The 576,716-nt window shown below is 39.0% G+C and overlaps 3 protein-coding genes and 1 long non-coding RNA gene across 13 annotated transcripts in view; 1 reads left to right on the forward strand and 3 right to left on the reverse strand.

Moving 5' to 3' along the window:
* Window positions 1-2,192: 2,192 nt before the first annotated feature.
* Window positions 2,193-282,276, reverse strand: zfhx3b (zinc finger homeobox 3b). 7 transcript variants are annotated; one of them, XM_089119634.1, is made up of 13 exons: window positions 282,179-282,276; window positions 254,456-254,508; window positions 225,392-225,462; window positions 184,626-185,044; window positions 114,054-117,138; window positions 110,986-111,482; window positions 78,876-79,107; window positions 34,485-34,592; window positions 20,027-20,163; window positions 19,425-19,625; window positions 14,425-14,548; window positions 8,860-14,331; window positions 2,193-8,753 (listed from the first exon to the last, which is right to left on the reverse strand). In XM_089119634.1, exons 5-13 carry the CDS (start codon window positions 117,100-117,102, stop codon window positions 7,036-7,038), a joined length of 11,538 nt encoding a protein of 3,845 aa, XP_088975760.1. In that variant the 5' UTR covers window positions 117,103-117,138; window positions 184,626-185,044; window positions 225,392-225,462; window positions 254,456-254,508; window positions 282,179-282,276; the 3' UTR covers window positions 2,193-7,035. The 7 variants fall into 7 exon arrangements, with proteins under 7 accessions (XP_088975760.1, XP_039525651.2, XP_088975795.1 ...); XM_039669717.2 differs by lacking the exons at window positions 254,456-254,508; window positions 282,179-282,276 and having other exon boundaries at window positions 225,392-225,481; XM_089119669.1 differs by lacking the exons at window positions 184,626-185,044; window positions 225,392-225,462; window positions 254,456-254,508; window positions 282,179-282,276 and adding exons at window positions 163,173-163,275; window positions 172,809-173,687.
* Window positions 282,277-518,889: 236,613 nt separating this feature from the next.
* hnf4b (hepatic nuclear factor 4, beta) lies at window positions 518,890-535,973 on the forward strand. 2 transcript variants are annotated; one of them, XM_039669848.2, is made up of 10 exons: window positions 518,890-519,317; window positions 522,759-522,942; window positions 525,327-525,421; window positions 526,988-527,088; window positions 528,238-528,387; window positions 528,497-528,584; window positions 530,428-530,580; window positions 531,227-531,490; window positions 533,788-533,907; window positions 535,478-535,973. In XM_039669848.2, exons 1-10 carry the CDS (start codon window positions 519,203-519,205, stop codon window positions 535,576-535,578), a joined length of 1,371 nt encoding a protein of 456 aa, XP_039525782.1. In that variant the 5' UTR covers window positions 518,890-519,202; the 3' UTR covers window positions 535,579-535,973. The 2 variants fall into 2 exon arrangements, with proteins under 2 accessions (XP_039525782.1, XP_039525783.1); XM_039669849.2 differs by having other exon boundaries at window positions 535,481-535,973.
* A 1,176-nt stretch (window positions 535,974-537,149) lies between these two features.
* LOC148998320 (uncharacterized) lies at window positions 537,150-553,285 on the reverse strand. The gene is made up of 5 exons (XR_016146575.1): window positions 552,964-553,285; window positions 545,892-546,000; window positions 545,643-545,758; window positions 540,831-540,945; window positions 537,150-540,077 (listed from the first exon to the last, which is right to left on the reverse strand). It is a non-coding gene; the product is annotated as an uncharacterized LOC148998320 (long non-coding RNA).
* An 11,501-nt stretch (window positions 553,286-564,786) lies between these two features.
* crispld2 (cysteine rich secretory protein LCCL domain containing 2) overlaps window positions 564,787-576,716 on the reverse strand; it is a 39,883-nt gene continuing 27,953 nt past the window's right edge. For all 3 annotated transcript variants that reach the window (XM_089119981.1, XM_089119928.1, XM_039669875.2), the window contains 3 exons: window positions 576,607-576,682; window positions 569,887-570,017; window positions 564,787-566,404 (listed from right to left, as the gene is read on the reverse strand). In XM_089119981.1, coding sequence (XP_088976107.1) covers window positions 566,353-566,404; window positions 569,887-570,017; window positions 576,607-576,682 — 259 coding nt within the window. In that variant the 3' untranslated portion in view covers window positions 564,787-566,352. The remainder of the gene's footprint in view (window positions 566,405-569,886; window positions 570,018-576,606; window positions 576,683-576,716) is intronic.

Consider the following 576,716-nt stretch of genomic DNA (forward strand, 5'->3'; position numbering starts at 1 on the left):
AATAAAGGTAGCTGAAGCTGTACTGTAAGCGCATTGGTTTCTTTCTTCTATTGAATTCAAAAGAAGATCTTAAAGAACCAGACAGTTAACAGCACCCATTGACTTCCGTAGTAAAAACAAAATACTATGGAAGTTGCAACTCTCAGGTTACCAACATTCTTTAAAATATCTTCTTTTGTGTTCAACAGAAAGAAACTCATTTTTGGGTGAACTACCCCTTTAAGGTGGGAAGGGGACGAGTATGCTTGAGCAATGTCAGCGGAAGATGGTTAGATAAGTGCTTATAGACCTTATGCACCAGAGAAACGTGGGCGCCCGTCATCTTTAGAATATTGTCTTTGAACTTCCGGTTTCGCGGTCGCTCTGTATATTTTTATGGCATCGGTGTCGAGGAGTAATTAGTTGGTGAAGTGGAATTACTTATTGTAGAGTTAACAAAAGTTATCACGAGCATTGTAATGTTTATCATAAGCATTATAAAGCAGATGTCTTAACAAATGTCGATCAGGAATTTTTTTACGAACAGTTCATTCATACCTATGCAAGATCGCTGTCAAAATACAGACCAGAAGTCAAAAGACAACGAGCGCAGCACGATGTGATGACGTCACTTTGTAGGACAACTCCGAAGCTATGAGGCGGATGAGTTCCCTCGATCGAAAAGGTATGCATTTTCCCCATAGACTTTTGGAAAATCGTAAAAATAAGATCTTTGTTTCACAAAGAGTTGTGACCCTTACACGTTTAGTCTATCAAGATAATCTTTACAAGTTAATCCAAAATGTACACATTTTGAAGCATATAATTTTTAAAAAACACAAGTATACACAATAAGGTTAAAAAAACACAAGCAGGTTATAACTGTGTGTTCTATGTCATAGATGAAAACGTGAAAATATTTAGAGGCTTTGTTCGCCACAGACCTTATTTCAGGCGATTTAGCAAAAACTTTAGCAAAAAGCTTTAGAGCGAGGGAACCGGGAGTGCTAAAATGCTAACTCACTTCCGCGTTTTTGCCTACAAAGTGACGTGATAACTTCGGCACATATTGGAACATGGTTCCCGAACTTACATCATATACTTAATTTACTTTTATTGCTGTGTTTACTTTATATGCTATTTATTATATGCATACTGTGCTTTATAATCTAAGGATGCATTTAGTGTTTGAGGATGCTTTGTATTTCTACACCATGAATTCACACTATAAAGCTTTTTCATTTACTGTTACATTTGTCACATCACAATTGTACAGTTTAGGTTTATCAAAATTTCAAAGTTTAGGCGAAATATTTTGAGTAAATGACCAAAAGGCTATCATCCCTGCTACATCAGATTCATATGAGCTGCGACTTGTTTTGAATAAAAGCACCTGCCAAATGAAGACATGTAATGGTTTGCGTCTGATTGCAACATGATACGCGAGTGTTTGTTTCTGCCAACATCCTGTCAAAAATACTGTGAAAAACCTTAGTTGAAAGCTGTAAAGAGAGCAGGATTTCATTAATGGACCTGAGCATCAGCATTGTGAAACACCCCTGCTGCTAGTAATCAGATCTTTTCCCCTCCAAATACTGTAAATCAAATAATCAAGACACATGCACACGAAATACAGACGTATTGTAATCGCCAGCAAACGCATACAGTACACAAAGGGCGTACACAAGGGAGCCCTCATCTGATCCTGCTCTGAACAAGGCTTTGAATTAGCATGGTACGTTGCATTTGATTCTCTACACGAGTCAAAACGAATCTACGAGATCTACGCATTTGATTGTAAGTCTTAATCAAGTTCAATTTGTCATAAACAGCCACTTCTAATTAGCTACATGTCTACATATCTCGCTTAATATATTTTAATTAATCTTGTTCATGAACGCTCCCTTAGAGGAATTTCAACGTGACTGCTCTTGCAGAGAATACTATACCAACAAGACAATGAACTACTGGGAATGTGTGTTAGGGGGCTGTCAAATCATGTGCATGTTGCATTAGATTAATTGCAATTAGGGTTAATTATGTTTTCAAAATCAGGCTCACGCCAGTGATCAGATGAACTATGCTTATTATGGGTTTTATTTGTGGTTTAATGGCAAAAAAATGTAATAAACAAACGCGACCTTTGGTTGCCTTCTCTCACTTCAATCACGGCAAAAAACGTGTCACACAATAAACGGGTCCCAGACGAGAGGGCGTATGCTCATACTTTTTAATGTATCACAATGAGCAAGAAACATACTTGATGAAATATTTTCAAAGGAGTATATTCAATTACCATCTACAATCAACTTAACTAGGACAACAAGGTTTTTGTGACAAAAGTTTCTCTTTAAAAGTCTGAAGTTCCATGTGGTTTATGTATGTTAGTCTCCATGTAATTTGGTACAGTTTGGAAATCTTCATCATATAATTACAGTAACAAAAAGCTAACAAGACTACAGTATAGAAAAGACATCAAGAACAACATTTTTGGTTTAACTTGCTCTTTTTGTACATTGCAAGGCTGTAAGTTCTACCCTCGGATGGGCTACCTGGAGCCACAGAGCCGTGCTTGTGAGGCTCGGAGGAGGAATAATTTGAGGAGAACGAAAGAGAAAAAAAAAAGGAAACACAAAAAGCATCAAAAAATGCTGTGGCACCAGGAGCCACTAAAGGAACAGGAAGCTCCAGAAGCAGTTCATCATTGAAACTGGAGCAAATGTTTTTTTTTTTGTTTTTTTTTTTGTTTGGTTGCTTGTTAGTTTGGTTATTAATTTTGGTTGCTTCGCTTTTTTTGTGTTTATCCGCTTCCTTGGGAATAACACCCAGGGAAATCCCCTCCCCTTGAACGGTAAAGTCATTCTTTATGGTTGGATGGAACCGGTCGAGACTCCAGTCACTGAAACGGGCAGGAGGAAATGAAACAGGTAGCAAAACCGTGAACTGGGAGACAACGTACGCGAGTGTTTTGAGTCCGTCCCGTTCAGAAGTGCAGAAAATGTCCAAGTAGATGCAGAGCCAGAGAGAGAAAAAGGAGATAAATTCCTCTCCGTGTCACATATGTCCACTGGTTGCAGAGTCCACTCCCGTCGGCATATATAGCGTCAGTTAAGTAATGACTTGATATCGGGGCGCGTCGGCCCCGGCTTTGGCTCCCGCGGCCAGTTTTCTCAGCCTTTCTCAGACATCTCTCAAGTTTCCCAGAGTTCGGTTCTCTTTATTTCCTTCTTTGTCGTTTTCAAAGAAAAGTGTTGATGTCTTCTTTAAATATATCTATATCTGTATACATGTTTATTTTTTCACAGTGGGCAAAAAGGATGACCTCTACAGCGAAACCTGTCGTTTTTCGTTCTCTCTTTGCAAAATGTCCACAAAAATCAAGTATCCCAATGAGAGTTGATGTATCTCAGTCACGTGTTGGATTAACCACAATAAATATACACTCATCCGGGGCACCAACTAAAGTTTTTCATGTTTTCGACTGCATTAAGCTTTGGCCACATTCATATAATCAATGAAGATAATAACTGCTCAGTGCTTCGGTATCCTCTTTCACCACATCACGCAATTATTGTGTTGACTTTTCAAACCCTTTACTGAAGATTCAGCTTTGCAGTTCAGTATGTTTTGGTGCGAAAAGAAAGTAGAAAATAGAATACAAAGTATAAAAACTCAGACTGATGCTGGCTCTTATGAAACACACACACGCACGCACACACACGCTCACGCTCGCACATACAAAGTCCATGCTGGCTGAAACAGTTGTGAGGAACTGTGCCCCACACGAGAGCCTATAAAAAACGAGAACACTTTGGAAGCAAGAGATACAACTGTGTCGAGACAAACAAATATAGGAACATCGTAACACCATAAAGTGGCCAGAGAATGATAGAAAACAAATAGATGAGATTTCAATTTAAAGCTGGCATCGTAACATTAATTTAGAAGTGGACGACAACAAAACTCAAAGGAAATAAAATATACAGTTATATGATATTATCTGAGACGATGAAAAGCATTCAAAAATAAAACTATACAATAGCAGACTTCTCAAAAATAATTATGAACAATATTATAGATAACATGGATTGAAAGGAGTGGATCAGCTTGCAGATCGAATGAATCCAATTTCAATAGCATGCACACCAAATAACACCAAATCAAATTGTTCTGCAAGACGTAATGCTCGTTGACACACCAGGACGAGTGTGGAAATATGTTGCTAAAGCCAAATGCGTTTGTGCCCCCCCAACCCCTAAAGCATCTTTTTCAAATTTTGCTAAATAAAACGAAAAGCGATTCCATTTACGAAAGGATGGGGGCCATTTCCATTGCAACGACTTGGAGTGAGGGACCTCTTTGGACACAATTTCTACCTTGTCACCATGCAAAAACAAGGGACACCTAAAAGCAAATCCTGCTTTCGCCAGTCCTACAATGCTTTGGAATGAAAATGCCCCTTACAGACATGCATGAAAATGGCTTTAAACCCTGCAGAAAACGAATTCGCCAAACAAACAGCCTTTCGTTCTGAGGCTAGTTATAAAAACACCAGATCAGCAAGATGTGTAAGTACCAGACAGGTCGCAGTGTGTGAATTTTTGGTAGGTAACCACTATAACTTGATCTAGTTCAAGTGAGTAAAGTCATTTAATGGCTGCAGGGAGTCTGTTCACTCTCAACATACAGTATGATGACACAACAGCTTACAGTCACCTTAAAAATGGGATAAAATAGAATTCTACTCAATTTGAATGAAAACGAAGCAGTCCTTGCTTAAGAAATTAAAACTCAGGTGTAGTATTTGGAATGCACTGTTATGTCTTACAAACATTATAGATCATTGGCTTTTAACATTGGTCTGTTCAAAAAAATGGAAAAACAAAATAATGTCCTTTGGAACACATATTCACAGTCTTCAAAGTTCCGTTTTTGCAACAAGAAGGAAAAAAAAAGAAGTTGCAGGGGCAGGGAAATGGTTTATTGTTTGTTTCTCTTTTTTTTTCTGTTCTTAAAGCTTAGCCAAAAAGCAAAAGGAGCATGCATCTAGGTATTCTTCCTTTCCAAATCTACATTAGCAGCAAAACATATGTCCTCAAAGACCAGACCTTATATATATACTCATTTTTTTGTTTCGTTTTTTACAAAAAGAAAACAAAAGCAAACAAAATGGATTTCATGTGTGACAGAAAAAACTTCAACAAAACATCTATCTTACAAACTGCAATGGCTCTGTAACGGTGCTACTCCACAATGCAAGGACAAGGGCCCTTTTTGATTTTTGGTTTTCTTAGTATTTGACGTAAAAAAGCCACCTGTCTGCTCGCAAAGAAGCAAAAACGGCAACTCTGATGCGTACTTCTTTATTTTAAAACTTTGTTTTCTTTCCTTAAAAACAGCAACAAATTCTCAAGTATAAAGAAGCCTCTTTTCTTATCTTTATGCACCAATGGTGAAAGTGTTAAGTCTTTGGATTTTCTTTTTGTTTTAAAGCGTGAGAATTATTATTATTATTATTATTATTCTTTTTTCATTTTCATATATGACAACAAAAAGTTGAAATTATCATAATGCCTATAGCAGACTGCAGCCACATTACATGGAAACAAGTATCTGCTTTGTAGTGCTAAAGGAGAGGCAGTTATCTCCAAATCTACAAAGGCAGGGGGTACAAAAAGAAAAAAAAAAAAAGAAAGGAGGAACAGATAACGACAAAAAGAGAGAAAGTCAGACAGTGGTAAGTGCACTAAGGTAACACAAATATAACTGAACAATTTTCGAAAACACACCCCAGATTTCTCTTCGGTTTTGGTCAATGCTGCACAAACCAAAGTTGAGAAACCCCTCATGACAAAGAGATTCAGCTGGGATAACAAAAAAAAAAAAAAAAAATAAGAAGCTGAGAATTGGACAGAAATAGAGTAGAGATCGTTTCCTGCTCCTTAATCTAGTCTATTGGAATGACCAAGACAACATCAAATGAAGCGCCTTAAAGTTGGACGATACAAAAGCTAAATGTACACAAATATTTTTCAAACTACCATACTGTTTAAATTCATTTCCAATGCAACAATCTACTGAACACCAAAAATGTATATATCTATCATAAATACAGAAAGTTTTTTTTTTTTCGTAAAAAAACAACAAAAACAAAACAAAAACATATTTTTCCCCCACCAAGTCTGCAATGCTTTTCGTGTCTGGGTAAAATGGGATTGGTAACTTTCCCATTAAAATAAAAACAAAATAAAACAAAAAAACTTGAATAATTAAGAAGGTTTAAAACCAGCAATTCAGCTACTCATTGAATGCCCAGAAACTTTTGTTGAGTTAGTATCATTTCTGAATACTTTCTGCCAATAAAAGACATACAAAAACAGAAATGTCTATCATTTGTTTGGAACAAAATGAATAAAATAATGACTTTTTTTGTAACACAAGAGAAGGTTGTGAGCTGTTGACCTGAGAATAAAATAGACATTACATTATTTTTCTTTTCTTTAGCAAGCCATTGGTATCTGAATGCTTAGATAGCAAGAAAACTGTAAGACTATTCTCCCATACAGTACATACTGGCTTTATGTGACTGTGCTATTAAGCGGAAATACTTATGCAGACGAGGGGCGGCTTGTTGACTCGTTGTTTGTAGACAGGGTTGTGGGGCCGTTCAAATAACTTTGAGGCAGTCCATTGCAATAAAGCATTCCACTAGCAATAACCGACTGTTAACTGCTGCGATCTCTATTCATTTATATATATATATATATATATACACTGCATATGTGCATATATCTATATATATTAAGAGTCGTAATAAACTAAAACCAGCATGTTGATATGGGAAAACAATCCACTAACATTAAAATTTTTGGTTACAAGCTTTGGAATTGCAGTTAGTCTTTACACATCTTTTTCTGAAATTGGTTGGTATACTTTAAACATATTTTAAACATTGCTGCTTTTTTCTTTTTTTCTTTTGTGTTTTCTTTTGTCTTCTGTTTTTTTTTTCTTTTTCTTTCCTTTTTTTTTTTAAATATTGTTCATCACTGAAAGCTTTTACAATCTGATGGAGTCCGATCCTACACTAGTGAGATTACTACTACAACTACTGCTGTCTTTGAGACAGCCAGGCTGTTGTGGCTCCTCCGCTGGCCTGCCCAGCCTGTCTGCTGACTTCTGACTGGTGTCAGAATCAGACTCGTCGGTAAAGACGTCTGTTGGTATCGAGGTCTGGACCCCTGAGGTGCTCAATGAACTTGAGGTAACCGTTGAAGGAGAGGAAACTGTAGGAAACGAAGACAATGCAGACGAAGGAGGATTGGGCTTCCCAGCTAAAGCTCTGGAGAAAGGGGTCTGGGGCCATGATTTGCCTGTAGCTGTCGTGTTGAGTGGGGTGGCTGTGAAGGAGGAGGAACTGCATGAAGACGCAGATGCTGATGAGGACGGCGTGGTGGCTGACGTTGTTGGCGGAGGGGATGGGGTGTTGTTTGAGTGAGTGGCAGACTGCGAGGTAGATGCGGTGTTAGGACTGGGGAAGCAGGCTGAAGAGTGAGGTAATAAATTAGTAGCGTGCTCTTTGGCATTTCTGGATCTCTTGATTGTTCTGTGTTTGTGCAAGGCTGAATCCAGGTGTTGACTGAGCGCTTTGTCCCCTTCTAGTGTGGTGTCACAGGCGAGGCAGTCGTAGAGGCCGCCCTCTGCTGCATTCCCACTGCTGGGGACCCGAAGCAACATCTCTTGCAGGTTTGCCACAGACTGACCGAAAAAACAAATTGACTTGAGGTGGCTGATAGCCGCTTCCTCCTTGCTGAAGACAGCTTGACACTTGCGGCACGCCAGCCGATACTGAACTTTGGGGATGATATATTTGTCGAGATGGAGGTCTGCACCTTTGCCATCCACTTCATGCTGCTCAGTGGCTAGGTTGTTGTGAATGGAAGAAGTAGAGGATTCAACAGAGGGAGTGCTCTTTTGGTCCTCTGTTTTTACTGGATCTTTGGCAGAGTCCTTACGGTCCACCGAGTTTTGTGAAGTTTGGCTTGCTTTGGGTTGCTGGATCTGCTGAAGCTGCCGCTGCTGCTGCTGGAGTGCCTCCTGCAGGCTCTGCTGATATTGCTGGTAATGCTGAAGCAAAGATCCGGGGGAGAGCCCCATCAGGGCCTGTGATAAAGCTGGGTTGTAGGGGAACAGACTTTCCATGCCATACATGGGCTGAAGATATCCACCTTGAAGGGCACCTGGTATCTGAGGGGCATAATACGGAGAGAATCCAGGCATAAAGTAGGGCAGAAACTGACTTGTTAGCAGAGCTGTTGGATCTGAAGCTAAAGCTGCTTGTAGAGCTTGAAGTTGGGCAGTATCGACCACATACTCCATGCCAGGTGTTGGCATCGAGGTGGCCGGAACAGCAGTGTCTGGTTTTTCTTTCTTGGCACTGGCAGCAGAAGTGGAGGGAGCGGGAGTAACCCCAGCTGAGGATGGTGTGGGGGGCTTCTCAGCCTTCTCCTTGGGTTTCTCTTTCTCCCTGGCCCTCTCAGGATCGCGGTCTTTTTGAGCTTCATGTCGAGGGCCTGACTGGGTCATCAAAGAGTTTGATGTGGATGTGGTGGTAGGGGTTGAGTGGGCAACAGATGTGCTGGCCTGAGCTGGGCTGGGCGAGGCCAATGAAGAGGAGGAAGGGGTCTTGTTGGGTAAACCAGATGTGGGGAGACTTGGTGAGGGTACACTGGCACCAGGCATGTTCAGGAGGTTTGGAGGTTTTGGAGGGGTTAAAGCTGCAGACATTGACACAGAAAAAAAAACATCACAGAGTTAGTGGTCAGTTTTATAGTTTTATTTCAAAAGTCTTACTCATACTAGAGAGTAAATGTGATGACATACCTGAGTTAGATGAGTTAAAGCCTGGTATGGAGGGACCACCAACACCTGGCAGGAGAACAGGGGGGATCCCCTGTAGATTCGGGTAACCTGACTGAAGGTTCAAGGCTTGCAAGGCAGTTGTGTCAAACATCCCTTGTTGCTGCATGGCTTGTTGTTGTGCTAGTCCCAGGACCTCATTTGCTTTCTTGATACGATCCATCTCCTGCTGCGCCATCAGCTGACGAACTGTTGCTGGATCAAAGTACTCTTTCTCTTTGTCAAGCTGGCTTCCAATGGTATCCTTTACTTTGGATATGTGTTGCTGGGAAAAGATGTGGTCTCGCACTGAGAGACGAGCACTGTATTTAACACCACACAAAGAGCATTCCGTCTTAGGTCCCTCGTAAGAAGTCTGGTTGATACCAAAGTGCTTTGCCATGCTGAGCTTAGCCTTCTTTTCCTTAGCACGAGCATTTTGAAACCAGACCTGAACAACTCTCTTTGGAAGTCCAATGTCATTTCCAAGTACCTCACACTCCAGCATGGTGGGAGTCCTATAATCATTAAAGCAGGATTTGAGCAGCTTTAGCTGAAGATTAGTCATCTGTGTTCGGAAGCGCTTTTGACCAGGTCTGTCTCCACTATCAATGCTTCTGCTTCCAGAGGCTCCTGGACTTGGTGAACAAGGGTCAGCCAGACTAGATGTTTCACTGTAGTCTATAATGTTTTCATTTTCAAAGTCTTTTGTGTAGTAGCTTGTTGCAGGGCTCACCAGTCCTGAGGACATCTGTTCATCATTCTCAATTGAGGGGACTGCACCCCCAGGCTTTGAGAGGTAATCTCCACTGTTATGGCTGTGCTTTGCATCAGCGCTGTCATTGTCAATGTTTGCCTCATCCCCTGTGGTAGTGTCAGTGATGGCTGTATTCACTGAGGAACAATCATCATTATCAAGTTTATTTTGATCAAAGTTTGTGTTTACTGAGGAAATGGTTGGGCTTTCAAAGTCCTCTACTCCTTCAACCTTGATAGATGTTGGGCTCAGGAGACCCCTTGGGGACAAGTCCATGCTTTTGCTCACAGGCGACAGAGATGAACATTGCGCATCATTGTGAGACTGGGCAAGATGGGCATAGCTGGAGATATCCAGAGGATCCATCTTCAACTGCATGGCTTCCTGTTCCGGTAGCAAACCAGAAAGAGCTAGGTTGTAACCAGCACGTTTAGCCTCATGCCAGTGGCGTGAACGGATATGGGCCTCGAGGGCAGTTTTAGCTTTGAATAGGGCTCGACAAAATGGGCAACGTCGGTGGGCTTGAGCTGGCCCAACAGCCCGAAACTGCCCTTTTCTTTCTCTAGCTCTTGTGTTTTGGAACCATACCTGTACCACCCGTTTTTTAAGGCCCACTTCGTGAGCAATGTGGTCCAGCATTTTACGGGTAGGATTGGAATCAAGCAAATATTTCTGGTACAGAACCTCTAGTTGCTCTGGTGTAATAGTGGTTCGGAGGCGCTTGTCTCGTTGTGGCTCCTCTCCACTATTTATGCTATCGCTTTCTCCTGGACTAGTCCCTGCTTTCTCCTCCAACTTCCTCTTCAAGGAGTTCATAGTGGATGTAGGCGTTGATGGGGAGGTGGCAGAGTTGCTGGACATCTGGGGTATTGCGCCTGCAAGGAGCTGGCTAGCAAGCAGGGGATTGCTAGGATCAAATAACATGAAGGACATGTCCATTGGGCGATCCAAAAATTGAGGATGAATGAACTGATTCTGGACACTCAGGAAATGAAGTTGCTGGTGTTCTTGCCAGTGTTCAAATGAAGGGAAGGCAAGTTTGCACTGCTCACACTGGTACGGGATCATTTGCTGGGCCAACTGCTGCTGTGAGGCAGATGCTAAATGAGAGTTAAGGGCCATGTGGGAACTCTGGGAGGTCTGACTGGTATGCGAAACGGAGGGACAACTATGCTGTTGCTGCTGGGAGAGGGACGGTGAAGAAAGCTTTGAACTCTTTGGGACTGCATGGATCTTTTCCTCTCTATGCGGTCTCTGCTGTGGGGTCTCAGATTGATGACTGGTTTCCTGTTTCAAAGTGGTCTGCTCTCTTTGACCCAGTGATGCTTCTGCAGAGTGTTTTGATTTTTCATCAAATGAGTTTGATGTGTTAGCTGGTTTCGGCTCCTCCTTTTCAGATGATGTGATGTGAGAGAATGAAGAGGATGAAGGAGGAAGAGGGCAGAGGCTTGAGGAGGAGGGCATTGGTGTTTGACCTGATGACCCAGATGGAGTATAGTATTCATGGGAGAGATCCATAGAGTCCTCATTTAGGCTGTCATACTGCCCGTCTTCCTCCTCGTCTTTGTAACAGAGCTTCTTTTGGTGTTTAATAAGGTCAAATATGCGCTGGAACACCAGGCTGCACTTCTTGCACTGATAGTTTAAATTGGTTGTCCGAATGTATCGGTCATTGGATAACTCGCGTCGGTCACCTTCTTTACCTCCATCTCCCTGGTTCTCATAATTTTTACGGGCTTTTTGTCTGGCATTTTGGAACCACACAACAATGACTCGAGTTGGAAGGCCGAGAAGATTGGACAACTGCTCAAATTCATCATCTTTAGGATAAGCATTAGCATCAAAGAAATCTTGCAGTACCCTCAGCTGGTAGTCTGTGAACCTTGTCCTTGAGGACCTCTTATTTCCATATGATTCATGTTTTTGAGGCTCAGGGGAAGGTGGCCTTGAATCGATTTTGGTATCTTCAAGAGTTGTAATTGGAGGGTTGTTAAAGTTATAAGGTGAGTCTTTGTTGCGTTGTCGCTCTTTGAAGAGTGTGTTACGGAACCAGTGCTTGATGACTTTCTGTGGAAGTCCTGATTTATCCGCCATTTCCTTAATTTGTTCCTCATTGGGAGAATTGTTGATATCGAAATATTGGCGTAGCACCCTTAGCTGGTCATCTGTGATACGGGTGCGGGGTCTCTTATTCTGTTGCTGCAACATGGCAGGGGTAAGTTGCTGTTGGTAGAGCTGGGCCAGATCAGTGGCCAGACTAGGCTCCACTGCTGGCATTTGGGAAGGAATCTGAGAAGGTAATGACTGGAGTGACATAGGCTGCATCATAAGGGGAGAGAAAAGAGGGAGATCCATTGGCATTTGAATTTGGGCCATTGTAACCGAAGGCTGAGGGGTTGGAGCTGTTGGTGTTGTCAGAGTAGGAGTAGAAACAGGTACATTTGGTGTTGGCGCCCTCTGGGGAGGAGGAGGTGGGGGTGGGGGTGGAGGCGGAGGAGGAGGCTGAGCAGCTTCGGGTGTCTGAGGTCTCAATGGGTACAGCTTGTCATATTGTTCCCTGTACTCTTTGGCAAATCTTTCTAGGAATCTGAATGGAAAGAAAGCCTGGTGGATATGCTCCTGGTGACTCTTGAGAATCAATATGTTGGAAAAGAGCTTACCGCAAGACTCACACTCCAGCTTCTCTAATCCTTCAATAGGGTCAACCACTCTTGTGATACCAGCTGGCCCAGTGCATCCTGACAGAGATCCTGTTGGCTTTCTTTGTGCTTTTTGCTTGTTCTCATTGTACTGAATTACTAACTCAAATCCAAAATTCTCCAATAGGGCTTTGGTGGCATTCCCTCGGGCATCTGAGGCAATCCTTGGAGGAGGAAATCCAGATTCATGGTTTACATTTACTACAGCTTGATGAGCATCTTTCTTTTCTTTGGACTTGTCTGACACATCTTTCGGAATGTGATCCTCTGTTTTATCACTGATTTCTTTATCTTTTGGCAGCTCTCTTTCTTTCTCACTGTGAGGTGATGGCTTTGGCTTTTTGTCTGCAGGGTGAGAAAGGGCACTCTGTTGAAGTAAAGCCATTTGACTCGATCCTTGGGAATGGGTATGAGCTTGGTGCTGTTGCTGAAGGTGGTGGTGCATAAGCTGTTGTTGTAAGCAGCTCTGCTGGGCCTGTTGGACAGAGTTTTTCTGTTCTTCCAACAGTGAAGCAGTAGATCCACTCAAGTTCAGTGAAGAGCTACTCAGGTTCATCTCTGGATTCAGTTGAAATTCTGCCCCAGGAATGTAAAAAGGAAAAAGCAGCTGCTGTTGCTGAAGAGGGAGAAGAGCATCTGTTGTCATGGGAAAGTGCTGGAGAAGAGGGTTAAAAAGATGGGACTGAAGTAGGGCAGCTTGCTGGAGCTCTTGTTGGAGATGGGCCTGTGCCTGTGCTTGAGCCTGGGCCAACTGCTGCTGCTGTTGCTGAAACTGTTGATGGTGACTCCTTGAGGAGAGTATATCTGCAAATTTCTTCTTTTTCACTTCATGATTCTCTGAAGGGGAGGAGTGACAAGCTGAATTACCCAAGTTCTCAACATTGTGAGAATGACTTGATAGATGATTTCCTCCCATGGTGCTCTGTGTTGTTTGAGGTCCTGCTGGGGAGCTGCTGCTGTTGCTGCAACTGGTAGTTGAGTTAGTGGCTGGAATAGGGCTTGGGGTTGAAGTGCTATTGGAAGTGCTTCCGCTTGGGCCACTACTGCTAACAGCACTAGAACTGCCGCCAGCTGCTTCAAGCTTTGCTGCTCTGGCCTTGGTTTGATGAAGAACAGATCGCATGTGAATCTCCAGTGTAGAGCTCTGGCTGTATGCTACATTGCAAGTGCTGCACTTGAAGGGTTTATTATCAGGGCTGCTGGTGGGCTCTGGCTGTCCAGTGGTGGATTCCTGTAGGGCCCTTTTGACTTTGTGCAAGTGAGACACAGAGTTGTAGTGTACGAGAAGGATGTTCTTTTGAGTAAATGACTCTTTACAGACTGTACACTTGAAAGGACGGGATGGATCTAGAAACTTCTCCATAGTAAAGTTGGGGCCTTTCCTAAACGGCAGGGCACGTTTGGGTTCAGATCCAGAATCCTCTAGCAAAGATCCGGAGTCACTACCAGTTGGGCTTTGCTTTTCCTCAGGGTCACTTTCGTCTCCCTCTTTCTCGTCATCAAGAATACCTCCCTGGTCCTCTCCAAGTGAGGGATCGCCCATAATCATTAAGTCTCCATTCATCAGTAAACCTCCATAGAGCTGCTGGATGTCAGCTTCACTCAACTCCAGGTGACTGGTCTCCAGATGCTTCTTAAGTGCCTGTAGAGTCCTAAAGCTGCGCTGGCATAAACAACACATTGTGGCTGCTCTGATTACATGGTATTGGGAATGCAGCTGAAGTTTCTCTATTGTCTTGAAGGCCAAACTGCACTGGTTGCAGCGATATTTATAGACGTGACGATCAGAGACAGGCAGTTGGGGCCTTTTATTGTGGACCTCATTGAAGTGCATCTGAAGGGCATTGGATGATTTAAAGACTTTGTTGCAGCCCTTTTTCCAACAAAGGAAACCAGCGGAATCGTCCCTTGAAGGCTGTTGTTCCTCAAGGGGAGACTTGCGAGCTTCAGTGGTGTCTAAAGCCAGACAAACTGCTTTTTCTTGCTCCGCATCTGCCACCTCTGCAATCAAAAATAACAAACATTACAATTCTGATAACACATACATATGAACATGTTTTAAAACGTGTTTTCTCAATTGCACAACATTCTAACCTGTTTGTTTCTTAGTGTCATCAGAGTTCGAGTTGGCGATGGATGGAGGTGCGCTTTGAGCATCTTTCTCTGGTCCAGGGACTGGCATGAACATGCTTGCTGGCAGTACTTCTGATGCTGCCACCTGGAAAAATAAAACATAGTATTTGTCACATTAATTATATGCCTTAAACTATAAAAGCACAAAAGACTATGCATTTCATATACTAGTGTATCATATTCAGTCATTTCTTTATTGTAAAAAGAAAAAGATAAACTGTCAGTGGTACAGGTGAAAAATGTGCTATAAACATAATTTGATAAGATAATCATCTTATTTGAACTGGTCACAAATACATTTAAAGTCCCCATCTTTCTCACAAGTGACTTAATTTGCCATCCATGGAATTGGCACTTTGATCGCTGATGGCGTCTCGTCATACTCTGCGATAGTTCTCCTGCTGCAGCCAATTAGTGTGATGGGCTCAGTGGTCTACCTTGGCCAGTTGGAAAGCTTATTAGAGAGCCTAATTAAATAAGTCTTCCACCTCATAAAATGTGCTTTTCATTCCAATATGAAAGCATTTTGCAATGTTGAAATGCCGTCATTCGGTCTGGAATTCTGGGTAATACAACAACTGTCAATTTCTGGATAATGATCAGCACAGTGCTCATTAATGTGTTTTTTCAGCAACCATATTATAATATAAACAATTATGCAAATTAATAATCGAAACAAAGTCATTAATACAAAAATTTAGATAAATTAAAACGCAGGTAGATGGTAAACAGCCTATTTTTCAGTCAATTTAATTAGAAATTTTTAAGTAGTAAAGCATATTGTTGTGATAAAGGTGCACCAAGGTTTACTGAGCACTTCAAAGGTTGAAGTTAATCAAGTGTGAATGACAGCAACCTCCCCTCTATCTTTTAAGTGCACACGATTCTCCATGCATGGCTCTCACGCTCCCGTTATCTCTCTCTTTCTCAGAATAATAATAAAAACAGATTCATTAACAGGCTCCCATTTAACAGTAATCACTGATTGAGATTGGAAAAGGTTGGGAGATGAGCCACTGTGTGCCTCACCTTCCTTCAATTAACTTCCCAAACTGAACAATCAGCCTCACTCATCATGCATTTCAATACCCCAATCTCACCAATACATCCCCCTTCTCTAGTGCTGTCTCTCTCTCTCTATGTATATTTTTTTCATCCCCTGTTTGTGCCCTTTTTCCTCCCCAAGAGACAACCAATTCTATTTTGCTCACATCAAACAATGGCTTCATGTCTGTGGGAGTTTTGCACTGCATTGAAAATAGTATTTGTTCCACAACAAAAACCAAATCGTATATGAACATACAGTAACCATCTTGATACATCATGATATTAGTTAAGTTAATGGGGTCACCAAAAAAAAAATTAATTACCTGTAAGAGATCTAGGCAAACATTGTATCATTACAAGGCTGTTTTATTGGTCTTCTGAGATCTGAAGCTGTTTTATAGAGGATTTAAAACCTAATCACATTCCAAGTCAGCCAGCAGCTTTAACTAAGTGCCATCAAAGTCCCACACAACCTAAAATCTTTGAGTCTGAAACTCTGAGAGAGCAGTTCATAACCATCTGGTTACTGCAATCAAAATCACACTGGGAAAAATGTAGCATTTTTTATTTTTTTTTCTGCTTTCTAGTTTTGTCCCTAACCCACTCTCCTCCTAAATGAACGTGTTAAGTGATTGTGACCAGTATGGAGAATTCCAGAAACAAAACATGCCTGTGATTAACATTACAAAGTGGACTGTTTCTAGACAACTGCATCATTAGGCAAAGAGCGCCGAGTGCTGAGAGTATCCCAAGGTCACTTTTAATTTGGACCGTCTAATTGGCAAACATAGTTCCAAATGGCTATCATCTAGCCAGACTCAGAATTAATGAAGCACAATTATTTTCATTACCCCTATCTTAGACAGACAGAACATTAGAAATAGAGTGAGGGAACAAGGGAGGGAGAGCGAGAGAATAGGAAGGAGGATGTAGGGTGAGTGAGAGTGCATCTTTATGCAAGAACTAAAAGTCACCTGATTCAGAATTCATTAAGCTTGTCTGCCTGACATGAGCAACAGGATAGAGTACCTCTCTCCATCTCTCGTTACTTGTAAAAAGGTGCTGGTTTTAATGTGCATTGTATTAGCTGTGTTAGTTTCTATCACGCACCGCACTTGTACATCGCTCAGTGCATTATTACCTCCATAAAAGAAAAAATATTGCCATCTGGCCTCTACTAATGCGTTCACCATTCGCTTTCGGGCTGGGGGAGTGGAGTTGCCTTCACAGAATTTAGAGTGATTGGCCAAGCAAGCAATTCAAACTCCACAGGCAAACTTACACGTAATTATTTCACTGCTAAAATTTGGTGGGGGGACCCCATGAAAGCAGGGTAGTCTCAGTAGAAGCTGAAATGGAATAAGGTGAGTATTCTCTGAGGAACCGGGCAGAGTAGGCTGCTGGAGGCCTGAGCGCTCTGGGACCAGAGAGGTGGAAATAACGTAAAGGGATGATGTAAGTATTACTGCTTATAGAGAGTGCTTGGAATACAAATGACCTTGGTAATCAGAAGAGGCTTTTATAATTTTTCCACTAAACCGAGAACATTTCATCTAAGAATTACAACATTTATCTACTTTTTACAAACCAAGAGTTTCTTCTAGTCAGCACTGAAATTAAATGGAGAGTCTATGGTTCACACAGATGGTGTACGCTTTACCTTGACAAGACCCTAGTAATCTTAGTAGAGTTTCAGAGATGTCAACATTGTCACAAAATGTCCCAACATCTGCCTGTGATGAATAGTGAGATATTTCAGTACATTTCTGTGCTAACAGAAACATAACTGGGATCTCCCATTAAAGGAGTAGTTCACTTTAAAAAAAAAGCTTTTGCTGATAATTTACTCACACCCATGTCATCCGAGATGTCCATGTCTTTCTTTCTTCAGTCGAAAAGAAATTAAGGTTTTTGATGAAAAAATTCCAGGATTTTCTCCATATAATGGACTTCATTGGGAACCAAACGGTTCAAGGTCCAAATGAGAGTTTCAGTGCAGCTTCAAAGGGCTTTAAACGACACCAGACGATGAATAAGGGTCTTATCTAGCGAAACAAAACGTTTTATGAGCACAAATGCTCGCCTTGCTCTGTTCTGTGATGCGCGTTCGTGATTCTCCTGTTTGAACTCGTTTATCAAAATGAACGAATCTTTTTTCGAGTCATTTTTGAAATGACCGATGGTTTCGCTAGATAAGACCCTTATTCATCGTCTGGTGTCGTTTTAAAGCCCTTTTGAAGCTGCACTGAAACTCTCATATGGACCTTGAAACATTTGGTTCCCAATGAAGTCCATTATATGGAGAAAATCCTGGAATGTTTTCATCAAAAACCTTAATTTCTTTTCGACTGAAGAAAGAAAGATTCCCTTGGTATCCCTAAGTCCCCTTAGGTATGAACGAGCCAAAAAAAAAAAAAAAAAAAAAAAAACTTCTAGGACAATAACCTTCATGCTAATCCCTGCTAGCATAATAAAACATGCAAATTATCTTGGCCATAATCAGTGCTACACCCAGCCATGTTCCTGCTTTCGACTCGTTTTGAATATACAGGATTACCAGAGGGCATATGACAATGATTTGTTTCTTTTGCCATTTTAAATAAGCCTTAAAATGTCATCAATTAAATAAAAGGAAACAACCTTCGGTCCACAAAGGCAATGTGAGTAAGAAACTGTGAGTCATCTGTGAGGTTAATGCCTGACATGATCACTACTGAACATGGTAGTGTGTAAAAGCATATGGCCTTCTCGCCACACAATAGAAGGGTCTTGAGACCTTCACTCTCATCTCATATTAAAAACAAAAGACTGCTGAGAGAAATGAACTGTTATGAATAGATATCTATCCGCTAGAAAGCTAGAAAGTAGGGCTGGGTAATAAATATCGATTTCTCGATATTAATCGATTCTCATTTTTACGAACCGATATCGGTTCTTAAATCTCAAGAATCGATTAGTCATCCTGTTTCATTTGAACGAATGGAACATTGTATCGCGGCTGCGCACATCCAAAAAATCACAATAATCTTTGTCCTTTGTTACTATTGATATGAAACAAAGTCTCAATTTTCAAATTACGTCCATTTTCTTTACATTCGAAAACATAAATAACGTTTTGGCGCTGTGGCGTGAGATCGCTCTGGCGCAGCTCAAGAGAAGCAACAGCGCTGATCTCTCTTCCGGCTTAATAATACCAGTTACAGTGCGAAATAAACATGAATGAAAGTGAGTTAAAAGATAAAGTACAACTTATCGAAATCCGTATCATGTCACATTGATTCGCTCAATCAGCGTTTCAACCGTGGAAAGACGTCAGTTAAACAGCTTGTAATCAATGTCATGTATCGTCATATTTACCTCAGAAAACCCACATAAACTCGTTAGTCAGCTAGAAAAAATAACTTTAGAGAGGAGCATTTTGCTAAATATATACGCCATATTACACATGCATTATAGTCTTAATGTTCTTCAATATTTAATGCATATTTGCACAAATCTGGCAAGTTTTTATGACAGCCACCATTTAAATGTTTATTTGTCATATAATCGTCTTATTATAAAAATAAATAAAAGTGTAATTTAAGTGTTTGTATAGCTACATTAATTATTACCTTCATATTAGGCTAATGAAGCTACAACTAGGCTCCCATAGTTTAAAGCATTGGTTAAGAGATTTGATTTCCTTGAGAAAATTTGCCATTTATTGTAACTGATATCCAAAACAATCAATATTGAATTGAATCGTAATCGAAATTGAATCGAATTGCAAGCTTGTGACTCAAAATCGAATCGAATTGTGAAATTTGCTCTCAATACCCAGCCCTACTAGAAAGGTGCTTTTGACCAGGGAGGAAAGCTTGGTTGAATGTCTTGGAAACAAATGTAAGTGGTAACTAAATTATGGAGTAACTTACAGTGGCAATTAGTTTTTCGACGCAGTCTGGTGCCACGCTGTGGAGGTGGGTAAGATGGAACTGCAGGTGGACCTTGTTGTTGAGCATGTCCTGGCACAACGGGCAGCGGAACATGGGCTGCACCGAGTGCTGCGTCATCACGTGCATTCTGAGCCGGTTCAGATCCGTGTTGCTGAACTTGCAGTAGGGGCACTGGTACATCTGTGCAAAGACAGAATATTATTTTCTTGAGAAAAGTGGTCAAATCAAGGGCAGAGCCCTTGCATGCAGAGAGCAGAGAGGCAGACACTTCAAAGAGCTCTCATCTGTCAAATATCATATTGATTTTTCACCTTTTGCACAATTAGCACTGCAAGAGCAGCAGAAAAGATGGAGAAATATAATATTTTTAGAAAAAAAAGGCATGCATAATTTAAAAAGGCCAGCTACATTCTACTACTCTTTATTGAAAAGGGCTGAAAACAACATCCTTAGATATTTTGTTAATTAATGGGTACAGTTAATGAGACCTACATGCCTGGGGATTGGATTAGGTCTTTCCGAATCTACCTCACAGAGAGAATTCGAAATGTTTCATAAAGGGTGTAGATTTTCCTCCATACCTGCTCTCCACTGCTCTTCTCAGCGGTCCTGGGTCGTTTCGACGAGAGAGGGCTTTCCGCTGCCTCGGATCTCGAAGAAGGCCGCTTGGAGGGGACCGGGGAATCCGTCTGATCCCTCTCCGATTGATTGGATGCTGCTATGGACACACAAAAAGATGCATACTTGTCAAAACACAGCACCCATTTGGCAGTCAGGGCATGCGATCAATCAATAATTCAGGTTTTACAAAAACGAAATGCAGTAAAACAGTTTTGTGCAGTATGACGATGCTGTATTGTACAATGAAAACATTGTACCACAGTAGACAACTATGTTGAGCTTATCAAAGCAGATTGGTAAGATTGTGGTTCAAATCCATCACCATTTAATATGCTTTCATCTCTTCACTTACAATGTCAATGAAAAAGGATGTATATGCAGTGATATATATATATATATATATATATATATATATATATATATATATATATATATATAGGCATTGAATGGGAATCAGCCAGGCCGGTGGATTGCTAAGGCAGGCTGCTCCCCCTCCAAACCAATGTAGTCTTTTAACCGCTCCTCCCATGGCACTTAGAAAAGGCAGTGTGCAATGCTTTGACGGCTTGTCTCTCCCTATGTTGGATGTTTAGGACATCAGACACCGGCACAGACATCTAATCAAAACATTAGTTTGCCACGGTGAGCAGCTTTAGGATGCATGCTCTCTCAGATGAAGCCATTTGAAGTGTGGCTTCAGCGAAGGGATTCGCCCAACTTGAAAAGAGTCAAATATACCACAGGCAGCTTCAAAATGGATCAAGAAGAAAGAGTTTTGTTCTGGTTCCTATTTCGATTCTTATTCCTTGTTTATTTCCCATTTTCATTGGAATTCAAAATTACTTTCAATAGTTGTTTTGGTTTTCAGCAAATCTTATAGTTTAAAGTTTCACATTTTTCTTTCGTTTTTAAAGAAAAGACTCGGCCAAATACGTTAGTCAAAAGCTAAAATCGAATTTATCACTATTGGCATGGCTCACTTATTTCTGAAAAAAACGAACAAACAAAAAAATCCAAAAGACATGAAAATATTTCCCATTCAAGTATGTTAACGCCAAGGCTGTCAAACGATTAATCGCGATGAATCGCATCCAAAATAAAAGTTTGTGTTTACATAATATATGTGGGTGCCCTGTGTATAATTATTTTGTGTATATATATATATATATATATATATATATATATATATATAAAAATACACACATATGCATGTATATTTAAGAAAAAAAATATTATTTATATAAAATATTTATATTTATATATAACATAAATGATATATAAATATATATATACATGAAATATTTCTTAAATATATACAAGGCATGTGTGTATTTATATATCTATAAAATAATTTTACACAGTGCACCTACATATATTATGTAAACACAAACTTTTATTTTGGATGCGATTAATCGTTTGACAGCCCTAATTTTTACGCAAGCTCAATTTCACAAGTTGTTGTCAGTTAGCTCTACTAAAATTGCTATTTATAGCTAGCTATCTGAAAATAACACATAGTTCAATGTGTGCTAGTCTTTTCACTCTCTATACTCACAGAGTGATTGGCAAAAACAACAGGCCTAGAGATTAGCTAACCAGAAAGTATTTGGGAACAACGAAATAACAACACAACTGAAGAAAACAAACTTGGGGTGGCACTACAGAGTAATCAGAGCTCCGAAAAATACTAATAGAAGGCTTGTATAAAAAGTAAATCCACCTTCAGCCAGAGAGGAGTCAAGAGAAAACACTGTTCACACTGCTAAGGCAAAGAATTCACAGTGAAACTTAAGCAGCCCTTCTCTCTTGCAGTCCCATAACGAGGCTATAAAGAGTTAAATTTGGCATGATTTGTCCAGTCCTGAAAGGGCAAATTGAGAGCAGGGGATTGTGGGGAGGGGTGTGGGGGTCAGTTTAAGCCAGGCTGACCATGTTCCTTTGGCAGACATTAAAGTGTCAGGTCCAATCAGGGCAGGGCAAGCTGAGAGCTGGCTTCGGTGGGGGGCCCTACTTTGGGGAATGCTCCCAGAGACTTCCCCCAATCAGCCACTGCTGCCCTATTAGGTCCAGTCATGGCCAATCCCATTAGACACATCCACCAATAAACAAAGGAAATGTTAAACAAAGGAACCTCCCTTTCTTTGCCATTAACCTTCACTCTCAGTCCTGGCACTGTCCACTTCCTCCTTACTGCACTGCTCCTATTGACAGTGACTGTGTCTGTGGCAGTCCCTCTCTATTATCGAGTGCTTTCAGGAAACCTCCTTTCATGTTCCTGGTTGGTAACCAAATTGTCCACCAAAACACATAGTTAGAGTTATTCGTACTACAATAAAACTGTGGAAACTTGGTAATAGCCACCACTATCATCAAAAATGAATTCCTTCAAAACTGCTAATGCTACTTTGAAGGCCAAGTTATATGATTGTGTTAACTATGGTATTACAATGGTACATTTTGGTTAGCAAGTGCAGAGAGTCTTGTTTAAGTCTTGTTTGGTTCGACTGAATCAAACTCAAGTTCGTTTACCCCTTTGTTGCGGATCTTTTGGGCAGGTGTGAATACAGCAATCACACTCAGGTGTGGACCAAACAACTGTACCGAGACCCAGCGGAAGAGGTGGTCTCGGTCCGGTTCCAAACGAATTCTGGTACGGTTTGTTTAAGGTGAATTTCTGTCCGATGAATGGATGACCGTAGCACCTTTGTTTTCACATTTTGGTTTACTTGCAAAAAGCCAGTGCGAAAGGGAACCACATTAAACAAAAAAATTCACCATTGACTACGTTTACATGCAGCCCGTTCAAAACAGGGATATTAGCAATAACCCGGTTGCGAACGGCCATGTAAACACCGGCAAAAACCTGAATATGCTCATATCCTGGATTTTAAAAACCGGGATATTATATCCCTTTTCTAACCCAAATTTTTGGTCATGTAAACGCGTATCGGCATATCCCCATAGTGATTTGTGTTCTGTGCATGTTCTATTCGCAAGGAATCTTGGTCTTTTGAGTAGAAAAACTTCTCGGCGCATACAAAAATCCGCGGAAGTAAAGTATACACAGCATACTTTTGGAGCGAGGTCAGTAACGTTACCAGCATCAAAGCGCAAACAAAGGCGATCGCTATCTGTCCCGAACTATTCATTAACTGTGTGCTGTTGTTGTTGTCTTTGGATACAGGAAGAAGAATCGGAAATGACGTATAATGCGTCTTAAGGTTGTCTGTACGTCCAGACGCTAACCGCGCGTCGCCGTTTACATCAGGATATTGCAATTCCATATATACAGGAGAAACTCTCTCTGCTCACGCATGTAAACGGGTTATTATATGTTTCAGAAACCCGAATAGCGACCTTAACCCGACCATACAGTAGGTGGACAACCAAAATGACACTTACCGCCCTACCGCGGCAAAAATAAACCAGCCGTATTTCAAAGTCGGTGGCGAAATGACCACCAGGTGGCGCAAAGGGACATTTAGCGAAAGTAAAACGTAATTATGTAAAAGTAGCCTACATTTTAAATAGAATATAGCTTTAACTAGAATATAAACTTTTAGGCTATAGGAGAACATTTTATTAATCAAAAGTTAAAATAGGCCTATCTCGCAGTCAGCGAAAATAAAGTGGGTGCTTTCAATGGCGCTATTGAGGAATGCGAAGACTGAAGAGCGCTTCTCTCTCGCGTGCGCACACTGACTGCTGAACAACTGAACATCTGGGCTTTTGTCAGTGAGAAAAGTCGTGGTTGAGTGGTAGAACTTTGGTACAATCATTTTGATGACACTGTTTCAAATCCCGCATAAATATGTATTAAAATTACCTTGCATTTCTATTTTACATTAAGGAACAAATCTCTTCCAACAGATTGACTGAATTTACACCGTTTAAAAGCAGTTATGTTAAAAAAAAAGAAAATAAAACTTAATGGGACTCCATGTAGATTTAAAAAAAACAAAAAAAACAAACAAAAAAAACCCAAAACAACCAAGCTAAGCAAGTTGCGATTTGCTGGTGGGGTATTTCCCCCTCCACAGTAATCAATGCTATAATTCGCCTAAATAGACAATATCAAATATGTGTATACTATATATATATTTTTTTTTCAAATATGCAACACGCACGTTTAAACAACAAATAGCCTAATAAAATCTGAACCAGCGCTTCTGCTCCTGTATTGAGACGTAACATGCAGCGCGCGTTTTAGTTTCAGTGGCCTTAATATTGTTCGAAAAACGCGGCGGTGCTCACTTGAATTTATTTTTACTGTAACTCGAAAATTGACTGCATGTAAATGTAGTCATTGTATTTGGACCAGACCAAAGCAAGTGAACTAGCCTGAACAAGTGAAGCTGCTTTTATGCTAAATGCGCTTAAGATAAATAAATACACGTAAACAAACCAACAAAAAAATTGCCTGTGACTCAGGGGCTGGGCTAGGTACACTCTTTGGGTATTACTTGCAAATGTTTTTTTTTGTGTGTGTGTAAATTCTGTCTAATAGACTACTGCACGTGAATGGCGTGAGGTCAGGGGAGCAGCTGCCTGCCGGAGGCCTGCAGCACGTGCGGAGGGGAGAGCAACCCGCTGCCTCTGGGCATAGCCGCACCTCGTCACGCCCTGTTAGGACTCCATAAATCTGATCAATTGTTTGCTTTTAAAAAGCCCCAAAAACCCACTTCTGCCACCAAACCCCCGTGACTAAAGCCCAGCTACCGTATCCTGTTTTCTGTTGTCTGGAGACGGAGGGAGAAAAGCAGGGGGAAAACGTCATCACAGAGCACGCTGGAACAAAATGGAGACCAATAAACAGGCAAAGAAAGCGGACTGTTGGCATGTGCAATGCGTGTGTGTTCGGCACGGTTGGGCGGCCGCAGGAACATGCCTCGACATCTGAGCAGGTCAAATCCGTTATTAGAGACCATGACCAGAACCTGAAGGCGGGGGTCTCTCTTTCGCTCCCTTCCCTCAACCTGGTCTCTGCTCATATGTGTGTCAGGCTTCGGTCTGTGTGCTAGTGGTTGACCAATATGGGTTTTCAAACGCCAAATCTTAAAAGCAGGGTATTATAAACGTAAAATGAGAACACAAAATGAATTAAATGGAGCAAACTCGTTCCTTCCCCGCCATTGAGATTGCTTATGCATGTTGCAGTCGTATTTTTTTCTTCTCAGCTTTTCATTTAAAATGTTGCTATTTGTTTAAAAAATAATGCATGAAGCTGTTTGGATATTCATGCCTCAAACTATTCTGATGGCATTTAATGATTTGACGATAATGATTTTTGTGTAAATGATCAAAAAAACGCTGCCGGTGGCTGGCAACTTTAAAAATAAATAAATAAATAAAAATTCCAAGATCATAAAACCTAAAATGTCTAAATATCAGTCAATATAAATAATCTCAAAAAAGCATAATTATTGTCTATATTGATTAATGTCCAAATGCCTAAATATTGACATACATGAATCATCTCAAAACGGTACAATTTTCGCTTGAGGTAAATGGCTAAATATTGGCCATCTCAAAATGGCAAAATAGCAGTCTGATGCGTACACTGACTGAATAACTGATATTAACAGTGTTACACAAAAATGACTAGCATTAGTTTCTGGAGGTATTTTCCTGTATTTAAAGCCGTGGGAACCACATCAGTCTTCTCGAATGCATCCTAATGTAGTATTTGTCCATCTGACCTCAATTCTACCATTCAGCAGTAGACCACGCTTGCAGCAAAACCCACAGAGACAGCGACAACGCCCCAACTTTCATCTGACATCACAAAAGCCAAAGGAGAAGCAGTGAAAAAAAAAGTCTTAAAAGTCAATTAGGTGATTATTAATTCATGGGCCTTTTCCGTAAGCAGGAGGTCTTTGTTCTGGAGTGTCCCGTAAGTGAATTGGACTTTGGCACCTTTTCTCGTGCCTTGGAGCTGAGCAGCATTTCTCAGCCAGCCAGAGGAGGCTGTCAGTGCTGAGTGCTAAGCCTCTAAATCAGAGACGTGAAGGGCTTTCATGGAAGGGAGGCACCGGACAAGTGCGCGACTGACACGAGCGGGACAGCAATAACGCAACAAGTCCTGCGCCACTGAAAATGTCCACAATTGTAACCACAGCTGCCATCATATCATTACCCAGGTGTCCTTGGGAAGTCATCTCCTACGAGACTAACTGGACACTGCAAGTGGGCGGACAGGGAAAGAGTAGAAAAATTATTTCCCCTGGCATATGGAGTGCATCATGTGCATTTGCGAAAACTCTGCAGAAGTGTTTCCAAGAAGGCATGGTAAACGTCAGGTGATCAATTCATCCTTACTTTATCCAGCCCAGCTTTTGCTCCTAAAAAAGGCAAGTCTATACTTGGACATAATGAGTCCTACAAAAAGCCTGACCACTTTCCAACACAATCAGCAGCAACCCATCAACATTCTCAATAGTGTTTTATAGATGGTTAGGTCCTAGTCTAAGTCTACAATGATAAAAAAAAAGGAATTTATTCGTTTCTCTTATATTTCTTACCCCATTGACAGACTTTTTTCCTTCTTGTTAAGTATAAATTCCAACGCATTCTCATCCTAGGGCGTCATCTTAACTGACACTTTTGAGCATGCGTCTAAATCCGACGCACATGGCAACCTGTAGCGTCAGTTAGGTTTAGGTCTGGCGTAGGGTTGCGGTTAGACCACTAGGAGGCGTATCTCATATCTCATATGACGCTAAAGGGTGCCATGTGCGTCGGATTTAGACATGACTTTAAAACGTCGGGCTGAACTGTGCGGTTCACACTACATGACTTATTCTCAGTGAAATCAGGAGTGTTCAAGTTGTTTAGCTGTTCACACCACACAACACAACGTGATTGATCCACAACAGGAGGTAACTCACTACACGAGTTGAGAACGCACTACATAGTAGGGGTTTCATCAACTAGTCGACTAGTCGACTAGTCGACTGTCACAACCACTAGTTGGCGCTGTTGGCCTTAGTCGACTAGTCGGAAACAAAATGATGACATATATATAGATATATATTTTTTTGTTAACTATCCCTTTAAATACAAGCGGCAGTACTATATACTATAAGCACTATAAGGCGCACCTTCAATGACCTATTTTAGAACATTTTTCAAACGTTTGACTGGGTTTGCGTTATGCATCCACTAGATGTGCTAAAGGGAATGCAGCGAGTGCGCGGCGTCGGAGGTGAGGCGTTTATTTAGTAAGAGAGAGCGCTCATGAGCGGGAGACACACATAACCTGATTTATACGAGGTTGAACTGGCCGTGTGACAAAGCGGGCATAAGATGGACACGAGCGCGAGCAATTGATCCATATATAATGCGCTCCGGATTATAAGGTTTGAGAAAAGGCCAGATTGAGAAAATTAAAGGCTTTTAAGTGCGCTTTATAGTGCGGAAAATACGAGTACTACTCTCGCTTTTAGACCAGCACGCGACGTGTTTAATATAGACGCATATTAGCCTACACCAGATTTTCTCTCAAATGTTTGCTTTCACTTCAGACATAGCCAATTCTGTTTATGTAAACATTGTGTGTATTTAACAGTATTAGCATAATAAGACTTGAAAGATAACTTAGTCCAGTATTCAGGCGCTGTTTGACAGGCTTCTAATGCCTGATATGCCGCACGCTCAGGAAAGCGCACGTTAGAACAGCGCGTGAATTAAATGTTTAACCGGCAAGGCTTATGCAAACTTTTGTGAATTGCAGTGTCCCGTACCTATTCATTAACGTGTGATGTGTAGGCTACGTCGCGTTGTACAGTTGAGACAGAGGCGCCAGAACTGATAGAATGCACTGTAACACGATACTACTACCATATTTATTCAAAAGCAGATCGTGGAGACATTTACTATTCGTGATGTCGCACACCCCTAGAATAAACCATTTAACGACTAGTCGACTAGTCGTCGACTGTTATGCAAAACTAGTCGACTAGCAAAAATCAGTAGTTGTGAAACCCCTACTACATAGAGATACAAACACGATCGAATGATAAGAGCAAATCATTTTTTTGACTCTAATGAGAGTTGTTTCAGTACTATGGTACGGTCTAAATCCTGAAAATAATCAAATAAATAACGAGTTGACAACAACTCTGTCAGCCAACGATTCTATCTTGTCTACAAACCACGTTTTGTCACGAAAAACCACACGATAAAACGAACCAGAAATGACGCGAAACAGCACAGCGAAGAAGAGAACACAACACGCGAAGATGGACGTCAGAGAGAAACTAGTGCTGCACACCGTTTGCGCAATGATTTGCTCTGAGGAAAAAATGCAAAAAAAAAAATCTGGTGTCCTCAACCCATGCGTTGCTATGATTGGCTGTACTTATGACATCACTGAGGTTGAGTCGCGCGACGGCTCTGGATATCTAGCAGGCTAGATATTTTTCTGGGCTCGGCGACGCGTCTGCGAGCGTTTTCGCCATAGATATCTATATAAAGGCTAGATATCTCATCCACGCTGCTGGCCAATGGAGGTCGACGTCTGCACCTGGCGGCCATCTTGTCACAGGCAGCTCGCTCACTCGTAACATTGTGTTAATGGTACATGCACTATTTAAATAACCACAACTTGCTCAATTTTCTACCGATTTTCAAACGGTTTGGTTTGTTATAAACGTCAGAGATGTAGTTATGACACTGCATACTTATGAATAAAAAGTGTATAAATAAATAATCATGCAGATAATTATAGCCACGTTAATAACGTTTGTAAGAAACCAAACCGTTTGTAAATCCGTCAAGATTTCAACGAAATAAGAGTATTTGTGTTCGTGTTGACCACTCATCTTACTTCAGCTTACCTGTGACAAGATGGCCGCCGGTGATGACGATGGAAACTCCGCCTTAAGACATCCAGCCTTTATATAGATATCTATGGTTTTCGCTGCGTAGTTGGCTCTTTCATACTAACAGATTGGCAAGCGCTCATCGTCCGCGAATCCCCCGAGATTTGCACGCGATAACACCCTGACCTGTCGGCGAGCTCAACGATTTGCAAATCGGGCATAAATCGGGCTTAAAATCCTGTAGTGTGAACTTGGCTTTAGATGATGCCCTAACCCTAACCCCTAACCGGCTCTAAATTGACTTAATTTTTTCGAAAACTTAAAATCTTAGGTCGTTTTGCCTCTCTAGTCAATGTATCTTGATTTAACAATGTTTAAATATTTGTACTGACAACCAAGTACTAAGGAAGAAAACAACTTTTTTTGTAGTGTAGCTGATGGACCAAAGGTGATCAACCAGCACGGTCATCAGGTTGACCATGGAAGTAGCTGGTTACTAGTTAAAAAGTCAAAACAACGCCATCGGATGCTTCTCTTTTCAGGAGGTCAAACCTCCTCCATCGTTCTCTTGTCTTTGCTCCCCAGACCTCGTTCTCCTCCTAGTCCCTCTGCTATTTAACCATTAATCCTAAGGAACGGTCCAACTCCCCAGTGCTATAAGTCATTCACTTTTACCACAGCTACCAATAACCCAATAATATCATTTTCTGCTCATCTCCAACCCTCCCCGCCCAACCACCCCCTTTTTAATCTGCAGCCTACGATGCTGCCCTGAGCAACAAAGGGCTATATTCCATTTCACCTCATATTTCTCAGGTAATTACTCTGCATCAATTAATTTCAAATAAAGAAAATTACAACCAAAGCCTGACGCCAACGCCATTCCATATTGCGGCTTATCATATCACAGTTCCCTTGGTGTATAACCCACTATTAAATGAAAGGACCACCTCCATGGCTCTGCAAAGGAAGTGCCCATGTAGCCCCACAGGCGTGACTGCTACAAAGACAAATTTAAAATGAAGAAATTAAAAGGAGATATCAATTAGTGGACGTGTTATTAATCTTCCAATTGCTGGGCTGGAGCTAATGCTGCAATCACCTTTAGAGGACATACACACACTGACACCCATACATGCAACTCTCTCTCTCTCTCTCTCTCTCTCTCTCTCTCTCTCTCGCAGGACGGCATGCCAATTAGAATACAGGGAGTAAGACTCATAAACACAGGGCTATGAGAGCGCTGGCTCACAAACAAGGACAATTTATAGCCTATTAGTCCTAAAAGACAAAAATGATTTTAATTGAAGGGATGACATGCTTTTAAAGGACACAATATGAATATGCAAACGCGTCGGTGCTTTTAAAACAGCTTTGATTGATGCTTTGTTTCAGAGACGGGGCGTCAGGAAGAACTTCAGTGACACGCTTTTCAGATCGTTTCACTACCTGGTAAATTCATCTTAAAACACCCTCAGGATGATGCAATAAATATGGCATCATAAAAAATCATGACAGTTTTCATGCCATTTCTTCAGCGATATTCACCGAGTCAGCTGACAACCCTGACAGCTACGGTTGCATTTACAACGATTATAATAACGCGCCACGGCTAGAGCCCCCGCCTGTTCACATCAACTCGTGTAAAACTATTGATGGCCATGAAATAACGCTAGAGACGGAAACTTGCAATACACTTCCTCTGCGTCCAGGGGGTGCTAATGTTCACCTGGCAGTCAGAGGACGATTATTTTGCGGTCTCTTTTTCTCCTGCACACACACAAATACACACCGTCCCCTGTGCATCCAATCACTGACATTCATATATTTAAGTAAATGCATAAGGCAAAAGAGACGGAACCAATTTGGAGGGCCGCTGCTGGCGTGTCAGATAGCGTCTGACCTGCATCAGATTATTTTCCCTCCCTCTCTATAACCCCGGTGATTTGAAAGTTGGGGGTTGGGAGGAAATATTCATAAACCTGCCGAGGACGGCAGTCGCCTGTAAACCACCCCCCTCCCGTCCAATATTTATGTTAAACATTTCAAATCATATTGTGGTTGCTCCTTAGTCCTTAAGTGAATTAACAATTTTGCTCATCTCTTTCAGCTCCACATTGCCACATATCCTTCCCCTGTCCATCCGTAGCTTCCTCCATCCTTATTTTCTGCCCCATATCCAGCCTTCTTGCGTCAATAAAGCCCCATCATCCCACTGCACCAATGTTAACCATGTTCACCCAATAATCAGGGCTCACCTTCTAGCTATTTTCTCTCCAGTTCTAGCTCTTACAATGCTTAAAGGGATAGTCCACTTTTTTTTTTTTTTTTGGAAATAGGCTCATTTTACAACTCCCTCAGAGTTTTACCGTTTTTGAATCCATACAGCCGATTTTCTGATATTTAGAAGAATATCAGTAACCAGCCAGTTTTTGGTCCCATTGACTTCCATAGTATATGGAAGTCAATGTGACCAGAAACTGTCTGGTTACTGAAATTCTTCTAAATATCAGAAAATCGGCTGAATGGATTGTGAAAACGGTAAAACCCAACTGTTTAACTCTGGGGGAGTTGTAAAATGAGCCTATTTCCCAAAAACACAAGTGGAGTATCCCTTTAAAAGATACCCATCACGCACAAACTAACTCTGAGACCCATCAGGAAAGGCTACGGCTTAACTCGGATGGTACTAACACGCTCGACTCGAGCGTCATCTGAGAAGCGCTCCCACATTTCAACGCTCGGCGTTGGCACGACTAGGAAAAACGTCAACAACACTAATGACAGGCCCTAATAACAGCCCGCTTTGACAGTGTGACTCAAATCCGGATGCGTGCCTTTAAATAACAGGTTAGCCATCGCGACGGAGTCCAGCGGCTCCTCATTGACACATTCTCCACACACATTCTCAGACAATCTCCAGCCAAAACAAGAGTGCCTCTGTTTACTAAAAGCATTCCAGTGCTTCCCAGGCAGGGGTTCAGAAAGCCTCTCGCAGCGGCGTCTCACGCCGCTCTGTCCGTCAATCACGAAAGTGAGTTCTAAACACGATTGGAAAGAGAATATAAAAGAGCTTCCATTAAAGCAGCACCAGTATCTTAGATCACAACACCGCCAGGTTTCACTCTTCCACCCCCGTCACTCCTTCCTCCCCTCTCCACCTCTCCTCAGACATCAAACGGCACCCTAGACCTGGCTTCCTAATGCACGCTATTTTTAACTAAGCGTTCCTAATAAGCTGCTGGGAAGCCTGTAAATTTTTCATATGCAAGCACATCCTTCCTTTGTGAAGACACAGAAACACACTTATTTGGTGATTAGCAACTGACAGGGGGAGGAAAAGAATTGAATATTCTTGTACGGAATCGCACGCCTTTCAGAAAAGACGCAGGGCTCCTAATGCGCAATAGTCGTCTTCTTCGGCACCACAGGTAACGGCTGAATTATTAATCAAACAGCTCATTTTAATGCTTTTTAAAGTGCTTTATTTTGATGTGTTAAAATATACTTTTAGCCATTTTCAGGCAGGCGATGCATATCATTATTTCTCCCCATCAAAGCTGAGTGGCACTCGCTCAAAGTGCACAAACAACTCAGCCTCATTTAAAATGAAAGTTGGAAAAAAAAAAAAAAAAAATCAAACAACGCTGCCTTCAAACGCTCCAATGAACTTTTTTTTTGCTGTAGTTTTGGAATTTAAAAAGTAATGATAATAATAATGAACTGTGGAACATGCGACGGACTAAAATTGTTTTACAAGTATATCCTGTCGCCTGTGAGGTACAGCTATTGTGAAAACCCTTGTTCCAGACAGGTGTTCGCTCTGACTGCTTCCGCCTCACAATCAAACGGCTTCTGCACTGGCGTGAATTGAACTTCAAACGAAAATGGACATCCAACACATTCAGACCAGCATGCACCTGTCATAGGACATGGCTAATAAAGTCCAAACTGCACATGCATGCATATGTAGCACCATTCATATTATTATTATTATTAAGTATACCTTCATTGAGTACTTTCCTATCAAACCCTATTATATAATCGTGATTAATCGCATCCAAAATAAAAGTTTGTGTTTACATAATATACGTGGGTGCACTGTGTATAATTGTTTTATATATAAATACACACACATGCTTGTATATATTTAAAAAAAAAAAATCATGTATATAGTGCATAAAGAATTATATATAATTTATATTATATATAAATATAAATATTTTATATATAAATAATATTTTTTCTTAAATATACATGCATGTGTGTATATATATATATATATATATATATATATATATACACAAAATAATTAGTGCACTCACATATATTATGTAAACACAAACTTTTATTTTGGATGCGATTAATCGCGATTAATCGCGAATTCAGCAAAATTATTCATATTTTTAAATTCACCTAAAAAGTAAAATAGAAGATCTCAATTAATCAGCACTGTGAAGCCAAATGGACACACATTATTTTGTTTACTTGCCCTAAAACAGAACTGACAAAAACAATAGCGATAAATCATGATTTATTTTAATTGATTCATTTGAATCTTTTCAAACTTCCCTCTGCACTATATTAAATGTATGGTTTTGTAACTGTTTTTGTAACAAATCTTGACTTTAATTTCAGCAAGAAGTAGTCTTAATCAAAGTTTTAAAGAATATAGCACCATTAACGTTACATTACAATCAGCCGAATATCTGTTTTCTAGTCAAACTTTTAATTTGTTAACATGAACTAATATAAAATAGTTCTAAAACAGGTTTTAATCTTTAAAGTTATTGTTAATTTGAAAATTTACAACTACATTATTAAAATCAAAAAGTTGTATCTGTTATTATTATTTAAGGGACCTGAGCTGACATGAATAACAAGCATGTTAGCATTAGCAAACATTAATGATCTAAATAGTTAGATCATTTTAGTCAATCAACTAATGGGACCACATTGGAAAGTTTGAATGTGGTACATTTCATGCTCAGGTACATATAAACAAACCAGAAGCGAGTTGACTCTCTCTCTCTCTCTCACACACACACACACACACTAGCTCGTAACACAGCACGTGCTACAGGCCCTCGCAGCTTTCCGAACACATCAGCAGCACAGCAACGCACCGCTGATCTCCACTTACACCTCCACAGGCCTCTCTCTGCTCTCCACTCCACTCCAACACCCCCCTCCTCTTAAACCACACCTCTCCATGAAACCTGACACCTGCACCTGCCACAACCGCCCCCAATCCCAGCCTGCAAAATACTCCTATCTGATAGCATTCTTCAGAGGTGTGTGTGTGTGAGGCAGAGAACACGGTCACATGTGTTCAGACACATGGCTGCTCTGTAACTCTGTACGTAGGCCCTGACTTGAGTTTTTGTCACTTGAACAGATTCGCCGTAACCAGGGTTACATTTCATTTAACCTGGGTGAGAAATAAATCATTTGAAATGAAAACGAAGTATTTGTGGTAAAACATCACCTCATTTAATAAGCCACTACACTGGAGCTGTGGAGTATAAAGGTTTCTATATGTGTCCAAATCTAGCAGTCCCTTGGTGTAATGGTGAAATGGAAAGATAGGGCTTACCTGTCCCTTTGGTGAGCTCCCTCTCCCCCCCACTCTCTCTGTCTTTGGTTTGGTCCTCCTGATCTGTGGTGGTCTCACTGGCAGCCTCCACATCCTCACTCAGCTCTCCTGAAGGGGGAGGAGAGGATGGGATATGTAAATCAGCACTCCATCAGAATTGGTGGAAGCACTTAAAGGGACGGCAGCATTTTTTTTCTATAGGAGCGCACAACAATTACATTCTCTGACAACCATTTACAAGGTTATGAGACAAAGCAGACGCTTCTCTCCCCTGCTATAGACGCTAGACCATATAATTACACAAAATATAAAAAAAATTTTTTTTTGGTAATAATACATGCATTTGCAGAATTATATCTTTCACTCTTTTTAAGCACATGATCATTTTCATAATGTCTTATATTTCTGATGGCATCATTTAATATAGAGATTTCTTTTGAAACGAGCCTCGACTCCACAGTTATAATTCTTCATTTATGCAGGACCATGACACAAATATCTTTATGGCTTCCTCTCTGTTTAATATGAACATAAAACTGCAGCAAACCGCACACATGTGGTAGAGACATACACACATTTTCCACGGCGGCTCTGAGCATGCAGACAGGAAAAATAATTGTGCGAGTATCGAGGAGAGTTTCTGTGCGTCGCTCTCTCTAGTACCTCTCCCAACGTTCATAATTACAGTCCCTTGCTGCGGGCCGCTCACCAATATCGGGTTGAGTTCATTTTTAAAACCCAAGGTAATGCAAAAACATAAATATTTAAAACTCAGCCCACAATTCATTGTATTTTGCCAAGTCGAATGCAGAAACCCCCTGTAACCATCTTAAAAGCCCTCTGTTCAATATATTAGGCCATTTAAAGGCCCCAACAATGGATCTCCAATAATGCCATGTGTAAGTAAAAGAGAGAAGATGCGGAAGAACAGATAATAAAATGGGCATCAATCCTTTTTATTCCCACCTCGTGCCCCCCGAGCACCCCCTTTCCCGGGCCGAGCTTGTTTAAAAGTACCGTGGCAAGCCTAGCACACACAAACATTGATTTTGCAACAGTAAAGTCCATGGCAGTCAATAAGCCTTATCAGTTATTACACAAGTCAGCTAATTCTCAGCAAATGTACTTAAATGTTCTTTTGAAAACGCCTCCTCCTGCACTCTACACTCCATCAGGTGGGTTATTGACGTATCGACAGGACAACAACGGCCGCTGAAATATCCTGTTCAAATATTCATCTCCACGCTCAAATCCACGACAATATTGGAGCCCTTAACTTAAAACAGCTTTTATTGTCGAATAACGTTCCAGCCACTTTAGCCTTCCCGGGACGCGACTTGAATCCGGACCAGCCGCCCCGGAATCCATTAAAGTTTATTTTCATCAGTGTTCGGTTTTTAGAACTGTTAAAGTACAACCTCAATCCATCATTCTTCAAAAACGCTTTTTTTTTTTTTTTTGGGTCTCTGCATGAACACGGAGCGGCGTATTTAATAAACGCCTCCGCCATAACTCTCTCTCCGCGAGTAATACATCAACATCTCTAAACATTTCCATCTCCTCGACTTAATGTGTGACAAGAAACCATTTGTGTGTGAGCCCGTGTGTGTGTGTATCCAGAGCAGTTAAAGCCATTTACATCTGATGGTCTTGTGTAATTCTGCATTTTGTTGCACCGTTTTAATTATTGATGCACCAAGAGGAAACAGACCGTAGGCCAAAGCCTACAATCGCTGTGGTTTCCGCTGTGGCATTCTGGGAGAAAGTAATTACACAAGAAAACACTGGAGTCTTCCGTAAACTCCAAGGTTAATTCACAAGAGTAGCTTTTCAGCATAAAAAGGCAAATTATCAAATGATAACCTACAGGAGTGCGGTTACAAAGGGACGAACTGTGTTTCGTTTCATCTCAATCTCATAAAAAGCTCCGTAAAAGCAAAAACACAGAGATGTGCACCTGCGTTCGGTGTAGATGAAGCTTGATCGCAGTATGGATTATGCAGTTAGGCCATATTACTCAAGAGCCCGTATTGGTTCGGTGGAATAACTGCCTATATATATACATATAGAAAATGTCATTATTTCACAAACGTGCCTGTTTCTGTTACGTTCCCAAGGCAACGAGCAATTTCCGTTCTCCACAAACCAACATTACCCAGCATTGGGCTGAGTAATGGGCTGGAAAGACAACTGTAGTCTAGATAAATCCACCTTTCCAGGCTGGGAATTACTATATGATATGGAGCCAGAAGCAGCCAGATTACAAAATAATCCCCAGGTAGATTTTACACCTCTAGAAGAGCCGCCCGCCAGTGTGTCTAATTCCTGCTCTGGCACACGTACTTCTCTTAATAGAGAGTCGCTTCATGCAACAGCTGACACCCTAAATCATCTCTCGCCTTTTTCCCCATCAACATCTCGCCGTAAGCCGACCACCCTCGCACTCGGATAGGTAGACGTTTAATTCCGTGCTCGTGTGTCTAAGAGGCGAATGAATGTGCCTATCCCTCATCTCCAGCACCACCGCAGTACACGATGATTAAACCCGGGCCAGCCATAATTAATGAAAGGTCACAAGTGGCCTTAGAGTAAGCTGCGAATGAAAGGACCCACCCAAATGTAGTCATAGATCTGGCCTGGAAATAGATTAAGAGGAAGCACTCGCAGCCATGGCGAGAGGCCATTTGCTAACCCAAATCCTAAAAATGTAAAGGACAATACCCTGAAGGTTAGGCTTTCTAATTAATCGTCCTCATTACAGTGATATTAACTTTTGCCTTAATCTAATCACGCCGACCGAATAAGCCCACCGCAAAGCGGAGGAAACACAATACCACAACATTTCAACAAATCCACACATGGTGGGATAGGGAAAACGGACTTTAATTTCGCAAGGAGGTTAGACTGCAGCTCACACAGTCTCAGCATGCAGTATCTCCCGCTGACCTATAGGTGTCACCCTATACAAGCAAGGAAGAGAAACCGGCAAGGCACACACACACACAGAGCAGATGAAGGCAGAGAGGTTAGAAAGGCACAGACAAATATATACAGATCGCGGACTGAGAAATATGTGGAGATGACAAAAGCAGATGCTAGACAGGAAGTCAGCGCCAAGCGACGAGACTCGGAAGACAGCGCGATTACCTTCAGATGAGGCCGAGCTGCCTTCCCCCGTTTCCCCAGAAGAATGGTGATTACACACATACTAATCATCCTGACAGGCACAAACCGCCAAATAAATAATACATGCTAACCACTGCTTCATCCAGCCTCTCCTACCCAGGCCGAAGGGTCGGCGTGCATATTCATACCGCAAACCCTAGTATCGAACCCATCGGATATCAGCCTCTCGAAAATGTGACCGTACCTTAGAAGCTCCTTTGAAGGTCTAGAGTCTCTGGCCTCACCTGTCCTCCAGCCAGAGCGCAGTGGAACGATGTGAGCCAGTCTCTCATTACTCTCATTAGGATTACCGAAGCATTGGTTATCATTTTTAACCAGGTGTCACATCATTGTAAATCTGCGGGGCCACATTTCCCCTTCGCTTTCTCCCCCTTATTTTGCCCCACAACAGACAGTTTCCTTGTCTTTAACGCTGCACTGTTGGATCAAAAAAGCAATCTTATTTCACACCTCACGGACTCTATCTCTCTCTCTCTCGCTCTCGTCCAGTTTTTTTTGTATTTTACTACGAGATCCCCCGCCATCCCCTCCCGCACCCCTTCCCTATATCAAAGCTGTCCTGACTTCGGAGAGCGCGGTGTAAAATGAAAGTGACAGAAGGGTTCTGCGGGACAATGGGACATAGGCTTCATGCTGGGGGCTTTCACGCTTTGTCCGCTCCTCATATCAGCACTTCTCTGGCCCCGTCCGTGCCCCTCCCACCCCAAACAGGACCCCCCTCTAAACCACAACACACAAAAAAACACTGCCCACAATCTGTATTCACTTATACCACAGTTCCCAGATCTACACAAGGTGGGAATGCTGATAAACACCTTTTTAGTTCAGAAAAAACGCACTGAAATTTCATTTTAAGATCTGTCAGCCAATCAGAATCTGGAATAAACTAATGGGAACACTAAAAAAGCCAACTAAGAATGTCCACTTCACATGCCACGAGCGAACATACCCAGATAGCAAACTGACATTGAATCAACGTAGAAACATGACATCGAAACAACGTTGATTTTGCTCATCGAATTAACGTTGAACCAACGTCAGACGCGTCATTCTTTCAAAACTAACGGAAAATCAACTTGAAATCAACGCGTTGTTTCAACGTTATGAAAGCAAACCAATTTTCGATTTCATTTAGCTTTGAAGAATGCCGCGTCTGACGTTGGTTCAACGTTAATTCGATGAGCAAAATCAGCGTTGTTTCGATGTCATGAGAGACGTCGTTTCCACGTTGATTCAATGTCAGTTTGCTGTCTGGGTAACCACATAATCCTGACATGAAAAAGAACTCAGTTTACCCATTCAAAACAATGCACTCTGGGTAAACCCCTCCGTCACCATAAACACAGAGCATGAGTCAGGCAAGACCAACATAGTGCGCATGGGGACCACACTCCCAAACAACGGCAACACCCTCCCTCTCACACACACACACACACCCCAAAACACTAGGACGAATACAGGACACTCTCCAACAAGCACACACTCACCACCAACGCGAAAAAAGAAAAGCCAAATACCTCTTTGGTTTAAAGGGCCGTGGCTCTGTATCGGAGCGGGGCTGAGTTATGTGCTAGATTCCTGACCTGCCTTCCAGAAGCCATGGCGTTCGCTCAGCACTGGCCCTGTCGTGACCCCCAAATCTAAATGTGAATGAATACTTTGTGTCTCCATGGGGCTGTGCGCCAGAGGGGGGAGGAGGCGCGGGAGGACGAGGAGGAGGAGGAGGGTGGGCTAGCTAACAGCTAGCAAACTTTAAACATCAAGTTGATCACAAACAGAAGGGAAAGCTCACTCTGCCTTAGAACAAGAGGTTCACGTCACCCCTCCCCCGCCCGTCGGCTCTCCGTACACCCTCTCCGAGCCGACCCCGCACGCCCTCTGCGCGACACTTAATTTGATCCCCCAAGCCTTTCAAAATCACTGGCCATTTCAGTGGACGGCAAACCTAAAGGAGACGGCTAATCAGGAGAAATCGAATTTACACCGGCACTGTCAAATCCTCCTCTTCTAAACAGACATCATTTCGTTTCAATAGCAAATGTGACATCGCATCACAAGCATGACATTTCCAATAGCCTGACATCATGAGGAAGTGACTTGAAAGTGACATACATCACACCGCTCGCACAAAATTACAGTGGAATACGTAAATAAACAGAAGGCAGGTTTGCCGTGTTGGGGCTGTTCTGACAGTCTGCATTTTGTCCAAGCTATTTTTTTTTTAATTGCTCGTCTATGTACACATGTCAGCTGAATGTCATCTCGATTCAATACATATCTATGACATGTCCCGTCATTTTGCTTTAAACGCATTTTTTAAATCGTTTTGATTCAGATTGAATGGCTAATTAAAGGGATAGTTCACTTTGAAATTAATTTTTGGTATGTTTTAGCTTACATCAAGGGCATCCAAGATGTAGGTGTCTTTGTTTCCGCAGGTCAAACTGTTCTTGTCTGTTAGTCATATAATGGAGGTCTATGGTCACCACCTCAAAGAGCATGCACAGAGAAGTCCAAATTAGACATGATTTAATGACTTGTAAATGTAAGTACACATTGATGGCCTAAGACACGAAACGGGCGGTTTGTGTGAGAAAACGAACAGTATTTAACGTTTTTACCTCTTGCAATCCAAGTGAACTGTGGTTACACGAGGTAAAAAAGAGGTACGTTTCGTTTGACAAACTGCTCGTTTTGTGTCTTAGGCCATCAATGTGAACTTACATTTACGAGTCATTAAATCATGTTTAATTTGGACTTCTCTGTGCATGCTCTTTGAGGTGGTGACCATAGACCTCCATTATATGACTGACAGACAAGAACGGATTCACCTAAAAATATCAAAATTGAAACTACTGCGGAAACAAAGACAAAAAAAAATTTAGTATAGTATAATATAATATATAAAAGTAATATAGTATAGTATAATATAATATAATAATATTTACAGTAACACTTAGGATCAATTTGTTAACAACACTAGCTAACACAAACTAACAATTTAAATATTTAAAATATAAAAGCATTTATTATTCAAGTCAAAATTGGACCCAAGCTAACATTAACTAATTCAATAACAAATGTTTTGCTCATTATTAGTTAATGGGACCATAATAACAACAGACATTTTCATGACTTTTATTTTAAAATTGCCAGGTCAGATTTAAAAACAAAATACAATTACGGATGAGTATTTATAAAGTACAATCAAAACATTAATGAATTTCCAAGCTTTCAACTGTTATATATGTAAAAAAAAACTTTGGTGTCAATACCATGGTACAGTCATGGCATGAAATGTGTATGTGATTTCAGGTTTTACTATCCTTGTGGGGACATTTGTGCAAACAAACACACACAGGAGCAATTAGGCAGTGTTTGACAGCAGTCTCTCAAACACAAAAAACATTAATAGCGGAGTAGTGGCCTGCAATGTGAGGGTTGGACATTGCTCTCCTGCGCCTGGAGACATTTTGCTGCACAAAAGCGAGAACGGACTGTCAGAGCGCGCTACTGGCCTACTGCTCTCGTTCTACCCAAATCTTATCCTTTAACTCCTACTACACTGTTTTCTGTTATTTTAAGACAGGACGACAAAAATAAAATAAAAAGTCAAGAAGGGCAACCACATCCAGTCTGATATATTCACCAGTGACTCGGAAAATGTGATGGTACAGTTGTGACAGCCGAGCAGACACCCCCCCCCCCCCCTCCCCCTCCCATTAAGAGCTGGGGCTTGACGGCGCACTGAATATGTATAACCCGGAAAAAAAACGTATTGATTTTTCATTTGGTAAAAAGGGACATAAAAATCATATAACCTGAAACTGTCACAGCTCTTCTGTTCATAGCTCATCTCTCCTCGTGTACGACACTGGCCGCAAACTCAATTTAATTACCAGGTGGAGTGTTTGCATACGGAGAAACACACACAGATTGCATCTGTTACGGAAATAAACGTGATATTCCACTTGATCGGTCGTATTTGATGAGGAAATGCATGTGTTTGAATGGGAACACAACAAAATAAACTCAATTCAGATGTCGTTATATGACATTTCCCCTTTGCGAGAACACAATACAATCGCTGCTTTTCATATTCCAAGCTTTTCATATTTCATATTCAAATGTTCCGTATTTAAGTGGAAACCGCGCAACCGACATGCCGGGCTTCCTACCATACAGAAAAAAAGTTTGACTGGTGGAGGTTTAGGAAGGTTTGTCCAATGTTTGTATAAGCCAGCGCCTGTCTATTAACAGCTACTTATCTGTTTACGTCTCTCTTTAGTCTGCTCTGCCTGGTACAGTGGGACGTCTGAGAAAGATCTCCGCCTGTCGATATATTGAGCGTGGGATTTGCATATCTTTGTAGTGCATCCATCTGCCTGTGGATCACTCTGTAGAGGTATTAGCTCAGAAAATCAATGCGGTCTGAACGTACGCACGTATGCATGTAGGGCCCACCTTGGCGTGCGTTCGTTGCGCCGTACGCATGTTGCCGCTCACGGCTCCCGTGTGGATAATGCAACACGAGGCCACGTTCTTCGAAAAAACAGACGTTAAGTAAACAACTCGACCTCAAACAGGGCGGCATCCCGCCATAGGTGGGCTCTGAACGCACCGAGGCGTTCTGTAGGAAAAGCGTGTCCTGCAATTGAAGACCCCGTGTAGCACCACCCGCTTGTTTATGTCAGCGGACCAGGAGATAAAACAGAATTTTTAAGGCTTATGAATACCAGATGACTTAATCAATTTTATTTGAGAAATATAAAAGTGGGGTTCATATTGATGTGTTTGAGGCCTGGGATTTACTGCACCCTCGCAGCTGGGAAGGACGTGATAGGTGTGTGTGGTGTTCATCAGGTATAGGGGTGTAACGGTACACAAAAATCACGGTTCGGTACGTACCTCGGTTTTAAAGTCACGGTTCGGTACGTTTTCGATACAGCAAAAAGAAAGAAATGCCAGAGAAATTTCCTATTTGTTTAAAGAAAAAATATTTTTAAATAAGTGTGATTTTTCCTAGATCTTGAAACTTTCAGGTTTATAAATGGGGGTCATCTTTGAAGGATGAACAAATAATGTTTTGGTCATCACATTAAAAATAACTTTTAAATATATATTTATTTATATTATATTTGAATTTTGAAGTGGAAAAAGATGTGTGAAGTACTTGAAAGCATTTCACCATTCCAGTCAAACTGGTTCCAGTTAGCCAAACTGGTTAGTATAGCAGTGCTACTACTATATTAAATCCATGGTGAATGTTGCTGGTCTGTGGACGAAAGTATTACTAGTTCATTCACGGCACAATGTTTCTCACGGTTTCCATGACAGCGCTGTTTGATCTAATAGAGATCTACGGTTAATAACGGAGAAATGTGAATGCATCTCGCTAGATCTCGCAGCGATGTTATTACCTCAGTGGCGAATTCAAATGTTTTCTTTACCGGATCTCTCAGCGCTGTGTGTTAACAGTGTTGCTTGATCGAGATCGGCTCGCGCTGCACAGATGTTGCTGGTCCGAACTGATAAACGATCCGTGAAGCACATAACGAGTAGCGCAGTTTCGTTCTGCTTTCATTACGCTTGCCATTTGATGTTTCGCAACGTTGTGTTGGCCGCGTCAGCACGAATTTTGCCGGCAGGAAAAATGGTCCAAGCAATCATTCGGTTTGTATGCGTACCGAACCGGAAGCCTCGAACCGAAACGGTTCAATACGAATACATGTACCGTTACACCCCGTACGTTTTTTTTTTTTAAAAGGAATTGGAATAGCATTCTAGCATGTTAATTTTTTTTTTTATTCTATTCTAAAAAAAATATTCTTTTTTATTCTAGCATCATACTTTTGTGTATTGTAAATGGCAGATTTTATGGCCATGGAATCCGTAAGGGATAATGGACATCCAGCCGGGTGTTATCGCGAAATAAACCCCGACACCTCGGGACGAATTTCGCGCGAGTTATTCATCGACGTTTAACGCCTCGTGACTAACTGACGCGTAACACAAAAAAAAAAAAAAACGCCTCGGTTTTGTTTTTTTAGTTTGATGAGCAATGAGATTGGCGCTTTTGCTCACGTGTTTGGAGCTTCTGAAGTTACAGCAAAACACAACTTGGGGGCGCTCAAACACAAAACCGTCTTGCCGATCACACACATGCAACGGCGAAGAAGATATACGTCGCCGTCTACACAGCCAGGAAGAAATAAGACGAGGAAGATGCGAGGCAAGATGAATGTAGAGCTGCTGTTCTCGTTGGTGTTAGAACATAAAGAACTATTTGACAAACGCGACAAACATCTCGATAAAAGAAAACTGATATGGAGTGGTATTGCAGAGCGAATTGGCGCCATCTAATGTCAGGGAATGAATTTGCATGTTCACTCGGCTCATCGTGGGTGTGAACACAAAAACGTGTTGAAAACAGCGCAACACGCGCTAATATTCGTCCCGGTGTGTACGGGCATTAAGATAACAACCGGATGGTTGTTAATAAACATTATCCCGCTTATTACACAGCTACTTGACACATAAGTAAATAATAAGACACGAAATATTGACTTGAGCTGAAATAGTCTTTAAGAGTCTTTAAAAGCAACTTCCGCGAAGAAAGCAGTTGCGAGTTAAAACTAGACAGACATTTAAGGGATATGGTACAGTCATATTACACGGCATTTAGCCACATAAATAATTATGTGGATATGAGATATTGATTTGAGGTGAAACGGTTTTAAAATCGTACTTGTTTGTTATCTTATAATTAGGGCTTAATCGCGATTAATCGCATCCAAAATAAAAGTTTGCGTTTGCATAATATATGTGGGTGCACTGTGTATAATTATTTTGTATATATATAAAAACACACACATGCATGTATATTTAAGAAAAAAAATTAATATTTATATATATAAAATATTTATATTAATATATAATATAAATGATACATAAATCTATATACATGAAAATATTTCTTAAATATATACAAGCATGTGTGTGTATTTATATATATATAAAATAATTATACACAGTGCACCCACATATATTATGTAAACACAAACTTTTATTTTTGGATGCGATTAATCACGATTAACCGTTAGACAGCCCTACTTATAATCCATTCATATTTTATTAGCTCACCAAACGCAAAACTTCCACAAAGAAATAACTTTTCTAGCAAGCGTATAGCGCTGACTCCAGCTACCCGGATGAGCCTGTGTTATTGTTATTGGGGAATAACAAAATGCTGGATGGCGTGATTGACCAATCAGAATCAAGTATTCCACAGAGTCGTGTGCAGCTCATACAGCACAGAACGCTATACTGTATATCATGTCCATCCATATCCATTCGGAACACAGCCAGGCAGAGGCAGTGGTGTGGACACACAGAAAAGCTTCCCCCTGCACACACACACCGGATCGCTGCAGTTCCACCCCCACTGGCAGCTAATAGCAATCCGCTACAGAAATCCAATCTTTACATTGTGCAGGCACTTAAAACAAGCTCAGTACCGCCACCAGTTATTGAAAAAAGGGAAATACGGTTCATCCGTCCCACTTTCGGGCCATTTTCTAATACAAATCAAACACTTGCGTCTCCCTTCCTCCATTTGTCTTTCTTTCTGGGCCTCTTTGCATAACCCATCCATTACGTTCACATGAAATATGAAAAGGCAATATCCTCTCTGTGTTTGTACTGAAGCGTAATGCGATTGTGTTGTCATTTATAGGAAATAATCGCAAACCTCTCTTTCATTTTCCAGTTCAAATAACCATGAAAAATTAGCCCGCAATGTCAGGAGGGACAACAAAGGAAGGCGCGCAGACTATCGCTTCACCACTGCGCTTGACATTTCTCCTTAATAGGAAAATGTCTGGTTGCTTCTATCTTTCTTTCTTTTTTTTTCGCTACAAATAAAGCCTTTTCTCTTTCTTAATTAAAAGTTCTGCACTTTGATCTGTAGGATCTCGCCTTGCTCACTCTCTTTAGTGACAAAGAGGTGTTCGGGTCAACCCAGCGTGAAGCGATTGAGCAGGGGGGGTCATCCCGAACCCCCGTTATTCGCCCTCCACAGCACACGCACTCTCCTTCTGTGGAACAAGACTAGGCATCTAATGACCACAAGCGAGGACGGTTGTCGCCATACTGGGGTCTGAACGTCCTGCGCCCGGGATAAATAATTCAGATGCCCCGGCTGCATGGCAACAACCGGCCTGCCCTTCTGATCTCAGATCAGCTGATGGCTTTAAAAATCGCTGCTCTTTTGGAGATGTGAGACGCCCAGACACTGCGGAGCTGCACTGTCTCGAATGTGCCTATTTACAGTGAGAAACAAACTAGTGGTAATTGGATTGCTATCCGTGAAAGCTCCATAATGACGCTTAATAGACATGCATTGTTTTTCTGCAGTAATTATGCACAACATGATCGGCCCCATCTCCATTTTCTGATGTAATTACTATAGATATGTTTATCCGGCTGACAATTAATATTTGCGTGTGTGTTTTTTGTGCATGAGTATATGCCCTGGTATATGCACGCATTCTCACAGCCCAACTAAAGCGTTGTACTTCAGAGCTAAATGAAAGGAAATGCTCATTTTTTCATAATTAAAGTCACACTACATTCTCATTACAGGGTCGCAGAGCACATTTAGGAAATGATGTGGTGAAAAGTGTAACTAGCAAAATGAAAATTGACAGTGCTTAAGAGCATCTAACGCTTTTTCTGAGAAAATATCAGGATAGCCTAGCATCCATCAAGGGAATGATTGAAAATAATACAAAATAAAAAAAATGAAATAAAACAGTAGAATTACTGCAGTATCAGTAGCCCTTAATCCTGTAATTGTGGACAAATGTGGGCACAGAGGGCTCAGGTGTGATCCTAATTTTTATTTATTATAAATGTTATGTCACTGTCTTCGATAAAGTTTTGTCTATCCATTTATGCTTTTATTTTTTATTTTGGGGGTATTTTTGAATTTATTTACTTCAAAAAGTACCACATTTTCTATGTAAATTATGCTTATTTTTATGTTTTTTATTTTTTATTTTTAACTACATTAAAATATCATTCCAATAAGTTCTTAGAGCTAAAACCTAAAGATGAAGTGACTTTGCATTTTTTTTAGAATGCTCTAAATTACAGTTTTTCCCATTCATTTCACTGTAAAAAATATTGAAGGTTTAACTTAAAAAAGTAAGTAACCTGGTTGCCTTAAAATTGTAAGTTCATTGAACTAGAAAAAGTGAGTTAATTCAATGAAGGAGATTAATTTAACCATCAGAAACTAAAAAGTATATGTTATCTGAACTAAATAAATCATTTAAGTTGATTTGACAAAAGAAAAAATGTTGTGATTACTACACTGTAAAAAAATATTGTTGGTTTAACTTAAAAAAGTAAGTAACCTGGGTTGCCTTAAAATTTTAAGTTGATTGAACTGGAAAAAGTGAGTTAATACAATGAAGTAGATTCATTTAACCATCAGAAACTCAAAATAATAAGTTATCTCAACTAAATAAAGTATTATAAAGTTGATAAAAAAAAAAATATGTTGTGAAAACAAATCTTGAAAATATTTTTTACAGTGTATGGGTGCCCATTTTTGACCCAAATACAAGATTAAGGAGTTTTTTTTTCACCCAGTTAACATAGTAGAATTGAGCAAAAAAAAATAATAAATACAAAATTTTGTGTTCTGGAGGCAAACTAGCCAAGTCTTGTACTGCTCAGATCAAGGGAAGTATTTAAAAAAAAAAAAATCAAAACTATTTTGCCCACATTTGTCCAGAATACGGTTTTAGGGTTAATCAGACGATTGTTTTGATTTCAACACACACAGCAGTCAAAATTCATCAAATACACTGGTGGGCGAAGCTAATTTTTGTCACGTCGAGACAAATGAGGTGCCCAAGGAAGCAGAATGCGAACATGACATAACGCTCCTCAAACGTGTCTCTCCTTCCTCTTGTCAGTTTTATTTATTTATTTATTTCCATGATTGCAAATTTACATATTTCTAAAGGAGGATTATAGTTTGTGATGCATATAATGAGATTTCCCCTCAAAAAGCTAATGAAAAAAGACTCATCTTATGCAATTAGCTGGGGCTTATTTATTCTCCTCCTGTAATGTATTAATTCATTATCGCATAATTCAGGCATTATTTATTTATTTGATTACATGCACACCTTAAAGCCTTAATTACAATAGAAACTGGGGAGGTCGAGGAAGGGATGCGACGCACCAACTCAGCTATCAGTCGATCTAGTTATCCATTTAATCTCGAGAGTATATCCATCCAATCTCGTATCAGCGGCCTCTAATCTCAGTCTAATCAGTTTACCAATTTGCTGTATGGCAACTGGCTCACTGGAAAGAAAGGACTCGAAAACATTTGCCGCTAAAAACACCAACATTTGGGATTTTGGTTGTGCCTTAACCGCCCTTTCAGCCCTAATGATGGCTACAGTTCTACGGTCACATTAGTTGTATTCAGGTCCACCACACACGGCAAATAAGCACACTTCATTTCTTGCACACGGCACTCAGGACTTCATTTTAAGCTGAGCCCTGGAAATTTCTACTCTATTACAGATATTCACAATCGTGAATTGCCCCAAAAAGGGTCTCTGTTTTTCCTTCCACGGCCGAAAGCGCAGCCCTTCACCTACTCCGTTTCATATTTACTTCGGCTAGCCATACGAGTTTGGCTTCATCTGACATGTGTCATGAGTCAGTTTGAACAGACAGGACACGTGGTGAAGTGTGAGGTTTGAGCGCTGCGTTGTGACGGGCTCCTGGAGAGAGGAACAGAAATAATTACAGTCACTCCTGTTACTCAGCGAGTTATCTTTGGCTCAGGGAAAGAGAAGGAAAAGACTAGAAATGTGAATGTCGCAATAACCCTGCTCGAACACACGTTGGCTGTCTTAAAATGACAAGAAGTAAAAAGAAGCCTAACCGTGTTAGATCTTTTGAATGAAAAAGATAGGTTACACTTAATTTCTATACAGCGACGTTGTTACATTGTACTTACTAGAATAAGTACTATAAATTAACGTACTTACTATAAGGTTAGGGTTAGTTGTTGTAATTATGCATAATTTACTGTTATTAATATCGTACGCCTGGAAAAGGCTCTCAGCCAATCAGATTCGAGATTAAATTATAATAATATTTAATATTAATGTTTTTTTTTATTTACCAGTACTTCAAAACAAATTTAAAGGGATAGTTCACTTTGAAATTAATTTTTGATATGTTTTAGCTTACATCAAGTGCATTCAAGATGTAGGTGTCTTTGTTTCCGCAGTAGTTTCAATTTTGATATTTTTAGGTCAAACCGTTCTTGTCTGTCAGTCATAAAATGGAGGTCTATGGTCACCACCTCAAAGAGCATGCACAGAGAAGTCCAAATTAAACATGATTTAATGACTCGTGAATGTAAGTACACATTGATGGCCTAAGACACGAAATGAGCGGTTTGTGTGAGAAAACGAACAGTATTTTTTCAGTATATTGTCTTTAGCTCTTGTAACCACAACCATGTCCAAGTGATCTGATGGCGCGGGCGCTTCGGTCTATACTATATAAATACTATATAAAAAACTATATATATACTGTTCGTTTTCGTTTCGTATCTTAGGCCATCAATGTGTACTTACATTTACGAGTCATTAAATCATGTTTAATTTGGACTTCTCTGTGCATGCTCTTTGAGGTGGTGACCATAGACCTCCATTATATGACTGACAGACAAGACCGGTTTGACCTAAAAATATCAAAATTGAAAATACTGCAGAAACAAATAAAGACACCTACATCTTGGATGCCCTTGGGGTAAGCTAAAACATACCAAAAATTAATTTCAAAGTGAAGTATCCCTTTAATATGGGCCAAATGTTGTGAGGCATACACACAATTTGTTAAATATGTTGTGTGGTTTAGGTGGCTATAAAGAGAACCAATGAAAAATCAGCGGCTGATGGCCGAGCAAAATATTCTTATTAATTTATGGCGTGTGAGAGGACTGCTTGGCCATGCAATTACAATTACTTTCCAACTTTCAGAGGAAACGGTAAGGCTAATGGTCTCAGGATCAACTAAGCAGCATGTTGTGTGGAATGAAAGGTTACTGTAGCTCGTGTGTGTGTCTTTGTGCTGACTCTGCAGAGCAAGAGAGAGAGAGAGAGACTGCTTGTCACTGGTCTCTCTTGGGCAAGCATTGGATTAACTATTATTCTTCTCCTTTGAGACCACCATTGCACCTAAATTGGTTCCATGGTTTCCCGCCAATCCCTCCACCAAATTCTGCAATCGCAGAATTCTGCAAAATCCTGCTTTTATTTACAGAGCTCCTGTTATTGCTGTTTTTATTGTTGCCGTTGACGTCGTCCCCGCTGTGGAGGCTTGGAGCGGAAGACTTCTCTCTCTAATTAGCCAGAGGTCTGTCTCATTGAAATGAGGGAGCAGGTAGCTCACATTAATTATTCATCCCACAGGTAAACATTGGAGCGGCCATGCCTGATGAGTGGACTGAAAAGATGAGCTGGGTGAAGCCACTAACTAATACAGGCCTCTCCCCCGGGGGCTGCTGGGAGGAAAATAAACAGAGTGCATTAGACTCTGAAGAATCCTTTGGACTTTTTTAGTTGTAACAAAACAACAGCGCTTCTAATACCTCTAAGAGCAATGAGGTATTAGAACGGGACAGTTGCCTAAGCGCGATTTTCACGGCGGGCCGGCTAGGCTTAGGCTGCCTCCGCTTTCAAATTAAGCCCAAATTGCACATTTATTCTGCTTCCCTTTATCCAAACCCAGATACAAGCGGAAGCCTCATCCCAGATCCTCTTTTTTCTTTTCCCTCTCAGTCTGAGTTCCAGTAAAAACAGCCTCGCATGGCTCCAGCCAGGACTGGCGGCCTCATGAGAAAGCTGTGATAAGAATTCATTTCTCCCAATTATGTGCTCTTGTCCACTGCTTCAGTTCATCAGTTCAGTGCAGCCAAGTCAATGAAAGGGCTTGTAATGAAGCAATCAGATGCAGCCCGGCTCCCAGGGCCCCGGCCTCGGCTCAGGGCTTCCCGAGCAGGCCAGTCCATCTCGCGCGGATGGTCTATAGCTTCATAATGACTGTAATATCCAGATCTTGCTTATAAAAATGGGTAAAAGATCAATCAGATCTCAGGTCTGGTCTCTCTGAGGTGGTAAAGTTTGCGAGCATCTTTAATATCTCTAGCTATGGCTCCTTCAACATAAATATTTGCACATTTTCATCACCACTCATTGTGTTTAAAGGGATAGGTCACTTTGAAATTAATTTTTGGCATGTTTTAGCTTACCTCAACGGCATCCAACATGTAGGTGTCTTTGTTTACGCAGTAGTTTCAATTTTGATATTTTAGGTCAAACCGTTCTTGTCTGTCAGTCATATAATGAAGGTCTATGGTCACCACCTCAAAGAGCATGCACAGAGAAGTCCAAATTAAACATGATTTAATAACTCGTAAAAGTACACATTGATGGCCTAAGACACGAAACGAGCGTTTTGTGTGAGAAAACGAACAGTATATATATCGTTTTTACCTCGTGTAATCAGAGTCACGTCCAAGTGATCTGAATCAGTTGTGCAATGTCCAACTGAACCGAACTGAATCATGTTCAAAGTTCCACCGGAAGTGATCGCTTGCGTGTGACGTCACTCAATATTTACACGAAATCGTCTTCCATTGCGATTTCCTGTATATCTAAATATGTTTAGTGAAAGGTAAAACTTCCGAAATCTGTGTATAAACAGAGAGTGACGTATAGGCGCGCAAGCGATCACTTCCGGCGCATGCGCAGACCAGATTGGTTTAAAATGGCTGTGATTACACGAGGTAAAAACGATATAAATACTGTTCGTTTTCTCAAACAAACCGCTCGTTTCGTGTCTTACGCCATCAATGTGTACTTACATTTACGAGTCATTAAATCATGTTTAATTTGGACTTCTCTGTGCATGCTCTTTGAGGTGGTGACCATAGACCTCCATTATATGACTGACAGACAAGAACGGTTTGACTGAAAAATGTCAAAATTGAAAATACTGTGGAAACAAAGACACCAACATTTTGGATGCCCTTGAGGTAAGCTAAAACATATCAAAAATTAATTTCAAAGTTAACTATCCCTTTAATGTTCTGTTATGTTGGGATTTATAGGGGTTTCTACTACTGAATGTTGCAGTTTTCAAATAAATTACAACTAACATTCACTAACTTAAAGGAATAGTGCAACCAAAAATGCTCTCGCTCTCATGTCGTTCCAAACCTTCGGAACACAAATGAAGATCTTATTGATGAAATCTGAGAGCTTTCTGTCCCTCCATTTTCAAATTTTCTGATAATTTCCCAGCTTGACGCAGAAGAACAAACCTCATTGGTTCTCGCACATCAAGCGAACATGGTTGATGAATATTTATTTGTGAATAAAAGCCTAATTAAAATCATTTCATCCTATAAAGCGATTGTGTCTCTTCAGAAAATTTGGACTAAACCGCTAAGTTCATATAGATTAGTTTTACAATCTCTTGGTGGTAGTTGCGTAACTGTCAATGGAGGGACAGAACGAGCTCAGATTTCATCAAAAAATATATTAATTTGTGTTCTGAAGATGAACGAAAGTCTTGAAACAGGACTATCCTTTAAATGAAATATCCTTTTAATCTGAGTTTGTTAACTTAAAAAATGTGTACAATAACTGATTACCTCAAAATTCTGAAGTTCTGCCAACTTATTAGGTTTCACAGAGTCAAAATCATCATCATTTACAAAAGTAATGGCATGAGTAAGCACCATGTGCATGAGCAAATGGCGATAAGTGTCTTAGCGGCTAAACTGCACCGGGAATTGATAGCAAAGGCCATCACCTGTGGCAGTGTGTTGTGTTATAGAAGTTTAGAGAAGAAACTATATCCAGCCAAACTTTCTCTTTCTTCTTTCCACAGCTAACTCTCACCCTCTCCGTTTCTCATTTATTTGCCCTCTCAACCCCTTCTGGTCTGTCCCCGTCCAACATGTGGAAAGCATTACAGGGAGTCGGGGAGAGGAATGCATGTGTTGAATCATAATCTGGACCTTAAAGTGCTGGATTCTGTTTTCCTTTGTCTCGTAATGCTGTGAATGTTCTACCAAAATTAAAACGAGGCCCGTTTGATCCTCTCATATCGTGCTCTTTTCCTCAAAAGACAGAGGAAGTCAAGGTTGCCATCACAGACGCACCCATAATTTGCTTTCTGTAGGTTCATGGTTCAACTGCAGGGCAGAAAACAAGGTCAATGTGTCCTCCTAAATCAACAAGCAGGGTTTTAACAAGTGTGTCGCTTCAAATAAAGCCACAAAGACAGGCCTTTCCATTCTAGCAAACACATTTACTCATTTGCAGTGCATTTTCCTTCCGTGATGTGACGCATTTATGAGTGAAAAACGGTCAAAAGAAGTAAAAGAATATTAGTCATTTTAGCCGAGATAGAGCAAGGGTTTGATTGAATTTGGACCTTTACAAAATGTCCTTCCACCTCAAAAATAGGATTAGGGACTAACAAAGACTGGGCTTAAATCATATTGAAATCATACAGAACAGTTTTGGCCCCAAGAACGGCTGACACGTCTCTCATACCTCATTTCCTCTCTCCATCTGTCTGCCTGTTCTAGATGTGGAAGCCAAATCTATGGCTGGATTCCACCTGACAAGAGCAGCTCTACAAGCGCCAGTCATTAACCTCCGGAGCAGGCAGCTGCCATGTGATGTAGTGTGCTCACCCAGCTGCAGAAGGGCCCTATTGATCCTGCGCATACTTGGTGCCTTCCTGGATGTTTATAATCAATATGCAAATGGCCTGCGGCATTGATTCAATATTAATTTTCAATTAGAGTATCCTCCGGGGGTCTGCTAGGGTCAATACACAACCATTCAGAGTGCAGGCTTGAGCAAGTTGCAAGAATTGACATTCCTCCACCACCGAGACACCTTACTTACTGTTTATTTGGTCTGCCCCGCTGTAAGCACCAATTAGGAGTATAGGTTTCAGTCCAAGAGATGGATGGAGCGCCCGCCTCTCTTGTTATAATCTCTGTTGCTATCTTTTGCATGTTGCTTTTTACTTTTTTTGCAGTCAATCTTGTGGGAAAATCACAAATGAGAGCTCTTTAATATCTCAATAGTCTCTCCTAGACACTAATGAGAATAAATGGAGAGCAAATGGAGCAAATTCTACCAAGAAAAAAACTCAAACTTATCTTTATCATTCTTTTCGACTCAGAGGCCTCCCTTTGTCCAACACAATATTCAAAGGACCTCCTCTCCATATATGTCTAGATATTTCTGCTGTAATTATGACAAAGCGTCTTGTTTTTAAACTTTATTATATATATCGAATTGCATAACATGGTTGTTAACTGCATGTTCTTCAATAACAGGCTTTAAAGGAGTAGTTCACTTTTTTTTTTTTTAACTTTTGCTGATAATTTACTCACCCCCATGTCGTCCAAGATGTCCATGTCATTCTTTCTTCAGTCGAAAAGAAATTAAGGTTTTTGATGAAAACATTCCAGGATTTTTCTCCATATAATGGACTTCATTGGGAACCAAACGGTTCAAGGTCTAAAAGACAGTTTCAGTGCGAACTGCAAACTGTTCAAAGGGCTTTAAACGATTTCAGACGATGAATAAGCGAAACGATCGGTCATTTAAAAAATAAATAAATAAATCAAAATTTTAAGTTTGTGATGCGTGTTTGTGACTCTCTTGTTCGAACTCGTTTATCAAAATGAACAAATCTTTTTTCGTGTCATTTGGTTCATTAAACGAACGAAATGAACGAGTTGACTCTGGAAAAGATTCGTTCATTTTAAAGAACGAGTTCAAATAGGAGAGTGACGAACGCGCATCACACCCTAACCCTAAAAGAGCAAGGCGACCATTCGAGCTTATAAAACTTAAACTTTGGTTCTTTTTTTTTAAATGAGCGATCGTTTCGCTTGATAAGACCCTTATTGATCGTCTGGAATCATTTAAAGCCCTTTGAACAGTTTGCAGTTTGCACTGAATCTGTCTTTTGGACCTTGAACCGTTTGGTTCCCAATGAAGTCCATTATATGGAGAAAAATCCTGGAATGTTTACATCAAAAACCTTAATTTCTTTTCGACTTTAAGGGGAAATTAAAGAGAAGTATGATTTTAGTTTACATCTGGGGTTTCTTTGTTTATTTTTGACATTTTAATTTTGATTAAAATTTGATTACTTTTAAATATTCTACAAATAATTTATTAATTGAAATCTTAATTAATCTTGCAGTTTGCTGAGGCCACCTGGTTGTAAACACCATTGAGTTTCATAAGAGATCTCTACAAATGTGCTCAAGTTTTAACAATTTACCCAAGTCAACAAATTTTGCGCATCAAATTCATCAAAGACCAAATTATCTGATGTCATCCACAGTAATTGTATAGCCATATTACGGCAACAATCTTTTTTCCTCCAAGGAATTCTAGGTATTGCAACTCAAATGTAACAACACTAAGGACTCTTATATAGGATTCTTGAGTCATGAAAAAGCAAACTCTGAGCAAAACATCGTCCTCTCATGTCTTAATGTCCTGTGTATGCGTTCAGATCTATTTGAAAGGTGAATGTCTCTTTGAGATCTACTGGCAGCTTCTACGCTTGGCAAGAGTCCCCACTTCCTGTCCCCTGACACTATACAAAACATGCAAAACATAACACGTTTTACACCCCTCGCAAAACAAATACATAATTAAGGATGACCTCCATAATTTATGAAACACAATGAGACATACACACAACCCATCACAGTGCCAGCTCTCACATTCACTTAAAGTGCATAAATTCATTACAAGCCCTTGGGAGGCTGAACCATAATGGCAAATAAACCAAGATTACCATCATTTCTGTGAGCTGTCTTTCCCTTTCCAAATTCTGTCTCCTTTCCTGTCTCTTTTTCTCGGTGAGATTTACAATGTCCCACCTTATCTGCAATATCTATTCCTGCGGTAATAACCTTTTCTTGGATTAAAAGAAAAGAGAAAAACTTACTTTTGCTATATCAGTCAAGAAGGGCAGCGGGGGAGGGTAGGGAAAGATGTCCTTTGTTAAAATGGTGTAGCCTGATAAGTGAGGTAATGGATTCCAGGCAGGACTGGTCCTGCTCTTCAATGTGAAAACAATAGTATTGATTTATAAGCGTGTTGTGTTTCCTGTACAGACCGGGTGTCTATCAGAGGCCCTTTGATTGAGTGCTCGGGATTGTCACTCTGTCTACACAGCTGCGTTGAAAAGAGAGAAAGAAAGAGAGAGAGAGAGAGGGTGCTGGCAAAATACCTCCACAATAGGTAGGTGAGTGATGATGTCATAGGCGTGGAATGAGATTCGCATTTAGCTCTGTAACCCGATATCTGCACGTAAGAATCACATGTCCTTTTTAAAACAGAACGCTTCCACGTGAACAATTTCTAGGGCTGATATCAGACTTCAGCAATGTGTCATCACATCACACTGATCATGTGTATAGTTGTGCGGCGGGAGAATGTGTTATCAACTTGCTAAGTACACAACTTACCAATTTTGATGTTATCAATTTTGTAATTTCCCCCCAGAGTTAATTATTCATATTTATCTGATCATATTTTTTGATGTACGTGTAGTGTACCTATGTTTTTGGACACTACCATGATGGTAATATCATGGTATTTCTTTAGGCACCATGGACATAAAAGTGTTTCCTATGGAAGCTTGTTTCCGCCACAGAACGAAAAATAAAAAGGCAATTGCGACTTTTTATCTCAAAATTCTGACTTTTTTTCTCTCAATTGTGACTTTATAACACACAATTTAAACTTTATATCTCGCAATTCTGAGAAATAAAGTCAGAATTGCGAGATATAAAGTCAAAATTGCGTGATAAAAAGTCAGAATTGCGTGATATAAAGTCACAATTGCGAGTTATAAAGTCAGAATTGTGAGATATAAACTATTCTGAAGGGAAAAGAAGTTAGTCTTTTTTCCCCTTAGAATTGGCCTGAAAACTATATTTCACTATATTATAAATATATAACTATATTTCACAATTCTGAGAAAAGATGTCAGAATTTCGAGATATAAACTCGCAATTCTGTCTTTTTTCCCCACAATTGCGACTTTAATTCTCAGAATTGCAACTTTATATCTTGCAACTGCGACTTTATTTTTCAGAATTGCGACTTTATATTTCGTAATTGCGACTTTATTTCTCAGAATTGCGACTTTATATCTTGCAACTGCCACTTTATTTTTCAAAATTGCGTCTTTATATCTTGCAACTGCGACTTTATTTCTCACAATTCTGACTTCATATCTCGCAGTTGTGAGATAAAAAGTCGCAATTATTATTATTTATTTTTTTTATTCAGTGGCGGAAACAACCTACATTTTAAATGTAGGTTTTCAGCCGGATGTGATTATGACTGAATTTTTGTGCGTTTAAAAATAATATGAAGACAATAAACAGCCAAAAAATGCAAAAACAAAAAAACATCAAAGAATTTAACATCAAAGAATTGAAAGAATATTATTATTTTATTTAATAAATTGTCAATGAATATGTGGTAGTTATACTTATACTGTACTATGGCTTACAGTAAAGCTCCAACTTTTTGTAGGGGTGATCTGCGAGTCGGCTGAGAACAGCAATAGGAAAAGAGATAAAATGGACAGGACCTCTTTTGGTTCTTACCAGCAGATGCAGTAGCCACACTAATTGGTTTAGGGCTAACATTAATTACCACATTGCTCATTAATGGATGAAGCCTTTATTGGTTCCATTGATCAGCAGGACTTGTTAGCCATCATCCTAAGCAATGGTGGATGTAACAAGCTTACATATTGGCATATCAATTAATGCAATCAATTCCTGCCGAGCAGCTGCCATTTCTCCCTCCCTGGGCCCGGCACTCGCTCCCTCTCATCCTCATCATTCCTTCGGACAGGCCAGACAACAGCCTGATGTCATCCAGGAATTAACTGAGAGATTCCTTCATTTCTGCTTAAGAGGAAGTGCTAGTATGCTTAGCTCGGACAGGAAGCAGAAGTGCAGAGAGATAGGACACAAGTAGGTGGCGATATACAAGAAAAAAGAGTAAGTTGGCCATTTCACAATTTAATTTTACTGTAGTGCCAAAAACAGACAAACAAAAAGCATGCCGTTTCTTCTGTTCTTTTCTGATCTGCTGGTTTAAAGGTCCCCTGACATGCGGTTATTTTATTATTCTATGTTTCCTGGGTTGCCCTTATAGTGTTAGTATAGATAAATAGTCATAATTTAGAAATAAATGGATGATTTGAACGCTCTGTTTGAAGGGGCGTGTCTGCTGTGGGATTCAATGTAACCGCCCACTGCTGTGATTGGCTGACATGATTGCATATGAAATAGCTACATATTACATGTGAAACTCTCTTGAATACTTTTACTACAGCTATTATACGTTTTTACTATTACAGCTATTGAGATTGCCGAATCGTGAGAAGTTTTTGAAGTATTTAGATCTATTCCCATCACATAAAACGTTGCTGTGATGAGCAGCAGATGACAGTCTGTCGATCGCGAGGATGAAGATCTTATCATTGCAACGCAGTTTCTGCACTCTCTAATGCTTTCACCAATGCAGACACGACGATACTTACAGTAAGAGCTTTGTTGTGCAGTGTAACGTTCGTCGTTGATTTCATAACGAGTTGTCCAGATAAACTCGCGCTGAGTGGAAAGATTGTTCTTTGATCGCTTTCTGTATAATTTGATCACAATTTAAATACGATTATTTTCATCCTACTAAAAGAAACGATGTGAAGTTGATATTTTAGTCACTGGCTTGACTTACTAACGCATATATAGTATTGAACGATTTTGAGAGAAAGATTACCTGTCTGAACTTGAACAATTGGACAACACATCAGAAATTGTTGCTGGGTAGCTCGATCGATTTATTTTCAGACGTTTATTGAGGCCAGTTCTGTATTGGCCCAAGTTGAGGAAACAGTCGTCTGTGGGGAAGTTGTGTCGGCGCATTTCCAGAGAAAATAAAATGAACCAATTGTTTCTTCAGAGGCTCGGATGACGGAACTAAAAAATACGTTTGTGTTCATTTGTACATCCGAACACTGATCAACTACCATGATATCTCTCGAGGAAAAACTTGCTGTTCCTAGCTCATTTTCTCATGGGCGAGCCAAATTCTGCGGGCGGGCAAAGCTGAGAAAGGGGAGGTAACCTTTTCTCGTTATGATGTAATCAGCACGTCTGAGTTGCAGAGAAGAGAAAGATAGCCAAAGCTCGGTTTACACCGATTGAAAATTCTAGACACGAGGGGACTAAATACAAGCTAGGGGAACTAATATTAATGTTAAAAAACCTAATTTAGTGAAAATTTCATGTCAGGGGACCTTTAAGATGTCTGTTTGTTTGTTTTTTTGTAACTGTTTCTTAATTCAAATTCATATTCCGCACCACTGTAGTCCTTCTAGAAAAGACAGGCAGACACGGTGACATCTGGGCACACAGACGGCACTAAAAACGAAAATAGCAATGGGACATTCTAACCACTATTTCAAGACTCGTTGGAATGTTCTGTAGGATTACCTATAACCTTTACAACGTCAAGAGTCACATCTGAGCGAGATCGTCCTTGCCGCTGTTAAACGTGCTACACTCACTCCAAGAGCCGCCCCCTTCCCAAACTTCCCTTTTTCTTTTTCTAATTGAGATCAATGCTGCTTTTTAAAGACACATTGATTTGCACTTAAAATCCTCTCTCTATCACCGAGAGTTCTACAGGGAATGCAGATGTTAAATATTACAGCAGCACGGTGAACTAAAACACAATGTTCTTGCGGAAAAACAAGGGTAGAAGACAAAAGAAAAAAGCCCATGATAGGTGGACGTGGATTTAATGGCAGGTGTGCATTTGCCTAATAACAAATCATTTGGATGGCTAAAACGTTGAGACGAGCATTATATCACCTGCAAAGGACATTTCTTGCAGGAAATGGTAGTTGATGCAGATAACTTGAAGAAGACAAATTTAGCCAGGTTATTGATTGACTGATGAAACCCCAAGAGAAGAGTGGTCACAGTCCCAAACCATTCACCAATGACTACCCTATGTTCATTCTCACTTGTAGAAGACCTCTAAAAATACACAGTTCTGCAACATTACATTACATATTGCAAGTTCCTTCCATCCTCTTTTCAAAGCAGATGTAGAATATTGGTCAAATGTTGCACATCAAATGAGGTTGTCCTGAGAAGACGTGGAATCCAAACTCCCCTAGAGTCCTATTAAAAGAGAGACTCGTTTTGCTGGAGTTCATCTGCCCGAGCGGCTCATTCACTTCTAAATGACTCAACTGGCACATTTCTCCACACAGCCATGACAGCCCGACCCAGAGCACACCGTCCCAGAGGCATCCTTCCAACATTCTCCCCTCCCTTTAACTCAGACTACACATATCAGAGACTACAAACAACATTCCTGAAAAGCATATTTTAAACTCGCGCAAAGGTTAGATGCGCTCACACGCAGCCAGGCTTCCTGAGACATTTTGACATTAGACAAGGGCACTGTCGAAGCAGACGCAGCTCAGATGTGCACATTAGCAGAAGAAGCGACAGCGAGAGGAAGATCAAGGTCAGAGGAACGAGTGAGGCAAAGGAAAAGGCTGGATTCAGACTAGTTCGCCTATGCACGCAGGCACTTCGACGGCCACCGATTCACTCGCACGATCTGTGTCCTTCAGGCAGCTCCCCCAGACTCAGTCCCCTGGGCGACACGTAAGTGGGCTGAGCAATTAACAATTTCATGCTGATTGCCTGAAGCATGCTTTTCTATACCATAAAGATAATAGCATGAAGGGCGCCACATTCCCCCCTCACAGTCTAGACCCCTTCCAATCCCTACCCATGATTCCAGACCGCCTCCAATCCTCCAGTCCCGTGCGATGCGTATTCCCCATTCATTGAGTCCTGAGCGTGCTGCCTGCTGGCTTCATTACAGACGCTCTACTCTCAGAAAGCACATTTAAGAAAAATATAGAAAGGACTCCCTGAAGAGTAAACAGGTATGATTATTAAAGGATGTGAAAAAACGGGGGGGAAAGATGAGATTCTCAGTCTCCCACTGGCATCGAGTGATTTGAAAGTCTAATTTGGCCACAACACAACAGGCGTACAGGTTGTACAAAACAAACCTCAGTTCCCGTGATGCACTGAGCATGCTCTGTGCAGAGGGGTGGTGATAGACTCATCTTCCGCTTGAGACCGCTGATTCTGATCAACATCTCTGCAATAGCCCATGTACAATGTGCACATCAAAAGGCGCTTTTCCACTGCCGGTACGGCTCAGTACGGTTCGGTTCGCTTTTTCGACTCGGCTCGACACGGCACAGCTTGGTTCGCTTTAGCTCGGTTGCTTTTCCACTGCAGTTAGTACCGCTTTAAAGTAGGTGGGACTATAGACTGTTCGATAACAGCGGTGGCTGTTACTGGCTATTTAAATCTAGCGGGTTTGGTTTCTCTTGTCGATGTCTATTGGTCGCAAATACAATGGCGCTGGTAGTGACGATTCTGTCCGACTAATCAGTGATCTGCAGTGTTTCACGTCACATTTTAGTGCCGGTGCGGTACGCTTGGAACCTCAACAGACCAGGTACCATTTAAAGCGAGCCGTACCGTACCGTACCATGCAGTGGAAAAGCGCCAAAGCGTGCTGAACCCAGAGATGCATAAAGTACTAGAAACCCGGACTTGAGTAAAAGTACAAGTGCTCTGTCAAAAAAGTGAATTAAGTAGAAGTTGAAGTGCTCTTTAAGCACCACACTTAAGTAGAAGTACTACAGTATTTAACATTGTACTTAAGTAATGCAAGTAGTTTATTTTAAAATTCCCTACTTAGTAAGTATTGTGTCATGATGTAATTATTAAAGAAAGCAGTCAAAAGTTTGAACTAGCAATCAAATAAGGCACTTTGGCGAAATACGAATTTGCTTTGGTGGTCGCCAAAAAAATGTCATTGCAGGACAACCCCTGCATTAGTTGTCAATGTGTGTGTCAATCAATACCATTACCCTATAAAACTGGCGAGCGATTTAGGCAGCATGAAAGCCAACTTGCAACGAATGATTGGTAAAATTTTTATAATTGTAACGAGTAACTAGCAGAACATTCAAAAAATATCGAAGTAAAAGTATTAAATTCATCGAAAAAATCTACTGAAGTAAAAGTAGAAGTATGAGAAAAAAAACAATACTCTAGTAGAGTACAGATACAGCATTTTAGTACTTAAGTACTTAAGTAGTTCTACTTCGTTACTATACATCTCTGGCCGAACCGAATCGTACCGTACCATGCAGTGGAAAAGCGCCAAAAGTGTAGCGGAGACTAGCGTCAGGAAACTAACTGTCCTTTAGTGGTAGTCTCTGGTTGCAAAGTGACAGTCAAAACCGCGAGTCTCATGGGTTTTTAGAAAACTGGTAAATATGCAGATGCATGTCTGGATCAAGTCGTTAAAATGAGCACCAATATAGAGGTGATTTTCAGAGAGTTGCCCTTAATGTTGTGAGCCATTTAGAGTGACGGGTGCAAATAAGGACGTGGCAAAATCTAAACACTACATACCAACCCACACACAGCAGGCACCGCTAATGAACACACAAACCCTTTCCTAGACAGTTCATGTGCCCCAAACACTCATTTCAGTCTGAAATCACTAATGATATTTCTGTGTTAATGACTGCCTGTTTTTAAAGCAGCAGCTGCTCCGCTCATACTGGCAATTGGAGGATTTATTTATCGATTGTTTAATGTTATGACCAGAAAGGGGAAATTAATGAACTTGAGACAGATGAAAATCAAAACAGTGCGAGTGAACATTAAACAAGAAAAAAGAGAGAGAGATTGATTTCTTGCTATTTCGCATTGAATGGATACATTTCCTTCATGGTATGCAGTGTCTACTTTGCCCTTGGTTGTTGTTTCTTTTCTTTTCCCAATTAGATCTGCCAGTAAAAGATAATAAGGAAAATAAATTCAAGAATTGATTAAAATATTACAATAAATGCTTGATTGCATGTTGCACTGATAGAGTAAAAATCCCTTATCCTCTTTAGTACTCAAATGACTGCATTGGAAACACTCCCAAGAGAAATGAGGGAATTGGGGAAGGATCAGGTTGGTTAAAGGAAAAAGTTGGTTACTTCGCACAATTTCACGAAGCTAAAGCATTAAAAGACAATTGGTTTGGTCACTTTACCTGTCAAACGAATGCTTCGTTGTCCAGTAATGTCTGGACATTACTTTGCATCCTCAGGTGATCATGGCTTTGAAAGTAAGGAATTACAAAAGGATCCAGCATTGATGCACGCACCCCCTCCCATCTTGTTTCTCCCCATTCCACCCCACCACACCATCTAAATTGCAGTCACAACCCCCAGCTCGTAGGGGATGATAATTGCAGACGGCCAATAAATTACTACTGCCTCCACATCAATTATAAGCATCACGTCTGGCAATGAGGAAAATGAGATCTTGTGACAAATTTCATGAGGCTTGGCTGCCCAGCAGCCTTTCTTAACATGCTACAGATAGCAATCCCTTATCTAGCCTCTGTAATGGGGAGCTACGGATAGAGAGATGGAACAGCAGCCATTTAATTAAAAAGCTGGGTGGTGGTGTGTTGGGGTGGGGGGGTTGTGTAATTCATTGTAGGGGCCCAGGAAGAAGACAAAGGCTTTGTCTCCAATACATATTTTGCTGTGCATTGCCAGTCATCAGGGACCACGCTTTTACCAGCGTTCGTTTGATAGCCATTCAGAGCATTTTTTTTTCTCCCCCTTCTCAGTCCATTCCATTTCCCCCTCCCTCCAATCCCTTTACCTCTTCCACCTCCTCCCTTCCCCTTTTTTTTATACTGTTATTTCCCAGGGGACCGCTGAGGTGCTTGCTCCACCAGGGCTGGTGCAACTCATTTGAGAGGGGCATTTTTTTTAGCACGAACGACTGCAGAGAGACAGTGGCACTGAATGAAATGGCCCCGGCACCTAATTGCATTCCCACCTGGGAAGCGCGGGTGAAGGCGCCGTCTTCGGCGGAAGGAATAGGCAAGGGGATCTGATGAGGATTTATGGAGGACAGCGAGACGGCAAAATAAAACACCAAAAGGAATGGACCCTAAATCTTATTTCCCGCCGCAATATTCATTGCTGTTGCAATCGGGCGCGCTGATAGAGCGTCGCAAAAACGACCGCTGCGTTCAAATTATAGCTGCACTCTCTACTAATATTTAACATCATTAGAAAATCATTAGAAAACCATCATAAAACCTGGGATTATGACTAGAGCATTAAACACAATGATTATTCAGGGTGTTCCTTTTCCCCCGCTTTTCCCTCGGAAATGAGATTTCGCTCTCCACGCCTGTGCAGGAGAAACTAAGAGTATTTCTCATAATTACTACAACATTTGGAAAACATTGGCCTGCATAAATTACTGTACCATTATATGATTGTTTTTCATTCCCCCAAAGGAAAGTTCTTAAAGATGGGCTTTTTGGAGAGTGACAGCTGCGAGCGGCATTAATGCAATTTCACCACGAGTGTAAGAGGGCTAATTCAGATGTTGCCCAGATGAATGGCCGTAGTCATTAATGTTACTTCTCATTGCGTTTAACTGGACGCACAAATGGCCACACGGTGACTTTCCATATATATTCAGCAGAATTACCTTTCAACAGTTGGGAAATATGGTACTCACTGTGCTGTGTTCAAGTCGGACTTAGTCTTGCCTAAGATACGGTATTTGATGAAACAAAACTTGCATATCTTCCATTTTCCAGAGGTATTGCTTTCGAATCAGTCCTTGTCACTACTCACTTTGGACCAACTCCAGCAGGATATCACGGACTATGTGTGTGCGGGCATTATCAGCAGCAGTAATCAGCCCAGAGGGAGAGGGCATGTAATGGAGGTTTCCCCAGAGGAGATGAAAGCCGCAGGGCTGAGTGGGTTCACAGGCCCAGGGTCTCTCTCACTTTCTCAGGCGGGCGGCCGCTTTTCAGGAGCTCGGTTCACAGAGATCCCTGCCGAGGAGCTGGCTGATGAAGCTCTTTCCTGCCTTGTCATGTTGTGCAAAGGTACTGACCCCTTGACCCTGCCCTAAAAAGTCCTCCTGGCAAGACTGGGGGGGTCTCACAGCATTTGTAGGGGAGCATATCCATGTCTTTGCGGAATTAATCTGCGGACAGACAATGGACGCACAGCAGTGGCATGGTTTAACACCCCATGACGTTCTATAGTAACAGCCGATGAGGAATGATTGCATCCAGGAAGCTCTGAATGTGTCAATCATATGACCTGCGTTTTATCCTCGCGTCCAACGTAACCTTATCAACTAATGTATGGTGGACGACATCTTTTAGACATACAGGGGGAGTTCGTGGCTGGAAATTCTCTTCAGGCAGAAAAAAAAACAAAAAACGGGAGGTTAAAATAAGAGCAATCCTTGTCAAGGCTTTGAGAGTAATTCAACTGACACTGATGAGAATCAATGCTCCTTTGAATGCATTACTTGGCAGAAACAGGCCTTTTGTCCCTTAAACCCAGCCAGCGAAAAATGATGCCCTTCGAACAATGGGGGGAGAGGTGAAAATATAAAGAGTGAGAGAGGGAAAGAGAGAGAGAGAGGTCCTCCCTCTATTCCCTTTCACTGAGCCAAATGGATTCCGAGCACTTATGCATTAATCAATCAATATCTCTCACTGTACATCAACGGCGCAACCAAGTTATGAATGACCTTTCCAACAAAAAAAAAGGACACTTTAATGTGCACAAGACTACATGTAGCGGAGTAACTTTGGCCCATTTTTTATCACGCATGATTACACCTTCACAAGGCACAGGGCCATTAATAGTGCACTAAATATGACAAGGTTAGTCATTATTCAATTAGCACAAAAGAAGAGGGCAAGGGGCAAATCGGTGAGAGAGATGGGGGATGTCATTTTTTGGACATCCATCTGTCATTCAGTGTGACTAACCCAGAAACACATTGTGCCGCCACTCATTGCGACAATTTTCATATCATCTTAAGTGTCACATTTTTCAATTCCTGCTTACTCGGAGTAAGTCACACTACATTTACATGTAGCATCTGTGAGAGGATCTCATGTGCTTTAAGAGCAGCTCTTTTGTAACAACGTTCAAGAGCTAATTTAAAGATGGCTCCTATCTTCAGATAAAAGATGACTGGAGCAGCTGTCGCACTTGAGAGGAATCCCTCGCGAAGCCAAATCTGTTTATTATCAAGCACAACGCTGCGCTATCATTCAGCCGATCACTCTGATACAGTTAGTACTCAAAAGAGCTCGCCCATTAGGACGAGCGCGACGTCCTCCGCCTTCCGAGGGTTTCCTCCAACAGACGGATCCACTTGAAAGTGTTTGGGTTGAACTTTTTTCATCTTAAAGAATAATAAAATCAGCAGCGAAGTGCTTTTAATGATCTTTTCATCAGTTATTACTAATCGTAGTCCTTCCCCCTCACTTTCTCAAGATGGGAGTCGACTTCGGAAGCGAAATCTCTCGTGGCCGGGAACCCGCTCTGTATTGATGGCACTTAACTCTTTGAGCAATCAAAACTCAATCATTTCTCATTAAAATCCTGAACGCCTGAAATCAGATAACATTTGGGGAGACTCTGGCTTCGTCCGAGAAATGGATTTCTCTGGGAAAAAAACTTTCCGGGAGGAGGGAAATTGTGAACAGACAAAGCTCGAAAGAATTCCGAATAAGAAAAATGGGTGCATATTTAGGATTTTGACATGGCTACTTCTTTTTCTCAGCCACTCTTTTTTTTTGGGGGCTCTGTTGGGGCGTGGAGGTGAAGCATGGAGACAGAGTGGAACGGACAGGAGCTGACTGCACAGCCAAGCTAAGAAAGGAAAAACTCAGGGCAGGAGCACAAATTAATGCTATTGTGAGTTTGCGCACAATAGGGCCTGCGAAGTGACTGCGGAAGACCCTTAAACAAAGGAGACATCGCTCTTTCCTCCCTTCCCAATTAGATTTTCCCACCCGTTTTACATTACAAAAAAGGGGGTCCATTTTTGCCTCACTCCTCCTTGCCACTGACACAGGCACCTCGGAAACTCAACCAGGAGCAGATTAGCGCCAGACTCGGCATGATTGACGGCAACCTGCGCGCTTGTTTCGGACACACACCGTGGCTCCTTCCCAACTCCCTCTCCCTTACAACTGCGTGTGATATCCAGCAAATACATGCCAAAGACACATTTTTTAAAAAAATGTCTCCTCGCTTCATTTTGACCATGGCCCGAGAAATGCAATGTGCTATTAATATATATTGCACTCAAATCTCTAGGCTTTGTTCAGAGATAAACAGAGGTTCGCTGTATTATTTAGCATTTGTCCTGTTTTGCACTGGTTTAAATGACTGACAACCATGGGACTGGATATGAAATTGAGGGACTAGTAGATGTGAGCGTGTGTGTGTGCATGTACAGTATGTTTTCTTTAATAGGCACGGGTTGGCTTGTCATCTCTATGGCTGCTCCACAGCATTGGCTCATTAAGGACACAGAGCGGAGTGATTCTGGTAAGTTCATGCTAATTTCCATCCCTGTCTGCTCTACCACCCTTCTGAGACACTATTAGTGCCTGTTTGAATATTCAGATAAGCAGGGACCAGAAACGCACAAATTAAATCCCTTTATTCTGATTTAAGTCCTACATTGGGCTCCATCTGCACCCCCTACATATGGGCAACTGTGAAGACCGAGAGCAAATATAGAGAGACAGAGAGAGAACGAGGCCCTCAAGAGTGTTTCTGGCATGTTATAAAACGTAATATTTAGTGATAAAAACTCAATTTTAAGAGCTGCAAAGGAGTTTTAGTCCCTCGGAATGAGAAGAACTCAAAGAAAGTCTTCAAAACAGGTGTGTAGAATTATTGACCATTGAGAATGAGCAGCTTTTAACAGTGGCACTAGGCCGGAATTGCGTGTCCTTCCCTCTTAACGGTACGGCTGAATTGACTCCTGTATGGTGACTGGGCAGTTAGCATGAAAATTGACCTTTGCTTGCTTTCTGAACTGTGGATTATTCATCTGTAATGCTTTCAATTGGTCATGGAGGCTTGAGCTGGAACCTTCTGACAAACTTGCCTTCCTCCTCTGTGTCTTTAAAACTCATTTATAACTGAAAAAAAAGAAGAAAATGCACTCCAAGACCTTGGTAAATGATGATGCCAAGAATCCAAGTGCAATAAAAAAAGGGCAAGAAAGCTTGTAAACTAGGCAGCAAGGATTGGAAATCAACAGACAATGATTGCATATGCAGTAAGCGTTTAACAAGCAATGTGTGAAACAAAGAAAGTGGGAAATTCGGTCTCAGTAGTGCTATTGTTCCGTGTCTTTGCATAGGGCTGGTAAAATATGGCTAAAAAAAGGTGCGATTGGCGTTAAAAGGACACCAAGATTTGTAAAAATGGCTTCAATTCTTCTCATGAGAGCTTGCGCTTAGATGTGCCATGGCAGCTATACTTGCACTCTGACAGGACACAAAGTGCAAGAATAAATACACATTCGCTGAATGTCTTTGTCTAAAGATCATCAATCAGAAGGCTCGGGCCCATCCGAACGAACTGCAGTGAGAATGTGTCTGCTAGCAGCTAATAAAACAGAAAATGACAGAGATCGAGTCCAAGCAGACAAAGAGATAGTGTGAAAGCTTGAGACATCATAAATCTGGCCCAGTCAAACTCCAGGAATGTCCCAGTTTGTCAAAAACAAATAGCAGCTTGTCTCCGACCATTGCTAGGCAAAGGAGCCCTCGCATCTGGTCAAACAGACCTTGCGCACTGTCAGGAATCTGGTCGAGGCCATTTTGGACAAACAAGGCCTTGATGGGACATCATATTAGCCCAGAAGTATGGACACTAATCAGTAAGCTAATCAATAAGGGCGGCCTACAGCGTGAGAATCACTGTTTCTTGCCTGTGAAGTTTTGCCGGGCACGTACAAGGAGCGAACACGATGGCATCTTCGTGTAGGAATCCAGCCTACGCTCCCCTCAAAGACCCCTGTCAGAATACACTAATGTCACATTGATCAGCCGTCCTGCCAACCCTAACATCCCTCCGTTCCCACTTCTGTCGCACGCTCCTTCTCTCCTCTGGGCTGTGTGAATAATCAAGCGAGGGCTGAATCAATGGCTGCCGTGCGCCTCCGCAGGTAAAGGTTAGCAGGGTGGAATATTGAATTATTCCTGCTTCTCTCATCAGTGCCATCTGCTTGGCTGCCTCTAATTGACAGGTCAGAGGGACAAGATGGCTTCTCCTCAGTATTTATGCGTGTGAAAGCCTGGTCTTCTGCATTCTAGACGCAAAACAACAGACGTCTGCAATGAAACGTACATCTTACCGCTAGCAAGGGATCGTTTCATGTGCCAGTTGCCCTGAGAGAGAGGGCATTCTGCTGTCAGAGCTGTATGTTGTAGATCCACAGCCAAAGATCATAGCCTTTGATCTTTCACTTCCCCTCTAGAGGGGACAAATCAGCTTATTAAAAAAAGACGAAAAACTTTCGCTGCTTCTGATCGACAAAGGGAAAACTCGTGTTTTTTCACCTGTGGTCACACCAAACTGATGAAACTCTTAACTGAGGGAAAAATTACCCATCTGAAATAGCAGCATGGCATCAAAAGTCAAATCAGAGAGCAGCTAACAACTCACTGACTTCAGTCTCTAGTGTACCTGAAAATCTATATGAATGTACAGAGAGTGATTTCCTAACGCCGGACATACAAAATATCACTACTTTGCTCTGCATTTATGCTAATTGTAGTGTGTGTGTGGACATATATATTTATTATAATGGTTTATTTAATATACTGTATATATAGCTTGAACTTGTTCCTACAATGTATGCCATTGTGGAAAAAAGTGCGGCTAAACCTATAAATGTAATGCAATATGCTAGCTGTATTTAACCTTCAAATGGTCTTCGTTTCCTGTTTTCACTTCTGGGCTTCGGCAATTGATTGAGTAATTGTACAAAAAATATACATTTTTACTCATACAAATAATATATCATTTTTTTTGTTTACTTCTCATCTATTCATTTATGCTGTGTTTTTGAAGATATAAAGTACTTTTGTATCCATATACCACACAATTCCTCAACTACGCCATTAGCTTGCATACGAAAAATTGCTCTAGTACTATACTATGTGTGAAAATTTTCAGATTTATGGCGGATTTTTTTTTTTTTTTCACACATTAAGAAAATATATTTAGATATTTTTCACATTTCCCATTCATTTCAATGTGGGGTCACATTGACCCCGAAGACCAGAAGTGTAAACATTTTTTTTTTTTACATACCTTCAAAACAACCGAATCAAGCCCAGTTTTTTTTTTGTGTGTGTATAGATAGATAATATATAAAAAGTCACAAAATCTTATTCCACTGAGATTAATCAGAAGCTTTTTTTTAATAAGTAAAAGTCGATTGGGGTCGTAGAGACCCCATGACCCGATTGAGGGTTAAGCCTCTACTGTAAATTTGATAACGTAAAAAAAGCTTATATTATAGTGTATAATATACATTATTACATTGCATTAGACGTACACAAATAAACTAATATTCATTTTCAAAATAGATTTTGGACATTTACATCAAATCAACTATAAGCGGATACCAAAAATCTCAAACTGTATTTGACGACGAAAGACCTTTTCAACTCTCTCCATATCATCTGCTGTCTCTCCTCCAGCCACACATTTCTGCTTAGCTGCAGTCAGCTCGGACACATGACTGACAGTTCCTGTCCTCTGCGGTCTCAGTGCCCTGACTGACACAGGACGAGCGCAAGCCTTCAGCCTGCCACCCGAAACCCTCGCACCCTGCTCGCGCTCCCCACCGCAGCCTCCAGGCCCCGGAATAGAACTCATTAGCACGTTTGGTAAGTACAAATGAGATGACTGCCTCCTGATGGACTGTCTATCTTTTGGATCAGCTTTCAGGGAGAGTGTCTCGTAATGACGGGCGAAGGGAATGAAAGAGGGGGAGAGAAACTAATATTATAATGCTCTCTGCGCTCACTCCGGGCAGTGCACCTCGCAATGGCCTGAAATGGAGGGCCCTGAAGTGGGCTTGATGACAGAGGAGGCCTCTCTCACCCACATGTAGGATCCCACTGTGGGTGTGTGAACACCCACATGTGTGTTAATTGGGTGTGTGTGAGCATGTGTGCCTGTATACAGTACAAATCTGCAGCACAATTTACACCCTCTTATCATCTCGCTCAAAAACATACCGTCTTCGAAGGCCCTCCGTTTGACTCTACCTCGCTGTCAGGGCAGCCAATGGTCAGATCTATCCGTGCCTGGCCAGTAAAACGGCAGAAGAAAAAGCCACGCAATCCGTTCTGACTCTCAGACAATCCCAGAATAGCAATTGCGCTTCTTGGTCAATTTGCAGTTGCAGGATGAGCCAGGGAAGGAATTTATACAGCGGCTGTCTATAAACCAACCGGCAAAGAAAAGACTTCCTTGTGTGAGGAGCTTGGCGCGGTCATATGAGCCCAGGCCGACATCGCGCTGAGTGGAAAATCCATAAAGCCATCACTTGGGCTCTTTAATAAAAGGGCCAGTTTCATTTTAATATTTTTCAAAATGAAAGGTAATGCATTTATGAAATTCGTGGCACGCTCAGTGGACTAAAAACAATTTCCTCTGCTAGGCCGTGCCCTTCGGCTGCGGATTAAGGGACAGACGTCCGAGAGGAGCCGACCCGAAGCCCTCACCAATCGGATCGCTCCCCCTCGTCTCCAGCAGCATCCCGGCAATACCAAATTTTATTAAAAAGAATCCTCAATGATGTTTGTTGCATGACTTGCCCTGTCTTTACTCAGATGTACCATGGCATGAGTTGGGGTGGGGCACGGGGGTTGTGGTTAGCGGCTATAATATCCTGTTTCTGGGAAGGTTTACTTTGCATTTTAACAAGCATGTAAAAAGTTTAGGACATTCCAGGTCCGGCTGCTGTCTGTACGGGTGCCCTAGATAGCCCTAGCCAGCCTTCGTAGCGCCTCTTCCCCTGCGGAATGCACATGCTTTATGTGCTTCATGCGGACATGTGTCCCTAGTCAATAAGAAACAGACACGTACAAATGTGCATACACACATTCACATCCCTCTTAGCTCAGGGTGACATTCCAGTCCAGTAAAAATAAAAGTAAGGACTTTTAAACACCGCTCGACTCTCCCCTCACTTGACATTTCCTGTCCGCTGTCCAAGTGCTTTAGTAAGTAAGGCAAAGAGCCCAGAAAACATCTAGCGTTTGCTTTAATAATGCATCAATCTGTGCATGGAATGTATATTTGCATATTAGCTGATATTATTCACGAGGCAGAAGGCAGATCGTAGGGAGAGGAGAGAGATGCAATGCTTGCTGGGACAAGGTGAAGCTGGCAAACTGTTTGGTAAAAAAAAAATATCTTCCCCATGTCTTGGTCTAGGCAGTGAAAATGTAAATTTAGTTTAAGGGTAAAATCTAACTATTTTTTTTGTTAACTTTACTTAATGTCCAATAATTTGTTGAACTTATTTAAAATTTCTTAGTAATCTGTACTGTTGGCATGCTATGCCTTCGTTACTCAGAAAAACCTGGTTTGAGTACCATTTTGCCCCCATTTATTGTCAACACACCTAGAAATTTTGGAAGAGCATCAAAATTCTTTAGTTGACTTGTTGATTTCCCTTTTCTCACCCTTATTGTGATTAATATTCCCTTTGGTTGGGCACTTGGAACTTAATTTATATTTTTGTAATTCTCTTCCAATTGATTGCAGTGATGCAACATGAAATCACAATTATTTGATTTCAAATGAAGTGAAACAATATATATGTATATTAGGGCTGAGCAAAAACTAATTGCGATTAATCGCATCCAAAATAAAAGTCTGTGTTTACATAATATATTTGTGTGTGCTGTATATAATTATTTTGTATATATAAATACCTATGCATGAATGTATATATTTAAGAATTATTTGCGCTTAAATTCTGTATATATATATATAAATAGATAACCTATATTATATAAATATAAATATTTTATATATGAATAACACATTTTCTTAAATATATGCATGCATGTGTGTGTATTTATATATACAAAATAATTATATACAGCACACACAAATATATTATGTAAACACAGACTTTTATTTTGGATGCGATTAATCGCAATTAATTTTTGCACAGCCCTAATATATATATTGACCGTTACAATTTTTTTTTCAGTCTCTTGCAAGCATAACCCCAATAACGATAGCAAATAAAATTGTAATGCCAAAAAAAAAAAAAAAAAAAATTGCAATTAATTTATTCATGCCACAATGCACTCAGGGAGTACACTTCCTCAGATCACAGATGAAATTAAGTTGACAAAACTTAAATGGATTAAGTAAGATGCAATTAAGTTATGCTTACCTAATGAAATCGAGGCAACAAGTTTGCATAATAAAATTAAGTCAACTGAACTAATTGGTTTTTACATGTGTGTGTACACTTTAATGAAAGGAAACAAAATTTTTGTCAAGATAGGTTTGATTTACTTCCTTCAAAGTAATAAGTATTTTCTATAATATGAATTATTCATTTAAAACTCATTCTATACTAGTATAATACTACTACTAATAAAAGTGGTCAGTCAAAGACCAGTTCCATCTCCCGTCTGGGCACTGAGAGGGGAGGGTTGCAGCTGGCACCAGAATGCGAGCAGGCTGCTGTTCCCGTGTCTACAGACAGGGATTTCCTGCAGCACGTCATAGCTCAGCGATCACGGTGCTGCCATCTGCGACCGAAAAAGATTTACATCAGCAGCTAATCCACAGCGTCAGTGCAATGTGTTCACTCTCCAAAACAGCTTTCCCTCCTCTCTCCTACAAACACACACAAATCTTCTGGGCTGGCAATGCCACCCAAAAGCCTCCAGCGCCATCAAAAAGCCAACTAACCATCTTTCAATACCCCTTACCTCTTTTCTTACTCTCTCTCTCTCTCCTGTATCTGTCAGTTTGCAATGTTCAAAAAAACTTCAGTCCATTAAGTCTTCTGAAATGAGAGACCCCAATGTGTCATCTAGCTATATGCCCTGGTGAACATCACTCATAGAACCTGTCATCTGCTGCTGTAGTGTCTCTTCCCACACATCAAGTTCAGACACACACACACACTTGCACTCTGGAAGCCGACTGTGTGCATGTAAGCATGTGTTTAGTGTGTGTTGTCTTGGGTGTCTGAGCTTTATGAGTTTCAGAAAGAGAGCTCCTTTGTGTTGTGGCGAAAAAAGGGGTTAAGAATGACAAATGGACATCCAGTGAGAGAATGACATGCTTGAGCAGCACATTTTCAACGGGGGGCAGAAATTAAAACAATGCATGCCTTTTATTCCACACACTCCTCTAATTGGATGGGCGAATCATAAGGCAAAAAAAAGCCAGCCTACGCTATCTGCGTTCATGCTTACACACAGATGTAACATATTTTGTCAAAATCATCAAATCTGAATATCCTATTTTGTGTTTGTTATTGGCCTAATAATGCTTAGCTGGAATCTACTCACGGATGATTGGTCACTTTAATCAAGCCTGAACATGGTTAGCTCTGAGAGAAAACAATATCACAACAGCATATGGATCAGAAATGAAAACAAAGTTAATCAATATTTCCACAATCAATTGTTTTCATCAACAGCATCTGCTATGGCACACTTTCTCTGAATTAGTGGTATGGATCTTTTTTTTTTTTTTTGTTGAAAAAATGATCCTCATTGATATTGTTAACAAATGACCAGAAAATGGAATGTGACAGTTCCAGAGAGAGACGTGAAAGACCTCCCTCAGGGGTGGCTGTGCAGCCTTAATTTGGGAACTATTAAAGTGCTGTATCTGTTGGTTAATGCATTACTGGGGGGCTCTTAATTCATAAACTTTCACACTAATTGTTCGACAGATAGTTTTGAGTTTTAGGTTGCCGACCGTCACACATCCTAGTTCATGTGACTGTCTGCGTACTGTGCATTAAAGGGGTCATGAACTGGCTTTTTAATTTTTATTATATTGTTGTCTGAGGTAAACTTATGATTTTCGCTTGGTTTTTGCATTCAAAAACATCAAAATGAATAAGTAATAGGCTATTTTGTACCCTAGTTTTGAGCCTAGTTCAAAAACGCTCGGTTTTTATGGGCGTCTCGCATTGAAGACTTGGAAGTAAACGCCCACTGCTGTGAGTGGATAACAGTTTTGCATATTATAATGAGTTTTAACTCACTCATCGGTGCAGGTATTTGGCAATGCGTGTAATGCGCGAATCGGTGGGCGGGGCTAAACTGGCCATGTTGAAGTAGGCGTTTATCTTCTTTTGAGGGGGTTCCCCACTTTGAAAAATGAGTCGTTTGCTGAGCCTGGTGTCAATAAAAGCTTTTATTGGACTAACAACTGAAACAGGATATTCTTATAATATGATGACCTCTTAGATGTCAAAAGCTCAAGGAAAATTTGATTTCTCAGTTCATCACCCCTTTAAACTGATTGAACTCTAGACCAGTTGAAAACATGTGGTTGCTAATGTGTTACTGGGTAAGGTTTTACAAATATAATTCTCCAATGAATCATTGTAAATCAGTTCAAAAGATTCAAAGATTCAAAAAAAAAAAAAAAAAAAACGTCTCTATGGCATGAGGTATAATAATGTCTGCAGCACAAATGACTTGCATACCAAAGGTTAGATAGGCCTTCTTAAAGAAGTAGTTCACTTTAAAAAAAAAACTTTTGCTGATAATTTACTCACCCCCATGTCATCCAAGATGTCCACGTCTTTCTTTCTTCAGTCGAAAAGAAATTACGGTTTTTGATGAAAATATTCCAGGACTTTCTCCATATAATGGACTTTACTGGTAACCAAACGGTTCAAGGTCCAAATGAGAGTTTCAGTGCAGCTTCAAAGGGCTTTAAACGACACCAGACAATGAATCAGTCCTATCAAGCGAAACGATTGGCCATTTAAAAAATAAATAAAAAAGTTTCAGTTTTATAAGCACAAATGCTCGCCTTTCTCTGTTCTGTGATGAGCGTTCGTGACTCCAGTTCGAACTGGTTCATCAAAATGAACTAATCTTTTTTCGAGTCATTCGATTCATCGATTCATCGTCTGGTGGACCTTGAACCGTTTGGTTCCCATTGAAGTCCATTATACGGAGAAAATCCTGGAATGTTTTCATTTCTTTTCGACTGAAGAAAGAAAAACGTGGACATCTTGGATGACATGGGGGTGAATAAATTATCAGCAAAAGTTTTTTTTTTAAAGTGAACTGTTTTTTTTTTTGTTCAGGGTCGTCGGAAACTCCAGGTGAGAAAATCGGGGAGTGGGAAAGTCGAGCTCTGCTTAGGGAAGTAGCCCAGAATCTAACACCAACAGAGCTGCACACTACACAGCAGCAGCCAAGGGAATTGCTGCCTAGCTGACCCAGAAATCCAGGGCCAGCTTTGTTTTAACAAGCAGGGGAGACTTCTACCACTTTAGCAACTGTGCCTCAACCACAAGAAAGAGCCCAGTGCCTCAGAAGAGCTAGCAGGGAGGAAATTAAATATTACACCATCAGGGAATGGTTTCACTCGGGGGCTGGGGGTGCAGGACATTAAGAAGTTTAAAGGTAGTTTGGGGAGGGCGGGTTCATAAGCACGTGAGGAATTAGCAACATTCGTACATGCTGATGAAGAAGTATGTTCATTACCAGTGTAATTCGAACAAGATGCAGCACCAGGTAGTCGGAGAAGGCGAAGAAGGCCAACATTCTTTATTACACACCTCATTGAATTTAACCGACCTTTAAATATATATACTTATTTATATATACAAGAGTTGGAAAAAAAGTCCCCGCTATGTAAAGGGATGAGACTTGCTTTTAAGCTAAGCAGCGCGCCACGGCTTGGTCGACGGGAGCTTGAGTTTGATCCTGCATCTGTAGGGCAATCAATCAGCTGTTCAACGCTCCGACTGCAGCCTGCTCCGTTTGGTAAACAGAGCGTCAAAGGCAATTAGGACAGTGGTTCCTCTCGGAAGACCCAGCCTCCCTAACAGAGCGCTCGTCGGCCCAGTACTGACGTCAGTTAGCAGGTATCGGCTATCAAAGGACAGGGACGTCTGCGTAGGAAACAATAGCTGATAATAAGAGGCAAGGCTGGTTCCCTTTCGAGCTGCTGGTCGATTTACGCTCACCTTGTCCTTCATCAGCATTTCCCAGTCAGCACTGGGCTAGCCTTAATCACCTCCATATTCTCTCCTAAAGGTACAGGAATTCAATAATATCTAGTCTAGAAAAAGGCAGTAATTAAATACTTCAAAAAGCTTGCATGGCCACGCAATCAGCCATCATCAAAGCACGCAGGCATTTCTCACTAAAAAGACTCATTCTGGAAAAGTTGCGCTGCACGGCAGACATAATGTGTTGTTTGTGAGTCCTTGGCTCATTTGACGTCAAGGGGGTACGACTGGATTGCTGCAACCAGAAATGTGTGTGTGTGCCTGCGTGTAGCGACTGCATGCTTTTCTGCCCACACATCCCTACTGCAGGAGTCATTACCTAACCTCCAACCAGACTCACAAACAAGGGAATCCATTAACGCACATCAAAGGTTAGCCAAGAAAATATATAAATAAATGCCACATCAACCCAAAAAAAGAGGGAGAGAGAGAGAAAACCAGACTTGTTTGTGAACTCTTTACCTCCACCTACCCAGAAACACACTCTAAATCTCCAGCACCCCCACCCTTTTAACCTAAGTGGGCCTTCCCATTGCCTTTGCATGTTCACTTGTCCACTGTACTATAGTCATTAACATATTTGGAGTGCAGCGAGCAGAAAGCTTAATTGTCCTTAATTGCTCGGCTAAATATGTTCTCTAATGATTCTCCTCAGATCTGTGACTGCCTTTTGCGCAATTTCCCGGCCGCTGGCTTCATTATCCCTGCCTCCTTGGAACAAAGCGTCTTTAGAGGCCAACCCCCCCCCCCCCTTTAGTCTCTCTCTCTCTCCCCCACGGCACAACGCTAAGAGCCAGTCGGGCCGCCTGGCTCGCGGGAGGGAGGGGAGCGACGCACAATGGAAGTCTTTTGTCAGGGCACGAGAGTCAAAATGATTAGAAAACCAAATCCATGCTGAAACAGTGTGTTAATTGACTGCAGCTCTGTCGTCTTAATGGCTAACTAACATATGGCCTGACGAAGGCCTTTGTTTTTAGCACTCCCTCCCCTCGCCGTTCGGAGCTTAATGGCATCTACGATTGTTTGTTTAATGCCGCACTCGTATTAATGAACATGCTGCGCCAGATCGCCGCTGTCCTTAGGATATCCTCTCGCCTTATCAGTCATCAATGGAGCACAGCAGTGATGTCATAGGGACTGAAGATGTTGAAGAGCGTTTTTCGTGCTTTGGGCGCTTGAGAGCGTTTTGGCTGCGCAGCGTTTTTTTCTGTTGAGACGTTTCGTTGCCATGATACAGAATATATGCAGCGGTTTGAATGTCGTGACAGTTGGTCGGTGGGGTTTAGTCCCGCCCCCACCTCCACTGTGATTGGACGGCTGGGTAAAATGTGACAGTGGTGAGCGCTGCGTTTTATCCAAAGTTGAACAATTTTCAACTCCCAGCGACCAGTAAAAACGCCGGGCGCTTCAGCGTGAAAAAAACGCTCAGCGCCTCATGGCGTTTGAAAAACGCGGCGCTCCCATTGAAAACAATTGAAAACATACGCCAGGCGCGTGGAAAAACGCTTTGGTGGACACACGGCCTTAGAAGCATCTCAATGACTCTAGTGTTTATGCCGTGTGACCAGGTCTCAAAAATCAGGTAAAGACGCTGGCATTAAAGCTGCTCTGAAGCCATTGTAGTCTATTTATAATGCAATTTCTATCTATTGACAGTCTGAATTATGAATGCAGTTTCAAAAGAGGGGAAGAACGCCACAACAACTAAAGACGGGTCCATCCCCATGCGTATCAGGTGAGCATAGAAGCTTGTATTCACTTACCCGTGTCGGCAGACGGACACTTGCGAATGGTGAAGATGGCACTCAACTCCTCCTCTTCCTCGGGCAGTCCCTTCTGCAAGCGTTGCAGCTTCCGCAGGCTCTCGCTGCGCTGGTGCTTCATGGACCGGACGTGTTGGATGAGGTTCAACTTAGCCTTGGTGGAGTAGTTACACAGGACACAGTGGTAGTAGCACGACTCGCCCTCCACGGCGTTCTCGTGCTGCTGCAAATGCTGCGGAGAGAGAGAACGAGAGAGTTAGCATGGGCTTTTTAACAAACGGGATGCCTAATCCCATTTACAAATGAACAAATCAATTGCCAATCAGGACTCTGTTGTTTAACACAAAGTCAACGTCATTCATCAACGCTAAGTTGGTCTCAGTGTGCTAACAAGACGGAGTTGGCATCCTCTGGGTTGGTGAGCTAGACGAGAGGAAGAGGAAGAGCAGGGACACACTGAGAAAAGTGCATTGATCCCGTACACTCAAGAGAAGTCTTTCGTCTCTGAAAAGGAAACTCCAAACATCTGCCTGTTTCACGCATGGGATGCTAAATATTGATCACCAGTGAGTCAAATCCTGCTTCTTTGAGAGGGGCGGTGGTGGTGTGGTGCTCCAGAAGAGGGGATCCTTGGGGAGGACCAGAGATATGTGCTATGATCCACAAACCCAAAACAAGCCAACCACACCGCACACCCATCGGTAAAAACATCCCCAAGTCGAGTCTGTGTTCATTGAACGCAACACATCTAATCGATGAGATAAGACCAACGTTGCGAGCCTATAAATCTGAATGCTAGACCATAGTTAGCACATGTGCATGTGTTGAAAGCACTTGCCTAACCTTGATTCATGTCTTCTTTCAAGATACGATTGTGATAACTTTTGTGTACACTGTGTCAATGTTAATAAATTGCAATTCATTCTTCATGGCCGTCATCTATTTGGTGAATTGTGTTTGTGTACGTAGAGCGAAAGATTCATTGCAGTTTATAAATGGCAGGCTATACATACACGTACTCTCCACCCTCCGTGTAAAACGGGAGAAACAAATAGCCATTGTGTGTTCAGGAACAGCACACGCTACAACTCGAAGGTCATTGGCAACTTTAATACTCAATAATAATTTGAATGGAACCATGGCCTAGCCGCTAGCTTTATCGCACACTGAGCAATAAAGGGGTGATGTGTGTTGGGCTCATAACACTCCCTTCGTCTCTTTACCTTGTATTCCTTGTTTACCTTCCTTCTGTTGTGCGAGTCATGAAAAAGCAACTAAATTGCACCACGAATGAGATGATGCAAATCTGTAAAAAATATCTCCCTGGAAAAAAACAAAAAAAACATGTATTTTCTCTCTTGTGGAGAAGCTCTTAATCTCCTGCACAGACCACCCCCAAACCCTGACAAAGGTCGGGGAAAACAAATTGATTCATTAAGACGCGGCTGAGTTGGCTTTGCCCTGCAGCGCAGAGATGAGATGCTTTTCCGTCGGCTTTGGATGCACAAAAGCCAGAGTAACATTAGATTTTTAACCCAATTAAGGCCACATCAGGTGTTGACAACAGTGAGAGAGGAAAAATATTATCTTCCCTGAAATGTTCTCCTTCTTTGGTGATATTTAATTTTCGGGTAACATTGCTATAAGGTTGGGTTGTTTTTTTTTTTAAAGCAATTGTGGTGCTGGTATCATATGTCACCCCTGGTATACCTAAGATGTGCATTAGGGCCACTGACTTCCAGGAATGGGTTTTTGCTTTTTCGTGTGTGCCCCTCAGCTCCATGTAATGGAGTTATTAGGTGATCGTAAAAGGCTCTGTCTTTCTCCTCACGCTCTCTCTCGCTCTCCTTCACTCCCTTTTCTGTTTGAAGTGGGGGTATGATGTCATTGAGTAGGTGCTGCTGGATGTTTTGGGCTTTACTTGAGCTGTGCTTCTCAGCCTCCCCCCCCCCCCCCCAACACATATGCAGCACATCAGATCAGGTACACTGATCCTTCACGGATTTGCTTGTATAAAACACCAAATCAATCCGTTGTGTGCTACGAGATTGCACGTTTTTTTCTTTCCTCGCAAGCGAGGAGGAGAATATATGAACTGAAATGCACATCTTTACTTTGTGCGGCAAAAAAGATGACACCTGAACTAAACTTCAAAGATCTTTAAAAAAAAAAATGTGGGGAGTTTTACAGGGGCCATAAAAAGGGTCAGGATTTACACGGGTGAACTTGGTACTGGAACTGGTTCATCACAGAGAAGAGCAATATATCACTGCCACTCTACGTATATTAGCCAACATGCAGACTGATATCATGAAATGGCGCCAATTCGTGTTTCCATTTTTTTCTATCAAATCATAATCGCTTTTCAGCGTGTTTATGAACGCAGTTGACTTAACGTTACATTACTGTACATATAAATATATGACCGACCCCAACCCCGTCACTGGGGTTAAAGGAGAACTCCGGCGCGAAAACATCGGTACCTAGTCAATCGTTCTCTGAGATTTGTTTTCAAGATAATCGAATGTAAAGAGTTTTATCTTGCGTATAACGCTAGTACTGGGGGAATTTACAAAAAAAGTAAAAAGAAATCGCTAGTTTATACCACTATAAAGGCTCAAAATAGCCCCACACTAACACTATTGTACAGACCGTTTAATAAGAAGATACTTTATAAAGACAGTTCACTTTGTTTATACAGAATGGAGCCATTGTAGAAAATAGTCTCGATAAGTCGATCCCCGAACGCCGTTCATACAGTTCAAAAGTTCGCTGAACTTCGTACAGTTCAGACGTTCGTGGTTTGACTTGTTGTGACTGTTTTCCCAAGGTGGCTCCTGTTTGTATACACAAAGTGTACTGTCTTTATAAAGTATCTTCTTATTAAACGCTCTGTACACTTACACAAGTTCTCATTTATGGACCCTCATTATGTTACTGTGTTAGTGTGGGGCTATTTTGAGCCTTGTTATTGGTATAAACTAGCGATTTATTTTTACGTTGTAAATGTCCCCATTACTAGCATTATACGCTAAACAGTTTTTAGAGATAAAACTCTTTACATTCGATTAGAGAACGGTTGACTAGGTACCGATGTTTTAGTAGACCAAAGGTTTATTTTGCGCCGGAGTTCTCCTTTAATAGCATTTATGAGTCTTCCCCTCCCATCCAAGGAAAAAAAATATCGCTCCTCAGATGGAGATCAACATTTTGCTTCGTTTCGCTTGGATATTTAACGGCGTCTACATACACGCGGGATCACTCTGACATTTAATGCGGACAGCTCAAAATGCGTATAGATAACACGCCACTTGACTCGAAAGTGGCGTGTATGTTTACGCAAAAGTCATTATGTCTATACAGTGATGGTCTCATTACCGTTTTTTTTTTACAGCTACCGCATTTACTTCAAAGAATAACACGGTATCACAAAAATGATATTCAAAGGTACTGTTTATTAGAAGGTTTATGACTCTCCGACTCAACATAAGATATCATTTTCCTGAATTTCCAAATAGCAGAGATAAATATATTGCTCTCCAGGTCTGACACCAGAGGGCCGAACAGACCTACGTCTCTCCCTCACAAACAGATATATCTACGTGATTCCATCTGAAACATTCACACAAGGGATCCCTGAGATGATCTCTACACCTAATCTCCCACCCAACGCACACCCCTGGGTCTGAGCGTGAAACACAATAACGCATGAGAGAGCGCTTATGTGCAGCATGTCTGTTTCCTATGATCCTGAGATGAAGCTCCATGCTGATAAATCACCTCCAACTGAAGTGCAGGAATTCAGCGGCTTAATGAAAAAGTCATGTTCCCCGAGCAGGGAGGGGCTGGTCAGGGTGCTGTTGAGAAGTCTCCCCTCCGCAGGGGCCCCAGAACAGCCGCATACAGGCCCCTGGAGCCAGAGAAGGCCACAGAGTCAGGATGGCTTACATTACTACTCAAAATTCATTTAATTGGCTGGAAGTTAATGGCAGACTTACAGGAGAGCACATGAGCTGTGGGGAAGTGCAGTGGAGCGAAACCTGAGTGGGCTGGAGGGAGTAAATGTGTGTGTGTGAAAGAGAAAGAGAGTGCACATGTGTGCAGCAAGGCAAGAGCGGCCCATCTTTACAGGACATGAGTTTTGATTACTCTCTCTCTCTCACACACACATAACGACCCAAGTAAGGATGAATACGTCCCCTGTACTCGTGTAGGTGAGGAAAAGCAAGGGCGACTCACCTCGTCCACCCCGCCGCAACTCAACACTGCATCTCTGCCTGTTTTGCTCCCATCACGTACAGCTATCACTTTCAACACCTACCTGCTCCTGTGCATGGATCTACAGAAGCATCCACTTATGTGGGCTGAAAAAACACACACCTTTCACACCCATCGCCACTTTAACTGCCAGAGAGCCGAATACAGGGCAGGCACTCAGCATATACTCTGTGAAAACCTCCACAAATGCCAGGCCCACAGCGGAATGGTGGTAAAGCAACTCAAGTACACGGGCACAGATGCTTCTAGCTATTCAAGTTATTCATAACACTACGCAGGTCCATGTGGGATTCTCAGTGTTGCTGCAAGAGATCTATTTTCTACACACAGTTTTCTTTTAGTCAACGTTTTCTTTTATTTTTTTGTCTAATTTTAGTCAACAAAACAAATAAATAAAAATGGTTACGACCTCAACTAAACCTCTATTTTTGATTTTCATGATTTTATCTACTACTTTTATTATATATTTATATTAGAGCTGTGCAAATATTAATTGCGATTAATCGCATACAAAATAAAAGTTTGTGTTTACATAATATATGAGTGTGTGCTGTGTATAATTATTTTGTATATATAAATACACATGTATGCATATATATATATATATACACATAATCTATATTATATATAAATACATCTATATTATATACAAATATATATATTTTATATATGAATAACACATTTTCTTAAATATATACATGCATGTGTGTATATTTATTATATATATATATATATATATATATATATATATATATATATATATATATATATAAAGTAGGGCTGTGCAAAAATTAATTGCGATTAATCGCATCCAAAATAAAAGTCTGTGTTTACATAATATATTTGTGTGTGCTGTATATAATTATTTTGTATATATAAATACCTATGCAAGCATGCATATATTTAAGAATTATTTGCGCTTAAATTCTGTATATATATATATATATAAATACATAATCTATATTATATAAATATAAATATTTTATATATGAATAACACATTTTCTTTAATATATACATGCATGTGTGTGTTTGTATATAATTATATACAGCACACATAAATATATTATGTAAACACAGACTTTTATTTTGGATGCGATTAATCGCAATTAATTTTTGCACAGCCCTGATATAAAGTCATTTTGTTGATGAGTTTAACACTACAGCCTGTTTTCTTTTTCAATTTGAATTGCAAGCTTGTTATTTGGAATAAGTTAAAACTGTTCCCCTCTTTATAACTGGCAACCTGAATAGTAACATAACTGGTTTAATATAATAGACTTTTAAAGGTAACTATTGTTCCCTTGAGTAACTGTGGTTTGTTAAACGTTATTGACATGTATTGGCCAAGCATTCACCTATGCAATTGTGTATTTTTTTTTCTGGCCTAAAGCCATACACAAATGTCGCATATGGTGCGCACGCACACACACAGAGAGAGGGAGAGAGACCCCGTTTTGATCCAACCCTGATTTCTACTATTAAATTTGGCGGTGCTCTTAATACAAAATTAATGCATTAAAACAGATGACTATCCAGTGGCTAAATAGCTATCAATTTCTCCCAGAGCTGACGAATTCCCACTGTGAGTGAGCCAGAGAGTGTCTGAATGTGTATTGCTTTGTAATTATCCCAATGATTCTCGGCACTTAGGCCTGGTGATTTCCACTCAAACTCGCTCACACACACATACGTCTGCGTTTCTATCGTGGTGGAGATGTTCCATTGACTTCTGTTGTTTTAATACTGAGCTAATGACATTTTCTAACCGTATCCAAACCCCTCAGCACAATTTTCATTAAGATACGTTTATAAACAAAATTTTTCCTCATAGAGAAATGTGGGGGTTGGTCCCCACAATGGAGGCCATTTTTGGTTTTTACTATACTTGTAGGGACATTTGGACAACGCAGGCTAAACCTGACACGCACATACCGTCTGAGGCTAACAGAAACTGGACTAACCAAAATACTTAAACACTGGCCACAAAACTTCATGCTAGGTTATATATCCACTGATATCATGATGATGTGGGGTCACACCAGTGACTTAAGGGCAACACACTAAACTGGTTTCAGTCATATGTCATTTTGATGGATACAGTCAAGTGCACTGACACCTTTGTAACCAGCCTAATGATGTCATTGGTTAAATAATAGCCAATGAGATCACTGCTCTGCATCCTGAGATGAGACAAAGGGATTTGCCTAATGGGCAGAAAAACCCAGGCAGAGATGAGACGGGAAGCTGCACCCTTTCTCACATCTCACTCCGTGTGTGTGTTTGGGTAGGTTTACTTAGCTGTACTTTAGTGGCAAAACTGTCCCGAAAAGTTGTAGATCTAACAAAATTACAATTTTTTCAGTTGAAATTGACACTATTGAGTGTAAAACACAGGCATCCTAACAAATTGTGATTACAGTGGCAGATTATCGATTAGAAAAACTTGTTAGAAGTAAGCTAAAATGGCATGATTGCTTCAGCAAATGCATTTGTATCTATTGTTTGCCATTGTTAACACTATCGGTTAGGTTTTGTGTAGGTGGAAAGTTATTTTCACACAAGATAGAGCATTAAAGGAGTAGTTCACTTAAAAAAAAAAAAATGCTGATAATTTACTCACCCCAATGTCATCCAAGATGTCTACAATCGAAAATAAATTAAGGTTTTTGATGAAAACATGCCAGGATTTTTCTCCATATAATGCACTTTACTGGGTACCAGACGGTACCAGATAGTTTCAGTGCAAACTGTTCAAAGAGCTTTAAATGATTCCAGACGATGAATAAGGGTCATATCAAGACAAACGATCGCTCATTTAATAAATAAATAACAAAGTTTAAGTTTTATAAGCACAAATGCTCGCCTTGCTCTGTTCTGTGATGCGCGTTCGTGACTCTCCTGAAAATGAACGAGTCATTTGGTTCATTCAACAAACTAAATGAACGAATTGACTCAAAAAAAGATTCGTTCATTTTGATGAATGAGTTCGAACAGGAGAGTCGAGCAAGGCGAGCATGTGTGCTTATAAAACGTAAACTTTTGAATTTATTTTTTAAAAATGACCGATCGATTCATTGTCTGGAATCGTTTAAAGCCCTTTGAACAGTTTGCAGTTTGCACTAAAAGTGTCTTTTGGACCTTAAACCGTCTGGTACCCATTGAAGTCCATTATATGGAGAAAAATCCTGGAATGTGTTCATCAAAAACCTTAATTTCTTTCCGACTGAAGAAAGAAAGACATGGACATATTGGATGACATGGGGGTGAGTAAATTATCAGCAAAAGTTTTTGTTTAAAGTGAACTAGTCCTTTAACATTGACACCACTTCATTTCCAAACTGCTGTGATACGTACAGTAGGCTAGAGATAAACTGAAAATGCTTTTAGCATCACTCACTAGTCATTTAACCTTAAAAGTTTGGGAAAACAGGCAAGATACAATATAATATCATTGTCCCCCATATCATGGGCAGGGATTCGGGCTGTAGCAATTAAAGAGCTTTATACAGACACAATAGAAGTCAAAGTTCATCTTCATTACAGGAGGTACAGTGTTTTAACATTTAGCATGCTGTGAATAAGTCTGTCCTACCTCCTTCACTTCACCATTTTTCTATCTCGTTTCTCACTTAGCAGCAGTAGTTTAAGGAGTAGCAGAACCGCGAGCACAGAAGCTGCACTGGATGCCAAGTTCAGCGGCTGGTTCAAATTAGCCACTGCGAGCAGCGACATGCCCAGACGCTCTGCTGTGGCTGGAGAGACAGCACGTACCCACCCCTTAACTGCATACCTGCCACTTCCTGCACATCTCTCCTCACTGTTCTCCTGCAATAGCCATTCTATCACTTCCCAGAGGAACATTTTATAGCTCAGATGTTTAGATTTTAAATGAAATAAGTGAATGTAGATGGCGAGTTTTGAGAGAAATTGAGATCTTTGAAGATTTTAATTGAAATCCCATTTGGCTCTCAAATGAAAGACTTTGCTATCTTGTCCAATCTGAGCTCAATTTCATTGTTCGCACATTGACTGAGGAGAAGTCTCTGTCTAGGTAATACATTAAAGTGATCTTGTTTGTGATTTATCTTTACTAAACTTTACCAAGTTATAATAAGTCATGTTTCAGATGTGATACAACGATTTAAACAATGGATGTGCTGAATATGTGATTCAGGTCTCTGTCATAGATTTGAATGGACTACTGTAAATGTGCAATGTGGGAAAATAAGGGTGAAAAACAGAGAGATGGGGGCCTTAAAAAAACAATCCTCTCCAGCAGCTTATACCACCCCGGTGCACTTTAACAGTAAATAAAGCAATAATTATTGAATTCCTTTGGAATAAATAAGCAGCTAGAAAGTAAACAATAGGAACATAATTGTAGAAAGAAGGCAATCAATGCCTGCAGTCATTTGGCTTGTGTTGATTATGCGTACGCTCGTTTGTGTATGTTTCTTTGTGTCTTTGAGTAAAAAGCAATAGCGGTTAGAGGGAGGGTGTAGTGACAAGCAGTTAAATAATACCCTCTCGCATCCACCGGTGCAAAACAAGCATGGGGTAATCCTTCCTCCAGTAATGCCCCTGCATTTCCAAACAATGGTTCTCAATCAGCTGATCAATGTGTCCACATAATTCATTGTGCGAGCAAGGGAACTCTATTGCCAATGGGAACTCAGGGCAGTGGAGATATCAATACCCAGATCAGAGATACTATGGCAGTGGCAATGCCTTCTTCAAAATAAACACGTTACTTGTAGCTGAGCCACATTTTACATTAAGAGACTTTGAGATCATGCAGGAAATTAAGTTTAATCCAGGGTTGGGTAAAATAAAGGGTTGCAAAACTCTATTAATCGCTAGACGTCGCCTTCCACCATGAAGAGCTAATTAACAGCTTAGCCTCCCATTGTTTTTATGAACGCAAGCCCTGTAGCGCCAAGCCGCATCCAGCCCCGTAGTACAATAACTCTGCCTGCAGGAGGCGACAGCTGTGTGGAGCTCTAGGGGCAACACGCACAGCTGTTCCAACTGTCCCTAGACATCTGCGGCCGCCTGGTGCCATCTGGAAATTTAGGAGGGCAGTTTGGGACCTGTAGAGATCCTCCTACCCCCATTTTGGTACGAGACAATGTTGATAATTATTGGGAAAGGACAGTGAAAGAATTCTGTGTATGTCTCAGGGCATGCAGACAGGAGACAGACACGATCAATCGAGAGACATTCAGAGGTACTTAGACCGTTCAATGATGTCTTATTTGTTATATTAGCTTAAAACACATGACTTGTTCTGGTGTTCTTGCAAGAACAGAATGATTAGTGAGAAAAACATACTTGCAAAAGAAAGCACTGCATCAATCTCCCAAAGTCAAATACATAATAGAAAACACTGTTGGAGATACCAAATGAGTCACACTGTAAAAATGAATATGTGGCAACAGATTACAAGCAAGTAAAAAATTCCCTAATTGCCTAAAAGTTAACCATTTAAAATGAGTAAAACTTACAACAACCAAAAAAGAAAAAACATAAATTTAAGTCACCATTATGGTGATCGGTTTGTTTTAAAATCCCGGTTTTCTCCTTCAGGGATTCTGCTTGTTGACATCAGGTGTCTTCAATGTTGGGAATAAAAAATAATGAGTGCTTAATTAATCTTTGACGTCTGTCTGTTAGTGACCCAGATAGCAAACTGACATTGAATCAACGTGGAAATATGACATCGAAACAACGTTGATCTGACATTGTTTTGCTCATCGAATTAACGTTGAACCAACGTCAGACGCGTCATTCTTTCAAAACTAACGGAAAATCAACTTGAAATCAACGCGTTGTTTCAACGTTATGAAAGCAAACCAATTTTCGATTTTCATTTAGCTTTGAAGAAGGCCGCGTCTGACGTTGGTTCAACGTTAATTCGATGAGCAAAATCAACGTTGTTTCAATGTCATGAGAGACGTTGTTTCCACGTTGATTCAATGTCAGTTCGCTATCTGGGGAGATATTTTTGTAAATTTTTTTGTGTAAACTTAATTAATTATTACTCAATTCTAATTTGTTAAATTTAATTAGTAATATTGCTTGTAATCTGTTGCCCCAATTCTATTGATTAGATAAAGCAAATTCATTTTTACAGTGCATGTTGTAGTTTTGTCCACATTCTTCTGGGACAGGTATCAAATGCTTCATAGGACTCAGGGCAAAACTAAAAGTAGGGAAGGATCCTGAATAATAATCATCAACATCTGAGGTAATTGAAGGCAAACATTCACCAATAACCCAAAAATTAGCGAATCCAACCCAAGACCTTCACCTAAAAAAAGTCATACACGTGATGAAAAGGACACCCCACGGTATTAACTCCTCAGGTTTGTATCATCTAGCTTTCACCTCCAGCGTTCCTTGTTAGTCTGCGTGAATATTTCATTACCACATAATTGGTTGATGTTCCAGGCTAGGTTATGAGGCGGTAAGAATGCTCCCCTGTTCCTTGTTCTTCTTTTCTAAAATTCACAAAGGGCAGTCTGGAGTCGGCAGCGTGGAGTGTTTGAACTGGTCTCCGATGAGGAAATGTTTGAGTTGCCAGGCTCTGCCCCTCTCATCTGCCCGGCTTCACCTTCACCCACAGGACTAGTGTAATGAGAGGGCCTGAGCGTGGCCCTGTGCCAAAGTAAATATTTAAGCTCAGCTTAAAGAGCCTGGCTTTTATTAGCTGTGTTGGGCCTACAATGGCGCAACAGGCCCTAAGAGTTCTCACCTTCTTAACATGCAAATGAATAAGCGGGGGCGGGCCGGGGGTGGTTGCTTTGGGAAGCTTATTTGCATAGAGTGTCTGAGGGCAATGTAGAGATAACAAACGTTGAGCACCTATCCATTTCTAGTGGCTTTCTCTCTGTGTTTCTAAAGATATACTTGGTTTGCCTTTACTCAATTGCTTTGACTTCTACTAACTTCATAAAGAGCTTTAAAGACCCCGATAGCCTAGGACACTGAGCTGTAATGTACTTGTCAATTCATTTGAGAAAATTAACCTAAACATACAGTGCCTCTATATTGTGAGAAACAAACCATATGGTGTGGTTGTTCAATCCTTCATAAAAGGACTGTTCTAGTTAAGACTCCACTGAAAACATACAATATTTACACAAGTATAAGATGTCTGTATTATCAAGGTGTTTAGCAATTTAAAAAACCCAGAATCTGGATATGTTTTGACTTTCAGCAAGACACGAATTTGAAAAACAAGCACTTTTTAAGACCTGGCCTCTAGTCTATGCCCAGAGAGAGTTCTTGGGCAGAGGCTCACCTGTCCATCCCATAATCTCACTCTTCTCTCTTTAAGCAGAATACACATGGGTGCTGAAAACACGCAGCGCTTTATGGGATCCGTCATCAGTGCCTACTCATTAGCTTGAAAAGGAAAGACGACATACAACTTTACTTTCCATAAAGCAGAAACACAGCGCTCATTGATCAGAGTAACCAATAGTGAATCGATAACCTAAGCCCTCATCATTCCAAGTCCAGCATAATAACAGCTGAGATATGGTCATTATCACTAAAATAAATAATTGCTGGGCTGTGCAAATACTGCACAGGGCCCTCTGAAGGACCTCTGCATGCGATTCCCGAAATAACTTGCTCACGCCATCAGTCATCGTGTCATTGAAGAGGTTGCGGCCATTGCTGCCCATTTGAAGGCATTTCATTCTGTGCACTGCTACTGCGTCAGCATAGCAAAGCTTTGTATTGCTCTTAATGTAAAAGTTAGTTATATATACTGTAGGATAGCATTAAAGGGATACTCCAGTTTTTTTGGAAATAGGCTCAAAACAGTTGGGTTTTACCGTTTTCACAATCCATTCAGCCGATTTTCTGATATTTAGAAGAATATCAGTAACCAGACACTTTCTGGTCTCATTGACTTCCATAGTAGGAAGAAATGTATACTATGGAAGTCAATGAGACCAGAAACTGTCTGGTTACTGATATTCTCCTAAATGTATATATAAAAAAATGTATTTGAAAACGGTAAAACCCAACTGTTTAACTCTGGGGGAGTGGTAAAATGAGCCTATTTCCAAAAAAAAGTGGAGTATCCCTTTAAAGGACAAGTTCGGTATTTTACAATTAAAGCCCTGTTTTAAGATCGTTTCTGATGAAATAGAATGGTTAAGATCGTTTTTTAGTCAGATGCTGCTGTCACACAAAAATCACAGCAAAAGATGCTTTCCAACAGGCGTTTTACCATTCGTTGTAAAACTGTAGACACTCCAGCCCAGTTGGTGGCGATAATGCACCTTTGCCAATTGCAAGCAAACCACTCGTATAGTGTAGCCTACGATACCGCGACTGCATAAGACTACAAAAACCTCATTTCCGTTTCCGGCGGTGGAGCAATACCGCACATCACAGAACATACAATACAAGTCAATGGAGTTGTACAATAACTACGATAAAACCTGTTGGAAAGCATCTTTTTTGCAGCGATTTTTGTGTGAGCATATCAGTGACCACTCGGTGAGTTTCTCGTCTTTGTAAACTAAAGTTTTACGCGGAAGGATTGTTCCTGTGCACCTATGCTACCATTGTTGAGGTGTGGGGGTGGAACCACAGAAACTGAAAATTCTCGGGACAGCAGCGTCTGTCTAAAAAAAAACAATCTTAACCAGAAACGATCTTAAAAAAGGGCTTTAATTGTAAAATACCGAACTTGTCCTTTAAGCAACCGCCTTGTGATTTTGTTGCGGAAGATTTGCAGCCAGTTTAGGTGCTAGCAAAAATATGAAGCTCTGACACACTTTAGTGTCAAAGGAAGAGGAGAGGTCCTTAAAAGTGATGAGATAAGGCAGTAGTTGGCACCAAAGCCAACCCTGTTTTGATTTTGAACTCGCTGTCCATGCAAATAGCATTGCAGATGCAGGGTGACAGCGGCACAGCGTGCAAAGTGCTAACAGGTAGAGAACTGGGCCCGAGCACGCTGCTAACAGAGAGGTCCGTATTCCTCCTCCGGCTCGAGTTTCTGTGTCACTTCACTTTGAACTGCATACGCGATGAGCGGCTGGAGGCATAAGTGCACTTGGCAATGGTGCTACGAGAGAAGTGTATACAGTTTCTAAGCCAGCTCCGTGTCTCACTCTCGCCTTCTCCCTTCCCTGCATTCTCCACCAAAGTGCCGGGAGCGCCATGCTTGTAAAAGTAACCACAGCTCTTTAAGAGGCTCATGTATTTACAAACGGAGGTATGTCGAAATCAAAGGAATTACCACATGACATAACACATCAAGCAGCCAGCGGATAGAGAATTTATAGGGCGGATTCGAACATGGGTGGTGCGCCCAGGAACTATGCCATTGTTTGATCATGCACAGCCACAAGCAAGTACAACTCACTCACCTATGACAGGTCCCGAGTTCACTGGCTCATTGGCGTCAACCCCCACCTTTCGCTGCCTTTCTCTCAGTCAGGTGGTTACAGGTGCAGAGGGCTATTGTTTTCTACTTCCTGTTGCTGATTTCTCCTCACATGTTGCTTGTGAAAGTAAGGCTCTGTCTGGTTATGTAAGCCAAGTACATGAGCTGTTCTCACTCCTCATCCTGCACCTCTTGTGAAGTGCAGCAGTTAAATCTGTTGTGCTCTGTCCTAGTTGGATCTAAAGAATCGTTCTCTCTCTCTCTCTCTTTCTCCCTCCCCCTCTTTTCCTGTTGCTCTTCTGCCTAATCTCACCTCAGTTTTTATTTCGCCCGCCTTCATCTGCAGAGGACTAAAAATACATGATAAATGGTACATGATATTTTAAAGTCTTATCTCTTATCTGTTCTTACAAGGAAATAATAGGGTAGTTAATCCTGAAGATCTCCCTCAAATTGATTAATCAGCACATACGGACAATCAAATAAATGATTAATATTCTCCAGACCTGCGGTCGGACAGTTACCCCCCAAAGCATCAGTAATAATTCAGTAACTCTTCCCAGACCAAAGCCGCGTCTGCCTGTTCAGCAGCCGCTCTCTGATGCGGTGGGAGATCTTTGAAGCTGGTGCATAACAAACTCGCAGTGCTCTACCTGTAGATTAGAGCACAACTGCTGGCCAGGCCAGAAAGACATTGCAGTTTTAATATAATGGAGCTGAACGCAGACAGAAATATAGCTGCATATCCATCACGATGCCCGACAGATGTTTGGAAATATAGTAGACTTTTTAAGACAGCAGGTTTTTAGAAAGCAGTTTGGGGATAATTGGAAAAAATAATAAAAAAGATGTTGTGGCAAAAGCAAACATGTCAGATAAACGTCTCTCTACCCTAGAGAGAAGTAACATTGAAATTGTTTTGGAAATAGGCTCATTTTACAACTCCCCCAGAGTTAAACAGTTGAGTTTTACCGTTTTCGAATCCATTCAGCTGATTTTCTGATATTTAGAGGAATATCACTTTCTGGGCACTTTGACTACCATAGTATATATTTTTTTCCAACTATGGAAGTCAATGAGACCAGAAATGGTCTGGTTACTGATATTCTTCCAAATATCAAAAAAAATGGCTGAATTGATTCGAAAACGGTAAAACTCAACTGTTTAACTCTGAGGGAGTGGTAAAATGAGCCTATTTCTAAAAAAAGTGAAATAACCCTTTAAAGGATAATTCCGGCATTTAACACCTTGAGACTATTTTGTAGTTTGTTTTGAATGAAATAGAGTGGTGGACTTAGAAATTTTGACAATGGGTCCTGTCTCGACTTTTTGACTTTTTTTTAGAATCGCCTGTGACAGCGTTAGACTGGCTGTCCATTAAACATGTCCATAAAACAACCCTTAATGTTCATTTTCAAAACTGTGCAACTCACCGAGTGGTTGGTGGTATTCATTGATGATTAAAAACAAATATATCGGCGCAATGTATGCTTTCAATCCGTGTTGTTTGCTATTGTGGAACTATTTATTCAGATACCTCACAACCGGGTATAAACTTCCGCTCGATATTTGAGTGTGAAGCGTTAGCACACTCCCGACCACTTGATGGCGACAACCAGGACGCTGTACGGAACACGGTGTCTAGCGCACCGTAAAAAAAGTCACAGACACAGTCGAATATGGCAAGACGGAGAACCGAGCGAAAAGACTACAACCAAATGTAAACAGACCCCTTTCCGTTCCCGGTAGCTAGCGCAGTAATATCAACGAGCACTGAGTCCTCCAGCAGACATCAATGTGATTTAAAAAAATGACAAATAAAACACGACAGAAACGGTATTTCGCTACGCTACTTGTTTCGGAACATCAACGAACACCACCAACCACTCGGTGAGTTGCACAGTTTTGAAAATGAACGTTAAGGGTTGTTTTATGGACATGTTTAAAAGCTGTCACAGGCGATTCTAAAATAGTCAAAAAGTCGAGACAGGACCCATTGTCAAAATTTCTAAGTCCACCACTCTATTTCATTCAAAACAAACTACAAAATAGACTCAAGGTGTTAAATACCGGAATTATCCTTTAAAACGACTTGAATGTTACAAAAGGGGGTCTCGTGTCATGCTTGCTATCTGTGTTTCACCCTGGTTTTATATTCAGATGTCTTCAGACAAGCTGTTTAGCAGTGGTTCTCCCTTCGCTTGCACCCGGGCCACACCCTGTCCTGGTGATGGATTCCCTATTTATTCAGCTATTTTTAGGACAAAAGGAGGAGATCTCCATGGAGAATGGTTTTCTTTCTCTACCATTACCGAGTTCCCTAACCCTCCCACAGAGGTCAACAAACAGCCCTCCTCCGCAAGCCGGCCGCATCTGCCAGCTTGCGCACTTATCAATGTGTGAGTGACCCGGGCCTGGACACCCCTCGTCCACAACGACTGCGGTGTGTGCGCATCCGCAAGCATATGTTTAGGTGTCAGAGCTTTACCATGTGGACCGGGATCACCAGTCCCACGCTAGGTCTGACCCTTAACTGCCTACCCCCACCTTGGCCTTTGTGTAGGTCGCCTGGCTGGCTGGATAGCTAGCCCGTGCAGCTGTCCGCCGTCCTCTGCTGTCTCCTGCTTCCGAACGTGGCTATAGATAACATCGCGGGCGCATAGTTCCAAACCTGACCACCACCTGCATTCTGCCACTCAACCTGGGTCGCTCGACAGGGCTACGCAGTTTCATTAGCACAAAGACGCGGAATTAAACTAATCCATGCGTCTCTCGCGCTGTGGCCAGAGCCCCATACAGCCTCAGCAGGGGCACCATTAGCCTTTCAGCGAGAGCGGGCTGATCTGAAACCCTGCCAATAAGTCAGTTGATGTATAGCCTTAACCTCTAATAGGTATAAGCGTTGTGTGCCGGGCGGTGTTGTGAGAAGCCAGGCTTCTCTACAACCGATACAGTTAACTTTGATCTTGTTTATAAATCAGCAACGCAAATATTTATGAGCTGGATGGGAGAAAATGGCTAGTCTGGTTTATATCCCTGGCCTTCTATTCTTCCTCGCCACCCCATCAGACTCCCTCCACCTCCTCCTCCCGGCTCATGTGTCGACGAGGACGCCACAGCGGTGGGGTGAGAGAGCACAGGCCCCAGGCCACATCTATCATGACTACGCTGTCCAGCTTTATTGGCTGGTCATGAAGCGCAGGTCAAAGGCACTCCAGGGGAGGGTAGAGGAAAATCTTGATGTGCAGGAGATAGAGGAAGATATCTGAAAAGATCACACAAAAACTTGACAGGTGGGTCTGATTTTTGAAAGCCTCTCTATCTCAGTGTGGGTTTGGTCTAGGCAAGGTGAGGTCTCATCCAGTAAAGCTCAAGATGCACACCTATCTGTTTCGGCCCGCAGTGCACACAATGGGACGGCCAGCACTGGCAGATGCACAGGTTTTAATTGCTCCCCCCAGTCCTGACCTCTGCTCCTGATCACCCTCTGATATACAGCATCTCTATTAAGCTGGGAAGTAGGTAAATATTCTCCTAAAGACCCTCCATCCTAACGACACTACTGAAAAAGGAGGGGAAAAAAAATCAATCGCCTTTTTTTTCCTTTTGTCCTTCGCCAACTCTATTAGTTTTCCCATTTTATCTGATGTCGGGATCCAAAAACGCAAAGACCAGTGCTGATGAGGGGGCAGCTGTGCATCGGGTCTTGGTTTGATGCAAAGCTGTAGACATCACGTGCCTGGTTTCTTGGGAAATGTGTGGCTTTGTTGTGTTGTAATTCAAATTGTTTTAAAGACTCAAGTTTGGATGGAGAAGGCATATTTTGGGAGATGGCTAGCATTTTTTTCAGAAATAGTTCACCGTGAATTACAAATTGTTGGGCTCTGAGTCAGATATTTCAAAAATTCTGTTCAGCTATGTCTTGTTAAAGGGTTAGTTCACCCAAAAATGAAAATTCCCTCATGTTGTTCCAACCCCGTAAGACCTTCGTTAATCTTCGAGCACAAATTAAGATATTTTTGATGAAATCTGAGAGCTGGATCACTCCTAGTCCATAGGCTTCTTAAGGGAATGAAAATTGCTGGCCTCGAAAATTATTAAAGACATCGTTAAAAATAAGTTTATCAAGCGATTAGAATACTTTTTGTGTGCGCAAAAAATAACGATTTTTTTATTTATTTCACTTATTCATTTCCTTCTCTCTGGGCCTCGACTCAGGTTAGTAGTTTAACTGCGTAAACTTCTGTTATTGTACGTCTCACGCACCACACACATGACCAGCGTCGGCCAATAGTGAGCCTAGGTAGCTCTACGCTATCATACTATGTTAACTGACTAGATGCTCATAGAGAAGGAAGTGAATAGTTGAAATAAAGTAGTTATTTTTGTTTGTTTTTGTCGCTTGATAAAGTTAAGATTGAGCCAATGTAGTTTGACTATTTTAACGATGTCTTTAGTAACTTTTCGAGGCCAGCAAGTTTCAATCCCTTAAGAAGCCTATGGACTAGTATGCAGGAGAGATCCAGCTCTCAGATTTCATCAAAAATATCTTAATTTGCGTTCCGAAGATGAACAAATGTCTTACGGGGTTGAAACAACATGAGGGTGAGTAATTACTGACAGAATTTTCATTTTTGGGTGAACTAGCCCTTTAAGCTTGATGACAACTTGCAATATGCAACGCTGTATGTGTGCTGGAGTGTTTGAGAGTGCAAGCGAGTAAAAGGGGGGCAGTGGTGATGGTAGTGGTGGACTGGCTTGTAGATCGATGCAGTGATTGGCAGTTAATGGCTTTTCCTGTTAAGCCTTCGTAACCTCGCTCTGATGGCTGTTGCTTCTGATCAGAGATGGCAGATTGCGTTTGATTTTTGTATATAAAGCCCGGACTTTTTGGAGATGGCTTCATCATGTTAAATCCTCTAAAAGTTAACTTTCCCAAGCGTAAAGGTGAAGCTTTAGTGTCTGAACAATACACTAGAGTTTTCTGTAAAAAGGAGAGCGCTGATTTGAAATTTCCAATTTTAAACAACATGCTTCAAATTTCATTCTACAAGTAAAAACAATACTTAGTACAGGACACTATCTACTCATTCGGTAATTCAAAGGGCCTGCCTGTCCCACAACAGTTGAACGATTGAAAGATAAGGCACATTTTTGTGCATTCATGATTTAAAAAATGACCTGAATATGAGGGCCAGCATATGTCTAGTGAGATTTGAAATAATTTGGCTAACACTTCCATACACCATGCTTTATTCGCCTGATTTCGAATAAACGGCAGCAATTTTACAGCCCGCAATTTTGAGCGTTTTGAAAGATTCCTCAAGCCATAAAAAGAAATGAAGGTGGAATGGAAGAGAACAAGCTATATTTCAGATTCAAAGTCAAATGCATATCCAGAGCAGGTAGAGTAACAGAAATCCATAGGTAAAATGGTTGAGGGTCAACCAAGCAATGTGATGTTCCAATGGAAGAAATCTGCTCAGACTAAACAGAGAGCAAAAATGTAATTCTGTGAGCATGTGAATGTATGCGCATGTGTGTATATAGGGATCCACTGGGACAAGCCAGTGCTGAATTAATACACACATGCTGCTCCCTTTGCAACATCAACAAATATTTAATAAAGCCTGCTTCATATAACTCATTAATATGGCACTCCCTCTCTTCTCTCGGCGCTTAATTTAATATAACAATAATTTGAATAATCATTTGCATACCAAGATCTAGTAATCTTCTCTAGTGGCAAAAATATAACGTCTCCCTGAGACCTCGTTTATTCAGTAGCAAAGACAGGCTTTCTGGTTCAAATTAGCAGAACAAGACCATTTCAACCTAACGAGTATAAATTAAGGAAATTCTTTTACAGTGACAGACATAACCCGCTCAAACGAACGATCAAGTCTGCGGCAGCCTAATTTTAGGCCTGGGGTTGATTGAATGTGGTGACGCTGTGGGGATGAAGAAAGAGAGAGAGAGAGAGAGAGAGAGTTCGCTTGATCCTGTGGGGAGTGGGTGGAGGAATGTGGCGGGTGTGCTCCGCTGTCTCTGTGTTCCATCTCTGCGCCCACAACGCCAAGATCTCCACTTCATAAATCAGCACTGCTGTTTGAAAAATGCTTCATGATACACAAATGTGTGAAACCACTTAACAACAGTACAAAAGTGTTTCCCCTACTTTCAGCAGCTGCAGCTAGTAAAATAAGGCACCTCTGAGAGGCTGACCTCAGAATTCACCTCATCAGTGGGAGGGGCTTCATAAAGAGAAAGCCTCAAAGAGAATGTCGGGATACATATCTGTGACCGTGCACTTTAAACACTAGGAGTCCTGTATGGGCGACTAGAGTTTGAAAGCAGAGAATGCAAGGGTTGTAAACTTGCAATGAAAGTTTGACCTTGAGAAATGTACTGCTGCTCCTTGACCACTCTGTTTCTGGCCCTCACATTCTCTGTCTACCCACTAACCTCTTTTCATTAGAACACAGAGTGAGAAAAAAAAAAGAAAGAAAGAAAGAAGTCCCTTTCTGATGCTGATGACTTAATGCAACAAACCATCATCTCCACATATTACCTTTACCCCTTATTTCACTTTTCTTGGTTTACCTACTTTTTACATGCATAAAAGCACATGATGAGAAAACAAGGTGTGAAATGATTTTTTTTTCTAGAGACCCCAATAAAAACCATATGACACCTCAGGCTCAACTGCTTAATTACAAAGGGATGAAAATCTGTAGTCTGCATCTGGTGAGAACATTGCCCTCATAACACTGATAGATTTATAGCTCCCAGTCCTAACCTTGGACTCCAGTGCACGGCAATTAGGCCATGCATAAGACGCCTCAATGAATGTCCATCACAGTGGGGCGAAGTCAGGCTTAAATCTTTTTCTTTTTTTTTTACCCTGGGCTGCAGTTTTAGACATAAACAAGGCTTAACTCATGTCTGAGAGTTGGCTATGTTGTGGATTCTTAACTAGCTCAACCAGAAGGTTCTCTTGGTAAACCAATTTCACAACCAATTGAACAGCATAGCTACCACCTGAACCAGTATCTTACAAGCATAAACCAGCATGCTGACTGACCAACATCAACTGTTACACTTTGTTGGCACAAACTGGACCAGAACCTAATGGCGATTTTCCATTACCAGTACCAGCTCGACTTGACTCGGCTCGCTTTTTGCTCTGTTTTCCATTGCAGACAGTACCGACACAAATGGTACCCGGTCGTCATAGTGACGCCTTTAGTTCCTCGTTGCCCCATCCTCCCTTCGGCAACCAAACAAAGTCAAGTCTGCACCTCCTCGTTTGACCACGGCGTATTCTTCCGAGTTGCCATAATAATAGTAGTAAGTTTAGAAACTATCTCTGGCCAAACTATTTAAACATGGCGGGGTTATTCTGGATACTCCATCTGGCGTGTGTAATGATGACGCAGTGAATGGTGATGATCCTCTCTGACCAATCAGCAGTCGGCATTGTTTTCACGTCACATTTTAGTATCGCCTTAGCTTGCTCAAAACCTCGCCGGAGGTGGTACAAAAAAAAGGTACAACTTTTACACAGTGGAAAACCAAACAAAGGCGAGCCAAGCCGAGTCGAGCTGGTACTGTGTAGTGGAAAAGCGCCATATATGTCATAAACCAGCCTAAACCAGCCTGAAAATTCTAAGCGGTGGTTTCAGCAGGATCTAAACCTGTTCCACACCGAACTATCTCGCTGTAGAATGGACCTTGATCTCACACATGTAAACACTCCAACTTGTCTAGCATTGGAAGGATGTGGATATCCTCATTTCTGCAGAACTTCATTGTGAATATTCAGAAGAGAGACATTGTCTGTGATGAGGGGTGAGTGAAAAACAGTGAGGTCCAAAGCCTCATTTCATGTGTGGATTTATTTCTCCCAAGACTCTCTTCAGCAGCCCAAAGCTAAACACAGTGTGTTTTCCAGCGCTCTGCCTTCCACTAAGCACCGAGAGGAGCCTTGCGGCCTGGGTCACTCACAGGCCATTAATCTGGTTGCTAAGTCACTGATGTATTGATGCTGGTGAACCAGTAAGCCTGCCTGTTGCTCTCTTTACCACCCACTGTCTTTCTCCCCAACACTTTCTCTTACTTCCTAAGGCTCACCCAAAGTCTGCATCAAAGAAAACATACCTGCCAACTTGCTACTTTGGTCACTTTCTGTAAGAAGGTTCGACCTTGCCCATCCAGGTACTAAGCCATTCAAGACATTTGACCAAAAAACATACATGAGGCTGATCAAATTAGGCTAATAAAGAGTATTTTCGAAGACTGAGCAAACGTGAAATCTCATTACATCAGAGAGGGAAGGGTTAAGGAGCTTCTGATCGGAGGGATGTGGGCTGAGGTTGCAATATAAACTATAAAACTACTGTATGATATATTGTACAAGACTGAGGCTGGCACTACTGAGATAAAAAAATTGATTAAGGCATGTTATAAACAGGCAAATTTGCCAAATAAATCTGGGCTGGGAACTGAGAATGTAAAAGTCAAGAGGTTCAAACCCGGGGGTGTAATCCATGAATGCAAGAACTGCAGAGACCTATCAACATTGTGCCCTTGAGGAAGCCACTTAACTCCAGGGGGATTGTGGCTGTAGTAAGTGAACTTTTAAATAGCTTCACAGCATCTACTAAATGTCAAATAACTACATAAAAAAGGAGTCAGGTCAGTCTTGAACATGTTTAATGCTCGACAGCATAATTGCACTCAAGATAACTCCTCTCATCAATTTGAAATAGATTACTTAGCGTGGTGGTGCGAGTGACTACCTTTAAAGAACTTTATTTGTTAGAACTTTACAGCAACTTCCATTGTTTATCCTATTCCATTGTTTAAAGTGTTTTATAAGATGCGTACTAAAAAGAGCATTACAGAAGGAAAGGTTGCAAACATCGAGAGAAAACAAGGAGGATTTGGCTGAAGAAATATTTAGCTTTCCAGGCTGGTTGGATTAAAGCTATTTAACCTTAAGATGAGAGCAGCGGAGAGGGACCACCCACCAGCTTGTGACCCATGCTGGTTTGTTTTGTGCACAATGGGTATCTGCCTTGTTTATTAGATTTAAGGGAGACAAAGAGTCGAGAAAGATGTGCAAGAGGAAATAGCGAGACACATGCAGGCGGTTGAAGCGTAAACGGAGTTAGTCACAAATATAAGGCGAAGGAGGGAATAAACCACAATAACAACAAAGATGTGTTTTTAGCTTCTAAAGCCGTGATTCCACCGCAATTACCAGGAATTATTTGTCCCAGGAACTTTTTTATTTTGCCCCAGACGGGTTGCTTACTGCGTTTACACCGTGGACTAATGTACCGGGAGGATTATGTAAATTAGCCTGGTGACGTTGAACTGCTCGCGACTGCTACTTCCAGTCTGCGCGTTTGTTTTGAGTTTTGAGTGTGTTTTGAGTTTCAAGAATGGAGGAGATTCAAGCTATGCTGCTTTTGTGTGCGATCTATTGGTTTACTAACGAGGTTGTTAACAACACGACAGAAAAGAGACGAGTACTAATACTAAAGCGTATTCAGAAAGCTCGTAATGCTAGATATAAAAGTAGACAACGTTTGTTATCAGCTATAGCGGACATTGACCGTGAGATGGATGGGACAAACGCGCGCCGTCGGGCAGAAAGAACAAGATTGGTAAGAACCAAGAAGCTCAACCAATCTGGGGTGCGTTTCCCGAAAGCATCGTTAGCCAACTATGGTCGCAATTTCCATTGAACTCTATTGGAAAACGACGGAACTTGCGACCATACTTGGCTAACGATGCTTTCAGGAAACGCACCCCAGCATGTTCAGCGCACAAGTCCCACCCGCACAACTCTGAATAAGTACAACCTCGCCAGCTGGGACTTTCTGGGGGGGAAATTTTTACCCGGAACTTCAATTAGGCCCCGTCCACACTACTGCGTTTTCATTTAAAAATGGAGAATTAAAACAAATACAATCTCCGTCCACACCAGTGTTTTATCTGCGTATTGAATCGATCTCCGTTCACATTAAAACGATTGAAAATGCAGATCTGTGACCATTCACCAACACTTGCGCGTGCCGGTGTAAACAGTGGCTGACGATACGATAAGGATACGAAGCCGAGCGTCAGCCTCTGCGTCATCGTTTCTAAATTCCTCCATTTGGTCCCGTCTTCTCTAAAACGCCCTCTGGAGATTCAAAAGGCAAAACGGAGTAGCAGCGTTTCTAAACTTGTCCATTTTAGGTCTTCGTTTTTTCCGTTTTAGTCTGGACGGGACGTGCAAACGTAGCATAAGGTCTCCGTTTTTAAACGAAAACTCAGTAATGTGGACGGGGCCTTTGACCCTGGTTTCTGCGGCGTAAAAACACCAAGTACCACCTCAAAGTTCCTAGTTCCTGGGGAAAGTTCCTGCGGTGGAAACGCACCCAGGTGTTCTGGGTGGTTTCTTAATGCTATTGTTCGCCAGAAAACAACTAATTCTGATCGTTTAGAAAAGTATAGGATACCTCTACTCAACAAGCCATACAATTTGTGGTTTAATTGTCTGTGGCTAAAACGTTGCAGTAGTAGTTACATGGCAAAGTTTCAAATGATTAGGGTTTGTTTAAATTCCTGCCTATGCCCACACAATCCTTACAAACTACCACAAGCTTGCGTCTTCCTACTGTGGTGTAACATCCCTTACGAAAAAGACGTTTATTCAAGTGTGCCATTAGTATACTTCTTTTAAACTAAAAATAAGAAAGTATACTTTCAGTTTATTTTTCCTGTACTTCTCAGAAGTATAGGCTACTATATGTACTTCTCAGAAATATACTTCAAATTACACTTAAGTGTACTTGACTTATACTGAGAGAAAAGCAAGTATATTTGTCCTGTTCTTGTACTCAATCTTTTGATAAAGAAATACTTAAAAGTATAATTAACTATTCAAAGTATACTTGTATAAGTATTACAGTAAAAAAGTAAACTACTAGTATACCCATAAATGTACTTGCAGTACACATGAGATACATAATTATGAACTAGTTGTGCACTTACTGTTACACTTATAGTACACTTAAACGTATACTTTTATGTACTAAAAGTGGGCCAATTTAGTCCCAAGCGGTATTAAAATAGTACACTTTCAAGTTTACTACTAGTACATAGTGTCATTAGTATACTTACTACCTAATGTATACTTAAAATATACTTGAACATTACTTAAGTATACTACATAAAATGAACTTGAAATATACTTTTTTTTCGTAAGGGATACTCTCTGATCCATGTGTACACCCCTGTCCCTCATCAGACTCCAATCCCCTGTTTGTGCTGATCAGGCAGCAGATAATAGGATCAACAGCTTTCTTCAGCAGTGGCAGAAGCATTGCTTAGTTGCTCTTGTCTGGCTGCCTAAAAAGAGAGAGGCGGGGGTGGGGGGCAGAAATCAAAACAAACAGCTATCACCACACAATAATATGAGATACGCTCTCTCGCAATCCGTATATATGCCCGTCCCTCTCTCCAAACTTTTAGGACAACATATGAAAGCTGTGTATGGCCTACCATGTGTATCTGTTTGGCTTCTGGTTCCTCCGTTGAATTACACTTATAGGTGCAGATGCATGCATAATCATCAGCTGCAGCTGTGCAACGGGTCAGCGCCTGGCTTTTCTGAGGTGGGGGCTGAAGGAGTTGTGAAATTCCTGCAGACTTCCAGACACAGCTTTAAGCCAGCCCACTACTCTACAAACCAATGTCACACAGCATAACGCTCCTCCCACGCTAACGGACAGCTCTCTCAGCAAAACTCGACTCCTCTTCTGGAGAAAAGCCCTCCGCCTTTTGTCTTAAAGGGAGCTTAGCCTCTGTTTGGCAGAGTTCGGCAGACATGGATCTACATCATTGAGATCTTATGATAGACATAAATATGATCTATACAAATTTAAAAGAGTCTCCTAATTATAAACCTGGGCTTAAAGACGTGAGGAGGACTGACTGGAGGGAGTCCGTATGTCTCGGTAGAAGCTCTGTGGATATGGAATGGGCGCTTTATTAGCGTGGTACTACCGGTAAATCAAAGCTCAGCCCTTCCTGGAACAGCAGCAAACCTTTTTTCCCCACTGAGCACTATTACTGAACAATCACAGGCCAGCCATGATAATTAGCCGAGTATCTCCATCTAAACGAGCGCCTCGCTCTCTCTCTATCGCTCTCAGACCTGCTCCCCCCATCATCGTTCACTCCGTCTCATCTCTAACTGATGTCTGGAGGGACTTATGGAGTTTGGGTGTGGCGCTCTGGCATAGAGGTTAAGCTTCACTGTCCACAGATGAAAGATATAACCACGGGCCGTACCAATAGTGGTAAAATGCTCCCTTGCGACTTTAACTCGGAATTACTCTGCACTTTTATTTGATAATAAAAAACAAACACAATCTTGCTGGAGCCAGGGCATTCTCAGTCTACTTGTTTTTGATGATTGGAGTAAGTTACTCTGATGAGGATAAGTCATGATATAAATAATACTCATTAATGGAGATGGTAGGCCGTATTGATCAGGATTCAGTTTTAAAGGGTAGAACGATATCTGAGAAGCACAGTAATACCTTTCGGTATAGCTACTACGCTAATCCCCCTTCGACGCATTACTGTGTTTTCTCCAGAGCATAGACATTTTCCTTCCTCACGCCCCAGCTGATCCGGTTGCATTGCACTGAAGGGAAAAATATGTAGAGAGAGTCCACAATCCGGACGTTTTGTGCTGGATACTAGGCCGTGCTTGGAGCGCAGTCAAAGCGCTGTTAGCATAGCTGACACACATCAACATGTGCTACAGAGTTCTGTTAATAGGAGTTTTGGGCTATAGTGAACAGATGACAGAATGTGTGTGTGTATTTCTGTGCATGTACAGGGAGTGTGTAAATGTGTGGAGCACACAGTTTGTATAGTTTGTGTGTTTAATGGAGCGAGACCAGCACACTGGTGCTGGTGGTGCGGGGGTGAATGTTATGAGGCCTTTCTTGGGTAAAGATTCCCCGTGTGATAGTGACGGCACTTTCTTCCTCTCTTTCCACGGCCAAGCGGCATCTGGAGTGGATTTTGTGCGAGCAGACACCGAAGAACATGATTACATTCAGTTAACTGTGCTCTAAACTGATTATGCATGTGCCAAGCTAATGGACTACATTTGCAAGAGGAAAAATAACATCCAATCAATCTCAATTACCCCAGATTGTACCGGCCCCTGAGACAAGGAAGGTAGCCAGCCTGAAGCTCCTCCTCTTTGCCTGGAAGACCTGCCTCTCTCCATCCTGTCTGGAGCGGAGAACCGAGTCTCCAACTCAAGACTGACATGAGTGCAGCCCAGCACCTGAGACATGCTTGCTCAGCACGAACAAGATCTCAAATATCGAGTGAATGTGTCCTCTACACTTCAAGGTAGTGGTGTATGCTTGTGTATATAAAAGTGCTGCTAGAGAAAATTGAAGGACGAGACATGAGTAATCATGGAGGATATGTATGTACCCTTAAAATCTGTAACGATGTACTGTATTTCTAAGTGAAACATCACGTCAAATGAGCACAAAATGTAACTAACAGGGATGAAAAGTGGCTCTATGACAGATGGTTGGAGGTGTCGGACTGAAAAATAAGAGGGATCGGTAACTTCAGAGGCATTTTGATGAAAGATTAATTGGAATAATTGGAATAATGTCCACAGATCAAATGTGCACAATGAAGTCTGGAATGTATACTGAGAAAGCAATTAGGGTCTTTTGATTTCAAATTCACTTTAATATACATAGGTTAACTATGTGTGGCAACCATCTCTGATTTTGCAAATTGCAAGTTCCACCGCTTTGTCATGACCTGGGTATAGTTGTATGGCCTAGGGCTGCGTGATTTGGGGAAAATGTCATATTGCGATTATTGAGGTCAATAATGTGAATGCGATATAATAAATGGTTTAATGTGTCAACTTGCTTCATTCTCAAGGCAATTGCACACACAGATTAGTGGCAATGCTGAATTGTGTATTTCTCAACGCAGTGTATTTTATTTATTTTTTTACAAATTTAAATAATGACATCTTTGCATTGTCATAATAGTATAAAATAAATAGAACAACGAATAAGAACATTTGTATGCTCATGAAAATAAGATATGTTGAACAATCGGTCCAGACAAACGGACATTTAAGCGGGATGTGTATTGTGATTGTCAAAACATTAGGTCACTAAACAGAATTTTGTTAAGTTTAGTGACAATATGTTACAATGTTTACATGGTAAAATGACTGGTAGGCTACTGTTTTTATTATTGTTTAATCTTGTATTTTGATTGCGATCTTGATTCAATATCTATTGATTTGGATAAATATTAGATACAGTAGTTGTATGTTAATTTTCTCAAGAAAAAAAAAAAACCTCACCTAATGCTGTAAACATACAGAGAGCCCTGTCAGCTGGTATTATAATTAAAGATTAAAAATAACAACTCAAATGAAATATAATTTTGTTTTTACAAGGCTATAATAACAACGTTACAATATTTTAATAATATAAGTAAAAATAGAATAAATATTTAACATAGTGCACATATTTAGCAAAATACGCCTTTCTATATATAATTTCTCTAGCCAACTAACATGCTATCAAATGGCTTTCCTTAGATAAATGTAACGTTGTGTGACATAGCCTATTGTTCTCCAGCTAAAAACCACTGATTAATCGATAATTATGAGGCATAAACATTTCGGTAAGTTGTACTGTATCTTTCAACACACCTATATTCACTGGTAAAGAGTAAAGCTGCGTCCGAAATCGAATACTTCCCTACTATATAGTATGCGAAAAACAGTGCGCGAGCAGAGTAGTATGTCCGAAATCATAGATTTCGAAAAACATGAGGCGAAAAGTATTCAGATGACCTACTACTTCCGGCGAGATTCTCAAGTGCGCGTACGATGGACACTTTACTATCCCATGATGTAATGGGAGAGGAGTTGTTGTCGTTATATTTGAAAGAGACGCGGCAGTAACGTTAGGAGATAAACACAGACACAAATGCGTATCTCTATTGATTTGTTCATTTTTATTTATCGATGGTAGTATCACAGGCAAATAAATGGCTTTTTCCTAGCCAAAAATCAACATCTGTCATTATTCATAGGGGTTCTTATGTGTTTTATGAGGTATAATATATTATATGTTATTTGAGAAATTCCGCCAAAGGCGTGATCTGCGAGCAGCTGACCGACGCCTCCTCTTGATTGTCAGCTCGGACGACATAAAAACGCAGATGAAAAGAGTAAGCAAAACTAAAAACAGCGTGAAGATGGTCCAGTCACTGGACTGAGCTCTTTAAATTTTCGCACGACAACGTCACGCGACAACAACATGGCGCATGTAGTACGTCCGGACTCATTCATACTATATAGAACGTACTTTTTTAACGGTCGCGAAGTACGTTCTTATTTAAATACAGTACCTACTCACATAGAATGCGATTTCGGACGCAGCCTGTTCGAGATGTTCGGTTCACGACCACCCTCCGTCACGTCACATATACAAGCGCCAAAATGCTATCGTTTGAATTTCGTAATAAAATTGACAGAATCTGAGAGCTGATGATTTGTTTCATATCAAAAGTAACCTACTCTGTCTAGTCCGTCGGTGTCAGTGTGCTCTTAATTTCGCGATTTTTTTTTCGTGTGGCGTGAGAGCGTGTGAACATTGTCAACAGCTCTCAGAGAGAATGGGTTGTCATGTACACACGCATATATTTGTTTCATAAAATCGCATCATTTTGCGTCAAATAATCGCACGGGCTTGACATCGCGATTGCGATTAATCGTGCGGCACTAGGATGGCCCATCTGCAAATGCTTATGGGTGACCATCATGACATCATTCTCCCCACTACAAAGCAGCCAGCGAGCGGGAACTTGGAGGGAACAGTGGAAGGTAAAAGTTCATCTGAGATGAGTGCAAGACTGATGGGTGTGTCTGAAACCGGAGTGGAACTATGACCAGTACCACAGACACCAAAGTCGGGAAGCATCACCCCTGCTGTGCAGTGGTCCATGCGGTTAAGACAATTCTCCCAAGCCTTCCAAAGGCTTTCGGAACATTCCAATCCGTGGGGTGGTGGGGGAAGGTGTATTTTTAGAAAGCCCTAATATGTGCCGCATACCACAGACTCTCAAATTATCCCATCCAGCTTAGCCTTCAGTTTAAACCTTCCTTTTTAATTCCAGTAATTACAGGCTCCAATTTACGGAGCTGTGCACACAAAGGGCCTGTTTAATGCAAACCAGTTTGATTTGGGCAAAGTGTCCCAAGGATCTACCACATCTTAGGGCCTGTTTATGCTGACTTGATAATTTATTTTCTCCCAGCAGGAGGTCGAAAATTTTAGCATTTTGTATCATATTTCTTTGTGTGTGTGTGTGCGCGCGTGCTGGGGGGGAGGGAGGTTACTACTTGTACAGTCAGCTTAGCTGAGCTAGCAAATTATACTGTTGATGTCAGGCAGTCAGTATGTCTATCAGGGCTATAAATTCACTGCAAAGTTAAGCCTGTGACATTCTGGGGTTAGAAACCAATGCTACAGCAAGACCTCAGCAGCAACATGTGCTTATCGTCCTCTAATCACATTTGTATGTCATGAAATACAGCTATAACTCAAACTGTGAATGTCTTAGTTTGCGGGTAGGCCTGTCGCCACTGACGGAAGCTGATGCTGTTGTCAGTCAACTCTGTTCTCTCTTCCTCTGTTCGGATAAGTGAGGCTTTTAGGGCTGAGGAACCATTTTAAGCAGCTTAAAGCTTACAAATTATCATGCTTGGATGTGTCAAACATTTCTAATCTGCCACAGAGTATTGAACATTTGCAGTTAGGTGGACTAGTCTCTTCTCCGCTAGCTCTCCACCAGTAGCGGAAGGAATATTATGGAGCTTCTAAAGCATTTTGGTGCTTGATTATGCTACGTGTGAGGTGAATTTTGCAATTTCCCAGTGGCTTGATAAGATATGTGTCTGCTATTTCTTACCATTGAGGCTAAAACTCAACCTGGTTCCCTTGGTCTCAAATCCTTTTTGGAGCTACAGTACATGAGGCCCCTGACTACACCAATGCCTCCACAGGTCAGCCAAGCACGTCAGGAGTCTTGTGTTGCATATTTGAATCATTGTGGTATTTGTAAATATGCTCAATGCTTGTCCCAGCTTGAGTATGGCAGTCAGTCTCAGCTCTGGCTTGTCTGCTTTCATCTCCAGATGCAGAGGAAACGGGTTTTTTTTGGCCTTCCCTTAATTACCATTACAAACTAGTTTGTCAGGGAAACAGCTGACCAAGAGTCTCTCAGCCCAGGGCAAATTTTGACAATGCTAGAGTATCTCAGGAACAGGAAACTTGCAATGAAGTCAACGGTAAACTGGACCTAGTCTAGGTATTGTATATTGCACTATTGTCTTCACTAAGGTGGTGTCGGCTTAGGTAATGGTTTTAGGGTACGCTTGGTAAGGTTAATAGGCAATGATGTCCCAACCTACATCCCTATATTCATTCGATAACATTTTTGATCTTTTTGTTCACTGTCCAAAGGTATAACACTTGGTAAAGTCCAAAGGTATAACACTTGGTAAAGTGTTTGTAAAACAAGTAAGTTTGCTGCTAAAATGGGTGGGACGTGATTCAGTATCCAATTGAGAATGTGAGAGCCAGAGATAGAAAGAAAGGAAGAATTAAGGACAGAAGTCCCTGCGTGCAGTCGTGCCAGTCTAGGTTAAACACAGCCTGAGCTGGGCTCCTAGACACACAGGATAGGTGCCTAAATGGAATCAGGCCGGTTAGATTTATGGCCATTTGTTCAGAGAGTGTTCATCCATGGGCTATTATGGAATGATTAGTGTAGAAGGTGAAGCTCCAAGTCCGGCGAAAATCAATACGGCTGTCGAGAGCGATTCTGCCCTTCCCACTCCGAACGGTATTAGCACCAAACCTCTGTCTCTTCACACTTCTTCATCCTCTCTTCCAGCAATTTCATCAGCTGCCCTTCTCCCCACCCTACTGACCTGCCATGTTCCTCCCTCCCTCTAAGTGCCCCTGTTCTCCCCTCTTCATTGCATGCGCATTAGGCCTTAATATACTGCACTGGGCCATCACTCATAGTCGACGGCAGAGACGGAGAGTGCTGGTCGATTCAGTCGTACAGTAGACTAGAGGTGTTTAAAACCTGTGGATAGAGGAACATTGTGTCCTAGCCTTCCATGTTGATCAGAGTTTCTGTCCTAACCTCCCACAACAAGCTATGAGGCATTTTGTTGTTGTGTTGTACAACTCCAACCACAGTTTTTTGCTTTCAGTATAGACAGAAAAATGACTTGAAACTTAGTTAGTATAGGACTACTAGAGTCACTAACCTTGTACAGTTTGAGGCTGGCCTCATGGCGGGAGTTGACCGTGTGCATCCTCAGTTTTTCCAGGCTGTTGGTGTAGTAGTCGCAGGCATTACATTTGAGGTGCACAGGGTTGCCAATGGCCACGCACTTGAGGCGCCACTCATTGCCCTTGCCACCCTCTTTGATGTGTGCCACCAGCTGGTACTTCTGTACGTGCTTGTCAGTCTTGCAGTGCAGCTGGAAGTTGGCCTTGAGCTGCGTGGTGTAGTGGCACAGCTTGCACTGGTGTGAGTCGCCCACCACCGCTCTCCACTCCTCCTCTGGCAGCGAGCGCTCGGCGCTCATGTGCAGGCCCAGTATCTCCAGGTTGTCGGTGGTGAAGCGGTTGCACACAGCACATTGGAAGAGTTTGAGGGAGGGGTCGCTGGTCTGGGATAGGCTTTCACCCAAAGTCATCAGTTCCTCTGAGACCAGCTGTCCTCCACCCAGGCGTACATCCATGGCAATGTCCCCTCCAACTGAAAGTAGAAGATACAAAAAAGTGATCAGTGAAATGTCACAAGGTAACAGTGAGGGTTGGGCATGTTGATTTTCTCCACTCATTTAAACTTCCTCAAGGTACAAGAATATCCTGGGAAATAGGGAAAATGTGCATAGTGTAGCCTTTTAACAAAGTCAAGTTTGTCTTTCCTGTCAAAGTGGATTTTCTTTCTAGGATAATGTACGTGTGTGTGTTTATTTACATAATTTTATTCAATTAAGATTATTCTTTCCTATGAGCTCAGAGAAGGAGTAAGAAAAGAGAGAGTGGAGGTGTGGATTTACACAGTCCTGCACTTTCACATCCCTGCCATTAAATCGACTCCAGGGGCTGTGAGGAGAGGCTCAAAAAATAAAAGTTATTCAATCATTATTGGCGATCTAAAGAGTTCCCAGTACACATTACTGGAAATCAACTACAGGATTTCCCCCCCCCAAAAAAAATATAATACAAAAAGTATATATTACTTTTTCTTTTAGGAATCAATGCAAAAACCCTCCTGCTCGGAGCGTCTGCAAATGTATGTATTCGTGTATTTTTATAGGAGCCAAAGAAATGATATATTCAAAAACAGAAGCACACGGCATCTGAGAACAGCTTGGGGAAGAGGCTAGAGGCTGAGATTTGGAGACAAGAGATGCATAGAAGCTGTTTCCTCAGTTCGCTGATCTTCAATCTGTCACTGCCCAGACTGAGCGCACCCGCTGAACCAGTATGGCTTTACACTAAATGAATTCCAGCAGCTCTTTTTATTTATTGGGGCAGCATGCAGCCAGCTCATTTCACCATTACCTTCAGCTTTTAATGCAGGGACAGAGAGACCTCTGACAATGAAAGCCATTTTCATTTCTTTCCATAAACCTCTCATGTAAACACCTTTAAATCTGTAAGTTATGTTCAGCATTCATAATCTCTTAAGTCTTGTAATGAACTTGTAATATTTTGAATATTTTGCTTGTGTCAATCAAAATCAATGTTTGAGTAGAGAGGGAAAATGTTTAGGAGAACACTGTTAACGTTAATCTAAAAGGATTTACAAGTTCTACTAAAAAAAAAAAGAACTTATGTCCAGAGATGTAATTTGTCACTTCAAGGCACACATCTAAATATTTCGTGCACTGAACATTCCAGATTGTTTATGAAATGAACATTTCAGAATGTTCTGTCATTTCGTATGTCCTGTCATTTATTCCATGTAAAATGTTAATTGAACATTCCCTCACTGGAAAACCAAACAAATGGCTTGCAGAGGGAAGATTTAAAATAATAGAACAAAAAAACTATTAGTCATGGCAATCGATTCCCTTTTGTGTCTTTGAACTGGCAACAGTTTGAAACAAGTCTGTGCAAATTGTGTGCTTGTAGCTGGAATGCCGAATTTTCCCCTATGCTGCTGAATTAACCTCACTAGGCCCTTTTACTTCCCCCTTTTTTTTTTACTATGGTAAAGTATAGCTGCAATTACAAAAGCAGGAAAGGACGAGTCGGCATGCAGTGGTAGCTGTATAGTATTTACATGAAAACAGTGATGTTTATTAGGAGCCTAGAGGACAGGGCCATGAGGAACACTCCCTCTGCCCCAGTCTACTTCGTCACACTATCTTTCACGAGAAACACAGGGGCAGCAAAAGGGGGAATTTCCCAGCGAAAGTGACCCAGATAGAATGACACATAGAGGATGCGAAAAATAAACTGAAGCTTGAGTGTTAAGAATGTGTGTGTGCCTGTCTTTCCCACTTGCTTTTTTTCTCTGTGTGCTTATGTCTGTTGTGGAAACTCAAATCAGCAAGGCTAGGATACACTAACTTGAACATATTAAAAAGATATTTGTATTACTCTTTTATAAACGTTTTAATGTGTCAGCCTTTACACAAACACATTTTTTCTTGTTTCGGGCATTAGACGTATCATTATGTCTGTGTCATGCCTTTATCTCAAGAAAGCTACATATTGTACTGAAAATGCTGCGACTGACTTTTTCATTATGCTTTAAAACAGGTTAAATATTTCACCTCAGTGACGTTAAAAACGGAAGAGTGAACCATTCATAAAGCACAATGACCTCTTTCCCACCACGTACAATTTGTTTTCTACACTATTGGCTGAGTGGCCCCTATCTCTCTGCATACTGACACTTGCTGTCCTTCAAATACAAAGCAGCCTTATTTGTGCCTCTTCTTTATTTTATATTTTTCTCTTAGCTTCCCTCACACACCCTTTTAACAGTTGTTTCAGAGTGCATGTTAAACAAGGGGGAAGGTGTGCCTGAAGGCAACAGGCAAAGACAGAGAGCTGTCAGCTTGGGGAAATAAAGTGTTTGTAGCTGTTTGTTAGTATGGGTGGAGATAAAAATGTAGCAAGAGTGAGTTTACAAATTCTACATGCGGGAATGAAATAGAAATATAACCGAAAAAGAAAATGTTTATCCAGTGTAAAGGAAATAAGGCTCTTATTTGTGCGCAAAAAGATAAATAGTTAAAAACAGAGACACAGGTCCCATTGAACACACATGAACTGCAAAGTGTTAATTGTAACTCATTAAACTCACCTAGTGCTGGGGCCAGAGCTGCCATGTTGGGGTCCAGGTGAAAACCACCAAGCAAGAACTGGGCATCAGCTCCAGAGGGCTCCATCTTAAGGCCTGGTGGCAGGCTCATGTTTTGGGTCAAGTAGTATTGGTACAGCTCAGCCTCTGAGGGTGAAGGCATGGCCCCTAGACCAAGCCGGCCATGCTGCATTTGGGTCATGTTCTGCTGAAGCAGCATCATGTTGTGCATGTGTTTCTCACTTGTCATGTGGATGCGCAGGTTACGTGCTACATTTGTCTCATAGTCACACACTTCACACCGCCAGGTGGGCTTGCTTTTTGGCTTGGTAGGTGAAGGGGCACCACAGGGCCCTGCCATGTGGGTGGAGGACTGGGCTGGATGATGGTGGTGACTAGGATGATGGCTGCTGGCCTGGGTAGCAGAAGAGACAGGTACCACCCCACCTTGCGCGTGCCCATACACCTGTTCACCGGTTGGAATAGTTCCTCCATTTTGTAACGTCTGCATGTTGTTAAGATGCTTGTCCGACTGCATATGGATGCTTAGGTTGCCTTTGGTGGTAGTGGAATAGTTGCAAACCTCACAGCGGAAGGGCTTGTAGCCACAAGTGTAGCTCTCCCCACGGGCAAGGCGGGGGTGACTTTGCCCACTGCTGCAGTACATACAAGAGCCTCCAGAGTCAGGGTGTTTCTCCTTCATGTGGGCCTCCAGGGTCTGCTGGTATTTGTAGTGCCAGTTGCACTTTGGACACTTCAGTGTCTTGCACGAATTCCGCGAGTGCATCATGGTCATATGGCCACCCAATGAGCGAGAGGACCCTAGGACAGTATCGCACTTTGGGCACTCCACCCCACTCCCTCCACTGCCCCCAGCCCCATGGTTCTGGGTGCATTCACTCAGTCCTGACATGTCACAAGCAGCTGTGTGATGGAGGTGTGTGTGGGCATTGGGCGAAGGGTGTGGGTGGTGATGGTGGTGAAGGTGGTGGTGGTGGTGGTGGAGGAGGGCACCGTTGTCCTCATCTCCTTCTGCTGAGCATTCATTTGGTTCAGGAGCTGTGGCACTATCTCGATTGGCACTTTCCTCAGCAGCAGTATTGGAGGCTAAAGGGGAGGACGTGCTTGTAGTGGAGCATGCAGCCCCATCCTCCTCACCCCCTCTGCCGGCGACTGCCGCCATTGCCGAGGGGGCCGTAGACCCCTGGCAGTTAAAGCTCAGAGGGAGTTCCGAGGTCCTCCCTCCACCGTCTGCAGCCATCCCATCCTCTGACCCTCTGACAGAAGAGGATGACATGGAAGCCGAGGCTTTGCTGCTAAGTGCAGGGCTGGCTGCAGAGAGACAAGCAGAAGGCTGGAGAGCGCTACTAGGCATTAATAAAGGAGATTTGGAAATGCTTTGGTTTGAGACAGCCGGTTCCCCCACGTATCCGCCACCGCTGCTGCTACTTCCACTACAGGCCACCACAGTGCCTTCATCCTCTATCTCTTCATCTTCTTCTTCTAAAAGAAGTTCATCCTCTTCCTCTGAGGCCATCTCCTCACTGTGAAGGAGAGCCTTTCTTTCACAGGTTTCTGCATCCCCATGCTCCATTCTATGAGTCCCCTCTTTCCCCACAGACCCCTCTGTTCTCCTACCCTGTGGCTTGGACAGAGTATTGGAGTCTTTGGCTGGGCCTGGGGTTGACGTAAGGGAGGATGGTTTGGGGCTGCCAAGGCCCCCCAATGTGAGGAGGGCTTGTTGCTGGAGACCCGAGTCAGAGTCTTTGTTGAGGAGGCTCTCACCTCCCTCACTACTGCTGCCTCCTTCTAAATGAACCCCGCTGAACGTGCCATAGAAGCTCTGGCCTGAATTTATGGATACCAGGGTAGGCGGTGGGGGAGAGTTCTTATTTTTTGGTTCTAGGAAGCTAACGAGTGGCTCTTTGTCTTTCCCGATGCCCTGTATAATGGCTGATGCGTGCTTGTCACCCAAAAGCCTGCGCTCATCCTCACACAGGGTCATGCGATGGTCATGGACCGCATGAGTGACAAAGGAGCGTGCGTAGCCAAAAGACAACTTGCAGAGGAAACACATGAGGATGGGCTTGCCTTTGCCATAAAGGGCCAGGCCATCAAATTTAGAGAAATCCACGTTGTTGGGAACATCTTTGGATACACAGGACTTCTTGGCAGACCCATCGCTGTTCAGGTAATCTTTGTTGCTTTTGTGCCGCACATCAAAGACGCGGAAACTGTGCAGGACAGGACTGAGGCCTGCCAGGGTTGAGGTATTGGGGAAACCTTGGTCTGAGGAGCCGAACCATTTTCCGAACGACGAGGCTATGTGGAACGTGTTGATGATCTGAGGGTACACTGACGAAGAGGTCCCAGCTGCCTCCCCTGTCTTTCCCCCACTAGGGAGCGAGTTTGAGGGGAGCAGGCCTGGTTCCATGCTCCCATCGCTTTGGATCAGCTGGCTGAGACTTTCCACAATGTAGGCAGAGCCATCAGGCTGGTATACTATCTCTCCAGCCAGGTTTTCCACATCACTACTCTCCTCTTCCTCCTCTTCCTCTCCTTCTTCGCTCCCACTCTCTGTGGCTCCCCTCCGATGGGAGGGCTGTTGCCGCATGAGAATGGGCATACCCCCTCCACTTGGCACCATAGGTACACCAGGGAAGGGCTGCAGACTAGGAAAACAGCTGTCAATCTCCATTTCATCCAAGTCTTCCAAATCTTCGTCCTCCTCTCCACAGCTTACTCCCTCCTGCTCCTCCTCTAAGCCCTCTCTTTTGGGGTGCAGCCGGCTGGTCGTGGAGTTATCGCTGGGAGCCTGTTTTTGCTTCTGCTGCTCTCTCACAGCTTCGCAGGGTGTACTGGGATTACGTAGCTGGGCTGAGTGGGATGCAGAGAGAGACAGGGGCTCCAAGGAAGGGGGCTGGTTGAATAGTGGGACCTGTGCGTTAGGGTGATCGTTCCAGGGTTGTGGATGGTGCTGCTGCTGGGAGCTGGCGGAGGAGCCAAGCCCATCGTCTGTCCCAGAAACCACGGGAGACTCACAGCTTTCCATGCTGATGCCTACATGAGGCGTTCATCGCATCCAGGCCTGATGAGAAAAGAGAAAAAGAGACCGGATTAACCCACTGCTTGAAACGTATAATGTCTCAGAAAGTAAAAAGGGACATAACAGACACCTTTAAATGTTTTCCTTTCATTGTTTCTATGCAAGATCATTTTCAGTCCTGCGATGCTGAACATTGAAAGAGCCATAAGAAGCATCTTGATAAATGGTGAAGCAATGTACATATAGAGAGACCGAAAGTGGGGAGCAGTACAGTAGATTAGATGGGAAACAAAAGTGTGAGATATAACTGGTGGAAAATGACAGAGTGCTCATTAGGTTAGATTAGGTAGTTAAACAATACCTCAGACAAGCACTAATAAGGCAGCTCAAATGCTTTATCCTGTCATATCAGCCAGTTACCATCTTTTATCTAGACCTTACACACAACACCCAGAGTCTGCTATGTTCTAAATCCTGCATACATTTTTTTCTTCTTTTTTTTTAATTAACGTTGGGTCTGAGAAACACAGTAACAGAATAACTTAATGGATAAAAAGCTCCATTGTGCTGCTAATTAGACACAGTGAAACCCGCCATCAGCACATGATCCATCTCACACCCACAGAAAGAACTGAAGGTTACAAAAATATATTAGCCACGCTGTTTTAGGACCTCCATTATAGAGATCCCACACACAGAATTCACTGCATGAATAGAACATGGGAAAAAGATGCAAAAATCATGTACAACATACAAATAAAGATTGGTTTATATTATTTTTTTAAGCCAATGTAGGTAATCCAAATGCAGTATATAAATCTAGTATCCAATAACGTCCACGCTTATCCTGCTTTCAAACACTCCTCTGCCTCTGAAATAATAAATGTGAGCTGAACTTTCTGAGGGTAGTGCTGCCCCGAGCAAGGAAAGAGCCATGAGCACGCCACAATTTCAAGCAGGCGATAAAGGAGATAAAATGATAGCGAGAGATACTGCTGAGCTAATAATTTTAATAAAGGGATGCAGGCAGCATTGATTAAAGGGGGCAACCGGACTGAAACCAATAACTCTGGCCTGCCCTTTCACCCCCTATTGCTGAATATTACATGAGCAAAGTTTCCCGGCAGCACGCTAACCACCGCGTCCTGCCTGATTAGCACATTCACTGCCTGTACTTGATTTATTTACTTATTTACTTAGGGATGCAAATTTCAGAACTGATCAGACACTGTGTCTGTGGGCCCACCCCCCCACCTAACGTATTAACATGAGAGCGTTTGGCTGGGGAGATTGATAATGTTTGATTCCCTCTTCATGAATGTCTGATGAAAATTCGACACCCCTCAACTCCAACACACAGAATCACCCACCCCTCCCCCACCCGTGCATGCACAGCCTGCAAACAATGCCCATATATATGCAAGATAATTATAGTGGTTTAATTCCATTTAACAATAATTAAACTTGAAACAGAACAATAATGTGTATTTCGTCCAATTTAAATAATGAGGTTATTATTGGCTAAAACATGGAGTTGTAAATGGTTAATGCCAAGTTAAAGTGCTTCTCCATCATTCCAGTACAAAGGAATCAAGTCAATCAACAACAATAAGCTTAAATTCTGACAGGAGGAGTTCACAAATAAACTCAATGCTGCTCCTGCTGCAGCATTATGGGATTGTATGTAATAGATGGAGTAGAGAACTACTTAAACTGTTAAACATAAACAGCTTATGACTCACAAATGGTCATTCCTGAAAATCTGCCATGATGCGCTTTTCATTTAACGCAAACGAGATAGCCTCCTTTAAAGAATTAAACAGTGCTAGAGAGTGGAGGAGGCCCAAGCCGTCTGGGCGCGTCTGCTGCTTACAGAAAACAGGATTGCCCTTTAAAACGGAGATGGTCTAATTCAATAACCCGCATTGGTTACTGATGTGCAATAGGATTGTCTGGAGTCTGCCAGTCGCAGATGGGCGGGAAGATATAATGTAGTTTGTCCGCTCAAGGTTTGCTTCCGAAGCAACACCTGTTTGAACCAACGCATACAACAGGATATTAGTATTAAGCTTTCTTCTCACCCTGTACATCAGCCTTTGGCTAAAATATGCAATGTCACAATCAAACACACCATAAAAATATGTATAAAATCTTTTTTCCCCTTGATATATTATACATTCAGTCATGAAGGCATCATTTTCATTAAACAGTCTGCTCTATTAAGGCATGAGGCAGGACTTTAAAGGGATACTCCACCCAAAAATTAAAATTCTGTCATCATTTACTCACCCTCAAGTTGTTGCATGCATGAAATGAGTTTATTTCTTCTGCTGGAGGCCATTGACTTCCATAGTAGAAAAAAAAATACTATGGAAGTCAATGGTGCCAAAGTTCCAATCGTTCTTCAAATATTTTCCTTTGTATTCAGAAGAAAGAAAGAAATACATACAGGTTTGCAACGACTTGAGTGTGAATAAATGATGACTGAATTTTTATTTATCACTTTAAGCGTTTCTCAGAGGCACAACTCAAATTAGGCAGAATAGAAACCATTCCCTTTTATTCAGGTTTTTAACGATGAAAAAAAAAAAAAAGCACAGTACATAAAGAAAGCTGTTAGAAGCCTGGTCTGGTTGTCATTTAGAGGGGATAGAAAATGAGATAAGTTTTTATTTATGGGTCCTTTCATTTGGTGGGATTTACTGGCTAAGCAAGAAGGGAATTAAAAGCTAAGGAGCCATCTGATTATACGCACGCACAATCACCTGCCCAGGGGACAGGCCTCCGGAGGCCCAGTGCTCCCTACCCTCTCCTGGGGAATTAACTCCTGCTCGGCCCCAGCTGAGAACGGCCATGGGGTGAGGCCTGACCCTCACACCCCACACCCAGCACCCCTCAATGCATAAAGAACGTATCCTTCCAGATAATATGAGTGGAAGAAAAGGCTTCATCATCACCTCCCTGTGGTCTGCAGCAGGCCTTGCTTTTATTTTCCCATTTCCAGCCAGATCTAGCCATCATACAGGCTGGCCACTACAGGGTTAGGGCGCTTATTGAAAAATCAATGGCATAAATGCTAGGCAAGTTACAGGAAGATATGGGAAGGGAAGGTTCCTATTGATAAAGCAGGGAGGGCCCTCTGATTTTTTGCAAAAGGGGATGTATTTATTAAAGCTAGGTGAGAAGGCTTAGTCTTTGAAGTATAGGAAATGTAGGAAACTAGCGACCCCACTACTGTATTGTCAATCTCAATGCTAAGTTCAGCTGTCAAGTACACTATTCTTCTTTAGTAAAGGCACTGTAATGTATTGTAAGGTTACAGAAATTTCAGTTTAAAAAAAATATCAGCGCTCTCAAAATATTCTGGTAATATGTGGATGACATGTGGTAGATTAAGTAGGTTCTGCAGCAGTGCCCTTTACTCCTATAATCAAAGTAAATATAGCTATTCAATAAATAAATAATACATGCTATGAATACTATTTGTTAGTTGTTGATTTAAAGTGAATTACTGAGTAATAAAAGATATTATCATATGATAATTAGGGCTGGGCAACAATTAATCGTGATTAATTGTATCCAAAATAAAAGTTTGTGTTTACATCAAATATGTACGTGTAGTGTGTATAATTATTTTGTATAAATAAATACACACACATGCGTGTATATATTTAAGATATATTTGCATGTATACTGTGTATATATATGAAGAGTTCAGATACAAAAGCCTCTAAATGCCATTTGAAATTTTCTTCTAGAATGGTCATTTATATCAAGCTTGTATATTTAAGTTCAGTAATTTCACTTAAATGGCAATTAATAGGTAATCTTCATTGCCATTTAAGTGAAATTACTTAACTTAAATATACAAGCTTGATAAAAATCATTTTAGAAGAAAATTTGAAATGGCACTTAGAGGATTTTGCATCTGAACTTTTCATATATATATATATATACTGTATATATACACACACACATGTATTATGTAAACACAAACTTTTATTTTGGATGCGATTAAGAAAGGGGGGAAAGAAAGGGGTAGAGGTTGAAAAACACAAATAATTAACCTTGCATTTGTTGTTATATAGGCATTTATTAAAAAATAATGTCAATTGAATAAAATAAAATAAAAATAATAAGACTAAGTTTCTCATGGCTCGTATAATAATTAAGCTCCACACTGTGTATTTTCAGTCCGCATTAATTCAGTTTCAGCTTTATTAGTGAGCAAAGGTAAACTGAAAAAAATTGCTCCACCTTCTCTTCCTTGTCCTGGACGTGTAATGTAAACACTTCAGGGGAGTTGCTGCATCAGAAGGCAAAAAGTCACCTCAGGTCGATGGCACTCTGGCTGTAAACACAGCTTCCCGTAAAATCAATGATCTTTAGTTCAAGCTATCAGTCTGCGCAACAGAAATAGCAGTGGCTAGATAGAGAGAGAGAGAGAGATCAGGACCGCTTGGCTGTGGGTAAGAGATGAGAGCACAGCTATTTGCTGCTACTGTACACAGCTGTATTGCCAATGCCGGTTCCCAGCATGCATCTCATCCCAAAGCTACAGACATTAGCGCGTCAGGCCGGAGCGCTCCACCTGCACGTTGGCACTGGTTAATAGATTATTTTGGTAGGTGCTCCTCTGTGACTTAATGTAACAGTAAACATCTGCAAACTCATCTGTTACTAATTGGTCTCTGGCCTGAACACAAACGAATTGATTCCGAGGTATCAATAGCGTTCTCTGTTCTGGGCGCTGAAACCGAATCTCGGTGATAATTTTCGCTCTCGGGTAACAGCGTAAGATCTGTAAACGCAATCAATGTAGCAAAACAAAGGGAGCATAAAAATGTTTTCCTGACAAGGCGCGTGATGCAACGTCGGGCCGCCTTTAGCGGCATTTATTCGGCCGATGAAATCCGGAGCGGTTTCAAAGGCGGCTGAAGGGGAATCCATCCGCGCGCCGCCAAAGCGCCTCATCACTTTTGGCGAGTGCAAACGAAACAGGCTCCTCGTGTAATTAGAAGTGGTTAATTAGCGGTGGGTTAATTACTCAGTTCGAAGGGGAAAGCTGGCAAAAAGAGCTGGTGGGGTGGTAGAGTGAGGGGAAAGTGGCGAACACGCAGCAGGAAGCTCCCAGTCTCCTGCCAATTAGCAGGCAGCATGGGGGGCTGGCGGAGAAACGGGGCCGGGAGTACAAATGAGCTTCGCACCAGCCCACTCGCAGCCGCTGAACTAATACCACACTCAACATATCCACATTCCCCTATTAAAAATGCATACAGTTGGAGATTCTCCGCTCACTGTTGTTTTTGGTAAGCGCTTCCATTTGCCCGACAGCCACTCGTTTCTTCATCGTATGCAAAGTGTTTTTCCCTAGAATATCTTGGATCTCAAAATCTCCAATACCCATACAAAAATGAACCATATTCAATTTCATAATCATAATTTGACAGGAAAATATCTTATTGTTTCGGCCCCTGCACGCTGCCTTTCTCTCTCTCTCTCTCTCTCTCTCTCTCGTTCTCTCCCCTTAACAAATCTTACAGGAAAGTAATAGCACATTATTTGCCTCCACCTTCCCCAGTGGTTGGTTCAGATAAAGCTTTGTGTTTTGTAAGTGCATAAATTATCCCAGGGATAAAGGTATTGATGTATAATCAGAGATGGGTGATCATGTTCGTGCAGCAAAAAGCCCTCCATTCACCCCCAGGCACATTGAGTGCGCACAGCATGCTCCACAACACAGGAGGGAGGAGTGGAGCGAGCCTAGTTATTTCTCAGAAAGAGAGAGAGAGAGAGCATTTGCCTGTTTACCTATCGTGAAGAATGTTGTCTTCATGTGCCTGCCTGTACACCTCACACTTGAGAAAGAGAACAATTCCAACAAACAATTAATTACAGGATGTTTTCTCCTGACGCATAATGAAGGCATGTTTAAGACATGCTCACTGTAAACCCAAAAGAAGAGTTTTTTTTCTTCAAAACAACTTCAAAAGGTAGTGCAAAAGTTGGTCAGACAACATGCAAAAAATTAAAACACTTTTACACACACATACATGTATGTCAGCCTCATAAAGGTGACGCTTTTGAAATTGCGTCTACATCCGACGCACGTGGCACTCTTTAGCGTCAATCGGAAATGCAGATATATATGGGCCAGAAGGCGCCTCCTAGTGGTCTAACCCTAACACTACCCCAGACTTAAACCTACCCATAACCGAAGCGTGTTATATCAACGCGAGTGAAACTACACTACAAACGAGTGAAATAACACGCACAGAGCTTTGTTCGGTTATGGTAGGTTTAGGTCTGGGGTAGTGTTAATATATATATGTAGCCTTAATATATATATGTAGACGAAATGTAGACGAAAAGTCTATGTATTGTAAAAGTCAGTATATGACGCCTTGGGATGAGAACGGGCTGGTTATATTGACGCGAAAGGGTGCCATGTGCGTCTAATTTAGACGCAATTTCAAAAGCGTCACCATTATGACGACCTGGGATGGTAATGCGTTGCGTATTTATGATAATTGATTTGAATAATTTAATTTGTAATACACTGTAAAAATTAATATGCTTTATCTAATCCAAAAAAGTTGTGGCAACAGATTACAAGCAATTTTATTAATTAAATGTAACAAATTAGAATTGAGTAATAATTAATTAAATGAATTCCCTAAAAGGTAATAATTTAAAATGAGCAACAACAACAACCAAAAAAACATAAATTGAAGTCACCATTGTGGTGATCAGTGTTTGTTTTAGGTTTTTTTTTAATTAAGGGTTTCTCCTTCAGTGATGCTGCTTGTTGACATCAGGTATCTTCAATGTTGGCAATATAAAATAAATAGTTCTTAATTAATCTTTGACGTCTGTCTGTTAGTGAGATATTTTTGGTGTAAACTTTACTCATTTTAAATGGTTAACTTTTAAGGAATAATCTGTTTAAGTATTACTCGATTCTAATTTGTTAAATTTAATTAATATTATTGCTTGTAATCTGTTGCCACAATTCTACTAATTAGATAACGCATATTAATTTTTACAGTGTATATCACAAAAATTTGCAAATTACATTCAATTTTAAAATATATTACATGTTATATTTATAAAATTCTATTATTGTTTCTTTTAATACCTTTTGTAAAAAAATACTTTGGGGACAAATGTGTAATGCAATTATTAGCTAAACAAATATTAAAATAAGCAAATAATATATATTTTTAAACATAACTTTGCTGTTGGATATAGTCATTTAATATTATATTTAACCCTAGGATAAGTAAGAGAGTAATTTAAAAACTATGGAAGTCAAGGATAAGTCACCATTTAGATAGCTAGGTAAACGTGTGTGTGTGTGTGTGTGTGCGTCAAAGCCAGCCAGGCCCAAAGGCTTTCATTTTCATTAATTATCAAATCTCCTCTATTAATAGCTCAAGGAAGCGGATCTCTCCTCTCTCGTGAGGGAGTGAGACAGAATGAGACAGACAGACAGATAAAGAAAACATAAACGTGAGTGTGGAAGGTTAGAAGAGAAATATGCAAACCACAGAGATTTTTTTTCTCTCAAGCACCACGCTTATCTTGTGAAAAAGAGGGTAGTTGACTGGGTCAGATAAAGAGATTGAGTTCTGTCAACATCTACTGTAAAAAATAAGACCTTCCCTCCAACTCCTTTATGACACCACTGATTTATTACACAAATAAGACGTATTACATTTCATCTGCTATAAGGAGTCAGCCCACTCCCTCTCCGTCCTTCTTCAATCACTTCCTCCTCAACTTCCTGCTGTCCAAACATCTCCCCCACTCACATGTACAATCACCGTTTCATCGCTCCTCTCACTGAGGCTGCAGTTAAGGCAAGTCGACCGCAAACACGGTTGTTAAGATGATCAATACCATTGAAATATTAAACCTTAAAAAGCCGCATTATTGATTGTAAGGGTGATGATAAAACTGTTCATTATCATAATCGTTGAAGCTCCATGTAAATGCTTGAGAGAGGGACTTCAGATGCACACAGCACTAGGACACTGGGTTGGTTTGTACACTTCAGGATTTGAGGCCTGTATAGGGTAAGGCCACAATATGCTCTTCGACTATGTGCTAAACACCTGAGCATCGGGCAGGATGAATAGTGCTTGGATAACCCACCTCTAATCCAAGGCCTTTTTAAACTAATCTGGAAAACAAATACCTCAGTAATGACCCAGTCCTGCACCTGGTAAAACAGAGCGATGGGATAGACAGCACCTGGAATTTGCCAAATAACCCAAGTAGGGCATTCTTAAAGGTGCAGACACCCTTTTAGTGCCCTGCTGAAACAAATCCAAGCTATCGGGTGTCCCAAAAGTGACGAGAATAATAATGCAAGAAGAGCTTAACACTCTGGTCCACAAACGGTCCAATAACTGGCACTAAGAGTTACAGGCTAGCAAAGGTTGCACAGAAACACTGAGAGGCTTGACGGCTGCCAGGCAGAGGAGTCACGGCGAGGCCTGGTGTTTTGTTAAACGTTTAAACCCAAGGAGCGCGATACGATCCTTCTGGATGGCACGGGAGGGCAGACTACGGAGGAAACTTGAGCGAAGAGGGCGACAGCTGTTCAGGGTTCAGGAGTCGGAAAGCAGTAACGGGGAGGGAGAAGACGAGATATACTACGCGTCCTGCCCTGGCCCCGAGTTTTCAAATAGTTACCGAGGATCTAATACCGGCGCAAAGGCAAGCACACTCGCACAAACAAGGGGGATTAAAGGGTGTCCCAGTGAAACCATTCTGCGAAAGTTATTTCTTCACTCTAGTTCTCCTGGATAAATAATTAGAGTCTATCTTTGAAGACCCTCCATTCACTCTCCACTTCACATTTGTTAAAGTCATTAATGACAAAGATTTGGAAATAAAGTACGAACTCTTTCTCTTGTACACAAATACTTCTTTTATGAGTTCTGGCCCAAATTCCACTCTGCTTAGTTAAATCTCTTATCCTGGGAAAGAGCCGTGCTCGCTTTAAGCAATAAACCTCAAGGGAGGATGGTTTTCTACTGCACCCCCCCACCCCCTTTAAAGAATTATGGAGTGTTAATAAAGACCAAGGAATAATGTGTTCTTTAGAGAAACAGGGCGAAGCAAAGCATTATTGGCGTTGAACGTCCAGACGTTTAAGAAAAACAAAGAGAATGAGGGAGAGCGGACACATCACGGTTACACATTTTTTTTGCAGGCCGCTTTCATAGCATAACCTACAGGTGGGAGTTTGAGGGACTGCCAGGTAGAATTAAAGTGATTCCTGTTGATGTCACTAACTCTTCTCAAACAGCAGCAGAATACCCATACTCTGACTTACTGACAGTCTCTTTTTATCAGTAGACTTGTTTTCAGCAGAATCATAAACAAAAGGGCAGCTGACAGCTATAATGACATTGAAAGCTTCATTTTTACTCGCAACAACCAAATTGTTAAGGTTTACACTATTATTTTCTAAACTACACAGTGCCAATCCACCTGCAGATAGTTCGTGCTCTGTAACAATTTTCATTATCTAAGTGTATCGTTTTGTGGTATGTAGACACTACTCATAAATCATAACCATAACTACAGACGCCTGCGGTTTATCGGATTGTACAGACCTAGCCCACAGTATTTACGAGAAAAAAAGGCAAGCGAAGTGACGAGCATTCTTCCTCAGCGGTGTTGAAATGAGTAACTTTTGACAGAGGAAGAGAGAGAAAAATACTATGGGAATACAAGTGGTTAAGTGTGCAACAAGGTGGCCTCGAGGCCAGTGCTGAAAGATGCCGACGCTCTGGGTGAAGAGGAACGTCGAAAACAATTAATAGTCTTCCTCCAACTTGTTGAGGCACATTACGAAAATTTCATTCAGCAGGGGAGGGGCAACAAAAAAAACTTAGCTCTGTATGAATTTCGGGTTTACAAACTGAAAAATAATTTGAGAGGCACTCAACGGATCATTCCCCATATCTAGAGATGGACAAAAAAAGGCTACAATTAAAAGAGCCAAAAGACTTTTTAGTCGATGAATTACAGATTTATTTCTCATTTGATGCTATCACCATTGGTGATTCCAACCCGATCTCACGGGAATTCGTACGAATTTTACGAGGTGGCTAATTCGTAACAATTCGTACGACCTCACTCGTACGAATTAGTACGATTTTACTAAATCGTACATATTTTATGAATTAGCCAATTCGTATGAATTCATACGAATGACCTACCCCTGACCCCGCCCCTAAACATAACCGTCACGTGGGTTTAGACAAATCGTACAAATTCGTACGAGTGAGGTCGTATGAATTAGTACGAATTAGCCACTTTTGAATCACTCGCACGAATTAGTCGTGAGATAGCGTAGGTGATTCTGATGTAAGGTCTCGTGATTCGCAGTTCAGTGAGGGAATCACTTCTGAGCTCTGAACGATTCTCTGACTGAGCTGACCAAACCGTTTTTTTTGCTCTGGGCGAAGAGGAACGTCGAAAACAATTAATAGTCTTCCTCCAACTTGTTGAGGCACATTACGAAAATTTCATTCAGCAGGGGAGGGGCAACAAAAAAAACTTAGCTCTGCATGAATTTCGGGTTTGCAAACTGAAAAATAATTTGAGAGGCACTCAACGGATCATACCCCATATCTAGAGACGGACAAAAAAGACCACACCAAGTAGTAAACTACAAAAATGGCCAGAGAGTCTACAATTAAAAGAGCCAAAATACTTTTTTAGTTGATGAATTGCAGATTTATTTCTCATTTGATGCTATCACCATTGGTGATTCTGATGTAAGGTCTCGTGATTCGCAGTTCAGTGAAGGAATCACTTCTGAGTCTGACCAAACCGTTTTTTGAATCATTCAGACTGACTCATTAAAAAGAACCGGTTCACAAGAGTCATGTGTTTATGAATTGGACATCTCAACTCACAATCTTCCTCTGAGCCCACACTTTTGTGACGTAATTTCACTTTTTAATTTCACTTTTCAGACTGTCAGGTAGAAATCTGCAGCAGGTCTTGTGGTCTTGCGACAAGACCGCGAGTGCACATTACGAGTGTAATTTGGGACAGGGCCTATCTTTGCGCTTGTTGTTGGTATGCACTCTAATTGCATATGGCCAATGTTTTGCAGACTGTCACTCTATTTGAAATTATTATCACAAATTTTGTATAATATTTTTTTTGACACACTTGCAACCATTTTAGACAGTCTGGCCACACCCACCAGAAAGCGTCAACTTCCTAATAATCACCTTCAGAGTAAAGAAAAAGACTTACAGGAAAGGCCCAAAGGATATCTGCAAACCCTTGGTCAATTATCAGGATTTAAAACGGATCCAGATCCAAGTTTAAAAGCTAACTGGTAAGAACCGCTATCAGAGAGAAGGCAAAGGAGAGAAACAGACAGAAAGATGAAAGAAAGAAGAGAGAGGAGGCTAAGGACTGCCTTCACATGGGCGGCAGGGGGAAAACCGACACCGCGCCACTAACATAAGCCCGTCAAAGTTTGCTGGCATGTCAACACTCCCAGACAATCCTGGCATTGTGGTGTCTGCCAGGGCTTAAGCCACTGTGCACTCAACAGAGGTCAGAGAGCCCACTGTGCCTAAAAGCACAAGCAGGACGAGAGGAAATCCAAAGCATGTGCGACGGGAAGAAAAATAGCAAAAATCGAAGAAGCATGTTCTTCCTTCTCTTACACATGGCGTACTTTGTCTCCGGCGGGTGTGGACGTCAGACTGAGGAACTGCCTTCTATGTCTCTTTAATGAGGCGGCCACAAGCTGTCCCCTATCCCATCACTGCACTGAATGCAGCACCTGTTAGATATAAATCAGCTTCACTGATCTGTGTTTGGGAAGTGAGGCATTAGGCATGACACAGGCTGTCAAAGTTCGCATCACACTAACCGCAGCATCTAGCTGAGCGGCAGACCCAGTGCTGCTCCGCTCACATGGCCTGCCTCCCTGTACTGCGCCACATGAAATGCAGATTACATCTGGAGCCCAGCTGGGCCAGAAAGAGAAAGGAAGAAAGAAAAGGTGAAAGAGAGAGAGAGAGAGAGAGAGGTAGAAAAACAGAGAAACTGATCTTCAGTCACTCTGTGGTCATGTTTTTAGGATTTACATCTAAGAGCAGAGGAAAAGACTGGAGCATAGATCTCTAACTGCTGGTGACAGATCAATGTGTGTGTAATAACAGACAGACCTGAGAGTTAGAAAGAGAGAGATGTTAGTGCAGCTTAAAGAATCTCAGTCATGTGTCAGAACAGGGTCAAAGGTCAGATTCTGGAAGAGAAGCCACATTCCTCCATAGACGGAAACATATCTCCAGTATGCGTGCCTATGAGTTTCAGCTTTTCTAAGCAACTGACTCCACCCCTTTATCCGGGGATCTGGCAGCTAAATATTAACCAGATATGGTTTCTTTTGAACTGCACATTCTGTATGGCAGAGTTAGGTAGACATGGAAAGTGGAAGAGAAAAAAGCATCATCTGCTAATGATTTATCCGAGGGCAGCCATGAACAAGGGTCTATGCTAAGATGCGGCTTGTTGTGTTAAGCCGTTAGCTGCAGGGTCAGGCAGGAGGGACGAATGTAGGGTCAGGCTAGTGCCAGTAGGGGCCATGGCTCTTTGCTACCTCAATGTAATTTACATTGCTGTGTAATTACCTGCAGAATGAGAAACTCAAAGATACGTGGAAACCGCCCACCCCACCCTCCCATCCAACACAAACGCCCTCTCCAATAACCAGAGGTCTCCCAGAGCTCAACGTATAGGCCAGAAAAAGTAATACAGACTTGAGGAAAATGCCAACAAGTAAATGTTGAGTACAGACAAATCAGTATCACACCCTGAAAGTTATTTTTGGCATGATGGTGGAGTAACACAGAAACCCTTTTTCCTGCAAACACATCATAATGTAACGTCAGGGCCCATTCACTGCGGCGAGTCTAAGGGGTAAACTCCCGTCCATCATCTGTCGCCTCTCGCTGGGAAAGGAGGCCGGGTGGCTTAAGAGGGGTAAAAGTGGCAGAAAAGCAACGAGTATTAGAAAGGCTACATGTCTGTGTTCTCACCCTGCAACAGAGACTTGTTCATATATGGGTCCAAAAAAAGAGAACATACTAGTTCAGAGCACAGTAAGCAAAAGGTTTGCACACAGAGTCACTGTTGTGACACGCCAATGGTGAACTACCATAACCCTGCTGATAAGAGCTCGATAGATACCGCAGAACATGAATGGGTTTTTATTAAAACATGACACTAACGTTAAAAACTTGACAAGTGTTTGGAAGTAGATTTTTAATTTATTATTTACACACACTACACAATCAAAAAACTTGATGCTAATAAAATATAACACAATGAAGCCTGTATGTTGCTTCTAGGGAGTGGAATCTGCCAGGCCTTGAAGAGCTTGAAACTGTGCTTAATTAATGTCGTCACGAGGAAGTGTGCCAGAAAACAAGATAAACATTCAATGGCTGTCAGGATATGCGTTTTTACATTGGAAAAGGAAACTGGACTAAACGATCAACAGCCAGGCACTTTGAATCTTAACCTAAGGCCACAGTACTGCTCTGCTCAATCTTCCTTACCATTAGAGAACCTGTCACACACTATGCTGTGTGTGTGTGTGTGTGTGTACAAGCTGAGGGAAAGCTGCCAGATATAGTGCTATACTGTGAATGAAATCGCTCTGTGGAAAAGAAAGCTCGTAGTTTGTTGACTGTGCCAGGGCTCTGAGCAGGAGTGGGAGGTTATGTATGCCAACACAACATGGGACATGGTCCACATGGCTTATAAAAAGTGTGCCACACACATGCGCTGAAATGCATATCAGAGACCTTATCTGACATGTATTATCTGAAATGTTGTTAGAGTTGTCGAGTTCAGAGTTGTTTGTTATCTAGAGTTGTAGTCGCCACTGGGAATCTCCGAAAAGGTCCAAGTGTTTTATTTCCGGCTCTTCAAGGAGAGTTTCAGGCAATCTATAAAACCAATAGAGGAGAACGGGACAAAATTTGCATGGGCTATATGGAGAAGAGAGCAAAGGTGTTATACCCAACCCCTCTCTCAATAGGGCTGAATGGTTGATGTCAGCAATGGACAGAGCCTCGTGCTGGGGAGGGACTGTGTAAGATGAGAGGTGCTTAATTGGCTCAGGGACTGTAATTCGGAAGGATTAATTGAAGTGAACTCTATGATGCCAGGTGCACTCCTTTCATTGGGCAGGTGCAGAGGGAGTTCAGTGGCTAGCCTGACTGGGTCATGGTGAACGAGCCTGCATTAGACAAACAAAGCTCCGCATACTAAAGTAAATGGTGCTGTAATGCTCGAAGCAAAAGAACTACCACGACGTCTTTGGGTAAAAGCCTAACCAAACCTAGGACTACATGCAATTTTAAGATTAACAGCCAAAACTTGAACGATTAGCTTTAAAATGTAAAGACACGATGGAATAAAGGGACGGGTATGGGGGAGGCGGAACGGACAAGGACGCCAAAGCAACACCTGTTGGCCCTGTCACCGCCTGCTCATTAACTGAACCTTTTTGGTCCTCATTAGGAGGACACAAAGAGAGAAGTCAATTTGAAAATAAAATTTCGAGAAACACATCACATTACATGCATTTGGGTGGTATTACATGTAAGAGGGATCAAGTATGCTTCACCCCAGACTGTTATTCAAACAACTCATTGGAATTGATGGAAGCCTTTGAAAACTGGCACTTAAGACAAAACAAAGAAAGACAAAAGGTAATGAGGAAGTGTGAAGGTTGTGCATGTGCATTTAGAGAGGTTTTTCTTCTGCAAGTCTAAAGTGCCTTGATCAGGTTGACAGAGTGACAGTTTATGGAGAGCACGGGAGATCCAGCAGGTCTGTGTGTCAATCACCACTCCGGGGTTTGTAGTCTTATCCAGAAATGGAGACAGGAAGCGAAAACATCCATGAAGTCTTCACATTCTTATCGACTAGGGGGAGGTATGAGTTTACGCTTAACCAGTTTTCATCTGACTTTATGCTACTGACCCTTCATGTCCAATGATAAAGAGGTTTTTGAAGGCGTCACTGGATGCCAGAAGAAGTGTAGATTCAGCACTTGAGTATCAAAGTGATCCTGCAGCATTCTGATGTTATTTGTAGAAGATTAATCTGTATTTTGTTCCTCCTCCCTCCTGCCAGACCAACATGATAAACACCCCTGGGTCATGTACAGGGTCTGCAGTAAGGGCAGAGCCCCACCCCAACTGCGTAGGACACCAGTGACCCAACAGCTTTTAAATTACAGTCTGAGACAGAAGGAAGGTGACTGGAAGAAGAGCCATTAGCCCGGCAGTTCTGCAGGTCAAGCCTTCCCTCATTAAGGCACAGGTCAAAGCCACATATCTCTTCCACTAAGGTGAGGGTCACTGCAATGCTCCCTCTAGTCCCGGGTCAACTAGAGGTCTCCAGCCACTAAGGTCCATAGCAATACAATAAAGCAATCAACTGGGGTGCCGGACCCTGGTCAATAATATACTCCAAGGCCACAGGGGGTCACCACCTGCTCTATGGCCTGATATTGGAAAGGTCTTCAACAGTGGACTAGGGTTTTATTTTCAAACCCAAGGGGAGTGCGGAGACACAGTCATATTCTCATCCAATGCAAAGAGCATGCAGAGCGTGTTTGGCTTGATGCGCACTGGACCTTTTTTTATTAAAATAATGCAGCAATACAACTTCAACCCAATTGTCAATGGCTGGCTCTGATGTCATCAGTCAGTTTTTCATTCCAGCAGACGATTTCATTTACAATATCCCTCTAAGCACACTAGCAAACGTCTCAACTACTGAGACTGGCACAAAGCCACAGTGTTGGACACCTGTTCTCATGAAGTCATTTTCCCTGTCGTTTTGTAAATCCAAGTGACTTGGTCAGAGGAAACAAAGAAAACAACACTCAAACTCTAAGATGTACAGTCTCCTACACCGAAACCCAACACCAGAAACGTCCTGCTGGGGAAAGTGCAGACCTGGGCTTTATCTGTTGAACTTAGACTGTGTCTCTAGTTCAGGCTGAATTGGACAAGTACACAGAGCTAGACACATTCCTCAGAGGACCTGATCCTGGAATAAATGGAGAGGGAACAGGGGGAGGGGACTTCTTTCTCTTCTCATCCTTCTCTTTTCATTCCATCTCACTGAGTCCTCATGAATGGAGGCAGACAGCATCCATGCAGTTGCCAGGATGAGACAGCAGTTAAGTCTTGGCTGCTCTCCCTCTCTGCTTAAAGGCAGATATCGTGTTTCTAACAGCTCCGACTGGTTGGATACAATAGGGAGCCCAAAGAAAAGAGGAGGCGAACCTATCTGCTTTTTTTAGGCTGCACCCTAACCCCCAGCCCCATGACTACATCCAAAAAGCTTAATGAATAACTTATAATGAAAAGAAAAAAGTTACTATAGAAGTTTATTAAAAGAGTCTTTTTAGGTATTGCGTTAACCATAGAACTTTATTGTTAAATGCTGCTAAAACACTCTATAGCAACACGGATATAAACCATAATACAAAGGTTTTGAAAGAATACAGTAGAGTGTGACTTATACCACTATATAATGACAATCCAACTATATACAAAAGCTTTTTGTAAAAATTGCACATTCTATATTTTAACATTAGCGCATTACCTAATTAGCCTGGGAAAACCCAGACAAATTTAGATTTGCTCTGAAAGTTAGTCCGGCAAAGAGCTCATTCAAGCCCATTTCCGATCCGCCGAAATCACGGCACCAATCAGAAACGTTGGGGCGGGCTTTACACGATGACGACAGCGCTGGGATTTTGAAGCAGATTTTGTAGCCTACATTACAAAGACGGATGCCGCCGTCAAACATCACTCGTTCGAATCAGCTATCGTGTCTGTTTTAAGCGATTTGAACGTTTCCTTATTGTTAAAAACCGAGCAAAGATCAACACTCTGAGATGTTTCTCCGCCGGCCGCCGCCCTGCATACGTCATCTCCTTCATCGCTCTGATTGGTTTTAGGTCTACCCGCGACGTCCGTTGGTGACGCCCCTCTGGAAATGATTTGTCTATGACGCTTTACCAGACCTTAACTCAGGCCCCATCCACACTACTGCATTTTTTTTTAAAAACGGAGACCTTCTGCTACGTTTGCACCTCCCGTCCAGACTAAAACGGGAAAAACGAAGACCTAAAACGGAGAAGTTTAAAAACACTTGAATCTCCGGAGGGCGTCACATGATCCGCATTTTCAGTCATTTTAATGTGGACGGAGATCATTTCTAATGTGCAGATAAAACGCTGGTGTGGACAGAGATCTTATTCGTTTTAATTGTCCGTTTTTAAACGAAAACGCAGTAGTGTGGACAGGGCCTCAGTTACAACTAATTACCTAATATGAAATAATGAACTATAGTTGCATAGCTTCACAGTCATTTAAATGAACAATAATAAAATGTAGTATGAATGAACATGTTATCAAACAATGTTATACTTTTAACAGCACTAAATTAACAGCACATGACAAATGTTATAAAAAGTTATTTGTTTGTGAACCGGACTACACTGGTCGCTCTTTGTTTTTGTCTGCAGTCAGTGAGGACAACTCAATAGAAAACAAGTTTTCAAGGCGTTATTTTGTGCTACACAGTGTTTGCGTCACATTCCACTCAGGCTGCAAGCTCTTGCAATGACGGTAGACTAAGCGGTGCAGAAAACACTGCCTTGTTCATATAAATGCAACACTGTCAAAATGGACAGAGGAAAACAAAAAAGTTGCACCACCATAAATATCTCTGACATTTAGTTGACAGTTTACCCCTTGAGTAGAAGCCATTTAATTTACTCCACGGTAGTGTGTGAGGAGACGATAAACGCGCCATGTGCCTCTATGGCACTTTCCTTCCCCTCCCCGTTCCTCCCGTCTCAGCTCTGTTGCAGCAGGCATCATTAGGCAGCATAATCAGCATGCTGTTTGCATACATCTGCCTTATTTTATTGATCTCTCTTCATTCATTAGCCTTTAGGGGCATGTCATTAACACATGCCCCCCTTTACACCCAGGGGAGGCCTAATTCCTATACATGCCATCCGGATTTCGGCAAAGGGCACAAGCGGGCTTGTCAAAGTGGGCACAGGGCCAGTGCCAGCCCCATCCCTGGATACCCATTCTTATCTGTTCCCCTGGCTGTCAACAGCCCCAAGCCAAGATCCTCTAACAAGGAGAGCCTTTCCCCTGCCCACCGTTAACTAAAAGGACAATTATCCAGAGAACAATGATGCTTTTCACAGTGCCTTATGTTGTCATTAATGCAGTGGATCTGGTTACAGCAGCCCCTGCTTAAGCTAATTACAGAATGCTATCTGTGGATTCTTCATTGCTTCTTAATTAAGTAGGATTCATTTCTAAAGGGGGTAAAAGAGTCCAAAAAAATTTTGTTATGTTTCCCCTGTCTCTCAGCTCACTTGGAGGTGGGAGTTAGCTTGAGGGCTCCCACAGCTGTTGACACAGATGTGATAAAAATGGGATTATATTCACACAGTAGAAAACATACAGCTGCACAACAGACGCATCAAACGATATCAAAGACAAATGTTGCTACAGTGACAAAGACGATCTAAAATACAAGTGCTGCACATGTCTAAAGCCAACAGAGTGTGTATCGAACTACAATAACAACAGTAGCAGATGTGGGTCAACAACGTGATACTATACTATATTATTGTCAGGTGTCAGGGTGATACAACTATCATGATCTAATGAAGAAAAATAAGGAAGTATTTTGAAATAACCTTTTATTGCTGATTAGAAGACAATACTATTTCGACAAAACTGCTTGTTAATAATTGAAAAACTTTTGTCCGTCAATGTCACGTGGTGCCACAAACAGGATTAAATTATTGTGACACCTTACGTGTTGATAACCCATGTAACAAAAGCACATGCAGCCACTGATAGTAGCTGCAATAACTGGCAGTAAAGTCCTGTGTTAGTACATTATGTAGGAGACACTAAGAGAGCTCTTCTAGTTTGGCCCAGACATTGGTAACTCAAAACCCGGCATGTCTTCTCTCTATTTGTGTCTCCACAGAGGACTCGAGCCCTTTCAACAGCCTCCCTTGTCACTAACACATTCTTATTAGGCCTGATTAGGCCACTCTTATTTCCTACCACAGCCATCCGGCCATAGGGAAGGGTAGAGAAGGTTTACAGTCACCATTCACTCGCCCAGACAGAGATCGTGAGCAGAGAGGGATGGCGCAGGAATTTAAAGGGTGAAAGGGTTTATAAAAGACATCCAGTGGGATTCTCCTGCTCTCTTATGCCTTGAGCACTCTTTTCAACAGGGGCTGACCCCTCACTCGGAGGTTAAGATGACATACAAGCTATTTTCAAAGGCCCTGCGTATCGTCTCAAAGGGAGGACTCGCACGCCGCAAGCCGGAGTAAAATACTCCATCAAAGAAACTCATGGAATGACACAACAGGCAGTCAAGGTGTCACGGAAATGTGAGTCAGAGAAAAGTGAGGGAACGATGGAAAGGGAACAGGCGGTAGAGTGTGGGCAAGCTCCAACCATCATGTGCTTACAACATGCACTGAGTATGTACTGGTTCACTGAGAGGTGAGCTCAATTAAACACACAAAAGCATACACATACACACAGAGCTGGTTTGGCAAGAATGTGTCCATACTTGCTTCACATTGTGCAGCGAGACTCTGGCTGCTAATTGAGATTAAAATAACTAAACAGACATAGTGTTATGTCCTTTCTGTATATTTGCAGAGTTGGGGATGTATCAGCATGTATACTCTACGGTACACCCTCCAGATCAGGTTTCAGGAAGGTCAGAGCCAGAACATAGACACGTACACACAAACGTCAGCTAAAGAAATATGCAATTCATTCATGTTATTGTTCTATAGTCAAAGAACCTACAAAACACATGTATTGCCTAACACCTTTAAACATGGGCAAACCAAAATTGTCGTACACTGGCAACATATATAATTCACAATGGAAGCATAACCCTTGCTTTGTTCCTCAAAAGAAAAACTTAACCTGTGCAAATAAATTACAAGTATACAAGCAAAATCACTATCTGTGGATGAGGTCCTCTAAAGGTCTTATTGCGAACAACAAGTGAAGGAAAATACTTGATGCACACATCCAAACTTCTGTGATGCCTCGTGTGTGCATATCCGCATGATTGTGTAGTGCCCCATTTGACATCACTAGTGCCCACTATGAGCCTCTGATACCCCTTTTCCACCAAAGCATTTTGAGAGCCGGTTCGGAGCCGGTGCCTGTGCCTTTGCGTGAACCAGTTCTTTGTGTTTCGACAGCCAAAGAACCGGTTCTCGGCCAAGGAAACTGGTTCCAAAGCGGCACCAACTCTTTGCTGGACTAGAACCGTTCTTTTACCACGTCATGCTTACGTCGGGGGCTGGGGCGGGTTTAGGTGTGTTCTAAACATCTTTTCTGACCATCGCAAAGCCAGGAGAAACATTTGCAGAAGAAAACTGTCACAATATAGAACAAATAATTGGGAAGAAGAAAAGACACAAGACAGGGGTACATAACAAGACAGAGGTACATATCAGAAAAATTTATATTACATATCAAAAGAAAAGATTAAAAGACCTACATATTTCAATTGTTTTAAAAGCCTTCTTGGCACACGAGTTAGAGATAATCCCAAAGTAATGTTGTACTTGCAAGCGTTTCAAGCTAAGACGTATGGCCACGTACACAGTGACGTAACGATGTCGTTCCTTGGGTGCTCTAGTCAGTGGAAAAACAAACAGGTTCTGAAAGTGTTCGCAAGTTGAACCAACTCCGAACCAACTTTGAACCAGCACCAGATCCGAACCAGTTCTTTTTTGGTGGGAAAGGGGTATGAGATGACCTTTGGTAGAGTTCACACTGATACGAGTGGTAGTGGTCTACTACAAGTCTACGTGCCATCACACCACGAATGTATGAACCCGGAAGAGGGTCCAGAGCAGTTATTATAGTTTCATTATAGTTTCATTATTGATTTTATTCGTTTTAGCGGAATTTTAGCGGCAAGACCTTTTAAAGATCCCCCTGTAAGTGAGGTCTGGCTTTATCTCCTTCAGTCTAGTGATCCCCAGCACTGGTGCTTGGCCTCTATTTTCATTTAAGCTTAGTGATGCAAATGTAGTGACACAAACTTAAAACGGAAATGTAATAGAAAAAGTATGCAAATAAATACCAAAATGAATCGGTCAAGAATTTCTACTCCTGTGCTCCGATTGAGTTCAGTCCTCACTTCACTGGACAATTCGCTCATTCAGAAAATCATGCAATGTCAACACTGATGACACTTGAATAACAAATAATATACATGAGTAAATAACACATCAATTGACATATTTGAAAGTGCTAGACTGAGTGATATTTAATGTGAACATGGTTATATTAGATTTGCCTTTTATCTTATTAAACCATAATTATGATATTGTAACTGTTGTGTCTTGCTCACTTCATACCCACGAACATCTGTGCATAAATCATAATTGGGACTAATGAAACTTAATAATGGCAGAGCCTCAACATCTTTTCCGTTTATTTGAATCACACTTCTTACAGTACTATGTTGTGATGCTCATGACATGGGTAAATTTCCCTCTCAACATCCAGATTTATTTATTTATTTATTTATTTGGATCCCCATTAGCTTCCACAATGTGGTTGCTAGTCTTCCTGGGGCCCAGATGATGTATAGATCGCCCCTTATTCCTGGTTAGGATGTTCGCACTGCACTTTAAACTGCTTTGCGCCGCTCCCTCAGCTAACCTCACGTGCCTGATGCGGCATCTATAGATATTTTCCTAAACTTCCACAAGATCATAATTTTTCCGCCATGGGATGAGAGCTTAATCGTTCCGAAAACGATTATTTATTTTTGATAATTATTATTTTATTTCAGTTCGTTTTTCCACTAACCGTTGTTGGTTTTCACCTTGGCATTTATTGGTGGCATTTGTGGAAAGGGCAAGCAATCTCCTGTTCCTGACAACACTCTGACAACGAACATCTCCCTGCGTCCCTTTCACTCGGGGGCAAGCTGACCTGGACGAAATGCTTGTCTTATCAGCCGTTTTTACCTTCTACACAAGAAAAATGTAGTGTTTTAAGTAATCCTTGTTTGTACTGGCCATAATTGATTGGGTAATCCTGGTTTAACATGCATTAAAGCCAGTGCTTAAGAATCTATTAGGAAAGCCAACAGCTTAAAGAGGCAGATCTTCCTCTTTTGCTCTCAGGTTGGCTTAATGTACCCACAAGCACACAAGGCACAGCTACGCCCCCAATCACCTTCACCCTCTCCGCTATTCAGTCTCAAGGCACGGCTCCATCCCATTTGTTCGTGTGAGCTTGTGTTTGTGTGTCACTGTGTTAATCTACAAGGGTTAAGACAATGGAAGGATCTGGCCGGGTTCCATGGCTTGAAAATTCCCCTGTAAGTGAGGTCTGGCTCCATCTCCTCCAGTCTAGTGATACCCAGCACTGGTGGAGATGTGCTTGGCCTCTATGGACACCCCACCAAAAAGTGCCCGTCAACTCGACATGACACACGCCACACTGGGCAGTCATCACTGAGACAGCCTGTCATAATCTCCCTGCATCAGCACACAGACAAAGAAAGAACGAGAAGGAACCCTTGTAGTGAGGGAGACGTGTGTTTTAGCAGTGAACTCTGAGAATGGGCAAGTCAAGCAGTGCTCACAAGTACTGTGCTTCTTTCACAAGGGAAATCCTTGGACTTGACTCAACCGAGGACCCAAGCATCTTCAGCCAATCAAGGACAAGGATACACATTTGTGCCATCTCTTCCCTCTTCACATACAAAGCATAATCCCCCAAAGACCTCTGCCCTAATGGGGCCCACTACTGTAATTACAAGGCATATATTTGGGATCAGGCACTTAAGTAGCCAGCTAAAAGTGGACCCGAAAACAAAAAGCTCTGTAATTATCGTCTGCCTTCTCTCCCTTTCTCGTTCTCTCGATGTCTTTCTCTTTGACTTGGGTTACCTGTCATTCCAGCTATTTTCTTGTTGTTTCTCCTAGATTTTCTCCCTAATCCATGTCTGGAAGGAGCACTGGCAGTGCTGGCAGAGTGCCGGAGCTGGTGAATGAGATGCACATTTCAGCCCGCGGGGGCTCTGTGACGACACAACACATAAAGATAGCAGAAACTTGAGTCCACGTTCGCGGCTCTGCTAGCATATGAATGCATTTTTTTTAACGAAGGGAGAGAGGCAAAGGGGGGTCATTTTGCACTCCACAAAAGCTCTATTGTGCCAGAGAAACTTTATATACATATTAGAAACTTGAAACCCCATAGAATTCTCTGAGCAGGATTCTTGTAACTGTGAACAAGATAACATTACCTACCATTCTTTCCCCTTGCTCTCTCTCCGCACACACACAAAAAGAGAAAAATTCTTTAATCCTGTTTTTCTGCAGGGCTCTTAGACTTCATGATGGAGGCTTCTTTTTTTTCCAGCAGGGTCATCTAACATCTACGATAAGAGCTCCATGGTCTCCAGGCGTTGTTTTGCCCTTTACGGTAACGCATTCCCTAGGTCAGGTGTAGTGCTGCCGTTGCATGACGTCCACAACAATTTGCTTTGGACATTCTCTTATCCTTTTTGTTCAGAGTTCCACCATTGAAATGTGTCCCTTCTTCTGCTCTATCCGGCAATAACCTCTCGAGGAATCCAAATTATTCAGAGACACGTCCCCCGCGTACTCCCACACATTTAAAACTCATGTGTGAGGTGTAAATACGTGCATTAAAAGAGACGTTTGCTCATACTCGCGTACATACCAACTTCTTTCCGTTCTGGCACAAGTTCATTCTTGTTACAACAGTTGTAGGGCTCCTTATCTCCCGCTTGAGGAAAGTTAAATAACCACATTCACAGAACAAATAATCAAGCCATCTCTAAACAATCATGGGTGGGGGTTGGGGTTAGGTGGGAGTTGTTCAGATCCGAGCACCAGTGTGGCTGAGGAAGACTCGGGAGGTGAGATTGAGGTAGGTATGGAGGGGCAGCTGGGGCAGGTGTGTGCTTTAGCACACGTGTATGGGGAGGTGCTGGGCGAATGGCAGCAGACGCCACAGCGGTGACATCACTCACAGACCTGTAATTAAAGCACAGCTCTCCACACAAAAGCTGAAGAAAGGTATCGACAGGGGAAGGATGGCCATTTTCATAATGACAGCTTAACCCTGGCAGCCAGCGAATAAAAAGGCTCACAAATGGCCCCTATAGCTTCTAATTACTGTTGTAATACTGTGCAAACAAAAACATCCACATGACCACGCTAATAGTCAAATCCACAAATGTACGCACGTTCTGTATGTGCGCAGCTTTAAACAGCTCAGGGTTAATGAAATAGTCAAACTCAATGGAAATAATGGCATTGATAGCTTTCTCAAAAAGGTATAGTTTAGAAAAGTCCATTAAGGTTTCAAATACAAAAAAAGTTTGTTTATCTTCTCAATCCTTTATGACGGTTGAGGAGAAATCTGTATCTGTAGGTCTTTGTTTGAGCACACAAGGGAAGCAGTATTCCTTAGCGCACGACAATTAGACCGTCTTAGCCTTGGTTCAAAAATCGTCTGTTTTCACATCAATTCCAAATTCCTACTTTTCTTGTCACTTCAAATTAAGAGGCAGTGAAAGTAAACGATGGCGAGAGATGCAGAATCAAAGTGGAAATGCAGGATGTTACAAGTTTCCTGCATGGGCACCACTGCTCAACATATCTTAGGCCGTGTGTCCACCAAAGCGTTTTTAGCCAGCTGAAAACGCTAGACGCTCTGTTGAAGACGCCGTGCTTTGGGCGCTTGAGAGCGTTTTGGCAGCGCAGCGTTTTTTCTGTTGAGACGTTTCGTTGCTATGATACGGAATATATGCAGCAGTTTGAATGTTGTGACAGTTGGTCGGTGTGGTTTAGTCCCGCCCCTCCTCCACTGTGATTGGACGGCTGGGTAAAATGTGACAGTGATGAGCGCTGCGTTTTATCCAAAGTTGAACATTTTTTCAACTCACTCGCTCGGCGCTTCAGCGTGAAAAAAACGCCTCGACACGCTCATGGCGTTTAAAAAACGCGGCGCTCCCATTGAAAACAACTGAAAACATACGCCAGGAGCATGGAAAAACGCTTTGGTGGACACACGGCCTTAGGGATGGGGATAAAAACTCGATACAGCATAGTATCGCGATATTTTCGGTGGCAATACTGTATCGATACACGGGCGCCAAGTTTCAATCTTTTTTTGCAATGTTTAATTATAAAATTATCTGTTTTACTTTCTGCTTTTCTTCATTGGTTTTCACTGCTTGAGAACATAGGTTGAATCCGAAATCGCCCCCTAAACCCTCATTCACTAAGTTAGGCAATATATCGCAGAATCAAATCGCAATACTTGCTTGTATCGCAATATATTGAGAATCGCAATAATATTAAATCGTGGCCCAAATATCGCGATACTATCACATTCCCACCCCTAACATATCTGAACACTAAGATGCAGCTACGAACTAAATTCATTTATTAAACTGTTATTCTTATGGAAACGAGGTGAAAAGAAGGTTGTAGCTAAGTGAGGCCTCTTTAGCAACTCAATCTGGCCTGCTATTTTCTGCTGTCTCAGTAGGTTTCTGAATGGTTGAGGGGGACCTGAGGGAAAGCAGGCACGGCTCTAGTCTACAGGGGCTCCTCAACTCTGGGACGGAGTAATGATTGAACAAGACAAGCTGTGGTGAGTGAATTAATAAACTCATCTATTATGTAGAGTTCAGTGAGATGAGCTTGAGAAATGGGGAGGTTTATTTTTAAAAACAGCCAGGAATACTGGCATCAAGAACATGAGTCACTAATGAATCAGTGCTGAGTGGCCAGATTGCTATGTTCAGTTGGGTTCATCTCAACTTTTTCCAACAGCCCCATTCCGTGACAAAACATCCTCAGATTTACCAGAGCTGAGCTATTTATTTGTTAGCACGAGATAATGTCTGGCAGATCCAAACTCATACCTTCACATTTCTGTGAAGAACGACTGACTTGTGAGGGTTAGAAGTAAGCAAGAGATGAAGCCTGGAGAGTGATTCCAGACATAACCCTTACTCTCTGAACTCTGATGTGGGAAGATCACATCCTAAAAAGACTGAGGCTAACTATGAGAAAAGAATGTCTTTGTGTGAGTCCCTCGCCCTCTTTGTGTCCCTCTCTGTCTCTCTAAGTCTCTAACATGCCCACAGAATCACAGGAGAAAATAAGTACGTTTTAATAGAAAGAGTTGTATTTAGGCTGCAATGTTTGAAGTCTGAAACAGCTGAAGTGTTCCAAGTCAGGACATAAGGAGCGGAAGAGAAATAGAGGGAGTAGCTGAAAAAGTTTGCAGAGTTGAACTGGCAACCTGCCTACTAGCCTGTTATTGCCCTAAGGACTAGGTTTTGCTGCCAAAGGTAGCCACACCTGAACATATCCAAAACAATATTAAAGGGATGACAGTGATAGCACGGGAAGTCTGTGTATGTCTGTGATAAGATCCAAAGAAGCAGCTGACTCACTTTTAACTACTTTATCTGGTACAACTCACCACCACTCATCATGGCTCATGGCTTTTCTCTTTCGTCCTCTTCACAAAATACTACAAAAACTATTAAAGGAGTAGTTCACTTTTAAAAAAAAAAAAAAATTTGCTGATAATTTACTCACCCCCATGTCATCCAAGATGTCCATGTCTTACTTTCTTCAGTCGAAAAGAAATTAAGGTTTTTGATGAAAACATTCCAGGATTTTTCTCCATATAATGCACTTTACTGGGCACCAAACGGTTCAAAGTCCAAAAGACAGTTTCATTGCAAACTGCAAACTGTTCGACGGGATTTAAACGATTCCAGACGATGAATAAGGGTCTTATCAAGCGAAACGATCACTCATTTAAAAGAAAAAAATACAGTTTAAGTTTTATAAGCTCAAATGTTCTGTGATGCGCGTTCGTGACTCTCCTGTTCGAACTCGTTCATCAAAATGAACAAATCTTTTTCCGAGTCATTTCGGGGTTTTTTCGTTCGTTGAATGAATCAAATGACTCGAAAAAAGATTCGTTCATTTTGATGAATGAGTTCGAACAGGAGAGTCACGGACGATCATCACAGAACAAAGCAAGGCGATCATTTGAGCTTATAAAACTTGAACTTTGTTATCTTAAACGCTCGTTTCGCTCATCGTCTGGAATCGTTCAAAGCCCTTTGAACAGTTTGCAGTTTGCACTGAAACTCTCTTTTGGACCTTAAACCGTTTGGTTACCAGTAAAGTATATTATATGGAGAAAAATCCTGGAATGTTTTCATCAAAAACCTTAATTTCATTTCCGACTAAAGAAAAAGAATGACATGGATATCTTGGATGACATGGGGGTGAGTAAATTATCAGCAAAAGTTTTTCTTAAAAGTGAACTACTCCATTAATGCACTCAAATTCTAGCAAATAACAATAGATAGCATTTTGTATCCTAAAGTATGATTCGTGTAACTGCTGACGGCGAAGCATCCAGTTTCAATCATGGATGAATGCATCAGAGCAAGACACATACATAGAGGTGACTAAAACAACAGGAATAAGAACAAGAAATGTCACAATCCATTTTCAAATTTGTATTACCGATGGCTCAAAATGTCAAGACACATACTGACTTCTAGGTCACAGCTCTGACCTAAACTACACTTCAGCGTATAGTAGGCCTGGTGTAGGCTCAGTCACAGATATATGTATCAGAAAAACACACGCATTTCTTCCCTTCACAGTCTGACAAATGATTGCAATGTATGCCACCCACCACCAGGCCAAGGACATAAACCTCCTTCTGTTTCAGAGCGGTTTTACGCTGGAAACCCCCCAAAGCATCTAACAGTAACACACACAAAACACTCAAAGAAAGAAAGACATGAGAAGAGTATTCTTTCTTTAAAAATAGGGAGATGTGGGTACACTGTATTTTGTAATATCTAATAAAAACCGCTTCATGAATACTGTGGCAACCAATTAGTGGGTCATCGTGCCCGGTTCACATACCCAGCCGTGTTACAACGAACCTGCTCGGGTTCACATGCACATCACACGTGATTAGCTCTCCGCAGCGGGATTCCCATGAATCCTCATTCTCTCTCATCTGCCACTGACCTCTTCAGCGCACCAGGCTTCATCCCCACCGCAGTGGTGACCCCCTTCAGCCCGGCCCTACCCAAGACCATGGGTCTCTCCTCCACTTGTGGAAGTAATACCAGATTACAGAGCAACTGTTGTCAAATGTTTATATAATGTGTTTTTTCAAGTCCTTTTCCCCCTTCTCCTTGTTTGGACAGCTGTCCTTTAACAGCGGGACATCTTCAGATGCTGCTCTAGCATGACTCTTCTGCTTTTTTTTTGCGGAATTAACGTCTCATTTCAACTTAATAAACATGAAATACATTTCCAATTTGGCAACAGGAAGGCGCCTGGGTTACCGAGGGCGATTCGTGTGTGGTATGTTTGAGAGGCCATCAGTGCGGGCACAGGATTTTGCTTTGTTTTATAATGAGCATGTATGTGTGTGCCTGCTTTAATGTAGAGATTTTTACATCACAACACCCGATGCGTTGCTGATAAGGGCAGCTGTGCATGCATGTATGTGTGTGTGTGTTTGCTTTGTGGACCTGCATGAGTTAAACATTTGCTCTGTGACTCAGGTATACCAAACATGTCCCAACAGGCCACCAACAGCCCAGCATGGAACACAACGCTCCGCTCAACCCACAAAGAAAAAGAGAGAGAGAAGTTTAAAGAAAACAAAAGCGGACGGAAAGAAGAGGAGGAAAAAATGCAGATCACAGAGAAAGCTCCTTTTGTTTGTTGAATCAAAGTAGATCAGCTTAAATGAAATATCCACCAAAACAGGCATTCATGATGGGGCACAGGCAGTGGGGTAGGAGAGGTGTTTGCGACCCAGGGGCGGAGGGGGTGAGGGGCAGGGTGTGACTGCCAGATGAAAATCAGCCTGGGCTGGGTCACCTCCACACTGCGAGCCGCTGAGCATGTTATGTAGCAGCTAACCCAGATCCAGATGCTCTCTGTCAACACAGTGATTCCACAGAGGAAACATGGCTTTGCACACAAGGGACAAACCACTGCCATCACGATCACCCAGCCACCACCCAATATGTATTTTACACTCTAAACTTTGGGCTGTTTTAACCCAATTTTGGGTGAAATATGGACAAACCCAGTTATTGGGTTAAATTGTTATATTGTTATGTTTGAGTTTGTCCATATTTCACCCAAAATTGGGTTAAAACAACCCAACGTTTTTTTAGAATGCATTGCTCAAATGCTCGGGAGACCTGAGTACCAACTTTGTCTCTGATTCTATTGCTAAAATTTTTTAGGACACAAATTAGACGATTTCTGTCAATAAGTAAGGGTATAAAGCTATACAAATTAATGTGGATAGCATAGCTCAGATATACAGACTAGTGCTGTCAAACGATTAAAATATTTAATCGCGATTAATCGCATTAATGTCATAGTTAACTCGCGCTTAATCGCAATTAATAACACATTTTTATCAATTCTAACCTATCTTTCTTTTTGACCCATCATTTTAATGCTCTTATCAACATTGGCTTGCTTTGCGCAAATGTTTTTTTATTGAAAACAAGATCGGCAACTTTTTGGCTCTTCTCGCGCTCGTCATCCACTCAAAACGTAACGTTAACCAACTATTTGGCCGGCTCACAAGCCCAAACGAGTGTGCGGCGTGCCTGTTGTTTTGTTTACGGTCTAGCTAGATCCGCTTGCGCTTTGGTCGACGAAGCAACAAAACGTCCTCGCATTGAAATGAATGGGTTTCATAGTGCCGCGCATGCCGCGTCCTTTTGCAAAAGCATGTGAAACAAAACTACAAAGTTTGCTAGGCCAAAAAGACCGTTAATTGCGCAATTAAAACATGAACGCCATTAATAACGCCTTTAACTGACAGCCCTAATACATACACTAGAGGTCTTCACAGTGCACCCGAGACCCGTCGGCCCCGGACCCGACCCGGGACCCGTACGGGTTCGGGTCTATATTTTAAATGAGCAGCCGGGTCCGGGTCGGGTCCGAATCTATTACTTCGGGTCCCGGGTCTGTTTAACATTGTGTGTAATACCAACGCATTCTCATCCTTTAGCGTCATATAGGACGCGCTGTATAACAAAACGGTGAAATACTACTCACATGGCACCCGTTATCGTTAATATAACACGCGCTGAGAACGGGCTGGTAATACACGTGCGATTGGAGTGCGATCTCAAGCGCGTGTCATGTTTCTATGGCAACCAGAGCAGAGCTTCCGCCAAACCGCGCTTTGCATTTTCTCCAATGTTTATAATAATATAAATGAACCGTCTTGTTTAATCTTAAAGTTTTGGTGGTCAGATTCAGACTCAATGAAGAGCAGAGAGCACAGATATGATCAAGCTGAACAAGCAATCGTTATAGTTCAAAAGGGCAAACAGTTAAAGTTATTATGCGAGTTAACTCGAGTCAGAATGTGCATGTGTGCAAGGCTGTGAAGACCTCTAACATACACATATATTATGGGCCACAGCATTGAACTCAACTCAAATTAGTTCCCTTAATAAATAGTAGAGATTAAAAATGAAGGTAAAGATGGGGTTGTGAACGGGATGCAAAGCGAGGAATCACCTTGTTTTGTGATTGACAAGATTACCTAGATCTCGCTTCTCCCAAACTTTGCTCAATTGAACACAATTTTACCATGTTTAAATCCACTGATTTCCTCTCAAAAAAACTGCACAGTAAACAAGAAAATTCAGTCTGGAAAGCTTAGAGCTTAGAGGAAATGTTACATTAGCATTACAGTAGCGTGAAACTCTCTAAATTGGGAGGGTCAATCACCTCGAGCGTGCTCTTAATCTGTTCTTCCACAGCTATTGATCAGCGAAATACACGGAAGCTAGGTTATAATGCTAATGTATGCTTCATAAGTCCACTTAAAACCACACTAAACAAGACGAGGAAACAAATGACAGAGAAAGAGAGAGAGCCAAAGTCTGACTACCTCAGCTGGGGCCTTCTCTCCCCCTTCCTGTCAGGAGGTAAATAGCTATTGGCTGCTCAATAAGTGGCTTCGGTTCACAGAGTGAGGGGTCTTTTTCCCTCTGCTCTCCACTACCTTGACAAGCAGGTATTGACAGAGCAGTTACACACTAACCCATTGGGGGAAATCCTCTACAATGTGCCCGGGGCAGCTGATAAATTGAACTCATACGCTACCTGAGAGTATAAGCGCCTATATGCACACTAACAGAGGCACGGTCACACAGAACCCGAGGCCCGACACGCTGAAAACTTGACAAAGCAAAGAAGTCCGATGATAATAACAGGAAGCGAGTCAATGAGAAAGACGTACGAGGGCGAAAAAATGGTCAGTAAAGATGTGAAGGTCATTGACGTTTCCTTGGACACAGATGTTTGTCTCTCTCTATGCCAAAATCATTTTGCTCGGCTTCAAGAGGCACAAGATTACAGGATGGGAAATTATAGTACACAAACGTACGCTCGATAGATGCGGCCATGATCAAAATACTTGATTAAGAAAAATGAAAGCCATTCAATAGCCAATTAAGGCCCTTGGAAACAGCTCGCTGAGCCCAAACACAGCACGGTATTGACACAGAAGAAGAAAAAAAAAGGCGTAGAGACAAATGTGCGAAAGATTATAGTAGTGCTAAAGCATCTGAGTAGCATCGATATGGACAGCCCACCACCAAAGCAGTTCAGCAAATGATAGACAGGTGACACGGTGAAGAGAAGAGAGAGGTAGTCGAGGGGTAACTGAGAGAAAGCAGAAAGTCCTCTGTCCGTAAGCTTGTGGGCTGATAAATAGCCGGGGGTAAGGCACTGGCTATCACTTTGTGATATGATGTCAGTAACCTTCATTGATCCACGTGCAGGCAGGCAGGCCTTATCACAGACCCTCTCTCTCTCTCTCTCTCGATGTGATATACTGAGATCTAGGCCCCAGTGCTTTTTAATACACTGCACTTTGGGTGAGGATGTCACAGGCTAACCTCATGGCACCTTGGGCAATCTTTTACAGCTGCACTATGACAGCCGAGAAGGCTGGGAAAAGAAAATGGTGTCGCTTTACAAGTGGTCTTACAATTAAAATATAACATTTTTAGTGGTGCATGTGAGGATAATCTAAGATTTTTAAAAAAATAATTAATCTTTGTATTAAACTTCAATCTGTAGCTTAATTGTATTGCGGTTAATTGTATTAAATGTGCACTTTTAGTGTATTTAAAATCTGAAATGTATGTGTTTTACAAAACTGAACTTTTATGTATTAATAAAAGTAATATTAATGAAATAAAGCCAACTTATGTGTACTCAGAATACACTTTCATGACTGTTTTAAAACACTTAAGTACACTTTTGTAAAAGTTTTACTTTAAAAGTACATTTTAAACTTAATCTTTTGTCATGCTTTAAAGATGTACACTTTGTTGCTTATTAACATTCTTAATGTGAAGTCCTTGATTATAATTGTACTGTATTGTTAAAATTGTCTTATTGTTAAACTGTTATTAGATATTACATTTAAAGTTAATATATTTTAAATATCCTAAATTGCGACTTCAGCAGCATACACTTCAATCACATTAGACAATAGAAATAATTATGAAATTAAATATAAAGATGTGCTTAAGTCGTACTTAAATGGGTCAAAATTGCATTTAATATAAATTTAAACTTGATTAAAACATTACATTCATCAAAGTATTTATTTTATAGCATATCATTTTTCACACAATTGTGCTAAATACAAAATGAAACATCTTATCAAAATATAATTTCAGATTTACAAGTAGTAAAACCAAAGTTAGTCATTTTATTCTTGCTATTTTGTTACATCAATTAGGTACAGAAATAGAGAATACTGGGAATTATGTAGGCTATAAAAGAAGAGGAAAAACCACACAACGTTAGCATTTAAGCTAACGGCTAGGATGCTAGGATAGCTAATTGCTAAGGTTCCCCTTTTTTATTTTTAAAAGTGCAATGTTTAATATGCTATAAACACAATTTCAAATGCAAAGAGGTCATCAGAGTCCAAGAATTTAGAGGTAAAAAAGTGTTTTTGAGTAGGCCATGAATGACGAAAAGCAGCAGGCTAAGCTGAATGTTTTCCCTCCACTAAGTTTGTTGGAAGAAAGAAACACTCAAACACACACTTCCAGAAAAATCAAGGTGCTGACAGGAACTTCCCTCGCTAAGATTTACCCATACACCTGACCTGAGTGAAAACAGACAGACACACACACACCCATTTGCTTCTTATCCTTTGGAAGTAACAATCAGTTCACTACCACCATATGACCTATATGTTTAACTTCACAACAAAGGCTTCCACTTGGTCCACACATCTAGAGAAAAAGTGAAGTGTGATATGGGAAAATGTATGCATGACCTAAGGAGGAACTAAATTAGCTATTTATCAGTAAATATAAAATATAGTAGATCAGTCCCTGCCAGTTACACCGGTGTCTAGTCTATGTGGGCAGAGCGTTGTGGAAGACAAAAGCGTCTAAAGGAATAGCAGCAGTATTATCCTATGTATTGATTTTAGCTGTTGGGTATTACAGAGGGAAAGAGTGGTTTTATCAGGCTAAGATCCCCCAACACTTTTTCCTAACTAAACCAGTCTTTCCACAGCTTATCTGGCCAAAGAGGCTATTACTTACACCTTCAATACACCCTTCACCTGGGATGACAGAAGTTAACATGACTTTTTCGTGAGGCTACTTGCCTCATCACGAGTGACGTAATGGATGAGCCTGCTGAAAATACAAGCATGGCTAGAAGTCACCAGAGAATTCACATGGTCAAACTGGTTCACATTGTTAACTAACCCAACAAATCACAACTTCTTTGTTTAAACTCTTGGTTTCTTCATAAAGATGCTGGCTGACCAGTTTCAACAGCTCAGTTTTGCGGGTGAGCATCATAACCAGACCATCACCAAATCTTACACAATAATATTACATTTCAATCTAATTACACACATATTAGACTGGATTATGTATTATATTTATTACATTTGTATTTTATTTGACACAAATCAATCTAAATATTAAAAATAAAAGAATTTGGTGGTGTTTCGACAATATTTTTAAAGTAAAATGTACTAGCATCTCCATATCGAGTTGTTCTCCAGGGCTTCCTAAAGTTCACCTATAGATTAAGTATGATGATCTAGCAATTAGGCTTCTTCCTCTTCCTCCTTCTGTCTTTCTATCTGCTCTGAATATGAGCAGCAGAATGGAGAGATAATGAGAGCAGTATAATCCCACAGAGGAGTCTAGTACATCCTCTAATCACAGACTAAATGTTGGTTTTAATTACAGAGAATGGAAGATATCCGAAGAGCACAATGCCACTGACGTTTAAAAAAACGGTAAACGCCAATTATCGTACAGAATCTGTGGTTATTCTATTGGCACATCATGCCTACGCCAAGATATGAGCATCACAAGGAACACTTTTATTCCAATGTGTCCTCATTTCTCCAATATTAACAACGGAGACAGGTTGGGACAGAGAAAACCTCCGCTTCGCAATTACTGTAAAAATCCATAATCTAATCAATGTGCAATTCAAAGGGATTGTCTTAATACATAAAGAAAAACATGGCTTGTGCTGAATATGTACACAATGATAGGCTGCATAAATGCTATTGTGAAAATGACCAATGAGGGGATTGTGGCGGCTATTGAGGAAACGAGGCAAAAGTTTAACGATTTACATATTTCATCACAAGGCGAGGCGAGAGTGTGAAAATGCGGGGAAGAGGATTACAAAACAAGTCAATCCATTAAAGAAATACAAGCAATCTTTTTAGAGCCAATCCCGATTTCTCAAGACTTTGACAACGTAATCCACTATGTCAAATACCCTAAGCACACTCAATGGGCTGGGAAAAAAAGCGTGCAAAGATTTTCTGAGTGAGTGTAGACTAAAACCAGAAAGAGGCCGGCAGTGCGTTCTGATAGCCGGAACTGGCACGCTCTCTTAGGGCACCGCTGGCCGCCTCGCCTGACTCCGAGCCCACCTTGTAATTTGCTAGGGGCGGATATAAATCTTATCTCGGAGACCTGATTAAGTTTTTAATTTACACTCCAATCAATAACCCAAGTCTATTGGCAATATGTCTGAAACTCTATTTACCAAAGGATTCGCTGCTATCAATTGATCAAGGAGCTCGCATATAGACGTATGTGTGTGTGGCGGAATGTGTCCGTGCCGGGGGAATTTTCTCGTTGAAAAGTGAAACGATGGGAAAGTTTAAGCTGGAGGCAGCACAAAGTTGCCCCCAACAGAGCTGATCGTCTTACATCTACACACCCTCAAAATCACAAAGAGCTCGGCCTCTATCTTTTAACAGCAGCGGCTGGGGGTAGGGTGTGTGCGTTTGGCCACATGTGCAAAGATTTGTGCAGTGTTCTATCACCAATCCAAGCATTCAAAATGGCCAAATTAAGACATCACTATTACACAATGCTATTCGAGAAAAACACACTCCACCACCAACCCTGGCCTGATCCCTCCCACTTCCGGTTCCTTTCTGCATGAGAGCTATTATCTGTTTACAATCCTGCGCTTTCCAAACGGAACTCTTCAGGATGAATCCGCTCTCGTTGCCCGTATGCCGAATTCCTGAGCTCAATTCGTCTGTCTGGCTGAGAGTTTTGAGCAACATGGGAAACAGAGGCAGGGATTGTTCAGGCATCGGTTTGCACCACCATGACATCCAGGAAACGTCCCAATGGCTATTTTAAGCTATTTTGATATTTGTTTAGAACTTCACAGCCTGTGGGCGGTAGAAAAGTCTAGAATAGAGAGAGATTGTGCTCAGGAAATGTGAAGAAGAGATCACAAAATGTAAAAAAGCGAAGGTACCTTCTTTCATAACAGAGGTGTGTGTGAACAACGTGTGTTCTGTGATATTTCTCCAGTGTGGTGGGTAGGGTGCCGGCGGGACTCTCTCACTCTGGTTCCCAAGAAGAGAGCGGAAAGAGGGCAAGTCCTTATCGGCATGGAGAAAGTGTCGTCATAGCATTTCTGCTCTGACCCTGCTGACTCGCCGATTCCTTAACGTGAGATCATTCTGGACAGCTGACCTCAATATCACTGTGCTGCACTCTGCCAGCCCGCTGCACATCCACAAGAGCTTCTCCGCTGTATAACAGCAGATAGTGACCACAGTAAAGCCCACCCACGTTAGCCCAGACCCACATTTGAAAGACTCCCTTTAAGCTCTGAGAAGGTATAGAGCTACAGTGCTATCATAAATTAGACATGTTAAAGCTTCTCTATCACCATACTCATATTCAGCAATTGCTATGTTGAATATCAAAGCATTGTGTTACCAAGTAAGTGTATAATCAAGTCGCGCGAATGGCGGATTCCATGTTGCGCATCCATCTTGAAAATACATTAGATAAAGAGGGACATACCTAGAAATTCAAGCTTTGCCTTTCACGTTTTTACTGTGCGTTCACACCGGACACGAATAGCGCGTCACATTCGCGTCTAGTTTGACGCTTGACCACTTTGTGTTAATTCACGCGACAAGAGTCAAACTGACGTGTGTAAAAACAAAAATTTGAAGCTAAATTTACGCGCGTCAGAATCGAAATCCGATGGCGGACATTTTTTATGTCGACCGAGCATTCATTGAGAGAGTTCCCGCTCTGTATTTGCTCTGGAGAGCAGAACAGCGGCGTGGGGATCATCCTCGCCGTATTTGTGTCCACCGGACCCTTCGGAGGCGAACCGTTTGGCGAGTTTCACCATTTGCTCGCTCCAGGAGCTGCGCCTGAATGACGGCCGCTGTCAGCGGTACTTCCGCCTGTCCCGCATCCAGTTTGATCGGAGCAAGGATCACCCTCGCCCTCATCCATCTAATCTGTAATTTATTTTTGTTTTGATGATAAATAAAGCCAGCCTCCAAAAGTTATTAACCTGTCCTGTGATTTTTATTCTCTCTCACATCGAGAACGAACTTATGCACGTTGGTTGTCTTCACATCATAATAATATTTCATCAAATCTAGATATGGAATAAATAACATTCAATACAAAATCAACGTGTCTCGTATATTGAAATAAAGTTTCGAGCATCAGAACCACACGTATTGAGTCATATAACAAAATAAATTATTGAAGCATCCAGATACTTCACCATGTGAGCAAGCAGCAGGCTCCTGATTGGTTAACGTGGCGTGAATTTGACGGCAAATTTCAGATTTTTCAACTCGGGTGGCAGGAGCGAATTCGCGTCACGTGTGAATGAACACATAGCACTAACTAAATCATTCGCGCTTAGCGCGCCAGACGCTCAGTTCGTGGCATTATGTCGTATTCGCGTCTACCGCGCCACGCTCTACGCCTCATACGCGCCGCAGGAATTTTTTACGCGCATAATGCGTCTTTGCATTGACTTAACATTGAAATCATTCGCACGTGACACGCTATTCGCGTCCGGTGTGAACGCACCATTACACTCTAGAAGGTAATATTCAGTTGGTAATCATTTACAATTTCACTGCTAGATGGGAGAAAATCCTACACAATGTAGCTTTAACTTGAAAAAATGTAATGCTACTGATTACATCAATCTTTTTTTGAGTTTTGCAAACTTATTCCGGTGTATAGAGTACAGATTTGAGTAGTATAGTAATTAGTTTAGAAGAAGGTCGTCTGGATGTCCCTTGATTTTAATACATTTGCATACTAGGTTAAGTACGCATAGGCTAATTCAGAATATACAGCAGTAAAGTAATAGAATAATATGGTTACGGTATTATGCCATTTTGAATAAACCCAAAGAATCTTTTTTCCACTCGCTCATTTTCTTCCTTCCTTCGTATATTTCAAGAGTGAAATAAATAAATGAAAGGAAACACATGCTGGGTTGTATTAAACAGATGCCACATACGACATTCATCCTCACACTGGCTGGTGTGTACATTTCAAACTATACACACGACAGGCAACAGAAGACACGCACACCTACCAAACGTTTCTGACGGTGAGTGACCGGAAATGGAGGGAGCGAGTAGAATAAGGCACTGATAAATGATTTGGGGAGGAATTTTAAGTGCTATTTTGTCACGAGGTGAGCCTCACTCTGGTGGACTCTAGCATAAACATGTGTCAGGACTGCATGTAATTACAGAAGAAAAACTTCCTCTTGTACTATGTGAATGAAAAAGAAAAAAAAAACCCTCACAGACTGAATTATCTGTGTGTTTTATAGCCCCCAAGCCTGCTACACATACTTTAAAGATGAACAAACACAAAACACACAATTTGGCACCTACTGCCACACAATCCTGTTAACCAAGTGTTAATAAACTGGTAACATGTAATCACAGCTGTCACATGAATGGCATGCAATGTGAAGAATGGACCAAATCTGTTTTCCAGAATGTTCAGGACACGAGTGTGTGCTTGAATAAACAAGTAACGATTTATGCTCTGCTCTGAAAATTGTGTAACACTTCCACAAAATGCCTGTCAAAGATCTCCAATCGTGTACGCAACAATCCCAAATCCCTGATGATGTCCAGATTTGTTTTGATAGAGTCAGTCACTGTAGTTCCTAAAAAAAGAGGACCATACTGGGGCTCATTTTCCACACTAACCCTCATGTTTCTCAGAGCTGCTATAATTAGCCAACTTTGTTCCTCGCTGCATGTCCAAATGATATTTACATATACAAATCCCACTTGGCTGCAGAGAGACCATTCCAGCAAAACCAGCTAGCAGAGTTTTTTTTCTCGAAATTACTAAACAAACAGGATGAATATGTGTCCAATGCATACCCTAGATAATATATGGATGGTTTGAATGTGGTCACATTGTGTTTTGACTGAAAACGAAGCACTCAGCACGAAAGGCATATTACAGTCATGCTGTCAAGTCCTTCCGAGTGTTTCGGGGGTCAGTGGAAGCTCTTTAGCTTGGGCAGGTCAGGGCTTGAGGTCTGAATGCATTATAAAAAAAAAAACATTCCAGAGCTCTCAGCAGACAGCCACCGTTGGAAGCAAACGCCCTCAGACGCTGCATAACCCTCAAACTTCTCCTCAAGCACTGCCAAGTCTCTCTCGCTTTCACTTCCTCTTCTGTCCTGCAGATTACTCAAGCGGTTAAGCATCGCATGATGTCATAACACTATCTGATCGGCGGATGTCGTGAGGAAAAAAAGGTGAAAAGTTTCTGTCCTCTTGTTGTGAAGTTTATTAGTGGACACATCTGATTTTAAACAGAGCGATACCAATGAGAATGGGAGCGCTTTTTTACCTCAAGCCTGCCTCATTAGGGGCCATCTTGATTAGCCGCGGAAGGCTTTGTTGAAGAGCTATTTGTACGTCCGCTAAGAGTGAATGAGAAAGTGGAAAAAGCGAGAGGGAGGGAGAACAAGGCAGGTTTGCAGGTTTCAGTTGAGGCCTCGCCCTTGCTCTGCCACGATTGTAAACTTTTTCTGTTGATATGCAAAGCAGTGCAGATCATTTGGGTCCCCATGGCAACAGCGCCCCTGCTTTGCACAAATGTAATGATTAATCGCGCCTTTGATAACAATGGCCGGCACCGCTGTTCCAACATAAATGCTGCGAGCAAGACAGTGTGTGACTGCAGGGGGATCCATACACAGACCTACACGCACACCCACTCCCCTGCTGTCGACCATTCGCTGAACGCGAGGGGTGTGTGGCCATGTGCGACCACGTGCTAGCTCGCACTACTTTACAAATCGGAAAACTAGTCTTGACTGCAAGTTTGGTTGTCTTGTGCTTTCTCGTGAGGTCCGGCGGACGGACGGACAGATAGATAGATGGATGAAGCCTTTGTGTGTATGTGTTCGTACAAGCCAATGTTGCAGCTTGCGAGTCAATGCAGGAATGTGGCCAGAGTTTAGGTCTCTGAAACTGTAATTCAATCAGCGCCACTTGGCTTTGAGGCAGATTCACTTTGTCAGTTGCGCTTTACCATTAATTTATCATTTCGAAAACAGAGACAATCCAAACAATCATTTCTCTCTTCTCAGATACCTGTCAGAGAGGGGTGGGCGCAAATCTAATAACTACATTTTATTGGCTGACACCACAGCTTTACTCCTACACGTGGGTTAGACGTGAGGGACGAATCCTCCAGCCAGATGAATATCAACCACAGGCCTGACAGAAGGGCTCACCCAGTCCACCCCCCTGCCCAAAGCCGCATATACATACTACTGAGGGAAAGTCAACAGTGTGTTATGTCTAGTGTCCAGATGGTCAGACGTGGAATAGAAACATGGCCTCTGAAAGGGGCCGGACTGGGAGCTTGGCCATGCAGCGCAGGGTTAATGGTGGCGTGAAGAGAAACAATGATTTCATAGAGAGAGGTGGCGGGGGGAATGAGGATCCTCATCCTCATGCAGATCAGGGACAAACAATTTTGGCCTGGTCAAGCGAATAGTTCAGATTGGCCATACTACTTATAAAAATGGAAAGTTTAATCAATTAATCTAATTTCAGCCAGTTCTTACCAAAATTCATTCTTGAAATTTCAACATTACTATCCAATGCATGTAAGCCAGCTAGATAACGTCACCTTGGTGACAAGTTTTAACAAGCATAAAACATTACGTAACATCACGGAAACCGAAATGTTTACATTTTCAAGCATGAAGCGCAGTGATGTGTGACCTGCCAGGGCAAGTGACAGTTCCGTCAACTGGCCCAAACTCGTTCTCACACCGGCCGCAGACCAGCGGGCCACCTTATTGTTGAGCCCTGCAGATGTTGCCAGGCCCTGTTGGGTCACACAATCACACGCACATTTGCATTCCTGATAGAGGGAATTGGGATTAAGGGTCCTGAATGCCTTTCTCAATTCTGACAGAGTCTGAACACAAGACAGAGAGAAAGAAAAAGCAGGACGACATGGGGAGAAAAGGCTACAGAGAAAGAGAGAGAAAGGACAATGAAAAGAAAAGCACCTTGAGAAAATATATGAGAAAAAAAAATGTTAAAAGTAGGCGAGAGAGGAATGCAGAAGAAAGAAAAAGGACAACGTGGAAGAGGGAGAGAGGGGAATATAGTGACAAAAAACAGCTATTGTGAAGATCTTTAACGGTGGGTTAAAATGTAATAGCATTGATAATAAAATACTAAAGCGTTTACTTTGAGTGAAGAAAGGAAATGCGAACTTTAAGAAAGAAAAACAAATCACAAAAATACGTTTTTATATGATACAACTAGGCATTGTGGACGCTTGTTAGGACACCTGTGTGAACTTACTTCATACTAAAAATTACTTTGGGACCAGCTGATGAAAAATGTCTCAGAAAAGTGAAGCATTATATGTTTGGATGCCTCTGGGTTTGAAATGATAAATTCGAAGCGTGCCTTGACTATCCGAATAATTTTTTGGGCCACTGTAAGTGTATGTGACAGTTATTTGGCACAATGAGACGACAGAGAGGCCCTTGTCCAGGGCAGAAGTCTAGAAGAACTTGTTTTATCCTCTGCAAGAGAGACAGTACTGACCAGCTGTGTTCAGTGAAGAACCATGGCTTATACAAACATACACAACCTTTGATCAAACCACCGTGGCCCAGCTAAACATGCCCCTCACCAGACACTGAGCATACAAACAGTCATAGATCTAGTTATGTTTAAGTGTGTGTGTGGAAGTTGAGCTTAGCACAGGGAAAAGGCAACATGGTGGTGAAACTCAAGAGGCAGTGTAAATAAAGGAAGAAAAGACAGTACAAATCTTTCACGTTGTCTGTCTTCTATGCTAATTATTAGCATGCATTGCTGCAGTACACAGTAATGGGCTCTGTTCCAAAACCTACTGAGCTAGATAGGAAAGCCTTCGCAAACAAGGGCCTTGGAGCCAAAAAAGGTTGAGTATATCATTGACATTTCTCTTGACAAGTCGACAATCTTGATGCTGTTTTAAAATTTGGATGAAACAAGCATCATATAAGGCAGCAATATGTTGCTGCCTACCTTTCAGGATGAGCTGCTGCATTGGCAGTGGGCCTATTATTGATCCCTTGGAATGTTGTCTAGATAGGCAGCTCACTAGGTTGTGCAATAGAGCTATAGTGTCTCACCTAAGCCCACAATAAGGATAACTAAAGAGGCACCACAACTAATGCAATTTAACTGCAGGAGAAACAAGTACTGAGGGATGAGCTAGTCTAAGAAAGAGACCAGAGCAAAGCTTATCCAGTTGATTTATATTCACCGAGGTCAAACCCAAATTCAGGGATCTGGCTAGTCTCAAACACTGTCAAAAATTCATTTCCTCCGCCTCAAAACGTTTCTGCTCAAAATGGAGGTATCGCCTGCCCTCTTGTCTCTCTTGGAGAGTTGCCTGCTTCTGCCATAATTCCATCAGAGCTAATTGCTTACAGCACCGTTGTCATTTCTGCAAGAGAGGGGCACTTTTCAATCAACAATAGCCTGTTCGTACTTAAGCGTGGCTGATATGAGATCTGCTGTTGTGTGTAAACGTTTGGAGCAGCACAATCTAATCTGTCCGACATGAAAAATTCTAATTCAATGTTGTGGCAAACACCTCAAAAAATAATGAGCCTAAAAATAATGTGCTGCCAGGTTTTTTAAACAGTAAAATGTTGTGTAGTTGGCTAATTCTTGGCCTCTTGTGCCTGTGTCTGGACTGTAAGTTAGCAAGTGTGGCTCTGTTCTCACTGCAGAGATACTGTAGAGTCAAATTTATACCGCCCCTGTCCGCAGTCAATGCGAGTCACTGATTCCGAAAGTTAATATTTCCCTCTCTTCCACTCATAAATTTGCATATGATTAAAAAAGCTTGACCTAAATGCATTTTTGAGCACCACAAGTAATTAGAGTATCCTTAGTAGGAGGGCATGTGTTAAGAGGTTTTATCCCCCCTTTTGGAAAATCCAGCTAACACCAGCTTCAGAGGGTAACTAGATGTATGTGTTCATACAGGCACTGTAAATTTGTTAAATTCAATGAGAAATGGCAATTTGAGCTGACATCTGAGACAATGTTCAACTAATGCAACTACAGATGACTACTAGGAACGGTGACTTTTGGCTTTCGACTTTCGACTCGGCTCGGCTTTGTTTGGTTTTCCACTGTGTAAAAGTACAGCAAGTACCTGTACCTGCTTTCGGGTACTTTTTTTGGTATCACCTCCGGCGAGGTTCTGAGCGAGCTAAGCCGCTACTAAAATGTGACGTGAAAACAATGCCGACTGCTGATTGGTCAGAGAGAATCGTCACCATTCACTGCGTCATCATTGCACGCGCCAGATGGAATATCCAGAATATCCCCGCCATTTTTAAATATTTTGGCCAGAGATAGTTTTTAAACTTACTATTATTATTATGGCAACTCGGAAGAATACGCCTTGGTCAAACGAGGAGGTGCAGACTTTCCTTTGTTTGGATCAAGCGAGAGCTTGATAGGGCAGTGAGGAACGAAAGGCGTCGCTATGACGACCGGGTACTATTTGTGGCGGTACTATCTGCGAAAAGCAAGCCGAGCCGAGCCAAATCGTGTCGAGTTGGTACTGGTAATGGAAAAGCGCCCGTTATACTTATATAGCGAAATCGGAGAACGAATTGGAGAGATGTAATTTCGAACAAAATTACACCAAAACCAAGTTTGTTTGGAGTTTGTTTCAGGACCTCAGGAAAGTTTGCTGTGGCTGGTAAAAACCTCCAAACTACTATTGGTATGGGGAGATTACGTGAAAGCTAGGTGCGCTCTAGCCCTCTTCTCCAGATCATTTTCTCTATTTAGGCTTTTTTTGAGGTCGGACCTCCATGAGTTAAAACAATAGCTACGATCAGACTGCTATTTTCTCACTGCTTTAATATTTGTTGTGTTTATTTCGTTATGGAGAGAATATGTTATTAACATATTCACCTAAATGCCACTCTCAGCAGAGTGGGCGGCATCAGAATGTTTACCAACAATATATCGCTACGCAGATATTTCAAAACTTCTTTTTACCCCAAAGCAAAGACAGAAAAATACCTTTGCCGTGAGTTTATCGGAGCCTTTAGTGGCAAGACAATTTTATTGGTTTCTAGCCGTTTGAACTTGTTCTAACTAGTTGATCAGCTGAGATTCCAGTTAGTGGACTCGTTTCAGCCTTGTAGATCACCAATCTAGTTAGAGTTGGTAGACCACTGTGGACAAGCAACAAATCTAACCTGACCTCCTTAAACTGGTCCACTACCCTGAAAGAGAACAAGAACTGAGGAACACAAGCTGCCTTGCCATTCTCATGTACACCAAGTCTTAGAGTCAGTTCCATGTACAAAGGAGATGCCCCTGCAAACAGACCTCCCTTGACGTTGAGGAGGAGTGTCAATGAGGGGCTAATAAAGAAAGACAATGAGTAAACAAGTAGGGCAAGTCTACCCCAGCTTGTAGGACCTCCCTTCCTCTCTGTGGGCTGGCACGCACTCAATGGGATCTGCCGTAATTAGTCTCACCAATGCTTGTTTAGCATTTGCATATAAATGCTCTTGCTGGCAAGTGCTAAACACACCATCGCGAAAAATGCCCAAAACAGACGGTGACCACACCTCCACACCCTCCAGGAGAGGGAAAGAGGTCCCAGGGGGCCTTCCGCAGACACAAGCCCCCTCAGTGGCTCTCCTACCCCCGTGCCCGTTGCCTTCAACAGGTTGGCACCCATCTGCTAGCAGCGAGGGGCCACGGCGTGGCCTGCTCTCAGTTCCTGTTTCAAAGGAGATTGTGAAAGATGGCAGCCAGGCTTCCTGTTTCTCTGCTTATGTCATGAGAGCGTTTCAACCCTATGAAATGTGCCCTGACAAAAACAGGCAGAGTTCTCGGGATGTTTTAATACGTTTTCTAGTATGATAGTATGAGCCCCACAGATGGAGTTGAGAAACAAAAACAACACAAGACCTCTTCCCTGAAACTGCTCCGAGATCACCTCATCTAGCCTTGGGATGGCTGCTATTGTTCTCTTTCTGTACAACACGCAACAATTCTTTCCTTTCCACGAGCCTCCCCCCTTCTCCCTCTCTCTCTTTCGGTTTCCTCCACGTCTCTAGCAGTTGTTATGACAGATCGATTCATAAAATCCGAGTGGAGGAAGGAAGTGATGAAACGAGTGTCTGTGCACCCTCCACCCCCTCCGTCCCATCCACTGTAAACACAATGAAAGTCACCATCGGGAGATACCCACACCAGAACGGAGATAAGCAACAGAACACTCAGAAAAACACACACAGCTGGCCCTCGCCGCAGCGGCTGCTAGCAGTTCTTCTCCCTGCCTAAAACTAACACTCATCAGTCTCTGATAAATTGTATTGCTCTTTCAGAGCTTGGGATATTCTCGGTGGAGTTTTCAGTTATTCTTTATTTAAGTAGCAACTTTTTCTCAGATGTTTTTGGGGTTTTTTTGTTTCCAAAATTCCTTAGGAGAAGTAGAGTTATAGACAATTGTTGACATAAGTTAGAACAAAGCTATGCAATTAGTGAATAGCACAGCTCTAGCAATTTGTTCTGGGATCAAGTTGATGAGAAATATTTGAGTTTTGAGGCTTTAATTGCAGACGGTGGTATCTTGGCACAGTGTTAAGGTCTTTTACTGAAATTCTAGATCATTCTTTTTCGGTCAGCAAAGTCCACTTAATCTGGATCTGAGAAACAACAGAGTTATTAAATAGACCTCATTAACATTTCTTCTTTTCAAGGAAGCCAATCTTGAATTTAGCAGACAGATATTTTTCCATGCAACATGACTCAATATACTGTATGTGATTTGGACTTCTGACAAATTCTGACGCTCTGTCACACGAGTGTCATTTTCCCTGACAGCACGTCTGTCATTACCAGCTTGAGATATTAATATTTACGTACCACTGAACAAATTAGCTTTTGATGTGTATTTCCAGCAACCGCAAGCCATCGCGATCCTCGACTTGTGTCATCCAGTCTACCTTTAAACAGCCATCAGGTTAAACTACAGTGAGAGAAACAAGGGGGGAGAATGTAATCTCGCTTATGTGTATAGTTACAAACTCGTCACAAAGCACAGGAAAAAAGGTACAGAAAAAAAGGAACAAAAGACTGGCACTTGACAAGGTAACTGATCCATAAATGTTTCATGTGAGTGCCAAGCCTGTCTTTCACCTCTGCATGACCCCCCCCCCCACACACTCCTCTCTCTTTCTCTCTCCCACTCTCTTGCTTATTTGCTGTCCGGTTAGTTCACTCAGCTTTAGAGAAAGAAAAAACTACAACGATAAAACTACAAAAATAAGGTATTCTTTAAATTAGGCGAGAAAGATAAAGCTCCATGAGACCAAAAAACATGTGACTAGGTAGAAAAAAACAAGTAATTATGTTTAAAAAATAGAAAGACAGTAATTTAATATTAGTTAAGGTACTCATTTGATTTTTAATTACATAAATAGATGAATTGTTCACAAAAATAAAGGGAATATGCATTAAAAAACAAAATATAGTTGACTGATAGTGGTTGTGTGTCACAGAAGGAACGGCAGACAGCATGTGTGACGTCACGGTGCGGGGGTCACCAATCTATTGTGGCTGTTTGGCCTTGAGGAATCCCCAGTGACACGATCACACCCCCAAACCCACTCATCCAGTCCCCCGAATTTGAATCAGGGCGAGGAGCGGCTTGAATATGTTACAACCTAAGGATGCAAGGTCGATTCGACGGAAACAACAGAAGGGTCTCCAGACTCGTTCCACACATTGTCGCCTGCTGTCCTTGGTGTGTTTTACATGTGTGTCACACAGCTCTTTTGATTAAATCAATTTAACTTAAGATTCTTAAAATGCACAAAAGGAATGAAACAAGTGTTTAGCAGTGACGCACAAGTAACCAGACGCCCCGTCCTCAGAGGGACAGACAGAAATGGAACGACTTCACTCAGGCCTGATTTAATTGTGGTCCTATGTAACACTTAATAGAGAGCGCAGTGCACCTGGCAAAAACAAGTTACACCCAAGAGGGGGTGGAGGGATGTCCAACAGTACCAATTAAACACCTCAACCAATGAGCTGACCTCTCACAGGACTCCTCGTGCCAATAAACCAATCACACCGCACCTCTCATGTCTCATTAAATACCTATGTGATAGGAAGGCGACAAGGAGAGACAGCTTTTTTTTCCTCCCAACATTTAATTATAATGTCTGGGAGGAAAAGAATTCTGTGAAGTAAACAATCATCATTACTATTGAAAACAACACTACGCCAAGACACAGACACTGATATTTGTGCCCTGCTGTCATATTTTTTATTTTATAAAAAAAAAAGCGTATACAGCTTATTTACAAATTGTAAATAAGCTTCTAAAATGATGCACAAGTACTAAATTAAAAGCCATTTACATATAACAGTGCTTCTTAGAATCATATAACAATTTTGCATTGTCTGTCTGAGACAAATAGTGTGTTATATACAAAGTAAAGCAGAACTGAATCCTAAATTTATTTCCTCATAGAAATATTTGAAATGGCACCAAAATGGCTGCCATCAGAGACGAATGTGATCTGTCTGCTCACTCTACCAGACACTGGCCTTGATCCTCTCTCTCACTCACAGTCACAGTCACTCACGTGCACACACAGTCACAGTATCACTTAAACATTTTTTTAAAATATTATATAAAACATGTCAAACAACTAGCATAGACAAAATAGGATTATTTTTGCAGCATAAATTTAAATAAAAAATCATACATTTAATAAATGCATCTTGTTTTTGTTTTTTTTTAAACTGTGTTATAATTCAATTGTTTGCATTCAAATATTTAGCGATAAGTAAGATAATACAAAAACAGACAATTAAATGCCCCCTTATTTTCAGCATATTGTTCAGTGTCCTTAAAATTATTTATTATAATGTAAAAAAGATAATAATTGTGTATGTGCATTACATATATTTATATGCTCATAATTATTGCAGAAAATAATTAAATAGAAACTGATTTTTAAAAAAGTGCTGAATAAAAAATAAATATATAGGCCTACTAATAGCCTATGATTATAACATCCAATCACTGACACTGACAGTTAATGATATTGATGATGCAGTCCATATTTTCAGAATATTTTTTTCTCAAAACAAAAAAAAAATGTGTACAAAAAAATGACACTGGAAATAGATGTAACATGGTATTAAATCCTGCATACGTGTGTGTGTGAGAGAGAGAGAGAGAGAGAGAGAGAGAGAGAGAGAGAGAGAGAGAGAGAGAGAGAGAGAGAGAGAGAGAGAGAGGTGAAAGCCCAGAGGAGAGGTGCTAGAGGAACACGGAGCCTGTAGCACTTAGGGGCCATTTTATTGCTTTGCTGTGGTCAAGTGAGGTGCAGCGAGCTCAATTCCAGCGCAACAATGACAAAGAGGGCCGCCGAGACAAAGGGGTATCTCTTTGCCTCTTAACCCCTTCAGTTCTAAAAAACATACATAAAATCCAAGCCACAAACGCACACGTAAACACTGAACGATATGTGGGACCGTTTGTATTAGCCGCGCCGTTTCAGACCAAACTAATGGATTCAAGACTCCGACCAGTAGAGCTAGGCCTCAAAGACAGAATCGAATGACTCTACTATACCTTTATTTCCTCTCATTCTCGCTCTCTCCGCTCCTCCTCTCCCAGTGCACCATGGGGGACCCGTATGGGCTGCTGCACATTTGCAAATGAATCACGCTTTTTGTTTGAGTTTTTTTTTCTCCTTTTCCAAATGGAGAGAGGAGGGCGCACGAGAGAGGGAGGGAGAGAGAAGGAGGGTGGCTCCTGCCATCGCTCTTTTCTTTTCTGCTGTCTTTAATCCTGAGGAGGATAAGCTGTGCCGTACACAGAGAGGAAGTGCCATCGGCCTGTCGGGCTTCACCCGTTCCCACTCAGCATTCCTGCAGCCCTCACACACTAGCTACACACACACACGCACGCGTGCTGTCGATCACTCACACTCGCATGCACAGAAACGGCCCGCGTTACTGACAGCACATGCAGCACATGATCTAAGCTCGCTCGCCGATTTGTCACTCATGGAAAAAAAGTGCTGTACGTTTTATAAAAATCTATAAATATGTTCACATCACTGCTGAGCAGCATGCAGCCAGAAATAGAAAAAAATGCAATCAAATTAAATTAATATGCTTCAAAATAAGGAACCGGCCGCATACTCTCGCCTTAAATGAAAAAGATATGAATTGCACTAAACTGAAGGCTATAGCTGCAAACACACTCATATTCTTTAGAAACGCAGCAGTAGTGCAACAAATGACTGCTTTCTGTGATATTACTCAGCCGCGAAATCGAGAGAGAAAGCATGATACAGTACAAGCGACACTCCTTGACCGATACACACACACACACACTCAATCCAGGTCTGTTTTCATGTCATGGTGCTAATCTAGCCGAGGCTAACACTGGCTGTATCACATGTTATGCTAAGCGTAAAATGCGCTGGAAAAATGACATCTGGAGAGGCTCTCGGGGCCCAGATCAGCCTGACCGACAAGTCTGCTTCTAACACCAACACAATCGACAAATCATATTAATATCATGTCATAAAAACAGACATTACAACTGAGTTTTAGAATATTAGAACATTTTGCATTTATACACACACTGATGCATAGGCCTACATTTATATAAATTCTAATAAATATTTATTCCGATTTAAAAAATGTGGTTAATGTGTACTGTTATATATATATATATATATATATATATATATATATATACATACATACACACACACACACACACACACACACATATATATATATATACACACACATACATACACACACATATATATATATATACACACACACACACACACATATATATATATATATATATATATATTTATACACACATACATATATATATATATATATATATATATATATATATATATATATTGTATTCATATTTAAATAAGTATATATGTAAATATCAGACATAAATATGGCTAATTTTTCCTAAAACATCTGTAGTCTTTAAAAAATTTTTATGAAAACTAGATCATCACTAGATGCGTGTGCATGAAGAGGACTTTTCATTTGAAAATGACACTTGTAATACACTAGCATGAATGAACTTACACAAAAATGAACATGCACACTTGTTTAAAAAAAAATTGTGAAAGGGAACGAAAAATAAAAGAGGGAATGAGAGTGAGAGTGAAAGAGAGAGAAGTCACAGGCCACAGGACCTCACGCTTTGTCTCTGCATGGAGAGAAAGGCGACCTGGGCTGCCAGTGTCTGTGTGTCCTCCATGTTTTATGCATTCTGCCTCTTTGTGATGATAAGAGACAGCGCGGAGGGCCGGACGCTGGGCTCCGGGGTGCAGCGAAGAGGAGGGGTGGAGAGCTGGTCCATCTTTATGGCGGAGAACATGCAGCTAGCCCTGACTCCACAACACTGCCGCCTGTACAGCAATGCTACTATGCTAGAATTCACCCTCACACACACACACACACACAACACGCTTAGGGGTGTCCCACTGCAAAAACAGCCTGAGATAACATCTGCTTGGATCTTATCATATATTTACACAAATATCAAATTAGTTTCTTCAGTTCCTTATTGACAGTTTCACAGTATACACACGTCTGTGTTTTTTTTTCATAAATTAGCCATTTTGCTTTGCATGAGTTTGTGAAATGCAGGCATTGTGGGTCCTCATGACATTAGCTGTGAATGACAAATGCTGAAGGCTACATTTGTCTCTCAAAATATTCCCTGACTGACGGAAAATGTGCAAAAGCAGCTTCTCGCAATAAAAGAGGAATTCCTGTCGCCGTTCCACACACACACACACACACACACACACACATGTCTCCTTTTCAGGGCTGACCCTGTCTATAAACAGCTCAGGATCTACTAGATAGGTGAGCACGTCTGCTTCTCTCTTTCTGTTGTAGCTATATCGCTCTTTTTTTTTTTTCCTTTCAAAGCAAAAATAAAAATTATTTAGCAGTTCGAATGGGGTAGTTTAATCATGCAATGTGTATATGCACAAATCAGTGTTTAGGTAAAAAAAAAAAAAGAAGATATATAAATTAAAAAAATCATAGGCTACATACATTTAAAATAACATTAAATAATAGGGAAATGAGATCATGTGCACACACACACACACTCATAAATCACCACCAAAATGATTTGGAGACAGTCAACATGATAACGTATTGTGAAACAGCAAGCCACAGACGTGTCTGCCAACTTTACTGGGAACAAATAAACGAAAACAGCAACAAAAAAAAAAAAAGAGGAGGGAAAAAAAGAGGAAGCAGAAAGCAACATGCAGACAGTCAATGCAACCGTCTGAAAGGTGAAACCGTGGCTTGAGCTGAGCTTGTGCAAAGCTGAGTTTACACAGGTAGCGTACCTAACTATCTCTGAACCCCCCTCACCCAAACACACACACACACACACGGACCATCCTCCCCACCAACGCTCAGCCTACCACCAGTCTGTGGTTTAATGATAGCACTGACACGTACGCTATTGTCCTCCCCCTCATTATGGGATGACTGGAAGAACTGGTCCTGACTGCACAGGCTTGCATATTCAAAACCATCATGTGTAATCAGACCCAGTGCTCCTGCTAACCTAATTTACACACACACAATCCAAGCCCTACAGCAAATGGAGGTGGCTGGGCTTTCTCTGCGCTCCTCCTCGGCACGACTGGATTAATGGAAAACTCGTGACAGAGATCGGCTCCTCTCCACACACACACTGCTTTCACCTTCACATTAGACTGTATCGGAGCACACACACACACACATAGTTTATGTATGTAATTTACAATGCATTTAAAATTTGCTGCATTGTCCAATTAATGTAAAATAATGTAACACGCACTATAAAATAAATATTACTTTTAATGCATAATGCATATTTAATACAATAACATGTATAAACGTTTAATGTAATTAAATGTTACACTGTTATTATCATACAACATACTCAAAAGCGGACTGTCATGATGTTGACCCAAAGAGGGCCCTCTACCACTGAGGACATCCCTAAGGGTGCCAGCAAAAGAGAGAGAGGGAGAGAGAGAGAGAGAGAATTGGGAGGGGTAAAGAGGAAAGCACAGTCTCCCCCTGCCCTATATCTCCACAACGATATCCATACACACTCAAATGCCACTCAGCAAGCCGTCTCGTCATGGCAGCATCTCCACTTTATGCACCATACACGACCAGGACGAGTACACTCGGCAATATATACAATTGCTGTTGTGCGAGGAAGCAAAGAGAAAATAAAAGCCTCAGAAAAGCAGGTACTGCTGAACAAGCATTTTCACTATCATATGAACAGCATGAAAATCCTACAAAATCATCATTGAATAACATTCTTAAAAATAGCAAGAACAATAGTGATAAATGAATTCTAATACAATTAAATAGTTCTATGCTAGCATATTTTGTTTTGTAAAAAATGATTAATAAACTATAATTAAGAAAATGTTATCTTAATTGAGAGTTTCCAACACAATGCCCATATTTTTAAAAAATATCTATACTGAAAGCTAAATTAAACATACAATAATCATCAGTCTGTGTTCAAACTGTATATATACGTCAGAAACGGTTGGAAGTTTATTATTTTGAAAAAGCCTGAATTGTCCGGTACAAAAGACGGATTATAGCGCCTATCTGTATTTTTCTGTAGGTTTGAGAAGAAACCAAACCACAATGCAAACATATGCACAACTCAGTCAGACATTTTCTGTAACACAGCGACTATCCTTACAGCAGCCCAACAAGCACACAAATATGTTCAGAGCCTGTAATAACACAGTGTTAAGTATATACACACAACTTACACTGCTTGAATATGGACGCGAGTTACTAAATGCTACGTGTTTAAGTGTTTCACGACCAGGTGAAACACAAAAGGCAAGACGGACGACAAATGCTGCAACAATATGACTTCCTAGAAATGAGTCAACTGCCATCAAAATCACTGGCTGCAAAAGGATTAGCCCTGAATAGCCTATCCATGAGTTTTTGAAGAGTGAGTGAGATGGCAAAGACCTTGCCTGCTGTCTTTGTTTTGTCATGGTGAAAGCCAGAGCACAGAGAGAGAGAGAGAGAGAAAGAGGGGGGGAGCTAGAACGAGTGAGAGTCCACGCAGAGCATCTGAATTATACTATATATATTTTTTGTGTGACGCTTGTAATTATTGCTCCCCCTCTACCAGGGAGCCGAGAGACATTAAACCCCTGACTTATCTTTCCTGTTCCTCCCTCCATCCCTCCCTTATTCTCTCTCCTAAAAACAGAGAAACTGGGTTGCTCACAATGCCCCTTTTTAAACGGGAAAATACTTAAATATAATAATGAAATCACAGCCTTCAATTCTCCCTCACACATACACACAAACAGATTTCGGCAATTCTGTCGTACTACTTCTTTCTTGTAAAAAAAAAAAAAAAGACCGAAATGAATAAACACAGTCTTAACCTACACAAGTGTGTGTCTTCCCTGCGTTAGCTTCTGGTTCCTCTTGTTACGACACGTCGGGAAGGATAAAAAGGTCTTGGGATTTGTGTTTTTCTGACCTCTTCCCTGATTCCTTCGATATGGCCCGTGGCTATTTGACCCCGTCTATCCTCTCTCAACTCTTTTCGCATGCATGCCTTCCTTCATGAGCACTATCTCTCTTTCTCCCCTCCCCAAAAATAAAATAAAAAATCCATTACTTCAAACTAAGGACAAAAATCAAGCACGCACTCTTTTGATGGTCAAACTTGAGGTGCATTTGTATAGTCTCGCTAACCCCCACAATCTCAGTGTATTGTTTGACCTCAAAACATAACCCACCCCACTCTTTTCCCACTCTTCGCTGGCTTGGTAATGTTGGGTTTTTCCCTTCTCTTTCTTTTTTATCTTTCTTCCACTCACTCGGTGACCCCTGCTCCCTTGTTTCTTGCCGTCTGACCCCAAGTCTCTCAACCTCCCCCTCTCTTTCTTCCCCAACCCTGCACATCCATGAGCAACTCGCAAACAGTCAGTCAGCTCTGGGTCTGTCTGTCCTTCCATTGCATCTCTTCTGTTTTCTCGTTTTCTGTCTCACTGTGGGCTACATTGTATCATTGTTATGGATCCACATTTCAGTTTGTTCTTGTCAGTATACCTTTGAAGGACTATCTATCTCTCAATAGCTCTTCGTTCACGCCACTTTTGAGGTCCCCATCTCATTTTTTGTTTTGTTTTGTTATTTTTTTACATTTTTTTATTCATACTAGGCTACACCTGATGTCTTCATTAAGTTTTAGCTTTATTAAAATTCGAGCCCCTCGTCTAGCTAGGCTATTTGTGGGGCAATTTCACCTCAATAGTCTAAGCTAGTTCGAGCTAACCGACCCGAAGTTGTTGGCGATGTTTATAATTTGAATAGTCTTTTTCGTCGTGTTTTTCTCCCTCAGGAGAACGTACGCAAGTTGTAAAATGTAATACTGATTTCGTTTTGTTGTCTCTGTTGTTGAGATTATAATTCATCTCATTGTTTTCGATTTTTACATTTACAAATTCACGCCGTGTGAGTGGGTTTTCCAGTATTAAGTCATTCGCCGTAATCGCTGTGTGTGTCGCGCGGCTCTTCGGGCTCTGAGCTCCGGCTGATCCGCTCCTGAGACCCGGGGCTCCGTCTATACCAAACACACTCCCCTAAACACTCACACACACTTCACACACACACACATGCCTATCGATTTGCATGTGACTCCGACTGGGAAGCAGCAAAGAACAACTTTAACGTCGCTTGGAATGAAAAATAAAACGAGAAAAGACGGTGAAAGTGACAGAAGCGAAAAGTAGAGGAACTGAAATGCACAGCAAAGCAAAGGGCGGAGAAATCCACACTAGAAGAGACTCGAAAAAGTATCGATGGGGCGCAATATTGAGGATTTCTGCTCGCTAAATGAGGGAGGTAAATGAATGTAAAGGACGAACGAGCATATCGGTGTAAAAATGGGAAAAGCGGGCGACGCTTCCCGCTCAGCGGACGCGGACGGACTCGCAGGCTGGACTAAGACGCTCCTCTCCCGGCTACGATCGCGCAGAGCTCCCGCTACTCTCCCACCACCCTCGCACATCGACACCCTGTCAAAAACCTCTTTCTTGACACTATTCGGTCCTTTTGTGACCCGTGTGAATACATGAACGTGCAGAAGTGTGTTTTAAATCCAACTGTTTGGAAAAAGGAATCGCTGTCTTGCCCTTTTCTTTTCTTCCAGACACGAGAAGAGCGAGGACGAAGCCAGATGTAAACACAGGTAACGATACTAATAAACGGCAGCAAATAAAAGGAACTTGCATGAAAATAACTTGCGATCGCCTGTTCTTGATCCTGCTAGGAGAACAGGCAAAGCCGGGGCTGATACGGCGAAATCCCGAAAGCCATCGCTTTAGTCTGTTATTGAAACTAAATAGAATCGTAACGCTAAGAGAAAGACAGAAAGAAAGAGAAAGCAAAGTTACAACTTACAATGTTTGGCTGCCGCTTTGAGATCCTTGCTTTTTAATCCAGTATTGAGACGCTTTGGCTAAAGATCCCATCAAGGCAGTCCCTTTTGGTCAGTTTGCGTTTAGGATGATGGTAAAAGAAAGATCATTGTTGTTGCGGAGAGTAAAAACCCGGAGTATTAGTTGTAAAGGCAATATAAAAATAATTTGGATGCAAAGCAGGCGATGAGTCTTGTGTTAGAGGGAGAGAGGAAGAGGTGAAAGTGAGATCTGATGATTGAAAAGAAAAAAACTCTTTGGATCTTTATTCCTGCTAATTAGTTTCCTGCAAAAAATGGCTGTGATTAATTCAGTGCGCATGTGCTTCATTACACAGGCACGACGGGAAGGGCTAATTAGCCACCTTCTGGATCAATAAGATTCAGCAGAGAGCCGAGGAGAGAGAGAGGGAGGAGGGAGATAGAGGAGGGAGGGAGGGATGGAGGGATAGATGGAGAACGAGAAAGAGGAAAGTAGTGATCGGGAATTGAAAATATGGAATTAAGTACAGCACAAAGTAAGAGTTGGATGAGAAGGAAGACACTGAAAGTTAATAGCGGAGAGGCGCGCGCGCGCAGCCCCTCTTCTGCACAGTGTTATTCGGTCGCGAGCGCTAGTTTAGAAATAAAAATCAAAACGTGTATGTTTATGAAATAAAATAGCGCAGTCTTAACCTCGAATGCGGGATGTTTAGAGCGCTTTCAAACACCGACAAGTTCGTCACACTTTCGGTTGCCTCTTATTTAAGAGAATCATCTCATGACAGGATTAACACTGTTTAGATTTAGATTTTTTTTTCTTTTAGAATAAGCTAAAGAGAAACAAAGGCGGCTTTATGTGCACACTAATAAAACGCAACTCTCTTAGTCATTGCAAATGTTAAATAAGCTAAATACATTTAGTGTCCTGTATTGTGACCAACTTTAAACATGCCGAAAATAATAGGCTACTTTTAAAAGGCATGCAACAATACGTATTTTGCATAAACTGTATGTATTGACAAATAATTGAGAAATTTATATTTATAAATAATAATAATAATAATCTGATTGTGGGGCTGAGCCTCTAAACTTCTGTAGCCTATAGAAACATACATGAGCTATTAAAACACTGCGCAAACTTAAATGTGATTATTTTTGCATGCATGTTAACCATTTGGATTATCTGCATTTTTAGTGTTTTTATTTTCGAATTAGCAACACATGCATGTAACATAACACGTGTAACATCATTATAAAGTAGCAATTTGAAGTGCAATAAATTAAATTTGACTTTTATCTATCGTAATAACACCTGAATATACAGCCTGTGTCCCATAGATCTTAAGATGAGTGCACGAGGAGGAATCAAGACATTGCAACCGAATGCGAGGACAAAACTGAGCAAAAAACTAAACAGTGCAAAATCAACCTCTTCCCTCTTTTTACCTTTTCAGGACCAATTGAAATAATTCCTGTTAGAATCAAACGCAATGTAGGTTACATAGATGCTTTAATTTATTGACTTTGAGACGAGCAGTGCATGATAAGAGATGCTTCTTCAGATATTATCTTTAGGAGTAGACTCGATAGAAAGTTGAACCAAAAAGCACTGTATATATTTTAGGCATATGAAAAATCGTAATACATGCAATTCTCTGTTTCTGTTCCCCTCTTCCTCTCTCTCTCTCTCCTCTCTCTCTCCCTCACAGTAGGTGAAGAGAGAGAGAGAGAGAGAGCAATGTAAAAATCACAAGTTCTTTAATAAACAGTTTTGCTCCTGTAATTTAGATACTTTATGCAACATTACTCTAAACAGCTAAACGTGTTGTTTTTACTACAGTTTAAAAAGAATGGCATTTGAAAATACGTAATGTTTCTTTAGTTGGACGTTTCAATTCCATGCAAATCGTTCCTTAAACAGGCACCCGCGTAAAATGACACGATACGCGTTACATGCTGTTTTTTATTTTATTTATTTTTTTGTAATTCTCGATAAGTAGTGTAACTTTCAAGCGCGCGCATTCAAAGAGGTGGCATTTGATCAATAGTAACAACTGTAGTATAGATCGGTGGGTTTCTCCACAGGTTTGCTTTTTTTTTTTTTTTTCACTTTGCCCCAAAACAATTCTCCTACTCTTGGTGGTCACTTAAGACGCCCTCTTCCCGAATCAAAAGCGTGTATCCCAATTCCGACCTTTGAGTCCTGGCCAGTGTCCTTTCTCATGATAATTCTATTGTTGATTCTCACTAAAGAAATGACAATTCTTCTCTCTCTCTCTCTCTCAATGACTACTTTCACTATTGACAACTCTAAGGGGCCCTAATCCTGCCAAATACAACTAACCTGCTGTTATCGATTACATCATGTTTATTGGAAAATTATCAGGCTATAACTTTTTACTTGTGTTTTGTTTCTCCTCTAATGGTTGCACAACGAAATTTAGACCATGAGAATTTTGCCGAATTGTTTTTTTCATAATGCATGGAGACAAATTCCGTGAGGCTGCAATATAACATGTATCCGTAATAACACTAATAAATATGTGTATTGTGTGATTATAATTGATTGATGTGTGTATCGTTGAAGTGGTCATACAACATGCAATAATGCTAACAAGAATGTCATATTTCATTGCAGTACAATGTTGTGTTTTAATAAATATTTAGAATATAAAAAGCATTGTATTTTATTTTATTTCAATATCATGTCACATCATGTTGAATATGTTGGAGAGCATGCAGTCATTTTGGGATTTTCATGGAAACACACCTATGAAACCCATTGCACTGAAGCATTATCTCAAACGGCTATCGATGCATTATGCAAACAATAGCAATATTAAACACTTTTTCCGTGGAATAGACGCGCGCGCGCGTGTGTGGATAGCGCGTGTGTGCATGCACGCGTAAATGCAGGTTCTTGTTTTAAAAGCATATATTTTATTATTGCTGACGCGTGTGGTGCATAGATATGTGAAATATCAAGCTGGACTACACACTCGCAGAAACTAGTAGAAACAGTAGTGACAAATGAAAAGTTACGAAATAAAACGTCGATATGTTTGATACGCATGCAGATTTTTGCCTTGAGAGAGTCTTCAGGATTGGTGATGTGCATGCTCTCTTGGGGAAGAGGGATTGTAAAAATGAATGAATGGAAAATAGAGTGCGTGAACAGTTCGAGGGGCAGTGAGATAATAAGAGGCCGGCGCGTGAAAAGGAACAGAATCAGAGCCTGTCTGTCGCTTTGTAACCTGCCATGCCCAATCTAAGCACATTTGAATATGCAGTGTGGTCCTGTCTGGCGCTTGATAGCCGAATTTATGGACGCAAATATCATCTTAGCTTCGTTTTCCTCAACATATACACGCATAATCGTCATTGCATGCTCTTTTAATAGAGGCTAAATGTGTTTCTTATCTGTTAGGTCCAATCAATCGCGAATGCTCTGTCCTAAAAATGACTGGGAATGACTGAACAGACATCCAAATATGCATGACCAACCCCTCATGGTGAACATGCTGATTGATCTGGCTAGAGATGTGTGCGTAAACTTCGGCCCATCGCCGTGCAAACAATGAATTCCACATATGAACCCTAAACTAGAGCAACAAAATCGCAATCCGTTGCCATTTTATTTATGCTGAAAACAAAATGCTAAATGATAACAAAAACTAAAAAAAATCAATGAGCGTGTATAGGCTTATGCATTTTTTTTGTATAGGCCTATTTCAAAAACCTCGTGCCACCATTGAAAAAATGCAAAGACAGCTGCCTAAGAGCCTCGTAACGTTAATTTAGTCCAGCTTAAATATAGCCTGTATTGAAAAGGACATTTTGTCACGGCATGAAAATGGAAGCAAGTTCAAGTCGAATTCGCATAGAGCTATCAAAGTTGTTTTCATCTCCATGCGCCCCTAATGAAATAACAACGCGCTTAATTGACTTTTTTTCTGCATGTTTAACTAAATGCAACTTTGTCACCAGTCAACAGCAAATGCTTTTTTGGGAATGGGCCCTCCAACGGGCGCGGAAGAGCAGGTGAGAGCTGTGGCGCATGGATGGTCAGGATCACACACTGGGACTGGGACTCAGAGGCATTGACTGCGCAAGAGCATTGTCCGGCCTGAAGCCGCGGGTGGCGGCATGGGGCAGGACGTGTTGCCAGGTGCAATGGCAGCGCCCTCTTATGTTCACTCTGACCAAGGGGCTCACACACACCACATGAACCTGCCTTGTCAGGGATATATGTTCCCTATCTGCCATCTTCAGCTGATCTATACCTGTCCTATGTCACCGGACTGCGTCAAATCAAGCACACATATGCATAAAGGTAAAACTCTGATTGCAAATGAATAGATTCATTGCTTCAAATGTGATCCACCATCATCAAACGTCTTAACTTTACGCTTTACGAGTGTGACGCGCGCGACTGGAGAGCTTTTTAGTGTGTGTGTGCATGTGTGTGTGTTCGAGTTTTTTGGGGGGCAATTTTTAAGCAAATAAACAAAATATCATGAGTTGGGGGAAAACAATCTGATATGATGGAAATCATAAATAATAATAATGCAGAAAACAACCGCACTGTATAAATAAATAAACGCAGCGAGACAGAATAAATAATATTGCACTTACTGCAAAATTATTTTATGACTGTGTAACATCATGCTTCACATAGATAAAACGACATTGGTCTTATTATGATATAAATCAGCTCGCAGATATGATAAGCAGGTGAGTGAATCAAATATGATGCGCGTCAAAGGAATGTAATTATCATCATATTAAAGACAAACAGAACAAGCATCGTTATTTTTTTACACATGAAAACATGCCATCTCTTATTTCAAACGGTATAATGTTTGAGAAAGACGCTGTTTTATTTACATGATTTTTGTGTGATGTAGAATGTTACTCCTTCCTAAATATAGGCTAAATAACGGCATTTAAATGAACTATTAAAACTTGTCAATAAATACATACAGTTGTAATGAGAATGATGTTTTACAGATACACAATCTGATACTATAAAGCACAAATATGTCCAGTGTGAGAGAGGTGGACGCTCTTAATTAACGCAAAATGTCTGAAACGCGGAGTAAATGAAAAAAATTGCTTGTATGTGTCAAAACGCACTTTATATTCACTAATATTTGGATATTTCAACGTTTGTGCTCATGAATGCAACATAGGGTTGTAAATGGCTAAATATGTTCGTGTCTTTTTGTTTTGTGCTGTAACACGTCACCTGTATGTTTTGTAGGCTATACCGCAATGTCTGCTAATAAAATCTAAAAATCAAATATCATGTGTTTTTAAATTGATTTAAATAAGCATTATTCTAAAATTAATTAACTCATTAATTAAGGAGAACGTTCCTGCGGTAATACATAGTTTCTTGTTTTGGGTAGATGGTCGGACAAACATTTTTAAGAACGCACAACAGAAAGGAAAATGTATCATTTTAATTATTTATAAATAAAAAAAGTTAATTTACAATCATAAACACTAATTAATCAAAGTTACAATATTTTTTTTTTTAAAAAATAGGTCATATCTTGTGCTTCTCTAAAAAAAATACGCACTATTTTTTTGATTGAGTAATTAATTAATTAATTATGCATATATTTTTCTCTTTAAATTAATTTATATTTACCATTACATTACATTGTAATACTGATTTGGATCGTTAAAGTTACCAAATACTGTGTGTAATTCGAAAACATAATTAACATATTTGAACTCTAATTGTCGCTAAATAAATTATGCAATAAAATAAAGAAAGAACGAGGATATTTAAAATCAGAACGTTATATTTGCATACAGACCGGTAAAATGGTGTGGCTCGGTTTCATTCGAGACTTGCTCAGAAGCATAAACGGTCCAGATGAAGGCAATAAATGGATAATATAGCAATTTGGAAAATATTTAAAAACAAAAATAATTTAGCCTATTATACCCCCTTAAAATAACAGTGAAAAAAGCCGATTGAATAATATCAGTGTGTCATAAAACACCTGCGTGCATCTGTCTCTCTGTTTTTGTATGTGTGTGTGTGTGTGTGTCACCGATCATCTTATCTATTATTACTTTAATCCACAATCTACTAGGGCATTTTGTTGGTTAAATTTTATCATTATTAGGCTATAATTTATTTTATTTTTCGATATAAGACACGAGCTAAGCAACACGCCCACACATATACATACAGTCATGTATGTTTCTCAGTCAGTGTATTATCTTCACAAAACAGCAAAAGCACATCCAAAGAAACCTTTAAAAATCCAGGACGGGATTCACTGTCTGCGCGGTTTAGCAGTACAAATGTCTCTGTTCACGGTCGTGCAACAATCAGAAAGAAAAGCAGCCTGGAGCAAGTCTGCGTCCAGACGAGCTACAACTGCAAACCAGCTCATCCCCATACCGCCGATTCTCTGCAACCTCCATTTTATCCTTGTGCAGGTAAGAGAATAACAAACATAAATCTCAGGAATCAAGCAAAAGGCAGAGAAGTGAAGATACTACCCTGCATCTCGATATTATATACTGAGCAAAGCATGCAATCTGCGTATTGCAGACCTGCGTTTTCACTAAATTGAACAATAATAAACAAATGGCCACCTGACTGAGTGACCAGTCCTTAAAATAAAGAGAATACACATATTAATAGAAAAATACGGTTTGTGAAAGTAAAGCTTAATATATAGGCCTATATGTCCACATGTTCCCAAACAAGTTTCATGTGTAGCAGATGGAAGCAGAAGACACTGAAGGGCAACGGCGACGTAGGGCTCCCGCCAAGGGTCACCGTGCAAATCCTTCCCCACTTCCATCATCTGACAGCTATGGCAGGATTATGGCCAAAGCTTTGGTCAGGAAATCATTTCATCTCAAAAGAGAAGACCCCGAGTCTCCACCCGAGAAATACAGTGATTTCGTGACCCAAATGCCACGAATAGTTAGCTTAGAAATTAGACAGATGACATTTTGTTGACAAATCTTTTCAAAGACAAATGAAAGAACAAACCCAACAAATTCTTCCATGCAGCCTTGTTTAAATGTGTGTGTGTGTGTGCTGGATTTTAAAGCCTCACGATTATTATAATGTAAACATATAGAAACAAGTTACCTGTTAAGCATCTAAAAAGTCATTAAGACATAATTTAATTATGTGTAAAATATTTAAATATGTAAATTAAATATATAGCTAATTATGGGTCAAGTCTGAGTAAACAGAAAAGTGACAAAACGTGAAATGCAGACAAAAGTACTGTAACGAACAATTTGTAATGCATTTCTGAACCTAATATAATGGTAACACTTTACAATACGATTCATTTTTCATTATGCTCAACATACATTTGTTTTTTTAAATCACTTTTGCATAAACATCAATTTCAGACCATCTTGTTATCTGGGTAACACTTTACAATAAGGTTTCATTAGTTAACATAACATGAACCACAATTTGTTACTGTATTTGTTAACCTTAATAAAAAAAAAACAGCTGTTCATTGCTAGTCGCATTAACTAATGTTTACAAATACAACTTTTGATTTAAAAAAATTATAATTAACACGATTAATTAACTGTAGAGGGCAGTTTATTAGTACTAATGAAACCTTTTTATAAAGTGTTACCCAGATATAAATAAATACAGTTCAAGATGGTCTGAAATTGATGTTTATGCAAATGTAAAGTGTTTGTTGACCATAATGAAAAAAAATATCTACTCTGAAATATACATTTTGTGTTCAGTAACCTGCTCCACAAATGCAACGTACAATAAGAGCAAAGGTAATACGAGTAATTAAGGCCAAGTAGAGCAACATGGACCAGAAAATGCTGCCAAAGCCTCAAACCTGCAACTAGTCTTGTGGGTGATGTAGCTGGGGTATAATTGCAAGTGACCACAGCGGCTGGAACATAGTTGCACGGCGCTTAACCCTGCCATTTCCCCCGTCCCCGTGACCTCCAGGACGCGGAGGCAGGTGGGCTTCTGCAAAATTGTGTGGGGGTAGGGTTGACGACGTCAAAAGGGGGGGGAAAGCCGTGCATCATGGCCAGTAACACATGAATGCCGCCCCGTGAGGGTCGACGGAGACCCCGTCTGGCCTCGGAGCTCCACACGCCCATAAAACAAGCCATTAAAAAAGCCGTTCACGGGCGAAGCATGAGCTCGTTAGGACAATTAACAAGAGAGGTGTTTAACTTAGCACTACATTAACACTCCAGGAGGGACTCTGCCTAAAAACAGGCCACCAAACAACACGACTGTGTGTGTGTCCCCAACACACAACATCATATATAGCGGGGCTGCCAGCAATACAGAAGGTAAACCTTTATAAATAGGGCTGTCAAACGATTAATCGCGATTAATCGCATCCAAAATAAAAGTTTGTGTTTACATAATATATGTGGGTGCACTGTGTATAATTATTATATATATATATATATATATATATATATAAATACACACACATGCTTGTATATATTTAAGAAATATTTTCATGTATATACTGTATATAGATTTATATATAATAATATTTTTCCTTAAATATAATGTAAACACAAACTTTTATTTTGGATGCGATTAATCGCGATTAATCGTTTGACAGCCCTATAAAAAAAATAAAAAAAAAATAAATGACATGCAGTATATGTTCCCCAACCATTCAAAAGCATTAAAATGAACAATTTAGCCTTACGATGCATTATGAAGGCCACAAACACACAAAAGCATGAATTCGCTATCTCTCCGCGGATAAACAAAGCATCGGGACGTCCCTTTCAGGAACTGGACGACGCAGTATTAGTTGTCTCACGGAGCACGGGCTGTGTCAAAACGACACGTTCAACTCATCCATAATGAAAGTAAATAAGAAGTGTGATAATCTGCATTTCATGTTATTTTTTAAGAAATTCGCTCCTTGCTGAGAAAGACCGAGAGAGATAAAGGGAATTGCTTCTCCCATCCTCTGTTTAGAATTGTAAATATGGCGTATAGGCATTGCTGCTGTCCAATTACATATATCTTTCATGTATGAAATCATGCATGGCTCTTTTTACCGCGAGGCCAAGGAGGGCCGGCACAAAGGGAGCGACCCCGGCCGCAGTGCAGTACATCCCTCATGCAGAGCGGGGTCTGGTGCCGGAGCCCTGGGCTAAGAGCACTGTTCCATTAGCGCTCTCGGATGGAGGGGGGGAAGGCGGGTGAAGAGGGGGAGGGAGGGGGGAATTGGCTCTCCTGACGGGGGCGTTCACCGCTTATGACTTCTGCTGACTTACATTTGTCTTGTTGTGAGCGTGCATGACCCCTCAGACCCCGTCCCTTTGACGTAGCCCTTCGCAGGAGCCCATTTCGGAGTCGCTAATTAGTTTAGCAGAGATGGATTTTTTTCTTAATGCATTAAAAATGGTGCGTTTTTTTGTGTGTGTTTGATTTAAGCAAAACATTTTCTTTAAAGCTTTAGTGCTCCATCTGTTTGTTTGCTTTCTCTTTCCCCACAAACGACAGCTCCCCGGCTGTGTACTAATATCAAAATGAGCTAAATTTGGCAAAATTACTTTGAACTTTTCAAACGAAGGCCCTGCTCTCTTCTCGGAACCTGGCTGATTCCCAGTGTCTGTTTTCTTTTTGAATGCTTAATTCTATAAACACTATTTGCTTGCATTCAGGGTTACACCGAGAGCAGCGAATACCATCATTTTGAACTGTTAAAGAGCATGTATGTCTGTCATGATAGCGAAACAAAAATATCACTGCTTAACATTTACACACGAATAAGCTAGACAGCGGGGCAGCGCGGTAACTACACTGTAAAATGTTTATAGAATTAACGTAAAATGTACTCCATGTGGTATTATTTGAAATCAACTGGTTTTACTCAAATCAAACGAAATCACCAATGAAAGTCATTTTAAGGGTCAGATCAGGAAAAAAAAAATCCATAAGGCAACAACTAATACACAATATAGGTGAAATGGTAAGAGGAACATTAAAAATGAAATTCGATTGGCAAACTATTCAGATTCAAGGTGAGAAATCATAGACGTAGAAAAAACAATGAAATATTGTTGGTTTAACTTAAAAAAAAGAAGTTCATTGAAATGGAAAAATTGAGTTAATACAATGAAGGAGATTGATTTAATCATCAGAAACTCAAAATATTATGTTATCTGAACCACATAAATAAATCGTGGTAATATGTTGATAACCACAAAAAGTCATTTCAACTCTTCCACAAAAAAGGTTACAGTGAGGTATTTTCAATGTAAGTATGCAGAAATGTGAAAGTAAAAAACAAAACATGAACTCTTATGTCAAGACTTGTGTATTATTTTAGTTTTTCACATAAATGAAGTTAGCAAGTTAGCAAGCAATTTGTTCACACTAAAATCATACATTCTCTTGTATGAGTAACAGTGAGTATTTACATTTTAACAGATTTGATTGAGCTTCTGTTTGTTCGCTGAAAAGTTTATGTGATTAAAAACCTGAATTCCTAACCTGTTTATCATATAAACCGATTGAGTCTCTTCAGAAAATTTGGATTAAACCAAATCAAAGCGTTTTTAAAGCGTTAAAGTGGTAGTTTGTCAACGGAGGCAGAGAAAGCTCTCAGATTTCACAAATCTTCGTTTGTGTTTCCGAAGACGAACGAAAGTCGTACGGGTTTGGAACGAAATGAGGGCGAGTAATTAGACAGGGTATGAATTGGATTTTGGAATATTCCTGTAGCACAACCTAACTTGGATTGTGTAGTTGATCGGGCTGTCAAACGATTAATCGCGATTAATCGCATCCAAAATAAAAGTTTGTGTTTACATAAGATATGTGGGTGCACTGTGTATAATTATTTGATATATATAAATACACACACATGCTTGTATATATTTAAGAAATAGTTCCATGTATATACTGTACATAGATTTTAGTGCTGGGCAACAATTAATCGCGATTAATCGCATCCAAAATAAAAGTTTGTGTTTACATAATATATGTGAGTGTATTGCGTATAATTATTTTGTATATATAAATACACACATGCATGTATATATTTAAGAAAAATGTGTTATTTACATATAAAATGTTAGTATTTATATATAATATAAATTATATATAAAATATACTGTATACATGCACATATTTCTTAAATATATGCATGCATGTGTGTGTATTTATACATACTAAATAATTATACGCAGTACACACACATATATTATGTAAACACAAACTTTTATTTTGGATGCGATTAATCGCGATTAATCGTTGCCCAGAACTAATATAAATATAAATATTTTATTTATAAATAAAAAAAATCTTATATACTTGCATGTGTGTGTATTTATATATATATACAAAATCACATATATTATTTAAACTCACATATATTATGTAAAAACAAACTTTTATTTTGGATGCGATTAATCGTGATTAATCGTTTGGCAGCCCTAGTAGTTGAATATGCAAATATGCAAGTGCCAATGATGTTGACGTCTATTTGTATATCTGTAAACTCTTTATTTTCAATCAAATCAATCAATCAATCAATCAATCAACCAATCAGTCACCTTCTTAACACCTGAGCCAAACAAATTCAATCAGCACACATTCCCTCTAACCCTACAGCAACAGACATGTGATTGAGTCTTCAAGCCGGGAAGCCTTTATCTACAGTGGGCTCTCCTGTAGGCCCAGCATGGAGGAGAAGCAGCCTATGTGGGCGTGAACACAGGGGGGGCGACTGGGCTTCAAAAGCCCCCGAGGAGCTTTGGGGGTGTTGCCAGCAGGAAGAGAAGTGACTTCACAGCCTTACCTGATGGGGTTTTTGGTTTCAGTCGCCACCGCTCGGAAGCCCTCTCTGACAGCGTCCTTCTTTTCAAGTGTCCGTTTGAAGTGGGCGCCAGAAAGGTCACAACCCTTGCGGTCACAGCAGGTTCGGTGCAATGGCAGGCGGACGGCCGCAATCTATCGCCAGTGCTAAAGCTATCAGGTCTTCTTCTTTTTGTTTTTTGGTCTGTTGGTTTATTCAAAAGAAAAAGAAGAATGTAAAGCTTTCAGATCCAGTGCCTGGGCACCACTAGTAAGTCCCTTGGCAAGGGCTTGGGATGATGTAGTCCTGTAATTCCAGGTATTTCCAGTTTTTTTTTTTTTCAAAGCTATGAGACCCGGTTTTGAGATTTGGTTTGAAGCATCCACGGTCTGTGGAAAATCCTTTCGGAGTGATAGCGCCACCTAGGGATCAGAAATGAAAGCAAGCTATTAGCATTCACAGCAAAAGTTCTTTCATGCAACCGAACAAAGGATGAAACAAGGAACAGATTTAATAGATTCTAACACAGACGTATAAACACACACTTTGCCTTTTATAAAGCAGAGCCGAGAGGAGGTGAGGCCATTGTTAGTTATGCTCCGTAAGTGAGTGCAGATTTTTCGCTTCGCGTGCTCGTTCCCCCTCAGAAAGAGCCGGCTAAATCTCTTTCAGGAGGGGAGGACACAGAACAATATGGCTTCTATCAAGTCTTTTGAATTCTGTAATAAGCTGTTTTAGAGAACAGAAAATTAATATATAATTATTTTTATTACTGCTCCAGGACAAAACCTTATGATTTTCCAGATTGTATTAAGTAATAAATGCATTTCTTTGAGTAATTTTTCCTCTCGTGGCATTACAGGCTCTGTCTCTCCATAAAAGAAGAAGAAGAAGAAGAAAAGAAAAGAGAAATTTCCGGAGAAACTTAATTTCCCCCATAACCAGAACAAGACATATTCCTGTAATAACATGCATAATTGTGCACTCTGCAGAAGATCTCTCATACACAACAACAAAGCCACTTAGACAGTACATATTTATTCACATGTCAGTCCCAACATTGAAAGAGAAAAAAAAGGAGGAGGGAAAGGAAAAGGGAACGCCACATGGGGCTGGGATAGAAAGCCGAGTAAATGTGTCTATCATAGGCTGTGGCTCTGACAGCTCTCGCCTTTGCTGCTTGGGCTTCAGTTGAGGGAATAAAGGACAGAGAAGGAGACAGACTGTGATTTCTGAACGGTCCCCCTGGAGTCGCTTCTATTTGGCAACATTTTTATGATTATTTTTACCTCTGTGGATAGAGCAGGGTTAAAGATGCTGTTTAATTGTTCCCAAGAGCTCTTATTAAGTTGTTGATGAGGAGCTCCAGGGAGAAGCACTTAAAACTGCAACAAAAACAAGCAGTTGAGTCGAGGCAAGCACACTTGTGAGGGGACGGAGGAGGAGGAGGAGGTGCGACGGGTATTCCGAGATTGATGATAAATGGATGGAGTGCGGAGGTCTAAACTTTTTTTCGACGCCGGCTCACGTCTGGTCTCTCTGCGCCAGGGCCGTGACTTCTTTAGGCATGGAGGGGGACCAGTCCCTGCCGATGATTAGAAATGGCCAAACTGTTCACCTCAACATTTTTGATGCTACTCTGGACGACAAAAAGTTAGTATGCCTCAGTGGTCTAACATTGATAGTCAATGTCAGAAAGATTGAGATGGTGAGAAGGTGGGCTGTACTGTTCACAGAAGTCAAACATGATGCATCAGGTGCATATGTTTTAGCTTACCTCAAGGGCATCCAAGATGTAGCTGTCTTTGTTTCCGCAGTAGTTTCAATTTTGATATTTTTAGGTCAAACCGTTCTTGTCTTTCAGTCATATAATGGAGGTCTATGGTCACCACCTCAAAGAGCATGCACAGAGAAGTCCAGATTAAACATGATTTAATGATTTGTCCATGTAAGTACACATTGATGGCCTAAGATTTGTGTGAGAAAACGAACAGTATTTATATCGTTTTTACCTCTTGTAACCAAGTGATCTGAGGGTGCGGGCGCTTTGTGGCTGGGGTTACAAGAGTTAAAAACGATATAAATACTGTTCGTTTTCTCACACAAACCGCTCGTTTCCTGTCTTAGGCCATGAATGTGTACTTACATGTATGAGTCATTAAATCATGTTTAATTTGGACTTCTCTGTGCATGCGCTTTGAGGTGGTGACCATAGACCTCCATTAAATGACATATCAAAATTGAAAGACCCTTGAGGTAAGCTAAAACATACCGAAAATACCGTAATTGTTTTATGATAGAAAAGTTAAAGAACCAGTGATGCAAACCACAAACTATGTGATTCATCTAAATTATATCTGAATGTGACAAGAGCCTTTTTCAACATAGTAATATTCTTAAATTAAAATATTAAGCGCAAACTCTAGTCATTCTGGTCTGGTCCTTTTTCCCCTTTCTTTATTCCCTTAAATTTCTTTAAGTCTGTATATCTACTCAATTCCTTTAAATAAAAGCATCAGCCTATCTTTGGCGGCCTGGGTATCTGGCGGGAGTTTTGGGACAGAAATTAAGCTCTACATATAGTTCTAACAAGTGATCAATATTAATATTAATATTGATAAAGGTCTGATTGCAATAAAAAAACTTATACTGTACTGGTTTAGTGCCAGATTTAGTTACAGCTTCCAGTGCAAACCCTCTTTTGGCGTTTAAAAACTGCTGTCAGGATACGCAGTGAAAAATTAGATCTGCAACAGGCGTGGACAGGGTTATCTTTGCGGCTGACCTCATTGCATATGCAGTCGTGGGAGTTTTTTTTTTCTTTCAGACGAAACATTTATAGGAGGAGAGTATTTAGATAAAACAAGCAAGGTGATTTACTAGTCAATTTACAGGTATTTGAACAATTATTTACCGCCCCTCCAAAAAGCATGTCTCAAACCAGACACTGCTTGGTTGATTTCATTGCAATGTTCTGTATCAGTAGATCACGAGCAGAACTTTCCACTCCCATGTGCGTTTTTTGGAATAGTGCTCAGATGCTAAGCAGTTCAATCGCATGGGTTTGTTGTAAACACATGCATCCTGAAAAGCACCTACGCAGTGCTCTCTCAGGCCATTCGCACCTTCTCCACTGGGCAGACTGTGGCCTTACGCTGGGCTGGGCGGAGCAGCGGAACGGAGTGGATCTGGATCAATACCCCAGCCTGCAGCGCAGCAGGGCCGCGGGCCATCCCTGACCTGGGCTATTGATCAGCCGCTCCTCGGCTGCCAATAGCAATGTGCTAGATGTGACACACGGGCTGAGAGCAGACAGGCGGCTGAGGGATGGGGGAATGTGTATCGCCATTGGCAGCCCCACAGCACAGTGAAGATAAAAGTCAATTCCACTTAACCAAATCACTGACAACTAAATAGTTAGTGGACGAAGGAATGTGCAAGGTCTCAGGTGGTGGCAGCTGGCTGCATGGATGACTGGGAAGCCGGGATTCCCAGGATTCCCCTCACCTGCGGTGGGAAAGCCCTACAGTAAATAGGTGTGTAGCGCACGACCAGGTCTAATCTATGGAAGCTTGTTTCACCACGGAATAAAACAATGGAAAAGATATTTGCGACTTTTTATCTCACAACTTTTTTTTTCTCTCCGAATCAATTCTGACATTATAATACACAATTGTTTAAAAAAGTTATAAAGTCAGAATTGCAAGATATCAATACGCATTTGCAAGAAGTCAGAATTGCGTGATATAAACTCAAAATTGCGAGAAATAAAGTCAAAATTGCGAGATTAATGTTTTGCGACAATTGCGACATTATATCACGCAATTCTGACTTCTTTTCTCAGAATTGTGAGATATAAAGCCACAATATAAATATATGAACATTTATATTTAAATTTGGCAAGTCTTACGCCGCCTTCACACTGGCAGTTTAAATCAGCTCCGTAATACGCAATACGTTCCCAACGGACGTCGTACTACACAGTGAAAAGCGTCGGACGCGGGTAGAACAAAAATGGCGGAGAGATTAAAATTCTGTCAGTTCTGTATGATCTCTCTGATGAGGGTTGTGCTGCGTGAGGAAAGTTGCTGAGGACGCTGACATGTCAGGTCGGCTAAAAAATGTGATATAGTGGTCAATAGTTTAATGTCTACCTTCAATTTAATTGTATTAACTGCCCTTTTAAACGTGAAAATAAATGAAATGAAAATAAAAAATGACATAACAACTTATCGTTATAAAATCATTATATATTTTATTAAAAGTTAATAGTTCAGGTTTGTTTATTAGTACCATAGCAACGGTCAACTTACGCTGGAATTGTCGGATAAGAACCGTCCGTAGCTTTTCGCAGTTTTTCGAGTTCAAATTTTTGAACGCATCCGGATGACCAACGGACACAATTTTCTTCGCACCGCACTCGGTCGGACCCGTTTCGGACCCATTCGCATGCGTCCTGCGAATCTCCATAGGAAATGAATGACTTCCGGTCGTTTCGCAGCCGCATCGGAGCTGATTTCAACTGCCAGTGTGAAGGCGGCGTTAAGGCCATTGCACTCTGAGTCCGAAATTCGCATACGAAATTTGCGCACGTTAAAAAAAAAAAAAAAAAAAAAATCGACCTCACATTATGTCAATCACGCTTGCACACCGCCTCCGAAACTTTCGTCCGTCATAAAAAAATTCGGATCGGGTTCGATTTTCTGCGTTTTTCGCATCCACAGCCAGCACTTTTAGAGGTTTTATGACAATTCAGGGCAGAGGGGAGCTCGTTTACGGTCTATGGAGCTCGTTCCGCACATCATTGCACATATGCGCAGTGCTTTCAGTTTCGGTTTTCAATTCGATCAAGTATGTTCTCTTCTCTCGATTGGATTATGAAAGGAATAAACCTCCCCTTTCAATCAGATGAAAATTTCGGATCGAATAAGGTATGATTGAGCAGCCAATTCGATAATTTATTATTTGGGCACAATATATAACAGCCTATAAAGCTGTTCTGTCTGGGCCGTGTGTGTCTCCATACCTTTAGACACACTGCCAGTCTCTGTTCAGGAGCGATTGGTTCACGGAAATTGGTGGTCTTGTTTTTAAAATGTGGCTCCAGAATCGCAAGCAAAGCATCAAACTGTTCCACCGACATTCTGAGGTAAATTTTGAATCGCTCGGGATAAATTTGCAACTCATTGATAAGGAGGTGCTTCCTCTCGGCGCAATTTCAGGATTGCATGGACGTAATATTTTCTCTTCTCTTTTCAATAAGAGAGAGGACAACAAAATCGTCCTCACTGCTTGACGAATCCATTTTGTATTTTTGCGTTTTTTCCCCGCAAAGGTTTCATAAATACGGACGAATTTTTAAGCTGACGAACACGAAAAAACGCATACGAAAATTTCGTACTCAGTGTGCAATGGCCTTTAAGTTTCTTAAAGGTTCTTTAAATTTGATTAAATTGAATGTTTACATTTCTTGTTAAATTATTTAGACGTCGGGCACTCGTCGCATAGATTTAAAGATCTATGCATGTTTGCGTTCAGCACTCTCAGGCGGTGCATCTAATCCATCTTCCAGGCAGCCATTAGCAGTCCATATCAGAGTAGTTTACATGTCACTTTACTGCTCCGCTGCCTGTTCATTGCTATTCTGTAGCCAATGGCCTGCTTGTCCATTCAACACCTATCTAAGGCTTCATATCTCTTCCTTTAATTACTGACTGACAGGAAGGCAATACTGAACACTTCATTATAGAAGCAGCCCCAAAGACCTGATAGCATAGCCCAAGTCTCTCTGGTCAGTCCGACATGCACTGCCTAGGTCAGCAAAGGTCAGTCACCCTGAATTTATCAGGCAGTGGTTGACCGAGCCCAGCCAGGTCACCGTACAGCAGGGGCAGTGACCTTGGCCGACTGCTTGCATCAGGTATTGATCCAGTCGTTTATGTCAAGGCCACACTAATCACCAATAGCAGAGTCTCTAAAGGACAGTTAGGCTCCAATGGATGTGTCTGCGACTGGTGAGAACACAGAGAAAAATGAAAAATGCATGACCAACTTTTGCATGACCAAATTAACCTGATGCAAAATTTGCATGGTGGAATCTTTAGTCCTCATGAAATTCTCAATCACGTTGATTACTATTGAAATGACTGGATTTCACCAGCGACCACACACTAAAATCTTTAAAGGGATAGTTCACTTTAAAAATTAATTAGAATTTATTAAAAACAAGCGGTTTGTGTGAGAAAACGAAACAGTATTTATATAGTTTTTAGCTTTTGTAACCACAGCCACGTCCAAGTGATCTGAAGGCATATAAATACAGTTCGTTTTCTCACACAAACCGCTCGTTTCGTGTCTTAGGCCATCAATGTGTACTTATATTTACGAGTCATTAAATCATGTTTAATTAGGACTTCTCTGTGCATGGTCTTTGAGGTGGTGACCATAGACCTCCATTATATGACTGACAGACAAGAACGGTTTGACCTAAAAAAAGCAAAATTGAAAATACTGCGGAAACAAAGACACCTACATCTTGGATGCCCTTGAGGTAAGATAAAACATAGTGAACTATCCCCAAATTGAAATGTTTGATCATTCTGGCATTACTTACTTGTGGATTTTTTTGCCTTCTTTGGAACACAAAAGTTAAGTTTTTTCAATCCAATTCATAAGACCATTCTGAAAATCAGACAGATCAGATACTTAAACTGGGATCCCAGTGACCCAGTGATCCAGTTGCAGTGGTTAACAGCCCATTGGAATGGGTGATTATTGGTGAATAATGGCATATTTGTCACCAAAGCATTGGAACATGACATATGGACTGCACTGTACATAAAAATACAAAAAAAAAAAAAAAAAAAAAAACAACAGTCTCTCTTGCCTACCCTAATCCCATTTAGTTTTAACAGACCACCTAAATCCTAAATTAACCAGGGAAATTTGACATTAAATGTCACTCGCACATGAATTTACATTTGATTTTCAAAAAAATAAACAAAAAATCTATCAGGAATTGCCTCATCATTTCAGAACATCACTGCATGCCAATTCAAATGTAGGGGTGCTGATAGTGCAGTGGATAAGACACATGTCTTTGGTGTGAGAGACCCAGGTTCGAATCCACTGTGAGACACCAGGGCAAGCCTTGCTCAGGGCAAGACGGAGTAGTTCACTTTTAAAATAAAACTTTTGCTGATAATTTACTCACCCCCATGTCATCCAAGATATCCAAGTCATTCTTTCTTCAGTCAAAAAGAAATTTAGGTTTTTGATGAAAACATTCCAGGATTTTTCTCCATTTAATGGACTTCAATGGGAACCAATCGGTTTAAGGTCCAAAAGACAGTTTCAGTGCAAACCGCAAACTGTTCAAAGGGCTTTAAACGATTTCAGATGATGAATAAGGGGCTTATCAAGCGAAACGATCGCTCATTTAAAAAAAAAAAGAAAAAGTCTAAGTGATGGTTGTCTCAAATGGTTGTCTTGCTCTGCTCTGTGATGCTCGTTCATGACTTTCCTGTTCGAACTCATTCATCAAAATGAACAAACCTTTTTTCGTGTCATTTTGTTCATTCAACGAACGAAATGAACGAGTTGACTCGGGAAAAGATTTGTTCATTTTGATGAACGAGTTTGAATAGGAGAGTCAGAGCAAGGCGACCATTTCAGCTTATAAAACATTTTTTTTTTTTAAATGAGCGATTGTTTCGCTTGATAAGACCCTTATTCATCGTATGAAATCGTTTAAAGCCCTTTGAACAGTTTGCAGTTTGCACTGAAACCGTCTTTTGGACCTTGAACCGCTTGGTTCCCATTGAAGTCCATTATATGGAGAAAAATCCTGGAATGTTTTCATCAAAAACCTTAATTTCTTTTCGACTGAAGAAAGAATGACAACTTGGATGAAATGGGGGTGAGTAAATTATCAGCAAAAGTTTTTTTAAAAAAGTGAACTACTCCTTTAACCCCTAGTTGCTCCAGAGGCGTGCGACCTCTGATATATATAGCAATTGTAAATTGCTTTGGATAAAAGCGTCAGCTATGTAAATTTAATGTAAATTATGTGGAATAGAGTGACAAGTACAATATTCGTAATTTCTCCCTTTCTGTTCCAGTCACACATGTTTAGAATGGCATGAGGGTCAGTAAATGATAGAATCTCCTTTATTTTCTTATCAGATATCAATCTTACAAACACCAAAATCTAATGTCCAATTAAATTCCAGGATTCTTTGAAACCAGTTTATTTAAAGGGACACAGCGGTAGTCATCACCCCAACAAATCAGTGTTAGATACTCTCATAAGCCTAAACTGTTTGCAAGATTACGCATCTGTCAGCTTCTGTGTAGACCCGGCTTCAATAGTGTGCAGGAGAGCGCTTCTGAAAAGGTTTCAGTACAAACGTGTGTGTATTTGTGTAACCGAACTTGTGTTTCCCTGTGTGTTAGCGTATCACAGTGCCAGCTGCTCTTCAGATCTCTTTCTCGCTCGGCATCGCTCGCATTAAATGACATTAAAGGTCGGGAATCTGCGGAGCAGGAGAGACGAGAAGCCATTTTAACCCTTCTTGCTTTATTACGCTTTGTTCCGTTTAATCAAAAAAGTGATGCATACAGATAACCCCCCTTTAAAAAAAAAAAAAAAAAAAAAGACCTGATAAACAGAAACGATTGCATCTCTAAATAATAGATGATATCCTGGCTTCATACAGACACTTATATAAGGGGAAAATAATTGAAGACAACAATGTCCTATAAGAGACCCACTTGAGCAATGCTGATTCAGAAAGCTTCCTGACTTCAAACGCTCTGTCATAAAGTATGGATAATCCCTTAAGAAAGGCGTGCGTCTGTTTACAATTTTCTTCTAATTAAGGCTACAGAATAGGGCGATCTTTGTTCAAATTGATGTGTGTTGGTTGGATTTTGGCAGAAAACTGTACCATTGGAAAAGTGTGTGTTTGTGAGGGGGTTACGAAGGAACGAAGTAAACAATAACACCCTAATACAATCTTAGTGTCTGAATAAATATTCTTGCATCTGTCTACATATGACACACTTTCAGACAGGAAAACAGTTTTTCAAAACAACAAATTAACCGAGTCTTTTTCTTTTTTTTTAAAAAAACAATAACCCGTTTTAGACAGTAATCCCAGTGGTCTACCTGAATCCAACAGTATCTCAGACACTGCATCAAAATGAAGTTTTGACCTCAATTTGTCTTGACTTCCCTCAAAAGCTGGGCACTTTCTTATCTTAGTTGTGTGTGAATTTAAATCGGTTATGGAACAAATCAATCAGCGCAACAAAGAGCAAAACAGCTCCAAAATAAGCCCCAGAAGGAAAACGGGGACAATTACATTTGGACACATCCCTCATGATATTCCCTTTAAAGGACATGTCACATGTCAGCGGCTGGATATCAACAACAGTTTAAAGAGATATGAGCGATGCGATCCCGAAGACCCACGTGATGGTTTATTCGAGGCTGCTTGAGAGAAAGCTGGATCACGCAAAACTTCTTATTAATGTAAAAAATCCTAATAATAATACTAAACAAATAATATTTTATGGGCTGGGTGTTATCAGGACTCTAACCACCAGACACGTTTAGAACAGTGGACAGACTTTATCAGTTTTTTAATGACGTATTTTTATTAGGGCTGTCAAACGATTAATCGTGATTAATCGCATCCAAAATAAAAGTTTGTGTTTACATAATATATGTGGGTGCACTGTGTATAATTATTTGATATATATATAAACACACACATATGCTTGTATATATTTAAGAAATATTTTCAAGTATATACTGTATATATAATTTATATTATATATAAATATTAATATTGTATATATAAATAATATTTTTTTTCTTAAATATACAAGCATGTGTGTGTATATATATTGTGTATATATATATATATATATATATATATGTGTGTATATATGTGTATATATTTTGTATATATATACAAAATACAAAACAATTATACACAGTTGACCAACAAATATTATGTAAACACAAACTTTTATTTTGGATGCGATTACTCGCGATTAATCGTTTGACAGCCCTAATTTTTATCATTAAATTTTGAATATATAGTTACACACTTACTTCCTAAAATTACTTCTACTAAAACTAAAGGTTCATGATCAGCCCAAATGTGGGTTGCAATGCAAAATACAACTAAATGCATTTACAGTAGATTAGCAAATAATAATTTAAAGGGACTATATGCTCCGCATTCCTTTTCTTGTTCATCTTAAAGGCAATGTGTTCAAATTTTTAATTTTCAAGTTACATTTATTCTAACTTGATATAAAATAGACAAATTAGGTAGATGCTAACATGGGTACACTGTAAAAAAAATATTTTCATGATTTGTAATCACAACATTTTTTTCTTTTGTCAAATCAACTTAAATAATTTATATAGTTCATATAACTTAATATTTTGAGTTTATGATGATTAAATCAATCTCCTGCATTGTATTAACTTTTTTTTTTCCATTTCAATGCAATTTTTTCCATGATCAATGCAAAATAAATGACAGACTGCATTAATTATGGGTTCACTTGGAAGATATGTGTATGACTTTTGCTTAATATTATGTTTAATTGCATTTTTATTTACTTTTCTTTAAAAAAAAAATAGCACTGTTCACTTGTAATGATATAAACCAGATACAAAATGTTCAGATGGATCAGATGTGTGACATCCTCAAAAATCATGAACAAAAAAAATTAATTGCAAAATAAACAATTTCAGTAATATGACCATCTGGATCATGAAATAAAACCTGTTTAAAAACCTCAGGTCTATTCCAGCTTTAAGTTCCTGAACTAAAAGATTTTTCATTAAAAACACAAATAATCATAATCATAAAAATCAGGTGGCCAAGAAAACGGCACATTTTTTGTGAGCAAAGCCTTTTTATCATCTTTTTGGTGCACCATGAAGCCCATCAAAAACACATTTGAAAACACTCCTTGGTTGGTTTGAAAGGCAGATAAAGGCTTAAGATAAGGAATTAAGAGTGAGATTATTGGTGAAGTTTGTGAGACAGTGGTCCATGTGTCTGTGTGGGGGAGATTTGAGGATTAAAATAAGCTGACCCTTCATATTTAGTGCCATGTGTGAGAGATTAATCTAACTAGCCCAGATCACATTAGACCTTATCATTGTGCAGAAGATCTCACTGTCGGCCAGAGCACAACCCATCCCCTGCTGTTGGATTAGTGACTGAGAGACATGCATGTGTGTGTGTGTGCGTATTGACCGAGCTTTAACTGACAAAGGATCGCACCTATCCTAAAGCAGTAATACTTGAGCCATGCAATCCAGACAACCTGCGCCAGACGCCGATCACTCGGCTCTGCTTCATTGGCCTGTTCTTGCCCTCATGCCAAAGAAAAAAAAGAGGCAGTTCATCATTGTTTATCAAGCTATGATGGTGACTAAAACTCTTCACCTGTCACCTTCTCCCGGCCTGTGTACATTTTAACATGTCAGTCACAAGAGGAAACCTTCTTTTGACACATCTCAACCCATTTGAAATCACCTCGCTGCCAGCTATCCCTGCTACATCCACGCCACCATTGGGAGCACAGATACATTTTGGCCCTGTTTACACCTGGTATTAAGATGTTTTGGTCTATCGGATCACAAGTGGACGATGCTAAATACAGGTGTAAACAGATTTTAAAACATTTAGTCCACTTTCGACCACTTCCAGAGGTAGTCGAAAACTCATTAGACCGGATTGCTTTCGTAGTGGAAACTAGTGATGTGGTACTCGAGTCTGGTCTCGGACTCAAGACCGGTCTCGAGACTGATTTCTGCTTTCTCGGCCTCATCTCGGACTTTTTCCCTTCAAAGACTCAGTCTTGACTCGGTCTCAACCCTTCAAAGACTTGGTCTTGACTCGGTCTCAGACCACAGTTGGGAGGAGGACTCGTAATTTTCAGACCGAGTCCTCAAGATTTTTTTTCCAGCGCATTTTTTTTATGTTCATGATATTAAATCATGAATATCAAAACTGATATGTCGGGACAACATCTCGACTCGGACTTGCTTTCTCAAAGACTCGGTCTTGATTTGGACTTGAATGTACTTGAAAACCAACAGACTCGGTCTCGACTCAAACTCGACCCTTCAAAGACTCGACCCTTCAAAGACTCGGTCTTGACTCGGACTCGACTGTATTTGAAAACCAACGGACTCGGTTTCGACTTGGACTCGATCCTTCAAAGACTCGGTCTTGACTCGGACTCGACTGTTTTTGAAAACCAATGGACTCGGCCTCGACCCTTGAAAGACTCGGTCTTGACTGCATTTGAAAACCAACAGACTCGGTCTCGACTCAAACTCGACCCTTCAAAGACTCGACCCTTTAAAGACTCGGTCTTGACTCAGACTCAAATGTATTTGAAAACCAACGGACTCTGTCTCGACTCGGACTTGATTCTTTAAAGACTCGGTCTTGACTCGGACTCGAATGTACTTGAAAACCAACGGATTCGGTCTCGACCGAACTCGACCCTTCAAAGACTCGGTCTTGACTCAGAGTCAAATGTATTTAAAAACCAACAGACTCTGTCTCGACTCGGACTCGACCCTTCAAAGACTCGGTCTTGACTCAGACTCAAATGTATTTGAAAACCAACGGACTCGGTCTTGACTCGGACTCGACCCTTCAAAGACTCGGTCTTGACTCAGACTCAAATGTATTTGAAAACCAACGGACTCGGTCTTGACTCGGACTCGACCCTTCAAAGACTCGGTCTTGACTCAGACTCTAATGTATTTGAAAACCAACAGACTCGGTCTCGACCCTTCAAAGACTCGGTCTTGACTCAGACTCAAATGTATTTGAAAACCAATGGACTCGGTCTCGACTCGGACTCGACCCTTCAAAGACTCGGTCTTGACTCAGACTCTAATGTATTTGAAAACCAACAGACTCGGTCTCGACCCTTCAAAGACTCGGTCTTGACTCAGACTCAAATGTATTTGAAAACCAACGGACTCGGTCTCGACTCGGACTCGACCCTTCAAAGACTCGGTCTTGACTCAGACTCGAATGCATTTGAAAACCAACGGACTCTGTCTCGACTCGGACTCGACCCTTCAAAGACTCGGTCTTGACTCAGACTCTGATGTATTTGAAAACCAACAGACTCGGTCTCGACCCTTCAAAGACTTGGTCTTGACTCAGACTCAAATGTATTTGAAAATCAACGGACTCGGTCTCAACTCGGACTCGACCCTTCAAAGACTCTGTCTTTACTCGGGCTCGAATGTATTTGAAAACCAACGGACTCGGTCTCGACCCGGACTTGACCCTTCAAAGACTCGGTCTCGAATGTACTTGAAAACCAATGGACTCGGTTTCGACTCGGACTCGACCCTTGAAAGACTTGGTCTTGACTCGGACTCGAATGCATTTGAAAACCAACGGACTCTGTCTTGACTCGGACTCGACCCTTCAAAGACTCAGACTCGAATGTATTCGAAAACCAACGCACTCAGTCTCGACTCAGACTCGACCCTTCAAAGACTTGGCATTGACTCGGACTCTGCATAGGCGGTCTCGTCCCCATCACTAGTGTGAACTCTCGTGGTTGAATGCATTCGAACAGTTTTCCGCCTACTGATCTAATGCTTAAAACTTTTGGGAAGCGCTCTAGCCAGACGGGATTTAAACTTTAAAGTTTAGTTTGAAGATGAAAAACGTACCAAGCACAATGTTCTGATTTCTGATTTCTAACACACACTCACAGCATTTGGCTGGTCTTGCAGCTGTCAGAGCAAAAACGAAAGCTAATGCGCTATGTGTGTTTTTCCGTCTTCTCCAGGCACGTTCATTTGTAAATTACGTGAGCTTATTTCGTCCATTAGATCTAAAGTTTTGGGGGGAAAAAACTACATTTTCCCACCCTTAGACCCTTCCCTCAAAGAAATCAGAACAGAAGTGATTGAAAGTGGACGAGGTGTAAAGGGAATGTGTCTCTTTCGCCTACTTGTGATCCGATCGACAGAAACTCATCTTAATACCAGGTGTAAACAGGATCTTTCATCCACAATGCGGCTAGAGGCCACTGGTAACATTGACAAAATTAGATAACGGACACTCTCTGTGTCTGCAACACTTTTGTATCAAATCATATTAAAGGCCGACAACTCCAGGACTGTCTTTGAAGTTGGGAGGCAATTTCGAGCTTTTTGGATTACAGAGAATAAAGCAGGGTTTATTTTTACAACCTCCATTATTTCAAATTGTAAATATTCAAATCCTAGAATAAAACCCCTGGCTAAGTGGAGACAATCTGCGAAAAACAACATAGCACACCTCAAATAGTCCGCTTTGAAAATGAAATTATTATGAAGATTAACGACGAATTCTATGCGGAGATGTGTGCGTGTGTGCGGACACCGCTGAAGCAAGCCGGATAGTTTTCCTTGTGTGTTCTCGATTCGTTGTTGTCTTTATTTGTTTGAGTGTTTTGACATTATTTTGCATGCGCTGCTCTTGGCTGGAATTAATATTTTGGTGGGCTTGAATATTAATCTGGCATCAGAGCTGGGATTAGAGCACTATTGTTCCTTTACAGCTGAGCCCCCATAGCGAGATGACAAACACAAAGACAATCTTCTCTGCCCTGCATCTACAGATAACAGTCAGACCCTTCTCTCTCGATCCTTCTCTTTTCCTTTCTCACTTTGGCAGAGGAAGGGTGGCGGAACTTTCCATGGTAAATTTGCACGGCAATTGTGCCCTTAAACCATGCTGCTTCCCCCAGCTTATACTGTGCATTTTACAGAGTTTATCAAAGAATACAATGGGGTTATGCTTGCCTTGAACCATTCTTCTCCAGGCAAGAACAGTAATTTAAATGCACCAGTGCTACCGAAGGGAGCTCTTTGGAAAGGGGAGAAATGAAAACGCGTTACAGGAACGTGCCGCATTACGACATTGACCTTTCCTGTCCGTATAGTCTACAAACAGCTGTGAACCTCCTTCTTCTGGGCTCTTTGTACATCAGACGGCTGGACCGGTACATGCGCGCCGTGCCTCAATCAAATATACTTGCTCTCTGCGTCTCGCTTTTTCTCTCTCGTGTGCTTCCCAGACAAACAGAAAAGCACCATCGCGCATTCGATATAACAGGAATAAATATACGAGCAAAACATACACTGCGCTGTTTCAGACTCTAAACACATGCAAACTGCTGCTTTCCACAAACACTCCCGCATGGTCATATACCAGAGGGCTCCAAAAGTGCTGAATTTTACATTTTTATAAATGACACAATTTTTCCTTCATTTTTATATGACATATTTATGGAAGCTTGTTTCCACCTCTGAATAAAAAAAATTAAAAAAATAATTGCGACTTTTTATCTCACAATTGCAAGATATAAAGTCAGAATTGTGAGATATAAAGTTCGAATTGCGTGATATAAAGTCGCAATTCTGAGAAAAAAAGACAGAAGTGTGACTTTTTATCTCACAATTCTGACTTTTTTTTCACACAATTGTGACTTTACATCTCGCAATTCTGACTTTATAACACATAATTGCGAGTTTATATGTCGAAATTCTGACATCTTTTCTCAGAATTGTGAGATAAACTCACAATTGCGAGTTATCAGGCCAATTCCTTCCCCCTCAGAATAGTTTAAATCTTACAATTCTGACTTTATATCTGGCAATTCTGACTTTATATCTCGCAATTGTGACTTTATTATATCACACAATTGCAACTTTTTATCACGCAATTCTGACTTTATATCTCTCAATTGTGACTTTATATGTCGCAATTGTGACTTTATATCACGCAATTCTGACTTTATATCTCTCAATTGTGACTTTACATCTCGCAATTCTGACTTTATAACACATAATTGCGAGTTTATATGTCGAAATTCTGACATCTTTTCTAAGAATTGTGAGATAAACTCACAATTGCGAGTTATCAGGCCAATTCCTTCCCCCTCAGAATAGTTTAAATCTCACAATTCTGACTTTATATCTCGCAATTCGGACTTTTTAACATGCAATTCTGACTTTATATCTCGCAATTGTGACTTTATAACACACAATTGCAACTTTTAATCACGCAATTCTGACTTTATATCTCTCAATTGTGACTTTATATCTCGCAATTGTGACTTTATATCACGCAATTCTGACTTTATATCTTGCAATTCTGACTTTACATCTTGCGATTCTGAGAAATAAAGTCAGAATTGCAAGATGTAAACTCGCAATTGTGAGAAAAAAAGTCTGAATTGTGAGATAAAAAGTCGCAATTACCTTTTTTATTCTTCATTCTGTGGCGGAAACAAGCTTCCATACATATGACATCAACATTAAAGATTGAATAAAAAATGTAAATGGGTAAAAAGTTGGTCATGAATGTCAGAATTTCCAACTATCTCACGACCAATTCATAGTATTTTACGAGGTGACTAATTCATACGATTTCGTACGACATCACTCGTACGATTAGTCTAAACCCCAGTGACAGGTAGGTTTAGGGGCGGGGTCAGGGGTAGGTAATTCATACGAACAGGCTACGTACACAAGAGTCGTGACGAACTTCCGCTATTGTCAGAAGCCGGCTTATCAGTTTCCGGTTTACTTGCGCGTCGCCCAAAATGTCTGTTTATACTCGACGTCTCCAGGATCTTCCGAAAATTAGCGTCAGCGATGTTCATCTCATTGTTGATGACTGTTCCCCTGCTCCGATAAGCAAGAGGGACAAGGGCTTTAAACTCTACATATCGAGTTATCTGCACAACTGCGAGAGAAAGTATTTTAATCTAATGTGGTGTGCCAGTAGAAAGCGGCTAAGCTACTTAGCGACGTGTTTGTTTTTAATGTAACGTTAGCATAGAAGCTTGTTTTCTTAGTTTTAAATGCAGACTGTTTGATAATTTTTGTTCATCAGTTCCCTGATCTTTATTAGAAAGGAGAGCAAGTTAATACAATTGATATTACAATTATCACAAAAATTAACGAACAGTCTGCATTTAAAAATAACAAAAACAAGTATAAACAGACATTTTGGGCGACGCGCATGTAAACCGGAAACTGATAAGCCGGCTTCTGACAACAGCGGAAGTTCGTCACGACGCTTGTGCACGTAGCGAATTAAGCAACTCGTAAAATACATATAATTGAGCAAGAATTTGTACAAAATAGCCACCTCATAAAATAAGTACGAATTGCCGTGAGATCGGGTTGGAATTTCCATAGCTCTCAAGCTGCATGAAATTCACGAGATTGTATAAAACCACATTCCACATTCAAACCACATAAAATCACATTCTCACATCTTGCTTCAATGGAATTTTGTTCAATTTACTTCTTTGTTCGATGTCACAAATTATTGTTATTATTTTTTTTAAATAGAAAGAAAGATTAGACCCCACTTTACATACATGAGAAAGCTGAAATGCACGCATTTCCACCCACTTCAACCGAAAATGACACAGGAGTATACGTAGCTGACAGATCCTTGATTTAAAACCCCTTAGAAAACAAGAGTCTGCATGCGAGTCTATTCTTATGCCACATATTATAACACAATGGCTCACTTTCCATCTTTGCCCAAGTTAAGGTCCGTGCAGCACTTTCTCAAGATGGATGTCAGAGAATGGCTCAGCCCATTGGATGATCATAGACCTTCTGTCAGGGAATTGTCAATTCAAATGGGAACACTACGTGTCTTTAGTTCTGATGCACGTCTACATGTGTGACCTAGAGGCACTGTGCTACTTGAGCATTAGCAAGCACTTGTCAGAAACAGCAGGAGGGGTGGAGAGAGATGGGAAAGGAGGTGGAGAAAAAAAAACTGAGAAATCAATGAGAAGGCGAGAGTAATATTTAACAGAGAAAACTTGGGGCATCAAACAACATACGAAAAGCAAAGGAATATTTAATCGTACAAAAAGGGCCCATCAGAACCATAGCCTGCTGGTTAGGGCTGCTTCAGATGTGTTGAGCCACTGCGCTCATGAGCAAAGCTTTTTACTGTGGCGACAAAAGCATTGAGACCAATACACCACAGGCCTGTGAGTGGAAGAAATATACTAAGCAAGTAGACAGGGCTAAACAAGAAGTCAAAATGAGAATTTAAAATGAGTGACGTATGGCTAATCAATAAAATGGGTGTTTACGCGTCAATCCGCCTAGATCCTCCCAGATTGGAAGGGGTTAATGGGAAATCAATAACGGAGGGATACATTCATGGATGAGCCGAATAACGCAAAGGGAGAAGGGAAAAGAGTGAGTGTGTATAAGGGGAGGGAGGAACAGATAGGGCGCATGTATTCTGTGATAGCTACAGACTTCCCAGATGTTATCCGTCACTCAAGAGAAGACTCCTGGTGACCAGATGTAAATGTGACGAACACGCCATATTCTCACAATGAGAGAGGTCAAGTGTGAAAATATTCATTATACATGCGCGCACACACACAATATGTTCTTCATCCAACAACAAACTTAAAGGAGTAGTCTTTGCTGAGTAAAAATGTTGCTGATAATTTACTCACCCCCATGTCATCCAAGATATCCATGTCTTTCTTTCTTCAGTTGAAAAGAAATTAAGGTTTTTGATGAAAACATTACAGCATTTTTCTCAATATAATGGACTTCAATGGGAACCAAACGGTTCAAGGTCCAAATGAGAGTTTCAGTGCAAACTGCAAACTGTTGAAAGGGCTTTAAACGATTTCAGACGATGAATAAGGGTTTTATCAAGTGAAAAGATCGCTCATTTAAAAATAAAATAATAAAGTTTAAGTGTTATAAGCTCAAATGGTCGCCTTGCTCTGTTCTGTAATGCGCGTTCGTGACTCTCCTGTTCGAAGTAGTTGATCAAAATGAACGAATCTTTTCCCGAGTCAACTCATTCATTTCATTCATTCATTGCACGAAAAAAGATTCGTTCATTTTGATAAACGAGTTCGAACTGGAGAGTCACGAACGTGCATCACAGAACAAAGCAAGGCGACCATTTAAGCTTATAAAACTTAAACTTTATTATTTTCTTTTGAAATGACCCATCGTTTCACTTGATAAGACCCTTATTCATCGTCTTGAATCGATTGTTTAAAGCCCTTTGAACAGTTTGCAGTTTGCACTGAAACTCTCATTTGGACCTTGAACCGTTTGGTTCCCATTGAAGTCCATTATATGGAGAAAAATCCTGGAATGTTTTCATCAAAAACCTTAATTTCTTTTCGACTGAAAAAAGAATGACATGGATATCTAGGATGACATGGGAGTTTTTTTTAAAAGTGAACTACTCCCAAATAAATGTCATTTTTTCATATTTTTAGTAGGCCATATAATAAATACACAATAAACCAAATGAACCTACAACAAAGCCTGAAGCTCAGACCAAGTTTCAAGCAAAGTGTAACTTTACAATTTGCTTCATGGTCTCCGCTTATGCCTATTCATTAACTCCTTAATCACTATGACAGCTGTTTATAGCATCTCCGCCAAGAGGCAGGAAATTATCAATTTATTTATTTACTGTTAACAAAGACCCTCCGCATCATGTAAAAATAAATAAACACGAGGATGATAAGGCCGGGAGAAACACAATGCCTTTAATTTGTGCAAAGCTACTTTAGGTTGATTTTTTTTTTTCCTTTTTAACCCAAACTAGCTAAGTGGATTGAGAAAAAGAGTTAACCACTTTTATCATTTGCCGAAGTGACGAATCTGCTTTTCCTTTGTATTTCCCCCTAAATGCATGTTCTGTTTCTCTCTGATAAGTTATGTTGTCTAAAAACATCCATGCTTCTCCAGCGCTTTGTTCGTCAGAGGAACTTCATACCCGGGGATTTACTAAACACAATTCATCAAAGTGGAACAGCAGTGTTTTTCTCCCTGCTTTCCTAATCCCTTTTTGCCACAGATGAGAGATTTGCTGTTCAGACTCATTAAGATTAGAAACGTTTTTTTTTTTTCTTTCCCAGAGTTATTTAAGAATGCAAAGTTCCCGCCGAAGACCGCACAGAGTTCACGGAGAAGGGAAATCTCATGGAGATGCTGTGTTCTTTTACAACGTGACCGCCGCGACTCGCGTTTCCGCGCTCCGTGTCACGCTGAGCGCTAGCTAGTGAAACGGCTCTCCAAAACACTGAACTCATTAGGACAGACAGCAAATTATCCATGTGTCTGACAGCGGAGTTGAGTTGCAAAGTTCAAGGCAAACAATGGGTGAATCAACATTTCGAGAAACAGCTCAAATCGTGATAATTGAAATAGCTACAGATCATGTATCATGTGTACGGTCGGTGGCCGGGGGAAAAGGGTGCAGCGTGTGTTTGTTTTGGCGGCGGGAGTGTCAGAGTTTTGGCTGAGAGAGCTTGTGTTTTGTTTAGGAATGTAGGGTTCTTTGAGAGAGCTGCAGTAGTGGTTTGGCGTAGGAGGCCAAAGTCCTATGACTAAAGAAGCAGAGGTCTTTGGCACAAAAGACCAAAATCTCTCTTCCTAGTGTAATAATCCTCTGAACACATTACATTTATACATATATGTTTTCCATAATATGATTTTTTTTTTTTTAGCTAAGCAGGCAATGCTCTTTGAACAGGCTGAGAGGTTTTGTTTGGAAGCACCTTGGCTTGGCGGTAATATTTTGATCCAAAGAATGCTGGTTTTAGGTTTAGGAAAATAGTTATGAAATAAAAACAGTCTGAGGGGCCATTACACAGGACATGTTCTCGCATTGCATCAGCGCTATTTGTTTAATTGTTGGCCTAGGTAAATATCCACTAGATGAATGGATTTTGGTTGTTACGCCACATCTCACATTTTTTAGCATCTCACGCCATGGCTTTAACGGGGCGTCCATTTAAAAATTATGGATTAGCATATTCATTTTTACATATAGACAATCAATTATTTATGGGAATTAACGCACCAATATACACCAATAGTTGTAATAAGCACTTTTCCAATTCTCTCTAGCCATTTTAATGCATCTATGCAAACTTGATTTGCATTAAAAGATAATTCTTAAAGGGATAGTTCACCCAATTTTTTTTAAAAAATCATGTTATTAATTACTCACCCGCATGTCTTCCAAACTTGTAACACCGTGTCCTAACTACACGCGACGCGATAAAATTCCAGCGACCGCAAGTGTGTCTGTCCACACTAGATGCGACGCGACTGTGAGACGCCAAATGTCAATCAAAAATCACAGCCATTCAGAACAGCGTGTGGGCGGAGTCTCTCTGTGAAAGCGCACTGCTGGCCCTCACTCGCATTTGACATGGGTAAGGACATAGTCAAATCAAGAAATAACATTATTAAAAATCAAAACATTAACAAAATATACTCATTGGCTAATTTTGTTATGAAGTACGGTTGAAGTTTTGAAAGCTATATTATATGCTTTTAAAATCTGAGGTAAATTATCTGTTATCCGTTGCCTTTGAACTTCGACGATCAGTTCCTCGTCAGTCGTCCATGTTTGATGATTAAATATTCATGACAAGCAGAACTTCCATCCAATGAGATCTCTGTGTGGGCTGATCTGTCAGCCGCGACGACGCAGAAATAGGAACCGTGTCTAAATTTGAAACTTCGCCGTCACGTCTGGTTAGGATAAAAACTCTGTTTAACGTGGAAAAGATACCTTTTATGGCGTCGCGTGTAGTTAGGACACGGTGAAGTTTTCTGCATGTCTCTCCATTGCAACTACCAATTCGACGCTTCAAAAAGTTCATAAAGAGATCGTAAAACGAATCCATTTGTATTGAGTGGTTTAGTCCAGTTCTGACGAGACTCGATCGCTTTATATGATGAACAGATTTAACCATTGGAAATAATTCAAATAAATTTGTGAACTATCCCTTTAAATGAGTATGTCTTAAATTGAAATGTGTCAACTACAAAAAACATGTCCCATTTTTTCTCTTAAGACAGAAATAAGTCATGGTTCTGGGCCATTTACCATAGTAATACCATTGGCATGGACGGCATTGGGGAGCTTGTGGTCTATTTGCATGTGAGCAGGGGCAGGTTTTCAGAGGGGGTGGATTTCAGGGGGAGCAGTAGTTTTTTGGCCGCCTTTACGCTGCAGAGGGATTCATACACCAGTGCTGTATGAACACACAGCTTCAGTCTCGGCAGCTTTCCCAAACTTTCCGAATCCAAGTGTCGCAATCTGGTTCCATTTTACAGCTGGCCTTGAGATTGTAACAGAGCCCCTTTCTCCCCCTCCCAAACCACATATTTAATCCCTTCGCTTATGTCAAACTTAATTACGGGACCTTGTACGAAGAAATAACAAGTGTGCCTTGTAGGAGAGGGAGCGAGGGGGTTTCGTGAGGAAGAGAGAAAAATGGGGATATGGAGAGAGAAAAAAATTAAGGGCTAAAGGGAAGGACTGAAAATCTATCAAGACATAAAACGGAGGGTAGTAGTTAACGGAAAGGAAGAAAAAAGCTGACATGCGGTGGATTTGTTACAAAAACTCTGTTTAATACCAGACAGTACAGCCAACAGAGTTGAAAAGGAGAATAACCCAGTTTTGCTTTTCATATTATCTGGGATATCTTTTATAAATCAAGTTCGCTTTTGGAAAAGACTGACATATTTCACTAAAGCTTGAAAAGAAAGAAAAAGCGACAAGTAAGGCACAATTGCCATGTTCTGGTTCTGTAAAAAAATCATTTCTCAAATATATATTTCGGAAAGTAAATCAAAATTATCATGACATAATAATAATAATAATCTAAAAACAATTTTTTTTTAAATACAACTTAAACTTAATATTAAAGTTATTCACTTTTGTGTTATTTTTGGTTGGGATTATATACATTTCTCACTGCAACTCTTTTACATTACATTACTTTGAATTACAATTCAAATTTCACTTTCATCTGGTACACTGTAAAAATGAATACGTACAATCAACATTATTAATTAAATTGAACAAATTAGAACAGAGTAATAATTAACCAAATGTATTACTTAAAAGTTATCCATTTAAAATGAGTAGAATTTACACATACAGACCGACGTCAAAGATGAATTAAGAACTCTTTTTTAGTGCCATCATCGAAGACACCTGATGATAACAAGCAGAATAACTGAAGAAGAAAAACGTAGTCACCATTATGTCACCATTATGGTGATCAGTGTGCGTTTTAGTTGGGTTTTTAACCCTAAAACTTTTAAGTAATTAATTTGGTTAATTATTACTCGGTTCTAATTTGTTAAATTTAATTAATAATATTGATTGTAATCTGTTGCCTCAGTTTTATTGATTAGATTTAACATATTCAGTTGTATTCATTTTTACAGTGTAGTTGACACATTTCAATTTAAGACATTTTCATTTAAAGTGATAGTTTACAGATTTATTTGAATTATTTCCAATGGTTAAATGTGAATAAAAGCCTAAATTAAATCTGTTCATCATATAAAGCGATCGAGTCTCGTCAGAACTGGACTAAACCAGCAAATACAAATGGATTTGTTTTGCGATCTCTTTATGAACTTTTTGAAGCGCCAAATTGATAGTTGCGTAGCTGTCAATGGAGAGACATGCAGAAAGCTCTCCAAATTCATCAAAAAGATCTTCATTTGTGTTTCAAGTTTGGAATGACATGCGGTTGAGTAATTAACAGGATTTTTTTTTTTTAATTGGGTGAACTATCCCTTTAAGTATTCTCTTTTAATGGAAGTCAAGTATACTGTAGCCCTTTTATTGGTTGTTTGCATAGGATGCGTTAAAACAGGTTGTGGGCATATCGTACATTCTAACTCATGAACTGAAAAGGAGCCAGTTCTTTAAATTCCACATTTTGCCCAACCCTGCCATTGTAGTGTCAGAAGGACTGGATGTTCATGACTAACACAGTGACAAAACCCGCCTGTAGGTATACCGTGGCTTTAGTGCTTAACATAACAAATCTTCAGAACTTTATAACCACTAGCTACCAGATGCATTCCCACCATCTGCCTCTCTAAAGAGAGTGTGCATGTGTATGAATTTAAGAGTATGTTTGAGTGTGTGTGTCTGTGTAAGTATTTACTATTCAGAAGTGGAACAGTCAAGAAGACTGATGTTTAGTCTGTCAGTTTAAAACTATTACCTCAAATTCCAAAAATGTGAGCTAAACCTGTCTCACACTGACACGGAAGACAGCGCTGTGAAGAGCAAGCCTTTGAAAGTCAAAATCAATTTTCGGTGGGGTAAAACAAACGCTTCATCTGAGTTCTACGAACCGGATTTCTAACACTTCTAAAAGCACATATTCATACAATCTTTATAAGGCAAAAACAGACTAAATGCAGTGTAAAAGTGCTTTGAAAGAGAAGGATGCACCGTAGAGGCTTAGGTATAGCGGGATGAAACAGTCAGTAACTCTCCTTAGAGACACAACAGAGAGACAGACAATTACAGTCTCAAAGGAGGGCTGGAAAGAAAAAAAAAAGTCAAGAAGAAAGAACTCGTCCCCTCCGCCGTCAGCCTTGACTTTGCCCTGGCCTGCTGTCCGTCCTCAGCGGTTCCCAGGGTGGTCGGGCAGCCCAGGGCAGGGCCGAAGGAGACGAGATTCCCATGCCATAGGCGGTGGAACTGGCGCGCCACCCGTAGTTATTTATAGCCGGCCAGCACCGAAAGGGCCAGGAGAGAGGGCATGATTGTTTTCCTTTCCATTCCCCTGGCCCACTCACCCGGCCTCACACAAGGGTGGTAAATATATACCCAAACACTGGGAGCTGTGCAGAAAGGGGAGAGAGACGGGGAGAAAGAGAGAGCAAGAGACATGTACAGAGAGACAGAGACATACAAGAGTCAGCTCTTGATGAAAGGTGTGCTTGATTTGGACAATAGGTGATATCCCTGCAACATTCGTTACAAGCAAAATGGGTGGCATGCTAACTATAGAAAATATAGTGAAACAACATGCAGGTCCCAGGCACTCAATAAATGGACAATGAGGAGAAGGCGAAGGTTAAAAAGCCTTTATTGAAACTGGCTTATTTCATTATAAAAAGTTACAAGCCAACATGTTTCGACCCACAAATGGTCTTCTTCAGGGCCAAATAACATATATTATAGAAAATATAGTTTCCAGAAAGCATGTCTGCCCAGTAGTCACAAACGTGCGTTATTGTCAATGCGTTAAACTTGTGTTTAAAGCAATACATTTTAATTGGTGACACTTTCATTTACACTGTCCTTGTTACATATGTTACATGTAGTAATAACAGTAAATGATGCATAATTACATGCAACTAACCCTCAACCAAATCCTAATCCTAGTAATTGCTTAATATTACTCAGTACTTAAATATATAATTATACTTTAACAATGACACGTGTAACATAACATGTAACGTGTAATGAGGACACTGTCAAATAAAGTGTCACCGAATTTTTCAAACAGTAACATTAAATTCTGTCATTGTTTACTTTTTTATTGTAATAAACTCTTTCCCATTCAACAGTAATTCAAATACCATAAACTTTTTTTAATCACTAAAATGCACTATATTTCAAGACTTGCCATGTGAAAAAAAAAAAAAAAAAAAAAAAAACTGCTTATGTCATAGGTCTGGAGAAGCAGAGGTTGATATTCGTGAGATCCTACACCAAATTTGGGTATGTTCCTCACAGAAAGCAACAGCATTTTATGGCTTCAAAAGCCTTGGAAAATAACACACAATTTGTATGAACTACTTTTAGGTTGCTAGTATAGACAGTCCATGGTCATTGTATTGCCGTATAAAGGTTTTATGGAAAAGAGCTGGGTGAACATTCTTTAAAAATTCTCCTTTTCTGTTCTACGAGAAAAATAACAGCATGAGGGTGATTAATAGCAATACATATGATATAAAATCTCGGCAGCATGATAGTAAGATGTTAAAAAGGGTAACATATTCATTTTAATAAAACAATGTGAATTGTTTCATAAGCGCTACTGACTTGATTGAATGTAGCCAATGTAGAAAAAAAAAAATAAACTTTTGCTGATAATTTACTCACCCCCATGTCATCCAAGATATCCATGCCATTCTTTCTTCAGTCGAAAATAAATTAAGGTTTTTGATGAAAACATTCCAGGATTTTTCTCCATATAATGGACTTCAATGGGAACCAAACGGTTCAAGGTTCAAATGAGAGTTTCAGTGCAAACTGCAAACTGTTCAAAGGGCTTTAAACGATTCCAGACGATAAATAAGGGTCTTATCAAGCAAAACGATCGTACATTTAAAAAAAAAGTTTACGTTTTATAAGCTCATTTCTTGGTCGCCTTGCTCTGTTCTGTGATGGTGACTCTCCTATTCGAACGTGTTTATCAAAACGAACGAATCTTTTTCTGAGTCAACTCATTCATTTCGTTCGTTGAATGAACCAAATGACACGAAAAAAGATTCGTTCATTTTTTAGTTCGAACAGGAGAGTCACGAATGTGCATCACAGAACAGAGCAAGGCGACCATTTAAGCTTATAAAACGTAAACTTTATTATTTTCTTTTTAAATGACCCATCGTTTCACTTGATAAGACCCTTATCCATCATCTCAAATCGTTTAAAGTCCTTTGAACAGTTTGAAGTTTGCACTGAAACTGTCTTTTGGACCTTGAACCGTTTGGTTCCCATTGAAGTCCATATGGAGAAAAATGTTTTCATCAAAAACCTTAATTTCTTTTCGACTGAAGAAAGAATGACATGGATATCTTGGATGACATGGGGGTGAGTAAATTATCAGCAAACCAAGGATTGAATGAAGACCTTTTAGGGAACAGAAATTAAGAAAAGGAGGAGGGAGGGAATAAGAGTGAAAAGGCAAGGAAAACGAGACCACCAATTCCTCTGGCCCAGGGACACCAAGACTCAGCAAAGCTCTGGTCTTGAAGACCCCTAGCAAAGCGAGACCTGGCTCAGCTCAGCGTAGATCCATTCGGCATGCAGCCAGACCCGATCCACACGGGACCCGAGTTACCTAAAGCCACCGGCAGAGCAGCCTGGAGCGGTGGCCTCTGGGCCCTACCGCAACTGATGTCTGAAAGACTCTGCCAGGATCCAAACATCAGCCCCTGCCCACCCCCTTTCTCCTTTTCTCATTTTCTCTCTTTCTTCTTCTCCTCCCAAGCATGGGAATTCCAGAGTGACATTATTACTATGATCAAAACAGACCCTATAAATACCAAAAGCTATGATGAATATAACAGCAATTACAGAGGCACCGATAATTAGAGCAGGAGGAGAGGCAGAGATGGAGGAGCAGGCATTGATGTGCACTGTTTTTGTGTTTTAGGGGGTATCTGAGTGTATGAGAAATTAGGGTGGTAAAGGAATTGCTGCTGATGGTATTCCTCTCAAACAGAGCCTGAGGGAACATATACTCTTGCCTTTTGCTCTATCGCTCTGCGCGCTCTCTTTGTCTCTATTCTTGCATCTTAAAAAAGGCATCAAACATCTGTTTTTGTAATGATCACTTAGCCAACAAACAATTAATGGTCTTCCTTCACAGATGTTCCTACAGTTTTTTTTCTCTTAAACGAGACGGCCGGGGCCAGGAGCCTGTCCCAGAGGAGACCCAGTGAACTTACAGCTGCCTCTCTTACTTTTTACTTTTCCCTTGTTCAAGCCAGACCTCCATTTCCTTCCATTTCTTTCTTTCGCTCCCTTTCGTTCCCTCTCTGGCCTGTCCACGAAAGCATTGCGTCACCAGGATTCCAGAGCACTGGCATCTGTTTTTTTTTTTTTTTTTTTTTTTTACGCTTGTGGGAAAATAGCAGCTCATGTTTCCTAAGATGCTTCTTACATTCCTCACCCCGTCTCCAGATCACACGGGCCCAATGAGTGGGCCGCACCAGGAGCACAAACACAGCAGAACGGTTTGATAAAGTATGGAGTTTTACTAGCAGAGAACGAGCAAATACCAAAATGTTTTTTTCTTTTTTTTTTTTGCACATGTTTGTTTTCTGTGCTCAACAAGGTTGTCAAGGTGATATCTAGGACACGGAATAATTGCATATCCATGTAGTGACATTTTTCAAGTTTCATACTCTTCATTTGTATTAATTTGTATAATCAGTATTCATTGAAGTCATTTGCATTCTGGATGCAACCCAAAGGTCAATGCATTTAAAGGCAGTATTAAACCATAATAGAACTAACAAGTGAAAAAAATCATTCAAGAATTTATAGTAACAACTGGCCAAACGGATTCACTGAAACTATGGAAGTCAAAAAGATCCAAAATTGTAAAAGGAGAATTCAGGTCTTGACAGAGTCTGGAAATTTAGCATTGATCCCTTTGATAGTAAATCAACAGCTGTATATCACTGGCTGTACTGGAAATGTTTTCAAAGTACTTACATTTTTTGGAATGGGCAAGGTGAAAACAACGGGCAAAATCCATTTGAAAGTGAGCAACACAATGTCCTACAATTACTCTTGAGTCTTGATCAAATATCAGTAAAAATGAACGCCTAGTTCAGTCATGACACTCTTCTGACAAACTTGGGTGCGTTTCCCGTACAACGACGTAACGCGCTGCTTAGTACGGTATCATCGTTCGAGAAATCAACTAGCAAGTCACGACTGTTTTCTGAAAGCCATTGTCGCAAAGTATCGTTCAACCACGTTGGTTTCGCACGTGGTGGAGTAATAACTACTTTTAATGAAAGTGTTGAGATCCAATTAACGCTAGATTTGTTCATATAAATTACAGACATGTCATCTGAGGACTATTTCAAATTGTTCTCAGTTATTTCGCTTTATTACCAGACTGAATATTTGGCTCGTTCTTACATAGTAGAGCACATTCGCACATGCACACTCTTCAAAATCGGTACTTTAAATCTTTTGACAAACTAAAAGACGTAAATTACATTTGTATGTATTCTAAATAAAAGTCACCCGTTGTACTGAATGTCAGCTTGCTTATTCTGCTCAAGATAAGGATTTCTTACGTCCAAAAGTGATGCGATATAGAAACGATGCCTCTAACCACAGGTCAAGAGCTGTCGTTCAAACCACACAACTTTGCGATGCTGTTTGCGAATGTTTGTTGGAACGATTGTTCGAGACTCGTTGAACTATTCTGATAACGACGGAACTTGCGACCATAGTTGGCTAACGGGCTAACGATGCTTTCGGGAAACGCACCCCTGAATGGTTCTTCCAAATCGGAAGCCTACACAATCAATCTTGTACACAACCAATCATGTTATTTTGTTCCAAAGCTTGTCCAGCTCAAGTACTGCTTGTCCTGATCATTTTCTTTAGGCCTCCTCCTCCCCAGCACCACTTGTCTAGATCTGCTACGAAAGGTTTTTTTTACCGTACTTTTTCTTAACAGCCTCATAAAAGGAAAGTATTGAGTTGCTCACTTTCACATGGGATGATCCTCTGATACCCCTTTTCCACCAAAAAAAGAACTGGTTCGGGACTGGTGCTGGTTCAAAGTTGGTTCGGAGTTGGTTCAACTTGCGAACCGCTTCAGAACCTGTTTGTTTTCCCACTGACTAGAGCACCCAGGGAACGATGTTGTTACGTCACTGTGTGCGTGGCCATACGTCTTAGCTAGAAACGCTTCCAAAGACAACGTTACTTTCGGATTATCTCTAACTCGTGTACCAAGAAAGCTTTAAAAACAATTGAAATATGTAAGTCTTTTAATCTTTTCGTTTGATATGTAATTTTTTTTCTGATAAGTTATGTACCCCTGTAATTGTGTCTTTTTTTCTTTCCATTTATTTGTTCTATATTGTGACTTTTCTTCTTTGCTTATAATGTCTTCAATAAAAAAAAATTACAAAAATAGAAACGCTTGTGTTAACTTCAAGCATAACAATTACAAAGGCGGACTCCATCGTGTTTCTGCAAATGTTTCTCTTGGCTTTGCGATCCTTTATTATGGTCTGAAAAGATGTTTAAAACACATCTAAACCCGGCCCAGCCCCCGATGTAAGCATGACGTGGTAAAAGAACGGTTCTAGTCCAGCAAAGAGTTGGTGCCGCTTTGGAACCGGTTCTCTTGGCCGAGAACCGGTTCTTTGGCTGTCGAAACACAAAGAACTTGTTCGCACGCAGGCACCGGCTCCGAACCGGCTCTCAAAATGCTTTGGTGGAAAAGGGGCTTGAGTAGTGTCTCCTTTCAGCAGTGCCTTCGATGGATGCAAAAATGCTGTTTGGAATTCAGATACAGTATATGTGAAAAGTTAGCTACTACGACTCTAAAAGGTTTTCTGGTTTCCGTCATGTGCACCTTATGTACTGGGCAGAGTTTTCAGATGGAGTACCACCATTATTGGCTTAACTCAATCAAATCTCCCACCCACAACTATCCTTATGCAAAGCCTAGTGGGAGCCATCTCCTGAGCTTAACTCCACAATATTCAATGCATTACAAGGCGCCTTCCTTCTAAATCTTTAATGGCGGGGGGTCGAGTAGGTCCAATTAGGAGTTGTAGTCTTCAGGGTCTGAAGACTGGAGGGGTGAGGGTGGGCAAAGCTTCTTGCATGGACACAGAATGTGAGGACAGGGGGAATAGTCATCAATTAGCACCAATGAATCTTAACCTCGCTAATGACCGCTGGGTCCATGTCTAGAGGTCTGCTGGTGTCTGCTGGGATGGCGGGGGGTACAAGTCTTCATGTACGTCTCTGGACGTCACAGACTGGCCTAAGGCGATATGCTAAGCCCTCCCCCATTTCACACACACTTACTCATTTACCCCCTGTCATAACACCAATTGAGGGATCTGAGCTACATTGAGATTCAATGCATATCCACTCCACGCCACAACCATCCCCACAAGAAACATTATTTCATTTAATATATTATGCATTCAGCTTGAAAAAGTCTGCAAGCCAGTGTGGCATGTGTTAATGTGTGTGTGGGAGAAAAACTCAATTTCCATCTTAGGTCAAGGGCTTTGGCAACCATGTGGCTACACCATGTTTGGGGATTGCAATTTACAATGGTAGGAATATGTACAAAAATTCTTATGGTCCTGTTGTCTGATTGGTCAATACAGCATTCCAGCTGTGTTAAAGATTTAGTACCAGCAAATCATTATTATTGTTGCATGCATGCATAGCTCCGTTTTAGTACCCGGTCGTCATAGTGACGCCTTTCGTTTCTCGTTGCTCCTCGGAAACCAAACAAAGGAAAGTCCGCACCTCCTCGTTTTACCATGGCGTATTTTTCCGAGTTGCCGGGTATTTCTTCCGAGTATTTAAAAATGGCGGGGATATTCTGGATACTCCATCTGGCGCGTGCAATGATGACGCAGTGAATGGTGACGATTCTCTCTGACCAATCAGCAGTCGGCATCGTTTTCACGTCACATTTTAGTATCACGTTAGCTCGCTCATAACCTCGCCAAAGGTGACACTAAAAAAAGTACCCGAAAGCAGGTTTTACACAGTGGAAAACCAAACAAAGGCGAGCCAAGCCGAGCTGGTACTGTGTAGTGGAAAAGCGCCATTATATCAGAGACTGTAAACTTTAGCTAAAGGATGCCACCTAATGAATTTGCTTAGTAAAATAATACAAATCTGTTAACGAAGATATGAAAAGAAATCAACCTTACGCAGACTATATTCACAAAGCATTGTGATTATACTCACAATATTGCATTTGATTATATATTGGACACTTAAGCAACAGTTAAAGTTGTATGATAGTCACTGCTTAAAATATTGAATAAATTGGCATTTTTTGCAACTTTTGTTATTCTGTTTGAACCACTGTATCTCTGATTTAAACAGTGAACCCCAAACTGCACTGAAAACAAGACTAGAGGTCCGATATCCAAACAGTGAATGAGCGCGAGATTGTCCTTGCATCCCTACTGGTATCTGGTTTTCCCGGAGCAACTGGAGGCCTGGAGACAGCTTTGCTCCAGATGTCTGTTGAACAATTTTTGTTTGTTCATGTGTCCTGCTTTATGAACCCTTCCTCAGAGAGGGTTCCCGCTTTCCGCCGGAGTCTTCAAGTGGCTCAATTAGAACACAAGACAGCCCTTGTCTTTGCCAAACTGGAATCAATTTAGAAAAGCAACCATTTCACCTCAGATTAAGCCATCCAGTGTCTGTTCTATGGCATGTTGACCTTTGCTAGGCTCTCTCTTGTTCTATGGAGACTGGCTGGCCAGATGATGCGCTTCCCTAATTAAAGGCCTTGACGTCAAACTCCCAGAGCTGCCTGGGTGACTTATGTTTGAACCCCTAGCCACAGGTCAGCACAAGTCTTTCAGGAATCTCATCGCTGTTTCGTCCACCCAACTCTTTTCTCTCACTGTTCCATTGATTCTCTCGTACTCCTATTAACCTATTAAGCACCCACTCACTGCATTTTAGTTCGAATTTTGGACACCAGCCACAGGCGTCCAGTTTTTTGAAGGCTTTGAAGGCGGTTGAGCCACATCAGGCACTGGCTTCCTTTGACTCCCTCTTCAGACAGGACACCGAGGCCAGAACACTAACAAACAAACAAACACTTTCACTGATCATGAACGGCAAGATCTGACACGTAAGAGAGGCCGAGAACAAAGAAAGGGAGTGACTTCGCGCAGACTTCTTGGACAGTAAGCCAAGACACAGCTAATAGACAGGGCGACCGGTGAAGAGGCACCTCTACATGTTCAACTGAATCCTCTGGCCTTTTATACACACTTGTTTCGTTGCGCTAGGAATGCGCTCCACCTGACCCCAGGGCACTCATCCAATCAGCTCGCTATCTCCTGAAAGGGCCTCCATAATAGTGACATTTTTCCACCTCGTCAATAAGTGGTGAAAGCCAACCTCCACCCGCTACTTGACCATTTAACTTCTTTGTGAAAAGGCCCTTTCTTTCTTCCTTCCTCTATTTCTCGCTGAAATCAATAAAAGTGGAGCGAGGAATAAGGCTGATCCAGAACTCACATTAAGCGAAGCGAGAGAGAAAGAACTAGAAAAAATACACCAAGAGAGAGATGGGGCTTTTCCATAGGCCTTTATACAGCACAGTCCACAAAAGCTCATCATCATCATCAACTCTTTCTTATTATTCAGCACACACCGGCGACACATTTACACCCACAAACACATGCACAGATTTATGACTCATACCATGCATATAGATAAACATACATTTGCACGCCATACACAAAGGGAAATACTTGTAAGGGGGTTCTTTAATATCTGAATACACTTTACAGGGAAAATTGAGACTTTTACTTTAAGTAAGATGTTAAGATGTTTCTCTTCAGACAAAGACCAAGTGAGAAGTCGTAATAATTTCAATGAGATGTAGTAAAAATAAGGTATTGTAAAACGTATAACCCAAACCTAAACTTAACCATAATGCACAACCCCTAAATCGAACCATAATTGAGTATCATGAACCAACAATAAACAAGTTTTGCTAGATGTATTAATCTAGGTTAAAGCTAATTTATAAATACACTATTGTTCATTGGTAACTCATGTTTGTTCTAAATCAAAAAAAAATAAAATGTATTAGTATGTATAAAATAAGCATTAACCATGACTAAGAAATGCTAGTTTGTCAGAAATGTAACCAAATTTCAAAATATCATACTTTTTTTTAAGTTTATTGTTGAGAACATGTGAATATGCTAGCATCCAGCTATGGAGTATCCTTCTGTTGTGATTAAATTATGCTAAATGCAAGAAGAGACAACTTTTATTTATGCATGTAATTGTGCATAGCTATAATAAACACGCAATTGTGCATATATAATCTCTGAGGAATACAGTTGTCCTCTGACGGACAGAGAAAAGGAAAAAACAAGAGAGAACAAGGAAGATTTGAAGAGAAAGAATGAGAGTGTGAACGATAAAAAGATGAATCATTAAAGAGATATCTGCAAACAGACACGCACTCTTGTTAGATTTTCCTTTATTTTGCTGCTAATGATATACACTTGGCCATCACTCATTTGCCAGCGCTGTTCACACCTCATCACTTGTGCACAATGATTGACAATAATGGCGGTAGAGTGAAAACAAAATGTCTCCCAAGGAGGGAGGGGAAGTGGAGGAGAGATGAGCGCGTTAGGTTTCGTGAGCGCACATGGATGCTACGATGAGCATGCCGCTTTGTTTGGTTCCACTGACTGAGCTGAAATTGATTTCTGTGTGAGGCACGCACACCCCAAGCCCCTCTGCATTCTGATGGAATAAATAAAACACCCTCTTATGCACCGTGAGGAAGGGAGGGGGCATACGAAAGAATAGAACGGGAGAGAACAGAAGCAAAAGGAAAATAATGAAGAGTAAAGAAGGAACGGAACCAGGAAAAGGATGGAGAACAAAAAACTGGAGGGAAGTATACAGATCTAGGGCCTTCTTTTACAAAAAGAATGGGTGACCTAGTCTGGTCTACGTAGTATGGTGGTTCTTATCTATGAAGTAGTGAGCCAATAATGGTTGACAGGGTCTTGAAAAGCAGGAAAATACAAAGCCAAACACAATTAATAAAATACAACGCGTATATAATAATGTATCGGCTAACTCAAATGTTGGGTTGTTTTAATCCATCTTTGGGTCAAATATGGACAAACTCAGCCATTGGGTTAAATGTTTAAATTACATTTTTAACCCAACATTTGGGTTTGTCCATATTTGACCCAAATTTCCATATTTGAGTGTAGCATAGTTAGCATAGCAACATACAAATCCTATCAATTTTTAAATAGGGACAAAAACAGTCTCCCAATATCCTTTGTTGGTGACATTAAAGGCTGTGCATCCAGTAATGCAAAATTTTGCACAAATGTTCATGTTTTCATAGTTTTCGTATTTTTAGGCATGTCATGCTAATATTAATAAATTCCAATGGGGTTAGCATTTCAAAGCAGACCTGATGCCTACAAGACGATCTCTGGTCCAATTAGTTAGGAGGTAAGTAGCTTTTATGGTTAATTAAAAACACCACCTTAATTAAACAGACTCCCCTTGATGGCTTGACCAATGTGACTTTGCCCAAGGCTATCAAATACAGTGTTTCAAGGCTAGTGCCAGAGGAGAAGCGCTAGGGCCGCTAAACACTAATGGTGTGAACCTACTTAAAGATAATTTATTAATTAAAAAAACAACAACATTGAAGACACAGATAAGTTCCATGTGGTGAGTGGCAATGCAAAAATGGCACTGAGTACTGAGTCACAACAGTGTATTACATGCTTAAAAGTTGATCGTTGTGCACAGCCGCATAAAACAAGACACTGACAACCTAATAAAGTTTAAAGTAATGATCAACCATTTCATTTACACAGACGCTGCAGTGCTGCCTCTGATGCTATGTTATTAAACTAGCTTATTCCGTTTATTTTGGTGGGTTGGTGGATTCTACAGCTATTATGCAGGATCTTCACAAGGAATTTGAAAACAAACCACCTCAATTTGCTAAAGATTTAAAATGTATGCACTGAAATGCAATCGTGAGGTGCCTAAAGATACTGAATACACCATATGGAAAGGTTATGTTTTTGTGACTGACAACTTTATAGCAATAACCTGTAATCTTCTTTCTATATTTGCTAAACTACATGGGAGCTGCTGATACATTTCAAGAATTAAAGCTTGATGCAGCAGTTTAACTGTTCTAGGTATCTTTCCATCAACTTTCACTCTAAAAAATGGTTTGTTTTAACCCTAAAAACGTATTCTGGACAAATGTGAGCTAAATAGTTTTGATTTATTTTTTTAAAATACTTCCCTTGATCTGAGCGGTACAAGACTTTGGCTACTTTTCCTAAGTTTGCCTCTTGAACACACACAATTTTTTTTGGACTCAATTCTACAATGTTAAGTGGGTGAAAAAAAAGCCCAAAAACAACTCCTTAATCTTGTATTTGGGTCAAAAATGGGCACCCATAGAAATGAATGGGAAAAACTGTAATTTAGAGCATTCTAAAAAAAAAAAGCCAAAATAGGTGACAGCAAAGTCACTTCATCTTTAGGTTTTAGCTCTAAGAACTAATTGGAATGATATTTTAATGTAGTTAAAAAAAATAAATTAAAAAAAATAAGCATAAGTTACATAGAAAATATGGTACTTTTTGAAGTAAATAAATTCAAAAATACCCCCAAAATAAAGAAAAACACCAAAAATGGATAGACAAAACTTTATCAAAGACAGTGATATAACATTTATGATAAATTAAAATTAGGATCACACCTGAGTCCACTGTGCCCACATTTGTCCACAATTACAGGACTATAAAGTGAATACGGTTTGAGGGCTATACCCCAATTTTGGGTAAAATATGGACAAACCCAGCCTGATGTAACCCAATGGCTGGGTTTGTCCATATTTTACCCAAAATTGAGTTAAAACAACCCAGCATTTTTTAGAGTATCATAAAGGGGTGCGGGGATCAGATTTGTTCCTCAAACACCGATGAATGACTGATGAATGCTAATGATCCTGTACTGTCAGGACTGTGGGGATGTCAAGGACGAGTCCTTCTCCATGAATGGAGCTCTAGATGAAAAGATTAGTACTGAGTTTGCGAGGTGGGAAAACTTGTCTCAAGGATCCGCGGCGCCATTCGGAGAAGTGAGATCCCAGCACACACGTGCTCAGGGACAAGGGCAGCACTCAGTGTGTTTTAGTCTGAGATCTCCCAGCACAAGCTCACACGGGAACAGGGGGATCTGTGGGGACGTGTTGTTTGATAATGCTGATATAGTTGGAGCACGGTCCCATGAGTCACACAGAGAGTCGGTGAAATGGAGCAGGGTCCAGAGGGTATTCCATGCCAAAGGGAACCTACAAAGCAGGTGGGCCGGGAGTACGGGCGTCCTCGTGTAAGACGCGAACAAGGGGAGGAGGGACGACATGACATGACACGGGCTCGTTAAGAGCCTGGCACTGCCTGCCGCCTGCTAATTTATGCAAATGAAGGTTACTGACTCTCGGGAGGTGGGATGTGGGACGTGGGGGGGGCGGGTGCTGTCACAGTTTGGCTGGCAGCCAACGGTGTGCAGTAAAACCGGTGCCGCTGCTATACGGTGGCGGCTGGAAAGTTCGCCTGTGCGCCGCAGGAACCGAAGCGGGGAGCTGCGCACCGGAACAGGCGGGCAGAGAGGCAACCAATCACGGGCACGCTGCCTCCTCCACCCTGGCTGAATGGCATCGCCCTCACGGCCCTCCCCTCGCTCACGCTCCTCCTCTCCACCCCATCGCTCGGTTGCCCGGGATGATTTTATAAACATTTTGCCAGCCGATCAATAGCCGTATTGATCAGGCATTGTGAGAGTGATCCGTCTAAAACCCCCAGCAGCCTGCAGCTCTAAGAGAGGGAGGAGCGAGGGAAAGAGAGAGAGAGAGAGAGGCTGCAGAGAGGACGAGGAAAGGGAAAGAGAGAGAGAAGCTGCAGCCACAGAAGAGAGAGGTAGAGGGGAGAGAAGGGGAGATCTCACAGAGAGGCAGAAGGAGGCAGTGCTGAAGGTAAAGCAGTTTGGTGTGGACGTAGAGAAGCGAGCAGAAGCAGCCATTGGGACTGCGTTAACGTGCATTCTAATCGCTTTCTCGTTAAGCCGCGGAAGGGAGGGGTGACTAATGAGTCTCGCCGTAAGTATACAAAATAATTTACGGAGAGAGAGGAAGTGGGCGAGAGAGGTAACGTATTAACGAAAGCAGGCGCAGGTTCGGCCTGGTGAGCAGGGGGAGGCGGAGGTGTGTGATCGCTGTGGGAGATGGTACGCGATTAATTCTGATTGCTTTGTAAATTTAATTATCATTTATTCTCTCTAGGAACCAAAACGCCTGTGGTTGACGGGAACGGAGTCGCGTACCATAAAATTTACCTGCGAACGACTACACCCGGTGACTTCTCGCTCACGAGGAGGCCTGCTAAATACGCCGCTGATCACTTCCGAAGGGAATTCGTGATGAGAAAAACAACATACCGAAATGCATTCGATAGCCTTGAGGATAAATGCGGGCCACTTTGAGGATTTTGGTGCCTCACCCCAACTGTGCGTCAATGGATCATGGGGGAACATTCAAAAATGGGATATTACTCATTGGACGTTTCTCATTATTGGAGTATACACACTTTTAACTTCAAAAGTCTGGATAACAAACTGAACGGAGAACAATGGCTGTTTAGAAAACCAGGCCTGTCTTGCCACTCAGTCACATGACTCACCAGGGGGGGGATCAGACACAAGAGCCCAAGGGAGGCCTGTATTGATCCAGACCAAAGTGTATTTCGGCAGCGCTGTGGTTATGCTCAGGGCTGATTGAAGATCAGGCCTGGTCTTCAGGCCATAATAAAGAGAACTGATGCAGGATGTCGGACCACTGATCACCTATCAGCTCCCAATCTAAAACCAAGTGAATGAAGCCCTGTCTCTATTTGAGTAATGGAAATGTACACTTTAACACACACAATCTCTGGCATGACACCATGCTGGCTGTAGTTGCCAACCAGCATTTGAAACGTGGATCTAAAAGAGATACAGTGCTATAAAAACCTATATTATGGAGTTGGAGACAACAGTGGATTGTGATTATGATTGAAACTTACTCAAGTTGTTCCAAACAAGCAGGATATTCAAGCTTCTTTTCTCAATACAGTGAAAGTGGATGGATGGGAATCAGAGCTAATGTGATCACCACTTTCAATGTATGGAGAAAAGCAGCTTGGATGTTCTGTTAAATCCACACAAGAAACGACATAAGGGTGCATTTTCATTTTTGTCTGAACTATCCCTTTAAGTGGTTACACAGACACACCACAGTTTATTAGCATGATTATGTTCTCTGTGCCTGATTCATTGGAGTAGGTGCTACATTAGAGAACACCAAAAATACCAAAACACTCATAAAACTAGACCTTAATAGCTTAAGTTTAGATTCAGGTTTAGGCTGTTAGTATCATCCACTGACTTCTTTTAAAGATTGAAAAATATATTATTGTGCAATTTTAATGTTGCGAACACAGTATTTTTTTTTTTTTTAGAGAAGTATGAAATGAATACTTAAAGGATAATTCCGGAATTTAACACCTTGAGTCTATTTTGTAGTTTGTTCTGAATGAAATAGAGTGGTGGAATTAGAAATTTTTTCGACTTTTCGACTTTTTTAGAATCGCCTGTGACAGCTTTAGACTGGGTGTCTATGGGCATGCACAAATATGTCCATAAAACAACCCTTAACGTTCATTTTCAAAACTGTGCAACTCACAGAGTGGTTGGTGGTGTTCGTTGATGTTCTGAAACAAGTAGCGTAGAGAAATACCGTTTCTGTCGTGTTTTATTTGTCATTTTTTTAAATCGCATTGATGTCTGCTGGAGGACTCAGTGTTTGTTGATATTACTGCGCTAGCTACCGGGAACGGAAAGGGGTCTGTTTACATTTGGTTGTAGTCTTTTCGCTCGGTTCTCCATCTTGCCGTATTCGACTGTGTCTGTGACTTTTTCTTACGGTGCGCTAGACACCGTGTTCTGTACAGCGTTCTGGTTGTCGCCATCAAGTGGTCGGGAGTGTGCTAACGCTTCAGACTCAAATATCGAGCGGAAGTTTATACGCGGTTGTGAGGTATCTGAATAAATAGTTCCACAATAGCAAACAACACTGATTGAAAGCATACATTACGCCGATATATTTGTTTTTAATCATCAACGAACACAACCAACCACTCGGTGAGTTGCACAGTTTTGAAAATGAACTTTAAGGGTTGTTTTATGGACAGCCAATCTAACGCTGTCACAGGCGCTTCTAAAATAGTCAAAAAGTCGAGACAGGACCCATTGTCAAAATTTCTAAGTCCACCACTCTATTTCATTCAAAACAAACTACAAAATAGACTCAAAGTGTTAAATACCGGAATTATCCTTTAATATTAATTTATATAAAAAAAAACACCAATTAGTACACGCAAGCTTTATTTTTTAACTCAATGGCCTCATCCTATAAGCAATCTGCAAAACGTCGTTTCACTTTAAGGAGCACGAGAAATGTACTTGCGAAGAATGGGAGAAATAAAAAAAAAAACAGAATTAATTGTGCATAAATCCTTAACAAGTCAATAAATTACGCCAATTAGTAAACGCAAAACGGAGATAGCTCCCTCGAGACTGGTGCAGAAAAGCTTCAAAACGAAGGGATCATTAGTAATCTGTGCTAATGCCACCACAAGTAAAGGGAAAAAAGACGGATGCATGAGGGAATTACAAGACGAATAAGTGAACAGGGTGCAATAAACAAGGATAAAAACAAAATAAGAAATGATTTTCACTTCCTTAGGCCAGTGTTGCAGCAGACAAATATGTCAGTGGGCCACAATACGTGCACACCTGTGTGTATCTGTGTGATCAATAAGAGCCTGTGGCAGTGTGTGTCTGCCAGTATGTTAGCACTACATTACAACTGGATTACAGAGATTCCATTGCAATGTGCGTGCGGAGGGAGCGTGGGTCTGGCCCTGAGACAGGTCCACCTGTGTTTATGTGTGTTAACCAGCTGTAACAGTTCAGACTACTACTCATCGCACTTGTTATCTAAACACTGCGTAAAGACCTGAGAGGCCACTGTGAGTTTGTCTACGAGGGTGTTTTTCCAGATCTGTCATTTTTGGAGTAGGATAGTCAGATAGTTTCGATTTGACACGTGGACCTGTGATGTGACGCTGTCACTCAAGTCTTGCGTGTGGTCTAAGCGGGTGTAAAGACTCATGTTAGCCTCATTCACTCAGGTGCTGCTGGGAAATCTGTGCGAGTGGGCGTACGTACCGGCAGGCCACCGGAGATCCAGCGGTGTGCACCGTTCAAACACCGTCTCCCGTCACAGAGCGGATCCAAACCTAGAACACAGGCACGCAGAAATACAAAAGAAAGACGTGTGAGACATAAAACAAGCAGATGCAATGGGACAGAGTGTTTTTTTTTTGGATATTAGTGACAGAGCATCTCAGAAGCATGAGTTTTTGCTTTCACATTTTCCGCGCAGTGCAGCCGACGCGCCCGGGCCTGGTCTAATTGTGCCATTACTAATTCATGTTTATTAATGCAGCGATGTGGGAAGGTGGCGGGGACAGATCGCTGCTGTTGCTGCGGTGCAAGTTTGCATGCGCAACATCAGCTCGGGATCCAAATAAGCGCATGCACAAACACTGCTTACCGCCGATGCCAGGTTGCATGTGTTTCTCAGGCCTGCTGGCATAGACAGAGGGTTGGAGGAGGGGCTGCTGATGGCCCCGTGCCAAGAGCCTCGCGTCCCCCTGCGCCCTTGGGCATCTGTTGTAGAGTTATTGTTTTCACTGGCACGCAATTAGTAACACTACACATTTATTTAGCCCTGCTCTAATGCTCCATAATTAGCTTCAGGCACCCCAAAGAAGCACCGCCTTTCGTGATTCAGCACAAGCGACGGGAACGCGGGCCAGAAAAGTGGAAGAAAGCGCGAGAAAGAGAATTACTAGAGTTGCTAGCAGGGCCAGCTTGTGTGTTGGCTCAGCACTTCTTAAGAGCTCTTTAGGGGCCTGTTGGCTGAGCAGTGCGTGCGTACAGGGAGGAAAGGGCAAACACGAAGCGGTTACACTTTTATAGAATGCTTTGTGGAAAAACACCCCTGACACACACCTCAGCACTGCAGCCCTGTTTGTCACAGGGCCCAAGGGGCCGCACTGGCCTCTCACATGACTGTGAGCAATGACCTTCCAGGGCAGCAGTTTAAGAGAGTACAGCAACCCCACCTCCTCTCCTGTGCTGCTCTCTGGGAAATGGAGTCTCACACCAGCAAACATATGGGCTGAAATGGAGATGAGAACATGAAACAGAGAGAAAAGTCAGACACATAAACAAAGAGTAAACCCCATCAAGATTTTCTGTTTAATTTTACGAATTGCCAATAGAATTTGCCCCGGGATTTTGTCAAGAACACTGTAAAAAATTAACATGCTTTATCTGATCAATAGAATTGTGGCAACAGATTACAAGCGATATTATTAATTAAATTTGACAAATTAGAATTGAGCAATAATTAATCATTAATCAATTAACCATTTAAAACGAGTAAAGTTCACACCAAAAAAATTAACAAAAATATCTCACTACACTGTAAAAAAAAACTAAAAAAATGAAGTAACCTGGTTGCCTTAAAATTTCTAAGTTGACTGAACTGGAAAAAGTGAGTTAATACAATGATTCATTTAATCATCAGAAACTCAAAATAATAAGTTATCTCAACTAGATAAATTATTTAAGTTGATTTGACAAAAAAAAAAATGTTGTGATAACAAATCTTGAAAATATATATTTTTTTACAGTGTAACAGACAGACGTCAAAGATTATTGCCAACATTGAAGACACCTGATGTTAACAAGCAGAATCACTGAAGGAGAAAACCGTCATTTTAAAACAAACCTAATACAAACACTGATCACCAGTGTTGGGAGTAACGCATTACAAAAGTAATACATTACAGTAACATATTACTTTTTGCTGAAACCCAGTAGTGTAAGGCATTATTAATCAATTTTCAGTAATATTTTACTCGTTACATGTTCAGTGAGGCTTGTATTACAGTGTATTGTCTGCTTTTACTTCTTAAAGGCAACAGACTATGTGAAAGTTTTAAAGCAGTCTTTTAGTGCCAGTTCAGAGCGGTCGCGTCTGTAACATTGTTTTTTCCTCATAAATGCGAACACGAAAACTAAAATAAAATGAATATTTTAAGTTCTATGGAGACTGCAGAGCCAACCCTTCCTCATCCGATTTGTGCAGTGTAATTAACAGAATTACAAAAAATATATTTTGCCTCCTATTTTTTTGTCACGCATGAATGTGTGTCTTTTCCCTAATATTAAAAATAAAACATAGACTGATATTTGTCTAATGTCTGGAGTCCTTTAAGGAAGTAGCCTATATACGTTTCAATACATGAATTTTCTGAGAATTTTTATTTCAAGTTTTGACTGCAAATGTCATGTCCATAATGATGGACTTCAATTTTAAATAATTTATCCTCAACTAGTTTTGTGGTGTAGGTCTACGTATTTTATAAAGTTAACTTCAAATAATACTAATAGCCTAATTTAAAGATAAGGCAGCATTGGATATGGACGGTAAGGAGAATAACGCTGGAGTTGGAAGAGGTGTGTCGTGATTCTGTAGGTTCGTGGATCTGAGTCGTGTGGCGAATCGCGATTTCGGTTTCATATTGCATATCGTTACAGCCCAAAAGTTAAGTTCTACTTAGTTATTTTGGTGAAAGTAACTCAAAAGTAATACATGAGTAATGTAACGCATTACAATTCTGGGACAGTAATATTGTAAGATAATGAATTACTTTTAAATAACAGTAACAAGTAATACCTAATGTATTACAGTTTGAAAGTAACTTGCACAACACTGATCACCATAATGGTGACTTCCAATTATTTATTTATTTATTGGTAAGTTTTACTCATTTTAAATAGTTAACTTTTAAGTAATTAATTTGATTAATTATTACTCAATTCCAATTTGATTTGATAAATATTTACTGTAATAATATTGCTTGTAATCTGTTGCCACATTTTTCTTTTTGATTAGATAAAGCATATTCATTTTTACAGTGAATTGCCAATCTTTTTTAAAGCATGAATTTGATTTTAATTGACACTCAATTGCATTAGAATGTTGCCCAAAATCTAGTAGATTTTGCCTGGAATTTCCATTCTTTGCAAGTAAAATAACCAATGAGTGTTTTTACATTTTTTGAATTTGTAATGAAATACGCTCTACTAATTCACATAACGTTTTTTCAAGAATTCCCATTAGATTTGACCAATGATTAGCATTAGATTTTTAAAATGAATTGTCATTGGATTTTGACAAGTATTGCCAATAATGATTATTTTCAATATTTTTTTCATGAATACATTCGATTATTTTGTTATTTGGTTATGCTATTACTTTTTTCTTTTCTTTTTTTTTTTTTACAAAGAATTGCCAATAGATTGTTAAAATTGTACATATTTTAACTATAACCATATATTGAAAAAAATTGGCAATATTTCCATGAAAAAATATAGTTTTGCCAACACTATTCATTAAATCTTTCCAAAGAATTACCTTCAGTGATAGTAACTGCCATCTGGCTAGTATATCTACCATATAGATTGCTGATAAAAACACACAAAATGAATGTTATTGTTCTGTGGGTGTATATATGTAATACTAAAATGCTGTGAAGAAAATAAATATAGCAATATCCGGAAACGTTATGTGCCTCAATTTTCCGCAGTGAAGCTGATGGCTCATGTGTAAATGTATATTGTTTATGGAAACAAAGGTCAAAACCAAGTTCAAGTCAATGCGCATATTGCATACATATTCATGCGCTGGCTATATCAATCTATTTCAGCGGAGGCTAGTGGGCGGAGTCAGCTGATGAGGTCAAAAGGGACACAGACACATGAATTTCAGAAGCTGCATCGTACCTGGACGCACTCATTACAGACTAAGCAAATAAAGCAAAAGGTTGACATACAATTCCAAAATGCACGAATTTATAATGTTGTCATAGGAAATTCATTCAAAGCATAAGCTATTTTCCCAGCTGCCTGCCATTCTGAAAAGACAATACTCAATGGAATCGAATTAAAGAAGTGCATTTGGTCTTATCAAAAGGGAAAGGTCCTTGTCCCCAGAAATCACATTCAGCAAAACTGACCCCTGACCCATTTCATTTTAGTATGACCGCCATTATCCAGTAGAAAATTAGAAACGTGCTGCTATTGTCTGGTCCCGTGGTGAAGGCGTGGTTACGAAAAGAGTCTACAAAAGAGCAGCAACTGGACCATTCAAGAATCTTAAACTGAAAGACTACATGCTACCTGACAGAAGCATTGGTCTGCCGTGTGTGTGTTTATCTTTGCAATGCAATTTTGCTTCATTTTGCAAAAAAGACTTCAAAATTCAAAATAAAGACAATGAATCATCTAAATTCGAGACGCTCAAGTGCCAAGAAGGAAGGGAGAAAGTGGGATGTCTCCGGTCTCCATGGGCAACCAGGGTTACGCTGTCTTTTCTTGTAAACATAAGGAGAATAAGGACGAGGCGTCTTTTGGTAACAAAGCCATTACATGTCAATGAGTGAAGGGGTGACATGGTACCACACAGCTTCTCTGCATGGAAGCGCACTAACTCGCCCATAAATATGCAGACGGATCGGATGTAATGTCCCTCTTTTCAACAATAAAAAAACACTACTGCATCAGTGCACACATTGAAAATCTGAAACGAAATTTACTTTTTGTCCTCTGAAACAGCAGGGTTTCAGACTTCTCGTCTCACGTATGCACCTCCCCAAAAAATATGTGAATATATTAGTCATATTTTTGGGTATGTCTGTCCATTCTAATGCACATGTGCTAGATGCGAGGGGGCACAGTCAGGATGCAGACGTTTTAAATGTTATATTTCCATGATTGCTTCTCGTTCCCCATTTCCTGTCCATTGTGAGGGTGCGGGAGGCATTGTGTGGAGCGTCTGTGCGTGCGCGGGGCGGGCCGGTTCAGAAAGGACATCCCCCTGGGATCTCAGAGCAGCCCCATCTTTTATTAATCAGAGGCCCCTGCGCCACACTCCACGCTTATCACATTTAACAGCCTCGGATGGAGATGCGGCTCTGGGTGGGGTGCCTCTCCGCTCGAGCCATCTAGAACGCGTGTATGTGGGACGGGGGGACCATCACGCACCTCCATCACCCAGCTATTGGGCCGAATCACAATACAGCAAATTACCTTCTGCTGACAAGAAAAAATGAGCAGGTCTTCTGTATGGGAGGGGGGGGGGGGTGCCAAGAAGAGGTGACACATTGATTGCTTAGTATGCGTATCCTGCGGGCACGGGGTTCGCAGTCTTCCTCCTTTATATAAATGTAGAAGCAGGGGAACAGAGCAAGTGGAGTGGAGGAGAAATTGAAATGCCATGTTAGATTGGAGGGTCTGCTCTCAAACTGGGCGGCCCGACCAACGAACGCACAAACACAAAGGTCTCGGGCGAGCGGATGAAAAGGTAAGGTCCGTGTCATGCACACAAGGCTCTAAGATGTCGTCCCAACACCCTTCCCTTTGCCTCGTTCGTCCTCTTTCACCCTCCCCTCCTCGTCTCATGTATGTCGTAGCTCAGATGAATCAGTGTCAGCGGTGTTGAGAGCACTTACTGTCAACCCCAGCGCCCCGGGCCACGCCACTGATGGACACAAACTATAAAATATCACCCCCCTGGGGAGACATTGTTCAAACTCTCCCCCACAGCCCTGAGGTGAAGAGCTCACTCTCTCTTTCTGGAACTCACTTTCTCTCGGCCTGTGCTTGTGGTTTTGGATGACTTACATGTAGATTCTCGTGGCCGTTAAGCCAAAAGCCAGTTTCTTCGGGAGTGGGGCGATTGAGATACAGCAGTGCGGCTCGAACCCTGTCAAATTGTCGGACTTCTTTGTGCTGCTCTACGCTGGAGCCTGGTTAAATGACACAACAGGAATCGTAGATCTGAGACCTCTGACAGCTGAAGACTAGAAGACAAAAGCAGAAATCTTGATGTCCACTCCAGGTTTAAATAATGTAGCAGGGTGCATGCTGGGATTGCCATCAATCCCAGTCTCTGATGATGGCACTTATTTCAGCTGATAAGTGGAATGGAAAGCGAGAGGGAGCCGAGGCAGACTGGAAAGGGGGAAGGGAAAGGAGAGAAATGCCCCCCTCCAGTCTCTATGGGTCATTGGGCTTCAAATCTGCTTTTTGCATTGCAAGGTCAAGAACCAAAACACTTTCTCTGTTGAAGTGCGCATGCTTCTATATGAATATGTGAATAAATGTGTACAGGGGTCAATGACATGACCCTAGTTATCATTAAAATGAAATAAAATGAATGGGGGGGGGGGGCATAGTCAAAATTGCCAGGGTAATATAACTTTTCTGATATCATAATAAATAAAAAAGAAAGTATTGCTAAACATCACTGCAAATATGTTAATTTATCTCTAATATTAGTTCTGATGCAACAGTAAGACACAAAGCCATGCTTCCTTCAAAACAGCAAAATGTCATAAGAGACTGTTAAATGACCTCATGTCTCAACGAACATAATATTACAATAATAATGAATGTAATCAACTTGCAAAGCTCGCTCTTGTACCACCAGATTCACTTTTAGCATTGATAGTGTTGACATAGGCCCCGTCCACACTACTGCGTTTTCGTTTAAAAACGGAGAATTAAAACGAATATGATCTCCGTCCATACAGCGTTTTATCTGCGTATTAGTAATGATCTCCATCCACATTAAAACGACTGAAAACGTGGATCACGTGACCATTCACCAACACTGGGCATGCGCGTGCCGGTGTAAACAGTGGTTGACGAATCAGGGAAGGATACGTCATGACTGATAACATCCAATCAGCCAAGCGTCAGCCCCTGCGTCAGCGTCCTACGTTTTGTCTCGTCCACACTAAAACGCCCTCCGGAGATTCAAAACGAAAAACGGAGCTGCAGCGTTTCTAAACTTCTCCGTTTTAGGTCTTCGTTATTCCCGTTTTAGTCCGGAGATGCAAACGTAGCAAAAGGTCTCCGTTTTTAAACGAAAACGCAGTAGTGTGAACGAGGCCATAGTCTGAGGAGGTGAACAGAATGTCGCAGGTTGCCATCTCGTAATTACGGTTATAAAACGATTAGTTCCAATCCTTGATTCTGATTGGTCAATAGCTGTGCTTTATTTATGATAAAAACATGGCTATGACCGCTTCACCCAACGGCTCTATTTATCACTGCGCAACACTGGAGTTCCTATGTTGTTTTTATTTGAGCTTTCATGCATGTTACACATTGGAACGTTGTTGCCGTTCACGGTCAGGGACTATTTTTTTCTAGCGGAAGGTAGGCTTTTAGTGAATTTACTTCATGAAGGTTGCACTAATACATTTTTTTTTTTACTTTAATATTTTTATTGTGTGGTAACCGTTTTATAAAAGCAATAAGGTACGAAAAGCTGTGTTGTATCGGCTGAAGGGCGTTGTAAGGCACGCCGGAAACTTACGATATGACATGAACGCAACATAAGTTCGTTGTTTTGGTTCAGGAGAAACTGTAAAAGGCGGTTGCTGTTTGTTGTTTCGCCGTATCTAAACTCTGCATAGCCTTACAGAACGTGCTGATGACTTGTGATGTCTATGCGAGCAGGTGCGTGGAGGTATGGAAATACACATGCTGACAGGCGGATAGGATATCGTATCTTTGCATTCGGACCGAAAGCAATGATTGGACGAACATTCTTTGGTCCTGAGACTTCCACAGACAATATATGTATTTTTTAGACCACTTCCAGTGTTGGGAAAGTTCACTTTCTACATGAACTAGTTCAAAGTTCAGTTCACACATCCTCGTCATAAAATCCGTTTAAATCATCATACGACGCCTACTCGCTCGCTTCTTTGTCGACGGCGGCCGCGGTGCGACACTGGCGTATTGTGTAGCCAGATTGGGTGTTTTTTCGCTACATATAAAGGCCTGTTTACGTGTGTTTTAGCCAGGAAGGCTCTATAGAAATACGAAATCCGAAGTTAAACTGAGCGTGCGTTCAGAATGAACGCGTTCACAGTAACGTTCATCAGGCAGTAATATAGTACGTTCAGTTCACATTCGCTATCGTTCAGGCACAATACTGACCACTTCTGTTATTGATTACTATCAGGATGTGAAGAGAGTTTCAACCAGAATCACAAAAAGTGTTTACGGAAAAAATGCCTACCCTATACCTTCAAATATTGACAGTTGATTTCTAGTTCCCTGAAAAACTGTCTGTCGCCACTTGACTTATTGAATCAAGCCATATTAGCAGGTAAACGTCAGAAAGATTAGTGTGCATTAAGAAGCTGGCAACAGCTACTGGCAATGCATTATATTGTGTGTGTGTGTGTGTGTGTGTGTGTTGGGGAAACTGCTCTAATTGGACCTGTTTACGGCATTGGCACACAGAGAGTTCTGGGTTTAGGTCTCGAGTGGGCGGGAGGAGGCGAACACTCTAAATGCACTGGATCACGAGCAAGTCACTGATTGCAATTTCTTCCTCTCTTTCCTTTCCCTTTTCTTTCTTCCCTTCTGATCATCCTGGTTCAGTAGTCTCACAGGAGCACATCTATCTAACGGTAATGTGAGAGTCAAGCCGAACTACATAACAAGCTAACTTGTCCAAAAGTCCTCATTACACAAACATTACATAACAAAATGCAAGCCATCAATGGTTAGATGCTTTAAAAAAACGGAAGGTTAATTCTTCAATCTATAATGAGTCGCTCAGGAAGTCTGAATTGGGTTTATTTCAGCAAGTATGAGGATATACAGAGAACAGCCATAAATAACAGTTATTACATTTTTTTGAAAAGAAAACCTTCAGTGTAATTGGCAAAATCTTTTAGTGCATTTTTAAAGTTTTCTTATTGATATTTAGATATACACTCACACACACAAAACTGTGAGCATAATTATGCTAAATGTGAACAGTTTCAAAAATGTTCCACAAACGATTTAGAAAATGTCCGCATTCACAAAATGTTCTTAAATGCAGTGCTATGTGTTCAAACGCATCAGATCCACCGACAGAATCCGCAGATATCTCCAGAACTACCAAAACTACACACTCGCACTCACCATCAATGACTAAGGAAATACAAGCATGCTCTCGAAAGAAGGCAGTTTCTGTACAACATATTTGTAAAGGCATTTATTTATTTATTTTTTTCTGTAAAACATTAACACTTAAACACATACCTTAGGGTATGGAAGCTTGTTTCCGCCACTGAATTTAAAAAATAAATAAATAAATAATTGAGACTTTTTATCTCACAATTGCGAGATATGAAGTCAGAATTGTGAGAAATAAAGTCGCAATTGCGAGATATTAAGCCGCAATTCTGAGAAATAAAGTCACAATTGCGAGAAATAAAGTCGTAATTCTGAGAAATAGTCACAATTGTGAGAAAAAACAGAATTGAGACTTTTTATCTCACAATTCTGACTTTTTTTCTCACAATTGCAAGTTTACATCTCGCAATTCTGACTTTACAACACATAATTGCGACTTTATATCTTGAAATTCTGACATCTTTTCTCAGAATTGTGAAATATAAACTCGCAAATGCGAGTTAAGACAATTCTAAGGGAAAAAGACACATAATTCACAATTCTTACTCAACACGCAATTTCGACTTTATATCTCACAATTCTGACTTAATATCTCGCAATTCTGACTATATATCACGCAATTCTGACTTCTCACGATTCTGAATTTACTTCTCGCAATTCTGACTTTATATCTCGCAATTCTGACTTCTCGCAATTCTGAATTTATAAAACACAATTCTGACTTTATTTCTCACCATTCTGACTTTATATCTCGCAATTCTGACTTTATATCTTGCAATTCTGACTTTATATCTCGCAATTCTGACTTTACTTCTCACAATTCTGACTTTATATCTCACAATTCTGACTTTACTGTATATCTCGCAATTCTGACTTTATATATCACAATTCTGACTTTATATCTCGCAATTCTGACTTTATAACACGCAATTCTGACTTTATAACAGGCAATGGCGACTTTATATCTCGCAATTCTGACTTTATATCTCACAATTCTGACTTTATAACACGCAATTGCGACTTTATATCATGCAATTCTGACTTTCCATCTCGCAATTCTGACTTTTTTTTTCTGAATTCTGACTTTACGTCTCGCAATACTGACTTTTCGAGATGTAAACTCGCAATTGTGAGAAAAAAAGTCAGAATTGTGAGATAAAAAGTCGCAATTACCTTTTTTATTTTCCATTCTGTGGCGGAAACAAGCTTCCATATTATGTTTTCCATATTATTCCATATGTTTTACAGTCAGACATAAACCTTTTTAGTATTCCTCAATCTACTCATTATTAACAATATGACATGAAAGAAAAGTCTATAGGGTCGCTAGTGACCAGAGGTATGTAAGAGTGTAAGTATATTTGTTTTCTGCACAACAATCATTTAATTTCTGATGACTTGAAGTTCAATTCACCTTTACTCCTGACGGTAGCAATGTTTAATATACATCAATGATGTGATGTTTCACTCATTATTATCTGTTTCACTCATTATTATCGCATGCATTTAAAAAAAAAAAAGTAGTATCATCAGCAAAGCTTGAAATGGCTCAACAAAAGGTTAAGGCTGGTGATGTGAGCTATGGGTGTGAATGCTGAGTGACGTCGCTACCCTAGATGACCTTTCTACCTGCAACCCAAACGTCTAACCATCACCACCGTCCTCCATGTGCCGGAGGCCCGTGGTGAATCGACACTGGGGCCGGCGCCCAGAGACTCATCCATAATTCCTGATGAGCGTAATGCCATCTCCACTTCATAATTATGTGCTATTCCTTCACCTCCAGCTCAGCCAATGAGACCAGGAGTCGCACACTGCGCTAATGAGCTGTTTCGGCGTTCAGGGTGGGTATGGACTGCAAAAATGAGCGAAACGAGTTGGACTTTTAGAAAAATGGGAGATAAAACGGAGGTACTAGTAAAAAAAAAAAAAAAATGGAATAAATATCCGGCAGCATTCTTCATGGCGGCCATTTTCCCAACACTATTATTAGTCATTTTTTTGATTCCGTTCTGGCAGCGGGCCACACACACAGGCTCATAACAAAGTGGCGACCTAATGTGTCGTGAAGCGGTTCAAGAGGTGGACGGCAGAGGCCAGGCGGAAGAGCCGCTCTCTGTAAAGACCTGACACAACAGAGAAAAAGAGGGCCATTAAAATCAGACTCCCTAATAAATGCAGCGCCACTAAAAAATAATGGTCGGCTTGTCATGAGGGTCAGTCTCGTTTGCGAGCTCCGCGCAACCTTATTCTCCGCGTTAATTTTCCGTTCCCTCCACGGATACAAGGGGTAAATAACAATATCCTGCTTCTCATCTGTAAATGATCAATTAGCACAGACACTTTTTGTTTTAAATGTCCCATCTTTTATTGCTATTGAAATGTCAGAGTCTTATTTAGCTGTGAGATGAATAATAAATAAGGCGTAATTACGGTCCTAAACGAGCTGCATGGGCCAGTCTCTCTCTCTCTCTCTCTCCCTAATTAGATCTTGTAATTAGTTTTTCTGATAGATCAGGGAGGTCTGAGGGGCCCTAGTAAGTGCGTGAGGGGTGAGACAACTTTGTACAGCCCCCCGTGTGCTGTTCATTAATGCCATAGCTGTGGGTGAAGCTCTTTTATGACCCCCTCCTCCCCTTCCCGCAAAGACACGACCAACCAGAGCTCATTTATAGCCTCAAATATGATTTTAGCTACTAATGGTGACAAGTGAATTGCTTTTTGCAAGACTAGCTATGCAAAAATACACAGTAAAAAAGAGTTTTAGAAGTTGTAAATAATGAAGATTACTGAAATACGATTTAACAGACGTAGTTACACGTTACTACACGATACTTACTATAGTAATAACAGTAAATTATGCATAATTACGATTAACTAATCCTAAACAAGACCCTAACCGTAAGTGGTAACACTTTATTTTACAGTGTTACATGCAATTAACCCTCAACCAAACCAAACCCTCATCCTAATCCTAACACAAAAGTAAGTACGTGTAGTTAATTATTATTACTCGGTACTTAAATTTATAATTACACTGTAATAGGGGAGCGCGGGGCACAACCTAACGCGGGGTTAAATGCAACACAGACATTTTATGTCGTCTGTTACTCAGGGTCACGCAGGTTGTGTTTACGCTATTTTTCTCTCGTCTCCTGTGAATTTGCGGAAAGTTTTGATACTATTTCGTGAAAATACTGGACAAAGAGTGTTTTGACATGTGATTCGAATGCCAACATAAAATTGCAAATTTTTTTAAAAAAATTTAAAATTTCATAAAATTTAAAATTTTGCAATGCAGGAATACATTACAATTCCAAATATATATATATATATACCAAAGAATTTACATCAGTCCTTTATTTATAATCAAATAAATGCAGCCTTGGAGAGCTTAAGAGTCTTCTTCCAAAACTTTTGACCGGTAGTTGTTTAGTTTTGTGAACTAAAAATAGCAGGAAAATGATTTGAAAAAAAGTTATTTAGCTGTATTTTGGGGAAACTTCACCAAACCACATTTCCCATCATTCTCTGTGCCAGAAAAACAAAAACCTGTCCCTCCATTTTTTTCTGTATTAACACTAAAAAGCTTCCCTCTTTTTCCCTTTTCAAAGATAATATTTTTATATAATAATATGTTGGTCAATTTGGACACTTTGGTAAATTGTCACAGACCCAGTTAATATTAAAAGTACCTCGACAGCAGCAAAGGTGTTTTGCATTACAACATGAACACGGTAAGTACACTAATAACTATCTTATTTTTTGACAAGTACATAGCATTTAAAGACACCTAAAATAAAGTGGGACCGTTGTCATTTTTTTAAGAATATATATTATTATATTTATAGATGCATTATATTTTTCAGTATGCACTTCCAATGTATTTACAGTGTACTTACCCACAAAAGTATCGAGATATATAAGGTAACAACATGGGTTAATAAAGTGCTACCATTATTATATTATTGCATCTAAAGTGTCTTGTCTTTGTCCAGAAATGATAAAGAAAAGGACTAAATTAGGACTGACTAAAATTATGGATGGAGAAATGTAAGCAGGAACTTTCTATGAGGACTTGAATGCAAAATGAATAGTTTGCGTTGAGGGCTTCAAAAAGCTAAAATATAAGTAATAGTAAAAGTGACGAGTGCATTTGGAAGAACTCTCAACAAGCCGATAGTTGAAGAGAAATTAAGCGCATGGTTGTAGGAAACAGAAACAAACAGGACACACATTGAGATGCATGAAGGAATTATTAGGCAGACAAAGAAATAGAAAGGTAAAAAGACAATTAACTTGAGAGCCCCAGGTCAACAGCACTAACTAAACGTGTCCTGCTGTGGGAAATAAAACAGCGAGACGCACGGCGGTGGCGGTGGCTTTATACGGATCTGGTCTGGGCTGGTAAAAATGTCTGCCCAGTTCTAATTATAGAAAGCCTTACACACTTCAAGAAGACACACACATATACACACATACAACCCCCCCCCCCCCAACACCTTTCCCCCTTTCTCTCTCTCTCTCTCTCTCTCTCTCTTTGCACCTCTCTGTTGGCCAGGCTACACTAGACATCTCTCCCTAATCAGCAGGCTCGCCGCACAGACCCGTTGCCATAGTAATATGCTGGCTGGTCGACATGGCAACCGCTCTGAGGTCCACTATTAAAATGATGAGAGAGGGAGCGAGAGAGACTGTCCAAGATAGCGCAGGGGCATAGAAATATGAGCGAAGAAGGGAAAAACGAGGGAGGGAACAGAGGACCGCCATTGCGTCCGCACATCCCGATACAACGTGTCGAAACAATGCCATTAAGCTAATGCATGACGTCAGTGGATTTACAGCGAGCACATATAAATTCATACACATGAGACATGCCTGTGCACTCTCCTCTTAATCTAGAGAAAGGGATCGTAAACTAATATAGCGTTTTATTTCGCTGCTTAGGTCATTATTGCCTGTATACTTCAGACACACCTGTAGTGTGAATTAATATTTATGAAATATAAAGCGTTTTTTTATGGACTGCAGGACCATTATCATTATAAGCCGCCATATGTGGGTGATCAAAATGACGTGAGGGTTGCCGGTCTCAAAGTCACCATCAAAATCATTAAATCAGACATAGAGAAATAGCTAAGGAAAGAATGAAGTTAGGGTTTAATAAGGTCTTAAATTATTATTTTTAAACTTGAAATGAGATTTTTTTAAATCATATGTTTATATAAATACACATAAATATATTTTTCTAGTTATAAAATTTTGAATTTACAATTTTGTGTTTCAAGTATTTATTTTTTTACTATTGCAATACTTAATATCAAGCTGTGTGTATAAAATAAGCATCTATTGTGTCATTTTATTTATATTTAGACACTTAAAGGGTTAGTTCCCCGCCAAATAAAAAAAATAAAATAAAGCTAACTGAAACTTTGATGCTTCTAAAGGTTCATAATGGGATCGTAAAACTAAACCATATGAATTGAGTGGTTTAGTCCAAATTTTCTGAAGAGACTCGACTAACTAGAACTAGAACGCTTGTCATATTTCCCGAAAAGTGTATAAGTTTCATATTTTATGAGAAATTTGGTTGATTTTGAATTTTTACACACACCCCAAACATAAAACAGATTCAAAAAAAGTTTTTTGGTAAAAAGAAAAAAAGTCAATTTCAACAGATCATGAGGGTATTGGTCTGACTTCCTCTTTTTCCATCTCTTTGTTTATCTGTCTCTGTCCCTCTGCATCCTGTCTTATCTTCCTCACCCTCTTCTATATCCCGGTTCCACTCATTCACTTTCTCTATCTCTTCCTCATAAAAGTCATGTCACAATGAGTGGATGCCAGTCGGGCTTCAAACACACTCGGGCAGTTTGTGTCAGCGCACGTGACATTCCAGACAGGGTCTGTCTCATTGAGCCGGGTTTTATGAACGATGTCTCATTGATGTCCCTCTGTCCTCTCACATTACCACACTAGCGCACCATTCACTGACAATTACAATGAGTTTAAACAGAGTAAGAAAGTGCGTCATTCTCTTAATGCAATTATAGGATGTGTACGCACAGAAAACACACACACAAACACGTATTTGTGTGCTGCAGGGTAAAAGAGCAAGTGGAAAATGTTAATTTATCATGGGCCCAATGTGACACTGGAACAAAAGTTAAGTTCATCAAGACAGCCCATGTGTAGAAATACAGTATTTGGACACTTCACGTAAAATGAAATAATAATGTTTTATGTAAAAAGACTCAATTCATAATTCATAAGGAAATTGCAATTTTGATATATGTCTAGCAATCTAGCACATAGGGGTATAGCCGAACAAAAAGAAGTTCCTCCAGGGTGTGACTTTGTACATGAAAACCTTTTCACCTCACTAAGCCTCCTTCACAAGATGGTATTGGATGTCTTGGAAAGAATTATGTCAATAGGTCTAATTCAATAATTTATATGTATCTCAACAATGGTGACAATGGTGTTTCCCACCATTTTGAGTATAAAACCTGATATTTCACTAACTAAACCAATATAAAATCAGAAATGGCATAATGTTTGAGTGTTCGGGAGGTCCCAAGGAATAAAATGCCAGTTAATGCCAGGTGTAAACAGGGCCAAGATGTGCATCAGGTTGTGCATGTATCAAGCATTGCACTGGAGCATGACTACCGGGGCATAGTTCACGTAAAACAGGTATGCACATGCATGAAAACGTGAGCATACCCATTCAGTCAACTGCCGCGCGCACACATAAGTGTATGTGAGCTCAGAGTGATATCTTTTGTTCGACGTGGGGCCCCATAATTAGTATTGATCAGCCCATTATGGTGTATTAGCCTCCAATTGGATTTCCCTAAGTTTAAAGTCAAGTTCATTGGCTGGCAAGTGACAGCAGTTTAAGTGAGACATCGAGCACCCCACCAGGCCGTAGAACAATGGAGAACTGTTCCAGACAAGAGCCGTCAAGCCACGGGCAAACCATTACACTACAGAGAACAGAGCGGATCACGCTAACAATAGCCTCAAATACTAAATTCCATCTATTTCCCTGATAGATGGTAAACTGATCTGAGAATAAACCATTAATGCTTCTGAAGAATGTATCAAAGTCAGGAATAAATGAAATAGGAAGAGGAGACGGGAAAAGACAGAATGTATCCGCCACTGTGTAAGCGTTTCACACGCCTTCTGTTCTCCGTCAGCGGCCCTCTGTCGAAATGAGATTTGACGTTCTCCAGCTCCATCTGCACTGCCTCGGTGCGGCAAACCGCTGCCTCGCAGACCCCCGTTCGGAAGGGGATCGTGTTTGTACAGATTCAATTAGAAAGTGCAAACAAAGGAAGCCTTTGACAGACTGCCATAAAACAAAAGCTTAGGAAGGCCCGAGAAAGCATCCTATTCATTAACGCCCTCGAGTATTTAATAACTCGCCCGGCTCTGCTTCGCAAAGATGGATATACAGATCGGGACAGATAAGGGAGGCGAGAGAGCAGGCAGACACGGGCTGTTGATTACACTCTGCTGCCTGGTCACATGACCACTCCACCACGACTATAAGGAATTACTGTATTCGCTGGTATAGCTGGTCCCCGCGGAGTAATGGAGGAACAAACTAAAGACAATGACAGGGTCCCCTCCGGTGCGCACAACCCACCCCAATTAGGCCCCAGCTGGGCCTTTCTATCCAACCAGGCCTTGCTAAGCCTGCCACACTCCCAATTAAAGGGGGCCCAATTTGTCCTCACAACTCGCCACCCTACAGTGTCCTCCACCCCTGCGCCCAGGTATCGGTCTTCATTTAGAGCGTGGTGCTCAGCATTAAATGGAAATCAATGGTGTAAGTTTAGCAAAGAGTTAATTACTGCTGGGCCTCCGATTGATCCGGGCCCCGAGTGTTGGCAGCAGAGAGGGGCCATTTGTCTCATTCATCTCCCATTAAAAATGAGACTATAGGAGGAGGAAGAGATGGAGGGGGATAGTGGGAATAGTGCATTTGATAGTATAATCATGGCAGCGCGAATGACTTCTATTTCTATATCACAAAAGTTTGCAGATATATTCCTAACACAAAGAAATCGGAGAAATTGCCGTTTCCAGGTTGCTCTAATAGGGGTGCTCGAAATATAATAGCAGTGAAGGGTGAACTTTTATCTCACTGACTCAATACTAGTCCTGTCAAATTCACCATAATGGCTTTTATTGCAGGAAATGGTGCCAGTTTTAGTAAACAAATGCCTACTGCAAAAAGAGAACAGAAAATGTTACTCATAAATTGGATGTACATATCTAGAATAGCAACTATGAAATAGGTATTCTGTATAGGTGCTCTCTATTTCCAGTGTTTAATGACTTTTCAATAAATGGACGGACAAATTCTATGAATATTCAGGACTTCAGCACATCCTGTTTTCACAAAGACGTAGAGCGAAAGTGCATATTTATTTATACGAGCAGGTCTGAAATGCACACCATAATGCATTACAGCAACTGGCCTGCTTTCCTTGTGAGTTTTGTGAATGTTCCCCGTTTTGCAGCATCCTTCCAATTAAAAACGTCCTTGAGCTGCTGCTCCACGGCCTTTGGCTGATTGCTGAGTAGAGTCCGAGCGGTGCATGCAATCAGCGCCACGAGGAGCAAGACACTGAGTGAAAAAGGTGCACATACACTAGTCCTGTAAAACAGGGATCTTTGAGTGCGCGCACGCTCAGGTTTGGGGGTTGGGGCTGGACTCCTGTTCTGCAATTACAGCCCATCCTGCGTGGGCCCCTTCAGTCCAACACTTAAGGGTTGCTGTGATTCCTGACAGAGAAGGTTATTAGTTTTTATTGAAGGAAATAGGTGCTGGGCGGCTTGAAATGGTGCAGTAATGTGAGGGGGGATGGAGGGGGCACTCCTGACCCTGCTCTCCCTTGGGTCCTATAGAGTCGGCTGAACGTCGGACACGTTGAGCCCATCACGCCATTCGCGATTCTTCTCCGGCGCCCCCCCCCCCCCCATTCCTTGGGGTCAGAGTACCTCTCCATGGCCTTGAACGCAACCTAACCGACCCTTCCACCACCACTCTCTTCATTCCTGGAAACCTTTTGGCTTTGACATTTTCAGCTTCCGTCAGCCCCTCATTACGTCTCAGCCCTGTCACTGTATTAATCAATACGTCTACGTTCATTAATTAGCCCTTCTTACAGAGAATCAGAAAACTCTTCCTTTTAAACACTCTTGGCCATTTTGAAAGTGACTCTTTATCTTACCACTGGGGGAGGCAGTGTTGTGCAGGACAGGGTAACTTTCATTCATGCACCATCAAAATGTGGCAATGTTTGGAATATTAATGTTTTTGAAGTGGCCATAGCCTCAATATTTTAAACTGTATGTATATAATATAAATTTTTACGAAGGATATTTTTAAGTCCTTAGCCCCACCCCTAAACACTCCTCAACAACAACAACAAAAATGTCATGTTTCTTGAAGCGGTAAATGCTTGAATGAGTGTGACCAAGTCTTGGAATATGGGCATTTTTAAAATACTTTTATGATTTACTAAAGCTGTCAGCCATGGGAAATCTATATAATAAGCTATATACAATCAGATTAAAAAGCAATTATTTCTATTATATGGATTGTGGATGCATTGACTGCACATTTGTGTGTTTCTTTCCATGTTCATCTGGGCTAGAAAATAACTAATTATATTAAAGACACTGGCCTCTACATCACTTAAAGGAGTAGTTGACTTTAAAAAAAAAAAAAATCTTTTGCTGATAATTTACTCACCCCCATGTCATCCAAGATGTCCATGTCTTTCTTTCTTTAGTCGACAAGAAATTAAGGTTTTTGATGAAAACATTACAGCATTTTTCTCCATATAATGGACTTCAGTGGGAACCAAACGGTTCAAGGTCCGAAAGACACTTTCAGTACAAACTGCAAACTGTTCAAAGGCTTTAAACGGTTCCAGACGACGAATAAGGGTCTTATCAAGCGAAACGAAGCTCAAATGCTCGCCTATCTCTGTTCTGCGTGACTCTCCTGTTCGAACTCGTTCATGAAAATGAACGAATCTTTTTTCCGAGTCAATTCGTTCGTTTCGTTCGTTGAATGAACCAAATGACTCGGAAAAAGATTTGTTCATTTTGATGAACGAGTTCGAACAGGTGAGTCACAAACGTGCGTCACAGAACAGAGCAAGGCGAGCATTTGAGCTTATAAAACTTAAACTTTGTTATTTATTTATCTAATCAACTACTTTTGTTTGTAACTTGTAAAATAGCTACCCTATAAATTAACTATTTAAAAAGGTAGCTACATCATACGGTAGTTTGACTATTTTGGCTCTGTAGCTTGTCGATCAACAAACTAAATTTACATTTATATATTTAGCAGACACTTTTATCCAAAGTGACTTACAAATGAGCAACATGACAAACGATTTTTTTCCACAATATTCATAATAAACGAAACCAGGCTTGGTAAAAATAAAACTAGATACTTCACAAATTTCAAGCTTCTTCCCCTAACACATGCAGAGTAAAAACGGGTCCAGAAACACAAGCTTTTTTCCCCCCAAAAGCAGCCGGACTGCGTGTTTGCCTTGCACCCTGTAATGACCATTCCTCTATGTGTCCTCACGTGTGTGTGTGTGCGTAAAACAGACCAAAAGGGGACGTAGAAGGCCATATTTGCGTTTGCACAGCCGTCGGTGGTGTGTGTACACTGTGGTGTGTGACGTTAGTTCAGCATGTGTAAGCTATGATGTGTCTATCCTGCTGATGAAGTGAAGTGTACACGTCTATGTCCAGAGAACACGTCAATGTGGCAGCCATCTTGTATCCATCTTGTTGCCTTTCTGATACAGAAGATCAAGTAAGTGTGAGTGATCAAACACTACATGTGCATGCTAAATGTGTGTATGTGGGTGTTGCCTGCTGTGCTCATTAGTATTCTAGGCAGGTACCTCTGCCACTGACTCTCTGCTCAACCAATAATAATGGCCTGTTGGGAGTCTGATGGCCACAAGGCTTTCTCATGTACACACACACATACACGTATGCATCCAAACTATAATTTACAAACCAGTGATTTACACAGCCTCTATAGACAATGAATGGTGTATAATGAAAAATCGTTTCTAAGGTTATATAGTTACTAAACACTAACATTTTTGACCACTTGTGAGATGTATTGTGAGAGCCAGTGTTGGGGGTAAAGCATTACAAGTAACGCAAGTAATCGGATTACTTATTCAAGTAACTGGTGAAGTAACATTACTTTTAAATTTACAAGAAAATATCTCAGTTACTTTTTCAAATACACAACACAAGTTCCTTTGTTTTCCCATGTATTGGCTGACAGCTCTCCTGTCCCCATGTTGAGAGAAATCAGAAGGTGTTGTGTTGCGCTGTGTGAACTTGATGGTTATTGTGGTTCTAGACTAAATGTGAGCATGTTCTCATCTCACTTGCACAAAAATAGATTTAGTATTCAACAAAATTTAATAAAAACTGACCTTCAATTAACCAATTCACGCATACTAACTGGCCAAAATGCCTTTAGATGGGGTGGTGATGGCGCAGTGGATAAGACACATGTCTTTGGTGTGAGAGAACTGGGTTCGAATCCACTGTGAGACACCAATGTGTCCCTGAGCAAAACACTTAAAGGATTAGTTCACTTTTCAAAAAACTTTTGCTGATAATTTACTCACCCCCATGTCATCCAAGATGTCCATGTCTTTCTTTCTTCAGTCGAAAAGAAATTAAGGTTTTTAATGAAAACGTTCCAGGATTTTTCTACATATAATGGACTTCCAAAAGTTCCAAAAGAAACTTTCAGTACAAACTGCAAACTTGTTCAAAGGGCTTTAAACGATTCCAGACGATAAATAATTGTCTTATCAAGCGAAACGATCGCTCATCTTTTTTAAAAAATAACAAAGGTTCAGTTTTATAAGATCAAACGCTCGCCTTGCTCTGTTCTGTGATGCACGTTCGTGACTCTCCTGTTCGAACTCGTTCAACAAAATGAACAAATCTTTTTTTCCGAATCAACTCGTTCGTTTATTTCGCCGAATGAACCAAATGACTCGGAAAAAAGATTTGTTCATTTTGATGAACGAGTTCGAACAGGAGTGCGTTACAGAACAGAGCAAGGCGAGCGTTTGAGCTTATAAAACTTAAACTTTGCTATTTTTTAAAAAAAATGAGCGATCGTTTCGCTCGATTCGCTTATTCATCGTCTGGAAACGTTTAAAGCCATTTGAACAGTTTGCACTGAAACTATCTTTTGGACCTTGAACCGTTTGGTTCCCACTGAAGTCCATTATATGGAGAAAAATCCTGGAATGTTTTCATCAAAAACCTTAATTTCTTTTCGACTGAAGAAAGAAAGACATGGACATCTTGGATGACATGGGGGCGAGTAAATTATCAGCAAAAGTTTTTTTCAAAAGTGAACTACTCCTTTAACCCCTGTTGCTCCAGAGGCGTGCGACCTCTGACATATAAAGCAATTGTGAGTCGCTTTGGATAAAATAAAATGTAAATGTAAATGTAGATAAACATCACATTTGTGTTCCTTTTTTTTATGCTGAAGAATGTTGAACTCCTTTCTGTTGATTCTCCCATAGACAGTAAAAGAATTAGACACAGCGACCCCCATTGATTTCAACTGAGAAGACTGAAGCCCGATTATTGCTCTTCCCGCCTGATGTCTGAGCTTGACAACAGTCTGACAGTTGTAAATCTTCTAGTAGCTGTGCCAAGACAAATCTGAATCACCTAATTCCTCAAAAACGTTGTTGAAATATTTTTTCCCGTTGCTTTTATGGACTATATATGGGCTTCTCCCTTGACTGGTTATGTCATGCAAACTTCAAACTTCAAACTATGGGTAATAGAGTTTGAGGCTATTAACCATAGTATATAATGCAACCATGTGTATTTATTAATTGATAATAAACGCCTGAAATCACTTTGTGTGCAAAAGAATACTGCCACTAGTTCAGTGAGAAACTGAATTATAGATGCGTTTTTGAATTTATGCAAAAATGCAGGTAGAGACATATTTTTCCAATATGACCATTAGGGCTGGGTATTGAGACAAATTTCACAATTCGATTTCGATTCACAAGCTTTCGATTCGATTTCGATTACGATTCGATTCAATATCGATTATTTTGGATATCAGTTACAATAAACGGCAAATTTTCTAAAGGGAATCAAATCTCTTAACTAATGCTGTAAACTATGGGAGTCTAGTTGTAGCCTATAGGCTTCATTAGCCTAATAGGAAGGTAATAATTAACGGTTTTGTAGCTATACAAACACTTGAATCACACTTTTATTTATTTTTATAGTAAGATTATATGAAATATAAACATTTAAATGGTGGCTGTCATAAAAACTTGCCAGATTTATTCAAATATGCATTAAATATTGAAGAACATTAAGATTATAATGCATATGTAATATGGTGTATATATTTAGCAAAATGCTCCTCTCTGGAGTAACTTTTTTTCTAGCTGACTAACGAGTTTATGTGTGTTTTCTGAGGTAAATATGACGATACATGACATTGATTACAAGCTGTTTAACTGACGTCTTTTTGAAATGCTGATTGAGCGAATCAATGTGACATGATACGGATTTTGATAAGTTGTACTCTATCTTTTAACTCACTTTCATTCATGTTTATTTCGCGCTGTAACTGGTATTATTTACCCAGAAGAAAGATCACTGCTGCTTCTCTGTATCAGAGCGATCTCACGCCACAGCGCCAAAACGCTATTTATGTTTTTGAATTTCTAAAGAAAATGGACGTAATTTGAAAATTGAAACTTTGTTTCATATTAATAGTAACAAAGGACAAAGATTATTGCGATTTTTTGGAAGCGTGCAGCCGCGATACAATGTCCCATTCGTTCAAATAAAACAGGATGACTAATCGATTCTTGAGATTTAAGAACCGATATCGGTTCGTAAAAATGAGAATCGGTTAATATCGAGAAATCGATATTTATTACCCAGCCCTAAAGACCATGTTTTGAAAGTCTCCGGCAACACGATTTTCTCTCAATCGTACATTTTATAATTAGAAAATTAATTTCTAAATCAGTTTGTTGGATACCAAAAACATGAAATAAAACCAGTGGACAAAAACAATAGATAATAGATGCAATTTTGGCATTTTGGGGTGGTACATTTTCCTCGATACCTCTTGGGACCCAATTTGATCAATTTATTCATCCTACGGAGTTATTGAGTAAGCAATTAAACAAGAGGGTTGGCTCCTTTTCGCTCTCCGCTGAAGTTGCCGCAGTCATTCGGACTGTTTAATTGCCCTTTCCACAAACGACGCAAGTGAACCGCTGCCCCTCTTAGCTGATGGGCAGGAAGTGAAGAGAGGAGAAAATGAATGTCACTACACCGCTTGTAAATTAAAACAAGGCCGACAACAGGCTCCAACTTAACCAAGGAGAAGATTGGCCTGTGTCTGGAGTATAACTACTCATTTAGAATCCCTGCCCACCCCAAAAACCTTATTAGTGTGTGGTGTGCTGTACTAAGTGAGTGTGTTATTAAAACTCTGAAGTACTTCTTCCTAAAACCAGCTCCAAATACAGAAAGAAGGGGCCAAACGCAACAAAACTTGCACAAAATGTCTGTAGCTTTATCTCCATGAGCTCAGTCTTTGTCTTTATGCTCTCTCTCTCTCTCTCTCTCTTTTTGACCGCAGGCTAAGTGAGTGCCGGGCCGGGCCGAGCCGGGCTCCCTCAGTGGCGGCTAATGTTCCTGACCCAGCACTCCCTGAGCCACCTCCAGCCCTCCAGGCCTTTGAAGGGCCGGCCCGCTCTAAGGTCTCCTGACGGCTGGTGAGGAAATTTGCAGGAACAACTGGAAGAGGCCTGTGTTTATTCAGCTCCCTTTAATGAGGAGAGAGAGGGATTATCACTGGCCTGGATCTCCCCTGGAACGAGAAGTGGGGGGAAAAAACAAAACCGAAAAAAAGGAAAAGGAAAGAGAATACGACCGCTCCACATGCTGTTCTACCTCTGACCACTCCAGCAGATTTGAGACACAAGTGAGGGAGAGAGGGAAAGAGAGGAGGGGGGAAAGGAGAGAAGGGCCTGCTGTGCCTGTGTATTTCTAGGCTGCTTTCACATCCAGATGTTCCTATTGCAACGCCAGTAGGGAGGAGAGAGAAGGTATTAGGATATGGTTTGGGTTGAAGAAGGTAACACCTGGCTCTGCCACAAGCATGAGTGGCCCTCATGGTGCTGTTTATCACATGGTGCTATCTGAAGGGAAACGGGGGCTTCCTGAGGCAGTTATACTGGCTGTAATGTGTTATTATTGCAGTGTTTTACACATAGTTTTATTGTGATTGTAACTGAAGCAAAGAATGGTGTAAGTTGGCGTAAAGATCCGTCACGTGAAGTGCTAGTCTCACAGACCAAAATTATTTCTTCATGTGTGAGGATTAAGTTAAGCGCAATGCATCAGAGATTATGGAAAACGTTCACACCTCAGGGTTACGTACAATTCAAAACTGTCTCTTTCAGTACACACACACCTCTGGGAGTTGATTAGGAAATGAATTGGAATGAGTAGGAATTTTGCGGATTTGTTACTCAAAGAAATTTAACGTAATGCATTACGGTAAATACAGTAAATGCATTCTGGTAAATTAAGTATTCTTACAAATATATAAAAATTATTACTAATGTATCAGTATATCTGTCTAGAAAACAAATTCATATCTATCTATTTATGTTTCTAAGTATGTATCTATCTGTGTATCTATTTATGTTTCTATGTATCTATCTATGCATCTATCTTTGTATCTATCTATCTATCTATCTATCTATCTATCTATCTATCTATCTATCTATCTATCTATCTATCTATCTATCTATCTATCTATCTATCTATCTATCTATCTATCTATCTATCCATCCATCCATCCATCCATCCATCCATCCATCCATCCATCCATCCATCCATCCATCCATCCATCCATCCATCCATCTACACTCTAAAAATTGCTGGGTTGTTTTACTGTAACCCAACTTTGGGTCAAATATGGACCAGCCATTGGGTTAATTTTTTAATTACATTTTTAACCCAACATTTGGGTTTGTCCATATATTTTACCCAAAGTTGGGTTAAAACAACCCAGCATTTTTAGAGTGTATCTATGTATGTATCTATCTATCTATCTATCTATCTATCTATCTATCTATCTATCTATCTATCTATCTATCTATCTATCTATCTATCTATCTATCTATCTATCTATCTATCTATCTATCTACAGTCTAAAAATTGCTGGGTTGTTTTACTGTAACCCAACTTCGGGTCAAATATTACCCAGCCATTGGGTTAATTTTTTTAATTACGTTTTTAACCCAACATTTGGGTTTGTCCATATTTTACCCAAAGTTGGGTTAAAACAACCCATCATTTTTAGAGTGTATCTATGTATGTATCTCTGTATCTATCTATGCATCTATCTATCTATCTATCTATCTATCTATCTATCTATCTATCTATCTATCTATCTATCTATCTATCTATCTATCTATCTATCTATCTATCTATCTATAGTCTAAAAATTGCTGGGTTGTTTTACTGTAACCCAACTTTGGGTCAAATATAAGCCAGCCATTGGGTTAATTTTTTTAATTACGTTTTTAACCCAACATTTGGGTTTATATTTTACCCAAAGTTGGGTTAAAACAACCCAGCATTTTTAGAGTGTATCTATGTATCTATGTATCTATGTATCTATCTATCTATGTATCTATCTATCTATGTATCTATCTATCTATGTATCTATCTATCTATCTATCTATCTATCTATCTATCTATCTATCTATCTATCTATCTATCTATCTATCTATCTATCTATCTATCTATCTATCTATCTATCTATCTATCTATCTATCTATCTATCTATCTATCTATCTATCTATCTATCTATCTATTGTCTTAAAGGCACATGTGATTTTTGGATAAAAATGTCCCAAAACCGAACAATGTTATATATTTTGTTGATTTGTGTACTTACATTATCCCAAATGTTTCTAAGGATGTTTTAATCCAGAGAAATAAGCAGTTTTAAACATGACACGGACCGTGTCTGTGCGTCGCCTATCAATGACATCATACCCGTGTTACCCTCGATTTCGGGATATTTTTTGTATAAACCGTGAAAACGTGTAGAAACCACGTAACGTTAATAAATCTTTAATACATTACCAGTCATCCATGAATATGATTTCTGCTCAAGTTCTGTTTGTAGAGGTAAAGACAACAACTCCCATGATTCTGGGAAATCAAGGTGTCATGAAGCTGCGCGTTTGTTTTGACTAAACGACCTCTAGTGGCGAAAAATTACAGTGTGCCTTTAATACAATTTTATCAATCAAATTAGGTTTTTTTTCTTTTCTTTTTTACAAATTAAGCCATTATTTTGACACAGACATAAAAAATGTGAGAAGAATGAGTTAAAAATGCTATGCAATGACCAAAAGCTGCACAATGAAAAACATCTCCATCACCCCACCCCATAATCACTCGACTCATCTGTTGCGTATTGAATGCACATCTCTAGTAGATTTAGTTGCTGACAGACAAGCTGACCGAGCTCTCTTAAACAGTGAGACAGACTGCACCAGTGGATCAATAGCAGTGTCTATTGTCCACTCATTGAGGAGGGCATTAGGACTGTTCATGCTGTATCATGCATCCTTCACTGATGCAGGTCAGAGGTCAGGAGCTCTAACCCTACAACACACAGCTTACACATGAGTCCAACTCGATCGCCAGAGGCTGTAGCTCTGAGCTTTGCTGAGCAACTGCCCCTTCCTCCACTCCAGAGTGGAAGTGCAAACAACCCACCGCTTCATAATCCACACGACAAGATCAGCCTCAGACATGCAGGACGACCTTTGGCCTTTGACCTCCATCCAGTGTCTCCAAGTTCAAGGCTAGGCTGGGGTGAGATACAGATTGTCTAGAATAAGAACTTGTAGAGCAGCCATATGGCTAGCAAAGACCCACAGACCAACATCGGTTTACAAATGAAGAGACTGTTAGCCTGTGTGTGTGTGTGTGTGTATGTCGTATGCAGGAAAACATGTTGCCAAAACACTTTCCTTCTCCATCTGGCTCCCCTTTGAGAGCACAGGCCTGTTGGTTTACAAGTCTACCACTTCAGAGCCATAAAACTGCACTCGAGTAGATTAATAAATTTAAAAAAATAATAATAATAGAATGCCTCTTCATTGGTGTTGATTAGCAAAACCACATAATGTCGATATCCAATTATGTGAGATTGCCTCAACATCTGTTTTTTACACCGAAAGTGTCTTTAAAATTCTCATAAAAGAGAGGCTGATATTTATGTGGTAATTACTTGCTTGCATTTAAAACAGTGGGGCTTCAATATAAAGTATTAAAAAGCAGCACTCCTTTTAGTATCATACGTCTTAAAGGCAAAATAGTTTTTGTTTTTTTTAAGCAAAAGAGTGAAGAGCTTTTCTACGGAAGCGTATTGCATTTAGTTGAAGAAAAAATGAATTGATGAGTTACGAGATAATTTTTCATGGAAAAAAAGTTTTTTCTCTGTTTTTCTGAATTGACGAGTTAATTATCTCACAATTGCGAGATCATTTTTCATGGGAAAAAAGTTTTTGCTCTGTTTTTCTGATTTGACGAGTTAATTATCTCACATTTACAAGATATCTTTTCATGGAAAAACAGGTTTTGCTCTGTTTTTCTGAATTTTTCATGAGAAAAAAAGTTTTTGCTCTGTTTTTCTGAATTGACGACTTAATTATCTCACAATTACGAGATAATTTGTCATGGAAAAACAGGTTTTGCTCTGTTTTTCTGAATTTTTCATGGGGAAAAAGTTTTTGCTCTGTTTTTCTGATTTGACGAGTTAATTATCTCACAATCACGAGATAATTTTTCATGGAAAAACAGGTTTTGCTCTGTTTTTCTGAATTAATGAGTTAATTATTTCACAATTACGAGATAATTTTAGATGGAAAAAGTTTTTGCTCTATTTTTCTGAATTAATGAGTTAATTATCTCACAATTACGAGATCATTTTAGATAGAAAAAAGTTTTTGCTCTATTTTTCTGATTTGAAGAGTTGATTATCTCACAATTACGAGATACTTTTTCATGGAATAACAGGTCTTGCTCTGTTTTTTCTGAATTAACGAGTTAATTATCTCACAATTACGAGATCATTTTTCATGGGAAAAAAGTTTTTGCTCTGTTTTTCTGAATTGACGAGTTAATTATCTCACAATTACGAGATAATTTTTCATGGAAAAACAGGTTTTGCTCTGTTTTTCTGAATTAATGAGTTAATTATCTCAGAATTATGAGATCATTTTTCATGGAAAAGTTTTTGTTTTGTTTTTCCGAATTGACGAGTTTTTGATATTAGCAAGTCATTTATTCAGAAAAACGGATAAAAAAAATGTTTCCATGAAAAATCATCTTGTAATTTTGAGATAATGAACTCGTTAAAAACAGGGCAAAAAACTTTTTTCCCCAGAAAAAATAGACTTAAAAAAAGTACAGACTGTACTTTTCCACCTTATTTAAACAAAATAAATCCTTCCTAAAACCATTCCAAAAAGTTTGGTAATTATTTTTAAGGAAGCACACATGCTAATTGCACATTTAAAATAGTAAATGAATGCATTAATTACGTGTTACTACAACCGTTTGTGCTCTAAAGCCAAATCTATTTGCCATTTCATGCAAAGCACAGATAATCAATGCATAAATGTATCTTGTTTCCTTTACTTGCTTGAAACGATATGACATTTTGTCATGCAGTGGCGTTCCATTTTTTACCCATAATTCTCAGTGAGTGACAGAGGCCAGGAATAGCACATGGCAAACGACTTCAGTGTGAGAGATCAATATTGTAGTGAGCTCTTTTAGATATACTGTCACATCTAAACCTGCACAAACATCTCTGCCACACTGATAATTCACTCCCCCAGCTAAACGCACCACGACCGCTGTGGAAAAGAGACGGAAAATTTGCCCACGAGGTAGGTTACAGATGCCACGTTCGGAAATTACACATAGTGTGACGACAAACTTATTTTAATGATTGTGTGCGCCCAGACTCACCAACAGTCGATGAAGAGCAGCTGCAAAATCCCTTTCCTCGTTTCCTCACCGACCTAAAAAGGACACACAAAGAAATAATCATAATCAAACAGCCTTCAATCAAATCTGAAATTCAATTTTCCTCATCCACTTCAATCAGCCGTCTCAGAGAAAACACCAAGGTCTCTAATCTGCAAGCTGACTGATCAACATTCTTACTCGAATACTTTCTGACTGGTCCCAATCATTTCTGGCACCAAGGCCGTACTTAACACCATATAAAATGAATAAACCTTTTAATGGACAAGCCCATGGAAAAGACAAAACCATGTCCAAGACAATAGGAGGCATATTGTACCAATACATTTTATATTTATATATATTGTACCAGGCATATTTGGACACAAAGACGAACACCCTGATATTTCACAACGCATCTCTTGGAGATCAGCCTTTATTGTGCTCTTTATATTAAAACAATACATACAAACGCACAGAAAAATTATATTGCAAAGTGTACAGATAATATGCACATTCATTTTGTTGCTCTCGCGTGTTGCTTTAAAGCCTTGAAGAATGTATCGACTGGGTTGACACAGTTACTTTACAATGAATTGTGGGAAAACATACAGAAAATTCATCCACATACCACCAGTCTAATAATCCTTTTTATCGCATCTGAATGGAAATATTGAACATTGTGAGACTTTAAGAAAAGAAAAGCAACATAGTATGACACATATTTTAGTGCATTATCTTTACGTGAGGCTAGATTTTCCAAGAAGCTTTGGGGCAAAGTGCTAATTACTGGCTCTTTTTAATAAGAGGGCACAGTCTCACACACACATACACACATCCAGACACACCAACAGATTTATGGTGCCCCGTGGAGGCAGTAGCGAGGACCCCTGCCTCCAAAGGCCCACCACAGCCGAGTGAGATATAGTGAGGTATTGATCCCAATGCCACTTCATTTCGCAATAACTATTACACAATATTCGCTTGCCCGCTCCTGGCCACTGATTTATACTGCCCTGTTATTTGCATTAGCAGTAAGTGTTTTTCTATACCGCTGCTATGGAAGGTCTTCTCAACAGATGAAGAAACACACCCACAATTCATCAACGCATGTTGTGTGCACACGCAAACTCAGGCGTACACCTTTCACTCGGTCTAACATGCATCTCTCCAGTTCAGGTCTGGAGCACAGTTACATTTTTAATCGCATGGATCCAGTTATTATAGTTCACTAAAACTAAAATCGTTAAAAAAAAAACATTTCTGTTACTTGAAATTAAATAAACGTTGACTAGCCTTTTTTCAGTTAGCTGGCACGGAAACATTTCATTTTCGCTTAAAACTGAAATAAAATAAAAAACATTTAAACGACTAAATATACAACAACATGACCAACTTAAACCAACTAAAATGAAAGCCATTTTAAAGGGATAGCACCAAATTAAAATTCTGACATTAATTACTCGCCATCATGTCGTTCCAAACCTGTGAGACTTTCGTTCATCTTCGGAACATGAATGAAGATATTTTTGATGAAATCTGAAATCTTTCTGTCCCTCCATTGACAGCTACGCAACTACCACTTTAGTGTTTCAAAACGTTTATAAAGAGATCATAAAACTAATCTATATGAATCAAACTGTTCAGTCTACATTTTTTTCGAAGACACGATCGCTTTAAATGATGAACAGATTAAATCAGTCTTGTATTTAAATATTTACATTGATCAGCGAACATACTGTAAACAGAAGCTCAACCGAACCAGCTTGACGCACAAGAACAAACCTCATTGGTTCTCGCTGAAGCTCAAACGTGCTGCGTAACACGAGAATGAACCTCATTGGTTCTCGCTGAAGTTCAAACGTGCTGCGTAACACGAGAACAAACCTCATTGGTTCTCGCAGAAGCTCAAACGTGCTGTGTAACCAGCCTGTTCTCATCCTTTAACGTCATATAGAACGCTATATGCAAAAACGGCGCAATACTACGCACATGGCACCCTTTATCGTTAACCCTTTCACGCGTACGATCACACCGGTGTGATTAGAACGTTTAGTGCACACGTCAGCAACTGCTAAATTCAAACTTGCTCTCGCGCGTTGGCTGGCGCTCAGCCAGAGACAGACGCACTCAGTGCTGTCATATATCACAACTATTGAGAGTTTTCAACCACATAATGTTTATTTTAGGTTTCAGACATTTAAATACACATATGTACTAGCAAAACAATGATTTTGAGTTTGTAAAATACATACAGATGTCTATGGAAGCGGCAATAATAATCCTTTCAATTATAATAAGACGACACATTTTATTCATATCAGATACACATTGTGTAAGTAGCTTAACATTTGATCCTATTCTTCTCCCAGTTCACCAGCCACTTACTATCATGTATTTCGTGAGAAGTGGATGAATTGACGTTATAAATCCAACAGATCCGATTCTCTGAACTGAAAACGAAACTAAAATGGCGCCGCCCGTTGTGCATACAGCTCAACTAACGCGATCGTTATAAAGATGTCTAAACAACAAAACCCATACACTTGCACATATTTGACAATCGGAATATCAGTGTTTCATGATATAGCTAATACATTTTTGAATATTTTTAATAAAAAAGGAAAAATTACATAAAAGCAGATCATCATTCATTCCGCGCTTTGTTCTGGTTGTGCTGTGTCACGTGACAAGCAATGACGCGTCACCATGGAAACATTAAAGTGGCAAGTTCTAAATAACGGTCGCCTTGAAAAACTCACGCTGGGGGGTCAGTTAGAATATTTTAAACTTACGTGTGAAAGGGTTAATATAACACGCGAACCCAAGACGTCTTAAATCCTTTAGCGTGAATATGACTTGCAGACCCTACCCCACACCTAAACTTAGCCCTCACAGCACGTGTTATATTAACGATAACGGGTGCCATGTGCGTAGTATAGCGCCGTTTTTGCATGTAGCGTTCTATATGACGTTAAAGGATGAGAATGCGTTGGCGTAACACGAGAATGAACCTCATTGGTTCTCGCTGAAGTTCAAACGTGCTGCGTAACACGAGAATGAACCTCATTGGTTCTCGCACATCAAGCGAACATGCTTGAGCTTCCGATTACCACAACTGATGTGTGAGTTGATGAATGTTTATATGCGAACAAAAACCTCAATCTGTTCATAATATAAAGCGATCGATTCGCTACAAAAAATTTTGACTAGTTGCGTAGCTGTAAAAATCTCAGATTTCCTCATAAAGATATTAAATTGTAGCCTGACTTCATCATACTCATATTCAAGAAAGAATATGAGTCTGAAACCGCTCTATTAGGCTTTGATTATGAGGCGTGTCGTAACCGAACCAGGAAAAAAAAAACCTCTGCACTCAATTGGATAGTCGGTAGACCTACCAACCAATCAGAGCAACCCATAAGTCAACTCCTTTGCATAGCGCAGTTTTCAAATACGGAACGTAGCCTACTTTATTTATTTTAGAAGTTAAATAACGAGTGTTACTTCTTTTACTTACTTCTCCATGAGTGCCACCAAAGGAGAAACCACAACGACCACAGGCTTTTCATTACGTCCCATCTTCTTAACGACCGTCAGAGCCAGCTGATAAGTTACACTTTTGCCGAATCATGTAGGAAGGACGCCAAAAATATCTTTCCGATCGACAAATGCCCTGATTGCAGTTCTGTGTTTGTCTATTAAAATGAATGCGTTTTTTTTTACAGAAGACGCGACAGCGGGATCTCAATTCTCCAGCTGCAGTCATCTTTGACAAGCACACTTTGATGACGTGAGGATTACGTTACTGAAGACCACCTGTCAATCATCGTATAAACCCCGCCCTGGCAATTTGATTGGCCCGATGATTTCTGAACCGATCATAATTACTCCTCAATGGAACCAGACCGAACTTCCCAAATAATGTTGTGGGCGGAGTTCGGGCTGGCATCCAGGCTAATTAAATTGTGTTCTGAAGATGAAAATCTTACGGGTTTGCAACGACACGAGGGTGAGTAATTAATAACAGAATTTTCATTTTTGGGTGAGCTATCCCTTTAAGATCACATGACCAACTTATTCTATCTCAATAACTTCCCATTATTGGTCACTTTAGCTTGAAAATGAATTGTGGCTGACTATGAGTAGCACACTTCTACGATGCCAACTTGGTTTTGCGTGATGTTGTGTCCAGGCTACTAATTGTCAGTATAAAGTCTAACATGACTGCCATATCAGCCGGCACAACATAAATATTTAAATTAGACTGAATGCGCTGGCTGTTGTAAAGTGCTCGATTCATCAGTAATAGGTCAGTATCAGTGGTTTGTGATGCATGTAATCATTGGCTAGTGCCTGCAAGCAGCTCACAGTGCCAGGCCTAAGTCAGCAGACCACCTAGCGTCGGGGGTGCGTATATTCAAGCCGAACGCGTGGCGAGCTACGAAAAGGGAGGGGCGGGTAGGCGCCACGTGCCGAGCTGAAATTCTCATACACGTCCCCTCTGGAGGCGGCTGAGCTATGCCCGCCCGGTTTGCCCACTCCACCACACTAAACAAAAGCACTAAGCAGCCTTAATTGCTACTTGGCTGTTTTGCATCTGGAGGGTGTCAACTCGGCGGTGATATGTAAATCAGCAGCCCCGCCTCCTGCTCCCCCACCCACTGCCTGGGCATAATAAGCTCTTTATCTGCATACGAGGGCGGGCAAACAAGCAGGCTGGCTGCCAAGTTTGCAGGGCTGGTGAGTGTGGCAATGCGGAAAAAGACACTTGTTGCCATAACGCCAGCCTGTTATGCCAAGTAGAGCGGCACGCGGGCAGATGGCTGGGCTCCGCTGGCAAGCAGACAATCAGACGCTGCCACTTTAATACCAGCAGGAGAGAAAAGGCACGTGGTGCTCTGGTCCAACCTGACACACATTCACTTCATTCATGAATAGAGCCCATTCATATGCACAGCGTAGGCTAATTTTATGCTAATGTGGCCATGGGGAGGAGAAAACAGAGTTAAGTGGGTGTTTGTATGTAACGAGAAGGGGCTGTTGGGTGGCTAAAACGTCTGAGTTAGCCTACTAAATAAACGCAGACTTAACCAGAGGTCACAGCAGAAGCGATACGGTAAAAAAAAAAAAAAGTAGAGCTTTTTATGAGACGTTTAATAGAGCTATAATGATTCTGTTTTATTAAAGAATATCATAAGTGACATCAATATAGATAAAAGATTGAGAGCAATTAAGGGCGTTTTCTGGCTGGCTTTCATATCTTCCTCTTTTTTTTGATGGAGAGGAAATTAAATTTTGGGGCTATTGAAATTTAGTGACTTGATACAAAATGCATATTCATTTTCGATTAACTTTCAGTGGAATAGCGTTTGGCAGTCATTGGCAGAAAGATCTCGATATTAAATTAAATCTCACAGAGCCATGACATTAAAAAAAACTTAGAGACTCCAAACAACATCACCTTTATCACGTTCAGATTTACAGGCTTTAGAGGTAAAGGGTGATGAGCTGAAATGCTGAGCTATTACTCCAGCGTGTGTGTGTGTGTGTGTGTGTCAGCACAGGGCATGCTAAAGTCACATCCCCTGGAGCTTTAAGTGTCCCCACGCTCACACCACTCCCATCAACATCTCGACTTAATGCATTTTCTATACCTGCCCGTGTCTCAGCTCTATGGACTCTCCAGTGATTTAGAGGCAGCAACAAACCTGTCCCATTTTCAGACGGACATTATTGATAGACTGTCACTTCAGATTGTAGCTAACTACTAATGGTTATTTTATAGTGCATATGTCAAATCTGATGTGGAGAGTGTTCTTTTATTTATTTATTTTTCCCTATTCCACCTATCCATGATATTTCCAAGCTGGCGCTAAGCTAATGTACAGCTAATAAGTATCTAGCTTAAAGGAGAACTCCGGCGCAAAATGAACATTTGGTCTAATAACACATCGGTACCTAGTCAACCGTTCTCTGAGATTTGTTTTCATGATAATCGAATGTAAAGAGTTTTATCTCTAAAAACTGTTTAGCGTATAACCCTAGTAATGGGAGCATTTACGGTAACGCTTCCTTTTACAGTCCACTTACCCATGTAAATACTAAGTACTCATTTTAGTAACTACAATTACTGGGTAATAACTAGTACTAACCCTGAACCTACCCCTAAACCTACGCCTGTTGCATTTATTTACCTATTAGCCAGTACTTTATAGGTAAGTACACTGTAAGTACACTGTAAAAGGAAGTGTTAGCGCATTTACTAAGTAAAAAGAAATCGCTATAGTTTATACCACTATTTTGGGGCTCAAAATAGCCCCAATCTAACGCAGTAACATAATGAGGGTCCATACATGCAAAACGAAGCATTGAGAACTTTGTAAGTGTACAGACCGTTTAATAAGAAGATACTTTATAAATACAGTACACTTCGTGTATACAAACAGGAGCCATCTTGGAAAACCGTCACGACAAGTCAAACCATGAACGTCGTGCTGAGTGAGCTGAACTCTATGAAGTTCAGCGAACTTCTGAAATGTATGAAAACGACCTGTTTAAATTGTAAATGTTTTTAATTATTTGTGTTGTATAACCTTTTATAAATGTAATTGATTGTGTTTTTGCTGCCTCTTGGCCAGGACTCCCTTGAAAAAGAGGTTTTTAACCTCGATGGGACTTAACTGGTAAAATAAAGGTTAAATAAAAAAAAAATGAACGGCGTTCGGGGATCGACTTATCGAGACTATTTTCTAAGATGGCTCCTGTCTGTATACACGAAGTGAACTGTCTAGATACTAAAGTATCTTCTTATGCTTCGTTTTGCATGTATAGAGCCTCATTATGTTACTGTGTTAGTGTGGGGCTATTTTGAGCCTTGTTAGTGGTATAAACTAGCGATTTCTCTTTACTTAGTAAATGCCCCCAGTTCCATTATACGCTAAACAAGTTACGAAAAAGACGTTTATTCAAGTGTGCCATTAGTATACTTCTTTTAAACTAAAAATAAGAAATTATACTTTCAGTTTATTTTTCCTGTACTTCTCAGAAGTATACTATATGTACTTCTCAGAAATATACTTCAAATTACACTTAAGTGTACTTGACTTATACTGAGAGAAAAGCAAGTATGTTTGTCCTGTTCTTGTACTCAATCTTTTGATCCAGAAATACTTAAAAGTATAATTAAGCATTCAAAGTATACTTGTATAAGTATTACAGTAAAAAAGTAAACTACTAGTATACCCATACATTCACTTGCAGTACACATGAGATGCATAATTATGAACTAGTTGTGCACTTACTGTTACACTTGTAGTACACTTAAACATATACTTTTATTTTCTAAAAGTGGGCTAATTTAGTCCCAAGCGGTATTAAAATAGTACACTTGCAAGTTTACTACTAATACATAGTGACATTAGTATACTTACTACAATGTATACTTAAAAATATACTTGAACATTACTTAAGTATACTACATAAAATGAAATTGAAATATACTTCTTTTTCGTAAGGGCAGTTTTTAGAGATAATCATGAAAACAAATCTCAGACTAGGTACCGATGTTTTATTAGACCAAAGCTTCATTTTGCGCCAGAGTTCTCCTTTATGCTTAAGAATTCAATGCGTTCATTTCATGAGAATGAATGAAAGCATAAAGTTACTCTTTTGTGACTCATTATTCACAAAAGCCTATTCATAACTATTCATTTTTTTTTTTATCTTTTCTCCAAGACATGCACCAGTGTTGTCATAGATTAACCCATGAGACAACATGAACAAAGTGTGGATCAGCATGTCTGTGTGGCGACTAGACGTTCCACTTGTGCCCTGATCTTGAAGGACCCCAATTTTGTGGGTATTAATGAGAGCACCTGCTCAGGGACAGGCTTCAGTGTCAGTGGATCACTTGCTGCACGGCTTTTTGTTTCACCACTTGAATCATCAGAGTCGTTTGAAATCAATTTAACAATCGTTCCTGAGAATGATTCGAGTATGTAAATGTGGCCCGGCGGTGAAAAACAGGGTGAGCAGGCAAAGAGAGAGAGGAAGAGAGAGATGCAGAAGTGGCAGTGAGCATCTATTACTGCATTAAAGAGTTGAATCCTTTAATTCCACTCCCAGCAGGACACTGTGAAAGCAAGAAACAAAAGCAGCGAGAGGGACACGGACAGACAGAGACATGAAACATGTAATTGCACTGATGAATAACCGTCATCGGGTGGGGATATACAATACATATATAATATATTACTTATTTTTGTAGTTGTTGTGGCAAATCATCATTTGCAATGGGGATATTTTTCCCTCGATTAACTGAACAGACACTGCAGTCCGGAAAATTCTAAACAAAAAAAATAAAGTAAAATTCAATTTCAATTGAGCTTGATAAGCACAGTGTTCTTTCCAGCGTTAATGTATTTACCATTGAAGTGGGATATAATCAACAGATTTGTTCCCTTTTTTTTTAGTAGTTTCCACCACAGCTATGAGACATTATTTGCTACAGGCTAGTCAGAAGTAGGTGTTTGTTCTTGTTTTTTTTTTAGAGGTGGGACACTCTCACTCCGAGGAGCATTTGATTGGACAAAATGAGTGAGTGCAGGATGAGTCATCAATATGTTGGGTCTGTTTTCAGGGAAGAGAAAAGACTGCACATCTTAAATGTGTGTTTCTACAAAACTACACTTGTATATGATCTTCAAAACAGACGTGTTATTCAATCATAAACCATTCCTTCTCGAGAGTCGTGAGAAAGCTACACTCTCAGAAAAAAAGCTGGGGCGGTAACTTTTCAAAAGGTACACTTTTGTACCTAAAGGGTGCATATTGGGACCTTCATGGTACATATTTGTACAATTATGGTACCAATATGCACCCTTTAGGTACAAAAGTGTACCTTTTTGAAAAGGTACCGCCCCAGTGACAGCTTTTGTACCTTTTTTTCTGACAGTGTAACGTGTGCATTAAAAGTACTATTTCGGCAATGAGAACATTTCTGAGCCAAATAAAAATAAGGGTGTGTTCTGGTGACGGGCGTGTTTATTGAACCAATCAGATAAGAGTAAATCAGCGAAAAGCTCATCTGATTGGCTACATGATGAAGGTGGGCCCGCCCTTCTCTTCGCGCTTGCGAAACTCAGTTAGTGAGAGAATCGTGGCAAAACTGGAAGCGCTGGTAAAAGAGAGACGCAACTGTACAGATCGGCTTATTTCGGGAAATTTTTTGCCACATGCATATAAAAAAAGTTAATTTTTTTACACAAAGTTTGATTTTATGCAATTCATCCGTTTTACAGTTCCGGCCTCTGCTGTTTTCACTTGCAGATTGCTGTACTTTTGGCCGCATTTGAGCGCAAAAACCGTGCCAAAAGTGTAAGCGCGGAAAAATGAAAGTCTAAAGAATACAGATCTTATTTATTTTGCGTTAGCTTCAAAATACATGAATTACACTTACGAATAACAGTTAGATGCTGCAAATATTTTTTTCTTACACTTGAAGGGCGATTTACACCTTTACAAATCTTCCTTAGCACATGCAAATTTATTTTACGCTTTTACTCTTTCACAAATCTTACCCTGCGTATGCAATTCTTTGTCATTATTTTACCTTCATACTAATGCAGACAGATATAAATCTCTTTCAAATCATCGTAAAGTTCACCATGTTGTTTACTTCTGTAGTTCACCAGCAATACTGTAGAAAAATACAGTACATTGTGAATATTTGATTATTTGACTATTTGAGTATTCGTTCTGAGTCTAAGTGCATAAAACATACACAAAATGATGCTGAGAGAAAGACAAAAAATCTGCAGATTTCAGACACAAGAGGTGAACACAAAAGCTCTGGAAAGATTCAATTAAGCATCATATCCACTGACCCCATTGCCATGGTTACCAAAAAGAAGAAAATATTAATTAAGTCTGCACTATAGAAGAGAAAAAGATAGAGGAGACAGAAAGATGCAATGTTTACAAGAGTAAGTGCAATTTAATAAGGTTCAAAACTGTAGTCTGTTGCGTCTGTCCTCTCGCTATTCCCCCTCAAACCTCCTGAACATGATCATCTTTATGTTGACATCGAACCCTGGCAGTTCAGTTGACCTTGAGGAGCAACGTCTCGTTCCTAATAATGCACTTTTCATTATGAAACGAAAAATTGTGTTCTATGCCTAATGAATGCACAAAGAAAGAGGAATAGAAAACGAGAGAATTGAGGGAAACACTCAATTTTCCTCAATCAGTATATAGGGGAGAATAAGCCGTATCAATTTTATTTACATTCTCTAGAAAAGGAGAAATTAGATAAATGTAAAACTAATGCATCTGAACTGAAGTAATCTGCTATGAACTAACATTTATGTGACAGAAACGCATTTTAGAGGTTAGACCTGTGTTTGTGTGCAGGGGTTAAAGTGGGCCGGAACGGTCCGGAATTGCGTTACGGAACCTCAGATAAATTAATTAAAGGGATACTTCAGGATTTAGCATTAAGCGTTGTATTAGTAGAAAACCTGCTGTATTGTCCAATTACCGTGCTTTCCACTCTCACATCCCCCTGAGACGATAGATGTATGTGTTTTTTGTTTGGAAAAAATCCTCCGATGATGCAAAAATCATCATTTTGCGTCATCGGAGGCAAACATTAAAATATCAACACTGTAAAAAAATATTGATGGTTTAACTTAAAAAAGTAAGTAACCTGGTTGCCTTAAAATTTTAAGTTTATTGAACTGGAAAAAGTTAGTTAATACAATGAAGGAGAATGATTTAATCATCAGAAACTTAAAATTATATGTTATCTGAACTAAATAAATTATTTAAGTTGATTTGACAAAAGAAAAAATGTTGTGATTACTACACTGTAAAAAATATCGTTGGTTTAACTTAAACAAGTAAGTAACCTGGGTTGCCTTAAAATTTTAAGTTGATTGAACTGGAAAAAGTGAGTTAATACAATGAAGGAGATTAATTTAATCATCAGAAACTCAAAATAATAAGTTATCTCAACTAAATAAATTATCATAAAGTTGATTGAAAATATTTTTTACAGTGAAGTAAACAAGTGATACTTGGTGCCACAGCAACACTCTTATCTCAAAAAGTATTTCTATACCACGATACAATATGTTGTCCCACGGAGGGTCATTTTTCCCTTTTGCACCAACACAAAATTTGTATGATACAGCTGCAAATAAGTATTTGAACACCCGTCTATCAGCTAGAATTCTGACCCTCAAAGACCTGTTAGTCTGCCTTTAAAATGTCCACCTCCACTCCATTTATTATGCCAAATTAGATGCACCTGCAGTAAGTCAGTAAGAATCCAACTACTAACATGGCCAAGACCAAAGAGCTGTCCAAAGACACTAGAGACAAAATTGTACACCTCCACAAGGCTGGAAAGGGCTACGTGGAAATTGCCAAGCAGCTTGCTGAAGAAGGTCCACGGTTGGAGCAATCATTAGAAAATGGAAGAAGCTAAACATGACTGTCAATCTCCCTCGGATCCTAAGAAAGGTGAGAAATCAGCCCAGAACTACACGGGAGGAGCTGGTCATTGACCTGAAAAGAGCTGGGACCACCGTTTCCAAGGTTACGGTTGGTAATACACTAAGACGTCATGGTTTGAAATCACGCATGGCACGGAAGGTTCCCCTTCTTAAACAAGCACATGCCAAGGCTCGTCTTAAGTTTGCCAGTGACCATTTGGATGATCCAGAGGAGACATGGGAGAAAGTCATGTTGTCAGATCATAATTCCACTAAGTGTGTTTGGAGGAAGAAGAATGATGAGTACAATCCCAAGAACACCATCCCTACTGTGAATCATGGAGTTGGTAGCATCATGCTTTGGGAGAGGGTGACTGCACTGTTTTAAGAAGAGGATGACCGGGGCCATGTATTGCGAGATTTTGGGGAACAACCTCCTTCCCTCAGTTAGAGCATTGAAGATGGGTCGAGGCTGGGTCTTCCAACATGACAATGACCCGAAGCACACAGCCAGGATAACCAAGGAGTGTCTTTGTAAGAAGCATATCAAGGTTCTGGCGTGGCCAAGCCAGTCTCCAGACCTAAACCCAATAGAGAATCTTTGGAGGGAGCTCAAACTCTGTGTTTCTCAGCGACAGCCCAGAAACCTGAGAAACACAGAGAAACACAGAAATGCTACACAGAATGCTACCTGAGAAACACAGAAATGCTAGCCTTGCTCTATTCTGTGAGGCGCGTTTGTAACGTCACGTAATACGTAATTACGTTCAAAAGGTCACGGGCGACGTAGCCGGAAGTACATAATCAAAATCGTCCGACATCGTTGTTTTTCCTTTTAATTCCTTTTTTTGTAAACGGCGTTTGAGTTAGTTTGCACGTTCAACCTATGCGTTCAACTTGTAAACACTGACTCTGTACTTACGGCTACGTCGCCCGTGACCTTTTGAACGTAATTACGTATTACGTGACGTTACAAACGCGCCTCACAGAATAGAGCAAGGCTAGCATTTGTCCTTAGACAAGTTACATTTTTGGAATAAGTTTTGAAATAACTGATCGTTTCGCATGATAAGACCCTTATTCATCGTCTGGCGTCGTTTAAAGACATTTGAAGCTGCATCTGAAACTGTTATTAACTGTCTTTTAGACCTTGGACCGTCTGGTTCCCATGTAAGTCCATTATATGGAGAGAAATCCTGGAATGTTTTCATCAAAAACCTTAATGGACTGAGGAAAAGAAAGACATGGACATCTTGGATGACATGGGGGTGAGTAAATTATCAGCAAAAGTTTTTTTCAAAAGTGAACTAATCCTTTAATCCAAAATGTCTACGTTTCGAAGCAAAGTTTTTTTTTAAAAACACAAGCAGACACAATAAAGTTTAAAAAACCACAAGCAGGTTATAACTGTGTGTTCCATGTCATAGATCAAAACGTGAAAATATTTAGAGGCTTTGTTCACCACAGACCTCATTTCAGGCGATTTAGCAAAAACCCATTCAACTGGAAGTGCTAAAATGCTAACTCACTTCCGCGTTTTGGCCTACAGAGTGACGTCGTAAGTTCGGCCCTCTATAGTCAGTGCACTCTTAAAACTAAAGGTTCCACAAAGTTTATTTTTCCGCAATGATGCCATAGAAGAACCAATTTTGGTTTTCAAAATTGAGTGAAGATCATTTCAATATTCCCAGAACCCTTGAGCAACGAAAGGTTTAACCATTAATGCCAATAAAGAGCCTTTACTTTTAAGAGCGGTTGCTGTGAGAGTTCTTCCTCTATCCGCGTGTCTCCTTGAAGGGGTACACGTCTATGTTTCTGATCCAGAAAAAGAAGGGAAAGGAGAGAGACAGTAAAACAAATTCCACATGCATATTGCTACAGACACTAAAAAATTTTGACAATAATTTTCAATCATCCAGAGCCGTGGTGCACTGCTTTGGCGTATTTGGCTGCACGGCGCTGAGGGGGGAAAGTTGAGCATTGTTCTGTTTGATGAAACTGTGGAGTGTTTGCTCGCTGTCTGCAGGGACTGTCTTGAAAACAAGCTATCTGAAAACTCCCCCCGCTGTGCGAAATGTTAAATAAACAAAGGCACGGATAAACAAAATCCCTCCATTTTAATGTCACCGTGAAGAAAGACCATGTTTTTAATGCTAAGATAGCTGCTGGAAGCGAAAGTGCTGCCGACACAGTTTTATATGAAGTTTGCACATCAGTGGGATCTGGATTATAATCACCTTTAATAATTATAAGGTTATGAGAAAGCAGAAGAGGCGCAAAGACACTTGATTCAAAGCGAAAGAAACTCACATGTGCCATTCAAGGAAAGCGTTTAAATCTGCTCAAGTGAAATGTTTTAGAGATTTCAAATATCTTCTGAAAAAACAACCAGTTCGACGGTTGTTTAGCAGAAGGACGACTTCATTGCTCAGAGGGTGCTTTTTCATAGCTCAGGGGATTTGTACGTAGCGTTTTATTTAAGCATCAACTTTTTCCTCAGACGTTTCTTCTAAAGTTCCTAAATTGTGAGAAATAAAGATGTAAACAAATGAAACAATCGCTGACATGCAGTAAGAGTACAAAGCAATAAAGTGAATGTGGATATCATCTGTTTTTTAAAGAATTAGCTCTTATGGAAATCTCACAGACTCTGCAAATGTGAGCACATTGAGATTATTGAGAAACGTGAAATCACCAAAGGTGTTTTACCTCAAAAAGAGATATCTGACGAGCAGAGGATGTGAGAAATGTAATTTCGGTGCAATTGAGATCTTAAAAAGATTTCATTTCTTTCATATGGGAGAGGATAATGGGTCTTCAGTATAGGATGTCTAGCTCAATGATGTTTTATACAAATGCTGCTCTGTCATACTGACCTTTTTCCAGGTTCTTCCATCTTAAACTAAAACAATATAACCGCATGGTACAGTATGTCATGCAGGTGAAATTAGAAATTTGCACTAGAAGACAGAACCAGTCCGTTTGCTACAGACTCCATGAAGAACCACGTGATCAGAAACAATTTAATTCCCCAGCATCAGCCATCTCTACCTGATATGCTCCCGCAAGGTCATTAAGCTCGCCCTTGAAGGTCATGTGATTAATGAGCGGCACAATCTCTGCGCAATAGCGTGTGGGAGCGCGGCTCATGTTCAATGGACAGCAGGGCCTGAGAGAATGAATAGCCAGAGACAATCACACATAAACAAAGCATCGCATTACCTAATTAGTTTCAATTAGCTTAAATCTGCTTCTGTTCACACAATTAAAGGTGGGGAAAGTCATATGAGAACGTCTGAGGATCACGGACACAGGTAGCGTCAATATGTGCAAACCTAAATTTGACACCTTGTTGCTTGTATTAACCCGTTCCGTGCAATTTGCATGTTTTCAACAAATATACGGCCCTTTTTGTCACTAATTTGATTCGCAAAACATTTTAGTTGTATATTAAAGGGGTGATGAACTGAGAAATCTAATTTCCCTTGAGCTTTTGACATCTAAGAGGTCATCATATTAGAAGAATATCCAACCCGATCTCACGACCAAGTCGTACGAATTCGACGAATGATTAAAAAGTGGCTGATTCGTAACAATTCATACGACCTCGCTCGTACGAATTAATACGATTTTGCTAAATCGTACATATTTTCACGAATTGACCAATTCGTATGAATAGCTTGTTTTTACGTGACGTCACGCAACTGCGTTGCCATGGCGCGAACCGCAAATGGAGGGCAGGAAGTGATTTCTATATTTAGGAAGCACTTTAACACACTCAAAATGCCTATGTTTTGCGTCGTTTATGGTTGCTCAAATCGATCAAACCACGAGGAGTTTTTATCGTGTGACAAAAGTTGTTGTTCATAAGGGAGGAAAGTACAAGAAATTGACAGAAAAACAGCGGGAAAATGCCTTATAAACCTACGTCTGCGGTCGGGAGGAGCCGAATGGGAAAATGCCTGTGTGTGTGTGCGCAGTGATCACTTCGTCAACTGTGAGTTAATATTTATGTGGCTTATGATTACATTATTCAGGTGTTTAAATACACTTATGTGGCTGTTTGTGTAACGTAGCAGTTTCCGAACTTTGTAAAGTCTAAGTATGTCTGTAAGACGAGTTAGTTGCTGATATCTACAGCCTCGATGGCAGGCAAATCTCTCAATTCAGTTGAAAATCGGTCCTCATCATAACGTAAGGATCGCGTCCAACATATGTTTCGATTTTCTGTTTATATATTTCTCTTGTAATAGCATCTAAAGTAGTACAGTACAGATTTTCCTCCATCTCGTCCATTGCGCTCTTCACTCCTTGCCCTCCATCTGCGTTCCGCGCGTCAATACAATGACGTGACTGCAAACCACCTATTCGTACGAATGACCTACCCCTTACCCCGCCCCTAAACCTAACCATCACGTGGGTTTAGACAAATCGTACGAACTAGTACGAGTGAGGCCGTACGAATTAGTACGAAATAGACACTTTTTAATCATGCGTCGAATTCGTACGAATTGGTCGTGAGATAGTGTTGGAATATCCTGTAAGTTTCAGAACTGAAAACGTCCTTGTTAGTCCAATAAAAGCTTTTATTGACACCAGCCTCTGCAAACGACTCGTTTTTCAAAGTGGGGAACTATGACGTCAAAGAGGATAAAACACCACCCCCGCAGAAGAAGATCAACGCCTACTTCAACATGGCCGGTTTAGCCCCGCCCACTGATTCGAGCATTACACGCATAGCTAAATAACATCCTCGTGACGACAAACCGGGTCGAGAGTGAAACTCGATATAATATGCAAACTGTTATCCACTCACAGGAGTGGGTGTTTACTTCCAAGTCTTCAATGCGAGGCGCCCATAAAAACCGAGCGTTTCTGAGCTGGGCTCAAAACTGGGGTAGAAAATAGCAGAGGTGGGGACAAGTCACACATGGTCAAGTCCAAGCAAGTCTCAAGTCTTAACCATCAAGTCTCGAGTCAAGTCTCAAGTCGCAGTTCAGATAAATCAAGCAAGTCAAGTCAAGTCAAGGGTTCACCCTAAGCAAGTCAAGTCAAGTCCTGATAAGTTTCAAGTAAAGTCAAGTCACACTACTAAAATAAATAGAGGTAAATTTTTTCGATACATATTTATTTTTGCACAGAAAAGATGAACTTTTATACATATATTATGTATCTTATTTAATATACATTTGCTATATTAATCATATGCATATCTGTGCTACATTAATATCTGAAAATAAAATAAAATTGTGTTGTTTACACAAAACGTTCAGTGTCTATAGATGTATCGATTCTAAGATGTATAATCCAATCTGTCTAATTCAAATTAATTGAAACGGTCTAAAATGTATGAAATCTAAAATGTAATATCTTATATCTTATATAAATGTAAAATATAAAATGTATGAAATGTATGAGAATATAAAATGCATTTTTTAGTAGTTTTTCTTATCATAGCCAACAAATGTCTTCGGAAACTTCTTTTCCTCGATTTACTGAAACCTATATGTAAAACGCATTTGCAGCTGCACAGCCGTGTATATCTATGCTGCATATACAGACATCCCAGCCTACAAGAATTCATTTCAGGGAGGTATATCTCAATGAATGTAATGTTAGGGAGGGGGGATATAAAAATGTTAATAAATATAAAATATGTTAATATATTATATTAACATATTTAAAATATGTTTAAAATAAATATAAAATAAAAATGGTAATATGTTATATTAACATATTTTATATTTAATATTACATATTAAATAATATTATGTATATTATATATTAAATTTACATAAATATTAACAAATGATTGTTTTAATTATGGAATTCTCCATAATTAACTCCTAAACTTCAGTAGAGAACAATTCTTTGTAAGGAAGGAGGGGTTTCTTTACTGACTATTGAGTGTCGCTAGGAAACACGTCCGCGCTGCGCTGACGAATCGGCTGCGCGGCTCGGATCATTGAACCGTGCAGATGACATGTCTGCGCGGCACGAGCTCTGTAAAGCCCCGCTGTCTCGTCCCACTTTTGGTTTGTTTGGCTTCCCATATCTCTGCCGTGCACACGCCGCACGCTATGTATGTTATACGCGCAGTATCTCGCTCTAGATTCCGGGAGATTTTAACTCATTTGCGGGCATCAGGGAGACGCTATCAATATGCGTGAGACTCCCAGTCCCGGAACTTCCGTTTGGCGCGGTTTGAATTGAGCAGCGTTAAAGGCACAGATGCCGATATAGTGATGCTGATGTCACAATATATATATATATATTTTAATTAACTGTATTGCTGTTTGTTTATTATATGTTCAAGTCATTGTCGAGTCTTCCACTTCAAGTCAAGTCAAGTCTCAAGTAACTTGTTCTCAAGTCAAAGTCAAGTCAAGTCATTTTTGTACTTTAATCAAGCAAGTCACAAGTCCTGAAAATTGTGACTCGAGTCAGACTCGAGTCAAGTCATGTGACTCGAGTCCCCCACCTCTGGAAAATAGCCTATTACTTATTCATTTTGATGGTTTTTTTATTTAAAAACCAAGCGAACGTCATAAGTTGACCGCAGATAACAATATGAAAAAAAATGTAAACGCCAGTTCATGACCCCTTTAATTGTGTTTAAGTGTTTGCGCATCTGCAATACGTCTATAGGATGTTTCCTGTCAGATGTCAAATAGACGTTTAGAAGATGTCTTTATTTAGATTGCATGTTAAACTGACATCTTCTATACGTCTATTTGACATCTGACAGGAAACGTCCTATAGACGTATTGCAGAGGAGCAAACACTCTTAAAAATACGTCTTCCAGATGTAGACTTGTGCTGTCTGGGTGTTTTTCCAAAAGTGTAGCTTTAAGTTGAACTACTTTAAATGAGTAATTACTTTAAAGGTACAAGTAGTTGTAAAGCTACAGTTTTATATATTAGCTACATGTTCGAGATCCTCCCGTCACACAATTTAATTGATGCTGCCAGACTTCACAGCTCATCATAAACACTGATTACTCACATCAATGCCTATCAATGGAGTCCAGATCAACTGATTGATTCAATCACAGGCTCTAATATTGGGTAAAAACATGATGAGTTACAATATGAATGTTTCGTTACTAAATTGAGTTGTTTCTTAATAAATAAATGTGTCTTGGCCTTCTCAACATCAACACAAACCTTTATCTTTAGCGTAAGCATTAATATTACTAAATTTGCCAATATTACAACTATTTATTTTTAAAATAAAAACAATCAAAAATGTCTTTTTGACAGCTCTGAGGGCAAGGATGGAGAAACTTAAACACGAGTAATAGAAAACGAGAAAGTCGTCTTTTGATTTCCTTAAAAAAAAAAGGAAAGTTTGTTAGGTTTAACAATGTCAAAATGGTTCTCCTGGATCCCATAAAAAAATAATAATTGGTGAGTGGACAAAGATGATGCAGTGCATCTTAAAATGGAACGTTCACGAAAAATCCGGAAGGGACACACAGAGCAAATGCTTATTTCACACTTACTTAAGAGCAAGTGAATGGTGAGAAAGAGAGAAAAGCAGTGTTAAAGGAATAAACTCAGCTCTGAGGATGAGTGCAATAATGGTTCTGCTCTTCAGCCACCTCAAACCCACTGCATAAAATCACGTCCTTCTCACACACACTCCATGAACATTGCCCACCATGTCGCAATCTCGCCTTCAGTTTAGTGTGAAAGAAACACTTCCACCGGTGTTGTCCTTCTAAAGATTGCAGATGTATCACAAATTTAGCTCTAATTCCTGAAAGCTGTTTCCAGCAAAGTTTCCTTTTCTTACTTTAGAACAGATATGGTACATTTTTTGTAAAATGAATTTCTCTCTCTCTCTCTCTCTCTCTCTCTCTCTCTCTCTCTCTCTCTCTCTCTGAAATGTCAGAGCTTCAGAACCCCTCTCGACCCACAGTGCTGAGAAACTCCTTCAAGATTCAAGAGCTCATGAACAAACCAAACACACCGACCATGTTTGGTCACATGATCTGATCACACACTGATCAGATCATGTGAAACAAGTGCATTTTATATTATAATCTTACATATTTAAATGATATCACATACAAAAAAACACAGAATACACACACACACACACACATGTTTGTTTCACTATATTAGTGAGGATAATATCAGGTAAACTATATTTTCTATGGCCTAACACTAACCCCATACAGAAAACTCATTTTACATTTTCTAAAAACAATTTAATTTGATTTATAAGTGGTTTTCCTCAACGCACACACGTCTTGTTAACTCGTTATACTGTACAAACTGTATATTCTGTCCCCTTATACTAACCCTATCCATCACAGAAATCTTTCTGCATTTTTACATTTTTGAAAAAAACTCATTCTGTATGATTTATAAGCTTGTTTCCTCACGGGGACCCCAATTTAGGTTCCCAAGGTGATACAAGTCCCCATGAGTCTGTGTGCATTCAGTCCCCAGCGAGATGGAAAATCATGCACACACACACACACAGAGACAGTTATATATATATATATATATATATATATATATATATATATATATATATAGAGAGAGAGAGAGAGAGTATATATATATACTCTCAGAAAAAAAGGTACAAAAGCTGTCACTGGGGCTGTACCTTTTCAAAAGGTAAACTTTTGTCCATTTTAGGTGCTAATATGTACATTTTAGGTGCTATGTACATTTAGGTGCTAATATGTACATTTTAGGTGCTATGTACATTTAGGTGCTAATAAGTACATTTTAGGTGTTAATATGTACATTTTAGGTGCTAATATGTACATTTTAATAGTTAATATGTACATTTTAGGTGTTAATATGTACATTTTAGGTGCTAATAAGTATATTGTAAGTGTTAATATGTACATTTTAGGTGCTAATAAGTACATTTTAGGTGCTAATAAGTACATTTTAGGTGCAAATAAGTACATTTTAGGTGTTAATATGTGCATTAAAGGTGCTAATATGTACATTTTAAGAGTTAATATGTACATTTTAGGTGTTAATATGTACATTTAGGTGCTAATAAGTATATTGTAAGTGTTAATATGTACATTTTAGGTCCTAATAAGTACATTTTAGGTGCTAATAAGTACATTTTAGGTGCTAATAAGTACATTTTAGGTGCAAATAAGTACATCTTAGGTGTTAATATGTGCATTTTAGGTGCTAATAAGTACATTTTAGGTGTTAATATGTGCATTTTAGGTGCTAATGTACACTTTAAGAGTTAATATGTACATTTCAGGAGCTAATAAGTACATTTAGGTGTTAATATGTACATTTTGGGTGCTAATATGTACATTTTAGGTGTTAATATGTGCATTTTAGGTGCTAATATGTACATTTTAGGTGCTAATAAGTACATTTTAGGTGTTAATATGTGAATTTTAGGTGCTAATATGTACACTTTAAGTGTTAATATGTACATTTCAGGAGCTAATATGTCCATTTTAGGTCCTAATTTGTACATTTTAGGTGCTAATATGTACCACTAAGGTACCAATATGCAGCCTTTGGGTACAAAAGTGTATCTTTTGAAAAGGTACATCCCCAGTGACAGCTTTCGTACCTTTTTTCCAGTAGACACGATAGGCAGATACAATATAATTCTAAACAATATGGTCACTATTTTAATAAAGTTTAGCCGTTTTAAAATATCAGAAGTGTAAGACAAACAGCTTAAATGACATTTTTCAGTTTGCTTTATTCCACATTTAATTATCATACTATTGTTATATTCGGATTACAATTAGCCAAATTAGACTCATTTAAGATAGATATAGATAGACAGATAGACAGATAGATAGATAGATAGATAGATAGATAGATAGATAGATAGATAGATAGATAGATAGATAGATAGATAGATAGATAGATAGATAGATAGATAGATAGATAGATAGATAGATAGATAGATAGATAGATAGATAGATACTAAATTGATTTATGGAGGGAAAAAGACAAAAGGCACTTTAAAATGGTGACATGTTCAGTGTGTTCAGGCTTTCCTGGAGCGTGATCATGATGTGGGGCGGAGAGAGTGAAAGAGGAAGTGAGGCCATGCTGAGAGAGGGAAATGGGCTAGAGGACATTTCACGCTCATAGTGGCCAGTGAATTGGAATGACTGCAGCGCGGCATGATTTGAAGGTCAGGAGATAGTGGATTATATTCCATAGGTAGAAAGAAGAGGCGGATGACGGGAAGGGGGGGATGGAGGAATAAACACACTCTCCACCCCTCCTGCGTTCGGTCTTTCTTTCCATTTCTTTCTTTCTTTTCACATTATTTCTGTTTTCCCCCCTCTCTTGTCTTTTTCCCCCCGATTACAGGACAGGAAGGCAGAATGAAAACACCAAGGCACCAAACCGACAGCCATTAGTCTCACACATCACGTCTCATGCGCACACACACACACACACACGACACGCTGAGAAATCTCATTTTAGTCTTCTCTGACGTACTACCTCCCCATACTGGCCACTAACATCTACCCCCAGCCCAAAAGAGAGAGAGAAATGTGTTTTACACAAACAATAACAGCGCTATCAGGCAGAGCGCAGCATTCCGAGAGCGTGATTTAATAAAAACAGAGCGGGATTGAATTATCATATTTTAACTGGATGTGTGTTTCAGTTAGAATGTGTGATTCAGGCCTACAAATGATCCGAACGCTTTTTGCGAGGTGCAAGACAGCCCTCTCTCTTCCTCTCGGTGCTTCTCAAAAATGGAAAAGAGGCGGACGAAGGTGGGGGGGGGGACAAAGAAGGTAAACTAATAAGCCCTTTGGATATCAGTGACACAGAAAATAAACCAGGATGGCTGGAAAGCCAAAGCTCTTGTTTGATCTGGCTGCACGTACAGTACGAGTGTATCACAGAAGCCCAGACACGAGAGTTTGATGAGGATTATCCACATGATTGCAGTAATCGGATGGAATGAGATGCGAGATGACCATCTGTATTTGCCCCAGACGGTGCGATCGCTCCTCAGACTCTCTGAGGGATTTTACACATTCGACTAACGTGGAACAGCACGAAACAACAACAACAACAAGGATGTCAGGAGAAGACGCGCAAATCAAGCAAACTTGTGTAATTAAATTAATTTCAGACGCACGCCAACTTTTTTTTTTTTTGTATCTGCCTTGGGCGTTCTGTGTCTCTTTCGTAATGATGTCCTAACACAAAACAAACAGCAGGCGGAACATGAATGTGCTCTTTTTTCTTCCACCTACTGTATCTAACTCCGGTTCTTCAGTTCAGGATTCTTAGGATTATAGATTAAAGTGTTTTTTTTTTTTTGTGTGTGTGTAAATTAAATTCAGGAGGCCACTTTAGCAGACGTCACAAAGGGGTTGGAGAGGATTCTGGATTGTTGTGCCTGTGCTGATGCATGTAAACACGCACATCAAAAAAACAAGCAACCAATGCACGGCTCCTGGATGCTCTGGACTGGGATGTCTTATAGGCAGAGAACAGGTGTCAATCATCTCATGCAGCCAATAGTGAATGCAGCATGCTGGGCATCTGAAATAATGCCTGGATTTTAATATTCTTGTATTCACAACACGTTCTTTTTAATAATGTAGATCATTAGTAGGCAATTGCACCGATTTCATTCTGATTGACTGAAATATTGTGAAATCCTTTAGCTCAGATAAGCACATCTCCATCCGGAACATCCACATGTCCTCGGGGCAGCAGACCACAGACAAGAGAAATGAACATGTTTCACAGGCAATAGCTCCGATTCAAACCTATTCTTAAAAAAAAAAAAAAAATGATATCCTCACAAATATACCAACAAATGCAATAAAACATTTTTAATGTAATATATGGGGTTTTAATTTGCTTTTCTTTCTTAAACCAATGAATTTGTTCTGTAGAATAAATTCAAAAGCGTGAAGGATAATTATAAATTGATTATACATCTTCAATCAAATATGTTAATATTAATTAGTTTATATTAATATACATTAACATGTTACAATATACAGCAAATTAATATTAGAATCAAGAATCATATTAATTTAGACATAACTTCTCAAATAATACCAAATAATGCATTTGATTTGAATTAGGGCTGTCAAACGATTAATCGCGATTAATCGCATCCAAAATAAAAGTTTGTGTTTACATAATATATGTGGGTGCACTGTGTATAATTATTATATATATATAAACACACACACAATATATAATTTATATTATATATAAACATAAATATTTTATATATAAATTAATTTTTTCTTAAATATGCATGCATGTGTGTGTATTTATATACAAAATAATTATACACAGTGCACCCACATATATTATTATTATATTGGATGCGATTAATCGTTTGACAGCCCTAATTTGAATAAATGTTGAAATGAACAAAACCTGTTACCCTTATAATCGGTGTTAAATAATATGGTTAATAATTTGAATATTATATGTACACTCTAAAAAATGCTGGGTTATTTCAACCCAAATTTGGATCAAATATTAACAAACCCAGTAATTGGGTTAACATTTTAAATGACATTTTTAACCTAAAGTTTGGGTTTGTTCATATTTTACCCAAAAATTGGTTAAAACAACCCAGAATTTATGTACACTCTAAAAAATGCTGGGTTATTTCAACCCAAATTTGGATCAAATATTGACAAACCCAGTAATTGGGTTAACATTTTAAATCACATTATTAACCTAAAGTTTGGGTTTGTTCATATTTTACCCAAAATTGGGATAAACAACCCAGAATTTGTGTGTATACACGTACATGTACATATACATATACAAATCAACCAATTTGTGTTGTTAATGTATACTGAATTGCCATAAAGATTGTAAAAAGCCAGTATCATCGTCATCGTCACAACCACAGACTGAAACGACACACACAGAGTGACAGTAACTAATATAAACCATGTAAATGTAATGCTTACACTGAACACATTTTACATTAGCAGGTCGATCTTCAGTTCACAGTTCAATAGGGTGAGCATATGAAGCCACAGCACATGCGTGGAGCATCTCGGGCCTCTCCCGGACGATAAGACCGGCCACGCTGGTCTCGTCCATATGAATGACTGTCTCTGTTAAGCCCCAAAAGCTGTCATTAATCCTGGATTTGAGGTGCAGAGCCGCATTTTGGTCATGTTATTATCAGAGCGGAGCCGAAAAACCTCTATATTTACTATAGCATACATGTATGCTAACTGGCTAAATCAAGGCCGTGTCCTGGGAACACTACAATACTATGCTATTTAATCGAAATATTACAGTTTGTCAAATTTAAATTATCAAGTATTTTCTAGATAACACTACAATGCAAGTAATGTTTCCAAATACTAAGGATACTTGCTCAAATTCTGTACAAATACGCAATATTTTGGGGTGTGATAATTACAAAAGCCCTAAATGCACATTATAATTAGAAATACATGGTATAGTATAATATAAATGTATGTTAAACAATACTGGGTTGTTTCAACCCAAATGTGGGTCAAATATGGACCAACCCAAATGTAAAATGTCAAACTTCAACTTTCACTTTAAGCTGTCATTTTTTTAATTACATTTTAACCCAACAATTGGGTTTATCCATATTTTACCCAAATTTGAGTTGAAACAACCCAGTATTTTTTAAAGTGAATCGAATCACATGGAAAAAAAAAAGTACAGTCTACATTGCACGTATATTACACAACAAAATACTATGTAGTCATACAGTGTTGTGATACAACCCTCATCTCTTACTTTCTCCCTCTCCCCTGACACAAGCAGGCCCCAGGTACTGATACAGCCACACACTCCAACCAATATAGAGACCTGGACCACCGAACATACACACATGCACTTCAATCATGCAGTAATACACTCTGTCAGCACACACGGCAAGAAATGGGCACATACGTAAACACAAAACAAATCCAGGCCCTAAAATAGCATTGAAAATGACACGCGTACACACGATCTTTGATCAAAATCAAAAGCTGAAGCGTACGAACACACAGCCAGCAATGACGACTGTATTTATACGTATAGAGATGCGTTTGAGCACAGCTTTGGGATCTTAGATTTAAAGTGCTAGCCTACGTATGTGTGCGAGTGTGTGTTCATTCTGAATCTGCCTGTAGAGCTAGAGACCTGAAGTAAGAATTTATCATCTTAAAACAGCCAGACGAGGACGCACACACACTTGCACACACTCGACTGGAGGAAAATCAGAGCTCGCCGGCAGCAACTCAAGCTACACACAAAAACACATGCTGTGAAATCCAAATCATGCTCTACTCAGCCACTGTTTCATAGTGTGTGTGTGTGTGTGTGTGTAAGCACTTGTCCTTTGAGTATCTCCATGCAGAGTTTTCAGTCTAGAGGAGAGCGGATGCAGCACAGCACACCATGTGGTTTGGAAGCAGAATTATTTCCTTTTTACATCTCACATATGTTCACAATTCCACAATAAAGCTGGTGTTAACATTTAGAATAAATAAAACCCAACTTCATAATGCTTCTGCAGATCAACTGAGGTTTAAAAACATACTAACTTTTACACATTTGCTCTTAGTAGCGTTTAATGTGAGGTGAATGGGAAGTCGCGCAAGGGTGTATCTCGTCGTGTTGTGTGTTCATACAGTATGTGTGTGTGAGGATTCAGTGCTGCTTATTTCTCCATCACAGCTCAAATGAAATCCCGCGCTGAAATAAATCACTGTCGCCACAGAAATGCAGCGACAGCCATGATAGATGGCTGAAATGTGTGTGTTGATGTCTTTAGTGTTGCCGACAATTTGGTAAATCTCGCCTTTTCCATTGCACGTGGGGTGTGAGGCATCTGAATGTTGACACGAACTATGAGAACAGGCCTATCAGCGTGATACATTAATTTTGAACTTTGTCTTGTCCAGTCAAAAAATCAGCCGTTTGAATGTACAAGTTACAATAACTAATAAATAATATTTACGAAAACATTAAAAAGGCTGAGTGAAATCTATGTTCAAGGGGGAAAGAAAAAAAAAAAAGCCTGGTGTGTGTACAAGTTACACTCTAAAAATGCTGGGTTGTTTTAACCCAACTTTGGGTCAAATATGGACAAACCCAGCAATTGGGTTTAATTTGTGTTACCCAAAGTTTGCCCATTACTACACTCTAAAAAATGCTGGGTTGTTTTAACCCAACTTTGGGTCAAATATGGGCAAACCCAGCAATTGGGTTTAACGTATGTTACCCAACGTTTGGGTTTGTCCATATTTGACCCAAAGTTGGGTTAAAACAACTCAGCATTTTTAGAGTGTACAATTACTACACTCTAAAAAAATGCTGGGTTGTTTTAACCCAATTTTGGGTAAAATATGGACAAACCCAGCCATTGGGTTAAAAATGTAATTTAAAAATGTAACCCAAAGCCTGGGTTTATCCATATTTCACCCAAAATTGGGTTAAAACAACCCAGCATTTTAAATAATAGGATACGTGTAAAAAAAAATAGTCCAATCAAACTGTTTACAAAACCATTCATACTGTACACTCTTCAACCCAAATTTGGGTGAAATATGGACAAACCCAAATGTTGGGCTAAAAATGTAATTTACAAAAAAAGTGAAAGCTGAACATTTAACCCAACATTTGGGTTTGTCCATATTTTACCCAAATTTGCATTGTTTAGAGTGTAACATTGTAGTTGACGTTGAGCATGGGTGAAAGTGTGCGTTCGGGTCATGAGTGCAGTGACCCCCGCGTGTAATATGTCAACGCTGTGTACGTAAGTCCTGCGTACGGCACGGCTGTCCGTCATCACTATGACTCAGATGGTGACTTCATACATTTTCCTCAACGCCCCCCCCTCCCAAATCTTTGTATCTGACCAGACCCCCCCAGTGCCTAAATATAGACCCCGACACACACCAACAGAGACACAACACCCCGTTTCTGACTCAAACGGATCTATAACGCTACAAACGCGAGACATGTTTGTCTTTCGCACACATAAAACCTGCGACATGGCAGCAGACACTTATAATGGCAGTTGGCCTGCTCCTGAATCCAAAGCCCCCCAACAAGCCAACGCTCGCACCTGGCAGGATCAAACAAGCGTGCACTCCCCACAAACTCTCTTACAATCAATACTTTCAGCCAACAGTCCCAGCTCCATCACACACACACACACACACGCACAGAGAGAGAGAGAGTGTGGAACAGCACTCCAAAGAGCAGAAAGCAGTGTACTGACCTTTCTGTCTCTCTTTTTTTTTGCCTCCTTCCTTTCTTTCTTGCCCTCCTTGACGTCCAATCCACACTTGTCTTCTGGCTGCTGGTGCTGGGGCTACAGTAGTAGAGGAACGGTAGTGTGTGAGTGAGAGAGAGAGTGAGTGATCCTGCTCAACCTGACTAGAGCGGGCGCATTAGTGTGATTTCACACCCAGGCTGCAGCCCTGCCTACTGTCCTGATGGGGTTCCTGAATGTGCTGCTTATTTAGAGAGCCGGCGTGCTGTACCTGGGCTTGCAGGCAGGCTGCTTAAAGCAAGAGCCAACATCTAGAGTGCATAATACCCCCACTCTCTCCCTCTCTCCGTGTCTCTCTCTCTCTCTCTCTCTTTCTCTCTCTCCCTCCCGCACACACACACATACACAAACACTAGTACGCTCTCCTAGTCGCTGGCTGGCTGGAGAGGTAGACGCCGGCTCGGGCGTTCACGCAACCGCACGCGTACCTTTGGCGGAGCCGGTTGCGAGAACACACACTTGCAGATTTCTTTTCTTTCTAAGTGACAATTTCGACTTGGACGATCCAGATGGATGAGTTATAAATGCTTTCCAGTCTCTTGCTTTTTTTGTGTGTTTGTCTGATTCTAGTTATTATCGAGCTGCCACATGTTTTTTGCAGAGGGAATGCCTCACTCTCGTTCGGATTCGGACCGCTCGTCTCTGTGGGACGCGCTTCGGAGGGGTGCACTAAGGCTGAATGTGTATTAGTCAAATTTATTATTTATTGCCAAGCCGCATTCAGTCCCCCCCCCCCCCCATCCGCACACATGGATAGATGGAAAAGGGGGGGGGTAGGGTCAAGGGTGCGAGGATTTTATTGTGGGGGGTTTGAGATATAGCCAGTGGTCATGATTTGGTGAGCGAGGCCTAGAGGGAGGTGAAAAGAATATATAAGATATTAATTTAATTTATTTATTTATTCAGCCAGTCCGCATGCCTTATCAGGCCGGTGTCTCTTAATGACATCACTGGCAGCTTCTCCAAGCTGTCCAAAATCACCCTGCCTCTCATTTTTCTTCAAAATGACTTCAATTCATTGTGTGTGTGTGCGAGTGTGGTACTGCCTATATCTAAAATTGAGAATAATGCTATCCAATGGGTCCACACTTTCACGCAAGATAGCCTCAGATCCCAAACTATCAAATAAATCAAGCAAAAAATAAAAAAAAATAAGTAAACATAAATGGGTCTTCTTTTCAAATGATTGAAAACATATTACATAAAATATCAGTTCTACTTCAGTTTGAATTTTTTAAATAATAATAAAAAAAAAAATCATTCAATACAGCATTTCCCAAACCTAATCCTGAAGGCACACCAAAAGTACCATATGTGCTTGTGGTTTATAATAACTGTTGTTTATAATGAATGCCACAATAATGTTTGTTTTATATAGAATATACTAATTCTGTTCTGAATACGGACCAGTTTAAAAGATTTGTTGTGGAGTGAGGAGATCTAAAATAGAAGTGTATACTGTTTGTAAATGTTTCATTGCATTTTATGTATACAGATGTGACTTATATGTGGTTTTGCCTTCTTTCAATAAGGCACTTTTGACTTATTTTCCAGGAAATAAGGTGCACATTTCCACTCTTCCAAATCAAAAATGTCTGATTCAACTCTTGAAACTGAAGAATAGCACAAAAAGTAGGTTATTATATAGAACTGCTATACAGATATATGTTCGAACTTTGATATATCACATATAAGCAGTTATAAGTGATATATAACTGATACAAAATAGGGCAGCTGTTTACTAATTACAAAAATTGCAAGGCTACTCGTAATGGTAAAAGTAAAAAACTACACTGTTGTTTTAACCCAACTTTGGGTTTTTTTTTTTTACTTTAATTACATGATTAACCAAACGTTTAAGTTTGTCCATATTTGACCCAAAGTTGGGTTAAAACAACCCAGCATTTTTAGAGTGTAGGAAATTGTGTGTGTAAAATACAGACAGAGAGTGGTTGAGCCTTCATACTAGGACATTAGGCAACAGTTTACAGTGATTATGTTTGGTTTTAAACCAATTTTACTTCAGGCATTAAGTTGTGACCGAACATCACGCCAAAATATAAACAAATAAGTTGTGTACATTTGGAAATTACATGCAGCAGTGTTAGGGAAAGTTACTTTTAAAAGTTCAGTTCAATTCAAAAGCTTTATTGTCTATCCCTGCAGAGGGACAAGGGCTCAAAGAAACAATACAAATACAAAAGACAACCACACAATTTAAGTTTAACCCCCACCTCTCCCCCTATTTCCTATTTAAAATATCAATGGCAGTCCCGAAAGAATAACTAATTGTGCTAATTAGTTACTTTTATATAAAGTATTGTGTTATTTTCCTTTTGCCTTACTTTTTCTCACCTAGGTTGGGCTTGCTTTGTTTCATTTTTGCTTAATAGTATAGCTGAATTTGATAAGCAAAGGTCAGCAGCAAAGACAGTGGTTAATAAAGTGAGATTAAATACATAAAGTATATTTATGTTATTACACTTTTTTATTATTGCAGGTTTGTGTAATATTCTGAGTTTGCATTTCACTTTTACTCATTATTAGCAATACTGGCTGTGTTTTTGTGCAAGTGAGATGAGAAAATGCTGTGATTTCTAGACTAATGTTGATTGAACATTAACAACATCGGAGACAGGAGAGCTGCCAGTCAATAAATGAAAATGTAACTTGCGTTACTTCTTTGAAAAAGTAACTCAAATGCTTTGTTGTAAATTTAAAAGTAATGCATTACTAGTTACTTGAAAAAGGTCATCTGATTACGTAACATGTAATAAGTCCCCCAGCATAAAACATATCAATATCAGTTTTCAATGCATTATTTAATTGGTTCGATTAACTAGTCAAGAACCACTGGTTTTTAGCTACTCTTACAAAAAATACGTTCATGATTTGTAATCACAACATTTTTTCTTTCGTCAAATCATAACATAATATTTTGAGTTTCTGATGGTTAAATCAATCTCCTTCACTGTATTAACTCAATTTTTCCATTTCAATTAACTTAAAATTAAGGCAACCAGGTTACTTATTTTTTTAAGTTAAACCAATTTTTTTTTTACAGAAAATATATTTTCATGATCTGTAATCACAACATTTTTTCTTTTGTCAAATCAACTTAAATAATTTATGTGGTTCAGATAACATAATATTTTGAGTTTCTGATGGTTAAATCAATCTCCTTCACTGTATTAACTCAATTTTTCCATTTCAATTAACTTAAAATTAAGGCAACCAGGTTACTTATTTTTTTAAGTTAAACCAATTTTTTTTTTACAGAAAATATATTTTCATGATCTGTAATCACAACATTTTTTCTTTTGTCAAATCAACTTAAATAATTTATGTGGTTCAGATAACATAATATTTTGAGTTTCTGATGGTTAAATCAATCTCCTTCACTGTATTAACTCAATTTTTCCATTTCAATTAACTTAAAATTAAGGCAACCAGGTTACTTATTTTTTTAAGTTAAACCAATTTTTTTTTTACAGAAAATATATTTTCATGATCTGTAATCACAACATTTTTTCTTTTGTCAAATCAACTTAAATAATTTATGTGGTTCAGATAACATAATATTTTGAGTTTCTGATGGTTAAATCAATCTCCTTCACTGTATTAACTCAATTTTTCCATTTCAATTAACTTAAAATTAAGGCAACCAGGTTACTTAATTTTTTTAAGTTAAACCAACAATATTTTTTTACAGTGTACACTGTAAAAAATATATTTTCATGATCTGTAATCACAACATTTTTTCTTTTGTCAAATCAACTTAAATAATTTATGTAGTTCCGATAACATAATATTTTGAGTTTCTGATGATTAAATCCATCTCCTTAATTGGATTAACTCAATTTTTTCCATTTCAATGAACTTAAAATTAAGGCAACCAGGTTACTTCATTTTTTAAGTTAAACCAACAATATATTTTTTTACGGTGTAGCGAACACGCCTCTATAGGCCAAAAACAGCAGTCCTAGAAAACCCAAACCACAAACTAAACCAATGATTCATATTTCTTTCAAGCTCGGACATAACCACAATCCCCATCCTTCAAAACCCAGATATCAGACGTCAGACCAACAACCAGCACACCTCACATAACAAGGCACGTCAAAGTAAAAAAAAAAAAAAGTAGTTTATATAGAAAGCCGCTTCAGTTCTTGCCTTTCCCCCAAACTATCTAAATGGCTCGTTCTGGTGAAGTTCAGAAAGCCATTGTGTGCGAGTAAGGGTGCGGAGGAAATAGTCACAGCCATTTCAGCACAACCATTAAGACTTAGAGTAGAACAGGTACCATTACAACTCAATCATTCTAATACACTCATAATCATCCAAATTTTTATACATCAGTTTTAAAAGCCATGCTTAAAAAAGAACTCATTTCCCTTACAGAGGTAATTTAAGTGAAAGACAGCCAAGAAAGAAAGAAAGAAACTTTTTCCAAGGTGCAGGAAAGAGGGATAAAAAGACTAGAATAGAGGGAGGATATTCGTGAATCCCTCAGTGCTGTCATCTTGGGCATTTTACAAGCCCACTAAGATATCCATTGGCTAAAATTAACACGAAGGATAATTAATATTAATAAGGGTGCCTGTGTTGGCAGGGACTTTTAAATGGGTTAAGTACAACTGCCCGAGCTGACGGGGTGGGGGAGACCTGTTAGCGCTCATTCTCAATTAGCTTTCTCTGAGGAGAAGTCGTCTGGCACGCTATAAATGACTAACCAACTACACACAATTACCTGCTCCAAACCTCAACCGGTCTAACATCACACTCAGACGGACCCGGCAAAACACTTAACGTGACACAACTCCAGCCAGGACCCTCTCTGCCTCCACGTCTCCACCTGTCTCGGCTCTTTCTTCGACTGCCTCTGTTCTTTCCTGCTGTTTTTAAACTTTCAATTCTCCTGAACAGCATTATGATTATGTATTATTAATATTTCTGAATTATTACTCATTTTCTCCCTAAAAATGGAGTGCTTTAATTCACATTTGAAGTACTCATCAAGGCAGTGTGGCGAAATGAATGTGGACGGATACATTATATTTGCAAAAATGCAAAGAGCGCATGAAATATATATGGAAATAATAAAATATTAAGTATTAATTTCAAAAAAGATCATTTGCTGAGGCCAAAATTGCCTTTTCATTAATCCCACCTTAGTTCCTCCCCTCTTTTTTTAAACTAAAGACCTGAAACTTTCACAGAGTTATTATATTAAAGATATTCTCTTTTCTATTAAAAAATATTAAGCCAAATGGAATAATCTGAATGTGGGGGCATCTATTGTACATGGGTGCAATAAACAGCAATGTTGTGCTTCTCCTCTGCTCATGCTCAGTAGTGGCTTCCATTCATAACATTACAGCCATTTTAAACGGCAGGTGGCCGGTGACATTTCTTGTGTGATGGTGTCGGTTCATGTGCATAGAAAAAAAACGTGAAGGGAGACACTCTACCGTTGTTTGTGTGTAGGTCGCAATACAGAATGACCGGCCAATGAGAACACTCATACACTGGCTGTGTGTGTGAATGACTCATGTGCCTTACTGTGACCCCATTAGGACAGAAAGGTTATGGGTCACAGAGTGAAGTATTTTCTGACATAGATACATGGGGGGAAAGAAAGACCAGACAGAGAGATCATAAGCAGAGCAGGACTCGAGACCCGTTCTCCGGGCCTGCAAAAGCTTGTCAACAATTCACATCAAATATTGTATGATAAAAAGCAAAAATTGTCTTTTGTCAAATCAACTTAAATAATTAATGTGGCTCAGATAACATGATATTTTGACTTTCTGATAATTAAATCAATCTCCTTCATTCTATTAACTCAATTTTATCCATTTCAATGAACTTAAAAAATTAAAGAAGATGAACTTGAAAACTTAAAGGATTTCCACGTGATTTACTTGCTTTATTTCAGCATTATGCAATACTGTTATTCCAATTTAATATACTTGTGTTGGGTCAACTTAATTTATTAAAGTTGATTCAACATATATGGTTCAGCACATCTTAATTTAATCATGTTTTAGACAGGTATTCTAATTCGTATATCAATGCAATATAGTTTATTTTAGTGTCACAATCAACTTTTAGACTATGGCCAACTATTTACAATCACTATCAACACTCAAAAAATAACTCTTTGAATGAACATTAAAAAAAATTTAAAGGATTTCCACATGATTTACTTGCTTTATTTCATTCCAATTTATTGTACGTGCGTTAGGTCAACTTAAAGTTAATTTACTATGGTTCAGCACATATTAATTTAATAGTGTCAGCCCAACTAGTTTGCAATGTTTTAGGCCAATTGATATAATTCAGGTATTCTAATTCCTATTCATCCAATGCAATGTAGTTTATTTAAGTGTCACATTAATACATTTTTAGACTATAGCCAACTATTTACTACCAGTAGCACTTTTTAGCAACTTAAATGAGAAGATTTACATGTTTCACCAGCTAAGACATTTGCTGTGAGTTTTTTTTTGAATCAGTCTTCATCCTAACCAAATGCTCCACTCTTCTTCACAATGGTAACCCACTGTAATTTAAATGGTTCAAATAATTTCAGTGTAATTGAACATTAAACACAACTACGCACTATCAAGACATCCCCTTTTCTCATTTTCTCAAAAACACATAAAATAAGACTTAATTTCAACATTTATATTTATATTTCAACATATGTAAAGCATGCTGGGAACTAACAAGCACCGCCAAGTTTCAGTTAATGCAACACAAATCATTCATGTAATCCAACACAAACTTAAATTTGACATATATTTAAGCAGAGCAACCAAATTAAGTTTGGACAAAATGTGTAGTAATTGCGTTTAAGCTCATTTTAATTAAGCAATTTGAATAAGCAGCAAAAATCTTCTTTTTTTTCAGTGAAACAATTGAAATTAGAATATTAGATGAAAAAAATGGTGCTTTGGCAACTTTAAAATTAAAATAATTAAAACCAAAAGATAAACAAAAAGCTCAATAGAAATATAAAAATAAATAAAAATGACAAACGCACATAAAATTACTGAAACTGAAAATGTAAAATAACATGGCAATCATATGCCAGTGATTTACATATGAATTTATTATAATTATAATCCCAAATTATCGTTGCTATTTTATGGATAAAATTGTATAGCTCTACTCTTGTCTCTTTATCAGAAGTTTCTCCAAAAATAAATAATAAAATTGATGATCTACAGATAATTGAGAAGTCCATGCTTTTTGAAACCAGTTAATAAAACAAAACAAACAGTTGGAAAGAACCGATTTGCGGAGTAAAGCCATCGTTCTGTCACGGAGACCCCGATGGCTTTCTGAAGAGCTTTCCATTGTCTGGAGTGATGAACTTGAGGTTCAAGCTTTCAAACCAAGGAGTGTGTCTGTCTAATCCTGACCCCCTGCAGCCCGTCGTTCCCCCGCCCCACGCACGCTCCAGCTGACGCCTGCCTCGATGACCAGCACTGAATAAAACACCCCGTAATGAGACGGGCCACAAAATGGCTCCTCCACCAGCAGATATAACTGATGCTGGACGAGCGAGACAGGAAAGAGAGAGAGCAAAAGACTGAAAAACAGCAAAAAGGTCACATCGCTGCTTTCAATACTTCCTCTTTTCAATCATTTCCTCTCTTTCATGTTTTTTTTTTCCCTGTGCATTTCACTTTCACACCTTCTATTTTCCTCTGCAGTCATTTTCCTCTTTCTTATATAAATAAAGGAAATACTTATTGTGGAGACAAAGGAAGGGAATGTAGGGAAGAGACAGGTGGGCTGTGTTTGAGGGATGAGAGAATCAAAGGAGTGAAATCCAGTCTTCCCTCTTCATTGAGCATAATAATAAAAGGTTGCAAGGCTTTCTTCTACATTTGAGATGGTAACACATGGAAGAACGAACAATCTCTGTTGCATCTCTATGTTTTAATTCGCACCCTCCTTCTCCAGGACGACCTCAAACTCCATAATACACATTGTACGATTTTGGGCTGTCCCAGACGAAAGGTGACCAATCATGGCGATTTCTTGCTCGAAATCGCCATTGTCACAGTTTTGCGACCAAAGATAGCATGTGATCATTTTCTGACAGTGTCAAAAATGTAGCATGATCAGTGGCGTAACTTTGCTTTAAAAAGTGGGTGGGACAAGTGTGTAATACAACGCTAAATCATAAATCGGATGCACATATGTACAATAAGCAATCGATTAAAATAGTACATTGTGTTTAATTTGTCGTTTAATGCGATGTAATATGTGTTGGTGCCGAGAATTTTCACGTGAAGAAATATATAGATCTGACGATGACACGCATGCATTTCAATGGTCCAGTGGCAGAACTTTTGCCAAGCGTGACTGTGTTCTAATCCGAACTCGTATAGTTTTTTTTTCTCATTAAAGAGTAACTAAACACTAAACCTTTTTTTAGTTAACGATCTGTAAGAATGGATCTTTATTAAAACCAGTCATTGATTCGAGTAACTTTTTTGACATTTGTTTATAAAGTGTTTTATTTCTAAAATATACGGTGTAAAAACGTCTTAGTGCTGCCCTCTTCAGGTTGAACGTTGGCTACTGCAGTTGAATTTTCCTATTGGATGTTCCGCACTTCGTGACGTACGCAGGTTTCAGCTCACCACGCGAGCTACGCCCTTGGCAGTATAAAAACTATCGTGTGTCGTCAAAACCACTGTAGGGAGTCAGGAATTGGAATTGTGAGTATTGAAAACGATCAGGATAGAGTGTTTTAGCATCTATTTCGTCCCCTCTATCTCCGCTGGGGTCTGCCCACTTTTTCAGCATTTTCAAATATTGCCAGTGGGTGGAGTCAGACTCTGACCAGGGGTTTAGTTACCCTTTAAAACCAGAGACATGCCACTTCCTCAATCCTTAATACAACTATATAGGGAAAACCCGTAACACCAAAGATGGCGGTTGTATGCACATGCCCCGCCCCTTCCACGGGAAAGCCAATCGTCTGCTTTTAACAGTCAAGCCGGGAAACATTTAAGCCTATCGTCCGGTTCAACTTAGAATACGTTACTGTTTGAAAAGCTGGCAGATTTGATATGTGCGAGTTGTGTAAATATCAGAGATCACAAGTCTCCCGGAAGTCTCCCGCAGATTGATAGCGGCTCTCCGATGACCGCAAATTAGTTCAAATCTCCCGTAATCTAGAGTGGAGGACTTGCCTAAAAGGACTTTGTTAAAACCGTTTATCAGTTGTATGTTTTACTTTGTGATTTCACCGGAACGAATAGTCTCCACAACGTATTAAAGCGCGCATCCGTGTGAAGACTGCGCCACTGATCGCAGCGGCAACAAGCATTTTGATCACTTGGTTTCAAAAGCAACACATTTCAGCGCTAGATCGCCTCTTATTTAACAAACGAACTAAATGAATGCTGTGCTAGTTAACTAGAGATGTTTTATTTAGTTGTATAATTTACATCAGTGCCGCGAGATGTTTCAAAAGTGGTGGAGACATGTGCCACCCGCAAATTACGCCTATGAGCATGATCATCTCACATAATGTTTGCTGCTACAACCTTGTACGACCTACACTCTTAAAAATAAAGGTTCTTCAAAGGTGCTTTGTTGGGTCATATGGTTCCATGAAGAACCTTTAACATCCAAGGAACCTTACCATTGCACTAAAGGTTCTTTGTAGCACCAAGAGGTACTTCAGATTATAAAACGGTTCTTTACAATCTCATGTGACCTCATATTGTTGGAGTAAATTTGTGTTTCCCACATTTATTTATGGTAACGTATTTTCACATTTTGCATAGTTGATGATTACAGCATTTTTTTTTTTTACTAGATCTGAATGAAATGAGTTTGTAAACTTGTTTTTCCGCCTAAATAAAAGCTTGACTGCAGTTTCCGTCGAAATACAATAAATCAGTACATGCTCACGTGCATATAGAAATTTGGACAAATCTAATTTCATTTTTCGGTGCATTTTTTTTTTTTTTTACAATATAAGGCTATCACTAACACAAATAATAATAATAATAATTAGTATTGTATTAAGACTGAGACAATTTAAAATGGGTTATTCGAGTCCCCATTACAGTTCAGGTAGGCCAACAAGTCAGTGCACAGATTTTTTCTATACACAGAGTTTTTCTTTGTTCAGTTTGTACACCGAATAGCCAGGAGCTCTTCATTTTGAACTCTCAAAGTGTTGATCAGATTGATTACTCTGGTTATAGGTTCTTTAAAGAACCTTTGAGAAGGGTTCTTTGCAGTACTGAAAAAGGTTCTTTGTGGCACTAAGAAAAAAATAGGTTCTTCAAGGAACCTTTCAGTGAAAGGTTCTTTGGGGAACCAAAAAAGGTTCTTCTATGGCATCACTGCGAAACCCCCTTTTTGGTTCTTCCTGGCACCTTTATTTTTTAGAGTGTATGGTGCTAAAACTTAAAAAAACAACAACTCTGTTTACAAAATTGGCATGAAAGTTGGCCTATTTTCTCTAGCCATGACCACGTTCATACTCTCCTCTTTTTTTAAGACCACGTAAAAACCACAATTGCCAAAGTGCGATTCATCTTGCTCTATTTGTTTACCCATATTCTACACTAGGGGTGTAACAATATATCGTGTCCCAAAATATCGCAATACAAAAATGCAACAATATGTATGGTGGATAGTGAGAATATGTATTGTGTATAGTTCACCCAAAATAAAAATGCAAGTTTACAGTGTCAGTTCTTATAGTGTCGAGTTTTAGTGTCAGCACTACATTGAAATAATGTATATAATATTGAATATAAATGAATGTATAATTATGCAATGAGGGAATATCTGCGGGTCCTGATAATGCCAAATGTCTTACAAACGCAACCAGTAGAAAGTGGCCTACATTATTTTAAACCTATCAATTCAGTGACAGAGTGCAAGCATATTCGTTTAAAATAATTCTGTGCGAATGATGAATATTTTTATTCTGGCGTCACCGTCGTCCTGTGCATTGGGTTATCAGCACCATGTCTGTTCATTTCCACCCCTAATACTAAATTTAGCGTTTTAAATCAACCTTTTACAACATGTCTTGGAGTATCGCAATAATATCGTATTGTGAGTTCAGTATCGTGTAGGGGTGTAACGGTACACAAAAATCACGGTGAATGAAATGTGAATGCATCTCACTAGATCTCGCAGCGATGTTCTTACCTCAGTGGCGAATTCAAATGTGTTCTTTACCGGATCTCTTAGCGCCGTGTAGTAACAGTGTTGCTTGATCGAGATCGGCTCGCGCTGCACAGATGTGGCTGGTCCGAACTGATAAACGATCCGTGAAGCACATAACGAGTAGCGCAGTTTCGTTCTGCTTTCATTACGCTTGCCATTTGATGTTGCGCAACGTTGTGTTGCACGAATTTTTCCTGCAGGAAAAATGGTCCAAGCAATCGTTCGGTTTGTATGCGTACCGAACCGGAAGCCTCGAACTGAAACGGTTCAATACGAATACGTGTACCGTTACCCCCCTAGTATCGTGGTATCTATCGAATCATGAATCGTTACACCCCTATTCTATACAAACTTGTGTCGTAGCCTACGATTCAATAGGTTTCGTCATCATACCAGACTGATCTCATGAAGTAGCGTGTGTATGAGACGCCAATACGTATTTCCATTTTTGGAGTGCTATCAACACGCATATTCGCTTTTCAGCGTGTTTGGACACGCGGAATGACGCGGACGTAAATGGCGTAGACATACACGCATACACGCGGATAGCTCAAAATGCGTCGAGATAACACGCCACTTGACTCGAAATTGCCGTGCTTGTTTACGCAAAAGTCATGATGTCATTTTGATCATACAGTCCACATGCATGTCGTACACAAGTTTAGTAGATCCATGTCGTACAGTGTGATTAGTAATAACCGTGACGAAATCAGTCTAAGCAGTTATAAGAAAAGCAGAGTCCACTCCTTCCCATCCATCCTTTCACTGAAGTGATTTTCTTGTTTACTCCGAATGCACCTCAACTGCTTTATTTTTATAAATAGCTTAAAGAACATAAATGTTCCCTGGATCTCCAGAGACACGTGGTCCCGAATAAATCTGTAAATCATTCCATCTGGAAGATGAACGGTGCGTCTCGGACTTCATTGGCTCTGGTTTCGGTGCGAGACCTCCAGCGTCCCCACCGGGGAGGAACGTGGTGGACGGGCTTTGCTTGGTTACAGCCGCGCAATTGACGCTAAGTGCGCTGACCTCCGCTCTCTCTCACATGCACATTCATACAGCTGTCCGAAGACGAAAATTTTAACAAACAAGAGGCAAATTATTTGTTCAAAGCCCAAACATTGTGTATGTGCATGCATGCATGCAACAACAGGATACATGACATCATCATCCCATCATCAACACTAAGAGAGATGCTAGATGCTATTATCTATGTGCTAAGTGTTGCACACTATTTAGAGCATTTAAGTCATTCACACACTTCATGCTTTTCTGTCTGGGTCACAGCTAGGTTCAAGAGTTCATTATGATATGCATCACACACACACACACACACAGCGTCACTCCAATTGGATTTCTGATGCCATACACAATCTGCAAATAACTTGGAACATGAGACAAACAAATTCTCTGTTTATCGAAATGACAGGCAATTAAAGCCAGCTTAACCTTTGGCCATCATGCTTAATTAGAGTGATTTGAGTGGTGTGGTCAAACATTCTCGAGAAGAGGAAGTGACAAATACCTTCTCACAGATCAGAATTAAAATATCAGCATCCTATTACACTAAACAGCCCCCTGAGCTCGGTCTCCCACCACAGAAAAAAAGGACATTAAAGTCATGCAATCATACAGCTAATCAATTATGCATGGATCAGGCTATTTTCTTTGCGGGTGTGAAATACAAAATGTTAAAGTATTTTTAAACAGTAGCAGATAAAGGTTTAGACAGATCTACTTGTTGTGTATTATTGCTTTGTTCTAAAATGGGGAAATAATATAATTCTTAAAATTATGTAGTAAATGATCAAATTGATTGAAAGTCTGCACTCTTTGTCTAGATTGCAGCTCTGCACAATCTGAGCTTCTGTATATGTGTATACACCTCATTAAAAGAATGACGTTTGTGAAGATTTTTGTAAACACGTTGTAAATAAACTGTTGGAGTGTGTATTAAAAGAAAGAACTATTTCAGCCTTTCTACTTCAAAAAATTCAAGTTCAATTAAATGTGTTACTTGCCGTTTCTTTGTTTTTGGTGAGATTTTGCAAGAGTGAAAATTGCTTCAAAAACCCAACACCACATTTTTTTCAGTGTTCTTTAAAATATAAGTAACTTTGCTTTTTATTATCATTTATTACAAAAACATACAACATTTTAAAACTGCTTACTTTTGATCACAAAGTCGTGTAACCAACATGGGGGGGGGTTGAGGGGGGGCATATGTTGCTTGCTTTTTGTTTACTATTCAATAAAATTTTTCTGTTTGTAAAAAAATTATGCATCATAAATTATGATGTATATTTTTTTACAAACATAACATTTTTATAATTAATAATTGTCTACAAATATGAGCATACTGTAAGTAGATCAAATGGCCTTTAAGATCATTAAAAACATACATTCAGTAAAGTGTGTCCAAATTTACTATCTGCTGGCCTTTTTTAGGGTCCAATTCTCACTACACTCTCAGAAAAAAAGGTACAAAATCTGTCACTGGGGCTGTACCTTTTCAAAAGGTACACTTTTGTCCATTTTAGGTGCTGATATGTACATTTTAGGTGCTAATATGTACATTTTAGGTGCTAAGTACATTTTAATATGTCGATTTCAGGAGCTAATACGTACATTTTAGGTGCTAATATTTACACTTACGTGATAATATGTACATTTTAGGTACTAATATGTCAATTTTAGGTGCTAATATGTCCATTTCAGGAGCTAATATGTCCATTTTAGGTGCTAATATGTCCATTTCAGGAGCTAATATGTACATTTTAGGTTCTAATATGTACATTTTAGGTGCTAATATGTACCACTAAGGTACCAATATTCAGCCTTTGGGTACAAAAGTATACTGTACCTTTTGAAAAGGTACAGCCCCAGTGACAGCTTTTGTACCTTTTTTTCTGAGAGTGCATCAACTAACTATTAACAACTTTTGCCACACTAAACTCTTAATTACTGCGGACGAATCCAAAATGAACGAATTGGTTCATTCAATGAACGAAATGACTCGAAAAATGATTCGTTCATTTTGAGGAACAAGTTCGAACAGGAGAGTCACAAACGTGCATCACAGAACAGAGCAAGGCGAGCATTTGTGCTTATACAACTTAAAAATTTTCATTTATTTTTGAAATGGCGGGTCGTTTCGCTAGGTAAGACCCTTATTCATTGTCTGGTGTCGTTTAAAGCCATTTGAAGCTGCACTGAAACTCTCATTTGGACCTTGAACCATTTGGTTCCCATTGAAGTCCATTATATGGAGAAAATCCTGGAATGTTTTCATCAAAAACTTTCATTTCTTTTCGACTGAAGAAAGAATGACATGGATATCTTGGATGACAAGGGGGTGAGTAAATTATCAGCAATTCATTTTCAATTTCAATTCATATCATTTTTTTTTTTTTAAGTGAACTAATCCTGTAAATTTAGGTATTAGGTAGGACTAAGAGAACTAGAATATGATCATGCATATGTGCTTTATAAGTACTAAAAAACAGCTATTATCCTAGTAATATGCACTATTAATCGTAAGAATTGGACTCTAAACTAGTGTTACTCGTTTTTCCCGTTACACACTGTGGCATATACTCTTATTAAGAAAGATGAACATAGATAGGGATAGAGATAGAGAATAAAAACCCAATATTACAGCCCAAAAAATGTGGAACTTCACTAGTGGGATTCTTCACACTGTCCTCATGGTGATAATCTGTCATTTGCGTGGAGACACGTTCGGACTTGTGAGGCTGCTGAAATATGTTGAAGACTGTGAGAGCGTGAATGAGGAGAGCCGGCCAGAGGACCATTGACCCAGGCGGCCAGGGGTCGGCCCGGTGTTACTGCTCAATCCCAGAAGTCTGTGTCACAGCCTGATAATGACCTCTGTCTATCGCTGAAGGAGGTGGACAGGTATTGGCAGGCCTACTGACTACCATCAGTGAGGAACCGCCAAGTCTGTTAATAACAGGTGACCCACTGGCCTTCTGACACATCTAGACCTTCAAACACAAGTGTGTCTGTGCGCAATATGCTGGAACTTGCACAAATGAGCGTGGAAATAGGTGCGACAAGGACAAATAAAAAAAGGCTTACTGAAATCCATGTGGTCACACACGCAATGATAGCCACAGCGCACACACTTCCACCGAGCCTTTGTGTCTGGTTCTTAGTAACTTAGCGGACACTTCCTATAATGCTAACCAATGGCCCTGCTCTAAGATTACATGCAACTTAATCCACCCCTCACACACTAATTTGTTTTTCTTCTTGTCCTTTTTTTCCCTCTAGCTGGGTGTAACTGAGCCCTTGAATATATACAAATTTAATAGAGCAAATAGAATCATTATCAAATTCAAATCAATACAAATCTAGCCCCAGCGCCCTTAAAAGGCAGCAATGATGAAATACAACACTCTCTACACCCCCCTCTTGCCTTGTACATCTGACGATCATGTCAGACATGGACAAGCAGACACAGGCACATTACAGCTAATCAAACTCGCACAAAAAAGCCTTTATTAATGTACAGGAGTAGCGCTTTGATCAGTGGCAAAACCCCAAAGCCTCTGCAACATTACCGCAAACATATAGGAAGAAGCCTATAACCCTATAGCAAGTATTACTGTAAGAAAGCAATTTGCTTTTTTTTTTTTTTTTGTATGGAGGAGGAGAATGGTTTGGTTATTCAAAATGAGTTCAGTGGCTTTTCACTTTTTTTTTGTTTTTTTGTTACAGTTGCCTAATTTTTGTTGATTTAGTGAAAAACATTCTTGGTAAACAATTGTTGACATCTGCAAATATAGACAGACTATTCGCAGCCTGCAATTTTGTGTACAGTGTGTCATAAGGGTGATTGATGCGCTCAGACACAAAAGACGGCATATTGCTCGAGCACTTTTTGATGTTAACAATCTTTTTATGTGACAAAATGACAACATTTATACACTGGTGAATTACAGGAGGGGAAGCCATTTGCATTATCCTTTGAGTACACTTTGGGGGGAAAATAGTGTCTTAAGCTGTATGGTTGTTTATTATGGAGTTTTATGTTTTTTTATTATTTTGTTTAAAGCAATAATGTCGTATTTAATGTTTTCCCCTCTTCTTTTAACTTATTTTTTTTAATAACTTTTACCTCCTACTTTTTACTCATTTTTATCCAAAATCTCTACTGTAAAAAAAGTCCAAAATATGTTTTTTTTTTTACTTTTCTTTTTCATTTTTATCCAAAATCTCCTAACATTACAGAATGTTTGCTATACCCTGCCTAGCCTATGTCACAGTTCATGACTTCTGACACCTGACAAACATGTAGCCTACCATACACACATTATGCCTTCATGACTTTAAACTCATTTTGTAGATGTATTTATGAACTTTTTTTTTTCTTAATTGGACTCATAAACGCGCTTTTTCCCCTTCCCGTGCTTTATGCAATATATATCTTCTGTGGTAATGTCGATGCTGTGTCTCTAAACAAGAGGTCCAAAGTTGCTTCAGGACTACAAATATGAAAAAGGCGAACAGCTGTCATGACGCGTTTTGTTTGTAAACCGCGATACTTTTTAAACAACAACAACAACAAAAAACCCCAAGAGTTAATAGCGTCATTGATATTGAGAGTGTTCGGTTCTTTTACTGAAGCTAAGTCGAAAGTTTGGTTCATTTGCGTTATTTCGAGGCTCAAGCGTTGGTTTAATGAAAACAGATAGGCTACTCACGTGAGGTTTGCGGCCATCCAAACTTCCGTATAATGACGTAATTCCATTTGGACGGAGTGAAGTTTATGTAGCATCGGCTATAGGTCTACAGTACTCGTTAAAAGTTGGGGAACATTACTATTTTTAATGTTTTTGAAAGAAGTCTCATACTCATCAGGCGTGCATTTATTTGATTAAAAAATACAGAAAAAATGTACTTTATTATAATGGCTTTCAATGGCTTTAATTTAAAATAATTGCTTTCAATTTTAATATAGGCCTAGCTACTTTAAATTATAATATATTTATCCTTCATAAATCATTCTAATTTGCTGATTTATTATCAATGTTGGAAAGAGTTGCTGCTTAATATTTTTCTTGGAACCATGTGATACCTTTTTCAGGATTCATTAATGAATAAAAAGTTTAAAAGAATCTTTTTCTAATGATATGAATCTTTACTATCACTTTTTACCAATATAATATATCCTTGCTGAATAAAAGTATTAATTTCTTTCACAAATAAAATAAAATAAAATAATTACCCCGGCCATCACAGAAATAAATTATATTTTAAAGTATATTGAAATAGATATAATAATACCATTATTTTAAATTGTAATAATATTTCACAATATTACTAATTTTTCTGTATTTTTGATCAAATAAACGCTGGCTTGATGAGTAGCCTATAAGATACTTAAAAACAATAAAAGTAGCAATGTTTACACACACACACACACACACACACACACACACACACACACACACACACACACACACACACACATATATATATATATATATATATATAACACACTTTATCGAGTCGCGTCTTGTAAGCCATGCGTCTTGTACTAAATGATACATATGTTGTTTGTATCATCAGAAGTCTGAATTATAAATAAACAGATTATTAAATTATATTTCAAGCAGTTAAACAATTGAAAATGTAATTTACACCAGTGTATTTATGACGTTATTCTTAAATAATTTGTCCTCAATGACAAAACAATGACAGCAAATTGTTAGCATAATAAAGATCCCATAATGTAAGATGATAAAGATATTTCACAGGAGAAAATTCCAGTCTTGAACTGTCCACATCAAAAAACTATCAAAGACCTCTATATTCTGAACTGTGAACCCGAAAACGTTCAAATGTCTGGGTCTTTATAATTCCCTCTCTGCTCTGGACATCCAGTGAGTCTGGACAGAACATGTGTGCAGTAGCCTTGACCTTCTCTGTGACAATGCTTGGCTGAAAACTGGGGGTCAGAGGTCAAGTCTAGCCAGGGCAAAGGACCACACTCACCCATACAAATGCATAGAAGCATCTGCGGTGCACACTTACCATTTCTCTGTCTCTCACACACACAAACAGATGTGTCCTTTGAATCTGTGCGGGATTCCCAAAGTCAAGTGCACATTCTTAAATAATACTATCAGAGATAAAATAAAAATGTAATCATTCTGAGAAAGATATAACTTTACTAAAATCTAACTTCTCTTACAGAAAAATAGTGCAAATGCAATCTTACATTAATAAAACGATAGCGTACAGATTGTTTCGAAGCTTATGTTAAAGTAAGACAGTGAAAAGAAATATTTGAGCGATCTTACAATAATATTTGAGCACATTATAAATTGCATTAAGCTTAACAAAAACATGAGCTTGTGTGCTGTGAGCTCAGAGACGAGATGCTGTGACTGAAATCACGGTAATAGTGAGAAGGTGAGAATGGTCACCGAAGACCCTTATAAACATCCCTCTCTCTCTTTCTGCCTCTTTCTCACTCACTCAATATTGAAAGAAGCTTTAGAAGCATTAGACAGAACGGTTTTGCATTGAAGGTAGAGTAAGCCATTTCTGAGAAACAATGTTGAAATTTGAAATCAACACAAACAAACACGCCTCTCTCTTCATTGCTCCGCCCCCAAAACGCATTATAAGATGTCCCTTTATCATTATATATTTTTGTTTGTTACGATAGTCACTGTGTCCGATTATGGGAAATCTTGAACAATGTGTCGTGGACAAGAAACATATAAGACACTTTGCTTCCCGACCAATCATACGCTGATTTCACGCAGCCGCCATTTTGAAATCGAAACCCCGGAAGTACAGATAAACAACAGTGCCTTGGACTACCACCTGAAGCTCCTGCCACGATTTACACAGTTTGTTCCTGCTTCTTTTTTTACGTTCCGAATTATATATATATAAAAATAATTTTCTTTATAAATGAATTTCACAGTATATAGTCTAAAGTATGAAAGAAATGTATGTAAAGTTTTAGAATAACTAATTTCTACATAAAACACACAACACATTCTCATCCTAGGGCGTCATATAGTGACGCTTTTGAAATTTGGTCTAAATCCAACGCACATGGCACCATTTAGCGTCAATAAAACATGCACACAGAGCTTTGTACGGTTATGGGTAGGTTTAGGGCTGGAGTAGGGTTAGGGTTAGACCACTAGGAGGCGACTTCTGGCCCATATATATCTGCGTCTCATATTGGCGCTAAAGGGTACCATGTGCGTTGGATGTAGGTGAAATGTCAAAGCGTCAGTATATGACGCCTTGGGATGAGAACGGGCTGAAACAACAATACGCCATCGCATTCGCGACCAGGGTGCATTCGCGAAGCGAGCCGTACCGTACCATGCAGTGGAAAAGCGCCATACGTGTATACAATTGTATTTATATATGCATTTATGAACAATTGTATTTATTGTATGTTTGCAAATTTGTATGCATCAAAGTTTATATCATTTTATGCCAAGACATTGTGCATCTTGCAGGTGTTTCATCATCCAATGTCTGTACAATTTTTTTTTTTGTGTAAAACATTTTATATCATTTCATAACCTAACGTTATAAAAATAAAGGTTCCAAAAGGAGGTTTTTGCAGCAATGCAATAAAATAACCAATTTAGGTACCCCAAAAAACATTTAATTGAAAACCTTTATGTGAAGAACATTTTAATAATCTAAAAAACCTTTCTTTCACTAAATATGTTCCTTTTGTGCACTGGAGAGGTTCCATGAATGATAAAAGTTATAAAGAATAAAAAAACTTTATTTTTAAGAGTGTACAAGATCAACATGAAGTCAAATGCAAAACTCTTTCTTTCTTTCTTTCTTTCTTTCTTTCTTTCTTTCTTTCTTTCTTTCTTTCTTTCTTTCTTTCTCACTCTCCAGTCTCCTTCCCCACATGCATTTAACATTTCCCTCTACCTAATGTGCTGGTGATGTGGGTCCGATGAGGGCCTGCTGGGGGCAGGACTGCATAGGTGTGTGTGCCCATAAATGTCATCAATCTCCCAGCATGCTCTATCCCTGTCATCTGAAAGACATTTAAGCTTGCTCCACGTACCATTAAAGAAGTCCCCTCCACTGCCCAACCACATTTCACACGGGAAATAATACTTTCCCTGAGTGATGGGCTGACTGTTTAGGAGGAATCGAAGAAGACAGTGAATATGTAGGGTTTTTTTTCCCCTTCTTTTCTGCATTCATTTAGACCACGAAAAACAAGAAGACATCTTTTTGCTAGCGAACATTTATTTTCACATCTCAGGCACTAACCCAAACCTATAATTGTACGCTTCATTTATATTTAGAGATATTTATGTTGAGTTTCATGGATGACTCGCAATAAAACTACAAAAGACATCTAGCAAAATCACAGAATAAGCACTATTAACTGCAGTTTTTTCACTCCTTTTACTAAAACCTCTCAGAACAGATGTTTTTCACAGGGCACAGACGAAATCCCGAGAGTGCGATCCAGTCTTGCACAGTCGCTTCACTTTAGAGCATCTAATAGACAGAGTCATTCTCATTCCCCTTCAATTCACACCTAAAAGACTGAGCTGCCCTTCCAAGCCTTAATTATATACTCCCCAATCACTGTTTAAATGTAACCTTCTCTTCTGTTCCTCCCGGCCAGAGAGAGGGGTACAAATGAAGAACATTGCTCCTGAGGTAAATTCATATATCACCCAGCGGCCAAACCGAAGCTTCGGGGGGGTGGGGGCAACGCAATGGATTTATTATGTATATGGGAAGCAGGCATATGGTTTAAAGAGCAGGCTGCTTGGTCAGCAGCGTGCAAACTAGAAATGCAGGCAGATAGAGAACATACGGGATTATGGATCTCTCCTTGCATGTAACTGAGCAAGGTCTATTGAGCAAAATTGAATTATTTTACTTTCCCCCCCAACCAAAACCATCCCCGCTTTATGGTATTCCCTCTCCTCTGGAGAATACTGTGCCCTTTCTTGACACAATCATAGAAATATGAAACGAATGCTGACGGCCATGATTTAGAAACTTTGGATATTTTTTTAAACCCTTTTCTTAGTTGCAGTCATGAGAAGTGTAAGCAGTGACTGATGTAATATTCAAAATGGCTATTCACAAACAATACACTATTAGTTTCATTCAAAAATCAGTGGCATGGTGGACTTCTGAAATGTGGAGGATGTTTAGACCTGGTCACTTCTTGTGTTTTCTCTGATCGGATAGCAAATCAGGTGGAAATGCCCTTTGAAATGCTTTTGAAACTTAACTTTGACGCATTCCAAACGAAACTGTAGAAGTACGTTCCAAATGTAGCCTAATAAACATCTGGCAAAGGTACTACTGATGAAAACTAGCCTTCCGGCCAATTTGGAGATGGTCCTCACTGCAGAACACGAAATCCAGGGGGAGGAGTTAGATCCAGATCCAACTCCTCCCACCTTACAAATACCTAAACCTACCCATCTCAGCCCCCTGATCCCTAACCCCAGCCCTAATCCTACCCATCTCAACCCCCTGATCCCTAACCCCACCCGCTAATCCTACCCATCTCCACCCCCTGATCCCTAACCCCACCCCCTAATCCATCACATCTCCACCCCCTGATCCCTAACCCCACCCCCTAATCCATCACATCTCCACCCCCTGATCCCTAACCCCACCCCCTAATCCTACCCATCTCCACCCCCTGATCCCTAACCCCACCCCTTAATCCGACCCATCTCCACCCCCTGATCCCTAACCCCACCCCCTAATCCGACCCATCTCCACCCCCTGATCCCTAACCCCACCCCTAAACCTACTCATCTCCGCCCCCTGATTCCTAACCCCACCCCTTATCCTTCCCATTTCCAGCCCCTGATCCCTAACCCCTGATTTTTTTGGTTGTGGTAAGTTTTACTCATTTTAAATGGTTAACTTTTAAGGAATTAATTTGATGAATTATTACTCAATTCTAATGTGTTAAATTGAATTAATAATATTGCTTGTAATCTGTTGCCACAAGTTTTTTGATCAGATAAAGCATATTCATTTTGCATAATTTGAAACATTTTCAATCTATTTTATTTTTGTACATATCCTCCTCAGGGGCAGCACTCAGGCCGAGAATGAAGGGAAGATATTTACACCGGCATCACACTATACGTCTCCGTTGCACACTCGCGTCACGTGACTGCAGGCTCCGCATCTCCGGCAGACCAGCGGGTGGGAGATGATGACTGGACGCCATTTTGTGTGAGTACCTGCCTTATTTGTTTACCTGCAGATGCAGTGCGTGCCCCTCGGTCTAATAAAGGTTCCGGCGGTGTTGTCACCGAGGCAGTAAATTTGGGATATAGAGGTACGGGAGGCATGATGGACAGCTGCAGCGGGGTGGTCGGCGGCGAGCGAATGAATCAAGGGTTATCAAAAGCGCGTAGAAGCTGTGAAAACACACCACGCCTCGGTCCAATTCCGACTTCACGTGTCTTACGGTCCTCCCTATCTCTGATACTGCGTTTCAGGGCCCCTCTCCTCTCGTCCTCTCGTCTCCCCCGCGAGGCCAGACGTGCGAGCCGCATATGGTGTGCCGAAATTGCTGTCTGTGAGAGCATGCCTGTGCCTGTCCAGACTTCATCAGAGGGATTAAAGAAAGAGGGGGGAGAAATCAAAATATAATGATGATAGCAAAGCTAGAGAACCACCTCTCCTCCCCACTCGATGGCCCGATGCAGCGTGTGCAGGGGAAATGCTGCCGGCGCAAGCAAGTGTTTACTCCAAACACACAGTTCAAAGGGAGCGTAAGTGCTCGTTCGGGCCGGCAATTCGCTCCTCAATTAAGCACAACTCTCTTCCGTGAATGACTTCTTCAACTAGTTTGACCTCAGATGTTTTATTTAAAAGAAAAGCAACAAGCGACGACGTTAAGCCCGGCGAGTTGGGTTGTTGCATTGTCGGAGGGTCGGAGTCAGACACAAACCCCTTGATGAGGATAATTCATAATCGTGTGTGCTTTCATCTCGGCCTCTTGTGAGGCTGATCAAGGGACAAAATGATTATTGAGGCCTAAGCACTGTTATTATGAGACACAGTTATTGCAGTCATCATCGTAATTGGCTTCAAATGCACGAGGTACGCAACACAAGTCCGGGCGCACGACATCCACTCCTTTTATCTTCCAAGATGCTGCACATGAATGCATGATTTATATAAGATCGAATTAGCAACAAATGAATGTAATGTGAATCAACAATGTCTGATGTTAGGCATAAGATGCCATGAAACTCGCTACTCTAATGTAAATATACAAAAATGGCTTCCAATTTGCAAACTGCATGGGTTATATTGCATTAGCTTTATGCATGTGGTGTTATTGTGTACATAAATGTAAATCAGAATGTTGTCCCCTATAAGAAATATAGGCTATTCAATGCAAACAGACAGCATTTTTAAAGATGGTTAAAGTGACATCAGTTTAAAAAAAAAAAAAAAAGTACATTGCACACAAATGTGGCAAAGCAGCTATACAGTTCCGGCCAAATAAACAGCAAGAAATCGAGTTTTATTCTGGGATTTGCCAAACACCAGTCCTGCTCTTACATTTGAGACAACAAAAATGCAATCTTGACATCTTGCCCCGGCAGCAGATAATATTTGCTGTTCTGAGACCCATTTTCTTTTGTTGCAGGTTTCTCTAAGCCCAAGACACTTGAAATTTAAACCCAGTTCAAGAAATATTATTTGCCACAGGGCGAGGTAAATCTCTTGGCAAACCCGTTCAAAGGGTTGGCCTGGATTTGTTTACTATTTATCTTATTTAAAAGCGAGGTTCAGTTTTACTTTTCAAAGGCGCGTTGGCTGCTGTGATCTCCCAGGTCAACAGAATGATGAATGCCCTTTTTCTCCATTTGAAGAGAAAAAGTGAAATAATAAGAGGATCATTACAGAGAGAAGGCAGACGCACCTCCGGCCCTCCCCTATGAACAACTTGAGCCTCCAACACAAAACACATGCGTGATAACGTCTAAAACTTCACACTATACATTTCACAGCAGTTTACAGTGTGGTACAATGTCCGAAGGGGATTGGTTTGGGGATTTGTCCCTACAAGTTTGATTAAACCATTCAAATATATGATATTTTTGACAAAACACTAAAACTTGGTTAAAGGGATAGTTCACTTTGAAATTATTTTTTGATATGTTTTAGCTTACCACAATTTTGATATTTTTAGGTCAAACCGTTCGTGTCTATCAGTCATATAATGGAGGTCTATGGTCACCACCTCAAAGAGCATGCACAGAGAAGTCCAAATTAAACATGATTTAATGACTCGTAATGGCCTAAGACCCAAAAAGAGGTTTGTGTGAGAAAACGAACAGTATTTATATCGTTTTTTACCTCTTGTAACCACAGCCACGTCCAAGTGATCTGAGGTAACAAGAGGTAAAAACGATATAAATACTGTTCGTTTTCTCACACAAACCGCTCGTTTCGTGTCTTAGGCCATCAATGTGTACTTACATTTACGAGTCATTGAATCATGTTTAATTTGGACTTCTCTGTGCATGCTCTTTGAGGTGGTGACCATAGACCTCCATTATATGACTGATAGACACGAACGGTTTGACCTAAAAATATAAAAATTGAAACTACATCTTGGATACCCTTGAGATAAGCTAAAACATACCAAAAATTTAATTTCAAATTGAACTATACCTTTAAGGTATTTATCTGACAAATGCATTTTGGTAAAAAGGAGGTAAACTGCAGCTACATGCTTTATTTTACTATGCAAAAAAAAAAAAAAAAAAAGCTCACAGGAAAAACTATTAACTACAACATAATCAGTTATTAATATATTGTTAGTTCTCTCTTGCTTTGGCATGATAGCCTGGCCACACAATTTGTTGCATTATGTTACCACAAATAAAACAACTGACTGCAAGCACAGCGCTGCAATATGCTTACAAAATCAAATTTCAAATCATTTGAATAAATCGAGACGATGTCAATTTTCTTATAGGCCGGACATCACTTATAAATAAAAAGATTGTTTTAATAATAAAACTGACTAGATTGATTTGAATGCATTTTTATTTGTATAGCTTCATCTACTGAACGTTTTACAAACATTGAATTGACTAAATAAAACAGACAAGTGAACATACAGTAGGTATGTGTTGCATTAATGTAAATCAATTAAACTAAACGTTCTGCTTTGGGGTTTTAAATTAAGATTAAAACACATAAAAAGCTTTCTCAACTATTTGCATAACCACTTGCATAATCCATCATCTGATCATTTCAACCACCGTTTTGTGGTTTATAGGTAGACTATTGGCAGTAATGTTCTCTAACTCACTTTTAGTGATGAACTGGCTTTGTAATTTCATTAGCAATAGCTAACATTAGCCATTTCAGAAACTAACGCTACCGTTCTGCAAGTGCTTTTAAGTATCACTAATAATTCGGTAATCCACGCAGGAATGATCTCCAATAAAAGAAATCAGTGCCAAGCTTAAACCAGTGACAATGCTCTGAAAATATTGCTAGTTAGAACTGACTTTAAAAATGGAAAAAGAAAGAAAAAAATAATAGTAGCCGGCAGAGGCATCTGGTGCACACACACACACACACACAGGTGTGGTGGTGGTGTGTTTCAGGTTAAAAGAGGAAGTGTGAAGCCCAGAGCTGAGTGACCCTCTCCCTGGCTGTGTTCACAGACGGGGTCAATGGCACCGGAGCCATTCTAAATGGCCAGGTTCCTCGAGCACACCCGGGAGGAGGGCTCTAGAGGAAACAGTAGAGATGCTCCATTAAGAGAGCCTGCAGCTAGACAACGCCTGAGGGGAGAGCCACACTGACCCACTGGTGAAGCTGGGAACACAGGCCTCCACACACAACAAACACAAAGCCAAGCAAAGCTGGACTCCTGCTGAAGCACAGCTGACCGATGCTCGGCCCACGAGGAACATAAACATTTAGATATACTATAGTGAACATGACCAATTCTCCAGTGTTTTTGTGGGATGTCCTGACCTGTCTGCACTTAATGTTTTTTCTTTTTCTTTTTTCACGATCATAGCAGACTCTCCTAAAAGATGTTTTTTAAAAAATACGTTTTTGATTGATTTTCAATTGATTTGACATCAATTTTCGACCTGTTTCTCTGAATATGAGCACAGTTGAGTCAAACCCATCTGTCACAGAACAGGTCAAAACACAATTTCGACTAAAAGCTACTTTGTATTCTTACAATAAAAGTAATAGGCACTGCATTCAAATCGTTTAATGCACAACTAGCCGTGGATTGTCCTGCTTATACCATGGTCATTTTCTCAGCATTGACAACTTAAAGCTGTTATTGACGTTTACGCAGTGCAATATTTGACCGCAAGGGTTAAAATGACAGTAATTTTCGTCAGTTTCAGCTCGTTAGATCTAGCATTCTGCCTGTATTGAATCAGACACAGAGATAAAGTAGTGGATACGAATGAACTATAGGATTTACTTGAATTAATTATCGAGAGAGAGAGAGATGTGTGAATTACCTATATTAAAGGAGTAGTTCACTTTTAAAAAAAACTTTTGCTGATAATTTACTCACCCTCATGTCATCCAAGATTTTCACGTCTTTCTTTCTTCAGTCGAAAAGAAATTAAGGTTTTTGATGAAAACATTCCAGGATTTTCTCCATATAATGGTCTTCAATGGGAACCAAACGGTTCAAGGTCCAAATGAGAGTTTCAGTGCAGCTTCAAAGGCCTTTAAACGATTTCAGACGATGAATAAGGGTCTTATCTAGCGAAACTAGCTGTCATTTCAAAAATTAATAAAAAAGTTTAAGTTTTATAAGCACAAATGCATGCCTTGCTCTGTTCTGTGATGAGCGTTCGTGACTCTCCTGTTCAAACTCGTTCATCAAAATGAACAAATCTTTTTTCGAAGCATGACTCGTAGGGTCCTAGATAAGAGCCTTATTCATCGTCTGGTGTCGTTTAAAGCCCTTTGAACAGTTTGCAGTTTGCACTGAAACTGTCTGTTTGACCTTGAACCATTTGGTTCCCAATGAAGTTCATTATATGGAGAAAATCCTGGAATGTTTTCATCAAAAACCTTAATTTCTTTTCGACTGAAGAAAGAAAGACGTGGACATCTTGGATGACATGGGGTGAGTAAATTATCAGGAAAAGTTTTTTTTAAAAAAGTGAACTACTCCTTTAACAACAAAGCTGTAAGTTTAATTATTTCAAAACCAGCAATGTTACTCCCCTGTTGCTGAGAAACATAATGTCTCGATTCAGTAGCGAAGCTATTTTATTAAACGTTTCTGTTCTCCTGAATGTTTCTGTGTGCGCGTAGCACAACCTCTCGTATGTGCGTGTGTGATATGATTAAACTGACTTGGAACTACCTTTGCATTAAATGGTTTACTTCCAGCCAATCAGAATGGAGCATTCAGACAGACCATAGTGTGTATATATTTAAATGTATATATATATATATATATATATATTTTAAATAAGGTATATTTAAAAAAATATATATATTACTGTCAATCTAATTCGGTAAGACTTTTTAGGTTGCATTTGTTACACTGTAAAAAATATTTTCAAGATTTGTTATCACAACATATTTTCTTTTGTCAAATCAAATTTATAATAATTTATTTAGTTGAGATAACTTATTATTTTGAGTTTCTGATGGTTAAATTAATCTACTTAATTAATTCTACTTCATTGTTACTTACTTTTTTAAGTTAAACCAACAATATTTATTTTTTTACAGTGTAGTAATCATAACATTTTTTCTTTTGTCAAATCAACTTAAATAATTTATTTAGTTCAGATAACATATAATTTTGAGTTTCTGATGGTTAAATTAATCTCTTTCATTGTATTAACTCACTTTTTCCAGTTCAATGAACTTAAAATTTGAAGGCAACCAGGTTACTTACTTTTTTAAGTTTTTAATTTTAATTAATTTTTTTACAGTGTAAATTTATATATATTTTTTTAAAATAAGGTATATTTAATATATATATATATATATATATATATATATATATATATATATATATATATATATTACTCAATCTATTTCGGTAAGACTTTTTAGATTGCATTTGTTAGTTAACGAACTAACAATGAAAATCTAAAACATTTATTAATCTTTGTTAGTGTTAACGTCAACACTTGCTAATCCAAATTAAAAGTTGTATCAGTTAGCTTTTTCAAGCTAACATGAATATTCGAAAGATTAATAAGTACTGTGAGAAACAAATTGCTCATTATTAGTAAACGCATTAACGTTAACTAATTGGACCTCATTGTAAAGTGTTACGACAGAAGAATCAGACACTGAAAACACTGATGCACTGAAAATATCTCACTATGGAAATCTAGTGAGCTGGCTGTTGTCTACATAAGCTGCTGCCTTCGATGAAACCTCTCACGTTACTGATTTGGAACATTCTAGGCAGCTTTTTTAGTATTGAGTGAAATACGAGTTTATTCTTTTTTCCTCTGAGATCGTCACAATGCATTCTGGGACAGGCAGCACTGACTTGCCTATCTTTAGGAACACACATAGAGTGTGATGCCTTTAAATGCTCCCTCCTAGGTTTGGTCAGCATTTAATAGCGGTCCTGGGAGGCATCTGGCATTTTGCTTTAGCATGGACTGAGTTATGAAGGGAGTTTGAGCGATGCCAGCATTTTAAAAATACATCTTTGTCTATTGTGTCTTACTAAGATCACTTTCCACTGATAAGGGGGTCCCTGGGGCACCTCCACTTACCCACAAACTGCCTCCAAGGCTCTTAAGGTTAACGCTCACAGTTTGACTATCAGATCAATAGTTGTAAATGACTTCATCACACCAAAGAGGAAACTTTCCAGCTAGAATTGGTCCCTCAGTTACCCCTGACAGAGCACTGCTTGAGGAACATCGTGTTATTTTGGCTCCCCGATCTTTATCATAGACGAGATGCTTCAAAAGGAACACAGATATACTTTAACTGTATTTTACATTATGCATGCTAACAGAATAAGATAGGAATTTCTGTACAAAGTAGGTGTGTTGGGATATTTTAAGAGACATGCCTTTTTTTCTTTGTCAAGGCTGACATATGAAATAATAGTCCGATTTTTGTATCTGAACAGTTGTTGAATCTTTAAATTTCAAAAATGGCCATATTTGGGTTGCACTTTATTGTAAGGTCTGTATTACAGTGTGATTATACATTTAAGTACTGAGTAATAATAATTAACTTAATGTATTTACTATAGGTTTAGGGTTAGTTGCATAATTAGCACACTTTATAGTGCTAATTTGTTGAGTATCATATTTTATACATCAGGCTTTTATGGCTCATATTGTTTGATAAAGGACAGGAGCTCACACGTGAAGAGAAAAAAATATTTTTTTGCAGAGGCCCAAACTGAGCAAAAATATAAAAATTGGAACATTTGCTGATATTTATGACAAATTCTGCTAGTTTATAATGAGATCTTTATAACAGACAACTTACAAAAGCTAATATGCACATAAATATCAGTTGTCACTCCACTTCTCCCAATAATGTATTAGTACAATGATATTAAATTGCTTAGTTTTATAATCAAAGCTCTGTAATTTTAAAACATATTACACAATGATGATTAGAGATGGACAAATATCATGATGATACTCACATTTCAGTTCGATTTTTCTTAAAATGTTTGGATAATCAAGAAAACCTAAGTTGCTTCAGTCCATTAAGTGTTCATCTTAAAATATTACAAACAATATTAGACTTTAGACAATAGACTTGAGAAAGGATTCCCCAGCAAAAAGAAACGTAAACCGGACATTTTACAATGATATCAATCAGACAACACAATGTTTGCTGTAAATCATGTACAACAGGTCTTTCATCAAAGTTTTGAGGTGTTCTTGTAAATGATTTGACCCGTTCTGTATATACTATAAAATAAATCCCTAATTCCGAGTTAGCGTGCAAAATACGAAGCGCTTTAAATGTACTACCTTTCATTAGGACGAGATTATGCACATTATTCAGCATAAGCCTTGAACGCGTCTTAGGCAGTTTATGGAAGAGTGGGAAACACAAGACATTGGCTTTTTTGTCCTGGCGCAGAAGCGCTATTGTCAGATCTCCCGCCAAAAACCTTCCCAAGTGCCTTCCCAAACAACAAACCTGCCCGCTGCCCGAGTGCCAGTCGGTAATGAGTGCTGGCAGAGCACTGGTTAATAGGGGAGCATCAAGCTAGAGATGTATTCATGCGCGTGGCGTTACACTCCAACCCAGGGTGACAAGTCTTCATCCTCGCAGCCCGAGGCCAGGATTAGGTCTGGGACCGGGGAGAGAGAGAGAGGCTAGCCTCACAAAGCCGATGGTAATGCAAAATCTTTTTCATATTAACCTCACCTCCTTTCCCTCGGCCTGACGGTGGACAGGCCTGCTCTCTTTGGGTGCTCAAATTATCCTCAATTACTGCGGAAAGGCCAGGCGAGGGGACGTCACCTAACCTTCACCATCTGTTAGGTTCAAAGCCCCGGCAGCCAGCCGGTCCGCCTGTCTCCTGCCTCCTCCTGACCTTTCAGGACCCTCCCTCCTTCTCTCCGACGCCCCCCTTTCCCCGGACACAGCTGGGAGGTCCGTGTGCACACATCACATCACGCCAGAAAAGGTTGCCGAGATTGACTGTTTTCACACTTTTGCATATAAGAGCGGGACATTCGCCACTAAAACAGTTTTGTGTGTGTGTGTGTGTGAATAGGAACGATTTTTTTAGATTTTAATTACACTCAATCAATCAATCGAGCCAAATTTGGGTCAAATATGGACAAACCCAAATGTTGGGTTAAAAATGCAATTTAATTTTAACCCAACTTCCACTTTCAACTGTAAATTTATTAATGGCATTTTTAACCCAACATTTGGGTTTGTCCATATTTTACCCAAATTTGGGTTGAAACGACCCAGCATTTTTAGAGTGTACTTGCAAAATTTAAATATGGTTGTATACGTTAGCCATCGTGAATGAATAAAGAACAATCGGTGACACTATTTTACTGTCCTTCACTCTAAAAAAATGCTGGGTTTGGGTCAAATGTGGACAAATCCAGCCATTGGGTTCAATTTATAAACTACATTTTAACCCAACCTTTGGGTTTGTCTGTATTTGACCCAAAATCCGTATTTGAGTGATGTGTTACATGTAATTACCATAGTAATAACAGTAAATTATGCATAATTACATGCAAATAACCCTCAACCAAATCCTAATCCTACCCTAACCCTATAGTAAGTCCAAGTAGTTGCTTAATATTACAGTCCTTCAATATATAATTAATGCACTCATAAATGCTGTTGTTTTAACCCAAGTTTGGGTCAAATATGGACAAACCCAAATGTTGGGTTTAAAATGTAATTTTTAAACATTTAACCCAATGACTGAGTTTGTCCATATTTTACCCAAAGATGGGTTAAAACAACCCAGCATTTTTTAGAGTGTGACACCTTCAAATAAATAAAGTTTAACTGAACGATCATTATAACAGAATAAATTTATACGGGTTAATGTTAATTTAGGTTACACTTTATTTTAAGGTGTCTTTGTTACGGTGGTGTTATACATTAAGTACTGAGTAATATTAATTGGCAACATGTACTTATAGGGTTAGTGGTTGCACTATATTGTGCAGTATGTGTATGTAATATAAAGTAACTAAGGGCTAAGGTTAGGTTTAGGTTCAAGGGTTATTACCAATTTATTATAACTACAATATACATGGGAACAGGATTAGGTTTGATTTAGGGTTAGTTGCATGTAATAATTATACATAATTTATTGTTATTATGCACATGTTATGTGTAACAAAGGCACAGCAAAATGAAGTGTTGCCTAATTTACTGTTCAGTCAAAACTGAAGGAAATATTAATGTTAAAACTGTGTTTGTGTTTATAGAAATGAACACTAACCAAAATTAGCAAATGTTGGGAAAGCATTGCATCCAATTTAGAATGGTTACTTTTATTTAAAGTTGCACATGTTACAGTGTAATTATACATTTAAGCACTGAGTAATCATAATTAACTTGCACTTACTGTACGACACTGTAACAAAATATTGTTGGTTTAACTTAAAAAATGAAGTAAGTTCATTGAAATGGAAAAATTGAGTTCATAAAATGAAGGAGATTGATTTAATCATCAGAAACTCAAAATATTATGTTATCTGAACCACATAAATCATTTAAGTTGATTTGACAAAAGAAAAATGTTGAGATTACAAATCATGTTTTTTTTTCGAGAGAGAGAGTTAGTTGCATGTAATTAAACACAATTTACATTACAATACACTGTAAAATAAAGTGCTATTTAAAACCTATCAATTTAAGGACCTTAGGACCTTTATCTAAAAAAAAATGATATATGTAATACATAAATAATGTATGTCAAATCCATATTTGTATCTCTAAACGTTTTGAGGTGATAAAGATGCTTTCAGTCGACCGTTAAACGTTTCAACAGAACAAATATTCTCAATGATCACGACTGAAGTAAACTCTTTCCTTCCCGATCCTGTTCCCCGAAAGCACATCTTTCTTTTCTACAATCTGATCCGACGCTCCAGCTTTCTCCAAGCAGCACCTGGCTATAATTAAACATTCATCTGGGTTTGGCATTGTTCTTGTAAAATATTGAGCAGTTCTTATGCCTCCTATAGCACATGCTGCGCTGAATAATTGAAGGGATATTTTCTGTTTGTTTTTAACCTATGTGTTTTAGCAAGTCCATTTTGATGTTTTTTTTTTGGTTTCCCCACAGCTCTTCATCAGTAAAGCTGGACACTCTAGAGGCCTCCTTTCACAGGTCATCTGGCTAGACCTGACGGCTCAGAAATAACTTTTAATAAGTCTGATAAATAATAGATGGAGTATCCGCTAAAGCAAAGCTGAGAGGTACGGGGTGCAGGACAGTGCAAAAGACAGACAGACAGATGAACCTGCCTCTTCCACAGACACGCGCACACACTCCCCCTGACTCTCCAGACACAGCTCTCTCAGGGGTCAGGGGTCATGGACTTGACCTTGGAGCCCCTATAGGAAAATGTTCACTCAGTCTTTTATCATTTCGGATTATTCAACGGGAGGCCCACTTCTCTCAGCATTACCCTTCATTACCCCCACCTCCAGACCATAGCCATCAGCAGCTCCAAAATCCCCAAATCAATATTTTATACTGACATAATTGTCCATTTAAATGGATTTATTTGAAATCCGATTGACACCTTCCTCTGACATGAATGTCTGTATTATGATATTGAGCAGCTTGGTGAATAATAAATGTATTGTTTTAAATTCATTTGTTTTCTATATCTCTAAAAATAGCATAAAACAAAGTTATAAGCTTTAAAAAAGGATTATTTTTTTAATTATTGTTATTCATTAATTTTGAATAATCAAGACATTTTGAGTGTTTTTTAAAATGTTAGTTAACATGAGAGTGAACAGTTCTTATAGGCTACAGCATTTATTCATCTTTGCTAATTTCAACATTGTTAATATTACAAAAAATGTGTTTGTAACAATAGTTAATGCACTGTGAGCTAACATGAACAAACGGCTGTATTTTTATTAACCAACAAAGATCAACAAAAACAGTAAGAAACGGGGTAACAGCCTATCTTACAGTGTCCTTGTTGCATATTACAGATAATTATGTATAATTACATATAACGAACCCTCAACCAAATCCTAATCCTACTCTAAATCTATAGTAAGTATGTAGTTAATTAATATTACCCAGTGATTAAATAAATAATTACACTGTAACAATGACACCTTAAAATAAAGTGTAACCCAAATGGATTGCTCATTAACTAACATAAATGAAACCTTATTGTAAAGTCTTACCAAATTCTTTAATACCTTAATGATCCTGTCTTGTCTCATCCTTTTCAAAAAGTAATTGTTTTAGAGCTAAATTGTCATAAATGAGAGAATGGGGGACACTATTAACAATAATAGAGCTTTATGCAGTATTAAATACGCCTTACAACCCTACACCACAAAATTACATAAAACAAAATCCGACATTTAAATCATGTTTATCAGGCGAATTCAATACGCCTAAATCGCATTTTAATGTATTTTAATAACAGAACAGAGCGTCGCGTCATCAACACACACGCGCGTGCATGCGCTATCGGTTTTATATATTTCAACAACACTTCTTGTCTCTTATTGTGTCGTTTTTGAATCACGTACGTCGGCCTGTCAAGACAATACAATGCTTTTTTTAGGTCAAATATTGCAGAGCGCAGATGAGTGCCGTGGGGGGTCACAGATATATGCCACGCATCGCTAATCATGACCAGCACATCTGAGAGAGAGAGAGAGAGAGAGAGAGAGAGAGAGAGAGGGGGAGAGAGAGAGAGAGAGAGAGAGAGAGAGAGAGAGAGAGAGAGAGAGAGAGAGAGAGAGAGAGAGAGAGAGAGAGAGAGAGAGAGAGAGAGAGAGCAGCTGGAACAATGCGCACATGACATCCATGTTGCTGTTTGGTTGGTTTCTAAAATATGATATGGCATATTTTACAATTATAGGTCCCGGGAAAGCTATTTTTATTAATGTAAATTTTGCTAATTGTTAAAGAACCCTTTAGAATTTAAGAAAACAGTAACCTGAAACTTGTGTTTTATGACGTTATCATTATTTTATTATTATTTAAACGTAAAGGAAGAATTACCAGGGACGTTCGTGTGTGTGTGTGTGCGTGGATGGGCTCTTCTCCCCTCTTCTGGGCACTGTGCCATCAACAGAATTAACCAAATGAGCTCAGCACACGTCAGGTTAATACAGCAGTGACTAACACTAATAGCAGGGCTGCTTGTTTCAGTCTCATTTGAATGTGAATAGTGTTTACCACTGAGAGCAGCTTGTAAGGGCCGGCTGCTTTGAATACACAACAACCTGCCACATAAAGGCTTTCAATTAGCCTGTAATAATTAGCCATATTCTCTCCAAAGCATTTAGGGGCAATTAGCCTTCATCGTTGCTTAATTGGCCGGATTAATTACCCACTGGCAGCCTGTTCAGGAATGTGACGAGAGGCATGCAACAGAAAACCACTAGTTTGCATATTATTCGTGAAGAGTGGAAATGTAATTAAATAATAATGGCAATAGTAAGAAAAATTGGTTTTGTTGTAAGCTACGAATTTAAGTGTTTTTTAAATTTATTTAGTATAGCATGCTATTTTTTTTAATCAGCTTATTATTTTTTCCTCCTCTGACACGATTTATCTTCCGCCCTTAAAATATGAAAATACACTATATTTTGCATTAATGATTAGATACAATAATGTATCATACACTTAATCGTTTCAATCAAACATGTTTATATATATATATATATATATGTGTAACTTTAAGTCGGCAATAAAACATATTTTTTGAAAGGTGTAAATGCTCCTCTAAGAATCAGTTTATATTTGTAAAGCAAAATATCTTGGAAATGCGTTAAAAAGTGTCATGTGATCTAAGCGTGGCTATGTAATACCACAAGGACACGGAGGACAAACAAAAAATAAATAAATAAATATGTTTCGATTTATATACAGCAGGTAATAGTATTACTGTGGGTTATCTAGTGAAGGTGACAATAAATCTGCTACTGTGGACGACTGACATTGTGTGGAGCAACTGCATTGCTTTTTTTTTCTTTACTTTATATTTACCAAGATCGCATTGTAAGCTTTTCAAATGCTCGCTTGTGTGCATGGACAGATACATATAAAACAAACATACTAATAACGTGCGATGCAATTGCAAATCAACATGCTTTGCCTTTTATTTACGTCCAAATGCGTCGCGTGAAGAGACCGCGAGTGTGATTATTGTGGAGAAAATAGGTCAGACTGGACCTCAGCAGTGTCCATTTGTCACAATGCATTGAGTGAGGTGAATGACTCAGAGGCATATGGCTTTCATCTCAGCACACTGAACAGCTGATTTCTTCAGAAAGCTTCTGTTAAGTTCAAGGTCCCGGGGGTTGATGATCAGGCCCGGCAACACGATCACGCGCTTTACGCACGAGCATGCACTCAAAGTTGGCAAAAGAGAAAATGCCTTTATAATTAGGCTAGTATTTGTTTGTTTACCAATAAATAATTGTTTTCTCTTATTTAAATAGGATGTATGATATTTTAAAAAAATTATTTTGATTGGCTTTTATTGTATCATATCTGAGACTTAATTACGATTTTGCAATCATTCCAAACAATACAGATTTGAAGGAAAGATCATATAAATGCATCTACATTTTTTTGCCAATTAACTAGCCTTTTCCTGACCGATTTAAAAATTATTCGGGATAGTATATAAGCATGATTGACAAGCACATATTCTTATTTCAAATATTCAGAGAGACAAAAAACAAATGAAGTCTATTTTAGCAGTCATACAGCAGGTATGAACAAAATATTCCATAATAAAGCGATTTTCGTGGATGAAAGAAGAGTCAAATTATTACAAATAAATCGACGAAATTCTCATTTTCTCTTATGATAAATGCTAAACGAATCGAAAGCTTATCGAAATGATCATTCATCCGTAATTGTCCATCAACATACATGCATATATATAGCTATATGCTATGGTAAAATATTAAAACATCATATTCCTTCATTTGAACTACACAGTTACATGTGCATTTTTTTAACGTGTTCCGGTTAATAAAAAATTAAAACACTTAAAATAATGCATACTTAAAATTGTCTAAACATATTTCTCACACCTTAATAGTCTAAATACAAAAATGAAATAAGTGGACCCCATATTATTGCATTGAAATATGATTTATGCATTTATTTATTTTTTACAAGAACGTACGGATCTATTTACAAGTGACACAGAGGAATTAAATAAACGAAGTATCAAATAATAATTATGTAAAATAGCCTACTCATAATAACGAATTTGAACTTGTAATGCAAATCATGCGAATGGTTTCAACAACCTGGACATAAAAACTCGACAAAAACTTGAGGAACTTAGTCACAAAGTATGCAAAACACAGTCGATTTAGTCTCAGATTTGGGGACCTATGCTCGTGAACCCCTGAACCTGTCCGTCCATCTCCACGTGACTCTGAAGTGAAGCTGATCCATGTATGCCCAGAAGAGATGGCCAATTCCCACTGGTGTTCATCTCTGTGAAATTATATACCGCTTTTCCGTAAGAGATCTAAATTTATTCTATTTTTTTATGTCCTTCACCTGCATGGCCAGCATCTCAGTTACTGATGAACCGATTCTTAAAATAAGCAGTCCCGATTTAAAGTCACCTTTAATCAACTGATTCGAATTATTACATATATTTATAACGCAGCGCCATCAATTAGACCACGATCTCCACCTGTTTTACTACAAAAATATCTCTCAAATGGCTTCTTTTTTCTTTCTTTTTTTTTTTTTGAATGACACAATGCATGTCTCATTGCACAGACTAAACAAATAAATACATTTGAATAATAAACTATGCAAAGAATGAATAAGTGCAGGGTTATATATATATATATATATATATATATACACACACACACACACTCTAAACGATGCTGGGTTGTTATAACTCAAATTTGGGTAAAATATGGACAAACCCAAATGTAGGGTTAAAAATGTAATTTAAACATTTTAACCCAACTTCAACTTTCACTTTCAACTGTAATTTTTTTTATTACATTTTTAACCCAACATTTGGGTTTGCCCATCATATTTGACCCAAATTTGGGTTGAAACAACCCAAGCATTTTTTAGAGTATATATATATATATATATATATATATATGTCTTGATCCATGACCCAGCATTTTTTTACAGTGTATATACACACACACACACACACACACACACACACACACACACACACACACACACACACACATATATTTGTATATATATATGTGTGTGTGTGTGTATACACTCTAAAAAATGCTGGGTTGTTTTAACCCAACTTTGGGTCAAATATGGACTAACCCAGCCGTTGGGTTAAATTTTTACATTACATTTTTAACCCAACATTTCGGGTTTGTCCATATTTGACCCAAAATTGGGTTAAAACAACCCAGCATTTTTTAGAGTGTATATATATACACTGTAAAAATGCTAAATTTGGGTCAAATATGGACAAACCCAAATGTTGGTTTAAAATTTAATAAAAAAATTTACAAGTGAAAGTTGAAGTTGGGTTAACATTTTAAATTACATTTTTAACCCTACATTTGGCATTTGGGTTTGTCCATATTTTACCCAATTTTGGGTTAAAACAACCCAGCATAGTTTAGAGTGTGTGTATATATATATATCTTGTCCTGCTAAACGCAACCTATTTAAAGCAAAATTAACAGGAGAATACATAAGTGCACCTGTTGTTATATTCAGACAACGAATGAATATTACTGTAGGCCATTTACTGTGTAAACTGACATTTGGGGAAAAGGGGAGAGGTTACAAGATTCAAAAATAAACAAATATTGCAGTATAAGTAATATAACAAGAGGGATAAAGGGAGAACATGCACATGGAAGAACTGCACGATAAAGCAACAGAGGGATAAACAGCGTCGTGGATGATACAGTAAGAAAAACAGGGTCAGACAGAAGGACAGACAGAGGTGGTCCCAGGTGCCCGTGCTCTTTACCGAATCCTGGTAATGACATCATTAGGCCACTTTGCATGACCAGAGAGAGATCTTCTTTCCGCAGAGAGTCCCTTCATGGAAGGCAGGTCAGCGACACGAGCCTCTGCCTGACATATAATTGCTGATATTGATTATAGGTTATCATATGCTGCAGACTATTTGTAAGATAATGCCAGAGGGGTTAATTTGTTAGCCATTAACCTCTTGGGCCTGGGTCTGTGTACATACGAATTAAGTTTAAAACAAGTCTTGACTGGTTTCCCCAGCCCTTGGCCCTAAATGGAACCGTAATAGGGTTAAATCGGAATTACAATGCAACACCATGGAAGAGCACTGCGCTCACACAGCCACTGGTCAGGCCACTGGTATTTGGAAAAGGGCACTGGACACTGGTTTTAAGAGAGAAGAGCCTTCGCACAAGCAATTAGACCACGATCTACAGCCATTTTATTACAAAAATATCTCTCACAGGGCTCTTTCTGGAAAGCCTTTTGGTTCCAGACACAATTGACATTTGCAGGGAATGGTCCACCTCCAAAAAAAAAACAAAAAAAAAAACAAAGCGAATGTTATTTCTCTTAAACAAGCAGGCTTGTTTGTCCCAAAAAAGTGTAAAAAACCACATGTATAGTTTCCAAAAAAAAAAAAGTTTAATTAATAATTTAAAAATATAATAATAATAACAATAATAATATAAAAAATAATATAATAATATTAATAATAACCATTATATATATATATATATTAGAATGATTTCTGAAGGATCATGTGACACTGAAGACTGGAGTAATGATGCTGAAAATTCACAGGAATAAATTACATTTTTAAATATATCAAAACAGAAAGCACATTGCAATAATATTTTGCCATATTGCTGTTTCTTCTATATTTTATTATCAAGTATATTCAGCCTTGGTGAGCAAAAGACACTTATTTATTATTCCAAACTTTTGAACGGAAATGTGGTGTGTGTGTGTGTGTGTGTGTGTCTGTGTGTTTATGATAGATCTACAGGTCTACTGGAAGAGTACATTTTCAAAGTAATGTTGTTAAATTGTTTTTTAATAAAGTAAAATTGATCAATACACTAAAAGTTATATAGCGTGAGCAGAAACAAAAAAACCATTAAACCTGATAAATTCCCATTTCAATCAAAAAAGCAGTTACTAGAGTTTCAAAACCCACGCAGACACAAAGTTGACAACCATGTCAGCACCTTCAGATCTGAACAGGACAAAATCACCATCGAAGGGATAATTCCAACAACACACACACACAGTAAAACACACCCACCAGCCGAACATCAGCATAACGAAAGTTTAAAAGTCTGTCAAGCGCACAGTACAGCGACTGCACCACACAGCAAAGCCAAAGGACATGTACCAAAAGTTGAGGGAGTGTGTGTGTGTGTGTTGACGACGTGTAGGTGTGTGAGATTAGTCAGAGCAGCACAGGTAAAGCTCAGAGTAAAACAGCAGAGGCCATACCTGTGCTCCTCTGCTCCGGTGGCATCAACCTCTCCTGGATCCAGCACTTATCCGACAGCAGGACGTGTGGTCCCGGTTCTCTCCTGGCCCAGCTAAGAAGCACAGGAACAGGACGAGAGCAAGCCAGAGATGGAGATCGAGGGAGGGGGGGGGGGAGTCAGAGGTTTGCCACTGTGACACTATGATGGATCCATGTGAGATTGGTCATAGACTCTCTCTCTCTCGTGTTCTCTCTCTCTCTCTCCAAAACACACACACACACACACACACACACCGTCAAGGTGCTTTGTCTAGTTCACCCTTTAGAAAAAAGTAGTACACTTTCACGTACTTTTAAAAAGAAGACTTATTTCGGAAATAATATACTTTAATGTTCTTTTAAGGACAAACTGAATGCAACGGCATGCTATCTACAATTCGATTAAAATGTACAGTATTATAGTTTACATTTATATTAAATGCAATAAGTTAAACGCAGTGCCTTTCTGAGCCGCTTAAGTAGTGCATCTTTATATGCAATTTCAAAATTACTTTGACTGTCTTTGAAATATGGTTAATTGCATTTCTGGTAATCTAAAATATACTTTGAATGTCTCACTTGTATATGGCATGTGATTAAATTAGGGCTCTCAAACGATTAATAGCGATTATTCGCATCCAAAATAAAAGTTTGTGTTTACATAATATTACATAATATATATATATATATATATATATATATATATATATATATATATATATATATATATACTGTATATAAATTTATATAAAATTTATATTGTATATAAATATAAATATTTTATATATAAATCATATTTTTTACTTAAATATACATGCATGTATATATATATATATATATATATATATATATATATATATATACAAAATAATACACAGTGCGCCCACATATATTATGTAAACAAAAACTTTTATTTTGGATGCGATTAATCGCGATTAATCGTTTGAGAGCCCTAATTTAATCACATAACATACAAGTGTGACATTCAAAGTATCTTTTAGTTTACCATAAATGCATTCGGCAGTATGTTTTAACCATATTTCAATGAAGAGTATTTCAAGAGTAATTATGAAATTGCATATAAAGATACACTACTTAATCGCGATTAATCGTTTGACAGCCCTAGATGAAATATATTTGTACTTACACAAACTTGCAATTTGGTACATTTAACATATATTAACTTTAATATCAAATAAGACACCACAGTTATGGTATGTTATAGTATGTTAGTCAACACAAAATTAGTGTACTTAAAAATGTACTTTGACTTTCAAAAGTGTGCTAAGAAACATGAAAGTGTACTCTCTTCACATATTCATTTTATTTCTGTTATGTTATCTGAAAGTACAGGCTTTTTAAAAAATATACTCATTCAATTGTTAAGTGCGCATGGACACTGACCAGCAATCAGAAAATTTAACCAAAATATCTATATCTGTAATGAAAATAGGTCATGTGATAAGCGCAAAACCATGTGGTTCATTTGGAAATCAAAAATATAAATTGGTAGACTCTTTCATCTCTTTGGTTTGGCGGGCCCGTGATTTTCCAAACTATATTTATGGGACTGTGAAAATGATTGTGGAGCCCAGCAGAATGCCATTAGCATTCATTCACAGTCTCCCCACAGCATCTGCTGCGTATTTTAATGCCGGCTGGACGCAGAGGGGCAGCTGGAATCGGACGGGCGAATAAAAAAAGGGTCAAAAGTCTTCCACAGAGCAGAGTCAGTCCAGCCACCCAAACAAAAGACAATAAAGAAGAGGCCGGGACGCCGATCAGACGCACGAAACACATCAAAACTAGAAGCCTACACCGCTAAAGGCTAAACCTGGTTAGAGAGTTAGCGAAGGCGGAATCGAGGAAACAACCGGCAAAGTTTGTTGTTTGATATTAAAAACAACGATTCGACTTGACAGCTGCGTATGAAAGGTACTTTTGGAAAGTGCTTGGAGTGAATTGTGAATCACATTTTTTTAAAAGGCAACTGCTTCCCTTGATATAAGTGTCACTCATTTCTCCATTCGCATTATGCACACCACACGGAATACCGTACGCAAAATAAACACCAAACATTCGGGGGGTTTTCTGCTGCCACGTTGATGTGAAAATTGATTTGCATTGCATGAAACATGCATAAAGGGATCGGCCATCCAGCTCGGCCCTGCTTGGAGAAATCACATTTTTATATAAATCATGCCCTCCCTCCCTCCCCTCTTCTGACTGGGGACAGACTAGGCCAAGTTGAGTCGGACCGAGTCTGTTGACCCCTGAATGCAAATGTCCCCATATGTCCACGGCACCCAGACGGGCCAGACCCCGTGGATGAACTTGACTCCCAGATGGAGGGGAGGAGGTCCCCCTCACCTTTGTTGAACCATAATCTCCAAACAAACACCCCGAAAGCTCGTCCAGCGGGACGGCTGACCTGATTGAAATCGAAGTTCTCGGAGTGCAATGAAGTTATCTGAAATCATGACCCTGTCCCAAATGTGCCATCAGCCCTATAGCGGTTTTTCTTTAAATACACAGTTAGGGCATGATGCCACTAGATAGAGGCTTTACGATAGTGACGCTTTTTAAAGAAGACACTCAGCAGATTATTACAGGAGCGCTGCAAAAAAAAAAAAAAAAAAAAATGAAAGTGCAAGTTGACTTTAAAAGCAAGTCTACTCAACGAAACATTTGAATTTTATACAAAATATCCATTTTACTAAAAAAAAAATATCTGTTCAATTTACGGTAAAATACCGGCAGCTGTGGTTGCCAGAAATTTACCGTATAAAATACCGTAGCAAGACTGTAAAAAAAAAATAAAACCGTTATTTTTACGGTAAAAAACCAGCAACTGTGTTTGCTAGAACTTTACCGTTAAAAATACGGTTGGAACGTAAATGGTTTTACAGACTTATCTTAAACTTTACAGTAATAAACTGTATTTTCTGAAATCTGTTGATAAACTGATATCTTTTTTGTACCATTGTAATACAATGACAACCATAGATATCTATATAAAGGCTAGATGTCTCACGGCGGAGTATTTATCGTTATCAACGGCGGCCATCTTGTCACAGACTCTGTGGTATCCATAGTACTTTGAATTTTTTTTTTTTGGTATGTTTTAGCTTACCTCAAGGGCATCCAAGATATAGGTGTCTTTGTTTCCACTGTAGTTTCAATTTTGATATTTTTAGGTCAAACCGTTCTTGTCTATCAGTCATATAATGCAGGTCTATGGTCACCACCTCAAAGAGCATGCACAGAGAAGTCCAAATTAAACATGATTAAAAGTAAATACACATTGATGGCCTTAGACACAAAACGAGCGATTTGTGTGAGAAAACTAACAGTATTTATATCGTTTTTACCTCTTTTAATCACAGCCACGTCCAAGTGCGAGGGCACGGGCGCTTTGCCGCTGTGGTAAGAAGAGGTTAAAACGATATAAATACTGTTCGTTTTCTCACACAAACCGCCCGCTAGTCTTAGGCCATCAATGTGTACTTACATTTACGAGTCATTAAATCATGTTTAATTTGGACTTCTTTGTGCATGCTCTTTGAGGTGGTGACCATAGACCTGCATTATATGACTGACAGACAAGAACGGTTTGACCTAAAAATACTACTGCGGAAACAAAGACACCTACATCTTGGATGCCTTGAGGTAAGTTAAAACATACCAAAAATGTATTTCAAAGTGAACTATCCCTTTAACCATAAAAGTACATAGTTAGTTAGTTCATTAACATTACACATTACTTATCTGTGTAAATACACTGTAACAACGTTTCCTTAAAAAAGCATTTTTTAAAGATCCAATCATTCAAAAAATGACAAGCTAATGTGTACATCTCCTATAACAGACAAAAAAAACAAAACAAAGCAGTCAATGCTTCTATGAAAACTTCTATTCTTGACTCTTTTGACGCTATATTGAGCATCGCCATTTCCCATGCACGTTCATTTTTATAAGACTAGTCGTTCTCCTCCCACTTGTAATGTCTCTGTCCACATCAAGTACAAGATCACTGGATTCCTTATGCAGAGTGTCAAAGCTCTCGAGTCCTGGACTGAATGTGTTCCTGCATAAAATCCCTGATCATATTATGTCCTGCCCTGAGCCCTCATATTCAGCCCTTTTCTCTTTAATCGTCCCTTCTTCAACCTATCTCAGCTTCTCCTCCTCTATCTTTATCTCACCCTCAAAAATGCTTCTGAGTGCAACAGCAGGTAAAATATTCCAATTAAATACAAAAAAGGAAAGGACGCCGTTCTACTTAACTTTGACATTTAGCGCTCAGTGTGGGGGTTCCCCTGCTCGGAGAGATGGGTCAGATTGAGAAGGCAGAGGGTTCGCATCGATCTCTGTGAGAATGTGAGTGATACCTCCTGCCAATTACAGTAATCACATATGCCTGTTTCAGCTGTGAGCAAATGTTATCCTCGAGAAGCAACAGGAAGCTCCATGATAACATGCCAACCACTGTTACACTAACACACACAAAGCTTAGCTGGAGCACACGCTGAGCAGAAACTCTCTGCTACTGTCGGTCCTTCAGGGGAAGAACGTTCCACAAAGTACTTTTTTTGTGTGTGTGTGTGAAAAGTTCTAGTGAAAACGTTTCTAAAGAACTCCTTTTCAATATGCATTTGAATAGTTTCATGAATGTTAACTCTTAACCCAGGACATCATTCATCATTTTTTACAGTTACTGTAGACATCAACCATCTTAGAATACCTCAATCTAGTCATTATATACTATATAACAAGGGAAAAAAATGATAAAAGTGTGCCTGTTTTCTAATATTTTTTTTGTTGCTAAAAGTGTATAGGTTCGCTAATGAGGTATGTAATATTGTAAGTATTTTTTTTTATGCACAACAATTGGATCTTTATGGAAGCTTGTTTCCGCCAAAGAATAAAAGATAATTGTGACTTTTTATCATGCATATTAAGTCAGAAATGCGTGATATAAAGTCAGAATTGCGAGATATAGTCAGACTTGCGTAATATGATGTCAGAATTGCGAGATATAAAGTCAGAATTGCGAGATGGTCAGACTTGCGTAATATGATGTCAGAATTGCATAATATTAAGTCCAAATTGCGTGATATAAATCGCAATTGCGTATTAAAGTCAGAATTGGAAGAAAAAGTTGCAATTCTGACTTTTTTTTATCACAATTGTGAGATATAAAGTCAATTCTATAAGGAAAAAAAATACTTACTGTAATTAAAATCTTATATCGAGTTTATATCTCACATTTCTGACTTTACATTTCCCAATTGTGTGTTAAGTTAGAATTGCAAGATATAAAGTCAGAATTGCGAGATATAAAGTCAGAATTGCGAGATCTAAAGTCAGAATTACGAGATATAAAGTCAATTCTATAAGGGAAAAAAATACTTACTGTAATTAAAATCTTATATCGAGTTTATATCTCATAATTCTGACTTTACATTTCCCAATTGTGTGTTAAGTTAGAATTGCAAGATATAAAGTCAGAATTGTGTGATATAAAGTCAGAATTGTGTGATATAAAGTCAGAATTGCAAAATATAAAGTCAGAATTTCAAGATATAAAGTCAGAATTGCGAAATGTAAAGTCAGAATTGCGAGATATAAAGTCAGAATTGCGTAATATGATGTCAGAAATGCATAATATTAAGTCAGAATTGCATGATATAAATTGCAATTGCGTATTAAAGTCAGAATTGGGAGAAATAAACTTGCAATTTTGACTGTTTTTTCTCACAATTGTGAGATATGAATTCGCAATTGTGAGTTATAAAGTCAATTCTATAAGGTAAAAAAACTTTTATATCTTATTTAAAATCTTTTATCGAGTTTATATCTCACAATTCTGACTTTATATTCCCCAATTGTGTGTTATTAAGTCAGAACTGCGAGATATAAAGTCAGAATTGCGAGATATAAAGTCAGAATTGTGTGATAGTCAGAATTGCGTGATATAAAGTCAGAATTGCAAAATGTAAAGTCAGAATTGCGAGATGTAAAGTCAGAATTGCATAATATGTCAGAATTGCGTAATATTAAGTCCGATTTGCATGATATAAATCGCAATTGCGTATTAAAGTCAGAATTGGGAAAAATAAACTTGCAATTCTGACTTTTTTTCTCACAATTGTGAGATATAAAGTCAATTATAAGGAAAAAAATACTTTTTTATTTCTTATTTAAAATCTTATATTGAGTTTATATCTCACAGTTATGACTTTATATTTCCCAATTTTGTGTTATTAAGTCAGAACTGCGAGATATAAACATGCGATTGTCAGAATTGCGAGTTTATATTGCACAATTCTGACTTTATTACACGCAATTGCGACTTTATATCACGGAATTCTGAGATAGAGACGTAAACTCGCAATTGTGAGAAAAAAAAGTCAAATATTTTGACTTTTTTTATAATAGTGGGATAAAAAATGATCGTTTTGAGAATATGGATCATGAATATGAGGAAATGAGCTCTGATTAATGACAAATCAGCTCAAATTTAACCCTTTAAGTTCAATGAGGTAAAGAAATGTGCTTTAATTTATTCTTTTGTAAAATATCAGGGGTGTTTTATACCATTGCAGCAGTTAAGAGATCCATCCGTGTTATACTAAAGACCTAAATATATGCAGTAATTATAGGAACATTAGTGCTTTTAAGGGTTAAAGGTTCTTCATGGAACCATTCAGTAGATGCCAATAAAGGACCTTTATATTTAAGAGTGTAGGCACACAATTGGCGTCCGATCCGTCGCGTCCCCTGGTTCCCTTGACCAAACTAACCTCGTTCACCACTATCTCTGCAGCGGCCAGCGAAATACATTTACCTAACTCTCAGGCATGACAACATAAACCTCGTGTCTTCATCAAACACCAGGCAGAACAGAGAAAAAAAGGATTGAGGGAAGGGTTTATGAATTATTAAGATTAAAATCTTTCTCCGATTACCCGTTCTTTCCTACTTCCATTCCCTTTCGTTCTCTTTTTCGGGGGAGAATTTTAAAACATTTATATCCCTCTGTTCCTGAGTAAAGGAGCTCAGGGCAGATATTCCATTAAAAATAAAAAGTTGTTGGAGAAAAGGAGAGAGAGGAAGCCCGAGCCTTGATGGGTTTTAGATTTTAGTCACCTTTAATCAGCCCTACTGTTTCTATACTCATGAAAAAAGAGGCAGATGAAACAGGTGCGTAATGATTTTCTTCTTCTACTAGTTTGCTGCAGTCTTTGGATGCTGGCAACTTAAAAGGTTCCAAAGAGAAAAGACTTTCCTTTACCTTTTATTATTACTGTCAGGGCACCCGCTCTCTACTTCCCTTTGTTGGAAGGTCTTATCAATTTTCCAACTTATTAAAAAAAATGATGCATTAAGGATGTAAGTGCTATTATCCTTGCTCAGGAGTGTACCGGAGTTTTAGCTGACGGCCTCAGCAACACTTTAATGATTGTCTTTGCTGTATCAAAGAAATTTGGCCCTAACCAAGGAGATATCATCGGTGTCTTTGGTTAAGCAGGAGCCCAGGTTTCTCTCTCATTAAATCAGGAAAAATAACAGAATTGTATGATTTAGAAGTTCAAATAGAGCTGATAGGGAGCGCATAACTTATGTAAGTGGTCACTGTCTTTTTAAGAGAAAAAGAGGCTAAAATATATATATTTTTTATATAGGCTAAAAATAATGTTTGTTTGTCACATTAAAAGAGTAGTTCACTTTTAAAAAAAACTTTTGCTGATAATTTACTCACCCCCATGTCATCCAAGATGTCCATGTCTTTCTTTCTTCAGTCGAAAAGAAATGAAGGTTTTTGATGAAAACATTCCAGGATTTTCTCCATTTAATGGACTTCAATGGGAACCAAACGGTTCAAGGTCCAAATGAGAGTTTCAGAGCAGCTTCAAAGGGCTTTAAACGGCACCAGACGATGAATAAGGGTCTTCAAAAACAAATAAAAAGGTTTAAGTTTTATAAGCTCAAATGCTCACCATGCTCTGTTCTGTGATGCGCGTTCGTGACTCTCCTGTTCATCAAAATGAACAAATCTTTTTTCGAGTCGTTTCGTTCGTTGAATGAACCAAATGACTCGAAAAAAGATTTGTTATTTTTGATATACGAGTTCAAATAGGAGGCAAGCATTTGTGCTTATAAAACTTTAACTTTTTTATTTATTTGAACGAATTGACTCGAAAAAACAGGAGAGTCACGAACGCGGATCACAGACCAGAGCATTTGTGCTTATAAAACTTAAAGTTTGTTATTTATTTTTTAAATGACCGATCATTTCGCTAGATAAGACCCTTATTCGCCGAAAAATTTCAGGCTTGTCTGACAATAAAGTATTAAAACTGCAAACACTTTTAATCGTTTTCAAATTCAATTACGATTACCGGGGAAGATTATGGATTCATTTTCATGCGCAATTGCACAACATTCTGTTATGACCTCAAAACACTTCTCGACAAGTCGAACCACGAACGCCGAGCCAAGTGCGCTGCTGAGATTTGAACGAGCCAGAACTTGGCTCGGCGTTCGTGGTTCGACTGCTCGAGACTGTTTTCCAAAGATGGCTCCTGCCTGTATTTGCGAAGTGGACTGTTTTTCAAAAATATCTTCTTATTAAACGGTCTGTACACTTGCAAAGTTCTCAATGCTTCGGTTTGCATGTAGGAACCCTGATTATGCTACAGTGGTAGTGTTGGGTTATTTTGAGCCTTGTTAGTGGTATTAACTAGCGATTTTTATTTTCATTACTCTATGCCCCATATACTAGCGTTATAAGCTAAAGATCACAGAACAGAGCAAGGCGAGCATTTGTGCTTATAAAACTTAATTTCGCTTGATAAGACCCTTATTCATCATCTGAAATCATTTAAAGCCCTTTGAACAGTTTGCACGGAAACTGTCTTTTGGACCTTGAACCGTTTGGTTCCCATTGAAGTCCATTATATGGAGAAAAATCCTGGAATGTTTTCATCAAAAACCTTAATTTCTTTTCGACTGAAGAAAGAATGACATGGATTTCTTGGATGACACGGGGGTGAGTAAATTATCAGCAAAAGTTTTTTTTAAAAGTGAACTACTCCTTTAAAAGTACAATTTAAAAGGAAGGCGGCGGTATCTGTTTCCCCAGAGCAAGCACATAAACAACATGTACAGAATCAGCCTCCATCCTCACTTTACAAACATTCCCATTGCTATCCATGACACGGATGTCCCTGAAATATGTTAGAACACGTCCGATTGTAGTGTAGCTTAAACAATCTTAATAAAATATTTCTGTAGAGGACCCCTGGCTCATTACAGGTCTCCGTACGGGCCGATGAGTGCTGTTCAGGTCCCACTATGATTTATTAAGGATGGATGAAGGAGAGGAAGGCACGGCCGCAAGACTCTCGAGCCACAGGGATGTTTTAGGGGCGAAGGTTCAGCAAAGTGGCCGTGCCAGACAGGTTTACATCATCTGTGGTTCATTTCGAAATGAATTATGAATGCCTAAATGAAATACATCGGAGCTGGCCGCTTTTAAATAATTCTCCCTTCTTTTTTTGCCTTCCGTTCTTTGTAACTTTCAATCTCTGTATATGTGAGTGTGTTTATGGATGTGCCCTGTGCATCAGCAGCATCGCCCTGAGCTAAATCCAAGGCCATTTGCTCTTCAGAGCACGGCGCTAATGGGCGAGGGGAGGGACAGACAGGCCTTCTGTTTAAAAATGGATGGCTGTGATATGGCCAGATCTGAGCAAACAAACATCAGAGGCTAATTGGTTTGTTTGAAGGACAAGAGGCAGGGCTGCTCCTGTAGTTCTCCCCCCACCTGAAGGTTTGTTTATACGAGTCAAGACACGGGAAATGGCTGCAAGCGTTCAGGTCGGGTTCTAGACCAACTATCCTCAACGGTGACACAAACCTACTGCCAACCATCACACCTTATCGATCCTTAAAGGGATACTTCAGGATTTAGTATTAAGCTTTGTATTTGAAGGAAACCTGTATTTTCAAATTACCATGCTTTCCACCCTCATATCCCCGAGTCGAGAGATTTATGCATTTTTTTGTCTGGAAAAAATCCTCAGATGACGCAAAAAATCGTCATTTTGTGTCATCTGAGGATTTTTTGGCCAGAGGCTAAAGACTACAGTCAGTAGTAGGGTCTGTCCCGCATGTTCTCAACCCGCCTGTAGAGGGTGGGATCTCACTCACAGAATGTACACATAGTGTCAACCAGTAGTGGAGTGGCAATCGGGAGAGTCGGGAGTTTTCCCAGTGGGCCGGTAGTGTTACGAGGCCGCGAGGGCCGGCCCGGTCTGATAAAATGTATTTATTGGAAGTTCGCCATGGCCCAAGGAATTTTTACATTTTTTATAACGGAGTATATTTGCACTAAATGCCTGTCTTTACAGCAAAACGACACCCGTCATAGAACAGCCTCGGTGGCGTAGGTCGTAGGGCGTGAAGTGTTTAAATGCAGCATTTTGATGCACTGAACGCGAGTTCGAATCCGCCTTGCCGAACTCTCTCTTCTCCCTTTTCCCAACACAGATATGTAAAGATGTAAAACCTAATTTTATATTTTATGTTATATTTTGCCAACGAACTAAAATTGAAACCATATGGCGTTGCGCCATTATAATAACTGACATTAGAATAGCATCCAGTTTGTTCTGCGTGATTACTTTGCTCTCGCGATCATCTGGTGTTTTCTCCTAAATAAAAGCTCAAGGGTTTATTTCTTGCAAGTGAAGAAATTAGGACAAAAGTATTTTAATTTTCCTATATTATAGTGTAATGTAGGTTAAACTATACTTTTGAAATACTCATTTTCATTTACACATTTATAGGCTATAAATGGATTTTACAGTATGTCATAGGAATAATTATAAATCATTATTACATTATTATAATAATTGTTTGGCATTCTAAAACACCATTGATAATGTAATGCAAACTGAGACTCTCATAACTAAAAAAATATTTGAGCCCTCTTTATTGTCCTGGTACAAATTAATGTTTTTTCTTTGTTCAACGAGCAGTTCATGGGTCTTAATTTCGATCTCTCAGAGAGCACGAGATTGATGCATTATAACCTTAAAATGTCCAAAATTTTCTTGCTACGAAATTTCCCGGTAGATTTTTTGGTCCCACTCCGCCCCTGGTGTCAACCATCTTTTTTTTTTTTTTTTTTTTTGGAAGCTAAGCTAGCAGGCTCTTGTTCTGTAGAGAAAGCTGAGTAGTAGGGGTTACCATCCTCTTTTTCCGGCCGTCGATGTCCGGGATTCAGCTTATGAAAAAATTCATTGTTTTCATGCACACCTTTTGTTTCAATCTAACTGAATTCATTCCATTAGTGAATCTAAAGGTAGTGTTTATATGAACGCTAAACAAGTGATCGGTTGATCTGCGTTTTAACATTGCTAAGAAAATTCCAGCTCCTCTGTGAGAGTTACGAGACCGCAGCGTCTCACAGGTGCGCTCGTCTGTAATCCCGCCACCGGCCTTGCGCCGTTCTCCCACGGCCCTTGCCTCGTACTGCTCGCCATAGTAAACAAAATAAATGGCGACTGTAGAACGCAAAAGCAGAAAGAAAGAAACTTTGGGCGATCTCGAAATCCCCGGCAACTCATCACGGAGTCGGAGACTCACTAGTAGCCTAGACTACTTGTTTAACTACTGCGCTCTGTTGCCGGTAGGCGTGGCCTCCTAGGGCAGTGAAGCAAATGCATTCTGGGAGTTGTTGTCTTTCAACCACATAAGAAAAAAATAAACATTTTCTGGCTTTTCTCAGTCTAGAAAGCTCCAAATTCAAAAATAATTTCACATTTCTTCGAGATAAATTAACCATTTTAAATAGCCTACACATTCTTCTTTCCAGGGGTGAAGTATCACTTTAACCTTTTTACACGTAAATTCAAAATCTTGATTTCCCACTGTGATTTAAATTTTTTTTTACCCCAAATACCATACTGTTGCTTTGATTTGCTTGAATAAAAGCGATATGTAGCGATTCTCATTTGCCTATTTGCCTCTTAAATCTATAACATTTGAAAAACATCATATTCCTGCACATTGAATTAACTTTTCTTTATTAGCTGTGTGCAGCCATGTTTGTTTACACTGTGCAATGTGGGAATCAAAGCCTGTAAAAGAATAGAACATCAATTTGATTTCCCAGAATGGTTGAAAATGAGTGACTTACAAAGTGTGAGAAGGCTAGAACGAAACAAACACCCAAACAACTCACGTTTCTGCTAGTTTACTTCATTAAAATGCGAATGCAACGCAACTCTTGAAGATTGTCAAAATGTAATATCATTCCTTCAATCCACTTCAATGTGCAGTTCATAGGGACATTACATGAACTGAAACTGGGCAGTGGGTCTCAAGTTTCAAACATGCTATGTAAGAGCCTGGATCAGGTGATTAAAGGATACATTAAAGTGTTTAAATGTAATTTTAAGAAGGGTAAAAAGGCGAATGCTTGTTTATGTTGATTGTCTATTATTACCCATCTCATCAAAATAAGATGTTAATACAAAATCTGAAGGATTGATGGTGTTTGTTACTTTTAACATGCAAGTGCAATTAATTGACAATTTGTTTTTTTGGTCTGAAATTCAAAAAGTTACATTTAGTACGCTAAAGTGCAGTACTAGTAACTAATTCACCTGAAAGTTATGTCAGCATATCTAATATTATTGAGACTTAGAATATTTTATTCAGTGATTCTGTTAAACATATTTGAGTTGAATCTGCTTGGTAATTTTATGTTATATTTTCATGAAATCATTTTCAACATATGGGACCCACTGTAAAAAAATATTGTTGCTTTAACTTAAAAAAGTAAGTAACCTGGTTGCCTTAAAATTTTAAGTTGATTGAACTGGAAAAAGTGAGTTACTACAATGAAGGAGAATGATTTAATCATCAGAAACTCAAAATAATAAGTTGTCTGAACTAAATAAATTATTTAAGTTGATTTGACAAAAGAAAAAATGTTGTGATAATGTCTGCAGAAGGCAGACATTATCCGTTGACAATGTGATCTCCGTGTTCAGCACTTTGGCAAACCTCGGTTGTTTTAAATGTGCTTTATAAATAAAATTGTATTGTATTGTATTGTATAACAAATCTATTTTATAAATTTGTAATAACAGTAATACAAATTCGTGACGTGAATGCCGAAATAGCATACAAAAAGGCCGTGACCTCTATAGTACGTGATTATATATGAATGTCTGTAACACTAAAATATCTGCAGACTTGAGTTTTGTCAGTTTCATTTCTAATCAAATCGGTCTGATTTTAGACCTTGTTCGGTCTAACCTAGAGTGATCTCACTGGTTTGATGATACGTTTTAGAGGGTTAACCAAACACTCTTCACAAGACAGCAACATTCACTCTTGTGTGCCGGCGGTTCAGGGTTTGAGCGGTATAGAGAAAGGACTTGACATGTTTTGACCAAGGCAACAGGATTAACACAGAAGGAATAGAGGGTACAAAGATATATATTCCTTTACTCCACAGTTAATTTCAAAATCTCTAACATCCTATGGCTGTCTATTTTTTTCTGGAGCCTTCTCTTTTCACTTTTTTTTTTTGCTTTCATTCTTTTCTTTTAAGACGAAACGGGAGCTGGGTGCTGATAGTGATAGATGGCTCAGCGCTCTAACACTTTATCCAATTCAGTGCAGATTTCATCCAATAAAGAATCACTTGTGCACTCTCAAACTAAATGGAAGTCAGGCAGCGGAGAGAAAGGGGCTGCGGTTTGTTTCTGAGCTGCGAAAATCAAATTTTCTTAAAGCTGCCGCGGCAGTGGCTCGCAGAAAAAGCAGCAACAGCCATGACTGGCCGGGGCCACAGCCGTCTGCACACACAATTTAATCCATCACAGAGCGCCTGACACCACATCAATCAAGCTTTCATCAGCATGGACCCCAAAAACTATATTTCCATTCACCCAATCCTAACTGGGCCACAGCCAGGCCCCCGCTGGCCAATAGCGGAGGCCGGGAGGCCCCCGACCAGACAGGACCGGGCAGCACCACCTACGGCGCTCACGCACAGGCAAACCCTCAGCAAGCAGGTCGGTCTGCCTTCTGCAGACATCCGCACACACTCGCAAATTCCTCATCGCGGAGACGTTTTAACAGCACAGATGAGTCTACATATTTCAGCCACTTTAAAATAACAGGGCTTTATTTTTGAAGTATAAAATGAAACAGGATGATTTCTTTAGATCGTAGATAGTGTTTGAGCCAAATGAATAAAATATGAAGAAAACCCCTGTTGACAATTTTGCCCCGTAGGGGACATGGATATGAGGGAAAAAATGTTAAAATTATATTTCAATGCTTTCGCACTCTCTCGCAAAATTATCGCATTCCTTATGAAACTCAAAGAAAAGCATGTAAACTTTGCATTCGCTCGCAAAAGCACTGAACTGCAGTTTTTTTCCCCCTACTTCAAATTATTTCCATAGAAAAGTTTGTTTGCGAACACAAAGTTTCTTGGGGGAACACAATTTTTTGTGTTCCAAAGCATTGAGATATAATTTTGCCACCAATCTATTTTATTTTATTTTTACACCATCACCACCTCTGTAAAGTACACACAAACATATTCACCAAATACCATTATCAGACTAGCACTTTGTAAATCAATATGTGGAAGTACCGATAGCTAATTCAGGCGTTTCCACTGAGATTCTTAGAGGTGATTTGTAAAATATACAAAGAAGAAAGGTCAAAAACTTCAGTTTAGCTATGAAGATTTGCATTTATGTGGGAGTGCACTTAGGACGTTTTGGTTTAAGATCTCACAGCAATTCGTACGTAAAATGGGTATGAAATGTAGAGATGAATAAAGTACTAGAAACCTGGACTTGAATAAAAGTACAAGTGCTCTATCAAAAAAGTGACTTGAGTAGGAGTTGAAGTGCTCTTTAAGCACCACACTTAAGTAGAAGCACTAAAGTAGTCAACATTTTTTGTACATAAGTATTGCAAGTAGTTTATTTTCAAATTCACTACTTAAGAACTAAAAGTAAAAGTACAAGTATTGTGTCTTGAAACAGTCAAAAGTTTGAACTAGCAATCAAATAAGGCGCTTTGGCGGGATACAAATTTGCTTTGGTGGTCGCCAAAAAAATGTCATTGCAGGACAACCTCTGCATTAGTTGTCAATGTGAGTGTCAATCAATACCATTACCCTATAAAACTGGCGTGTGATTTAGGCAGCATGAAAGTCAACTTGCAACGAATGATTGGTAAAATTTTTATAATTGTAACGAGTAACTAGCAGAACATTAAAAAAATATCGAAGTAAAAGTATTAAATTCATCGAAAATATCTACTGAAGTAAAAGTAGAAGTATGAGAAAAAAACAATACTCTAGTAGAGTACAGATACAGCATTTTAGTACTTAAGTAGTTCTACTTCGTTACTATACATCTGTGACGAAATGCCGTGAGATCGGGTTGGAAATATCCGACTACCTACCCCTGACCCTGCCTCAAAACCTACCCATCACAGGGGTTTGAATCCGTACGAGTGTGCTCGTATGAATTAGCAACCTCGTATTCACTGCTACGAATTGATTGTGAGATAGCATTGGATGCTTCGCAGTCTCCATTCATCTTGATGCAGCCGTTGCCTTTTAAGTAAGGCTCAAATGTTGTTCTTGCACTCGATCGGTAACACACACGCACAGACACACACAAACATATTAAATTTAGCGTCCTTCATCATCCTTCCGTGTATGACACCCCATCACCCCGCCCGCCCGCCCTCCCCCTACCTAACCTGACCCCTCCCGTGGCTGTCCTTTGTTCCGGGAACATGTCCCTCTTCGCCCCCTCAGCATCCCAGAGGCTGTGGCTCTGGTGGCCTATGATTTATAATTCATAGGGGCTGCTTTTATACGGGACCTTGGTCTACCTGATATCTCTCAACTGGTCCCGTCCCAGAACAGGGTGGCGTTGGGGGCTTTCTTGATTACACCGTGACAGACTTCCTCCCAAACCCGGCGTGCCACCGCCGTCCTGCATGCATATGGGTTTTAATGATCTCCCCACTGTAAGCCAGTCCAGTGATATCATTCAATGTCTGAAAGAAAAGACCCTCGATTGTTGTCTGCAATGATAAACGCCTGCACAGACATTAGCCTCGCTCCTGTAAAGCATGCGGCCCCCTGGCCCGGACCAGCGCGAGTGTGTGCGCGAGACAGCGAGAGAGCGAGACCGGCGCTGTGAAGTTGACCCCAGCGTGGGCTCTGGGCGTCAGGCTGTGGGCCAGGCCTGATTCTGCTGAAGGCTCTTCTCTATGCTCCTCTGGCCTCCTGAACCCTACCCGTGCCCCTGCAAGCTCTCCCCCCTCCTTCCCCTCCCCACAGGGGGCTCCATCACGGCAGGGCTTGTCCGATTGCCAGCGGCGGGTTAAACGACAAAGAGAGGGCAGCTCAGCCCGGATCAGAGGCATGTATTATTGTTGTTGTTGCTAAGTGCTCCGGACTAATTATTCCTCCCTGATTTGCAAATGGAGCTCATTTCCATATCAATGGCCGGAGAAAGGCAGAGAGGGTATAAGACGAGTTGAGGAAGGGGGGTTGCGGCATTGGGTTAAGCGTGTGGCTATGCCCCGGCGATGCACACGCAAGCCCCTTGTTCTGACAACAAACACAAAACAACCCCCCCCACCACCACCACCCTTCTCGGATGGGCTAATAAAGACACTAAACAGAATGGTGGTCGGTGGAGTCAATTAAAGGGGGGTGTGATGAGATGAGGGCTCTCTGTCAAATTATTGGGTAGGCCTCGGATTAGTTCAGTTGTAGCGTGGCCCCGCACTCCACTGAGATCATTTAGGCAATTACCAAGAACAAAGACAGCGGTAGTGTTGAACAGCTCCACTTCAAAGGCTTGCGCCAGGCGAACAGTTACAGCACACTGGTCAATTTCCATACAAACCGCAACCCCCCTCCCCTCGGCCTCCCCTCCTCAATATGCCTCAAGGCATTCTAGCAGTGCTAATGAACACTAGCTGCCCTCGCTGCCAAACAACACACTCGCACTTCTAACTCCGATGAGAAGTTTATGATGCGCTCTCGTCTTGTGTTTCCAACACAAAGAGGACGAGCGAGCCTCGACAACAACTACTTGACTCTTTATTGCCCAATTGTTGGCTAGGCGTCGGGCCCCTTTGTCCCCCTTTCCCTGCCTGTAGAAAGCGCAGAGCTTGTGAAAATTGTATGTTTTTCAGACAATCACTTCGTCTTCAAATCGACATCAAATCAACGGCTTTTGAGACGAAGCTATTTATTTCGCCTTCTAAAGGCTGCGAGTGGTCTCGCGTAACTGGTTTAATCATTGTCATTGTTTAGGAAAATATTTTCGAGATGCCAAAATTGCACTTTTATTTTGAAACACTACATGAAATGGCAGAAACTGATATTATGATGAAAGCATTCTTTGAGTGGGAATGACATTTTTATTCAAACACATGTTTTATTCAAACAATATTAGGAATGTCAGTCTGAGATCTTGATATTGATTCCTTAGTGAACATGAAATAAAAAGGAACCTGGGACTTTCAAATTAGTACCATATTTAAACAGATCTGATTTCACATCTTTGTTGATCCTGGAACAACATTCCAATCAACCAAACAGATTCGAGGGACATCACCTATCGTCTCCTTGATTTTAGGGATAAGTTATGGGCAGGTTAGGTTTAGGGGTAGAGATCGGACAGGAATGTTGTTCCAGGATCAACAAAACATGTTGATCCAGGAACATGTCTTGCTTGGGCAAAATCATGGCGACCAGTTCCACATACCACAAGAATGAATTTGTATGAGTTTGGTTTTTAGGATATTACTTCCAGTTGGACAGCATATGCTTAAAAAGAGTGCTTATACATTAGCACTCAAATAATATACTTAAGTATACATACTGGAATTAAATGAAAACGCATTAAAGTTTCATTTTAAAGGTACAACTTTTCGTTTTACATTATTACAAAGTGCATTTGACGTTTAAAGAATGTCGGTAACCAGATAGTTGATGGACACCATTGACTTCCATAGTAAGGAAAAGAATACTATAGAAGTTAATGGTTTGTTTACTGACATTTTTCAAAATATCTTCTTTTGTGTACAGCAGAAGAAAGAAATTGATACAGGTTTGAAACAACTTGAGTATATGATGCCAGGATTTTCATTTTTTGGGTGAACTATTCGATAAAACCTAGTTTTATTTCATTAAAATTGTATCTGCAAGATAATATATGAATTGTTTAGATTGTCTAAACTGTTGTTTAAATTAAGAATCATGCTGTTACATGAATTTCCTGCTTTAATAATGGTTGAATAAAAATGTAAAATGCAAAAAAAAAAAAAAAAAAAAAATTAAATAAATCCAGTCAGGCTAAGCAAACTGGTTTCAAGTGGCCCAAAAAAAGTTTCAGACATAAATTGGAACAAGCAGTACAAGTAAAAAAAAAGAATAATGTGCAGTGTTTAAAAGGATGAGGAATATTTGAAAAGTGTTGACTAAATGCTAGACTCAAAAACCGCCACAGTGGCCCTCCAACTGTGTGCCAAAGTGATTGGGTTTGCAACAGTAGCACTTAAGCTGCACCGCTGAAGAGCAGCCCCCTCCAGCATTCAGCGCTAATGTATTCAACAGTTTTTTCGCCATGCTAAGATCATCCTCGATTTACTCGAACAAAAGCACAGCTTCTGCAATCATGCCCTATAGTTGGGGAGCCAAAGTCTCAAAAATGGGTTGAACCTGACATGGTCTTCCATACTTTTTATTTGTGTTTTTTTTTCTGTTAACTTTGACCCTAAGAACCAATAATTGGAGGGTCTGCTCTGCTGGAAATATGCCGGGCCATTTTAGTGTATGCACCCTTTATTTTTTTATCAGAAAAAGAAAAGATTTTTTTTCATCAAATCCTTAGTAGGTTGGGTAGGCTGTCAATAAATGCATTCCAGATACACAGAACACATGTTCTGACAATATCCACTGAAAAAATAACTCTTAAAACATAATTTTGCATCAAATTAATGCAAAAAAAAAAATGGCGTTTCCTGACTTTTTTCCAATATTTTCATCTTTACTTCATTGGCAATCAACTATTCCCCTAAGTTATGACATCAGTCAATATGCCATTATTTTCACCAAACACTATACTCAAACGACAGAACTTTTTTTATATATATAAAAATTCAACCAAAATCAATGGATCTGTGATGATTTCACAACTATAGTTGGAGTACTATAGTCAACAGGCTCAGAGCTTCAATTGAATTTTAGACTACTATCAAAATTCTTAAAAACATGCTGGATATTTAGCATCATGGCACACTTACAAACACACACACACGTACGATCTTAGTAATTTTAATGAGTTTGGAACAACCAACCAACGGTAACCAACGGACTTCGAAACTGCTCATTGTCTGTGGTATGTGAGAGTGACTTTAGTGAATACCGGTGTGATTACCGCTAGGTCTGCCCCAGCTTTTTTGGGAAAAGAATGGTAAAATGGATATTGTAATGGTAATTAACTGAAAGGACCACGCTAGTCTTCAAACAAGTATATTTCTGATGAATCCTCATCTCAAACATATCCCTGTAGCAGCAGCCAACTCTACAAGTTTACTTAGCTTTAGCCATTTTAGCTCATTTCGGTGGTTTCTTTAAACGGCCATAACCTCTGACAGGTATGGGGTAGAGACTTACTTTTTTTTAAATGCTCAGAATCTTATGCTCTAAGAGAGGTGTGTCCTATATGTCCATTTTGCTTCGACTGGAAGTTGACCTGGACTTGTTAGGTAAAGATATGAGAATAAATGTTGCTACATGGATACGTTTGGAGCAAGGAATCATTGGAAATACACTTGTGTGAAGGCTGGTGTGGTCCTTAAAGTGTTTTTCATGTCAGACAAATAACTAGTAAGGATAACACTAAACGTTAGCTGCCGTTAGCAATTACATGGCTAGTTGTTACGTTCAGGTTTAGAAAAGTTTTAGCTAGTTAGCTTGTGGCAACACAAAAAAACAATACAAATGTTCTGTGATATGTAATCATACTATATATTATGCATAGTTTGTTTTTGTATATAGTACTGTACAGTATATAGAGAGTGATTTGTCAAAAGCTAGTTGGCTAATAGTGTCAAACATCTAGATTTCTTTCACCCGAATGCACAAAATTTCCCATTGGCAGATTTGGCTGTGATCTTATTGGGTTTGGTGTGGAGGAAAAGTTAACAGCAGAAGATTGAAAAAGACTGTAAATAATTTTGAGAGTAATCTAAAATTCAATTGAAGTTTTGAGCCTGTTGATCGCCAACCAGTAGTGAAATCATCATATATCCATTGATTTTGGTTGGATTTTTAACTTTTTTTTTTTCTGTGGAATGAGTATAGTGTTTGGTGAAAAGAATGGCATATTGACTGATGTCATAACTTAGGGGAATAGATGATTGCTAATGAAGTAAAAATGAAAATATTGGAAAAAAAAGTGTGAAAACGCCTATTTTTTACATTAAATTGATGCAAAATCATGTAGAAATGTGTTTTAAGAGTTTTTTTTTTTTTAATGGATGTAGTCCTCCAATTATTGGTTCTTATAGGGTCAAAGTTGAAAAAAAATATATATATGTCAGGTTCAACCCATTTTATTCAGCTTTTGAGACTTTGAGAAAGTGTTCTCGGGACGATCTGGAGTTATAAGAGCATGGAACAAAGTCTTTAATCGTTTTTACACCGCGGCTGTGAGAGTCTCGAGATGTTTATTGTTTATCGCAGATTGGGAAATTGGACCAACAGTCACTCACACGACATGTTCTTTATAATGATCGTCACCATTAGAAGGCCTCCGTAGACACCGGCCGTTCGCACCTGAGCGAGGCAATTCCTTAAAAGTGTAGCTGCCTAGATATAAAAAATTCAGGATCTGTTTGTCGGCTGTGACCTCCGTGTTTGTCAGGCTGCGGCATGGCCTGACAAAGGGATTTCGGATGGGTTGACAGGATCAGTCATCGCAGATGGCACATTCCTCGGAGCAGCGGCAGGCCGCGTAGAACTGCAGCCTGACGTCTCCAATAGGGCGACAGGCCTTTGAGTTTGAGACAAACCCAGAACGTCACTGCCAGTTTGGGGGAGTCGCTGGGTCTGACAGGCCTCCACCGTCATTTCAGCGCTGCCTCTTCCCTCACGACAGCACCAGAGCTGGCCAAATTGGTCGATTTCAAACCCCTTCTAGATGCCGCTTTTAAAGATCCAAGACAAACACACAAGCAACCAGATCCCCCACTTAGGATTGGGTTTCGACAAAATATAGACCCTTATCACACGCGATTAATAATTCAGACGCAGCAAAGTCGGACTTTGTAAAATGCTTATTGATACGGCACGGACATGGATATTGATAACGCCATCTGAGCACATGACTCGGGGGGCGGGAGGGGTGAATGAAAGGCGCACGACGACTCCCGAAAGAAAGACGGGAGGATAATGCATAAATAAAAATGTTTCTTACCAACACAGAGACTCGTGTCATAAACGTAACCGATTTAGCGGGATTCGGGAGCCGAGAGAGAAAGAAAGCAGGAGACAGAGAGATGAAATGAGGCGAAGGCGGCTGATAAAACAATGACACGAAGACAAGAGCGATAAAGTCGTCGCTGAAAGACTGGAGATGAAAGGCAGAGAAATAAAAGCGTGGATGTCATTAGAAGTCATCTTTTCATTCCCTCACAAAAGCAGTTAATATGAGCTTGAACATACAGATATATTAAAGCAGAATATTCTCATTATTATTAATACTAATAAGGAGATATCACATTGGGAAGAACAGCCTCGGCGCATGCTAATAGTCGCAGGACTCATAATGGTAATGTCATGAGATTCAGCTTCTCCCGCTCATCACCGCATCCGTTTCATTCCCATCATCCCATTCATCTGACAGGAGTCATATTCCTCTAAATCTAACACTGGGGCCCTTTAGCACTGATAATATAAAATAATGTATTCTTTACATTTATTAAATACACACTTGGAAATATAATATAGCGCCGCACCCCCCACTCTCCTACCCCCCGTTCCCAGGTTGTGTGCTGACGAAACGAGTCAGGGAAATCGGTCAGCGAGTGTTTGTTGGAGATGCAAAACGGTTTAAATCTTTAATAAAACGACAAGGATGGAATATCAGACATCATCTGCCGGGCGTGAGGGACAGGGCATTTATATTGTGTCATTTGAAGGCCTTATAGGGGTTGAAATTTGTTCCGTGATGACATTATTCTTATTTGAAATATTCCTCTCGTCCTATGGTGCCGCACCAGAGGCCATTTTAATTCCCAGCCCTCCTGGCAGCAATCCTTCAAACATTTCCAAGACAAATTTCCAGTCCTCTTAACGCGTTATTAATGCCACTTGGTTTTATTTCTAAATAAGTTATGTTTGGAAGGTGAGAGAGATTCGGAAATGCTGCCATATCACGCGTGGGGGGGGGGGGGGGGGGGGGGGGGAGCCGAGACCATTCTCTTAAGTTATTATAGAAGCATCATTATGGTGCATCTGCTTCTTGCGTGACCGGCTTCATAAGCCGCCCGTTTTCCGCTCATATTGGAACGGTTTGATGAAAAATTACAACAACCATTACGCCTGCTTATCATAATAGCCTGCTCGCAATAGACAACAGCCTTCGCATGTGAACAATTCCTAATGTTCCTGCAATCCAGGCATTTAGAGCAAATGAGCAGGGTCATCAGCAGCACGTTAACATCCGTTCCAGACTGGGCCGTGGAGAGAGACGAGAGACGGCAGCATCCCCTAATGGCTTACGACAGGTATGGTGAATGCGCAAAGGGCTAAATGATGCGCCGGACAAGCGGTGGAACACAAATGCTTTGCCAGCAGGTGCATGCTTTCTCCGTCTCTCATCTTTGTAACTCGGCAGCCCAACAGCAGTGAACGTGGACCGCTGGGAGCGATATCAAGCGGGCCGCCACATGCGCGGCATTCTGAGAGAGAGAGAGCGAGCACACATACAGGGGTTTGTTTAGCAAGCACCAGCTTTGTTTTCAGCGGCGCAGAGCTACAGCGACGGGGTTGACGGAAGACAGAAGTCTGTCAAAAACAAGCAACGGCTTTGACTGAATGAAGGGTCTTTAAAAGCAATGCTGGAGTAAGCAAGCGAAATAGAAAACCAATGAGAAAAACACACACACGCACGCACGCACGCATACAGAGATAGAATAGACAAACATAGCGTGTGTTCCCGCAACATCCAGTACAAACAAAAAGGAACAAAATTACTGAATATGAAACCGTGTTTGGGAAAAGTGGGTTATTTTCGAGCGTCGTTTCACTCGTTTTCCGACCACACTATGCCTGATGTTATTCAGATTAGCACTGGAAGGGGAAGAGGTGCCGCTAAACCTCAGAATATCTGGCTGAATATTCGCTCGCTGGTCTTTACCTTCTACACTTTTGAGCTAATTATTACGCTTGCGATATAATCTGCGCTCTGTAAAACACACCCATGCTTAGATACTCATCATATCTCAGGTAATCAAATTGTGTACGATCAATAAAGCACTGTAAAAAAGTGCTTGCTTTCCAGCCATCCTTAAAGGGTACATATCATGCTTTTAAATCATTCGTTTTTACTTATAAATCATACATTTGTGGTCTATATAAAGCCTAACTGCAATGCTTGGGTCTGAATTCCTCATTATTATAGCTCCACAGGCCCCTTTTCTGATGTGCTTCTGTGAGCAAGTCGTTTCGAAGCGGCCCCTTTAAATAAAAAAGAGTTGCGTCTTTCCCCGCCCACTTTCCAGGTCGCTGAGTTCACGGTCGGTTCAACTCCCCGCATTCGGCCATTTTTGTAGTTTCATAAGAGATATACGATTACTACAGCTTCAAAGAACATTTTTATTCACACGTTAACAAAATGTCAACAACGGAAGACTTGTCCATCAAGCCTTATATATTCGAGCCAGAGCGAGCGAATATATGAACCTGCAGAACAACGTCTTCATATGGATGCAGGGGTATGTAAGTTAACTATGTTGTGTTATTAGTGAAAGTCGACTATTTCTCTTGTTAAAACAAGCACACTGACAAGATAAATGACTCCGGTCTGATCTTACCACTAAAAATCTGTATTGATAATAATATAACTTACGTTTAGAAAGCGTCAGATAACACAGCAGCTAATGATAGAAGGAATTTACCCCTCATTCAGACGAAGTCGATCGGCAAACCCTTCTGTATACTGGCGGAGGTTGTTGAAGTGGGGATCCTTGAAGTGCTTCAGGTCACTACATCCAACAACCGAACATTTTGACTTGCCCACTCGTAACTTCTGCATCATTAAACTTGGACTACAAAATCGGAACGAGAAATAATAATGGCGGATTGCTCGAAGTGTTGGGCCGGTAGTCAATGTCCTTATTTGTCAGTTCCGCTGCAAATACTGTGACGTAATTGTTCAAAAAACGTAATAGAGAACTGCAAAATCTGAACAGGTTGAAAGATATGACCAAAACAGAATATAAAGATATAAACGAAGCACCTGAAGAGAATAATTTCATCTTTTCTGTACTTATAAACACTCCAAATATACAACAAAATGCATTTAAGGGCTAAAAAAGTGGATTTTGTATGATATGTGCCCTTTAATCAAACATTATCGCTGATGCGTCGGTCGCATCTCTCACATAAGAAAGCACTTAAGAGCAAACATATCTCCACCATACCACATAACACAGCTGCACTAGAGACGGACTGCTTGTGAACGCACTCACTGTGCCACTGTAGAGAGAGTGAGACGCTCGACGTCCATCACTATGACGCACAAGAAATCAGATACTAGATATACAGCCTCACCGTAGCACACGGGCCTCCACAACAGCTCTTCTGTTGGGATTGTCATCGAAATATTGCATGAATAACACAGACAGGGCTTTGAACGCAGTGAGACGCCGCTGATAGGAACAGATGTTCCTCCGTGCCCTCGACATTTTTAAAATAAGCTTTGCTTGACCACTGACCCAAATCTACAAATACTCATCCTGTCAGTCAAAAGACCACACGAAGAGAGGACAATATTGTTGAGCGTGAGCTACTGTGAGCTTATGGAGAGACAGAGACTCTTTAATATCTTAGTTATTGAGACTTTGAGTTATTAGTTACTTTTCCTATCCCAGCTTAAGACTGCTTAGTTTCATTCTCTTTAAAATTGTCAATGAGTGGACAGCTGAAGACTGGAAAAGTGTTGCCTGGTAAACAGAATGAGAACATGGATCCATCATGCCTTGTTACCACTGTGCAGGCTGGTGGTGGTGGTGTAATGGTGTGAGGGATGTTTCTTGGCACACTTTAGGCCACTTAGTGCCAATTGGGCATCGTTTAAATACCACAGCCTACCTGAGCATTGTTTCTGACCATGTCCATCACTTTATGGCCACCATTTGTATGTGTTCTTTCAATTAAATTGTTATAAGAATACATTAAAATGACTTGAAAACACAATTTTTACTTTATTTTGGTAAGTGTAAAATCGAAAATCCTTAAAACAATGTTAAGGTTTCTACGCTGCACAGCTGTTTTCAGCATTGATAGTAATAAGAAATGTTTCTTGAGCAGTAAATCAGCATATTAAAATGATTTCAGAAGGATCGTGACACTGAAGACTGGAGTAATGATGCTGAAAATACACACTGTAAAAAATATTTTCAAGATTTGTTATCGCAACATATTTTCTTTTGTCAAATCAACTTTATAATAATTTATTTAGTTGAGATAACTTATTATTTTGAGTTTCTGATGGTTAAATTAATCTACTTCATTGTATTAACTCACTTTTTCCAGTTCAATCAACTTAAAATTTGAAGGCAACCCAGGTTACTTACTTTTTTAAGTTAAACCAACAAAAAAATTTTACAGTGTAGTAATCACAACATTTTTTCTTTTGTCAAATCAACTTAAATAATTTATTTAGTTCAGATAACATATAATTTTGAGTTTCTGATGGTTAAATTAATCTCCTTCATTGTATTAGTTCAATTAACTTAAAATTAAGGCAACCAGGTTACTTATTTTTTTAAGTTAAACCATCAATATTTTTTACAGTGCAGAGATGTACAGTATCAAAGGAAAAAATGTATATTGAAAATATATTCAAACATAAAACTGTTATTTGTGCAATATTGCCATCAAACAAATGGGGAGCATAACATTTAAAATTGATTATGATATCGACTACAAACATTTTAATATATTTCAAAAAAATATTGTCCACCGTATCCAAAAACGTGACATTTTATGTTATGTGTGAACTAATAATTCATTTTTGTAAAAAAAAAAAAAATTATTTACCTTGAAAAAAAAATTATTTAAAAAGTTATTTAAAATATGCCATAACCAGGTATTTTGTCTCATGCATTGGTGTGAATAATTACACACTTCATCTTCCTCTTCACATTTTTCTTTTTAGAAAAAAAAAAGACTCATGTGTCTCCTTCAAGAGATCTCAACAACGTCACGCACACTTTGAATGCTTGATTTCTGAATGGTGGCACTGCAGAAAAAAAAAATACATTAAGCAAAACGAATGACTTGATTGTAAAATCTGCAGGATAATTAGAGCAGTGTGAATTGGTGATATAAGAGCCAAAAAAGCAGCAAAGCAACAACAAGAAAACCTTGCTTTTTTCACTAATCTGGTCAGGAACTGGCAATGCTGTGAAACCGTCTTCTCTTGCACAGCCGATAGGCCTGGCAGAACGTATTTGAGTGTAAAGTAATTTGCCATTCAAGTATTCTCTCTGATGAGAAAGGGCCCGGCGGTGAGTGGTTTCGCCGTGCTTGTCGCTGGCCTGAAGACAAGCTGTCTGACTGCCGAAATCTCACAAGCTCAAATAGTCAAGTGGAGATAAAGACAAAGAGAGGCTTTGCAATTCCCTGCTATGTTTCTCGGAGAACTCAGCAAATTCCAAAAGATCAGAAAGCACCACGTCACTTTGCCTCAGAGCAATCTCTACATTACGAAGTTTAATCCCCTCTGATCTGCATCAATAATTACTATATGGCGGAGGCAACTGCTCGCCTTCCATTACTGCTAATTATAACTCTGCCATTGATAATCCTTTTAATAATCATCAGATAGGCCCGGCATTGAAGGCTGGCTGGATAATGAACGCTGGGGGTGGCGTGAATGATAATGGTGCGGTTCACCTTCTCAAGAGAAACATATTCCAGTGCGTTTGAGGGAACTTTAGAATAATGGCAGCATCAACACGCAAGATTCACAGTGCATTTGTGTATGTGTGTGTGTGCGCTTAGCCATAGCACATCTCACCTACACATTCGGGCATGCTGTTTATTTGCACATATGAAATCGCACAAATAAAACAGACGCTGTGTGCCGAGCTTAAAGACAGTCTGTTGAGGGAAGACATGCCAACAAACTCTCACTAAAGACAGACTGAGAAAAAGACAAAGGAAATTTTAGAAAAAGAGATGGATGAGGAAGGAAGGAAGGAAGGAAGGAAGGAACGAAGGACCGAAGGAACGAAGGAAGGAAGGAAGGAAGGAAGGAAGAAAGAAAGAAAGAAAGAAAGAAAGAAAGAAAGAAAGAAAGAAAGAAAGAAAGAAAGAAAGAAAGAAAGAAAGAAAGAAAGAAAGAAAGAAAGAAAGAAAGAAAGAAAGAAAGAAACTTGTCCCAACCCATCCCTCTCCAGAGCAGCATAAATTGATCTATTAAGTCCCGTCCATCTCTCCCCATTCCCATCCATCCTTTCTCTCATATCCATCTCTTTCTATCCAAGAGCTGCTGGGAAAATCTGATTACTTTATACATGAGGCTGGACTGAAGGTGGTGGGCAGACACAGATAAAAAAGTGGAGGAGAGATTGGGTGAGGAGGTGAGCTGAGAGATGCAAATCAGCTGCTAGAGAGAGAGAGAGAGAGAGAGAGAGAGAGAGAGAGAGAGAGAGAGAGAGAGAGAAAGAGCGAGAGAGATGAAATCAAAACATCACAGCCGAGCAAAGGGCCAGCAAAACATGAAAACATTCACACAGCAATTGTATGGACACTGCGGCTTTGTTCTCTACAACAGTCGGGTACTTGGAAGCAAACACAGTGCAAAAATATTATTTGCTAAAGCAATACATTTCAATACACTTCAGCCATTTGTGTTGGGAATACAACAGAGACAATTTACTTTTCCATTAAGAGGCGATAATTGCCCCCGTAGCCCTCAAACCGTATTCACTTTATAGCCCTTAATCCTGTAATTGTGGACAAATCAGGTGTGATCCTAATTTTTATTTATTATAAATGTTATATCACTGTCTTCGATAAAGTTTTGTCTATCCATTTATGGTGTTTTTCTTATTATTTTGGGGCTATTTTTGAATTTATTTCCTTCAAAAAGTGCCATATTTTTTATGTAAATTATGCTTATTTTTATGTTTTATTTTTATTTAACTACATTACAATATCACTCCAATAAGTTCTTAGAGCTAAAACCTAAAGATGTAGTGACTTTGCTGTCACCTGGTGTCTAATTTTGGCTTATTTTAGAATGCTCTAAATTGCAGTTTTTCCCATTCATTTTTATGGGTATTTTTGACCAAAATTCAAGAGTTTTTTTTTCACCCACTTAACATTGTAGAATTGAGTCAAAAAAAAAAATGTGTGTGTTCAGGAGGCAAACTTAGGAAAAGTAGCCACTGCTCAGATCAAGGGAAGCATTTTTTTAAAAATAAATCAAAACTATTTTGCCCATATTTGTCCAGAATACAGTTTTAGGGTTAAATTGATTTCCAGGTACATTTTACACCTTTTCTAACCTTATTAAATCATCTTTTATGTCAAATTCTTACATTTAATCAATAAATACAAACAAGGATACTAAGACGCTATAGAGCTGTTACTAATAAGATGAAATCAATATCAACAAAACAAATCTTTGCATTGCAGAGGTGGCACAGAAGCATCTGAATGTTTTATACTGATAAATAAATCGCTCAAACCCCTTTATCTAAATCTACTTAACTGCCAGACATCTGCCATGTTTGTAGTTTTTTAAGGGGGTCCTATAATGCCCTTTTATGAAGTCTTGATATTGTTTTTGGGGTGTACTAGAAAATGTTTTCATGCTTGATTGTTAAAAAAACACATTTTTCACATATTTTATATTATTACAGCTGCTCTCTCCCCAGTCAGGGGTGCGTTTCCCGAAAAAATCGTTAGCCAATTATGGTCGCAATTTCCATCGTTACCAATAGAGTTCAATGGAAATTGCGACCAACTTGCGACCATAGTTGGCTAACGATGCTTTCGGGAAACGCACCCCTGATTGAATGCAGTTTTTGATTAAGCCCCTACTTCCGAAATACGACATGTGCTGTGATTGGTTAGCTGTTCCAGTGTGTTGTGATTGGCACTGCTTAACGCGTGTTCAGGGAAATGTCCCGTCTCTTCATCGCAAACTCTACTCAGAAGCAAATATTGATGATGGCATCAATTACAAACCAATTTGAGGCTGATTCAGACCCTGACAATGTTAACAAATGAGGAATGCGCCGAATGGATTTCATACGGACTTTGAAAGCACGGACGTTTCAGAGCGTATTTTTTTTCTTATAGATACAATGTTATCCACCATTTAATCACATTTGTCGGAAAACCATGGTAAAACAAACAATAATCAATCACAAAATACTCCCACATCTTGAATTTTATTGCTAATATTACGCCGCATGTTGCTCACGCTATAAGTGTGCCAATGCTAGTACTGAGATTTGCCTCTTATTAAATGAAATTATACTTAGCATACTAACTAGGGCTGTGCAAAGATTAATTGCGCTTAATCGCATCCAAAATAAAAGTTTGTGTTTACATAATACATGTGTGTGTGCTGTGTATAATCATTTTGTATATATAAATACATATGCATGCATGTATATATTTAAAAATTATTTGCACGTAAATACTGTATATATATATATATTAGATTATATTTTCTTAATTTTATATATGCGTTTGTGTGTATTTATACAAAATTATTATACACAGCACACACAAATCACAAATATATTATGTAAACACAAACTTTTATTTTGGATTTAACTTTTGTCGCAATTAATCTTTGCACAGCCCTAGTATCAACATGTACTTTTTCTCAGTTTATATCTATTTGTTTCTTCTTCTCACTAACATTCACACATTCAAATGTAATTAACCTTAAACATCCATAGATCTCATCGTCAGTTCATACTGTTTTTAACACTTCACATGACATTCGGAATAAAGTTGAATACCTAAAAAATATTTTTGGTTTAACTTAAAATTTTAAGTTCATTGAAATGGAAAATTGAGTTAATACAATGAAGGAGATTGATTTAATTATCAGAAACTCCAAATATTATATTATCTGAACTATATAAAAAATTTTGTAAAAATGTAAGAAAAAATGTGGTTTGTTTACAGTATATACGTATATATATATATATATATATATATATTTATTTATTTTTTATTATTTAATTTTGTTTTAGAAAACGATGAAAATAATTATTTTCAGATGTCTCAAGATTTGGACCGCACTGCATGGTTTTTGAATATAGTAATCATACAGTACCATGGCATTTCCATCGTATACCATCACTACGGTGTTACTGGAAAATGACTTTTGTGAGGAATAAAGGAACCTCCATTTTCTTTAATTCCTGTCAGAAAAAGAAGAGAAATGGAAGAGAAACAAACTAAACTCCAGCCTCTCTGTCCTGCAGCCTTTCTGCGCCTCACCATTTTAACTGCACCTGTCATTTGCGCTCCAGTCATTCGCCACTTTCTCTCCCTGTGCTCATAGGGACAGCTAACTAGAGCTGTCCATCAGGCACACCAGCGCTGGGCCAGGGTGGGGTGCATGTGTGTGGTGGTGGTGGGGGGGTTAATGAGCCAGAGGCTGAGTTAGTGAGCGCTAACACTGAAGAGGGAGTCCATCTTACCAGTCTCTGCCGTGGACAAGAGGCGCTGCCTTGAAATGGCGCTGTGTGCGAGATCTCTTTCCCTCACACTTCTCCTAATGCCGTTTCCCTTAATCTCACCCGAGGAGGAGGAAGGAGGGAACGTGATATCCACCGCCACGCGAGAACAGAACAATAGAGGGGAAAAAATAGGCACCTGCAGTTATAGCTAAAACAAATACACAAACTTTTATGCACACACAAACGTAAACACAGAGCGTATCCCGACTCGTGTGAGCAGTCTTGCCGCCGCCGCTGTTGCTTTATTATTTCATTAAGTATAAATCCTGTCAGTGATCTCCCACCCCCATCCCAGCCGGGGCCTTCTTGCTCTAGAGTCAGCAGGTTAAATTATAATTTAATTACCAGGCCTTAGCTGAATAAGCTTCCTGGGAGCTCTCGCCCCCCAGAATAATTTGAGAATATGGCATCTCTCTATCTCTCTTGCTCGTTCTCCATCCAACTATCTATTTTTCTATATCTCTTTCTCTCTGATCCAAAAGGTCTGGGACCCCAGAGGTCTGCCTCAATATCCCACCTAATTATGTCTCTCAAATCAGCCACATATTACTACAGGAATAGCAGTAATTAAGTTGGATGGGGAAGAAATGTAATTGTCCACGAAAATGTTTTGTGGGTTTTTAAAGTCACAGGCGTTCTCCAAATACACAATTCCCCTTTTCATAGTGATGTGGGGCTAAAATTGTAAGAACGTCTGTTTTTTTTTTCCTTCTTCCTCCATCAAGAACATCCAGTTTGTTTGTTTTAGTTGTTTTTTTTCCAAAACTCCTACTAATAGAAGCGGCGCCACAAAATGCTCAGCTTCACGAGCCCCATTGTCTTCAAGACGAAACAATAAAGGAGCAAACGTGGGCAGTTTAGTTTTGCGCAGCACATTTGTTATTGGAGATAGAAATGTTTTAAATTGTATTCTTTTAACTCACTACTCTTTTGGCCTTGAGTTTCTCACAGGAAGGTGTATTGTCATTACGTTCGCTCTTTGTAGAATTAAACATCGTTCATGCTAGCTCGAGCTCCATCCACCGTTCGATTTCAAGGTCCGTCTTTGAAGATTCAGACCTCCTCGGCGCAGCGGAACAGCCAACACGTTTCAGCATAAATACAATAATGAAGCAAAAACAGAATCGTCTGGCTTTGAAAAGATAAGAGACGGACTCCATTTCACTTGGCTCCGCGTGTAAATGGGAATCAGGAGAAGGAAAGGGACCTTTAAACTGGACATTTTCGTCATAAACACCTTCGATAAAGAGCGCGTTTGAGAGCTAGACAAACGCACAGCACCTGTTGAAGACATGGTTCGCTTGAGGATTTGCAATTTAGAAAGTATACGCCACGTGTGCGCGTCCTTTGGCACCGGCTCGAATATTGATGCTACGCTAGCATCCTGAAATTCGTCAGAACTTTTAGCGCCACTTCACTCCTTTTCGGTTTGTTTTTTTCTCTCTTGTGTTCATTCCAAGTTTAAAGGGTTAGTTCACCCAAAAATGAAAATTCTGTCAGTATTTACTCACCCTCATGTTGTTCCAACCCCGTAAGACCTTCGTTCATCTTCGGAACACAAATTAAGATATTTAAGATATTAAGATCGCTCCTGCATACAGTCCATAGGCTTCTTGAGGGACTGGCTCTTGCTGTCCTCGAAAAGTCATTAAAGACATCGTTAAAATAGTCCAAGTGACTACAGGGGCTCAATTTTAAGTTTATCAAACGACGAGAACACTTTTGTGCGCAAAAAAACAACAAAAATAACGACTTTATTTCAACTATTCGTTTATTTCTCCCTCTGCGCGAGTCAGGTTACTAGTTTAATAGCGTAAGCTTCTGTTATTGTACGTCACACAGCATCACACACACATGACCAGCGTCGGCCAATAGTGAGCCTACGTGTGACGTAGCTCTACGCAATCACACTACGTTAACTGACTTACAGGCTCATGGAGAAGGAAGTGAACAGTTGAAATAAAGTCGTTATTTTTGTTGTTTTTTTGCGCACAAAAGTGTTCTCGTCGTTTGATAAACTTAAGATTGAGCCCCTGTAGTCACTTGGACTATTTTAACGATGTCTTTAATGACTTTTCGAGGACAGCAAGAGCCAGTCCCTCAAGAAGCCTATGGACTGTATGCAGGAGCGATCTTAATATCTTAAATATCTTAATTTGTGTTCCGAAGATGAACGAAGGTCTTACGGGGTTGGAACAACATGAGGGTGAGTAAATACTGACAGAATTTTCATTTTTGGGTGAACTAACCCTTTAAGATCCACATCTCCAGCGCCACAAAAACCATGCTTTTAATCTCGCTAGCATGAGGCTGGCAGCAATAATTTCTTGGAAATCATTCGTGAAAAAAATAAAATAAAGCCGTGCCGGCTCCAATTGAACATTGGGGCTCTGACGTTTATTTGGAATGACAACGTCAATTAAGTTTCTTTTATTGTAAACAGAGAAGGATATATTTTTCCCCCTGGCCTGCGTTTATTAGCATGTAAATCCAGTGCAGCTAGCTCACTTTTATAAGCTCCTGCCAAATGCTCTTGAGCCAAGGATGCTTGATGAGGGGAATTATTTTCAAAGAAATATATAAATCATTAAAAGATGTGGCACATGAGGTAAAAAATAAAAAAAAAAACCAAGTAAGGCACCTTCTCCAGGAAGAATGGTGTAATTTTCTTTGTGCTAATTTGACACCATAAAATTGTACATCGCAGCCCAAAAGGAGCACATTATACGGGGGGCCCTTGGGAAATGTAATTTGAAGAAATCAAGGATCTAATTCAGTACATAATACCAAAGAAAAGTAGAAAAGTACTCATTTGCTATTCACACTGTCTTCGGAGCATAAGCGCTCCCTTGGCTTTAACACAGCCGTGTTGGAGTGAAATTCGCTGTTAAGAACCTTTCTCCGCATGAAAGAGGCCCTTTAAACACTTTGATTTTTTTTTTCCCATTTTGAGACAAAGATAAGTAAATACAGGAGAGATAATGAATGGAGGGGGAAAACGAGCGTTGTTGCTCTGCCCTGTTCGAGCTCAGAGACAATTGCAGCATTTTGGGTGAAATTGCAAGGGGACTGTGACACCCCTTCCTCACCTCGCCCCCTCCCGGCCCTTTAATCCTCCTGTGAGGAGACAGGGCTCTCTCTGTCCATGCGGACCCCCCACCCGGAGGGACCCTACCAAGGCAAATTAGACCAGAGGGGTGCCTTTTGTTTCGGAGCACTCTGTGAGGGGCGAAAAAAAAAAATCCAAATTATTTCTCGAGCTAGAGCAATTTGACATGCTGTGATAACTACTCGGCAAGAAACTTCTTTGACAGTATTGAAAGAGAAGATTTTCCAGCCTCCTTTAAGAACCCTCTGCGCTGACAAAAGAGCCCCAAACTCATTAGGCTGTTTAATTACGCCACCTTTTCTTTTTGCTCACTCCATCTCTCATCTTCATCAAAACATGGGTGCAAGGACCGGCCCCATTTGAGGCAGTTACGAGGCCCTCTCTTCTTCCGTCTTTCACTTTTCCCCCAGCGTCTCTCACTTTCGTGTTGAGGGAACCCCACCGCAGTGATGTGGCGTTGTTCTCCAGGGAAGGAGATGTTTGACTACACTTCACTAGCTGCTCTCCAGTCGCGCTGTTTGGACAAGCCGCCTGGTCAGTGTTTGAATGTGTAATCAAAGAGCAAACAGACCGGTCCCCAACAAAAAGAAAAAGAGAGAAAAAGAACAGCTTCTTACTCGGAGTGACTCGACAGATGGAGAAATGCATTTTATATGCAAATCGGAGGCACTCGTGCTTTAGAGCCGGTGATTGATCTGGGGCTTTACAAATGTAAAACTCATAATTAATAGAGCAAATTATCTTCAGAATAGTGAAATCTCATCTCGGCGGTATTTTGTGAAAACAGTTTATCTGCCCTTGTCAAGTTCTCTTATTAATCTAATTCAAGTGCTTCATTGTAGTCAGTGTTAGCAAATATCAAATATTAGAATGATCTAAGAAATGCTGCGATTCATTTATTTTCTGTCTTCACCGTCTTGTGCTTTTACAAAAGGACGTTTTCTTCACTTAACGGTCTCAAAACATTATGTTATTAGGGGTGCATGTAAAACACAATTCCTCTGATTTGGGTTCTGCCATCAGCTCAGAACGAATGAACGAATCTTTTTTTTTTTGAATGAACCGGAAAAAGATTCGTTTATTTTGACAAGGAGAGTCACGAACGTGCATCACAGAACAGAGCGAGGTGACCATTTGAGCTTATAAAACGTAAATGACCCATCGTTTCGCTTGATAAGACCCTTATTCATCGTCTGAAATCGTTTAAAGCCCATTGAACAGTTTGCAGTTTGCACTGAAACTGTCTTTTGGACCTTGATCCGTTTGGTTCCCAATGAAGTCCATTATATGGAGAAAAATCCTGGAATGTTTTCATCAAAAATCTTAATTTCTTTTCGACTGAAGAAATAAAGACATTGACATCTTGGATGACATGGGGGTGAGTAAATTATCGGCAAAGGTTGTTTTTTTTTTTAAATGAACTACTCCTTTCATTTGATCAACCAAATTAACACCAAATGAGCCTATTAGAATGATTTCTGAAGGATCATGTGACTGAAGTCTAGCGTAATGTCATTTTAAATGGCCTTGGTGATATTAATAATGCCAAGTTCAGAGTCAGACTACACATTATTATTGTTTGTTATGATAGTCACTGTGTCAGATTACAATTTTGACTCTTAAGGTCCGTACACACCGGGACGAATATCAGCGCACGTTATTAAGACGCATTATTAAGACACATATACGTAGCTTCTTCACCGGTGCATATGTGTGCTCGGCACGACCGTTTTGTGTTTGAGCGCCCCCAAGTTGTGTTTTACTGTAACTTCAGAAGCTCCAAACACGTGGGCAAAAGCACCAATCTCATTGGTCGGATAGTTTTGACGCGGCATGTCAAACTAAAAAAAACGAACCCGAGGCGTTTTTTTTTTTTTTTCGGTGTGAACACTCACATTAGCGCCCTTTGTTTAGTCACGAGGTGTTAAACGTCGGCGAATAACACACACGAAATTTGTCCCGGTGTGAACAGACCTTTAAATGCAACATATCAAACTACATTTTGCTTACCGACCAATTATTGCTTGCCGTCTTTAACAATATGCGTGATGTCATCAAGCAGACGGAAATTGTAACTGACTTCCGGAGTCAAGAGCTTAGCAAACCGAAGCGGCGTGTTAGCTTAATGCTAATTCCGTGCCTCCGCTGTCGTTTGACCGGCATTTATCTTTTTTCACTCAGTCGTTGAAGTCCCTTGAGCAAACTTTGTTGCCACCAACCTTTCCTCCATTGCATAATTCCACCTAGCAGCAACAATAACATTGTCTCTCTTTCGTTTTACGACGTTTGTGTACGGAAGACGTTCTGTGCTCCTATTGGTCAACTTTGCAGATGTGACGGGTTAAAAAAAATGAAACATTCCAGTCTTTCTGATCGGGACATCTTGACAACCACTATGAAACACTATACGAGATGAATCGACAGATTCTTGCGTCTCGACTCCCATTGTCGTTTACGAATCACCACAACACTCTACGTCAAATGGATTGTGGCAAAAACGGGCTGATATCGTGCAATCTGAACCAGGCAGAGACAAAAATTATATACTTTATAACAAACTAATGCCTTTGCTCCAATGTTGAAATTTACAAATGCAACCTTTTCACCTCTCAGGCTAATATTGTTCATTGAAAGGACTTTCAAAGTATATATTGATGTCTGGACTCTGGGCACACAACGACTTCTCAAAAGGACTTTAACTGTCCAAAACCGAACCTTTCTTGCAGAGTAGCATATGATACTGTATACCAGTGCTGCTTAACTGGTTTCATCTTGCTCAGATTTGAGGTGGCTACTGGTCATTCTTCTCACGATTAATGCTATCCCTATGGGCAAACATCTCCATTATCTAAACACGCCATCCTTTGTCATGTTGTCAGGACTTCAGCACCAAACAGGAAATTTGACTTTTGCAGATCCAATTACAGCATCTGCACATCCCCTTACGAACACTCACAGACGGAGAGGAACTTGGCACGTGGAATGTCTGTCCGTCTGAATTTCGTCTCGTCTCGAAACATTTCACTTGTCTCGGCGTGCACTGTATATACACACATCTCGCACGACAGATCCGTCACCATTCACTTAGTATTGAGGGGCGGCACGGAAAGTCTGATTCACACTGATGGTTCAATGAATTTGTTTTGTCCATCTGCCAATACCCATGAAGGCATGTTATCAATAACGTCACCTAGATCTCTATTGATACAATTAAAAGGAAAAGGAATCCATACACACACCCCTTGGCTCTCTCTCTCTCTCTCGCCCTCTTCACTGCCTCTATTTCTCTCTCTTTCCTTTGCTCATGCTCAGCCAAGCGCATACAGGATATTAGCTCCTCTCCTGGCAAATTTGCTTTTCACATCTTTTTCTTTCTTCTTCCTCTTCCAGTTCTTGGAAGGACTTGTTATTGAGCTTAGTGTCCACAAATGCCATTGATCCGAGCCGCCACTCCGATCCATACCCGAGAGCTTTAACACCCTCTCAGCATGTAAGTAATACTAATCCTGCTCAACTTGTGGAGCCATTGATTTTATAGATCTCCCTTGAAAGTTGTGATAATGATATATCATTGTTAAATTTGGTAGAACAAACTGCTTTGCCAATCTATGTATGTACGCACGGGTAAGGATTCAAAAGGTGCGCTGGTTTTTCAACCTCCCTGCGTCAGGTGTGACCTGTCTTTGTCAATGGTTTGCTCTTTTTAGAAGGGTTGTGAACTGAGCAATTCAAATGTAAAAGTCTGTACACTGTAAAAAAAAGTTGCTGCCTTGATTTTTTAAGTACGATCAACTTAAATTACATTAAACTGACTTTATTAGTTGAATAAACAAACATAAAAAAACAATGTAAAATCTTATGCTGTAATAACTTATTGATCATTTAATTTTTTACAGTTCATAGTGTAACACAAAAACTAACAAATCAGGAACCTCTTTCTATTTTTTTCTATTCTTCAGACACTTTCTTTACTCATGTTTTGTTTAAAAATTATAGGCTAGGTGAGCAGAGCTTCAAGCAAGTTATGAGGATTTCTGAAGAAACACATTTTCTATTTCACTGTAAAAAAATATTGATGGTTTAACTTAAAAAAGTAAGTAACCTGGCTGCCTTAAAATTTTAAGTTCATTGAACTGGAAAAATTGAGTTAATACAATGTAGGAGAATGATTTAATCATCAGAAACTCAAAATTATATGTTATCTGAACTAAATAAATTATTTAAGTTGATTTGACAAAAGAAAAAATGTTGTGATTACTACACTGTAAAAAAATATTGTTGGTTTAACTTAAAAAAGTAAGTAACTTGGGTTGCCTTAAAAGTTGATTGAACTGGAAAAAGTCAGTTAATACAATGAAGGAGATTAATTTAATCAACAGAAACTCAAAATAATAAGTCACCTCAGCTAAATAAATTATTATAAAGTTGATTTGACAAAAGAAACTATGAAAATATAAGAAAATATTTGTGATAACAAATTTTGAAAATATTTTTCATAGTGTTGAAGAACTTTTACACAAGATTAATTTACATATTTTTAAGATCAATGTGTCAACATTAAATTCTAAAGACCCTTTAATTAATTACACTTAACATTAATAACCAAAATAAACACCTTTTTTTGTAATTTCTGTAAGTATAAGAGAAAAACACAGGAGGCTTTTGAATATTGACTTTAGAGATTTTGAAGATACAAAGTTTGAGATTTACTGTGCTAGAATATATATTTTTAGTACAAGTATTCATATAAAAAAATAACCCAATAACCCAAAAATATGTTCAAGATTTGTTATCACAACATTTTTTCTTTTGTCAAATCAACTTAAATAATTTATTTAGTTCAGATAACTTATTATTTTGAGTTTCTGATGATTAAATCAATCTCACTTTTTCCATTTCAATCAACTTAAATTTTTAAGGTTACTTCATTTAAGTTAAACCAACAATATTTTTCCAGTCTGTTTTTGAAGGTGTTGTTTATTATGTGAAATGTGAAATATAAAAAGGGTCAATCTGTTGGATTTCTGCTCCTATATTTCTTCCACAACACTGACAGACTTGCCTTTGACTGTTAAAACGGGTTCAGGAGCAAAACACTTCTATGCTCCACATAGTGCTTCAGCACTTTTTACCCTGATGACTTAAAAAGAAGCATAGCTGCCAGGAATGTGCTTTTTGTGTGGTTGTTTCGCCAGAAGACAGAACGTTCCCCTCCCATTCCTAACTGACAATGTGCAACAACAACATATACATCTAAACAGAACCTAGTTAAATCCCAGTTGATTACCAATGCAAAGTATAGAGGTGACAAATAGTTTAAATAAGCCCTACAGCATTTGATACCTCCCAGGGCTACAGCGAGCAGAGAAACTGCACCGAAGGCAGTATCTCTTCATCGTACACACCACAGAAAACAGAAATCCTGCAAGATGAAGAATGTTTACCGTGGCAGCATCCCTCCTAATATGGCCGAGGCACACATGGGTAGTGATGTAGGGCCCGGACTGGAGGGGGGGAGAGAGAACTAATGGGCTACGCAGAGATGCCTCGGTGCAAAGCGCTAGCATTGGCCAGACACAGCTGAGGGCCTCAGAGGAGAGAGACGCCTATTAGAGGAGGATAAGGGTCTGTTTGGAGGAGAAGCCTTATAATGCTGTACTGGGCAACAGTGCTGGTCTGTGTATCAATTAAAGAGAGGAAAATATGACATGGAAGTTGAGATGCATTAAATAAATAAAAAAAAAAAAAAAAAAAAACTTGGCCGAGGGGCTGCAGCTTCCACCTGCTGTGCTCCAAAGGGAGAACGCTCGTCACCCAGCAAATAATGCGCGAGAGATCGATGGTGTGTGTGTGTATGTGTGTTTAAGTGGAAGCGTTGTCGGGGGCACTGGAAATGAGCAGCTATACCTTCTGGCATAGGGCAGCCTAAGTAAATGAGAAGAGGCCTTCTAAATCCAGAGAGAAAGAAAAAAATATAACATGTCAATGGGTCTGGGCCATGATGATGGCTAATGTACTTTTAATTCATCTTCAATTCCTTGCTCTTCCAGGCCTAAGGGTGATCACTCTGCCAGTTTCAGTGGCCTACATTTCCACTATTAAAGGGACATTAGTGTGTGTGTGTGTGTGTGTGTGTGTGTGCGCGTCACTGTTGTAGACTGACCAAGGAAGCGCACTCTTTAAGACTAAGCCTGTTCAAATGAATACATGATCTAAAGTCTAACAAAGCCAGTAGATGAAAAGAGATTTGGTCCAGACTGGAACATGACCAGCATTCTTCAAAGGCTCATACATTAACATATAAAGACATGCCCTAAAGTCAGGTAAACCTTGGGAATTGAACTGGTAATATGCAGTTATTCCTTTTAAAAACATGGATATTAAATTATGTATCAGTGTGTGAGAAGTCAGTAATAAGGATGCTGAATGGAGACCCTTACTTACAAAAAGTACTACGGTACACTGCATATACACTCATCTAAAGGATTATCAGGAACACCGGTTCAATTTCTTAATGCAACTATCTATCAACCAATAACTTGGCAGTTGCTTCAATGCATTTAGGGGTGTGGTCCTGGTCAAGACAATCTCCTGAACTCCAAACTGAATGTCAGAATGGGAAAGAAATGTGATTTAAGCAATTTTGAGTGTGGCATGGTTGTTGGTGCCAGACGGGCCGGTCTGAGTATTTCACAATTTGCTCAGTTACTGGGATTTTCACGCACAACCATTTCTAGGGTTTACAAAGAATGGTGTGAAAAGGGAAAAACATCCAGTATGCGGCAGTCCTGTGGGCAAAATGCCTTGTTGATGCTAGAGGTCAGAGGAGAATGGGCCTACAGATTAAAGCGGATAGAAGAGCAACTTTGACTGAAATAACCACGCGTTACAACCGAGGTATGCAGCAAAGCATTTGTGAAGCCTCAACACACACAACCTTGAGGCGGATGGGCTACAACAGCAGAAGACCCCACTGGGTACCACTCATCTCCACTACAAATAGGAAAAAGAGGCTACAATATGCAAGAGCTCACCAATATTGGACAGTTGAAGACTGGAAAAATGTTACCTGGTCTCGATTTCTGTTGAGACATTCAGATGGTAGAGTCAGAATTTGGCGTAAACAGAATGAGAACATGGATCCATCATGCCTTGTTACCACTGTGCAGGCTGGTGGTGGTGGTGGTGTAATGGTGTGGGGGATGTTTTCTTGGCACACTTTAGGCCCCTTAGTGCCAATTGGGCATAATTTAAATGCCACGGCCTACCTGGGCATTGTTTCTGACTATGTCCATCCCTTTATGGCCACCATGTACCCATCCTCTGGCTTCCAGCAGGATAATGCACAATGTCACAAAGCTCGAATCATTTCAAATTGGTTTTTTGAACATGGCAATGCGTTCACTGTACTAAAATGGCCCCCACAGTCACCAGATCTCAACCCAATAGAGCATCTTTGGGATGTGGTGGAACGGGAGCTTCGTGCCCTGGATGTGCATCCCACAAATCTCCACCAACAGCAAGATGCTATCCTATCGATATGGGCCAACATTTCTAAAGAATGCTTTCAGCACCTTGTTGAATCAATGCCACGTAGAATTAAGGCAGTTCTGAAGGCGAAAGGGGGTCAAACACCCGTACCTGAAAGTTAAGAAAAAAAACCTATGACTTATTTGTGACAACCCCAAAAAAACTATTTTTGTTAATGTGTTAGAGTGCTATTTTGAGTTTCATTCAAATAAATAAGGCATTTAAAATATGCTCTTTTGGGATTTTATTAAAATCCTACAAAACCACTATCACGACCCTGCATAGGACAAGTGAGGAAATTAAATTAAATTTTAAAACTGAAAAAAATATTATAAAGAAATAAATCATGGTTCAAATAAGAATATCAAATTAGCCATATACAAAACCACACTCTTCTCTAGAGCATGTGACGATGAAAAATAAGAAATGTATTGAGATATTGAGCCAACTTAGGCATAAGACTCTAGTTTTCCTTATATAGGTGATGACACATCACCCCAATGACAATTGCTAGTAAACAATAATGAGCCATACTGACACCTACCACTGATCCCAGGGCAAAATCAAGAGAAATGCACAATTTCTGTGGGTGTGCGTACGTGTTTTGGTTTGAGGTGGGTTAACGCGATTTTCGTTCCGCCTGTCGGCTCTAGAGACCTGGCTTTGTGAGGGCTGGTCAGGTGAAGTCGAGGCTCAGCCCCCCTGTGGCCATTAGTGTGGACAGGAGACAACCCAATAAAGAAAGGATGCTTTGATGCACACAGGTCACTGCACAACTGCCAGTTACAACTCATCTCCACTTTTAACAGTGACGTGCAACGGTGGATTGGTAGGGGGCCTATGGGGGCTAATGGTAAGACCTAATTACTGGACATTCTCTTGTGGTTTTGCACAGATTCTGGAAGCTTCTACGGGTGCGGGCTAATGCTAGTTGCATAAGACCCCGGCCATGTAAGGGCGCTGATGGGAGTTTGAGCATGCAACAGAGTGAATTTACTTCTGCAAACATCTCCAGGGCCACTTCGGGAAGAGATGGAGAACTGAGCGCACAAGGAAGGCGGCAATCTTTATGTCAGCCGTTATATTGTTAATGCGTTGTTTTCTGTTTATTAATACACCGTGCATACACACACACACACAATCCGCCTGCCCCCTCTGATGTTTTCCTGCCATTTCCTTTGGCACGCAGTAGTGCATTTTAAAAGATGCTGAGAAGAGAAAGCCAACAGTGAATCTTTAAGGATTTGACTTGCAAAAAGCACCTCATATATTGTTTATGAAAAAAGCACCCCTCCATCTCCCATCTGCCCCCAGCATGTTAGTTTGTTTTATTTACTTATTTTTAGACCCGTGCACTAGTTAGGGGAGAGGCGCACTTGTCTGTGTACATCTACCTCGATGAAGACAGACTGCATCCTCATCTGTCATTTCATATAAGAGGAGTCAAAACGCTTCCATTCAGGTTAAAGATTCCTCTGTGACATCCCCAATTGAGTCAACAGATTTTCTTTTCTCTTACTTCTTCAACAGAACTATCAGGGAGAAAGGGGTGAAAGACAATGAAATTCCTGAGCGTGTGTAACTGTAATGATAAAACAGAAAGAGAGAAAAAAAAAAAAGAATTAAAAAAGAATCTGTCAACCGGGTGTCACTTGGCGGAAAAACCTCTTAAGAGAGGAGAAAAAGAGAGCAGGAAAATTACCCTCCGTAATTGGCATGTTGATCAAAGACAGCGATGGCAGCCGAACAATAAAACCTTTAATTTATCAGAATTCATTATGAGCTACTGTTGTAACGCCAAGATACATTAGAATAAATAGAGACGGAGAATCAAAGGCTCTTCTGTTGAATGGTTTTGTTGACTGCTCTCGTTTCGAGACGTACGTGAGGGTGAAGGTGGTGGCGCTGGTGGGGGGGGTTCACTTACATACCTGATAACAGTTCATCCTAATCACGACCTTGACAGGTAAACATGACATTCAGCGTTTCCCTATGAATATGAATGTGTGCTGGCTGTTCGGTGTCTGCCTGCTGACTGGAAAGGGCACGAGAGAGGGAAGCTGTCAACGTGGGGCCTGGGGACCGTGTTCCATGCGAGTGCTCTCTGATGGCGGAGGCCTGACTTTGCCCCTCTGTCCACGGCAGATAAATGGACGGCTTGCAGCTGAGTCGTCAACTCTGGAAATGGGGTGAGCGGTATTGAGAAACAAGCATGTTAATTATTCACCAATCTAGGCCTAGAGTTGAGAAAGAGAGGAAGAGGTGGTTGCGTCACTATACAAATCTATACGAATCTTCAGACTGGCAGAACCTTCTGGTCTGGAGCACCTCTCAGTACCTTCTGACCTATCCTATTTCAGGGGTTCCCTGCTCCTGAAGGGCCACTATCCTTCAGAGTTTAGCTCCAATTCTAATTCAACACACCTGATCCAGCTAATCAAATTTTCCTTGAGCTTTTGACATCTACGAGGTCATCATATTATAAGAATATCCTGCAAGTTTCAGAACTGAAAACGTCCTTGTTAGTCCAATAAAAGCTTTTATTGACACCAGGCTCAGCAAACGACTCGTTTTTCAAAGTGGGGAAGTATGACGACAAAGAGGATAAAACACCACCCCCGCAGAAGATCAACGACTATTTCAACACTGCCGGTTTAGACCCGCCCACCGATTTGCGCATTACACGCATAGCTAAATAACATAGATGCCTACCTCGTGATGACAAACCGGATCGAGATACCAAGCAATAGAAAATATTGTGCAGTGCCTGGTTGTGGAAGAAGTCTCTGGATTCCAATTGGTCTGCATGGATAAACTTTATTTTTAATGACGTTCCAGCTGATGAGGGTAAAATCGTCAGTTCGCTTCATTTCACTGATTGTTTTGTAAACAAGACTGGATTTGCAGACCGATTAAGAGTAAAGAACGATGCTGTGCCGTCTATATTGGATCTGACAGGAATGGTGCAACACTCAGACTCTGGGTCGAACATGTGTTCGGGCAAATCATTCCGGTTACTATTTTACAACATTGGACGTTTTCAAAACAATTTCCCCCAAGTGCATCGACGGGTGAGTTAAAACTCATTATAATATGCAAAACTGTTATCCACTCACAGCAGTGGGCGTTTACTTCCAAGTCTTCAGTACGAGACGCCCATAAAAACCGAGCGTTGTTCAGCCAGGCTAAAAACTAGGGTACAAAATAGCCTATTACTTATTAATTTTGATGTTTTTGCATGCAAAAACCAAGTGAACGTAATAAATTGACCTTACATTCACGAACATTATAATAAAATTTAAAAAAGCCAGTTCATGACCCCTTTAAGGGTACGTTTACACAACAACAATATGCGTAAAACGACGACACTATTGTCAAAACGATCCCCATTATCACGGAACAGTCTTTAGAGTGCTTGCTGAAACTTCTGGGTTTCATTTGCTAAGTGGGAACTAATTGGGAACAAATCACTGCATACAAGTTCCAGGAAAACATAGCTCTAATGTTCTGGTTCCCTACTTAAGTTAACTTATTTTTTCAACTTAATAAAGTTAAAAGAAAAAAATAAGGCAAACTGCCATTCAGAAATGTTTTGTAAGAGCCGCGTGTGGTGAGGTTCTGCTTGCCTCTCTTCATCGCCGCTTTCTGGGTCTGATTCTGGCTCAAACTTCAGTATTGACACCATTATGTACATTTGACATGAACAACACATGCAACTTCGGCCATAAAGGTAATGGGCGTGAATTTATCCAGTTTAGCCAATCACAACACACCGACCAAACTAACGAATCTGAGCTCACTGCCTGTTTCTAAGGGAATGGTTTCATAGACTCAGGAAGTAAACCGAGCGTTCAAATGACAGAGGAGAAAGCGGCTTACAAATAAAGGTGAAATTTATGAAAAATAAGACTTTTTAAAAATTAAAAACCACAAATACATGTTATATTGCACCCCATAAACACAATCATGCAAAGAAAAAAGCAGTAAACCACCCATTTAATCTAATCACATGCATAATGCATGTGTATATTTTCCTTTCTACTTCTACTAGAGAAGTTTTTCCTTTGAGTTCTCAGCGTTCAGACGGCAGCGGCACCACAAAACGATCCCCATTCACATGGATCCGCGAAACCTAATAAACACGTATTCTGCTGCCAGGCCATTAGATGGCGATGAAACACTACAAACTTAACACAAATACACGTGCATGACGTCATCATCTTCAGAGATTCGCGTTTTCGTCGTTTACGGCGACTGTTTTCAAAAACGTCCACTTTGAAACCCGTTTTCAAATGTTTGAGATTTCAGGCACCACGGCACGGCTAAAACACGTAAAAAGTTTTAGTTGAAAACGGTGTTGTGTACACAGCCCATTAGTCATGCATCATTCGCCTAGGTGAAGCCATAAAGTCATTCAGGACACAAACCGTTAATGATCTCAATAACCAAGCTCTCCCGTTCAGCCCTTCACAAACCCCAAACAGCTGCCTGTGAGAGTCATCATGCAGGGCCAGATGGGACCACTTTCTGTTGACAAATACATTACTGCGCATCAATTAGACTGATTTTTCACACTGGACCCGACTGCTGACGTTAATCAGAAAATGAGGGATGAGACCCTTAAAAGAATTACAGCAGGCTGGCTGTTGGAGTGACAGTATGGGTACTAGAGGATATTACTATTCCCTTCTAGAGACGACGTCCCCCTTCTCTTTTAATACCTTCTCGTCCTCATTTCCTTGATCCCTAAAGATCATTGGCCATACACCTGCATTCTTCTCGCTATTATTTTCTCTCAATATTCTTTTTTTCATCCTCTCCTTCTCGAGCTCAAGATACCACTCACATTATGGTTAGATAAGATGGTTGCCATAAACACACAGTAGAAATCTATCTAGTATCTCTCGTATGCCTCCTTCATGAACCACCATCGTCAATTGCTTAGTGCAAGATTCTCTCTGGCTATAGACTCTCTGATTAGCTCAGACAGGCAGTTGTTTTTATGGTGAGGTATAAATGTATTAAGCGTGCTATATGGCAGTCAACGAGGGCCAGGAAAGCCCATCAAAAATGGAAGATGCCTACTGGCTTTTGGCATCAATATGGCAGACTTTTAACATGCTTACATAGTTACAGTATGGCTAAACCTAGAAGTCTTAAAAGTAGTACAAGTGTATTTTAAAATATGATAAATTAAATGCACCATTTTACTTCTTTTCAGTTCCAGCCCTCAAATCTGATTGGTCGAGCAATGTTCCGAGATTGCTGATATTTCACCAGTATCAGCACTAGTACTTTATTTACTCTGCTTGTCCATATTAGTCAGTCTGCTCATTAGTTTTTATATTATTTTTAAATGTACTTTTCCGAAGGTTACATAGTATACCAGTAAGAGAGTCTTATATGAGTCACTGAATTCTTCATTCAGCCAATTCATTCAAAAATGCAGACTCATTCACTAATAAAACAAGCGACCAGTAGAATGAATCACCAAATTGGATAAAAGAATGATTCAATGCCTTTGTAATACACACGCCAATTCGTATTTCCATTTTTGGCGTGATATCCACACACGCATAATCGCTTTTCGGCGTGCTCATGAACGCCGTTGACTTAACGTTAAATTACTGTATATATAAATATATGACCGACCCCAACCCCGTCCCTAAACCTACCCGTCACTGGGGTTAATACCATTTATGAGTCTTCCCCTACCATCCGAAGAAAAAAAAATTCCATAAAATTCCCTACAAATACAAAATATTAAATAAAAAAAAAACATTATCGAACTAAAATATAGAACAGTAATTTCATTTAAATAAAAATAGATATTTCGGTCATTTTTGACCGACACGTGAAAAGCACCAGAGGCTAACATTAGTACTTTGTAGTACTTTGTAGCATACTTAAAGGGATTTTTGGAAATAGGCTCATTTTACAGAGTTAAACAGTTTAGTTTTTACCGTTTTCGAATCCATTCAGCCAATTTTCTGATATTTAGAAGAATATCAGTAACCAGAGAGTTTCTGGTCTGATTGACTTCCATAGTATATTTTCTTTCCTACTTTGGAAGTCAATGAGACCAGAAACTGTCTGGTTACTGATATTCTTCTAAAAATCAGAAAATCAGCTGAATGGATTCGAAAACGGTAAAACCCAAATGTTTAACCCTGAGGGAGTTGTAAAATGAGCCGATTTCCAAAAAAAGTGGAGTATCCCTTTAAACAAGCTAATATTTCAGAGTAGATCTAAAACAGGAATTCATGTTTTTTTCTCACTCTATCCTCAGATGTTTGAAGGAGTAGGGGTCACCCATTCTCAGAAAGGCATGCTATGATTGACGCAGAGCCTGGAAAGTTCCCCGTAGTCCTGCCTGTGGGTGGACACACACACACACACACAAGCCCATCGCCAACAACCATGAAACACATAAGCGCTTCTTGGTGACAGACAACAAGCCCGAGATCTAATTTTCACTCTTCACTAACTGTAAATGATGTCCAGGGCTGCAGGTGCGTGGCACAGGGCCGGATCCGTGAAACGCAGACTCTGAGATGTGGATTCGGCTAGGGAAGAGTGTAAGTCTTATACCCTGCACCCTCCATCTGGAGGTGGAGCCCCTTGGTCAGCTTCCTAGCATTAAGACATGAGCGCTGAGGAGGGCAACTCTACCAGTCAGAACTGGCAGGTATAATTGCACTGAAAATCACTGTAAATCTGCTCCAGAAGGATCTCGGGGCATGGGGATGTCAGCAGCTGTCCCATGCGGTGAAATATGTTAAGAGCAGAGCACGTTACACACACACACACACACACACTAGACAGATGAAGCTGTTGGGCTGATTCTGCAGGTTTTCCTCTTGGCATCGAATCCACTCAGCTGAGAAGATATTTCCTCATTAGCCAGCTTCAGCTTCAGACAGCTGTGGGGCTTGGAGCAAAGAGTGTGTGTGTGAGAGAGAGAAATTGAAAAAGCCAACAAAAGATAAAGGAAGAAGATATACTAGAAAATATAAGTCAGTGGTTGCAATAAAGGGCATTCTGGGATGTATACATTATGCTAGAGCATGGAGGTGAACACTGTGGAGGTTTAGGGTTATAGGGACTTTCAATCTAGCCTTATATTATATATATATATATATATACTGGGGTCCGAGTCTACAGTACACGCTGTATCATGGAGAAGGAGAGATGGGGGATACTGGAGGAGATAAATCACTAAGTGCCTCACCTTGGGTCAGTAATCACACCAGAGGCCACCGACAATCTGTATTTGAAGCACTGCCTCTGCACTTCCAGGGCCCCGCTCTCTCGCCCCACTATAAATCAGCATACACACATGTACTTGGCCTGGAAGAGCACATTTCTAGCATCTGGTATCTGATTCAGGAACAGCAAACTCTTCTTTATCACGTTTAAATGTTGCGTTGCTTATAGTGTTCACATGATGCAACGCGGGGTCCAAATCTACCACACATTTGCAGACTGATCTCATGAAATGGCGTATTCGTATTTCCATTTTTGGCGCGCTATCTGAACGCCGTTGACTTAACGTTACATTACTGTATATATAAATATATGACCTACCCCAACCCCGTCCCTAAACCTACCCGTCACTGGGGTTAATACCATTTATGAGTCGAAAAAAATATCGTTCCCCAGATGTAGATCTACATTTTGCTTCGTTTCGCTTGGACATTTAATGGCGTGTATGTACACTCTAAACAATGCTGGGTTGTTTTAACCCAAATTTGGGTAGAATATGGACAAACCCAAATGTTGGGTTAAAAAGTGTTGTAATTTCAAACTTCAACTTTCACTTTCAACATTTTTAACCCAACATTTGGGTTTGTACATATTTGACCCAAGTTTGGGTTGACACTAGGGTTGGGTATCGCGAATCGAGTATCGATTGGAACCGGGACTATCTTTTCGTTTTTCCCGGAATCGTTCAAAAGTTAAAATTTCGATTCCTAGTTTCGATATTCACAGTCCGCCGTCCGGAAGAAGAAACCGCTGAACAACACCAACGAAGAAGCGTCTACCGGAAGTGTTGGCATAACCGCGTGAGTCGAACATGACATGAGTAGCTTACGTCGGAGGTCCAAAGTGTGGCTTCACTTTCCTAAAAATAACGAAATCTAGCCAAAATGCAAAATTTGTGACAAAAGGAGTATTTGTGACAGAAGGAGTATTTCCTTCAGAAAGGCCGTTGGTTAGCAAGGTTAGCTAAACTTTTTTGACCCTGCCTCTTAAAAGAATCGGAATCGAGAATCTTTTGGAACCGGAATCGAAACAAGGAATCGGAATCAGAATCAGAATCGTTCAAATTCAAACGATACCCAACCCTAGTTGACACAACCTAGCATTTTTTAGAGTGTACACGCGGAATCATGCACTCGGACATTTAACGGCGTAGACACACACAGATAGCACGCCACTTGACTTGAAAGTGGCGTGTATGTTTACGCAAAAGTCATGACGCCATGTTGACACCAGAAATGCTGCCATTCAAAATTTTGGGGTTGATACACTTTAAAAAATGCTGGGTTGTTTTAACCCAATTTGAGGTAAAATATGGACAAACACAGCCATTGGGTTACATTTTTAAATTACATTTTTAACCCAATGGCTGGGTTTGTCCATATTTTACCCAAAATTGGGTTAAAACAACCCAGCATTTTTTTTTAGAGTGTAAGATTTTTGAAGTCTCTTCTACTCACCAAGGCTGAATTTATTTGAATTGTAAAAACAGTACTCTACATTATAGGGACAAAATGTCCCCACAAAGATGGCAATATCTGAAATCCTTGTGGGGACTTTTATTTGGTCTCCACAAGGAAAGCAGCTTCTAAATCATACAAAGTGATGTTTTTTTGAAAATGTAAAAATTCTTTCTATGATGTGTGGGATTAGGGTTTGTGGAAAGAATATATTTGTGCAGTAAAAAAAAAAAGAATCATTATGTCTATGGAATATCCCCATAAAACATGAAAACCAAAAATCAAAACCTTAAGGAAAAAAAAAATGGTCTTGGTCATTAAATCCAAGAAATATTCCACAACAATGTCGTGGAGCTCAAAAAAGAGAAAAAAAAAAACTCCTTATGGAATATTTTGGGGAAAATGTTTTGTGATTGTGCAAGTTTATTTTTTCATTAGATTAGTGACTTGAATTGTGCACTTAACTTGCAGTAATAAGGGTCTGTTAACCATTATTAGAATGGAATTACAATCGTAAAGAAACATTATCCAACCAATAAGTAAATAACTTGCATTTGAGGCTTGGCGACTGTGTATCTCTTCCTCAGCGAATAATGCCGGGATGGCCGCAATTTCTTAAGGTGGCAAAAGAAAAGACCCGGTTCTGGACGTCGCCCCCCTGCTGAGGTTGGAATTCTTGAGGTATGTGAGAAACGCAGATACGGCCAGGAATGAAATATAATCCAGAACCACATGAGAGAGAGGAAGTCACACGGACCAGGGCATCTCTGAACAGGAAGTTCTCTTGCTTCCTGAAGAGAGGAGTATTGGAGCAGTGCCATATGTGTATGAAAAAAAAAGAAAAAAGTGTGAAATCTGAGAGGCATTCTTATGAAATAAACAGACGTACATGACCCATCCATGTAGTCCTCGAGTCGTCTGAGCTTCACGAACAGCCACATCCCTCAATGTCATCTGACCACCAGAAATATGATTATACACACATAATGACAATCACTTTTCTTAAATTATGGAACATGGAGCCAATTTCTAAATTATTTCTGACTGTCATGAGTACAGCACACATAATTATTTTAAAATTAGCTTTCAATAGCTCCACAGTCATAATTTCCCCTCTTAAAAATCTCTATTTTGAGACCACTGATTATATTTCTTTAAGCCCCTCTCTTAATTCAAGCTAGGCAATTTTCCTTCTTTTGACAAAACCAACATTTTTTGGAAACATTTAATCAGCTGGTCATTTGTCCTAATTGTTATTTCAATGGGAAACGGAGAAGAGGGCTCATTTGTTCAAATGCTGAGGAAAATCCTCCTTACACTTTAAATATGAATAACACTTGATGTCTCCCGTTTGTAATCACACATAATCAAATGTATAGATATATAATCAAATTTAAAATATAATCTAATAGAAATGAATCACAAAAATCGAACAAAAATAAAGATAACAGTTGCTTGACTGATGGAAAACAGTAGTTGGGAAAATATTTCCATATTTCATGGTTCACTTTACAATTGTTATCATTAGTTAACCACATTAGTTAACATGAACTCATATAAAATATGTTTAAAGCATTTATTATTCTAGGGCCGGGCAACGCTTAATCGCGATTAATCGCATCGAAAATTAAAGTTTGTTTTTACATAATATATGTGTGTGTACTGTGTATAAATATTCGTTTTCTCACACAAACCGCTCATTTCGTGTCTTAGGCCATCAATGTGTACTTACATTTACGAGTCATTAAATCATGTTTAATTTGGACTTCTCTGTTCATGATCTTTAAGGTGGTGACCATAGACCTGCATTATATGATTGACAGACACGAACGGTTTGACCTAAAAATATCAAAATTGAAACTACTGCGGAAACAAAGACACCTACATCTTGGATGCTCTTGAGTTTTTTTTTTGTTAACTATCCCTTTAAGAGTCCAGCTGCTCTACTGAAAACAGTCACTGTGTCTGAAGTCGAATACTTCCCTACTATATAGTATGCAAAAAACAATATGCCAAAACAGTAGTATGTCCGAATACTCAAAAAACTGTAGAGGGGAAGTCTCCAGAGGACCAGATTTGTTACCGAGATTCTAAAGTGCGCATTCGTTGAACAATTTACTATCCCATTAGGACACAGGAGAGGATTTGTGTGATGCAAATGACACTGGTAGGTCATGTGATGTTAACAATATGGCGGATTGTAGTACAACAAACAGCATAGCGACACATGTCGGATGCTTCCGGTCACCGTCACCTCACAGCGATGAGCAATGCTGATGCAACACGAGTTTGTACATGTAAACGAGAGATGTGAGACGGACAGCGGGAGAGGTTTTTATTAGGATCGGAAGTTGTCAGAAAAAAAAACTGTGCGAGCCTCTCGGCCCAGAAGCTAAGAATAATCACAAAAAAAGAAGGAAAGCATTTTATGGGAGCGGAACAAACACAATATAACAGCGTGATCGGAAATGGGCTGTTGCACGAGAGAAGAGAAGTGGGTGAGTTTGAAAGATTGTGAAGGGAAATAATTTCACTTCTTCTATTAACCTGACACGATTACAATGGTTTGATGGGCCGCGTTATTTCATGGAGTATTAAGTTCAAATGTGTCTGGCAGGGGGACAATGGAACGACTGGCCTCACACACTTATCCTCGTGCTCCGGCAAACAATAAACAGCAGACATTCAAATACACAAATGTGTGTGTATCACTGTGGAAGGATTTGAGGTCAGAGACTGTGAGTGCTTATCCTTCCAACACTGTCAGTTTGAATATGTCATATAAAATATTACGGTTTTTGCTGTATTTTGGATCAAATTAATGCTTGGTTTTAAGAGACTTCTTTTAAAAATGATGAATTATTAAACAGTAAATGTGGACTGCTCACAGGCCATTGGTCCTTTGTCACCAATGGCTTTTGGCTTGCTTAGTTGGGGAAATTTGGTTAGTTGACACCATTATATGAGAACAAAATTAAAAGAGTAGTTCACTTTTAAAAAACTTTTGCTGATAATTTACTCACCCCCAAGTCATCCAAGATGTCCATGTCTTTCTTTCTTCAGTCGAAAAGAAATTAAGGTTTTTGATGAAAACATTCCAGCATTTTTATCCATTTAATGGACTTCAATGGGAACCAAACGGTTCAAGGTCCAAATGAGAGTTTCAGTGCAAACTTCAAACTGTTCAAAAGACTTTAAACGATTCCAGACGTTGAATAAGGGTCTTATCAAGCGAAACGATCGCTCATTTAATAAATACATTTTACGTTTTTTGTTTTTTTTACGTTTTACAAGCTCAAATGACGCACATCATGACTCTCCTGTTCGAACTCGTTCATCAAAATGAATGAATCTTTTTCCAAGTCAATTCGTTCGTTTTGTTCGTTGAATGAACCAAATGACTTGGAAAAAGATTTGTTCATTTTGATGAACGAGTTCAAACAGGAGAGTCACAAACGTGCGTCACAGAACAGAGCAAGGCGAGCATTTGTGCTTATAAAACTTAAACTTTGTTATTTATTTATTAAATGAGCGATCGTTTCACTTGATAAGACCCTTATTCATCGTCTGGAATCGTTTAAAGCCCTTTGAACAGTTTGTAGTTTGTACTGAAAGTGTCTTTTCCACCTTGAACCGTTTGGTTCCCATTGAAGTCCATTATATGGAGAAAAATCCTGGAATGTTTTCATCAAAAACCTTAATTTCTTTTCGACTGAAGAAAAAAAGATATGGACATCTTGGATGACCTGGGGGTGAGTAAATTATGAGCAAAAGTTTTTTTCAAAAGTGGACTACTCCTTTAATAACTTTTTGACAAGAAAATTGAACAATCGCTGAACTTACTTAAGCTAGACTGTGAGTGTGACACTATTTTCTTCTGGAAACAAGCTTTGTTGCTTTATTTTCCTGTTATCTCTGTAAAGCTGCTTTGAACCAATCGGTAACACTTTACTTGAAGGGGTGTGCGTAAGACTGACATGACACCTTCATAATCATGACATGACATATGTTAAGTAAGTGTTATGCATGTTTGTGACAACTGTCATTTAAGAGTCATTTGCTCAGTTATGACATTTTTAATGCAAATATGACATTGTTTGAGATGTCTTTGTCATGACAACTTGACATTACTAAGACAACACAACCTGTCATAAACATGACACAGCAGATTCATTATCAAACTTAAGAAACCACCTAGCTTTATTGGTTAACATTACATTAAATTGTCATATGGTTGGTTTTGACATTGGCTGTCATAAAGCCATTATAACTTTTTAATGACAAATTCAATTAGTAGTTGAGGTCACGAAAAATCTTCATGACACAGTTATAATGGCCTCATGACAGCCAATGTCAAAGCCAATCACATGACAGTTTAACTTAACTTTATGTCAAGGTGTCATAACAAAGACATCTTAAACAATGTCATATTTGCATTCAAAATGTCATTATTGAGCGAAAAACGCACTCATAAACATGCTTACTTCATATTCAAGACATATGTCATGTCATGGTTATGAAGGTGTCATGTCAGTCTTATGCACACCCCTTCAAGTAAAGTGCTACCAAACAAGAGCGTTATATAAAGGTGACTTGACATGACTGTGGTTCAGATAGACCGGGTTTAGAGCTGAAACTACCCCTCATAACCTGCATTTTTGTCGAGTTATAGCACAGTTCTGAGTCTGACACTGTCCAAACCTGACTGAAGTCACTATGACATCAATTAAAAAGACTCCAATATTAACTTTAACATAATGGTTCGCAAAAAAAATGTTTGTGCAGGCAAGTGTTGTACTCTTTCTTAAATAAATAACTCAGCTAAACATTTTATTCCACGGATGGCTTTTAATTGGACGGCATCATTAAAAACCCGCCATCAATTAAAATTGCGAAATGAATGCAGAAATAAACGGGTAATTTCCGCCAGTGATTGTGATAATGGTCCATTGTATCCAGGACAAATTAAAATATGCACAGATAAATCAATGTGGTGATGGGACGCATCTGAGAAGACAATGCCGTTCAATTTAAAACCCAATCTTCATCCTCTTATTGTTCAGAATTTGTGAGGGGTTTCAGTGTCTGTGTGTGTGTTTGTGTGTCTCTACGTGGAAAATACTGCCTCCATTTGGTCATACCTGAGACAATGAACAGCGAGGCTCATGTTGCAAATATTATAGGAACATTTTCACTATTAACTGCAGCTTTTATCCCAAAAAACTCTTAATTTACAGCTTATTAATTGTTAATAAGGTAGTTAGGGTGGATTAAGGGATGTAGAATATGATCGTGCAGAATAAGGTATTAATATGGGCTTTATAAGTACTAATAAACTGACAATATCCTTATATGCAAGCTAAAAAACAACTATGGTAACACTTACCAGTAATTTGGAGACCAATTCTCACTATCAAACGTGTAGCCCTCAAATCGTATTCACTTTAAAGCCCTTAATCCTGTAATTGTGGACAAATCAGGTGTGATCCTAATTTGTATTTATTATAAATGTTATATCACTGTCTTCGATAAAGTTTTGTCTATCCATTTGCGGTGTTTATTTTTATTTTGGGGGTATTTTTGAATTTATTTCCTTCAAAAAGTGCCAGATTTTCTATGTAAATTATGGTTATTTTTATGTTTTATTTTTTTTTTAATCTTTTAACTACATTAAAATATCATTCCAATAAGTTCTTAGAGCTAAAACCTAAAGATGAAGTGACTTTGCTGTCACCTATTTTGGCTGATTTTAGAATGCTCAAAATTACAGTTTTTCCCATTCATTTCTATGAAGATTAAGGAGTCTTTTTTTCACCCACTTAACATTGTAGAATTCAGTAAAAAAAAAAAAATTGTGTGTGTTCAAGAAGCAAACTTAGGAAAAGCAGCCAAGTCTTGTACCGCTCAGATCAAGGGAAGTATTTTTTAAAAAAATAAATCAAAACTATTTTGCCCACATTTGTCCAGAATACGTTTTTTTAATGGTTAAATATGAATATCTTGTCTTGTGAAAAAGAAGTACACTCATACTTATAACAGAAATGACATACATTAAATATATACATGTAGATCTTATTCTAAAGCAGGTCCTTTATCAACAATTTTGCTAATTCTTATGAGAATAAGAATAAGAACAGTAATCTACGCCAGTTTTTACTTAATTGATTCATTACTGCAAACAGAAATCAGAAATCTGATCAAATTAATATGAATTATTTCTAAACTGGAGTTTCAATTTGAAAAAGCTTAGCATCACGATCCGTTGTCATATTTACATGATTTATTTAATAATTCATAGATGCACCAACATAATTGATTCATACGTTTAGATCAGGATAAGTTAGTGTCGGATGAGTTGTATATTCATCTTCTATTGTGAGCTACAGCAATAGTTTGGACTTGTTTTATAACAACCGCGCTTTAAAAAGTTTTGTCAAAACACGGCTTTCTTTCTTTCCTCCCCCCAACACACAAATGAGTTCAATATCCATGCGTTTCAGAAGATCATGAAACAATATCCCATAATTGCAAAACCACGTTCTACCATTGTGATGTTTACAGCCATCAATCCTGGTTTCCCCAGCCTGTCTATCTTTCATTTCCTCCATTTATCCCCATTCAGATGACTCGGTTTGCTTCTCAACCAGTCCCTCTCAGACTAATGTCTACATCAGACTCACACTAGAGTGATACCTTTTTTATTTCAAAAGTGACATTTAAATCAGAAGACGCTGGAGTACCAGGCTTCTTTGTATCTGGCAATCCATCCGCTGTCAGACTCGAGCGAATGATGCAGTGGGAAAGCCATCAAGTGCATTTCTGGGGCGCTTGTTCTTGCTAACACTCTGTACACCCGAGCCTCCTCTTATTCTAATGATTTTAAAGTCCGCCATGCTTCTCTATCCCGCCTCGTGTCATTTATCCTAAGCTGCTTCGGGAATTTCAGAAATAACTTGTGTCTCGAAAAGGAGGGTGGGGGGGTTCAGTAATCAGAAACATTAGCTCTCCAAAAGTCACACAAAGGTTTCAAGACAAAAAAAAAAATACATCACTAAATTAGTTACAGAGCACAGCTTTATTCTTAGAGCTGAATAACAGACATGCTCCTGTTTTTTTGTTTTTTTGTTTTTTCAAGTCTAATTTGGACCGGGGCTAAACCCCGGAGCACTATAGTCACAGTTTCTCCCCAGTTGCACAGAAATCACTAATGTTGCCATTTGAAGGACAATGGGGCATAAACGACAGCATGACATCCCAGCACAGGTGGAGATACAGTGTCCCACTATCAGCAGAGTCCTGTCAGCGGGGGCTTAAAGAGGAAAGAGAGAGAGAGAACAGGGGGAGCAGAGGAAAGGGAGAACGCCACCAGCGGTTTTGGCCCAATTCGATAGCTTACTTAAAACAATTTATTCTGTCTTCCTGGCAAAGCTGGACCCTGGACGGCTCATTGAACAGACGCACCTTCTCTACCTCAACCTCACATTTAAAGCACACCATGAGTGAAGAAAAAAGAGAGAAGAGAGAGGGGGAAAGAGTTGTTGTTGAGTTTCGTTCAGAGGAGTCTAAATGCAAACTTGTGAACGTAAGTGTGGGTGTTGAAGATATCTTTCTGATAGATATACTGTCTGTGTGTGTGTGTGTGTGTGTGTGTGTGTGTGTGTGTGTGTGTGTGTGTGTGTGTGTGTGTGTGTGCAGACTATATCTTTCTGAAAGACTTGCTTATATGTGATTTTATACAAGTATATTGTATTTTGAATGCTGTATGTTTTGCAGTTTATTGTTTCGATGTTTTTTTATCTCTCCTGTTATTTACTTTTCACTTTTACATTCTATCCTTTTCTGTGTCAAGCGCTTTAAGAAGTAATATTTAAAATAAAGCACCTATAATTTGTATTATGTAAATGGACAGAGAAAGTCAAGATATGTGTTGTCATGCATTCGGAAACAGGTTGCTGTGTTATATTATAATTTTAATATACTTTCTAAAATCAAGTTAAATTTAATATTTGAAACATGTATTTGTCTTAAAATATGTATTCAAATACTATACTATATATTAAAATAGAAAACAGTTTATATAATATATATATATATATATTGGAACATATAAATTTAGCCGTTGATGAGCATAAGGTCTTTCAAAAACATTAATAGATCTTACGGACCCAAAACTTTTGAATGGAAGTGTTTATCACATTGCAGGAATAAAATATTTTGTTGTAATGCTTAAGCAATAGGAAATATGAAAGTTATAAGGGTGTGCTTTTTAGAAATAAATATCTTTGTCGTGTAAGGATATCTGCAATAAAGAAGGGGTGTTGATCAGACATGCAGCGTGGTGGAAGACTCCAGCTGGCCACGTTTGACCTCCTTCTCCTCTCTTCAGAATCACTTATTCTAACACCATCTACTTATTCTCAAAACAACACCGCCCTTAGCCTGCATTATGCTGTTTGTCAGCAGGACAAAATTTAGGTTTCTTTAAGATCCGTATGTACAAACACATAACATAGCTCTAAAACAATGAAAAACAGTTCCCAGAGAGGGAGGGAGGGAGGGATGGATGGATGGATGGATGGATGGATGGATGGATGGATGGATGGATGGATGGATGGATGGAATAAATCCATTTCAAATAAATCGAAGGAATGAAGGAAGGAAGGAAGGAAGGATGAAATAAATCTATTTCCAATAAATAAATCAAAGAAGTAAGGAAGGAAGGAAGGAATCCATTTCCAATAAATCAAATAAAACAAATAGAAGGAAGGAAGGAAGGAAGGAAGGAAGGAAGGAAGGAAGGAAGGAAGGAAGTAAGGAAGGAAAGATGGATGAAATAAATCTATTTCCAATAAATAAATCAAGGAAAGAAGGAAGGAAGGAAGAAAGGAAGGAAGGAAGGAAGGAAGGGTGGATGAAATAAATCCATTTCCAATAAATCAAATCGAAGGAAGGAAGGAAGGGTGAAATAAATCCATTTCCAATAAATCAAATCAAAGGAAGGACGGAAGGATGGATGGGTGGATGAAATAAATCCATTTTCAATAAATAAATCAAAGAAGGAAGGAAGGATGATATAAATCCATTTCCAATAAATAAATCAAGGAAGGAAAGAAGGAAGGAAGGAAGGAAGGAAGGAAGGAAGGAAGGAATGAATGAATGAATGAATGAATGAATGAATGAATGAATGAAGGAAGGAAGGAAGGATGAAATAAATCAATTTCCAATAAATCAAATAAATCAAATCGAAGGAAGGAAGGAAGGAAGGAAGGATGATATAAATCCATTTCCAATACATAAATCAAGGAAGGAAGGAAGGAAGGAAGGAAGGAAGGAAGGAAGGAAGGAAGGAAGGAAGGAAGGAAGGAAGGAAGGAAGGAAGGAAGGAAGGAAGGAAGGAAGGAAGGAAAGAAGGAAGGAAGGAAGGAAGGAAGGAAGGAAGGAAGGAAGGAAGGAAGGAAGGAAGGAAGGAAGGAAGGAAGGAAGGAAGGAAGGAAGGAAGGAAGTAAGGATGTTGTAACTGCTGTTAAACACTTTTTATAAATCAGGGGATAGAATATTTGCACAGCACAACATAAGTGTAAAATCATTATGCCTATAGAAAGTCCCCACAAAACATGGAAAGCCCACTACTGTGTGTGTGTGGTGGCCTCTGCCTCTCCCCTCACTGCTCTCCTGCACTCTGGAGTTTGTTATCAGCCCAGATGAGGAAGAGCGATTGCAGAAGTGTGTGTGTGTGCGAGAGGAACACTGCAGTGTTAAACTGCAGTGGAGATCTCTGTTGTTGGCAGACCGGAGGCGTTTTTGAAACAGATCAGAGCTCTCTAACACCGTTTCTCTCTCCTCGCTCTGTCTCCAACCCTGCAGACCTTTGTCTCCTTCAGTTCACCGAGAGGTGCTGAGGAGCAATCAACTGTCCATCTCCACGACAACTATATGTGCACATTATCTATAGGCTTTACACACACACACTGTATATTGTGTATATGTATAATAACTTTATAAGGAGTTAAGCAGCTCACCTGTCCCGTTAAATAGATCTGAATGGGTGTAACACAGGGGTTATTTGGTAGACTAATTAAAATGGTCATATCTCATAATATAATATCGTTTGCCATATTGCAATGTAGAACAACTGTTTTCTATTTTAATACATTTTAAAGTGTAATTAATTCCTGTGAATTTTCAGCCTCATTACTCCAGTCTTCAGTGTCACATCATCCTTCATAAATCATTCTAATAAGCTGATTTGCTGCTCAAGAAACATTTATTATTTTTATTATCAATATTTTATTATCAATATTACTACCAATATTTAAAACCAATGTTTTGTGGAAACCATTCTATGATTTACAGACAGTTTTTTAAACATTATGCATGTCTTTAACGTCTCTGTTGATCAATTTAATGCATCCTTTCATTTTATTTAGATGTTTTTTTTTTGTTTTTTTACGTTAAACTTATGAATGTTTAAGTGATATATTTTTTAATGTTCTATTTATATTTATGCAACGACAGCAGTTGAAATGTAATCAGGTCCATGCACTCATATTTAATGATATTTTAACTCATTTAAATGATAAATTACAAGATCCTAAGAAACTCTGTTGTAGTATTACCAATGCATTTACTTTAATATGAAGTATAAATTAGTGCATTACATCTCAAAACTATGATGATGGTCTGAGGGTGAGCACGCCGCATCCTTTCCACTATATTTTGTCAGTGATCTTTGGTCACTGTACCACACATGAGCACTGCTCTCAGAACGCACCGCCTTGACAAAGGTAAGTACAAAGATAATTACCATGAAAGCCAACGTCACCCTAAAACCCCTCACCTCTCCTCATCTACAGCGAGCAGGGCTCTTAACGCCTCATCCATTGTGAAGGGGTCTTTTGGGGTATGGCAAGGGGAGCGCGGGGTCCCTCTATTTTCATATTTGATAAAAGCGAATGGAAATGAGGTGTGTGTTAGAGGAGGGGGAGCACAGCTGCGTTTGCGAGTGCTCACGCGTCAGACTACAATGTGTGTGTTTTTTTTTTTGCGGTGAAGTGTAAGACAAGGGGTGTGAGAGGCACTATCCCTTTAAGTCAGTGTCCTGCTGGGATGTTCTGTGGAGAGATCTCTAATTTGAGGAACTCTCCTTCTCTTTATATCATTCGCTTTGTGTGTGTCTGTGTGTGTGTATCTCTTTCTTCCAGCCTGTTTTTCCTTCTTTCTCCTCTCATCATGTCATCCCTTGATCTGTGGGATGGAGCTACTGAGTGCGGATAGACACAGAATAATAAGAAAAGTAAGAAAGGACAGAGCAGGCCGAGAGGAGAAGCTTCTAGAATGCAGGATTGAGTGTTAACCTCTAAAACAATGTTATTTTGGAGATACTATTGTTTAGTTTAATTAATATTTTTTAATTAGGTTTTTTCCACCATTTTAATTTTAAAGTTTTGGTCATTTTGTTCAGTGCTTGTTCATAATGTATATATGTATGTATATAGCTATATATATATATATATATATATATATATATATACACACACACACAAAACAATGCTGGGTTATTATCCTTCAAATGGTCTTCGTTTCCTCTTTACACTTCTGGGCTTCGGGGTCTATACAACCCCAACAGTTGATTGAGTAATTGAACAAAAAATATACATTTTTAATCATACAAATAATATATCTATTTTTTTGTTTTGTTTACTTCATATCTATTCATTAATGCTGTGTTTTAGGAGATATAAAGTACTTTTGCATCCATATACTGTACCACACAATTCCTCAACTACACCATTAGCTTGCACATTAAATATTTTTTTTTTTATGATACATTGCATTTATGCTCTAGTAGGCCTTCATTTCTGTGTAAAAAAATTCAGATTTATGTCGGATTTTTTTTTTTTTTTTTTTGACACATGAAGAAAGTATATTGTGTATGTAGATAGATGTGTGTATAGATAGATAATGTATGAAAAGTCACAACCCAAAAATTGGATAAAATATGGAAAACCCAAATGTTGGGTTAAAAGTATCATTTAAAACTTCAACTTTCAACTGTACAATTTTAATTACATTTTTAACCCAACATTTGGGTTTGTTCACATTTGACCCATAATAGATAATAAGTTTAATATATATATATATATATATATATATATATATATATATGAAGAGTTCAGATGCAAAAGCCTCTAAATGCCATTTGAAATTTTCTTCTTTAATGATGATTTTTGTCGAACTTGTATATTTAAGTTCAGTAATTTCACTTAAATAACAATTAATAGGTAATTATCATTGCCATTTAAGTGAAATCACTGAACTTAAATATACAAGCTTGACAAAAATCATCATTAAAGAAGAACATTTCAAATGGCATTTAGAGGCTTTTGCCTCTAAATATATATATATATATATATATATATATATATATATACACACTCTAAAAAAGGCCGAACATTTTTAACCCAACATTTGGGTTTGTTCATATTTGACCCATAATAGATAATACGTTTTCTGAGAGCCGACTCTGCTCTGATTGGTCAAATGGCCCAGTCAGCTGTTATTGGTCTACCGTTACAATATATGTCGGAAACGAAACTCTGGATCTTCTCAGTGCTTGATACACTGTGATACGAACAATGGCGTACATTTTTCTGAATCAATTCCAGCGCGAGTCCTCATCATTTTGAAGAGTGGTTTGAAACAGTGTCTACTCGACATGTCGACAACACGAATCAAACTCTTGCATTCCTCAGCTACAACTAGTGTTTGAGGGTCAAAGACGACGTTGTTTGCAGGCAGCCAGTGAAGACCATAGGATGGCATTATGCTAATTAGTTACATCATAACAGGAAGTGAGACTGGAATTACTGACCTCTTGTTTCTGCAGTTCAGAATCGATTCTTTCTTTTAGGAGACAATAACTTTATATGTTGTGCACTTTGATTTTTTAAACTTTCAATACCTTTTACATTCCCAAACAGCCATATTACACACTGCATGGAAGATACAATTCAAATTCAAATACAATTCAAAGCAATTCAAAGAATATTTTTCATCTTTTAATTGAGGAAAATAAAGTTGTTATTCACTGAACATCTATCCTACATTAAATATATTGCATGGCATCAGTTTATAGACTAATTTATACACTCTCAGAAAAAAAGGTACAAAAGCTGTCACTGGGGCTGTACCTTTTCAAAAGGTACACTTTTGTACCCAAAGGCTGCATATTGGTACCTTAGTGGTACATATTAGTACCTACAATGTACATATTAGCACCAAAATATACATATTAGGACCTAAAATAGACATATTAGCTCCTGAAATGTACATATTAACACTAAAAATGTACATATTAGCACCTCAAATGTACCTATTAACACTTAAAATGTACTTATTAGCACCTGAAATGTACATATTAGCACATAAAATGTCCATATTAGCACCTGAAATGTACAAATTAGCACCTAAAATTGACAAAAGTTTACCTTTTGAAAAGGTACAGCCCCAGTGACAGCTTTTGTACCTCTTTTTCTGAGAGTGTATGATACTTTTGCATACTTTTTGAAGCTTAAAGCTTCAATTTCCATTAAATGTCTTTGCACATCCTTCAAAATATCTTAAAATGTTTTGGAAAACTATTTTCATTTTCAGGTAAACCATTTCTCTAATAATGGACAGACATAAAACTCCATATGAAAATGAATTTTCATATCCCAAAAAAATATATATTTTATAAAGAGAGCGGAATGCTTGTAAAAAGTATTTATGTCAATTACGAGCAAAATACATCTGTGTTTTATTACACGTGGACGTTCTACCGAGATCAGATGCAGACGTACTGCAGATCAAGTGTTTGACGGCCAAACTCCACCACATGTGTGACGTTAGAGAAGCTGATACACACATCAGCATAAAGACACATCCATAACACTTCAAAAGAAGGCGGCTATTTTTCACCCGTCCGCTCCTGCGAGGACACAAGAAGAACTTCCTGTCATTACCCATGAAAAAAAAAAAAACGGTCCACGGCTGCAACACTTTCGCTATGTTCCAACATGAAACTTTTGCTCCGGTGGAAAAGTGACTAAATTGGGCTGTCCTCTGAAGATTGAAATTCACCTTTTACTGCACTTCAAATAATACATCTGCTTCATAATTCATGCAGCAAAATCAAAAGACAAGGTGTCATTAACACCTTTTCCATCTGTAATGGGGGAAAAGAAATGATTTGTTAGAGGTCTGAAAATAGGTACTCTTATTCCTACCTATAATTACATCTATGAAACATATTAAATCAGGTATGGTTTCAAAAATGTCTCCTCCAGAGTGCTAACAAGGCCTCAATGAACAGTGTTTAATTACAGTGGAGCATATATTATCGTATATCAACCACATATCTTATTAATTACAGTATAGACAATTTTTCTCACCCCGAGACTTCCAATAACCTTTACTTTTCACTTTGACCGACCGAAAATAAAACAGGAATCTGATCTTACTGAAACATCTTGTTGTTGTATTCAACAAATGAAGTACAGCAAGCAGTATAGTTCACTTAAAATTAATTTTTGGTGTGTTTTAGCTTACCTCAGTATTTTAAATTTTGATATTTTTAGGTCAAACCGTTCTTGTCTGTCAGTCATATAATGGAGGTCTATGGTCACCACCTCAAAGAGCATGCACAGAGAAGTCCAGATTAAACATGATTTAATGACCCGTAAATGTAAGTACACATTGATGGCCTAAGACACGAAATGAGCGGTTTGTGTGAGAAAACGAACAGTATTTACAATATATCGTTTTTACCTCTTGTAACCACAGCCACGTCCAAGTGATCTATATTATATAAAAACTGTTTGTTTCCTTACAATAACAGCTCGTTTCGTGTCTTAGGCCATCAATGTGTACTTACATTTACGAGTCATTAAATCATGTTTAATTTGGACTTCTCTGTGCATGCTCTTTGAGGTGGTGACCATAGACCTCCATTATATGACTGACAGACAAGAACGGTTTGACCTAAAAACATAAAAAAAATAAACTACTGTGGAAACAAAGACACCTACATCTTGGATGCTCTTCAGGTAAGCTAAAACAAACCAAAAATTGATTTAAAAGTGAACTATCCCTTTAATGAGTTATGAGGAATTTGAAGGTGGCATAGATACAAACACGATGTGTGTTTGGGGCGCACAGCTCCTCTCAGTGGCCTGTTGGAGTTCACATCACTCTTACTCAGGCGGGTTTGGCGACAGATAGCAAAAAGCCCTCTCTCACTTATCATATGCGGCTCTCAAGACATATATGACAATCTTTGGCACATGGCTGAATACCGGCATATAAGCTTAGAGGTTGCTTTTTCGTAGCTGAGGAGATTTAAAGGGATAGTTCACTCAAAAATAAAAATATATCATTATTTACTCATCCTCAAATCTTTTGTGGAAAAAAAGTCTTTCTTTGGCCATACAATGAAAATCAATTAGGTCCATGTTGTTTTGGATCCCTCTGACTTTCATCACAGTTTAAACATTCTTCAAATATATCTTCTTTTATGTTTGTGTTCTACAGAAGAAAAGTCGATTGATCTATCCATCTAAACTAAGAGTAAGATCTAAAGTAAATGTGGGTAATGTAGCTTAGATAATTTGGTCTTGAAAGAATTTGATCTCTGACTTTTGATTGTAGCCTCTTTCTCTCTATAAAGCCTATGTTTCATATTTAATACACACATTTCTGAGGCCACTAAATTATCAGCATGATCAAAACTTTGCTGAAAAAATAGCTAAATTGACTTCATATCATCTGATTTTGGGCAAATAAAAGACCTTTTAGTATGATTCTTAAAACTTTAGTCTTTTGAAGTGGGCTCTATACTGATTTGTATGAGGTAAACATATGAATAATATTAATATTGTTCATATTTCAAGATGAACGCTTACTGGACTTGATTATTCATACTTACTTTGTATAGAAAAATCACGTTAAAATACAATCATCATTGTATTGCATTGCTTTATATGTCTAAAATAAAAATACATTTTTTTATCGTACTTTTTGGCCATTTAAATATCAGCAAATGCTCCAAATTGCGTATTTTAAAGCTTAAACTTTAAAGTTTAAGGTGCATATTTCCCTATATCATCCTATATGAGCCATAAACGCCTATGATGCTCAACAAAAAAGACATGCAAACTTTATTTACTCATTTTTTTATATATTTATTTTGAGAAAAGGTTTAATAATTTAAAACATTATATATATTTCTGATTATTATGTCATATATCATGCTTTACAAGGTTAAAGGGATAGTTCACTTTAAAATCAATTTTTGGTATGTTTTAGCTTACCTCAAGGGCATCCAAGATGTAGGTGTCTTTGTTTCTGCAGTAGTTTCAATTTTGATATTTTTAGGTCAAACCGTTCTTGTCTGTCAGCCATATAATGGAGGTCTATGGTCACCACCTCAAAGAGCATGCACAGAGAAGTCCAAATTAAACGCTCGTAAATGTAAGTACACATTGATGGCCTAAGACACGTGTGAGAAAACAAACAGTATTTATATCGTTTTTACCTCTTGTAACCACAGCCAAGTCCAAGTGATCTGAGAGCGCGGGCGCTTTGTGGATGTACAACGATATAAATACAGTTCGTTTTCTCACACAAACCGCTCGTTTCGTGTTTTAGACCATCAATGTGTACTTACATTTACGAGTCATTAAATCATGTTTAATTTGGACTTCTCTGTGCATGCTCTTTGAGGTGGTGACCATAGACCTCCATTATATGACTGACAGACAAGTGAACTATCCCTTTAAGCGAGATTCTCCACCCGCTCTTTATTTAATCTTTTTGCTCTCTATATATGAGCAACAAATGAGATATTACATAGATCTAATTTTGGGGTTTTTGAAAAAAAAAGAAAAAAAACATTACGATGAGATTGGAAGCACTGTTGTTTAATAGCCACCGTAAGCGCAGATGCAGTGTGTCCATACCTGCATCCATTCTGGATGGAGTGAGTGGACGCGGGCTAAAGAAAGCCAGAGGAGGGGCGGGTGGAATGGGGGGGCGAGGGCTTCTTTGAAGTCTAGATTCCAATTAAACCCCTGACTGAGTTCTAAGCGCAGAAGAAAAATGACTGAGGTACATGACATGGCCAGGTCCCCTCGTCCAGCCAAGCCTTTCCATTTTAGCCCCTTTGTCTCCCTGCAGCTTCTAATATTTATGATCGCGCAGCCCTCTCGCTCCCCCCGCCACACCACACACACACGCACACACGCTCACACCCTTTAAGGAACAAAAAAACATATACTGACAGGACTCTAAACCAGAACCCCAAAGGCTTTCTTTCGTTCGCCTTCCCCGAACCAGACAACACAGAGAATCGGAAAAAAAACACGTCCCATACAGAATGAAAAACAGATGAATTATTAGTCAGGCAAATCTAAAGTAAAAGAAATGTTTGATGGTAAATATGCACATAAATATGCGAGGAATGGCCACATCGCACGCCGTCCAATTAGCGAAGCCCTCGGCTCTCACCTGCATGGAAATCACATCCAGCTTCCTGCCTCGACATTTAGATATTTATGTTGTTAGATCTACTTCAAAAGCCTATCTGCCACTGATGGAACTAATACGTTTCTGATTAGAGAGAAAACAGCAACCGCTGGAGATGATTTCAAAGTCAGAACCGATTTGAAATTCACCGTTTTCCTTTGTGTTTGCATTATTTGTTTGCGATCTTGGCAGTTCAAACAAGGTAACTCGGTTCTTCCCGCTCACGCGGCATATAACACTACACACAACCACCACGGCAGGCAAATAAAACATCATTTTCTAATCCCAACATGTCGTTGGCTGCGTGATGTTATGAATACCTTGCGCAAATCCACGCGAGGGGGCCGTGTGTATTACGGGAAGCACGTTTCCGACACAGCTGGCACTGAGGCGAAAGAGAGAAAGTTGAAGGGATAGTTCACCCGAAAGTGAAAATTAGCCCATGATTTACTCACCCTGAAGCCATCCTAGGTGTATATGACATTCAGTCAGAGTTATATTGAAAAATGTCCTGGCTCTTCCAAGCTTTATAATGGGAGTCAATCTAAAGTCCATCTAAACGCATCCATCCATGATTAAAGTGCTCCACACTCTTAGAAGAAATGGTTCTATTTAGAACCAGAAATGTTTTCATCCCCCGCTTCATATATGGAACTCCAAAATGGTTCTATATAGAACCATTTTTTTTGGTAAAAGGTTCTATTGGCCAAGTATGGAACCCCAGGGTTCTATATAGAACCCAGAGGAACCCTTTTTTTAAGAGTGTATAGAACCTTTTAGGGGTTCCAAATACGTAGCGCTGATAGAACCTTTTCTTCTAAGAGTGCACACGGCTCTGGTGGGCTATTAAAGGCCTTCTGAAGTGAAGCCATGAGTTTGTGTAAGAAAAATATCCATATTTAAAACTTTAGCGACTAAAATAACTAGCTTTCGGCTGACGGCTGTACAATTCGATTTAAAGAGCAACACTTGAACTTGACAACGTAATGATGGACGTGGTCGCCCAGCCCTGTTTGTTTGAACCGCGAGAGGAGTCAAAGCTTACACTACTCATACATAATACACCGTCAAGTGTTACTCTTTTGGCGTTACTCGACTTGCGTACGGACGTTATTTTAGTCGATAAAGTTTTAAATATGGATATTTTTTCTTACACAAACGCATGGTTTCACTTCAGAAGGCTTTAAGGAGTAGTTCACATTTAAAACAAAACTTTTGCTGATAATTTACTCACCCTCATGTCAACCAATATGTTTGTCTTTCTTACTTTAGTCGAAAATAAATGGTTTTTGATGAAAACATTCCAGGATTTTTCTCCATATAATGGACTTCAATGGGAACCAAACGGTTCAAGGTCCAAATGAGAGTTTCAGTGCAGCTTCAAAGGGCTTTAAACGACACCAGACGATGAATAAGGGTCTTATCTAGCGAAATGATCGGCCTTTTCAAAAATAAATAAAAAAGTTTAAGTTTTATAAGCACAAATGCTCGCCTTAATGTTCTGTGATGAGTGTTCATGACTCTCCTGTTCAAACCCGTTCATCATGTCATGATTATGACTCGAAGGGTCCTAGATAAGACCCTTATTCATCGTCTGGAATTGTTTAAAGTCATTTGAAGCTGCACTGAAACTCTCATTTGGACCTTGAACCGTTTGGTTCCCATTGAAGTCCATTATATGGAGAAAATTCAGGAATGTTTTCATCAAAAACCTTAATTTCTTTTTGACTGAAGAAAGAAAGACGTGGACATCTTGGATGACATGGGGGTGAGTAAATTATCAGGAAATTTTTTTTTTTAAAGTGAACAACTCCTTTAGAGCCACGTCAAGCACTTTAATCATGGATGGATGCACTTTGATGGACTTCCAAAAAAATACAACCATTGACTCCCATTATAAAGCTTGGAAGAGCCATTTTTTATATATATAACTCCAATTGTATTCGTCAGAAAGAAGAATGTTATGTACACTTAGAATGACTTTAGAGTAAAGGCCATTGCACACTGAGTCTGAAATTTTCAGTGATTCGGTGGCTCTAAATTGTCAAAACAAAATTCAAACTCCATTCAAATCGCTTGCTACGAATGCGAAAAACGCAGAAAATCAAACCCGATTTGATTTGTTTTATGACGAATGAAAGTTTCAAAGCGTGATTGACATAACGTGAGGTCGTATTTATTTTTTGACGTGCGAAAACTTCCGACGTGAATTTCGGACTCAGTGTGCGAGAGCCTACATCATTTTGGGTGAACTGTCCCTTTAAGGTTTCGGCCTCCATGGTGCAGCGAGCAGCCGCACTTACAATTTACCTCAGAAAAGCCGGCGAACGCACCTTTACAACTTCTAGTATCTGGGCGAGCGCAGCTCACAGTTTTGTTTTCTCTTGAAATAGTGATGGTGAAAGCAGTGTAGGAGCACCTTAGCTGGGGGACATGTTTTTTCGTGTTGAAAGGGAATGCAGAGAGATGGTGGGTTTCAGAAGCATCAGTCCTGCAAGGCAACCGCAGGCATTTTATACCCACACCCACACCTCCACCGAGAGAAATGTGCCGCAGACAGACTTCATTGCATAAAAAGCCAGATGCTTCTCCATCATTCACACACACACACCTATTCAAGCGTTTTTATGCACATACGTACACAAGAATAAGATGTGGCTTTCGTTTTTGTCTCAAAAATCAGCATAAAACCACACAAACACATCAACATGCGAAAAGCACACGTAAACCACACATGTAGAGATTCATAAAACCTGTTTACGCACACATATATTTACAGTGCCGCCACCATCACCTGGTCAAATGCTCTCGCGGTTCCCGGAGGAATGTTTTTTTTGGTTTTGTTTTTCTACGAGAGAAAGGGAAAGCACCTGAAACGGGCTTGGAGTCGCAGGGGAGGTTTTTTGTGATGTCTTTCCCTGCTCGTTCTGAAGTTCAGCGATGGCAGGACAGGAAGGGGTTAAGACGGGATGCTTAGCTTTTATCACGCTGCTGGGAGACAGCGAGCCGGGAGCCAGAGAATGGTAAATATTTCATGCTGATAGGTGACATAAACAAAGGTTTACTCTCATTCTCACTTTTTAACTTGCAAAATTTGGGGATGGCAATTCATTACAGCAGTCCACCTTGACACGCTAACACGGTGCTGGGGAACAGACTCGGCTGGCGTCTACAGTGTCGGTTTGCCTGCCTGCTGTTACACACACTGCCTTTACATTTAGAAACACAAATCTACAGGCCTGAATTACTGCCAACTGTTACTTAATGCTTAGTTATTATTTCAATAATTTGTCACAACTAATGGCATGGTGCCTTGTTTAAAGAATGTAAACAAACCTTCCTGTACTGTTAATATTTTTAATCATGTATAATAAAATAAATGATATAATATAAAAAATATATACTAAACTTATTTTTAAAATGAATGTGATTTAATCATTTGTTGCAATTAATAAGAATCAATATATAAAATTATGATCGATAATACTAATATCTATTACATTAACTATTAAATGTGTTACTTGCTATTTTTTTTACTGTCAATAATATTAAAATTACATATTAAAATTACTTTAAAATCAATATCATTTATTTGTGAAAATTAAAATAAAATTCTTAATATATGACCAAAAATAATAATAATACTTTATATATATATATATATATACAAATATGTTAGCATTGTTTTTACTTTTAATAAATCATATTAATTTTGAAATTAATTTTAACATGTATTTTTAATATTCTATTAATTAATCATACAAATATATATATATATATATATATATATATATATATATATATATATATATATATTAAATACACTTATACAATATAATGTTATTTTTAATAATAATGTTATTTTCATTATATACTATATATATATATATATATATATATATACACACATATATTATACAATAATATATATTATTAATATCTATATAATGAAAATAATAAAATATAGTATATAATGAAAATAATATTATTTTTAAAAATAACACTATCATATTGTATAAGTGTATATAATATATATAGTACATATAGATTTACTTATTGTGCACATGACCGTATATATATTATTAATGTTATTAACATTAATAATATATATATACGCTCATGTGCACAATAAATCTATATGTACTATATACGACCCCATCCACAGGATTCTCTCTCTTTTTTAAAAGCTGCCCCTCGAAGTGCCTGAGGGACCCTGATAACCCTTTGATAGTGAGAAGGCTGGATGCAGTTGTCTAGAAGCGGCACCTTCCCCATAGCAGATATGAGGATGTGTATTCATTCAAGCCAGCGGGGGCCCGAGCTAACATGCTAGCCCAGACCGGCAACAGGAAGACAAGCAGCGGGAGGAGAGGAGAGAGGACAAATGCAGGAGGGAGAGACCGGAACTACAGTGGCCCATCAGAGGAGCGCGAGAGAGGGGGCCACTGGGAGACAGAATGAGCAATTGGACCCAGGAAGCTATTGTTTGTTTGTGTTGGTGTGTGTATGGAGGGACTGGAATCACTGCAGTGCGTTCCTCCATTTCCATGTATATGTGCATCCGCTATGTGTGTGTGTGTGTGTGTGTGGATATAAAGGCATTGGGGGGTGGCATCCACTTTGAGGAATCAAGAAAATAGGGCCATAGAGATTAAAAGAGGGGAAAAAAGACAAGACAGGAAACATGACCACTATTTTTAAAAAGGCAAATCTGGCAGCTCTAAAGATCTGAAAGGAGAACGTGAATAAAGCAACCTGGCAGCCAGTGCTGTATTAAGCTCTCTGAGGGTTTACATAAACACGTAATAAAAAGAAAACATCTCCACAGAGAATAGCACTCTTCATTTAGCACGTGTGTAAAGGAGAAACGCTGTCATTGTTCCCCATTTCAATAGCATCTTCAAAACGCCAAGACTCTGCCGTGATTCCTTAATATGCAGGTTGACCGACAGTTCTGACCCGAAAATGAGTCGATCAACATGCCATTGTGCATGCGTTTTGTGGTTTGGTTCAGCGTTATGGAGCCCATCCTATCGTCTCGGACCCGAGGGCAGGGAAACACACTGTCCTGAGCTGATGAACTTTTGCTTTTGTGCACAGACATGAGAAATTATCAGCAAGACTTTACGGTAACACTTAACAATATTAGTTAACATTGATAATACTTCTACAGTATTTATTAATCTTAGTTCGCAACATTTACTAATACATTATTAAAATCAAAGGTTGAATTCGTTAACATTAGTTAATGCGCTGTAGATGAACTAATATAGTAACAGATGTACATTGTTAGTTAATACATTAACTAATGTTACCTAAAGAACCTTATTGTAAAGTTTATTTTGTTAACATGAATGAACAACATATTTGTAGTTAATATGCACAGTTTTATTAACTAATATTAACAAAGTTTAATAAGTGATGTAAGAATGCTTGCTAGTTGATGTGGGTTAAAGCATTAACTGATGGTAATAAATAAGACCTTATTGTAAAGTGTTACCAAATGATGTGTCTGTGTGTGATATAACACTTTACAATAAGGTTCGCTACATTAGTTAACATTAACTAAGAATGAACTTCAGCATTTGTTCATCTTTGTTAATGTTAATTTCAACATTCACTAATATTTTATTCAAATCTTGTTAAGATTAATGAATGCACTGTGAAACAGCTGGATTTGTGTTTTAACTAACGTTAACAAAGATTAACAAAAACAATAACAAATGTATTGCTCATGGTTAATTCATGTTAGTTAATACATTAATGAATGAACCTTATTGTAAAGTGTTACCATTTAAATTAAATCAAACAAATAGTATTTTTAAGAGGGTGGAAATATATTCTTGAGGTAAAAAGTGCAGCGTTTCATATATATATATATATTTTTTTTACAATGTGGCTTAAAAATTGTCCATTAATTGCTAAAAAATACATAAAAATTAAAAAAAAAAATGCATTTCTCATATATATTTGTGGTTGTGTCGGAGGGACTAATGCACACCATAAGGCACATGAGGTGCAGGGTTTTTTTTGTTTTGTATTTTCAAAGGAAGATAGGGGAGCGAATGAAGCTTACGGAGGGAGGGAAAGAGGGAGAAATAAAGAGAGAGAGAGAGAAAAGAAATAAAAATAGAGCGAGTGAGAGTGCCCTCTTCTGCTCATCTCCTGAACTAGAAAGATCTTCCTGTCTCCATCTTGTCACAGAAATATTCAGTTCTGTTTACTTTTTTTTTTTAATCTATATCTATTACATTCCACTTTTTGGCATGTGGATTAGCTTTAATATACATTTTAAATGAATATAAATTAATTAAAATAGCATATTAATGCTAAAAAACCTTATATCCTGATCAAACTGTTTGTGACGTCCTACTGTCACACACTGCTTTATATACACCGACATCTAAAAATGCAGTCCAGCGGCATAAATCGGCGTATGTCCCCCTCAGATGGAGCAGGAATGAGGTGATAAAGGTTATTTAGGGGGGACCAAATGGGGGCCGATGGTTCTTGTTCCTCATATACACTCGCTGCAAGAGTGTGATACACGCCTGGCTGGATTTCGGCCAGTCATCTGTGTCGAAAAACCACAGACAGACAGTCCGACATCGCCGCTCGGGAACCAAAGCATCTGCAACTGAAATCATGGCCGAAAAGCCCCAAAACATTGTCGACACATCACCTTATGCACCAAAGGGTCTGTCACAGCGATGTGTTGCCCTTCATAGCCAGGACACACACCGCAAGAAAAAAAAAAAAAAAAAAAACATTCCTACTGAAATAATCTAAACGCTTTAGATTCCTTTTTTTTAGACATGCAAACAATTAAATATAATTCATGCACTGTAAAATTAATATGCTTTATCTAATCAATAGAATTGTGGCAACAGATTACAAGCAATATTATTAATTAAATTTAACAAATTAGAATTTTAGAAAAGTTACCATTTAAAATTAGAAAAAAATTTACAAAAATATCTCACTAACAGACGCACTGTAAAAAAATATTTTCAAGATTTGTTATCACATTTTTTATTTTGTCTAATCAACTTAAATAATTTATTTAGTTGAGATAACTTATCATTTTGACTTCCTGATGATAAAATTAATCGCCTTCATTGTATTAACTCACTTTTTCCAGTTCAATCAACTTAAAATTTTAAGGCAACCAGGTTACTTACTTTAAGTTACACCAACAATATTTTTTTTTACAGTGCAGACGTCAAAGATCAATTAAGAACTATTTATTTTATATTTCCAGCATTGAAGACACCTGCAATTTACAAGCAGAAAATTGTCATTTTAAAACAAACACTGATCACCATAATGGTGACTTAAATGCATGTTTTTTTGGTTGTTGTTGTTGTAAGTTTAACTCATTTTAAAAGGTTAACTTTTAAGGAATGAATTTGATTCATGATAACTCAATTATAATTTGCTCAATTTAATTAATAATATTGCCTGTACTCTGTTGCTACAATATTTTTGATTAGATAAAGCATATCCATTTTAACAGTGTGGTGATTTTTAAATGCATATTTAATGTCATGTCAGCTGATCCTATAACTTCAAATCCGTTTCATACATATAAAATCATTTTGATTAAAAATGCAGATTTGAAATTTAAATTTCACTGTATAAATGTTCAGTTTTATATGAATAAATCGTAAAGTTAATGCGTGCATTGTCAATTCAGTCAACTTCATGGAAAGTTGAACGACAAAATATCTGTCAAAACTTTCAATCACACTGACTATTTTTGGCCTTTCTAGTCAGTGTGTGTGTGTGAGCATGTAATCCAGTGCGTGACGTAGGGAGGTCTTCGACCCTGTTAACATTGCGTGTACACAAAACACTGTGTGGCGGCCATCTCGGAGGCTGTGAAATGATGACCTATTTTTTGAGCCGTATTTGATTACCTGGTTTTATTAAAATTGGATCCAAAGAGGCCAGTTTCCCATTTGATTTTAATGAAGGCAGCGTGGCTGACAGGAGACTCTTGATTTATACACTGTTATTAAGGGCACTGAGGCAGACCGAGCAGGACCCAGCAGTGGCCAGTCACAGCTCCGCACACACACACACACACACCTCCACCTCTATGCTTCACAAGCTCTTCCATTATTCATAGTCAAATATGGAGGGCCTGAGATATACACTGATGCAAGAATGAATAATAAATACATTCACCTGAAAACAAAGAGTGTGAGAGCCGAGCTGCCATTTACTACTGAGTCAACAGGCTTTATAATCATCTTTCACAAATTCGAAAACTGATCTATCGATTCATTTCCATTCACGAAGGGAACGGCCGCAGCAAACGCACATATACGTTTATTAGAAGAATACGCTCTCTCTTGGTTCTCTGCAGTATATACACCGTGATTTTATTCAAAGCCACACATAAGACAGGAAATGTAAAATTCAGTCTCGCAGAAAAGGCTGGACTCGGTCTTGTGAGGAGGAAGACACACACACACACACACGCGCCCCATTGAGTTTCTATGTTTTGATGTTTTATGAGGACATTCCATAGACATAATGATTTTTATACTGAACAAACTGTATATTCAATTCAGAAAACTTTCAGCATTTTTACATTTTCAAAACAACATCACTTTCCTCATGGGGACCAAAAAAGATCCCCAAAACGACAAGGATTTCAGATATTGCCATCTTTGTGGCAACATTTTGTCCCCATAATGCAGAGATTACCAGGACCTCACACACACACACACACACACACACACGCACAGCTGACTAACTGACTCCGTCCATTCCCGGTTAAGGGTCACAGGTTGGGGCAGGGGCCAGACGACAGCCAGACAGGGGCCAGACGCTCCCTCAGACGGGACAACGGCCAGTCAGGTTCAAATGCAAAGAAGATGAACCTGGTCATTTTAAAGGCTGCATTCATCAAAATAATTCTGTTTGTTTTATTTGAAGGCTATACATTTATGTGGTGAGTAATGTTGATTAACTACATAGGGTTAGTTGCATATTTTGTTATTTCTAACTAGCAAGGACACTGTAAAATATAGTGTTAGCTTTGAAATAATTATTCAAAATACATATTATAAAAATGCCCTTTTCACATACGTTCAATGCTCTAATGATGTTTTTCTCTGCATGACTACTGTTGATTTTGATGATTCAAATGAAATGCTATGTGATGCCCATCATAATATTTGACAATTAAAATGCATGCAACCCGAGCGAATATCAAACAAACATCAACTGCGTGGATAAGTCGTCTGAAAGCGGAGAAAATTGCATTTTTCTTTTTCTAATATTTCGCTCAAACAGAGCAGTGCTGTCATGCCTTTTTTATGCAGCGTGTCAGACAAAAAGAGAGAAGATGGAGAGGGAGAAATCCAGAGGGAAGAGAGGAGAGGATAGAAGAGGGTGGGTGGAGGACTAGAGATGGAGGGGGTGCTGACATGCACTTGTCTCCAATCTCTTCGAATACATTTCACAATTCATCTGCTTTGTCTCTACTGCCACGGCTGAGGACAATCAGTCCAGACGCCCATTAGATCCCCCCAACACCCCCCATAACACATTTTTTTTTTTTTTTCTGTGACATGTTGGCTGAAGTAAGAGTCAAGGCAATTCACAATTTTCACCAAATGGAGAAATGTCAAGATGGGAACCATCATCAAAAAAAGAAAAACAAGAAAAAAAAAATGTTGTCATGGAGATACTGTACGGACCGAATATTAGAAACATCTGCGGTAAACAGTTAAGGATTTAGGAGTTTACAGATATGAAAATGTTACATTTTTATTTTCTGCTGTTTACATATATTATACATTATTATATAGTGGTTAAATGACAGCTCATGAAAATCCAATTATTTTTTTAAATAAAAATGTAAACAAACAGTTTTATTTTTTTTAAATAAATGGCTATATGACTTGCATAAAATTTAGATTTGAAAAATGCATATTTGCAAAGCACTTTTTATATATATATAGCTAAATTACTTAAAATAATTTAAAAAAATACAGTTTTACAAGGTGTTTTATATATGTACATGTGTACATGTATATGTTATATATATATGTAATATATATATATATATTAGGTACTTTTAATAATCACTTAAATGTATAATTTCACTGTAACTAAGACACTTTCAAATAAAGTGTAACCTAAAAAAATCAAATTTTTTTGTTTAAATCAAATATTATTTATTATATAGAATATTAAAATTAAAAATTATAAAATTAAATATTATATAGAATTATTTTGGTGTATTCAGCCTTTAAAATGATCAGGTTCATCTCTCTCTCTCTCTCTCAATATATATATATATATGTGTGTGTGTGTGGGGGGGGGGGGGTCTATACAAAACTTGCATAAAATACAATAAAAAAAGATTTATACAGATTTTTTTAAAATGTTTCTTTAAAAAGGATCCTTCCTGTTTTACTAGAAAACATCCCAATCATTCCTATCCTAGCCTCAAAGAAATGTCAAATGGCATGTCTATATGTGGAATCTAAGCTTGAGTCTCTTTCAGCAAGACTCTAGGGTGAGGTCATGTGACTAGCATGCCCATCCATACAAGCCATTTCCAGCCAATAGTGTTGTCATAGACGCTATGTATCCGGAACGCTTGGCATTTCGATGATCTACTCTGCAGATAGAAAGAAAACACACACACACAAAAAAAATAAAAATAGGGAGGAGGAAAGGAAAAGAGATGGAGAGGAGGGCAAGAACACAAGAAGAGAAAGGAAAACAGCAAGCGCTCCTTCGGCTGGAGCTGAAGTAAAACGCGCTTCATCTGAAAGCGTCTGGTAGCAGATTTTTTATATGGCCTGGGACGGCTGTAATAAAGGCCATGAGGGTCAGTTTAAAGGGGTTAGCGAGCTCGGCACCACATAAAAAAGCCGTGATTGAAGGGATATTAATGGTAAGCGTGGCATAGTAACGGCTTTAAAACCTCAGCCTTGCCCTTCCCTTTTTTTCCTTTGTTTGGCCAGAGGAGCTGAAGGCTTAGGGATAAAGGTAGCGCTCAATTCATGAGACAGAGCTAAAGCCCAGGAAAGATAGCGCGCTACAGAGCCCCTATAATTAAAACACCCACAGCCTCCGCGTGGCCCTCATCTATCTCTCCGCTTTTTCTCCGGCTCCCTGTCCGCGGGTCTGTCAGGAACACAGAAGCACGTAGGCTCGCGTATACGCTCTTATTATGATGCCGATCTGCCCGTGAGCGCTGGAGCTCGTGCGTCCCGTAAGCAAAAATACAACGCCGATGCCTTGTGTGTCTTCCGTTTTTAATATATGTTTTCATTTGTGGCCTTTTTGCGGCTAGTGAGCAATCCCTGGTTTTATCTGATTATACCTAGACCGTCTGCCTCCACTGGCTCATCAAAACACACACACACACACACGAAGCACTACTTCCTTTAACAGCTGTCCTTCGTGTGGAAAGCCACATGTTTGTAGATCCACATGCTAACAGACCCCAGGAGGACCTGTACTCTGTAGACATGCACTTTACTATGTTTCTGAACATAGCATGTGACCACAAAACCAGTCACAAGTCGCACGGGTATCTGTGGCAATAGCCAACAATACATAGTAGGGGTCGAAATTGACAAAATGACACAAATTCTTTAGGATATTAAGTAAAGATCATGTTCCATTAAGTTATTTTGTACATTTTCTACCATAAATATTTAAAAATATATATATTTGTGAGAGGATGCAGCAAAAGAGTGAACATAAATGGACAACTTTGAAGTCGATTTTCTCAATTTTTCGATTTTTTTGCACCCTCAGATTCCAGATTTTCAAAAAGTTTTATCTCGGCCAAATATTATCCTATCTTTACAAACCATACAACAATGGAAAGCGTATTAATTCTGATTATAAATCTAAATTTCAAGAAGTGTACCCTTGTGACTGGTTTTGTGTATATATATATATATACACACACACACACACATATATATATATATATATTAGGGCTGGCAAACGATTAATCGCATCCAAAATTAAAGTTTGTGTTTACAAAATATATGTGGGTGCACTGTGTATAATAATTATATATATATATATATATATAAATACACACACATGCTTGTATATATTTAAGAAATATTTTTATGTATCTACTGTATATATAATTTATATTATATATAAATAAATATTTTATGTATATTTTTTTCTTAAATATACATGCATATATGTATATATTTATATATTATACAAAATAATTATACACAGTGCACCCACATATATTATGTAAACACAAACTTTAATTTTGGATGCGATTAATTGCAATTAATCATTTAACAGTCATTATATATATATATATATATATATATATATATATATATATATATATATATAATGGCTGTCAAATGATTAATTGCAATTAATCGCATCCAAAATTAAAGTTTATAATATATATTGAACATGTGGCCTTAGACATAAAAAAACAGTAGATATGTAATGATTAAGTTTAGTTGAAATATTTGTTCCTATAAATACACATTAAATGCACATTATGCTATATACACATGCACCTTTAGTTGTATTGTTTTTTTTTTTACATGCTAGCCTGATCATCCTTTACTTTCGTGTGTGTGTATTTATCCATATATACACATATATACAAACACACACAAAAATAAAGGATGTTCAGGCTAGCATGTAAAAAACAATATAACTAAAGGTGCCAGATTTTGTTTGTGTTAAAAAAAAAAGCTATGATCTAAATCTGTGCTAGTGGTCATGCTCTGGGCAGTGAATACTGCCCTCTATTGGACAAACCAGACACCATGAGGAGCAGCATCAAAACATCATATCAAAATAAAACACGCATTCACTTCATCTCCCTCTGCTATTACACAAGCACACAGATTTTCCGCATTTATAGCCTAAACACTGATCTTTAGCAAACTGCCGATTCCGAATGTGTGTCTGTGTTCCCTGACCGACTCTTTCTTGCTCTGTGAACATGGCTTTGAGATAAAATGGTGGTGCTGAGGGACGCGGGTTACGCACTGCAAAGATTCGGGACTGAGGTTGAGAGGGCACTACGCTGAAAAGAGCAAGTTGTTATCTTAAAGAGTTTTCTCCACCTGATCTGACCCTTAAAAATGACCTTTGTTGATGTAACATTATGTACTCAGGCTGATTTAGTCATATTGAATCATTTTCAGTTTAAATCTTACATAAAGCACAAAACATTTAACACAGGGTCATTTTTTTTGCTATTATTATATTTGTCGCTTTACACATTTTTGTTAACATTAGCTCGCTACATTACTTAACAAATTCAACATTTACGAACATATTCACTCTAAAAAATGCTGGGTTGTTTTAACCCAATTTTGGGTCAAATATGGACAAACCCAGCCATTGGATTACATTTTTAAATCACATTTTTTAACCCAATGGTTGTCCATATTTGACCCAAAATTGGGTTAAAACAACCCAGCATTTTTTTTTTAGATTGTATTCAAATCAAAAGTCGTATCTTAATACATTATTGAATGGAATTGAATCAGTTGTAATTTTATTAACTAACATTAACAAAGATTAATACTGAAACAAATGTATTGCTCATTGTTAACTAATGTTAATGAATGAGAGCTCATTTGTAAAGTGTTACCAATTTACTATATAGCAATCTTCACAATATTTACGGAAAAACTATCATTATAATAATATCATAATATCTTCACGCGATATAGTCTTATTAGAGCTGGGCGATAATATAATTTACATTTTGCGATGATACAAGCATATTTTATATATATTTTATATATACATAAATAAATATATTTTGCAACTAATTAAAAAAAAATCAAGCTGTTGAGATTTGCTATATAGTATATCACTTTATATATATATATATATATATATATATATATATATATATATATATACACAAACAGCTATTGTTGCAATTCCTTGTAAATGAAAATATAAAAATTTGCGATCTTACCTGAATATACATTATTTAGCAAACATATTTTATTATATAATTAAAATTGCACTTAATCACCTCGATAAAAACATATTCTTTTGAAAACTCTACATCTTAAATGGTCAGTGTGTCGATGACATTACATCACAACAGTGCGGTGTCTGTGAGAAAGTCCACGTCAGCAGCCGCTCGGGGGTCAGAGAGGTCACACTAAGGTCAAAGGTCATGGGAAAAAGGGGCTCTGGACATAGCTGCCTCTCTTGGTCAAGATAAATCAGTACTGACATCCTTGAGAGAAGTACATGTGTATTTTCGTAGACGCGTGTGCCAGCGTTTTTGTTTTCACGGATCGTTCCCTTATTCATCGCACTAAATTTCCACAGTTCCCCGCAGAACCCTGTAAACACTCAGACCAGTCCAGAATAACGCATCAGTATTCTGCAGGTAACATGGATTTTTCTATAACGCCATTCCAAATGCTATCGGGGTGGATGAACACTCGTGGATTTTCATAAAAGCCGTTAAAATGTGGAGGAACAAATGTCTGTGTGTTTCTATGAGCTGTTGACACGTTGTTGAATGAACTGGGTTGAGACGGGAGGTCCTGTAAAGGAGCATGAGATTTCTGAAGGTGAAGGTCTATTAAATTTGCCAATCTTTCTTGTGTACACTTGGCAGGAAACAAAACAAAGCAGAAGAGAAAGAGAAATAGAAAGAGAGGGATATTGAAGGGCTCACGGTACAGCGATATTAGATTTTGTATTACGGAGTGATAGGACTCGCTACATCACAACACAATGTTTTTCTGAGCAGCGTGTCTGATCTAAAGCGTGATGTAGGAGCACCCATACGCAACTGCTGATCAGCAAACCAGTCAGGAAAGCAAAACAAACCACACGGATAAGAAATCCAGGAGGAAAATGATCAGCAGTGACCCTGGTAATTTTCTAAAAATTGATGGTCAGTGTAAAACATGAAGGCAGTTTTTTTTTTTCTTTGTAATCTGCTATATGGGACAACATCTACAAAATGGTTCTGTAAAGAACCCAGAAAGCAATAAACTGTTGAAGAACCTTAAAGGGATAGTTCACTTTGAAATTAATTTTTGGTATGTTTAAGCTTACCTCAAGGGCATCCAAGATGCAGGTGTCTTTGTTTCAATTTCGATATTTTTAGGTCAAACCGTTCTTGTCTGTCAGTCATATAATGGAGGTCTATGGTCACCACCTCAAAGAGCATGCACAGAAAAGTCCAAATTAAACATGATTTAATGACTCGTAAATGTAAGTATACATTGATGGCCTAAGACACGAAACGAGCGGTTTGTGTGAGAAAACGAACAGTATTTATATCCTTTTTTACCTCTTGTAACCACAGCCACGTCCAAGTGATCTAAGGGTGCGGGCGCTTTGCAGCTATGGTTACAAGAGGTAAAAACAATATAAATAATGTTTTCTCACACAAACCGCTCGTTTCGTGTCTTAGGCCATCAGTGTGTACTTACATTTATGAGTCATGTTTAATTTGGACTTCTCTGTGCATGCTCTGTGAGGTGGTGACCATAGACCTGCATTATATGACTGATAGACACGAACGGTTTGACCTAAAATTATCAAAATTGAAACTACTGCGGAAACAAAGACACCTACATCTTGGATGCCCTTGAGGTAAGCTAAAAAAATACCAAAAATTTAGTTCAAAGTGAACTATCCCTTTAATGTAACTTGAATATAGGTTTATGAACATAATGATCCCAAAGAAAGGCAATAAAAATGTTGATCAATTTACAATTAATATTATTACAATTATTTTGTTATTGTTGTCACATAAAATGTCATAAATTATCAGATTTTTTTTTCCGTCTAAAAAATTGCAATTGTTGGGGTGCTGCAAGTTGTGATTACAACTTATTGTATACAGTTTATATATGATTATCCATATATATATATATATATGAAGAGTTCAGATGCAAAAGCCTCTAAATGCCATTTGATATTTTCTCCTTGAATGATGATTTTTTTCAAACTTAGTAATTTCACTTAAATAACAATTAATAGGTAATCATCATTGCCATTTAAGTGAGATCACTGAACTTAAATATACAAGTTTGATAAAAAATCATCATTCAAGAAGAAAATTTCAAATGGCATTTAGAGGCTTTTGCATCTGAACTCTTCATATATTCACACAATACCCATATAATATAATTCTGTACTAAAGTCACCCTCATGTCATTCCAAACCTGCATACATTTTTCTTCTATGTAAGGAGGTGGTTCCCATTGACTTCCACTATATAGACACTGAGACATGTCTCAAAATATCACCTTTTTCTATGTTCCACATAAGCAAACAAGTCATGCAGTTTTGGCATGACATGATGCTGAATAAATCATTATTGGGTAAACTATCTCTTTAAAGCATTTAAAGCACCCAAATAAAGCATTTACATCTTTAAAAATCCATAAGTCCCCCATTTTGTCTAGATCTGGCATGTCTCTCTCAGCTCTGTTGCGAGTTGACCAGCACTACACCACTGTCCTCAGGTCAGCAGCACTACAAGCAGACACACACAGACCAGCCTCTCTAATAGGGACAAATTGGCAATGTCTGTGCTGGCCGGTACTGTGCGGCACAGAGCTGTGGATTGATAGTGATTCCTAATGATCCCCTTGGGTAGATCAATACCAATAATTCCCTTTCCTGCCCATCCTCGTTATTGGCAATAGAGCACCAAGAGGAGAAAGCGAAAACTGCAGTGTGGAGTGAGTTCGGCTCGGACCCTTCACCAAACGCTCTCCACTATATGTTGACATCATTTGACACATGCACGCACGCACACACTCGCCAGAGACCTTGCCGGCTCGCAAATTGTGGAAATCAAGTCAAACTTGTACCGTCCACATAGCCAGCACGATCAAAATGTATTCAGCCGTATATGTATTTATTAGCCTGGTCCAGTAGGGGCTACTTTACATTAATTGTATCAGTGGCAGCGCAGCCACAGGCTCCGAAACTCAAATTGAGATGTGGTCTGGAGCAAAACAAACCTTATAATGCAATTAAAGCCACATCTGCAGCTCCGCTAAGAGAAATAAATGATGTCACATTATTCATGTTCTTCGCCGTATTGGAAAAGCATTTGTTTGCGATTCAATGCCTTCTATATGCGACGTTGCTTGCTTTTCGAACTCAGCGCATCATTACGAATGTGAGCGATGCGATTTATTAATTCCTTTAAGGTAAGAGGCATTGAAATATTTTCATCCCAGTAGGGAAACCGATGGGATGTGTGTTGGTATGGATTAGACTGACTGCGTGTATGATTTGTAGATACATTCTAATAAAGAGTGTTCTATGAGTGGTCATGCGTTCGCCTCTGTGTGTTTAGCCGAGCGAGAGGGAAGCCAAGCATGAATCCCAGAGGACCTCTGATCTGTGTGTGTGTGTGTGTGTGTGTCTATTCTAGCTTGTGTGTCTCTGTTTGTGCATCACAGCCATAAAGCATCAAATCACTCTCTCACACACACACACACACACGCCCACCCTGGGTTCATGCAGCCGATTACTAGCACCAAACACATCCATACACTTTAGGCTAGCTGTCAGAGAGCGTCCTCATTACCCCAGAGTCCAGCGCTACACCGCACCTCCTCAACCGCAGGGAAACACACAACACAACCCCCGATTCAAGCGTTTTCACATTCAAATGGCACACTCTGGAAATCAAATTACAGCTTGATACATAAATCAATGAAATCAATGAGGTATTTGTACTACGACAGGAAACTCATTGATTATTCAGTCGCCACTCGGCTCGACAGTCCAACGAACAGGAAACATGATCGTTTCATTGGACAGATTTTACTGGTTAATTGGCCTTTCTGCAACAATCAAGTTCAGGAAAATCAGTGTTACCGGGGCGATTGAAACAATGATTGAGGGCGAATTTAAATGATTAAACACTGTATATCAAATAGAAGCATGTCACTGCTTTAGTATTGTAAGATATTAATATTATACTTTAAAAAATGCTTCAAATATGGTCAAATATGGACAAAACCAATTGTTGGGGTAATTTAAAAACCTAAACCAGCAATTTTTGACCCAAATGTGGGTTGAAACAACCCAGCATCATATATATATATATATATATATATATATATATTGACTCTTCAAGTCAATCAGAATGATCTGTATTTAAGGATTGAATTATTCAATTTAGTCATACAATTAGTTTCATAACTAGTGTAAAAAGTAGTTTTTTTATGATTTCGAATGTTTTACAAGAACATACTATTTAAGTCCTTCTACTTCAAAATTCCATGTTTAAATTAGTTAGTTACTTGTGATTTCTGAGTGAAAATTGTTTTATGTAACGCTCTAAAAAATGCTTCAAATATGGACAAAACCAATCGTTGGGTTAATATAAAAACCTAACCCAGACATTTTTGACCAAAATTTGGGTTGAAATAACCCAATTTAAGTCCTATTTAAGTCCTACTTCAAAATTCCATGTTTAATTTAGTTTGTTACTAATTTCTGAGTGAAAATTGTTATTTTTTTCCCATTGGAACAAAAAATGCTTCAAATATGGTCAAATATGGACAAAACCAATCGCTGGGTTAATATAAAAACCTAACCCAGCCATTTTTGACAAGTCAATCAGAATGATCTGTATTTTTAACGATTGAATTATTCAATTCAGTCAAAGAATTAGTTTCATAACTAGTGTAAAAAAGTAGTTATGGTCAAATATGGTAAAATATGGACAAAACCAATCGCTGGGTTAATATAAAAACCTAACCCAGCCATTTTTGACCCAAATTTGGGTTAAAATAACCCAGGAATTTTTTTTTTTTTTTGAGAAATGTGCATTTAAAGCAGTTGAACCTATTATAACTCTTTGAAATTAGTTTAAACCCCTTTACTGAAATATATCGTTTAGCTGACAAGTCAATCAGAATGATCTGTATTTTTAAGGATTGAATTATTCAATTCAGTCATAGAATTAGTTTCATAACTACACTCTAAGTGCTGGGTTATTTTAACCCAATTTTGGGTCAAATATGGACAAACCCAGCTGTTGCGTTAAATTTATCAATTGCATTTTTTTTTAATCCAACATTTGGGTTTGTCCATATCTGACCCAAAATTGGGTTAAAACAACCCAGCATTTTTTAGAGTGTATAGTGTAAATGCAGTTTTTTTTAATGATTTTGAGTGTTTAACAAGAACATACCATTTAAGTCCTTCTACTTCAAAATTCCATGTTTAATTCAGTTTGTTACTTGTGATTTCTGAGTGAAAATTGTTTGTTTTTTTCCCATTGGAACAATGTTACACTCTCAAAAATGCTGGGTTGTTTCAACCCAAATTTGGGTCAAAAATGGACAAACCCAAATGTTGGGTTAAAAATGTAATTAAAAAATAAACCATTGAAAGTTTAAACATGTCTCATTCGTCATTCATGAGAAAACCAATACGTTTAAATTACTGACAAACTTTGGTTTCAAAACTCGTTAAAACTTGAAAATAATCTCAATTTTTTGAATAATTTCTTTTTTTGATCTCACTTGTTTTTCTCAAGTGAAGAAAACTCGATCGATTTGCGATTGAAAATATTTGAAATCCGTCAAATTTATTTGTATTATTAATATAAGTGAACATTTGCAAAAACATTTTAGCAGCATGAACAATTGTCTGTACATCTTGATGGCATTATATTCAAGTTTGACACCAAACTTTTTAGTGTTTGTCACATTTTCAAGTTCATGTAATGAAATAAGGGAGCCGGCGTCCTAAAAAGGTGATAGATATCAAGTCAGCGTTGGACACCTCTAATCAATACAGAGTGAGAGAAGTGAATTGAGATGATAAAAAAGGAATAAAATAAAAGAGAGAAAATGAAGTTTGGAGAGACAGGGGAGCAATCCAGCTGCCAGGTAGTTTGCTCAGGTGATTTGGTCAATAGTGGAGACACACTCCTGCAATATGGTGGCAGTCTCTCCAGCCAGTGATATGTGTGACCGCTGAGACCCACAGGAGAGCGGCCCGCCGTGCCTCCGTCTCTCTCAGCTTCATAAAACCACCGCCTCTTCCTGAACATCAATCAATGTGCGGCTCAACAGTACAAAGCCATTAACACACACACACACACGAGCCATCCCTCTCTCACCAGACTATGAGATGCAAGGTTTTAGGGACTTCTCTGTCCCCAAGGAGGTTCATCGTATTTTTTTTTTTTCACGCCGGGTTATTGCCAGAGTCTTGAGAGGTGTGAGATGTGTGTGTTTTATAGATGAGTCGAAATGGTTTTAGGAGCCGCTATGGGAGGAAATCAGCATCTCTAGTTATTGCAATGTAAAACAAACTATAATATACTGAGTTGAAGAGTTCATTCACACAATAGCTGTCAAGCAGCGTAGATGAGATAGAAATCAAGAGAAAGGATTCCAAAATGACAGGAAAAATGACAGTGAGAGGAGAAAAGAAATCGTGAACATGTATAGAAAGAGGGAGAATGAGACTGGAGGGGTTATAGTGAACTGCAATCATTTCTTTGCGATGGTCTTAGAAAAGCTCTTCGGATAGTTACTAGCAGGATACAGTTTTCAGATTCATTTCTATTATTATCAGAACTGTCAATCAATTAATGACATGAAATAATGATTGTATATATTAATGCTATAGTATTTTCTGAAAAAAAAAAGAAAAGAAAATTATTTTCGCAGGTGAGCAAATCCTTGAAAAAACATACAAAGTCTTCAAAACTTAAAATTCATATCCATTTGCAATCAGTATGTAAGAAGTACACTTCTATCATATCTATGAGGCAATATTTGTGGATTTATAAAGACCATTTTTGGCTTTGTGTCACATCTCAGTGTTTTTTCATCATCTCGCACCATGAGCAAGACATCAAGGTCAAATCAATTTATTCCGTATTGCTACATCAAAGTGAAATGGATTACTAAAAATAAAAATAATAAAAATTTAGGGCGGGTTCTTTTCATTGGATGCGGATAGATTGTAAGAAAGGGGCGGGTTTTAAACCGATTGTAAGAAAGGAGCGGGGTTTAAGGCAATTGTAAGAAAGGGGTGGGGTTTAAACTGATTGAAAGAAAGGGGCGGGGTTTAAGTCAATTGTAAGAAAGGGGCGGGTTTTAAACCGATTGTAAGAAAGGAGCGGGGTTTAAGTCAATTGTAAGAAAGGGGCGGGGTTTAAACCGATTGTAAGAAAGGGGCGGGGTTTAAGGCAATTGTAAGAAAGGGGTGGGGTTTAAACTGATTGAAAGAAAGGGGCGGGGTTTAAGTCAATTGTAAGAAAGGGGCGGGTTTTAAACGATTGTAAGAAAGGGGCGGGGTTCAAGTGGACTAAATGATTGGAGAAGGAAGTCATGTGTCACCAGAGAGAAGTCTGTTTACTACAGCTAATAATCAATATTATGTTCAATATTATAAATCCATATGGATGTCTATTTTTGTTTGTTTGTTGTTTAAAAAAAATCCTCCAATCTTGATTTTTACATATTGAAATGCACTAGAGAAATTATTGTTTGTCATCAACAATTGAGTTGGGGAAAAATTAAAAAACTAAAACCATAAAAAAATAAACATTAACAGAAATAAAATGAAATCTAAAAATGTGAAACTTCTTTTATTTCAGCTAGTTGCCACAGTAATATTTCTCAGTTTAACGTGTAGGCTACTAAAATAACTAACTAAAACTGACATACAAATTAATAAAGACTAAAAATAATAATAAAAATGACAAAAACACTGTAAAATCTAACATTTTTTTGTTAACTTTACTTAATGTCCAATAATTTGTGGAACTTACTTACATTTTTTTTAATGACTTAATTAATTGACCTTTACAATTTTTTTTGTGGTCTCTTGTAAGTATAACCCCAATAATGATAGCAAATAAAATTGTAATGGTAAAATAAAGCCAAAAATAGAAAAAAAAACAAAGAAATTAATTTATTCATGCCACAATGCACTCTGGGAGTACACTTCCTCAGATCACAGACAGAATTAAGTTGACAAATGGATTAAGTAAGAATAACTTGATGCAATTAATGAAATTAAGGCAACGGCTGCATAATAAAATTAAGTAAACTAAACAGAACTAATTGGTTTTTACAGTGTAAACAACAAAATTACAAAAACATAACATACAAAAAAAAAAAAACATTCATCATAATGCTACTAAAACAAAAAAAAAAATAGAAGAATAGAACGACTAATAGTCACATCCGTCAATCAAAGACCTTTAAAGAGTAGTCCAAAAATCTTGCTACATAGTCATAATACATATTTTATAGAAATTTAGTAAATTGCAAAAAGGGAGGGACCGTTGCAAATGCAAAAAAAATGAGTGAGGGGAAAGCAGTGGATCAGTTTCCCACGAGCTCCGTGAGCAGAGCGGCTAAACGGCAGCGTTTAATTCATTACATCGTTATGTCATCTCATACTAATCTGCACAGTGCCTTCCACGGCTTTGACATGCAAATGAGGCTGAAAAAAGCCACGGCACTTCAGGGAGGGGCGAAGCGTGTGTGTGTGTGTGTGTGTTTGCAGAGCGACGGGAGGGGGTCAGCGATCATCATGTCTTGTCAGTGGCATGAAAATACAGCCTGAAGCTCATGCTGCCATTTCCGCTCTTTCCCAGGTCGTATCTTTCTATCAGTTCATCCCCATCCCACCTTGCTCTCCAGAACAACATCGCACCGAGAAAAAAAAAAGACAAAATCCTGTGGAGCATCAGACTCCCTATAGGGCGAGCGTAAACACTCTCGCGCACAGCACGCGCCCCTCATCTGCATATTCACAAAAAGGCCTGCCGCTAACCCCTCCCCGACACCTCACAAACACGTGCCCGCTGCACTGGGACCACACACACACACACAACAGGCAAACACAGGAGTAAACAGACCAAAATCACACCGTGTCACTTTCAGAGCTGCTTGCATTTGCCAATTTTATTTCTTTTTTTTTTTTCTTTTTTTCTCATCGCTCTTTTTTCCCTGCTCCCTCACTCTCTCTCTCTCTCTGTTCTCTCATCATCAGGTACCCGGTGACGAGCCGCCCATGATAATCCAGAAGCGTGAACCAATCAATCAGCAGCATCGTAATCAGCAGTGCAGAGACAGGGAAAAAAAAAAAAGCCCACAACTTACCCAGAGTTCCTCGGGTTCAGTCTCTCCTCAGCTCACAGCCAAAGCAATCTTTACTCTTCAACCCAAAAAAAAGAAAAGAAAGAAGGAAAAAAAAAGGGCTTCTACCTCATGCCTTATACTGCTATCTGTATGGATGTATTTTTTACTGCATCATGAACACGTCTATATTCTGTCTGTCGGCCCCTAGTCCTGCTTACTGCGACCTGTGGGCACAAACACACTATTCAAGTGGAGATATGTATTAAAACAGCACTGTGGTAGATATAAAATGCTGGCGACTACTGTATCCTGCAAGATCTGTTGGCCTGTGTGTGAGTGTGTGTGTGTGAGGTGGAAGGGAGGAGAAAAAGCAAGGGAGGGTCAAAGCTAAATGCTCTACAAAGAACTGGGGGACTGTGTGGACTTTTTTCCTCTCTCTCTCTCTCTCTCTCTCTCTCTGACAGCCTAGCGCTCCCTCCCTCTCGGGCTCCTTCCTTCCCAACGTTCATCCCCTGCCTCCCAATTCTCCCTCTCTTTTTCAATCTCAACCTTTTTTCGGCTCACAGACATTCCCTCCCCACACTACAGCATCCTTTAAGGGGGTTTGCTTGTTTCTAAAAGCAGAAAGCGTAACAGTACCTAGCAGCCATGTACATTTTGCCTTGGGGCTCCGCTAGCTGGGAAGCCATGCGCTATCATCACTTTTTAAGACACATCTGAGAGAGAGAGAGAGAGAGTCATAAAAGAGACAGAAAAGCAGCCCTCCACAGTTCTAGATCTGAATTTAGCATAGGATTATACCAAAGCCAAATCCTAAACCATCTCAGCCCAGATTTCCCTCCATTTTACAAGACACAAGTACATTAAACCCCACTTTTGGTTTCACAGACAAGCCATACCGTACATTTCTACCTTTTTTGTGGTAGACCTGGCTCACTTGAAGCCATAGGCGAGCGAGATTGACTGGAAAAGTGGTAAACTGCGGTTGTTAGCTCTATAATCTATTTCTGGTTACCCATAAAAAGGACTTTTGTTTGTTATAACCTAATTTGTCAGGTTGATTTAGTCCAATAAAATTGGAAAAATTACGTTGGTAATTCTTTATTTCAATGGTCCACTACATATAAGTAACTTTGCGACTACTTTACATGTCAGAAGACTGATTCTCTTGTTGATATCTGCTAACAGTTTATTTTGATGTTCCTCTATACACTGTAAAAAATAAACCGTAAATTTTTTTACGGTAAAAAACCGGCAGCTGTGGTTGCCAGAACTTTACCGTTAAAAATACAGTAGGAACGTTAATGGTTTTACAGACTTAACTTAAAATTTAATTTATTTTCTGATAAAATGTGGATTTACCAAGTTAGTGATGTATTGATATCTGTTTTAGACCATTGTAATATACTGACAACCAACAATCATCACAGCAGTGATGAGAGTTACGTAAGCAATCACAGCTCATCACAAGTGAATACTTGTAAAGCAATACTTAATTAAAGAAGCTGCACAATGTCATTCACACAAACATTAAGCACCATCATGGAAATTCATCACACCAGACACATGAAATTAAAAAAATGCAATAAACATTAATTTAACAACATTAAATGTAACATATAACCCTAAGTACATAACTGATTAGAAAAAAAAAACAATAAAACTATGAGAAGCCATGGTTATTTCAACAAAAATACATAAAATGTGAAGTGTCACACAGGGAATTGTGGGAATGTCAATTTACGTTTTTTTACTGTAAATTATACAATGATTTGTTCTTTTTCACTTTCAAAAACTGTAAATTTAACGGTATTTTACTGTAAAATTATATCACAGTTATTTACCGTGTATAGTACGGAAACTTTGTTTACCAATTAACAGTTTTGCACTGTAGCATTTTTACAGTATTTTACCGTTAAAATCACGGTTATTTTTACAGTGTACCAGATATTGACTATAATTAACTCTACACTCTAAAAAATGCTGGGTTGTTTCAACCCAAATTTGGGGGTCAAATATGGACAAACCCAAATGTTGGGTTAAAAATGTCATTTAAAATGTTACTTCAACTTTCACTTTCAACGACACTTTTTTTATTATTACATTTTTAACCCAACATTTGGGTTTGTCCATTTTTGACCAATTTTGAAACAACCCAGCATTTTTAAGAGTGTATACGGCAACTATAGTCAACTTTTTAAGAATTTTTCTGTCTGAAATTTCCGCACGTTAAAAATAAATACGAGCGCACGTCAATCACACACACTTACTGCCTCCGAAACTTTCTTCCGTCATAAAAAAAAATTCAGATCGGGTTCGATTTTCTGCATTTTACAGATCCATAGCAAGCATTTTAAAAAGGTGTTTGGACAATTCAGAGCCACCGAATGACGAATATGAAAAAACGCGAAAATACGAAAATTTCGGACTGGGTGTTTCGGACCTTAACCCTGACTAACAATCTACTACAGTCTACTAATACTCTGATGAGAGATAATTGACATGTAGTTTCACAGTTCTGGTTAGTATGTCTAAAGAGGACCATCGAAATTAAGTTTAGCCAAAACATCGTTTTGGTTTCCTGAAAAACAGTAACAAAAAAAGTGTAAAACGGGTTTAATTCTCAATCCAGTTCTTTAAAACTACTCAAAAGTATGCTTCATGTGGTAACATCATGTGATGTTATTTAATATGCATAAATCAACCGGTTATGGTGCCCATCTAAATGAACTGATTTTATGCATTTATTTGAACACCTGCTATGTTTCTATTTGATCTAATCCATTCAAATGACTTTTTTCATTGGATTCTAGGTGTACTTGTTACATGTATTTATTAAAGTAATAAAAGTACATTTTGAATTATTACAAGCAATTAACCCTAACCCTATAAGATTAAATAACATTTTTAATTAAATAAATTAGTTTAGATGTACATGGTTTAATTTAAAGGAGAACTCCGGCGAACAATGAACCTTTGGTCTAATAAAACATCGAGTCAATCGTTCTCTGAGATTTGTTTTCATGATAATCGAATGTAAAGAGTTTTATCTCTAAAAACTGTTTAGCGTATACAGACAGAAGCCATCTTAGAAAACAGTCTCGATAAGTCGATCCCCGAACGCCGTTCATACAGTTCAGATCACTCAGCACGACGTTCGTGGTTTGACTTGTTGTGACTGTTTTCCAAGATGGCTCCTGTTTGTATACACGAAGTGAACTGCCTTCATAAAGTATCTTCTTATTAAACGGTCTGTACACTTACAAAGTTCTCAATGCTGCGTTTTGCATGTATGGACCCTCATTATGTTACTGTGTTAGTGTGGGGCTATTTTGAGCCTTGTTAGTGGTATAAACTAGCGATTTCTTTTTACTTAGTCAATGCCCCCATTGCTAGCGTTATACGCTAAACAGTTTTTAGAGATAAAACTCTTTACATTCGATTATCCTGAAAACAAATCTCAGAGAACGATTGACTAGCTACCGATGTTTTGTTCATGGTTCGCCGGAGTTCTCCTTTAACATTGTGACCACATCATGTACACTTTTTTTTTTTTTTTCATTTTTACAGATTTTGGTTGAGATTTGAACCCAGGCTGCATCTCATGCTACACCAAAATTGTACTACTACACTACAAATCACATTTTACGCTTCTTATTTTTCCAGGTAACCTAGTTTAAACTAACTGGATTTATTCAAGAACAAAACACTATTTAATGACTACAATCAACTTGACAAATTAGGTTACCAACAACAAAAGACATTTTTATGGGTTAGATCAAGTATAAAATTTACAGGTCTTCAGTCTACAGTCCTAATAAACCAAGACAAATTGCAATTTGCCAGATTTGACATTTTGTTCCATGGAAGAAGAAGAAAAAAAAATCAATCTGCAGAAATTACAATTCAAGTGTAATGGCCACATCTACACACGTGAATGCAGGATTTCTGCATGCAACTTAATTTTCAAAGATGTTTATTTATCTAAAATGTTCTTTCACTTTTCCTCACTGCCTGATGATGCTTAATTCTCAATCCAATTCTCAAAAAGTCAGGTGAGCCAGTGTTGTGCAAATGAATGTGTGTTTGGGGTCACTGGAGCATATGAGAAGAGGCAAGCTGGGTGGATAACAAGAAGGAATGGAGAGACAGAGCAGGGCCCGCTGCTCCTCATCCACACATGATCTTTGTCCTGGTTAAGTAGGAGTGTGTTACAAGAGGGAAAACACAGGCGGAATCACACACGGCGCTGAAGCCCGTGAAGCCCGGTCTCCCGCTGACATTAGGGAGCGCCGGTAACAAGGAGGGAGGGGAGCTGAGGGGGGTCGGTTGGCTCCTTTGAGTCCCGCACTGTTGTTTTATTAATCTAGTTTATATTTCTACTGGTGCTGCCTATCACCGCAGCTCATCGAGGAGTCTCTGCTGGCCCTCTGACCCACACAGATCTGCACATACACACATCCGGTGGAGATTCTCTAGGCACCGTTCTCCAGCTCTACGATCTGAGTTGGGTGTCTGACTCCACCTGCGGAGCGCATGTACTCCCTATAGTGCCCAGAGGAGACGAACAACAACACTAACCCTGCAAATCCCTCCGTCTATGACCTCTACTAGCAAACTCCCACAGGTTTATCATGTATACGCTACAGCAATAAGCTCGCACACACTCTAATGGCCAGTTGACACCAAGGATAATAATAACTAATAATGATAAAGATATAGGGCTCTATTATACACAAGTAAGCAGAGATGTATAAAGTACTAGAAACCCGGACTTGAGTAAAAGTACAAGTGCTCTATCAAAAAAGTGACTTGAGTAGAAGTTGAAGTGCTCTTTAAGTAGAAGTACTAAAGTATTCAACATTTGTTGTACTTAAGTATTGCAAGGAGTTTATTTTAAAATTCACTACTTAAGTACTAAAAGTAAAAGTACAAGTATTGTGTCATGTAATAATTAAAGAAAGCAGTCAAAAACTAGCAATATTGGCGGGATACAAAAATTTGCTTTGGCGGCCGCATTAGTTGTCAATGTGTGTGTCAATCAATACCATTACCCTATAAAACTGGCGTGTGATTTAGGCAGCATGAAAGCCAACTTGCAGCGAATGATTCGTACAATTTTTATAATTGTAACGAGTAACTAGCAGAACATTCAAAAAATATCGAAGTAAAAGTATTAAATTCATCGAAAATATCTACTGAAGTAAAAGTAGAAGGATGAGAAAAAAAACAATACTCTAGTAGAGTACAGATACAGCATTTTAGTACTTAAGTACAGTACTTAAGTAGTTCTACTTCGTTACTATACATCTCTGCAAGTAAGCAATTATTAGCAGCAGTTAGTAGTAGCAATTATTTGTTACTTAATTGTTTGTTAATAAAGTGTTTTTGATAGTTTCAGCCTGGCGCAATTATCATTTTCAAGTCCTGCGCCACGTTGTTTAAATAGCAAATGCATTTGCACCCATCTGTTCACCCATGCTGGTCTGAAAACGAGATGTGTTCAGGTGCATTGCTGGCGCGTTGCCATTTTTGAGGCAACTGTATTTTTGAGGCGCAATATTTTTTTGTTATTCATTAAGAGCGTGTTAGTAATGTGCGCCTATAGACGGGCCCACAACGTGACTACACTTTGTCCCGTAGATGGTCTGCTCGCTCCTTTAAAGGGTTAGTTCACCCAAAAATTAAAATTAAGTCATTAAGTGCGATCTTCTTCAACTGTACTTCAGTTCAGTTCTCACGCATGCGTCGTGGAAATCTCTTGAACTCTCGTCTCAGGCCCAGAATGAAGAAAAGGAATTGTCGAATAAAGTCGTTATTTTTGCTTAATTACCGCACAAAAAGTATTCTCGTCGCTTGATAAACTTATACTTGAGCCACTGTAGTCACATGGAATATTTAAACATTTTCTTCATTGACTTTCTGGGCCGTCAAGTTTCCCTTAGGCCTTTGGGCACTTGAGAGCGTTTTGCCAGCGCAGCGTTTTTTCCGTTTCGAAAACGAGACGTTTTTCCGAGACGTTTCATTGCTATGATACAGAATATCCGCAGCAGTTGAATGTTGTGACACTTGGTCGGTGTGGTATTAGTCCTGCCCCTGTGATTGGACGGCTGGGTAAAAAGTGACAGTGATGAGCGCTGCGTTTTATCCAAAGTTGAACATTTTTTTAACTCCCAGCGACCAGTAAAAAACGCTGGGCGCTCGGCGTTTCAGCGTGCAACGCTCAGCGCCTCGGTACGCTCATGGCTTTTAAAAAACGTGGCGCTCCCATTGAAAACAATTGAAAACATACGCCAGGCAGCTGCGTGGAAAAACACTTTGGTGGACACACGGCCTTAGGCAGCCTATGTAGCAGTGATCCACCTCTCTCAAATTTAATCAAAAATAACTTCATTTGTGTTCCGAAGACGAACTAAGGTCTTACGGGGTTGGTACAGCATGGGGGTTGAGTAATTAATGACTTAATTTTCATTTTTGGGTGAACTAACCCTTTAACCTCGCACCCGAGCAGATCCGCTTCCTTGCTAGAGAAGCGTTCAGTTTTTCCTCTTGCAAATTCCGCCGTTTAAATAGCGAATCCGCCATGGCACGAGTGCAACTGGCTAATAAAGGGAAAGGGAGACGAGACTCTGATTGGTTTAATGCATGTCACGCCCAAAACACACCCATTCCTCATTAAGAGAATAGGGACAACCCTTTTAGACCTTGCGCCGGGCGCGCCATCCATTTTTTCCGTCGTTAAACTAGCAAATGTGGATTCGGCCACGCCCTAAGTGCTTTTGCGCTTTAGACCATGCGCTTAGATCGTATAAATAGGTGGTTTGTAGTCACGTGATTGTGTTGAAGCGCGGAATGCAGATGGAGGGCAAGGAGTGAAGAGCACAATGGACGAGATGGAGGAAAATCCGTACTGTACTACTTTAGACGCTATTACAAGAGAAATATATAAACAGAAATTCGAAACATATGTTGGATGTGATCCTTACGTTATGAAGAGGACCGATTTTCAACTGAATTGAGAGATTTGCCTGCCATCGAGGCTGTAGATATCAGCAACTAACTCGTCTTACAGACATACTTAGACTTTACAAAGTTCGGAAACTGGTACGTTACACAAACAGCCAAATAAGTGTATTTAAACACCTGAATAATGTAATCATAAGCCACATAAATTGTATTAACTCCCATTTGACGAAGTGATCACTGCACACACAGGCATTTTCCCAATCGGCTCCTCCTGACCACAGACGTAGGTTTGCAAGGCATTTTTCCCGGTGTTTTTCTGTCAATTTCTTGTATTTTCCCCCCTTATGAACAACAACTTTTGGCACACGATAAAAACTCCTCGTGGTTTGATCGATTTGAGCAACCATAAACGACGCAAAACAAAAGCATTTTGAGTGTGTTATAGTGCTTCCTAAATATAGAAAATCAATTCCTGCCCTCCATCTGCATTTCGCGCCATGGCAACGCAGTGGCGTTACGTCACGTGAAAACAAGCTATAGGGCCCATAGTTTAAAAAAAAATGGTCCACATCACAACTACAATGATGAGGCCACAGAGGAACAATATCGTTGGAATTACTTTCAAAAAGTTTTTTTTTTCCATCTGATGAATGCTAAAAACATTAACAGCCAATCAGAATCCTGCTTTAAATAGCTCTTGCGTCTGTCACTTTAAATGCTAATGTACAGCACGTGCTTATAATAAACAGAACATTATCGAGCATCGGAGTGGACGTTATAGTTACCATTGTAGTTACTTTTATAGTTTACAACCTTAGACTGATCACGTAATGCGCATGACATCACCGGATACTCAAGTTCGTGTTTTTGTAGGTATTGTTTTCAGGCCCCCAAAACGGCATTGTCGTGTAAACGAACGGCCAAAATGCATAAAAATGTGTGACATGATGGTGTCATGTAAACCTCCCACTAATGTGGTCAGATTTAATGTTGAATGCTATTGGAATGGTATTCGTTCACTTTAAAAATTTACATAACACAGAAATGTTGCATTTTATAGCATCAAGGCTTTGGAAGCAAAACAGTCAGGTCAGTTGAACGTCATCGGACGGCAAATACCAGCAAAACGCCCCGAGGGCAAAGAGGAGAGTGTGTAGTCTGCGCACACATGTGCCATGTATGTGTATTAGTGAGCGAATAGGTAAGCTATGGGTCTCGTATTGGGGGGATGGGGTGGTCATGCTTCCCTGCGTGTCATGTATATAAGGAAAAGGATCCATCTTCCTGAAATACAATTTCACAGAATGTGACAGAGACCGAGTCCTCCAATTGAACGCAGACAGAGAGAGAGAGAGAGAGAGAGAGAGGGAACATTGCGTGTGGACAAATGAAAGATATAGATGGAGAGAAAAACAGAAAGCTAACAAAGCCTAAAGCGATGTAATGTGCTGCACTACTTTCCCAGCTACATCCAGCCACATTACAAATGTAAAATTTGATGTAGTAAAATAGTACATTTCCTATAAAACTTAAGTGACGTGATTGGTGCTATTCTATTCTGCGCATGGCCAGGGCACATCCCGAGAGCACGTACCCTTCAAGGACTTCATCAGTGTGATAAAAGACACAGGGTCAATCTACAACCATTGCTGAATTTAATGCTGCCCTCACCAAGAATGGTATTTTACTGCATGGAATCGTTTTAGACCACATTAAAGATTCGCTACACGATATGTGTCGTGTAAAATGTGGATGTAGTTACTTTAAAGTTGTGCAAATTAGTCTTAAAGTCAGAGTTCACCCAAAAATGACAATTTTGTCATTAATTACTCACCCTCATGTCGTTCCAAACCCGTAAGACTTTTGTTTATCTTTTGTTTCCATCCACTGAAAGCCACACAATTACCATTTTGACGCTTCAAAACGTTTATAAAGAGATCGTAAACCTAATCCATATGAATTCAGCGGTTAGGTTCACATTTTCTGAAGAGACTCGATCGCTTTATATGATGAACAGATTACATTTAGGCTTTTATTAACAAATAAACATTGATCAGTGGACATAAACAGAAGCTCACCCGAATCTGCTTGATGCATGAGAATGAACCTCATTGGTTCTCGCTGAAGCTCAAACTATCGGTGAAAAGGTATATGACCAACCAGTGAATATTAGTTTCTGTTCCTCTCAATTCCGATTTCGTTTTAACTCCTACGGTGGCCAATGTAGTCCAAGATTAACATGGCTTCCAGTTCGACCTCGTCCATGAGTGTTAACTCAAACGTAAACGCGAAAGGCGAAGCTTGAATTAACGGGTATGTCCATCTTTGCCTATTGTACTTTCAAGATGGAGGGGCAACATGGCGACCGACATTAGAACCCCTTACCCGTATGTATTTTCAATGGCATATTATACACAAGAATACTTTATTACTTGAACGAAGTAAATATACATTAATGAGCACATATATTTTTGAAAGAACTAAGTGTTTTTAGCTAAGAATAAACTAAAAGAGAGTTACACAGTGTAGCTTTAAATTAAATAAAAAAAAAATTGCTAAAACTTTAAACATTACATTGTATTTAATATTTTTACAAAATGAGCACTGTGCATCTTTAATATATACTTTCATGTTTTTTTCTTTCTAACAAGCAGCGTATATACTGTATGGCATATAAATGGCTCAACTCTGTGCTGTAAAACTCATCAAAACAGTCTCTATTAATTGATCCAACATAAAGAACCTGTTATTCACATCTCAAAGTGAACTGTTGGTAAGATCTGACTCTATCACTAATTAATTATCAGAGAAAGTCAGAATTAACACATTTGATATACAACGTATTTCATTAAATATGTGACGCCATTAATTGCAGGTGGGAATTTTTACAATTATACCAGCCATGTGATTAATGATAATTAATCTCTTTAACTAATTACCCTTAATTATTTCCGCCCACTTAACTTCTCTGAGCATTTAACACTGAAAAAAAAATCATCTTAATTAGCAGCTGCAATTAAGAGTAATTAAAAGCCAATTAACACTCTCAGGAGAGCGAGATATTACACGGGTGTAAGCGTTCTATGCGAGTGTGTGAGCACGTGAGCCGCAGCTTTCCCCCATCAAGGCACGGCCGACACCACTGGCAGCGTTTCAAACGGGAATAAGAAATCAAATTATTTCCAGCGAACAGCACAGGGCTAATGGTAAATGACAGCTGTCAAAGGGACTGCGAATATCTGCCTGAAGATGGGGAAAAAATGCCCATTGTCAAAGTTAATCACTCTAGCCTTGTATAAAGTCAAAAGAGAGAACAAAAAGAACAGTGTCAAGTTCAAGTTGAAGGAACAATGTACAGAAGGCTGCACGATTACAACAAAAGACATACCGAGCACATATGGGAACTCGTGAAGACGAAACCTGACAACCATGAGTGAGAAAACGTACTTCATTTACAACCGAAACCATGCAGGCTTTTTTTATTTTCTTTTATTACGAGTACATTGCAAACACTTGTATTTATGCATAACTTCACAATAGAGTTAATGGAATGGGTATTTTGGTAAAAAAAGAGTCTGGCTAAGAAGAACAAGATGGGCAGTGATGTGTGTGTGTGCTGTAGGTTCAGCGGTCATCTTGCGGCCCCTCTCAGCACGCTCTCACACACCCCTACTATGCACATCCTGATGAAAAAATTGAGTGACAAGATTCATGGCTATCAGAGCAGCTGATGAGATGGAAGGGCAAGAGGAGGATAAAAAAATGGGGCCCACTTTATTTCTGATTATTATTCAAAGAAGAGGCAGAACATGGACGCTCCCGATACATCAGCAGGCACAAGTAAAAATGAAAAAATAAATAAGGGGCAACTGGCCATACGCAACCCCCTCCCCCCATCCCTCACAATCCCTCGGTCTGAACAACAATGTGAGATGAGCCGAAGACATTTTGCTTTAGTGGTATATATACACATATATGTTGTTTTTTGAAATATTACTACTAATGCAACCTTTTATTCTAGCAGATTGTGTGTATATTACATTGAAAGCAAGAATGAGTAAATAAAAGAATGTGATTGATGTGAAAAAAATATTTTTAAATATTCAAGCTTACTTAAACCTTAACATTACATTCTCAAAACTGGCATACAACTGTATATTTTCCAATTGAAATGGCACATTTTTTTTAAATATTAGGGTGAGGGATAGTCTAGTCTCCACAGTTTTAACTTAAGATTCAGTGATGCTCATGCCGACTCGGATACAGAGGTTTGGTCAAAACATTCGTGTCAAAAAAAAAATAAATAATAAAGCATTTTCCTCTCTATATCCCTACAGGACCAACTTAGAACAGCTTTGCCTTAATTTACATTATATTATATATCAGTGAAATGCCATTTTACACGCATTTAAAAAATAAAGTATATTATACCCATAATGTCAATGTTCTATATATCCTTTAAAAAAAATCAAATTAAGGTAATTTTATAGTATAATCAGTAAAATAAATAACTAGAATTTTTAATAAAAATGTTAATTCTTCAATAAATCAAAACCAAATCCATGACCAAATCAGTGTATTTGTGAACTGAATTAACCACATGCTTTCCATCATATTTTGTGATCGATTATTTCTATTCATAAATACAATTTCACATTAATGATTTCACATGATCTCCTCAATCAACTTTTTTATAACAAAAGCAAAAATATCCATTTATAAGACTTGGATGTGGGTTAGACGAAAACGTGATGTACTCGGTGGTCAACAGTCTGTCACTGCTGTCTGTTTAAGGGAGGTCGGATTTGGGAATTGCCCCATATTCTAACCCCCCCAAAACCCCTTTTGTAGGATTTCAGCAATTGGGAGCAGCTCTCTGCTAAGATTACTCCTATTGTGCTCGGCAAGGAAAACCAAAGCCGAAAACACCTCCAGCAGGGCTCACTAAAGCATTTAGAAATGACTTTCAGTCCGCCACAACATCCCCATCTCAGCCTTGTCCATAACAAGAGAACACATTGTCGAACAGAAGAAAACTTCTCTGCAAATATGACATTGACAGAATCAGTCGCTCTTAGTCGAGTCGAGTGTAGTAGTAGCATCACCATGTGAGAGTGAAAAATGTAGAAAAAATATGGTTCAATAAGCACAAAGAGAGGTTTATATGTTAAAGAAGGGTGAAAATAAAGCAGGATAAGGGGTCGCCGGCTTTATTCCGTGTGAACATCTGAGCTCGTGTGTGTCAGAATGCTTCATTGCCGCTATCATCGGCCCGACTGACAGCTGTGAGGTTCATTCAAAACAGTTTCGAAGGAACCAAACAAGCAGTCCATAAATGTGCATCATAAATAGATAATAGAAAACAAACAAAATTCCTTTTCCATTTTATAATACAATAACCCCTTGCAAGCATGTTTGACAAACCAAATAAATAATTTTACTGAAGACGAAAAAAAATATTGTTGGTTTAACTTAAAAATGAAAAAATTTTATGTTCATTGAAATGGAAAAATTGAGTTAATAAAATGAAGGTGGTTGATTTAATCATCAGAAACTTAAAATAGTATGTTATCTGAACTATATAAATTAATTAAGTTGATTTGACAAAAGAAATAATGTTGTGATTACAAATCATGAATATATTTTTTACAGTGTAGAAGCAATTAAATAATATAAGTCTTAAGTGAGCAAAACATGTGGAACATTTTTTATACATCTTTACCATTAATTGAATAAAAAAAACACATTTCATTGTTAGTTCATGTTAATATAGTTAACTAATCTTAACAAATGGAATTGGCAATTTACAATAAGATCCTATTAGTTAATGTTAGTTGAGGCATTATATATGTCAATGTAAGTTTAAAAAAAATTTAATTGTTCATTTATTTAATGTTATTTAACAAATACAACTTTTGATTGAAATTAACATATTGTTCATGCTTATGTTGTTAACCATGTTAAAAAACCAAACCTTATTGTAAACTGCCAAAAAAAAAAAAACAGTCTGACTTGATATTTAAATCGGAAAAATGTCTTAGGTCGCATCGATTATTTTAAAGGCTCTTGCAAAAGTAGCAAATCCACTTTTTTACACCACGCTCATAACACGAGTCCGATAAAAATCCGATTGTTGCGGAAAAGAGAATGAGGTTTATTAAAAATGAACCGCAGAGGTAATAGTGTCCTCCACGATAGAGGACCGCAGTGCTATTACCTTGAAATAGGCATGCAGCGGTCTTCTCAAACGGGCATCTAGTGTAAAAGCATCCTGCAGAATAGACTGAGGGCCTGGGGTGAAGCCATGTTAACTCTGCAATTCTTGAAGTTCAGTGGAGCTGAAAAACACAAACTGTTCTGAAGAGAGAGAATACAAGAAAGGAGCTTTCTCATCTCGCGTTTTTGTGCCGGCTTTGCAGGAATTCTCTAAATTGTGGAAATGAGAGTAAATGGGAGCATTTCGGAGCACCGAGATGGGACAGAGCCATAAAAACAGCTGCATTACCATACATTATTATATACAATATTTTGCACTCACTCTCTTGGATGGGCAATCAAAATGGCCTTTCTCTTCACACCAGACACATTTGCGGCTGTAGATGATAACCCTGCTTTTATTTTCCCTTCGCAGACTCCTGGTCTCTCGGTTAAAGAGCTGCACAAAGCCCTTGCATCTCAGTGTGTGTGTGTGTGTGTGTGTGTGTGTGTGTGTTTCTGAGTTGACCTGGACCCAGAGGGACAAGTAGAGCCAGGAAGACAGACAGAATGCAAAAGAAAAGATGAGATGTCTGAGTCAGAAAAGAGAGAAGAAGAAAAAACAACACATGTATAAATAGATTAATTTGGTAACATCTCCATTGCTAGATTTTATTCAAACCGAACACATTTTTTAATTATTGATAATGATGATGATAATAATAATAATAAATATTATTATCATCATCATCGGCTAGAGCTTGTTATGAAATGCCACAGTTCTGAATAAATGTACTACATTTGCCATTGAATTTGAGTTTAGATGTAAATAGTAAGCTCTTATATCTCAACACTTATTTTATATTGAGACATTTAGCTTACTCTGATTTTTATTACATTTAGATAGGTAGATAGGTAGATAGGTAGATAGGTAGGTAGGTAGGTAGGTAGGTAGGTAGGTAGGTAGGTAGGTAGGTAGATAGATAGATAGATAGATAGATAGATAGATAGATAGATAGATAGATAGATAGATAGATAGATAGATAGATAGATAGATAGATAGATAGATAGATAGATTTTTTTGCATAGTAAGACTATTTTTTAAATATGTATTGGACTAAATTATTGAAATTAGGGATAAAAACCGGACCAATACTGTTGTATTGCGGTCTGCGCTTGCTTTGTGTTGTGTTGAGAAGAGAAACAGGCCATGAACATGGAGGCTGAGTGGAGGGTTATCCTTGGGCTTATCATGTCAGGCCATACAAATTCATTTCATATTCAGTGGAATGGCTGTTCACTGCAGGGGACTCGCTGCACTACCTATCCCCACTCTTCCCCCCCTTTTCTCTTTGATTTGCTTCATTTGAGCTGTGCTGTCCCCGGCAGCTTGTTAGAACTGCCACCTCACAGACCGGGCCCCCTGGATCGAGAGAGAGAGACAGAGACAGAAAAGATGGAGAAGATGCTTAGGGTTGGGGAGGCCTCGCCAAGAACATTGTCACAAGCCAGGGGTGAACAAGCACAGATCCCAGCCAGAGCAGGAGGGATTGCTGAGCACGGCACGCCATCTACTGATACAACGCTGGTACTGAATCACACAGCCAAACACTAAGACTGACTTCAGGGTGAGAGGCTTTCATTTTGTAACTCATGACATTAAATAGGTTTATGCTCCTATTCATTCATTATGTACGCTGAATAACATCTGGTCAGGTTTTCACACAGACACATACATAAATATATACACTCTAAAAAATGCCAAAGTTTTAACCCAATTTTGGGTAAAATATTGACAAACCCAACCATTGGGTTAAAAATATAATTTAAAAATGAAACCCAATGGCTGGGTTTGTCCATATTTTACCCAAAATTGGGTTAAAACAACCCAGCAACTGTAAAAATGTCATGATTTTAGTGGTAAAAGATCTAACTGTATTTTACAGTAAAATACTGTTAAATTTGAGTTCATCACTGCACAATTTAGTGAATAACGATTCCCACATTCCCACAATTCCTTGTGTGATGCTCCATATTTGATATATTTTTTGTTGAAATAACTGTTCTTCATAGTTTTTTAGGGTTTATGTTACATTTACTGTTGATAAATTAGTATTAACTTATTATTAGTATTATATTAGTATTAACTTACTCAACTTGTGAAATAAGCTGCTTTGATTCATCTTGTGATTCTGATCACACTGTAAAATGTTTGCTGTAATTTTTACAGTAACTTACTGTCAGCTGGATGCCAGTAAGTTACTGTAAAAGTGTTTACAGTATCAGTACTGTTACTTCATTTACAGTTATACAATTGTATGCTGTATTAATATTTACAGTATGAGTACTGAATTTTTCCTTTACATTACAAAACCATATTTTAATTTACAGGAATAACACTGTATATTGTATTCATTTAACTACTGTATTTTTATTTACAGTATAAGAATTGATTTCCTATTACATAATTCTTTTTTTTTACAATTTACAGGAGAAAATAATTACAGTAGGAAACACATATTTTCCCATATTTTCCCCTTTGCTATTTACAGTATTATACTGTTGCCACATTCAACAGTATTATACTGTACATATTACAAAAAAATACTGTTCAAATTACAAAGTGCACCACTGTGATTGGTGGTTGACAGTGTATAAAAATAGTACAAAAACATATATTGATATTTCAATATGTCTGCAAATTAACTTTATATCAGAAAATGAAATGTGTTTTTTAACAGTAAATTAAAGCTAAGTCTGTAAAACCTAAAATGTTGCTACCGTATTTTTTACCGTAAATATCTGGCAACCACAGCTGCCGTTTTTTTTTACGATAAATTTGACTTTTTTATTTTACAGTGTGTATATGTGTGTGTAACCTATTTATTTTAATATTATTAAATATATTAGTGTAGATAAGACAAGAAGCAGATAATTATTTTCTCAGTATTTCATCTGTTACAGGATGTGTACTCATCGTGTTCATTAGTGCAACATCACACCAGTACGTCAGTCTGCGTTCACATCCAGCAAGGAAACACAGCCCTATTAAAGCAATCTCTTCTCAAAAAGCTTAATTGCAAAGTAAACTGTCGAAAAATTGAAGAAAATCCGCAAAGACAGAATTCCTCAGCTACAAGCTCCTTTTTTATTATTTTTGACAAGGTGCAAAAAAATGATCCATTTAGGTCAGAGGGACAAGAGACATAACTGCCTCAATTACCCATAATGGCACACATATGTGGCAGCCGCCTCCATTTTACGCGAATCAATCTAAAACGTTCAGATCCGTGCCTACATTAGGTGCGGGGAAAATACTTGGTCATCCGTCAATCCAACAGAGGGTCAAAATAGAGAATGAAATTTGGTGGGGGGAAAAAAAAAAAAAAGATCTAAAAATTATTGTATTCCAACCTCTCTATTTGCCAAGGTCAGACTCATTCATCACAGTGGGGTGTGCTGGGAGTCCGGACGAAGGCTTGAATGCATAATGACAGAGGACAGGCAGTGTGTGGAGGTGAGGATGAAGGGGGCACAACAAGATACAGCCTCCCCGCCCTTTCTGAACCCAGCCTAGATGATTAGATGTCCAGACGCGGGATAACCTTAGGATAGAGCGGATAAAATGTGCCTGGGACGCAACCAAAAATGGGAGCTATTCACAAATTATTTTCCTATTCCTTTAATATGTAGTAAAAATGTATTTATTGGTTGTATATTATGATACAACAATGTAATATATATATACATATATATCTCAAGGCAACATTACTGAACCCCTCACCATCCCCCACTCTAGACCCCATGAAAAAATAAATCTAATTTTCCCATCTCTGCCACCAAGCGTCATTCCCCTCCCGCAGGCTCCCCCACCACCACCTTCCTCTTATACCGTGCACCCCTCTTTTTTCTCTCTCTCTGAGCAAGGCTCCATTTTGTAATAAGTTCTGATCAGTGTTTCTACCAATTTGCATTCTACTGAGGAAATGGAGGAACATCCCTGATGAGGGAGAAAATGGAAAGAGATAGTGAGGAGAGAGAGAGAGAGACAAAACAATCAAATATCCGATTGAATGAGTGTGTGTGTGTGTTGAAATAGAGGGTGTGGTGTGTGTGTTTGCGTGTGTCCCCGCCGGCTGCGCATGCGCAGGTGTGTTTGCAGTCTCCTCTGTGAGGCTGCTGGAATGTCAGGAAAGCTCATTGTATTATTTGCTTATTCAAATTCAATCAAACAGCTGTGCTGAGCAGGAGGGGAGAGTGTGTGTGAATATGTGATCGTCATGAGGTCAGGTCTACCTGTGAAAAAAACACCATCACCCATTGGCTGTTGCCATTAAACACATTTACATAATGCTGAAGTAGAAAATAGCTTATGTCACACAGAGACATGTAAGAGAAACAGTCACAACACACACCATGCACTGATTTGCACATCTTTTTACACACACTAACTACTAATAAATCGGCTTTTGAACAGGTAAATATGTAAATATATGAATATGGTCATCTTTTAGGACCTGGGGAGTAAATATTGAAGTTAGAAAGAATAAAAATAGCTGATACTCTCCCCAGTTAAAATATATTAATGGATTAATTGATTTGTTGTTTGACAAAGATGTTTAACATATTAAATGTTTTATACTATAAATAAGGTTATTTTATATAATTTGTTTTTATCTGATTTATTTAGTCATTAAAAATTGTTAAAACATTTTAAAGACAAAATGTTGAAAATTAACCACATATTAAAATACATGTATATTATATTTTTAATTATAAAAAGATTATAATCATGAAAATGTGACATTTTTTTTCCTCCCCTAGTCTCATAAAACTATAGATTTAATATATTATAGTGTCAATCAACCGAAAAAAATGCACACCATAACTTAAAATAAAATAACTAGATAATTAAATAAATAATTAGTAATAATTCTAGATAAGAAGTAATAATTCTATGAAAAGTGTGTCAATTAACCTGGTATATGGTGGTATTATATAGTCATAAAATTATTCTAAAACAATATTGCTTGTATTTGTTAAATTTGTGCATTTTCTACCACAAAGTTGGAAGAAACATGTATGCAAATAGAGTATAACCCAGTAATCTCCATCATATAAACTGACAAACATTAGCACTACATTGTAGGAGGCTCGAGGCAGTTTTGGGGATATTGTTAATGGGTGTTCGGGGCCGCTCTCAGGATTGATGAGAAAGATAGAAAAGTTAATTACAGCCTGGTTGGAGCGACCCTTCCTTTGTCTGTATACAATACGTTTTTCATTTATAGTGAGGAGATCAGCGGTTATCTTCACCTCTGGAGGGACAGTGAGAGAAAAACAATTGCGGATTCTCTCGCACAATTTCTCCATCCAATTCCCAACCATGCATTTCTGAGCGGAATTAATTTCCGTGACTATCTAATAAATCAGAAACAAGCGATTGCTGTTGATGTCAATCCAGACGGACACAATGAAATCTCCCTCTCCGTTCGACGCTGGTTTGCCTCTGGCTTTTTCTCGTTTCGCCTCGCTGCGTCATGCGGATAGTGGCGTCTGATTCCGTTCAAACCAGATGTTAAAGGGATAGTTCACTTTGAAATTCATTTTTGGTATGTTTTAGCTTACCTCAAGGGCATCCAAGATGTAGGTGTCTTTATTTCCACAATAGTTTCAATTTTGATATTTTTAGGTCAAACCGTTCTTTTTAGTCATATAATGGAGGTCTATGGTCACCACCTCAAAGAGCATGCACAGAGAAGTCCAAATTAAACATGATTTAATGACTCGTAAATGTAAGTACACATTGATGATGATGTGAGAAAACAAACTGTATTTATATTGTTTTATCTTGTAACCACGTCCAAGTGATCTGAGGGCGAGGGCGCTTTGTGGCTGTGATAACAAGAGGTAAAAACGATATGAATACTGTTCGTTTTCTCACACAAATCGCTCGTTTCGTGTCTTAGGCCATCAATGTGTACTTACATTTATGAGTCATTAAATCATGTTTAATTTGGACTTCTCTGTGCACGCTCTTTGAGGTGGTGACCATAGACCTCCATTATATGACTGACAGACAAGAACGGTTTGACCTAAAAATCTCAAAATTGAAACTACTGCGGAAACAAAAGACACCTACATCTTAGATGCCCTTGAGGTGAGCTAAAAACCAAAAATGTATTTCAAAGTGAACTATCCCTTTAAGCGTGAAAAGTCACAGTCTAGCATCAATACGATAATATACGTTCAAAAATGCAGAGCATGCCTCCTCACATGAATGCTGAAGCCGGCCTGCCATCATAGGATGATAATTATTCATGGCCAAATATTTTGTATCGCATGCTTCATTACACATGGCCTTGCTTCGGGGCGAGCGAATCAAAGGTAGAGTACCGAGGTGTCGTCCTCCCAGACAGCATAAAGACGCCCATTGATTTAAAGTCGTGAGCATGTGATCCCCGTGTGCCACAAAACCAAGTTCTTTTTTTCCAGCAGGTGTGCAGCAGGTCTTTGGAGAGGATGCAGGAATGCAGCCATTATAAGAGAGAGGTTAAACGATTCTGCCGTAACACATTGATCTGCCTCAGATCTAGAGTTAGATATCCCCAATCCCCCTGTCCACGCCGCCATTACAGAATTAGCCTAACTGCTGCCTCACCATGGCTCAACAGAAAGGCCACACTGAAGACTTCTCCACCGTCGTATTGATTTTCACGCCGCGCCCCCAAAGGCCACTGAATTACAGGCCATTTTACAGGGAATTACACCAGCGCTGGAAACTTTACAGAGATATGGGTGTCAGGGATCAGTCACAGCACAGGCCCTGAAAACAGCAACTCTATCCAACTAGATCTTCCAGACCTCAGTCCAGCAGCATAACACATTACACATAATAAAGTTAGTGTATCATTTCGCATGTGTGCCATTAGTGGCAATCAATTGTGAAAAATAACAACTACCCTTGTGAAAAAGAAAAGCACTTAACTCTCTGGTGCTCCTCGCGTGGCGGTCAAAAATGACTACTTTAATTCTTTCTTTTTTTTTATTGAATTATTGTGCTATATTTCAGTTCAATATTTATGGTAGTAAATCATTTTTATGCAGTAATCCATTTATTCACATTTTGAACATAGACCTGAAAATTAGATTTCCATTTCCAACCAAAATTTGGTTGTTTTTAAAGAAGACTTGGCAGATTATTGCTGAAAAAAGTGGTAAAAAAGTGGTTTATTGTTATGAAAAACGCAAGGAAAAGAAAGGAATGTGAACTTGTATTGTACTTAAAATCTTAAAAGCACTGTTAATTTTAAAGTATTGTTAAAATCTTAAAACTGTATTTTCAGATATTATAATATTAATGAAATAAAAAAAGAGACAGCCCTTCATGGCTATGTTTTTTAAAAAGTGCAGTTTGCAATACTGTCAAATAAAAAAAAATCAATTTTATTTTAATAATTGTTAATAATCATTTATTGTGCGTTAAATAAGTACACTTATTTTTATGTGTTGACTAACATAAAGTACATGTAAAGTTCTTGATAGTAATTAATTATAGTGTTATTTATCATCATCATTATTACAAAACTTTAATTACAAATATATGTTATATAATTAAGAATTAATAAACAATAAGAGTAATGTAAAAAGCATGTTTATACTCTATGCTGAAGATTAGCACTGTTATTTTCTGATTAGAGCACAAACTATTCAAATTTCTAAAATGTAGTAATAATATTTGAAATGCATTGAATCTATCTACAGTATCTATCCATCTATCTATCTATCTATCTATCTATCTTTTATGTTTTCAATGAAAGACTGCATTCTTTAAAATATCTATTTTTGTGTTCCACGGAAGAAAGGGTTTGAGGGTAAATGAAGAGCAAATAATAGCATAATTCTCATTTTTGTATTATTAACCATCTATGGGAGATAGAACAAAGTATTTTAACATTTTAAAAAAATGCAAGCTTAACCTTAAAGTAGGCAGGAGTCCCCTGGCACTATCTTCAACACTCTTTTGGAAGGTTTCTACAGCAGTTAAGCAACAGATTAGAGCCAGACCGATATATCGGCAGACCGATATTATCGGCCGATATTAGGCATTTTCCAAACTATCGGTATTGACAGTTATAATGCCCGATAAATTAATATTTCAAAAATAAAATAAAAACGGACGAAACACACTTGAACCATGTCATGAGAGTTGGAGTTGTATAGTTTGTCCACCAGAGGGCACTCTACACCGTTCCTGTTGGCAACACTCGTTGAGTTGGTCACGATACATACATTGCTTGAATAACAATTAAAAGAACATAACCATGAGTTCTCTTAACTCAAATAAGCATGACAAAATTTGTGACTATCATGTCCAGTTTAAAAATAAATAAATAAATAAATAAAATATCGGCAGATATATCGGAATATCGGATTTTAAAACCCAAAAATATTTGTATCGGCCTTCAAAATCCTTTATCGGTCCGGCTCTACAACAGATGCGCACATAATAGTGGCCATATGAGTAATATGGGCACACACAAAAAAAAAAAATGGTTTCCCTTTAGCCTGGTATACGCTTTATCTGCATCATAAGGTGTAGATTAAATAGTACAGGTAATACAGGGCTTCTCCAAACTACACCTCCCAAGAACACAAGAAACAAACATTCCACATTGCTAATACGCATGTAGTACAGGTTGGCGTTAGATCTGTTGACACGTGGCGACGTGCAGCATTGTATTGTAGTTCCGCTAATGTCTGACTTTCTGATTTTATTTACGTCTGGGGAGGGCGTTTGATCCGAGCTCTGAAGCGTCGTTTACAACGGCGTGTGTCACGTCAAAAAATGTGTGATGCAAAAGCCCCGAGGATAGAGGTTAATTCAGGTAGGGGGGGGGGGGGAGCGGCTGCTGTGTCTCTTTAATATGATAAACAAGATGAAGCTGGAGAGGCCTTGACATGTGTAGATTTTACATATATTCACTTGATGAGTAGAATGACATAAGACATTGACAAGTCTTATTTTTGTTCCTTTTGAGCGAATGCAGAAGGAAGCAAAGGCCCGTAAGACATGCTGAGAGAGCCAGAGGGACAGCTCAGAGTTGGCTGACTAATACAAATCTTTTTCTCTCTCTGTCTAATTCTCTTCTCTCTCTGTGCCAGTGTACGGTTACATTTCATTTTTTCTCTAGCTTTGCATTGTAAAACTCTCTCTGTGCACCAACTCACATTGACCTCAGTGGAGACCCGCAAACATGAAAGGGCCTTTATCTGTTCCAGGTGTGTGAGCAATCACATCTCGTTAGGGTGTGTGTCTGTCTGTCAAAGTGTGGTTTATTTCACAGGGGCCTGTTTCTTGGTATATATTTTTAAATAATAATCTCCAAAATATAACGAATATATATTTTGTAGTGCTGTCAAACAATTAAAATATTTAATCGCGATTAATCGCATTAATGTCATAGTTAACTCGCGATTAATCGCAATTAATCGCACATTTTTATCTATTCTAAGGCTGTTTACAAAAGAAACGCTCGCGGGTGAAAACGTAAAAATATTTTATCGGATGTGCCTTTCGTTTACACGGCGACAGCAAAAAAGTGAAACCACCCTCCAGAGTGGAAATCTTAAAAAAGCTCCACCGCCGCGTTCCCATGTAAACGCTAAAAACGCAAAAATCTGCTTGACGGTGAAAGTTGTACGCAGGCGCGTGGACTTGGTGGTGTTGTAGTATGCACTCCTAGCCGCCTGAAGTGCATACTACATTGAATTTCACACACTTTTGCGCTTCCATTTGCACGCGGATTTCCCACACAAAACGCTCGTCTAAACGGAGAATAAAAAAAGATGACACAACGCCACTTTTGCGTTTTCTCTTGAGAATCGTTTCCGTGTAAACATAGCCTTAATGTCTCTTGATTTCTTTTTGTCCCATTTTTTATTCTCATTTTAATGCTCTTATCAACATGGAAAAGTGGATCGGCTTGCTTTGCTTTTTATTGAAAACAACATTGGCATATACTGTGTTCAAATTCACACTAAAATTCTCACTTGGAGCAAATAATCTCTGACACAATGTAACACTGTCCATCAATAAAAGGGTGAAAGGTCCTGATTTTGACGAGGGGTGTGAGTGTGTGCTTGGCCATCATCAAGCAGTATTTCAGACTGGACGTGATGATGATAACTCGGTTCACAACGACAAAACACACATATAACTTTGGTCTCGTCAATGGAACCATTTGGCAACTTTTTAAAAGTAAAATTTCCATTCAGAATCTTATTGGCATCCATTTCGGCGTCTCGCGCTCGGCATCCACTCTATTTGGCCGGCTCGCAAGCCCAAACGAGTGTGTGCGGCGTGCCTGTTGTTTTGTTTCCGGTCTAGCTGGAATCCGCTTGTGCTTTGGTCGACGAAGAAACAAAACGTCCTCGCACGTTGCAAGCCATTGAAATGAATGGGTTTCATAGTGCAGCGCCGCACACGCCGCGTCCTGTTGCAAAAGCATGTGAAAGAAAACTACAAAGTTTGCTAGGCCAAAAATATCGTTAATCGCGCAATAAAAAAAAATGTACGCCGTTAAAATGTGTTTGCGTTAACGCTGTTAATAACGGACACCCCTAATTTTTTTTATTTTTTTTTTATAAATAACTTATCAAAAGTGCATTATATAACATTATATTGTGTGTGTGTGCCATTAATTGTTTCGAATGGTGGTGAAAAGTCCATGTTTGGACCCTCACAAATCATTGTAAGGGTGGAGACAGCAGTGGCATGAAGACCGGCAGCGAAACAGATAGAAATCAAATCATCTTTTAGAAGAACATTTTTCATGGAATCTCAATCCTGAACCAATAAGGCCACATACAAACCTACAATCAAGCTCCACGGCTCCTTACAAGGGCTGATAAAATTTCAGATAAGTGATGGCAGGTCGAGGCAACCCATCCCATTTTTCAGCTTTGTTACTTTTTTTTGCTAGACTCATTATTTCACCCGTTCGGGGACCGGACGGTCACAGACAACCCACGTTTGATATATGAACATCGGTCCATCACTAAGATCCCCTCCTGCCAGAGCCAATGAGTTGTGTGGGTATGCAGCCTCCCCGCCACGAGCAGACAGAGACTGATAGTTCGAGCTGGATGTGGTGAGGGGGAGCAGAGGACTCTGCTCTGGACAGGTTACAAATAGGGCTGAGAGTGAGGAGCTCAACCTGAATAAATGCTGATCTTCTATTGAGCCTCTCTCATCCACTAACTGTCATTGGAGCCCAGCTGCGGTAGCATTAAAGGGACTCAATAAGCACTGGAGAGAGTGGAGAACTCGAGCGGGCCTCGGACAAAGACTTGGGGAATGCCACACAAATTACACAAACCGTAATCACTCCAGCTCTGGTTGATGAAGCACATGTTAATCTATTAGCAACTGGCGGATCTGAGCCAAAAGTGAGTTTGGCTGAGAAAAAAAATGGGAAATTAGATTTGCCAGTGCCGTGCATGTCTTCGTTTCCTGTTCTTTTGCTGCCAACCCCAATGTCTATTTTCCCCACAATCAGTGTCAGCGAAAAGCGGTTTGCAAGAAACACTAATCTAACGTAGTGGCAGAGCCCTGTTCCTACACCTTGATGGACTTCATCATACAAAAGTCCCATCATGCAACTGCAGCCAGCTTGCGCCAGAGAGAAGGGCAGTATTGTCAGGTAATTGGTTGGCAGTGGACGAACACAAGGTATGAGACTACCCACGCCACGAGTGGAGTGGAGAGAATTGGGAGGAAGAAAGGAGGGGTGTCTTGACAACCCCTCCAGCACACAAGACACCCCCCCCCCCACCCCCACCCCACCGACGACCCGTCCCTCTCTGTACTGTATAATGTACAGCCCCCGCTGTACTCTGAATGCGTCTGAGGCTCCTCAGCCTCAGTAATGATGGAGCAAGGAAATGGAAATGGCAGAATTTTGTGTCTTTCCCTAATTTACAGCTTTTTTGGTATATCCATCATGCATTAATTGAAACTTACATACATTATGTTAAACTTATCTCCCCAGATTGTCTTAATAAGCAGCTGAATATTATCAAAGAGTAAAAACGGTGAATGTGGCCGAAGTGGTATCAGCCGAAGAGGCGGAGCACACACCATTTGCCTTTTTCTACCCGAAAGAAAAAGAAGAAAGGAAGAAAAAATGCATTTCTCTGATTTATTTATGATGCAATAAAGGCATGTTGAACGCATCAGAACAGGCAGCAGTGGTCAGACTGTCAAAGAAGATAAAGTGTCTTCATAGTTGAGCAGGCGAGCAAAAGAGAGAGAGTAAGAGAGAGAGAAGAGCAGAGCCTGAGGTTGTGTTGTGGCAGGGTGTTAACCATCTCGCTTCCACACACACCCAAACTACAGACCACCAGAACCACCATCAGCTGTCTCATCAACACATCCTCTCAATCTAACACATGAGCCCAGAGAATAGCACTACAAGTGCCTGACTACCACTGACAATGATAACACTGGGTTATTTGGAGAACACAGCGTGATTATTTGCAATTCTCAGGACTAAAAATTTAATTTTTTTATTCATATATATGAAAATGAAAACCATTTCTGAAAGAAAAAAAAAGTTTTGCACAAGGAATGCTGCCTGATACAGTAGAGGCTAAAATGTTTCTTAAAGGAGTAGTTTGATCAGAATGAACGAGTCATTTTGTTTATTTCGTTCGTTAAATGAACCAAATGACTCGAAAAAAGATTCGTTCATTCTCATGAACGCGTTCGAACAGGAGAGTCACGAACGCGCATCACAGAACAGTGCAAGGTGAGCATTTGTGCTTATAAAACTTAAACTTTTTTATTTATTTTTGAAATTGCCGATCGTTTCGCTTGATAAGACCCTTATTCATCGTCTGGAATCGTTTAAAGCCCTATGAAGTTGCACTAAAACTGTCTTTTGGACCTTTATATGGAGTTTTAAGTCCATTATATGGAGAAAATCCTGGAATATTTTCATCAAAAACCTTAATTTCTTATCGACTGAAGAAAGAAAGACATGGACATCTTGGATGACATGGGGGCGAGTAAATTATCAGCAAAAGTTTTTTTTGTTTTTTGTTTTTTAAGTGAACTACTCTTTTAAAGGTGCAAGCCTGATTTCAAGAGCTATATTCAGTTACGAAAGTCAGAACTTTAACTTCATACTAGGAAAAGTGCAATAGCTAGAATGTGATTTGAATTCAATAACTCTGTGATTTCTGTTATTGTTAATAGCATTTGATTTTCTTATAAGTATTCTTTCAAGAACCAGACAATGAAAGCCTACTTCAGAGATATCGACAGGATTATCCTACACTCGGCTTTGAATTAAATGCTAGCTTACTATTAAATGAGGGCATTTAATAGTAACAGTATGTGAAACAGAACACATTATGCAACAGTGAATGTTTCAAAAAGAATCATGCCTCGTTGTCAACATGTGTGAGTGCTGTTCAGCTGTCAGATTGCAGTTTCAATTACGTCTAATTCGGTAATTCAACATTTGTTAATGTGGTCAAGGAAAAAGAATACAAATAGACATTACTACAATGCCAAATGTTGCAATCAATTCTATTGTACACTGCAAGTTTAGTCATGTAGTTACTCCATGAATACAATTTATTACTATACACTGCAGAAATAGTAATAACATGACTAGTTTGAACATAGCCAAAGTGAATGAATGGAGAGATGAGTAGGTTTATGTTAAAGACAACATCGCCCTCTGCAGGTGGAGGACAGAATCCTGCACAGACAATCACAAAGAAGCCGTCTGCACAATCTGCCACTCTTCTATAAAACAATTCACTACAAAAGAAAGATAAACTGAAAGTAAAAGAGCAAGAGGAGATGTAGACCTTCATGTATTAGAAGAAATATCTGAGATGCAAAACCAAGTATACTGAGATGTTTTCCTGAGCTTGCAGCAGTTCAACAAAGCTGAGACAAGACCTGGTGAAACCTAAAAACCCCCAAGCAAGCAAATGTGAAAAGTCCTCTACCCCAGGTCTAATTCAACTCTAATTCCGCCCACTTTACCTCATCATTATTGGACGAGAGCAATTTCCACTGACAGGCTTAAATCACCTTGACGGCGCTCATTTTTACGTAACCACTCCTGCTCATCCGCAGATTTATTAACAGTTTTCAACCTTGCATGTATTTGAAAAATACCAGTGATTTCATATAATTTAATGGGCTGCAGATGGGCCGGATTCAAACTGCTCGGTCAGAAAATACAGCTCAAAATTGCTGTGCTTTCTAATATTGCCGGCACTGCAGGCAGATGGGAATAAATCGGAATGGAGCACAAATGTACTTTTCATATTTGCAGGTCTGCTGTGAATCTCCACCTCTAAGGTGATAAAAATTGGACGTCTGCGGCACAGATTCAAATAAGTCGGAAAAGGCACAGCACACATCCATCTTAATGCAGGGGGGGGGGCAGGGAGTAGAGGGAGGTAGTTGTTAGTGCGACTCTGGACTATTTTTTGGCTAATTTCATTCTAATATAAGCACGACGCAATCATCATCATCATCATCATCTATGAGACAGCTTCCAGCTGTAAGAATTACGCCAGACCACACGTCTCAACATTAACAATCATCTTTATGCTCTCCACGCAACCGTTCCATTATCTCCCATCGCACAAAATGGCTTCCTCCCCGTAGAGCAGCCTACTGACCCGCAAACACGCAGGGGGGTTGGATTTGAAAGATCTCCTCCATCACCTGCTCCTCTGTTTCATGTGTCGCATTACAGAAAATTCCAGAAATCAGCTTGACTAGATTGGGTCTGAAGCAAGCCCTTTGATACCGCCATGTGTCCTTTCATGTCTGTGAACGGTTCCTTCACTTTAGTTTACCAGAACAACACTTTACACACTGGGGAGAATACCCTTGAAAACTTGACAACCAAGCTGCCTTTCTTCCGAGCAGGCGCGGGGAATATTGGAAGCTTCTTTTCACGTTATTTTCCTCCCTAGCAAGTTTTCGAGATTCAACAGTTTTCTGTTGTTGTTGTTGTTGTTTAATGTGTGTAAACAGATCTGGGTTTACTCCTGACCTGACGCAAATCAGACTGAGGGTACGTTTACGACAACGATATAAAAACGGTAACTTTTTTCTTTACGTTTACCTCAAAGACGACAAAGTGGTTAAAACAATCCCCGTTCACGTAGATCGACTTTGTACGCATGCGAATCACAAATTCGTGTTTTTGTAGTTAACAGTATCGGTTTCAAAAACTTGCACTTTGAATAGCGTTTTTCAGCCCCTCAAAACGTCATTGTCGTATAAATGACCCGCTAAAACGCATAAAAAGTTCTCTGTTTATGACCAAATCTACACATGAATAGATGATTAACAGTTTTTTACCTTCATTTGGCAACCACAATCTTTATCTTACCTTTAAGAGAAAGCCACATAATGAATCAAAGTTCATCACAAGCATACACACGAATACAAAACATCATGGTGACACACGACACTAGCACATGATATAAAACCCCAATGTACGTAACAGACAAGGAAAAACACACACAAAAAAAATCAAATGTGAACTGTCACAATTAGGACTATGGAAGCTTGTTTCCTCCACTGAATAAAATTTTTTTTAAAAATTGCGAGTTTTCAGGCCAATTCCAAGAGGAAAAAATACTAACTTTTTTCCCCTCAGAATAGTTTATATCTCACAATTCTGACTTTACAACACGCAATTTCGACTTTATATCATGCATTTCTGACTTTATAACACGCAATTGCGAATTTATATCAACCAATTCTGACTTTAGATCTTGCATATCTGACTTTATAACACGCAATTGCGAATTTACAGTATATCTCCTAATTCTGACTTTATAACACGCAATTGAGACTTTATATCAAGAAATTCTGACTTTATATCTCGCAATTGTGAGAAATAAAGTCAGAATTGCGAGATATGATGTCAGAATTGTGAGAAATAAAGTTGCAATTGCGAGATATAAAGTCGCAATTCTGAGAAATGACAGAATTGCGATTTTTTATCTCACAATTCTGACTTTCTCACAATTGCGAGTTTACATCTCGCAATTCTGACTTTAACACATAATTGCGAGTCTATATCTCGAAATTCTGACATCTTTTCTCAGAATTGTGAGATATAAACTCACAATTGCGAGTTTTCAGGCCAAATCTAAGGGGGAAAAAAGACTAACTTTTTTCCCCTCAGAATAGTTTATATCTCACAATTCTGACTTTACAACACGCAATTTAGACTTTATATAATGCATTTCTGACTTTATAACACGCAATTGCGAATTTATATCAACCAATTCTGACTTTAGATCTCGCATATCTGACTTTATAACAAGCAATTGCGAATTTACAGTATATCTCGTAATTCTGATTTTATAACACGCAATTGAGACTTTATATCAAGCAATTCTGACTTTATATCTCGCAATTGTGAGAAATAAAGTCAGAATTGCGAGATATGATGTCAGAATTGTGAGAAATAAAGTTGCAATTATGAGATATAAAGTCGCAATTCTGAGAAATGACAGAATTGAGATTTTTTATCTCACAATTCTGACTTTCTCACAATTGCGAGTTTACATCTCGCAATTCTGACTTTAACACATAATTGCGAGTCTATATCTCGAAATTCTGACATCTTTTCTCAGAATTGTGAGATATAAACTCACAATTGCGAGTTTTCAGGCCAAATCTAAGGGGGAAAAAAGACTAACTTTTTTCCCCTCTGAATAGTTTATATCTCACAATTCTGACTTTACAACACGCAATTTAGACTTTATATAATGCATTTCTGACTTTATAACACGCAATTGCGAATTTATATCAACCAATTTTGACTTTAGATCTCGCATATCTGACTTTATAACAAGCAATTGCGAATTTACAGTATATCTCCTAATTCTGACTTTATAACACGCAATTAAAACTTTATATCAAGCAATTCTGACTTTATATCTCGCAATTGTGAGAAATAAAGTCAGAATTGCGAGATAAAAAGTCGCAATTACCTTTTTTATTTTCCATTCTGTGGTGGAAACAAGCTTCCATAGAGGACTCTTGAAATATCAATTTGTAGTTTTTCACACTAATTTATTATTTATTCTTTTTCACTTCCAAAAACTGTACAACAGTATTTTACTGTAAAATTCTCACTAGAGCTATAGAGTAAGTGCAGATAGAGTAATAGAACTTAGTTTTAATTATTGAACAGTTTTTACCATTGTATTTTTACAGTTTTTGATTTAAAGGGGTCCTATCATGCTTTTTCACTTTTTCAACTTTAGGCAGATCTTTTTTATGCCCAAACAGCAACCTTAATAATGTTTGAGCATAAAAAGGATCTGCAAGGTTACAAAGCTCAAACTCCACTCCAAAGGGAGATATTTTATTTAACAGAATCCACTTTTCAAGAACTACAACAAACGGCTCGTTTGGACTACAACACACTTTTTACACATCTTATGAGGTCATAATGTTCCTCATTTAAATAATCCCCACCCACGGAATACGCAAAAAAAAAAAAAAAAAGGCAAGGCCTGGTTGAGCTGCGCTAGAGAAGATGAAGAGTGTGGTCTCTGTTTATTCCACCCCCTCAACACAAAAGTCTGTGCATGAAATCAGTTCAGCACAATCCTCTTGTTTGTTAACATTGTCAGGGTCTGAATCAGCCTCGAATTGTTTTGTAATTGACAGCATCATTAATATTTACATTACATAATGTAGAGTTTGCGGTTATGAAGCGGCGGGACATTTCCTGAACATGCGCTAAGCAGTGCCAATCACAACACATGGGGGCAGCTAACCAATCACAGCACATTTCATATTTCGGAAGAAGGGACTTCAACGAAAGGAGCTGTAAACAATGCGCTTTTTTAACAATCAAGCATAAAAACATTCTAATACACCACAAAAACAAAATTAAGACTTCGTAAAAAGGCATAATATGATCCCTTTAAAATTAGAATCATTTTTGAGACCCCCTTTATATTAAGTATGTACTAAAACTTTAAATTAATCATTCAGTCAGCACAATTTTACATTGTCCTTTTATTTAAATCTAATGTAAGTACATGGTATTAATAGACACATTAAAATTAGATCAACAACAAAAAACTAATATCATAAAAAGGACCCCTGAATACACTCATTGCTGTGTCAAGGTCAACACAACTCTTAAAATATGTAATTAACAAGGCAAGATTCATTGTCATGTGGTGCAACTCCCCAAAAACATAATGATAATTATTTAATAATTCATGATATTTAATATTTTAATTATATATATTTTGCATCCCGTCTATTGTGGTGAGCATTACGCTTTTGATATGCCATTCACAAATGCAATTCCAACGATTTTGCCCAATTTGTCTCTCTCTTTTTTCTTACGGAGAGAGAAATGGAAAATCACACAGTCAAGAGCAGGTTTGATGGATTCACACCCAAGGACTTCAGAGGGACTGAGAGGAGCTTTCTCATCTCCGACTCAAGCTCTCCATGCATTTAAATCATTTCTAACCAGTTATCTGAAAGTTCATCTATCGATCACTATCATCAGAAATTACCATTCAGCTCAGAAAATATGAATTTGATAGGATCTTCTTTGCTCACGTTGGCTCTTTCTTTCCTCTCAAGATTTATCCCGAGATTGACCTGGTGCTTTCCGAGCCTGTGTTATTGAACACCTGGCAGCTGAGCCCTTTGAGTCGACTGATGCCTTTAGCAAGACCGCTCAGACTCCAGGGTTATTTCGGCAGGATTTCCTTTCAGAAAGACTAACAGTCCAAATACACATTATACATAAAATGCAGCCAAATAAACTAACAAAAGTTACAGGATTGCGTGGCATCAAAGGGGTCTGCCGTTAAGCCAGACCTGGCCGCGAGCCATGCCTTTGTGTGCAGCACCTGAGAGATGTTCTTCAAATCTCAATGCACCTCTCTGCTTTTTCACAGGATTACAAGGAGAACTTTGAAGCCCCAAAACCCACCTGGTCCAATCTCCACACACTGCTTGTCCATTTCCAATTGGATGATAGGAGCTTCCCTTTAACGGGTCTCTTGTGTGGGACACCAAAATGAGTTTCAAATAGCCCACATCCCATGTAGCCAATGACACACTGACACATTCAGAGTTTCAGACAAAAAAACAATGCTTTTGGTGGAGACCTTATGTACTTAAGTTCAACTTAAGTTCTGGTTTTGGGTCATTTCTTAAATTCCAAAAATTGTTTACATACACTAATGGTCAATTTTTGAAAGAAGTCTCTTATGCTAACCAAAGCTGCATTTATTTGATCAAAAATACAGTAAAAACAGTACTACTGTGAAAAAATTATATTTTAATATGTCCTCTTGACGTGCACTGACGTCACTTTGTTTACATTTCATATAGAATATTGTCAAAAAATATTAGTAATGAAAACAAATTATCCATCATTTGAAAGTTCGAAGGGTTTAGTGTCAATTTGCAGTGTATTTTTTATGATATAATATGTAATATTGTAGTGCAGAAGATGGAAAAATCAAAACTGGACTTCATACCTTTGTTATGAAATGGTAAAATGTCCATGACAAGCATCCAACAGCACTTTTTGTCCACAAGCGCGTTGAATCTGTGAAATATTGATATATTGTCCATTGTTTACATCAGATTTTGCCTGAACGATCTGCTCTCCATCTTCGTTCAATAAATTGTGCAATCTGAGCATCGTTTATGTATTAAAACTATATCCGATTATCAAAAACAAATGAGCCCATCTCCAAAGTTTATTTTTCAAAAGGTTGGTCGTTTTACTTATAATATCCAAGCACAAACGTCAGATTCTGTGACGTCTTGTAATAAATCCTGAAGGACAAAACTTTTAGTCAATGCCAAGACAATTCCAACAATGCGTGTGCTGTTTATCTTCCACATGTGCATTTGAGTTGTTTTTATGATTAATTACAGCTGTCTGGACCATTCAGATGCCAGATCTCGTCTGACAGGAGCACCCGTCACTTGTCACGTCACTGTTTTTGTTCCGCATACCAGATCGCAGTGTTTTTCCCTTTATTTACTTGAAAAAACAAATCCTCGTCGCCTAAAAACATTATATACCCCTTAATGCCATGCGGACTTGTTAGAGAAGCGAGGAAGAGAATTAATCCGAGTGACGTTTTGTGGAGATTAAATTATGTATTTTGCCTGAATGACTGGCCATCGTTGTGATAATAGTTTATGTACAGCCTCCAAACGATTGCTGTCTGAATCGACCATCAATATAGCGATTGTTTACGTAAAACCTAGTATTTTAATTCTGAAACTCAATTTGTCTTTCAAATGATACCACAATGTGTGCATACCCCAACGGATTTATGTAAGACAACCATTTGAGTTCAAGCAAGTCATTTTCCTGTTTTGGGCTCAAAAGGCGGTGCGCATCAAGAGGATATACCATTCAAACATTTGGGGTTAGCAAGATAAAAGAAAAGTTAAAAATAAAGTAATACTTTTACTTAGTAAGGACACATTAAATGGTCAAAAGTGGCATTACAGATATTTATAATGTTTATAATTTTCAAGTTTGATAATAATAATAAGCATTAACATGATTAAACATTGAACACCAATTGGCCAAAACAACAGAACACATCAGCATATTAGAATCATTTCTGAAGGATCATGTGACACTGAAGAATGAAGATTCTGCTGCATCATAGGAAAACAATACATTTAAAAATATATATTAAAGTAATAAGTCATTTTAAATTGTAAAGCAATTTTACTGTCAACTAAAAACAGCCTCGGCGAGCATAAGATACTTCTTTCAAAAACATGAGGGGGGGGAAATCATAATAATTCCAAACCTTTGACAGGTGGTGTGTGTATATAAGCATATATAGTGTGTCTAGACAAAATAGAAGAAAAGCACAGCTGCCATCAAACTTTCAGACCCCACTAAAGGTCTATTTGAATTTTCTTTCTGTGTACGTTTTTTTAAAACGATGAAGAGAAGAGGGAGACCGAATATTAATGCTGTTTGTGTTCTCTAAGGTCAGGAATCCAAAAGCCACCCCTGATTTCATGGGTCCATAATACGCCGACAGCATCCATCTTTACCACTCAGGCGACTGTTGACTCTTTTTCAAAAAGAAAAAAATAAGTCAGAAATAGAAAGTGGCAGCGTGCGAATGACCAAAGCCAGAGCAGAGCCAAATGTCAGCAGAGTCTTCAGCAGCCCAGAAAGAGCAAACACATGAGTGGGCAGGACCCTGCATGAGAGGGCGGCAATTCTACCTTCAAGGTGGGATGAATAATAAATGGACTTGCGATGGACACAGAGAGAGACATCAATATTTCACATCTCCCCTCCTCTAATTTCACTCTCACTCTCTCCCTGACTGCTGCTTGCTGTCCCAACACAAATCCCGAACTGTTGCTGCTGAGATATAAGAGCAATGTGTACACAAACCACCAGCTCGGGACAACACCATGATACCAGCACTGATTTCCGATGAAATTATACATCAGCTTATTCTGTTTTGTATCCATATGGCATAAGTAGTGGTTTAGTGAAGAAAAACTGCAGAATGAAGAATGAAAGTGTGTTTAACTGTATTGAATGTGCACTTACAGTGTACTTCAGATCTTAAAAGCATTATATACTTGCAGATAATATTAAATATTTATATTAGGCCAAGTTTTACTAGAAAGTATTAAAACTTTTTTTTTTTTTACTTTTTTTTTTAAAGCACTATGTTTCAGTAACCTTTTGCCATGCTTTAAAGTAGTACTAGGGATGCACCGATATGAACATTTTGGCTGATACCGAGAACAATATTTTTTTTGTATTTGAAAGCCGATAACCGATATATCGGCCGATGAATCTAAATCCAATTTTTTTATATAATTTTTGGAAGCCTGATTGCAAAAACAAAAGTTTCATAATTAAAATCCATTCCTTAACACAATTATAATGTTCTCATTATAATTATCATGTAGCCGATATGACGATTTTCCTTTTTGATTCCAATCATATTTCAAGCAATTAAGATCAATCATGTTGAACAGTGCGCATCTTAAGTGTCTCAGGTGTCAAGTGTTGAATGAAATAATTCATTATTTATCAGCTTTAATATATCCGCCAAATTTTATTATCGGGCCGATAACGATAACATAAAAATGAACAAATATCGGCCGATACCGATATGGTGGCCGTCCGATATATCGTGCATCCCTAAAAAGTACACTTATTTTGTTATGTTGAATAGCACGCTAAAGCACATGTAAAGTTAGGCCTATTTATAATAATTTGTATTTACGAAAGTTAATATATTTAAAATATACTAAATTGCAGTATTCTGAAGTATACCTATTTTTCACAAGAGATCATAAAGGGAAAAAAAGTCTTATCTTTAGTCCTTAATTTCTAAACTATTTCCCTCTTATTCTATATTTTTTTCTTTTAAATAAGAGTTTAAAGTCTCTTATTTCTCATATTTTCTCAGAATGAATTGTGATCAGATTTCCCTGCTCAGAGATTTCAATACGACTTGATACATACAATGTTAAAGCTAAGCTAGAACAATATTGTTCGTTAATTGGTTTCATGAACTAATGAACAACATTTTTTACAGCATTTATTAATCGAGTTTTATTTATAAATACGCTATTTTACATGGTTGGTTCATGTTTGTTCATAATACATTACCTATTGTCAATTTATTAACATAAACAAAACTAAAAATTTTAATGTGTTTGTATTTAAAGATATTTACATAAACACATTACTGTTTATCGTTATGAAACCAACTAATTTTAACAAAATGAACCCACATTCATTTTATACCACTAACCTGATATTGCCAACAATTTTCTCATTTATTTCCATTTTTTGAAAGAAATACCTGAGGCAAATTTGCTTTAATGAAATTTAAATAAAATCAAGAACTTGATTTATTCTCCTGAGCGAGGAAAGAACAACCTTGGGTTGGGCAAGAAATAAAGCAAGCCCTTGAAAGGAAGTTTGGAAAGATGTCAAATTAGAAATCGCGTTATTTATGTGAAGGTATCTGCACTTCCCAGCTCAGGCAAAACACTCAGCTTGCATTTAGGAGCCTGTCAGTATCAGCATAATAGAATGTAAATGAATGCGTGCAATCAAGCTAAATTGGATGCACTCAAACTTAATTTCTTCACTTTCTCCCCCATGAACTCATGTCCTCACTAATGACCGCATTAGATATTCTTATGCCGTGCTTTGTGTGTAAATCCAATTGTCATCCCCATTTCATATAGTGTCACTGTCCTGATTAGCCTGCAGACCTCGAGACAACAATGCGAAGCTCCATGCTCACTGAACCTGCCACCATCACACACACACACTCGTCTAATCTCATCACACTCCAGCCCGTCTGAGCCGGGGTGGCGGCCACCTCAATTCTACTGATGCTAAAGCCCTTTTCGCACAGACTGAACTACTGAAGACTCTGGAAGAGAGGAGAACAAAGGTGGAAGAGAAAGGCTAATCGAGGCAGAAAGATGTAAACTGACATGCTAAAAACATAAGGGTCAAAATCTCAAATTTCAAAAAGCCAACAAGCCGCTCAGCAGAATTCCCCAGACATTCATTAACCGCTAATCATGCTGTTACACACTGTCACAACGCTCTGAAGGTTAACAAATCAATATTCCTCATGCTTGCCATTCGTTAAAGGGATAGTACGCCCAAAGACCATTTACTCACAGCTCCAGTCCAAACACATAGTTTTCGGCCTATTCCTCATGTACTGTAAATGCAGTTGTATAGCTATAAGGAAAATAGCGCAAGCGTCATATGGACTACTTTTATGGTGCTTTTTTTGGGGGGGCAAAGAGCATCTTTCTTTATTGACAAACATAGTCATGTATTCTATTGGAATTACATTTTGGAAAACAAGATATAAATCACACATATTTAACTTGTATATATTTATGTTTATATCTAGCAAGAATGCATTAAATGAATCAATGGTGACAGTACATTTATTTATCTCAAACTTTCTATTGATCAGAAAAATATATCATGGTTTCCACAAAAATAAAAAGCAGCACAACTGTTTTCAACACTGATAATAAGAACCAAATCATCATACATTAAAATAGAAAATATTTGCTTACAATTGTAATTATATTACTGTTTTTACTGTATGGTTTTTACTGCTCGGTTACTGGGATTCTTCAAAATATCTTCGTTTGTGTTCAACAGAAGAAAGAAATTCATTCTGATTTGGAACAATTTGAGGGTGAGTAAATGACAACAATTTTAATTACGATGCCTTAATTCTACGTGGCATTGATTCAACAAGGTGCTGAAAGCATTCTTTAGAAATGTTGGCCCTATTGATAGGATAGTATCTTGCTGTTGGTGGAGATTTGTGGGATGCACATCCAGGGCACGAAGCTCCCGTTCCACCACATCCCAAAGATGCTCTATTGGGTTGAGATCTGGTGACTGTGGGGGCCATTTTAGTACAGTGAACTCATTGTCATGTTCAAGAAACCAATTTGAAATTGGTTCAATTGTGACATGATGCATTATCCTGCTGGAAGTAGCCATCAGAGAATGGGTACATGGTGGCCATAAAGGGATGGACATGGTCAGAAACAAAGCTCAGGTAGGCCGCGGTATTTAAACGATGCCCAATTGGCACTAAGGGGCCTAAAGTGTGCCAAGAAAACATCCCGCACACCATTACACCACCACCAGCCTACACAGTGGTAACAAGGCATGATGGATCCATGTTCTCATTCTGTTTACGCCAAATTCTGACTCTACCATCTGAATGTCTCAACAGAAATCGAGACTCATCAGACCAGGCAACACTTTTCCAGTCTTCAACTGTCCAATTTTGGTGAGCTCTTGCAAATTGTAGCCTCTTTTTCCTATTTGTAGTGGAGATGAGTGGTACCCGGTGGGGTCTTCTGCTGTTGTAGCCCATCCGCCTCAAGGTTGTGCGTGTTGTGGCTTCACAAATGCTTTGCTGCATACCTCGGTTGTAACGAGTGGTTATTTCAGTCAAAGTTGCTCTTCTATCAGCTTGAATCAGTCGGCCCTCTGACCTCTAGCATCAACAAGGCATTTTCACCCACAGGACTGCCACATACTGGATGTTTTTCCCTTTTCACACCAATCTTTGTAAACCCTAGAAATGGTTGTGCGTGAAAATCCCAGTAACTGAGCAGATTGTGAAATACTCAGACCGGCCCGTCTGGCACCAACAACCATGCCACGCTCAAAATTGCTTAAATCACCTTTCTTTCCCATTCTGACATTCAGTTTGGAGTTCAGGAGATTGTCTTGACCAGGACCACACCCCTAAATGCATTGAAGCAACTGCCATGTGATTGGGTGAGTAGATAATTGCATTAATGAGAAACTGAACAGGTGTTCCTAATAATCCTTTAGGTGAGTGTATATAAATTTAAATATACATTTCTGCCATAGACATGAATAAGACTTCTTTGGCCAAATATTTTTAGATTTCTAGAGCATGGTCACATCTAATATCCTCTTCACATAAGATTAGCATCCAGATTCTGCCGTTGTAACTTTTGTCTAAGAGTTTTATTTTCTGAAAATACTTTCTCCTCTCCTTGTTCCTCGACACTCCTTTTTCCCCACTTCATCCGTTCTGCGTTTAATAACCCCGTGGAATGGAATCAGCCACCCGGCAGAGGAAACGCTGAAGTCGTGCCCAGGCCACACACTAAGCACAGCACAGCACAGAAACATGGCTCGTCCGATTAAATTATGCCACGAGCTGATGATGCTAATTAGTCAGGGCAAATTTGTATTAGTGGATTATGTAATCGGCTGGAAGCAGAGCGGAGCAGAGCAGCGAGACGGGGGGGTAACTGAGTAAGTGAGCGTGGCACCAGCTATAGTCACAGCTTTAGTGGAACACTGGCCTGCCACTTCATGCCAATGTGGGCATGAGCAATCAAGCAGAGAAGAAGCTAGCAATCCCAATTAAACAGGAGTGGGTAATGTCATCAGAGGAGGGGCTGGTGGCATGAGGGACCCTGTTACATGTCCTCAGGCAGCCTTGCGTCTCTGCCCATTTTAATACTTATTAAACGACGGGCCTGTACTCGCTAATGTACTCAGACAGATAGTACAACACACACACTCTCATAATAGAAGGATGATCAAATAGGGGCAATTGAGATTGAAGAGGGTGGTGGGGAAATTGAGGGCATGAGGGATGGCAGTACAACTAAAGTAGAAAAAAGTTGTTCACCTGTTTCACATAAGATTTTAACACCAGGCAGAAACATAAAAGGAGTTCATTTAAAAGCAATAACAAGGGGTTGTGTATTCATGCAATGCTATTAAAGTAAAGTTGGAAAGCTAACAAGTGCAAGTACAGAAAAACAATATTTTTAAAGGTGTGAAGTAACCTAATTCAAAAGCCTACAAAGTTACATTTTAAAAGTGAAGAAAGCAACCTCCTGTCTCAAATTCTCCTTCATTATCTCTCAAAAACCAAAACAAATATGAAGATATTAAAGGAATAGTTCACTAAAAAATGAAAATACCTTCATGTTGTCGAATCCAAACCCACTTTCTTCTGTAGAGCGCAAGCAGAGACGTTCAGGCTGCTCTTTCCTACACAATGAAAGTGATCAGGGTTTCTATTAAGCAACAAAAATGACAATAAAGAATCAAAAATGTGAGTCTTCTGAAGCTTTACCCAAAATTCAGTTGTTTTCCACAGAAAGCTTCTTGTCATCACTGGCATCAAACCTGTTGTGATAGAAATAAATACAAATATGAATGAGTTTTAACATTTTCAACAAATAACTCTTTCACAATGCTTTCACAAGATTTGGATCATAGTGCCCGAGTCAAATGGACTGCTTTATGATGGTACAATGGCGCACTTTTGTTTGTTTTTTGTCTTTTTTTTAAGTTTGACAACCCACGTAAGTCAAGTTTATCTTTTTAACCCCTTTAATGCTATTCACGGCAAGCACGCAAAACAAGCGCACACATTTGGATTCATGCAGAAGTGTATTTGTATAGGGCATTTCCCACACAGTTTCAGTTATGCTTTAAATAAATTTGTTTAGGCTTGGAGTTTATGATGAAAAAAAATGCTCTGAAAACTGTTAAATATAAAGGATTTGTTGAAGAGTGATGGGGGTAAAAATGTATTGTTTCTAATTAGGGATGCACCGAAATTAACATTTTCCCCGATACCGATAACCGATAATTCTTTACATTTGAAAGCGAATAACTGATATATTGGGCAATAAATGTAAATCCGAATTTTTATATAATTTTTGAGAGCCTGATTACAAAAACAAATTGTCTTACCATTAAAAGCCTTATCCAAAGCACACAATTATAATGTTCTTATTATAATTTTATGTAACCTATATGACTTGTGTTGCAATTAACTAATGATCGACCGATATGTCGACCGATATTTGTTGAAGAGTAATGGGGCTAAAAATGTATTGTTTTTAATTAGGGATGCACCGATTTGAACATTTTCCCCGATACCGATAACCGATAATTCTTTACATTTGAAAGCCAATAACTGATATATTGGCCGATTAATCTAAATCCGAATTTTATATAATTTTTGATAGCCTGAATACAAAAACAAATTGTCTTAGCATTAAAAGCCTTATCCAAAGCACAAAATTACAATGTTCTCATTATAATTTTATGTAAACTATATGACTTGTGTTGCAATTAACTAGTGATCGACCGATATATCGACCGATATTTGTTGAAGAGTGATGGGGCTAAAAATGTATTGTTTTTAATTAGGGATGCACCGATTTGAACATTTTCACAGATACCGATAACCGATAATTCTTTACATTTGAAAGCCAATAACTGATATATTGGCCGATTAACCTAAATCCGAATTTTATATAATTTTTGAGAGCCTGAATACAAAAACAAATTGTCTTGGCATTAAAAGCCTTATCCAAAGCACAAAATTACAATGTTCTCATTATAATTTTGTGTAACCTATATGACTTGTGTTGCAATTAACTAGTGATCGACCGATATATCGACCGATATTTGTTGAAGAGTAATGGGGCTAAAAATGTATTGTTTTTAATTAGGGATGCACCGATTTGAACATTTTCCCCGATACCGATAACCGATAATTCTTTACATTTGAAAGCCAATAACTGATATATTGGCCGATTAATCTAAATCCGAATTTTATATAATTTTTGATAGCCTGAATACAAAAACAAATTGTCTTAGCATTAAAAGCCTTATCCAAAGCACAAAATTACAATGTTCTCATTATAATTTTATGTAAACTATATGACTTGTGTTGCAATTAACTAGTGATCGACCGATATATCGACCGATATTTGTTGAAGAGTGATGGGGCTAAAAATGTATTGTTTTTAATTAGGGATGCACCGATTTGAACATTTTCACAGATACCGATAACCGATAATTCTTTACATTTGAAAGCCAATAACTGATATATTGGCCGATTAACCTAAATCCGAATTTTATATAATTTTTGAGAGCCTGAATACAAAAACAAATTGTCTTAGCATTAAAAGCCTTATCCAAAGCACAAAATTACAATGTTCTCATTATAATTTTGTGTAACCTATATGACTTGTGTTGCAATTAACTAGTGATCGACCGATATATCGACCGATATTTGTTGAAGAGTAATGGGGCTAAAAATGTATTGTTTCTAATTAGGGATGCACCGATTTGAACATTTTCACAGATACCGATAACCGATAATTCTTTATATTTGAAAGCCAATAATAACTGATATATTGGCCGATCAGTCTAAATCCGAATTTTAAATAATATTTGAGAGCCTGATTACAAAAACAAATTGTCTTAGCATTAAAAGCCTTGTCCAAAGCACAAAATTGTAATGTTCACATTATAATTTTATGCAACCTATATGACTTGTTTACAATTAACTGTATTTTCCTCTTTCACATTTCAAGCAATTCAAAACCATCATGGCGAACAGTGTGCATCTGAAGTGTCTCAGCTGAAAGGAAATTATCTTTCATATTAAATAAAATGATTATTATTATTTATCGGCTTTAATATATCGGCCAAATTTGGGCCGATAACGATAACATAAAAAATGGGGGTATACTTTTTTGTACCTTTATTGTATGAAAAAGCTCATCAGGAACATACTGCAAAATGTTTCTTTTTAGTGCATGAAAAAAAAGAGAAAATGATCACGTTTGGAACAACATGAGGGCGAATAAATGATCACAGAATGTCCAGGCAAATAAAAAAATACAAATATGCTTAAGAAGGAGGGAAGGATTTGTAGGGTGAGCACCATACTGAGATATACACTACTCTTCCTCAGACCTCTTCACCAGTCCACAGGGGGCAGGAGATGTATATAATGAAGAGGAGCACAGAGCCTTCGCCCTTGCCCTTGCTACCCCCGTCCCCTGCATCTCAAGATCTCCATCTTTCTCACTGTGACCCCGCAGCAGGTCGGAGCAGCCCGGGACTCTCGCTGCGCAAATGCCCTCTTCTCATCTTTCCGAGGCCGTTCCTGACTCTAATTGCTTCAGACCGGGCTTGTTTCTGTGTAATCCTTGCATGTTAATACTCCCACAGTAACATTCTCCCGCCTAATGGCTGCCCAGCGAGAGGCATTTTCAACCACATTACCTCTTATCGAGTTACAGAGCCCCACCGTTCCAAATAAGACAAATTTAATTGATCCAGTCTATAAAAATCCCACTCCGCTGTGAAGGGCCTGGTTCTGGGGATTTCTTTATTTATTTATTCCCTCTGTTTTCCCCCACTCAGGCTGAACTGCCTCTGCATGTGGCGTGGGGAAATTAGGTTTATTCAACTCCTTACAAAGAGGAGGGACAGGGGAGACAAAATTCAAAAGGCTTCAAAATTAGATCAATGGTCTCAACAATCAATCAACGGCTGGGCTACTAAGCCGCCTCGCTCAGGAGGAGATGTGAAATGAACCTTTAAAACAGCAGGCTTTTGCTCCATACCTCTGCGTGCCATGCGGAGGCGAGCTACTAAACTGCAGAATGATTCAATGGTTAACAACATTCATCGCTCTCTCCGCTGCGCTGCCAAAATATTCCTCGACCTAAAAGGCGAGCGCACACACACACATACGCGCGCAGGAATGCATACAGGAATGGATGGAAGTGTAGCGCTAATGCTTGTTCTGTGGTCTCGTGGCTCCCAAAATAAGCCAGATTCACAGGGGAGTTTAAAGAACACAACTTTTCCGAGCAGTCGTGACGTGATGATGTGCGTCCATGGCCTTCATTTCACCCACTGTGCTTTTTTAATCCTGTTACTGCACATTGGTCTTATTGGGCTCAATGCAACACGGCAGGCTTATCAGAAATAAATACGTTGGGTTCACTGTGCGAGCTGGGGATGGAGAGCCTGCGTTTCAAAACTTTTCTGTAGAGGAAATGGGGAAATCCTATTAATACATGGATATTTGGAATACTTGATTCTGATTGGTCAATCGTGACATTGAATGTTCAAAAATTTACATAATGATTCTAAAGTGCGTAAAGCTGGTCCATGGCATGCCAGTGCTATTTTTCATACCATTTCGACTAAGTTAGAATATAGCTAATCGCTGCCATCTTGCAATTTTATGGTGAGTATATAGAATAACGACTACTCGGACAAAACGCATACAAATATCAGTTGTCACTCTACAGTATATTTCCCAATAAAATGTCTTGGTAAAATTATATTTAAAGGGATAGTTCACCCAAAAATGAAAATTCTGTGATTATTTACTCACCCTCATGTTGTTCCAACCCCGTAAGACCTTCATTCATATTCGGAATACGAATTAAGATATTTTTGATGAAATCTGAGAGCTGGATCACTCCTCCATACTAGTCCATAGGCTTCTTGAGGGATTGAAACTTGCCAGCCTCAAAAAGTTAGTAAAGACATTGTTAAAACAGTCCAAGTGACTACAGCGGCTCAATGTTAACTTTATCAAATGACGAGAACACTTTTTGAGTGCAAAAAAAAACACGTAAATAACGACTTTATTTCAACTATTCATGTCCTTCTCTCTGGGCCTCGAGTCAGGTCACTAGTTTAACAGCGTATGATCTGTTATTGTCTGTTATTATCTACGCTATCACACTACGTTAACTGACAAGATGCTCATAGAGAAAGAAGTGATTAGTTGAAATAAAGTCGTTATTTTTGTTTGTTTTTGCGCACAAAAAGTATTCTCGTTGCTTGATAATGTTAAAGGGTTAGTTCACCCAAAAATGAAAATTAAGTCATTAATTACTCACCCCCATGCTGTACCAACCCCGTAAGACCTTCGTTCGTCTTCGGAACACAAATGAAGATATTTTTGATTAAATTTGAGAGCTGTATAACTACCACATTGGCTGCCTAAGGGACTACCTCTTGACGGCCCAGAAAGTCAATGAAGAAAATGTTTAAATATCCCAAGTGACTACGGTGGCTCAACTATATGTTTATCAAGCGACGCGAATACTTTTTGTGCGAAAAAACAAACAAAAATAACGAGTTTATTCGACTATTTCTTTTCTTCCTTGTAGGCCAGAAACGAGATTTCCTTATAGATTTCCACAACGCATGCGCGAGAATTGCGATCTGAAGTAGTGTAAGCAGATTGCAATTCTCGCGCATGCGTCATGGAAATCTAAGGAAATACGTTTCTACGTTCCTACGTTATTTTTGTTTGTTTTTTCGCACAAAAAGTATTTGCGTCGCTTGATAAACATATAGTTGAGCCACGGTAGTCACTTCGGATATTTAAACATTTTCTTCATTGACTTTCTGGGCCGTCAAGAGGCAGTCCCTTAGGAGCCAATATGGTAGTTATACAGCTCTCAAATTTAATCAAAAATATCTTCATTTGTGTTCCGAAGATGAACGAAGGTCTTACGGGGTTGGTACAGCATGGGGGTGAGTAATTAATGACTTAATTTTCATTTTTGGGTGAACTAACCCTTTAAGATTGAGCCACTGTAGTCACTTGGACTATTTTAACGATGTCTTTAATAACTTTTCGAGGCCGGCAATTTTCAATCCCTTAAGAAGCCTATGGACTAGTATGGAGGAGTGATCCAGCACTCAGATTTCATCAAAAAATATCTTAATTCATGTTCAGAAGATGAACGAAGGTCGTACGGGGTTGGAAGGTCATTTTTGGTGAACTATCCCTTTAAACGCTTAATGTCACGATCAAAGCTCTGTAGTTTTTATTGTGAGGTGCGACATACATAATGCAGTGCAATATAGTGATGATCGAGATATGAACAAACAAACCTCTCTCAAAAACCTGATGTATCATATTTTATACATTTTGACGTGATTTTTCTATAAAAACAACGTATGGATAATCAATTAAACCTAAATTGCTTCAATCCCATAAGTGTCCATTCTGAATAATTACTAACAATAGGCTATATTTCATTCTTATATTTACTATGGGGTCATTGATGTATAAATTAACAATGTGTATAGGCTGATTGTTTTCAACATTGTAATGGACTACATTTCTTAGCCAAAAGAAGCTCATTTTTTTAGCTAATCGCATTTTTTATTACCATGTAATAGGCAGGATAATGTACATTCAGCTGGTCATTATTGCGAAATAAAGCCTAAATAAACCCTGTCAGGGTTTATTTTGTGATAATGACCGGCTGAATGCACATTAGCCCTTACATAAGCATTGCTTGGCATGTGGAATATATGCTAATCCTAGAAGAGTATCTTCAGCCCAGCATCTACTTTGCACAACTAAGAAAGTAACTCTGAGAGGGGGCAGTAAAGGCCACAGACCTCGTGCTTCATCGAGGAACTATTGGCACAGCAATGTGCTGCCCCTTCCTGCCCTTATGACTAAAACACAGCTACCCAGCCGACTCTCCTGCCTTTCATCTGTTCATCAGACATTCAGAGGAGCGAGAACGAGGGGATGAGAGGAAAGGGGAGGAGACATGCGTAACATGTAGAGAGACGGCCACTGGAAAGGGGTTTCGTAAGATCTTTTGCAGCTTCTGGTGTTTGGAGAGGCGGCTAAATTAAAATCCTGTCCATTAAATCCTCTGTGGGCGTTAGAAATCCCTTCTCCCTGACCTTTTGGATAAATTTCCATCAATCTCATTTTACGCACGATTAAGGTTTTAATGAGAGATGGGCAGCATTAATGCTGGGTTTAATCGAGACAACCTATTCTTCAGTGCTGCTAGCTAGCCTAAACGGAGCTGATAAAGCTAAAGCTTGGATTTTAACAAACGCATTTTTAGAGGAAAAGTAATAGGTTTCCTTCTTAAAAGAAATTTTCCTCTGATTTATTTGGCAACGTAACACTTAGGTCAGGTGCATAACCACCACAGACCTCGAGGAGGACACATTTTCAAATGAATTTCTGTTTTTATGTGATCTGTAACAGAACCTTGTGTTTGATCCTTGATACTTTCTTGAATAAACCTTGACTTAGGTAACCAGACTGTGATGTGGAAATGTTATTCACTGCAGTTATCACTTGAAATGAACAACAATGGCAGTTAAACAGTTACGACTTTTATTCCTTTTCACAGCAAGTTTTGTTTACACTGGCAGGTGATCAATTACTAAAGACTTATGCCAGGTTCAGATTACACGATTTTAGCCCGATTTTGGCACGATCCGTTTGACGTACTGTAGGGTGTCGTGGGGATTCGTAAATGACAACTGGTGTCGGGACGCAAGATTCGATCGTATCATCTCGTATAGTGTGTCATAGTGGGCGACAACCTACGTCGCGTTTGCGATGCTTCACGATAGGGCTGCACAATTAATCGAATTTGTAATCGCGATTACAATTATGGATGCCACAATTATGTAATCGTTCAAAGGCACAATTACAAAAAGTACTCTTACTGTATACTATTCTGTGTTCTTAAAATTTGTTTTTTATATACAGCTTATCTTAAGGGTTTTTTCCCCATTGTTTTAATTTTACCTAGTAGCATTAAAGCAACACTATCTAACATTGTTTACTTAAAATAATGTTTCCAAAATCTTATCAGTGGTTCATCAAGTCGTAACCGGGTGAAAGGCACTTCTGCCGTCACCTGTATCACTTTTACTGGCACTATGTAAATTCGGGGGTTCGGGTAGGAACCCGACCACAAAAAGAACTACAAAATTCGACTGCTTTACATCAAGCACTACAATAGTCATTACTTCGTTTTTCTTCATTTCTGACGTCGCAATACATCATCCTTTCATGAAATCATGTAACATACTCTACCTTGTCTGTGGACATTGTTCATTCTAAAGCCGGTGCTGGATAAACAGCGAGCATGCGCGCAACGGTAGGCTAAATTATTTACGACAGCGGCAATGGACAATTTCATTTCCAACCAGTAGGGCGACCGAAGAGGAAAAGTTACTTGGTGTTCCGTTAAACCATAGAAAAGCATTGAAAGTTTTTCAGGAGTTTTCAGCCGTTTTATTTTGATATAACAATTTGCATGCAGTCACTTCGAACAATGGCATAAAGCTGTTCAAAACACCATTCAATGTAAATTGTGATAATCGTAATTAATAATCGCAATTATAATTTAAGGCAATAATCGACAATTATGATTTTTGTCATAATCGTGCAGCCCTACTTCATGACATCACAACAAAAAGACTAGCATGTTTAATGTTCTTAACGGTCGTCCACGGCGGTTCCGTCACATGTATGAGGTTGACCAATAGGAGCTTTTCCGTACACAACTTTCAAAAATGGCGAAACGAAAGAGAGACGATGGTGCTAAAGTTAAAACTAAAAGTAAAAATATATAAGAAAACAATATTTTACCTCAAGTTCACTTTGTAAGATTGACAGCCCATTCCGTCCTCTTCAAGCAATCCAGGAACGTGCCCATTGTCGGGTTTTTTTTATTTTTTTTTATTTTACTTTTTTATGAACACAGGACAGCCAATACAAAACTCACCGCTTCATCCATTGTTTGTTTACGTTCGTTTCCGGAAGTCACTCGCTACTAGTTTTGACTTCTCGATGACATCACACACGCCATTAAAGACGGCATGCGATGACTGGTCAGGAAGCAACATGTAGTCTGACATGTGTCTTGTCCACGACAAGATTTTAGTAGTCAAAATTGCGTAATCTGACACAGTGACTATCGTAACCGTAAAAAAAAATTGTGTAATCTGAACCAGGTATTATACAGTATTTACCCACTTCATTGCACAATATGTTATGACCTCAAAACACTTTTACTATAGTGCATCATATGTAAACTAAAATATTAGACGTTTTCATCACATAACCAGCTCCATATGTATGGCTTTTCTGACATAGTAAACTTGCTCGGTAGTTCACCTGGTATAGCACTTGCACTTGAGTACAAATCCAATGAAACATGAGTCATAATGTAAAAGCAAGCTAATATGGCACGGTTGCATCAGAAAATGCGTTTTTATCAACAATATCGGTTAGTATTCGTGGGTTTAGTATAAGACATGTTTTTTTTTCGTTTTTTTTTTTTTTTTCGAACACGTTAGAAAACTTTTACCAGCACACCCCATTAAGGCTGGGACGATACACCTATCTCCTGAGTCCCGACATAATATCACAATACTTAGGTGTCAATACGATATGTATAGAGATTTTTATAAGAATTGCAATTCTACAAGTATTGCGATTTGATATTGTAAAATATAGCCATTTTGTTACACTAGACAACTCTCTCCAGGTCAACGGCAGCGCCAGCACAGCTTTGAATATCGTGATATGATTTTGTCAAAGTTTAATAGACAGACGAATTGAAAGATCGTGTGGGTGTTTGAATTGAGATCACAGTTTTTTAAAGATGAATCGTGCCGCTCAGCATTTAGCGTGAGGGATTTTCAGTGCTTTCTGTCTCACGTTTCTTCCACTTGGGATTCTACGTCACTCAACACTCATAGACAACAACACATTTCGTTAGAACGAAAATGGCTAACTTCTACTACAAGCAAGGACAAAAATGGAGCAATTGAATTTGAATAAATATCAATTCTGGAATAAAAAAAACTGAACTGCCGCAGTACGTACAACAACCAATGTAATAAAACTTTAAAACGCGTTTATATGTTTTTAATAAAACTGAACGCACATTTTGCACCACTCGTGCAGATTTCAGTTTCAGAGTGTTGCGAAACATCAAGCAACATAATATCCTTTTCCAGAAATGTCCTCACATGTACAATTTCCATGCCTGGGTTGTAATTGCAAAGAGTGAGATTTATCAAAATAATACATTTTCTAATTGAATTACAATAAAACATTCCTCAATGTTCTCATAAGGTGCTGTGCATTGCAAGCTTGAGCTCGATGCTGTTTGAGGTTCTCACACACATCAGAGACATCCAGCTGGACATGACAGCTCCTGTTCAATTCACAGATTTAAGATTGCCTTCCTTTGAAAACACAAAAATGGTGCATTCAAGTTACAAAACACATCCACGAAGCAACTGAACACATTTTTCACACTAAATTTGATCTGTGCTCATTTTGTAGACCCAGTGTGTGGTTGATTCCATTAAGAAACATTCTCAGGGGTCTAGTGAAAAACGTTTTTGTAATCAATACACCAACATGTCCACTGTAATCATAGGTATTTGCATAACATGTGATTCTAGAATACATTTTTGTACATTTGCATTGACACTGAAACATACATAAACAACATATTGGTAGCATATAAAGCACGTCTTTTACACTTTAAGTAGTTTAGAGATGTAAAATGTTTATTTTTTGAATATATGAATAATAGTAAAATGGAAATAAACAAATATAGCATTGAAATTTTACAGAAAGTTACAGTTTATATTTTTTATTTCAGCGTATATCTGTACACAAATCTACTTACACAAACCTATGGATACTAATAAGGTCAGACTAACAACTAGAGCCCGACCGATAAAGGATTTTGAAGTCCGATACCGATTCAAATATTTATTGGTTCTAAAATCAGATATTCCGATATATCGGCCGATATTTTTTCTTAATTATTATTTCAGAAACGCGCAACAAATTGTAAAACATACATTTTCAATATAACAGGCCAAGGAGAGATGATACGTCTCATTGCTATAACTGTCACACGCTATTAAAGAAATACTTCAGTCACATTGTCAAAAGTTAAAAGGACTAAACTGTAAAAACAAAATGTAACTACTAGCTAATTCCGCTTCATTCTCGGCTTATTTAACAGCAGCAAAACTGGACATGATGGTCACAAATTTTGTTAAAATATTAATTATCAAAATATGATACAAAATATTAATTTATCGGCCATTATAACTACCGATACCGATAATTTGGAAAATGCCTAATATCGGCCGTTAATATCGGCCTGCCGATATATCGGTCTGGCTCTACTAACATCTAAACCATGGGAAAGAAATCCCTTGTGGAGAAAAGTACACTTTTTTTTACTAACCCTTTACTTTTTAAAAGCATGTAATAAACACTGTTTATTACAGAAATAATATATATTTTAAAAGTATATTTTGGACATATTACATGGCGATTTTTAGAAAATAGACTACTTTTCATTTATATTAAATGCAGTTATCTGAACTTTAGATGTTTTTGGCAAGAGTATATGTTTGGTAAGAGTATTGTTTAAAGTGTACTACCACACATACTAAACTAAAACATAATTTAAAGCACAAAAAAGATTAATAAAAAAACAGTTATTAAACTATAATGTAGTTTAAAGTAAAACGTAATTTGACATTACAAACTGCACTTTGTAAAAGTGTACTTCAACAGTCAAGTGTTTTTTTTAATTATTATTAAAATTATATTATCTGCAATTTTTGGGACTTTGGGGATCTAAAGCACACTATAATACAAAAATGGAGACCCCCGTCTAAATGTCCTGCTTCTCAGATTTGTCTCCTGAAAAAAAGTCTGCAATCGAAAATTTGAGATTTTAAAAGCCAAACATCTCATTTCATTCTTCAAAAACCAAATTCTATTTGAGCAATAACACCATCTACATTAAATTTAACTTTATAGCTTTATGGTTTTATAAACCGATTTGCTAAGACAAAGTAAACATCCTAAACAAAGTTTGAAAATGAAACATTTTGTTGATTCATATTTTTTCGCCATTTTGTAACAGCTTGGATAAAACCAGATGAAAGGCATCTATCATAAGCACCGTGATGGTGCAGTGGGTAAAATCCACCTCTTTGTATGTGAGCCTGGTATGCCATAGTGCTGATCCCTGGAGAGGTAGCTCTTTTGAATACATATTGATATGACTGAGCTCCTAAGACACAGCGGGGAGAGCCTAAGGCCACTTCCTGTTTATTACACATGTACTCTGTGCGTGAGCCGGGGGTGTGGAGCCTTAGAGCCTCGGGAGGGGGCAAAGACTCGACACTTTATCTCCTGCTGTGCCAGGCTAAAGCAGCATGTACTGCCACATGCCACAAACATCCACCGAGCGCTTGCATTAGAAAAGAGCGAAGCCATTTGAAAAAGCAATCAGGGATAGAGATGAATCATCTTCTGAAGGTGCTCAGATCACTTAGAGTTCATAACAATCCAATGTTCACTCCACAACCGCAGCGTTTGTGTGCAAATGAGAGGAAATCGGGGTGACCAGGTGGCACGGATAATGTGCGCATGCTTAAGTGTGCGAGAGAAGTCGTCGAATGCATCCGTGATCATTGTGAAAGTCCTTCAGAATTAATGCAAACGAGCGTTCGAGAGACTGAAGGGAAGTCGGAAAAGAAAGGGGGGAGGGGGGCAATTAAGGAATGCCCAAAGCAACAATATTGAGGACAAAGCTTTTCTTCTATCTAATTATATTCTGCGGCAGACACCTGCCCTTTCACCCTGTGTTCTCCACCTCCTGGTACTCAAGTGAAGCAGTGAAACGCTCTTGGCCTTTTTGCCCACTGAGACGACTTCACAAATAGAGTCAAACTGCAGCTCGGGCGCCATAAGATCAGTTACACAGAGGAAGAAAGGAGGACAGGTTTAATGCTGGTCTGTTTTTGAATAGTGGCACGATTGAAATCAGCTTATAAAAAGCAGACCAGATGATCAGTTAAAGGGATACTCCAGCCAAAAATGAATATTCTCATCATTTACTCAGCATCAAGCCAACCAAGATGCACATGACTTACTTTCTGGAGAACGCAAATAAGACATTTTTAGAAAAATATTCCATCCCTCTGACTTCAACTAGTTTTAGGTTGCCTATAAATAATAGTCGATATCCATCTGTGTGTATGGCTATTTTTGCATTGAAATACTTTTTTAATATATACCGTTTAGTATATGTTAGCTTTAGCTTTAAATTAGACCTCTTGAAAAAAGGCTAATGCATATGCAACTTTCTTCTTGGGAGACTTTTATTGTACTACGCAAACAGACTAAAAGCTAAACCTATTTAAAAGCACCACTATTAAAAAAAATAGCATTATTAAAATATCTATACCCTTGAGAAAAAGAATTTAGCATACTATTACAGTGTACTTTCTATGGAAATAATGTTCTTGAAATTAAGTGCAAACTGAAATTATGTATTTAGTTTCAATGTGTGCTAAAATGCAGGTAACTTTATAATAAGTTACTTTTCATGTGCTTTAATATGTTAGTCAACACTTCTTTTTAATGAATAAAAACAATTATTTAAACTTTTAATTTGTATTATGATGTGCACTTTTTAAAATTATCCCCAATGTATTAAGAAACATAGTAATGAAAGTGTACTCTCTTTAAGTAGCCTTTTATTTCATTAAAATCCCCATAATATTTTAGTATGAATATTTTAGCCATCCTGTTATTTAATTATCTAATTTTGCACAGAATGCTATTTATCAAATCGATATGGAGGAGATTAGCATGAGAAACGGTTAGAGATTAGGAGGAAACTGCAACTTTACCGAGCTCAACGGCTCTGCCCAAGCTTTGATATAAACTAAACGCTATTGGCTATTTTCAAAAAGGGGAGGAGCTGTTCAATATGTCTTCCTCTGTCTTTCTGTTTTAGTGGAAAATGTTGTCAACAATTCCAAGGTGTGTTTCAAGGCACTTCAGTGGGTCTTTAATACTATATCATCAGCAAGCAGTTGTTTAAATATACGTTTAATATTTGAAGAACACTACAAGTGCACACTCAACACAATTAAGCACACTTCTTTTCTCCTCACAGCTCAAACAGCAGATCACTTTTTAAAATTTTAATTATAACAAAGATAAGAGGAAGCGGTGCATCTCATAACTTTCACAAGCATATATATACTGTATATATATATATATATATATTAGTGCTGTCAAACGATTAAAATATTTAATCGCGATTAATCGCATTAATGTCATAGTTAACTTGCGATTAATCGCACATTTTTATCTATTCTAAATGTCTTGATTTCTTTTTGTTACATAATTTTTTTGTCATTTTAATGCTCTTATCAACATGGAAAAGTGGATTGGCTTGTTTAGTGCAAATGTTTTGTTTTTGTTTTTATTATTGAAAATAACTTTGGAATAGAGCTCAATTTCACACTAACATACATAAATAATCTCTCACACAATGTAACACTGTCTATCAATAAAAGGGTGAAAGAAATACTGACGAGGTCCTGATATTGACGAGGGGGTGGAGAATTCGCATCATCTGTGTGTGTGTGTGTGTGTTTACTTGGCCATCATCAAGTGGTGTTTCAGACTGGACGTGCTGCGATGATGATAGCTAAATTCACAACGACAAAACACACAGATCACTTGGTCTTGTCAATGGGACAATTTGGCAACTTTTTAAAAGTAAACTTTCCATTCAGAATCTTAGGGCATCCATTTTGGCGTCTCGCGCTCGTCATCCACTCAAAACGTAACGTTACAGTTTGGCCGGCTCGCATGCCGAAACGAGTGTGTGCGGCACAAAACATCGCGTTCAATGGCTTGCGCCACGCGAGGACGTTTTGTTGCTTCTTCGACCAAAGCGCAAGTGGATCTAGACCGTAAACAAAACAACAGGCACGACGCAAACACACGTTTCGGCTTGTGAGCCGGCTTTGAGTGGATGACGAGGGCAAAACCCCAAAATGGATCAGGACGCATGCCGCGTCCTGTTGCAAAAGCATGTGAAAAAACTACAAAGTTTGCTATGACAAAAAGACCGTTAATCGCGCGATAAAAAAATTAACGCCGTTAAAATGGGTATATATATATATATTAGGGCTGTCAGTTAAACACATTGTTAATGGCGTTAACGCAAACCCATTTTAACGATGTAAATTTTTTTATTGCGCGATTAACGCAAACTTTGTAGTTTTTTTCCACATGCTTTTGCAACAGGACTCGTCATTCGCCGCGCTGTGCTATGAAACTATAAAACCCATTAATTTCAATTCTTGCGCTGCGCGAGGATGTTTTGTTGCTTCGTCGACCAAAGCGCAAGACAAACAGGCACGCCGCACAAACTCGCTTGGGCTTGTGAGACGGCCAAATAGTAGGTTAACGTTACGTTTTGAGTGGATGACGAGTGCGAGACGCCGAAATGGATGCCAATAAGATTCTGAATTGAAATTTTACTTTTAAAAAGTTGACAAATGGTTCCATTGACGAGACCAAGTGATGTGTGTGTTTTGTCATTGTGAACTGAGCTATCATCACAGGACGTCCAGTCTGAAATACCACTTGATGGCCAAGCACACACACACACCCCTCGTCAAAATCAGGACCTCGTCATTCTTTCTTTCACCCTTTTATTGATGGACAGTGTTACATTGTGTCAGAGATTATTTGCTCCAAGTGAGAATTTTAGTGTGAATTTGAACACAGTACTGTATATGCCAATGTTGTTTTCAATAAAAAAATAAAAAAACATTTGCACAAAGCAAGCTGATCCACTTTTCCATGTTGATAAAAGCATTAAAATGAGAATAAAAAATGGGACAAAAAGAAATCAAGAGACAATAGATAAAAATTTGCGATTAATTGCAATTAATCGCGAGTTAGTTATGACATTAATGCGATTAATCGTGATTAAATATTTTAATCGTTTGACAGCACTAATATATATATATATATATATATATATATATATATATATATATATAGTCAATCAAACTTAGCTTAGAAAAGTACATTTGCCCTGACTCAGAGTTCATTAAACAGGAGATGATCTCCCTCTACCTCACTCCAGAGAAATTCTTATAGGTGAAACACAGTGAAGGAGTAGGTGGTAATGGCACGGAAGTTCATAAAAGAGAGACCAGGTACTGGAGATTGGTTTTAAATCACTGGCCAAGTTGCTCAGCTCCGAAGGGAGACAAGTTTAGCTAATGAAGCCTGACAGCCCATTCCAGAGCAGCTCGGCACAGGAGAAGATTCCGCCCGGATGCGGATGCAGTCGCCAACGCCCCCGGCTCGGCTTTGCTCAACGAGCACAGGGAATGGAAGAACTTTAGAGAAACTAACTGCTGCCCATTTCCTGCTTATTTAACACCCAATCTCACTTCAAAGCCTGTAATGGCAACACGACTCAGAAACATCAAACACACTCGCTTCCCGATCTTCCTCTCCCACTTTCACTCATTCAATAACTGCTTCTCGCTCTAATTCAATCCCGCTCTCAGGTGGCACAATTAGTTCCTACAACCAGGGCTTGAGGCTTCATCCCTGAAATGAAAATTCAGCGCTAACAACCCATCACTTGTACCAGGGGCACAGAGTGATACCGTACATGCTGGCATTAGCATACTGACTAATAGCCGTTCTTAGGGAGATTAGGATAGGGAGAGGAACGCTACACTGTACATCTGGAAACGTACTGGCCTGAGTGAAAGCAAATGGATTAATCAACGACGTGCTGCAGACTCTAGAGATAGCAGAGTATTTTCAACATAATAACCTTTGTAATTTGCAGAGGATTAACACTAAAGACTAGTTAATCTTTGGTACTAATGAATGGCGCCTTTAAGGTTAATTGTGTGGATCATTGTGCGATGACTCCAGTTTTACACGCAACAATGAAATCTCATTGTTGGGAGGAGAAAGTACTAACGGAGCAAGATTTACGGATTCCTTTTCACAACCTCTGGGAGAATCACGCCAGCGGGACATTTTAGACAGAGGAACCAAGACGAAGCGGAAAATGCTTGTGAACCTGACCCTTAAACATATTTCACTGCCTTACTAAAATGAAGAGAGAAAGTGGTGGACTTTGAGTTGAAGGGTGCTGTTAATTTACAGCACATGGCAAAAACAGAGAAGTGAGGATGGAAAGAAGGCAAGAGAGAAAGGCAAAGCTCTGAGTTTAATACGATTCCCAGCTCCCTAATAATCCCCGGCCTCCCCCCTGGAGTGGACTTCCACTAACCCCTCCACTGCTCTCCTCTGTTTCATATTCTTCCAAGATGATCTGGAACTAATGTGCTGTTTATTTTTCCCAGAAGATAGCGTCTGGGCTGCTCAGCTCACGCAACCTGTCTTTATCCACCCACAGGTGGATGGAGAGAGAGAAAATGACATGGGGAGATGGAAAAGGAATAGGATTTAGATGGATACTTGTGTTGCTTGTTGGATTTAAATATTTTTAGATCATCGCTGTCCCCTATAAAGTTATGTGCGAGTGAAGGTGCTGAAATCAGTGCGTGCTGTTGATAATATGTCAGTTTCTGATGACACCTTTTGTTTGGCCTGTTTTTGAGCTGAAAGAAAATATCTAGTGTTTGTGATTGAATTTGCAGAATGTTAAAGTAATACATTTCCTCATAGAGATCAGCCTCAAACTAATTGTATGCAAAACTCTTCTGAATTTAAAATTCTGAATATATATATATATATATATATATATATATATATATATATATGTATTGGGTTGAGATCTGGTGACTGTGGGGGCCATTTTAGAACAGTGAACTCATTGTCATGTTCAAGAAACCAATTTGAAATGATTCGAGCTTTGTGACATGGTGCATTATCCTGCTGGAAGTAGCCATCAGAGGATGGGTACATGGTGGCCATTAAGGAATGGACATGGTCAGAAACAATGCTCAGGTAGGCCGTGACATTTAAACGATGCCCAATTGGCACTAAGGGGCCTAAAGTGTGCCAAGAAAACATCCCCCACACCATTACACCACCACCACCAGCCTGCACAGTGGTAACAAGGCATGATGGATCCATGTTCTCATTCTGTTTACACCAAATTATGACTCTACCATCTGAATGTCTCAACAGAAATCGAGACTCATCAGACCAGGCAACACTTGTCCAGTCTTCAACTGTCCAATTTTGGTGAGCTCTTGCAAATTGTAGCCTCTTTTTCCTATTTGTAGTAGAGATGAGTGGTACCCGGTGGGGTCTTCTGCTGTTGTAGCCCATCCGCCTCAAGGTTGTGCGTGTTGTGGCTTCACAAATGCTTTGCTGCATACCTCGGTTGTAACGAGTGGTTATTTCAGTCAAAGTTGCTCTTCTATCAGCTTGAATCAGTCGGCCCATTCTCCTCTGACCTCTAGCATCAACAAGGCATTTTCACCCACAGGACTGCCGCATACTGGATGTTTTTCCCTTTTCACACCATTCTTTGTAAACCCTAGAAATGGCTGCACGTGAAAATCCCAGTAACTGAGCAGATTGTGAAATACTCAGACCAGCCCGTCTGGCACCAATGCCACGCTCAAAATTGCTTAAATGCCCTTTGTTTCCCATTCTGACATTCAGTTTGGCACTTGTTTGGGCTTGCGAGTCGGCCAAAGAGTCGGTTAATGTTACGTTTTGAGTGGATGACGAGCGCGAGACGCCGAAATGGATGCCAATAAGATTCTGAATGGAAATTTTACTTTTAAAAAGTTGTCAAATGGTTCCATTGACAAGACCAAGTGATCTGTGTGTTTTGTCGTTGTGAACTGAGCTATCATCATCGCAGCACGTCCAGTCTGAGATACCGCTTGATGATGGCCAAACACACACACACAGCTGATGCGAATTCTCCACCCCCTTGTCAAAATCAGGACCTCATCAGTATTTCTTTCACCCTTTTATTGATGGACAGGGTTACATTGTGTCAGAGATTATTTGCTCCAAGTAAGAATTTTAGTGTGAATTTGAACACAGTAAATGCCAATGTTGTTTTCAATAAAAAAAAACACATTTGCACAAAGCAAGCCAATCCACTTTTCCATGTTGATAAGAGCATTAAAAGAAGAAAAAAAATAATGGGACAAAAAGAAATCAAGAGACATTTAGAATAGATAAAAATGTGCGATTAATCGCGAGTTAACTATGACATTAATGTGATTAATCGCGATTAAATATTTTGATCATTTGACAGCACTAATTCTGAAGCATCATGGCATTGACCCACCCTCATAAAACAAGCTATTTTAGCTCTGGTTCACTCGTTACACACCTTCCATGGCGAGTGATAAAATGAGTCCCAAAATCAATATGAAAGACTTGTCATCTGACAGGAAACAATAATAAAACCTGCATAGAGAATATGCAAAACGACAGGTGACAGGACAGTCAGACCTTGTGTCTACTGTGTCATCTGTGTCAACGCCATGTTACCTCCAGTCTTTGAGTGAATAGATGATGGGTACACATGATGATTTGAGCTCAGACACAAACCTCTTTACTGTTGTTGGACAAAAAGACAAGCCAAGATGATTTCCAACAGACCGGCCCAGTCAGTTCCAATAAAGCCTGACAGCAGCTGTCAGACACTCTAATGCATGCTCTTTCAACACTCTCCTAGTGATAAAACATCGCCTCAGATTGTGTACCCTGATAAAAGTTCCCTCCACTCACCCTGTAGGAACACAAGGAGATCTTTGATGTAGAGACACCAGGGATGCTGCGTTCCCAAGTTACTATGGGCGTCTGAGAAAGCAATGTACTGGCCTTTTCTCTCCTTGAAGATTTGTAAATAAAATATCAAGGCGTGGAGAATCCTGAAACAATCCCTCTTCAACCGCAGCGGCCTGCGCCGGGGTGTACGACACAGCTCGGGAAAGGGAGGTGGGCAGCAGACGCGTGATTGAACTCCAGAGGTGCCGGGCATGGATGTTAATAAGATGGGAGTGCGAGCGTTTTCTTCTCTGCCCTCCGCACGGCAGCCTTGATACCGGCCCCGACCGGGCCCCGTTCGCGCTGGGGAAAGGTACTCGGACTAATCTGCTTCATTTTCTGCCTCTTTAACCGAGACCAATGTATTTAAACGGTTGCTCCTTTGACAGATGCTCGGTTCAAATTATTCCTAACTGGAAATTTGCTGGAGCAAAATTAAATATCCTTCAGGCCAGGCCGCCTTAAGAGAACACTCGACATCAAAAGGGCGAACACTTCAAAAACTAAAACTAATGACCCCAGCCCACCTCCAGGGAGTGTCGTTCCAGCCTCAGATCCTGGCCAGCTAAGATTTCAGTCTTTAAATGAAGATTTTAACTGTTCCCTTGACTCTGGTCTTTAGCACAGACTACAGAATAAGTGACTGACACTACATTTTACCACTTTCTGTCAGTCCCAGAAGAGAAACAAGGTTCTAATCTGATGCATCTATTCATGACTGGTTTTCACTATGTCAATCCAATCATTATCACCTCTGCACACCCAAGGTGTGGAATCGCACCGCCAGGGCAAAGCTCTAGGTGTGCCATGGGTGACAACCGACCCAAAGCACGTTAAACTTTCGAAACCCCTCTAAAAATGAGGCTCCATCCCCACCGTGAGGCCAGAAAGAGCAGAGCAGAGAGAAAGCGTGCATGTGAGAAGGGGAAAGTAGGGTTACAACAGCTGGCAACATTCATCTCAGCTCCCTGATCAGAGCCGACAGGAGTCATTAAGTCATAAAAACTACAGAAACTCCCACTCTCCAGATGAGCAAAAGGAGAAGAGAACAGCCACTTGGAGTATAGAGAGGGAGGTCCATGTTGACCCCTCTTTTCTCAGACAGACTGAGGGAGAGCCTTGTACTGGAGGTTCAGGGTATTGAGGATGACATATCTAAAGCACAGGTGAATTGTGCATCTGGACAAAGCTGAAAAATACTAATCATCAAGTATCATAACAGCCGTCTTGGTCTTAGGATGGACGGGCTGTTTTGAAAGAAACAAAATCTTTGTTCTTATAGATAATCAGTATGACACAGGCTCAGCCTAGTTTTGACATAAAGGGGAATTACAGCAAGTTTATGCACAACACATTTTTGCAGCCCTTTAACTTAGTTAACTTGACTCTAAATATAAACAAAATCTTTACAGAAGCCTCCAAACAGGAGTAACGGGTGGAATAAAATTAGAAGATTGACTAAATTGAAACAAACTATTGTTTAAACAAACTGACTAAAATCATTTACACTTGTTTACATTTTAAGAGAGAGAACATTATGTGAATAAATCATTTTCCCTGTTCACATTGATCCAAAAAATGACTAAAAACACTGTAGTATGCATACTAGGCCAGTTGTTGGTGATGTAACTTGTAGACTGGACAGGTATACACATGCAGAGAATGAAACATAAAAAAGGTAATTGCGACTTTTTATCTCACAATTTGGACTTTTTTTTCTAACAATTATGAATTTATTTCTCAGAAATGCGAGATATAAAGTCAGAATTGCAAGATATAAAGTCGCAATTGTGTGTTATAAAGTAAGAAATGCATTATATAAAGTCGAAATTGCGTCTTGTATAAAGTATAAAGTCGAAATTGCATGAAAAAGTTTTGGAAAAAAGTCATTTTTCCCCCCCTTAGAATTGGCCTGATAACTCGCAGTTGCGAGTTTATATATCTCACAACTCTGAGAAAAGATGTCAGAATTTCGAAATATAAACGTGAAATTATGTGTAATTTCTCACAATTGCGAGTTTACATCTCGCAATTCTGAATTTATAAGTCAGAATTGTGAGATAATCAATCAATCAATTTATTTCTCAGAATCGCAACTTTACATCTCGCAATTACGACTTTATTTCTCACAATTGCAACTTTATATCTTGCAATTGCGACTTTATTTCTCACAATTGCAACTTTATATCTCGCAATTGCGACTTTATTTCTCACAATTGCAACTTTAGTTCTCACAATTGCGACTTTATTCCTCACAATTGCGACTTTATTTTTCACAATTGAGACTTTATTTCTCACAATTCTGACTTCATATCTCGCAATTGTGAGATAAAAAGTCGCATTTATTTTTTTTAAAAAATTTTTATTAAGTGGCGGAAACAAGCTTCCATAGATAACGGTATAATTTTCAAAAACTTACACTTTGAAACCAGTTTGCATTTTCACGCCCCCAAAATGCCATTGTCGTGTAAATGAACGGCCAAAACGCATAACGAGTTTTTCGTTTTCAGTTAAAAATGGTGTCAGTTAGTAATGCAGTTACTAAGCTTCTAGCGTAACTTTACGTTAAACTCTACCTTGGAGACGAGCGATTTCTAACCATATTGTTATAAAATGTACATAAGACAAAATAAAGTTAAAAGGCTACATTGTCTGCGGTTCTTGAAAAACAGTGATTAATCAATCAGATATTCAGAAAAGCTCCAAAATGCCTTTCCCATTTGCTGAAATAATAATCCATAAATATTTCAAAGTATGAATCCAAGGAACTCAGGCAAGCATTGAGATAACATGCGTGGCACAGCATGCCAGAACCGCCTCTGAACTCGCTATAAAGACTGACCTATGCATATTAGTAAGATGTTGAAATATTGAGGGTGAAATGAACCGACAGTGAATAGTGTGCCATTGCCATGCTTTTTTTTTTTTTAAATCTGATCAACGAGGTGTTTCGTTCTCTTGTGAAAGGCAGTATTTCGTTTCTTCAAGCAGTGGGGTTAAACAAAAAGCAAATGTTAAGCCCCAATCCTCTGAAGTTGTGCCTGGCTTTGAAAACCAATACCCAACTCCTCTCACCCAGACTAACCCACCATTTTACAAGTCAAATCAAATGCCTTCTCAAATCAGAACACATAATTTGTGACATTTGTCAGATTTTTTCTTGTTGCATCATGGATAAAGACAATCCATGAAGACAAAATAGTTAATCCACTGAAAATCGAATTCCACACCTGTGTCATTTGAGTAAACGCAAAAAACACCAAATGTTAAGCTTTCCAAGTGCTAGAGCTCTAGGAACATGGTGAGAAACAGACGAAGCGCGCCAGAACTGCTTCTGACCGTTCAAACCCTCACTGAGAATTTTCCACATGTGTCATACACATACCACTCTTCTTTGAGCAAGGCGATGTCAGGCATGAAAGAGCTTTGATAGATTTAAGACTTATTCGCTGCTTAAACAGGGCATGAGCTACAGTTCTAACCAGGATTTAGACAGTAAACTTCTGCCTCTTAAAATCTTCTTAAGCCAGCAATTCACATGAAATATTGTCCTCAAAAATGTTGGGGGGAAAATATCAAGAGACATTTTTTAAATAATAATAATAAAATTGACTTTAAAATTAAATAATTTAGAGCATGTTATGCTTCAAAGCTACATTTTAAATTCATATTATTACTTAATATTAATTTATACTATTATATATAAATACTCTCTCTCTCTCTCTCTCTCTCTCTCTCTCTCTATAATGACTTCTAAAACCACTTTTTGACTATTCAATGATATTCTTGCCTGGTACAATAATGTAATAATTTAATTATCTTTCTTGAATAATATATTCAAAACGTATTAGGGGCTTTTCACACCAAATCCAAATATGTGTGATCAATTGGAAGCAATTTGATTGCTTATTTAATTTTACATATCAAATATTTTAATCATGTAAATAATAAACCGTTTTGAATATTCATTATTTATCTTATGAGTGCAAATTTGATAGTCAAAATATATAACAAATATAATTCATACACAAGTTCAAAATTCAGTGACGCATTTAACCCTCTGGTTATCTTCTGGGTCTTTTTGACCCGCAAATGACTTTTGTTGAATTTTAAAAAAAATGTTTGTCCAAACGGTATGATACTTCTATGCCTCTTAACACTGTCTAGATCTACCCCAAAAGTATATATCTATTGGAATGATATCCGTTTTTATGTTAGCGTGAAAAAAATGCAGACACTTGTTATCTTCGGGGTCCCTTCGGGGTCCCTTTGGGGGCATAGTGAATATACAAAATTCATCATCAAAATCAGAAACAATAAAGAAACAACGCAGATCACATAGACAGAAATAAAGTGGCACACTTCCAACAATGAAAAAAAAAATCCACAATGCACACACACACACACACACACACACACACACACACAGAGTAATACATTTGTAAGGCTATACTATGCATACTGCCTGCAGTGCACTGTAAACGAGACTGTATGTGATGACCACCAATTATTGTTCCTAGTTGTTTGATTTTTTTCCCAGTCACTGTTTTTTTAACTAATTTTTATTTTTTTTACTGCTTTATTTGTTCATTTGTTATTGCTGTTCATTGCATTTTTATATTTATGTCATTTATTTTTACTCATTATGTAATATAACTGTTAATTTCTGTACTTTTTTGTTCTGTTACAGTTAGTAAAATTGTAGAATTAAAATTATAGAATTATATTAAAAACAGATGATTAAAATAAATTATAAAACCTAAAGACTCCAACATTTGGAGTATTGCTCAGGTTTGATTCTAAGTGTAATGTAACATTATTGAAAAACTTTTGTCAGTACAAAAAAATGCTAAACTTTGACAAAAAGTTTGTTTTGTGTGTTATAATTGTGATTTTATAATATTTAGATATGAATCCAACTGGAAAAACTTGTGAAAAGATGTGTAGTTTGGTTAATCGCATAACAAATAGCTTATGGTGGAGGTCTATGGCCATCTAGTGGTTAAAGTGAGTTTTTTTATTTTAAAACTGCATTTTCAACAAAAAAAAAATGGGCAAAAATCTTACATTAAATCATTTAAAATGATCCATGTTATCCCCATAAATGAAAGTTAGAAATCTGGGTCTTTTATAAAGTAAATTTGACATAAAATGCCAAATAAATGCCATAAAAAAGCCTATTTAAATAAATATTTATTTATTTATAGAAATTTAAAAGATATCAAAAATCCTCCAAAAACTGAACAAATGTTGAGTAATTAACATTAATAAACAGACTAAAATTGCATGTGTAAAATATATATAATATATTTATATATATATACTATATTATTCTGTTCCAAAATTAAATGTTATTGTCAGGGGTCCTTGGAGACCCCAAAGATAATGAGTGTACACACAAATGAAGATAATCAGAGGGTTAAATAAATGTATACATATCTATAGAGGCGAGCAGGATGCCCATTTTTTAATTTAAGAATTCGTTTTTTTTTCCCTGGTGCAATGTGAAGAGAACGGCGGACCACGGAAAGGATGGATGTAAACCTGTGAGTGTTCACCCGGAACGGTCTTTCCTTGGCCTGAAAGCACAGCAAGGTCCACCGTCAGAAGAATAAACTCTCAGTCCTGTTAGCCGCGCCGCTGCATGGATTTAATTTTCACCATCTGTTGCCTTCATGCCTCCATGCTTTCCATTTCTGCCGCACATTCTTCACAAATTCAGTAGCTTCCTTCTTCTACATTTGTAAATGTTGTTGACTGTGGAAAAGGTCCATGTTTACTTTGAATCCCTGGCCATTTCAAGGCCTCCTCTAATCACCCACAGCTGTTCACTTCTCCATTGCTTTCCTTGGCCCATCTTTTCAAACACACAGACTATATTTTCAATGTAAATTATAGATTTGTGACAGACTAAATAAAAAGTCAGATTGTTATTGGAAGCAACATGTCCTACAGAAATAATGATATTTCATGTTTTTCGGGACATTTTCTTCCCTGGCATCTGTCCAAAATAGAATGGCAGCTTTATTTGAGTGTTGTGCACCACTCTGAGAAGTATTGTGGAGAACGCTCAGTGCAGATAACAGAGATGTTATTCTTCTCGATCTCTCCCTCTACTATAAAGCTATAGAACTTCTGTAGCCACGCCCCTTTTCAGCACAGCACTCGTTGTGTTCCGCCTTACAGTTTTGTATTTCCACAGCATGAAGAGAAGATCTTATGGATTTATCTATGGATCCGCTTCAAACATTACAATGCTCGTGATAAATTTCAATAACTCTACATTAAGTGAATCCACTTCACGAGCGAATTAGTCTTAAACAGCGATGACATAGAAATATAGAGCTACCGCAAAAACGGTGGATATAAACGTAGATTTTAAAGGGATAGTTCACTTTGAAATTAATTTTTGGGGTGTTTTAGCTTACCTCAAGGGCATCCAAGATGTAGGCGTCTTTGTTTCCACAGTAGTTTCAATTTTGATATTTTTAGGTCAAACCGTTCTTGTCTGTCAGTCATATAATGGAGGTCTATGGTCACCACCTCAAAGAGCATGCACAGAGAAGTCCAAATTGAACATGATTTAATGACTCGTAAATGTAAGTACACATTGATGGCCTAATACACAAAACGAGCGGTTTGTGTGAGAAAACGAACAGTATTTATATCGTTTTTACCTCGTCCATTGATCTGAGGGCGCGGGCACTTTGTGGCTGTGGTAACACAAGGTAAAAACGATTTAAATGCTGTTCGTTTTCTCACACAAACCGTTCATTTTGTGTCTTAAGCCATCAATGTGTACATCAATCTTACATTTACGAGTTATAAAATCATGTTTTATTTGGACTTCTCTGTGCATGCTCTTTGAGGTGGTGACCATAGACCTGCATTATATGACTGATAGACACGAACGGTTTGACCTACCTAAATACATCAAAATTGAAATTACTGCTGAAACAAAGACACCTACATCTTGGATGCCCTTGAGGTAAGCTAAAACATACCAAAAATTAATTTCAAAGTGAACTATCCCTTTAAACGGTTGCAGCATCTTTTTCATAATTCAAAAGGAGTTGATTATCTGTCCAACAATACACAGTAGCTGACTTCTGACTTCACTTATAAAATGGCGACTTTTCTCATAGTAAATTCCAAATAAAATTAAAGGCCAGGCAATTGTATGATGAACTTTCCTAGTGTTTCCATATAAACAGTTTATCACCAAAACATCTCCATTGACTTCCATTCTGATGAAAGGCGACACTGACGTCCAAAATCTAATGAGGCAATAATCCAGCCAGTTATTGGCGAGTAATCGAATCATTCAATTACGATTCAGATTTATTTTGGAACAAAACACCACTATTCGACAAGTTTGACTTATTGAGTATTAAATTCTTGTTTTCTGAACTATTTTATATATACAGTATCTAAAATACAAATCAAACTGATTTGAATAAAAAAACTAAATACTGCAGATTTGACTATATATAGTTAAAAAAATATTAAATATTAAGATTAACTGATTTGACAGCACTAATTCTTTTTTTCTTTTTTTTAAATCAGTTCGATTTGTATTTTAGACTTCTGCATAATAAGTTTAACCTCACACCTAGAAAGTTGTTAGAGAAGGACAGAGCAAAGAGACCAAAGAAATGAGTAAGAGAGAGAGAGGCAGAGATTGAAAGAACGAGAGTAAAACGTGTAAAGAATCGTCTGTTCTTCTTCCTGCCCGAGGACCTCGTCTGCTCTCACCTGCTCTGTTTGGCAGCAAGTGGAAAAGCAAATTTTACACAGTCTGGGACACAAATTGGCATTCTGAACCACAGTGATTCCTTGAGTGTAATCTAATTAAAGCACACAGCCAGTGGGGTAGTGGCGAGAAAAAAAAATATCAGTGCATTAAAAAGTTCAATGGATAGAGAGACATAAAAGTGTCTTGCACTCTTCTCCAAAGCCATCATCAAGTTCACAATCTGTAACTTTACAACTCTTACCACAAATGACAACCAGTGGATAGTCTAGTACATCAAGGCAACAAGACACCCAGACCAAAATTCATCAAGAATATAGAGGGTCTAGTTATTCAGACTGATCTCATGAAATGGCGTATTCGGATTTCCATTTTTGGCGTGCCATCAACACACATAATCGCTTTTCAGCGCGTTTATGAATGCCGTTGACTTAACGTTACATTACTGTATAAATATACAGTATGACCTACCCCAACCCCGTACCTAAACCCACCCGTCACTGGGGTTAATACCATTTATGAGTCATCCCCTACCACTCTAGGAAAATAAATATAGATCCCCAGATGTAGTTCTACATTTTGTTTCGTTTCGCTCGGACATTTAACGGCGTGTACATAAACGCGGAATCACTCGGACATTTACATGGCGTAGACATACTGTACACGCATGCACGCAGATAGCTCAAAATGCGTATAGATAACACGCCACTTGACTTGAAAGTGGCGTGTATGTTTACGCAAAAGTCATGATGTCAGGTTGAGTTATTTCATTGCGATTTCTGTAACCGTACACCCGTTTACAGCACTGCTGGTTACAAATGTATCCAACATGAAACTTACAGTGTTATTTAATTGCCGTTAAAAGTCACATAACACTTTAAACAAGCACAGTGTGCTTTGCTTTTCCATCAATCAAGAAAACGGGATGCATAAAATCCTTTCTCCAGCTTTGAGAGCCATTGTAACTGTAAAACTTGATGCAACATCTTGAGTTGAGGGAGGATCAGTTGAGTTTCACGCTAATCCATGACATTATCCTCAGAGATCTGAAATATGAGCGTAACGTGTCTTTTTGAGAGAGGGGGAAGATGATCTCAGCTGCGTTAAGGTTTAATGTTATTACACTTAAATACTTTAGTTCATCCAGTGATAATGTTTTACCACAGAAACAGATGAACAAAACACCCTCAGGTTGATTCATCCAAGCCTGGGGACACTGAGCTGTGCAAAGAATACTTTGGCAATATGTACTGAAGGTTAGTCCATAAAAAGAGGTCATGAACAGATCAAAGCTTTTCAACTGGTTTCGCTTCGGGACCCAGACTTCACATTGAAAATAAACACAATACCAAACGCAATCTGTAATGTAGTTTACATTAGATTAGTTCAAGGATAAAAACATGTCATGCGACCTGTTTTTTCAAAGAGCGGGACATTATGGTTAGTTGAGACCTAATTCATTCTGTTCATCTTATAAATCGATCGAGTCTCTTCTAAGAATTTGGACTAAACCGGCCAATTTATGTGGGTTATTTTTACGATCTCTTTATGAACTTTTGACGCGTCAAAGTGGTAGTTGCTTAGCTGTCAATGGAGGGACGGAAATCAGTCAGATTTCATCAAAAATATCTTCATTTGTGTTCTGAAGATGAACGAAGGTCTGGAACGACATGGAAGTGAGTAATAGGGCTGAAACGACGACGACGTCAGCGTCGTCAATATAAAATTGTCGACAAATATCGCTGTTGTCGAGTAGTTGTTGATCTTACTTGACCTAATGTAATGGTGTGCAATGCGCTGGAGCGCTAAAGTGTAATATGCAGCCCTTTACAAATGCTATTGCGGTGCAAACGAATCCAAACTAGCAAAAAATATTGTAATTTTATGTTTATGATAATGGTTTGCAGATTCATATTTTACCATTTTTGTGTCCTGAAGTAAATGTCCCTTTTTCCGTTTCAATTCTAAGAAAAGCAGTGGGCCTATTAAACAATGCTTAGAGAGCATTTGTATGAGTTGGACTGAAATCTGAAAACTTAAAGAGAATGACCTGTTTAGTTTGCTCAAAATTCATTAAAGGGATACTCCATTTTTTTTGGAAATAGGCTCATTTTACAACTCCCCCAGAGTTAAACAGTTGAGTTTTACCGTTTTCGAATCAAATCAGCCGATTTTCTTATATTTAGAAGAATATCTGTAACCAGACCGTTTCTGGTCTCATTGACTTCCATAGTAGGAAAAAATATATACTATGGTAGTCAATGAGACGAGAAACTGTCTGGTTACAGATATTTTTCTAAATATCAGAAAATCGGGCTGAATGGATTCGAAAACGGTAAAACTCAACTGTTTAACTCTGGGGGAGTTGTAAAATGAGCCTATTTAAAAAAAAAAAAAAAGTGGATTATCCCTTTCAAACAACCATTTCAAAAGCTGAACTGATTTTCTTTTTTTATATTATAGTAAGAATATGTATAACTCAATGTTTTAACTAATTGAAAAAGCTGAATAATCGCTCTAAACTTACTGATTAGCCGGCAAAATAATCGTCGATTAGTCGATGACCGTTCGAATAATCGTTAGATTAATCGATTATCAAAATAATCGTTTGTTGCAGCCCTAGTGAGTAATTAGGCTAATGACAGAATTTATCAAATTTTTGGGTGAACTATCTCTTTAACAGAGTTCAATGATCATCTAGTGCCTGTTTTTCCTCAATTGAATATGTTTTAATTGCGGTTTTAATAGTTTAGGGCAAGACAGACAATGTATGAAACACACAACCCAAGAAACACTAGTAGCCTATTATAGCCATGCTTCATTATTTACTCCTCTGGAAGGTTTAAATGTGCCTTTCAACCTGAGATAGCCTGAGAGGCCAGTGACTACACATCACAGCGGGGTGCTCTTAATTTTATACAGCCTGTAAACTAATTCAAAACAAAACCCCAATGCAGCCCATATCCCAGTGAGAGAGAAATTTGGAACCAGTTGGCACACATCGTAAGCCCATAGATGCCAGCCACATCCATTTGTGTGTGTAACGTGTTGGCCTTCCAGCCCTAATCACCAGGGATGATGTGATCATGTGCAATAACACAAAATCCCCACAACATAATCAAAGCCCCTCTTGGGTTTTTCACTATTTCTCACCCATATAAGTTTCATCTAGGGGAATTAACAATGCTTGAACCAGTTCTTGAAGCCCAATAGAATAGAATTCAACCAATGTCATATAGAGCTGCATGATTAATTGTTAAAAGATTGCGATCTCGATTCAAACACCCACGCAATATCGTTCACGCTGAGCTGTAGCTGAGCCAGAGAGAACAGTTGTCATGTCACAGTAGGGTTTGCACGACTTCTGTTTTAACTAGCAAACAGTCATCTAGAAGAATAATGGAATGTGGAATGTTTTCCTCAAAAATAAAATTTCTTTTTGACTGAAGAAAGAAAGACATGAACATTTTGGATGACATGGGGGTGAGTAAATTAAGTGAACTAAACCTTTAAACGTGGTCGTTGGGATCTAATGGATGAACTCGTTTATTTTATTACGTGCTGTCAATCGTGATAAAACTTCACACACAAAAAAACGTATCTTTTGTGATAAATAATATAATTTGGTAAGAGTTCACATAGATTAGTTAAAGGAGTAGTTCACTTTTAAAAAAAAAACTTTTACTTTAACTTTTAAAATTTACTCACCCCCATGTCATCCAAGATGTCCATGTCATTCTTTCTTCAGTCGGTTTTTGATGAAAATATTCCAGGATTTCTCCATATAATGGACTTCAATGGGAACTAAACGGTTCAAGGTCCAAATGAGAGTTTTAGTGCAGCTTCAAAGGGCTTTAAACGACACCAGACAATGAATAAGGGTCTTATCTAGCGAAACGATCGGTCATTTTAAAAATAAATAAAAATGTTTAAGTTTTATAAGCACAAATGCTCGCCTTGCTCTGTTCTGTGATGCGTGTTTGTGACTCTCCTGTTCAAACGCGTTCATCAAAATGAACGAATCTTTTTTTCGAGTCATTTCATTCATTTTATTCATTGAATGAATCAAGTGACTCGAAAAAAGATTTGTTCATTTTGGGTGAGTAAATTATCAGCAGGTTTTTTTAAAAGTGAACTAATCCTTTAAATTTATTATTAATTGGTAAATTCTTGGTTAATATTTATCGGTATGTTAACCAAATAAGGATTAATTAACTATTCAGAAATAAAATCACTATATTTAAGGGGAAAGGGGAAAAAAAAAATCTAATTATTCGGAAAATAATTGATAGAATCATTTTGTTCCAGTCCTAGTATGAACAGGACATTTCGAGACTCACACCGGTAATAAATGCAGTTGTCAATCCCAAAAACTGACAGCGTGAACGAAGCTCTAGTTGTCCAGTCCTGTTACATTAACACAGCACGCGTTTCCAAGAATGCGATAGAGTCCTGAAAATTTACCGGTGTGAGTTTGGTTATGGAATGCGGTGACACTCCTGTAAATAACCAAACTGTGTGTGAACGTAACCATATTAAGGACTCAAAAACAGGACTGGCAACCGTATTATGTTGGGATTCTTGTAGCCCTCAAAGCGTATTCAGTTTATAGCCCTTAATCCTGTAATCGTGGACAAATGTGTGCACAGAGGACTCAGGTGTGATCCTAAGTTTTATTTAAATGTTATATCACTGTCTTCGATAAAGTTTATGGAGGTTTTTTTTATACGTTGGGGGAATTTTTGAATTTATCTACTTCAAAAAGTACCATATTTTCTATGTAAATTATGCTTATTTTTCTGTTTTATTTTTACATTTTTTTTAACTAAATTAAAATATAATTCCAATAAGTTCTTAGAGCTAAAACCTAAAGATGAAGTGACTTTGCTGTCACCTGGTGTCTTATTTTGGCTTATATTAGAATGCTCTAAATTACAGTTTTTCCCATTCATTTCTATGGGTGCCCATTTTTGACCCAAATACAAGATTAAGGAGTTTTTTTTTTCTTTTTTTTCACCCACTTAACATTGTAGAATTGAGTCAAAATTGTGTGTTCAGGAGGCAAACTTATGAAAAGTAGCCAAGTCTTGTACCTCTCAGATCAAAGGAAGTATTTTTTTTTTTTAATAAATCAAAACTATTTTGCACACATTTTAGGGTTAAAAGCCAGACATATAGAGCTGGTTGTGTGATGCAAACATCAAAACGTATTAGCATACAAATCACACTTTATAGCGCATTGAGGCCATAGCACACTATTATGTAAAGAATTGTGCTGTAATAATAATTTCATAAATAACATTTGTGTAAAAAAGGAATAAAAGTTGTTGGTGTTTTGCTGCCACTATGTATTCAACCTCCAGTGAACAGTACACTCTGAACAATGCTGGGTTGTTTTAACCCAAAGTTGGGTCAAATATGGACAAACCCAAATGTTGTGTTAAAAATTTAATGTAAAATCTTCAACTTTCAATTTCAACTGTACATTTTTGAATTACATTTTTAACCCAACATTTGGGGTTGTCCATATTTGACCCAAATTTGGGTTGAAACAACCCAGCATTTTTTGTATAGACGTGTTTGGTGTGGTAGAGGCACGTTTTTCCAATGAGTCTGTTTCCTAATGAAATTAAATTCAGGTTCACTATATGTTTTCAGGATTTACTTAATTTTTTAGTCATGTTTCAGTTTCCTGAATTTTCTTTATTATTATTATTTTTAGGCCTACATCAGTTCCATGAAGGACAGGATTTAAATAAGGTAAAAAAAAAAATGCTTGCTTCACAAAGCGAGGCAAAGCCAATCTAACCGCATGCCAAAGAGGACAAACAGAGGCCCTGTGGGACTTCTATAACAATAGCAATACATCACAGCTCCAATTAGCCCCATTACATGCTCAATTAAGCTGTTCACATGCATCATCTGTGCCAAATATCCATCAACACATGTACTTGGATAAAACAGCACATAATGACTTTTAAAACATTACATTAGCGCACATTATGGCGGCATTCTGTACAACAATATTTATGGTGGTGTCACAGTGCTTTTCTGTGACGATAAAAAGATCCAGAATTCTCTTGCTTTGTTTCGCCTCTAGGCAACATTACAGGTCTTTGACATAAGTATACAATAATCAAGACTTTGAAAAATAAGATTGATAACCATTTAACATCTACCCAAGGATATGAATCACAATATCAATACATCAGCCTTCCATTTGCATGCGGTATAAAATCTAACCCTGATTTGCATAGGCGTACACATCGCTCACTCGTATGACGGAAAAAGTGACATATTCTTAATTCAAGAAGCATCCCCCCACTCTGCTAATATGTCATGGTACATTCCCAAGGACCCAAACGAGACAGAATGGATCTGAGCGTGGATGTGGCCGCTGGGTTTCCCTCCTTCCCATTCTTTTGACTTCCCACTCGGCTTTGGGTTTTTATTAATTTTATTTAATTATCCTAAAAAGCCCTTTTTACACCATAGCAGAGCCGCCGCCACTCCACCCCCCAAGTATGAGCTATGTAATTTAATAAAGCTCCATTAAACCGAGGATTTGATTAAAAAATTAAGCTGCCACGATCACCCCTTCCCCCCACCCACCCCAACTTAGGATGAGATCCAATATTTCACATTATGAATATGTCGAGCAGAAATTATCACCGCAGGACAAATTAATACATTTCACGGGACCTCTGCGATGACACGCGTCCCCATGCGGAGGAGACGAATGTACGGAAAGTCGAAGAAAAGAAAAAATTAAGTGTGAACCTCTTCCTTTATCTCAGGTGTTCCGCCTTTTTTTCCGCTCTTGTCTTTCCCATCATGCTCCACGTTCAAATCTCCTCTCATAATTCCCCATTTTCCACTTCCACCCTCACCATGGGACTACCGACTGAGTCCGAATCAAATTACTCAAATGGAAGTCAATTTTTACCTATTTGCCGCGTATGACGACACTGCCCTGCAATTTCACGAGGACCCGAGCAAACTCCACGCTGCAACTTTTGGGAAAGCGTTTGCCTATAGTTTATAGTGTGGCGACTCTTTGAAATCTCATCTGCCCCGCTGTCCAGCCAGAACAAGCACACTGTGTGTACGCACAAAGACTCGCTGATAAAGAAAACGTGCGAGCTGTCGATTGCCATCGGTCACGAGCGAGGCGGTGGGATTTTGTACGAGCGGAAAAATGGCATAAACACAGTGCAGTTTAAAGTCATTTTTGGCATTACAGTTTCGGAGGAGAAACATAATCTGTGCAATTAATGCCTGAAAATTATAGCCTGGATCTAGAAGTGGTTTGAAGCATAAGTTATTGATTTTGAAATGAAAACCTGTACTCTTCAAGGTTAAACCCAGTCTAGCCTCATTACGGCTCTGTCCTTGAGAGGACCCACATTAGGGGCCGCAGCGAGGAGGAGAGAGGGGCTGCTTTAATGAAGGTGAATTTAATGGGATTTAATGTAGCTGGGGGCAATGGAGCAGTAGAGATAGGGTTTTAACAAAGAGCCGGGGAGCAGGGGTACAGCCCAGAGAGCAGCCATTTTCCATTCTTTTTATTTATTTCGCCATTCAGCCAGATGGGATGAAAGCACACCATGTCTTAGTTGTAAGTGGGTCCCGCGAGTCAGCACTTACTCTTTGCTCTGGAGTCAAGCCGGTAAAAAAGAAACCCGGCTTTTCCACCCCTGTCATCTACACAGCCTATTGTACAGACCAATATAACATGATACCATTTTTTTTAAAGGATCCGAATCTGTTCTGCACACATAACCCCTTTAACCTGAAATGAGGACGGGGGGACGCAACACACAGTGCCGTCCAATAATGATACATTCCAAAATTCTTCTTGAAGAATGCATTTAAATAATTTACAAGTCACTGATGTGAATAGACACACTCATTTTGCAAACGCTCAGCACGCCTTGGCTCCGTAAGAGCTGTGGAATAATTGTTTTTATAGTACGTCCAAGTTTACTTTTCATTCCAGACGATGGCGTAATCACTTCTTTCTTTCTTTCTTTCTTTCAATGGCTATCTCACTCATACAGCACTCATACTGAATCAACCAGTGTTGTTTTAGTATCAATGAAATATTGTAGTTTCTTAATATTTTGAATAAGACATTATTTTTATATAAGTTAATGTTTTTATAATTTTGTTGAGTGATTTTGTATTTTTCTGTATTTCTTGTATTTTGTTGGGGGGGGGGGGGGGGGTATGTGTATATAGTTTTTATTCAAGGTATAGTGGAGGATCTTTCCGAATTTTAGAAAAGACCCGCCCTCTCCAATTTTCAACATTCATTGACAAAATGTCAAATGCCCTTCCGTGTTTTATTTACTTATTATACTGATCGATTGAGTGGCCGAGGACTCAAGATATGATATGCAATGGAGAAGTAGCTTGTTGCGTTTGTGTAATAAATACTATGGTTAACACATTGGAATTATCGAAAATGAACACACAAGGTTTTAGAATATTTTAGCGTGATACCATTTTACCATTTGGTCATAAGGCTACTTTAAACAAATTGAGATGTTTACCGGTGCATGACTTGTGCCAGGGCTAGCATCGATAATCATAGCTTACATTAACTTTTACTAGCGGTGATTTTAAATGGATTTCTCCAAATAGCATGACAAACTTTACCTGTCTAGTATAATCTACGTGACTGCGGCATCAGTGGGAGGCCCAACCTGTGCTTTTAGCGTACGCCAGCATGTGAAATATTCACCGAAAATGCCTTTCTCTTCTTATCATACACTTTGTATATATTTTTTCTCTTTCGACCCTCAGGCATTTTCAAAGGAATGGCTGAAACCGTAACTCATCCGACATAATACACCTGAAAGCGAAAACTACATAGGGGCGAGCACGTATGACGGCCTTACGTAAACATATCACCAGAATGATTGACGCTTAGGTGGACCAATAGTATAGGCTACCCACCCGGAAAAAGAAAATCCTCTTCGCGGAATTATCCGCTTTAATTAGCTTTACTTGTTTTAATACTTCAACTGAAACTAAATTAAAAAAATGAGATGTTGCTTTGGCAACTATGAAATAAGTTTTATTGCTATTATTGTTATATTTCAGTTTATACAAAAATAAATAAATAAAGTTTCCAAAAGTGTTTTTTTTTTTTTGTAACAATGCCATAGACGAGCCTTTTTAGTTCCCCAAAGAACCTTTCAGACAGCATTTCATTTTTCATTTAAAGAACCTTTATTTTAAAAAGTTATTTTATTTTTATAGTTTCAGTTTAGGTTAACGATAATAACCCTGGATTGTGCTCGTGCGTCCGGCTGCCTTTCACAAAAGAGACTCCATACAAGCGGCGATTTAAGGAGTTGTCGACTTTCAAACCTGCTTCCATTATTAAATATAGCTGCAAGCAGCCATTACCGGGGCCAAGCGCAAAAAGCGGCAACATATGCCAAAATGGCAAGGAGTGGCAGACCAACTGCAGCAAGGAGCAATTAAGGGCATTTTGAGAGAACTTTGGGCAAATGGCTAAGAAAATCACATAAACATTAACTTATAAGACGATTTAATGGGTTATCACTTTCTAACAATAGGTGGCGCAGTTACGAAATAGATGTGATGTGGTCAGAGTGAGGTGACAATGACACATGCAAAGTTTGGTGTCAAAATGTGAAGGCATTGCAGAGATAAAGCCTAAATAGTAATTTTGGCAGCATGCCTAAATTTTGATGCTGTGGTATACGAAAACGTTTTTGTCTATCATCGTGCAATTCATAACTTTTATTCGGCACGGTCTGGAGATGATACGATTCAATTTTCGTGAAAATCGGACAAACGGTCTAGGAGGAGTTCGAAAAAGAAGGTTTTTCAAAGAAATAAAGATGGCGAACAGGACGTTTGTCTGATTATGGAAAACCTGATATCTATGTTTTCGGCATAACCGAAGGAATCTATTAAGATCAGTTTCATTGCAATAGGCAAATTTATTCAAAAGTTATTAGCGTTCTCAGAAATTAATTATAACTTTTGACCAACAGGTGGCGCTGTCTCAAAATCTTTTGAGTACCTTCAGGGCATGCTGCTTATGGCACACACTGAGTTTTGTAATATTACACCAATGCATTAGTTTAGTATAGCATTTTATTTCACAAAACTCTATTGAAGTCAATGGGAATTTCACGTTTTGTTCTATTATAGCGCCACCAAGAGGCTCAGTCCCACAATTTTTTTTATGTGTCCTCAGAGTGACCCCATACATATGTGTGTCAATTTTGGTGCAAATATCTCAATTCACTTCCGAGTTATAAACATTTATATGAAAAAACACGTAAAAAATGACTGACACATGACTTTGTTTGAATTTTACTACCCCTTACTATCAATATTTTCGCATTTGGGCATTAGCATATAGTTAACAAGCTATGATTCCGTGTTTCTGGCGGTGGTTTCGTCTCGATCGGAACAGCGGTTTTAAAGATATCGCCAAGTGTTTTTTCCGCGCTAAATCGCTACGCTACACAAACCGTAAGACGAAACCCAGCATGTTTAGTATCGTTGGACTCGGCAACGATTCAGGAACTCAAAAAGATGACTCCCGTGAAAATAAGTGTACCACACCCAAAGTTATAAGCGTTTGAAAAAAGAAATTCACCACTAGGTGGCGCTGTTTCGAAACTTCTCAGGCTCCTTCAGGGCATCGTACTGATGACCCATACCGAGTTTCGTAACAATTCGTTTATGCGTTCAAAAAATACAGCATTTTAGCACATAATTCAAAATGGCCGACAGCCAAAATGGCCGATCTGGGAAAATTGCATATCAGTCGACTCGGCATGACGCCCTGAATCTAACGAGGTGAAGTTTATGATTTTTGGACAAACCGTTCAGAAGTTACGAGCAAAAATAGCCATTTTTTATATCTCCGGACCACTAGGTGGCGCTGCGCCGAAACGCTGCACGTAGCCTCAGGTCATGCTTGTGATGACACGTACCAAGTTTGGTCTGAATAGGATGAAGCGTTGCGGAGATACAGCCTCACGTCTGTTTTTGCAAGCGCTACGTAAAATTAGTTTGCGCGTTTATCGAAAACGGTTCTTCGAATCATCTTGAATTCCATAACTTTTTGTCAGCACTGCCTGGAGATGATCCGGTGCGATTTTGGTGAAAATCGGACAAACCGTCTAGGACGAGTTCGCAAAAGTAGGTTTTTTGGAAAATTCAAAATGGCGGCCGTTTTTTTATGACGGAAAATGACGTCATAGGGTGCGATCGAATCGGCATGAGCTCAGGAACAAGAAGAAAAAAGAATTTTGTTGATAGGCCTTACGGTTCAAAAGTTATTAGCATAATAAAAGTGAAACTTTGGACAGTTGGTGGCGCTAGAGGGAATGAGTTAGAGACACCAAAATTGGTGTATTTAAAGTTGGGACTGTCCTCTATCAGAATGTCAAACCAAAACAACTTTCCCGCAAACCGGTCTATGGGCTGCCATAGACGCCCAGTCGGAAGAAGAATAATAATAATAAATATAGCTGCAAGCAGCCATTACCGGGGCCAAGCGCAAGAAACGGCAACATATGCCAAAATGGCAAGGAGTGGCAGACCAACTGCAGCAAGGAGCAATTAAGGGCATTTTGAGAGAACTTTGGGCAAATGGCTAAGAAAATCACATAAACATTAACTTATAAGATGATTTAATGGGTTATCACTTTCGAACAATAGGTGGCGCAGTTACGAAATAGATGTGATGTGGTCAGAGTGAGGTGACAATGACACATGCAAAGTTTGGTGTCAAAATGTGAAGGCATTGCAGAGATAAAGCCTAAATAGTAATTTTGGCAGCATGCCTAAAATTTGATGCTGTGGTATACGAAAACGGTTTTGTCTATCATCGTGCAATTCATAACTTTTAGTCGGCACGGTCTGGAGATGATACGATTCAATTTTCGTGAAAATCGGACAAACGGTCTAGGAGGAGTTCGAAAAAGAAGGTTTTTCAAAGAAATAAAGATGGCGAACAGGACGTTTGTCTGATTATGGAAAACCTGATATCTATGTTTTCGGCATAACCGAAGGAATCTATTAAGATCAGTTTCATTGCAATAGGCAAATTTATTCAAAAGTTATTAGCGTTCTCAGAAATTAATTATAACTTTTGACCAACAGGTGGCGCTGTCTCAAAATCTTTTAAGTACCTTCAGGGCATGCTGCTTATGGCACACACTGAGTTTCGTAATATTACACCAATGCATTTGTTTAGTATAGCATTTTATTTCACAAAACTCTATTGAAGTCAATGGGAATTTCAAGTTTTGTTCTATTATAGCGCCACCAAGAGGCTCAGTCCCACAATTTTTTTTATGTGTCCTCAGAGTGACCCCATACATATGTGTGTCAATTTTGGTGAAAATATCTCAATTCGCTTCCGAGTTATAAACGTTTATATGAAAAAACACGTAAAAAATGACTGACACATGACTTTGTTTGAATTTTACTACCCCTTACTATCAATATTTTCGCATTTGGGCATTAGCGTTTAGTTAACAAGCTATGATTCCGTGTTTCTGGCGGTGGTTTCGTCTCGATCGGAACAGCGGTTTTGAAGATATCGCCAAGTGTTTTTTTCGCGCTAAATCGCTACGCTACACCAACCGTAACACGAAACCCAGCATGTTTAGTATTGTTGGACTCGGCAACGATTCAGGAACTCAAAAACATGACTCCCGTGAAAATAAGTGTACCACACCCAAAGCTATAAGCGTTTGAAAAAAAAAATTCACCACTAGGTGGCGCTGTTTCGAAACTTCTCAGGCTCCTTCAGGGCATCGTACTGATGACCCATACCGAGTTTCGTAACAATTCGTTCATGCGTTCAAAAAATACAGCATTTTAGCACATAATTCAAAATGGCCGACCGCCAAAATGGCCGTTCTGGGAAAATTGGATATCGGTGGACTCGGCATGACGCCCTGAATCTAACGAAACCAAATTTATGATTTTTGGACAAACCGTTCAGAAGTTACGAGCAAAAATAGCCATTTTTCATATCTCCGGACCACTAGGTGGCGCTGCGCCGAAACGCAGCACGTAGCCTCAGGTCATGCTTGTGATAACACGTACCAAGTTTGGTGTGAAAACGAGTAAGCGTTGCGGAGATACAACCTCACGTCTGTTTTCGCAAGCGCTACGTAAATTTTGTTTACGCATTTATCGAAAACGGTTATTCGAATCATCATGAATTCCATAACTTTTTGTCAGCACTGCCTGGAGATGATCCGGTGCGATTTTGCTGAAAATCGGACAAACCGTCTAGGACGAGTTCGCAAAAGTAGGTTTTTTGGAAAATTCAAAATGGCGGCAATTTTTTTATGACGGAAAATGACGTCATAGGGTGCGATCGAATCGGCTTGAGCTCAGGAACAAGAGGAAAAAAGAATTTTGTTGATAGTGCTTACGGTTCAAAAGTTATTAGCATAATAAAAGTGAAACTTTGGACAGTTGGTGGCGCTAGAGGGAATGAGTTAGAGACACCAAAATTGGTGTATTTAAAGTTGGGACTGTCCTCTATCAGAATGTCAAACCAAAACAACTTTCCCGCAAACCGGTCTATGGGCTGCCATAGACGCCCAGTCGGAAGAAGAATAATAATAATAATAATAAGAACCGGCACAGATACAATAGGTGCCTCCGCACCTTCGGTGCTTGGCCCCTAAATATAGCTGCAAGCAGCCATTACCGGGGCCAAGCGCAAGAAGCGGCAACATATGCCAAAATGGCAAGGAGTGGCAGACCAACTGCAGCAAGGAGCAATTAAGGGCATTTTGAGAGAACTTTGGGCAAATGGCTAAGAAAATCACATAAACATTAACTTATAAGATGATTTAATGGGTTATCACTTTCGAACAATAGGTGGCGCAGTTACGAAATAGATGTGATGTGGTCAGAGTGAGGTGACAATGACACATGCAAAGTTTGGTGTCAAAATGCGAAGGCATTGCAGAGATAAAGCCTAAATAGTAATTTTGGCAGCATGCCTAAACTTTGATGTTGTGTTATACGAAAACGGTTTTGTCTATCATCGTGCAATTCATAACTTTTAGTCGACACGGTCTGGAGATGATACCATTCAATTTTCTTGAAAATCGGACAAACGGTCTAGGAGGAGTTCGAAAAAGAAGGTTTTTCAAAGAAATAAAGATGGCGAACAGGAAGTTTGGCTTATTATGCAAAACCTGATATCTATGTTTTCGGCATAACCGAAGGAATCTATTAAGATCAGTTTCATTGCAATAGGCAAATTTATTCAAAAGTTATTAGCGTTCTCAGAAATTAATTATAACTTTTGACCAACAGGTGGCGCTGTCTCAAAATCTTTTGAGTACCTTCAGGGCATGCTGCTTATGGCACACACTGAGTTTTGTAATATTACACCAATGCATTTGTTTAGTATAGCATTTTATTTCACAAAACTCTATTGAAGTCAATGGGAATTTCATGTTTTGTTCTATTATAGCGCCACCAAGAGGCTCAGTCCCACAATTTTTTTTATGTGTCCTCAGAGTGACCCCATACATATGTGTGTCAATTTTGGTGCAAATATCTCAATTCACTTCCGAGTTATAAACATTTATATGAAAAAACACGTAAAAAATGACTGACACATGACTTTGTTTGAATTTTACTACCCCTTACTATCAATATTTTCGCATTTGGGAATTTGCATATAGTTAACAAGCTATGATTCCGTGTTTCTGGCGGTGGTTTCGTCTCGATCGGAACAGCGGTTTTGAAGATATCGCCAAGTGTTTTTTTCGCGCTAAATCGCTACGCTACACCAACCGTAACACGAAACCCAGCATGTTTAGTATCGTTGGACTCGGCAACGATTCAGGAACTCAAAAAGATGACTCCCGTGAAAATAAGTGTACCACACCCAAAGTTATAAGCGTTTGAAAAAAACAATTCACCACTAGGTGGCACTGTTTCGAAACTTCTCAGGCTTCTTCAGGGCATCGTACTGATGACCCATACCGAGTTTCGTAACAATTCGTTCATGCGTTCAAAAAATACAGCATTTTAGCACATAATTCAAAATGGCCGACAGCCAAAATGGCCGATCTGGGAAAATTGGATATCAGTCGACTCGGCATGATGCCCTGAATCTAACGAGATGAAGTTTATGATTTTTGGACAAACCGTTCAGAAGTTACGAGCAAAAATAGCCATTTTTCATATCTCCGGACCACTAGGTGGCGCTGCGCCGAAACGCAGCACGTAGCCTCAGGTCATGCTTGTGATGACACGTACAAAGTTTGGTCTGAAAACGAGTAAGCGTTGCGGAGATACAGCCTCACGTCTGTTTTCGCAAGCGCTACGTAAAATTAGTTTGCGCGCTTATCGAAAACGGTTATTCGAATCATCATGAATTCCATAACTTTTTGTCAGCACTGCCTGGAGATGATCCGGTGCGATTTTGGTGAAAATCGGACAAACCGTCTAGGACGAGTTCGCAAAAGTAGGTTTTTTGGAAAATTCAAAATGGCGGCCGTTTTTTTATGACGGAAAATGACGTCATAGGGTGCGATCGAATCGGCATGAGCTCAGGAACAAGAGGAAAAAAGAATTTTGTTGATAGGCCTTACGGTTCAAAAGTTATTAGCATAATAAAAGTGAAACTTTGGACAGTTGGTGGCGCTAGAGGGAATGAGTTAGAGACACCAAAATTGGAGTATTTAAAGTTGGGACTGTCCTCTATCAGAATGTCAAACCAAAACAACTTTCCCGCAAACCGGTCTATGGGCTGCCATAGACGCCCAGTCGGAAGAAGAATAATAATAATAAATATAGCTGCAAGCAGCCATTACCGGGGCCAAGCGCAAGAAGCGGCAACATATGCCAAAATGGCAAGGAGTGGCAGACCAACTGCAGCAAGGAACAATTAAGGGCATTTTGAGAGAACTTTGGGCAAATGGCTAAAAAAATCACATAAACATTAACTTATAAGATGATTTAATGGGTTATCACTTTCGAACAATAGGTGGTGCAGTTACGAAATAGATGTGATGTGGTCAGAGGGAGGTGACAATGACACATGCAAAGTTTGGTGTCAAAATGTGAAGGCATTGCAGAGATAAAGCCTAAATAGTAATTTTGGCAGCATGCCTAAACTTTGATGCTGTGGTATACGAAAACGGTTTTGTCTATCATCGTGCAATTCATAACTTTTAGTCGGCACGGTCTGGAGATGATGGGATTAAATTTTCGTGAAAATCGGACAAACGGTCTAGGAGGAGTTCGAAAAAGAAGGCTTTTCAAAGAAATAAAGATGGCGGACAGGAAGTTTGGCTGATTATGCAAAACCTGATATCTATGTTTTCAGCATAACCCAAGGAATCTATTAAGATCAGTTTCATTGCAATAAGCAAATTTATTCAAAAGTTATTAGCGTTCTCAGAAATTAATTATAACTTTTGACCAACAGGTGGCGCTGTCTCAAAATCTTTTGAGTACCTTCAGGGCATGCTGCTTATGGCACACACTGAGTTTTGTAATATTACACTAATGCATTTGTTTAGTATAGCATTTTATTTCACAAAACTCTATTGAAGTCAATGGGAATTTCACGTTTTGTTCTATTATAGCGCCACCAAGAGGCTCAGTCCCACAATTTTTTTTATGTGTCCTCAGAGTGACCCCATACATATGTGTGTCAATTTTGGTGCAAATATCTCAATTCACTTCCGAGTTATAAACATTTATATGAAAAAACACGTAAAAAATGACTGACACATGACTTTGTTTGAATTTTACTACCCCTTACTATCAATATTTTCACATTTGGGCATTAGCGTATAGTTAACAAGCTATGATTCCGTGTTTTTGGCGGTGGTTTCGTCTCGATCGGAACAGCGGTTTTGAAGATATCGCCAAGTGTTTTTTTCGCGCTAAATCGCTACGCTACACCAACCGTAACACGAAACCCAGCATGTTTAGTATCGTTGGACTCGGCAATGATTCAGGAACTCAAAAAATGACTCCCGTGAAAATAAGTGTACCACACCCAAAGTTATAAGCGTTTGAAAAAAAAAATTCACCACTAGGTGGCGCTGTTTCGAAACTTCTCAGGCTTCTTCAGGGCATCGTACTGATGACCCATACCGAGTTTCGTAACAATTCGTTCATGCGTTCAAAAAATACAGCATTTTAGCACATAATTCAAAATGGCCGACAGCCAAAATGGCCGATCTGGGAAAATTGGATATCAGTCGACTCGGCATGATGCCCTGAATCTAACGAGACCAAATTTATGATTTTTGGAGAAACCGTTCAGAAGTTATGAGCAAAAATAGCCATTTTTCATATCTCCGGACCACTAGGTGGCGCTGCGCCGAAACGCAGCATGTAGCCTCAGGTCATGCTTGTGATGACACGTACCAAGTTTGGTCTGAAAACGAGTAAGCGTTGCGGAGATACCGCCTCACGTCTGTTTTTGCAAGCGCTACGTAAAATTTGTTTGCGCGTTTATCGAAAACGGTTATTCGAATCATCTTGAATTCCATAACTTTTTGTCAGCACTGACGGGAGATGATCCAGTGCGATTTTGGTGAAAATCGGACAAACCGTCTAGGACGAGTTCGCAAAAGTAGGTTTTTTAGAAAATTCAAAATGGCGGCCGTTTTTTTATGACGGAAAATGACGTCATAGGGTGCGATCGAATCGCCATGAGCTCAGGAACAAGAGGAAAAAAGAATTTTGTTGATAGGCCTTACGGTTCAAAAGTTATTAGCATAATAAAAGTGAAACTTTGGACAGTTGGTGGCGCTAGAGGGAATGAGTTAGAGACACCAAAATTGGTGTATTTAAAGTTGGGACTGTGCTCTATCAGAATGTCAAACCAAAACAACTTTCCCGCAAACCGGTCTATGGGCTGCCATAGACGCCCAGTCGGAAGAAGAATAATAATAATAATAATAAGAACCGGCACAGATACAATAGGTGCCTCCGCACCTTCGGTGCTTGGCCCCTAAATATAGCTGCAAGCAGCCATTACCGGGGCCAAGCGCAATAAGCGGCAACATATGCCAAAATGGCAAGGAGTGGCAGACCAACTGCAGCAAGGAGCAATTAAGGGCATTTTGAGAGAACTTTGGGCAAATGGCTAAGAAAATCACATAAACATTAACTTATAAGATGATTTAATGGGTTATCACTTTCGAACAATAGGTGGCGCAGTTACGAAATAGATGTGATGTGGTCAGAGTGAGGTGACAATGACACATGCAAAGTTTGGTGTCAAAATGTGAAGGCATTGCAGAGATAAAGCCTAAATAGTAATTTTGGCAGCATGCCTAAACTTTGAAGCTGTGGTATACTAAAACGGTTTTGTCTATCATCGTGCAATTCATAACTTTTAGTCGGCACGGTCTGGAGATAATATGATTAAATTTTCGTGAAAATCGGACAAACGGTCTAGGAGGAGTTCGAAAAAGAAGGTTTTTCAAAGAAATAAAGATGGCGGACAGGAAGTTTGGCTGATTATGCAAAACCTGATATCTATGTTTTCGGCATAACCCAAGGAATCTATTAAGATCAGTTTCATTGCAATAGGCAAATTTATTCAAAAGTTATTAGCGTTCTCAGAAATTAATTATAACTTTTGACCAACAGGTGGCGCTGTCTCAAAATCTTTTGAGTACCTTCAGGGCATGCTGCTTATGGCACACACTGAGTTTCGTAATGTTAGACCAAAGCATTTATTTAGTATAGCATTGTATTTCACAAAACTCTATTGAAGTCAATGGGAATTTCACGTTTTGTTCTATTATAGCGCCACCAAGAGGCTCAGTCCCACAATTTTTTTTATGTGTCCTCAGAGTGACCCCATACATATGTGTGTCAATTTTGGTGCAAATATCTCAATTCACTTCCGAGTTATAAACATTTATATGAAAAAACACGTAAAAAATGACTGACACATGACTTTGTTTGAATTTTACTACCCCTTACTATCAATATTTTCGCATTTGGGCATTTGCATTTAGTTAACAAGCTATGATTCCGTGTTTCTGGCGGTGGTTTCGTCTCGATCGGAACAGCGGTTTTGAAGATATCGCCAAGTGTTTTTTTCGCGCTAAATCGCTACGCTACACCAACCGTAACACGAAACCCAGCATGTTTAGTATCGTTGGACTCGGCAACGATTCAGGAACTCAAAAAGATGACTCCCGTGAAAATAAGTGTACCACACCCAAAGTTATAAGCGCTTGAAAAAAACAATTCACCACTAGGTGGCGCTGTTTCGAAACTTCTCAGGCTTCTTCAGGGCATCGTACTGATGACCCATACCGAGTTTCGTAACAATTCGTTCATGCGTTCAAAAAATACAGCATTTTAGCACATAATTCAAAATGGCCGACAGCCAAAATGGCCGATCTGGGAAAATTGGATATCAGTCGACTTGGCATGATGCCCTGAATCTAACGAGATGAAGTTTATGATTTTTGGACAAACCGTTCAGAAGTTACGAGCAAAAATAGCCATTTTTCATATCTCCGGACCACTAGGTGGCGCTGCGCCGAAACGCAGCACGTAGCCTCAGGTCATGCTTGTGATGACACGTACAAAGTTTGGTCTAAAAACGAGTAAGCGTTGCGGAGATACAGCCTCACGTCTGTTTTTGCAAGCGCTACGTAAAATTAGTTTGCGCGCTTATCGAAAACGGTTATTCGAATCATCATGAATTCCATAACTTTTTGTCAGCACTGCCTGGAGATGATCCGGTGCGATTTTGGTGAAAATCGGACAAAGCGTCTAGGACGAGTTCGCAAAAGTAGGTTTTTTGGAAAATTCAAAATGGCGGCCAATTTTTTATGACGGAAAATGACGTCATTGGGTGCGATCGAATCGGCATGAGCTCAGGAACAAGAGGAAAAAAGAATTTTGTTGATAGGCCTTACGGTTCAAAAGTTATTAGCATAATAAAAGTGAAACTTTGGACAGTTGGTGGCGCTAGAGGGAATGCATTAGAGACACCAAAATTGGTGTTTTCAAAGTTGGGACTGTCCTCTATCAGAATGTCAAACCAAAACAACTTTCCCGCAAACCGGTCTATGGGCTGCCATAGACGCCAAGTCAGAAACGGAAGAAGAATAATAATAAATATAGCTGCAAGCAGCCATTACCGGGGCCAAGCGCAATAAGCGGCAACATATGCCAAAATGGCAAGGAGTGGCAGACCAACTGCAGCAAGGAGCAATTAAGGGCATTTTGAGAGAACTTTGGGCAAATGGCTAAGAAAATCACATAAACATTAACTTATAAGATGATTTAATGGGTTATCACTTTCGAACAATAGGTGGCGCAGTTACGAAATAGATGTGATGTGGTCAGAGTGAGGTGACAATGACACATGCACAGTTTGGTGTCAAAATGTGAAGGCATTGCAGAGATAAAGCCTAAATAGTAATTTTGGCAGCATGCCTAAACTTTGATGCTGTGTTATACAAAAACGCTTTTGTCTATCATCGCGCAATTCATAACTTTTAGTCGGCACGGTCTGGAGATTATACCATTCAATTTTCGTGAAAATCGGACAAACGGTCTAGGAGGAGTTCGAAAAAGAAGGGTTTTCAAAGAAATAAAGATGGCGGACAGGAAGTTTTGCTGATTATGCAAAACCTGATATCTATGTTTTCAGCATAACCCAAGGAATCTATTAAGATCAGTTTCATTGCAATAGGCAAATTTATTCAAAAGTTATTAGCGTTCTCAGAAATTAATTATAACTTTTGACCAACAGGTGGCGCTGTCTCAAAATCTTTTGAGTACCTTCAGGGCATGCTGCTTATGGCACACACTGAGTTTCGTAATGTTAGACCAAAGCATTTATTTAGTATAGCATTGTATTTCACAAAACTGTATTGAAGTCAATGGGAATTTCACGTTTTGTTCTATTATAGCGCCACCAAGAGGCTCAGTCCCACAATTTTTTGTATGTGTCCTCAGAGTGACCCCATACATATGTGTGTCAATTTTGGTGCAAATATCTCAATTTACTTCCGAGTTATAAACATTTATATGAAAAAACACGTAAAAAATGACTGACACATGACTTTCTTTGAATTTTACTACCCCTTACTATCAATATTTTCGCATTTGGGCATTAGCATTTAGTTAACAAGCTATGATTCCGTGTTTCTGACGGTGGTTTCGTCTCGATCGGAACAGCGGTTTTGAAGATATCGCCAAGTGTTTTTTTCGCGCTAAATCGCTACGCTACACCAACCGTAAGACGAAACCCAGCATGTTTAGTATCGTTGGACTCGGCAACGATTCAGGACCTCAAAAATATGACTCCCGTGAAAATAAGTGTACCACACCCAAAGTTATAAGCGTTTGAAGAAAAAAATTCACCACTAGGTGGCGCTAATTCGAAACTTCTCAGGCTCCTTCAGGGCATCGTACTGATGACCCATACCGAGTTTCGTAACAATTCGTTCATGCGTTCAAAAAATACAGCATTTTAGCACATAATTCAAAATGGCCGACAGCCAAAATGGCCGATCTGGGAAAATTGGATATCGGTCGACTCGGCATGACGCCCTGAATCTAACGAGACCAAGTTTTTGATTTTTGGAGAAACCGTTCAGAAGTTATGAGCGAAAATAGCCATTTTTCATATCTCCGGACCACTAGGTGGCGCTGCGCCGAAACGCTGTATGTAGCCTCAGGTCATGCTTGTGATTACATGTACCAAGTTTGGTCTGAATAGGATGAAGCGTTGCGGAGATAAAGCCTTACGTCTGTTTTCGCAAGTGTTACGTAAAATTAGTTTGTGCGTTTATCGAAAACGGTTATTCGAATTATCTTGAATTCCATAACTTTTTGTCAGCACTGTCTGGAGATGATCCGGTGCGATTTTGGTGAAAATCGGACAAACGGTCTAGGACGAGTTCGCAAAAGTACGTTTTTTGGAAAATTCAAAATGGCGGCCGTTTTTTTATGACGGAAAATGACGTCATAGGGTGCGATCGAATCGGCATGAGCTCAGGAATAAGAGGAAAAAAGAATTTTGTTGATAGGTCTTACGGTTCAAAAGTTATTAGCATAATAAAAGTGAAACTTTGGACAGTTGGTGGCGCTAGAGGGAATGAGTTAGAGACACCAAAATTGGTGTATTTAAAGTTGGGACTGTCCTCTATCAGAATGTCAAACCAAAACAACTTTCCCGCAAACCGGTCTATGGGCTGCCATAGACGCCCAGTCGGAAGAAGAATAATAATAATAATAATAAGAACCGGCACAGATACAATAGGTGCCTCCGCACCTTCGGTGCTTGGCCCCTAATAATAGGAAACGGAACAGATACAATAGGTGCCTCCGCACCTTCGGTGCTTGGCCCCTAATAATAAGAACCGGCACAGATACAATAGGTGCCTCCGCACCTTCGGTGCTTGGCCCCTAAATATAGCTGCAAGCAGCCATTACCGGGGCCAAGCGCAAGAAGCGGCAACATATGCCAAAATGGCAAGGAGTGGCAGACCAACTGCAGCAAGGAGCAATTAAGGGCATTTTGAGAGAACTTTGGGCAAATGGCTAAGAAAATCACAAACATTAACTTATAAGATGATTTAATGGGTTATCACTTTCGAACAACGGGTGGCGCAGTTACGAAATAGATGTGATGTGGTCAGAGTGAGGTGACAATGACACATGCAAAGTTTGGTGTCAAAATGTGAAGGCATTGCAGAGATAAAGCCTAAATAGTAATTTTGGCAGCATGCCTAAATTTTGATGCTGTGGTATACAAAAACGGTTTTGTCTATCATCGTGCAATTCATAACTTTTAGTCGGCACGGTCTGGAGATGATACGATTCAATTTTCGTGAAAATCGGACAAACGGTCTAGGAGGAGTTCGAAAAAGAAGGTTTTTCAAAGAAATAAAGATGGCGAACAGGACGTTTGTCTGATTATGGAAAACCTGATATCTATGTTTTCAGCATAACCGAAGGAATCTATTAAGATCAGTTTCATTGCAATAGGCAAATTTATTCAAAAGTTATTAGCGTTCTCAGAAATTAATTATAACTTTTGACCAACAGGTGGCGCTGTCTCAAAATCTTTTGAGTACCTTCAGGGCATGCTGCTTATGGCACACACTGAGTTTTGTAATATTACACCAATGCATTAGTTTAGTATAGCATTTTATTTCACAAAACTCTATTGAAGTCAATGGGAATTTCACGTTTTGTTCTATTATAGCGCCACCAAGAGGCTCAGTCCCACAATTTTTTTTATGTGTCCTCAGAGTGACCCCATACATATGTGTGTCAATTTTGGTGCAAATATCTCAATTCACTTCCGAGTTATAAACATTTATATGAAAAAACACGTAAAAAATGACTGACACATGACTTTGTTTGAATTTTACTACCCCTTACTATCAATATTTTCGCATTTGGGCATTAGCGTATAGTTAACAAGCTATGATTCCGTGTTTCTGGCGGTGGTTTCGTCTCGATCGGAACAGCGGTTTTAAAGATATCGCCAAGTGTTTTTTCCGCGCTAAATCGCTACGCTACACCAACCGTGAGACGAAACCCAGCATGTTTAGTATCGTTGGACTCGGCAACGATTCAGGAACTCAAAAAGATGACTCCCGTGAAAATAAGTGTACCACACCCAAAGTTATAAGCGTTTGAAAAAAGAAATTCACCACTAGGTGGCGCTGTTTCGAAACTTCTCAGGCTCCTTCAGGGCATCGTACTGATGACCCATACCGAGTTTCGTAACAATTCGTTCATGCGTTCAAAAAATACAGCATTTTAGCACATAATTCAAAATGGCCGACAGCCAAAATGGCCGATCTGGGAAAATTGCATATCAGTCGACTCGGCATGACGCCCTGAATCTAACGAGATGAAGTTTATGATTTTTGGACAAACCGTTCAGAAGTTACGAGCAAAAATAGCCATTTTTCATATCTCCGGACCACTAGGTGGCGCTGCGCCGAAACGCTGCACGTAGCCTCAGGTCATGCTTGTGATGACACCTACCAAGTTTGGTCTGAATAGGATGAAGCGTTGCGGAGATACAGCCTCACGTCTGTTTTTGCAAGCGCTACGTAAAATTAGTTTGCGCGTTTATCGAAAACGGTTCTTCGAATCATCTTGAATTCCATAACTTTTTGTCAGCACTGCCTGGAGATGATCCGGTGCGATTTTGGTGAAAATCGGACAAACCGTCTAGGACGAGTTCGCAAAAGTAGGTTTTTTGGAAAATTCAAAATGGCGGCCGTTTTTTTATGACGGAAAATGACGTCATAGGGTGCGATCGAATCGGCATGAGCTCAGGAACAAGAGGAAAAAAGAATTTTGTTGATAGGCCTTACGGTTCAAAAGTTATTAGCATAATAAAAGTGAAACTTTGGACAGTTGGTGGCGCTAGAGGGAATGAGTTAGAGACACCAAAATTGGTGTATTTAAAGTTGGGACTGTCCTCTATCAGAATGTCAAACCAAAACAACTTTCCCGCAAACCGGTCTATGGGCTGCCATAGACGCCCAGTCGGAAGAAGAATAATAATAATAATAATAAGAACCGGCACAGATACAATAGGTGCCTCCGCACCTTCGGTGCTTGGCCCCTAATAAGAACCGGCACAGATACAATAGGTGCCTCCGCACCTTCGGTGCTTGGCCCCTAATTATGTGTAGCTTGCACAACAACTGTTGAGGCCCCATCGGATGAGTCAAGCTGCACACTATATCGCTGAGGTCACATCTCTCTCGGCCGTGCCCTCCGCTTCTCATGTGCTTGATGAAAACAATGTGTGCTCTCTGCAAATAACTTTAAACAGCCCGCTTCTACAGTAATGCCCCATAAATATGCCCAAATCTGGAAAAGCAAAAATAATTACTTTCATACCTTGTTCTGAGGCCGTTGCACAGATTCATTTCTCTTCCCAACAGCACACACTTTTCTTTTCTAGCCTCACAAATCAGCCTCCTCCGAATACAGGGTTGGGATGCTCTAAAGAGCACAAACAACACATTAATTAGAACTGTCGGCACAATGAAATTGCTCATATATTTCTCTGTAAGGTTTCTGTAAAGTTTCATAATAATAATAATAACAGGCTTACAAGTAACCCATTACACTTCACTTGGATTTTACCCTTATGCCTGGCAGACAGTCTAGTCTAAAAATGAATTACAGCTCATCGCCAACTTATTTTACTCACTTTCCCTTTGAGGAAGAACTCCTGAGATGAGTTTATCCAATGTGCTTATGTTGAATCATACCTCTCCGTATTTTAATAAGCAAAACACACTGTTGATGCATCGCTTCACGCGCGTTCTATGAATCTCAGAGGAGCCGCTCAAAACTTTAGAAGAAAACAAGTACTCTGTTGCTAAGAGGTCAAACTCCGGGTATATAATTAAAAACATACACCTAGCGCAGTGGTGGGTACGTGAAAGGCATAATTAATGTACAGGCATGCGCTTCCAACTCACTGATCCTTTGCCAAGTTCAGCATGTGTGGACATGATGCTCCAGCCAAGGGCACTGGCGTAATGATGGGCCGAGCAAAGACATCCTCCAAAACTCACCTTGCCCTTTAAACATTTGCCGAGCAACAGGGATATCCGCACGACAGGGAAACCCCAAGTGTCAAAGGTCACCAAGCATCCCAAATGTGAATAGAGTAGGAATGGAATTCGAAATGCGCAATTCAAAACCATTTCCCTTCACTCTTAAAAATAAAGGTTCTTTATTGGCATCTACGGTTCCATGAAGAACCTTTAACATCCATGGAAGTTTTCCGAAACTACAGATTCTTTATAGTGGGGAAAAAAGTTATTTTGTTTATTAAAATGCCAGCGATTCTTTTATAACATTACTGCGCAAACAAAAAAAATGGAATCTTTATTTTAAGAGCATTGGACTGTGATTTTTATTTATTTATTTATTTATTTATTTATTGATAATTTATATTTATAAAATAATTATTCAAATTAAATAAAAACTGGAAAAAATTTATTTCAGTTAAGATCACAGCTATTAAGTAAAACAGGCCTATAAAGTAACTGAATATACAAAATAAAGAGAAATAAGATTATGAAACTTTCATCAAATGAAAGTTATTTTGACCTGAGCAATCCCGTCAAAAAGCAAAGTCAACATTAATTGTAAAAAAAATTAGGAAACCTTGTCAAACCCGGTTAATCTTTCATCCTTACTAAACGACTGTGATCACAATAAAACAAGCTGCATTGTTCGCACATCTGCATTTTCCATTTAATCCTTGACTTTCATTGGAGCTGTCTGTAATCCCTCAAACATGACTAATGGGAAACATTAAGTACAAGTTCAGGAACAAGTGGTTTTAATTAAAAGCTGCTTCATAGAGGCCTTGAATGGTTGGAGTTTTTTTTTATAATTCTTCAGAGGGGCCAGCATGTGTTTTCCCTTTTATTAGCAGTTATGGACATACTCGGTCCACACAAGGTGTTGCACATTTTCTGCAGAGACTTAAAAGCCAAGCATTGCTATCTAAACCACATTTCCTTACGACTAAAAAGTGAAGAATGACTGAAGGGGAAAGCTGATGTAAATGCTGGTGCAAATGCAATGAAGATGGGGCCGAGTTCAAATATCCATATTTAGAATATAGAACATCTTGTGGGCGAAGACAAAATAAATGGTTAAAACATGCTGAGTGGCACATCGGATGGATATGGGAGTAAAAAAGAAATAAAACAGCAAAAAAAAATTATTTTACCGCTTCCGACAGAGGAAATAGTTAGATCTCTGCTGGAATCTTCATGGGAAACATTCATGACCTTGTGCTGACAGCAGTTTGTTCCACCCACATGTAGTGAACTCAAGTTTATAAGAGTTAATGAACACTGCTGCCATAGCAGTTTTCAGTTTGAGTGTGTGACACTTTGACCCGACTTTATAAAAATCGTGGTAGTCTGCATATGGGTGTAATCACACAACCAGATCATGGCCTATACTACGTGTCATGGCCTTAATATCTCACAGATTGCATATGAAAGAGGATCGCCTTTAACTTTAATCACTGGAGATGCCGTTTAAGTGGACTGGATTTGGCTAAGAAACTATTTTAGTTAATAACAGCATTATAGTTTGTGTTACAACTGTGATTATACAATCTAAATGCTTTATACATAGAGATTTTGAATAGTAATACAAAACAACTGAGTTTAAAAATAAAAATATGTAAAAAAAATAAAACCGGTAACAATCAGTTATGTAATCAGATTACTTTTTTCAAGTAACTTTAAGTAATGCATTACTTTTGAAATGACGACAACATACCCGAGTTACTTTTTTTTAAGTTATTGACCGACAGCTCTCTTGTCCCCATATTGAGAGAAATCGTGAGTAAGTTCAGAGGCGTTGTGTGCGGTGTGAACATGATGGTTATTGCAGGTCTAGGCTAAGGGCCAGATTTACTACCAGCTTTCGCCAGCGCAAACCCTCGTTTGGCGTTAAAAAACTACTTTCAGGACTTAATAGAGATGAACAGGTGTGGACAGTTATTTTTGTTGCTGAACTTATTGCACATGCATTTGTAGGAATTTCCCATTTTAGACGCAAAACTTATGGGAGGAGAGTATTTAAATGAATCACGCGAGGTTATTTACTAATGTTTGCGCCAGTCAATTTACCAGTATTTGCACCATTATTTAATGCCTAATTTATAATCCATCCATCCACCCCATGTTCTTCCACTTATCCGGGGCCAGGACACAGGGGCAACAGTCTAAGCAGAGACGCGCCAGATTTCGCTCTCCCTAGACACTCCCTCCAGCTCTTCCGGGGGGATACCGAGGCGTTCTCAGGCAAGCCGGGAGGCATAATCCGTCCAGCGTTACCTAGGTCTTCCACGGGGTCTCCTCACGGTGGGATGTGCCCGGAACACCTGCCCAGGATGGCATCCAGGAGGCATCCGGAACAGATGCCCGAGCTATCTCAGCTGGCTCCTCTCAATGTGGAGGAGTAGCGGCTTTACTCTGTGACCGAGTTCCTCACCCCATCTTTAAGGGAGTGCCCAGCAACCCTGTGGAGAAAGCTCATTTCGGTCGCCTGTATACAGAATTTTGTCCTTTCGGTCATGACTCACAGTTCATGACCAGGGGTGAGAGTAGGAACATAGATTGACCGGTAAACTCGAGAGCTTTGCCTTACAGCTCAGCTCCTTCACCACAATAGACCGGTACATTGACCACATTCCTGCAGAAGCTGCACCGATCCGTTTGTCAATCTCCTGTTCCATCCTTCCTTCACTCGTGAACAAGACGAGAAAGATACTTGAACTCCTCCACTTGAGGCCGGAACTCTCCACCAACCTGAAGTGGGCAAGCCACCCTTTTCCAACTGAGAACCATGGCCTCTGACAGCACTGGAGGTGCTGATTCTCATCCCCGCCGCTTCACAATCGGCTGAAAACCATCCCAGTGCGTGCTGAAGGTCCTGGTCTGATGGGGCCAACATGACAACATCATCTGCAAAAAACAGAGACGAAATCGTGTGCCCCAAACCAGACACCCTCCGACCCCAGACACCCTCCGGCCCTATGCCAAGAAATTCTGTCCATAAAAATTATTAATTAATTCTGCAGGAGTCCAACATGCACCGGAAACAAGAGCTTGCAAACCAAGCTCCTGCTCCGGTCGTACAGGGACCGGACCCCATACTCCCAGACCGCCCTCCACTGTAAACAGAGTTGGTAGGGCAATGATTCCCCCTCCTGAGGCACCGGATGTTTTGCCAGAATCTCTTCAAGGACAACCAATAGTCCTTCTCCATGGCCTCACCGAACTCTTCCCACACACGGCAGTTAGAGACCTGTCACCGACCCGAAGCCACAGGGAAGTGACTCTCTCATTCACCGGGGTGAACACATGGCCTCTCAACCTGGGCAACTCCAGAGTAGTAGAGAGTCCAGCCTCTCTCAAGGAGTGTGGTTCCAGAGCCCAAACTGTGCGCGGAGATGACTCCGACTACCTCTAGTCGGTACCTCTCAACCTCCTTCACAAGCTCAGGCTCCTTCCCACCAGCGAGGTGACGTTCCACATCCCCAAAGCCAGTTTCTGTGTCCAGAGATCCTTGAAGATCCGAGATGTCGTCGAGAGCCCCCGCCTTCGTTTGCAGCCCGATCCACTATGCACCGGCCCCTTTTTTATTGCTTCATAATGGGCTTATGAACCGCTCTTAGTCTGACCTGTCACCATCTCAGGACCTGTTTGCATTTACATTTCCTTCAGCCTGAGGGTTATTCATTTCACTTTTGGCGTGAAAATTTTCATTTTTACAAAATGGAACTTTTTTATTTGTCATATATTTTCCAAACAAGAAATCCCAGTCCAGGTGAAAAAAGTAATGAAACTGATTACTTTCTAGTGGGGCTGCACGATTTAATCGAAATTTAACCGCGTCCGATTTGGCAAAGGCTGTGATCATTAGTAAATGTTGCTCCATATGAAAGCCAGAGGGCGCTCTCGTGCAGAAACTCCAAATATATAACAAGTCATTCCAGGAAATCCCTAGGGGCATCATACTATCGTTGTAGTTGAATAAAAAGAACACTTTGTTTGATTAAACATGACTAATAAACACAAATACGGCAATATATGGTTTATCCAACCCGATCTCACGGCAATTCGTACGCATTTTACGAGTTGCCCAATTTGTATGAATTCATATGAATGACCTACCCCTGACCCTGCCCCTAAACCTACCCATCACATTAATTATGTGGTTTAGACAAATCATATAAATTCGTACGAATTAGCCACCTCGTGCTCACCCATACGAATTGGTCGCGGAATTATTGTTCAAGCCTTCTCTGGTATTGTCATAAATTTTCATTTTGCGGTGAACTAATCCTTGAGCTGCGATTTATCATGCAGCCCTACTTGCTATAAAACGCAACTAAGTAATTAGTTATTTTTAGCGAGTATTGCAATACTGTAACACATAACTTTTAAAAGTAACTTTCCCCAACACTGAATATTATAATAACATATTTTTGTTAAATTAATTATATTATATACAATTAGTGTTTCAATACATTTATTTAATTACTATCTTTTGCAGTGAAAGTAGTGTCATGAGAGCGGAGTGAATATTTTCTTCCTCCATTTCAGCAATTTACAAACTAGATCCATGAACCTTCACTTTACATTATACATCACATCTTCTATGGCTGTACTTGTGGCTAATTCTACAAAATCACTTCTGAAAATCTCACGTAATCAAATGTAATCACTTCGATCACATGTTATTTCAACTCATCATATCAATCCATTGATGTACGCAGGGCCTTTTCTTCATGCAGGTCATGGATTTGCATTGGAATACCGTCCATATTATGCTTTTGTCCATCTGCCTGGGAATCTTCCCCTTGTGTCTGCTTAGAGATGGCGGACAGCGCTGAACGCTCAGCATGCTCGTCTGCATTTGAAGATGTCTGGAAAAGCCATTGGTCCAGGCCCGTTTTTGGAGTGTGCGCTCTGAACTGCCTCCTGGACTTGGCGGTGTCCGTGACAGGTCCTCTCCTGGTGAGCTTGCTCCCATGATGAATGGCTACCTTTCTATTCTTTATTGCTCCACTAAATCATACAACTGCCATGTGTTTATAACCCATTTTTGCTGCTTTTTTTATCCCTCCTCCATTTTTTGGAATTAAACTACAGACGTCTCGTTTTTTTCTAATGAGGAACATGCATACTTTGTGCTTTAAGTTTGCAGTCTACTAATGCAGATTCTCGTCTACAAACATCCAATAAGTATGTGCCCACGTTCACTTTCATGGAATTGTCTGTGGATAATAGCGGGCCTCAAAACACGATCCGTCTGAAAAATCTGCAACTTCATTACTGAAATGGTAGCAAATGGAACTCACAAAAACCATTAAGTCCCTTCAACTAAAAGTCTTGATGCTCTAACTAATAAAGTGAATATTTGGAGTGGTTCAATTTTGTTGATAATTCAATTGTGCAGCGCTTAATGACTAGATGGTGCAATGCATCATCGTCCTGCATACCACAAAGTAATTCACATTGTACACCTCCTGGTCATGTATTTTTATGCTCAGATTTTTTCCCATTAGCAAACTGCCTCAGTAATGATACAGTGCATTGCTTCAGCTATTGCTTTTGCAGAATTAACTGAGGTCTGTATAAAATATGTAGCATGGATATGATGCATCTCTATACTGCCTTATTACCTCAAGATCTGCTCATTCCAATTGTCTGCATGAACCTGAGCTTTGTGAATAGTATATATATGCAGATATCAGACTGATCTCATGAAATGGCGTATTTATGACACGCCAATTCATATTTCCATTTTTGGCGTGCTATCAACACGCATAATCGCTTTTCAGCATGTTTATGAACGCCGTTGACTCAACGTCACATTACTGTATATATAAATATATGACCTACCCCAACCCTGAACCTACACTCTCAGAAAAAAAGGTAAAAAAGCTGTCACTGGGGCTGTACCTTTTAAAAGGTAAACTTTTGTCCATTTTAGGTGCTAATATGTACATTTTAGGTGCTAATACATCTATTCCATGAGCTAATATGTCCATTTTAGGTGTTAATATGTACATTTTAGGTGGTAATACGTCAATTTTAGGTGATAATATGTACATTTTAGGTGCTAATATGTACATTTTAGGTGCCAATGTCCATTCCATGAGCTAATATGTCCATTTTAGGTGGTAATATGTAAATTTTAGGTTTTAACATGTACATTTTAGTTGATAATATGTACATTTTAGGTGCTAATATGTCCATTTCATGAGCTAATATGTACATTTCAGGTGCTAATATGTACATTTTAGGTGCTAATATGTACCACTAAGGTACCAATATGTAGCCTTTGGATACAAAAGTGTACCTTTTGAAAAGGTACAGCCCCAGTGACAGCTTTTGCACCTTTTTTTCTGAGAGTGTACCCGTCACTGGGGTTAATACCATTTATGAGTCTTCCCCTACCATCCTAGGAAGAAAATATCGCTCCCCAGATGTAGATCTAGATCATTTTGCTTCGTTTCGCTCGGACATTTAATGGCGTAGACATACACATACACGCTGATAGCTCAAAATGCATATAGATAACATGCCACTTGACTTGAAAGTGGCGTGTATGTTTACGCAAAAGTCATGATGCCATGTTGCAGATATTATGATGCTTTCATTTTTGCAGAATTCTATAGAATTCTAAGCCTGTATTTACCTAAAAGCATAACTTCATTTGACTCCACCAAACATAAGATTTGAAAAAGAGTTTCAAATGCTACAGTAGGCTGCTACATTAAGAGCCAGAGAGATCATTTATGTTTGGTTAATAGCCCTAGCCGCATTACAGGCAGGGTTGTGACAGAACTGAGCAACAGCCAAGTCTGATTTTGCTGCTTTCTACACTTTACCTTTCCAAACTGCACAGGCACTGACTCTGAAATACAGCTGCTCTCGCACATCAATCATTCTTCAGTCCACACATGCAGACAGGTAGAGCTGCCTCGAGTGCACCTGTGAGGAGTAAATTCTGGTGCACTGACAGAGGCTGGACGCATTCAGATTTAAGACAGGTGAGCCACTTATTTTAGTCACTTATTGTATAGAATAGAGCACTGCAATCTGAACCTTTTCTTGTAATGGTAAGACATGCTTTCATGCTGTTCCTTCATAAAAAGTTGCATGTGGTTTTAGGTCTGGCATTTGGTCTGTGAATGCTCTTCAAAAATCTATGTGAGATATTGAAGTATACGCTGTACTTTGTCTCCACCTAGCGATGAAATGCAGAAACAATTTATGGTCAGTGTTCATTACTTTTAACAATTAAAATTAAAATAAAATGTATGATTAATCAGAATTAAATGAATAAATAGCATAAATAAATACAATTTTCAAGCCAACAACCTAGAATTCAAACGGTTCTGAAATGATTTAAGTGCAAAGCAGCGATAACTTTCATGGTGACTATGGCACACTTCTCAGCTGTGCTGTGACTGACAGGTTTTTATGAGCCATCAATCATCTAAAGCGTGGTCTGTATGTGTTATTGTGTGCCGAGGGAGGTCTGACCCACGGCCTAGCGTGACATTTAGAGAAGGAGCGATTCTCACCACGGAAATCCTATTACAGCAAAGCATGATGGATCTTTCCATTTTTTTTTTCTAAAAATGTAATGGGCAGCCTGACAATATAATTTGTTATAATTTGTCAAAATAAAATGGCTACGTTCTATCCTACTCAAATTTAGTTTTTATTTTATAATCTTTTCCATTTTAGATAGCTCTTTTTGTTTATGGAGCTGAACAGTGTAATATTGTCCTGTCATCAATGGAGAATTATTATCATATTGCGAAGGGTTTTAATAGAAATGATGTTCTTAAAAAAATAGAATGTATAGAGCACAATATACACAATTAAGGAAATTTAATAAGAAATGTCTTGCCATTTTGGATAGCACAAACTAGGGATGGGCAACGATTAATCGCGATTAATCGCATCCAAAATAAAAGTTTGTGTTTACGTAATACATGTGTGTGTGGTGTGTATAATTATTTTGTATATATAAATACACACATACATGTATATATTTAAGAAATATTTGCATGTATATACTTTATATATATTTATACATAATTAATATTATGTATAAATATTTGATATATTAAGAACACATTTTTCTTAAATATATACATGCATATATCATGTAAACACAAACTTTTATTTTGGATGCGATTAATCGTTGCCCATCCCTCACACCTTTCAGAAATCACTGCTTTATAACTCAAGAAAATGACCCATGGGACCTGCATTTTACCATGGTCATTAAACCTTGTCCCAAATTTTTATAAATTTGAACCAAGCAAATGTATTTTTCAAAAGAGGTTTACACACACACACATGCACACAAGTACTTTCCCTCTATACTTAACATAGACATAAGTTGTAAGATTATTACTAACACTGTTGAATAAAAAGTAGGCCTAAGGTAAATCAGTCCCAAACTAGATTTTGTTAATACAATAAATGTAAGTTGGTACCAAAATCGTGAAAAATACAGAAAATAAGCACAAACTGAAAATAAAGTGGTCATTTGGGTAAAGGATGCGGAAGTTAATATTTTAAATGCACAATACTAACATAAACGGTTAGCTAATAAAACATATGGACTGATCCTGATGAACATAATGAACATCATCCCAGGATGCATGGTAATTCTTCCCAGCTAACACACGATGTACAAGTTACAAAATGTATTGGCACTTTTTAGTAATTTCATACGTTGCATGCACGTCATTTCCATCATTTTTTAAATAAAGGCCTGGTTTCACAGACAGGGTTTAGATTAAGCCAGGATTAGGTCTTAGTTCAATTAGGACATAGCTTTTTTAAGCTTGCCTTATAAAAAAAAACATTACTGGTGAGCATCCTGAGACAAAACAATGACAACAACATATTTTAAGATATGTCAGTACATGTTGCCGACAGCTCAAACATATATTTTAGTCTGGCACTAGCTTAAAGGTACAATATGTAAGATTTTTGCAGTAAAATATTCAAAAAACCACTAGGCCAATGTTATATATTTTGTTTAGTTGATTACTTACAATATCCCAAATGTTTCAAACTATTTTAAATCGTGAGAAAATTGCGATTTTGTTTAAAGGAAACGGGGAGTGTGAGCAAGTCGCCAGTCAATAGCGTGCGTGATATCCGCGTTACCCCCGGTTTCCGCCAGGTTTGACCTCGACCTAACCATTGCGAAAGACGTTGACAACCGGGTCATGCCCGTTATGACTAGCAGGATGCTCACGCTGTTGTTGTTTTGTTCATACATTATGGACCATGGCAAGCAGACTTTGAGACAAGAAGAGGACTAAAACGAAGATCAACATCTTTCAAGATGCCGAGAGCTCCACGTCCGCGACTAACTTCAACTCGACAGAGTCGTGTAAGTGTTTCATGTACTTTATTAGACAGGTGAGCAAATGTACATAAAACTAATGTTATTTAGTTCAACTTGATGAAATGTTAGAATATGATCTAAATGTTATTCTAATGTTGATCTAGCTTGCTTAGTCTCATACAGCCAACACACAACCTAACTAACAACATTCAACACACTCAAATGCCGTTTAGAGTGATAGTGTAACTGTTGGAGCAAGTGAAACAGCGCTGCGTTACCTCAAGTTTAATTCGTCTGATAAACTGACCTGCTGTGAGAGTATTAATTCAGCACTTGCGTGTAGTTCATTAATGTCCTTGTTCTTTTATATCTGCGGGACTCACGTTGCGTGTGGCACTGGTTTACGTCTAGCAATCGCGCGATTCGCGCCCTGCTTCATACCACAGTCATGTTAAAAACATCAATGTATTCACTCGTCCATAAAAGATCCAGCTTGACGACAAGATCCATAATTCAGTTTAATGTGGAATTTAGTCCATCAATATACACCTTTGTTATTGTAAGAGGTTAGCGACCCCTAGTGGCGAAAAATCTTGCATATTGTACCTTTAAGCCTCGTCTGTGAAAAAGCTGGATAGAGAGTTAGTGAACGTCTGACAGGACAGGAAAGTTTGTTTTTTTCTGAGGTGAGAGACTTTTTATTTCTTAATAATCTACAAAAATAGAATAATGTCACTGACATAGCCTGACAAAATATAATTTGACAGCAGATCCTGAATCAGGACTACACGTTTTACTTAAACTGCGACTGACAGAAGTCAACAGCGTTCACTCACATCTTTCAAAATTAAAGACTCGCATCAGAAAAACATTTAGAATTCTATTTGTTGTTGTTGTTGTTTCTTTGACAGCACAATCCACAACCCACCAGTTGAGAAACACTGATATAACTACTCTCTTGTCAAATGTCTGTGGAACATATTCATAATTAATGTGATGACCTACACTTCTGCTATGACACACTTCACATATATGGCCACACATGTGATCTACAGTACCAGCCTCAGCTGTGCCACTTCACTGTCATTCACAATAAGAAAAAGAAAAGAACCAAAGACTACAACAAGCAAATGTAACACTACAAACTTAATGCTGCAACATATCACAGAGCGTATTCGATGATCAATCATTCGACAGCTGCTTCATTAATATGGATGTCTGTAGAATTAGACGGGGAAAAAAATAGAACAAATAAAACAAAAGTTTAACAAACCATTTCGATGTGAAGTAGCAGCAGCCTACGGAGGCGTATTGCATTCACTTGAAGAAAAAAAATCTACTGTTTTTCTGAATTAATGAGTTAATTTTTCATGAGAAAAAAAAGTTTTTACTGTTTTTCTGAATTAACGAGTTAATTTTTCATGGAAATTCTTTTTTGCTGTGTTTTTGTTAATTAATGAGTTAATTTTTCATGAGAAAAAAAATATTTTGCTCTGTCTGAATTAATGAGTTAATTTTTCATGAGAAAAAAATTATTTTGCTCTGTTTTTCTGAATTAACGAGTTAATTTTTCATGGATTTTTTTTTGCTCTGTTTTTCTGAATTAACGAGTTAATTTTTCATGGAATTCTTTTTTTGCTCTGTTTTTTGCTCTGTCAAAAACTTTTTTGCTCACGAAAATTAACTCATTAATTCAGAAAAACAGAGCAAAAATTTCTTTTCTCATGAAAAATTAACTCATTAATTCAGAAAAACAGAGCAAAAACTTTTTTTCTCATGAAAAATTAACTCATTAATTCAGAAAAACGCAGCAAAAAAAATTCTCATGAAAAATTAACTCGTTAATTCAGAAAAACAGAGCAAAAAAAAGTTTCCAGTGCATTTGTCATGATGAGATGGTCGCTTGGTTCTGAAATAACTTTCATTATGGTGTTGGAGGACTTTTTTGAAAGGAACAAAAACAATGTTTTTGGCAGAACAAAACTGGAACACAATTTATTTCAAAGGGGTGTGTATGGATTCCCTAAATCCCCTAAACAACATTCTCCATTTTTATCTATGGTTATCTATGGCCTGGGTTTCCCCATACTGCCTTGCCGCAGCGCAATTTTATTCACGCTGCTAGGAAGTCTGGATACCATGGACCAAATTTTCGCCTCATCTAGGCCGAAAATCACTGTATCACTACCACATAGGCACCCTAAGGGATTGAAACTTGACGGCCCAGAAAATCATTGAAGAAAATGTTTAAATATTCCATATGACTACAGTGGCTCGACTATAAGTTTATCAAGCGACGAGAATACTTTTTGTGCAAAAAAACAACAAAAATAAAGACTTTATTTGACTATTCCTTTTTTCCTTGCAGGCCTGAGACGAGAGTTCAAGAAATTTCCAAGACGCATGCGCGAGAACTGAACAAGAAGTACTGTAGTATAATCAGAGTAGAATAAGAACACAGTTCTCACGCATGGGTCGTGGAAATCTCTTCGTACAGGCGCATTTGATAGACATTCTTAGCACCCAATAAATGGCTTTGGGCATTCGTAAACTACACCTCAAATACAAGAAGAATACAAGATACCAGACTTGGGTCTGACGTTAGCCAAGCTAGGTTACACGTAGAATATCAATGGAATCAAAGGTTTTACACACAAAGAAAAAATTATTTTAAGAATGTTTTAGAATGTTTTAAGAATGTTTGAGAAGGTTTAAGAATGTTTAAGAAGGTTTTAAGAAACATAATGTTTAAGAATGTTTTAAGAATGTTAAGAATGAATCATTTAAGAATGTTTGGGGGGGGGGGGGGGGCACAGAACAGTTTTCTTGCTGATTTAGTTGATAGCTAAAATTATGGTGAAAGAGCTCAAGGTGATCTTATTGTATCACCAGCAATGTGATCCAATTTTAATGTGGCACAAGAGAAGGAATGTAACTCAATAACATGTTATCATGTTGCCTTTGATCAATAGCACCATTGACCTGATTGCAAATGTACCAAAAGGGCAAAGTTTAAAAATAAAAGCTTTTTATTCTTGAAGAAAGAAGATGGGCATCGGGCCAGCAAAACACTGTGTAGACTTAACACATCTACACATCTAACGTCTGCGATCCTGCTGCCGGCCTCTGTTCTACTCATGGTAAGGTGCGTCTTTTAAACTCAAAGCAAATAAACCAACAAAACTAAGCGGATACATATGAGCTTGATATCATTTCCCACTGAAAAGTGAGTCATGTTTACCTGATCCAGAACCCTCCCCTTTATGATTCCCTCTACACTGATAAGAGAACAGCAAACACATAGACATTTGACAAAATCTCAGCATGTCTATCAGTCTAGCTCTGATGAGTCTTGGACATTAATTACTGTTTTCTCAGTAAATCAAAGCGCTCCACCTTCAGTCTCTGGATGCAGGCAACGTATGGCTGAACAACGATCTCTGGAAGACGTCTATGTGATTCCAACATTTGAAGTCCATTTACAAGGAAGGGCAAAGTAATAGATCCAAGAGCACTATGATATGCTGAGACAAGCTTGGATGGACTCAAAAAGCCGCTGAGTGAAACGCTTGTGATTCTCAGATACAGGCCGAATCCAGACTTCACCATGAAGATCTCTGGGACTTCACTCGACATGAGCGTAACCGACTATGGAATAACCCTGGACCCTACATTCACCATGCTAGAGTTTGACGGTCTTCGTGTTCTCCCTGTACAAACAGGTACGTCTAACCTTTGGTCTGCTGACTCATTACCCAGTTATTAACGCAAAAATAACAGTGATGAATTCTGAAGACAAGCCTTGGTCTATGTGTGCTGGTGAACCAGCTTAACCATGTAAACCTGCATGGTCTTTCTAATGAATCAAGAAAGTCTAGCTGGTTTAGTTAGTTGGGTCACTGACTTACTGTATTAGAGTGCCCATGACAAAGTAAAGGAAATTTCTTTAGAAAATTGAAAAACCTTTGTACCAATTTTAATGTATTTTGAGATATTTTTTTTCAAGGTAAAATGAATTTATTATATAAATATTAGGGCTGTTAGTTAAATGCGTTATTATCGGTGTTAACGCAAACCCATTTTAACGGCATCAATTTTTTTATTGCGCGATTAATGGTCTTTTTGTCCTAGCAAACTTTTTAGTTTTTTTCACATACTATTGCAACAGGACTTGGCATGCGTGGCGCTGGGCTATGAAACCCTCTCATTTCAAAGGCTTGCTCCGCGCGAAGATGTTTCGTTGCTTCGTCCGAAGTGCAAGCGGATCCAGCTAGACCGGAAACAAAACAACAGACACGCCGCACACACTTGATTGGCTTGCGAGCCAGCCAAATAGTTAGATAAAGTAACGTTTTGAGTGGATGACGAGTGCGAGACGAAATGGATGCCAATAAGATTCTGAATGGAAAGTTTACTTTTAAAAAGTTGCCAAATAGTTCCATTGACGAGACCAAAGTGTTCTGTGTGTTTTGTCGTTGTGAACTGAGCTATCATCATCACAGGACGTCCAGTCTGAAATACCACTTGATGATGGCCAAGCACACACACACACACACACAAGCTGATGCGAATTCTCCGCCCCCTCGTCAATATCAGGACCTCGTTAATATTTCTTTCACCCTTTTATTGATGGACAGTGTTACATTGAGAGTTTATTTTCTCCAAGTGAGAACATTGGTGTGAAATTGAACACAGTATATGGCAATAAATAACATTTGAACAAAGCAAGCCGATCCACTTTTCCATGTTGATAAGAGCATTTAAATAAGAAAAAAATGTTAAAATGTGCGATTAATCGCGAGTTAACTATGAAATTAATGCGATTAATCGTGATTAAATATTTTATTGTTTGACAGCACTAAAAAATATCATGGATTATTAATAAATATCATATCAATAAAGCTTATGGCCATCACGTGACATTTTCATACCTGAACTAATCTTGCCTTGACATGTTAGAAAGTTCAAATATTGTATTAATATTTTATTAAAATGCATATTGACCTTGACATACAGTCATGAGGGTCTTCAAGGTTTCTCTTTAGGATTCATCATTTTCTGTTTTATGTACCACATGACTTAATTTTTTAGAAATAATAATATTTAAAAAAAAATTGAATATAATTATTTTAATGAGGAATTTTCTTCATTATGATATCAGGACATTTGCCCTGACATTCTTGATTTTTTTTTTTAAAGTATAGATAAAAAAAAACATATAAGTGCCCTGTCATTGACCTATCCTGGTGCACCATAGCATCCCATTCTAGAGACCAGCTTCCAAAACACAATTTATCCTGTGGACCAGGAAAGTTGGCCTTTTCAGCAGGGGAGACTTGTTTGAATATGATTGATATTGCATTTGAGTTGCATATACACTACATGCACGGCTGACTTAAAACAAACACAAAGATAAATGTTTAAAAGCGGTCTGTCAGCAGTTTGTATGCATGTCTGCTGCCAATGAACACGGACAACTGTGATGCAAGCCAAGTAGAGCATGTGTTTAACCATTCTCATTTTTAAACTCTTCCATACTTGAGTGTTTAGGCCATTTGCTCACAGAGCAGAGCACTAAAAGCGAACTTCACAATGACATTAGGTCCTATAGCATGAGATGCTGCTATTTCAATTACTATCTGACCATAAGAGGACTTTCCAAAAAGCCTGTGCACACACCACTTCAACCTGTTCCTGCTTTCCATTATAATCTCATTTTCTATAATCATTAGGACCACTGCTGATTCAGATATATTGGATCCATCTTACCAAAGCACACATGCGTGGGTGCCAGAAGCGTTGCAGACTCTTAATATAATATAACTGGCCTTTGAACCCAGAGGCGTTCTCTATGTTAGAGGATATTACCTCTCTGAGTGGGTTTAAAGTGCAGGTTATTATTTGCATACATTAGGCTTTAATCCTGCATCGCCTAAGTGAAGATGTGACGTTCACTGGCTTGGGATGCAAACTGGTGGCAATCAACTTCAGAGGCCAATTTAATGCAACACTTGAGGGAATTGAATTAAATTTTAGCTAACACTGCGAAATTACCTAGGAAATAGATGTAGACTGAGTATTTTCACTGACCTGTTTAATTAAATGGAGTTTCTCTTTCGCCAAGTAATAAGTACAGACACTCTGACTCGGAGCGGATGACCCACTCGGTTATTGGACACATTTCCTCCGCCGACTTAAAATTGCAATCATTTACATCAGGGGTCTGTACAAGGGGACTGCCAATTATCTCAATCTCAAATGTGGAAAAAAACTAAATATTAGCAATATTGTTAACTTCAAGCAAAAATATATACAGTAGTTAAGCGAAAGTTCAGATAAGTTCAATGTTGTCCCTCCCACATTAAAATGTGTTAAAGTCACCATGAAAAATCTTATTTTTTATTGAATATTGCAGTGTTTAACTGTGCATTTTTTTTAAATCCATGTGCCCTCGTGATCTTAATATCAAAATAACTTCACCTGAATCCCCTCCCGTTAACAGCGATAACTCGCATGATATCCACCAATAGCAAATCACAAGCATCCAATTAATTTCCCATGGACCCACACATTTTTTCATGTTCGAGAAGCAATTTATCTCAGATATGTCACTGTGTCACAGTATACGATATTCAAGACAATTGCAACTTTGGTTTCATCAACTTTAAGTAAAATTAAAATGAAATGTACATATGTGAGTCTACATCAATAATGAAATAGAAAACAGTTATTTAACCTTGTTATAATATTTGAAGAGTTCAGATGCAAAAGCCTCTAAATGCCATTTGAAATTTTCTTCTTTAATGATGATTTTTATCAAACTTGTATATTTAAGTTCAGTAATTTCACTTAAATAACAATTAATAGGTAATTATCATTGCCATTTAAGTGAAATCACTGAACTTAAATATACAAGCTTGATAAAAATTATCATTCTAGAAGAAATTTTCAAATGGCACTTAGAGGCTTTTGCATCTGAACACTTCATTTCCCTTTTATTAATTTCGGGGTGTACAAACGAATGCAGCCTCTGTGCTTCGACTTCTTGTATTCTTGACTTCTCTGTAAATTTAACAGAACCCAAACTTTGGAGCGGTACTCATGTAGTTAAGCTGATATTTCATACATCAAAATCTGTTTTCTCCACTCTTTTTCCAACTAAGATCCACTAATACCAGGCCATGCACCTCCATCAGCCGCAGTGCCTGCGCCGCAGCAGAGCAGCATGAATCTCTGTGCTATCTGTGCAGACAGAGCTACGGGAAAACATTATGGTGCTTCCAGCTGTGATGGCTGCAAGGGCTTCTTTAGAAGGAGTGTGCGCAAGAATCATGCCTACACATGCAGGTGAGAATTCACCTTCAGATTCATAACTGTCCGCTTTACACACTTACCATTCACTTTTAATTCATCTCTAAAACTGCTAGTGTGAATTGATGTTATATACAAAGCAGAAAGAACAATAGAAGGGTTTGAAAAATCACTTTGGAGATGAATTAAGATTTCAGACAACTTACTGTTTGTTATCTGATACTTATTGAGAGCACAATAACAGCCAGTGTGGATCACATATACATTGGCTGTGACCCGGGCATTAAAGGTAGCCTACACTATGGCCCTTTTTGCAGCTGAAAAAAAAAATGTATGCATTTTGAAGAAGAATGTTGTGTTGGTTGCGCTTCAGGTCTGTGTAGATGAATACAGTATGGTTACTACTCATTATCCTTAAACGTTTACAAGTCCTTGGTTTAGTAGTTCACTTTTAAAAAAAAACTTTTGCTGAAAGATTTGTTCATTTTGATAAACGAGTTCGACAGAGCAAGTTTGAGCTTATAAAACTTAAACTTTGGGTTTTTTTTTTTTTTTTTTTAAATGAGCGATCGTTTCACTTGGTAAGACCCTTATTCATCGTCTGAAATCGTTTAAAGCCCTTTGAACAGTTTACACTGAAACTGTCTTTTGGACCTTGAACCGTTTGGTTCCCATTGAAGTCTATTATGTGGAGAAAAATGCTGGAATGTTTTCATCAAAACCTTAATTTCTTTTCGACTGAAGAAAGAAAGACATGGATATCTTGGATGACAGGGGGGTGAGTAAATTATCAGCATATTTTTTTAACTGTACGACTCCTTTAAGAGAATCCGTTTAGGATATCAAGCTGACTAGCTGAAGATGTAACTGAACCATTAAAATACCAGGAAAAAAATACTAGAAAGAAATACTAGAAATATTTAATATAATTAAAATGTAATATATTTAATATGTTTAATATAATTAAAAATACCTTCAAAAAATACCAGAAACCTAGAATCATAATGATACAACAACAAACCCTGTAAGAGGGGGATATGGCAATTTATCCGTTTGAGAAAATGCCGTACTAACCTGTTGAGTGATAGAAATGTCATCTCCACGTTGTTTTTACAACATTTCAAATCCCTCAGTTCTCGTCGAGCCATTGTTGATTCTCGTTGTATTTCGTGCTCTTCCATCGCGTTCTCTCTTTGCCAGAAGACTCTCCTCTTCGGCGTTTGTTTAAAACAGGTGATTTCCCGAAGGTTTAAGAATTAACGTGCCTAATGTCAACCTTTCTCGCTGGTTCTGACAACTATGAAACTCCAACAACACGCGTCAAAGTAGCCTGAACAACGTCTTTTCCTTCTTTCTGTGGAGAGACGCACAGTGACGCATGCACGCAATTTCCCAACGGAAACCATTCTGTCAAGTCGATAGTAGCATTGTGAAAAAGAAAACACGATAAACTGTTAATTTATGTGGTAAATAATGTTAATTTTAATGAAAACAAAGTACTTTATAAGTAACAGATTCATAATTTAAGAAAGCAGAAATAAAATCAATCAATACAAAATAATAGCATTTTATCAGAAACAAAATAAAACTTACAATAATACAGATAGCATTATTTTTGTAGTATTTTCCGAAACATTGAATTATATTAATATTGATAACCAATTCAAATGTGGGTAGCCTAACACTTTAGGTTTAATTCATTAATTTTTCTTAACTTCATTAGCCTAGTTAATGTAGCCTAGCGTACAATACTTCAACAACATATATAACTCTTAGTTTATTTAATTTAAATATGTGCTAATATATTTTTAAAATGTAAAAAAAAAAAAAAAAAACTGTGACCCCGTTTCACCGACAGGTCTTTTTCCAGGATTAATTTGGACATTTAAGTAGCCAAAACATTCCTTAGAAATAGGCTATTACTGTTGTGGATCTTGAGACCAAACAATACTCATAATATTTACAATTGAAATACAATTACTTGTAATACTGTATTATTATAATATGTTAGTGCAAGTTGCTTTCAGTTAAAACAGCTCAATAATGCATTTTATTCTAGGACTTATGCCTTTTCTGTGAAACTGGAGAATTTGTTAACTTAATACTGTGAAATACATGTCCGAACAGTCAATTGTATTTTGATTAACTAATAAAAATAAAGAAATGAGACCTTTTACTGAAGCCTATATACTGTAGGCCAATACAATTCCTCTAAATGCAATTCTACAACATCAGAAGTTGATGTCAGAGCTTATAACGCAAATGTTATTTCACAGCTCCACAGGAGTTGACTGACACATGTCTTCATCAAAAAAACCTTCATCAGAAGTTGTGAGAGCACGACCTGAAGTGTTTCATTGGATCTCTTCAAATGTGAGAATTATAGTATCCAATGTATTTCTGTCTTTCTTTGTGTGAAGGTTCAGCAGGCAGTGTGTGGTGGACAAAGACAAAAGGAACCAATGTCGATATTGCAGACTTCGAAAGTGTTTCAGAGCCGGCATGAGGAAAGAAGGTAAAAGTATGAGAGAAGTCAATTTCATTTTAGTTTATGATGCAGAGTTTAAAGGCTTTTTTCAAGGTCACAGATCTGGACAAGGCCTAAATATAAACTAATTGAGTTTTTGGACTTATCCCAATACTTATGAATGTCTGCATACCTCTGTGAATTCAATATATTGAACAATTGGGTGAACTCAAACTATTACAATAAGGCAATTCCCAAATCCATCATATAACATACTCTCAAGGTGAAAAGCAAAGAAACAATATAAAAGTATCTGGGCCACTGATTAAAAGCTTCAAAGGTATTGTTCTGCTCCATGCTAAGATATCTTGTTGAAGTTTCACAGTGATTGCTAATGTCCTCTGTCCTTTCCATTTATTGGAATAGAGTACTGTCCGTAGGATGAAGCTGCATCCATTTAAAAAAAAGTAACACAGCTCCAGAGATACAAACGTTGAGTGATCTACCTGATGGTATCTGAAAAGATCTAATAAATTGTACTTACTATTCTTTGGGAAGGCTGTTCATCAGATTAATATTGATAAAAAGGTAGATAGTTAACTGTATAAACACAATACCTGCCCTTGTAAAAAGTGCACTGTATCATAGTTTGAAAAAAGTAAATATTGCAGAAATCACATGCTTTAAAATAATATATTTTAAGTGCAATCTGAATGTAATGTTTTCATACACTTAATTGCATGTTAAAGGTATAGTTCACTGAAATTAATTTTTGGTATGTTTTAGCTTACCTCAAGATCATCCAAGATGTAGGTGTCTTTGTTTCCGCAATAGTTTCAATTTTTTTATTTTTAGGTCAGACCGTTCTTGTCTGTCAGTCATATAATGGAGGTCTATGGTCACCACCTCAAAGAGCATGCACAGAGAAGTCCAAATTAAACATGATTTAATGACTCATAAATGTAAGTACACATTGATGGCCTAAGACACGAAACGAGTGGTTTGTGTGAGAAAACGAACAGTATTTAGGCTATTTCGTTTTTACTTCTTGTAACCAGAGCCACGTCCAAGTAATCTGAGGGCGCGGGCGCTTTGTGGCTACAAGAGGTAAAACTATAAGTACTGTTCGTTTTCTCACACAAACCGCCCGTTTCGTGTCTTAGGCCATCAATGTGTACTTACATTTATGAGTCGTTTAATTTGGACTTCTCTGTGCATGCGCTTTGAGGTGGTGACCATAGACCTCCATTATATGACTGACAGAATATACAAATTTAAACTACTGCTGAAACAAAGACACCTATATCTTGGATGCCCTTGAGGTAAGCTAAAACATACCAAAACTAAATTTCAAAGTGAACTATCCCTTAAAGTGCAATAAAATGAAATGTATTCAATTATATTTAATGCAATTTAATAATATTAAATGCAAAGTTATTTTCTGGTGTTACACTGTGACAGTTAACTGTGACAAAATTTTTAAATTAGCATTTGCTACATTTTGACTATTTCTATTTAAAGTGCATGGTCTGGCTCCATTGTTATCTGTTTTCTATATGAAACACTAATAAATTGCTATCTTTTCACTGATCTTGGCTTACATATGTCTTTTAGCTGTTCAGAATGAGCGCGACCGCATCAGCTGTCGTAGAGAAGGCCAAGCCGTGGGCACTCTCACCATTGATGTGCTGATGCAGGCCGAGGCTTTCACTCAGGTGAGCTTTCTGATCAACTGACTTTCAAAACATTTGCATTTGTGAACAATATTACTTTCTTTAAAACACACTTTAATACAATACCTTATGTATTGAATAAAATGATAAAACCTAACCAACGATTGAAGTGAGACACCGATTAGGAGGCCTCAACAACATTTCAAGGTGACCCCATGACTTAAAATGGACAAAACAAGCATGAAAATAAGCTAAAACTACTAAAAATCAAGATATTTCCTATTTGAATTCACATCTCGACAACTGTCTTGATGTTACATTGGTTAAACAGACCATGGTCTCCTAAAACATCTGGAAATCTGAAGTTTTTAAATTAATTCAATTTTAATTTACAGAAAAGAGGAGTGTTCACAGATTAAAATAAGACTTGAGAACAAAACTAGAGATAGAGTGCCTTTGAATATTTTTGTGGAGTCAAAGGCCCTGTTTACACCTGGTATTAAGATGTGTTTTGTTGTCTCTTTTGTTCACTTTCAACCACTTCTGTCCTGATTTCTTCGAGGGGAGGGTCTATGAATGTGGGTATGGGCTTTTTCAGATCTTTCGATCTAATGGACGAAATAAGCTCACGTCATTTACTCATGAAGACGACTAGAGACAACAGAAAAACACACGGAGAGCATCAGCTTACTTTTCTGCTCTGATAGCCGTATGATCACACTGAACGCTGTGAGTGTGCATTAGAAATCAGAAATGGTGAGAGAACATTGTGCTTTGTCTATGTTTTTCATCTTCAAACCAAACCAACAAAGTCCCATTTGGCTAGATTGCTTCCCATAAGATTTGTAGGATGAGAGTAGACGGTCTTTTGACCTATTTAACACATTCAAGATTCGACCACATGAGCATTTACACTACAAAAGCAATCCAGTTGAATGTGTTTTCGACTACCTCTGGAAAGGTCACAATGTTTTAGACCCCGTTTACACTTGTATTTAGCATCGTCCACATTTGATCCGATCGACCAAAACGCATCTTAATACCAGGTGTAAACCTGGCCAAAAAAGTTGAAAACCACTTATTTACCTCATACATTTTGCTTCTAGAGTTCAAACAGTATTTTTAATTCTGTTCCAGTTTCAGCTTCAGTTTATGGTTTTATCCACTAACTACTTATTCTGCTGTCAACAGAATCCCTCCCAGAATCTCATGAGGGACATCAACAGCAAGAAGATCGCCTGCGTGGGTGATGTGTGCGAGTCCATGAAACAGCAGCTCCTCCTCCTAGTGGAGTGGGCCAAGCGTATCCCTGAATTCTGTGAGCTATCGGTGGATGACAGGGTAGGCCTGTTCCCAACTGTCTTTGTTTGATCATGAGCCATCACTTCTTGTACATGGCAGGCGCCAAGTGTCTTGTTGTGTGTGTGTGTGTGTGTGTGTGTGTGTGCAGGTGGCGCTGTTGAGGGCTCATTCTGCAGAGCACCTCATCTTAGGGGTGGCACGACGTTCACTTCCCTACAATGACATCATCCTGCTGGGTAAGTGAGTGAGTGTGTGTGTTTTAAGTGTTTTTTGCTAGTTTCCGCCCGATGCAGTTATCATTTTGCCTCCTAGTGGTCTAACCCTTACCCTACCCCAGACCTAAACCTACCCATAACCGAATTGTGTTATATTGACGCTAAAGAGTGCCATGTGCGTTGGATGTATACGCATTGTCAAAAGCGTCACTATGTGACGCTGTAGGATGAGAATGCATTGGCCATTCATATTGTGCATATTGGAAAAAGGGTTAGAAATAATTGATCAAGTTATAATCAACACATTTTAAGTAACAGAGCTATTTCTGAAATATACACCTATGTATGACAACATAGGAATATACATTTTTTAAAAGGTACTGAGCTCACAGGGTTATGGAAGCTTGTTTCCGCCATAGAATGAAAAATATAAAAGGTAATTGCCACTTTTTATCTCACAATTGCGAGTTGACTTCTCACAATTCTGACATTATTTCTCCGAATTGCAAGAAGGAAAGTCAGAATTGCGAGATATAAAGTCAGAATTGCGTGATATAAAATCACAATTGCGAGATATAAAGTCAGAATTGCGAGATATAAAGTCAGAATTGCGAGTTATAAAGTCAGAATTGTGAGATATAATGTCAGAATTGCGAGATATAAAGTCAGAATTGCGAGATATAAAGTCAGAATTGCTAGATACAAGGTCGCAATTGTGTGTTATAAAGTCACAATTGCTAGATAGAAAGTCGCAATTGTGTGTTATAAAGTCACAATTGTGAGATTTAAACTATTCTGAGGGGGGGGGGGACTTTTTTCCCCCCTTAGAATTGGCCTGATAACTCGCAATTGCGAATTTAAATCTCACAATTCTGAGAAAATATGTCAGAATTTCGACATATAAACTTGCAATTATGTGTTATAAAGTCAGAATTGTGAGATGTAAACTCACAATTGTGAGAAAAAAAGTCAGAATTGTGAAATAAAAAGTCGCACTTCTGTCTTTTTTTTCTCAGAATTGCGACTTTATATCACCCAATTCTGACTTTATATCTCGCAATTCTGACTTTATATCTCGCAATTCTGACTTTATATCTCGCAATTCCTGACTTAATATCACGCAATTGCTATTTCATATCACGCAATTCTGACTTTATATCTCGCAATTCTGACTTAATATCTCACAATTCTGACTTTATAACTCGCAATTCTGACTTTATATCTCGCAATTCTGACTTTATATCTCGCAATTCTGACTTTATATCTCGCAATTCTGACTTTATATCACGCAATTGCGATTTTATATCACGCAATTCTGACTTTATATCTCACAATTCTGACTTTATAACTCGCAATTCTGACTATATCTCGCAATTCTGACTTTATAACTCGCAATTCTGACTTTATATCACGCAATTGCGATTTTATATCACGCAATTCTGACTTTATATCTCGCAATTCTGACTTTATAACTCGCAATTCTGACTTTATAACTCGCAATTCTGACTTTATGTCTCGCAATTCTGACTTTATATCACGCAATTCTGACTTTATATCTCGCAATTCTGACTTTATAACTCGCAATTCTGACTTTATAACTCGCAATTCTGACTTTATATCTCGCAATTCTGACTTTATATCACGCAATTCTGACTATATCTCGCAATGCTGAGTTTATATCTCGCAATTCTGACTTTTTATCTCGCAATTGTGAGAAAAAAAGTCAGAATTGTAAGATAAAAAGTCACAATTATTTATTTTATTTTTATATTCAGTGGCGGAAACTAGCTTCCATACAGGGTAATGCATTTGAATGACCCAAAAATAGCTACCTTGTATGTGAGCAAGATTTGTGTTTGTACAGGAAACGACTTCATCATACCTTTTAGAGGCACCGAGCAGGAGATGTCCAAGGTAGCAGCTCGTATCTTGGAAGAGCTGGTGAGACCTTTGAAAGAGCTGAACATCACAGACACAGAATTTGTCTGTCTCAAAACCATTGTCTTCTTCGCCCCAGGTTAGTCAGGGATCATCGCTGTGTTCCCAGTCAAACACACTGTCTGAACCAGGAGCTTCTGTGATTGTTCCTGGCACTGACATCTTTGGTTTCATGATATTTTATGAGGATCTATTAATATCTGGGACATGCTGGTGTGGATTGTTGAGTTCTAGGCTTTCCAGCCTGGAGGTCTGATTATAATATTGGAGCCAGGTTGGTCAGTAAGAATTGCTTTGTTTAATTTAAGTAGAGTCGTAAAGTTTTTTGTGGGTAAAGTTTTTTTGTGCCAACATTTTGAGAACATTTTTAAGGACTAGATAACTCTGTACGGATCTTCTTAGCATTACTGGAAAAACATTTGTTCGTAACTTTGAGAGAACCTTGCCAGATCGATCTGAGAACATTCCCTGTTAGAATCAAGAATCAGTTGGACAGAATTTAGAACAGAAGAATTGGCTTCCTTTCAATTCACGAGTTGGAATGCATGATTTTCCCTCCTTTAAGCAGTTCCAGCCATTTTGTTGCGTATAAAAAAAGATATTTTCACAGAAATACAAAAACTGCACATTGAAAAATCTCAGTTATCCATTCCATGCTTTAAATGTTTTGTTTAACACAAAACATCTCTTAATGAGCTTTGTTTTGCAACCGATCTGTGTTTCAGATTGCCCTGGACTGCAGTGCGCCCAGGCGGTGCGCCGACTGCGATTCCAGGCCCAGGTGCTGCTGGATGAGTCCACTAGTGAGCAGCGAGGGCGGTTTGGGGAGCTGTTGTTGCTGCTGACCACACTTCAGAGCGTGGCCTGGCAGATGGTGGAGCAGCTGCAGCTCATGCGTCTCTTGGGCAAAGCCAATGTGGACAGCCTGTTGATGGAGATGCTTCTGGGAGAAGAAGCAACCAGAGGACCTGAAGCACTGCCGGCCTCAGGTACAAAACCGATGGGCTTTGTTCCGAAGGAAAGAACAATCATAAGTGAGATCTCTTTAATATCTAAATGATATCTTCTAGCCAGCAGTGAGAATAAATGGAGAGCAAATTAAGACACTTGCCGAAGTCTCAAGCATTCCAGATCTTTCTCCTGACAAAAGTACACCAGGAATCTCAGATTTGTCTCCATTGAGAGAGTTTGATTAAAGGGGTGGTTCGGAATTTTGGACATTGGGCCTCATTTCCAAGTGAGCCTTATGGTGCGTTCACACCGGACGCAAACGCGTCAGGCGCGAATGATTTCAATGTTAAGTCAATGCAAAGATGCGTTACGCACGTAAAAAATTCCTGCGGCGCAGAAGACGTGAATACGCCTCATTCGCACAGCAAGATCACGCGAATGGCGCGAATTGAGCATTTTGAGCATTAAGCATGTTAAGCGCGAATGATTTCGTAACTGCTATTTGTGCATTCACGCGTTTGACGCGAATTCGCGTCATGAACTTTGGCGTCAATTCACGCCATGTTAACCAATCAGGAGCCTGCTGTTTGCTCACGTGGTGAAGGATCTGGATGCTTCAATAAATTATTTTGTAATATGACTAAATGCATGGTGGGATTCTTATGCATAACAAAGAAAAATTTCGCTTCAAACTTTCAACATGACATCATTACTTTTGCGTAAACATACACGCCACTTTCGAGTCAAGTGGCGTGTTATCTCTACGCATTTTGAGCTATCCGCGTATCCGTGTGTATGCGTGTATGTCTACGCCATTAACGTCTGAGTAATTCCGCGTGTCTGTACACGCCGTCAAATGCCCGCGTGAAACGAAGCAAAATGTACATCTACATCTGGGGAGCGATCTTTTTTTGGATGGTAAGGGAACAGTCATAAATGCCATTAACCCCATTAACCCCATTAACCCCAGTGACGGTTAGGTTTAGGGACGGGGTTGAGGCAAGTCATATATTTATATATACAGTAATAACGTTAAGTCAACGGCGTTCATAAACACGCTGAAAAGCGATTATGCGTCTTGATAGCACGCCAAAAATGGAAATACAAATTGGCGTGTCATACACACGCTACTACATGAGATCAGTCTGTTTTGATTTTAAGTGCATCAGTTTAGCTCTTGACGTGTGAATTAACACAAAGTGGTCAAGCGTCAAACTAGACGCGGTAGACGCTAATTTGACGCGCTATTCGCATCCGGGGTGAACGTAGCATTAGGCCGTGTGTCCAAAAAAGCGTTTTTAGCCAGCTGAAAACGCTAGACGCTCTGCTGAAGATGCCGTGCTTTGGGCGCTTGAGAGCGTTCTGGCAGCACAGCGTTTTTTCCGTTGAGACGTTTTGTTGCTATGATACAGAATATCCGCAGCACAGTTAACTTGTAACTGATTTAGCAGATAATTTGTTTCATACTAAAAAATTAATTTTCACCCATTTTGTTCGGTTAGCTCTGTTGGTTGATGTCATTGTACAGAAAGAATGTTGTGACAGTTGGTCAGTGTTGTTTGGTCCCGCCCCTCCTCCAACCAGCCGTGTGATTGGACGGCTGGGTAAAAAGTGACAGGGATGAGCGCTGCGTTTTATCCAAAGTTGAACATTTTTCAACTCTTGGCGACCGCCAAAAAATGCCGAACGCTCAGCGCTTCAGCGTTCTAAAAACGTTCAGCGCCTCGTTGCGCTCATGGCGTTTAAAAAACGCGGCGCTCTTTTTAAAAACAATTGAGAACATACGCCAGGCGCGTGGAAAAACGCTTTGGTGGACACACGGCCTTAGTGTTATTTATCAGTTATAACTCTTTTTGAAAGTATGCTACTTAGCTCTATACTCATTCTATGTCAAAAATGGTCTCTTCTATGTTTATTTTTCTCCCAAGGAATTTTAGGAGAAACATCTGAGACAAAGTTCAATCAAAAGTCTAAGATATCTGAGAATTTCATAAACTCTCCTGAACAAATAAAATGTTCCTCCGGGTTGCCATAGAGCTGATTTGGGATCTGTATATAAGCTCTAGGATTTAGATGAGCATAGCTGGTCCTGAGACATTATGGAGAGAGTTACTGTAAACTTTTCCAGCATAAACTTCATTGAACTCAGAGCTGGTTAAGATTCCATGGGAGATCTCGGTCCAGAGTCCATCTGTCTCAGTCTAAGCTCTCGAGCTAAAGATAAGACTCACCATTAGCGCTCTGAGGGAGTTGAGGCTCTTTCTGACTTACCTGCAGTTAAAGTATGAATGTGTTGGAAATGGAATAAAACGGTAACTTTTCTGTCTTTCTGTAGAGTCGAATCCCGAGCCACTTATATTCAGCACAGCAACAGAGTCTGTCCTCTCCAGAGGAATACTGACGGAGCATATCCCAATGCATAACTTCACATCAGTGATCCTCCCTGTACCCTCCTGTGAGTATCGCAAGCTCAGGTAGTCCAGCTGTCAATCCTATACAGTTTAAAGGCATAGTTCACCCTAAAAATGTCAATTCTGAGATCATTTAGCATAGGAAGTCATTCCAAACCTGGATGGATTTTAGTACCTCTGGGAAACAAAAGTATTAAAATATTTTTCACAATGTCCATGCAGCACCTTTCCATAATATATATATATATATATATATAAACAAAGATTATTGTGATACTTTTTATATATATATATATATATATATATATATATAATTTATTTTTATTTATTTTTTACATTAAGCAGCTCCTGATCACCGAATTTATTTTATGGAAAAGTGCAGCATGGACATTGTGCAAAATATTTTCTTTTGTACATATTACAATAATCTGTGTTTTATATATATATATATATATATATATATATATACTGTATATAATTATATATATGTATATATATATATACACACACACTGTATATAATTATATATATATATATATATAAAACAAAGATTGTAATACGTTTTACAATAAATATTTATTTCTAATTTAAAAATTCATGTTTAATTCAATGTGTTTTAAGTTTTTTTTTTATATAATTGTGAAATTCACAAAGTTAGATTTATTTACTATATTTCCCAAAATATGGGGCTACTATACTGTTAATATGAAGGAATTATCCATATGAACTTGTTTTAGCTGTATTTCAATTGTGTTTTAGTTAAAGGAAATGTCTGTAAATCTCATGAATAATGTCCTAGCGGAAAAGTACCAGTGCAGGGCCTAAAAAACTAACTTTTTTGCCAAGAAAATTAACCTGTCATAAATATTTTTTACCGGTTTTGTTTCGAAAAAAAAAAAAAAAAAAAAAAACAGGCAGCAATAACAGCTAAATTTTAATACTCTCTATTCCAATTCCCATACCAAAGCTAAACCTACTTGTCTAACTAATATATCATTTAAAGACAAGTGAACAAAAATACAATAATAAGAGAAAATCAACTTACAAGCAATAGCAGAAGTAAATAAAATAGAGCAAAGATACAAATGAAATGCAGTGATTTACAGTTTTTTTTTCAATTACTGTAGGTCTAACAGTAGTTTTCAGGTACAGAAAATAAATAAAGAATAATAAAATACCCCATACTGTAGTCTTCACTGTATAAAAGAAACAATATACAATATCTTTCACATAAATTTTAGGCCTTGTACCTTTTCCATTTTTTCTACAGATTTTTTTTCTTACAGTGCATAAACATAGTGAATATGACTTTTGAGCAACATTACAAGTATTTTGAAGTCATTCTGTATAATAGCTCTGTGCGATCACAGAATCTTTGTTTTCAGATAAGTATAAGACTTGAACAGCGGGAAACTGGCACTATATATTTCCCATAAATTAATCTAGTCTCTGATCAAGATAAGTGATGGAACGCTGATTTATAGGCATCTTATTATTAGTTATTCGCTTTAATTCAGTGTTTTTCACAATACATATAGTTTTTAATGAAAATGCATGTTTTAATGTCACTTCATTACAAATAAATTGTATTATTAATGTGACTTTTGTCTGCAGCAGGTCTGTCTGAAGATCCCCTGACACCCACACACACTGGGCCTGAGGTCTTCACACATGGACAAGCAGCAGACATGCCAACTGTACACACGTGCCTTTAACCACATGTATAAAGGTTATCCAGACAGGCCTACCTTTATACACTTAAAGAGATAGTTCACCCACAACTGAAAATTCTGTCATCATTTAAGTTGTTCCAAATCTGTTTCTTTCTTCTGTTGAACACAAAATAAAATATTTTGAAGAAAACTATGGAAGTCAATGGGGACCAGAAACTGACAGAATTTTTATTTTTGGGTGAACTATCCCTTTAAGACCATCACTTTTGATACAAATGTGAATTGCACACAGAAACTAAAATTAGGGATGAGTCATTGTATTTTACATATAATGAGAAATGCTTAATAATTGTTAAAATCTAACAGTGTTAAATTTTTTATGTGAGTGAAAAATTAACAGACAATAAAAAGCCTCCAGGCTGTATATTGTAATGAGATCACTGGTAAATGATTGTCTAATTTATTGGAAGGTGACATGGCAGGGCACGTACATAAACATTACAATTCAACATCTCTCGTGGGTTCATGGTTCAATCAGATACCAGATGTCAAACACACGAGGGTTGGTCTGTCTGTCAGGGGGGAATTTTTCTAGACCTAAACATCTATGTTGTGTTATAATATCATGTATTCTCTCACTTGTTTTAAAAATTATCAGAAAAAAAAGTTTAGGATTTTTACTTAGGCTTAAGTTTAGTGAATATCAAGACTTAGTGTAGTGAATATTTTTACTTAGTTTAGTAATGAAACTGAATTGAAATTTGAATTTACATTTTTAAACAGGAACTATGACGATGAAGTTTGAAAAACAGCAAGTTTGAAAATATCAGACTAATACTTAATAATACTACAAAAATATTCACCAGAGGGCGCCAAATGCTTACTATTTTCAAAAGCTTTACCCATGACAGGAAAAGCGATTCTTATGCTTTCACGTTTTATTATTATTTTAAATAAAAAAATAAAAATCCCATCAATAGGCTACACAAAACAAGCAGTCAAAATTTAACTAATTATAAAGTGAGTTTAAACCAAACACACACAAAAAAACTTTATAAAATTGTAAAAGGAGGATAAAACTAATCTCAACATGTGAATACCTTTAAAATAGTTTTAGATAAGTAATTTCAGTTACCATTATTTTTACCATCACTCAAATTCAGGTTGTTTAAAGGGATAGTTCACTTTGATGAGTTTTAGCTTACAACTTTTCAATTGTGATATTTTTAGGTCAAACCGTTCGTGTCAATCAGTCATATAATGCAGGTCTATGGTCACCACCTCAAAGAGCATGCACAGAGAAGTCCAAATTAAACATGACTTAATGACTCGTAAATGTAAGTACACATTGATGGCCTAAGACACGAAACGAGCAGTTTGTGTGAAAAAACGAACAGTATTTATATCGTTTTTACCTCTTGTAATCACAGCCACATCCAAGTACTCTGAGGTTGTGGGAGCTTCTGTCTGCGCAAGCGATAAAACGATATGAATACTGTTTGTTTTCTCACACAAACCGCTCGTTTCGTGTCTTAGGCCATCAATGTGCACTTGCGAGTCATTAAATCATGTTTAATTTGGACTTCTCTGTGCATCCTCTTTGAGGTGGTGACCATAGACCTGCATTATATGACTGATAAACACGAACGGTTTGACCTAAAAATATCAAAATTGAAAATAGTGCAGAAACAAAGACATCTACATCTTGGATGCTCTTGAAGTAAGCTGAAACATACCAAAAAATTTATTTCAAAGTGAACTATACCTTTAAGAGCAGATCTCTGGATTTCTCCATTCCTCTGTAGGTTAAAGTTGAGTTGGTCAGGACGTCAGGAGGGATAATTTGACTCATCAGCAGCAGAGGGGTTTAGTGGGCGGCTATACATCAATAAAGAGGTGGAACAAGAAATATTTGCCCCCCTGGCAACAGTAGCCAGTAGTAACGAGATGATCTGTCCAAATAAGTAAAAACTACACTTGTTCACACTTATTCAATAAGACCTTTGTCAAACCAATGATTTCATAAACACGCAGACACACACTTGCAAAACTAAATCATAGAATGAATACTTTAGGAGTGAAATCTGAAAGGTGAATATGGATTATTTATCTTTCTTTATCTTCTTTATCTTAAGCAGGGTTAATGCATATTTTTTTAAGTAGTGAAATTCAACAAACTTTTTTTGTTTCATGAGCATTTGTCATTATTTTACATCCAAAGCCAAGTTTAATTTAAAAAAAAAATGCCCTTAACTGTGAAGACATGTCCCCATGCAGCTAGCAGCAAAAAACAAACTGCCATAGGCATTGTAAATTCGATTTATGCAATTATGCAACGACAGTGATAAATCATAACAGGAAAACATGTCCGCGAATTCCCTGAAAACATATTTTATCACAGCAGTAAGTAGGTCACATATTTTGCCAGTGAGTACTACTAACCTGTTGAGAGCATGTTTGTAATCCAGTTCAGATTCAGATATAATTATTTATTTAATGACACTAAGACCCTAACTAAAAGAGGTTCAAATTTTTCTTTGTTTAATTTACACCCTGAATATGGGTTGGAGTTTTTAAGTTTGAACTCTAAAAGTGCACCACACTGCTGAATTTAACATTACAGAACACAACATTTTCTTACGGGGGAGCATGCCCCCGAACACCCTTAGAGAAACAGAGGTCCACCTACAACAGTTTTACCGAAAATCCTGTGAGAAACACTTGTATTGCTGTTCCAATGGAGCTTATAGTTTTCTTAGGGGGGTTCATCAAGGTGGAGTAGCTATAGTTTAATTGTATTAATAAACAACAATTTTGCACTTAATTTATCTATTAGCTCTCATTTGTTCCTACTCACTTATTACACGGCACACTTACATTACATTTATTTTTCGGGGGACCAACAATTCGCTAAAATTGTTGCTGCATACCCCTCTGAAACTGCAACATGCAGAAGACAAAAGGTAGGTGAAATAAAAAGTGTCTGGATCAAAAAATCTAATTACGTACACAATGCACTCAATCTCTGCCATAATAATAATTAATGAAAGCTGGTTTCTAAAGTACTTTTTCCTGTATTAATGTTCATGGGTAGCCTAAATGGGTTCCATTTTAAGTCTTTTACTGTTATATGTCAACAAAATAAAAAAATAAAAAATAAAAAAAACATTTTCACCTGCTATAGACCCCTTTTGCGCCGACGTAACAGTTACGTCACGGCGCTAGCTGGAGGCAAAACAAAGTAAAAACTGGAGGCGGCCAATACAAACCAGCACAGATTCGGCTACATAATAAGGAGCTTAAATTACTTTCATTATTTTTAAATGTCATCTTATTGTGTTGTTTGGTGCAAGTATCAATGAAAAATGAATATGCTGCATCTGGATTTTTTATTTCTAGAAAATATTCACATAATTAAAGCCGCACTGTAAATGTCACTCTTTATTGTCGTCGTCTCGGCGCTGGCTCAGCAGAACTGCGGATCATACACACAAGTCTTGTACAGGACCATTCATAGTTAAGGCATCTAAAGATTTATATGCCCTCAGTTTCTCTTTACGATCGGTTTCTCTATAAGGTAGGTGTAGAAGTCAGGCCACTCACCCGACGTAACGTAACGTAACGTTAATCCTGTCAGATCGATGCATTGAGTGAGCGTGTAGGCGGCTACGGGTCAGCCAATCTGGTTCTGCCCGTTAAAAATAACTTTTGGAAATAACAATCGCGGTCCTGGACACTGAGTGACCTTACACATTAAGATAAAATCTGATTTTCTCCAGTCATTGTTAAAAAAACAAGCTAATAAAACTTGCTAGCATTAGTGAAGCGGCCAGAGGGATCGTTCTGCCTCCCCTCCACCTAAGCTCCGCCCACATAAAAACGTCATCATTACCAACTGAAAAGGGGTCTATACCCATTGTTTAGATCTGTTTGGGTAATTATGCAAATTTGCACATATGCACCATTTGTCCATGTTAACAAACAATTGCAAAAAACTTGTAATACATTTTTTGTTTGTCTTGATGTAAGTAATCAACTTGTTTCTGGGTTTTGACTTACAAACATGTCATCTCTGCAGCGCTCAATGGATAAAGAAGCTTTTTTAACCCAAGTAATGTAGTTTCAGCATATAAGCAGGGAATAACTTGACCATGCTAACCTACCAAATCTTGACCCATGGTTTTTACCTTAAATAAATCCAGCCTGTCATGAGTAAATACATCCTATTTTGCTCTAACAATCTAAACTAATATGACACTTAATATTATCCAGTATCACTCTTTGCACGCCCTGTCATAATATTTTAGTACAACAGCAAAATAAAACGTGTTTCTCTGTTTATTGTAAAGGTTTATGTGATTTACTAAGAATGAACCGCAGGTTTCATTCAAGGAGAGATACCTCTTTCTTCATGGCTGCACAGGACTGCTGACTGGTGTTGAAAAGACGTTCAACATTCTCCAAGAACTTTGGGAGCTCCACTTATTTCCAGCTGGCTGCCTTTCTCTGGGCTTTTCCATGCTGCTTCAGTCCTGTCTTTGCTGTCGTCAGAAAACAGGGTGAATAAATGACGAACCGCACACTCCCCATTAGCACAAACTGGGTCTTTCAGCATGTTGTTGGACTTATTGACCCAATGTCTTGCTTCTGTTAAACCTGTAAAACCAGGGCTCTTGTTTTCCGGATGTTGCTGTAACCGTTGGCAGAGCCTGTGAGTTTCTGCTGGAAGGATAACTTGATTTCGCCATTACTGGCAAGTCAGTGACATTATTTATTAGTTTTAATATTCATTTCATGTAAATATCTAAAAGTAAAAAAGAAGTACACTTTTCTTAAAACACATGAAAAGTTTTACTTTAAAGTACATTATGTTTTAATTAAACGTCAGGGTTATATTGTGTTTTCTCTCACTGTGACCCAGCTTCTCATCAGTAGGTTAATTAACTCATTAGTTCCTCTAGTTGCTCTTTGTCCCGTCTCTGTCAATGTTAAGGTGTGTTGAGTCTGTTCACCTGTGAGTTTTGTAGATTAAAGACTGTTTCTGTGAATTACTCGTCTTTGTGCGCTTAACCACACACGACATTAAACTTTTTTTGTCATGCTTTTATTTTTTCAAAAACTCCAGTATTGCAATACATTTTCTATAAAAGAAACACACTCATTGGTAATATCATGTTTTCATATATTCTGCCAATGACCATAATGATGATGACACAGTCAGAAATTAGTCAGTTGTGGGAACTGGATTCAGTGCAGTTCACTTTGAAATTCATTTTTGATATGTTTTAGCTTACCTCGAGGGCATCCAAGATGTAGGTGTCTTTGTTTCCACAGTATTTTCAATTTTGATATTTTTAGGTCAAACCGTTGTTGTCTGTCAGTCATATAATGCAGGTATATGGGTTCCACCTTAAAGAGCATGCACAGAGAAATCCAAATTAAACATGATTTAATGACTCGTAAATCTAAGTACACATTGATGTCCTAAGACACGAAACGAGCGGTTTGTGTGAGAAAATGAACGGTATTAATATCGTTTTTACCTCGTGTAACCCTTGAGGTAAGCTAAAACATATCAAAAATTAATTTCAAATTAATTTTCAAATTTGAACTATCCCTTTAAAAAAAAGATTCAAGTAAAAGGGTGAATGGGTGAGTATATTGATAAGAGTTTGAATGGTTTCCCATTATATCAGCCAAGGTGTTTGTTTTAATATTCTTTGACAAAAAAAAAAAAAAAATAAATAAATAATGTTTTTAATCCATGTTTGCTATAGCTTTACGGGAAAGTACAGTAAATGAAATACTTCCTCATTCTGCTCCCGAAGCCAATTTTACAGAGATTGTGCAAATATTAGTTCGACCAACCCTGTGATTCATTACATTTCAGTCACTGTAGCTCAATCTGAGTGTATTACAAGCCAGTTTCCATAAGTTTGTCTAAGCGTGCAATTCCAGCACAGTAGCCAAAAACTGGAGAGCAAATATACTCATATGCTTCGGAGAAACAAAAGGCCAGAAAACAGCTGTACACGTTGAAGAACAAAAAGAGTGGCAATGATTAATCAAAATGATCAAAAGCAAACTGATTCTATAGACTGTAATCCAAATGCTCTCATTTCTCAATAAATAAAGCATGTGGAAAACTTCAAACCACAAGCCATCTTCAAAACCGTACTGCTATCCAGAACAGATGTTATCCATATTCAGTGATCTGTCCTGGACTTTGCATTACTGTACAGGTGTCTGGAGTTGGATCATGGCATAAAGATTAACAGTAGCTTAAATCCAGTGACTGATTTCAGAGGTATCAGAATTAAAAAAGAAAAATCACGTTTACTTCAAATCCCTCCTATAATCTTTTCCAGTGAAATGTAGCTGAATATGTAGTAGTTCATGGGTAGTTGTTTAGTAAATTGTTTTTACGTGTAATAGGTATGTATATATATATATATATATATATATACACACACACACACACACACACACACACACACACACACACATATATATAAAAACAGTAAAAAGTCTTGATAGCCACCAGGGGGCACTCCATTCCAGACCTCTGCTACTCAGTAAAGGACACTTCATTCCCCACAATCCTTTGCCCATACTCATCAGCACTCATTGTGTCTCATTAACCAGCCTGGTCAAGCCCTAGTTTTTAAAAAACTAAAATCATGAGCAACTTAAGTTATATTGAAAAGAAAGAGCAGTTCTGCCTCTCCCACAAAATTGCTGTAACGTTAGCTGCTATTTGTAACGTTAGCTGCTATTAGGTCTCACTTAAAGCTTCTTGTTATTAGCCAGCTATAAACTACAACCACACTCACAGCTTCTTGTTATTAGCCAGCTAATAACTTCAACCACATCACCAAAGATTGTAAATTAGGCAAAAGTTTACTTGTCATAAAATCGTTATTGGTGTCAGTTAAACCTACATAATTGAACAACTCAATTGTGGTCTCAGCCTTGATAACTTGTGCAAAAGCTGTGATAGGCCTACACAACTATGCTGCACGATTAATTCGTTTTTCAAAAAGAAAAGCTGTGATTTCAACATGTTCATGCATCCAGAATTATAGCCACGTTAATAATGTTTGTATAGAAACCAAACCGTTTGTAAATCCGTCAAGATTTCAGTGAGATACGAGTGTTAAGATCACTCACTTTACATCAGATACAGAAGAGCCCGCCAGAAAGCTTGGCTGTGACAAGATGGTCGCCGTTGATGATGTTAGAGACTCTGCCACAAGACTTCTAGCCTTTATTATGTATATCTATGCTTACACACACGAACCTTCTATAATATAATCATAGCTAGCTGTCAACATTGAACATTGAAAATAAGGGAGATTTCCCGAAATCCATCGCAAAAATAAGGGATTTTTTTTTTTTTACATTATTAAGAGCATAAGAAACAAATGAAAAAAAAAAGATATTTTATTCCTATGTTATGCTATGACCTCTGTAGTGGACACCAGGACTCAATTGTTTAAAAAAAATGACATGAAAATATATATAGGCAAAAATAATGGAAATTTTTTACATATAAACATCTTTTTTTTTTTTTTTTTGCCTGGAAACGCTTCCAACACGCTTGTAATCTGTTAACATGGGAGCCGAAATAAAAACCATAGACAGTAAAATAAACACGGTCACGCCACGCAGCTGAGACGGACTCAGCCATGTGTCTCCGGCCAGCGTGCGTGGCGCTGCATCCGAGTATGAACGACTTCAAGCCGAATAGGTCCGAGCTTACGTCTCACACAATCAGAGCGTAAAAATACGGGATATTTTACGGGTAAATACTAAAACGGGAAAGCAGCGGGAACAGAGATAAAATACGTGAGAAACCCGGAAAAAAACGGGAGGGTTGACAGCTACGAATATAATTAATTTTTCATAAATTACAAGGGTGTTTGCAGTGGGCTGTTTACATTAATCTCGCACCATAAAAGCATTCTGAGTTGCAAGTAGCCTACATTGAGATGAGCAAAATCTGCGCCGAACCGAACACCGGTGATCAGCGCGAGATGCACGCCAGTTAGAAATGTGTGCAATTGCGGTCTGCCTTGCTCTGATATCATGCTGACGTATGTCAAAAAACTCTCGCGCACATGTCGGTTTCTGCAGTCGCGTGCATCTGATCTCACATGTGTCTGATCCACTGCGAGAAGAGAGATCTGTTCGTCTTGCCTGCACTTTTTTCAATCCTCCCCTCACTGCAGCTGCCTACTCTCGCATACATTTCAGGTGAGGCAAGGTGCATCTCAAACAAGCCTAATGAATGGCAATGAAGCGACGCAACTGATGCTGGAAGGTCATGTAATGACAAAATGGCGGATGTAGTATGTCCAGATTACATTCATAGGCTACTACATTTATACTGTATAATAAAAGGCACCTCCTAGTGGTCTAACCCTAACACTACCCCTGACCTAAACCTACCCATAACCGAAGCATGTTATATTGACGCTAAAGGGTGCGCGTAAAAATGTGCGTCAGATTTAGACGTAACGTCAAAAGGTCACCTACATGACGCCCTAGGATGAGAATGCATTGTATAATACATACATTTTATGTTGTAAAAAGTTGTTCCTATACATTCTTCGTACATTGAATATAGAATAATTGTTAGGAAGAAATCATAATTTGTTCATGAAAATGTTCATACAAGAACATATTGTTTGGGTGTGGTTTATGCAAATGATTAAGTTTTGGCATGCAGTCACTCATTTACAATGAGTGTAACTTTTTACAACAAAAATGAAACATTGCTGAACTTATTTAAGCTGGACTGTGACGCCATTTTCTTCTGGAAACAAACTTTGTTGCATTATTTTCCTGTTATCTCTGTAAAGCTGCTTTGAAGCAATCTAGAGCGAGGTTAAGAACAAAATCATCTGCATACTATTGAATTAAGCCGAATTTTTATCTCCCATACGAATATTAAATCATGCAAATATACGCGAACAAGACCCAATGTTAATCAGCTTTTTCAAATGTGAAAAAAAATCCATATTGTTCTCCAAAATTGTTGTTTGGCCATATTTTTCCTCAGAAACGACTGCTGGCACTTGTGTTGTGTTTGCCCTTACACCACCCACTGCACCCACTTCGGTTTATACGTCTAAGAATAGTGTTTTGGTGCTATACAGACTTTATGTGAGGGCATCAAAACTAGAGCCCAAATGTTAAGACAACACTGTGGTTGAGCACAGTGGGAAAATTATTGTGTCTCTGTCTGTAATTCTTTAATCAAAGAAAAGTGGATGGTTAAAAGCTCAAAATATCAACGCAAATATGACGACACAACCATGAAAATATAGCGATCACAGATGGGAGGAGATGCCGATTTACCAGCCAAGAACGAGAGAAGTGGGGAGAAGTAAAGTGCAGACCGGTCACTTGAAGCCAAGCATCTGAAAACCTCAGAAGCCATGGTGGAATTGGCGCCTGTCATAAGTATTCCCAGGTGCCATGGAAAGACAAGGACCAGAGCACACAGACAAAGACAGAATGGTCAGCTTGGCCTGCTTTTCATTAAACTCTGCCGATCCGCGTCATAAACAGCGCTGCTCTGGAGATATTCTCCACACAGACACCGTGCCCACAATAACACAACCATCACGTTCTGAAAGTCAGCTTTGAGTCTTCTAAAATAAAATACAGTTCCCTGTCTCCATCTAATTAATGTAGCTGCAATTACCCAATAGAAATGGTATGTGATGACAAGCGAAGCAGTAAATTTAAACCACGCAGTTATTCCTGATTTTTTCACCCACTTAAGATGTGCTACTTTAAAAACAGCAGCGAGAGCACAAAACAAAAGCACCTCCCATCTGCCCATATGTTTATAATGGAGTTGCAAGCTGTCAGCTGTTTTTGCTCTGTCATAAATGACAGCAGCCTCCACTGTGCGAATTAATTTATTAATTTGTGACAGGAAACCAGGCTAAATGAAGCATTTGCACGGACACCATTTAGGCTAGTATTTGCCTAAAACTTCTTAAAATGTCTTTTTTTTTTTTTGGTGAAACAAAAATTCTACTCTTAAAGGGATGGTTCACTTTGAAATGAATTTTTGGTATGTTTTAGCTTACCTCAAGGGCATCCAAGATGTAGGTGTCTTTGTTTCCACAGTAGTTTCAATTTTGATATTTTAGGTGAAAGTGTTCTTGTCTGCCCGTCATATAATGGAGGTCTATGGTCACCACCACTTCAAAGAGCATGCACAGAGAAGTCCAAATTAAACATGATTTAATGACTCGTAAATGTAAGAACACATTGATGGCCTAAGACACGAAACGAGCAGTTTGTGTGAGAAAACAAACAGTATTTATCGTTTTTACCTCTTGTAACCACAGCCACGTCCAAGGGATTTGAGGGCGCAACCATTAGCAACTTGGGCATCACTTCTCAGGACTTTTCTTTCAACAAATCTTTCCATCTCATGTACACCTTGTGAAAAAGAAGTACACTTTAGCATACTTTTAAAAAGAGCAGACATAATATATTTTAAAAGAATATACTTAAAGTGCAAACTAAATGTAGGACTATCTTTAAATGTGATTTCATAATTCCGTTGTCTTTGAAATAAGGTTAAATGTCACATATGTAAGAGGAATCTTTGGATTCCCCAGAATCTGTCTGTGTGAATTTTCAGCTCAAATTACCACCCAGATAATTTATTGTAGGTTGTCAAAGTTGCCCCTTTTTGGACGTGAACAAAAATGCACCGTTTTTGTGTGTGTCCCTTTAAATGCAAATGAGCTGCACCAAACTGCTAAATGCACCTTTGAATTAGTGATGAAAAGACAAGGCAAATTCATCAAAGCCTAAATCTTCCAGATTTAAAGGGGTGATGAACTGAGAAATCAAATTTTCCTTAAGCTTTTGACATCTAAGAGGTCATCATATTATAAGAATATCCTGTAAGTTTCAGAACTGAAAACGTCCTTGTTAGTCCAATAAAAGCTTTTATTGACACCAGGCTCAGCAAACGACTCGTTTTTCAAAGTGGGGAACTATGACGTCAAAGAGGATAAAACACCACCCCTGCAGAAGAAGATCAACGCCTACTTCAACACGGCCGGTTTAGCCCCGCCCACCGATTTGCGCATAGCTAAATAACATAGATTCCTACCTCATGATGACAAACCAGATTGAGATACCGAGCAATACAGAATATTGTGCAGTGCCTGGTTGTGGAAGAAGACAGTCACTGCATAATCTTCCTCTGGATTCCAGTAGGTCTGCATGGATAAACTTTATTTTTAATGACGTTCCAGCTGATGAGGGTAAAACATTGTCCGTCTGTTCGCTTCATTTCACTGAGGATTGTTTTGTAAACAAGACTGGATTTGAAGACCGATTAAGAGTAAAGAACGGTGCTGTGCCGTCTATATTGGATCTGACAAGAATGGTGCAAAAACACAGACTCTGGGTTGAATCATTTCGGAAGTGGATGGATGGGTGAGTTGAAACTCATTATAATATGCAAAACTGTTATCCACTCACAGCAGTGGGCGTTTACTTCCAAGTCTTCAATGCGAGAGGCCAAACGAGCGTTTTTTAGGCAGGCTCAAAACTTAGGTACAAAATAGCCTTTTACTTATTCATTTTGGTGTTTGTTCAACTTTCAACTTTTTCTAGTGTGTATGTTGTCTGTTTGAGCATGAAAAAGTTACGAAGCACAAATTCACTCCAAAGGGAGTTAAATCAGTAAAATCAGTAAACACTGTTTCTGAACTCCCTAAAATGACTCAAAGTTTTTTTTTTCCGGGAACGAGTATGTCACAATATTCCTCATTTAAATAATTCCCGCCCAACGCATAAAGGGGCGAGGTCTGATTGAGTTGAATTAGTAGTATGTTGAAACTTGTGGTTATGGTAAGGGGTGTTACATTTCCCAAACGCTCAAAGTAACCAATCACAACACACACTCGTCCAGCCGACCAATTGGAGCAGATTGCGCTTTTCGGAAGAAGGTGTTTCATAAAGATCGGAGTTTCTTCATGAAACCATTGATGTTGAGTTCTTCATTTTATAAGATGTTTACTGAAAAAGTTTACCGAAAGGTTCTGGAACCCAAAATGGTTCTTCTGTGGCGTCACTGTGAAAACCTCTATAGAGAAAAGTTTTTGTGCACTGAAAGTGGCAATACAGGCATTATAGCACATAACTCCAAATTTCACAGGGTCTGGGCAACTATCACAGCCTCCTCAGAACACCTCGAGTTGTCATTGTCAATGTTGTTTTACAGGAGAAGCATTGACTATGTTTAAGGATGGCTCCCGGAATTAGTAGTATATCTTTCTGCCGATGTTTGTCCAGAGGAAATCTAGGATCTGGGGCACTATAAATGACAAAAACGGAGCAGGGTTATTTAGGGCACATTGGGCAGCTGTGTTTGATTTGACAGAGCCAGAATGTGTGTCCAGCCTTGTCTTTATTGTCTAGCTAGAGGATTCACAATACCAGTATTTGCATGGCCTGAATCTCTCTTATAATGAACGATGGAGCATCCCAGTACAATTCCAAATCCATGTAGCTTTCTCTCAAGCTTATTGTACCAGTGAATAACCTCCCTGCAACCTCAAGCTCAGATTTTCACCCTGAACCGCACACTCACACTTGGATCCTGGCTCTCAAGGCTGAGATTTGATTGAAAATAAGGAGCAAACGGGCAAGTCTTGGCAGCCCTTTACTTTGGCTTGAATTGAGGCTTCTAGCGCACCTGATTACATACAGAGCGACCCCAGAGGGAGAAATGTGCACAAGCAGTGAGGCCACAGGCAGGAGAGTACTTTTCCACTCATCTGATATAGCTGTGTCTGCGCTTGATTCTGAAAGACCACTTCTAGTATTAAGCAATAACATTACATAATGTACAATAATCCAGTTCTCAAATGCCATTTGCAAAGTACATAAATTCTGTCATTTCTTTCTCGTGTCACATTTGTATTGCTGCCTCTGACAGCTTGTTTTAGAGCTCAAACGGTGAATTGTAAGCCAGTTTCAGAGGGTTGTATTCTAGTACAGAATTACCTGTCAAAAATAATCTAACCCAATGCAGTTGGTTACTAAGTAACTGTATTTAGATCCGGAACTGGAAAGAAAATCTGTTTTTTTTTTTAATTATTATTGATATTAAAAATGTTGCTCGGTGTTATGCAAGTCATAACAGACCGTATTGGCTGGCAAATGTGACAATACACAGATGAGCCAAAACACTATCACCACCTGCCTAACATGCTGTTGGTCCTCCGTGTGCTGCCAAAACAGCACCGACCCTTCAAGGCATGGACTCTACAAGACCCCTGAAGATGTCCTGTGGTCTCTGACACCAAGACATCAGCAGCACATCCTTCAAGTCCTGTATGCTGCAAGGTGGAATCAAACTTGTTGGTCCAGCACATCCCACAGATGCTCAATTGGATTGAGATCTGGGGAATTCGGAGGCCAAGCCAACACCTTGAACTCTTCATCATGTTCCTCAAACCATTCTTGAACAATGTGTGCAGTGTGGCAGAGTGCTTTATCTTGCTGAAAGAGACCACTTTCACCAGGGAACATCATTGACATGAAGGGGTGTACCTGGTCTGCATCAATGTCTAGGTAGGTGGGATGTGTCAAATTTACATCCACATGAATGGCCCAACACAGGGTTTCCCAACAGAACATTGCCCAGAGCATCACACCCCCTCCAACGGCTTGTCGTCCCACAGTGAAACCTGGTGACATCACTTCCCCAGGCAAACGGCACGCGTACACCGCCATCCACGTCACAGCAGTGTGTGGTGCACTGTGTTTTGTGGCACATTCCTCCCATTGCCATTATTGCAATTTTGTGTGACATGCACCACAGTAGACCTTCTGTTGGCTCAGATCAGATGGGATAGCCTTCATTGGCTTTGTGAATCGATGAGCCTTGGCTCCATAAAGGAGACAGAAGATGCAGCCAGTCTTTGGTGTGTGATCCGAAAGTAGCATCAGTTCAATTACCCGGATGAGCCGACTTATAAATAGCACTGTTGACCAATAAGAATCAAGTATTTCAGAGATCTGGAATCAGTGGTAATAAGTGATGTAAACATATTCACCTTATTTTTCTCATAATGAAGTTCAGTTTAAGGTGGGGGGGTGAAATTTTGCGACGCAATTTTGCGCCTTTTGCGCCGACGTCATAGTTATGTCACTGCGCTAAACAAAGTGAAAACTCGAGGTGGCCAATACAAACCAGCACAGATTCGGCTACATAATAAGGATCTTTAATTATTGTTACTATTATTAAATGTCATCTTGTTGTGTTGTTTGGTGCAAGAATTGATGAAAAATGAATATGCTGTATCTGGAATTTTTATTTCTAGAAAATATTCACATCATTAAAATCGCACTGTAATGTCACTCGTGGTCTCGGCTCAGCAGAACTGCGGATTGTACACACAAGTCTTGTACAGGACCATATAGGCATCTAAAGATTTATATGCCCTCAGTTTCTCTTTATGATCGGTTTCTCTATGGTAGGTGTAGAAGTCAGGCCACTCAACCGAGGTAACGTAACGTTAATCCTATCAGATCGTCCATGCATTAAATGAGTGTGTAGGCGGCTACGGGTCTGCCAATCTGGTTACGTCCATTAAAAATAACAATCACGGTCCTGGACACTGAGTGACCTTACACATTAAGATAAGATTTTCTCCAGTCATTGTTAAAAAAACAAGCTAACAATACTTGCTAACTAGCATTAGTGAAGCGGCCACTATCCAATGTAAATTGCCTCCACCTAAGTTCTACCTCCACCTAAGCTCCGCCCACAAAAATGTCACCATGTTTACCAACTGAAAAGGGGTCTATAGGTACTCAAGATTAACATGAGATTGAGCGAAACTGAGTGTTACTAAACAGAAAAATACTTGCTGTTGTTGAGCAAGAAGAAAAATCTCACAGCACATTCTGAGACTAAACCAAAGTGATATCATTACTGTCGTCCAGCTAAACAGAGTACAGAAGCTGTCGACTGTGGCGTCCCTAAGGCTACGTCCACATTAATCCGGATAGATTTGAAAACGGGGTTTTCGTTTAAAAACGCTCTCCGTCCACACTAGTGTTTTCAGGCGTTTTCCGACGTTTCAGTGTGGATGAGAAACTTCTAAATTCACTTTACTGCGCATGCATGAAACTTCACAAAAGCTCACTGAGATGATACAGATGGGAAAATAAATAATAATGCTATCGCACAATAACAGGATAATTTTATTTGGCAAAATATCTCACCATCACGGATGCGTCCAGGTCGCATTCAGTCACCATATGTTTGGTCTAAAACGCAACTGCTCTCCTGTTTTGCCGCAGGACAGCAAATGTGAGTAGACTACATTATCTGTTATCTTTGCAGTACTGTGCTATGAAGAATAGCACATATTAAGTAACATAGAAAGTAACATATTTTAGCAATAGTGTAAAAATGAATAACACATAACAGGCACAATACCGATAAACATGAATATCTATTGGTACTACATGGATCACATGACTAAACTTACGTAATCGTTTTGAAATACCTTCGGTTTCACTGTCCACACTACAACGCGAAAACGGCGTTTTCAAATTTATCCACTTTGGAGAGCGTTTTCCAAACGATACGTTTTTGTTGACTTAAAACGGCGTCTCAGTGTGGACGGAAGGCCAAAACGGAGAGAAAAATATACGTTTTCAAACGAAAACGTATTAGTGTGGACATGGCCTAAATAACCATTAACAAATACTACAACTTTAGCCACCATTTATTTATGTCTTCAATGCTGTACTGTGGTATAACAGTCACAGATTTGGACTTTCTTTAGCTGACTTTAGCTTCGAGGTTCATTGTGTTTCAATTATGGATTGCAAAGATTTGGCACAATTTGTTGGAACTTCCGAAGAATGATTTTGATTTAAAAGAGGAAGAATACGTCTTGTCTCTCCAGAAGTGTCCTCCTCTCTTAGAGGAACGTGTTTACAACAGAACCTTGGCGGATGAGTCTGTACACACTGATGTGAAACCCAACAAGTCTTTTGGGGACAGGTACTGGCTCTTTTACCAAAGGAGAAAAATGTACAATATGCGAAAAGTATGTTACGTGTACCTGTGAAAAGTATCTCTTTTGCTTTTGTGAGACCACGCAACACAATTTATTAACTAAAACGTAATTTATTACTTACAAACAAACGGTAACTCAGTATACTGCATACTGAGAGTGTCAGGATGCTATAAGATGCTCTGTACAAGAGCCAGGAAAGAGGCTTATACTGAAGGATTCTTCCGAGTAAAAGAGGACCCGTGGAGATAACCATGACTTACTGTTGTGGAAAAACAAGGCAGTGAGGGGAAACATGTGTAAATCAAAATAACTCTGTAAAAACAAAATGGTCAGGGTGATATAGGGGGAAATGATAAAATAAATGTAAAAGAATTTTTGAATTTGGTGCCCTCTTGACCGAGAAAAGAAAGAAAATAACCGAAGGGCATATTTGTATGAAAGACTACAACACCCACAATGCACCACATTGCAAAGCTCCACAAGCCACACCCACTAATCCAGAACTGCGCGCACATCAGAGAAATCATTGTATTTGTCACATACTACAATGAAGGGGATCCATTCATCCAAGAGTAGAGTTAAAGCTACACTGTGTAACTCTTTTAGTTTATTCATAGCTAAAAACACTTAGTTCTTTCAAAAATATATGTACTCATTAATGTACATTTACTTCGTTCAAGTAATAAAGTATTCTCGTGAGTGTATAATATGCCATTGAAAATAATTACAGGTAAGGGGTTCTAATGTGAGTTGCCATGTTGCCCCTCCATCTTGAAAGTACATTAGCCAAAGAGGGACATACCCATTAATTCAAGCTTCGCCTTTCGCGTTTACGTTTGAGTTAACACTCATGGACGAGGTCGAACTGGAAGCCATGTTAATCTTGGACTACATTGGCCACCGTAGGAGTTAAAACGAAAACGGAATTGAGAGGAACAGAAACTAAAATTCACTGGATGGTCATATACCTTTTCACCACATAGTGTAGCTTTAAGTATATTTATGTTTTTGTGGAAAAACCCAAACTATTTGGATATATACACAACAGCAAATGTGTCAGCAAATCATCACATCACAAGTAGTTCAGGTTAGAGGCAAGTTTTTCCAATATTCCAAAAGTTCATTAGAGTAGAAGTCCAACAAAAAGTGTTTCCAATCATAAAGCATCAGTCCTCATAATCACCAAAGGTGTAGAATCAGAGCACAACACATTCCAGATGAAGTGTCCATATTGAATGAAGTCAACAGACAACCCTCTAAACAAATAGGCAAATACAAATCAAAATACGCAAAAGACACAGATAATAAACAATCTAATTACAAAACATATACAACTTACATTGAGCTGTTGACCCAAAAAGATTCCTCAAAATAGGGTTTCTTGCATACGGCTCAGTTGAGCAAACTCTCAAAGCCACACTCTTACTTGTCTCTCTTAAGAGGATAGCCCTACCCAAAGAAACCTATATAGCTCCCCCTTGAGGCGGGGCATAGAATTACAGCACAAAAAACGGAACTCTGTGTTTAAATTTCAATGAAATATATTTAAGAGAGACAATGTTAAATTCTGCATGAGAGGCGTCATTCTTTTACACGAGGGACTTATCACCATATTTAAAATAAACAAATACAAAATCATTCTAAATTCTGGTTGTTTATCATATTCTTAACCAACTTCCGTTTTCTTCTTTCTTTTTAGCAAAAAGGTACCGGTGAATCTAAAATTATAACTACACAATAAGGTCAAACCTGCAACATTTTGGGTTAATTTTCATCTAAATGAATGTCAACACATAAAACGTGCTGCAAGAATAGAATAGAATAGAATAGAATAGAATAGAATAGAATAGAATAGCTTTTTTTGCTCATGTGATATGACACTCAGACTGACTCATAATGTAGAAGGCAGCATCCAATATTTACATTTTGAGTGACATGACAAACACCAAAGAAACCTCAGAGAAAAGTGACATCTATTGGAATGGAGGCTGTGTCTGAACGAGCTAGAGAGACGTGGGGGACGTGGGACTTCTGGAGAAAAGTTGCTTCTTTGCAGCTGAAATTGCCAGTTCCAAGAACGGGGATTTTGTCTGGAACAGGAGCTGCTTCTCCCTCCTCTTTTCAGCATACGTCAGCGGCCGGCCTCAATGCTGGTGCTTTTTCTCCTGGGAAATAAAAATATGAATCAACAAAGTTGAGGCACTTGAACTCTTTAAAGAGCCAGACCCTGTGACGACCAACATGTGTGCACACTGCACAGACGTCACAACAAACCAACTATATAGTTAATTTATAGTTCAGTGGAACTACAAACAGCTCAAGTTTTACCTCATATAGTCATCTGTTTCTTGTAGTCTTCTAACTATATGCTGTTGAACAAATAAAGCCATTCGCATCCTACATGGTTAGAATAAGTCAATTACAGCTTAAAGGAATATAAAACCCTTTGACTGAATCTGATTGAAAACATTCCACATATGGAGTCGAGTTAAACTGGCATTGGGAGACAACTTGTTATAATGTTTGTAAAAGCGGGGATGTTTTAGTCTCAGTAGGGGGAAAGCAAAAAAACGGAATTGAGAGGAACAGAAACTAATATTCACTGGAAGGTCATATACCTTTTCACCGCTAGATGGGGCTAAAAATCACACAGTGTAGCTTTAAGGATTACTGTAATTAATGTCCCGCTATGTCTTTTTTTCTTTAAATAATAGCATAAATTGACAGTTACTTTCCTGTAAATAGTTTTACAGTATGACAGCTGGAAACACATCAATAATACTGTAAAAGCTATAAAATTTACAGCAACTAACTGTAAACTTTTTTTACAGTAAACTTTCATTGATAATATACAGCAAAAATACTGTGAAAACAAAAGAAATCATTTACAGTGTAAACAACCTTGTGTATTTGTTTACAGCAGTTCAAATGTTAATTTGATGCTAGTCACTTTTGAATGAATTATGAAACTTTTACTGTAGTTATCTGGGAAGCATTAAAAATAATAGTTTTTGATTAGTTAATAGTGAACTACCACCTTTATCTGTGTGCTATTACTTACTAGTTAGTTAATCAGAGTTTCTTGTTAGTTAATAATAGTTCAACTAGACACTAGATCATTAATATTGTGTTACTCATTGGTTCTTGTGTAGTTATTCATTAACGAAGGAACCTTATTCTAAAAAGTGTTACCAATAAATTTCGTAGTGTGTGTTTTTAGATGCTAATAATATCATTTTAGAAGATGCAGTACTGTAGCAAATCAGACATTATGCCCAAACCACACTTTTACAGTACAAATAACAGTAAACATAACAAAAAAACACAAAGTTAAAACAACTCCTGTTGGTACTGAGAACCATCTCCATCATTCAGTTCAGTGTTTACTCATCCCAAAGTCATTCTGGGTTATGCAATATCCATTGAATTAAACCTGTAAAGATGTGATGCTCTCTGAAAGGACATTTATATGGTTTTCTCTGTTTGAACTTTAACTTTATTTTGTACACCGACAGCAACGGTCCTTCAAACACTGCAGTGGGCCTGAAAAGAGGTGGTATAAGTGCCTTTCAGAGCCCATTTTTAAGACGCCAACATAATCTTCTGAGAATCTCATGAGCATATGGTGGCAATAAAAGACTCGACATCCATCAAACAACACCTCACAATAAGCCACCACACCATCAATGCTCCAAAACATCGCTGAGATCCAGCTTGTTGTTTTTAAAATCTCAGCAGTGCTGAGGGACTCTGTGCATTAGCAACGTGGTAAAATGCTATACAGGAATAGAAATCTTAAACTGTAACATATGTCTTGTCTTCCCACCATGAAAGTGTGTCATTTCAGGAGGAAAATGAGCATATTAAACTGTAAACCAAAAAATAGCACTGTGGTTAAATTGGTCCTGAATCATGATTTGACTCATATTCCATATCCATCAGTCTTTGCATCATAATGGTTTCTCCTCACTAAACAATTAAAAGCATTAAATGCATAATTTATTTACACATGAGGAATTTGATATAACCATATTTGTCTGAATTATCTTTTGATATTATTCAGAATAGGGAATAGAAACATTTTATACATTTATTAGTTCTGTGTGTATTAATCTGAATGCAGTATTTGCATAGTATGGGGAAATAACATTCAATTAGTTCAAAAAAAATTGAATGTTGTGTGGCATTAAAGCTAATGCATGCTTTTCTAAAGATTCCCAATTGTTTTATTTATTTTTGGAGTCTGCATTCAACGTCAAAAATACCTTAATTTTCTCATAATATACATTATTTTCTAAAATAAAGGATTCAATAAAGGATTCAGTCTCTCTAAACTTTAAAACTAAACTTCAAAACATACTCTCTTGTGATTGGTCAGATGGCCCAGACTATTGTAATTGGTTGACCGTTCACAACGTGAGCCGAAAATTAAACGCACCAGAGGATTTCTCAATGCTTAATATGCAGTAACAATAACAATAGAGTCAGTTTTACCATTTCAATTTGAACCAGAGTCCTCATGCTTTGGAAGTGCATACAAACTTGAACCAGAAAACATGAACCAAACTCATCCAGGCCTCAGCTTAGTGTTCCAGGTCTCAGAACAGCGCAAGATCATCCAGAAAGTAAGACTGGAAACACTCACAACTCATTTCAGGCAGTTCAGAATCGGTTCATTCTTTGAGCAGACGATCAATCCATTTATCGTGTACTTTGATTTTTAAAGGGTACATATCATGCTTTTAAATCATTCCTTTTTACATATAAATCATCATTGCGAAACTGCAATGCTTGGGTCTGAATTCCTCATTATTATAGCTCCACAAGCCCCTTTCCTGATGTACGTCTGTGAGCAACTCGTTTTGGAGCGGCCCCTTTAAATAAAAAAGGAGATGTGACACACCCCGAGTTCACAGTCGGTTCAACTCCACCCCGTTCGGCCATTTTTGTAGTTTGATTAGAGATACACGATTATATAGCGTCAAAGAACATTTTTATTTCCTTCAAGCATTACATGTTCGAGTCAGAGCGAGCGAGTTGAAAAAGAAGACGACGAACCTAGAACAATGTCTTTATATGGATGTATTGCGATGGAGTGTAACTGTATTGTTTTAAAAGTGAAAGTCGATTATTTCTCTTGTTAAAACAAGCACACTGACAAGATAAATGACTACGGTCTAATCTTACCACTAAAAATCTGTAGGCCTATTGATAATATGATAGAAAAGCATCAGAAAACACAGCAGCTAAATGACCATTGATGAAACTCAAGAACAATAATACTGCAGAAGTGTAACGTTATAGGCTACTTAAAAACAAAGACAAAGAAAGACAAAGGTACTGCTAAACCATGACCACCGTGTGTTTTAGAAAAGTAAACTAATTTATTTTTATAAATTAACTATATTTACAGCTAATCGAAATGTTCTGTTCGTCGTCTCCAATGAATTTACCCCTCATTCAGACGAAGTCGATCGGCAAACATTTCTTTATACTGGCGTAGGTTGTTGAAGTGGGAATCCTTGAAGTGCTTCAGGTCACTACATCCAACAACCGAACATTTTGACTTGCCCTCTCGTAACTTCTGCATCATTGAGCTTGGACTACAAAATCGCAGCGAGAAATAGAAATGGCGGATTGCTCGAAGTGTTTTTTGTCAGTTCCGCTGGAAATACTGTGACGTAATTGTTCAAAATACGAACATAAAAATTTGAACAGGTTGCAAAATATGACCAAAACAGATTATAAAGTTATAAACGAAGCACCTGAAGACAATTCAACTTTTCTGTACTTATAAACACTCCAAATATACAACAAAATGCATTTAAGGGCTAAAAAAGTGGATTTGATATGTCCCCTTTAAAACTTTGCAGACCTTTTACATTTACAAACAGCCATATAACACACTACATGAAAGGTAATATCTGATCAAGGATAATAGGGGCACTTTAAGAGGTCTGATCTACTTGCCCACAAAAAGCAGACATGTTTATATACTGATTATATAATGTATCTGGAACATACGTGTGCATATTTTTGGTTTTAACTGTGCAAATATGTGTATATTAATGATGGTGTTCCCAGATCTCAGGTGATTTACTGCAGCTCTTCTACACACCAGATACACACCATTTCCTTTGCTTCTGTTATTGGAGGCCCCTCACCTTTGACCGCTGTTATAGCATGATCCTTAAACAGATGTCTGTATGACATGCCAAAACACAAGGATGTACCTTAACCTTGCTGTCCTTTTGAAGTGGAATCTGGATTTAATGATGGTTCAAAGACTGTTAATGACCACCAGGCCTAGAATCTTTTATGCTAAAAAGGTTCTATCCACAAGTTTCCGAGGGGCGCTCCTGTAAAAAATAAAGTGGGTGAAACTTCCGGTGAGGCGGCGGAAGTAGCATTCCAATGGTATTTTGTGTGTTAGTTAGCGAAGAGGCTAGCTGTTTTTCGGAGAATTATTTTACTATTTAAAGACGCAAATCTTTATGAGAGATGTCGTTACGGAGCTCAGGGACAACATGTGCTGTTTGCGGTTGTATGTATAACCGGACTAAACTAGTTCAGTGGCTTAAACGTGATTGTTTTGAACATAAGCTGAAAACGAAATCAGAGTGTTCCTGCCAACGACTGTAGTTTCCATCACCTCCCAAAAGACGACGAATCTTCCTGTGTACATTTGTTTAAATTCTTAATATTCTATAAACTCTATCAGCATGTGTTTGGCTGTTCTCTACTGATGTTACACCTAAACTCAGGATCAAAGCCTGTGTTGACAGAATACCAAATGTGCCAGTTAATGTATTCAAGTAGCACATTCATTTATAATTTTGAATAAACTCCAAAGCACAATGACTAAGTGTGTATTTTTTATTTTAATTGTTTGTCAGCTCGCACAACTGTCTGTCACCATGCCTTGATGAGTATTGATTATTAATAATGTTATTATAATACACTGCGGAGGGTAAAGGTACTGTTATTTCACCTTTTTTAATTTCGTTGAGGTTGTGTTCCCACATCGTTAGCTAGTTTGGATCGCTATAACTTGAATGACTGTCAACTGTTGAATGAACGAGTGTCAAGCATGTCAAATCGTGCTTTGTTTACTTCCAACCGGAAGTCGCGCCCACTTTTGACGCAAGGCCTCATGGGGCGTAGGAAACTTGTGGATAATGACAAGAAAGAACCCTTTTGGGTTTTGGCACGAAGGTAATAATAGCCTCTTTATAGGCTATTATTCAGTCATATATTACATTATTCTTTAACATTTTGTAGTTGTAATTAAATTATTGTTTATTAAACTGTTGTAGTTCCTTAATATCACATTTTAATCATGCTGATTTTTGGAAGAGAAAAACTGAAATGGCACTCTTCGTGTGATATTGATTAACTACATAGAATGGTAGAAATATATAGATTTTCTAACCCCCATATCTTGAATTTTGTGATCATTCACATGCATTCATGAATACATTTTAGGGTCTTGATGTTTGTCAATAATATGTAATATTTAATCCGAAAGGACTCCTGGTTACCTATAGAACCTTTTCCAAAGAACCCTGCGGGGTTTTTATTATTGAACCCTTAAAAAGGGTTCTGTAGGCTATAGAACCTTTAAGGGGTTCCAAATATGTAGCGCTGATAGAACCTTTTAAGGTTCCTTAGCACCTTTTCTCGCGCTCAAGTTCGTTATATTTCGTGTTATATCTGTAAGCGCGCACATAATTGAAGTGACGCACTCATTTTTCCAGGCGCAGTATGTTTGTACTTCGCGGTTGTCTATGACAACTATTGACAACAAACCCACCGAAATATAACGCAACTACGGGCCGCACTAACATTAAACTTTAATGTCAAGTCGGGGGCCACAAAATATCATCCGCGAGTTTGAGACCCCTGATTTAAAATGAAAAAAGTGAAATTGCAATCAATCACCCCTTTCATGTATTTTACTTTCAGGTTGCTTGACGTAATAAACTAGCCTGACTTCGTCATACTCATATTCTTGTCGGAATATGAGTCTGAAACTGCTCCATAGCGTGTCTTAACTGAACCAGGGATAGTCGGTACTCAATTGGAAAGTCGGTAAACCTACAACCAATCAGAGCAACGCAGTAAGTCAACTACTTTGCATACAGTTGTCAACTACAGAACTTACTTATTTTAGAAGTTAAATAACGAGTGTTGCTTCTTTTACTTGGTCCTCCATGAGTGCGACCAAAGGAGAAACCGCAACGACCACAGGCTTTTCATTACGTCCCATCTTCTTAACTTAGCGACCGTCAGAGCCAGCTGACAAGTTACACTTTTGCTGAATCATGTAGGATTCGGAAGGACGGCAAAAATATCTTTCCGATCGACAAATGCCTTAATTGCATTTTTCTGTTTGTCTATTAAAATTAATGCGCTGTCGATTTATTTCACAACAGACGCGACAGCGGAATCTATACATCTCAATTCTCCAGCTGCAGTCATCTTCGAGGGAAACCAGTTAAGCACTCTTTGATAACGTGATGATCCTTGCAGATTATCTGTCCATCATCGTATAAAGCCCGCCCTGGCAATTTGATTGGCCCAAACGTTTTTTGCCTGATCATAATTACTCCTCAATGGATCGAATCCAGACCGAACTTCCCGACCAAAAAATGTTGTGGGCGGAGTTCGGGCTGGCATCCAGGCTAGTAATAAACATTTGTCCTTTTCTTTTTCTTACCTACGACACATAAGAAGCTTTTTGCATAATCCTAATTAACTTAAAAAATACTGAATAAAATTATCTAATTAAAATGACTTGAATCGAAACTCATTCTGAATCAGATTGAATCAAATCGTTCTGAATTTGCAAAAATCACTCCTGAATCAAATTTCAAATACATCCGTGAATCAAATAGACTCACCCAAAAACTCAATTTCTGCACTTTCATGAATGCTTTCATCAATGCAAACACAATATAAATAAGACATTCATTGTGGAGTGTAGTCTGCACCCTTGCTTACTTCATTAAGTAATGTTTTGTATAGTGTGGCATTGAGAAATACCGCCATGGCCTAATTTTTACTAGAAAGAATGATTCAGAAAGGAGGAACGATTCTCAGTTTCCACAAACACTCCTCCAGTTGTCAGTTCTCCAGACCTTATCCCCTCCTTTCTCTCATTCCCCAGAGTTCATTTTGATCAAAGAACTCATCGTTTCTGTCCTCCTCCATGACAGTCCTGGTCTAGCCCTAGCCTACTTCTGCCAAATCATCAATCCAGCTAATAATCAGTTTTGAAGACTTCTGGGATAAATGAATATGACAAATATAGTACTGCAGTTCCCCTCATAGTTTTGAAAGTATTAATTGGCTTTGCTCAACAATTTTCCCTTTCCATGAATCCTCACAAATACCAATGCAAATCCTGCAATAATTCAATCTCTCCAGCATGCGGAACAACAAACCTCTCTGGAGTTTTGGGGTTGTATATTCTCTTTGTGTCAAATGTCTGTATTGAACTTAGTGACTGAGCTAAAAAGTTGGAAGTTGAATGAAAACGGTTTTGTTCTATGATTCAGTCTGCCGTTTAAGACTGCTGCCTTCGGCTAGATTGTTTTCATCATGCACAACAGTTAATGTGAATTAATGTCTCTGAGTCATCCCAAATGACATTTTCCAATGCTGAAGTGTCAAAAACTCAAGTCGCAAACTCAATCAAACAATCATAGAAGTAGGGCAGCTGCAGTAAAACATTTGGAAAAACATGTAATGGGACTGTTAAAGATTTTAATGTATAATTTGATATCCTAACATAATAATCTCATGACCCTAAATATATGGATATTTAAGTTTGCATTCTCCATTAAAGATGAATCATCATTTTTGCATTTTTCCTTTGTTTTCAGAAACAGTTTATTTCACAAAGCAAAAAAAATGTCCCGTTTTTGCGCGCCGCACCGGAACAGACTCATGTAATTAACACAAATATCATGTAGATCTACGTGAAATGCCAGGGTAAGAACTGCCCTCTTTAATCATAGCTGAAAGATTTATGTTGTCCAAAGTAAAAGTTTTCAGACCCTGATTTATGACAGGTAATCAGTCATTCAAAACAATAATACATTCCCCTTAATCCACAAGACAGAGCTATAGACTCTTGGGTGTCTTAGGACAAGAAAGATAAGATAAAGATAATAATAATATTTGGCGGAAACAAAATAGAGAAGAAAAGATCAGGAAAATGAAGCAAATGTCTCAATTCGCTCTCGACATTTAAGAGATCTTTTTTTTCTTTCCTATTAATGTCATCATAAAATCATCAGACATGAGGTTTCTATAAACACCCAACACTGTTCTTGCGCTTGTCGTTTATGTTCCAGATCCAGAGTATCCGACCATTTAAACAGCAAGCAGTTTCAACAGCAGATGTTCAATAAATACAGGTCTGAAATGTCAGCATGTTTGAAGCAGTATTCAGAGATGCTATTATGGTAAACCTGGCAAATTCCTTCTCGTCTCCGTCATGAGGAAGAGCAGATTAAAGGGCTGAACAGAATCATGTAACCAATGAAAAACCCGTCTACCATAGTCAAACAGAAACAAAATGTCCTCAAAACAATATATGGAGTTTTGTTTGTTTTGTTTTTTTCGTTTTTTTTTTACAAATGCAAACTATCCATAATAGTTTTCTTTCATCAAGTTGCAGAAGTTGTGTATAGATTTTGATTCTCATTTTAAGAATTTGCTAAGCCAGTTTAGTTTTTGATAACTACACTCTTAAAAATGCTGGGTTGTTTTAACCCAATTTTTGGTCAAATATGGACAAACTCAAACATTGGGTTAAAAAACTGTCATTTAAAAATGTAACCCAATGGGTTTGTCCATATTTGACCCAAAATTGGGTTAAAACAACCCAGCATTTTTTAGAGTGTAAAAAAGGTTATTTTAAGTATATTTCAAATAATTATGTTTTATAATAAGATGTACACTTATTTTGAAATCCTGTAGCTACTCTAAAAATGCTAGGTTGTTTTAACCCAGGTCTGGGTCAAATATGGTCAAACCCAGCTGTTGGGTTACATTTTTAAATTGCATTTTTAATCCAATGTTTGGGTTTGTCCATATTTGACCAAAAATTGGGTTAAAACAACCCAGCATTTTTTTAGAGTGTGTCAAAAATACATTCTAAACAATGCTGGGTTGTTTTAACCCAAATTTGGGTAAAATTTGGACAAACCCAAATGTTGGGTTAAAAATGTAATGCAAAATTTTAACCCAACTTCAACTTTTACTTTCAACTGTAACTTTTTTAATTGCATTTTAAACCAACATTTGGGTTTGTCCATATTTGACCCAAATTTGGGTTGAAATAAAGCAGCATAATAGCAGTGTATTATTACAAATTGCACATGTTATTTAATATTACATTTAAAGTTAATACATTTTAAATATACTATATTACAACTTTATAATTAAAAATGTGTATAAAACTGACAAATTTAAATATATATAAATAATATATTAAATAAGGGCCACAACCTGTAAAGTTTTCACTCTAAAAATTGCTGGGTTGTTTTAACCCAACATTTGGGTTTGTCCATATTTGACCCAAAGTTGGGTTAAAACAAAGTTGGGTTAGTTTACCATAAATGCTTCAGTACATTCAGAAGTAGCCTAAACTTTAACAATATTTCAAAGACAATAGAAGTATTGTAAATTGACACATAAAGACATACTTAAGTCGTACTTAAGTGGGTCAAAACTATTTTGTATTTTTGAGTATTTTGTTTCTTTGAGTTTGTGTTTAATAAAAGTAGCTCCTGCATCTACATCTAGATCCAGCCAACTTTCTTTATTGCTGTAACCAGCACCTGAAAATTATATATTTTTTATTTCATTTTAAATATGAAAAAAAAATCTATACTTGTACTTTTATCAGTTATTCAAGGGTGTACATGATTATTTTTAGTTGCAGTTTATTATAAATACATATTGTTTTCGCCTGCTTTGACTCCATCATCGCACGTCCTAAATGATCATTTCTCAACATATTTTGTTGATCCTGGAACAACATTCCTGTCTGAAAATGTAATCCTAACCATATCCCTTTCTCTAAACCTAACCCCAACCCATGACTTATCCCTATCAGAGAAATGATAAGTGTGGAAGCTCTAACCCTGTTTGTAAGCCTAAACTTGACATAAACTATAGACTTGTCCCTCAAATCTGATTGGTTGATTAGAATTTTGTTCCGGGATGAACAGAGATGTTGATCCAGGAACATGCTGCACTACCTGCACCGGGCCAGAGTGTGAAATATAACATGCATCTCCAAGCACGTAGACAACCCGTTTCATAAACTGTTCAGTAAGAATGTGCTCTGGCAAAGAACCTAACTGCCACTCTCGCCTCCGATTTTGGACAGGCCTCGCTCAGTCTAGCTCTCTTCCAACAAACTACTTGCTTTCAGGTATTCGTACCAAGAATTCATTTTATAACATGTTGTGCATCCACCGATCACCCCGACTGAAGTATAAATCATTTATATCGAAATATCGGTAATCTGTAAACTCCCACTATTCTTTGTAGACTTAAAAAGAGACAGTATGAAGAGTTGACCAGTGCTTGTGTGGTCTAGGGGAGTTTTTGATATGTCTCAAGTCAACATATCCTGTTTATTGCACTGTAAAACAAATACGCTTTATCTAATCAAAAAAATTGTGGCAACAGTTTACAAGTAATATTGTTAATTAAATTTAACAAATTAGAATTGAGTAATCATTAATCAAATTAATTCCTCAAAAGTTAACCACTTAAAATGAGTAAAACTTACAACAAACAAACAAACAAAAAAAACATACATTCAAGTCACCATTATGGTGATTGGTGTTTTTTTTTTAGGATTGTTTTAAAATTATGGTTTTCTCCTTTTAACGTCAGGTGTCTTCAACGTTGTAAATATAATATAAATAGTTCTTAATTAATCTTTGACGTCTGTCTGTAGATATTTTTTGTTAAATTTTTGGGTGTAATATCTTTTAAGGAATTAATTTGGTTAATTATTACTCAATTCTTATTTGTTCAATTTAATTAATAATATTGCTTGTAATCTGTTGCAACAATTTTATTGATTAGATGAAGTGTATTAATTTTTACAGCATATAAAAAAAAATCCAGTGACCCTTCTGAAGCAAAATACAGACACAATCTTAGTATCATGGATTTTTATAGACTTATTTTCAATTTGTGCAAAAAAAAAAAACAATTATCGTATAGCTTTGAAAAAAAAACGAGGACATCCTCTTAAAATACTGACAATACTGAAAACAAAGCACAAATCTGAATATTTACACGAACTATTTTTAAAAACTGTACAAACATCATACTCGAATATATTGCTGCACTGAGGTAAACAATTCAAGAACGTGAAAGTAAATAGGTGAAAAGTAAAAAGCAGCAAAACAGAAGCCTTCAAAAGGGATTATAGTGCTCCTCGGCACATATTCCATATAAGAACATCTATATTTAGTCTGAATCCTCGACTCCAAACACTGTACAACTAGGAAATATGCATTTAGATAAGACATACTTTAGACCGCAGTCTCTTTCCTCTCAGATGTATGACTTTACATGCTTTTATAATGTTGCCGTATCAAAGTGGTTTAAACAAATCGATGTTCAGCCGCCACCGTGCAAAATAAAAATAAGTTAAACTTCCAATGAAATTGCTTTTGGCAGTAACGTAGGACTCTGGGTTGACATTTGATTCTCTAGTGAGCACATATCATGTGTCACATTCATAAACATTTGGTTCTGCTCCACGTAATTTGCAGTTCTGAGCAGGGGTTGAAGGGACACATAATAATAAATAACAAAAACGAAGGTATGAAAGATGAGCCTAAACATGCACTCAGTGATGCTGAATTCTCCCAGGACTGCACATTGTTTCAATGTTTTTGCACCTTTACCATAATGACCGAGTAGTGTTGACTCTGGAAGGCTCACATGCATTATGAAGGGAAGTTCTCTTTTGCTTGGAGTTATGCCTCCTTTTCTTTCCCATTTCTCAGTTTGCCCAGTCCAAGTCCAACAGATCCCCACTGTACTGTACACACTCAATATTATTGCGATAGAGCGCAACAGTCGGGTTGCGGAAGTAAAATTCCCATTCATTTTCATCACAGGGAATCAGTTTTAAAAAGTCTTTGAGACGATGGTTGGTTTGTTTGTTTTTTCCTCTACGGATATATTGAATTTGAAAAATAAGTCTCGAAGCAAATAAGTTTGTGGTGACTGTTAAACTCTATTCCTGCTCTGGCTTCCAAAAAAAAAAAAAAAAAACTGATTTGACATAAAGCACAAAGAAAAATAAAAAAAAAATTTTTACAGATTAAATACAGTGTAACCAATATGCATTTTGTATTGAAAAATTAGAGATTTTGCATGTATTCAAAACTAATAGAATGTAATCCAAAAAAGTAAACGGACTTATTCGATTAAAAACAACAACGATTTAAACCAGCACCGCTGTTAAAATACCATGTCTACCGCACTGCATTATATTAAGAGTTGCATGTGTGGTCAAAATATTGTTCACAATTGTATATAAAACCTTTGGAAGCCCATCGATTGAACTAGTTTGAGAAGACTTTGGTCTTCTTTAAATGTCTCTTTCCTCCAAAAGTCAGAGAAAGATGGAAGGGGTATCTCTTGTAAAGCAAATCTCTTGTGTCCCGTCAGTGGCGTCTCACTCTCTAACAGCGAAGACACGGAACGAACCACCTTCTGTATTGGTTTTACTGCAAGACAGAGACAGAGAAAGAAACAATTAACAAAAAGTATGTTACAAACTATGTTACATTTACATTACTCTAAATGTAATTAACTGAACTTTAGTGGGCTTTTTTTGATCCCCGAACGTAGGACTCAAAAATAAAAATGCTGTACCAAACCTGTATGTGTTTCTTTCTTCTGCTGAAGACATTTTGAAGAAAGTAACCAAACAGTTGATGGGTCCCACTGATTTCCATACTATTTCAGTCAATGGGTGCTGTCTGGTTAAAAACATTCTTCAAAATGTCTTTTTCTTGTGTTTTTCTTTTGTGAAAGAAATTCATACAGGTTTGGGACAGCTTGAAGGTGAGTAAATGATGACAGAATATACATTTTGGGGAGAACTATCCCTTTAAGTACATATTTCTTTATGTACAAATCTTTTTTTCGAGTCAATTCGTTCATTTCATTCGTTGAATGAACCAAATGACTCGATAAAAGATTTGTTCATTTTGATGAACGAGTTCGAACAGGAGAGTCACGAACGCGCATCATAAGAAAGAGCAAGGCGAGCATTTGTGCTTATAAAACTTAAACTTTTTTATTTATTTTTGAAATGAGACCCTTATTCATCGTCTGGTGAAACTCTCATTTGGACCTTGAACCGTTTGGTTCCCAATGAAGTCCATTATATGGAGAAAACTCCTGTAATGTTGTCATCAAAAACCTTAATTTCTTTTCAACTGAAGAAAGAATGACATGGACATCTTGGATGAAATGGGGGTGAGTAAGTGAACTAATCCTTTAAGTGGCCTTTTATTTCATTATTATTATCAGCAAGTACAGATTTTAAAAACATTCTTTTAAAGTACATTAGAAAGTGCACATTCATTGAGATTTAGCACACTTCTTTTTCACAGGGAAAGGAAACGATAAAGATTCAGCTTTGGGTCGACTCGGTCTTATCATCTTCTTAACTCTTGTAGATGTTCAAACCAAGAGTGTCAATGCCCTCTAATCGACTACAATGATTCCCGTAGCTGCTAGATTCAAATTAGCTCTGGAGACCATGAAATTCATTTTTGATATGTTTTAGCTTACCTCAAGGGCATCCAAGATGTAGGTGTCTTTGTTTTCACAGTATTTTCAATTTTGATATTTTTCAGTCAAACCGTTCTTGTCTGTCAGTCATATAATGCAGGTCTATGGTCACCACCTCAAAGAGCATGCACAGAGAAGTCCAAATTAAACATGATTTAATGACTCGTAAATGTAAGTACAAATTGATGGCCTAAGACACGAAACGAGCGGTTTGTGTGAGAAAACGAACAGTATTTATATCGTTTTTACCTCGTGTAACCACAGCCATGTCCAACTGTTCTGACGGCACAGGGGCTTCGGTCTGTGCATGCGTTGGAAGTGATCGCTTGCGCGTCTCCGTCACTCATTGTTTACACAGAGATTTCAGAAGTTTTACCTTTCACTAAACATATTTAGATATATTGAAATCGTCTTCCATTCCTGTATATTTAAATATGTTAAGATATTCACAGTGAAAGGTAAAACTTCAGAAATCTCTCATTTCGAAATGCCGTCAGATCAGTTAGACGTGGCTGTGGTTACACGAGGTAAAAACGATATAAATACTGTTCGTTTTCTCACACAAACCGCTCGTTTCGTGTCTTAGGCCATCAATTTGTACTTACATTTACGAGTCATTAAATCATGTTTAATTTGGACTTCTCTGTTCATGCTCTTTGAGGTGGTGACCATAGACCTGCATTATATGACTGACAGACACAACGGTTTAACCTAAAAATATCAAAATTGAAACTACTGTGGAAATAAAGACACCTACATCTTTGATGCCCTTGAGGTAAGCTAAAACATACCAAAAATTAATTTCAAAGTGAACTATCCCTTTAACACTGGCTCAGCGCTCGTCTCGTGCTGTGGTTCCATTCAGTTTTCTTTATTATTGACTACTGTTCTTGGCCTTGGCATTTTCATTAAAGGCCATTGCACACCGAGTCCGAAATTCGCATCCGAAATTTTCGCACGTTAAAAAAAAAATTCGACCTCACGTTATGTCAGTCACGCTTGCACACCGCCTCCGAAACTTTCGTCCGTCATAAAATTAATCGGATCGGGTTCGATTTTCTGCGTTTTTCGCATCCAGAGCCAGCATTTTGAGAGGTCTTTTGACAATTCAGGGCCGGGGGGAGCTCGTCTTCAAATCATTGCACATATGCGCCGTGCTTTCAGTTTCGGTTTTCAATTCGATCAAGTGTTTATGTTCTCTTCTCTATATTGGATTATGAAATTAATAAACCTCCCCTTTCAATCAGATTGAAATTTAGGATCGAATAAGGTGTGATTGAGCAGCCTATTCGATAACTAATGTATTATTTGGGCACAATATACAATAACAGCCTAGCTGTTCTGTCTGCCCAGCGCTTCCACCGGGCCGCGCGCGGGTGTGTGTTTGTCCGTGTGTGTGTGTCCATACCTGGTCCATTTCAGACACACTGCCAGTCTCCGTTCAGAATCGATTGGTTCACGGAAATTGGTGGTCTTGTTTTTAATATGTGGCTCCAGAATCGCTAGCAAAGCATCGAACTGTCCCACTGACATTCTGAGGTAATAATTTTGAATCGCTCAGGATAAATTCGCAACTCCTTGATAAGGAACTCCTTCCTCTCGGCGCAATTTCAGGATTGGATGGACGCAATATTTTCTCTTTCTTCCCTTTTCAATAAGAGAGAGGGCAAAAATCATCCTCACTGCTTGACGAATCCATTTGGTATTTTTGCGTTTTTTCCCGCAAAGGTTTAAGAAATACGCAACGGACTCGGTGTGCAAGGTTTCTATGCGTGACGAATTTTTAAGCTGACGAACACGAAAATACGCATACGAATATTTCGTGCTCGGTGTGCAATGGCCTTTATTCAGAAATGGATTGGGCTTAATGTGCTGGTGTATTGGACGTGTTGCTTTGTTGGCATCAGATGTGCTGTAATTATCCTTGACCGGGACTGAGTCAGACACCAACAACTTTTCCATCCAATGGTAATATGGAGAGCATGTGAATACTTAATAAAGTTCTCACGACGGGTTGCCCCCCATTTCCCCTAGATTGCATCATATGACTAGCGTGCGGTGAGGAGAAAATCTATCCAAGCTGTCAGTGAATGGCTTTCCTATGCTCAGTTTATGGGCCGGTCAAGGCCAGCAACCGTTTAAGAGGCGAGGATCGATTTCTTCAATGATGGTGTTAGATTTCATTACACTGGAGCCGATTCTGTCGATTTAAGCACTTTGCGCGTAGCATTGGAGAATAAGCAAAGAGCCCCTGTGTGGTCCATCCTCGATGAGAAACCACACCATTACTCTTTAACCACTAACATGCCACAGGCAGATTTGGCCCATCGTGGCTTTTGACCGCTGAATTGAGTTACTAAGAGAAAGCAAAGAGAAGAAACCAGAGCAGAGGTGAAGTTCTGGGTACCTCTCGGACTGAATGCCATTCTTCATGGTCCCGGTGTAACTTTTCCTCTTATCCAGAGCCAGGAGGTCCACATATCCCCCGCCAGCTTTGATCACTCCAGCGTGGATAGCAGCTCGGCAGATACTGGAGCCCTGGACATGAAGAGACAAAAGCGTATTCTGTTAGGCGGCATGCTCTCCTGTGCCATTCTCTCATAGAGAGGCTTCATTAGTAGATCTGTTGATTGATATCATGCTTCCTCAAAGCACACCCTTGCACATGTGTTATACTACAGACACGACCGGTCAAAGTTTGGCATTTTTGGAGGTTTTCATGGTTTTGAAAGTCCAACAATGCGTGTTCTGAAATCAGCTCAGATAACAGGATTTCACAGCGAGTATGCACCCGTTATACACGATGAAATCTGTCAACACACACTGCCAAAATCTTTGCAACTGGTGTCAATATCTCTCAACTCATTCTCATCCCAAGACGTCATCTAACTGACGCTTTTGACCATACGTCAACATCCAATGTTTTAGGGTACCCTTTAGCTGGTAGGTTTAGGTCTGGGGTAGGGTTAGGATTAGATAGCGTCATCTAACTGACGTTAAAGGATGCCCTAAAACATCGGATGTTGACGTATGGTCAAAAGCGTCAGTTAGATGACGTCTTGGGATGAGAACGGGCTGGTAAATCAAAGCAAAAAACTGGACCAGAGTTGAAAGTACGAGCGACAGTAATGGTTAGGGGTGTAACGATATTTGAACCGAACTGAAAAACTGCGATACAGACCTCACGATTCGAATTGCGATACTCTCATTGCGTACCGAACACGCCCCGCCCCGCCCCACCCCCTGCTACCCAGACCCCGCCCAGCCCGGCTCAATGGACCTCATGTCTTAAGCCCCGTTCACACTACACGCGACTTTGTCGCTGCAGGTCACCTGTGGCTGCGCTGGAGGGTGTTCCCCACTACTGGTTGCCTAGTAATGTTTGTGAGTGACATTCACGGAAGTCTATGTTAGACAACAAATACGTTTTATTGCCGCTACAAACAAATATTTTGTAAGGAAAAGTCTAAATATAAATGGAATCAGTACATAAAATGCATAATATTAAAGATGAACGAGAAACAGTGAGTGCTCTTTGCCATCGCAGCAATTTAACTGTGCAAACGGGCAAATACCAGTCTATCTGGGTTCCCTGAAACCATTCAGTCAGTATGGTGAACACCACTGTATGTACATGGACATATATCATGAATTATAGGACTTCACTCCTATTGGTTGCATAAAGTTAAACATTTCTCAACTTTGTCGCGTCGCTGGACACGCCCCACCGGTCGCCAACGGTCGCCCGCTCACCATTGATAATATAATGAATGGTATCGCGTCGCTTGGTCGCGTGTCGGGGCTTTATGTGTAACTTACAGTACACAACGAAGTTAGTTTTGTAGCCTAACCACCATTAACACCAAATAACAAGCTCCGTGTTTTATTATATCGATTATAAGCAAGGTGTAATCTTTCAAATTCTGTCTATTTGATCACGAAATTCAAACAATAAATGGCGTTTTGGCGCTCTTTGATGTGGCGTGACAGATCGCTGTAGGCTAAGCTCCTCATTTCAAGCGGCAACGCGGCGCGCGAGTAAACGCGATCATCTCTTCCTCAGTTACAGAAAGGACACCTGCTGAAGGTATGTTGAAAGATATTAGTATACTTACTGAAAGGCATCATAACTCGTGTAATCGCTCAATCAGTGTTTCAGCAGCGGAAAGACGTCAATAAAACAGCATATAGCTTGTCACTAGCATTATTTACCTCAACAGGCAAGAGATTCAGTGTCCACAACTTTGGTTCCTATAAATTAACTCTTGCACTAAATAAATGCACTATGTTAGAATATATTATATTTTACTTAACCTGTTAAGGATATCTTGATTATTTAATGTATGTTTAAAATATCTTTCATGAAAAAATGAAAATGACAACTGTGTCAATTATTATATTTCATTAACAAATTAGAGTAAAAACAGTTTAAATGCAAAAACTGCCTTATGTTCAGTTTACATGTTTTCATACAATGTGTTGTGTTGATTTATTATATCTAAAAAAAATAACATCTGAATTTAGGTTAGAAGTCTAGGCTACAACCTTTAATGTTATACTGTAGGTCAGCCTTTCTCAAACTTTTTTCAGTCAGGGCACCTTTCAAAAGTGCATAAAATCTCAAGGCACCCCAGTGTAAAATATAATTTAAAAACACTGCATAATCCAAATGTAAATGCAAATGTCTTGTTTAGTTAGACAGAACAGTAATGAATATAGCATAATATGAACTGTAAATAACAATAATAAAAAAAACTGTATAGTACCTTTAAAAACAAAGGTTTGCAAAGTAATTCACAAAATAATTAATCAGAGACACAAATGCCATAAAACCGTAAGAGATGGACCGCCCAATACAAGAACCCAATAACAAATCCAGACCAGGAGAACTCAAATGAAGTGCAGGATGCAGTTAAAATAAAATAAAAAGGGGAAGACATTAATATATATATATATATATATATATATATATACACAATGCAATAAGAAAAAGATGCATGTTAAAAAATGCACCAGAGATAAGCAGGAATGTTTTTCCATATAGTGCTTGTTTTTTTATCCATGACATGCACACACACACACACATACACCCACACACACAAACAATAATCCACAACAAGAGAGGGAGAAAGATCTACATGCGTGCATGCAGCGCGTATACGCGCTCACACAAGCCGGGGGTGGGGGTGACCACAATCGAGACGTGAGCCTGGTGCGACGCACACAGCCGCCCTATCCTGGCAGGGTTGGATGAGAGGTGGTCAGGTGTCTTTTAAGTTTGCGGAATCATCCCTTGGTTTGATAGATTCATCCCATATATTAGACACAACGGGAGAGGGCATGTTGCATCCCCAGTACTGAGGAAGTAGGCTGAGGCTCCATTTCACAGAAAAACTTTCCGGTTCTTGGGGGGATTTTCTTTTCAAAAAAAAAAAAAAAAAAAAAAAGATCCATGATGCTGTAACTAAAGTGACCTAAATTTACGTTTATTTTTACGTTTCTGTCAGTCTGAGGTGTTGTTGCTATAACGCGTTGCTATGGATTGCGTCACTTCCGTCACGCTTCGTGTCTTGCGAGACGGATTTTTATGCTTAATTTTATATATTTATCTAAAATGAATTTACAATTTTATTAATACGTTCATATGTTTAAAAAGAAGAATGTAAATATGTAAATTCAAATATATTTATATATGAAATGTCAGTTGTTGTTTTTTTTTTGTTTTTTTAGCCTACGTAATTTTTGGCGGCACCCCTGACACAGTCAGGGGGCACCCCAGTGTGCCGCGGCACCCACTTTGAGAAAGGCTGCTGTAGGTAATGTACCTGCGGCTCCCTATATACAGTAGTTTACAGCTATAGCAGTTTTTTTTTAATCATTGTGAAACGTTTAATTGTAATTGAGTTAATTTATAGACGAAGACAATTTTTTCATTAAACTACTGTTTTAAAAAAAGGAAGCAATTTTAGCTCTCTAAACCGAATCGAACCGAGACGTTAAAACCGTGGGAAAACCGAACCGTCAGTTTTGTGTATCGTTACACTCCTAGTAATGGTGATGTTTGCCATAGCACTTTGCAGCTATGTTTCTCACTCTCAATTCCACAGTCCTTGAGATGTAAACAGTCTAAAGGAGCCTAGACAAATGACATCACTTCGAGGTCTACAGTACACACACCAGCAACCCAGAGCTCAAGAGCTCCAGAAAAGGCAAGCTGGTCAGACGCCAGGCATTTTCAGTGTGTGTATAAACTCTCTGGAACTTCATGTACCTACAGTTTTTATTCGTTCAACCTAGAACGTAGGTTCAATTCTGTCTGCTTCTGTCTACTAAACACTTCGGTATGACCCTAGAGGTTACCCTCACTTCACCCAGCTTTAAAGTAATGAATGTGCACAGCTCATCGCACACGTCTGGGTGGCATTATCTTATAATACTCATCCAATTGCTCAAGTCAGTGCACTTTCAATCAAAGGCTACCTCTACAAATGACCAAAGTCCAAACCACCGTATAATGAGGGTTAATTAGTGCTTGCTGGAGAGCGTGCTCTGATCTGAGACGCTCAGCTTTTACAGAGGAATGTGGTCGCAACAAGGCCAAAAGGCAAGTTCATTTGAGTTCACACACCACTAAACAGCCTGGCCAGGTCTCTTCTCTGGTGAGAAAAAGACACGCGAGAGAAGCGAATTATCCAGACTGCAGAGAATCTTAAGTTTAAGTAAGAAATCATTGAATTGTTGCAAATGTAAATGTCATCTTTTCAGTGAATCTAAATGATCAATTTCACGGATTCATTCACAAATCAGACTGATTCGTTTGCTGATCCAGTCACAGTGTTTGCTCGCTAGAGAGATAACTATATTAAATGTAATTAGCTGATATAGAGTGCTTTTTGACCAATTTAAGTGGGACTTAAGTACATTTTTCTGTTATACTCATACATAATTATTTATATTGTCTTTGCAATATAGTCAAAGTGTTTTACCAGATGCACTGACAAGTATTTATGATAAACTAAAACTTTGATGTCATTTCTATTGTAACTTGCATGTAATGTATACAATGTAAAAAATAATTAGTCCAGTTTACTTAATTTTATAATGCAAACTTGTTGCCTTAATTTCATTGAATAAGCACAACTCAATTGCATCAAGTTATTCATACTTAATCCATTTAAGTTTTGTCAACTTAATTCTGCCTGTGATCTGAGGAAGTATACTCAGAGTGCATTGCGGCATGAATAAATTACTCGCTTTGTTTTTCTATTTTTGGCTTTATTTTATCATAACAATTTTATTTGCTATCATTATTGGGGTTATACTTGCAAGAGACCACAAAAAAAATTGTAACGGTCAATTAATTAAATCATTAAAAAAATTATATATATATATATATATATATACACGTATACGTATATATATATATATATATATATATGTGGCAAAATGGTAGTCAAACCAGTCAGGTAATGTTTATAAGGTTTTTCTGAGTAACGAAGGCATAGCATACAAACAGTACAGATTACTAAGAAAATTTAAGTAATTTCAACAAATTTGGACATTAAGTAAAGTTAACAAAAAAAATAGTAAGAACAATGTTAGATTTTACAGTGTGGTATTTAACCCTCTGGCGCTGTTCGGTCAAAAATGAGAGACTTGTTTGTTTATTTCAATGAAATGTTAGTACTATATTTTATTTACATTATGTTTTTTATTTAATATTTTGTTGTTTAGAGGATTTTATGGTACTAAATTATATTTATGCAGTAGTAATAATCCATTTAATCACTGTTTGAGCATAAACCTAAAAATTAAATTTCCAACTTAAACTGTCATAAATCTTAAATGCTTTTAGAGCACATACTTAAATTTGGTATCTTTTTAAAGACGACACTTGCCAGATTATTGCTGAAGTGAAAAAATTCCAAACTTGTGTTCCAAATTTGAGGTTGATATCTCAAAAAATTAGCTTTCATTATGCTAACATTATGTTTGGACGCAGTACCAATTAGCTAACATTATGTTTGGACGCAGTACCAAACGTTTCCAATAGAGTAAATTTGTTTCCCGTTCATTTCCAGTGCAATCATCCTTTTTGACATTTTTTTCAGGACCATTTAACCTTTTCGAATCATGTCCATTTTGTGTTCACACATATGGAGGGATTATTGGGTCAGATTCTAAAGGAAAAAAAAAACATCTGGTTAAAAATGATCCAACAGCACCAGAGGGTTAAATATATGTAATTACACATTTGTAATTTAGTACATATTTAACCTTTAAATGTAATATCAAATAACACACTACAGTTCAAATTAAGTACAATTAAGTAATTTGCTTTAGTATGTGTGTAAAAAGTGCACCTTTTTAAAACATAATTATTTAAAATGTACTCTAAAGTAAAGCATTATCACAAAGCGCACTTTTTTTAAAGATGAATTTGGTTTACTCTATTTAGCTGCCTTTCATTTCATTAATATTATTTTCTGCAAGTAGAATCTGCATAGTAAAATGTCCACTCTCAAAAATTCTGTGTTGTTTTAACTCATCTTTGGGTCAAATATGGACAAACTCAGCCATTGGGTTAAAAGTTTAAATCCATTTTTCCAACACATTTTTGGTTTTGTCCATATTTGACCCAAATTTGGGTTAAAAGAACCCAGCACTTTTAGAATGTGAAGTTCACTACAAGTGCACATTCAAAACAAATAAAACTTCTTTTTCACACTGGCTATCAAACTAATTTGTGCCATAATGTTGATTAATGAGTTAAAAAGAACCTATTGGATGAACTTACACGGTTCCCTAAACAGTTAAGTGTTCCATAAGCCCAAGACTTGACCTCAGGCATGCATGAGTCAGTGCAAGAGAGCTGTTCTCCAGCTCAACTCACACAGCTGCTGCTCTGTGGTCAGTCCACACTCGAAGAGAAATTAGTGGCGACAATGGAGTCCACCTCCACCAACAACTCCCTTAAGACCCACACAGACAATTACCGCGGTCGACCCTCACCACAAGGGTAGCATGCTCACTTTAGCCCTCATAAGTGCTTGACTACGAACGCCTGTTCTCCCTCATTTCCCATCTCTCAGCCCTGTAACGCTCACGGACAGAAGCGGGTACTCACGTCAGCGTAGATGTTGCTGCCGACCACTGGAGCCCAATATGAAGGTTCGTTTATGCAGTTAGCTTGGCAGAACACTCTGATGAGATAGAGGAGAAATTGGTAAGGTGCAT

The sequence above is a fragment of the Pimephales promelas genome, chromosome 1 (genome assembly GCF_988280905.1).
Source record: "Pimephales promelas chromosome 1, fPimPro1.hap1.1, whole genome shotgun sequence".
In the NCBI taxonomy this organism is placed as follows: Eukaryota; Metazoa; Chordata; class Actinopteri; order Cypriniformes; family Leuciscidae; genus Pimephales; species Pimephales promelas.

Excerpts from the sequence above, each read along its gene's own strand:
- zfhx3b (XM_089119634.1), bottom strand. The coding sequence starts at position 117,102 with ATGGAAAGCTGTGAGTCTCCCGTGGTTTCTGGGACAGACGATGGGCTT. Across the intron at positions 20,164-34,484 it reads GGAGCTCACCAAAGGGACAG|CAGCATCCAATCAATCGGAG; the intron begins GTAAGCCCTATC and ends GTGTGTCCATAG. Across the intron at positions 8,754-8,859 it reads CTTTAACTCATCTAACTCAG|CTTTAACCCCTCCAAAACCT; the intron begins GTATGTCATCAC and ends CAATGTCTGCAG.
- hnf4b (XM_039669848.2), top strand. The coding sequence starts at position 519,203 with ATGAAGATCTCTGGGACTTCACTCGACATGAGCGTAACCGACTATGGA. Across the intron at positions 519,318-522,758 it reads TGTTCTCCCTGTACAAACAG|ATCCACTAATACCAGGCCAT; the intron begins GTACGTCTAACC and ends TTTCCAACTAAG. Across the intron at positions 530,581-531,226 it reads CATTGTCTTCTTCGCCCCAG|ATTGCCCTGGACTGCAGTGC; the intron begins GTTAGTCAGGGA and ends TCTGTGTTTCAG.